This window comes from Brassica rapa, chromosome A06, assembly GCF_000309985.2.
Source record: "Brassica rapa cultivar Chiifu-401-42 chromosome A06, CAAS_Brap_v3.01, whole genome shotgun sequence".
Lineage (NCBI taxonomy): Eukaryota > Viridiplantae > Streptophyta > Magnoliopsida > Brassicales > Brassicaceae > Brassica > Brassica rapa.
Genome location: NC_024800.2, coordinates 11,187,625 through 11,754,146, shown reverse-complemented (window position 1 = coordinate 11,754,146; position 566,522 = coordinate 11,187,625). Strand labels below are relative to the sequence as shown.

The following is a 566,522-nucleotide window of genomic DNA, read 5'->3' as shown; positions in this document are numbered from 1 at the left end:
TACTGGTCTCATCTTCTATTTGATTTAGTATATCCACTCTATGATTTCTTCTTCTTCTATTTCTCTTAGCTTCCGCAACAGAGTAGTTAAGGGATACCTAAATCAAGTGGACCTCTTTCTCCAAGTATCTCTTTGAGCACATCAAATCGAAACCATCTATCATACCAAAAGGATGTACAGTTTCCTGAGAAACTTCTTAGCAATCTCCCTTAGCTTGAGTAATTTCTTCCACACTCAAGATCCAGAACTTGTGTTTTCTTTGATAGACCAGAAGGATTTTTTCCAGATCAGATTGCATTGTATCCAACGAACCCACAATGATGACTCTGACATCAATCTCCATATGAGTTTCAAGCCATAAACTCTATTTATTCTTTCAAAGGTCGAAGTCCCAAACCTTCTTCATTCTTTGGAACGCAGATATCCCACCAACTGACTTTAGCTTTGGTTGTCTTAAGTTCTGGTCCTGACCATAAAAACGCAGAGCATAATCTTTCTATCTCTTTCAAGAAATTCCCAGGCAATCTAAAAGCTGGCATCCAGAAATTAGCTAAGCTTGTTATCACTTAACTTATGAGCTGTAAACGGTCTGCGTGTGACAAGAATCTACCAGTGCAAGAACTCATTCTCTTCCTGACTTTTTCTACAAGCAGTAGGTAGTCATTAACTGTCATGCGCTTTGTAAGGAGATACAATCCGAGGTAGCGAACTGGCAGCTGACCAGACGAGAAAGGGAAGGTCGTAAGGATATCTTCTTTTGTGCTCTCTTGCAGTCCTGCTGTGTACATAGTCGATTTTTCCAAGCTGATCTTAAGGCCAGAGACGCTTGCAAAATCTTTGAAAACCTCGAGAATCCCTTCAACTGATCTCTTAGTACCATCAGTAAATACTAGCACATCATCCGCAAAACACAAATGTGATAATAAGATGTTTTTGCATCTAGGATGATAACCGATTTGCTTCTTTTCCACTGCCTTATCTAGCATACACGATAGCACATTGATGCATATTACGAAAAGATAAGGAGATCAAGCGCATCCTTGTCTTAACCCTCTCTTGCTTTTAAAAAATCCGCAAGCTCTCCATTTACTTGTACCGAGAAAGAAGCAGTACAAACACATAGCTCGATCCAATGTACAAACTCCTCGGGCATATTCATAGATCTCAGTGTATTCAATAAGAATGGCCAGTGCATGTAATCGAAAGCTTTTGCAATGTCTATCTTCATAGCACAACGGGGAGAGACATCTTCTTTATGGTAATCTTTAAATATCTCTGTTGCCAATAGCAAATTTTCCACAAGAAGCCTATTTTTAACAAAAGCATATTGATTGTAGGAGATACATTGGGGATATCACTTTATACAAGACGTTGCAGCATAAAATCGGCCTGTAATCCCTCATCTCTTGTGCATTGTCCTTCTTGGGAATAACGGCCAGTATAGTTGAGTTTAACCCCTTCGGTAAGAACCCCTTACTGAAAAAAGACTGCACTGCAGCTGTGAAGTCTTTTCCAATTATACTCCAAGAGGATTTAAAGAATTCCGTTGTATACACATCTGGCCCTGGAGATTTGTTGCTAGGTATTATAAAAACCACTTCTTTTATTTCCTCTTCCGTGACTGTTCTTATAAGTCTTACTCTTTCTCCATCACTGCATCGAAAAGAAAGTATATCCTGAAGTTCCTCCACAGTTGTTGCTTCCATATCTATTGACTCAAACGTAAGAAACTCATTAAAGAATTTCTCAGCTTCCTTCTTTATATCAGCTTGAGTAGTCACAATGCTTCCAACAGGACACTTTATTTCTCGGATTGCATTTCTGATTTCTCTAACCTTTGCTGCATTATGAAAAGCCTTATTATTTTTGTCTCCAACTTGCAGCCAGTGTAGCTTCGACCTTTGCTTCAATACCTTCTCCTTTATATCTGAAACTCTCTGCCATCTCGCAGCTGCCTCTTGCTCTAAATGGACATTTCCCTGTGAAGGATCTTCCATCAGTCTTTCTTGCTTCTCACATAGATCACTAAATGCTTCTTTCACCTTTCTTGTTAGTGATCCCAACTTGTTTTTACTCAGAGATCTAATATGAGGCTTCAACCCTTTAAGATACTTTGAGAATCTGTATAGGGCTGAGGTGAATTAAAAGAGTGGTTTAGTATCTCTCCAATAGTTAGTCATAACCTCCATAAACTTTGGTGTTTCTGCAACCACATTTGTGAATTTAAATGGTTTGCGTTGACCCATAGCCTCCACCGTCAGATGAAATCTTCCTCTAAGATGATCTGATACCCCCCGCTTCAAAGACTCCATATGCTTGCGTGCGCTTGTTAAGCCAAGTTTCATTCACCAAGATACGATCCAACTTCTTACAAATAGTTCCTTCTTCTCTTTTGCTACACCAGGTGAATTTCGGACCCTGATAACCCATATCTACTAGACTACAGTACTGAATGACATTCTCAAAATCTCTCATTCCTGAAGTTATTAAGCCTGAATCTTGATAATTTGAATATTCATCTCCATCCAGAACCTCATTAAAATCTCTCATAATCACCCACTCCTTGTTTCTGAACATTCCAGAATCCTGATGAGTCTTGATATCCCTCCATAACTCTTTTCTTTTTTTTTCTGCTATATTCTCTGCATAAACAAAAGAACATAAGAACTCCTCTTCTTCTCCTTCCAATAGAACCGAAACTGTTATAATCTGATCAGACTTAAACACCGGAGTCACCCTAACTTGAGAACTCCAAAGCACCCAAATTCTACCATTTCTGTTGAACTCATAGTTATTTATAAACGACCATCCCTGAAATACTGAGGAGACAATTTGAGCTGACTTGCTCTCCTTGATCCTTGTTTCCAACAAACCTCCAAACTGCAAACCTTTATTTTGAATCCATTGACTGACTACTTTGTGTTTTAAGCTTTTATTAAATCCTCTCATATTCCAGAAGAACCCTGTCATTGAGAAGAGTTTTATTGCCTTTTTTCCCCAAATTCCCGGGAATCTCTAGAACAACTCTATGCATTGCTTTTGACCTTCTTGGTAGAGATGGTCTAATTCTGGTTGCACTTGCTAAGTCAGGCCAGTGCTCTTGAGTATTTTGTACACCCGCAATGTCCTGATTCTGACTATCTTCCGTATCCTTTTCCTCCCCCTTTTCCTTGTTATCACTTTTCTCATCCATGTTTCCTTCAACTTCTTCTCCCTCCTTAGTATCTTCTTTCTCATCTTCAATATCTCTTCTTCTATAGTTAGTATTTCTTCAACCTCTATTGGGTTTATCGTATCACCTTTCTCATCTAATTCAAGAAGAGTTGAGAATCTGGATGGAGTTAATTCCCACCTTTCCATATTTCAATGTATTTGAGCTTCTACTGGCTTTCTAACCAGTCTTTAACTATTTCACCCTCTTCAATATCCTCTGTAGATTTTATGCTCTGCTGCCCTACTTTCTCGTTGTTTACTACATCATCTCCTTCCTTATTCCCTTCATTTCATTTTCCAATTACAACGCTTCCTCCTGTTTCAGCTTCTTTCTCTGTGATTCCTTCCTTTATTATCTGCTGAACTGATTTCTCCGAACCATCTTTCTTGTTCATGACACACACTTTAGCAATATGTTTCCATTTCCCACATGTGTAGCATCTAATAGGCAACCATGGATAGATAAACTCTACCAAAGATGATTTTCCATTCTTCGTGAGATTTATCTTATTTGGTAGTTCTTTGGATAGGTCCACATTAACAAAAACCTTTGCTAGCTTGAAATTCGAGCAAGAAGCTGTCTCTGGATGCAAACTAACTGGAAACCCTGCTGCACTTGTCATGAAGCTCAATCCTTCCCAAGAAAGAATATTCATTGGCACGTTTTTGAGATGAACCCACATCGGTATTGACTTTATTTCAGGCTTCTCCTTCAACTCATCTGGTGTCCATTTAGTTACAACCAAAGGTATGTTTCCTATGTTCCACATGCCTCTTCTCAAGATTCTGGCTCGCATTGCTGGATTTGAAACTTTGAACTTCATTGTTGTGTCATCCACTACATGTACATCGATATGCTTTGCCTCTCCTTGAGTCCAAATTTTGTTCACAATAGCATGAACTCTAGCAATGTGTGGGCTGTATCCAGAAATTTACCAATCAGGTAGTCTTCCCATAGAAGATTCACATTATCAATAACATCATCCGGAACCTCAACTGCCTTTTCACCCTCCTTTTATGTGATCTTCAAATCATACTTCTTCAACACCTTCTTCTCTTGTGCTACCTAGACCCATGATGATCCTCCTTTTTCAGATCCACTCGAAAGGTTTTCCAGTCCTTGTTTACCCGTTTAATTCTCCCTTCTCTCTTGATTTCCTGATCCATTCCCTTCCACGTGATTGTCGCCTTCGGTAACTGCTATATCTCTCTCTTTTCCGATTCCAAATTTTCTTCGAAACATCCGATTCATCCAATAGGTTTCCTAAACCAACAATCTCACTTTGCGTCACCTGATTGACCCTAGTTCCCGTCAAAGATCTAGGTAATCCCGGCGGCACCGCCGAATCCATTGCCAGAAACTTCGATCGCCAATCGCCTTATTTTTCGCCTTTCTTCAAAAGTAAAAAATTAAATTTATTTTAAATCTTTTCCCTTTTTGCTTTTTTGCTTAGATTTTTTTTCCTTTCTAGTACTATCAAATAGGTTCGTCTGAAAATAAATGATAAGTTTATAAATATTTAAATAATACATCTAATTTGCTCTATTACTTGAAAAAAAGGAAGACTCCAATATGAGCTTTAATCTATTACTTGGACAGAATTCAAAGCCATGAGTTTATATATACTTACTGAAAGGCCTAAAACATAAAAGCCCAAAGAGGGTCATGCTTTCAGCCGGTAACCCCCTATTTTCCAGTAAATAACAACCGCAACTTTCGATCAGACCAGTGGTTCTCTGAATTCTCGAACCAAAAATAGATGGACAGGTGTTGTTACAGGCTGGGATATTGGAGTAAGGAAGAAAACTAACGGTTTAGAACCAAAAATAGATGAAAACTAAAGATATTAAGGGACAAATGCGGGTGTTTCAAGCAATCGTCTCTTCTTCTTCAGCTGCATAAATTTCATCAGGTAGATGTTATTTCATTTCTTTATTGGTTTTCACAATTTTCTTTAATTGTTTCGAATTGTGTCGTGTATTTTAGACTAATCTTGTAAGGTAGCATTTTTCCAGGTATATCAATATTAGTGGGTTAAATGAAAGATCATCTAGAAAGGGAACAGAAATTCAAGGATCGAATGTCCATAAACATTAAATATATTTTGATTTGGTATAAACTAATGAAGTTGATTTCAGAAATGCGAGAGTTCTCAATTTTAGCAATGCACTGGTTACATTTTTTTTTTTATATATTCAGTTGACTTGTTACCGATGATATTTCTATTTTAGATTTATTTTCTGCTTTTTAATCGTTTTATTTTTATTTGTGTCATTGCTATGTTCTTTTGTTGATGTAGATTTGAAAAATGGCGGACGGTGAAGATATTCAGCCACTTGTTTGTGATAACGGGACTGGAATGGTCAAGGTAAACAAAAGAAAGCTTCTCTAGATGATTAAAATATATATATATATATATATATATATTCAACTCTCTTGCTCCTAGGCTGGTTTTGCAGGTGATGATGCTCCAAGAGCTGTGTTCCCGAGCATCGTTGGTCGTCCGCGTCACACAGGAGTGATGGTTGGAATGGGACAAAAGGACGCTTACGTTGGAGACGAGGCACAGTCCAAACGTGGTATCTTGACTCTCAAATACCCGATCGAGCATGGAATAGTAAACAATTGGGATGACATGGAGAAGATTTGGCATCACACTTTCTACAACGAGCTGCGTGTTGCCCCTGAAGAACACCCGGTTCTGCTGACCGAAGCGCCCCTCAATCCAAAGGCTAATCGTGAGAAGATGACACAGATAATGTTTGAAACATTCAACACCCCTGCTATGTATGTCGCTATTCAAGCTGTTCTCTCCCTATATGCCAGTGGCCGTACTACTGGTTAGTACACTTATAACCATGTTTCTTTAGTCTGTTCAGTTTATTAAGTAATTAAAGATTGTTATGGCTTGAATTTGAATAAAGTGTGGTTCAGTTTTATTTCTATTGCATATTTTTTTGGTTAGGTATTGTGTTGGACTCTGGAGATGGTGTGAGCCACACGGTTCCAATTTACGAGGGTTATGCTCTTCCACATGCAATCTTGCGTCTCGACCTTGCAGGTCGTGATCTGACGGACTACCTCATGAAAATTCTGACAGAGCGTGGTTACTCCTTCACCACAACTGCTGAGCGTGAAATCGTTAGAGACATGAAGGAGAAGCTCTCTTACATTGCCTTGGACTACGAGCAAGAGCTCGAAACTTCCAACACCAGCTCATCTGTCGAAAAGAGCTTCGAGCTGCCAGACGGACAGGTGATTACCATCGGGGCAGAGCGTTTCCGATGTCCTGAAGTCCTGTTCCAACCATCGATGATCGGAATGGAAAATCCAGGAATCCATGAAACTACTTACAACTCAATCATGAAATGTGATGTGGACATCAGGAAGGATCTTTATGGGAACATTGTGCTCAGTGGTGGAACCACAATGTTCGGTGGGATTGGTGATAGGATGAGTAAAGAGATCACTGCGTTGGCTCCAAGCAGTATGAAGATCAAAGTGGTGGCTCCACCGGAAAGGAAGTACAGTGTCTGGATCGGTGGCTCTATCTTGGCTTCCCTCAGTACTTTCCAGCAGGTAAACAAACTCCATACAAATCTTCTATCATAGTCAAATGTTACTATTTTGGTTATAATGTGTGATACCACCAAAATGTGTCTCAAATTGTGCAGATGTGGATTGCAAAGGCTGAGTATGACGAATCTGGACCATCGATTGTTCACAGAAAGTGCTTCTGATCAAATTCATCAAAGTGATTATCATTTTTTTCCAACCTAAAGCCAGTTTCCATCATTGCCTACCGGCCTTCTCTGTGTTTTCGGTTATTCTTCTTCCTCATTGTTTAATATTATTATATAATCTTGCTTCTGAAGTAAATCAAGTTTAAGAAAAAAATACATATCAGTAACTAACAGAGTGTTATTGTTATATTTGTATACGTTTTGGTATGCAAACATCACATACATGCCGAGATTTATTTATAACATATTCAACTTGTGTTCTAATCAAGCAATGAGACGATATGCTTATTTTCATCATCCGTAAATGGATGGTTCTCTTCTTCTTCTACTAGATCTTGACCCTCCTTTTTATCACAACCCAAAAGTGGGTTTATCTCTGTGTTCTCCTCATCTTCAGGATCCATATTTTCTTTCATACTCCTCCCCGATTCCTCGTTCGGGTCAATCACCAACGGCTGAGGGAAGTGGCCGGTGACATTAGGAGAAACGATTGTGTTGATCTCTTGGTCATCTTCAATGTACTTGGTGAAGTTGGAATTGCATTTCATACAGGAGGAAGATTCTTGTAGGACTTCACTCTTTGAAGGCTTGCGATTGAAGCTACCAAAACCTTGAATCCCTCGAGACAGCTCGCGAGCTCGCTTCCTCTCTTCCTTGAGCAAATCTCCTTTCTCAAGTAGCCTCAAGACCTTCTCTGATTTCCTCCTAACAGATAATCCCCAATTAAACCTGCCAATAGACAAAAACTTATAGCAGTTAGATTATTTTTCAGACATTAAAACATGTTCCACCGTAAACCCTAAAACGAGTACCCTTTCTCGTCGATCTGTTGGAAAGATTGCATTTGCGAGATAACATCTTTATCGCCTTGAAACTCATCTGAGACGCTCTCTGGTCCATGAGTGAGCAAATGTTCAACGACTATGAGCGAGTTATAAGCCATTCTCCAGTTTCTTTGATCAAACTTTGCCAATCTATTAACACCAAACAACAACAAAGCTCCATAAATCAGTAACATAAATACATGTCTTATTTCAGTACAAAATTATTTGGTTAACCTCTCTTCCAGAAGTTATTAAATAAAATAAAAACTGGATAAGTGATATTGGGACCTTTTGTGCAAGACATTGACAATCTGCAAGTAATCTTCAAACTCAAAAGCTGCCTTTGAAATGGATCCTAAGGTTTGTGTGTTTGGACCACATGACTCTCCATCTGTAGCTTCCTCAGTCATTCTTCAATGAAATTATTCACATGATAATCACATACACATAGATTAGATATCAATAAATCCATCGATCTCATGAGTCAAAGAAGTAAAACCTATTACAAGAGAAGCAAAAGAAAGAAAGAAAACTAACAGTTGAAGAGGAGTAACGTCGGTGAGAGCTAAACGCGCAGTTTTGAGCTTTTCTTTGAAGAAAAAAGAAGCTTGCTTCTTCAAGTCAATGAATGAAGGTGTTCCCATGCCGATGCTGCTTCGATTTCTGCTCATCATCGACATCTCTCTTCAAATTATTCTCAGTTTGCATATGAGGCTGAGAGAGAGAGGTGGTTTAAACTAAATGTCTATATTTTCTAGATTGGTCATTGAATAAAGAGACAAATAAAATTAAATAAATCAAGAAAAGTCCAGATCTGTGATTCAAAAAGGTCATGAGTTTGAAAATTTGAAAGATCGTTTACTTATTATGGCTACATGGGAAAAGTCAGCATTATAGTACCAAATGCAATTACTTCCACATTTATTTCCTAACCGATCTGATGTGATTCATTCTATAAATCACAACTTCGTAACTACGCACAAGTATTTTTAACGAATAATTCAGTTTAAAAATGAATTATGTAGTTTAAAAACGAAATTATTTATTTATTGCATATGCAGAATTTGCATTGAGAAATTGGTTTCAGACTCAACCGTATTAACAACTTTTGAAGGAATTAATACAGTTAAAAAACAAGGAGTTAGTAAAAAGAAGATATATGGGTTTGGGTAAAGCTTTCATGTTTTCAATATAATTCAGTAGATGATAAAAAATGTTAAAAAATGTTTTTTTTTTAATACTTCTATAGTGGAAAATATAAAGTGGTTACTATGGTAGCAGTGAGTAAGCGACCACAGAGTATAAGCTTCCTTCTCTACACGGAGTGATTGAATCTGGAAGCAGAAGAACTGGCCGTACACTTTGAAAACTGAATCTCACGATTGGGCGGTTCTTGACACCCCGAAAATCTAGCAAGAAATTGACCAGAGATATACAGTAGATCTGGACCATCGGTCACAAGTTAGTGGAACCCACAGCTGCCCCTATCAAACACGATATTCTTCAGATGAGTTTACTACTCCCTCCGTTCTTTTTTAACTGACGTTTTACAATATTTGTTTTGTCTCCATTTACTTGTCGTTTCCAAAAACCAAAGCAAAAGATAACATAAAGTGATTTGTTTTACCCTTATACTTGTGAATTGTCGTAATAATAATTTAAAGTTAATTCATATATAAAAAGGTTAGAATAGGTATTTGGATAGCTGCCTAAATATGTGTGAAAAGTTGTAAAACGTCATTTAAATTAGGACAGAGGGAGTATTTAACTGATTGGATTCCATTCTTATTTCTTTCTGGGAAAATTCACCATTTCACAGAAATCTATTGTGTCTAGTTATTGTTTTTTGTCAACTCCGATTTTTACTAGAGCTTAACAGATGGCAGAAATACAATAACCAAAACACGTGTATATAAATAATTCATTATAAGCTACATGTTTCTCAAAAAAACATGCAGATTGGGAACGCTTTTTTTTTATTGGGAACGCTTTTGCTTCGCAGCCGATCAAGTTTTCAGACTTTAATCCACTTTGATTTGTACTCCTACATGAAGCCTCTTTCGGCTTTTGCTGACGCTAATGATTAGAAAGCTTACATCTTCGGAAAATAAGTAATTACTCAATCAATCCAAAAGTAAATCATTTGTTGGACCGCTCTAACTGAACGCCAAACTCTACTAAACCCCTTCTGAAGCAACTTCATTTAATCCACCATCACCTTCATCTTTTACAACAGGAAAACGTGACTTACCGGCAAGACAAAGATCGGGTGAAGACTGATTGAAAAAAAAGAGAGAAAGGAATCTGAGTACATATCCTTAGAAGAAGATAAGCAAACACAGCAAATCAAGATTTCATTTAAGCTCGAAAAAGAGAAAACACCAGACAAACTAAATCCAGTTTAGCCGGAATCAAAATCACCCCTCAAAAAGTGGAATTATTATGAAAAAAGACGTTGATAAGTAAATAAATTGAAATAAAGTATAGTTCGTCCTAGCTGGTTTCTCTCTCGGGCACGGAGTCCAAGACAGCCGCACAGCAAATTTCATCCACCAGAATGAAGGTCTCTCTCCGGTGCAGCTCCTCCTTGTCCTAACCGCAAGCCTCTCTGCCGCTCCGACGATGACTCACTCAACATCCCGAAGCTTTCTCTCTTCTCAAACAATGGAGTCATCTGCAGCTGCTTCATCTGAGTCTCTCCTACAGCCTGAACCACCAGATCCAGACCTTGACATGGTGTTTCCAATGGATTCTCCAGTCCTTGTCCCCTCTGACCCTCCTCTGGTTCTCCGCCTCAAACTCACGGCACCCTATCATCGGTGGGGCCCGTCGCTTATGGATCTGAACTCTCGACCTCCAGACCCACCGGATCGAGCCACCCTTTCACACTCCAAAACCTTCACCATCATCACCATTGAACAGTTATTCCCTCATCTCGAGCTCGCTTTGGTAGATCCAAAGAACTTTCTGGTTATTTCGGTCTCTCACTCTCGGTGGGCTCTTTCGTGTGACGTTGTCAACCTCTTCGTTTCAACTATAATCAAACTGAGGACTCTTGATGTTTTTGTTCTCGTCTGATGGTTTGAGGCTCACCAGAGCCGGGTCTAGCGTCATCTCTCTTCCCTGTTCCATCCTTTCCATCATCCATGTCTCGCCTTCTCCACCCTCCAGAGCGTTTAAGCTCGGCTTAAAACGATATCCTGAAGATCCATGCCATCAACCACCGCAAACATACTTTCCCTCACAAAAAGTTGTAGATTTGGTGTCCGATGTAGGTGGGAATCCACTCCGGCATCCATCTTTGAACCATGGGTTTATGAATCTGGCGTCCGATGTAGGTGGGAATCCACTCCGGCGTTCAGCTTTGAGCCATTTGTTTGTGAATCTGGTGTCCGATGTAGGTGGGAATCCACTCCGACGTCCAGCTATGAGCCATCAAAAGCTAGTAAGGCCATGTTGTCGGTGCACAACTTTCACTTCCTCATCTATTGTGGAGAGTACTTCAATACCATGTCTCCTTTCTATGAATGGAGAAAATTTCTCGGATTCTTTTTCGAGTTTTAGTTTCAGTTTACTCACTGGTTTGTTACCTTGTGGAGCGGTCTGTACGGGGCCTGAAGGTGCAATCGAGATTACTTCGGGTTTTCTCGTTGGTGAAGACTGTCTCTCAACGTCACTTGTGAATATCTCTCAGCTGTCCGACTTTGTCGTGGAAGCTTTATCGACGCATTCAAACCTGGTGTTAAATCTGCTGTCAACTTCATATGAAGATTTATCATGCTTGTTTCTTTTGGCTATTGTAGTTTATAAATTGTTTTCAAGAGGAGGTTTAATTCCCTCATGGCTATGTAGTCCTTGAATTTGAAGTTAATGGAAGTTTGTGTTTCAAAAAAAAAAAGTAAATAAATTAATAAACATCGTGATCTGGTTACATTAAGAAAAAAAATGCACCCAAACCCTAAGATTGTTAATTACTTATTTTCTTAACTATAGATTTGACGCCATTAAAAAGAAGTAGAAATTTTCTTAACTAAAGATTTTACCTGTTCAAATATATTTTTGGTTACATTTACCAAAAACGACCGGTGACTAAGGGAATGAGGAGGAACACTATGTTTCTTAATATTCTTTAAAAATTTTACCATTCGTGAGGAATATATTTTCCGTTTCATTCCTCTTCATTCTTTTGTTTGTAGAGAATTATAGAACAAACTAATTTCTCATTAATTTTGATAAGGAACCATCATTCCTCATCATTCCTAAAATTTTATTTTTACTCATTCCTTTCCTATCCATTCATGTTGTTCATACTATGGTTATTAGTCACACCTCCAATATACAAAAGTCTTGAAACATAACTTTTTTTTAATAAATTGAAATTACCTCCCTAAAATGGGCATCATTACAACAAGTTCATACAAGGATTTAAGCAAAATCGGTACAACCACAAGACTTGATAAATTAGACACATCAGACACACAACCAAGTTGTTGGGCGCAACCCCAGATCCTTCCATCGTCACCATCTCATCCGGGTTATTCCGAGGGGAGTTTGCGCTCCCACTCTCCTCCTTGCACAAGTTGTTGTAGTCTCTTAAGCGCGATTGAGGATAGAGGGTATAGAAACCATACATAGTATTTATAGACCAGACGCAAATGCGCAACCTCCGTAAGAGAAACGATGGGCAGAATTGGTAGCATCCAAAGCACAGAGATAAGGGTACCTGCAATCAAAATGAGGGAATAAAACCTGCCAAACAAGTCAGGAAGACCATTATTCGGCACTAGGATGGTCAAATTCCACGCGTACTGCCACTGAGACCGAATTATTACAAAACTACTTCACCTTGAAAACGCATAAGTGAACAAAATGTTTGACGAGTTATGTAGTTGAAAACGAATTATGTAAGTTACACTTGGTTACAAAGTGTTAAAAGTATATCAATACTATTAAAATGAAAGGAGTCTTAAAAAATCTACCTATCAAAGTTGTTTAGTCTCTTTTATTTAACTCATTATTTTTCGGTCTTACCTTAAACTTAGACTAACAATATGTTACCATATATTTCTCTAACAATAATTTATTCAATTCCATTATTTATTCAAATACCACTCCTAAATCTTAATCATTACTATTACTATATTTACCATTTTGATTTTTAATTGTAAAAGCATTGAAACTAATGTTTTATATTATCACTTTTATTATATAATATATAATTTAAAGCAAGAGAAGTTACACAACATATATGTGTATATTTTAACTTCCTCTTTCTTATATAATAACGTAATCATATCATATATAAATTTTCCTACTAAAATCTCATATTATATACTAAACTTTCAATCGTCTATATTTTGATAGATATTTTTATATTTAAAAATGAGTTTTCTAAAAATATTTCATCAACCATGTTTTTGTACAATAACGTTAAAAATCTATATCAAAAGGTTGTTGGACCCGATATGGATGTAATGGGTCCACATCTGTTCGGTTATTTAGGATCCTAAATAGATTCAAAAAATCTAAAAAATATCTGAAACACGAAAATTACTTGAAACTCCAAACAAATACCCAAAAAATTCAAATACCTAAAAATTCAAAATCTTATTCAAAATCTGACACTGAACTGAAAATACACAAAATTTTATCCAAATACACAAAAAAAAAAATTTAATTTGAAAATTTACCTGAAATCAAAAACTATAATCGTAAACCAAAAATCTAAAAAAAATATCCATAATGCCGGAAATATATTCGAAATATCCAAATATACCTAATAAACACAACATATTTATGATCAGGTCTAGGGTAGGACCGGACTCAAACAAAGACATGGGGGCCCAAAAAAAACCCCACTAGATTATCTTCTCTCGATCTAAACTAAACCTATATTTCCGGGTCGGTTAGGTTTGTTTTTTTATCCGGATATAATTCTTATGCCTAAAAAAACTTACGTAAAAATTTACATATAAAATATCAAATAAACTAATTCATAGATTATATAACTGTTAAAAAATATATTTTTTGATATAATAAGACTTTGTATTATAATATAATTCAAAAATCCGCGTTTTTTAAGCGCGGGTCAAAATCTAGTTTTGTGGTTATAGGAATAGAAATAAAAACGTAAGTTAGGATATTTTTGGTTTAAAAATTCGATTTAGAGTCATTAACAGCTTAAAGGAATTAATAAAGAAAATAAATAAATTTTTTTTTTTAGAAACTATAAAGCGGTTAGTACGGTACTAGTGTGTACGCGACCACAGAATATGACATCTTCTCTTTGGCGAGTGAATACGGAAGCAGTAGTTCTGACCGTACATCCGCCCCTGCGCAGTCGGTAATTAGATCTGAAGATCCGACGGCTCTAGACGCCATGAAAATCTAGCGTGAAATTTGATCTGGGAGATAGTAGATCTGGACAGCGTCGGTGCACAAGTTAGTAGGACCTACACAACTGTCAAGCACTGCCTATATTCTGCTGAGTTTATTATTATTTTTTTTGGTCGAAGCTGAGTTAATTATTATTATTATTATTTTTTTTTTTTTGATCAAGCTGATTACTTTCTAGTGAAACTCATCAATTCCCAAATATCTATTGTGTTTTGTATAAATCCACGTATTCACACCTCACAGAAATGGAATTATTATCATGGTCGCAATTGTTTTGGCGAAACTCATCACTCCCCAAATATCTATTGTGTTTTGTTATAAATCCACGTATTCACCGCACAGGAAATGGAATTATTATCATGATCGCAATTGTTTTGGCAAACAGTAAACAAAGAAAATAAATAACAGATAAAGTAATAGGATACGTCATGACTTGGTTACACTTGCATGATGAAGTAAGAACGCACAAGAGTCGTAAGTTTTTTCTTTTTTTTTTAAACTACAGATTTAGATGTCATTAAAAGAAGTAAGGACTACAAATTTTGTTTTAACTATTTAATAACATTTGCTTACAATCTACCAGATCGATTGGATTAATTACAGGTAAAAAGACGACACTAGTATCAAACTGAAAATGACCCATTTTATATATCAGCGAGTTGCTTTTTTTTTTTCTCAAGAGTTACTAAAATAACATTATGACCGTAAATAAATGAAAAACTTTAATATATGGCAAAACATAATGGAATAAATACGAAAAATCATACCAGGAAAGCACACCAAAATGCTATACACCAACACAAGTAGAAGAAAACCCGAGTCCTTTTTACCGTGCTAGAGGAAACTACCTCACCCGGAGGCGCTACTAATCGGGACGGCTGATCATCGGAACCCTCTGGGGACAACGAAACTTGACGTGGAGGAGTTGTTGTGGCAGGAGTACTCACGGGTTGGCCCGATTTTGGAAACAGCTCCTTAGGCAAAAGCACTTTGGATACTCCAAAAACAGAAACAGGGTTCTGATCAAAAGCCGTTTGAGTCACAAGAGCTAAAACCAAACCCGAATTGATAGTAACGATGGATCCATTAACCCGGGAAATGTTGAGAGTGTAGGAACCGGCTCCCATAAGCTCAGTAGCTAATGTCGGGTTAACCGGATTGGTTATAGATTCGAGCGAACCGAGTGTGTAATAGGAATTGAGGACATGGAATTTGAGGACGATGGCTTTTTTATCCGCCGGCAAGGACTGGAGGTTCTGGTTTTCAGGGAGATCGGAGAAAGCGGAATCCGTGGGGACAAAGACGGTGATTCCGGCGCCATGATCGTCGTTTTCTAATTCAGTAATGACCCCGGAAGCGACGAGGAGGGAGAGAGCAACGTTGAAGTTGTGACCGTTGATTAGAATCTGAGTCAAATTGATTCCCGCCGGAGGAGGAGACATTCCCGAAGTCGGCGGAATGAGAGTCTCGGAGGCGGTGAGATCGATTCCGGCGGGGACGAGGAAGGAGTCGACGGAGAGAAGAGTTATGTTGGGAGGTTTGGTTTCGAGGAGCTTTAAAACGGTGACTGACTTTGATGAGGTAGGGGATCCGATAGTGACGGAGCCAGAAGCCGGGTCACGTGTGACATTAACGGATCCAGATCCGGCGAAGACATGGCCGGAAGCTTCGTAAAGGGTAGTAACTGCAGATCCAGAGGGTGAGATACGACGGAGATCAGAATCGGAGAGGAACTGGAGCAAGACATTGAAACGAAGGAGATCTGCGAGTTTAGGAGGAGATAGGCGGCGCGTGAAGTCGACGGAGGCGGAGGAGAAGTGAGAATTCGGCACGGCGAGGAGAGTGAGTGAGTTTCTGCCGGAGAGTTCGGAGGCGATGCCGGAGGAGACAAGGAGGTTGGAGAAGGAAGATAGATTGGGGAAAGAGGATAGGACGGTGGTGACGTTGATGGCGGCGGCGGTGGTGGAGAGTAGGAATAGAAGTAAATAGACGGATGCAGGAGATGCGAGATGGGAAATGAAATTCACGGTCGCCATTATTTGTTGAGATAGGTAATGTGAGTGGTAAAGAGGAGGAAGTGGATGGAGAGAGAGTGTCAAGTGTTGATGTGGTCACAAGATGTGGTTCACTGCCTATAGCCGGTAAGAACCGGTCGGCCCGGTATTCGATGAGCTTAATTGTATTAATGGAAGCAACAAAAACGAGTCGTGGTGGCTCTTCGTATATTTGTGATCAGTGGCGAAGCCACACCTAAGTAAGGAACCATATCATCGTTCCCAACGGAGAAAACGGATCAATTGGTGGATTGAGCATAATGAGAATGGATCAAGTGGATCTTGGGGTTCTAGTGCTAATCAAACGTATCTAGCGTTTCAAATATTGTACATGTTTAAAATAACTTTGATCAAAATTATATTATCATTTATATTTCATAAGTAAAGTAGTTATTTTTGAGCTTTAAGATTATATATATATATATATATATATGTATATATATATATATTCATATGATATGAAATAATTATAAGTTGATCAAAAAAAAGAAATAATTATAATTTTGGTAACATAACATTAAAAATGAGCTATAATACTAAATTAAACTAAATATATACATGATAAATATGCTGTAAATACAAAACTAAATGTTGTTTTAAAGCAAATAAGATTTACAAGATGAAGAATTATAGTATTATGTATATATGTTACAAAAATTTATATCATAAAAAGATGAAAATAAATAAATTACTTCCAAACTAAAAAGTTTTTTACAAACAAAATTTAAAATTTTCAAAAGTAAAATTATTTTATAAAAACAATGAGTTAATATATACAGTTTTACTTTTTTCCACTGTTTCATTATTTAAATACATTTATATAACTAGTCAAAAATACAGTTATAGTCAATACTTATTTTCTAATAAATGTCTGCACTGTTTATAAAAAACAGATAGTAGTAACATTATGAATTTTTTGTGTCATAACAATATGAAGTAAAGTTGTTCATTTTAGATAAATATGTTACAATAATTAACTACCAATAATCAATAAACATATATAAATAAAATAAAAAAATTATTGTGAAAAGTGGAACAAGAAGAAACAGTTCTTTTTTGTTGCAACGTTATTTCATTTTAAATTTAATAATTTATTAAACAAATTTTTACAAGTTTTTTTTTATACAGTTATTGTTTTCTATTAATATTTAAACGATTTTACAAAGTATTATACTTTCTTAATATCATAAAATTTCATAGACAATAGACTAAAAATAAAAAAATAGGTCAATAATTAATTCAAAAACAGTCATCAAAGTGTATTATACTTTATTAACATTATAAAATCGAAGTGTTCATCCCTACAAATTACGTATATGCTTAATTTAAAATTCAAAAGATATATATATATATATATATATATATATTTTATTATATTTTAAATAAAATATATAGATTTACTGTATTTATAAATTATTTAAATAACTATTTTCATTTATGAAAATAAATAGTAATATAAAATTTTATATAAATTATTTTAAATTTGTACAGTACTTTGAACCGTCTTTTATCCACTTTCACCATTCAACCCATATGTTTGGACTGCTAAATCCACTTGATCTACTTTTGAACCGCTAAATCCGCTAGAACCCACTCTTGTTCCGCTCAATCTACTTGTTCCGTTAGATCCGCAACGCTTGATCCGCTTTTCCCATTCGAAGCCACTAGTGTTTCAAATATCCATTAGTGGCTCATAAATTTGTTCTTGCATTGAACCAGAAGCAGTTCAAAACTATATTTTTAATATATTTAATGTAGAAACACAGTTATAGTTGAAACATGTTGAATGGGAATTTTCAAGCGGTCCTCCCACTACGTTCATCGTCCGTTGTTTTATCCACCTTCCATTCCAAGCCGTTGAATGGGAATTTTCGAGCGGTCCTCCCTCTACGTGTATCGTCCGTTGATTTATCCATCTTCCATTCCAAGCCAGTTTCAGTGTAAACTATTTAAGATTTTAATGGAGGTCCTGTAAATATATTAAATAATTTGTTAATAGCTTTTACTTTTCCCACTGTTAATAATATTTTGTTAATAGTATTAAGTGCTGTTCATTTATCTATCTGTCATTTTCATCGAAATGATCTATTTAGATGATTTATCGAAATGATCTATTTGGATGTTATTCGTGTAAGCTCTAGAAAAAGAGCTTGGCTCTTCTTAAAACAGAGGAGGTGTTACACATGTTGATCGATGTGTAACACAAAGCGGCAAATTAGTTATGGAACGATGACGTGTCAAATAATATTGAGTCCAAGATATTGCTTTGGTGTAAAACAAAGAGATTTGGATTTAGCATTATATTAAGAAACAAAATATTGTGTGGGGGCGTATGTAACTGAATTACCTTGGGTAGATTTAGGTTAGACATTCTATTGGAGAAAAGCTTGAACAAGTGTTTGTTCTTGTGATATATGGTGTTTTAAACATCATAATATATGTGTTTCTTGAGATATTCCAGTCTTCTATCGAACCTATCTAGTCCTTTTGTGATTATTTTAGGTACAGAGTAGGCAGAAAATGGGAAGAGAGGATGCATGAAGAAAGATGCCATTCTGAAACGTTTCTCGTGGAACAGCCAGGCGGAGCAGCCCGAAGATTGTTCCCACAACGGAACAGCCTAGCGACTGCTCTTGACAGATAAGGAAACCTCCAAAGTTATTTCAGGAGTTTGCCCTAGCTACCCTATTCCTCCTTCTAGCCTATCGACGCCTCCATATAAAACACTACCCTATCTATTTTACATTACTACGCTAGTTTTGCAAGAGACAGAGACTTGTATTTTGGCGATTGCAACTTGTAAGGGAGAAGGCTTCATCTCTCACCTAGAGAAGACTATCCTGAACCCTTGGTTCTTATTTTATCATATGCAGTATTATTCAGAAATGTTGTCTTTGAAATCTTGAATTATGATCGAGTAGTCGGCTAGTTCGCCTATTTAATCAGGCAAATGTGGCAATCCCTGGATGTAACGCCTCAACTGCAACCCCAACCTTCAAGAGAGGCCTGCTACCAGATGGAGACCTTTACAAAGAGCTAACCAAGTATCAATGCAAGACTATGAAGGACGTATTATCCCAAGCATGGGCACTGGTCAAATGGGAAGAGGACGTCGCCAAACGAGCCAAAGAGCAGCATAAACTGGATCAAACGGCTGCTAAGCAAGCGAAAAGCAATCGAGACGAAGGATCGTATCAGAGGAAAGAGACAGAAAGTAAGAACCCGGATGTGGGAACCGAAATTCGCACTGTCGATTTCCGTTTAAATAAGGAAACTAAGAAAACCCTAGTTTCCCAGAGGACCCGGATATCTGTTAATTACCACACGTCAAGCAATCAGAACACGAGAATAACAACGATAAAAATAAGAAATCGAAAAGAGAGCAAAGTAGATCTTATTCCGAATCTGCGTATGAGCGTTACAACAAGGTATAAGCCTGGGCTCGAGAGCTGTCGGCGAGATTCCTAGTTCTAGCAACCCTAAGACGGCTAAACCTAATTGAGTCGCAGCTCGAAATAACAAAAACGGAAAGTTGCCTAAATCGCTCTAAGTGCTAAGTTTGCTCTGAAAAGTTCCTCCTCTGCTCCTCGCCTAGGACTCCTTATATACTAGCTCCAAGGTCGGTTTACGCTTTTACTCTTCTGCCCTTAAGCCGTCATAGCATAAAAATGGAGATATTCCATTTTTCCCGATCTTCACAATTATCTTCAAAACTTCCGTATTTATCCGCGGAAACTTGACATTTATCCTTCCTCGTGGGCCAAGCGCGAACCATGCTGTGGTTCACGGGCTTTTGGTTAAGAAAAATCGTAGGATGGGCCTCGAGTCGTGTTTTAGGTCCCTTTGGGCCGTCTTCCGACTCGACACGTTTACTACGAGTTTTCCGCGGTTTCTAATCCGCGAAGTTTGATCGATGAATTAGAATAGCGGGAAACATGGACTGAGCTTGCTACGGTCTTCGGGAGATAGCATTCGAAGGTTTGACGAGAATGCAAGGACTGGTGTCGTATCGATGTTCGGAAAGGTTCAATCGCTACACAGCGACCGAACTTTGGCTCGAGCCCGGTCGCTACGTAGCGACCGAGCGGGACGATCGCTCGGTCGCTACGTAGCGACCGAGCGGGACGAACGCTCGGTCGCTACGTAGCGACCGAGCTTTGGCTCGAGCTCGGTCGCTACGTAGCGACCGAGCGGGACGATCGCTCGGTCGCTACGTAGCGACCGAGCTTGGCTGAGCTCGGTCGCTACGTAGCGACCGAGCGGGACGATCGCTCGGTCGCTACGTAGCGACCGAGCTTTGGCTCGAGCTCGGTCGCTACGTAGCGACCGAGCGGGACGATCGCTCGGTGCTACGTAGCGACCGAGCGGGACGATCGCTCGGTCGCTACGTAGCGACCGAGCGGGACGATCGCTCGGTCGCTACGTAGCGACCGAGCTTTGGCTCGAGCTCGGTCGCTACGTAGCGACCGAGCGGGACGATCGCTCGGTCGCTACGTAGCGACCGAGCGGGACGATCGCTCGGTCGCTACGTAGCGACCGAGCTTGGCTGAGCTCGGTCGGTACGTAGCGACCGAGCGGGACGATCGCTCGGTCGCTACGTAGCGACCGAGCTTTGGCTCGAGCTCGGTCGCTAGCGACCGAGCGGGACGATCGCTCGGTCGCTACGTAGCGACCGAGCGACGACCGAGCGGGACGATCACTCGGTCGCTACGTAGCGACCGAGCTTTGGCCCGAGCTCGGTCGCTACGTAGCGACCGAGCGGGACGATCGTTCGGTTTGAATCCCAAAGAATACTTCTTCGTAAAAATAACCTCGTATAGGTTATTTTTACGAAAATTACATCCCTTCTTTTACTAACTCTTTCGGAAATACGATCTCTGAGGATTTTCGGGTGGTAATTCCGTCGTAACCGTTTTTGACCCCAACAGTTAGCCCCCCAGCCCGTTAGGATCATGCATGGGGGGATCCTAGCGTGCGGTTAGGCATGTTTGGCAAGTTAGGCGTGATGGATGGAATTAATATGCGAAAGTCCGAGCTTGAATAGTAAATCCTCATGTCTTATAAGAAGAGAGGTAACTTGTTCCATAATTTTTTCACTTTCTTGTTTTTCTCTAAGATCTTTCAAAAAAAACTTTCTATCTTTCTCTCCACCCTTTTCCTCTATTCTCTTAAGAGAAGTGTAAAGATGTCGAGCAAGAAAAAGATTGCGAAAAAAGGGTCTTCGTCCGCGAGTCCTTACGAAGAGCTCGTCGTTCCGAAGATGGAGTTCGTGCCTCACTCGGTGCATCCTGCCGAGAACGAGGCATGGTGGGTTGCTCATTATGGCTCGTTGATCCCTCCCAAGGAGAAGCCATTCCCGGTCCTGGTCCATCGTGGAGTCGAGGAAGAGGACGCAAGCAGGACTACTGACGAGTTTCTCGCGACGATGCGGTCGTTCTACCACATCCCGGATGTTGTGGAGTTCCGGGTTCCCTGCCGCGGGGAATGTGCTAACAACCCCCCGGAGGGTTACTTTACTTGTTATGAGGCGTTCATAGTGCGTTGTCGCCTCTGGTTCCCCATACCCGAAATTCTCGTCCGAGTGTTGGACCGCTTCGAAGTCGCGATAAGTCAGTTGACACCCCTTGCCATTCAGCACCTTATTGGGATCTTGATCCTAAGCTATGAGCATGGCCTTTCCCTTTCCGTCGATCATTATGAAGCGCTTTTGAGGCTTCAACTTGTCAAGGATACGGATAAGCATAGGTTTGTCCCTCGGAAATTTATGTCGGTGGTTAAGAAGTTCATTTCGAACTTCAACTTGTGGAAGAAGTTCTTTTTCTTTGTTCGTTTGGACGCTGCGTCCGTCGAAGAGAGTTGCATTCCACTGTTCCGGAGGTTGCCGAACAATCGTCCTTCATCAATCCTCTTGCTCCGTTCCCTGAAGACATTATCTCAGGAATGGTCCCTTCTTCTGGACTTCTTTCACGCCGAGAAGGGTTCGGAAGGCACTGAAATTTGTGCAACCTGGTCCAGCTTTGGACGCGGATACGGGAGGTGACTCCGAACCTGACGACCAGAATCCCGTCGAAGCTCCGACAGCTGCGCCGGAGTCGAGCTCTTGGAAGGGAAAAGATGTCGATCTTGGCGACATAGAGTTTTCGATGGACGACTCTATGCTTCCAGGATGGGATCCGAAACTTGCTTACGGCGACGGAAGCGGTTCGAGCGAGGCCCCCATTCCGGACTTCGATGATTTCTTTGCTGGGCTGCCATCGGGTTTCGATGCTCCTCCTCCTACGAAAGAATCGGCGAGGCCGAGAGTCGTTGCGGAAGGATCTCGCATCATCAATGGGGTTAGTTTTTTTTTGGGAATTTTTTAGTGATTATCCTATGTATGGATTTGTAACACGCCCATCGATTTTGCAGGGCCTGAGCTTGCTGGGCTCGGCCATCGAGGCGGGTCATAGAGAAGCCATGGTCTACCGCTTCAAGGCGGAGAAAGCGGAGCGGGATCTCGCTCGCGTGCAAGGCGAGATGCTGGAGCGAGAGGCACAGCTTACTCGTGATCATGCGCGGGCTGTTCGTAGAGCGGAGAGGAAAGGCAAAAGAGAAATCGTCGAGGTGATGAAGACTCGCGCATCTCAGTTCCAGGTTGAGTACGGGAACCTTAAGAATGCCTTTACCTCGGTGGGCGACTTTCGCGAGTGCCGTGGTTCGGTCGGAAGTCTTTGGAGGACGCAAGCCGACGACTATGTGTTTGAAGAGGAAATGAGCTTGATGAAGAGTGGGATGAGTGACCGTGCCCACGCTGAGGCGCTTATCCCTCCGATCGACGAGAGGATTCAAGGGTTCTGGGATTCCATCCCGGTTTCTCCTGATACCGAGGAGGTCCCGATCGATTTTCACGATGGTGGCGAGGAAGTGGATCGTCCTGCGGATGCGTTTGGTGCTTCGTTGTCCGGGGACTTTGACTTTGGATTATGAGGGATGGATCAGTTATCCTTGTTTTCGGCCGAATGTGGCCCTTTGAATTTGGATTTCGTTTAGGCCAAGATGGCCGTATTTGTATTTCCGGGACTGGCCGTTGGTGGCTTTGAATCCCTTGCCGCTTTACGCGGTTTATTTATATGATAAATGTTTTGTTTCGAGTTTTTCCTGAGTAGGGTTGAAGTAAATACGAGTTGTCGTCTCGTATGTAGTTCTAATTAGACGTTCAATCTGTTGGTTCGTTCGTGATTTTCGTAAAAATTTATCTGTCTTTACGATTTTCGAGAACATTGAGATACGAACGGAGAGGCATGGTTTATGATCTCGTATCTTTTAGATATCATGCCTTGAGATGTTTGAGACCAGAGCGTTGGGTTTAGGGCAAGACCTAGGTTTACTTTCGGTTAAGGTTTGTGCGGTGACTAGCCGGCTATCGTTTTTCCTGTTGCGATTTCTTCCTGACTCGCACCGGTTTAAAGTCCGCGATATGTTCTCGGCTTATATGACTTGTATGGTACGAATCGAGCATCTTCTCAGAATCAACTGGAAGTGCTAAACCAAAATTTCGGATTTTTGTTGTAGCGCGCTTTTGTCCTTGTGCTGGACGTTTTTAAAGATCAAAAGAGTGATCGGATTGCGTTTGTTTAAGACGGCTGGCGTGTTCGTCGGGGCCAATCGACGAACGGGGTGTAAGGTTTTTGGTGGTCGCGTTCGGACAATTTGTTTAGCATTGTCCTCGAATTTTAACTTTTTGCGACGTCTCGCAGTTATTTTCGAGGATTATGCGTGTATTTTTGCGTGTTTGAAAGGTGATAATCTTTACGATTTTTGGGCCGGATGAGGCCGCAGACGAGCGTAAACTGAAGCGTAAGCGTTTTCGATAAAAAGACAGTGTATATTGTAAAATTTTTTATGTTTCTAAAAACTCGATTACAATAATGGCGATTGTGGGAGTATACGAGTATACGCACCCACTCCCCCCCCCTTTTTAGAGAGGGGGATAGCTGAACTCGTCTTTTGACAAGCTGCCTACGTACCCCTTTCGAGGATCAAGCCATCTCGTAGTTCTGTTTCATGCCGCGAGTGTTCTTACTCGGCGGTTGGTGTCGCGATGTCCGCCTTGACCGTGTCGATCGTGGCTGGGTCGACGCTATTTTCCGGATGTTCCGGTTGAGTTGTCGCGTGGGCTTCGGATTTATGTCGAGCTTCGACGTCCGATGCGTTTGCGTTGACAGACGATTTTACTTCGTCCTTGTGCGGGGCGCTTTTGGCCGAAGATCGATCTATCTTCGCGCGTTTGCCGTTTGCAGAAGCCGTGATTTGCCTTAACTTATGCTCCGCGAGGAAGCATAGTCGCGACTGTTTTTGGCATCCCCAGATGGCCGCGACTCCGCTCGGCGTTGGGAACTTGAGACCCAGGTGGTAAGTTGACGGAACTGCCTGCATGGCGTTGAGCCATGGGGTTCCCATGATCACGTTGTAGATAGCGGGATGGTCGACTACCGCGAATTCGACGATTTTCGTGATCTCCTTGGCCATGACTGGCAATTGGATTGATCCGAGAGTCATCGACACTTCGCCTGAAAAACCCGTGAGTGGTTTTGGCGTCGGAATTACCTCTCCGAGTTCGATACTCATCCGCTTGAGAGTGTCGCGGAAGATTACGTTGACCGTGCTTCCCGTATCGACGAGTACCCTTCCGACTTCTAAATCTCGTATGACGAGATCTATGACGAGCGGGTCGCAGTGAGGTTGGTCGATACCGCCGGCTTCTTCCTCCGTGAAGGTGATCGAGCAACTTTGGCCGTCTCGAGGAGGAGACCATGTAGGCCAATTTGCGCTTGATTCTGCCTTCCGTTGGTAAGCCTTGATGGCTGACACGGTATCGCCGCAGTATTGAGATCCTCCGATGATCATATTGACTCTGCGACGATTGTTATCGTTCCCTTTGTCATCCGGCCTCCTACCGCGTTTATCCCCAGGTTGGTTTCGTTGAGGAGATTTTTCGGCGGGCGGATTTCTGTCCGTCTTTGGAGGCCGATCAGAATCGAGGATGAGATCCTTGACGCTAGTTACTTCCGAAAGCTCTCCAGCGAGCAGCTTCGCGGCCAGTCTTGCTCCTAAGACTTTGCAATTAGTCGTGGAGTGTCCTCGGGATTGGTGGAACTCGCAGAAGGTGTTCTCGTCATACCCTTGATTGCGAGTCCATGTGTTGCCCGTGGTCCGGCCTTGATCCGAATTGATCGCATAGTTATGCGCCCCTTGGAGATCTTCCCCCTCGTGATGGACGTACTTGTCGTTACGAGAGTTCTTCTTTTTCCCCTTCGGATCTGCGTCTTTCGAGGATGGTCTTGCCGGCTTATGTTTTTGCGATAAGACTTTAGTTTCTTCCTCCACTATGATATAGTCCGTTGCTTTGTGGAGGGCGTCCTGGATCGTTCGCGGTTTGTCGAGAGTTATCCATTTTCTGAATTTCGACTTGTACCAGAGCGTCTTTCTCAGCGCGTCGATGGCCACTTTGTCGCTTATCCCGCTGACCCTGGACATTATCAGTTTGAACCGACTGATAAACTCGCGGAGGGGTTCGTCTTCCCTCTGGGAGAGACTCCAGAGATCAACATCGGAGGTTTCCCTGTCTATGAATACAGAGTACTGTTTGAGGAATTCCGATGCGAGCTGTCGAAAACTCCCGATGGTGTTGCGACGAAGGCGTGCGAACCATTCGAGCGCTGCTCCTTCAAGATTTTCGACGAACAGGCGGCAATAGCCGGCATCCTTTTCGCCGTCCTTCAGTCTTGCTCTTCCCATCGCGATGTGGAAAGCCTGAAGGTGCGCTTTCGGATCGGCCGTACCATCGTACTTCGGTACTTTGATCTTTCCCGGATCGGACACCCTCATGTCCGAAATGCGACTGGTAAAGGGGGTCTTTCGAGCTCCTTCCAGCAGTCGATCGATCTCGGGGGCAGCACTAGTAGCATGATGGATTTGAGACTTTACGGCTCTCACTTCTGCCGCAGTCTTGGTGATGTAGTCGCGAAGATCGCGGATATCCGATGTCTCGTCAGTGGATTTCCGAGCCTGTCGGCGCTTACTGCGAGTGAGCTCGGTTTGCCTTTCGGCCAGCTCCTCTTGTTCGTTCCAATAGGCGACTTCTTCTTCTTCCGTCATTGGTTTTTCGAACGGGGAGCCTTCCCGAGCGGATCGGCTTCTGGTCCTTCTTGGATGTCTGTCGACATCCTCGTCGGTGTCGTTGGAGACATCGCTAGGATCCAGGTCAATGTGTTCGGCTTCGTTATCCTCCGAGTCCTTTGCAGGGAGCGGAAGACTTTCAGAGTTCCCCTTCTCGATGGGAGACTTCTCGCTGGGGTTTTGACCGGAAGGTCGTTCCCGCGCGACTCCTGCTCTATCGAGTGGGGTGGCGAAATCGAGCCTCTTCCCGCGGATTTTGGTGGTTCCGCGGGGACGGATAGCTTGGGTCCTTGCCGTTAAGGTTTCAACCTGTTTGGTCAAGGTATTCACGAGCTTATCCTGTTCTTCCGACCTTTTTTCATAGGTGGCGAACATCTTTTTAAACTCCTCGAGAGTCGCGGCGTTGGCTTGCGCGTTGGCCGCAGATACGTCCGCTACCGGAGTGTGGAGATCGGTGCCGCTGCCTCCGTTAAGGGGAGTTTGCACGTTATCCGCGTCGTTGGTTGACATGTCTGACTGTGTGTGGCTTTTGCGGGTTAGATTGATCCGTAAGGCCCCCTCCTTCTAGCGCCAAACTGTGGGAACCGAAATTCGCACTGTCGATTTCCGTTTAAATAAGGAAACTAAGAAAACCCTAGTTTCCCAGAGGACCCGGATATCTGTTAATTACCACACGTCAAGCAATCAGAACACGAGAATAACAACGATAAAAATAAGAAATCGAAAAGAGAGCAAAGTAGATCTTATTCCGAATCTGCGTATGAGCGTTACAACAAGGTATAAGCCTGGGCTCGAGAGCTGTCGGCGAGATTCCTAGTTCTAGCAACCCTAAGACGGCTAAACCTAATTGAGTCGCAGCTCGAAATAACAAAAACGGAAAGTTGCCTAAATCGCTCTAAGTGCTAAGTTTGCTCTGAAAAGTTCCTCCTCTGCTCCTCGCCTAGGACTCCTTATATACTAGCTCCAAGGTCGGTTTACGCTTTTACTCTTCTGCCCTTAAGCCGTCATAGCATAAAAATGGAGATATTCCATTTTTCCCGATCTTCACAATTATCTTCAAAACTTCCGTATTTATCCGCGGAAACTTGACATTTATCCTTCCTCGTGGGCCAAGCGCGAACCATGCTGTGGTTCACGGGCTTTTGGTTAGAAAAATCGTAGGATGGGCCTCGAGTCGTGTTTTAGGTCCCTTTGGGCCGTCTTCCGACACGACACGTTTACTACGAGTTTTCCGCGGTTTCTAATCCGCGAAGTTTGATCGATGAATTAGAATAGCGGGAAACATGGACTGAGCTTGCTACGGTCTTCGGGAGATAGCATTCGAAGGTTTGACGAGAATGCAAGGACTGGTGTCGTATCGATGTTCGGAAAGGTTCAATCGCTACACAGCGACCGAACTTTGGCTCGAGCCCGGTCGCTATGTAGCGACCGAGCAAAACGAGTGCTCGGTCGCTACGTAGCGACCGAGCTTCGGCTTGAGCTCGGTCGCTACGTAGCGACCGAGCGGGACGATCGCTCGGTCGCTACGTAGCGACCGAGCGGGACGATCGCTCGGTCGCTACGTAGCGACCGAGCTTGGCTGAGCTCGGTCGCTACGTAGCGACCGAGCGGGACGAACGCTCGGTCGCTACGTAGCGACCGAGCTTTGGCTCGAGCTCGGTCGCTACGTAGCGACCGAGCGGGACGATCGCTCGGTCGCTACGTAGCGACCGAGCTTGGCTGAGCTCGGTCGCTACGTAGCGACCGAGCGGGACGATCGCTCGGTCGCTACGTAGCGACCGAGCTTTGGCTCGAGCTCGGTCGCTACGTAGTGACCGAGCGGGACAATCGCTCGGTCGCTACGTAGCGACCGAGCGGGACGATCGCTCGGTCGCTACGTAGCGACCGAGCTTGGCTGAGCTCGGTCGCTACGTAGCGACCGAGCGGGACGAACGCTCGGTCGCTACGTAGCGACCGAGCTTTGGCTCGAGCTCGGTCGCTACGTAGCGACCGAGCTTGGCTGAGCTCGGTCGCTACGTAGCGACCGAGCTTTGGCTCGAGCTCGGTCGCTAAGTAGTGACCGAGCGGGACGATCGCTCGGTCGCTACGTAGCGACCGAGCGGGACGATCGCTCGGTCGCTACGTAGCGACCGAGCTTGGCTGAGCTCGGTCGCTACGTAGCAACCGAGCGGGACGATCACTCGGTCGCTACGTAGCGACCGAGCTTTGGCCCGAGCTCGGTCGCTACGTAGCGACCGAGCGGGACGATCGTTTGGTTTGAATCCCAAAGAATACTTCTTCGTAAAAATAACCTCGTATAGGTTATTTTTACGAAAATTACATCCCTTCTTTTACTAATTCTTTCGGAAATACGATCTCTGAGGATTTTCGGGTGGTAATTCCGTCGTAACCGTTTTTGACCCCAACACCGGACAGGTATCACAACCAGCCCCTGGAAAGATCTGAGGGGATGATGGTGTCCACGTGGCCCGACGTCTCCTGATCAACGTGCTGAGGCAGATGGGCCCGTAGGTCAAGTGGCCTCAGAATATGAGATCACCCGATTCGTTCTGAAATCCAAACTGGGGGTGTAACTTCCACAATGACCACGATCACAAGACGGAAGACTGCGTCGCACTAAGGATCGAGCTTAACGAGCTACTGAAGAATGGACACCTCCATGAGTTCTTCTCCAATAAGGCCAAGGGACTCCTCAATAAGGACTGGCAACCAGCCTAGTGAGGCTGCCTCTGCCTCACCTCCTAGACAAGATAGAGTGATCCACGTCATCTCAGGCATATCAGAATTAAGCGGCATAACCCACAACTGCAAAAAAGAGCATGCAGAATGCCAAGAACGGTCACGAGACCGGGAAAACAAAGAGCTTGCTTCTGGGTCATGACAAAATCAGTTTCACCGCCAAGGAGCAGGAGAATGTCCTAGCTCCCCGCCACAACGCCTTAGTCATATCGCTCAGTGTAGCGAATTACTTTGTAAAGCGAATACTGGTGGATAACGGGAGTTCGAGCAACATCATCTTCCAAGCCGCCTACCGTGACCTAGGGCTGGAAGAGAATGCACTAACGTGAAACATCACCCCGCTCATATTATTCAGCGGAGAAGTCCAGCAGACCGCCAGAAAAGTCATTCTCCCGGTATACACTGAAGGGATCAACATGTCCACAAGTTCTTTGTCGTCGAATGTAAGTCATCATACAATATGATACTCGGGCGGCCATGGATCTACAACATGGGAGCCGTTCCCTCCATGCTCCATCAGATGATCAAGTTCCCCACTCCTTGGGGCATACTTTTTGTGCTTTGTTCCTTTCTACGCATGTCATAAGTGGTCTGGAGAACCTCCATTTGTAGATTTCTCCGTCTACTAAAACGTATTGTTCGGCCTGGGCCTTGAATTTTCGGGCTGTTCATTTTTCTGAAGGGAGCATTTTGCCAGCAATGTATGCTCGAATTGTTTCCACCATAGTTTATCGCAGCCATATTCGAATTGTTCCATGTTTGTGATATACCATTGATTTTACCCATTTTTAGCCATGGTATATGAGTTTTTTAGAGTATATTATATGGGTTTAGAGTATGTTTTAGACTGTTTTCAGGATCAGGTACGTTTTGGAAAACTTTGGTGATTTTGGAACCTTTTGGAGCCTTTTGAGGTGGAGAACTGCATAGACGCGTCAGCTGTTTAGATATAGATGGAGACCTTCCCATTGTTACATTAAGCTGATATTTAGACACATGACAGAGCTTTGAGTTAGAATTTCAATGACACCGGTTTGAGGTAAATCTAACGGTTATATCAGAAGTTATGTTTGTTTTACTGAAAAGTGGTATGTTTGCCTCACGAGAGGAAGCTGTCGAGGAGATGAAGGAATGTCGATCGACGACACAGCCTTGGTGTCGATCGACGGTGATCCCAGAAGATGGGCCTAGCCTATTTCATGACCCACTTAACGCAGAAGTCACCAATTATTACCAGAATATCCATGGACGACCTAAAATCCTATTTATGTATATTCTAAGCCATTGTTGATGGAAACGCTTTCTTTACATCTTTTGTTCTTAGTTTATGTTAGGAGTGAAGAGATGAACTATTTCAGAGTCCTCTTGGAACTCCACTAGTTTTATTATTCATTCTATTTCATCTATGGTTTTCTGTGACAACTATCATGGTTGAATAGATCCACTTGCTAGGTTTAGGTTTAATTAGGGTTCTTGATGGATTAGCCAAAACTATAGAATTGCTTGGGTGATAATTAGATATCGTTCAATAGATTTGTTCTTATTGCTTGTGTTCTAGAGTCTCGAACTAGAACCCTGAACTTAGGATAATTATGCGCACGCGACATCATGGTTTATTACCTGAATTAATTTTCTTGTGCTAGGATTGTTAGAAACAAGATACAGCTGATTTAGCAAGCCTAGTGAACGATTCGTTCAGATTGATAACACTTGCCTAAGGAAGCATTGATCGACGCTAACTCAATTGCATCGAACGACGCTGGATCCGTATCAACACGCGTTACCTGAGATACTTGATTTAGTCACAATAAAACTCGCATGCAAAAGCTGGACAACTTTGCATCAAAATTCAAGTTCTAGGATTTTAACCTTAGCATCTATATTACTATAATCCTGATTACCTGAAACTCTAAGTCTAGCAACCTTCCTTCCATCAAACAACTCATCAATCCTACTGAACAACTGCTTTGTTAACCTGCTTTATTATATTTACTGCATTATAAAATTACTAGCCTAGCTTAATCGCGAATGTATTGAGTTTATTGTGCGCCCACGCTCCCTGTGGATTGATAGACCATTGATTTGACCCATTTTCATCCATGGTTTATAGGTATTTTTCTAATAATTATTATATTATATAGTTTATTTACTATATTTATAAGATCATGAGTGATTTGGAGATAAGTGATGATTTTGGAGCATTTTGGAGATATTTGGAGCAATCACCCGAGATGACCATCGAGCTCGACCATCGGTCGATATTGGAGAGGAATAATCGACCGATGTTCATATCATGACATCGATTGACAGCAAAGCGCACAGAAATCTCGTTTGGTCACAGCCGACTTGAAGCCCAAGTCTTCACCAATTTACTAGATTGCTCCTGACGAGTTTTAACCTAATTAAATAAGATTTGCCACTATGTTAGAGGCAAAGTGTGCTTTTCTAGTTTTATTATTGTCACAGCAAGGTTTTCTAGGATTTTGATAGATTGGAGAGAAGATCCAAAGTTATAATTTGTGATTGGAACTCCATTGATATCTATTTACTACTCTAATGAAGTTTTCTTACCTAACTGTTGTTATAAATTTCTTAGCCATGTCTGAGTAGTTCCATTGTTAGATTTTAGGGTTTAAATAGGTTAGGAGGGATTAGCTCCAACTATAGATTGCTGAGTTGTGGTAATTGTCATTAGGATTGTTCATTAATGCATGTCTCTAGATTAGCTACCTAGAACCTGCCCTAGGATTGATAGATAAAAGCGAGAGCTTCATTCTCATCCTAAAAACAATCTAACTGAGCTAAGTTTCTTGCTATGAGTAAGGCGAGAGCTGATCTAGTGAGCTTAGCAAGCATTCATTCAACCCGCGCATAAAGATTAACTAGAAGCGCGTCGATCTATATCATTATTGAATAATCGATCGACGGAGCAAAAGGTGTATCGATCGATGATAGACTATGGATTTGACCCATTTTCATCCATAGTTTATAGGTGCTTTTACTAATAATTAATATATTATAGAGTCTATTTATTATATTTATAAGATCAGGAGTGATATTGATATTGATCCAAAGTTATAATTTGTGATTGGAACTCCATTGATATCTATTTACTACTCTAATGAAGTTTTCTTACCTAACTATTGTTATGAATTTCTTAGCCATGTCTGAGTAGTTCCATTGTTAGATTTTAGGGTTTAAATAGGTTATGAGGGATTAGCTCCAACTATAGATTGCTGAATTGTGGTAATTGTCATTAGGATTGTTCATTAATGCATGACTCTAGATTAGCTACCTAGAACCTGCCCTATGATTGATAGATAAAAGCGAGAGCTTCATTCTCATCCTGAAAACAATCTAACTGAGCTAAGGTTCTTGCTATGAGTAAGGCGAGAGCTGATCTAGTGAGCTTAGCAAGCATTCATTCAACCCGCGCATAAAGATTAACTAGAAGCGCGTCAATCTATAAGCTTTGCTGCCATGTTAGAGGCAGAGTGTGCTTTCATTGTTTTACTAATTTCACAGCAAAGTTTTTTAGGATTTTGATAGATTGGGGAGAAGATCCAAAGTTATAATTTGTTATTGGAACTCCATTGATATCTATTTACTATTCTAATGAAGTTTTTATACTTAACTGCTGTTGTTAAGAGATTTTTGTGTAGGCTCTTTGTGAGTACTACGGAACGTTGGACAAGCTGGTAAACCGGGTAAGTTTTTGTGTATTTCGTAAGGATTTGAGAGAAAGTGATGAAGAGATAGGCTTGAAGAGATCTTTATTAGATAGAACAAACAAGATTACAAGGCATTGAATAAGAACCCTAAATCTAGCCGTCTAGTTCCAGTCTCTAAGTCTTGGAGAAGTCGATCCCTGTTTTAGGGCTTTAGTAGCTCTTATATAGTCATCTAGGAGTCAGTTCCTTTAAGTTAAACTCTTCCATATTCGGAAATGTGGGAGGTTCTTCTTATCGTAAGTTTTCCATTTCTTCGGAAGGGAGCTTGGTTACAGGGACCGAACTCGGGTTCCTTCTAGCGGGAACCTGGAGTGTTCCCTTTAGCGGGGACCCGAGGGTCTGGGTCCTACCTGGAGGCTGGAGGAAATGATACCGGAGTATTTTTCCCCAACAGCTGTTATGAATTTCTTAGCCATGTCTGAGTAATTCTATTGTTAGGTTTTAGGGTTTTAATAGGTTAGGAGGGATTAGCCTCAACTATAGATTGCTGAGTTGTGATAATCATCTTTAGGATTGTTCATTAATGCATGTATCTAGATTAGCTACCTAGAACCTGCCATTGGATTGATTGATAAAAGCGGAAGCTTTATTCTCATCCTGAAAACATTCTAATAGAACTATGTTTATTGCTATGAGCAAGGCGAGAGCTGATCTAGTGAGCTTAGTAAGCATTCTAATAGAACTATGTTTCTTGCTATGAGAAAGGCGAGAGCTGATCTAGTGAGCTTAGTAAGCATTCATTCAACCAGCGCATAAATCTTGACTAGAGCGCGTCGATCGATATCACACTTGAATAATCGATCGACGGTGCAAAAGGTGTATCGATCAATATCCCATTGGATCAATCGATCGACTCTTTTTATTGATCAATATAACGAGAGTTGAGATCATAGATCTAGTTAATAGACAAGTCAATACATGCGAAAGCTGATTGACTAGTTGATCAAAGTAGTTGAGCTTTACATTATCATGCATGCAACTCATTAGGCATATGTGGGATTATAATCCCAATTTTCCTGAATAAAAACTCGAAATCTAACTATTTTCATTTTTAAGCACCAAAACCCCAAACCTACTATTGAACAAATACTTGTTCAATATAAAACTGCAATTTACATTTAAACTCTAAGAACAATCTTACTTAGCAAATCATATTAGAAATCCTTAGGTTCCCTAGCTCCTTGTGAATTCGATCCCTAAGTACTATGACTCGACCTCTTATTTGAGAGAGTATAAATCACTCCTTAGGGTAATTTGAGTGGTATCAATCGATTTCCCAATAGGATCATCGATAGACACTTTCTATTGGTCGACATACGATAGTTGAGATCATTAGATCTAGTTAATAGATGTGGGAACCAAAATTCGCACTGTCGATTTCCGTTTAAATTAGGAAAGTAGGAAAGCCCTAATTTCCCAGAGGTCCCGGATATCTGCTATTGCCACACGCCAAGCAATCAGAACACTAAATAAAGACGATAAAGTACAAGAAATCGTAAAAAGAGAGCAAAGTAGATCTTATTCCGAATTCACATTTGAGCGTTACAACAAGGTAAGAACCTGGGCCACGAGAGCTGTCGGCAAGATTCCTAGTTCTAAAACCCTAAGACGGCAACAACCTAATTGAGTCACAGCTCGAATAACGAAAACGGAAAATTGCCTAAACTGCTCTAAGCGCTAAATTTGCTGTGTCTAAGTCGAGCGGGACGCGCGCTCGGTCGCTAGGTAGCGACCGAGCGGAACGTGCCCTCGATCGCTTTGTAGCGATCGTGCGACCTTATTCGGGCTTTTCTCCGATGTCTCGTGTTTCCTCTACAAAGCTCTTCGTAAGAACGAATCTATTTCGAAAAAGTATTTGTCGAAGATAGTTCTCATTTTCTTCTTTGGACGTTTTGAATGTTAACTTTGTCGCAACCGTTTTTGACCCCAACAATAGACAAGTCCAAACATTGCGAACGCTGATGGACTTGATGACTAAGTAGTTGAGCTTTACATTGTCATGCATGCAACTCATTAGGCACTACAAAAAAATACAGTTATTGTTACGAAACTTTGTGACAAAAAAATATTTGTCACAAATCTGTGACATTTTGGAGACGATAGGTGACTAAGTTTTTTATGTCACAAAGGCGTAGCTGTTTTGTCACAATATTATGACGTTCCAAGTAGTAATCCATTTTTGTCACAATTAGTTACCTAAGAGTGACGATAATAAACAATGTATTAGCCGTGACATATTTGTGACTATATTCACGGTTGTCTTTGTGACGATGTTGTGATGGAATAGTTAGTCTCATACTGTGACAAAAAGACTAGATAATTATGACGAATTGGTATAAAATTATAACTGGATTTTTTTAATAAGTATGACTAAAAATTTCTTAAGTACAAGTTTCTTAAACTACAAAAGTTTTAGCATAATCGTGAATCATGATTATAGTGTATTCAGAAAGGCATTTTCCATAGGCATACAATTGAAGTGATTGAGTATAGTGTACTCAAAAAAGAAATTTGCCATAGGCTGACAATTCTAGGGTCCCAAAATTGTGCAGGCATGGTGTATCGAAGTGCTTACAATTCTCAACACTGAATGTTTGTGTGTTCGAGTTGGGTTTGTGGTTATAAATAGTTTTCATGGGTTAGATTTTTTATAACAGAAATTAAAAATCATAATTACATATACATGAGTTCTTCATCAAACTATATTCTTTATAAGATATAGAGTTTAGTCTTTTTATTGGATTAATAAACATAAAATATGTAATGTATAGTGTGGGTGACTCAATCATGATACATGTAAGAGATGAATAGAATTTCTTAACCAAAAATTTGGGTTTCACTACCATGTAACGTGAAAGTGATAATTCAGTTTATGCTGATGTGCAACTAACACTACAAATTATTGTTCAATTAGTGTTGACTTGAAAAGAGAATATTTATTGTTCATGTTATATATATTATATATATATGTATATTTAATTAAATGATAAGTATGAACAACATAGAAGTTATGAATAAAAGTGGCAATCAAGTGACTAAAACTATTGATATTAAGCTAAAGAGTTATATTTGTTCGAGAATTATATTATCATAATGTTTTTTATTGAAGGAATCAGTTTTCACTTATTAGAATGAATATCTAGGTAGATTTAGAAAGAAAATCTAATTAGTTAAAGAAAGAGGAAAGAAAGCCAAAACAAACCAAATTATTATCAAAATTAATAGGAGAATCAAGAATCCCGGTAAAAGAGGATATTAAATTGGGTTGTTGCCATCGTCATCTAATACCCTAATATTTCAACTAATATATCATATCAATACAATATTAAAAGGGGAATATGAGCCTCATCTAAGCTGTCCACATAGGATTGGAAAATCGTCCAATGGGGAGCTTTTTTTTTTTTTTGGCCATGTCAGCATGGAGAGAAGGACAAATGCCGACACGCAGCGCTCAACCCACCCTTTTCCCGTTTTGTGAAAAAATTATTCTTCGAGATGGGCTTTTCCTTTTCATGGCAAAGTCCATTAATACCGAAGTCCAGACTACTTTGAAAAGTCTCCTCCTGCTTTTCCCTGCAGTGTTCACGATCCCTCAAATTCTCAGATTATAATTTCAGATCTGTAACGAGGAGAGCATGTCTTTACTTTCCACCATTAAATCAGTCTTTCAATCTCTCCCACGACGTTTTATTCAATTAGCTCTTTTTGTAAAGTTCAGATGAAAACCCTAAAAGACATCTATATAAACCGTCTTCTAATTCTTCGGCTCAAGGTGTTTCCCGAGAAGATCGTGTCTTTTTTATAACGCAACCTGCAACCATGGTGGCTTACTAAACTTTGCAACAATGGCGGCTTACCAACAAATTTTCTCTGATGTTAGCACTGGACGGTGTTCCGGTACAGTCGTCAAGCGTCTTTCGCGATTCTGGGAAACCCGATATCTCAACAAGGAAGGGGAACTGATTGGAGTGGACATGCTCCTTCTAGATGAGAAGGTATGAACCTTACAGAATCTCATAGACCTTAAGAGTTCTAATTTTGTTTGACTCTTACTAGGTAACGCTTATCCAAGGGTTTATCGGTGGAAATCTGCTTAACACTATCCGACATCTTCAAATCAGAAAAAAATCCACCATGGGAAATCGCAGTTCTCGCTTTCTGAATTGAAACTTGGGCGTTCTCTACAGAGTGATGTCACCAGGTTTCTTTGATTCTGGGAGGCGCTAAATGCGAAGAAAGGTCAATCACTCTATGACTATTGCATCCTTTCAAAAGTTTTCTATATCGTTTTCTTAAATCCAGTCATAACATTAAAAGATCTGCAAGTATGGTTTATGTATTTCTCTTTAACCGGTATGAATATCTTTCTCCCTTGAAATTATGTCTCGGTCAGTGAAGTATGTACAATTTGTTTTACTGTTTATGAAGAATATGGAAGATCCCTCACTTTATGTTCCAGCGGATCAAACACTATGTGATATGAGCAAGCTTTACTCTGTTTTTAGATGTGGTGAATCTTTTTTAGTGGAAGATTTATTCTGTTTCTGATTTGAATTATGTAGCTCAAAAAGTCATCTGCAACGTGGCTTCTAATATTCCAACAAGTCGTCAATTGAAACATGTCCATTTTTTAAATGTGTTCAAATGAAGGCTTTTCTATATCATTGAGTCTCCTATGCGAGTAAATAAGCTTTGGTTGTTCAAATTTGAGAATTCATTGAAATTTTAATTAATTATAAGAGAGATGAGTTTGATTAAAATTCTGACCATTATTTGTTTCTTCAGTGAAATAATAGATTCCCACCTTTTTCTGCTTGCAGGAATTGTTTCCAGAGATAGGATTTACTATGCAACAGTTTTGACTAGCAAAAACAGTTCACGGGGAGAAGAAGAAGAAATAGGAGACTCGAGCACACAACTCAGATTCAGGCTGCTGTCTCTTTAGGTTTTGTGGATGCAGCTGTTGCTGATATCGCAGGAGCCACCACTGCGTCTTCGAGCGATGGGAAGGATGAGCAAATGGCTAAAACTGTTGTGGCGGTTTTCGTGACCCTTGCTCGGTCAATGCAGGTTGCTGAAGTGATTGGAGCTAAGAGAGAGCATTAGGCATATATGTTATATACTTCTGTACTTCCAGAGATATCATGACACTCACTGCCGGCAAAGCCACATGTAAAGTAACTTCAAAATGTATTTTAGGTTTTGATAAAGTTTTGATTTTGATAAAGAAAATCAAATGAGCTGATTTTATGTGAGACATGCTTAATACTTCTTGACAATGTAATCATCATTGCTAAAGTTTTTATTTTGATGAAGAAAATGTAAAACCAGATTTGGGGATTAGCTCAGATTGGTGCTTTATGAAGAGATCAAAGCTAATGCTTGGGTATTTGGTGCAGTGTTAAGAGGAGTGGCAAAATGGAAAGTGAGATATATAAAGGAAGTTTGGAACACTGCATCAGTTACTCCAGTAGATAAAGGAATCACTACTTCTGAAGGATGCATTGACTTAATAGTGGTGGCAGTGGAAGTTCGAGTAGTGAACAGTAGTCACATTGGCGAACTTATACAAGAGAATTTCTTAGGAACTGGTAGAAAATAATGGCTTGCAAGATTATCATTTATTTTTTATTTAGTTTACTTTCACTTCTTGGTTATTTTGCCTAATGCTTTTGTTACCTTTGTAAGTGATCTCCACTGGAAAATAGTTCAAGTTTACATCAACAAGATGATCAAGTAAATTATCATTGATCTGATGAAAAAAAAAACTAAAAAAGAGCCAAATTATTTGTCAGTTAGTGGGAATCTTTAGCTTACTTCACATTCACATGGATGTTGATTTTGTTAATATCAAGCACACAAATAAATTTGAAATAGCGGGTTAAGAAGAGAAAGCAGAAACTAAACTAAAGCTGATAAAAAAGCATTCATAATGATGGTGATAATGAAGTTATGGGATCCACATTTGAGAATCATGAAAATAAAAGACTGTAAAATGTACGTCTTTAGTGTTAGTTTATTTGGATTGTTTGTTTGGATCATCTATATATGTATACTACCTACATATATACATGTTTGTGGCTACATATGCAAAGTCCCATGAACATTTTTGTGATTTGCCTTTTGGTGGAACGTACCATTTCATAGTTGTAATGCATGCTTTCTTACAAAAAAAAATGATCTGCAGTCAGTTATATTATTTGCTCTCATTACTGTGTTGATGAAATTCATGTAAGTTTTTTTTTCAGTATTACTGTAATGTAATTATTTGAGTAAATGTAAGAATATTAAGTCAGCTCCTTCTATAAAAGGTTCCTCTGTGCATCATCAATTGTATTCCAGTTTGGTTAGTTTAGTTGCATTTGTAATCAGAAGTGCCAATTATATATACATTAGCCCCTTGCGAGAGTCTTCAGCTTACGCTTCTGAAGTGGTGGGGTTCAAGGAGGAGTCTGCCTTATTCACCAGGTTCAAGAGTTGTTTACTTTTAGGAGAATCTGGACAGGACCATCTTGGTAATGGTAAGTCTGGCTAAAACCAGTATCAGAACCACCATGCTTCTTCAAATTAGAATACAGAGCTGAAAACGTGATGCATTTTTTGATTAGACGAGACATGAATCATATTTAATTATTTATAGTATTGATTTTATGGTCGAAGAAGGAACAATTTGGTTTTCACCCATAGCCAATAGACACATGCCACGGTAAATGGAGTGTCTGCGGTTCATCTAACCGTTAACCGTTTACTTATGAAATAGTAAAATTTAATTTTAGGAAATTATATTTACATTTATAGATACTCTTACAAATTAATATTATTTATACATCCGCCCGCTACATCGAAGCTAAGGTATCACCACCACTTTCGATTGATAATCATGGATCTATGCATTGTGGAGTTTAGTGATTAATCATTGACGTGTAGGAGTTCAAATGGGAGACATTGGTTTTGACTGATGACGGGAAGAAATATGCGGCGGAAGGATCGCCGGAGATTCACTTTTTCTCGGCTATTCCTGAGGAAGGTAGCATATCCAAGGATGATCTTGAGGTGATGATTACTATGCTTTTGATAATCTCTTTTATCTTTCACTGGTGTGTCTTAAAGATTGTTATTTTTGTTTGTTTCAAAAAAAGCTAGATCCTTCTGTTTCCAAAATTGGAAGCACACAAGCTGCTAAAAAGAGGTGGGTTGAAATGGAAAAGCAAGTTTCTAGGAAGGTATTGAATTGAATTGTCTTGGCTTCTTTTATTCATCATGTTGACTTTGTAATCTTTTAAAGTGAAGGAGTCTCTTCTACAAGTACAACAAGGACTGGTTTGTTTATTCAGAACTATTATGTAGAAATCTAATCCAGCTTTTTATAATTTATGAGACTAAGTTGGCATTTCTCACTTTCAAGAACTTGACAAAGAAAGTCTCAACTCTTTCAAAACCAGGAAACTCTTAGTAACACAGTAACTACCTACACTTTTTCTTTTTTTGCAAATTGTTTTATCTTTTGGGAGACATTGTTTTTAAAGCTTACCACCTTTCTTTTCTTATTAGGGGATGGACGGGATATTCTGATGTTGAGAAAGGTCATAATAATGCTCCCAAAAGGAAGATTTTCGCTACTGACTTGACTCGAGAAAATCTACACCCCTAACGTTTGTTTTCTAGACGTATTAATTATGTTGTTGGCATTGGAAAAGTAAGAGAAAAATGGATACTCACATGCAGCTGGAAAGAGTTGGAATTCAAGGAGTATAACTTCAATGCTTAGGGACAACCTCTTGATGCTGGCCATCTCCATCCCCTTCTCAAGGTACTCAGGAGTTGTTGAAATCGTTTACTTCAAGCGCAATGTATCTTAGTGTTTTATGTAACTCATACTGAAATGTAGTTTACTTGATGGTTAACTGTTCTGTTTATATCATGCTGTTTTGTACCCATGTGAGTGTGTTCAACTCTTATTATGACGTTGGTCTTCTTGCTCAGGTCTCAGCTTCTCTGTCCTTTTGCCCATCAGATCAACAAAGTTTCATGTCTGAACTTGATTCCCAGGTCCCTACTGCCTTCGGTAAGTTCCACTTTGATCCACAGTCTGTCAAAATACATTTGCTTATCTGCCTCATATGTCCATTTAAGACTTATCTTAGATCTTTGGTTACAATTTTTTATATTTGGAACATGGGCTATGGTTAATGTTTCTTATTTGCTAATCAGTTTATTTTTTAATTACCGGCAGACCTGTTTGCTGATGCGAATGTTGAGGACTCATGTGCGGGAACAAAGGAGTACATCCACATCCGTGTGCAGCAGCGCAATGGTAGGAAAAGCTTGACAACAGTCCAAGGGTTGAAGAAAGAATATATTTACAGAAATATACATAAGGACCTCAAGAAAGAGGTTTGTTGCAACGGTACATTGGTTCATGACTCTGAACTCGGACAGGTTCATGTTTTTTACAGCAAGATACTTAAGGACTTAAAGAAAGAGTTTTGTTGCAACAGTACATTGGTTGCAAACACAATAATTGCATATAAATAAATATTTTATCAATTCAAATATCACTAGAATAAATTGTTTTCATATGTTCCGAATATTTAATATTAAATCAAACATACAGAGTTTTTTTATCATTGCAAAATTATTTTATCACGTAAAATACAATTTAAAAATACTCATGCATTTGAAATATTTAGTATAAAAATAAATATCAGTTTTTTTACATATCACAAAGTTATTTATTATAATAAAATTATTCTTTATCGTGTAAGAATATTAAAAACACTTATGTATATATAAAATTATATACAATATATATAGATATATATATATCTCTTTTATTAAAAAAAAATAATGATGTAAAATATTATTTTTGGATAACACAATATAAATTATTTTTATATAATGATAATTACCAAATAAAAAATCATTTTAATTTACGATAGTATATTAACAAATCTAATTATTTATTTAAGATATGAAGACTTTAGAACACAATATAAATTAGTTTTAGACAATGATAATTATCTGTATGGATAGCCTAGCACGTAGTGTCAGGAAGCAGCCGTCTTTCGTCGTTCACATGGATAGACATCTCCCAGTTTGGTTCACAGAGTCTGTATAAGTCTGTTTATGCTGATGACAAAAAAAAAAAAAGACAATGATAATTATCAAATCAATAAAATTTCATTTTAATTAATTGTTAATTATATACTAACAAATTTATTTATTTATTAAGGATAATAAATCTTTTAGTTGCTTTAACTTTAAGTATGAGAGTTCTGAGGAAAAAATTACTTTACAAATTATAATATAGATTATTAAAATAAATATAAATTAATTATTTGAATAAAGTTTAATTGTACCAAACAATCCGCGCGTAGCGCGGATAAAAGATCTAGTATAACTAAATAAAGCACTAACTCCTCTTACACTTCAATGGGAATTCCAATATCCCCTCTTTCAGTTTTACCCTAAAAACTCTTCTCAGGGAAAATTAAAGCCGTCCCTCATTTTTAATAACTTTTCATGATTTCAAAGAAGACATCACATGTGGCTAATCTTATGTTCTAGGTTTATATTTTTGCAGTCAATTATTTAAATGGCTTATTGTTCTGAACTCAAAACGATTTCATACTTTTGGATTTTTCTTTTCATATGCTAACTTTCTTTGGTTATTCATCCTTTTCTATTTTGTTTGTTTGTCAACTGTAGATGCGGCTTTTGGAGATGGTGATAATGACAATAAGAGCTCCGTAATACGCCGGTTAATTAATCGGGATCTTGTAAGACACAACAATTTCTATTGACAAGGGAACTATGGAGATAACAAGACATGCTTTGATAAATCTCTACAATTGTTTTCATCTGCTTTTGGGATCTCCTTTGTTTAGTTTGTTTTTTTTTTCTGCTATGAATTTAGTCTTTTTTGTCAATATTTATGATGATTAATAAAATTGGATTATGTTGTAAGTTTCTATGTATCTCGATTATATATTTCTGAAAACTTTCATAATAATAAAAAATAGCTAAAATGTTGTGAAACTCTAAACTATTTTCACTATTAGTGCTTATTTAGCTAACAAGGAAGGCTAAGAATATAAGTGAGCTGTGACCATACTTCAGTACAAAATAATTACAGTTTATAGACGAGAAAGTAGTAGCTGTTTAGGACAAAAATGTGACTGGAGTTTAGTAATAACCAATTGACGGAACTAAAAATTTTAATAGTCAAATAATTTGATGGATGTGAGTGTAACGGATTGGTGATGACCTTGTAGTCTCTATTTGTGACAGTATGTTACTGAACTTTCGTTGTAATCAGCTACGGAACTGGGACATTCTTATCGTCACCAAAGTAGACCATTTTTAGACGATGTTTTCGTCAATAATTGTAACGGTATTGTTACTTTAATTTTCGTCACTGCTACTGACAAACTAGTTACAAAATAATTTTGTCACAAATTATGACGTTTTTTTGTTACGGTGAAAATTTGTGACGTCCTTATTGTAACTGTTCATAACCTGTCACAATTCTGTCACAATAATTATATTGCTACGAAATTGTGTTCATTGCGACCAAAAAAATTGTCACAATATAATTATTTTCTTGTAGTGAGGCTTCTATAGGATTATAATCCCAAGTTTCCTGAATAAAAACCCTTAGTCTAACTATTTCATTTTTAAGCACCAAAATCTCAATCAACCTATTGAACAAATACTTGTTCAATATAAAACTGCAATTTACATTTAAAATCTCTGAAACCATCTAGCTTAACAAATCGTATTAGATTTCTTAGGTTCCCTAGCTCCTTGTGAATTCGATCCCTAAGTACTACAACTCGACCTCTTAATTGAGAGAGTATAAATCACTCCTTAGGGTAATTTGAGTGGTATCATGGATTTGATCCCTAAGTACTATAACTGAACCTACAACTGAACCTCTTATTTGAAAGAATAAAAGTCACTCCTTAGGATAATTTGAGTGATATCAGTTTTCCTCAGGTTGGATATCGACTTCGTCGATATCATCATTCTGAGAATTGATTAAGTTTACGGCAATTGGTGGTCTGTTGCTTGGGTGCTCTATGAATTCGACGGGAATTACTCGCATAAGGCCTGGATTCGAACTTGATGCCAAGACCGCTAAAGCATCGGCCAGCGCATTTTCCACGCGGGGGATTCGCGTGGGAGCGAACTGATCAAAGTCTTGGGTGAGATCATGGAAGATTTTCAGGTACTTTTATTTATTATTTAAGCATAAAAGTTATATTTTGAAGTTTTTCTCTGTTTTATACATTTTATTGTTTTTAATATGAAGGTTTTTCAGATTTGAGTCAGAATTTGAATTTCATTAGCAGACTTCTTGGAAGATTTCTAGGAAGAATTCGCGTGAATTAAGCGAAAAATTAAAATTTAAGCGGAAACTTAAATTTTTAGAAATATTTTACCGCAAATTAGAAGACTTCTAATTCACAGTCAAATTTCATTGAAATTTTTTGTTCTCATTCATGGTTAGGAGACTGTTGTTTTGATAGTTTATATAATATTGTAAATAATATATTCATTTTGTCTCTAGTCTTTTAAAAATTATTTGTTTAATGCTTAATTAATTCACTTAAGTTCTTGTAATCATAAATTATTCTTGATCGTAATTTTTTTGTTATGATTATGGTTGTGCAAATTAAAAGGGAGGCTTATAATAATATAACAGTTGATTCAATTTAAAACATAACAAACATAAAAATACATTCTTAACACAATAATATAAGTTCTAAAACATAACAAACATAACAATAAGTTCAGAACATTGTATATGGATATATGATATAAGACTTTGAAGTTACTTAAATCTCATGAAAGCTAAACATCATATCTTATGATCTAAGAAGACATATTAAACCACATTGTAGATCCTACAATCTACACTAAGAATTCGATAGTGATCGAGAGTTTAATCAGCAGAAGATAAATGATGTAGGCAACAATATCTTTAGAACACAAAGATATAATCAGTTTCCGGTAGGCAAAAATGGACCTTATTAATGAATAAGATCGGATACAATGAGTGAAACAAGATCGAATGTTACAATGAGACCGCTTAAGAGAAAAGATCTAAAGATGGATGAAAACAAGGTCGAAGTGTGGGTGTAGCTCTCTCTAGAGTTTTCAATGTGTCTCTTCCTTATGCGTACACTTCTTCTTATAACATGCTCCTCTCGTGATGTTTGCAACTGCTCCACGATCTCAGCAGTCGTTCGGCGATCTCTGGATCTTCGAAGTCTCAGTTTGGAACTCGAGTGCTCGCTGTGGGCTTCAACTCTTTGCGGCCCATTCAGTTGATCGTGGCCCATTTACACATTGACCGAAATTGGATCCAACACACATGACTTTCTTGAAGCTACTTAACAATTTTGAAAGTTAATAAAAAAAATCTTGAAATTACTTAAAACTCGTAAAAATACAAGTTTTACAACTAACAGAAAAGTCTTCTTCCCCGCAAATTTCTTAAGAAATCTTCTCTCATTAGCTAGAAACATTAATAAACATGAATGTTTGTAACCAAATAATTATCACCAATTAAGTTATAAATCTCATTGAGTATCCCTAATTGACTAATACACGTGAAATAACAAGAAAATCTTAAAAATTCATTTTAAATTATGAGAAATGAAAATTTAATAAACATTGGCGTAAAAGACTTCCACAGAAGTATCCCAAGAGAAGACTTCTTTAAAATATTCCACCTAGGTCATTTTTGCAATTGCAAATTTGGTAAGAAAAACCTCTCTCAAGTCATAAGTCTTCTGCTTAGGTTAGTTTTGCATATGACCATGTTATGACTTTTAAGACCACATGTTTGACCAGAATCCCGAAATAAAACCAAAGGAATCTTCTAATTAAAATTAAATGTTCAATTATTTATTGTCACTTGTAAAACTAACCTATGCAGACTTCTTGCCACATTTGGAAGACTTAGGTCAACTGCAAAACTAACCTTCTTATCAGAGAAAAATAATGTTGAAGTCTTATGTATTTTTTTGCTTACAAAGAGAAGTTAGAAAACTTCTCTAGAAGTCTTCTACGAAAATACAGTACATAGTTAATTGCAAGACTACCCTATCATAGACCAAAAGACTTCTCGAGAAATATTCTCCATCGAGAAGAGTCTTCTTCACGAACTGATCTGGAAAAAAAAATCATACCTAGAACCCGTGAGATGTCTTGCTTAGCTTATCCACACAGAACTTCTCCATGTAAGATAGCCACTCATTATTCTCAAAGAATCAAGAACTTCAGTGAGTCTAGTAATCTCACAAATGTTATAACCAAAACGTTGGGCTTTTGGGATGAAATTAGTGAGAAAGTGAAAGAGAAATGTTTTCTGTGGATATGAAATGAGTATTGAAAGAGTATATCTAAACTTTATAAATATTTACAGCTTGAAATTGGTTGTTCATCGTGGTCTCTATTGATTACAATGTCAATATTGTAAATACTTGAGGAATATGATGATGAATGAGTAAAACACTCATTTTCAAAAAATATGTAATGTCATTTTTGTGAATAACTTGAACTTCTGGGGTAAATATGGCAAATCAAAATTCTAAAACGTCATATTTGCATTTGTGTTGAAATTTTATGTCATATTTGCAAAAACTCAATTTCATATTCTATCTAATGGACAATAATTAAACATCTTTTCTTTCTTTTTCTCTCATTTTCCATTAATTTTTTAATATATTATGATTAATAACTAAGAATAAGCTTTTTAACTTCATAGTTTGTTTTATTTTCTACCCAATCACCTCAAAATCATAGTCCAACCGGAATGAAAATTTCAAAAGTAAAAATATAGATAAAAATGGTAAATCTTATACTCTCTTTTTGTGCTTAATCACTTTAATCTATCCTTTATGAAAACAGTAACGCCCGAATCCGGCCTCTCGACCAAACTGGATCCGTTTGCTACTTAATCAATTTCTTTGCTTGTTTGATTCATTTTTAAGTCTTTCATTTACTAAGTCATGTTCAAATCTGAGGTTCTAAACAAATGAACAGATAGCACAGCGGAATATAAATGTGTTTAAAATGTATTACTTAGAAACATGAGATCCGATACACAACTTCTTAATTGTTTCAGAGACAATCACTAGTTCATCCCTAGCATCATCTAACCACACGTTACACAGCGTCTCACTGACCGAGCCTTCACGGCTCCTTGGCTTGACCATAACCATCCTTAGTTCCTGAAACCACAACCAGATAAGCATTAATCATAACCGAGAATAGAACGGGTCGATTCTACAATGCTTGGCTTGGTTCCTAGAAGATAGATAAACCTCAGTCAACATAATCATAAACATATATGAACCTGCCTACCGTATCCTAAGTCTTTCAACCAACCACCCCTTGACTTAGAATTAGATAGAGAGTCCAGAATAGATAAATAGAACACACGAACAGTCTGGATCGTCCCGAAGACCAACCCGTCTAACTGGATAGAATCTAGGTGCGACCGGCCTAGTTGAAGTCTGACTCAATGGCCCAACGGACATCCTTACCTGATCCGGCCTTGGGCCTGGATCCAACGGCAGAGTAAGCCTCAAGCCCAATCCGGTAGGCTAAGCAACCGATCAGACCTTGCGACTCTTACCCTGGCTTAGACGAACCATGTACTTGTCTTAAACCGACAAGACATGGACTAATCCCTAAGGATCGGTCACAACCTGTCTCAATAGACACCGCTTGGAACATGCACCCCTTCGGCCCTTGGTACCTCTTGGTCCTCGTACCTCTTGTTGTTCGTAACCCTTGGAGACTTGTACCCTTTGGTTACTTACACCCTTTGGCAACTCACAACCTTTGGTAACTCGTGACCGTTGGTAACTCACAACCCTTGGTACCTCGTGACATTTGGCAACTCGTGCCTTTTGGGATATGACCAGCCGTTTAGCCCAACCGCCCAGTCCATGGTGCAAGTCGAACCATCTGCATAGCTGACCCGTGTCAAGGCTAGCGGCTCTGTTATGATCGGCCAAGCCTAGGGACGTGTCCCTTGGACTGAACCAACACAACCCTTCGTGTATAACCAGAAAGAAGAGAAAGGGACCAGATAGAAATAAGAAGAGGAGAAGCGGTTAGGTCTAACGAACCGACTAGAGCCGCGGTGCGATCAAAAGGACCGTCCGTTCAGTCTGATGGAGCCATAGCCCACCACGTACCTTCTGAACCGTGTTAGGGTTCTCCATGTTCTTCTCCTGCTCTCGGTCTCCCATACTTGATCGGAGGTTGCTTCACAAACGATCAGATCGCCGGAAACCTAACCACCACACAATCGGCCTTGCTTTGGGCTGAACTCTCTCTCTCTCTCTTTCTTTCTTTCTCTCTACGATTTCTCTGAGTATTTTACTCTCGATTGGATGAATGAAATCGACAGAGAGGGCCCCATATTTATAGAAACCGAGGGGGTAAGTCTTGCCCCACGAACAGGCATGACTGGCTAGCGGATGGGCACAATCGGGCAAGGGTTGCACCCTCTCGGCCACATGCATCCCATTGCCAATACCGCATGGGTTTGGGTCGGGCAGAGGCCCAAGGCCTTACCCAAGCCTTCTGGACTTAGCCCACGGCCTTGTCCCAAGCCCTAATGGTCCATGGTTCCATGGCCGGACCCCACGGCCCGCCACTGGCCCGGACCCGGACCATCGGCCCGAAACCCGAACAGTCCGTCAAGCTGAGATGAGCTGACTCCCAGCTGTCCCAGCTGAGTGAGCTAGTTGATGTGCCGCAGTCCACGGATCATTACATGGAACCAGCTCAGCATGGAATTCAAGACGTTCTGAACATTTCAACCGAGGTTCATATTTTTCACCGTGCCAGACTTGACTTGGATCATGCCAGACTTGAGAAAGATCATGCCAGACTTGAGAAAGATCATGGCAGACTTGAGAAAGGTCATCCCAGACTTGAGAAAGATCATGCCAGACTTGACTTGGATCATGAGGTTTCACAAAATGATCGAGACTTCTCTCTTTTGGCTCGATTGGCCCATACTGCACGTACCGGCAACCGTACTGATGGACTGATAGACCCTTTTGATCAGTTCATGCACTTTTATCAGCCAAATCTCACTAAGGGAAGGATCCTTCACCTTTCTAAATACATAGGACGCACTTGGTCCAGTCTGGTTCATGATCCGGACATGGTGGCTGATACATACAGTCCCACATCCGTCCTTCTCCTTTACTGCGGTCCATGCTTCAGGATACAATGAACCTGGACAGAAGCCGATCACTCACATTTAATAATTTGTCTTTATTTTGTTTAATGACTAGATCTTGATCTAGATCTACTTTTCTATTTAATTCCTAGATCTACAAAATTCTATAAGTATGAAACTCTTTTCATTTTAATAATCAGAAATCGATTTTGTCTAAAGTTTGAGTTAAACTCTTTGTTCTTCGTTTAAGAACTTGTTCTTAGTTTCTACGTGAGTCATATCCAAGTAAACACTTCCTCAAATCGTTGGACTTGTGAGTTATATCAAGCAACGACGAGAGATCCTTCACTTGGTGGTCTTGTGAGTCATATCAAGCACCATTTGGAGTCGGAAATATCGAAGGCCAATCCGCATCCTTCGTGAGACCCTTCAATCCATCTAGTTCTCCATCTGGAGTTCATATCCAAATCTGATCCATTCGAGTGAGCTGATCTTAGGGTCCTTCAAGTGGTATCAGAGCCGCTCGTTTGGTATCTTCTAAATCGTTCATCTTTCTCATCTTCCATTTATTCATAAACACTTCTTCTTCTATCTATCTTGAATCCGGGCCCTTCATTACCATCCTCAATCTATCAAAAAAAGAAAAGAAAAGAAAAAGATCTATCAAAAAAAAAAATTTCGAAAAGTTTTTCATTTGGGGATTGGTGGTGGAAGAGAAAATCTGCTGGCTGAGGAGAAATACAGCCTTTGGGGTGGTTAAAACGGATTCACAAAACCAAAAATCTCTTATCTTTCTCTCTTTTAAAATTCCCTTATGTTTGCTTGGATTTTGTCCATTGGGATTCTTTGATTTGTTCTTCTTAGAACATTGAGTAGAAACTTGTGTGTGATCACCTAAATCTGAGAGAAACACTTGAGTGGGTGAGATTAAACACTTGAGAGTGTGAGGTTTTATTTTCTAACTTTTGTATTGAGATTTTCAGATTATGATGTTTGGTCTTGAAAGGAAAAGTAGCAAGGAGAAATCCCCACAACAAACTATCTCTCAATCTTCATTTAAATATTCTTTGAATAATTTTGATGAGTTTGTTAGTGTGCAAGATAGGCCAAACAGGAGGTGCAACGAAGCTTTCAAGTCGTCCCAAGGTGAAGCTGATCCAAAGAGGCATTTGCTTCAGTTTGATGTCCAAGAGTTTTGTGATAACTGATATCACTCAAAGTACCCTCAAGAGTGTTACTCTCATCAAAAGAGGTTCATATGTAGTACTTAGGGATCAAATCCACAGAGACTCTAGGATTACTCAACAGACTTAAATAATTAGAAATGAAGATAGACTAAAAGGTTTTAATAGTTTTAAAAGCAGTAAATGAAAAATCGAGAACAATAGTGAAACAATAGATTGAGTTGAAGTGGTTTTAAGAATGGGAAAGCATCTAGATTCAGGTAAATCTCAGGTATGAAATGCATGCACTTAGTTTAGACTAAAGGGTTTGATGGTTTTTGAACTAAACAATGATTTAACCGGATAGGTTATCTTCGCTAGATCTCGGATCTCAACTGTCGTATTTTAATCTCGAGAGAGTGTCGATCGATGTGACTTGATGTACATCGACCGATACACCTTTGTAACAATCGACCGACAGAACGATAGTTGCGTCGATCGATGGTTATTCTAGCGAGCTTTGCGAACGGGTTTAATTTGTTCTCTAACCTTCTCAGACCAACTGTCGTTGCGCCTGAGTCAGTTAGATCACGCAAGTGGGTTCAGGAATTGAGGGGAAACGGTTAGTCAGACTCAATTAATCCTAAGATCTAAAGTGAAGGTGATCAATCTCAATTTTAGCATTAAGTTCACAAGCAATGAAAGAACAATCAAAACACCTTTTTAATAGTCATATTAGCAGTACATAATTTCAACCATGGTGAGAAACCTAAATCTAACAATAGGTTTACTCAAACATATTCATGAGAGACAAAGTCATGATGGCATGAAATAAACTCAAATGAAACATAGAACACAAATAGATAGAGTAATAGAAATAAAGGAGTTCAAGATTTTCTCTGTTTTGCAGTCTCAGATCTATCTCTCCAATCCTAAGCTCTTCTAATGGTAGCCAAAATGCTTCTTCTCCAAACTAGGTCTTTTTGCAAGTGTCTGCCTAAAATGATACAAAACCCTAGTACATATAGCCTAACAGGCGGCTAGGGACTTAAATTGCTAATAATAGATCTTTTAGGAAATGAAATCTTTTAATTCGCGATCACACTCGTGTGACTAGGCATCGATCGATGCAGATGTATGTTTGTCGATCGATGGTAAGTGATTATGATCGACCGGTATTGCTCTTCAAGCGTCGATCGATTTTTCTTGCGTAAAAGCATTCCAAAATGTCCCAAAAGTATCATTTCCTTCAATCAGGTGAATAAACCTGTAACTGCTTTGAAAAGACTCTAAAACATGATTAATACATCTTAAAACTTTTATATACCATGTATAAAAGCGGGTGAAAATCATGGTATATCAATAACTTTGTGGAAGAAGTGGTGAAACCCTCAAGGACGTCAACCAGACCCATAAGAAGAGCACATTCACACGTGCACCTGTAGCTGAGCCATCCTTATTCATCAGCAAGAAATCCAAAGGTAAATCTGAAACCCATGTTGAGGAGTTGGAAGATTTTTCAGATTCTTTACCCATCTATGATGAATATGATGAAGAGCCAATTGAAAGCTTGTTTTCTTGTGAGAAAAATTGTGATCTTCCTTCTCTTGAACCTGAGTTTGTAACTGATATTGAACATGCTATTGTAGAACTAACCATTTTGCAACCGGAGCTTCCGAATAGTCTTGTTTTCTCTCCACAGGGTTTGGAGGAAGAGCCACTAGATTTACCACATCAAGGACCATGTCTTGACACTAGTATATCTTTTGATGAAGATCTAGATCCTATCTTTGATGAGGAAGATGAACCTGGTCCAGTCTTTGATGAAGAAGCAACAAACATCACATCCATCGCTATGGAGAGCCATCTTTGCTTTGATCCCGGCACAACTCCTGCCCCTTTGTCTTTTGAACTTCAAGCACACTGTGAGCAATCTGATTTGCTTAATTCTCAGCCTGATATGTTTGTTAAGATCAGTTCTCTTGATGTGATTCGTTTTGGTTTTGAAAAGGTGAAAGATTTTTGTGTTTCAAAATCTGTTTTTTAAAGAATGATGAATTCTTTTAAAATCTTTGAACCTGATGAACATCTTGATCAACCACGTTTTCAAAAAGACAACAGCATCAATTCTGGAATAATCTTGAGTTTTGATCAGTTCTTAAAGCATAGCAAAGGCTTTGATCGATTTGAAAAATCTCTTGAGCTTGATTTGAAACAAACTGATTTTTGTGCTAGAAAATCTTTTGATTCGTTTGTTTTCAAAAAAATAGCTTTGATCTGAGTTTTTCTAAACATGCAATGATCACTCATAATTTGATTTCATCCTCTTGTGCATTGGACGATTTCTTGATTAAAAAGATGCTGGAACAGAAATCACTTAAAACTGAAATTGATTTTTGTGATCTTGATTTTTGTGATTATGTTTTGCAGCTTGATCTCTTGAGTTCTGAAACTGATAAAACATGGCATTCTCTGAGATCAATTCTTGATAATTTTGTTGTTTTGAGCCTTGATGATATTGTGGTTTACAACACTTTCTTTGAAAAACATCTTGAGTCTTTGATAGTTGATTCTCATTCTGAACTTAAGTTTGTGTGTTCAGATGTTGAGCACGATATGCACGTCTTGAAAATGAATACTATTGTTGCATATCTTGATAAAATTTTGGTCTGTAATGTCTACTTTGATGTGCATCTTGACAAGCTGAAATGTGTGCTACTTGTTCTCGGAAAAGATATCTTGATTTTTGATTTGAACAAGTATTTGTCTTGCACATTTGATCTTGGTCTTTTAGTGTTTGTTTTGAGTATCCAGGAAATACAGATTCAGCCTCTGAGAAATGAAAGCATTGACCGTGCCCAACAGCCTGAGATTTGGAGAAGCTTTGTTGTCCAAACCGGCTACCTTGGAGATACCAGCGACAGGGGTTCAGTCAAAAACGAATATCTCAACATTCAGAAGGTCTTTTGTCATGAATTCAATTTCAATGGAAATCCGACTCACCAAGGATTGGGGCTTGGAATCACTTTAAAATCTTCCCGGAGGAAGGAGTTATTAATTTTCCAAACCGGAGGTTCTCCAGTCCGTCTATCCGCGAGTACCAGACTTCTAAAGGAGATTCAGGCCCAAGAAAGGAGCGGCCTGAGCCAAAACCGATCCTCAACAAACCAAAGGTGTTTCCTCAGTCAACCTCCTGTCCAAACCAAAAGCAATGTAAGGATCATGGGTTGATTGTCTCTGCTCATCTTGAAAATGTTTTGAAACCGAGAATTTCTAAGTAAAAACAAATCTTTACTTGATTGAAAAACGTTTTGCTTAAACATTTTCATGAATTGTTTTCATTGAACTGTGCTTTGAAAGATATTTGGTTTAAGAAAAGGAATAAACCAAAATTGCTTAGGCCAAAGAATCAATTTGATTTCATTCATGATGAGAATGTTTCGAAATTGGCATTGCCTCATTCTTTTTCTAACAGTTTCACAGCTTGGCCTGGTTTTAAGATTGATAAACTAATTTTTGGCAATCATTTTACTTGCTTGATACTTGCCCACGTGCTTGATGATTATCCTAAGGGCTTGGATCCTGATTTTGATGTCTTAAGGATAGAGAAACCCTTTGATTATTTCTTTCGCAGATTTGATGTGGTTTCTCTAGTTGTTTTGAATGAACATGATAAGCATGATCAGTTTCCAAGGAGAGGAAGCACTGGTGAATGCCTAAGGACTTGTGTTCGTGGAACATGGAACCGGACATATTTGAGGAAAACAAGTTCAAACCTCCAAGGAAGTTTTTGTCCAAATTTTTCATTCATTGAATTTTCCATGAATTTTAAATCCTTTGTATCTGATTTATTCTCTTTTGATACAGGTACTATGGATTTGAGGACAAATCCTTTTGAAGAGGGAGGGAATGATGTGCCGCAGTCCACGAATCATTACATGGAACCAGCTCAGCATGGAGTTCAGGACGTTATGAACATTTCAACCGAGGTTCATGTTTTTCACCGTGCTAGACTTGACTTGGATCATGCCAGATTTGAGAAAGATCATGCCAGACTGGAGAAAGATCATGTCAGACTTGAGAAAGATCATCCCAGACTTGAGAAAGATCATGCCAGACTTGACTTGGATCATGAGGTTTCACAAAATGATCGAGACTTCTCTCTTTTGGCTCGATTGGCCTATACTGCACGTACCGGCGACCGTACTGATGGACTGATCGACCCTTTAGATCAGTTCATGCACTTTGATCAGCCAAATCTCACTAAGGTAAGGATCCTTCACCTTTCTGAAGACATAGGACGCACTTGGTTCATGATCCGGATATGGTGGCTCATACGGACAGTCCCACATCCGTCCTTCTCTTTACTGCGGTCCATGCTTCAGGATACAACGAACTTGGACAGAAGCCGATCAGTCACATTTAATAATCTGTCTTTATTTTGTTTAATGACTAGATCTAGATCTAGATCTAGGTCTACTTTTCTATTTAATTCCTAGATCTACAAAACTCTATAAGTATGAAACTCTTTTCATTTTACTAATCAGAAATCGATTTTGTCTAAAGTTTGAGTTAAACTCTTTTTTCTTCGTTTAAGAACTTGTTCTTAGTTTCTTGGTGAGTCATATCCAAGTAAACACTTCCTCAAATCGTTTGACTTGTGAGTCATATCAAGCAACGACGAGAGATCCTTCACTTGCTGGTCTTGCGAGTCATATCAAGCACCATTTGGAGTCGGGAATATCGAAGGCCAATCTGCATCCTTCGTGAGACCCTTCAATCCATCTAGTTCTCCATCTGGAGTTCATATCCAAATCTGATCCATTCGAGTGAGCCGATCTTAGGGTCCTTCACTAGTAGTCCAGCTAGTGGAGCTGACTTAGTAGTGGCCGAGCTGGAGTGAGCTTAACCTAACTTCGTTGAGCTGGTCGAGCTACCCGTTCCATTCGTCCAGCTACCGTCTTACTCGTCCTAGCTGACTCTTGACTTGTATAAGGTTAAGTTTAAGTTTCTTTACGTCCTTAACCTTTTATTCTGGCCACGGAACGTTTGCCTTGATGTCCTAAGACTGGCTAGTACGTTTTCTCGAATCATGGTCGTCCCAACGATCCTATTCAGGATCCGGGATGTTACAAAAACTTAGGTTAATTTTTTTTTATGACACATTTTATCCTCGAATATTTTCGATGGAAACCCTTGCCAAAAAGTATGGTATTTCCTTAGTTTCGTTCAGTAACATGGAAAAATAGTATAATTATTCTCATTTGAATACTAAAATGATTTCCGCCAGCCAGAATATACTTATAAAATTCCAAAATAACAGTATCATAAAATCAATTAATTTCCTAACTTCAATGAAGACTTTTATTTTAATAAAAATATTTCTTTTGTGAAGATTAATATTAGATTTTAATAATAGGTGTTCGAAAAGTAAAGAAGAATGTACGCTATGTTTAAGAAATCGCTAGGGGATAACTAAGCGCTTTGTAGAGAACTAGCGACTAGGTAGATTATTCAAGACCTGGGAGAGACTTAGTCGTTAACGAATTATTTATATATTTTACATATAATTTATATTTATATAATATATTTTAATTTTTGGCTTTAATTGTAAAATCATTTTGATGAATAACCAAAATTAGATCTACAAAACAAAAGAAATTAGATAAACTTACTGATTTGTATTAGAACTAGCGACTTACCAGATTAAGACTGATTTAGAATGATGTATACGGATTTAGAATGATGTATACCGATTTAGAATTGTTAAACCGTTTTGGGTTGTATAAATCAGATTTTATAAATATTGTTTAGACTAGGACCGATTTTCCGCACAGGCGGCGGCCTAAGCACCGCCTAAACCGATTTTAGAACCATGGTCAAGCCATTATACGTTATCAGATCCATTAAGAAACCTGAATTGTATCATTTTTTATTTAAAAATAAATCTTTACATGTTTTTTTTCGTTTTACAAAATTACTGTTGTTGCAAGTGGAAAGACATCTCTCCAATTTCTTTTGAAGAACCTGCACTAGACATGGCTAATTTTAGAACTTGGACATTTGTTGGGGTCAAAAACGGTTACGACGGAATTACCACCCGAAAATCCTCGGACATCGTATTTCCGAAAGAGATAGTAAAAGAAGAGATGTAATTTTCGTAAAAATAACCAATACGAAGTTTTTACGAAGAAGTATCCTTTGGGATTCAAACCGAACAAACCAAGCTCGGTCACCACGCATACACGCCATCCGGTCGCTATGCAGCAACCAAACCCGAGCGAAGCTCGGTCGCTACGTAGCGACCGAGCGATCGTCCCGCTCGGTCGCTATGCAGCAACCAAACCCGAGCGAAGCTCGGTCGCTACGTAGCGACCGAGCGATCGTCCCGCTCGGTCGCTACGTAGCGACCGAGCAATCGTCCCGCTCGGTCGCTACGTAGCGACCGAGCTCGAGCCAAAGCTCGGTTGCTACGTAGCGACCGAGCGATCGTCCCGCTCGGTCGCTACGTAGCGACCGAGCGATCGTCCCGCTCGGTCGCTACGTAGCGACCGAGCTCAAGCCAAAGCTCGGTCGCTACGTAGCGACCGAGCACTCGTCTCACTCGGTCGCTACGTAGCGACCGGGCTCGAGCCAAAGTTCGGTCGCTGTGTAGCGATTGAACCTTTCCGAACATCGATACGACACCAGTCCATGCATTCTCGTCAAACCTTCGAATGCTATCTCCCGAAGACCGTAGCAAGCTCAGTCCATGTTTCCCGCTATCCTAATTCATCGAAGGGACATAAAACACGATTCGAAGCCCATCCTACGATTTTCCTAACCAAAAGCCCGTAAACCACAGCATGGTTTACGCTTGGCCCACGAGGAAGGATAAATGTCAAGTTTCCGCGGATAAATACGGAAGTTTTGAAGATAATTATGAAGAACGGGAAAAATGGAAAATCTCCATTTTATGCTAAGACGGCTTAAGGGCAGAAGAGTAAAAGCGTAAACCGACTTGGAGTTAGTATATAAGGAGTCCTAGGCGAGGAGCAGAAAAGAAGAACTTTTTCAGAGCAAACTTAGCACTTAGAGCAATTTAGGCAATTTTCCGTTTTTGTTATTTCGAGCTGCGACTCAATTAGGTTTAGCCGTCTTAGGGTTACTAGAACTAGGAATCTCGCCGACAGCTCTCGAGCCCAGGCTTATACCTTGTTGTAACGCTCATACGCAGATTCGGAATAAGATCTACTTTGCTCTCTTTTCGATTTCTTATTTTTATCGTTGTTATTCTCGTGTTCTGATTGCTTGACGTGTGGTAATTAACAGATATCCGGATCCTCTGGGAAACTAGGGTTTTCTTAGTTTCCTTATTTAAACGGAAATCGACAGTGTGAATTTCGGTTCCCACAGTTTGGCGCTAGAAGGAAGGGGACTTACGGATCAATCTAACCCGCAAAAGCCACACACAATCTGACATGTCAACCAACGACGCGGATAACGTGCAAACTCCTCTTAATGGAGGCAGCGGGACCGATCTCCACACTCCAGTAGCGGACGTATCCGCGGCCAACGCGCAAGCCAACGCTGCGACGCTCGAGGAGTTCAAAAAGATGTTCGCCACCTATGAGAAAAGGTCGGAAGAACAGGATAAGCTCGTGAATACCTTGACCAAACAGGTTGAAACCTTAACGGCAAGAACCCAAGCTATCCGTCCCCGCGGAACCACCAAAATCCGCGGGAAGAGGCTCGACTTCGCCACCCCACTCGATAGAGCAGGACTCGCGCGGGAACGACCTTCCGGTCAAAACCCTAGCGAGAAATCTCCCGTCGAAAAGGGGAACCCTGAAAATCTTCCGCCCCCTGCAAAGGACTCGGAGGATAACGAAGCCGAACACATTGACCTGGATCCGAGCGATGTCTCCAACGACACCGACGAGGATGTAGACAGACATCCAAGAAGGACCAGAAGCCGATCCGCTCGGGAAGGCTCCCCGTTCGAAAAACCAACGACGGAAGAAGAAGAAGTCGCCTATTGGAACGAACAAGAGGAACTAGCCGAAAGGCAAACCGAGCTCACTCGCAGTAAACGCCGACAGGCTCGGAAATATACTGACGAGCCATCGGATATCCGCGATCTTCGCGACTACATCACTAAGACTGCGGCATAAGTGAGAGCCGTAAAGTCTCAAATCCATCATGCTACTAGTGCTGCCCTCGAGATCGATCGACTGCTGGAGGGAGCTCGAAAGACCCCCTTTACCAGTCGCATTTCGGACATGAGGGTGTCCGATCCGGGAAAGATCAAAGTACCAAAGTACGATGGTACGACCGATCCAAAAGCGCACCTTCAGGCTTTCCACATCGCGATGGGAAGAGCAAGACTGAAGGATGGAGCAGCGCTCGAATGGTTCGCACGCCTTCGTCGCAACACCATCGGGAGTTTTCGACAGCTCGCATCGGAATTCCTCAAACAGTACTCTGTATTCATAGACAGGGAAACCTCCGATGTTGACCTCTGGAGTCTCTCCCAGAGGGAAGACGAACCCCTCCGCGAGTTTATTAGTCGGTTCAAGCTGATAATGTCCAGGGTCAGCGGGATAAGCGACAAAGTGGCCATCGACGCGCTGAGAAAGACGCTCTGGTACAAGTCGAAATTCAGAAAATGGATAACTCTCGACAAACCGCGAACGATCCAGGACGCCCTCCACAAAGCAACGGACTATATCATAGTCGAGGAAGAAACTAAAGTCTTATCGCAAAAACATAAGCCGGCAAGACCATCCTCGAAAGACGCAGATCCGAAGGGGAAAAAGAAGAACTCTCGTAACGAGAAGTACGTCCATCACGAGGGGGAAGATCTCCAAGGGGCGCATAACTATGCGATCAGTTCGGATCAAGGCCGGACCACGGGCAACACATGGACTCGCAATCAAGGGTATGACGAAAACACCTTCTGAGAGTTCCACCAATCCCGAGGACACTCCACGACCAATTGCAAAGTCTTGGGAGCAAGACTGGCCGCGAAGCTACTCGCTGGAGAGCTTTCGGAAGTAACTAGCGTCAAGGATCTCATCCTCGATTCTGATCGGCCTCCAAAGACAGATAGAAATCCGCCCGCTGAAAAATCCCCTCAACGAAACCATCCTGGGGATAAACGCGGTAGGAGGCCGGATGACAAAGGGAACGATAACAATCGTCGCAGAGTCAATATGATCATCGGAGGATCACAATACTGCGGCGATACCGTGTCGGCCATCAAGGCTTACCAACGGAAGGCAGAATCAAGTGCAAATTGGCCTACATGGTCTCCTCCTCGAGACGGCCAAAGTTGCTCGATCACCTTCACAGAGGAAGAAGCCGGCGGTATCGACCAACCTCACTGCGACCCGCTTGTCATAGATCTCGTCATACGAGATCTAGAAGTCGGAAGGGTACTCGTCGACACGGGAAGCATGGTCAACGTAATCTTCAGCGACACTCTCAAGCGGATGAGTATCGAACTCGGAGAAGTAATTCCAACGCCAAAACCACTCACGGGTTTTTCAGGCGAAGTGTCAATGACTCTCGGATCAATCCAATTGCCAGTCATGGCCAAGGAGATCACGAAAATCGTCGAATTCGCGGTAGTCGATCATCCCGCTATCTACAACGTGATCATGGGAACCCCATGGCTCAACGCCATGCAGGCAGTTCCGTCAACGTACCACCTGGGTCTCAAGTTCCCAACGCCGAGCGGAGTTGCGGCCATCTGGGGATGCCAAAAACAGTCACGACTGTGCTTCCTCGCGGAGCATAAGTTAAGGCAAATCAAGGCTTCCGCAAACGGCAAACGCGCGAAGATAGATCGATCATCAGCCAAAAGCACCCCGGGAGAAGACGAAGTAAAATCGTCTATCAACGCAAACGCAGCGGACGTCGAAGCTCGACATAAATCCGAAGCCCACGCGACAACCCAACCGGAACATCCGGAAAATAGCGTCGACCCAGCCACAATCGACACGGTCAAGGCGGACATCGCGACATCTACCGCCGAGTAAGAACACTCGCGGCATGAAACAGAACTACGAGATGGCTTGATCCTCAAAAGGGGTACGTAGGCAGCTCGTCAAAAGACGAGTTCAGCTATCCCTCTCTCTAAAAAGGGGGGGGGGGAGTGGGTGCGTATACTCGTATACTCCCACTTAGAAAAATCTTCATTATTGTAATCGAGTTATTAGAAACTTCAAAATTTTTTACTACAATATACGTTGTCTTTTCTTATCGAAAACGTGTACACTTCAGTAAAACACAAAAGAAACTTTCAGGACACGCCTGAAAACGTTAAAACTCTTGTCTGCGGCCCTTTCCGGCCCAAAAATCGTAAGGATTATCATCTTTCAAACACACAAAAATACACGTATAATCCTAGAAATAACTGCGAGACGTCGCAAAAGTTAAAATTCGAGGACAATGCTAACAAATTGTCCGAACGCGACCACCAAAAACCTTACACCCCGTTCGTCGATTGGCCCCGACGAACACGCCAGCCGTCTTAAACAAACGCAATTCGATCACTCTTTTGATCTTTAACAACGTCCAGCACAAGGACAAAAGCGCGCTACAACAAAAATCTGAAATTTTGGTTTAGCACTTCCAGTTGATTCTGAGAAGATGCTCGATTCGTACCATACAAGTCATATAAGCCGAGAACATATCGCGGACTTTAAATCGATGCGAATCAGGAAGAAATCGCAACAGGGAAAACGATAGCCGGCTAGTTACCGCACAAACCTTAACCGAAAGTAAACCTAGGTCTTGCCCTAAACCCAACGCTCTGGTCTCAAACATCTCAACGCATGATATCTAAAAGATACGAGATCCTAAACCATGTCTCTCCGTTCGTATCTCAATGTTCTCGAAAATTGTAAAGATAAGTAAATTTTTACGAAAATCACGAACGAACCAACAGATTGAACGTCTAATCAGAACTAAATACGAGACGACAACTCGTATTTACTTCAACCCTACTATGGAAAATTTGAAACGAAACATTCATCATATAAATAAACCGCGTAAGGCGGCAAGGGATTCAAAACCACCAACGGCCAGTCCCGGTAAAAACAAATACGGCCAAATAGGCCTAAGCAAAATCCAAAAGGCCACACTCGGCCGAAAACAGATAAAACGATAATCAAACTCAATCATCAATACAAAGGATCAGTCCATCCAAATAGGATCCTCTACGGTCGGCTCTCCATCTTCCTCAGCATCAAGCGACCCTCGATCACTGCTCCGCCCAGCGGCATAGACAGTGGATAAGGAGGTATCTTCAAAAGAAGCCTCCATAACATTATCAATTGATGAGCTGAAACGAAATCGATGAGCCTCGACCGCCGCACGGACCCTCTCGGGAGAAAAATGACCCCAAAACAGCGGACCACCACGGAGAAGGTCTCGGACGATGCACAAATCTTCCGGAAAAGGAGGAATGGGGTTGTGTACTGCAAAATGAACGTAGTACAGATATGGAAGAATATAAAAAAAAAAACGGGTAGTAAGAAAGGCAACGAGTGATCGTTCAGTACGTTACCTCCTGTCTCCCACAGTCGCCTAAACGAGGGAAGGCACTCCACGGCGACCGAGGCTTGGTCCAATCTAACGTAGAAAAAATAACTCTTCCATCCACAACCATCCTGAGGGAATCCCTTCAGGACTTCCATATGAGTACGCGACTTTAAACCATACAGACGATCGGTCCCAACTCGAGACAGGGTAAGGAAAGCTTCGAGATAATCAGCAGTGAGCTCCATGCCTCGCTCGTATCCCAAGACTAGCAACCCGACAAGGTGCTTTATACCGCGAGGAGAAATCTGACTTATCGAAACTTCCAAACGGTTCAGAAACTCTACTATAACCAACAGAATGGGAAACCACAGGCGAGCACGCATCAGATGTTCCTCGTACAAAGTAAAAAAGCCTTCGGGAGGTTCGTCGGCTCTCTCCCCCTCGAGGGGTAATCGAAAATCCACGTTTTCCGGAACGTGACAGAAGCTGCGTATGGTTCCAAGGAACGGAAGGGTACACCTGCTCGGTCTCCCATCGACCCTTTCCGAAAAAGGCCTAATGGGAATCCATGGCTCGGGAGGCGGTTCCTCCGCGTTACACATAGCCACCCAGTATGCGTCGGCCTCGGCAGGGTCAACGGAGTGTGCCACGAACTCGATCTCTCGGAAAACCTCACCGCGTCCGTGACGGACGGTTCTGTGATTGAAGATAGTAGGCCGAGCGTTTGCCGAAATCCCTCGAGACATTCTTGACAAAAAGGAAAAGGAAAAGTCTCAATGATAGAGAGAGAAAGTTGAAAGAATCCTTTCACTCTTAAACTTTGAGAAGATAATGAAATGAAAAATTGTGGAACAAGTTACCTCCCTTCTTATAATGCATGAGGATTTACTATTCAAGCTCGGACTTTCGGATATTAATTCCATCCATCACGCCTAACTTGCCAAACATGCCTAACCGCACGCTAGGATCCTACGATGCATGATCCTAACGGGCTGGGGGGCTAACTGTTGGGGTCAAAAACGGTTACGACGGAATTACCACCCGAAAATCCTCGGATATCGTATTTCCGAAAGAGATAGTAAAAGAAGAGATGTAATTTTCGTAAAAATAACCAATACGAAGTTTTTACGAAGAAGTATCCTTTGGGATTCAAACCGAACAAACCAAGCTCGGTCACCACGCATACACGCCATCCGGTCGCTATGCAGCAACCAAACCCGAGCGAAGCTCGGTCGCTACGTAGCGACCGAGCGATCGTCCCGCTCGGTCGCTACGTAGCGACCGAGCTCGAGCCAAAGCTCGGTCGCTACGTAGCGACCGAGCGATCGTCCCGCTCGGTCACTACGTAGCGACCGAGCTCAACCAAGCTCGGTCGCTACGTAGCGACCGAGCGATCGTCCCGCTCGGTCGCTACGTAGCGACCGAGCGATCGTCCCGCTCGGTCGCTACGTAGCGACCGAGCGATCGTCCCGCTCGGTCGCTACGTAGCGACCGAGCGATCGTCCCGCTCGGTCGCTACGTAGCGACCGAGAGCTCAGCCAAGCTCGGTCGCTACGTAGCGACCGAGCGATCGTCCCGCTCGGTCACTACGTCGCGACTGTGGGAACCGAAATTCGCACTGTCGATTTCCGTTTATATAAGGAAACTAGGAAAACCCTAATTTCCCAGAGGTCCCGGATCTCTGCGAGAGCCAACGACAAGTGATCGAATATATGCGGAAATCATGAAAAGATAACAAACGAGTTTAGAGAAAACAGTAGATCTTATTTCGAGTCCACGTAAGAGCGTTGTGATCATTACAAGAGAATACAAAGGCTTTGGCCGCAGGGGCCGTCAGCGAGTTACCTAGTTCTAGCAACATAAAACCCTAATCCTAGTTGAGTCGCAGCTCGATAACAAAGCACAAAAAAGATATCTAAAAGGCTTAGATTGATTTCAGACTGAACCTTGTTAAAGGCTGCCTACGTACCCCTTTCGAGGATCAAGCCGAACGTAGTTCAATTGATAGAGCTGGACAAGAGATCGAACTGCCTGGGCGAGTTTGTCTAGTAATTGAGTGCCAGTCATAGAAACCGAACTTGTCGAGAATAAGCCTAAAGTTTCTAAGTGCAGAGAATTCCGAATCTAAAAAGTTCTCCTCCTTGCTCCTCGCCTAGGACTCCTTATATACTAGCTCCAAGGTCGGTTTACGCTTTTACTCTTCTGCCCTTAAGCCGTCATAGCATAAAAATGGAGATATTCCATTTTTTCCGATCTTCACAATTATCTTCAAAACTTCCGTATTTATCTGCGGAAACTTGACATTTATCCTTCCTTGTGGACCAAGCGTAAACCAGGCTGTGGTTTACGGGCTTTTGATTAGGAAAATCGTACGATGGGCCTCGAGTCGTGTTTTAGGTCCCTTTGGGCCGTCTTCCGACTCGACAAGTTTACTACGAGTTTTCCGCGGTTTCTAATCCGCGAAGTTTGATCGATGAATTAGAATGGCGGGAAACATGGACCGAGCTTGCTACGGTCTTTGGGAGATAGCATTCGAAGGTTTTGACGAGAATGCAAGAACTGGTGTCGTATTGACGTTCGGAAAGGTTCAATCGCTACACAGCGACCGAACTTTGGCTCGAGCCCGGTCGCTTCGTAGCGACCGAGCGGGACGAGCGCTCGGTCGCTACGTAGCGACTGAGCTTGGCCGAGCTCGGTCGCTACGTAGCGACCGAGCGGGACGATCGCTCGGTCGCTACGTAGCGACCGAGCTTGGCTCGAGCTCGGTCGCTACGTAGCGACCGAGCTGTGTGCATGCTTGGTCGCCGCGTATCGATCGAGCTTGGCTTGTCCGCGGTCTGATTTCCATACTTGAGCTTGTCCGCGGCCGATTTGGATACATGTCCGTTGCCTTCGGACAATCGGTATTTAGTGGTTCGATTGAGATTTGGACGATATTTTACTGCAAGGCTGTTCGTAAAGATATCTTTACGAAGATTACTTTTCGTAAAAACGGTTATGCTGATTTTTACGGACTTTCAGACATTGATTCCGTCGTGACCAATTTTGACCCCAACAGCGACCGAGCTCGGCCAAGCTCGGTCGCTACGTAGTGACCGAGCGATCGTCCCGCTCGGTCGCTACGTAGCGACCGAGCTCAAGCCAAAGCTCGGTCGCTACGTAGCGACCGAGCACTCGTCTCACTCGGTCGCTACGTAGCGACCGGGCTCGAGCCAAAGTTCGGTCGCTGTGTAGCGATTGAACCGTTCCGAACATCGATACGACACCAGTCCATGCATTCTCGTCAAACCTTCGAATGCTATCTCCCGAAGACCGTAGCAAGCTCAGTCCATGTTTCCCGCTATCCTAATTCATCGATCAAACTTCGCGGATTAGAAACCGCGGAAAACTCGTAGTAAACGTGTCGAGTCGGAAAACGGCCCAAAGGGACCTAAAACACGATTCGAAGCCCATCCTACGATTTTCCTAACCAAAAGCCCGTAAACTACAGCATGGTTCACGCTTGGCCCACGAGGAAGGATAAATGTCAAGTTTCCGCGGATAAATACGGAAGTTTTGAAGATAATTATGAAGAACGGGAAAAATGAAAAATCTCCATTTTATGCTAAGACGGCTTAAGGGCAGAAGAGTAAAAGCGTAGACCGACCTTGGAGCTAGTATATAAGGAGTCCTAGGCGAGGAGCTGAAAAGAAGAACTTTTTCAGAGCAAACTTAGCACTTAGAGCAATTTAGGCAATTTTCCGTTTTTGTTATTTCGAGCTGCGACTCAAATAGGTTTAGCCGTCTTAGGGTTACTAGAACTAGGAATCTCGCCGACAGCTCTCGAGCTCAGGCTTATACCTTGTTGTAACGCTCATACGCAGATTCGGAATAAGATCTACTTTGCTCTCTTTTCGATTTCTTATTTTTATCGTTGTTATTCTCGTGTTCTGATTGCTTGACGTGTGGTAATTAACAGATATCCGGGTCCTCTGGGAAACTAGGGTTTTCTTAGTTTCCTTATTTAAACGGAAATCGACAGTGTGAATTTCGGTTCCCACAACATTCTCCAGTTTTGGAAGGATAATACTCATAGGTATGGTGATTTATCAGCAATGGCTTGTGATTTGCTTAGTATTCCTATCACAACAGTAGCTTTATATTCCTCTTTTAGCGTTGGATCGCAAGTGCTTAACAAATATATGAGCCATCTACTTCAAAAGAATGTGCAAGCTTTGATATATAGTAGGAATTTAGTGTACAAATATCGACCTTCCATTGTATGAAGCTGGTTGCATTTAAATAAGAACTCAGGAAAGCCTTTGCATTCAAGTGAGTACTCTATCATTGCACAAACATCGCTTTGCATCACATTGCATTCCATTGTATCAAGTTTCATTCAAACATCTCTCTACATCACATTCTTATGCAATACATGTACCGAAGTTAACAACAACTTTGATCCATCATGTTTTGGTGTATCCCGCAGGTCGATCCACTTACCGCATATATAGAGGTGGGACAGGATTGGTCATCATCTATGGGGACCGTGTCCGGCGGCAGTCCAGCCCGCTACCACCCAAATGAAAACTAGACAGCAGCGGGACGAGACAGATGGTTGCGGGTAGGCCTAATTGCCACCTCTAATCATAACTATATGAAATACACATTTTGCTGAAAAGGAGATTTGTGAAATCAGTAATATTTTATTATAAATTTTAATAAATCTTATTTATTTCTCCAATATGATTAACACATAATAGTTTGACTATTTCTAAAAATAACTAGAAAATAAAAAAACAACGTTAAACACCAATATAATTACCACACAATATTTAGAAAAAAAAAACAAGTCAAACAAAAAAAAAACAAATATTCTGGATCGCCATGCAAGACATGCTTCGTTAGTTTACATACTCCTATCTATAAATTAATCTCCATTTCAAATGAAAATTTCAACCATCAAACCAGAAAACGTAAAATTCAAAAAAATATATAAAAATAATAAACGTGTTTGCAACATAAGAATATTGCAAAGAATAATATGTCGTCATCACAGTTCGCTATCTTTTGCATAATATTGATCGCGTTTCTTCCTCTTCATGAATGTATGCATTTATACTAGCTTTCCTGTTTTTTATTACTTACCGTTTTTCACCATTGCAATCATATCATAATATCATTGATAATCTTTTTTCCTTTGATTGATATTGTTGTCACTTTTTGTGTATATAGTTGTCGACGGCCAAGTTCTTGGTGTGGGTAAAGAAAGTTGTAAGCAAATGAAATGCGGCGAAGGGAATAAACTTACTTGTCCTTGTTGTGTCTCCAATGATGGGCTTCAGTACAGGTGTTACGAGAAAATGGAATATTGTGAGGGGAGGTGCGGGAGAATTTTATAAGCTATCTCGAGAACCTATATCAAAGATTATAAATACCTGAATAAATAATTTATTTAATAACTTATATCTATTTTTCCATTACATAAATAACACGTGCTCATTTGTAGTCCAACAAATACAGTTTATGCCTATTATATTTTTTTTTATTAAAAAAATAGTTAAACACAGATCTATTAAAAACATAGATCTAAACTTACGGGTGGAGGTACAGTCCACGGATAGACTCTCTCATGGACATTCAAATGAGCCGAAAGCAATAATCTATATCCGTGTGGCCAATGGAGTTCGAACCGGAATTCGATGTATTGAATTTATTTTCTCAAACGCCACTGAATTACCACCACTAGTTAAAGTATATAAACTTCATAGTTTCTTATGAGAAATAATATTTTCTGTTTTCTTTTACACTGGATCACTACCACGTAAGAGTAAGGAAAAAACTTGTCCGAAAAGTAAATTTTGAGATTTTTGGGACTTGCATAGTGTCTACGTGTTTTTACAAACATGAAAGTCCAAACATGTAGTTTAGTTTTTTGTCTGCTTATATAATAGCTAGATTAGTACAAAGTCTATGTTTTTATACCAGACTTTACATGTGCATTTGGTAGACTTGCGTAGTGGCTGTATAGTGTCTACATGATTTTACAGGAATAATATCTGAAACCTGTAGAGTAGTTTGTTGTCTGCTTATAATCGGTGGATAAGCATAAGATCTACACATGTATAGGTTGGATAATTCCAAGCTTGTGGAAACTTAACATATTATTAGATGTTTAATATGTTAAGATAAACACAATAAGGAAACCTAGAAATAGGAAAAGGAAGTTTCTATTTAGGTTAGGTTTGTGTTTTCCATATCCCACATGTTAAAGGGAATTGTCTTTCATATAAATATAGGTCTAATGGAGAGGTGTTCCATATGATCTAAGTGAAACATATTGAGAGCTTTAGTTTTGAGAAGTTTCTAAAGCTAATAAGAAAAGTTGTTTTTATAACTCTTTGTGTTTCTAAGAGATTTGAATTGGTATCAGAGCCTCAGGTTGGAGACTCGATCTAAGCTTAAGTTGTAGCTTAAGATCCTGGTGCTTGTGAACAAGAGATCGCGACGGCAAGATGGCTGACGTGACTAGGGCTCCACGCACGAAGGACTTTGGATCTACATCCATCCAATGTCCGATGTTGTCATCGACAAACTACACAGTTTGGTCGATGAGGATGAAGGTTCTACTACGTGTTCATGAAGTGTGGGACACAATCGAACCCGGTTCAGATGATCAAAAGAAGAACGATGTTGCGATAGCTCTTTTGTTTCAATCTGTTCCAGAGACTTTGATTCTCCAGGTGGGAGAACAAACCGCATTAAAAGAGATCTGGAACGCCATCAAGTCGCGACACCTAGGAGCTGATCGTGTAAGGGAGGCGAGACGTCAGATGTTGATGACAGAGTTTGATAGGTTGAAAATGGATGATGCAGATACGGTCGATGAGTTCGCGGGGAAGATATCGGGCCTATCATCCAAAGCAACCTCGTTGGGAGAAAACATAGAAGAATCCAAGATGGTCAAGAAGTTCTTGAAGGGTCTTCCAAAACACAAGTATATCCAGATCATAGCATCACTTGAGCAAGTCCTAGATCTCAACTCGACGGGGTTTGAAGACATAGTTGGAAGGCTTAAGGCGTACGAGGAGCGTGTAGGAGAAGAAACTCAGAAAGAAGACCAAGGGAAGCTGATGTTTTTGAACAATGAAGAGCATAGTCAGAGGGGCTATGAGAATTCCCGTGGTAGAGAAAGAGGACGGAACGGTAGAGGCAGAGGTCGAGGTAGGTCACACAACCAAAACCGTGCGTCACACACCGAAGATAACAACTCGAAAAAGAATCGTTCAAAGCTGATATGTTGGAGATATGACAAGCCTGGTCACTACGCAACTGTCTGTCCCGAAAAGACAGAGAAGAATCAAGAAACCAACCTAAACGAGACAGAAGAGGCTGATGCACTTTATGTACACGAGGTGGTGTTTTTGAACGAAGATAAGGTGATTCCGAAGAATCTTGATATCGACAAAGGCAATGCAAGTGTCTGGTATTTGGATAATGGAGTGAGCAATCACATGACAGGAAACAAGGAGTTCTTTTCGAGTTTGAATCTCAACACCAAAGGGAAGGTGAAGTTTGGTGATGGATCGTGTGTTGACATTGTAGGAAAGGGTGTGGTTACTTTTGTGTGCAAGACTGGAGAAAAGAAGGCACTCAAAGACATATACAACATACCCGATCTGAAGCACAATATATTGAGTCTTGGGCAAGCAACAGAGAACGGATGTGAGGTTAACATGAAAGATGTCTACTTAACGCTCACATATTCGCATGGAAGGTTGCTAGTTCGTGTGACAAGATCTCCAAACCGTCTCTACAAGACCCCTATGGAGATAAGCTACTCGGAGAGTTTACATGTCAGGGACATAGATGCTACATGGAGGTGGCATGCTCGACAAGGACATATATGCTATGGAGTGATGAACAACATGGTAAGGAAGGAGATGGTCGTAGGAATGCAGAGTGTAACACACAAAGAAGGCGTGTGTGACACATGTCTCGCAGAGAAGCAAACGAGACACTCATTCCCGAGTGTAACACACAAAGAAGGCGTGTGTGACACATGTCTCGCAGGGAAGCAAACCAGAGACACATTCCTGACTAAGGCCATGATTTGTACATCAAAGCCAGTGAGATTATTGCTTGGAGATTTGAGTGGACGAATCGCACCACCAATGCCAACAGATAATCGTGAGGCATTCTATCGGTTCAAAAGATCTCACACCGATAGAGGAGGAGAGATTGCCTCAGATGAGTTTAACCTATCTTGGGAAGAAGATTGGGTTGAAGCTATGGAAAACGAGTTGGAGTCTATCACAAGAAACAAGATATGAGAGCTTGTAGATAGACCGACTGGTTCTGAGAAGAAAGGAGAAGAGGATCGAGTTTGTGTGTTACACAAGACGTTGCATGTGTTACGCCAGGCACCCAGAGCATGGAGTGTGAAACTTGATCAGGTTCTCAAGGAGATGAGATTTGAGAAGTGCACAAAGGAACCATCAGTGTACTACAAGACTGAAGGAGGAGACGTCTTGATCATTGCCATCTACGTTGATGATCTATTTGTGACAGGAACTTCACTTAAGGTGGTTAGACAATTCAAGGAGGAGATGTCTAAGAAGTTCGAGATGTCAGATCTAGGTAAGCTAACATACTACCTTGGCATAGAGGTGATTCAAGGAGCAGACGGAATCAGAATAAAGCAAGAGAGGTATGCTCAAGGAATCCTACGTGACACAAAGATGGAAGCGTGTAACGCAACTCAAATTCCAATGGAGGCGAATTTGAAGATCTCAAAAGCTGAAGATGAACAAGAGATAGATGCTACCGAGTTCAGAAGAATCATAGGATGTTTGAGGTATCTGCTTCACACAAGACCCGACCTGTGTTACGCAGTAGGTGTTCTTAGCAGATACATGCACAATCCGAGAGACTCTCACGGACAAGCCATCAAGCACATACTGCAGTATGTGAAAGGAACAACAAACTTCGGTCTGTTCTTCAAGAGAGATGGGTCAAGGAGTGTCATTGGTTATAGTGACAGCAGTCACAACATTGATCTCGATGACGGGAGGAGCACGTCAGGACATGCATTCTACTACGGTTCATCACTGATTACTTGGACGTCGCAGAAGCAGCAGACGGTTGCATTGTCATCATGCGAAGCAGAATTCATGGCAGCAACAGAAGCAGCGAAGCAAGCTATATGGATGAAGGAATTGTTGAGTGAGATATTAAGCAAAGAATGCGAGAGAGTCAAGCTTAGGATCGACAACAAATCAGCCATTGCTCTAACCAAGAATCCAGTTTTCCATGGAAGGAGTAAGCATGTACTCAAGAAGTATCACTTCATTCGTGAGTGTGTGGAGAACAGGCATATCGAAGTGGAGCATGTGCCGGGTGTTGAGCAGAAGGCCGACATCCTTACCAAGCCATTAGCAAGGATTATGTTCAAGCAAATGAGGAGCTTAATCGGAGTTCAAGAAATTGATCTCCCTAATTCAAGTTGGAATTAAGGGGGTGAATGTTGGATAATTCCAAGCTTGTGGAAACTTAACATATTATTAGATGTTTAATATGTTAAGATAAACACAATAAGGAAACCTAGAAATAGGAAAAGGAAGTTTCTATTTAGGTTAGGTTTGTGTTTTCCATATCCCACATGTTAAAGGGAATTGTCTTTCATATAAATATAGGTCTAATGGAGAGGTGTTCCATATGATCTAAGTGAAACATATTGAGAGCTTTAGTTTTGAGAAGTTTCTAAAGCTAATAAGAAAAGTTGTTCTTATAACTCTTTGTGTTTCTAAGAGATTTGAATCCAATTGTTGGGATTGTGAAATCCCGTGTCCAACTCTATATTCTCCGATTAGTACGATATTGTCCACTTTGGACCTTAGAGGCTGGCCCGCATGGATTTACTTTTGGTTTCCTTCCCAAAAGGCCTCGTACTATTAGAGTTGGACATCTCTTTATATATTAGACACTTCTTATCTAATTATCCAATGTGGGACTTGGATTGACATCTCTCATTCTCCCCCTTAAGCTAAGGACCACATACCTTGTGCCCTTTCCTCTAGCGAATCATCTCGGTGTCTTGTCGCTTCTTCAACATTCGACACCCTTAGTCGCAAGGTTACTTTGAGTTGCTTTGAGGATGCTCTTCCCACAATTCCAGGATCTTCTTGACTAATCTCTGCCGAACCTCCCTTTCCACCTTGAAGGGTCCCATTCCTGCTCGAAGGGTATTTTGGTCTTCTTGCAGATTTTTCGTCAAACCGCTCTGATACCAATTGTTGGGATTGTGAAATCCCGTGTCCAACTCTATATTCTCCGATTAATACGATATTGTCCACTTTGGACCTTAGAGGCTGGCCCGCATAGATTTACTTTTGGTTTCCTTCCCAAAAGGCCTCGTACTATTAGAGTTGGACATCTCTTTATATATTAGACACTTCTTATCTAATTATCCAATGTGGGACTTGGATTGACATCTCTCAGTATAGCAGACTTAACGTGTGAATTTGGTAAACTTATATAATGGCTACATGTTTCAACAGAATTTAACATCATAAGCATTAGATTAGTTTGTTGTCTGCTGATTATCGACATGCTAGAGTATTGTCTTCTTTATTGGTATGTTGTCGGCTGATCACCGGTTGATTAACATTAAGTCCACACGTGTATAACAGACTGTACATGTTAATTTTGTAGAGTTCTTTTAAATCAATAAAATATTTGTACACTAGCATAAAGTCTGCATTAACAAAATATCCAACCTTAACTAAAGACTCTCGCAAGTTAATAGAACAACACTAACAAAATAAAAAAAAAGTTAAGAAAATATACACGTTTTTGTAAAGGAATGAAAATAACATGAGTTCATGAAAAGCAAAGATATAATGGATTAGAATTAGAAGAGTCAAATTCAAAAACTTAATTCACTGTGGTAGTTTGAAGATGGATGTACATCGAAGCCCTAGTTTAATTTGTCTCGATCTAAAACTCAGTTTTGGCTGCAAACTGATGTTTCTATATCGACAAGGAAAAAAAACTGAAGTGGAGTTGATATTTCAAATTTATTTATTTTAGCAAAATCACTAATAAAAATTTTAATTTTTATAAAGTAAATTCGGAAAATAAATTATTGCTCAAAGTTTAATTTGAAAGATTTAATTTAGTTTACTAATTTAAAAATTTGAAGGATTTAATTTTCAAGTAAATTAGGAAAGTAAAACTGTATTTAAATCAAGTTCTTTTGGGAATATTAAATTATTTAATTGATTAACAGGTTATGTGAGTAATAACAAATTTAATGGGTTACTCTAGTTATTTCTTATAAATCATAGGTTAGTCTAGGTAATTTTCTCTTTTTATTATCATCCTAATAACAACAATAAAGATCTTACATCAGACTCATTTATGTACTTCTATTTTCTACCCAATCACGTCGAAAATCATAGTCTAGTCAGAATGAAAATGTCAAAAAAGTAAAAACATAGATAAAAAATGGTAAATCTTATACTCTCTCTCTTTTTCTTAATCACTTTGATCTAACCTTTATGAAAACTTAGGACAAATTTTTAATGACACATTTTACTCTCCAACATTTTGATGGAAACTTTAGCCACAAAGCATGGCATTTTTGTAACTTCTTTCACCAATATAGAACACTAATATAATTGTTCTTATGTAAATACTATGATTATTTCGGCCTAATAGAATATAATTATAAAATTTTCAAAAATAATGTTATTATAAAATAACTAGGTTCTTAATTTCCATGTAGAATATTATATTTTAATAAAATTATATCTTTTATGAAGATTAATATTAGATTTAATTTTAGGTGTTACAAAGCGAAGAAGAATGTACGCTTAGGTGCATCAAGCCACTATAAGTTATCTGATCTGTTCTGAAACTTGAACTGAATCATTTCTTATCTCTTAAAAAAAAATTTACATGACTGTGGAAACCGAAATTCGCACTGTCAAATTTGTTAGTGAAAGAAAATAGAAATTCTTGATTATTCCTAAGGATTTAGTTTCTTTGTGAGGACCAACGACAAATGATCAGATAAATGCAGAAAATATATAAAAAAACAATAAAATGAATTTAGAAATAGATAGATCTTTATTTCGAATTCGCGTAAGAGTGTAGCAAGGTTACAACAGGTTATAAGAGCTACGGCCACAAGAACTGTCAGTGAGTTCTCTAGTTCTAGACACATAAACACTAAACTTATTTTAAGTGGCAGCTCGATAACAAAACACGAAAAAGAAACCAACAAGGTTTTTTTTATTTTGAACTTGACTTTATGAAAGGCTGCCTACTTACTCCTATCAAGGATCAAGCCAAACATAGTTCGGTTTACGTAGTTCGAACAAAAGATCAAACTGTCTGTAGAAGTTTCTCTAGTAAAGAGTACAAGACAAAGAAACCAAGCAAGTCGAGAATAATGCCTAATGATTCTACGTGCACGAGTTATGTGAGTCTGAAAATCGTCTTAGTGCTCCTCGCCTTGGATCTCCTTACATATGCCTCAAAGGTCGGCCATTTTTCCCTTTCAGCCCTCGATTCGAGTTTATCCCTTTGCGGAAGTTTCCTTATCTTCTCAACCTTCATGTTTATCTTGGAAGTTTTGCATTTATCTTCTTTAAAATTATTTTTTACCCAAATCTTATAAACCATCATTCTACTATGGGCCTATCCTTTTGAACCATAAGTGGGCTTTCGTCGTGTTTTAGGTCGTTTCGGACCGTTTTATGACATGAGTTTTAACGATTATTCTCGGAGAAATTGTTGATTTGTTCGATGTCCATTTTCTATGTCGTTGGTCTTACGAACTCAACCAAATAATTTCATTAAGTCGAGGATATGAAGGTGTTAAGTTAACCCATATAGTTTGAATTGAACTTTTACGAGAAAACATGTCTTACTTGTTTTCTTAGCAAAATCTCAATGTAAACTCCGATTGGGACAAAATGAAAGACATTTCGATTGAGATTCGAAAGACAACACAATGAAGGAGCTGGGCTCGCCCTAAGGGCGAGCAGGAGTGGCCATGAGAGCGAGATGGTACTGGTGTAGCCCTGATGGTGAGACGAAGAGGAGTTGGTATCGCCCTAATGGCGAGAAGAAGAGGAGCTAGTCTTGCCTTGACGGCTAGACGACAAGGCGAAGAGGAGCTGGTCTCGACCTGACGGCGAGACGGCGAGGCGAAGAGGAACTGATATCGCCCTAACGGCGATATGGTGAGGCGGCGAGAGGAGCCCTGAGGGCTGTTGGGGTCAAAATCGATCACGACGGTATCAACACCAAAAAGTTTCCGAGAAATATTTCTTCTAAAAAAAGAAGTCGAAAAAACAATAGAAGCCTCATACAATTTTAAAAAGAGTTATACGAGAAGTTATCGAAATAGATAGTCCAAGCTATTGGCAGATGACTTCCAGGAGACGAACAATGAAATGGGAAGAAGGCCGACCATCATTCCCCAATCATACAAATTACCTGAGGATAGCCAAAAATTCAACCTCTACCTTAACCAGCTTGCCATACGGTGAGCCGGGAATGTGACGTCCCAACTCGCCATACGGCGACCGGGACTGACGGGATGACTTAGCTCGCCATATGGCGAGCACGACTGCACATTGCCAACATCATGCACTCTCATCTTATCTGCGTAGCTTTCTCCTTCGAGCTTCGGTTACACTGTCTCTTGTTTCATCTCGATTGGAGTTACTGTTTGAATTTTACGATAAAAACCGACAAGACTTGTTTTCTCGTATAAATTCAAATTGAGCGTATAAAACGGCCTTGATTAAGCTAACACTTTAGTTGTTTCAACTTTGCGATTAATTTGAGTTATTCTCAAAATGCAAACATCATACCAAAGGTGATCTTTCGAAGAAATCATAAAAATGCTAAGTCGAAATACAGCCCAAATTGGTCTAAGACGCGGCTAAATATTCCACTTACAATTTTGGACGAGAAGATAAATGTCAACCTTCGAAGATAAATGTTAAGTCTCATGGGATAATCATGAAGATCAGCAAAAATGGAATATTTCAGCGAGAAGATAAACTTGACTCAGGAACTGAAAACGAAAGACCAAATCGACCAAGGAGGAGTATATAAGGGATGCTAATGCGAGACTAATGCGAGAGGCGAATGAGAGAACTTTTTACACAGAGCAAACATAGCACTTAGAGCAATTTAGGTAATTTTCCGTTTTTGTTATTGAGCTGCGATTCAACTTGGTTTTCAAGTCCTAGGTGTTTAGAACTAGGAACTCACCGACAACTCTTATGGCCGGGGCTTTACCTGTTGTAACGCTTATACGCAAATTCGTAATAAGATCTTCATTGCTCTCTTTTCGCTTTTATTGATTTACTATTTTTGTCCATTTACATTATCTGATCACTTGACGTTTGGCTTAGCATATATCTGGGACCCCTTCGAAAGTTAGGTTTTATTAGCTTTCCTTATTTAATGGAAATCTAGATTTGTGATTGGAACTCCTTCAGTGATTTGTGATTGCAACTCCAATTTTCTACTATATTCTATTTATGCAGTTTTTATATCTTGTTATTATGAATTGTTTAGCTATGTCTGAGTAGTTCTCTTTGTTAGATTCAAGGTTCAGATATTCATGAGGGATTAGCCAAAAATATTGAATTGCTAAGTGTTAGGATTTGAATCAACTAAACTGTTCTTAATGCATGTGTTCTAGAGTAGCTAACTAGGACCTTGCCTATAGATATTAGGGCGCAAGCGGAAGCTTTGTTCTCTGTTTGAATTAGTTAATATTGTGCTAGGATTGCTAGAAACAAGCGGAAGCTGATTTAGTTAAACCTAGTAAACACGTCAAACCCGTGCGATAACGCTCCCTGGAAGGTTCATCGATCGACAACTAATGCTACAGGTGCTACTTTACCTGTAGATGAGGCTGCGCGACCCAAGACGTTGGCTGACTACAACCGTCCATATCAGTTCTACACCAACATATCAGCCATTCGTCCTCCCATTATTCAGAGGGATTTTGAGTTGAAGGCACAGTACTACACACTCGTGGGACTGATACCCTACCATGGATTATCTCACGAGCATCCTATGGACCATCTAGAGAGGTTCGAGGATTTGATATCTGCTATTAAAGTCAAAGGAGTCCCTGAGGATTATCTCTTATGCAAGCTCTTCAAGTTCTCTCTTGTTGGAGAAGCTTCGCATTGGCTTAAGCAGCTACCACATGGATCTCTCCCATCCTGGAGGGACATCAAGAATGCATTCTTATGCAATTTCTTTGATGAAGCACGCGTTGAAGACTTGAGGAGCAAGATCACTACCTTCTCTCAGGGGCCTGCAGAATAATTCAGACGTTCTTGGATCAGATTCAAGTCTTATCAGAGAGACTGTCCACACCATGGATTCAATGAAGTACAACTGCTTAGTACTTTCTACAGAGGCATTGTGGTGTAGTACCAGATGGCTTTTGATGCTTCCAGCAATGGGAACTTCAACACCAGGAATCCACAAGAGGCAGTAAAGGTGATTGAAAACCTAGCATCTAGCAACAACACCAAGAACTGATTTTGAGAGGAAGAAGTCTGCCACCATCCTTGGGAACGATCAGATGGATGAGGTGAAGGCAAAGCTGGACAGTGTTCACAAGCTTCTCAGGAAGTAGGTCTGCTTGGTTGAAGATGCGGAAGCTGTAGACACAGAGGGTAGAGAAAAGGAAGAAGAAGAGGTGAACTATATTGGTGGAACTGGATTCCAAGGTTCTGGGAACCAGGGTGGAAACATAAATTCCTATGGAAATATGAGTAATTTCAACCAGATTTCGTAGTGTCAGAAACCTACAGCAACAGCTACATCAACAACATGAACTATGGAAACTCCTACTACCAGAAGCCACTGTCGCCTACTCAAGAGAGCAAGATTAAAGAGATGCTTGATAGGGTTCTTGAGACACATCAGCGAATGACAGTGGACTTCAATGGGAAGACTGATTTTATCTACACCTACCTGAACACAAAATTTGAGACTTTGAGCACTCATGTGAAAAAGTTGGAGATGCAGGTTGTGCAGACATGAGATATTGTTAAGAGGCATGAAGCCCTGACAAGAATGGTAGGGGACGATGTGATGAAACACCACATGAATGCTATCATTAAGGATAATTTTTGGCAAGTGGTGAAAGAAGAGAAGCTGCAGAAAGGAGATTTCGAAGTGGAAAGTCTGATGAGTTTTGGCGGATCGTATTGGTGTCGATCGACGCCAGACTTCGAACATCGATCGACGTTGCCTAGTCCGAATCGATCGACAGGATCTCCAGAGCATCGGCCGATGGGGCTCGCTTGGCTTCGTCGATTGTTGAGTAGCTCTGATGAATACTGTTTTTGCCTGTTATAAATTGGGCTACTTTATGCCATTCGTCATAGATTCCCTTCATTGGTCCGTTGAAGATGACATAGAATTTGTGGGCTTTTAGTGACTGGACTTTTAGGTGAACTTTCTGGTAGGATTATAATTTCAGTGTTTTGGATTTGGTTTTTTGGTTTTAGGTTTTGGATGACTGATTCGAGTGAATTTACTTCGTCTTAGAGCTTCTTTAGGTTTTCTTTCTTCTGCTTGAGTTGATTTTCCAAAGTTTTTATTGCTGCCTCCATGGTTTCTTGAAATTGAAATGTTTTGTGCGTCTTATGGCTGATTATTTTATATGATATAATCTCTATATCGAGAGTATTTATCAAATAGTAATTGATAAATTTATCATTGATAGATAACTATTAATGATAATTTATCAATTCTTCTATTGATAAATATAATTGTTTATTTTGGGTTTTTATCTCTGAATTCCCTTTTTTAATTCTCTTTTTATATATACTGGTACATATGAGTATTATGATATTTGTATCTGCCATCTTATTAGGCTTCCTTGATTATAGTTTGCCTTTATGTTATAGTTTTGAAATCAGATCAAGTATTTTGAATCAGTTCTTAGATAAAACGTGATTGGTCTTAAATCAATCTGCCATTTTTAAATGTTTTTATAGCTGTTAATGTTTCTAATTCATGTATCGGGTATTTTTGTTGAGTATTAGTGAAAATACGGCTATTATTTTTACTACTTTCTTTTGTTTCAAGGAAGTTTTTTGAGTTATTAATTTTTTTATTTTTTCAGTTGTTTCTGACTTTTTGCCATATAACACTGTAACAGTGGCTCCCCAATGTGTTACGCATGCGTCAGTAGAGACGATGAGTATATCATCATCACTTGGATTATATAATTCAGGTAATTTATTACACATTTCCTTTAGTTTTACAACAACCTCGCTATCTTCTTCTGTCCATTTGCAAGGAATTTTTTCAGATAATTTTTGTTGTAAAGAGTTTCTTTGTTTTGCAAGATTTTTAAAAAATCCTTGATCAGCTAAATAGTTTAGATTCCCAAGAAAGCGTTGTACTTGCTTTCTATCCTATAGATGGTTAGGAAATTGATTTATTTTTTCAAGTATGTGTTGTTGTGCGACAATTGTTTCGTTGCTATTTATTTCTAACCCTAAGAATTCAATTTTTGTTTAAGTATTTGAGATTTCTTTTGGCTTAATACTAAACCTGTTATAAAATAACTTATAATTTTATAGTATAAAGAAATTTAATTAAGAGCGAAATTTTATACCCGCAGAAAGAAGATACTACTGATATAAGATAATAACGAGAGAGAATATGTTATAAGAGGAAGAAGAGATGGTGTATTACAATTGATCGAAACGATCGTTTATATAGAAGTGAAAAAGAGAAAGTTACTGTGTGTGCATAGTGACGGTGGGCTCCACATAGTAAATAACAATGCGAAAATGTCAAGTTTTGGTGCGTATTATTTTGACGTTGTTTTTCTTCACGTTTACAACACTCCCCCTTGGAGACCAGTGTCACTATCGCTTCTTGCTTAACGTCTTTGTTGCCTCGTTAAAAACCTTTCTAGGAAAACCCAATGGGAAAAACCATAGTAAGGTAAAAAGAGTACAACTACGTAAGCTCCCCCTCGAATGAGCAGTCATAGATCCTTCTGATGACGCATTCCAATGTTATGGACATGTTTTCTGAATACCGCAGTCGGAAGTGATTTTGTGAAAAGGTCGGCTGCATTGTCGCATGATCGGACATATCTTACTTCAATCTCTTTCTTTTTCACGAGCTCTTGAGTGTATGAGAAGAACTTTGGATGAATATGCTTCGTTCTATCGCATTTGATATATCCGTCCTTTGTTTGAGTAACACATGCTGCATTATCTTCATAGAGGATAGTTGGCTCTGTATTTCCGTCAATCCCACTGCTTGAACAGATGTGTCGGCTTATTGATCTTAGCCAAACACATTCTCTACTTGCTTCATGGAGTGCGATGATTTCAGCATGATTTGAAGAAGTAGCCACGAGCGTTTGTTTCTGAGCACGCCAAGATATAGCAGTGCCTCCAATCGTGAAAACATATCCCGTTTGCGATCGGGTTTTGTGTGGATCTGAAAGATATCCTGCATCTGCAAAACCAATCATTTGACCTTTTGAATCTTTAGGGTAAAATAAACCCAAATCAATGGTCCCTTGGAGGTAATGAAAAACATGTTTAATCCCATTCCAATGTCTCCGAGTTGGAGATGAGCTGAATCTTGCCAAAAGATTTACAGCAAATGATATATCAGGCCGTGTACAATTTGCAAGGTACATCAACGCTCCAATTGCACTTAGATATGGTACTTCCGGACCAAGTATCTCTTCTTTCTCCTCAGGTGGTCGAAATGGATCACTTTTAATATTAAGTGACCTAACGACCATCGGGGTGCTAAGAAGAGTTGATTTATCCATGTTAAATCGTTTCAACACTCTTTTAGTGTATGTGGATTGATGCACAAATATACCATTTTGTGAATGCTCTATTTGTAGGCCAAGACAATATTGTGTTTGTCCAAGATCTTTCATCTCAAATTCTCCTTTGAGATAGTCTGATGCCTTTTGTATTTCCTTCTGAGTTCCGATAATGTTAAGATCATCAACATATACCGCGATTATTACAAATCCGGACATTGTTTTCTTAATGAAAACACATGGACATATAGGATCATTCACATATCCTTCTTTTGTTAAATGCTCACTGAGACGATTATACCACATACGTCCAGATTGCTTTAGCCCATATAATGATCTTTGCAATTTTATTGCACATAACTCTTTAGGTTTGGAATTTAATGCTTCTGGCATTTTAAAACCATCAGGAACTTTCATGTAGATATCAGTATCTAATGATCCATATAGATAAGCTGTAACAACATCCATGAGACGCATCTCTAGATTTTTATCAGCGGCTAGACTCATCAGAAATCTAAACGTGATTGCATCCATAACTGGAGAATATGTTTCTTCATAATCGATTCCAGGTCTTTGAGAAAAACCTTGAGCCACAAGACGAGCTTTGTATCTCGTAACCTCATTTTTCTCATTTCGTTTTCGAACGAAAACCCATTTGTACCCGACTGGTCTCACATCTGCAGGTGTGAGTACAATAGATCCAAATACTTCTCGTTTATTAAGCGAATCAAGTTCAGCTTGTATTGCATCTTTCCATTGTTTCCAATCATGTCTCTTTTGACATTCATAAACAGATTTTGGTTCTGGATCATCGATTTCTTCATTTATTTCACTTGACACAATATATGAGAAAACATCATCAACATCATCTTGTTCATTTCTATTCCATATCTTCTTATTATGGATGTAGTTGATAGAAATCTCATGATTCTTTTCTGACTCATGATGCTCTACTTTGTCAGTATCCTCATTATTTGTTTCTTCCAAAATATTTTCCGCTATTTTGGGTGTGTCATTTATTTCGACTTCCTTTTGTTTTTTAGGATTTTTATTCTTAGAACCAGTAGGTCTGCCACGCTTCAAGCGTGTTTTAGACTCTCGTGTATCGTCTGCTTTTCTTTGCTCATTTGTTATTTTGATACAAGCAGGAGCATTCGCGGCTGGTATATGAGATTTAGTTACCGTTTTGGTATCCGCAAATGCATCAGGTAGCTGATTAGCTATACTCTGTAAATGCATGATTCGTCGAACTTCTAGTTCAGACTCTTTAGTAGGCGGATCAAGATATAGTAACGAAGGTACACTCCATTTGATATCATTTTCTACATTTTTGTTTTCTCCCCCTAGAACTGGGAATACTTTCTCATCAAAGTGACAATCGGCGAAACGTGCCGTAAAGACGTCACCAGTTTGTGGTTCGAGATATCGTATAATTGATGGGGAATCACAACCAACATATATTTCCAATCTTCTTTGTGGTCCCATCTTTGTACGTTGTAGTGGTGCTACAGGCACATATACTGCACAACCAAATATTCTAAAGTGGGAAATGTTTGGTTCTCGACCAAACGCTAACTGTAGTGGGGAATACTTATGGTATGCACTCGGTCTGATCCGAATAAGTGCTTCAGCATGCAAAATAGCATGTCCCCATACAGAGGTTGGAAGTTTTGATCTCATGATCAATGGTCTTGCAATCAATTGCAGACGCTTAATTAAATATTCAGCCAAACCATTTTGCGTATGAACATGAGCAACCGAATGTTCAACTTCAATTCCCGTTACCATACAATAGTCATTGAATGCTTGGGATGTGAATTCACCAGCGTTGTCTAGTCTAACTCTTTTAATAGTATAATCAGGAAACTGTGCTCGCAATTTGATTATCTGAGTTAGAAATCTCGCAAATGCCACATTTCGAGAAGATAATAGACAAACGTGTGACCATCTACTGGATGCGTCAATTAATACCATAAAATAGTGGAATGGTCCACAAGGTGGGTGTATAGGTCCACATATATCGCCTTGAATTCTTTCAAGGAACTTTGGTGATTCTTTATCGATTTTGGTTGGCGATGGCCTTACGATCAATTTTCCTAGAGAACATGCAACACATGTCACTTTATTCCCTTGAGAAATCTCCTGGATTTTCAGTGAATGACCATGCGAACTTTCTATAATTTTACGCATCATTGTAGTGCCTGGGTGGCCGAGACGATCATGCCATAATGTGAACTCTTCTGGGTTCTGTTTTACTACAAGGTTTGATTCGATCTCATCGATATAAGTATGATGTAGTCCCGAAGGAAGTTCTGGAAACTTTTCCAATATGTGTTTTCTGCCACATTGCTCAGAAGTTACATACATGTATTTCTTTCCATCCTCAGTTGCAGACTGAGTGTCATATCCATGAAGATATATGTCTTTAAAACTCAACAAATTTCTTTTAGAACTCGGAGAATATAGAGCATTATTTATGGAAAATTTTGTTCCACGGCAACGTAAAGTTTGCTTTACCGGTTCCTTCAATCACGTCTTCAGGACCTGATATTGTATTGACGACAATTCTTGTCGGTTTTATATTAGAGAAATATCTCTTTTGTTTCAGAATAGTGTGCATTGTTCCACTATCTGGTATACATATTTCACGAATCCGTTTCTTGGATTTTGCTCCACTAGCATTTCGATCCATTTATGAAATTGTCATAAATATTAATAAAAGAAAAACATAAAATTCATTCATATAATAATCATATAAGGAAACACACAATAATTATACATTAAGGTGACGTTAAAACATCATTATTTGTTTAAAACAGGAAATGTAATAATTATACATGACAATACTGAAAACTATTCGATAGTTTTATTATAAGCATCTCTTTTCTCTTCAGGAGTAATCTAGTCCAGCTCATTTGCGAAGTCGGAGGCATCGAGGTACGATGTCCCTTCAAAGTTTTCAGTGAGGTTCACTTCTTTAGCTTTGCCTTTCGTGGACTCTTGATATAACTTACAGAGATGTGGAGGAGTACGACATGTACGGGACCAATGTCCTTTACAGCCACATCTGTAACACACTGTCTCACGCTTTTGGGTGGTATCCCCTTGAGTTTCTTTACCCTTAGAAACTTGTTCGGATCTAACCCACTTGTTAGATCCATTCCATTTGGGATTGTAAGTTTTTCCACGTTTGTTGTTGAAACGACGACCATGACCTCGGTTGGTCTGGTTCCTCCTTTCTGAATTTTCTATCGCCGTAGCATTCACTTCAGGAAATGCTTTGGCTCCCGTAGGTTGGGAATTGTGGTTTTTGATCAGGAGCTCATTGTTCTTTTCAGCCAACATGAGCGCAACCATCAATTCAGAAAATCTTGTGTACCCGTATTTTCTGTATATTTCGGGCAGGAAGTGAAGCTGTTTGTGGAAAGTGTTGTATGTTTTATTCATCATTTCTTCCTCAGAGACAGGGTTACCGCAATATTTCAGGAGTGAAACTATCCTCAGGACAGCGGAATTGTAATCCTCAACCTTTTGAAAATCTTGGAACGTCAGGTTTTTCCACTCTTCTAGAGCGTGAGGGAGGTTGACTTGTCTCTGGTTATCAAACCTTTCTTTTAAAGCTTGCCACAGTTCAGCTGGGTCTTCGACGCTTGCATAGTCGTGCGTTAGATTCTCATCTAAATGCTTCTTCAGGAAGATTATCGCCTCGGCTATATGCTCGGGCGGCGATTTGTTACCGATTACAATCGTTTCGGTTATCTTTTTCATCACCAGATATGGTTTCACGTTTGTGACCCATCCGACGTAGTTTTCGCCAGTTATTTTGAGAGCCGGGAACTGAAGTTTCTCGATGTTTGCCATTTGTATTTCTAAAACACAAAATAATATATTTTATTAGAATTTCGTAATTTTAAAACGAACCATTTATATTAATAATACACGCAATTACAAGAAGAAACAACGCATAGAAAAGTAAACCGACATTAAGCGTAAATTCTTCAGGAGCAAATTCTCCAATAAAAAGACCGAACATAGAAGCAAAAATTAGAATTGCACATAAAACCAAAAATATACGAATCATCTTTCTTGTAATGAAAAATCGGAGTGTGGCGATTTGGAAATATTTGAGAGAAGATGAAATATTTTGGATGAAGTAAATGAGTGAAGAATGAGTATATATATAGATGAAAATACTGTTCATAACCGTTTGAAAAGGGTAAAAATTTTGAAATTTTTTTTCTTTGTGACCGTTGGGATTAAATCGTATGAACCGAAAATCAATCCGAAAATATTGTAACAATTAGTCAACCAAATTCCGTAAATTTCATAATATTTTATATAGGTGACCAAACATTTATATAATAACAATAATATAACAAACAAATAAATATCAATCATATTATGGTGATAGAAAAATTATAAGATTAAATAAATTAGGCGGCGGCACAGCAAAGCCAATAATTATAGTGTAATTAACAATCAAGGTTTATTAACGAGGCGACATACCGCCCGCATTAATATAGATAAATAATAATAATTAAAACAACCACTATAAAATTATAGATAATAATATAGGCGGTATACCGGCCATTATAGCAGAGTAAATATGATACATATAAGTTTTACTGAATCGCAGAGTGATCGTGCTGATAACGTGTTATAAAATAACTTATAATTTTATAGTATAGAAAAATTTAATTAAGAGCGAAATTTTATACCCGCAGAAAGAAGATACTACTGATATAAGATAATAACGAGAGAGAATATGTTATAAGAGGAAGAAGAGATGGTGTATTACAATTGATCGAAACGATCGTTTATATAGAAGTGAAAAAGAGAAAGTTACTGTGTGTGCATAGTGACGGTGGGCTCCACATAGTAAATAACAATGCGAAAATGTCAAGTTTTGGTGCGTATTATTTTGACGTTGTTTTTCTTCACGTTTACAACAAAACCTTAATTTTTCTTTACATCCTTCTAGTATTTTATATACTTTTTCAAGATTGTCGCTTTCATTATATTTTGTAAATATTATTATATCATCTATATATGTTGAGCTGAATTCTTCGTATCCGGTTAAATTGTTATCTATAAATTGTTTAAATATTCATGGGGTTTGTTCTTATGGAACCGAGAGTTGTTTGGTGGAAGTTTGGTTTGCTAGACTTAGGGTTTTAATTCAGGCAATCAGGATTATAATTCTAGAGATGCCTAGCAAGTTGTATGCATGATATTGTAGAGCTCAACACTTATAAACAAACTACTAAACTCTCATTTTCTAGGTTTGTCTATTGACCAGTGTCGATCCATGATTATATATGAATATCGATCGATACACTTGTTCAAACGTCGACCGATTATTTGATTAGAATATAGATCGATGCGTTTGGTCAAGCTTTAACATGCGGGTTGAATATACTCACTAAGTTTCCTAGACCAGCTCTCGCCTTACTCTAGAAATCTTAGTTCAATTAGGATGAATTCAGGGTTAGATGCAAACTATTTCTTATGTCTACAACTCCTAGAGAAAGTTCTAGGTAGCAAATCTAGAGATAGACATTAATGACAATCCTAGTGATGAATATCACAATTTAGCAATCTATAGTTGGGGCTATTCCCTCATAACCTATTTGAACCATAAACCTAACAGGTGGATCTATTCAAGCATGAAGTTTGTCACATAAATCATAGATGAATAGATATAAAATTGCATTAGATATAAAAAAACAAAACCAATGGAGTTCCAGGAGGACTCTGGAGGATTTCCTCCCTTCTCTCCTAACTAAGAGAAAACTATGAATAGAAAACATGTAGCCGTAAACAATGGCTTAGAAATGCATAAATAGGGTTTTTGGTCATCCATGAATATTTTGGTAACTTTTTGTGGCTTATGGGCTTCAGTCGATCTTGAAATATGTTTGGCACACGTTTTGGCATCACCGTCGATCGATGGCAAGGTTGCACCGTCGATCGACAGTCCTTCATTTCCTCGACAACTTCCTCTCGTGAAGCATACTACCACTATTCAGTAAAAAGGGTATTACTTCTGCTATAAGATGTTCATTGACCTCCAACCGGTGGCATTAGAAATCTAACTCAAATCTATAGCTTGTGTTAAAATATGGGCTTAATCTAACGGTGGAAAGGTCTCCATTAATAGCTAAACATCTGACACATATGTGCAGCTCTGCACTCAAAAAGGTTCCAAAAGACACCAAAATCACCACTTTCCTCCAAATCGTCCATGAATCTGTAAACACTCTAAATAGACTCTATATAGTAGTAAATATATATTAAAACACTTATAAACCATGACTTAAAATGGGTAAAATCCATGGCCTATAAACTCCCCCAAACTTATCTTTTTACTTGTTCTCAAGCAAAACATACATGCAGTCTCTCTAAAAGAGGTTTGAAAACAGCAGGGACAAAAAGATTTTAAAACTCAGAATCATCACCTTAAGAAATCCTAATCTCAGAAACACATTATACCATATCCTAGTCTAGCAACCAAATTCACTAAGTCAACAACTTAGCAAATCATGTCTAACTATCCCTTCTACCAACCTCAATTCTTGCATAAATAAAAGTGTAGACTTTCCTTGGAAGTATCGATCACAGGATGCAAGAATTCTCAAACAAGTATCTGGACCTGCATTTAAATAAGAGTTTTTTCCTCTCTCTCTACTAATTTCTCTCTTAGTCAAAGTCTGTTTATATTAGGGGTGTTCAATCCGGATATCGGTTCGGTTTAGGTTCGTTTTTTTTTTGGTTTTCGGTATTTCAGTTAGTAAAATATCATTACCATTTTAAATCCATATTTACTTTGGTTTGATTCGGTTTATATACCGTTATTTTTTGGTTTATTCGGTTTTATACCAAAAAAACATAATTATTTAGCTTGAGATAATATTATATGAATTTTAGAGTCATATTTTCAACACAGTCATTTATTAAAAATATATTTCATGTTCAAATAAATGAACAAAAAAGTAAAAATGCTTCTACCATCAACTAAAATAATCAAATCTATAACTAAAATCAAAGCTTGAAATTTTGAAAATAAAAATATGAAACAAAGCAGAAATATGAAAAAAACGTTTTTCCACTCCCTCATATTTAGTGTTCATTAAAGTCATGCTTTTTCAATTGAAAAATTTTCATTAATTATTGTCCATCAAATTTATAATCTTCATATTAATTTAGTGAAGACTAAAATAAAGCAAAAAGATCAAAAGAAGACTTAGAAAATAAGATGTCTGAATTGCGATGTATTGTTATTTAATTATAGTTCAAGTGTTTTACAAATTAAGGTTCTTTATTACTATAAAATTATGGTAATAGTTATTAACACAAATTTAACTTATGTAACAAATAGATTTTCATGTATTGTTATAAAATAGATACATATTTACATGTTTCTACTTTGAATCGGGTTTTTTTCGGTTTATTCGGTTTAATCGGTTATATACCAAACCATATCCAATTCCTACGGTTTTTATAAAATTATATCCATTCGGTTTATATGGTATATACCAAAACCAAACCATATTGTCAATTTTGGTTCGGTTCGGTATGGATCAGTTTTACCATATTGAACAGCCCTAGTTTATATTGCAAGATCATTGACCAAGATTGGACAGGCTTCCATGAATAAAGCCATAATGGCTTTGGCCACCAAATCATGTTCACTTTTTTTGACCTATATCCTAGGATTAGTTGGAATCAAGCCTTAATGGTTATATCCACCAAATCATGTTCTAATCCATTACCTATAGAATTTTTATTAATCAAGCCTTAATGGTTGTAGTCACCAAGTTATTATTATTATTATTATTATTATTATTATTATTATTATTATTATTATTATTATTATTATTAGTATTAGTATTATTATTATTATTATTATTATTAGTATTATTATTATTATTTTATTTTTATTTTTTTTGGTTTTTTCTTTCTTATTTTTAATCTAAATTTTGAAATAGGGAGAGAGATGGTGATAAATCTACACAAGGTTTTACCTTCCAGACTTGTTTAAAGAATCTAATCCCATGTATACCTAGTCCCAAGACAAGCAAAGTTGAGCTCAATTAGGTTAGAGGTCAGCTTTTGTTCCTTAAAACATTCTCAGAAAATGTAACATAGTCGAGAGGTTGATCCACTTTGGTTTCTTTAGTGTTATTTGCAACTAGTAAGTCTAGAATGGTGTGGTTAGATAATAACCAAAATCAATAAGTTCATTATCCCCTTCTTGGCTTAATAAAAACTTTTTTTTTTCTTGAAAACATTTTAATAAGACTTATGAAATAAACTAATATCGGTAAACTTCCTCCCAGACTTAAACTACACAGTCACCAGTGTAAATTCAGTCAGAGTTATGGTGATAACGTAAACATAAGTACACAATTTAACAAGTAGAACGATAACCTGCTCGATGATGTCAGTGTCGATCGACACAATGATTTGACAATCGATCGTTGTTGATGAAGTGTTGTCGATTCATGTCAACATGGTCTCATCGGTCGATGGCTAGAGAAATCAATAGACACAATGAAGGGACAATCGATCGTTGGATCTGAAGTGCCGTCAATCGATATATAGCTGGTCTCATCGGTCGATGTGCTGAGGAATCGTCTACTCAGATCTCTTTCTTTTTTTTCTTTTTTTTTATAAATAGCTAACTAAAACACAATATTAGTAGAACCTCCAGGCTTAAACAACACTATCTCCAGTGTCATACAGTCTAAGATCGGTAGGGAAATAAATCATAAGGACAATATCTAACAAGAAAAAACGGTATACCTGACTTTGATGGGAGTGTCGACCAACACAATTAAGTGGCGATCAATACTGTTGAAGCATTGTTGATCGATAAAGTTAAGTGCAATCGATCGATGCTAGTGATGCTCTTTCAATCGATGTTGCGCAACCATCGTCGATCATCGTGCAAACTCATCTTCCTCGTATCTATTTGCTTTTATCTAATATAAATAAAACACTAAAATTCAGTAATACATAAATAATAAAAACTAATTATCTAAATTTTTTTTTTGATGAACATTGAGTGCTACAGTAACCCTGCAACAGTATCGCGGCTACGGTAACTCCCGATTTTCTGCTACAATGTCGCTCGATGTTCTTGCTACAGTGTCGTTCGATTTTCTTGTTGCAGTGTCACTCGATGCTGCTACAGTACCGTCGTTACTGTTCACCTTTAGTTTTTTTTTTGACCTGCATAAAAAAATAAAAACAAAAATCAGTAACAATCTAACATAAACCGGATAAAATTACCTAATAGTGGGTATGAATATGAATCCACTTGGTAGTAAGAAAAGATGTTACCTCCCACTCAGCGCTTTGTTATAGTCATTTAGCTTGACTTTGGAGATCTGATTTTGTCCGGATGAACATGAAAACATGCTCCAAAACAAGTCTCAATGTATGTTCTTTGAAGCTTTGTCATTCTTGTGTGAAAGCCTCCTCCATAGACTTTTCTCCTTTGTCTATCATCTCTGCAATAAGGAGTGCTCGAAGCTTTGCAAATGGTTATGAGAAGCATCTGCTACGCATTCTGGATTTTCTGACACCATCTGGGAAGAGAGGAATCAATGATAACTGAGAACCTCCCTTGGTCTTTTTCCTCTTCTTCCAATTTCTCCTCTTCTTTCCACCAGACTTATCAGATCACGTGGTGGTTTCTCCATCAAAAATATTTCCACACACATCAAACTCCTTCTGCTCTGATACTAGTCCATTATCGATCGATGGAGAAGTGGTAACGTCGATCGATTTCGGATTGTTGATGTCATTTGATATTGCATCTGTGGGGCATGTATCGAATTCACTTCTAAATATCAACCCTCTCTGAGAAGCTTCTGCATGTATATGATCATCAAGCTTAAACGTGCGGGTTGAATATGCTCACTAAGCTTCCTAGATCAGCTCTCGCCTTACTCTAGCAATCTTAGCTCAATTAGGATGGATTCAGGATGAGATGCAAGCTATCGCTTATGTCGACAACTCCTAGGGCAAGTTCTAGGTAGCTAATCTAGAGACAGGCATTAATGACAATCCTAATGATGATTATTACAACTTAGCAATCTATAGTTGAGGCTAATCCGTCATAACCTATTTGAACCCTAAACCTAACAGGTGGATCTATTCAAGCATGAAGTTTGTCACAAAAATCATATATGAATAGATATAAAAACCAAAACCAATGGAGTTCTAGGAGGACTGTGGAGGTTTTTCTCTCTTCTCTCCTAGCTAAGAGAAAACAATGAATAGAAAACTTGTAGCCATCAACAATGGCTTAGAAATACATAAATAGGCTTTCTGGTCGTCCATGGGTCTTTTGGTTACTTTGTGTGGCTTATGGACTTCAGTCAATCGATGGCAAGGGTGCACCGTCGATCGACAGTCCTTCATCTCCTCGACAGCTTCCTCTCGCGAGGTATACTGATCACTCTTTAGTAAAATGGGCATAACTTCTGCTATAGGATACTAATTTACCTCAAACCGGTGGAACTGGAAAGCTAACTCAAATATCTATCCTGTGTCAAAATATGTGCTCAATATAACAGAGGGAATGTTTTCATCCATAGCTAAATATTTGACGCTTCTATGCAGTTATGCACTCAAAAAGGCTCCAAAAAATACCAAAATCACCACATTCTTCCAAATCGTCCATAAACTTGTAAATACTCTAAATCGTCCATATATATATTAAAACATTTATAAACCATAGCTAAAAATGAATAAAATCATGGTTTATCATCTATCACCATTCTTGTTTTACCTCTTTTCTGTTCGTTATGATTATTAACTTAGAAAGCAGGTGAAGAATGTTGACTAAAAATTTCTCTAATTAATCCTTTTTTAACAATATTTTGGTTTCTTCTTAAAATTCTTTTACATCTTTTTCGGTGTGTGTCATTTATAATTGACTCTTATTCTTTGTTAGGGTCTTTTAATTTAATTTCTTTTAGCAGTTGATAGTGTTTCTAATATCCAATGGATCTTCACTACATACTTCTTCTAGTTTTTTCATAACCTTTTCATAGTTCATCATTGATTCTATTTTATTTACTAATTGAATTTTTAATTTTTCTTTTTTAGTGTTATATATGTGTATATTTACTACTTCTTTCTTTTGTTTTCCTATTTTTGGGCATGTTAACGATATGTATTTTAGATACTGACGAAAAGGTCTATATAATTATAAGAATTTATTTACAATTATAAAAGGTACTCAAGTATCGTGTTTATAAACAATTGGTGACAGCTTTTCCTGTGGGAATGCTGTTAAAGGGTGAGGTTCTGGGTTCGAGGCTCATCAACAACCTAATTATGGAGTTAGTGAAAACTCATAATGGAGGGGTTGGGGTCGGTGCGCTGCAGCGCTGTGAGCCTGGGGCCCAAGGGGCGGGTAGTTCCCACGGGGCGGGTTGTCACATAAAAAGTCGACTTTTTATGTGACAACCCATCCTCTCACTAGGAACCTAGGTTCACAGCGCTGCAGCGCACCGACCCCAACTCCTCCATTATGAGTCCTCTCTAACTCCATAATTAGGTTGTTGGTGAAACTCGAACCTAGGTCGTCACTCTTTAACAACACTCCTCCAGGATGAGTTGTCACCAATTGATCTGTGAGGACCTGGGTTCAAGTTTCACCAACAACCTAATTATGGAGTCAGAGATGACTCATAATAGAGGGGTTGGAGTCGGTGCGCTGCAGCGCTGTGAACCTAGGTTCCTAGTGAGAGGATGGGTTGCCACATTTATTCCGCCTAAGAACTGTGTATTTAATTGTTCAGCCACAGTGACAAGAGTTTATTGATGGTCTCTAAAATTTTGTAGTTGAATTTTATTAGCATCTTTCATCCCGGCAAGGTATGTGGATACAATTTGTGACAAGAGTTTATTGATGGTCTCTAAAATTTTGTAGTTGAATTTTATTAGCATCTTTCATCCCGGCAAGGTATGTGGATACAATTTCAGTTGTGATATATATTAAGAGATTTAAATAATTTCCGGCGTTGATTTTTTGAATTGTTTCGTCTAACTGTAGCTGCATTTCTTGTTCAGAGACCCAAGTGTGTAATCTGATTTTCCCTTCTTGGTGATTAACGCAATAGAGATCCAAGAAGTCGTTAATATTTTACTGGTTTTGGTTTAAATTGTTGATATTTTTCGAGCTTTCCTGTTTCGGATCTAAAATATCCTCGTTTATTTTTGTAACTGTCATTAATTTTTATGGTTGGTTTTTGATCAATAAGTTCTTTTTGTTTACTTTTTCCTTCTCCTTCTACAGGGTTTACGAAAGGAACAGATTGTTCCTCTTCCGATGAAGAAGAGTGATCAATTATTATTTCATTTTGTTCTAGTTGTTGGGCCTAATGGAGAGGGAGTTAATCATAAGGGATGCCATGAGTGTTATCGCCTGTGAAGGGCCTGAGCGGTTTGCGAGGCCTGAGACCTATAAACAATGGCAGGTTAGGATATTAAGAGCCGGGTTTAGGCCAGCGAAACTAAACAAACAGATTGTGAAGGAAAGAAAGGGGTTAATCAGAGAACGTTACCACAAAGATTTTTTGATCGACAATGACAACCACTGGATTTTCAGGGCTGGAAAGGAAGAGTCCTCTATGCTCTGCCCTGCTGGAAACCTGCTAAGAAGCAATAAACTATTCTGTAATCATTTCCATGATTTTTTCAGCGCTTCATATATGTGTTCTTTTTGCTTCACAATGTTTCTTTGTAGAGACTGTTAGATTTTGCTATCATATATCTATGGATTGCGTTTCTCTGGTCTTGCAAGTATATATGCCAACCAAGAATCCAAAACTAAGCTTAGAAGAAATCCATAATTTATCTAACAAATAGCAAATCAGCGTGTTTAATGATAATCCGGACACTGTGAGAAGTTGATATACTAGTCTAGCACATAAGAGCTCATTGTTGGAGTTGGACATTAAGGTCACTGAAGTAGTCCCGCCAGTTTATTTCCATTCTGTTATGTTTTTACATTTCCGTTCCCGAGAATGTAAGAAGTTGATATACTAGAAAATAGGCTATATTTTCCGGGGCATTCGATTCTCTTCGGTTCTTTCGGTTTTGTTCTTCAGTTCTAAACGTTTAGGATTCATTCAGGTGTTTAGAAAGCTCGGTTCGATTTTGGTTTTGTTATTTTGAATCTCGGTTTGTTTCGGGTAACAAAGTTGGAAACAAGCTTATATCCGGGGTAATTTCATATCTCATTTGATTTCGGCTTTTCGGTTAATTCGGGTTAAAAATTAAAAACCAATTGGGTTATTTTTGGGGATTTCAGATAGAAATTCGGTATAATTCAGAAATAATTTTAAATTTTGGATAAAAAGTATTCTAGTAATTTGATTTTTTGGATACTTCGACATATAAATAATATTTTTAAAATTATTTAATTATTTTAAAGGGCAAATTTCTAAAGAAACCTTTTTAAGTTTTTGTCATAAAAAATAGACATCAAGCATGCAAATGACTAAAATAGGTTTTACTAAAGAGGCAAAAGACGTTTCTACTCGTTGCTTTATATATATATAACATTTAAAATTAAAAAAAATAAGAATACAAAAAATATAATTTTGGATTATATGCTTTCAAAATTAGATTATTATAAAAAAAATCAATTTTTATTTTTCCAAACTTTTCAATTTTTTAAAAAATTTAAAAATTCTTTTTTTGAAACTATTTAAAAAAATTCAAAATTAATTTCTATTTTGTTTAATTTTAAACTCCACCCAAAAATCTCACTCCTTAACTCTAAATCCAAAGTCTATGGTTAGTTAATCCAAGTCTTGGGATAGTTAACCTTAGGGGTATAAAAGTATATATTTACCCTTCAATAAAACTTCTTTGAGTTATTTCTTCCTTTGGGGGTAGATTGGAAAGAAACACTTGGATTAGGATCATTTGTGGCAATTTATCTTAATATTTATAAATATATAAACTATATTATAGAAATTTGGCTATCCATTCAGTTCTTAGTTCTCAGTTTGGTTCCAGTTCGGTTCTGATTTTTTGTTCTAGAGATATATGACCCACTCGTATAATTGACAAGATCCAAACCCATAACTAACCTCATTTGCGGTTCGGTTCGGTTCTTCGGTTTCAAATAAATATGCCTAGACCTAGGCTATACTATATTTCAACCAATTTGGGCTTTTAAACGCGGCTGTACATTCCTTATATATTTTTAGTATTTTTTTCAACACTAGGTACATCATCATATAATCTCTAATTCTATTACAAATGATGATAAACTATCTGCAACATATGAGATATCGATGAACGATTTTACAGAAAATTTCATGAGGAATCTCTCCCCATAACACTTGAATCAACGGATCGTTCCGCACGTATGACATCCTCGATGAACATGCTCTATCGGCAGTACACTTCACAACGAACGACTCTGTCTACAACACTTTGAAACCTTCGATAAACTTGCATCCTAGAATCTGAAAGAAATTGCATCTTCTAGAAATTGAACCCTATACATTGGTGTAGAAGCCTCAAAACCTTGACCATTAGGTCATGATGTTTCCACATTTATTTTTTAGTATTTAGAAGTGTGTTCATATACAAAACAATGTTTAATGCTATAATTTTGTTAGAAAACCAATAATGGTTTTAATATTATATTTGCAAGTTATATCAGAAAATTAAATTTATCAAGAAGAAAATTATTGGTTTAAACGGGTAAAATTTAGTTGTACCATAAATATTTTTGGTATATAGTGGTGTAAATGAAAAAGTTTAAAAGAATTGATTTAATTTTTATGTCATTAAAATGTATTTATCTTTTCATTCACATCTATAATGAATTCCAAAGTAAAATGTGCTTGAAGTTGAATAGTGCAATGATGTGTGATCTATTAGAAAGTAATTCACGATATCGTACAAATGATACTAAAACATGAAAAATGTCACGTGGTGATTGCATGTAAAAAAACTTTTCAATTCTCTTAAAGTTAACGCTCCTAACCATTGGATAGGATGGATCCACATACCTAGAGAGACCATGTTGTGGGCACACAAGAAGGGGGCCATGTGTGTTATAAAATGGTATCAAAACTGGTTAGTCGTTTTTGTTCTGACCCGAGAAGGGATTATTAACATGTGTGGGTGTGAAAAGAAGCCGTCGGAATCTAAGAATGGAGGTGAATTGTATCTATAATATGTTTATTAAAGGTTGAGTATCTTGGAATCTGTTAAGTAAATAGAATTGCTTCAGTAATATGGAATCGGTCAAGTAATGAAATGGTTACCAAAAACCTATAAAGGAATGCAACCTATATACACCAATTTTTTTATATGCTGGATTTTCGCCAAAACATTTACTAGATTGTTACTAAGATAAGATGACTGTTATGATCAAAAGATAGAGATTGACTTTTTTTTTGGTAATTGGTGAAGTATATAACTTATTTTATGTCAATTGTAGTTTGTTATTGTTGTGAACCTCTGACACAAGGTACATCTAAATGAAAATGAAACCATTCCCATGGCCGTGACAAAAAGAAAAATAGTTGGAAGCAACTAGCAAGTCTGAAGTGACTCACCTAACACACAACAACACATGTAAATATATAAAAATTCTTTACTGAACAAAAATTGTTCGTAACTGATCTGAATTTGTATGTACCGATCTATTTTTGTAACAAAATCTATACAAATTGATTTATGTTGTCACTTTAAATGTTACATTATCCGTTTGAAAAGAACCACCACGTATAATTATTTGTTTACATCATAGAAACAGTGATATACATACACAAAGCTGTGACATCGAGTCTCAATTACATTACACATTTACGATGGCTGTTCAAAAAGATCTGAAGTAAACCTCATGACTTTTATTAGGATCCGACAATTATCTTGTTTTTTGGGACCACACATAGAGGGTAGCTTTCGCCAGAAAAAAAAAAAGTTAGTTTTGACAGTGTGTAGTCTATCCTTTAGATTTTTCTTTTATTGTGATATTTGTAAGAGAATAATTCAGATGATCAGCTAGCTGGTGATGATGGATGTGTCATGTAGTGACGAATGTGAGAATAATGCCAACTATATATGGGTTGAACTTTAATGAACCTATAAATAATGGGTAAACTAAAGAGCCATTTGCACAGAAAATATCAAATAAGTTGATAATTTGCATAGATGGAAAAACAGACAAAAGTGGAGAGAGAAAGAAGTTAAAATGACATTTTAGTCCTTTCTCTTTCTTACATCTATTTTTATGGTTTAGGTAATTATATATTGTTTCTCTTTCTTAAGTTTGATATTTCTCACGTTTATTACAAAAGAAAATCAATAGCTTCTAGCCGAAAACTCTCAAACTCATTTTTCGAGGGTCGTCGACTGATATACTACTCAACGCCGACGTCGATCTCGTTCCTCCTCTTTCATTCTTCTCTTTAACATATGATTCTTCATGGCTACTTTCTTTGTGTTGGCTGGTTCATTCCTTACGGTGTCGTCATCTTTATTGGTTGTACATCACCGGACATTCCTCGTCACACTATAAAAATGGTAGATTTGGTTCGGATTGTTTTACAGAGTTGACTAGGTGAGTTTGTTTTGAGTTAACTCAACATAACGAACCGGCTCATTATATAATTTGAAGTTGCAGATAAAATTTTACTTGTTCTAATAGCTGACACACAAATAGCTGAAATTTATTAGCCGGATAAACCTTTTCATGTTCAGCTAAGAAAAATATAAAACCACATGTACGAAAATGTTATAGGTGTGCACTTAAAATTATTGTTCGGATAAATTTTTTCATGATCAGCTAAAAATAATAATAATAGATGTTTGGATTGTGTCTGAATAATTGGATGTAAAAAATTCACATATTCGGCTAAGTATAATATTAGCTTCCTAATAATTCACAACAAGATATAATTTAAAAAATTGTTAGCCGGATAAAAATTTCTTTGTAGAACTAATTATTTTATTAGCTCTCATTTGAAACTGGTAGAAATTTAAAGAACACTGTTATATGTTAATAGATATGCTGACATGCTAACAATGTCATAAAACATGCTAACAATACCACAATATTATTCGAAGATACATAAACAGATAAATGGTTATATGCTATTAAAATTGTTAGCAGTCTAACATTGAAGGGTATTAAATATGTTAACAGTCTAGCAGTTAGTTATAGATATGTTGATAGCATTTGCTCGTAAAGAATCACAAAGAACATCGCGTCCGACACAACTCCTATGCACTGTCCAAGAAGTCCACATACGCTGCTCCTCTGATTCCAGTATACACGTAATTTGCCAAGGTGCTTTTGTGGAGGTTGTTGACTAGGCAGTTCATTGATGGTTCCAAAGATTGATATCCAGAAGCCATTATGTGCTCATCAAACAAAACAATAGCATCAACTAGTGACCTGATCTAGTCATCAAACAAAGCAATAGCATCACTTAAAGGTTATCTTGTTGCTCAAAGATCATGGCGGATCGGATAAGTATACAAATATACGGCTAAGTATATAAGGCTACGGATAAGTATACAAAGATACGGATAAGTATATAAAGCTACAGATAAGTATACAAAGATATGGCTAAGTATACAAAGAATATGTCTAGGTATATAAAGATACAGCTAAGTATATAAAGATCCAATGCAATAAGGGATAAATAGCCGGTTATTTAACAGGTACGACACACACAAAAAAAACAGACAACAACATTTATGGCCATCTTGCAAACATTACTAGCATGAGTACTGTCAGTAGATCAACTCTGGATTAAAGATGTCCTAAATAAACATGGCTATCGTCTTAACTGACCAGAGTATGGTGTCTGATCAGAAAGCTCTAAGAACTTACTGATAGATGATCTCTTTATAACATTGATTTCGTCTGCATCCAGAAAAACGCAAATAATCAAACAACTATAGGTCCAAAAATCAAACAAAAGAAGAACTGGATCTATCAAAACAGAGAAACACAATGAAAAAAATCAGAAAGACACAACACCAAGGGTAAAAATCCATCGGACACTGGCCCTAAAACCCAGATGTGTGTTGCTTTGATTCTCGCATACTCTAATCAAACCTTAAACAAGACAATATGACATTAACAACTAGGGACATGCTTTACTTCCGATGATATCAAACCCAGAAAATTCAGACATAAGCTTAGCAAATCAAATACTCAAACCGAAGTTAAAAAAACCCCACAAATAGAAAACCCATAATGAAATCGTGGATCCAGTCAAAGAAACCAAATCAAGAATCATATAAGAGAAGAGGATGATATACCCTGAAGACGAAGGCGTTGAGCAGCGTCATGGGATTCATATTGCATACAAGGAGGATTGCGTGAATCTCATCCTCACTATAGTTCCCAGCAGTGATCTCTTCGTCTTCTTGGTATCCGCCGTAATCGAAACCCTAGTACCACTCCCCACCATCCTCTATTTTTCAAACGAATATAGCTTCTGGTAAATGAATCTGGGACCAAATCGAAAAGGTTTGAGCAGTCCTGTATATGTATTTATACGAATACGCAGGAGAGTGGAGGATGGGATTTGAAACTAGATTGGTGTTTCGAGGAGGAAGGAGTAGAAGAAGAAAGAAAAGGGGGCGAGAAAGGAGAGAGGAGAGAGATATAGGGATTTTGGAAAACATACGAAATAAGTTGTGTAGAAAAAGGTAGGGACAAAACTGCCATTAAAAAAAAACACATCATCAAAAAAAGCATAATTCCATCGGTGCAAATATAGCAGTTATCGGTGTATAGGAGTGCTAATTTCTCTAAACTAAATAAACAACTGTAGGGTTTAGGGACCTATGATGAAATTGAGAGCTCAGTTTCGTTTCCTGAATAAATGAAACTATTTCACTTTCTTCGAATAAGAAAAACAAGTTGATTGATCCTAAATAATCCAACGAAACACTGAAAAACTAAAGAAAGAATTTTTAATAGAGAAAAAAACTAGAATAGCACTAAACCAAGTTTTTGTTCCCAAAACTCAAGGCTCAAAGTCACAAAAATAGGTTTCATTAAAGAGGTAATGTACACTTATACCCCTAGGGTTAATTAATCCAAACCTTAGGGTTTAGAGTTAAGGGGTGGGGTTTTGGAATTAGAGTTTAAAATTTTATAAATAATAAATAATAAAATAAAAAATAAAAATTTTAAAAACAGTTTCAAAAAGTATTTTTAAATTATAAAAATAAAATCTGAAAAAAAATTTGAAATTTTTTTAAAAAAAAAAAATTATAAAAATTTCGAATCTGAAAACATATAATCTGAAACTATAAAAAAAATTTTATTTTTTATTATTTTTATTATTTTTATTTTTATTTATTTTAGTTTGTTTATTTAATTTTAAACCAATGGTATTATAGATATTTTATCCTTTAATGAATGTCATTTTTGTGACTTTCTTCTTCTAGTGCTATTTTTGAGACATAAACTTCAAAAGGTGCTATTATTGACAATTGCCCGTTTTAATAACAATAAAGAATTTGACATTATGTTACCATAAATTTTGATGAAACTGACTAAAAGGTTAATCGAATTACAAAAGAGAAAAAAAGTACTATATATTTAGGTTCCAACTGGTCTTCTATTGTTGAATCAAAACGAGAACAAAAATTTGAACAATTTTCACCTAACCATCAACTCAGAAAAATCTTCTGATCAACGACGTCGATCGATTCATAATCCTAGATTCACCGTTTGTATCCAAATCAATAACATTAGAAGAAGAAGAGGCACGAAGATTTGGTCTCATCCTCCTCATAAACGAAATCATTCCCCGAGCTGCTCTCCTCAATCGACCAGCGCGAGCAGCATTTCTGCTAATCTCCGGTGTGCCATGATCCCTAACCCAAGAGATTCGTCTCGGACCCTCATTACTCCCCAGCCCACCACCGTCCACTTCCGTCAACACCACCGGCAAAATCCTCTCCCCTTCTCTCATCGCCGCGTTAAACCTTCCAACAGCGAATCCACCTCCGGGAAGTCTCCAGATCGTCATACCAACAGCGTGTTCTTCCTCCTCGTTACTCCGTTGAACCGGATCCGAAGGCAACTCAAATCGACAAACAGGGCACGAGTTCCGTATCGAAAGCCAAGGGACGATGCAATCGCCGTGAAAAATGTGCTTACACGGCATCTCACGCCCTTCCGCTCCTGCCTCGAAAACCTCCGTGCACACGGCGCAATTCGCCTCCGCTTTGATGTGCAACTCTCCCATCTCGACTCGTGGTAAAGATTCAATCGCTGACTTCGACGCCGGAGGGTTCCCAGATCTCCCGATTCCGTTGCCCGACGCTTCGATCTGGCTCAATTGCTCTAGCAACCGCTCGAATCCAGATCCCATCAAGATCTCCGATACAGATTCCGGGAGCGCCCTAAGACCCGACCCGGATCCATCGTCGTAATAGAATTCATAAGGGCGTCGATCTCCTTCTTCGTTCTCAACTCTCTCACCACCGCCTCCGGCTCCTCCGTGTAAGACGATTACCGGATTAAACGAAGTGCGCCGATTGGATCTCCGCCGTCTAATTACAGATCTATGACTATCCTCGACTTCAGACACCGGAGTCGTCGTCGTTGGTGCTTCTGCGGCGGAAGAATCTTCAACCTCTTCGATGAAACCGCCGTTGCAATAAGGACACAAGACGTATCCTCCGCCGTTTGAAACGCTGACGAAACGCGTGCAACTGTAGCACCAATACGACGTTGTTGTTTCGGTCGTCGTCGGAGCTGTTGTTGTTGTCGCCGACCTAGAAGGCATCATAGCTTTAAATTTGGGTTGCTGGTTAAAGGATCTGATAATGATGAGTGAAGGGAGAAGAAAAAAATGTTTGCTTATATAAACGCAGTTTTTTTTTTTTTTTTTTTGTAGGTGAGTGTTAACGGCGTTAGATTGGACCGTTGTAACACGTGAAAATGTTGGTTGACTTGGACTGATGATTACGGAGTTATTAACGGTGGTTCTGGAGTGAAAGAGCGTCATTGACGTGTGCGAGATGACGCCAATTGTGGAAACTGTAAGAAAACGCTGAGAGCTTTCGGAGAAGTTAACGTGGGACCCACCAAGGTCTCTCTTTTTTTAATTTTCTTGGGTAAGTAACACAAAACAATGTTTTAAAAAAAAATAACACCAAACGTTGTCGTTTCGGGTGCGTATGCTCAATTTAAAAAGAAAAAAAAAATAAAGTACGTTACGAGTATTACACCTTGGTGTGAAATGAATAAGAAATCTTTGAATTTTGAAAATGATATAAATATGTGCTATGTTTTAATAACGATCAACAACATATGTTGACATTTTGTTAATGTGCTTTCCGATTTATTTTTCTTCGGTCAGCTAAATGCTTTTCTGGTTAACCGAAACATGACTTTATGAAATTATGAGTTTATATACGTATATACTTTTTTTTCTTTGATCAACATATAGGCATATACTGTAGTCACTTTATGGTGGACCCAGGTTTGCTAAGGTATCATTCGTTCTTTCCTCGCTCATCATCTTTTGATTCTTTTGGACACACAAAAGTTTGTTTGTTCTTCTTTTTTATTATACACTAGTGGTTTGCCCGCGCTATGCGCGGGTTGGTTGTCTATTGTATTTATAAATGTTTTGTTTATGTTGTACATTTTTTTACTATAGAGGTTAGTATTTTGTGTGTTTAGTTCTTCATGAAAATTGCCATCCACGCTAATGATGAACTTGTTATTGTTTGAGTAGTGAATATATATTTAATTTAGAAAACAAAAATATACTATTAATTCATAGTACATAATAGTTATTGCATTTTGAATTTTATTATTGAGATTACACTAAATTAAACGTTTCAAATGAAGTACGAACACTATGTGATTTTCTTTGTTATATTATGTCTTTTTGGATAAAATATGTATTTTCAATAATTTTATTGTTATATTTGTTATATCTTTTTATTTTTTGTCTTTCAAACTCTTTTTTTTTTTAAATTTTAATTTTGATTATATTAGTCATTTATTGAAATTTCGTTATTTTTTATATCATAAGAGTGAGGATGTTATGGCTCATATATATGTATGAATAGTTATGGTTCTTAATTTTTTTTGGTATCTTACATGTAACAATGACCCGGTCAACTTTAACTTTCGTAGTATATTGGATCTATGAGCTACACTGTAATAAGAGTAAAGAAGTTATGGTTCATCTATGTGTATGGAAAGTTATGTTTATTTATTGTAATAGATTACAATGTAACAGCAAGGTGTAGAAAATATAATGTCAATATGATCTTGTTAGTAACCTGCTGCAAAAATAGTTTATGATTAAATATTATACTCATTTTATTTTTTTCCCAAACATTTAGTTATACATTGGAGTTTATTGTCTTAGTATTTTTTTCCCAAACATTTAGTTACATTGGATTTTATTGTTTTAGATTTTCATTGTCAATTAATTTGAACCAAGATTTTGTTAATAAGAGAAAAACTTGGATTCATAAGTAAAACATGCACCACCATAGGAGTCTAAAATACGAAGTTGCTAAAACTTAAGATATAAAGCAAATGAAAACAAAGATTTTAAAAACGAAAGTAAATGCGGTGGTGGGGTGCGACTCTCAGGTGACTCTATGCCAATCGTGGCTTCTTATTCTTATTCTCTTCTGCTTCAACAGCTGGTGTGCTTGTTGCAGAAGGCCCTTCTTCTGGCGTAGCAGATGACGAAGTTTGATGGTTCTTTTCTGTAGTTGCACCAAGTTCAGCTGCCATGTCACCAGAGGTCTCAAAAACAGTGTTACTATTACCAACCGGCACCAAACTTGATATTGGATTCTGATCATGTTGACCACCCTGTACAAAACCCAGCAAATAACTTAGTCATATTATAAATAGCAGATCAGTTTCAAAGTCATTGAAACTCACATCGCCCACAAAGTCTGGGAGTGATGCACGCTGAGCCACTGTAAATATACGGGAGATCGTGAAGGTTTGATGCTTAGAAGTGAAGTTGAACTCTCCTAGCTTAATCTGGAAAGTGAGTCTTCCCAACAACGTCAGTGATAAACTTGGGAATCTCAGCTTCCACACAAGCATTGACACCAACTCCCTGCAAACATACACAAATCCTATTTTCAGAACTGAACATAGTAGATAAATTATACTGTAATTCTAAATAAATGAGAGAACAGCCTACTATAACTTGCACTGCTTCAGCGGCAGGAGTGTTGGTTAACCTAGCCATATCCAAATCAAAAGTAATAAATACTGCATCACCAGTATTGTCTGCTACAGATAGCTCCGCACGGTACCTGTAGTCGACAACGTTACAGTATCGAGATTAGGTTTGCGATGGTTTTTTATGTGCCAGGATATTCACAGTAGGAGAGTTACCTGAGTGAAGCGACAGCGCTATTGTTATCACAAGAGAGGCATGTGAAGGATGAGACCTCTTTCACGAGCTTCTTAGCACAGCTAACGCAGCCAATATAGAACCATACATTTCAGACTGGATACCAGTTACTTTGGCAGTACAGAGGAACTCGATCACCTACAATCAGCAAGTTGAGTTAAACAATAAAGTGTGACTTTTGGCAGATTGTTGAATATATTTCGTTCTATTACCTGAGAGTCAGCTGAGAGGACATATTGGTTAAGCTCAGAGATAGTGAGGGGTTCTATCTTCTGAGCATGAATCAGCTTCGATGAGAGGATGTTTGATTTGAGCCATCTCCAAACAACCTTAACAGATGGTTATGTTGGGTGAGGAAAAAACTAAATCGAAAAGTATCTATAATATTCATAGGTGAGTTACTTACGCTAAAAACAACAATTTTGGGTTAATCTAATAAATAAAGCAATCACAGCAGCATGTTACAACATTTTCAACTCACTGTTAATTTTTTTTTCTAAATAATATAATAGACAAATGAATATTTCAATTCACTTCTATTTATTTTGTGAAATAGAGATTGCTATTTTCATCTAGATTTAGAGAAACAAATAACATTGATCTACTATAAAAGCATGTTAAAGAAATATTCCCTTTACTTTATATTTTTATTGCTATGACTAAAAATAAATATTTTTAGAGAAATATAATTTTTTATATAAATACAATCATATTTTTGTTTACATAATATTTTTGAATTATGGCAGTAGAGTAAAGCCAGTTCCATATAACTCACCTCCAACAACCTCGGGGTTGATGCTAGTGATCAAGACAACTTTTGGTTCACCCCCTAGCTTGTCATCTTCTCAGCAGATGCGAAAGCTAAACAGTCAAACAGGCTAACATATACATTCATGTTCCTGTTTCCATTTAATGGTAAGATTATTCATTCAGTCTACGTTAAGAAATACAGTAAAAAACGTTAATCTACAGTTTAGTTTCATCTGCAGCAAGTACCTTTCTACACGTAGTGTAACCATGACACACTGCGAACCATGTGTTCCATCATTGATGGTGCTCCTGATAGCAGTTAACTCGCCAAGTATATCTTGCAAGTTATCAAGAACAGTTCAATGAATAAGACGAAACTTGTTGTCCTCCGTGTAACGTCAAAACCACTAAGCCAGTACACAGATCCCTCAAAGAAACGGTCTTGAAACGTGTTGACGCACTGACGGTTCCTTGGATAAGCGTCGACTGTTTCAGGGAAGAACAATCAGATCTCAAGCAGTGACTATTAACCTGTCTAAAAATATAGTTAAAGGAAGATTTACCTGCTCGTCCAAGAAAAGCATGTCGACACTCATCAGTTCCCCACCTTTCCCGATATTCCGAGCCTCCCAAAACCTAAGTAGCGGGACCTCAGCGGTGTTGGAACAGCGACTGACTCTGAGGTTAGCAAGCAGCGTGTAGAAAGAAGCCATTTCTGATATCAAAGCTTGATGAAGGTTTCACTTTGAGATTTCGATGAACTGTATCTCTTTCATCGCAGCAGAAGAACGTATTTATAGTGCAGAGCTTGAAGCAGTTACCTTTGGATATAATGATGATGTTTAATTCATAGAGAGTGGAATGAGTAGTGGGTGAGAAGTTAATAATGAGAATAATGGATAAAACGGAAGACGTTACAGAGATTGAGTCGCAGACTCTGGAAAAAAGAAGAGGATGGAGGGGGAGAAGAATCCCGATGGGAAAACATAGAAAGCCCTAAAGGAAAATGGGCCAAATTAAAATTTCTAGAACAATAAAAGAGCCCAGAGCTCATGATACAATAATCTATCCAGAGAAAAAGAAGGGCCCAATGAACAAAAAACAAATGAAGGCTCGTAAACGAAATCAGTCTGAAAGCTTTGTAAAATACGAACACGTGGCACGATTTTAGATAGGGAAGGCTGAGGTGGAGGGCTGAGGAGCCTTTCCAAGCTACTTTATTAGTATAGATTTTGGGTTTGATTGGACTTTCTAAAGCTTGCAATGAATTTTTCTTGTCAAAGTGAAAAAGATGTTTTGTGATTTATTAATTTTATTATTAGAATAGAATTTGATATGCGCTTGTAAAATACGAAATTATTTGTTGGTTTATAAATTATATTAATTAATAATTATTATATTTTTATAATAATATTGAGTAGTCATTTTTCTATACGTCTTTCTAACGTTAATTTTAAAATTATCAATTACAATAATATTGTTAATAAATAAAATATTTACTAATTGCCATTATTACTATTTTCTATTTTTATTTCTTTTTCGTAATAACATGTTATAAATTATACTAAAATCAAAAAGGAATCTGGTATCAAAAGGTAATATATTATAAATAAAAAAATATATAGCAATTTTTATATTTAAAATATGTGATTTGTTAGGGTAAACTAATACATTTTCTTAGGCTTTGATTGGTGACCAAGAAACGAAAGGGAACACTGAATTCCTTATTATTCTAAAAAAAATCACCATCCACAAGGAATAGTTTTTCCTTTTTGTTCCTCCCCATTTCTTTTTTGTAGAGAAATATAGAACAAAAACATTCCTTGTTAAATTTGATAAAGAACAAACATTTTTTTCATCCCTGCAATTTTATTCATGTACGTTCTTTTCCTATTCGTTCCTCGTGTTCCCGAAAAGGTCACAAGTCGTAGCCTTAGTGATAATATAGAAGCATGAGTTAAAACAACCAGAGAGATCAAACATAGTGGGAGTAATTGGTTTGAGTCAAAAATTTACCGTATAATTTGTGTTTTAATTGTATTGAATGTACATGTATATGTAGGGTATGACTGGTTTCTCCGTTACCACCCGCAAACACAGTTTTTGTGGTTGGTTGCGTTTTACGACAATCACTCAAACCGCTCTAAACCGTTTCAAACCGTTTTGAACTTCATAAATTCAAAAGTTGGTTCCAACTAGCATTTGTGGTTGCGGAAGATTGCGGGAGGATAATTTTTTTTATTTTTTATTAAACAATATAAGTAAAAAAATAAAAATATTCAATAAAATTTTAAATTGGAATTATAACAATACTAAAATATATGTATTATATTTTAATTAATATTATAAAATTAAAAAAAAATTCTATAATTTTTAAAAATTTCAAATTATAAATTTCTAAGTATAATTTTTATATTTATTATAATATTATAATTTTGATTTTTTTTATAATTATATAAAATGTAAATATTGTTAATTTATTAGCATTTGGTAGTTAACTAGTCATAAGTATCCCGTAAACGCACCAATTTCTAACCATAGAACCAGTCGTATAAATCTTTTAAAACTGCTAGAAACCGCAATCACCCGCATCCGAAAACTCCCGCAACCGCAGCTGTTGCGTTTGAACCAGTCAGGTCCTTACTAAAGTATATTTTTCTGTTTTCTTGTAATTATGATAAATGTAGCTGTAAATTATTGGATGTACTTTTGTAAAATAAAACATGATTGGATAAAATATGATTAGCTATAAAAAATACTTTCATATTATTATTTAAAATAACAAATTATCAAATTTATCAAAAATAAAAGAAAAACCATCTAAAATTAAAAATTCAAAGGAAAACCACCATCTAAATAATTATAATAATAAATTTTATCTACGAGAATTCCATAAATTCATTGCAATCTCATCTCGAATTAGAAAAAAATGTATTTGAAAATTTAGTTTTCGATGCTTAATGCTCTGAAGAAAATCTAGTATTTATAAAACAAGTGTTGTGTTAGGGTTTTCCTTTCTTAAGTTATCTTTTGATTTTTGATTTTTTTTTTTTAGTTGATAATTTATGTTCTTAAGTTTATCTACTTTTTAACTATTAGTTTATGATCAAGGACTATCATGATTTGAATATACTAAAGATCTGACTATGTATATGTACCTCGTATGTTGATAAAAAAGAGAACGTGATATCCTTTTTCAATTATGAGTTATTTTTTCTACAGCCCAAATTATAAGGATGTAGGATTTTGTCTAAAACAAATAGAAAAGTTAAAGTTGTATCTTTTTTGTTGTAGCTTGAAAAAATAAAACTACAACTTAATTGGTAAAAGTTTGTAAAATTTTGCTGTAAATTTTAATTAAAAAATAAAGTTAAAGCATGATTGGTTAGGATTAGTGTTTTAGGAAAAATTAAAGCTAAAGTACTAAGTTAAAGTCCAATCAATCATCACCAGTGTTTTATTAAACTTAAACAAGAATGAACGTACTGGTATATAAACCCTAGTTATAGGTGGGATGTCTCACTAGTGGTAAGACTAGAAGGAAGACTGGATCGTGAAGGGGTATGAGTGTGGCAAACCCCCTGAGCTCACCAAGGACGTGTGGGATGGCCTCATCCATTATTGGCGGGATCCTGACTCCATTAGAGTCACCGAATCTTGCTCTGCCTCCCGTCAGACGGTAGATGAGCACGACCACGGCCCGATGCTTCACTCTACGGGTCAAAAACTCCACGCCGGTGTCCGTCTGGATATGGTAATTAAATATTTAATTTAATTAATTTATTTATATATATATATATATATATTCTAACTTTTTAAATGTTTTTAGGCCAAAGATACGGGAGAACTCCCATCTCTTTTGCAACTTTACGAGAGGACCCACAAGAACAAGGCGGGCCAATTTCTAGATGCTAGGTCCGAGCAAATCTTCAACGACTTGGTTGGTCGGGTTGAAGACCGCCAGACTGAGTCCACCGACGGATTACCCGTCACCTTATCCACACTTGAAATGGATATGATTTACGAGGAGGTAAATTTTTTAAAATTTAAAATTTTTTTATTATTCATTTAATTTAACTTTAACTTTTTACTAACAATATTTATTTTTTGTTTTTAAAGTTGTCCCTAAGAAAAAGAGATGTACGTTGGAGATTGGTTCCGTCAACGATGTTCCGAGAGCGACATCGTCTTATGGTCAGAGACGGGATGATGAAGTCACTCAGCTGTGTAACGAGTTGGACTCTACGCGATCTTCGTTCACAGCTCGTATGGGTGGAGTCGAGGGCTTCTTGGACGTTGTAGCGGCCACAAATCTGGAATGGGAGTCCTTGTTGAGAAACATGCGACGACAAAATCCCAGTCCAGGCGATTTATCCAGAACACATGACGAGGCGGATGTAGAGAGGAGGAGTGAGGAATTCTACCGGGCGATGAACGATCCTTAGTTCTTTTTTTTCTTTTCGTCGGTTGTATTATAAATTCAAAACTTATTTATGTATAAAATATTTTCGTATTTACATTTATTTTTAAATTATATTTTTATTATTAAATTAAATAATTTTTATTATATTTTTTAATTCTAGAAAATAAAAAAGCAAAGTAAATTCGTAGCTAAATTATGACTATATTACGTGGAAAGTTTACGAGGAAGTTACAAGGAAAATTTTTACGTCAACACTACGAGAAAAGCTTAACGAGTATTTTACATGGAAGGGTTTATGTGTAATTTACGAGGAATTATATTCAAGGTATTTACGAGGAAATGTAGCGTCTTCCTTACGTGGAAAGGTTATATGGTTTTTACGACAAATACTTTTTTCGTCTTTACGACGAAATGTGTTTCTCGCTAGTTTACGACGAATTGGCGAGGAAATATGCGTTACGACGAACGAATAACGACGAAATTGTTTCCTTGCTAATTCCTTGTAAATCCTATTTTACGACGAACTTACTACGAATTTAGCCGTCGTTAGTGCTGTGTTTTCTTGTAGTGCAATGTATTGAGAGCCATTCCAAATTTTATGTAACAAAGCCTTACACCTGATTTCGTGATGTGTAACTTCTTCAGTAAGGGGGAATCAGCAAAATTTATATTAGAATTTCTTCCTATTGATGATGAGTGGGACGGTATTACAGAGTAACCACTAACCAGTTATGACTTATCTACTAGCACGCTTAAAATATTCACGAATAAATCTCTCGGCATGAGACGGGTACCTATCACGAACATAGTCTCGAAGACACTTCTGGTATGAGAAAACTATCCATCCACCATCTGTTCTCACAAGAAAGAGACACCTCGAGTGCCTGAACTGAGGATGCCGATCAACCTGCCATTAACAAGTTAGACACTCATAAGCACATAAAAGAAAGAAGATCGCAAATTAACAAGTTCCACACTCCTAGCTTATGAAAACTCCCTATAGCCATAAGCATTCCAAATCACAACAAGCAGTTTCGAACATTAAAAGAAAATTGCAATGGTTATACATCAAAAAGATAGCTGAAAGACTCCTATGACTTGGTTTATTAGCTAACTTTTAGGAAAACTCCATCTACTTAAAATTTTCGGATTCTATTTTTGTTTCAAATTTTTAGACACAGCATGCAAGTGAAATCCTAATGATGGAGGAACATGCAACAATACCTCCAGATGAGTTATTTTTAATATTAGTAGACATGATAGAAAGATAGCATGCATTCTCACGTACCATTATAAAATCATGACCGCAGCCAATTTTATCTTTGGAGTACTGGTGATAAGAATGTCTAAGCATTATCCATCCAATTCAAATACATGCTTATCAAGAATAAAAAGCAGATCATTAAGACTGCAAAAATATTTTTCACAAAAGGGCACATGCACTAAAGTTAGCTAGCTTCAAGTTGCAATAGTTCACCACAAAAGAATCCAAGTTTGGCTATTTATCCAGTTCCAGAACACTGAACTGAAGATACAAGAGCATCTATCACATTACAGAGATAGGCTTATTCTGCAAACACCGCTATAATCCAATCAAAACTCATCCACTAACTACCAAGAATATGGCTTACTGGAAGAAGCTATGAGACTACAACCTGAGGATTAATCTACACATGGTGATGGTACATTTACTGTAGAGCATGAGAGATTCATTCAATGCACTTCAAGAAATTCTAAAATTTGATTGGAATTATAAGGGTTTTTAGTACTAAGATCTCTCGACTAAAGATGTATGTTAAAACAAACCCTCAATTGAAAATTTTGACAAAAGAAACACTCAACTTTATTTTCGTAAACATTTGTCACCATCCGTCACTGTATTTTAGATGAAAGGTGAAAGACGTTAACGGAGTTAAAATTGGTGATTTCTTTCGTCAAATTTTTAGTTGAGGAGTTATTTTACTATCCATATTTAGTTGAGGGTGTTATTACTAAATGTCACTAAATGTTTTAAAATATTTAAAATCGTATCTCTAATTTTATAAAATCATTGTTAAACTTTATTAACCATTTATAAAAGTATTAAAATATGTATAAAACTTTATAAATCGGTTATAAGATTGATAAAGTAATGTATAATGATTTATAAATTAGTTTTAAAGGCATATCAATGGATTATAAAAGTTTTAAATAATACATAATGATATTGAAGATTTTAAAACATTTAGTGAGATTTAGTAATAAAACTCCTCAACTAAAGATGAATCGTAAAATAATCTCTCAAGTAAATATTAGACGAAAGAAATCCTCAACTTTAATTCCATTAACGTTTGTCACCCTTCATCTAAATTACCATGACAGAGGGTGGCAGATGTTAACGAAATTAAAGTTGAAAGTTTTTTTTAACAATTTTAGTTGAGAGTTTCTTTTGCGATCCATTTTTAGTTGATGGGTTTTAGTAACCCCTCCCCTCATTATAATTCAAAACACTGGCACTGTATTTTTTGGAGATTCAATCAGTTCTATCAAGTTTGTGGTAGAAAATGGTGCAGCTGATCTGACTTAACATTCTATTCATAACTACAACTCCATTAAAAAATACCGCAAACAGAGGGCAAAATTCATATATAATCGAGAAAATGAAGTTTACATTTCTGAATGAAGAAGATCTTTGGCGAAAAGAGCTATAGGTTCAATATCTTGAAGTATCCCTGTCTCCAGTTTTTTTACTTCTATAATTAGGATCTTCGAAACGCTAGTTGTCACCAATAGACGGTGTCGAATTGATTGCCGCTGTGGCACAACTTTCCCCTGGAGAATTATCCTTGTGCAATTGTGGTTTTTCAGCACGATGACGGTGAGAAAGAAACCATACCGCTGCGATGTTTACTTGATGACACTGGGAGAGAAAACCGTTGCAGAGGAGCGGGAGTGTTCTAAGGAGGAGTTGCGAGGTCATTCACCTCGATCGGGGAGAAACTTCCCATGGAGAATTATCCTCGCGCAACTGTTGTTTTTCAGCACGATGACGGTGAGAAAGAAACCAGACCGCTGCGATGTTTATTTGATGACGGTGGGAGAGAAAACCGTTGTAGAGGAGCGGGAGTGTTCTAAGGAGGACTAGCGAGGTCATTGACCTCGATTGGGGAGGAACTGAGAGATAACAAGATCACACTCGAAAATAATAATTAGAATCAAATAAACTCTTAACTAGTATATAGTCACTCGAAGAAGATGAGCGGATAGTTTGCACAACGGTAAAAGACGTAGGAAGAAGATAAAGAGATGTGGAAGCCCACAGGCCCATTTATTATTTTATCAGTATTACGAAGATGGGCATCGAACCATGTGGAAGCCGACAGAGCCGTAGAGCCACACCTTCCGATATCTCATTTTGATTTAATTCGCGACTTCGTTGCCACTCTGTGCCGTTAGATTGATCCTTTGACGTTTCTATAAATATCTAAAAACATGATCCAACGGCTCAGATATCGAATTGTGTGTCAACAATGTACATAACTCATCACCGAATCTCAATCCTCTTTTCTATCTCCAGCTGGCCGAACCCACCGGATGTGCCCGCTTTCTCTCTTGGGCTAGCACATGCAACTTGGTTGGACCTTCTTAATCCACATGATTCATCTTACGAGCCCAGTTTGGTAATTAGTATTTAATCGGCTACAACGCGCGTATCCTGCTCTTGTGACGTGTTATAAAGACATTGGTTGAATCAAATATCTAAAGCGTTAGTCGGTCGGAGATATTAAGAAGATCAAAAATATCTAGCTAACTCGTCCACGTTGGCACTAACACAAAGCCATCTGGAATTAGACATTGCGCTTTTTCTCTTATCTTTTTGCTTTGCTTTTCTTCTCTCTCTCTTTTGAAAATTGCTCATCTTCACAGACCAAACTTCTCCACGAATCTTTTTCTCCGATCTGAATGGGAGAGGAAGTGAGGATGAGCGATTACGAAGTTTCCGGCGAGGGAGATAGGGTTCTTGAATGGGAGATGGGGCTACCTAGCGACGACGATTTGACATCACTTTCTTACTCTCTGATACCTCCGAATCTCGCCATGGCTTTCAGCATAACTCCAGAGAAAAGCCGTACGATGGAAGATGTGAATCGCGCATCGGAGACGACGTTCTCGTCGCTGCGCAGCGGATCTTCAGGTCTCAACACCTCGTCCTCTAACAATAACAGCGTCGCGGCGGAGGAGGAAGATCGAGTCGGATCGAGCAGTCCCGGATCGGATTCGAAGAAACAAAAGACATCCGGCGATGGTGTGGCGGCGGCGGCGGAGGAAGGAGATTCGGGAACTGAAGATCCTACTGGGAAGACACTGAAACGACCGCGTTTAGTGTGGACGCCGCAGCTACACAAGAGATTCGTGGACGTTGTGGCTCACTTAGGGATTAAGAACGCAGTGCCGAAGACGATTATGCAGCTGATGAACGTCGAAGGATTGACTCGAGAGAACGTCGCCTCTCATCTCCAGAAGTACAGGCTCTACCTCAAACGGATGCAGGGGTTGACGACGGAAGGTCCGTCTTCTTCCGACAAGCTCTTCTCCTCGACCCCTGTGCCTCCACAGAGCTTCCAAGATATCGGAGGCGGTAACGGCCAAGGGAACGTATCCGCGGCTGTGCCCTACGGAGGGCAGCCGATGATGCAGATGCCTGTCTATGCCCATCATATGGGTATGCAAGGGTATCATGATCCTTATCATCAGAACCTTCAGCATCATCATGGAGCTGGAGGGTTCGAAGCTAATCCATATATGATGCAGCAGAACAAGTTCGGATCCATGGCGTCTTACCCTCCTGTTGGGGGTAGAAGTGCGCATGAGAATTAAAATGAATCGATTTGGTGAGCTTGTTTTTGCTCGTGGAACTCTTATAGTAATTAGTCAAAGTTTCTATCTTTTATTTAAGTACAGTTAATATATATCCTTACACGATTTGATTGAAATTTTATCAAGTTTCTTGTCTTTGCTATAAATGGTATACAATAAAAGTCTTGGGCTTTTTAACTTGTTCTGGCGCATTTTGAATTTTGACAAAGCTAACCATCAAGTAACAATGAATAGCAGATGTTTGCTGTAAACATAAGAGTGAGTGTTCATGTGCCATTTTGACTTGCTAGTGTTTTGTGTGCTTAATGTCATATGTAGTGCTGTACAAGTACACTACCCTTCTTGTTTGTAAATAGAAAGATAGTCACCACCACAGTAGTGATAGTTTCATGTTTCTCTGGTTTTGGTAAATACATATACATTTCTTGTCTCTATTTACCTAACCATATCTTGCTTGTAAATGTATTGTAATTTAATTGGAGAAGAGATGCTACTTGCTGTGAGTTTATACATCGCAGAAGCCTTTTTTCTCCCCTACGTTTTGCTTTTCTCAGAATAATCCATTTCTTCAGGTTTAGTTATATCGTTCTTGAATCCTCTGTATCTTCCCAGGTCTTGATCGTACTTGGATTATTGTTACAGGTTCTTGACTTGTGTCCGCATCAATATGTCTTTTATCTTTTGCCGAGTTTTTTAACCAAGTCCGCATTGCATCTACATAGGAGAGATCATACAACATATCATTTCGAAGCTAGACCAATGAGCATTCTTGGAACACAATGCATACTTGGGGACTTCTGTCAGGTTTCGTGCACTCATTTTCTAGATTGTGAGGTAAGTCTCTCATGTCTCGTTTCTTTGCTTTGTTAAGGGTTTATTTCTTTAAGATGGCGTCAAACACAATCTTCATGTTTCTTTACTTTTCAATATACGAATCAGTTTAATCTTTTAAAAGGAGAGCTCATTTTTGTCCAATCAAATTGCCTCACATATGACGACCTTTTCTTTTCTGTAAAGTAATAACCTTTCATTGGACTGGAGAGCCACGTACCAATGAACTTCCGACACAAGGGAGAAAGTGACATTCCAGCAAAAGCGAAAACTCTTTTTTTTTATTCTTTCTTGCTGACATGAGTTATTGGTTTCAGCTACGTATGGTTCTACTTTGAGATCTATATAATAATTTAAGACCTTTTCGTCTCCGGTATACGATCATACTCTATTAAAAAGAAAAAAAAAATCATTTCCATTAATATACTATCCTCTGGACATCACACATTCAGTGACAACCTTATCCTCATTTCACTTGTGTCACCCGTTTGATTTTTTTTCCTTGAAAAGTAAGATTCTCCTAGAATAGAAAATTACAAAGATTTCTTGATATCCACCCAAGCCATTCATCCGCTGACCAACCTGCTTTAACCTTATGTTTTCACTGGCAAGTTATGGTGAATAATTTTCTTCACAGAGTCCTCAAGAAGTTGACAAACTCCTCTAGCGAGTTGTGTGAAGAACCTCCACTTCTAACGGAACGTCTTAGTTTCTCCTCCAAGGTGACGGCTCTCTTCCTCATTTCTTCTCCTTCTCCCCCCACCATTAACCTCCTCACAGCTCTCTCTACCGCTCCTCTGTCTAGATCACCTTCCACTTGCATCCCTATTTTCCAAACACACTCCAAGTACCTCGCGTTCACCTTTTGATCACCGGTAAACGGTTTGCTGATCATTGGAACTCCTTCCCCGAGGCTTTCTAGCGTCGAGTTCCATCCACAATGGCTCCAAAACCCTCCTACTGCAGGATGAGCAAGCACTTCTTTCTGTGGTGCCCATTTTACTATGTAACCTTTATCCAAAACAATATCACTGAACTCTTCAGGCAAGGACTCTAGCCACCCCGAACCGCGTATTGACCCTGGCCGGATCACCCATAAGAAGTTTTGGTTGCTAGCAGCCAATCCCGAAACCATTTCCATCACTTCATTGATTTCCATCAAAGCTAAGCTTCCCAAACCCACGAATATCACGCTATTTTGCTTTTGCTTGTTCAACCATTCGATACAGCTCGTGTCCTCTTCAAGCAGACTCGTGGGAGCTGAGGCCACCATATGAAGAGGGCCTATAGGATACACCGGAATTTCTAGTGATTCTTGCAGACAAAACAGAGAAGAGCTCTCTAGACAGCTCGATGTGTTGATTATCACTGAGGAAGCTGTCCGTTTGTCAACTGCGTTCCTATACAGCTCTGTTATGCTTTCTAATGGTGCCCGACGTGAATCCGGAAAGTCTCTGTACCTCAGGGGATGAAACTCCGGCACTAGCTCGTCTTGCTTTTCTTTAAACTCTGCGAAAAGGTAAAAGAATCAGACTAGTTACAAGATCTTAGACACTAAATTGAAACAGAGAAGTTCTAGAGTACCATTCAAGAACTTGTCGAATACAGAGCGGCAAAGAAAAGCTGTGGCACTTGTTGTGCTGAAAATAACGGATGGGATGTTAAACTCTTTAGCTGCAGCTTCTGCAAAGTACAGGAACTCGTCGTAGATGACACATGAGATGTCGTTACCATGTTGCAGCAACAACTGACCCAGACATTCCTTGAAACCCACGTGACACTCTTTGTTGAGCTTAAGGGCCAACAGAATTTGCCCGAGATTCTCGAGATCAGACTCCGGTAAGCTTTCTGGAATGGTGATAAACTGAAAATCAGTGAAGTCATCTTGAGGGCTAAAGTAACTGAATTTGGTCTGAGCAACTGTGATTGAGAAACCCTTCAAGTGAAGAGCTTTCGCAAGTTGCATCATTGGAGATATATGTCCTTGTGCTGGAATTGGAACCAACACTAGCCTTTTCCTCGCCAGTTTTTCCTCCATTTTTCAAAACCTACAAAACAAACTAAAATGGTATTATTGAAAGAAGTATCTTTCTCATATAACAATCACCTTTTGAAACAGAGATATAGATGGATCAAAGCCTAGAAAGTGAAGGATCATTTCAAAAGTCTCAAGACCAGATCAATTGAGAGAGAGAGAGAGATTGAAGATGATGGAATTGGGCAAATCATGTGGGCATGCTCACGTTCCCCAAAAAGCCAATAATTGTGTTGTTTGGTTTGTTCTGGCACACATGTAGTTGGTGGATTTTTGCCAATATCCTAGTCATTCATAGATATAGATATATATATATATATATATATATAGTTTTATAAAATAATGAGATAAAGTTTAAAATAATATTTACTTTACTTATATTGTTATTTTTTTTAATTTTTTTTAACCGGAATACAGTATCGATTACAACTATCCGACAAAAAATCGCTTTAATCCATCTCCAACTAGATTTTCTTACACAAATCTAATGTGGCGTAATTCATTAGTCGATTATATATCTCTACGAAATCGTTCACCATTCTCAACTGAAGTATCCAAATCTCGAGAAGGTGGAATTAATCCGGTTTTATCCAAGTTGCCGGTGTCTTCCTTAGACTAAGAAGTCGCCACCGCCTTAGTTGTTTTAATACCGGAATAGCTGTGATGACTTCGTCATCGCCGTAATTAACTCGTTCAATGAAGAAAAATATCAACCAGACAAAAGGGAGAGGAGTTCATACCTCACAAAATAGAGAACTCGACAGCAAAAAAAAAAAATCTCTTACGAACAAAACGGGCTGCGAAAGAGAAAAAATGTCTGAGCAAGAGCTTTGGACCTCCAAAAAAGAATAGGAATAATCTGCTCAAAAATCAAGGAGCCTTCTAACACTGGGGTAATCTACTTACTTATTGTTGTACCAATTAAGAACATGATTAGTGAGAAGTTTTCACATGAATTCTTAAAATATATTAACTAATACATGTTTGTAAAGTGGTTTTGGGATCTCAAAATCACGAGAACACTTTGTTAATTGATTTTGAGATTCTCTTTCGAGTATCCAATCCTGTTCGATTCAAGTTAATTCAGATTTTGGTGTTTCGAGTGTATGGAATTTGACCCCATTCAGATATCCTTAAAGTTCTGTTAGGATTCAGTTCGGGTTTCTTTGAATCTGGTTTGGGTATAGTAACACATCTAAACCCAATTCAACCGTTTTAACTTCGGGTTCGATTTTTCATCAGATTTTTGTTACCCAAATACTGGTTTGTGATTCAAAAGTACACACTTTAATTCATATAATTGACAAGTTTAAACAATTTTCACTAACAAAAGTTTGGTGGAATGATTTAGAAGTAGTCGTTACGAGGAGAAAAACTTAAACAAGTTAAATTTAGCAACTAACTAGTTTATAAAAATAAAAAACATTATTTAAACTTAAAAATAAATCAACATTGTTTAATCTTCAAAAGCAAAGCTATTCATAATTGAACTTTAAATTCAATTGTCAAACATAAAAGAACTCTAATCTTTAACCAAATACAAAATGTATTTGAGTTAATTACACTTGTAACTGATACTTACTTTAGGTACTAAATACTATTTAGAGTATTTTATATATTTATTCGGGATTGTGTTCAGATTTAATATGAGTTTCTTTCGGGATTTTGAATTTTTCGGATATTCATTCGGGTTCGGTTTTTACAGAAATACCGTAGAATAAGATTCATTCGGTATGTCGGATTCAGTTTGGATTCTTTTTAAGCGGGCTACGCTTAATTCAGGTTTTCAGATTCGATTTACTTACCCACCCACCCCTAATACCCTTAATACAATAAAAATATTTATCAATACATATACTTTAGAAACTTTGTTTAAAAATCCCCAATTGGGATGCTCTAACAAACCAACCGATAAACCAACATGCGGGTTTAGTAAAGAAAATCCCCAATCGGGCTGCTCTAACAAACCAACCGATAAACCAATATAGTGGTTTACTAAAGTTCAATAGAACCGAAATAGTAAATTTAAACTTACCAGTTGTGATAGCTTATTCTGATACTGATTTTTTCACATACTCAGATTGTTAGGCTTTAGAATTGGTGTTCCCAAATGTTCCAAAAAGCTTCCTCACCAGCTATGTCGCTGCATCCAGATCCTAGTATCCCTCTCAACATGACTATGTTCCTCACCCAGCTATTGGCCTTATCTTGGTCAATTTCTTATGAGTCTTTTTTTTTTGTTTTGAATACATGAGTTCTGGGGCCAAAGCCCTTAATTTTCTTAGACTCGAAACCACAACATATAGTATTAGTTTCATCTCATCGGTCACTCGACCTGAGAACTTCTGACACAATTACCAGAGTCTTTTTCATTTGAGTTAATGACCTATGGTCCCTCACCAGAATGTGTTGCTATCAACTGACTCGGCAAGCTCCTCTGCTTCGCCGGAACAGAGGAGTCAGTCTATCCCGGGCTCTGTTTCATCTCGTGGAGACCAGACTGACTCAGAAAGAATCTCAGGTATGTTAAATTCTAACTCGGTAACAGATACTCACCAACCCGAAACACTACAACCCACCGACTCCACACCATCTCCTAGCCTGAGTCCGTCACCATTACCATCTCCGTTATCACCACAACCTGAGCCACCCAACCCACAACCTGAACCACCTAACCCACAACCTGAGCCACCAAACCCAGAACCGCAAAACCTACCCGTCAATCACCACTCTATGCAGACCCGCTCCAAAAACAACATCCAGAAACCCAAAACCAAATATTCCTTAACCATACGAACCACCCCTACTATCCCTACCACACTGAACCAAGCTTTGCGAGATCCCCGGTGGCGTAACTCAATGTCAACTGAGTTCAATGCGGTTACTGCTAATCACACATATGATTTAGTTCCTCCAGCTCCTAATCAAAATGTGATTGACACCAAATGGATACATACTATTAAACATGATGGCAGGTTAAAGTCAAGGATCGTTGCTCGTGGCTACAATCAGGAATATGGTATCAACTACGCTGAGACCTTCAGCCCTGTAATCAAGTCAACCACGGTTCGCTTGGTGCTGGAACATGCTGTTCGCCACGACTGGACAATTCGGCAGCTGGACGTTAATAACGCGTTCCTTCAAGGAACCTTGCAAGATGAGGTGTATGTTTCTCAACCTCGCAGTTTCATTGATAAGGATCGGTCTACTCATGTGTGTCGTCTCAGAAAAGCTCTCTACGGCCTTAAACAGGCACCGCGAGCATGGTATGAGGAACTTAAACGGGCTTTGTGTTCCATGGGATTTCGAAATTCTCTAGCCGACACGTCCCTGTTCATCTATCGTCAAGGCCAGCAGGTTGTCTATATCTTGGTATATGTCGATGATATACTGGTTACGGGAAGCAATCTGCCTCTCGTCAACAAGTTTATTGCTACCTTGGCCTCTCGGTTCTCCATAGAAGATCTCGGTCACATCTCTTACTTCTTGGGTATAGAGGCCACGCGATCATCAGCTGGTCTACATTTGATGCAGCATAAATATATTCTTGATCTTCTCGCGAAGACAAAGATGGAAGATGCGAAACCAGTCTCTACACCTATGGCCACACATCCTAAGCTCACTCTTTCCTCTGGTGCGCCTCTGCTGAATCCAACTGACTATCGACAGGTTGTTGGCAGCCTCCAATACCTATCGTTTACTCGGCCAGATATAGCATATGCAGTAAACAAACTCTCCCAGTTTATGCATAAGCCGACAGACGATCATTGGCATGCTGCGAAACGAGTTCTCCGCTATCTCGCTGGTAATTTGTATTTGGATACGGAAAGACTCTCCTTCTACTCTGCACGCTTACTCTGATGCTGACTGGGCCGGAGACCGTGATGACTATGTTTCCACCAACGCTTTCATCATTTACATTGGCACTACGCCAATATCATGGTCAGCGAAGAAGCAAACAAGTGTTGCTCGATCATCTACTGAGGCTGAGTATCGTGCCGTTGCCAACACAGCGTCTGAACTGCGATGGATATGCTCCCTCATGCACGAACTCACTATTGCCATTCCCGCAGCTCCGGTGATCTACTGCGACAATGTCAGGGCAACATACTTATGTGCGAATCCAGTGTTCCACACCTGAATGAAGCATGTGGCGTTGGACTATCACTTCATCCGCGATAATGTGCAATCCGGGGCTCTGCGTGTCGTTCATCCGCGATAATGTGCAATCCGGGGCTCTGCGTGTCGCTCATGTCTCTACCAAAGATCAACTCGCTGACGCATTGACGAAACCTCTCCCTCGTACACGATTCCAAGAACTGTTCTCCAAGATTGGAGTCCGTACACAGCCTCCATCTTGCGGGGGCGTGTAGATATAGAAAGTAGATTGTGTAGTTATTATACCTTGATACACAAGTTCTATTGTATTGTATAGATATCGTGTACTCATAATGGAATAAACTCATTCAGCCAATTACCTTAGACCTTTGTAGGAGGAACTGTGAATTGCTTAATCTTTAATTGAGTTTTTCTCGCCTGAGAAAACTATTTTGACTCGTAGCTATATTGTTAGAAAAATATCTTAGTGTAGATGTGTTCTTCTCTGCCTTCATATATGCTGTCATCTTTTAGGGCTTAGGTTATTATCTTATAGTTTTATTTTCTATTGAAACTGTATCTTAAGAAGGTTTTCAACCAAGAACTTGGAAGCTTGCGTTCGAGAGCTCAAGAGATTTAAATCGTTCTTCTTTTTTTTTCTTGGCCTAATGTAACTGATCTATAAGATTAATAGAAAGAAGCGTCTTTCTGGAATAAATATCAGATTCTCAGACTTGTGTATGTGATTCATCCATACTACGTTTTCTTGGCCTTATTTACTACATGTTGCACATGTGGTGGATGATGTATGTGAGTACCATGAGGCGGTTACAAAAGCGAAGATGCTTCTTACTTCTTGATCTTTCCTCTTGTCGTTTTTGGTTTCATGTAAGATTTTCCAAACAGAAAAATTGTTTATTATGCAACAATTCCATTGTAGACAAACTTCCAAAAGAGACTCTTATTTGATTTGAATTGCTTTTTTATTTAGATAAAGAAGAAAACCAAGTACTGTACTTCAGAAATTTTGTAAGCTTGTTCTAAACAAATTCAGTGATCTGTAATAATGAATAAAGTGCAGCTTCTCACTCTGTCTTTAAGTACTTGGCCAGCTCATCCAATGCTTTGTATGAGGAGCCTCCAATTCTTACAGAGGCTTTAAGCTTCTCTTTCAGAACAAGAGCTCTCTCCCTCATGCCTGCAACTTCTCCATCCACGATCAACCTCTTCACGGCTCTCTCCACCCCTGCTCTTTCTACTTCACCTTGAAGCTGAAATCCTATTCTCCAAACACTTTCTACATATATTGCGTTTAACTTTTGCTCCCCTTTGAAAGGCCTGCAAATCATTGGAACGCCTTCCACAATGCTCTCAAGGGTCGAGTTCCATCCGCAGTGGCTCCAGAATCCTCCCACTGCTGGATGTCCAAGTACTTCTTTCTGCGGTGCCCATTTCACAATGTATCCCTTTTCTAGCACAATCTTACTAACTTCCTCTGGCAGTGACTCGGAGATGACCCATAAAAAAGGCTGGTTGCTATCACACAATCCCCAAGCCATCTCCATAACTTCCTTTGCTTCCATTTGAGCTTTGCTTCCAAAGCTTATGTATATGACTGACCTCGGTACCTGCTTGTTCAACCATTCGATGCAGCTTCTGTCCTCTTCCAGTAAACTAGAATTTGCTGAAGCTGTAATGTGAAGAGGGCCTAATGGAAAAACTGGAATATTGAGTTCTTGTTTCAGCCATGATAGAGACGAGCTCTCTAGACAGCTCGCCGTGTTGATGATTACAGCGGAATCCGTTCTTTTGTTAAATACTTCCCTACATATCTCTAGAAAACGATCCAGTGGCCCCATTCCTGAAATTGGTAGGTTTTTGTATCTTAATGGATCTAAGTTTTCCACCACCTTGTCTTGAACTTCAGGATCTGAAAAAATATATATATATTTTTTTACAAATATAAACCTCTGTTTAGTAAAAAGACGGGGTTGCAGAATGGTGAATAAGCTAGTACTGGATACCTTCAATGTCAATCAAGAACTTCTCGGCATTGAGTTTGCTTAAAACACAGCCACAAGCATGATTTGTAGCACTGGCAGTGCTTAATATGACACTTGGGATCTTAAACTCCTTAGCTGCAGCTTCAGAGAAGTACATGAGCTCGTCATAGATGATGCAGGCGATATCATTGCCATTTTGTAGCAACAACTCAGCTACACAGTCCTTGAATCTTGCCTCACTGTTTTTGTTGAGCTTCATCAGAAACTCGACTAGTCCGAGGCTCTCTTTTTGAGACACCGGTACGCTTTCTGGTATGGTGACGAATTGAAAGGTAGGGAAGTGCTGAGAAGAGCTTACTTGATTGTATGCTCCTTGAGCAACTGTAATTGAGAAGCCCTTAAAGCTAAGGGCTTGTCCGAGTTGCATCATTGGAGTTATATGCCCTTGTGCTGGAAATGGAACCAACACTATCCTTCTCTTCTCTGCTATTTTTTCCATTGCTTTAACTTTTTTTTTTCTGCACCTCCTTCGTATCTCAAAGCAGACATCCCTTCATAAGTGATCGGATCCATATTATTATTAAAATCTCCTTAGCCAATAATTGTTTGGTTTGTTCTGGCCAACATGGAATTGGTGGATTTTTCCACATGATCGCATGTTCTCTTTTGACATTTAAATAAAAATAATATAACTTATAAAATGGCACAACTACAGTTACAGTTTGTAAAACGTAAATAATTCTCTGCACGGTGTTCTGGGATTTTGTTGTGCATTTATGAGAACAAATTGAAAATTATAAATTGAAAAAATGAGGTACAAAATCCATATATAGGGTAATTCTCTCGGATATCCTTTTTAAAATTTTTATCACTAAAATAGCTCTAAAAATGATCAAAACAGCTTTTTTTTAATTTTTAATATTAATATTTTATTTTTTAAAATTTGAAACTTCACCCTCAGAACCTTACCACTCAACTTTAAAACCTAATTATAGATTAGTTAACTTTAGGATATAATGTATATTTGCCGTTTAATAAAATTTATATTGGTCATTTTTATTCTTGAGTGCTATTTTTGTAAAAATAAACTAAAATGACTATCCTGAAGAATTTTTCTTTTATATATGGATTCTTTTTAACATATAGATGATATTTGTACTTTTAGAGAAAATCTATATTATTAAAAATGAATTACTTTTAGTACTGTTTGAAAACATGGATAGCGGTATAAATGAAAATTGTTTGCAAAACATGGATAGCAGTATAAAAAAATAATGTTTTTTTTGTAATTTCATGAACATAATTACATTAATTAACTTTCCATATTTCAGTCAGTTTAACAATTTCATTAATTATATTACTTTAATAATACATCACATCATTAATTATATTACCATAATAATAATAGTGCATGTTTTAATTTATTAATTAATCAACATTAACTATGTACCAATTATAAAATAAAAATATAAAATAACTGGGTTTTACATATGGTTAAACGTTCGGTTTAGTTTGTTTTACTAATTTTTTTATTATTTTAGTTTCAATCGATGGAAAATTACGTAGCCAAAAACATAACTCAAAGACATATTTTTGCGAATAAAATAATAAATTAAATCAAAATAACAAAAATGTATTATATTTATTGTCACTTAATTTTCCACTCCATATAATTATTTTACTAAATAAAAAACTCTTTCTTTTTTACTTAATTTAGCCAAACACATAGAAATAGTCATTTTTATTAGTTTATAAAATCAGTTAAGCATGAAAATTGACTATTCACTTAGGTACGTGTTGTTCTTTTCAGGTATTTTTTTTTTTGAAATTAAGTTCCGCGAATATTATAAATTTATGTGTGGGTTTTGAGTTAGATCCTTCTAGGTCTGTATGAGTTCAGTCCTGATGTATAAGAACCTAAAAATATCTAAATAACAAATGTATCTGAAACAGATTCAGATATTTGCACCAAAAATAACCATATCACCCGACCCAGTCCAGGTCTTTTGAATACCATTAATTATATTACGACTCATCTAAATTATATAACACTAATTATGAAAATCAAATATCATTGTATAAGAATGTAAAAACCAATATCCGCGGGGGTGCACGGATCAATTCCTAGTTTGTTTTTATGCCCACAATTTAGATAATAATTAGCAAACTACACATGTAACCTCCCGGGTCCGGACCTAATAATAAAATCTTGTTACATTTTTTGACATTGATTAAGTATAATTTATTGTTTAGCTAGATTATAGGAAATATTTTTTAAATTAGTAAACATAATTTGTTATACTTTATTTTAGGAAAATGGATTAATTAAACTATAAAAGACAAGAATACTAAAATGTAAGTAAATTTATTACTTCAGTGACATATGAGTGTAAATAATTTGAAAAATTAAGGGTTAATTTATATTTGTACTTCTATTTTAATAATATAGACTAGATTCTGACCCGCTCTTGAAAGGGCGGATATATTTTTTGTTTATGTTTTTCTTTGTGAAATTTAATATTTATATTTATGTTATTTTTTGTAATCATATTTGTGTTTAATATTAATTTAATATCATTTTGGTAACTATATTAAATATGTCAAGTTGCATGACTATACACTTGTGTCATATGCATATCATAAATTATTTTCACTTTATCCTAAAGTTTGTAACATATTATATTTTCTTATTAGTTACCTAACATAACTAATCAAGAATATTTTGTATCCAAAAAACCCGACTCGGAATCGACTTGAAAATAAAAGTCTCATACTCTATTAGACCTGGGGTATATATTCAAACAGTTCTTAAAGTTTATATCCCAAAACCAATATCAAATCCAACCAGCACCGTAAACCGAAGAATTTTTTTGAAAAATATATTTTTTTAATATATTATGTTATATATATACATATATATGGGTTAATATGTTCCTCACTGACTGTAAGTAAAATCACATTTACTAAATATTTTTTAATCGAATAACCTATTTTAAACTCGTTAAACTAAAATTGTCACCCTCACCGTCTAGAGTAACAAATGTTGGTGTCAGCTTGAAGATAGCTTGAAGAAGAAGCTATCCTAATCCCATCAAGATTTGAATATCTATTAGGATTAGGAAATATTGTTTTGTGTTTATCCTATTGAGATTAGGAACAATATAGTCATATATATACTGATGCATATTGAGATGCATATGTGTGACTTTTGATATTGTGATTTGTGAGTTGTGAGTTTGATTAATAAGAGACGGACTTCTTATTAAAGCTTTGATTGTGTGATTCTATATTTGGTATCAGAGCCTTATATAAAAACCATCTGATTGAATCATCTGACTGCATTACTAAGACAGCGACAACCATGGAAGACGTGAAGGACATACCCGGAGAGAACAACAAAGATACCGGCCCTGCCTCCATCAAATTCCCAATGCTAACCTCCTCTAACTACACAGTATGGGCCATGAGGATGAAGGTAGCTCTTAAAGTTAGTGAGGTCTGGGAAACAATAGACCCTGGAACTAAGGATGAAAAGAAAAATAATAAAGCAATCGCATACTTGTTCCAGTCTATACCGGAAGCTTTAATCTTGCAAGTTGGGGAGATTGATACAGCAAAAGAAGTATGGGATGCAATAAAATCAAGAAACGTTGGAGCTGAACGAGTAAGAGAGGCTAGACTACAAACTCTTATGGCTGAATTTGATAGATTGAAGATGAGAGATGAAGATACAATTGACATGTTTTCTGGAAAGTTATCTGAGATATCGTCGAAATCTGCATCATTGGGAGAGATACTAGAAGAGCCTAAGCTTGTGAAAAAATTCCTTAAAAGCTTGCCAAGAAATAAGTATATTCAAATTGTTGCTTCTCTCGAGCAAGTTCTTGACTTGAATACAACAAGTTTCGAAGACATAGTGGGCAGATTAAAGGCATACGAAGAAAGAGTGAGTGCAGAGGAAGAAGAAAAATCTGATGATCAAGAAAAGTTAATGTATGCTGCTAACTCGGGATCAAACCAAGAAGGTTACAGCAACAACTATGGTAATAATCGCGGTAGAGGACGTGGCGGAAGATCATCATGGAGAGGACGAGGTCGCGGCCGCTCCAGTAACTTTGAGCGCCAGAGAGAGGCGTATAGACAAGGACAGGGACAGAACAGAGATATCTCTCACATTACATGTTTTAAATGCGATAAGCTTGGTCATTATGCATCTGATTGTCCGGAGAAGGAATTGAAACTCCAAGAAACCTGTGAGAAGAAGGAAGATGATACACATGAGGCTGATGAACTGATGATGAATGAAGTAGTATATCTAAATGAAAGGAAGGTAAATCCAAAGAATTTTGAGACTAACTTGGAGAATACATGGTATCTCGACAATGGTGCGAGCAATCACATGAGCGGGAACAGACTATTCTTCCAAGATCTTGATGAAAGCATTACTGGTCAAGTGAGATTTGGAGATGACTCGCGCATCGACATAGTAGGAAGAGGTTCCATACGTTTTACTTTCAAAGGAGGAGAGAAGAAAGTGCTTAACAACGTATATTACATACCGAACCTTAGGAGTAATATCGTGAGTTTGGGACAAGCGACTGAGGCTGGCTGTGAAGTTCGTATGCATGATAATACTCTTCTGTTGTTCGATCGATCAGGAGAACTAATGGTAAAAACCACTAGATCAAGCAACCGTCTCTATAAAATAACCCTACAAGCTGATCAAATCCGTTGCCTGCAAGTAATGTCTAGTGACTCGTCTAAGTGGCACGCACGCCTTGGACACATCAACACAGAGTCGATGAAGCTAATGATCAACAAAGAACTGGTCTTAGGCATTCCCAAGCTTAACATTGACAAGGAGACATGTACGACATGTCTACGCGGGAAGCATGCTCGAGCATCTTTTCCACAATCAACGACATATTGAGCTTCAAAACCACTTGAACTCGTCCATGGTGACTTATGTGGACCTATCACACCGTCTACTCCGGCTAAGAAACGTTATGTGTTTGTCCTTATCGATGATTACTCTCGCTATATGTGGACAGTGTTACTAAAGGAGAAAAGTGAATCGTTTAAAAAATTTAAAAGTTTCAGGATGATTGCTACACAAGAAACTCAGACAGAGATCAAAACTTTCAGAACGGATAGAGGTGGAGAGTTCACATGAGTTTCAAACTTACTGCGATAAACACGGCATCAACAGACACTTAACAGCACCCTACTCACCTCAACAGAATGGAGTGGTTGAAAGGCGAAACCGAACTCTTTTGGAGATGACGAGAAGTATCTTGAAACACATGAATCTACCAAACTATCTATGGGGAGAAGCTGTAAGACATGCCACCTACTTAATTAACCGAGTAGCAACGAGATCTTTGGACGGAAAAACACCATACAAAGTTCTAAGAATGCGAAAGCCAAACCTCAGCCATCTCAGAGTGTTCGGATGCGTGTGCTACACGAAAACTGATTCTGCAGGGAGGAAGAAGCTTGATGATAGGTCAAGAGCGCTAGTACACCTCGGAACCGAGCCTGGAACAAAGGCTTATCGCCTCCTTGATACCACAAGCAAACGTATAGTAGTGAGTCGGGACGTATGTTTCTTGGAAGAGAAAGAATGGAGCTGGGATAAGAAAGAAAACGACGAGACAGAAGGGTTCTCTGTGATGATAAAGGAATCGAATGATGACCCGATCGCAGCTAGTGAAACTACGAATGAGACCTCGACTGCTAGTGATGAAGCTCGTGCTGATATAAGTGATGAAGAAAACGATGATGGAGATGTACAAGCACAGTTGCGAAGATCAACACGAGAAACTTCAAAACCAACATATCTTGATGATTATATACTACTTGCTGAAGCAGAGTGTGAGCAACTGCTAATGGTAATCAATGAGGAGCCTTGGGATTTTACAGAAGCTAAGGAACTAGATGTCTGGATCAATGCTTGTAAGGAAGAAATAGTTTCTATCGAGAAGAACCATACATGGGACCTGGTTGAATTGCCTACTGGTGTAAAACCTATAGTTCTTAAGTGGGTTTTTAAGATAAAACGTAATGCTGATGGGAGTGTTATCAAATACAAAGCACGATTGGTCGCTAAAGGGTATGTTCAGAGGCATGGCATAGACTATGATGAAGTGTTCGCACCAGTAGCACGAATTGAGACTATACGATTAGTCATTGCACTTCCGGCTTCAAAGAATTGGGAAGTTCATCACCTTGATGTAAAAACGGCCTTCCTTCATGGAGAGTTAAAAGAAGAAGTATTTGTCACACAACCCGAAGGATTTATTGTCGCAGGGAAAGAGAAGATGGTGTATAAGTTAAAGAAAGCACTTTATGGTCTAAAGCAAGCACCAAGAGCTTGGAATGCTAAACTAAATCAGATTCTCTGTGGTTTGAGCTTCCTTAAGTGCTCAAAGGAGTCTTCTCTGTACAGGAAAGAAGCAAAGCGAGGTTTGTTGATAGTTGTGGTGTATGTTGACGATTTGTTGGTCACTGGATCATCACTTGCTATGATATTAGAGTTTAAGAAAGAGATGTCGAAGAACTTTGAGATGAGTGACCTTGGAATATTGACATACTACTTGGGAATAGAAGTACATCAACATGAAGGATACATTGTGTTGAGTCAAGAGAAGTATGCGATGAAAATTCTTGAGGAAACAAACATGAGTTCATGTAATATGACTCACATACCGATGGATATAAATGTGAACTTGTCCAAGTCATCTAAGGAGAAGACTGTCGATGAGAAGAGTTATAGAAGGAACATTGGATGCTTACGATATCTGCTTCATACGCGTCCTGACCTGTCTTATTCAGTAGGAGTTCTCAGCAGGTACATGGCGGAACCCAAGGAGTCTCATGCCGCGGCTCTGAAACAGGTTTTAAGGTACTTACGTGGAACCTGCTCCCTAGGACTCCGGTTTAAACGAAGCACGAACTTGAATGTGATAGGCTATAGTGATGCCTCACACAACGTCGATGCCGATGATGGGAAGAGCACCAGTGGTCATGTGTTCTATCTTGGTGAAAGCCCTATAACCTGGTGCTCGCAGAAACAAGAAATTGTTGCATTATCTTCATGTGAAGCTGTGTTTATGGCTGCTACGGAAGCTGCGAAGCAAGCAATTTGGCTTCAAGAGTTGTTTAGTGAAGTTGTCGGCGAAGACTGCAAACGGGTGACAATAAGGGTTGATAATAAATCTGCAATTGCCTTGACAAGAAACCCGGTGTTTCATGGGCGAAGCAAACATATACACAGAAGATTCCACTTCATAAGAGAATGCGTTGAGAATGATCAAGTAGAAGTCGAACATGTTCCAGGAACTGAGCAACGAGCTGATATACTTACCAAGTCTCTTGGTAGAACTAAGTTTGTCGAAATGAGGATCCTTGTTGGTGTTCATGACGTGTGCAAGAGTGAGTTCAAGCTTAGGAGGGAGAATGTTGGTGTCAGCTTGAAGATAGCTTGAAGAAGAAGCTATCCTAATCCCATCAAGATTTGAATATCTATTAGGATTAAGAAATATTGTTTTGTGTTTATCCTATTGAGATTAGGAACAATATAGTCATATATATACTGATGCATATTGAGATGCATATGTGTGACTTTTGATATTGTGATTTGTGAGTTGTGAGTTTGATTAATAAGAGAATGACTTCTTATTAAAGCTTTGATTGTGTGATTCTATAACAATTACGTAAAGAATACCATCTATGAATGGATGACGAGATTCCATATTGACTATCTTAAAATTTTTTCCTATAATTGGTCTCTTCATAAGTATAATTTTATAAATAATACTTCCATAATAATATCATCTTAAATAGTGATCTTAAATGGGCATTGGAAAGCATGCTTCAACATTCAAACTGCCAACACTTTGGTACAGATTGCAAGGACCTGATAGCTATGATAAAGGAACCCCAAGCCTGGCCAAAGTTTTCAACGGAGCTGGAAGCCATTCAAATCTTCCTCATGTGTTATTCGGACTTCAAGATCACCTACGTGCCAAGAACACAGAATGAAATTGCTGATTCTTTAGCTAGGAATGCTTGATCTTTTCATAGATCTCTTTGTTTTATTGGTTGTTCTATTCCGGTCTGGCTACCCAGACCACCTCATGTTTGAGTAATAGAATAGCCGTTTGTTGACAAAAAAAAATAACAACTAAACACGAATGGTTGTGACTTGTGGGCTTGTTCTGGGGTAATGATATATGTCTTTCATAAAGCATGATAAATATTACATTTCTGTTTATTATCGCTTTTGTTGAAACTGAATTTTTGTGTATATCTAGCTCAAAATAGACGTTTTAGTGATCTCTAATTATACATGAGGTTCAGCTTCTTCACTCCCTACCTTCAAGTACTTGACGAGCTCATCGAATGCGTTGTACGAGGAGCCTCCAATTCTTACGGAGGCTTTGATCATCTCTTTTAAATCAAGGGCTCTTCTCCTCATGTTTGCACCTTCTTTATCCACAATCAACCTCTTCACAGCTCTCTCAACCTTTCCTCTTTCCACTTCTCCTCCTAGCTGAATCCCTATCCTCCAAACGCTTTCTAAATACATTGCGTTTAACTTCTGTTCGCCTTGAAAAGGCCTGCAAATAAATGGAACTCCTTCCTCAATGCTCTCAAGTATTGAGTTCCATCCACAGTGGCTCCAGAAACCTCCTACTGCAGGATGACCAAGTACTTCATTCTGTGGTGCCCATTCCACAATGTATCCTCTCTCTGAGACTTTTTTATTGACTTCCTCTGGCAATGACTCTATCTCGGAGCCTACGATAGAGCCCGGCCGGATGACCCATAAGAAAGGTTGGTTGCTATTATACAATCCTGAAGCCATCTCCAAAACATCCTTAATTTCCATGCTACCCAAGCTTCCCAGGCTTATGTATATCACCGACCTCGGCTTCTGCTTGTTCAGCCATTCAAGGCAGCCCCTGTCCTCTTCCAGTAAACTAGATTTCACTGCTTTAGCTAAAGCATGAAGAGGGCCTAGTGCGTACATTGGAATTCCAAGTTCTCTTTGCATCCATGACAGAGAAGAGCTTTCTAGACAGCTTGCCGTGTTGAGGATAATGCCAGAACCTGTTCTTTTGTTGACTACCCTACAGCTCTCCAAAAATGATTCTAGAGGCCCAAATCCTGATGTCGGAAGGTCTTTGTATCTTATAGGATGCAATGCCTCCACCACTGTGTTTTGCACTCCAGGATCTACATGGTAAAAAAAAAAAATGTAAAAAAGCTTTTTTTGATAAATACAAATTTAACATTCATTCAAAAAAAAAGCACATGTGTTGAGTAATAATGCAAACTAGAGATTAATCTGCGCACTTCTTACATTTTTATTATTTGATATTTTTTTCATAATTAGTGTTATATATTTTAGATGGATCGTAATATAACTAATTGTATTCAAAACACCTGGACTGAATCGGGTAATATGGTTATTTTTGGTACAAATATCTGAACACGTTTCAGATACATTTGTTTATTTAGATATTTTTAGGTTCTTATATATCAGAACCGAACTCATTCAAACCCAGAAGGACCCAATTTAAACTCACACATAAATTTATAATATTCAAATGGTGCGTAATTTCAAAAAAAAATGATACACGAAAAGAATAACTCGTACCTAAATGGATAGTCAATGTTCATGACTAACTGATTTTGTAAACTAATAAACATTACCATTTATGTGATTGGCTAAATTAAGTGAATTAGAAATAATTTTTTATTTAATAAAATAATTCTATAGAGTGAAAAATTAAGAGGCAATAAACATAATATATTTTTATTATTTTAATTTATGTTATTATTTTAATCACAAAAATATGTCTTTGAATTATGTTTTTGGCTACGTAATTTTCACCGATTGAAACTAAAAAACCGTCTTAGTAGAACAAACTAAACCGAATGTTTAACCATATGCAAACCCAGTTATTATACGTTTTTGATTTTAATAATAAATAAAAATCAACACTGTTATTATTATGGTAATATACTTAATGATGTGATGTATTGTTTAGGTGATATAATTAATGAAATTGTTTAACTCGGTGAAATATAGAAAGATAATTAATATAATTATATTGATAAAATTACTAAAAAGATAATATATTTTTATATTGTTATCCATGTTTCCAAATAGTTATAATTTATACTCCTATCTTTGTTTCCAAACAATAACAAAATGTACTTCTGTTTTAATAGTATTGATAGACTAGATCTTGACCCGCACGACCGTACGCGTTTTCTTTAATATAAAAATATTTTAGATTATGCAATAAAATATATCAATAAATTAATATAATTTGTTGCTATATATTATCTAATTTTAGAATAATATTTGTGTGGCGTATAAAATTTTTACTATAAATTTTGTATTTTTGTAACAAAATGTAATTTGAAAACATTATTATGTAAAAATATTAATTTTCATAATTTTCTTTTATTTCTAAATTTAGAATATATGTGAAAATTAAATTAAGTTGAACCTACATAATAGAGAACTTGATATATAGTGATTAATTAAACCAATTTAGTATACTTGTTTAAATAATAAACCAAATTGGTTTTTAATTCAGAGGAATATACAGATGTTATAAATCGTAGATTAAAGTCTTACTAGATTTTGACCCGCGCTTAGAAAGCGCGGGTTTATTTTTTGAATTTAATAATTTTTAATATAAATTTGTATATAAGATAGTTTATAAGTTTGGCCATATTATTCGGAACCGAATAATCAACCCGTACTATATTGAAAAAACGAAACCAAACTTGAACCAAAATTTATAAATAACCGAACATATCATATATATCTAGAACCAAGATAAATAGATACCTGAATTTTTAAAATATAAATTATATACCTACAAATATTAATTATATGTAATTTCTAAATAACCAAATATCTTAAATATACTATTTATAAGCTGAATTATCCAATAAAAACAAATTACTCAAACATGTTTTTCAAATATTAAAAAAAATATCTTAATAAGTCATCAACATTCAGTCTAATTTTCCACTAAAAGGAACCAAAACACCAATAAGTGGTATCCACAGTCAAACCAGTAAACGTAGTCACCATATATAATCTAGTTTCAATTTAATAAAAATTCATTAGTTAAAATCTTTTAAAATCTAAAATCCATATTAACTCGTGAATCTATACCAGATGACATGGTAAAAATCTAAAATAACATGATAATATTTTTCAAAATTTGATTAAACTTCTCATATAAATTTTACTAAGATATAAAATTGAATAAACTACATTTTTTATGTTATACATTCTAGTTTATAGGTTTTATAATGACTATATTAAGATTAATTTTTTGAGTTTTAGAAATAAAATTATTATTAAGTTGAGTATAGTTGAGTTACCTATAAATGTTAAAAATAAATAATATATTTTATTTAAACATAAAAAACATTCTAAAAATGCTATAATTTCCTGAGAAAATATTTATACAAAACCCTTTCTCCTAATAAACCCAGTTGTAAAAGATTTTCATCACAAAAATAACCTAGGAAGGTTTTTCAAAGAAAAAGCTATAATTTTGAAATATAATTAAGCTTGTTGTTGTACTGTGAAGTATTTCTCTAATCGTAATTGGAAGTTAATATGTTTTGACCGTCGAATGGTATCATGTTTTTAACTTTCTGTTAACCTTACTTGCATCATGTTTTTATGTTAGTTTGGGTCATAAAACATTTAATATGAATTAAAAGTATGGTATTGTTCAGACTTTAATTACCAATAAATCCAAATGTTTTTATAGTAACTGCTTTTGTTAAAGAAAAATGATCATGGGTTGTATGATTATTAAATCAATTATAAAATAATCTGTTTTTCTTAATAGGTTTAGTGGCACAAAAGTAATATTCCAAGGAAAAATAGGAGTGAAATATATCAATGATTCTGAATTAATAATATTGATGTATAAATCTTTGGTGTATTATAGTAAGTTGAGTATTAAATAAGAGCATTGGTTATTTTATAGTTAGAGAAATATAAGATAATTGATTAGTGTATAGTTAGAGAAATATAAGGTGAGGCCAAAAAAATAGCTAAGTTTAATGAATAGGTCCAACAATCTTTCATAAGTAGATTTTTTGGGACTCCTTCCCTTTTAATAGTATAGATATACGATATGAATAAAGATCAGATGTTTCATCTATGAACGGAGGTGTAAACTAATTGTATTACATGGTAAACACATTTAAAGGTATGACTTTCAGGTGATCTAGATTAAAAAAACAATCACATATGAAATTATTTATAATTTATGTGCTTAATAGATAAGATATTTTTATTTTTAAATTAGAAATAGAAATGAATATTTATTTTAAAAAACATCTTTTAAATATTTCTTAAATTTAATTTTGAAAAATAAATCAATTTAAAATTGTTTTATCATTAAAATATTATTAAAATTATTTGATATAATTAATAATATTTGTTTACGTACAATCAAAACTAAACTAAAATTTAGTTTCCAATTATACTTTGTAATAATTATATTTTTAATTAACTAATTTTGAAAATATATTCTTTAAATATTCTAAAAGATATTTTAAAGATTTTGTGAGAAATTTTTTAAGATATTTATTAGTATTTCAAATAAAAATAAAGATATTAAAGATATTATAATAAAGTTACGTAAAATTTAATAAATTTTCTAATGATGGTCCAAATAAAAAAATCACACATGAAAGAAATCGTGACTTCTATTTTAATAGTATATATTTATAAATAAATAAATAGCACGGATTGTATATTAGTAGGGGTTATTGGTTCTATGATTTTAATGGATTTAAAAATACAAACTAAATCTAGTGTTATTGGTTCTGTGATTTTAAAATTATTATTAAAATCATGTGTTATTGGTTTAATAATTTATAAATTCTAATTCAAATCAAGTATTATTCAATCATACGAATTTACTAATAGATTTGATTTTATAATTGATCTAGATGGATTTGTATGGATTTTTTAGTTAAAAATATAAAGACTCAAATCCGAGGGAAAACCTCCGGATTTGTAAATACTAATCCAAGAAAATTTCAAAATATGTAAAATTTACTTAGATTTGTAAATACTGCATAGATTTATAAATCAATCAAAATATATAAACCAATAACACCTAGGGTACCTTCCATCTCCATCAAGAACTTCTTGGCATTGAGTTTGCTTAAAAAAACTTGGCAAGCTTTATGTGTAGCACTTGCAGCGGTGAAGATGAAACTAGGAAGCTTGTATTCCTCAGCTGTAGCTCCACAGAATGACATGAACTCGTCGTAGATGATACAAGCAATATCATTTCCCTGTTGCACCAGCAACTGACCTATACAGGTTTTGAAGTTTGCCTCGCTCATTTTGTTTTGCTTCATCAGAAATTCGACTGGCGAGAGTCTCATAAGTTCAGACTCAGGTAAGCTTCCTGTTACGTCGAGGAACTGAAAACCAGAATAGTGTGGCGAAGAAGTGTTTACACGATTGAACTGACCCTGAAAAACTGTTATTGAGAAGCCTTTCAAGCTAAGGGCTTTGCCTAGTTGCAGAATCGGAGTAATATGTCCATGAAGTGTTAGCGGAACCAACACTATCCTTCTCTTCTCTCTTTTTTTCCCCATAGCTTCACCTTTCTCCATCTCTCATTTCTTTTTTTAATCCTATCATTTCTTGATGCAATAATAGAAATATAAATAAGGGAGTTGTATAATAAAGTTCACAAATCCATTTCTTAATGCAATAATACAAATATAAATAATACCATTTTTATACAGTTCACGTGTTTCTCATGCCGCAGCTACTTCTTTGTCTTTAATGCAATAAGTCAATAACCATTTCGCACGAAGACGTTTAACATTCATCAACGGAAGGAAGAAAGTGACACTAATTCCAATAAAACCCATCTGTTTTTTTTTTGAAACATAAAACCCATCTGTTCTGTTTAGAGAATTACATAACAATTAATGTCAAGAGCTTTTAGTCTCGAATTAAACGATAATATATTCTCAAGAAATCAATAGTAGTTAGCAACACATGATTTCCAGTCTTGTTTCAATTATTGAATCAAGGTATGCAATTATGAAGAAGTTGGTACATGATTTACGTATTATTATCATTTTTATTGGAGAGAGACCAACTAATGGACTTTCAAATGAAGTAAGAAACTGACATTCCAACCGAAGGAAAATAATTACACCATTTTGGTTCGTGGTATATGAAAAAATTTAATAGAATAAATTTGGCTATGTTACTTAAGTAAGCTTATCTTTTCGGTCACATATCAAATTAGAATTCTAAAGTTAAACATATTTAGGTTGGAGTAATGTAAAAATAGATGAACTATAGAAAAGTGATTCGAGATACCGTGCGAGTGAGGCTAAAACACGGAGTAAGATCGAGCAACGATTGAAGGGATAGTAAACAATACTTTCCCGACTCAAAAGTTTCATTGCACCACTCGTCGTACGGAACAAGGACACGGGCCGAGTGACTGGGCGTTACAAATTGTATCAGAGTCAAATCCAAACGAGTGTAGAGTCAAGTGAGGGCTAACACTAATGGGAAAATGATTCGCTATACCGTGCAAGTAAAGCCAAAACACGGAGAAAGGTTGGGTAGTGATTGAAGGGTTAGTAAATAAGACTTTCCAACCTCCAAAAAATTACTACACCGCTCGTCGCACAAAATGGAGTCCACAGACCGAGTGAGCTGACGTGGAAGGCCCATTAGCTGTAGACGATCGAAACGTTATAATAATGTTATATTTGTTTGATGTGTCTCGAAGCTTGTTTACAAAAATTCGCACCTTGATTTTTGATTATTCATATCTCTGCTCCCAATCGCCCTGGCTAGCAACACATATGGTTTTTCACTCTTGTTGCAATTATTGAATCAAGGTATACAATTATGTAAAAGTTGGTACATGATTAGGTATTATCCTTTTTTTTATTGGAGACAGATCAGCTAATGGACTTTCAAATGACAAAAGAAACTGACATTCCAACAAAAGGAAAATAATGTTATGTTTGTTTGATGTGTTTGGAAGCCTGGTTACAGAGATTCTCACCTTGACTGATTATTCATATTTGTGTTCCCAGACTCTCACTCGCCCTGGTTAGAGATTATTTATCTAAATATGAAGTCATTTCCTCTGTAATAGCTATAGAAACTTCAGTTGACCCATATTTGTTTAGGTGTTGATTTGTCTTGATGCAGAGTTTTACTGTGATTCTTGGAGTTTTTGGAGCCAGTTCCATGATTGGAAGAACTTGTCAAAAAAGCCTAGCTTAGTGTAAAAGGTTTTTTTTATTCAGTTCACGTCAAGAGCTGACGTGGAAGGCCCATTAGCTGTAGACGATCGAAACGTTATAATAATGTTATATTTGTTTGATGTGTCTCGAAGCTTGTTTACAAAAATTCGCACCTTGATTTTTGATTATTCATATCTCTGCTCCCAATCGCCCTGGCTAGCAACACATATGGTTTTTCACTCTTGTTGCAATTATTGAATCAAGGTATACAATTATGTAAACGTTGGTACATGATTAGGTATTATCCTTTTTTTTATTGGAGACAGATCAGCTAATGGACTTTCAAATGACAAAAGAAACTGACATTCCAACAAAAGGAAAATAATGTTATGTTTGTTTGATGTGTTTGGAAGCCTGGTTACAGAGATTCTCACCTTGACTGATTATTCATATTTGTGTTCCCAGACTCTCACTCGCCCTGGTTAGAGATTATTTATCTAAATATGAAGTCATTTCCTCTGTAATAGCTATAGAAACTTCAGTTGATCCATATTTGTTTAGGTGTTGATTTGTCTTGATGCAGAGTTTTACTGTGATTCTTGGAGTTTTCGGAGCCAGTTCCATGATTGGAAGAACTTGTCAAAAAAGCCTAGCTTAGTGTAAAAGGTTTTTTTTATTCAGTTCACGTCAAGAGGCGAGTCCTATATATTAAAGACTAAGTCTCCTATATCGATAGTTGGTAGGGATCGTAAGCAATATATAAAATAGAAGGAACACTCAACTTATCACCAATTGGTTTTAAGTTGGAAGCTCATCAAATTTAACATGGTATCAGTCTATCAGAGTCCGATTCAAACAATCCAACCCGATTCATTATCGATCCAGCCTAAAGTCGGTCCATCAGTCCTTTCCCAAACATTCCAAGATTACGCTCAAAGAGCCATAATCTCGATGGGAGGGGGGGGGGGGGGGGAGGGCGGCGTAGAGGTTGGAGATCCTTAGTAATATATAAGATAGATGGGCCAATCCACTTATCACCAATTGGTTTTAGGTTGGAAGTCCTTCTAACTTAACATGGTATCAGAGCCCGATCTATAAAGTCCAACCAGATCCACATCAATCTGGTCCTAAAGTTGACATTGATTTTGACGTTCAATAGCCATCATCTCGAAGGGGCGTATTAGAGACTACGTCTCCCATATCGATAGTTGGAAGGGATCTTAAACGACATATAAAATAGATGGACCACTCCACTTATCACCAATTGGTAGCTATGACTCCATGGACGATCTCATCTCGTATAAATAACAATCATAACCGACATGTTTTCTTTACCATGGAAACTGAGTTTCAACTTAAGATAAATAGCCTTTGACCAAAAATAGCCAGGCCCTATTTGTTTTTGTATTTGATGTAGCATATGAATGCAATATCTAGATATTTCATCCAAATGTTGTCCATTTTTGTAGTTTAGTATTTGCATCTAGATACAACATTTAGATGTTAAGTTATTTGTTCCTTTTTCATAACAGCATTTGAATACTACTAGTTAAAATGACTAAAAAGCATGATTTTTATTCTTAATAATTAACTGATTATAATATTCAAACTAGATTTGATCCACACTTTCAAAGGGCGGATTTGATTTTTGGGAAAAATGTTAGTTGGTATTAAGCACTATTTTTTTTGAATTTTGATCTACACATTTATGTTAAGAAATATATATTCAGTGTTTTCATATTCAACCCGGATCCGCGGTTGAACCGGTAAACCCGGTGTTCCGTATATAATCTAGTTCAAATTTAATGAAAATGTTGTTATGATAAAACCCAGTAAAAATCTTTTAAAAATATCATTAATCTCTGACCTAACCTTGGTTGACCCATAAAAAACCCCACAGAAACTGGTAATATTTCTAAAATTAAATTTCATATACTTTTAAATTGAACATAAAATTGAAAAAAAAAAATAAGGTTTGTAATTTTTTTTACTTTGATGACTTTTTTTACTATTCAAAAAATGATGTTAGAGAAAACCAAAATTTATATATATGACAATATTAGTTCATTTTTGTTATTTATATTGTTTGAGGAATAAATTTAAATATATAAGAAATATTTCAAAATATTTATTCGTTATTATTGTGAATATATAAATTTAAATCGTTGGAGGGAAATTAAGATAATTTAACAACCTAGTTAAAAAAATATTTTTGGTTAAATAAGTTAAGATCTGGAGACATTAATGTTTGTTCATATAAATAATAGTGTAGTTGCACTCCATAGCACAAAAAATATCATAATTAAGTATACTAGAGATTTTTTCCGCGCTTCGCGCGGATTGTGTATTTTAAATATTTCCCATTTTTACGTATATATGAATTGTTGCATTTATATTATATTTAATTTTAAATTTAGTCTAAGAGCTATTGTTTTATTTGTATATATGGCTTGAATCATCTAATTTTTTTTTCAATACACAATAAATGCAGTAAAATACACAATAGTTAAAAACAAAGTGAAATTCGTCAACTTAAAGAATTACAACAAAAAAAATCTTTAAATATTCTTTGTTGTCTTACACATTTTATAATTTTTTGGTGCAAAATAATCTAAGAAATTTTTAAATATAAAAATAATAAGACATAATCCGCATTAGGCATGGATGTTTAGATACCCATTTGGGTTTGACGCGGATATTTCAGATTTTGGGGGTATTTCGGTAATGGGGTCTAGAACCCGTTTGAGTATTTTTACATATCGGGTCAGGTTATGATATTTTTTAGTTCGGTTTTGTTATTTCGGGCCGGGTTCAGATATTTAGATTTAGACAAAAAATAAATTCTTCATTGTTCAAGTTTTTGTACTAATTTTTTTTACCATTAACTTAACTTATTTGCTGTTTTTTATTGGTTGGACGATTAACATTTTTAGAGATAAAAATATTAAAATCGAAAAATTAATCTGGTTGTTATTTTGAGATTTTGAGTTCAATTTTTATTAATGTATGAAAAAATCATTTTAAGTGAGAAGTAAATCACTTTGTCCATAATTATATACATATTATCTAATCTCTGAACCATATGCAACATCAATATAAATATTTTGAATAAAATGAAAGAACTAGAGTAGAAACATAGGGTTAAGTATACATATGTTATGTTATCTTCGGATATCCATTCGGGTTCAAATATTATCTATTCGGGTTCGGATATCCAGTATCTTCTAACTTAATATCCGTTCGGGTATTTTTGCCACTTCGGTCGGATATCGGTTTGGGTATTATCTATTCGGGTTCGGATATCTATTCGGGTTAAATTAACTTTTATTGATCTGTGGCCACGGATCTAGTATTGCATAAAGGTACGGGAATATAGCCTATTTGATCACGTCACTGTTATTGTTAGACTAAATTTAAATTTCAAAAATCTGGTTTAGTTGTGCTATTCTAAAAAAAATGTTGGAATATTCTAATATGTCACGTGTAGTTTTTATTGTGAATGCTATTTCGTAAGCAAATTTTATTAATGTAAGAGAGTTGTATATCTAATCATATCTATTAATAATAAAAAATGATAGGTCCAAAACTTAAATGACAATCTCTTAGTAGTAGATAAAAAATAGTACTTTAAATTAATAGATTAGATTATTAACATATATATAGTATATATTTTATATGACTATCTATTAAATGAAGCTTTCTACTTATATGATTTTATGACCAGTTGTATTTTTTTAACAAAATTTGTATCTCCTGTACAAGCCACTGATATCTCAAAGGTATGTTTTATGTAATTGTTTAGAAATTTTGCACACTTGTTTGCATGTTTCCAGAACAATTTGATTCACATTTTTGTCAGATAGGGGTTCCTTCAAATCCAAAAGGAGCTGAGAGATTACCACCCGGTATTATTGCATCCGAGTCAGACTTGTATTTGCGCAGGTTTTGGGTGAACCCTGAAGAGGTTTTATTCTCAAACACACAATCTCATTCTTGGATTTTACAGTTTATTTTCTTCTCTCTGTTTCCTCAGAATTTGAAAAAGAAACCGAGATGTCTAGTAACATTTACAGTGGGTTACAACTTACAAACAGAAACAAGATGCATGTGTTAAGAAGGTTGCTTCCTGTCCTTTTTATTTTTTTTCTAATTTTTTTTTTATTTTTATTTTAATGGTAGTCTCATTTATGTGTTGTCTTCCTTTTTTTTAACACCATGTTTTGTCTTCCTAAAAACAGTTTTCAGACAACTTTACCATTGTTCTGTTTCATTACGATGGAAGAACATAAGTGTTAAGAAGCAGACAAAATGGTAGCTTTGCTTATACCTCTCTATCTTTTGCCCCTAGATTTCACAGGCACTATTTCAACTTAATCATATTCTGAAAGTTAGAGCTGGGAGATTACATATAGCATTTAACAATTCTTAATTCCAAAAAAAAGAGGATTGTTTGTGAGATGTTATGACTCTAAATTTATGTTTGGTTTCTAAGGAAATTGGTACATAAACACTACCTTGGAGATAGATTTAAAAGAGAGTGAATTGGTGAGCTGATGTGATTGATACGATAACATGACCTGAGTGGATAGTGTCAAAAGAGGCATGACGTTGGGACTATCAAGAAAGTGATGAACCTGAGAGATGGAAGGATGGAGGAGTTGAAGTGAACGCATGAGTTAAAAGGTATGACTTTTCGATAGTGAGGATAGGGAAGAGGAAGAGGGATTGTTAGATCGGGTGCCGTCGAAGAGAAATATATTGAATGATTCAGAGTGGTCGTAATAACGGTGAATTGCAGAGAATTTGAAAGGATGACGACGAATTAGAAGGGTCGGAGACGAACTGGAAAATTATGGTAGGCGAGATAGGCATGATATGGGCTATTGCGAACTTTTAGAAGCCCATATGGATGGTCCGGATCTAAGTTGACTGAAGCAGTGCTGACGTGTCCGATTAAATGCTCCTCATTGGCTAATTTTTTTTGAGGACGTGGACAGCCTCCCTACTCCTCATATATCCGTTTTAGTATTGTATTGATATGGAAAAGTGATTCATATACACTGTCCACACATACAGTAAAAACTCTATAAATTTATAATGTTGGAATTGATAATTTATTAATTTATAGAGTTATTAATTTAAAGAAGCTTTCTTTTAGATCTATCATTTTGAAAGATTTTTTATTAAAAAAACAAATTGCATTTTATTTCATGATATTGTATATATTATTTAAACCTTATAGATTTTAATTTCTTTTATTTTACTTAGATTATTTGATATATTTTATACATACCCTCAAAGGTCACTCTACTTCTATACCCACAATATATGAAAGTGCCAAGATCCTTTATGTGGAAATAGGAGCTCAAATACTGTTTTAATAGTTGAATAATCTTCTGATAACTGTCTGAGATAATAAGGTCGTAAACAAGTACATCAACTGGAACCTCACCGTCCACAAAACTTAAGAGAGAATAGTCGAAATCATCCTGCTGAAATTCGTACTCTCGTAGAGACTTAATTAGTTTTGCTAACCAACATTGAGGTGTATGTTTCAAAATCTAGAGAGACTTATTCAACTATCCCCTGTTCGAAAACCAGGTGGAAAAAGAATAAAAAAAACTCTTCTTCACTCTTGAGAGTACAAGTGTGTATTGTCTCTTGATCGAGTCTCATTGTAATCTTGGAGCGATTAGTTAATCTCTTGCTTGTCCCGTCAAGCCCCAGATGTAAAGGATCCTCATCGGATCCCGAACTGGGTAATTAACCAAATCTCTCGTGTCATTTTCTTTACAGTTTCTTAGTTCTTCATCAAACGAGTGCGTGAGTGATTGTGAGTTAGAGAGTGAGCGATTGAGAGATTAGAAGTGTGAGGTATCAAAGATCATCGAGTGAGTTGATTCGTAACACGTGGTATCAGCGCACGGTTGAGTGGGATCAGTGATGAAGGAACCGATGCCGAAGATCAAAATTTCGTGTTTCGACGGCAAGGAGATTTCTCGATGTGGAAGAAGCGTATGCTGGCTCATCTGTCGATCCTTGGGGTAGAAGGATGCTCTAACCGATCCATCGTTGGCCTCTGGATCTGAGATCACGATAAAGAAAGGTGAGGAGGAGGAGGACTTCAAGGAACGGATAAAGCTGCTTGAAGTCGAGAAGACAGAGAAGGCCAAGAAAGCGACGAACATGATCATCCTGAATCTTGGCGATCATGTGCTGCGGAAACTAGAGGATTGTACAACATCAGCTTTGATATGGACTGCACTCGAAAGGTTGTATAATTCTAAAACTCTTCCAAATAGAATTCATCTTCAGCATAAGTTCTATACATTTAAGATGATAGAGTCTAAATCTATAGATGAGAATATTGATGATTTCTTGAAGTTAGTTTCCGGGTTAAGCAGTGTAAATGTTTCTGTTTTAGAAGAGGTTCAAGCAATCTTGCTGCTGAGCTCGTTGCCATCACAGTACAATCAGCTGAAGGAGACGCTGAAGTATGGCAGAGATACCTTAACCATCGAGGATGTTACAAACGAGTCCGGTGAAGCGTATGTAACTCTAGGGCGGCAAGAGAAGAGAGAAACCTACAGAGGGAGAAACTCAAACGGCAAGTCTAGATCGAAGGTGACTTGTTGGTATTGCAAGAAGGAAGGGCATGTCAAGAAGGATTGTTTTGCTAGAAAGAGAAAGATGGAAAGTGAAGACGATGGAGAAGTGGCCGTGATGGTTGACAAGTTACTTGAAGTGGATTCTCTTTCTATCACTGATCAAGATCCAAGGGATAAATGGGTCATTGATTCTGGGTGCTCATATCACATGACATCCACGAGAGAATGGTTCATTGAGTTCTCCGAAGTAACGGGTGGTCAGGTTCTTCTCGCAGATGACAGGGAGTCTCAGTGCAAGGGATTGGTTCATTTAGGATCAATGCAAAAGGAGGCACTGTCAAGAGTCTTACAAACGTCAGGTATGTTCCTAATCTTAAAAGGAACTTGATCTCTGTCAGCTCACTTGATATGCAGGGTTTTAGACAAGAAGGTGGAGACGAGAAAACAAGTTTCTACAAAAATGAGAAGCTTGCTCTACAGGGAACGTTGTGTGGAAGTTTCTATCTCTTAGACGGAGACAAAATGGTGCCTACTGCATACTCTGCAGTATCAAAGGACGACACGACGTTGTGGCACAGCAGGCTTGCACACACGAGCATCAAGAATCTAAAGGTGCTAGCTGAGTTTTGCGAGAGCTGCATTATGGGTAAGAACAAGAGGTTAAGTTTCAACGTGGGTAAGCATCACTCTAAAGAGGTTTTAAGGTATATTCGTTCTGATCTCTGGGGCTCTCCCAATGTTCACTTGTCTCTATCTAGAAAGCAGTATTTTCTTTCTATTATAGATGACTATACTAGGAAAGTCTGGTTTTACTTCTTAGCTACTAAGGATTAGGCTTTTAGTAGGTTTTGTTAATGGAAAGGGTTAGTTGAGAATCAGGTGAATAAGAAAGTGAAATGCCTTAGGACTGATAATGGCTTAGAATTTTGCAATATTGCGTTTGATAACTTTTGTAAGCAGCATGACATTGAGAGGCATAGGACCTGCACATACACTCCACAGAAAAGTGGAGTTGCAGAGCGCATGAACCGAACAATCATGGAGAAGGTGAGGTGCTTGCTCAACGAGTCAGGCCTGGAAGAAAAATTCTGGGCAGAGGCTGTCGCGACTGCAGTATACATTATCAACCGTACTCCCTCAGCAGCAAACGACTGCAACATTCCAGAGGAATTATGGCTTGGAAAGACACCTGGTTACGGTCACTTGAGGAGATTCGGCTCAGTTGTGTATGTTCATATCGATCAAGGGAAGCTCAAGCCAAGAGCTTTAAGAGGCGTGTTCATCGGTTATCCCAGTGGGGTAAAAGGGTACAAGGTCTGGATTCCGGAAGACAAGAATTTCATTACTAGCGGCAATGCAGTGTTCAGGGAAGATAAGCTGTATCGGGATATTGTCAAGGATCAGAGGTCAGAGCCGACGCAGTTGAAATCAGGGAGTCAAGAGAGTGTTAAGATCTCGGTTGAAGTTGGAGAGACATCAGGAACGGCTTCAGAGAGTCAGTCTGAAGGTGGAGCTGCTGAGTCAGAAGTTGAAGTCGTTGAAGCTACAGAAGAAGCATAAGATCTTAGCAACTATCAACTTGCTAGGGATCGGATTCGCAGAGAAATTGTTAAACCTGCGAGATTCACAGAGGACTCAAAAGTTGTGTTTGCTTTATCAGTTGCTGAGATCGTTGAAGCAACGGAGCCTTCTAGTTTTGAAGAAGCGATGAGGAGCAGAGATTGGAAGAAATGGAATGCAGGAATGGATGAAGAGATGGAATCACTCAAGAAAAATATAACGTGGTATCTCAGTGATTTATACCGGAGGGCAAGAAAGCTATTGGTTGTAGATGGCTGTATAAACTAAAGCCAGGCATTCCAGGGGTTGAAGAACCAAGACATAAGTCAAGATTAGTTGCAAAAGGGTACTCGCAGCGTGAGGGCATAGATTATCATGAGATTTTCTTTCCAGTGGTCAAACATGTTTCGATAAGGCTAATGTTATCAATGGTGGTTGACAAGGACATTGAACTAGAGCAGCTAGACGTCAAGACGGCGTTTCTTCATGGTACAATAGATGAGGACATCTATATGGAGAAGCCAGAAGGTTACGTGGTGGAAGGTCAGGAGAATAAAGTGTGCAAGCTGGTAAAGTCGCTTTACGGGTTAAAGTAGGCTCCGCGTCAGTGGAACAAATATTTTGATCAAGTTATGATCAAAAACGGGTTTGTGAAGAGCGAGTATGATCTGTGTGTTTATCTGAAGAAGCTTGGGAAGAGTGATTATATCTATCTACTATTATACGTAGATTACATGTTGCTGATAGCAAAGAACATGTCTGATATGAGTAAAGTCAAGAAGATGCTTAGTCAAGAATTTAATATGAAAGATTTTGGTCCTGCGAGAAGGATTGTTGGAATGGATATCGAAAGGAACAGAGCAGGTGGGTCTTGAAGCTATATCAGTCAAGATATATTAAGAAGATTCTAGAAGTGTTATGAATGGGTGAGGCCAAATCTGTGTCTACACCTATCGGTGCTCAGTTTAAGCTAGTGTCACTAGAAGAAGGAGAACAAGGTTCTGGAGGATCTGATGATGAGTTTCCGTATGCAAATGCAGTTGGTAGTATCATGTATGTGATGATAAGTACAAGGCCTGATCTTGTTTTTGGTGTAGGTCTTGTAAGTCGTTTTATGAGTAATCCAAGCAGAGAACATTGGAAAGCAGTGCAGTGGGTCTTGAGGTACTTGGTGGGGACACAAGATGTTGGCTTAGTGTTCAAGAAGAGTACAGAGAAGTTCAGTGTGAAGGGTTACTCAGACTCATATTTTGGAGGTGACATGGATCGAAGAAGATCGATGACTGGTTACGTGTTCACGATAGGAGGAAATATTGTGAGCTGAAAATCAGGTCTGCAGCAAGTGGTAGCATTGTCCACGACGGAAGCAGAATACATCTCTCTTGTAGAAGCTATCAAGGAAGGTTTGTGGCTGAGGGGTTTAACAGAGGAGCTGGGAAATGATCAGTCAGAGGTTTGCATCGGCTGTGATTCACAGAGTGACATATGCTTGGCAAAGAACAATGTATTTCATGACAGGACGAAGCATGTTTCTGTGTCTAAGCATGTGGCATTGAAGATGAGTTTTGTGCGTGATATGATTGAAGCCGGTGAGGTGGAGGTTCAGAAAGTGCACACGTCTGAGAACCTGGCTGATATGTTAACGAAGGTGATACCTAGTATCAAGTTCGACCAAGCATTGGCGAAGCTCGGATTAGCCAGATGCTAGTAGCATGGCTATGCTTGGCGGCATAAGGGATCGACTTGTATTGTTGATGTCAAGGTGGAGATTGTTAGGCTTGGTGACATTCAACAATATTAATAAGAGGAAGCTAATCGGAGCTGGTTTAGTTTAAGTATCTTGGTACAAGAATTAGAAGAAAGTGATAATCGGGTGGTTATTGGAGTCGGCTTCAGTTCATTGTACCGGTCTCCTTTATATATCAAAGGGGAAAAGGAGAGTCGATTATTAGAGTCATCATCAGCTACGATTGAGCTGAGTAGATTAGGGATTCACTTTATCAGAGAGGAAGAGATCGAGTCTTGAGAGTACGGGTGTGTATTGTCTCTTGAGTCTCATTGTAATCTTGGAGTGATTAGTGAATTTCTTGCTTGTGCCGTCAAGCCCCAGATGTAAAGGATCCTCATCGGATCCCGAACTGGGTAACCAAATATCTCATGTCATTTTCTTTACAGTTTCTTAGTTCTTGATCAAACGAGTGCGTGAGTGATGTGAGTTAGAGAGTGAGCGATTGAGAGATTAGAAGTGTGAGGTATCGAAGATCATCGAGTGAGTTGATTCGTAACATTCACTATCACCAATTTCACCATTTTCTCAAATATATTTGCATGACAAACCAATTCCTTTGTAAGTTGTACAATATCAGGGATGATATATCAAATAACTCTTGATCGTTTACTTTATCTGAAGTTTACTAGCTTAACACTTTCTTTAGGAATTTCTATGTGGAGTCCAACTTCCTCATGATGTCTCCAAGAACTTGACAAGCTCATCTAATGCGTTGTATGAGGAACCTTCAACTCTCATAGAGGCTTTAAGCTTCTCTCTGAAACCAATCGATCTGTCCCTCATGTCTGCACCTTCATCATCCATGATCAACCTCTTCACCATTCTCTTTACCTATCCTCTTTCCACTTCACCTTCCAGCCGAATCCCAATTCTCCACACACTCTCTATATACTTTGCGTTTAACTTTTGTTCGTCACCAAAAGGCCTGCAAATCATTGGGACTCCTTCCACAATGCTTTCAAGCGTTGAGTTCCATCCGCAGTGGCTCCAGAAGCCTCCCACCGCAGGATGTCCAAGTACTTGGTCCTGCGGTGCCCATTTCACAATGTATCCCTTTTTCTGAGACAATCTTACTAACTTCCTCTGGCAATGACTCGGAGATGACCCATAAAAAAGGATGGTTGCTATCACACAACCCCCAAGCCATCTCCATAACTTCCTTTGCTTCCATATGAGCTTTGCTTCCCAAGCTTATGTATATGACTGACCCTGATTTCTTCTTGTTCAGCCATTCAATGCAGCTCATGTCCTCTTCTAGTAAACTAGAATTTGTTGAAGCTGAAATGTGAAGAGGACCCAATGGATACACTGGAATTCCAAGTTCTTGTTGAAGCCATGATAGAGACGAGCTCTCTAGACATCTCGCTGTGTTGAGGATGATGCCAGAAGCTGTTCCTCTGTTAAATATTTCCTTACATAACTCCAAATATCGATCCAGTGGCCCCATACCTGAAGTCGGTAGGTCTTTGTATGTTAATGGATGTAAATCATCGACCACCTTGTCTTGAACTTCAGGATCTACAAGGTAAGAAAATAATGCTCTGTTGAGTAAAAGGGCATGGTGCATAACGTGTAATAAGCTAGTTTTGCTTACCTTCCATGTCAATCTCAGCATTGAGATTGCTTAAAAGGCAGCCACAAACTCGACTTGTAGCACTAACAGTGCTGAATATTATACTAGGGAGCTTGAACTCCTTAGCTGTAGCTTCAGAGACGTACATGAGCTCGTCGTAGATGATACATGGGATATCATTGTCATGTTGTAGCAACAACTGAGATATACAGTCCTTGAAGCTTGCCTCGATTGTTTTGTTGAGCTTTGTAAGGAATTCAACTGGTCCAAGTGTCTTGAGTTGAGACACGGGTAAGCTTTCTGGGATGGTGACAAATTGAAAGCCAGGGATGTGGCTTACTTGATTGGATCCTCCTTGAACAACTGTAATTGAGAAGTCCTTTAAGCTAAGGGCATGCCCGAGTTGTATAAAGGGAGTAACATGTCCCTGTGCTGGAAATGGAACTAAGATTATCCTTCTCTTCTCCATTGCTTAGCCCCTTTCTCTCCCTACTTAATTTCGTTTCTCAATGCAAAACATTTATCTAAATCAGTGATCCATATCATTATTAGTAGTTAGCTTTGGATTTGATTATCTTATATTATTAAGGGAAGGTTTCTCAATAGTCATGCCATCGCTACTGATGTCACACAAAAAGTCAATAGGTTTTTTTTTTCTTTGTTTATTCTTGTGCAAGTAATAATAATTATTAATAGGTCTTTGAAAAGAGCCTAATTTTATTTGTCATAATATCTTCTACATATGTGACTTACATATACCAACCTTATCTTTGAATTTACTTTTGATGTGAATGTGACCTTTGGATATTTCTTCAAGAGTATCAACAATTCCTGTTGAGTTTTGGACAAAATCAGTAATTCTAAAATCATCGTGTGTGATTATTGGAATAGAAGAAATAGTCTGTGCTTCAGATCAGATGATCCAGCATGGTCACAGGCTGTGCAAATACCATTAAGTATTTTGGCTGGCTGTTGGAAAAAAAAAAGCAAAGAACAAGGCAAAAACCCTACCTTATGATCTAAACCGGCTAATTCGGTTTGGAAAATATCTTATTTTCTGTTTTTGTCGTCTTCATCCATTATTCCCAAAGTCAAGATAAAAGGCGTAGACTTTGGGCCTCTTTCAACTCCTCAAAAGTTGTTATTTCCCTTCTAAACAGAATCAAACTTAATCATCCTTTGCTTAATGTGCAGTGGATTGTAGAAGACTGTAAACCGGACTGACCTAAACGATATAGCAAAAGCGATGTTAAGAAAATAGACGAATGTAAAAACGAATATAAGAACGATAAGAAATTGTATTCGCAAACATACATAGAATCGAAATATGATCTCTTTCCTTAACTCAAAATATTTGCTCCGTTAGTGAGATGAGACTATACGAATATAGAGTCCCATGATACAACCATTGCTGACGAATCACGCTTTACTCGTGATCGCCCTATCGCACTATAAACTCTACGAAACACTCTCGAACTTACGTTTGGAGATTTGATGGTTTTGTCTGTGAAAAAACTATCGAAATGAGAAGAGAGACGACTCGTATTTAAAGAGGTAGACGGGGAGCAACTTCCTGTAACTGTTGCACAACGTGCGCTTGTTAGTGGAGATTTAGCAAAGATCTCGGAAAATTTAAGTTACGAACTTGTTCCCTAAGACTCGCTCACTATATCTTATCGTCTTATCTTTTGATGAGAGGATAACATGCGTGACGTTTTTAAATTTGGTAAAAAAAACTACCCAAGCCCAAACCCAAGCTCAAGCCCACGCCCACCCCCACCTCCACGCTGAGCCGGCCGGGCGGCGGCGGCGGCGCGCGCGTGGGGAGTCTTCTCCTCTCTGAAGCTGTTTAACCCATGATAGCATGAATGCCTATATATATCACTCAGCATTCTTGTTTCTCCCCGATGTGAAACTTTTCTTCCATTTCTCCTTCATTTAAGCCAATTAGGCTTTTATTATTATGACCCAAAGGCTCATTTCTTTTCGCAGATTTTTAATTATTCTTTATAAGCCATGGGCTTAGAATAACTGATCCAACAATCCCTCACATGAATAGAAATGACTCTTATAAACATATGTAGACTAAATGCAGACTCGACAGACTCTAAAAACTATACTTATTCTAATCCTGAGTAGACTAGATAGAATTATCGAGAGTGTTTGCGAAAAATTCACTGTGTTTGAGTTGGTGGCATTTTTAAGCCTTGAACCACTCATAGTTAATATCTTTCGGGTTTACTTTACCAGAAGGTGAATATGATGTCTTGAACCAACCGGTGTTTTATGTAAACCGAGACAACATGCATAACACAGCTTTATTTTCTCGTAGAACTTAGTTCTCGATTGTGTTCATTGTGCCCCTGAACTATTCCTGGTTTTCATGAGTGAACTTAGAGAATATAGCCTTACATTCATTCTCCTAGAAATGGCCCCATTTCACACTCATTAGGTGATTGACCATGAAAAGTATTGAGTAATACTCCGCTTTAGAAGCTATATAATCATTAAAAGCTTATGCGTATATCCTTCTCACATTTGTTAGCATTTTTTATCATCTTTGGAGTTGGGAAGAGACTACTTTGTCTCAAGTGCTTTGGTTAGATTTTGTTTGATTTTTTTTTCCCTTTGAAACTACGTCTTGGGATCTCCAGTCATGATAGGTTGGGTTGCAATCAAGCATTCTTATTCGTTATAGGCTTTAAACCCATTCTTTTTGATGATTTAGCAACAACATCTCATGTTAAACCTTTAGTAAATGGATCCGCTAGTTTGTCAGCCGATTTGATGTAGTCTATTGTAATTACACCAGTTGAGATAAGTTGTCTAGTGGTTTTATGTCGTCTTCTGTGACGAGATTTACCATTGTAGAGATTACTCTGAGCCCGAGCTATAGCTGATTGACTATCACAATGTATGGGTATAGCTGGCACTGGTTTTTCCCACATAAGAATATCTTCCAAAAAATTTCTAAGCCATTCAGCTTATTCTGCTGCTTTGTCTAAGGCTATGAACTCAGATTCTATGGTGGATCTGGCTAACATTGTATTTTTGGTAGATTTCAAAGATATTGCTGCTCCTCCTAGTGTAAATACATATCCACTTGTGGATTTTGAGTTTTTAGAATATGATATCCAGTTAGCATCACTGTATCCTTCTAACGCTGTTGGTTCTTTACCATAGTGAAGCCCAAAATCATTGGTGTAGCGTAAGTAATTAAGTACTCTCGTTATAGCTTTCCAGTGTGTATGACCTGGATTACTTGTATATCGACTAAGTACGTTTACTGCATACGCTAGATCTGGTTTCGTACAATTAGGCAAGTACATGAGACTTCCGATCACACGTGCATACTCGTTTTGTGAAACTGCTTCACCTGAATTCTTCGTCAAGTGCATTTGGGGATCTAACGGAGTTTTTGCCGTACTTTTAGAGTAATTTTTAAATCTCTCTAAAATTGTTTGAGCATAATGAGATTGGGTTAAGATAATTCCGTTTGAATTTCTTGTGACTTTAACCCCGAGAATTACATATGCTAATCCCAAGTCTTTCATCTCAAATGTCCCTTTGAGCATGTTCTTTTTTTGATTTATAATGTCTTTATTGCTTCCAATAATGAGCATATCATCTACATATAAACATAGCAAAACATACGCATTTTTGGTAGTTTTGTAGTATATACATTTATCACATTCATTAATTTTGAAACTATTTGACATCATTATATTGTCAAATTTTCCGTGCCATTGTTTAGGAGCTTGTTTGAGCCCATAAAGTGACTTCCCAAGTCGGCTTACTTTGTCTTCTTGTCTAAAAATGACAAAACCTTCAGGTTGTTTCATGTAAATTTTCTCTTCTAAATCACCATTTAGAAAAGCGGTTTTTACATCCATTTGTTGGATTTCTAGGTCTCTTAAGGCTGCGATTGTTATCATTAGTCTTATTGATGTTATTCTCGCTACTGGAGAATATGTATCAAAATAGTCAAAGCCTTCTGTTGGAACCAAATTTTGGTCAATATCGAAATGGGCCACGATCAAAGGCATGGGCCGAGATAGGCCGAGGCCCACAACTAGGATTCGAGCTCGAGAAGGAGTCGCGAAGGTCACAGAGATCACGTAACAAGAAGCTGAGATCGCGGAGCTACCACGGGGATCTCAGAATTGACTTACTATAAAGGAAGGAGAAGAAACACGGAAGAGGATATGTTGAGAAACCCTAGAGAGAGCTATACATTCACATCGATATCTTGTTGTCTTCCCACTTTTGAGATTCTTCTTTTATCGACCTCGTTTGTATCACTCGATCTAGTTCAATTCATTGTATTCGATCCCAGTTATCAATAAAGTCTATTTTTGCCTACCAGAAACTATTTAACATCGTTGTGTTCTAAAGATATTGTTGCCTACTGATGTGCCATGGGGTAGCGCACCGGGCAAAACAGACATGCATGGTTTGATCATTGGAAGCAGTAATGATATATGTTCATTGTTTGACTCATATCTGCTAAACCACGAGGCTTCTACACATGAAATCACTTGGAGAATGTTCTCAACTCAATTACGGATCTCCTCAAAGAAGAATCAGATCAAACGGAGTTCATATGTGATAGTTATGCTATTTACAAATCAGGTGATCTTCAATTCTCGCGAATTCAGACCACCCGAGAAGCTCGAAATGGCTAACCTTCTTTCTGATGAACCAACGGTCAATTCAATCATGCCAAAGGTGATTATTCATGTTCTAAATGTCCAAAAAAGCATTGAGCTTGATGGTTTTCAAAAAGATTCAAAAACGAGCTTGTTTAGCCCAAATGGAGAAACCGATAAAATATTGGCTAAGAGAAAAGATGGATTTCGACCAGGCCTCAAAGGGACATGTCTTGGCCCATATCAGGAGTATATTCTTCACCTTTCAAAGTCCTGGTCGTGGCTATATGAAGAGGTAGTCCAAGTTTCAGTCAAAGACTTTATTTAGTCAAGTCTTTGTTTCTATTTCCAATGTCTTGTTTTTAGCACATTCTTCTTTGGATCTCTACAACTTGTAATCCTATAAATAAGGCCTTAGAGCCACGAAATAAAGCAGATTGTTTTCCCCTTTTGTTGAGTTAAAACTCTTTGTTCTTTGTAGAACTTGTTCTTAGTTTCTTGGTGAGGTTATCTCCAAGTTTCGATCCTTCTTTTGTTGGACCGGTGCGTCACATCCGGCAACGATCGAAGTCTGGTAGTATCTTTGGGCTATTCCGCAACCCTTAGTGTCACCCCTCGATCCATCAGTTCTCAATCCTCTCGGATCTGAGTTCATATCAACCTTACCGAAGAGTGATCCTTATTTTGGTTCTATCAAGTGGTATCAGAGTCACTCTTCCGGTAACTCTATTATCATTCCATCTTCTCATCTCTCCATCTTCTTCAAACACTTCTTCTTCTACCTTTCTTAAATTCGGGCCCCTCATTACCATCCATATATTAAAAAAAAAAGATTTACGATTTGATTCAAAAAAAAAAAAAATAGAAAAAGTTCAAAGTTTGTTTTGTGGATTGGTGGTGGAAGAGAAAGCCTGCTGGCTGAGGAGAAATCCAGCCTTTGAGGTGGTTAAAACGGATTTCAAAAAATCAAAAATCTCTTATCTATCTATCTTGAGAAAATTCCCTTGTTTGCTTGGATTTGCCCATTGGGATTCTTTGATTTGTTCTCTTAGAACATTGAGTAAAAACTTGTGTGTGATCACCAGAGAAACACTTGTGTGGGTGAGGATCAAACACTTGAGAGTGTGAGGTTTTTATCTACTAACTTTTGTGTTGAGATTTTTCAGGTTTATGATGTTTGGTTTGCAAAGGAAAAGTAACAAGGAGAAGCCTCAACGAAATTCTAACTCTCAAACTCCTTTTAAATATCCTTTGAATTATTTTGATGAGTTTGTTAGTGTGCAGGAACAGCCAGCTATAAGGAGAAAAACAACCAAAGATGTGGCTGATCCAAAAAGGCAACCCTTTTAAATTGATGTCCAACAAATTTGTGATAACCTTGTGAAGGGAGTGGACAAAGCCCTTAAGGACTTCAACAAGAGCCAAAAGAAGAGCGCATCCACACGTGCCCCAGTAGCTGAGCCATCCTTGTTCATCAGTAAGAAAGCCCAAGGTGAATCTGAAAACCATTTTGAAGAACTTAAAGATTTTTCAGATTCTCTACCCATTTTTGATGAATCTGATGAAGAGCTAATTGAAAGCTTGATGTTTTGTGAAAAAGATTGTGATCTTCCTTCTCTTGAAACTGAGTTTAATCTTGATAATGAACAAGCTACTGTAGAACTAACTGTTTTGCAACCGGAGCTTCCGAGTAGTCTTGTTTTGTCTCCACAGGTTTTTGAGGAAGAGCCACTGGATTTTCCACATCAGTGCCCATGTCTTGACACTAAGATATGTTTGGATGATGAACTAGGTCCTATCTTTGATGAGGAGGACGAACTTGGTCCAGTCTTTGATGAAGAAGCAACAAGCATCATATCCACCTTTATGGAGAGCCATCTTTGCTTTGATTCCGGCACAACTACTGCTCCTTCATCTCCTGCCCCTTTGCTTCATGATCTTCAAGAGCACTGTGAGGAACCTTCTTCTCTTAATTCTCTGCCTGACATGGTTGTGAAAGTCAGTACTGATGATGTAATTCGTTTTGGTCTTGACAAGATGAAAGATTTTTGTGTTTCAAAATCTGTTTTTTATAACATGATTAATTCCTTAAAAATCTTTGAACCTGATAAATGTCTTGATCAATCACGTTTTCAAAATGTCAATGGCATTATTTCTGGAATTATTTTGAGCTCTGATCAGTTCTTGGAACATAACAAAGGTTTTCATCTTCTTGGAAGGCCATTTGATCTTGATTTGCAACAAACTGATTTTTGTGCTGAAAAATCTCTTGATTCGTTAGTTTGCAAAAGAAATAGCTTTCATCTGAGTTCTTCTAGACATGTACTGATCACTGATGAATTGTTTGCATCCTCTTATGCCTTGGACGAAATTTTGATTCAGAAGTTGCTGGAACAGAAATCACTTGAAACTGAAAATGATTTTCGTGATCTTGAATTTTGTGGTTCTGTTTTGCAGCCTGATCTCTTGAGTTTTGAAACTGATAATACTTGGCATTTTCTGAGATCATTTCGTGATAATGGTGTTGTCTTGAGTTCTGATGATATTTTGGTTTACAACACATTCTTTGAGAAATGCCTTGAACTTTTGATAAATGATTCTCAAACTGAACTTAAGCTTGTGTGTTCAGATGTTGGGAAGGATATGCCCATTTTGAAAATGAATACTGTTGTTGCATATCTTGATAAAATTCTTGTCTGTAATATTTACTTTGATGAGCACCTTGAAAGGCTGAAAAATGTGCAATTTGTTCTTGGAAAAGATATCTTGATTTGTGATTTGAACAAATATTTATCTTGCACATTTGATCCTGGTCTTTTAGTGTTTGTTTTGAGTATCCAGGAAAGACAGGTTCAGCCTCTGAATGAAAGCATTGGCCGTGCCCAACAACCTCAGATTTGGAGAAGCTTTGTTGTTCAAACCGGCTACCTTGGTGCCAGCGACAGAGGTTCAGTCCAAGAAGGATATCTCAACAATCCTAAGGTATTTTGTCTTGAATCCAATTTTACAAGAAAGCCAACTCATCAAGGATTCACTGAGGCTTGGAATCGCATGAAAAGCTTCACGGATGAAGAAGTTATGAATTTTCCAAACCGGAGGTTCTTCAGTCCAACTATCCGCGAGTACCAGATTTCTAAAGGAGATTCATGCCCCAGAAAGAATCGACCTGAGCCAAAACCGATCCTCAATGAACCAAAGGTGTTTCCTCAGTCAACCTCCTGGCCAAACCAAAAGCACTGTAAGGATCATGGGTTGATTATCTCTGCTCATCATGAAAATGTTTTGAAACCGAGAATTTCTAAACGAAATCACATCTTTACTTGGTTGAAAAACGTTTTGTTTAAACCTTTCCATGAATTGTGTTCATTGACCTGTGCTTTGAAAGAGATTTGGTTTAGGAAAAGGCATGAACCAAAATTGCTTAGACCAAAGAATCAATTTGATTTCATTCATGATAAGAATTTTTCAGATTTGGCATTGTCTCTTTCTTTTCCTGACCGTTTCTCAGCTTGGCCTAATTTTAAAATTGATAAACCAATTTTTGGTGATCAGTTTACTTGTTTGATGCTTGCCCACGTGCTTGATGATTATCCTAAGGGCTTGGATCCTGATCTTGATGTCCTAAAGATAGAGAAACCCTTTGATTATTTCTTTCGCAGATTTGATGTGGTTTCTCTAGTTGTTTTGAATGAACAGGATAAGCATGATCAGTTTCCAAGGAGAGCAAGCGCTGGAGAATGCCTAAGGACTTATGTTCTTCGAACATGGAACTGGAAATACTTGAGGGAAGCAAGTTCAAAACTCCAAGGAAGTTTCTGTCCAAAATTTTCCTTCTCTGAATTTTACATGATTTTAAAATTCTTTTTGTCTGATTCATTTTCTTTTGATTCAGGTAAAATTGATTTGAGGTCAAATCCTTTTGAAGAGGGAGGGAATGATGTGCCATGGGGTAGCGCACCGGGCAAAACAGACATGCATGGTTTGATCATTGGAAGCAGTAATGATATATGTTCATTGTTTGACTCATATCTGCTAAACCACGAGGCTTCTACACATGAAATCACTTGGAGAATGTTCTCAACTCAATTACGGATCTCCTCAAAGAAGAATCAGATCAAACGGAGTTCATATGTGATAGTTATGCTATTTACAAATCAGGTGATCTTCAGTTCTCGCGAATTCAGACCACCCGAGAAGCTCGAAATGGCTAACCTTCTTTCTGATGAACCAACGGTCAATTCAATCATGCCAAAGGTGATTATTCATGTTCTAAATGTCCAAAAAATCATTGGGCTTGATGGTTTTCAAAAAGATTCAAAAACAAGCTTGTTTAGCCCAAATGGAGAAACCGATAAAATATTGGCTAAGAGAAAAGATGGATTTCGACCAGGCCTCAAAGGGACATGTCTTGGCCCATATCAGGAGTATATTCTTCACCTTTCAAAGTCCTGGTCGTGTCTATATGAAGAGGTAGTCCAAGTTTCAGTCAAAGACTTTATTTAGTCAAGTCTTTGTTTCTATTTCCAATGTCTTGTTTTTAGCACATTCTTCTTTGGATCTCTACAACTTGTAATCCTATAAATAAGGCCTTAGAGCCACGAAATAAAGCAGATTGTTTTCCCCTTTTGTTGAGTTAAAACTCTTTGTTCTTTGTAGAACTTGTTCTTAGTTTCTTGGTGAGGTTATCTCCAAGTTTCGATCCTTCTTTTGTTGGACCGGTGCGTCACATCCGGCAACGATCGAAGTCTGGTAGTATCTTTGGGCTATTCCGCAACCCTTAGTGTCACCCCTCGATCCATCAGTTCTCAATCCTCTCGGATCTGAGTTCATATCAACCTTACCGAAGAGTGATCCTTATTTTGGTTCTATCACCTACATCATTTGTCTTTCCTAGATCAAACCCCGATCACTATCAAATACTTTGTGTAGATTTTAGGTTCTACACCTTCCTTTTGTCGGAATCCTTGAACTACAAGCCTAGATTTGTATTTTCCACCAGGTTTCCGTGTCATTATCCATTTATTTCCTAATGCTTTGCAGCCAGGTGGTAAATCTGTTATGTACCATGTATAATTTTGCATGATAGAATCAAATTCACTCCTAACAGCTTTGTTCCAAAATGGAGCTTCTGGTGAAGTCATGGCTTCTGCCATAGTTTTTGGAATATTTTCTACTAGAAATGCCATTAGGAAAACGAATACAGAAACGATTAGAAATCGTATTCGCAAACAGACATGGAGTCGAGATATGATCTATTTCCTTAACTCAAAATATTCGTTCCGTTAGTGAGACGGGACTATATGAATATATAGTCCCAGGAAACAACCATGGCAGACAAATCACGCTTCACTCGTGATCGCCCAATCGAACTATAAACTCTACGAAACACCCTCGAACTTACGTTTGGATATTTGATGGTTTGTCTGTGAAAAAACTTATTGAAATGATAAGAGAGACGACTCGTATTTAAAGAGGTAGAGGAGGAGAAACTTCCCGTAACTGTTGCACAACGGGCGCTTGTTAGTGGGGATTTGGCAAAGATCTCGGAAAATTTAAGTTGCGAACTTGTTCCCCAAAACTCGCTCACTCTCTCTTATCGTCTTATCTTTTGACGAGAGGATAACATGCGTGACGTTTTTTAATTTATTAAACAAACTACTTGTCGTTTTAAAACAAAATGCATATTGGTTTTTGGAAATTAAATTGCAATGCGTTGAGCTTAACTTTATCCAAAAAGAATCTTATTGACCCAGGCCCACGCTGAGCCGTCCAATTGGCAGCGCGTGCGTGGGGAACCTTCTCCTCTCTGAAGCTGTTTAAACCATGATAGCATGAATGCCTATATATAACACTCAGCATTCTTGTTGCTCCCCGATGTGGGACTTTGCTTCCCTTTCTCCTTCATTTAAGCCACTTAGGCTTTTATTATTATGACCCAAAAGCCCATTTAATTTCTTTTCACATATTTTTAATTATTCTTTATAAGCAGTGGGCTTAGATTAATTGATCTAACATGTACAACCACAACTTAATAAAAATACAATACAAAAACAAACAATTATTGTTGCAAACCAAACAGTCCAACTAGTTTCAGACTTACTTGCATGATCCAATTCTGTTGCTGGTAACAATGATCAGTAGGTACTTTGAACAAACGCTTGTAATCTACCTTGAATCATCAGCTTCGTTGCTCCTCGTTCTATCTCCAAATTTAGTTTCAACAAACTGGGCATGGATTTTTCTTCAATATCCAACTCATCCAATCTTACTGTAATCAATTAAAGCTTCCTCAGCCGACGAAAACCTTGTTCGCTGATACTCATCTGCGCTCCCGACCCTTCGCATTCTTTCAGAACCAGATCTTCCAGTCTCGGCAATTTCTGCAAAGTAGGCATTGGGTCAAAAGATCACATCTTCTTCGGATTCCAGAGATATCTTGACGGCCTTGACCTCTAGTTTCAGGACAAGAAGATTTTTCAGTTTAGAAAAGGAAGCCAAGCTCAAAGGAACATATATATTTCTCTCTCCAACCCGTCTTGGGCGGTCGTAGATCTCCACGTCCCTAAGATTTATAAGCAATTCATGGTTTAGTTTGGTCCAGCTGTAGGAGGAGATAGATCTCAAGGTCTGAAGGTTAACTACGTCGCCTATTAGCAATTATCCGAAGAATTTTCAAATGACATGCCTCAGTGATGTGAGCTTACTTAGATCAGTCGTTCCCTTGAAATAATTGAATCCTGATGCATCTAGTGTCTGTAGAAACTGTAAGTTTGAGATGAAAGTTGGGATGTTCCTCCTACCAGCGTCAGCGACCCCCAAGTACCTTAAGTGGATTAAATCTCCAATCGCATCTGGTAAACTCAAGGGGACATATCCTTTACAAAGAAACAGAAGCCCTCCTAGGTTAAGCACTCGAAGTAACTTGAGGTTCAAGGTAATGGTTTGAACAAAAACCCCTAGCATCCCCTTCTTCTCTCCAAAGAACAAGAAGGATCGCATTCGTTTGTTCACATGTCTGTCACACAGGTCGTTGTTGTTGATAAGGTAGTGAACCACTTCCCTTCTGCACGTCGTAGAAGAATGTTGCCCATTGTAAACGTGTACAAAGTTGATCTCTTTGGATTTCTTGATGGCCACGTCTCTCAGAAGATCATGGATTCTACAAGACATCACTTTTCCTCTTTCCCTTCTCACTGCTTCCACCCAAGCTTTTGTCTATCAGCTCTTCGACAAAGTACCGAGCCACATCTTCCATCATCATATTTTCATCCTCTTGTATAAATCCTTCTTCTACAAATAAGTGTATCAACTGTTCTACCTCGATCTCATAGTCCTCTGGGAAGACGCTAAGGTAAAGAAAGCAGAGTTTTAGCTCCTTGTAGCTCAGATCAAATACAGTGGAGATGTGAATAGAGTTATCCTTTAAACTGGCACACACATCATTCCACTCGTTTGCCCTCTTCCTCGACATAAGGCCAGCACAAGAACTACTATAGCAAGCGGCAATCCACCGCATTTTTGAACAATTTCCTTTCCAATTCTCTGCAGATCTTCATCAACCCATTCCATATTCTTGTATGCTTTATGTTCAAATAGTTTCCAACTTTCTTCAAAAGTCAAGAACCTTAATAGTCAAGAACCTTAATTTATGGGCATATACTTTCTCCTCCACGCTTTCAGCCACTGATACGCGTAGTAATAAGGATGACTCTACTTCCTCCATGATTGTTGCGTGGTAACGCTCTCTTTAAGCTCTCCCACGCATCTCCCATATATCACCGACCACTACCAAATATCTTTGTCCGTCTAGGATATCATCAAGGTAATCTTCTAACTCCTCCTCTGAAAACATCTTGAGCTCTAACTCAATAGCTATTCCCAAAGATCTTATGATTCTGACAAGCATATCTCTTGTTTTATACTCTTGTGAAACATAAGTCCATGTGCGGTACTCGAATCTTCTCTTCACATCACCCGAGTTGTAGAGCTTCCTAGCAATTGCGGTCTTTCCGAGACCTCTCATGCCTAATATCGAGAATGTATACCTCTTTTCAACCACATCATCATCATCATCAAGAAGCTTTGCCAAAAGAATCTTAGCATCATCATCCAAACCAACAATAAGCTCTTCCTGATCAAGGGGTCGAGCAGTCTAAGCTCACTCATCTTTAAACTTGAAATATTCCCTCCTCCTTGAGGCGGCTCATTGAAGTTTCCTATCCCATAAGTCTCCCGCTTGCGAGTCAAATCCGAGATTCTTCTCTTCAGGCTTCCCATATCATCAGTTATTCTGTATGAATCCATGGTCTCGCCGAATATTTTGATTAATCTCATCAAGCCTCGTCTTTGTGATCTTTGGACAACTTTCAGGTTGTAGCAGTCCAAAACGTCTTCAACATCGTATGCTATGTCTAGAACCAGTTTTGTCCACTCTTTTGAGACCTCGTCTTCTTTTTCACGGGCTTCAACATCCTTGAGGTAACCCAAATCTCAGAGGAAACATTTTCATGAATGGTCGTAAATAAGCGCAACGCAGTCTTTCACTTGAACTTAGAAATTTTAAACAATGTAAGTTTAAGGAACAGAAAGTCTATCCCGATTATCCGCATAACTCAACAACGCAAACAAAACACTAACATCAACCAATTATTTGAAAGGAAACAAAAAGAGAGAGAGAACAATTGCAGAGGGGCTTGAACAAATAGGGAAAAGGCAAGCCTGGAGTGGGTTAAACGAACTTAATATCTCTCTCCAAATCGGAAAAACAGAGCACCAGTTCCATTGTTGTGATCTACAGCATACTCAGCTCGTACCAAACCCAGCTTCACTCCTACACCGTATGATGAACCTTGTCCCATCCTCCTGTAGACTGCCGTTGGGTTGCCCTTCACGTCCTTGGAGCTTCCCAAATCATTCCCATGCTCAGCAAATGCATAGACATGCGTGTTCTTCACAGGTACTCTAATCTCAGCACCAAGCTGCAATCCATTAAACAAAAAAATCAGACACATTTTTCCTCAAGAGTTTAGGGTAAGATAATGTTGTTGTTTCGTGTGTTTGATGTTTTACCTCAAGGATGTTTCTCGCAGCACCGAGCTCACCCATGTTGTAGCCACGGACAGAATATGGACCCCCAAGAACAAAGGCGTCGTAGCTCGGAAGGTCACCAACACAGCCACCGTAATGTCCATGAAGGACTAGAACCGGTGGCGGTGGCTTCCCAGCGCCTTCTTCTACTTGCTGCAGCTGAATGAATCTTGTCAAGGTCAATTGGTGGCGGTTGAAGAAAGGGAATTTGCTTCCAATTCCCAAGCCTTGATCCACCTGCGATTAGCAAACAACAGAGTTTAAAGCTTACATAGTATACACATGACTTAGATTCTTTGAGTAAACAAACCTGAAACACGTTCCTCTCTCCAACAACAGCCCCGTTGACAAACTTGGTATTGTCACGGGTGATGTTGGCTTGTAGAAAGGCCATCCGATCAATACCGGTACCACTGAGCGTTGTAGGAGGTCCATCAGCACTGATTCCTCCACTAGGTAGTAGTCTCTGACCATTTGCAGCGATGTGACTGCTTTCATCTCGAGTTGTTATCTCCTCCATCACAAGTCCATATGTAAACTTACTCTGACGGGTGAAGTTCTGCATGAAAACATATGTTTGATTTTTTTTAGTGTTGTAGGATAGAACAAGCTGAATATGGCACTGAGTATTGGAAAGCTTACCTCAGTTATGTTAGCTTTCACACCAGCTCGATCGACCCAAATTGGTGGCACTTCCTCAACACCTGGTCCTCCAGTGAACACGGGGCTAAGTTTGCGGCTGTTGAAGCAGCTTGTTTTGAATGTACGGTTACGAGGATTGTAAACACCGTCCAGATATGGGTGTACATACTCCATCTTAAACGAAAGATCATCCTGCACACACACAACGAACCAGTGATAGATGGATGGTGGGTCAAGAAAACAGATTGAGCTAGAGTTTATCAATTATCTGAGCTGACTACACTTACCTGAGGATTCAGGAAGTTGCTAGTGGTGACTGAACCCATAAGAGACCTGTTAAGACCCTGGATGTTCCTATGTTCGAACGTAACAGACCCACCTGGTTGGAATGAAGCCTGATGCATATACACAATAACGGAGCAAAATCAATCTGATTTTCAAAAGCAAATTAAAATATGTACTTAATTCCAATAAGGAAGAACTTCATACCAACGTGGGAGCTCCTCCACGGCCAGGAACTATACTCCACTCGGTACTAACTTCAGCTGACTTCTGTTCGAGCTCTTTCAGTTTGATCTCAACGATAATGCCCCCTTCGTTTTTCTCATCTGGGCGTGGATTCACTTCAATGTTGGAGAAGAGCCCTAGTGAGTTGATGTTCCTCAGAGCTTGCTTCCCCGCTTCAATGTTAAAAACATAGCCTTGGCGAAGCTGTCAACAATTATATAGATAACTATCACCAAAATTAACTTAGCAAATGATACACAGGAGATTTGTACAAGCAAAACAAAAAACAAATTAAACTACTTATGGCCTCAACAAACCAATGCATCAATCATGATAAAGTGATTTCATTTAAGCTATCAAAACCTTTCACATTCATTAGAACTAATAGGCAGCAAGTTGGAGTCAAACTCCATCAATTTTTAGCGATCTACCTATGGGGCCATCAAAGATACTGTCACAATCAATTGCCCACATCAAACAAGGAACTAAAAATCAACAAAAGAAACATACCTGCTTGGGCAACTCCCTGCGCACGACAGGAACTTGAGTGTTACCTTCAACCACATTACCAAGCTTATCTTGATACTGAATAACAAGCTGAGTGATGTCTCCTTCCACAACTTCACAAACAACCTCCTTAGTATTCAAATTCCCAAAATTCACAACCTGAGCACAAGCATACCCTTCATCATGGTACCATTTCTGAACACGGTCCCTAATCTTCTGCAACAGCCTGGCACTGACTTTCCCTTGATCCCTGAGCATCTGCATCACCTCTCCGTAGACAGGCGCAGGCAACAAACAGGGCCTAGCTCTATCAATTCTCCTCTTGTAATCCTTCTCAAGGCTCCGGTAGTACTCAAGCTTCTCTTTATCAGTCATGTCTGTATCCATCTCAATGGGCTTTGACTGCACCATCAGGCCCACGTTGATACACCTGAACCTATCAGCGGATTGCCACGTGCTCTCGGCGAAGGAGATGGTGACTCCTAGGGTTCCGTCGGGTTTAGTTTTCCCTTCTAAATCGACTTTCTCGAACATCCCGCAGGTAGCTAGGGTTTCGAGCTCCTTCTGGAGCTGAGCTTTGGTGTAGACTCCGCCTGGACGGATCGATACCATCTCGAAGAAGGAGTCTTCAGTGCCGATCGAGGTTTGTCTCCTCCGGTCAAAGAACACAATGTCGGAGACTTTGTACTTCTTGAAACCGCTCAGCTTGTTCAATTGCACCACGATGTTCCCCGGCAAGCCGTGCGAATCCCAATCCGGTGACTGTTCCTCATCAGCGACTGCAGGCGCCGGAGAAAACAGTTTCCCCCAAAATCCACCGTCGTTTCCATCTCCCCCTCCGCCTCCACCACCGAATCCCCCGAAGTTTCCATCGCCTCCTCCTCCTCCTCCACCGCCGCTGCTTAGGATCGACGGGAGATTCGAGATTCGGAATAGAAAGAAGGAAGCGGCGGAGGAGACAGAGGCTACGGCGAGAGGTTTGGATAGGGATTTAAGGAGAGAGTCCTTTGGGGAGGGAGAGGGTTCTGTATCGCGGCTGCTGCTGCTGCTGCATTTTATGGATGGAACGCGAGGAGATGGTGAGGAGATCCGGGGAAGGCGAGAAGAGGAAGGAGCTAGAAATTTCCTACGGGGATAGATAGAATTAGGGGTCGTGGAGCTTGTTGCCGCTGCTGGGATGAGCTGTCCGTTGACGGAGAAGGCGGCCATGGCGGACAAGAGTGAGCAAAGATAAGGTTTTAGAGAGAAGTCTGCTGAGGCCTCGGCAAAGGTACCTACTTTCGGGTTTTATGCAGATTTTTTAGACTTCGTTTCGCTTTTTGTATTCACAAACAAACAGCGTGATGTTTTAGTTATTAAAACCAGCACGCACTTTTAACTCAAAAGGATGCGAAACTGCGATGGATTGATGACAAGTTCCCGCACGTGTCACCCAATTTTACTCGTGTGATTAGGTAGGTGAGCTGCATTTGGTTCGGTTTTGAAGTTTTTGAATTTTAGAAAATCGACTCTAACTGGGACCGAGATATATTTTGGTATGGATTCGGTTCAACTTTTTTGGAAAAAAAAATATCTCTGTCAGGTGTAGTCGGTTTTCAGGTCCGGGTTCACACAATTTAGTTTGATTGTTTGTAGTTTTTGGATTAGTTTTTGGTTTTTGTTTTTCCAAAATCCAATTTTTATCCAATCAAGATTTTCAAAGAATGGATTCCCTAAAATGTAGGGAAACTAATTTTTTCAAATAACTGTTTTCTTAACATAAAAACCAAAAACAAGTTTTCATCAGTTTTTACTATTCATTTTCGTTGGTTTTTCAATTTTCTTCCTTTTTTCTATATTTATCCATTAATATAGGAAAAATAAAGAAAAGTACTAATTATTGTAAAAATAAGGATTGGTAATCTTTGTGTTTATTATGAGACAGTGCGTCTACTATTATATTCGTAGGCTGTCAAGATAAAGCAAATTTTAAATTTGATTATTTGAAATAAATAGGAGATACGTTTTTGGTCAACAGAGTATATACATAAGCATCAATTTTATATCTATGCTAATTAAAATGTATAGACACTACAAGAAAACGCAAGTTTTACGAGGGCAGTTTTCCTCGCTAATTCGTCGTAAAAGCAGTGTTACGACGAATTAGTGAGGAAACCCGTTTCGTCGTTATATGTTTGTCGTAACGCATATATCCTCGCTAAATCGTCGTAAGTTAGCGAGGAAATAATTTCGTCGTAAAAGCGAAGGAGGATATTTCGTCGTAAAGACCACGTAAAGATTCCTCGTAAGGACGTCGCTAATTTTCCTCGTAAAGACCACGTAAAGATTCCTCGTAAGGACGTCGCTAACATTCCTCGTAATTACCACGAAAATCTTTCCTCGTAAGACACACGTAAATAAATACTCGTAAAATTGACGTAAATACCTTGAAAACTTTCCACGTAAAGAAAACGTAAAAACCTTGATAGATTTCCAAACGTTTCCTCGTAAAAACCACGTTAAGGCTTCCACGTAAAGAAGCCGCAAAATTAGCTACGAATTTACTTCGTTTCATTATTTTATAGAAATATAAAAAATTATAATTATAAATATAATTTAAATTTTTTAAATTATTAATGAAATTAAAATTCTAAAAAAATCAAAACCAAAATATTTTATTTATAAATAAGTTTTGAATTCATAATACAATAACCGAAATTAAAAAGAACTTGGGTGGTCGTTAATTAATCGCCTCGTAGAATTCATCACTCCTCGCCTGAACATCCGCCTCGGCATGTGAGTCGTCGGTCGGTGACTGGCCTGGGATAGGATTTTGTTGTCGCATGGTCCTCAACAAAGTCGCCCATTCCGGATTTGTGGCCGCTACAACGTCCAAGAAGCCCTCGAGTCCACCCATACGAGATCGCAGCTGAGTAGAATCTCTACGCAGCTCAGTAGACTCTCTACGCAGCTCTTCGGACTCCCTACGCAGCTGAGCGACTTCATCATCCCGTCGCTGAACATAAGACGATGTCGCTATCGGAACATCGTTGACGGAACCAATCCCCAACGTCCGTCCCTTTTTTTTAGGGACAACCTTAAAAACAAAAAATAAATTTTGTTAGTAAAAATTTAAAGTTAAATTAAATGAATATTTAAAAAAATTAAAATTTTAGAAAATTTACCTCCTCGTAAAGCTTATCCACTTCAGGTGTGGATAAGGTGACGGGTAATCCATCGGTGGACTGTTGGGTCAGCTGGGTCTGGCGTTCTTTAACCCGAGCAGCCAAATCGTTGTAGATTTGTTCGGACTTGCCATCTATAAATCGGCCCGCCTTGTTCTTGTGGGTCCTCTCGTAAAGTTGCATAAGAGACGGGAATTCTCCCGTCTCTTTGGCCTAAAAAAACATTTAAGAAAGTTGTTAATTAGAATATATATATAAAAATATACTAAAAATTTAATATAATTAAATTTTTAATTACCATTTCCAAACGGACACCAGCGTGAGGTTTTTGGCCCGTAGTGTGAAGCATCGGCCCGTTCCCGTGCTCATCGACTGTGTTACGGGAGTTAGAGCAAGACTGGGCGATTCTAATGGAATCAGGAAGACGCCAATATCGGATGAGGCCATCCCAGACATCCGTGGTGAGCTCAGCGGGTTTGCCACGCTCATACCCCTTCACGATCCAGTCACCCTTCCAGTTGGAGACCGTGTCCAACAAGCGAACTTTCGCCTTCGCTTCAAACTTCTTCCTCACCCTCTCAGTGATCCCGAAGGCCCAATTATATTTTTGCTGTTGGAAAAAATAATTTCTAATTAGTTTTTCAGAAAAAAAATATATATAAATAATTAAAAAATTTAAAGATATATATTTAATTAATAGAACTTACAGCGTAAATTTTGAACCACGTCTTTCTGACGTAGTGGGGCGTCATTTTCCAGTTCGGATGTGCCATGGAGAAGTAACCTTTTATCGTGTCGGTTACGTCCGATGCAAGACATCCGTCAATCCCCCACCTGAAAAATACAAATTTAAAATATAAATTATTTTTTAAAGTTATAAAATAATTTAAAAAGAATAAAAAAATAATGAAACATACCATAAAGTTCCGTCCGGTCGGTCGGGGTCGATGACTGGTAAACCTTCTCTGCCTGGCAGACGGAGAATGTCCTCTACGGTGTACTGCGAGTAAGGAGCACTCGGAGGCACCATCAAATCGGGATGAATCTCGGCCGCGGGCATCGGAGGTGCCGGCATCGTAGGAGGCACAGGAGGAGGAGGCATCTGGGGAGCACTAGAAGAAGGAGATCCAATGACTCTCTGAGTGTACTGAGTCTCGGGGACAGTCTCCTGACCCGAAGAACCGGGAGCTGAAGAAGACGACGGGTCTAAACGACTACCCGGCTCTCCGAACATCTCTCTGTAATGGGCAGTAAGTCTACCTTTTCGAACCTGAGAAAAAAATTTAATTTTTTAAATTTTCGTAAACATATACTTCCCAAAACTATCCACCTAATCAACACTAAATAACATAAGATCCGTAAACCTATCTAAATTCCCTATACTAACCACCTAATCTATCCTAAACTAATCAAACTAGAGAGGAATTAGGGAGACTTACCATTGCTACGAATTAGGGAGGAAGTGGAGAGGAAGTGGAGAGGAAAGACGGAGCGAGCTCGCTCGGGATATATATAAGATTACTTGTCCTCGTAATTTCTCGTAAACTTACGAGGAATTACAGAGGCCCGCGTTTTCAGTTACGACGAAATAGCGACGAAATACAAAGGCCCGCGTTTTTGTTAACGACGTTTTTACGACGAAAAGGGTTACGTGGAATTAACGAGTTAACCAGTTACGAGGAATTAGCGAGCCTTTATTTTCTATAAATACCCACAACTTTCCTTCTCAAACCACACACACAAACTCACAAAACACACCCTATCTCAAATCACACTCCTCACCAAAATACTTTTCAAATTAGAAATATTTGAAAAAAAAAGAAGAAAAGAAGATATTAGAATTTATGTGGGTGAGACTTAAGTCTCGCCACATATAATTCCAGTATCTTTCTTTTTTTCTTTTTTTCTAGTTTTTATACTCCCGCTTTTCACCAATTTAGAAAATTTGGAAAAAAAAAGAAGAGAAGAAGATATTTGGAACTCATGTGGTCGAGACTTACGTAAGTCTCGCCAAATGTGATTCAAGCATCTTTCTTCTCTTCTTTTTTTTAGTATTTTTAATATTTTCGTCGTAATATCGTCGTTATTTTACGACTCTTTTACGACGATTTTGGCTTACGTGGAATTAGCGTGCCCCGCTTTTTTAATTTCGTCGTAAAGTCCTCGTGGCCTTACGAGGTGTTTACGACGATTCTGTCCTACGTGGAATAAACGAGTGCCACCTTCGTCATTTACTTTACGTGGCATTTACGTCAATTTACTTTACGAGGTCTTTACGACGATTCTGTCCTACGTGGAATAAACGAGGATTACGTCGTACATTCGACGTCAGGTTACGAGGAATTAACGAGCAGTACGTTTAAATCCCTAAAATCCGAAACCCCAAACCCCAAAACCCCATATTCCTTATCTTCTACTTCATATATTCCAAACCCCATCTTTATTTTCATTCCAAACCACAATTCCCACATTTACTTATTTATAAAACAAACTCCCACAATTTCTTATTCATAAAACAAACTCCCACATTACCTTATTCATAAAACAAACTCTCACATTACCTTATTCATAAAACAAACTACACAAAATCAAATACATCAATCGGATACATCGACATTCTCGTCATCACTAGAAATATCATCATTTTCATTAAACTCGTCTTCTACAGCTTCGTCTGTGGCATCATCGGTAAGATCTTCGTATTCGTGATTATGCGGATCAATGAGAAGGATGTCATCAACTTCTTGTTCAGGTTCCTCGACTTCATTTATCTGTTCTTCTTGCAATGGTGGTTCTTCTCCACTGATGATTCGTCCTCGAGGTGTAACTTTGATCACTGCTAACCAATTTATACCCGAATCTCTCATCCGAGGGTATGGAAGGAAGCTAACTTGGTCTGCTTGTGAAGCTAAGATGAAAGGCTCGAATTTGTTGTACCGACGTCCACCGTTGACATCAACTACACCAAATTTGTTAGACCGAACACCTCTGTTGACGACGGGGTCAACCATTCACATTTGAAGATGACGCATTTCAGCTTCAGTATCCCTGGAAATTCGACTTCAATAATCTCCGTCAAGATCCCGTAGAAATCTGTTTCCCCTTTCACACATATTCCATAGTTACTGGTCGCCCGCTGTCTACCATACTCATATGTGTGAAAAGTGTAGCCTCGTGTGAAATACATCTGTGATGTGGTGACCTTTACAAGTGGAGATTGAATTACTTCGTGTAACCACTTAGGATAATCTGCATCGTCGTCATAATCAACCTGCAAAAATAAAGAGAACATTAAAATACAAATCATGTATGAAAAAATAGTTTGAGTTATAATACCTGATTCCGCAACCACTTAATGAAGTGCTGATCTTTCCTTTTGTCTACGTCACTTGTGGATATACCAGGAAATGTTTCTTCGACTTGAGAAACAAATAGGCTGTAAAATTAATCACATTTCATAGGAATGAATCTCTTGCAATTATATAATTAATTATATGTGTTTTGAAGTGTCCATATATGTTACCTTTCAAAATAACGCATCAATGGATCCTCGCAATTGAGTAGAATATAGGTGTGTGCACTATGAGCGTCTTGTTCACTCGACCACCAAACCTCTTTAGACTTCCCACCGAGTCGTCCAATCTGGCTAAAGATCTCTGGAACACCAGCAACTGCATATGTTGGCGCAACTCCACCATCATCATATCTTCTTGGAGCTCTTCTACGGGTACGTACTTTTGACGCAAAGTAGTACGATGTGAAGTGAGAAACTTCTTCCGTCAAACTTCCAGCAATTATAGAACCTTCAACTTTGGCGAGGTTCTTTGCTTTTCCCTTCAAATATTTCATGGCTCGCTCATACTGATACATCCATCCGTAATGTACAGGTCCACGAAGCAATGCTTCATATGGGAGGTGGACAGCTAGATGCTCCATGACGTCAAAAAATCCAGGAGGAAATATCTTCTCCAAGTTGCACAATAAGATGGGAATGTTCTCCTGAAGCTGTTCTACAACTTCTTCTTTAAGAGTGCGTGTGCTCAGATCCCTGAAAAATGCTCCAATGCCTTTTATATTCCAAAAACAATTAAACACATTGTTAGTCGTATATTATTTTGAAAACTAGACCGTTATAAAATTATTGTGATATAAAACACTACGAACCTGCAAGTGCTTCATGTACGTTTGTTGGAAGTAGCTCCGCAAATGCAAAGGGCAGTAGTCGTTGCATAAAGACATGACAATCATGACTCTTCATCCCAGAGAACTTTTGACCCTTTTCAACACATCTAGAGAGATTTGAAACATACCCATCGGGGAACTTCACTTCTGATGCCACCCAGTTGAACAACACCGACTTTTTTTCTGAAGACAGTCTGAATATCGGAACAGGAACTTGTCCATTGCTTTTAATATGTAACTCGCTTCTTGAGCAAATATCCGGCAAGTCCAACCTCGATTTTATGTTGTCTTTTGTCTTCCCTGGGACATTCAATATTGTATTCATGATGTTCTCAAAGAAATTCTTCTCTATATGCATCACATCGAGGTTGTGTCGCAGAAGAAGATCCTTCCAATATGGCAACTCCCAAAATATACTCTTCTTGTGCCAGTTGTGATGAACACCGTAAGAATCAGGCATATTACGAGGGACATGCCAATTACCACCCCAACGAACTGTTTCGTTAGCTCCGTAGTAGTCGATTTGTGCTTCAATTTGTTCTCCAGTTAGATATGGTGGAGAAGTGTCTCTCACAACCCTTTTGTGCCTAAACAAATTCTTGTTTCTTCGGTAAGGATGGCCAATGGGAAGAAATCGACGATGACAATCAAACCAACTTGTCTTCCTACCATTCTTCAGTTGAAACGCATCTGTCGTTCCATTACAATATGGACAAGCTAATCTTCCATGTGTAGTCCATCCAGACAACATCCCATATGCAGGAAAGTCACTTATGGTCCACAAAAGCATAGCTCGCATCGTAAAATTCGTCTTCGTTGAACAGTCATACGTCCTCACCCCTGTTGACCACAAATCCTTCAACTCTTTTATCAGTGGTTGTAGGAAAACATCCAGGGACCTTTTTGGATGGTTCGGACCAGGTATCAATATCGTCAAGAATAGCAACTCCCGTTGCATGCACATCTCCGGTGGCAGGTTGTATGGCGTAAGAAAGACTGGCCACAATGAATATTGTCTCCCTGACATTCCGAACGGACTAAATCCATCTGTGCATAATCCGAGATACACATTCCGGCTATTGCTAGCAAAATCCGGATGTACTTTGTTGAAATGTTTCCAGGCTCTTGCATCTGATGGATGAGTCATCTCACCATCCGTCTGAGTATGCTCGGCATGCCATCTCATCTTTGCAGCAGTCTGCTCTGATTGATACAATCTTTTCAATCTGTCTGTAATTGGTAGGTACCACATCCTTTGGTACGGTACCCTATTACGTCCCCGTCCTTGCGGCTTGAATCGTGGCTTCTTGCAGAATCGACATACTTCTAGCTTCTCATCATCTCCCCAATAGATCATGCAGTTGTCGATGCAGACATCTATCATCTCCGAAGGCAACCCAAGACTATAAACTAATTTCTGAATCTCATAATAAGAATCAGCAGACACATTGTCTTCCGGCAAATACTCTTTAAACAAGTCCGCCCATTCGTTCATGCAACTTTCAGGTAGATTGTGATCAGTTTTAATATTCATCATTCTAGCAGCCAACGACAATTTAGAGAGACCTTCTCTACAACCACTGTAAAGTGGTTGATTCGCCGCGTTTAACATTCCGTAAAACTTTTTTGCATCTATATTAGGTTCTTCATCTTCATCATGAGCTACGAATGCATCAGCTACCATATCATGAACCCTATCATAATCTACCATCTCCTCCTGATGGTAACTATGTTCATTATGCAAATGATGATTAACCGGTTCTTCCTGAAAATTGCTATTACTACTACTAGCTTCATTCTGATCATAATTATAACCTTCCCCATGTTGAAACCAGATATAGTAATTTGGCGTGAAACCTCTATTTATTAAATGCTTCCAAACATTTTCACGGTTTGCCAATTTCGAATTGTTGCATTTCCGACAAGGACAGAACATCTTACCACTTTCTTGGGCGAGCGGTGTTGAATCTGCTTGGTGCATAAATGTCTCCAGCCCCGCAAGGTATTCTTTCGTCACTCTCCCGTTAGCATCTCTATGCATATACATCCAATTCCGCAACTCGTAAATAGTCCCAGAGCCAGCCATTTTTTTTTCTTTCACGTTTTTTGTTGTTGGTGTGTTTAAAATGATGTTCCAACATCCATATTTATAGAAAATTTCGAATCTGGTAGTTGTAATTTTACTATGAAATTACGACGAAAATTAATTGTATGGCCAAAAAAAAAACGTGAGCCACCTACCAAGTTGGTGGATTCAAAATTTCCTCGTTAAGTACACGTAAAATATTTCGTCGTAAAGTACTCGCGAAATTTACGTGGCTTTTACGAGGAAAAACTATTTCCTCGTAAAAGCCACGTCAGTTTACATCGTCTTTACGACGAATTTTTTTTGTCGTTACCTTACGACGAAATAACGATGCTTTTCTTTCTCAACGTAATTTCCTCGCAAAATCAACGTTTTTTTACGAGGAATATTTTTCCTCGTTAAACTTCCTCGGTAAAGATACGTTTTCTTGTAGTGAGAATTGTTACAGTGTGTGAATGATATTTTATCTAATAGTACATCATTTTTTTTACAATCTTGATAGCTAACTCATACAATTGTAAACTTATGAATAAATAAATTTAATGTCTATAAACTATAAGACTTTATTATTTAGGAAAATTAGCTTTCACCATTTTACTATTTCATGTCTATAAACTATAAGACTTTATTACCAATATAATACTTTTATATAAGAACATTTAAAAAAAACTTGTCAATAAATAAAATTAATTATTTAAAAATTATTTTTGTAAAATTAAGTCAAGTTCTTAAAAATAATAGACACATTTTAAAATTAAATAAATTACTAATCAAAAATTTACAGAAAACAAAAAAAATACAGAAAATTGTTTAAAAAGAAAATCAAAAATCAAAAACCAAAAACCAGAATCTAAACTCACCATTCAAGTTTTTTAAAAAACTAAAAGCTACTGCAAAATCAAAAACCAAAAACTAAAAACTAAAATCCAAAAACTAGAAACTAAAAGCTAGAAACCAAAAACCAAAATCTAAAATCTAAGTAAACAATCATCACCTTAGTCTTTTTTTATTAAATTTAATTTAATAGAGGCAAATATGTTTTTTATCAATTTAATTTAATTTGGTTTACATTTCATTTTATACTCAAACGCTTCGATTTTTTGTTTATAATAAAATCACTATATTTTTGTTAAATTTGATATATTTTAATTATTTTAGAATTTTGTTCTTTGGTTATTTTGGTTCATACCAATAAAAACAATAAATACTAAAACTCAGTAAAGAATCAATACTATTAAAAGGGAAGGAGTCTAAAAAAATCTACCTATAAAAGTTGTTTGGACCCTTTCATTTAAATTATTATTTTTTGGTCTTACCTTAAATTTATACTAACAATATGTTACCATATATTTCTCTAACAATAATTTAGTCAATTCTTTTATTTATTTAAATCTCACTCCTAAATCCTAATCATTACTATTACTATATTTATCATTTTGATTTTTAATCGTAAAAGCATTGAAACTAATGTTTTATATTATCACTTTTATCATATAATATATGATTTAAAGCAAGATAAATTACAAGACATATATGTGTACATTCTAACTTCCTCTTTCGTTTATAATAAAGTAATCATATCATATATATAAGCTTTTCCACTAAAATCTCATATCATATACTAAACTTTCAACCGTCTATAGTTTGATAATATTTTCATATTTAAAAATAATTTTTCTGAATATTCATGTTACCTTCACAAAAATGAAGAAATTCATTGGTTCTATTAAAGCTAACCTCACTTCACGATATCAGTATTGATTATTCAAGATTTTAAAAATGATTTGTTTAGATATTATACTTTTATATACTTTTCACTTAAAACGAATCAATACTATTAAAAAGAAAAGAGTTTTAAAAAATCTAATATAAAAAAGTTGTTGGAGTTATGTATAACTATTTATTATTTTTCTGATAAAATATTAATAATTCTAAACATACAATATTTTTAATATTTTTAACAGATCTTAATATTATTTCTTATGATACCTCTACTCAGAAAAATATTTCATCAACCATGTTTTTGTACAATAAAGTTAAAAATCTATATCAAAAGGTTGTTGGACCTGATATGGACGTAATGGGTCCACATCTGTTCGGGTATTTAAGATCCTAAAAGAATTTGAAATATATGAAAAATCTGAAAAATATCCGAAACACGAAAAATATTTGAAACTCCAAACAAATACCAAAAAAATTCAAATGCCTAAAAATTTAAAATCTTATTCAAAACGATGAAATGAAAAATACCCAAAATTTTATCCAAATACCCAATTTTTTTTTAATTTGAAAAATTTACCTGAAATCAAAACTCTAATCGTAAACCAAAAACTCTAATCGTAAACCAAAAACTTAAAAACAATATCCATAATACCGGAAACATATTCGAAATATCTAAATATACCTAATAAATATATATTTATGATCGGGTATAGGGTAGGATCCGGACTCAAACAAAGACCTGCAGGTCAAAAAAAAAACCCAATAGGTTATCTTCTCTGGACCTAAACTAAACCTATAATTTTGGGTCGGTTCGGTTTGTTTTTTTGATCCGGATATAATTCTCATGTCGAAAAGAAACTTACGTAAAAGTGTACATATAAAATCTCAAATAAACTAATTTGTAAATTATATAGCTGTTAAAAATTATGTTTTTTGATATAATAAAACTTTATATTATAATATAATCCAACAATCCCGCGCTTGGAAGCGCGGGTCAAAATCTAGTTAAAAAGTTATAAATGGAAGATTATGAACCAAACCAAGAATCGAGGAAATTTGAAAAGCTATGAAAATGTTTCTTTCTCGCATAGAGGCAGATATGTTTTTTGGTCATAAGAAAGTCCAAAGACTTGCTTGAGTTCTTAGAAGAATGGCTTTGTAATGTCAGCTTCCACTATTTTTTTATAGCAAACTCTACAACGCGACTCCTATGATTCAGCTCAAAACGTCAAATATTTAGGGCAAATACTTTGTCTTCTTTTAAAAATGCTTCTTCAATTAGAGGCCATGGCTACGTTTAAGCAACTTTTAATGGTCTTTCCAAGAACCTCGGAGACGCAAGATTCGTGGACATGCACACCTTTCCTTCTCCTATATGTATCTTATGCTATTGTCTGAGACTCAAAGTTCCAAACAGAAAATTTTACAAGACTTTTTGTTTTTTTTTTCTTCAGATGTCGCCTCAACTTGATCCGGTAGCTGAGCTTGAAACCTTAAAAACACAAGTTGATCATTCAGGAAGTACTAGCTTCTCGAGACTTATCAAAAATGATCCAGTTTCACAATATCTATATATTTTGTTTGTTTCTCAGTGATTTGATTTGATCTTCTTCCTTCAGCTGGTGAAGCTGGCTCACCGAGAAAGGAAAATGAGCATCATGGAGAACATTCCCACCATAAGAAATCTTTGTTCTCCAAAATGAAGGATAAGGCTAAGAAACTTCAGCATAGTCTCAGCGGCAAGAGGAGACATGATGAAGAAGGTGGTGATGCAACCATGTCGCCGCCATTTGGCAAATTAGAAGACCACCAAGTTAGAGAAGCAGGAGGTTATGCGACACTTTCACCACGTGACAAGTCCAAAGATCATAAAGAAAGAGAAGTAGAAGAAGAAGAAGAAGATCCTGAATATCTTGGAGCCCCAAGTAAATCAAATTAAGCAAAGCTCCATAAAAATTAAATAACCAATTTGTTTTGCTTCTTCAAGTTGCTTAAGACTGATCGATCGTCTTGTGTGATGATATTTTTGTAGTGTATGAATCAAAGAAGGCACCTGAAGAGTTGAAGGAGACTGCGAGGCAGCATCCCAGGGAAACTCCTGTGATCACTGAGACGAACGTTTTGTCTGTTCTCCCATCCAAACACAACGCTGAACAGTACACCAACCAAGAAGTTATTAGTCCAAGCAAGACCGTGACAGAAACAGTAACAGAGACGCTAGCACCTGCTTATGCTAAAGTCTCTGAGGCTACTCACGCTATAACTAAGAAGATCCAAGACATGGCTTTTCCGGAGTCAACAGAGGCAGAACCAAAGACAAATGATGTTTCAGAAATCAACACTGCAGGAACTAACCAGCCCGCTGGCTTCAACACTAAGGTACTATAGAAGAACTTGTTTATGTATGTTGCATCTCCATATGTGTCTGCGCTTTGGATTCGGTCAATCATTGTATGTATGTTGCATCTCCATATGTAATGTGCTAACCAGGTATGGGACAAAGGCGTATCAGTGAAGGAATACATAAGCGAAAAGTTTGAGCCTGGGGAAGATGACAAAGCACTTTCTAGAGTGATAACTAAAGCTATCAGTCCTCGCAGAGCTTCCTCTGAGGCTGCTTCATTTGGTGGAGCCACAAACATGGTAGCTGCTTCAAATTCAGCAGACAACAAAGCTCCCCTTTTAACCAACACGAATGAAAGTGAGTTGCTCTTCTAGTATTCAAACTAAGACAATTTGATTTAACCATTTGACAAACCTTCATTTGATGAGTTTGTTGAACTGCAGTTGTTGAGGAAGAGAATCATGGGAAGATGCTTCAACCTAATTGAAGAACAAAGAAGGTTTCTTCAGTTTGTGCTATCATCTACGAAGTCTCTATGTAAAAAAAAAAAAACTTTCTACTTCAGTCATCTCTTTTCTCTATTAGTTATTGTACCAAAACTCGGATTTCTGGTCTAAAGTATGTTGTAACTTGTATACATATGTTTTTTTTTTGTTTTTTCATTCATTTAAATTTTTAATGTTGAATTCAGCTAGGTGATCCAACAGATGAACCTAGGATGGCATTAGCTCATTAAAATCAATGTCCATTTGGAAGCCATAGAAACAAGATTTGCTCTGAAATTTATTAATCTCATGAAATGTAGATTCATTGTACATACGTCATAAGTCTTCTATCGAAGGTCTGCTGTGATAGACAGTCTTATAATATTGATAACAAAGGAACAAACGAAGAATGAATTAGAGGCAGCAAAATGTGGTTTACACTCTCACACATCAGATGCTGATGGTCTTTTCCTTTTTAGATTAACAATCTAAAAGCATCTAACTGATTATTAATTTTTTTTTTTTCTGGAAGGTGTCTTGCCATTTTGGTTTGGCACTAGATTGTGAATATTTGGAGTAGTTTTTTTCTTTGGGGCACAATATAGTGAAAGAAGAGAAGAAGATAGCTTAAGAGTTGCATACATACATTGTAAAAAAGTTTTTTTGAGGAATAAAATTTAACATTCTTTCAAAAAAAAAAAAATTTGTCATCAACTGATTATAATAATGTTATATGATTTTAGTTTCAAATTGTTTTGGCATTTTGAGAAAATGTCCAAGTTTTGAAAAAGCGACTAAGCATCATGATTTTGCAACAGTAAGGTAATTTACCTCAAAAAAATATAAAATATATGTGGTTCGAGAACAGTATGCAAATTATGTCTGGTCTTTACATAATTCTAATCTTCTATATATTAATTGAGAATCATTTAAGAAATTGTAACTTTAAGTTTGTAATAATTAAAAAAAACTTTGCTTAAGTGTCATTTAATTAGGCTATCAACTTAGCTTATTTGGCATCATTAGAATCAATTGAATAATTAGTAAGTCCAAAATCCAATTGCTAGAAAAACTTATATTAACCCAAACATAAATGTATATAATAAATTTAATATTTTTTCATTAACTTCAATACATATAAAATTGCTTGCGACATATAATTATGGTCGCCCAAGAAACATACGGTTTGCCCCAAAAGTATGCTTGTATAATATTATCTTTTATGATTCACAGCAACTTTTTTCATTTTCGATTTAATACAGTGCAAACAATTTTATTGTAATAATTTGTTGTGGTTTTCATAACGAACGCATTCCGACATATGATTCTTTCCACTGATTTTTTTATAATGAGTTATTTTTACAATGAGTAAGGTTCTTCAATAAAAGTTTTTCAGCATTATGTATACCAATTTGTCTCAAATAATTTCAGAGTAATGTTTTGTTCAAAACTCAACACATACCAACGGATGTTATAGGTTCTTTAACGGTCAAACTTATTTTCACTATATCAGAGACGATATGATGTGTTATAGGTTTTAGATTTCAGAGACAATGTGGTATAAGTTCTTTAGAGGTTAATTTTTTCTTTAAGCAAATCATAGAACGACTTAGAAGTGAGTGTGTTTTATTCAATAGTAACTTTTCTAATTTCTTTAATAAACCAAGTAGTAAACAATGAAAATTATATAATATGGAAGGAGTGGATCATTGATTGTTATATATCCGAGTATAGAACAATGAAATATATTTCAAAACAATATCAGTGGGCTCTATAATTAATATATGGTTTATACACTGTTGATTTTGGTTATGTGGTATTGAAATTTCAATTTAACCGAACCATAAATCAATCAAATAATTTCAAAATATTAATTTTATAACGAAAAAAATCTTCATTAACCGTGTTATGTACTTTTAAAATTAGTGTGATTTAGGTAGGTATATATATTATATATATTATGTTTTTATCTATTAAAGAAAAAATAAATATATAAAGCTTAATCAAATAAATATTATATACATCGAATATATTTGCTTGACACACAATTCTATATGACCTATATATGGGAATTTATATTGAATACTAAACAAACTTTGGCTCCAAGTTATTGCCCAAAAAATCACCGTAACTAAGGAAAGAAATAATTATTAGGTTGCGCGACAGTTAAAGCTATTATACCTTCACCTTAACCTAACTAATAATCTTATATAAATTACTGGTTGTACTCCAACGATATCATCATCATACGACGTAATCATATGTCTATCGGCGACAACATTTTGATGTATAATAATTTACATAAAACTAGACTACTATAGTTTGATTTGGTAACACTGTATAAACCAAATAGATGTTATTTCTAGAAACCGTGGTTTATAGATATGGTTTCAGTATATAAATCGATCAAACCATATATATCGAATAAATTGATTAATTAAAATATAGTAGTATAGTTTTATGTAAATTACATAATATAATTATATACATGTAGTTTATTTTATTTATATGATCTTGATATTTAAGACGTTAATTTGAATAATTACATTTTTCTTAAATTTAGTATATTACTAATTATTTTTCTTTTCTTCTTATGAATCTAAAATAACTATAAATTATTTAACAATTATTTTTAATAGCTAAATATAATAGAAAAAAATCTATTTAAAATTATAGTAATATTTAATAAAATTAATTTTTAATCATACAAAATTAAATTGACAAAATGTAATAAAAGATAAATATAGTTTAAGTTTTTTTGGTATTAACCGAAAACCAACATTATATAAACCAAACCAAACTAAAATAAAAATATGGTATCTAATTTTTATAAACTAATATATCGAAAAACCAAACATGCAAGACTAAAATTGAATAAACCAAAAACCGACAATATATAAATTGAAGCAAACCAAAACAGATATGATTTTAATATGGTATCTAATTTTTATAGACCAAAATATCAAAAAACTGAGCCGAGACCAAACCAAAATCTGGATTGAACAACTGTACTTTAAATATATGATTTTTATGCATGTGCAACCCACGCAAAGCGTAGATCTTATCCTAGTATATATATTATTATGACTTATTCGGGTTCACCAACCAATAAGATTGTGTTATTTCATATTCGATATCTTTTATAAAAGGAAACGAAATATTGTCAAGTTATATTATGTTTTTAAAATGAAAAGGTAAAAAAAAATAAAAATAGTAGTACTTACAAAAAATATATATTTTTCTTACCAGAAAAACACTAAACCCTAAATCCTAATCCTTAAACCCTAAACCCTTTGGGTAAACCCTAAATCCTTGGATAAATCTTAAACTCTAAATCAAAAACACTAAACACTCAAGGATTTAGGGTTTTAGTGTTTAATGTTTTTGATTTAGAGTTTATGATTTATCCAAGGATTTAGGGTTTACGAATTAGGGTTTAGGATTTAGTGTTTTGCTGACTACGTTAAAAATATTTATTTTTAAATTCTTCTTTCTGTAACTACTATTTTTTTTTTTTACCTTTTTATTTTAAAAACATAATATAACTTGACAATATTTTATTTCATTTTCTAAAAGATATTAAATTTGAAATAATGAAATTATATTTGTTGGTGAATTAGGTTCATCTTAGAGGGTGAATCCAATAATAACTATATTATTATAATTGAAGTATATCTGAGAATTGTTTGCAAACATGAACACTATAATAAATGAGAATTATTTGGAAATATAGATAGCAGTATAAATGAGAATTGTTTGAAAACATGAATTGGCGTATAAAAATAAGTATAGTGTCCTTTAAATAATTTTATTAATTATTACCTTAACAATACATCACATCATTAATTATCTTTAACAATACATCAAATCATTGATTATATTACCATAAAAGTAGTAGTGCATATTTTATTTATTAGTTTATCAACATTAACTCTCTGCAAACTATAAAAATCAAAAATGTAGTTTATTGTTAATAGTTCGGTTTAATCTGTTTTACTAAAACTTTTTTTACTAAAACTTTATTAGTTAATAGTTCGGTTTAATCTGTTTTACTAAAACTTTTTTTTATCTTAGTTCCAAGTGAAAAATTACGTATTCAAACACATAATTCAAAGGCATAGTTTATGTGGACAAAATAATAACTTAAATGAAAATAATTAAAAAGTATTACTTTTATTGTTAATTAATGTTTCACTCCATATAACTATTTTACTAAATAAAAAATTCTTTATAATTCCCTTATTTTACCCAAACATATAAAAAAAGCTTTTTTATTTATTTAGGGAATCAATTAGGTATTGACATTCGGGTACACATTCATGTTCAAGTTGCTTTTTTCGGGATCGATTTTTTTGAGTTTTGAAATTAGGTCATACTTGGATATTATACATTTATGTGTGGGGTTCGAGCTGGATTCTTTTGGGTCTGAATGATTTTGATTATGATGTATAGGAACATAAAAATATCCAAATAACCAATATATCTAAAATAGGTTCAGATATTTGTACCAAAAATAATATTATTACCTGATTCAGTCTGGATTTGTTAAATACAATAAGTTATATGGTGACACATCAATATATATTACTAATCATGAAAAAATGTATATTAATGTATAAAAACGTAAAAATCAAGTATCCGATCAAGCTCTAGTCTAGTAATTATGTCTAAAGTCTTTTAGTATAAAATCCTCTATATATTAATTGAGGAACATTTTAAAAGATGTAACCTCAATTTTGTAATAATTAAAAAAGACTCGTTGCTTATATATCAATCAATTAGGTAGTTAATTAGTCGTACGTGTCAGTCTCACATTAAAATTAAAAAACATATTGGTCCAATTCGATTTTTATATCTCACTGGAAATATTTAATACCAACTATATGATATTAACTAAAGAATTGTGGATATTTATTATATATTATTTTCTTAAATAAAACCTATGGAATTACCTAATGTGATTAGGGAAATTGACACAAATACCACATTCATAGTACCACTTTTCATATTTACACTAACCATTTTTACCATCACTTTTAATGAAGGGTAAAATACAATTATACCCTTAGGGTTAATTAATATAGACTTAGGGTTTAGAGTTGAGGGATGGGGTAAAGTTTTTGGAATGTGAAATTTATGATTCTAATAAATATATAAATACTTAAAAAATAGTTTCAAACATACTTTTCGTTTTTCAAAAAGAATGTTTTTTAAAAAAAAAGAAAATTCGAAAAAAATTCAAATATAAAAATTTTAAAAAAAGTTCGAATTTTGAAAAAGTATAATTCGAAAACATAAGAAAAAATTTACATTTTTTTTTTTTTTTTTTTTTTTTTTTTTTTTATTTTCTTATTTTCTATTTTTTTTTTATATTTTATATTTTATTTTTTATTTTTTAACTTTTAGATTTTTATTTTTATTTTTTATTTTTTTTATTTTTTATTTTTTTTATTTTTATTTAAATAATAATTTATTATATATAACAAGGTCATAAGAGTCTTTTGCCACTTAATGAAGAAAATATTTTTGAAAAGTCTCATTAGTGGTAAACATGTAATTTCCCCCTGTGATTATGATATATAGAGTAATTAATGATTTTAAATAATAAAGTTTTGCTAATAATATGTATGTTTTCTATCATTTTTGTTTAATTATTTACTATTAAAATAAATTACACAATTACATTAATCATATTTTAAGAATTTAGATTTTTTGTATATGTTGTATTTGAATTTTTCAAAACGAGTATAAATTACTAAAACTGTTAAAAATCTCACATAAACTTTTGTGATCAATGTTTAAATTATTTTCTATAATAAGATAAAATGATAATAAAATCATATAAATAAATAATTTTATTTTAATAGGTGTTTATGTTAATATATATATACTTCATATCGTTTAAATTTAATTATATATCATATACGATAGATAAGATTGATTGTTTTGATTTATTTATTCTAAAATGATTACAAATAAACAAGAGCAGTCATTTGATTTATATGTGCAAGCCAATTTATTACATAATAGTAACTGATTTTTTATTTATTTAATATATAATTATTATTTCATAATATGCAGAAAAATATAAAAGGCGCAGATCTTAACCTAAGTATGTATCTCTTTAATAATTTTGAATCGTAAACATTTTCTAAATCTCACGACAAAATAAAAGAAAGAAATGAGAATAAACTCAAAAATTAATATTTATATCGAGCAATAACCAAAATGACACAAAAAGGAAAAAATTATCGAAGATAAATAGGATTGACACGTAAACGTAAATTTCTCATAACCATAATTAACTTTTAAATTTCAAAATCATGATATAAAACCGAGCTAAGAGCATCTCCAAAAAGGATCTCTATTTTGAAGTTTCCAAAACTCTATATTTGAAGTTTCAATGTGTTCTTCTCTAAAAGTAAAACTTCAAACCTAACTTCAAAATTATTTATATTTTACACTATGGTCCTTATATTTGTCATAGTTGATGTAAATTCATAAAACTTCTATAGATAACTTGTACATATATACAAATATTAATTAAAAATCTTACACTAAAATATAAAATTATAAATAAAAGTACATAATTAAATATTAAACCGCAAGCAAATATTACATTATTCCATAAAATTATTTCAATCATCTTCGGTTACACAAAATTTGTTTGGACAATATTTTGGAGATTTTGGAGGTTCCGGAGCAAATTTACCAGACTATTAGTGTTGTTATAATATTTAAATTTGAGTAATAATTATGTCTTCATGTGTCTTTTTAATAAGTTTTTATCATGGTTTTTTGTAATATTCTTGTTGTTTAATTCTAGTTTTAAAATATTATAAATATTGTTTTAAATTTTATTTTATTTAATTTCATGTGTAAAACTTAAATTTATAAAACAAATTTGAAATATTTATGAGATATAAAAGTTTTAAGGATTAAAACAATAAACAAAAAAATATTTAAGAATTATAAATATGATGTATAATTATAAGGACCAAAATGCAAATAAAAAGATGAAACTTCAAATTTGAAGTTTTGAAGTTCCTTCTTGGAGAGCAAAAAATTATATATTTGGAGTTATAGAGTTTCTTTTGGAGATGCTCTAACATAGTTTCATTGTAACCAAATAGTAGGCATGAGATTCTTCAGCCTAAACGTTAGGTTTTTATGCGATAAATAATTTTTTGACCTAAAATATTTTTAAAAATGGGATCAGTTCATTAGTAAACAAATTATGTAATTAACAAAAAAAGTTTCAAAAAATTGTTTAAGAGCTAAATTTATTAATTCGATCAATAATATAAATTTTTTTCCATACGATATTTCTTAAATAATTTTCATATAAATTTACCCTGCGCAAGGTGCAGATCTTGTCCTAGTTCATCTTTACTTCACAAACTTATCCGAAGAGCCGTGCTTCTTACTAACCAAGTCACATAGTCTTCTCGGTTTTTTCTTCCTTCACAACACAAGTCTTTATATTCGACGAATCCTATAGTTTAACTTGTAGAGTTTACTCAACAAGTAGGATGAGACTAGAGTTGTGTACCACTACCGAATTATAACTCTTTTTCTCTACCGATTATATGGCTTTCATGATGCTTCACATAACTTTAATAAATCTACAACGATCATGAGATAAAAAGTTGGGTAAATTTAAGGTCGCATCTATACTATTAAAGCAGAATTTATCATTGGATTATATCCTTAGAGTTATTTATATTTTCATGCAACTGCTTTTCTTGATTTTCTTTTAAAATATTTTCACAAACTATATATTCGGCCAATCAGAAACATCAAGACGTTTAAAACAAGAAATGTCGAGCATATAATAAATGCACGTAAGGAAAATATCTTTAAATATAAAACTTTTAAACTCTAGAGGTGATGAGACTGGAATATCTTAAAATATAAATGCACGCAAGAAAAAAATCTTAAAATATCTTAAAGTAGGTATTTCGGTACCTTAATGCAGTTAATTACCCCCTCCGTTTTTTAATATAATTTGTTTTAGAAATTGTGCACATAGATTAAAAAATCATTAGTTTTTTATATTTTCTAAACAAAAACATCATTAATTATTTATCTAACTACAAATCAACCAATAGTAAATAGAAGATATATTATCATTGGTCATATAACATTAACTGTTAATAAATTTTACATAGAAACTGAAAACGTCATATAATTAGGAACATAAAAATTCCTCTAAAACGACTTATATAAAAAATGGTGGGAGTATGTAAAAAGATTTCATTCTACGACTATCTTGCATCGAAATCAAATATACCTTAAATGCTCAAAATCCAAAAATTAAATAATATTCCATCTGTTTCACACAGATTAAGAAAATGATCGAAATGCATTAAAGTTCTTATTAATAAATGTCGAGCATATAATAAATGCACGTAAGGAAAATATCTTTAAATATCACTTTGACATTTTCACACAGATTAAGAAAATGATCGAAATGCATTAAAGTTCTTATTAATTACACATATTCATCCAATAATATTTGAGATAAAATGAAATTATTTATAAAATCAATGTATTTGTAATTAATTTTAAGCTGAAAGTTTCATTGAAATTCCAAAATGAAATTCTTTTTATAACAAGAAAAAAATGCTAAAGTGACACTTAATATGAAACATAGGGCGTATAACCCATATAACTTTAAATAATGTAAAAGTGAATATCTGAAATTAAAATAAAAATTGGATTTATTTGGAAATTTTAATGGAGAACGATTTTTTTAGATATTTCTTGTGTTTTGAGCATTTTAATGTATACTAAATATTTGCTCCGAGTTGGATTTGAATCTGGTTCTTCCTATTTTTGTGATCAGGTTCGATTCATTTTTTGGATCCGAGTATTTTGCCCAACTCTATCATTTATCATAATTTTTTTTATAAAAACAAAATTTGATCAATGCAAGACATGTTAGACGATGTATTACTCCGTTACAGTTTTTAATCTTTAAAAATAAAATAAAACAAATGCGAGACATGCCAATGCTTATTTAAATAAAATTATACAAAACTTAAAATATATACTTATATATAGAAATTATAGTTTATAATGAAATTTCTCTTAAAATTTTCACTGCATGCAATAAAATGTGGTCCTGTTTTGTAACTATGTACCGGGGGAAGGTCTACTTAGGGTTGGACATTTTATCCGTTAAATTTGATTCGATTTGTTATTATTTTCAATTCGATCCAAGAATTCCGCATATCCGTAAACTTTCGAAGAAAAGTAAATACTAAAATTTAATATATGTTGAAATCGAAGCAAAAATCACAAATATTAAAATTTTGGAAAGCAAATATCTGCTTCGATCTGGCAATATATAAATACATGTATATATGTTGATAATATTTAAAGTTTTAAATGTATAAAATTATATAATTATTATTCTAACATATGATTTGACAAATTCTATTCACATTATTACCTATATAAATGTATTCCATAGACGACAAAAAAAAAATGTATTCCATAAAAAGAAGAGAAATTTTTTTATGACAATTATAAAACATTTCTTAAGTTTTGTGTTACTATAATTGTTAACTAAATTTTAAAAAATTAAAATCAGAAATCTTATTTTGTTAAAACCGTTCTCTCTCAAGCGACCCTTTGGGCGAATCTCAAATCCACAGTTAAACACCTCTTTTTCACCGAGGTTTCCGTGTCCGGCGGCTTCGGCCGTCGGTTTCTCTTGTTTATTTTCTTTAGTTAGTATTAGTTTAGTAATCAAACCAATTCATGTTGAATTGGACATCAAGTTTCGTGTTTTGTTGCTGTCTCACCATTTGCGGTCATCCTGGCTTCTTCACTGGCGTTTATCAACTAGGATTATGGTCATGGATATATCAGTTATCATCTGGACAATCCTGAGTATTTGCACGAGAAGATCAATGGGTTTGTGGCGAATGATGGACATGCGTCTCTTCTCCCAAGTGGAGTGTTATTCTCCGGTGTTGGAATCCCTTGTCAGGCATTACAGTATCGATGGCTTTCTTTTGCACATGATGCATGTTTGTATATTCTCTCGAGGATCTCGATTTGAGCACACACAGTTTCTACATCAAAAGGCGCCATGGCCAGGAGATATTAAGGGATTGATGCACTCGCCATTCTCGGTTTTGAAGGTACCGTATGTATTTATTGGATTATATTGGAGGTTTATATCCGGGAAAGCAAGAAGTCAAACACTATTCCATTTATTTACTCAACCTGCACTTTTTCAAACCATTTTGAGTTTGATTGGTATGGTGAAAGAGAAGTATGGATTGTGGACAAGAAGGGTAAATCCGCAGATGTTTCTACAACAAAACAATTGGAAAATATGGTTTTATTGGTTTCAAAGCAAAATAATTTTAATGCCATGGATGGATCGCGATGTAACAGATGGATCACATCCAATGATCTTCTTAAAGAAAAACGGCGTTTGCTCACAAGAACTAAGAGCTACAAGAAAGATCTTACAAGACCAAGAACGAAGTGGAGAAAAGCTAGCGAATCAGTCTGTCCTACGAATGTGTTTGGAAGCATCGTGTCACTGTTGTATCTATTAAATGTTCATTTTAGCAACATGTTTATTGAAATTTATGTTTCATGTAATTTGTTACATTGATTTGATATCAATAAAGTTAGATGGTATAAAAAAAAAATTTTAAAAAATTATAACATATGTAGATTCACTACTTATTTTTATTTTTATTTTATATATGATGCAACAAAATATTTTATTTTATCAAATTTTTAATATTATTTGTATTAATCAAAACGAATGAGATATGCGTAAGTATCCGTAAATATTCGCAAATATCTATTTATTTTCTGGATATCTATTTTTCCGGATATCCGTATTTTTCTGAAGCAAAACAAATAAAAAAAATTAGATATCCGTAACACATGAAGCAAATGACAAATATCTTTAAAAATCCGGATATCCGATCCGCGCCCAGCCCTAGGTCCTACTATTTTGCACTGACTTTGATTAAACCTTCTCTTTCGGTTGGTGTCTTTGTTTGCGTAATCGGACGCCTTGAATCTTCATATCGGAGACGATAACAATGGCGTCGCTTCTTACGACGGGGCTCATACAATCTCATCATCTCTCTTGGAGAATCCATCGAGTCAAGCTCTTATCTTGCTCCACAGATTTGCCCACTCGGAAGGTACCTGCAGTTTGTACCAGAGTGAGTGACCTTATTGTTTATTGCGATTCCTCTTGATTCTATCTTTGTGCAGGTTGTCAAGGAATCAAAGCTTTCTAGAGATTCCAGTCGAAAGATCAAAGTCGTAGACTATGCTCCACTCATCGAAAGCTTAAACCGAAGAAGATTGCCTGATGAAGCTCATGAGATTTTCATCCAAATGAAATCAGACAACTTGCTGCCTAACTACAGAACGCTTTCCGCTCTTATGCTCTGCTTTGCTCAAAACGGTTCTGTCCTTCGATCGCGTGCCATCTGGGAGGAGATTCTAAACAGCTCTTTCGTCCCTGATCTCCTTGTCATCTCAAAGCTCATGTCTGCTTACGAGCAGATTGGTTGTTTTAGTGAAGTTTCCAAAATCACCAGGGACATAAGTGCAAGACATCCTAAGCTGCTTCCCGTCGTATCCTCACTTGCTATTTGCTGTTTTGGAAAGAAGGGTCAGTTGGAATTGATGGAGGATGCTATAGATGAATTGGATTTAAATGAGATCTCCTTAGACTCGGCCACTGCTAACGCAGTTGTCAGATACTATAGCGTTTTTGGTACTCTAGAGAAGATGGAGCAGGCTTATAGCCGGCTTAAGAAGTCTGGTGTTGTGATAGAGGAAGGAGAGATAAGAGCTGTGTTGTTAGCATACTTAAAACAAAGGAAGTTTTATCGGCTTCGTGAGTTTTGTTCAGACCTTGGTCTTGGTAGGAGAGACCTGGGGAATATGTTATGGAACTCTGTGTTACTGTCGTATGCAGCTGACTTTAAGATGAAAAGCTTGCAGAGAGAGTTCATTGAAATGCGTGGCGCTGGTGTCTCTCCTGACCTTACCACATTTAACATACGTGCTCTTGCGTTTTCTAGGTTGGCTCTTTTCTGGGATCTGCATCTTACGCTTGAACATATGAGAGTTTTTGACATTGTTCCGGATCTCGTGACTTTTGGATGTGTGGTCGATGCGTACATGGATAAGAGGCTAGCGAGGAATTTGGAATTTGTATACAACCGAATGAACCTGGACGACTCTCCTGTTGTTTTAACTGATCCACTCGTCTTTGAAGTACTGGGGAAAGGAGATTTCCATCTTAGCTCAGAAGCTGTTTTGGAGTTTGGTCAACGGAGAAACTGGACGTATAGAAAGCTAATTGGAGTTTATCTCAAAAAGAAGTTGCGAAGAGACCAGATTTTCTGGAATTACTAACCACCTCTTTGCCGCAGCGCAGCGTGATAAACTTATCAGATGCTTAAAACACTGAGGTTAGAGAGTGATTGTGCAACTAGATTTTGTTAAATGGTGTTGTATATGCAGTGTTTTTTATTTATATTTTTTTTGGTGTGGACAGTTAGTTTAGCATGTCTGTGAAGCCATACTTATTGGTTACAAACCTATCCTTGTTGCAATATATTTTTGTGTTTCCGACACCCTGATAGGTAATTCGAAGAGGCCAAATGAACTGCTGACATGGACAAGATATAAAGAGATAGACTCTGGTGGACTTGGAAGGTTTTCGGTTGAAGAAGACTCACGACGAAGGCCTAGATATAAATAGAGTTCTTCTTCATTTGTTGTTCATGCTTTGAATGTTGTTGTAGAAAGACCCTATGAGTCTTCTCTCTCAGTCGCCAAGAAAATGATGATTCATGTTATGTTGTTATGTTCGCCATGAGAGTGTAGCTTCGAAGCTGTATCGTTTTCTTATTGAATTGCTAGTTCCGTGAGTTAGAGATATCCAAACTCTATCACACTGATAAGCTATTGAGAGCTTATGTGAAACAGAGGATGAAGAGAGCTGACGTGGAAGGGACATCTAAAGATCTCAACAAACAATGTTGACGTGGCGAGGAGGGAGGAAGAAGTTTGTTACGATCAGTTTTACATAAATATTTACTTGTTTGTTGCTTTGATTTTTTATCGAGTAATTGTACTTTGATCATTGGGCTTGTAGAGAGATTTTCTCTATGAGAAGGCAGTAATTCGAGAGAGTGTTCTCGTTTTGCTGAGGATCAGATACTTTGAGGAGAGATTCTTATTGTATTTGATATTGACACTCTTGTTAATCGAATACAACTCATTATTTGCTTAACAAATTGGTTAGACGATCTGGGTGGACTGTGCGACGGTGACGATGGCGGGTTTAGAAGCGGAGGTGGAGACGATCAATGGTTCGTTAGGGGAATTGAAGAAACAAGTCAATGTGATTCATGGTGGTTGGGCGCTATTGGCGAAATTGAATGCCGATATAACACATACGCTGCATTTGATGGCAAACTCATTTGCGAAGCTCAAAAACCTAATTTGCGCGGAGAAGGCGAACGGAAAGACGATTGCGAATTCATCTAATCCAGTTGATCAGGTACGCCTCATCTAGGTTATCAGAGAATCTCAGATTCGTTAGAAACTCGATCTGATTGGTTGCGCAAAGTTGAATTACCTCGATTCAATGACGTTTATCAAAATATTTGGATCAATCGAGTAGAAAAAAAAATTTTGATTGGAAAAATACAATGATCAAGATAAGTTTGATCTACTGGCAGCGGCGTTCGAAGGTGCAGTGTTAAACTGGTTTATGATTGTGCTGGATACAAATCATTTTCCAAATTGAGACAGTTCAAACCGAGATTAGTCATGCAGTTTGCAAGCAGAATGGAAGACGATCCAGCTAAGAGATTATTTTCAATTCAACAGAAGGAATCTATTGTTGCATACATCAATGAGTTTGAAGAGTTGAGAGCTTTGGTCAAAGGGATTGATGAAGCGAATTTGACTCATGTATTCTTCAATGGTTTGAAGCCTGAGATGAAAGAAGTTTTCAAAATGAAAGAGCCTCAAGGATTACGAGATCATATTGCAGCCGTCATTAAGATGGAAGATAGTGCTTTCTGTCGTTCTGTAGCGGCAGTCTCTCATCAGCCGTATACAGGCCGGTCAATTCAGTCGGGTGTTTCACATTCCCAAGCTCCTGTAGGAGAGGGTATTATTAAGAATCAACAAGGAGAGAAGCAGGGGGCTAGACAAACACGAACATGAATTATTACAGGCCAAAGACGGTTAACACCAGTAAAGATAGCGGAAAGGAAACGGTTGGGATTATGCTATAAATGTGATGTTCGTTGGTCCAAAACACATGAATGCAGTCAGATGGAGCTTCAAGTGATAACAGTGATTGATGGAGTGGAAGTTGAGATGAATAATGAGGATTGGATTGACACTTTTGAAGATGAAAACGGAGTAGTTACAGAGCTAATTGAACTGTCTTTTTCACACTTCTTGGATCCTTCTGTTGCCACCAAGCTTAATCTAGCACCACAACAAGGCGCTAATCTGAACATTATTTTGGGAACAGGGATTGCAGTTTGTAGTGCAGGAGTTTGTCACCAAGTTCCTTTTACACTTCAACAAGTTAATGATGTCGCTGACTTTATTCTGTTAGAACTGGGAAGGTTGATATGGTTTTGGGCATACAATGGCTTCGTACTCTTGGCAAGTGTGTAATGGACTGGGAGACTCATGAAATGTCTTTCACATTTAAAGGCCAGCGAGTGACACTAACTAGTGATGCCTCATTAATTCAGGGTGGTGTACACGCTCAGATGACGGAGTATGTGGAACCTTTTGAGACCTTCTACAGGGAGGTAGAGCTCATTACAGTCAATACTATCGAACTACAGTCTGAGATTCCGATTCCGGTAGAACACTTATTGGAGAGGTTCAGGAGATTCTTTGAAGAACCAAGCCAGATACCGACTTTGCGTGACAGAGAGCATGCTATAAACTTAATAGCAGGAGCTGGACCCATTAGTGTTCGTCCTTACCGCTATCCTCATGCGTATAAGGAAGAAATGGAAAAGATGGTCACTCAGATGTTGAGTTCGGGCATTATACGTCCAAGCCACAGTCCTTACTCTAAGCCCGGTGTTGTTGGTTAAGAAGAAGAACGGGTCTTGGCGTTTTTGCATTGACTACAGAGCCCTCAATAAGGTTACTATTGCGGATGAGTTCCCGATTCCGATGATAGATCAGTTGCTCGATGAGTTGTGTGGCGCCAAACACTTCTCTAAACTTGATTTACGATCGGATTATCATCAGATAAGAATGAAGGAAGAAGACATTCATAAGACAGCGTTTCGTACAGCCGATGGTCATTATGAGTTTGTGGTTATGCCATTTGGTTTAACTAATGCACCGGCAACGTTTCAAGCAGTTATGAACGAGACTTTCAGGCCTTTCCTTCGCAAATTCATCTTGGTCTTCTTTGATGATATTCTTATCTACAGCCGCAGTTTGGAGGAGCATGTACAACATTTACAAGTGGTGTTGGAGATCCTGGACAAACACAAATTGTTTGCAAACATGAAGAAGTGTACATCTGCTCAGCCTCAGATTGATTATTTGGGTCACTTGATTACAGTTGAAGGCGTGGAAACTGATCCAGAGAAAACGAAAGCTATGTCATCTTGGCCAGTTCCTAAAAACGTTAAGGAGCACATGGGATTTTTGAGATTGACTGGCTACTATAGAAGATTTGTAAAAGGATATGAAGTTATCGCGAGACCATTGACCCTGTTACTGAAGAAAAATGCGTTTGATTGGTCTGATCCGAAACAAATTGCTTTTAAAAACCTCAAGCAGGCTATGTGTTTTGCTCCAGTGTTGGCTTTACCGGACTTCAATGAGGCGTTTGTAGTAGAAGCTGATGCTTCCGGTATGGAGTTGGAGCGGTATTAATGCAAAATTCTCGTCCTATTGCTTATTTCAGTTCAGGACTCTCGGATAAACAGAAAATCAAGCCAGTCTATGAGAGAGAACTAATGGCTTTTGTTCCAGCTATTCAGAAGTGGCGTCACTACCTTTTGGCCATGAGATTTCGAGTTCATATGAACCAAAAGAGCTTGAAATTTTTGTTGGAACAAAGAGAGGTGTCCCTAGACTATCAAAGATGGTTAACTAAGCTTCTTGGGTATGATTTTGATATCATCTACAAACCTGGAGTCGATAATAAAGCTGCGGATGGTCTTTCTCGGATTGATCATTTCGTTTCTAGTGAGACTTCTTTGGCTACGTTCACGACGACAAATAATATTCAGTTACAGGATATTCTTGCTGAAGACGACAATGCGTATGTGGTCGTAGTAGTCGGCTCGTCGCTACTTTTATCCATATAATAAGGCATATCCTTGAATTGATCGGTTTCTGGCTTAGCTCTATTCCTATGCATTGTCACCATCGGTTCCCGTAACCAAGCCTTCGGCCCTGCTTTAGCTGCACTTGGTGCGTAATTCAGCCATCCAAGCTCCGAAGAATACTGTCAACAAAGGAAAGCACTTGAATAACCGTTACACGGTGGTTGATGGAAAGTTGTTGTATAAAGGAAGGTTGGTTATTCCTCGCAGTTCGAAACACATTTCGGTGATACTTACTGAAAATCATGATTCTTTGGCTGGGAGACATTCTGATGTATTTAAAACTCTCAAGCGGATTCAAGAAGGGTTTCATTGGACTCAGATGGTTAAAGATATTCAGGATTATGTTTCAGCTTGTGATGTTTGCCAGCGCCCAAAATATTCTACTCTTTCACATGCAGGATTATTGCAGCCTCTACCTATTCCAGAGCAAGTTTGGGAGGCTTTATCAATGGATTTTATAGAGGGCCTTCCTCTATCAGAAGGGGTGAACGTTATATTTGTAGTAGTCGACAGGTTGAGTAAGTTTTCTCACTTTCTGAAGTTGAAGCACCCTTTCACCGCAGTGGACGTGGTTGAGCAGTTTGCTAAGGAGGTTATTCGACTTCACGCCTAAGTCGATTGTTTCGGTTCGAGAATGGATTTTCTTGAGTTCATTTTGGAAAAACTTTTTTCGACTGAGTGGAACACAACTGAAGTATAGCACATATTTTCACCCCCAAACAGATGGTCAAACCAAAGTACTTAATAGGTGTTTGGAGACTTACTTGAGATGCTTTGCGTCTGCACATCCTAAGTCATGGGCGAAGTACTTACCTTGGGCTGAACTCTAGTACAACACCAATTTTCGCACTTTCTTGGGGATTACTCCATTTCGGGTGTTGTATGGCAGGAACCCTTCTCATCTCTTACGTTATGAATCGGGATCTACTTTTAATTTTGAGCTGGAATCGATGCTTCGGAAAAGAGATGAGATGCTCGTTCAAATCAAGCATCATCTATCACTGGCCCAGGATCGCATGAAAATGAATGCATACAAACATAGGAGGGAGCTCAGTTTTAACAAGGGCGACATGGTCTTTCTCAAGCTGCGACAATACATGCAGCAATATGTTGCTAAAAGGTTGTATCAGAAGTTAGCAGTCAGATTTTATGGTCCCTTTGAAGTCTTGGAGAAGGTGAGAGATGTAGCATATCGTGTGTTGTTACCAGTGGATTCGAAGATTCATAATATGTTCCATGTGTCTCAGTTGAAACCAGTCATTGGATCACATCATTCAGTGTCACCTTTACCTACATCATTCTCACTTGGAGATGAAGTGGTTATTGAACCAGAATCAATTGTGGATACACGGTATGATGTGCAAGGGCATTTGGAAGCATTGGTTTCTTGGAGCGGTATTCCATATCATGAAAACTCTTGGGAGCGAGTGTCTGAGTTGCTGCAGCAATTTCCTCGTATGAAGCTTGAGGACAAGCTTCAGACGAGGATAAGCCATTGAGAGCTTATGTGAGACAGAGGATAATGAGAGCTGACGTGGAAGGGGCATCTAAAGATCTCAACAAACAAGGCTGACGTGGCGAGGAAGGAGGAAAAAGTTTGTTATGATCAGTTTTACATAAATATCTACTTGTTTGTTGCTTTGATTCTTTATCGAGTAATTGTACTTTGATCATTGGGGTTGTAGAGAGATTTTCTTTACGAGAAGGCAGTAATTAGAAAGGCAGTAATTCGAGAGAGTGTTCTCGTTTTGCTGAGGATCAGATACTTTGAGGAGAGATTATTACTGTAGTTCATATTGATACTCTTGTTAATCGAATACAACTCAGTATTTGCTTAACACACAGCCTTTCAATGGTTAACTAGTCATTCGCTGGTTATTCTTGTCTCTTCAGGTTTTAGCAGTTTAGACTTGTCAAACGAAACCTCTAATCTTTGATGATTAGATATTTTGGTACGATCATTAAATCAGGCAGGCTATAGAAGATGAGCTCATAAAACAGACAGTTATGTGTTGCAAAATTCTTGTTTATAATCTTGTGGTCAGTTTTTGTTTGATTGAAGCAACAGATTACCTAAAGATCACTTGGCTGATATCTGCTAAGGTATGAGCTAGGAAGGCAGCCAGCTAACACCAAGAAGTAGAGGTGCTACAACCGAGAAAAGTAACTAGAGCAACCATGTTCAACCACGACTAGAGAAACGTCTTCAAGGTTCAGCACTAGACTCACACCTCGAAGAGCAATTTGGAAGTTGGTGATTATTGACATACATCTCATCAAGAACTGGTCAATGGTGGATGTTCCGATTGGGTGAAAACCAGTCTCGTCTGCATCAGAATTAACAGATATTCTTACATGGAACTGTTACATGTTAAAAAGGAAAGAAGTCGATAATAGCATGTGCATTCACATACTTTACAACCAATATACATATAAAGATGTGTTTGAACAATATTAACTGAGATATAGCCTCAAAGCTTCTCCTTTAGAACCCTTTACGAAGATAGCCAAAGGATTAAAGGAGAATTGTGTACTTCGAGCTGGAGGTTTCAGAAAGGTTTACAGAGTAGATCTTCTTGATGGTTCTGAAATCGCAATTAAGAGAGTACATCTCATGGTTCAAAACAACGAATGCAAGAGTAGGTTTCAGAAATTTGCTACTGTAGGAAGACTAGGAAACATGAAATTGGTTCAACTTTGTGGTTACTGCAAAGTAAAAGTGAATTGCTTGCTGCACGAACCATAGCTTATTTGCTTTTTAAGTAGACTGGTTTTTATACTGCCATTTTTGTCAAAGTAATTCATAGTTTTATTAGATAAAATCAGTTCAGAAACGTAAACTATAAATGATAGGATTTCGATAGATAGAAAACCAAAGCATTTAAGTACTGGTTGTCCAAGCCGTAGAAAACGTAATCATGATATCGTTTTAGAAAGGTTTTGAAATGCAAGATATTCCTACTATTGGTTGAGTCTTGTCATACGTAACTTACCGTTTGTAGGCTCTTGCTCTGTACATTTCGATCATCTTGTATGGTCTTTTCCATCTAGGAGCCAATTTTCCTGCTGACTTGTTTTTAGTGTTGTTGAATACTCGTTCAAAAATCTAAGAGCAATTCTTTCAAATAGCTATTTTTATTTTTTTTTCACAAAAATAGTCATAAAAATGACCAAAATAGCATTTTTTATTTTGAAATTTTTTATTTTTATTTTTTATTTTTTAAAATTTGAAATCCTATCCCCAAAACCCTGAGTCGAGATTAGTTAACCCTAGGATAAAAATACATTTTATCTTTTAATAAAACTTATTTTGATCATTTTTTTCATTAATGGTTATTTTTGTGACAAAAACTTAAAAATAGCTATCATAAGGTATTTCTCAAACTTTTCTAATCCAAACCTTTTGTTGAAAGGTTCTGGTTATCTCTTTTTGTGTTGTAGCTCCTGATTATTTTTTGCTCGTAACACTTGTTTTTTATTCTGGTCACCTTTATATTAGTTTTTTTAGTAACTAATATATTGTTTGTTGATTTATGGTTTGTTCCAGGGGCGAAGCCAGGAAATTTTTATAATGGGTGCACAACATTAAAGCCAGAAAATTTCATTCGACTTCGTAGAGTTGTCTTCAGTATTTTCATTGTCGAGAAATATCTTTTAATATTTGCAACTGATAAAGTTAAAATCAACTTCAAAAACCTATAAACCAAAATTAAAGATTATTAAGTAATAAACTATTTTTTCATCGTCGAGATAAATTTAATTAAAACTGAAAACGTAACATAATTCAAACGTGCAATCTACCAAAAACATGATTAATGAAACATATATAAATTACAAACATGTAAAACCTGCAAACCATCAAGAGTAAAAGAGTAAAGCCACTTCTATGAATTTTGGATTTTTACTGAATCAAAAACTTAGATGCTATTTAAATAATTACTAATCGTAAACATTGTTTAGAACGACTCAAAGCATTAACATATAAATTATTAAATTAGTTACCAGTTTTGTATGATAGACAAGCGAATAAAACTTTGTCAATTTGATTTGATGGTTTACACTTGCATGTTTAACAAGAAAAGCTTAAGCGATTAATTTTTTTGAGCGAATTGTTTGGATTTTAACAAAGAAAAGAGAGAATACAATTGGGCTTTAAAGCTAATTTTAATTTTTGATGAGGTAAATTATTTTTAATTTTCTTTTCATTTGGGCTTAATGTAAATTTTAGTGGGTGCACTACCATGAATTATAGTGGGTGCACATTTAAAATTCCTTAACAATTACATTAATCTTTTTAAAAAATTATGGGTGCATGTGCACCCCTTCCCTACTGAGTGGCTTCGCCCCTGGTTTGTTCATATATTTCCTATATGACGTATTATCTAAAGTTTGTATATTCAATCATAAGTGAATGCAAAAAAAAAGTATTACTTTCTCTTTATTAGGGGCCCCTTTATTTATTAGAATAGTAAAAATGTATATTTGAGGTGTTTCCAAATTTTAGTTGGTGATATAAATATTTTTTCAATTCAAAACTTTTTTACAAATTATTATTGTTCAAACATTAGTATAGAACTATAGATATGTGAAGTATAAAAATAAGAAAAAATAATAATTAATGTAATTGAAGAACTAAGAGTATTAAAGGATGCACACTATTCAAATTAACTGAGATTAATTTTAATTGTATATTTTTAGAAATAAATTACATACACTATTCAAATGTATTTGTATGTATAATAACAAATTAAATATTTTATGATAAAAAATAATATTAAAGGTAAGAAAAAAATTTCCTAGTCAACTTTTTTTTGCTAGATCTTGGTCAAACGAAACAGCATTGCACAACAATATAAAATCTTGTAACGATAGATTCAACCAAGTAATAATCACATAACCTGAGTACCCACACTTCATTTTATAAATGTATAACTTTGATATCATTATAAACGTTTAAATATATGATTTACATTTAGCGTTATATATTGTATAGTTCTATAATCTTATTGTTTAGGCTTAATATTCGTCATGATTAATATACAACGATTTTTTTTATACATTTTATTTTCTTATTAATTTTTATTACTTATTAATATATTTTTGAGTTCAGCAAATACATAGTCTCCTTCAATATAGCTTTGTAATTTATATATTTTTTATACAATACATTTTAAAATTATTTAGTTAACTATAGATGGATATTTTTATGATAATTTATATTATATGTTTTTTTAAAGAAAATTTAGTTGAACATCAATCATTTTTGTATTTTGTAAAGTTTTATAAATAAATACATTGTTATCCTTAAATCCAGAGCCGGCTCTTGGGCCAAGTGGATGAAGCCCATGCTTCCGGCCGCATTTAAATAACTACAATATCGGCCTCAAATTCCATAAAAGTATCAGTAGCCTAGTTTAGTTACATGTTATAATTTTAATTTTTTTTTCTTTAACAATAAAGTGGCCAGTTTTCTTCATTGTGCTTCTAGCCTGTATAATGTCAGGACCGGCTCATGTAGTTAGCATGAAATTAGCGACGAGGATGAGAGAGCAGTGTATGGAGGAAACTGGTACCGAGATGTCTACAAAGAGACGTGTCTGTTTCTGAAACATGTGGTTGGTACATTTTTCATGAAGAGTTTGACGATGGGATGTTCTTTAGCATTGTCCTTGGTGGGGGCTGTGGCACATGAGTTCATGGTATTGCATCTTTCCCTGAAGTTTGAATTACTACACCTACTGGCTGCAATATTCTGTTCTGAATGTGCTTTACTTCTTCATGGATCCTTCCTGTACAAGCCAGACAACAAGACAGACTACACACACACAGCTGCTGAGCCCAGTCTGCAGAACCGAGTAGCATCCTCGGCGAGCTTTCGATCAGTGAAAATGCCTGCCATTTTCAGTAATGGTGATCTGGTAGTGGATCATGTAAACATGATTCTTTATGAGCTCTTCCATTTGCTGAGACCTCCTGAGGAAGATCGGATTGAACTTGAAGTCAAGTCATAAGGCTGAAATCAATCTTCAACCTTGAGGACAAGGTTGTTTTGGGGGGAGTATTGATAAGACTGCATATTGGGTCAAGGAGTGGGCTTCTCATTATTGGGCATCGGAAAAATAAGACAAGTGCCCAAGACATTGCTCTTCTTTTATCTTTTTAAGTCGAGTTATTTCCTTGTAAACGTTTCACCGAATCACGATCACAAACAATATCGGGTTAATCCCTAATTTCTTTCTTTCTCTTTTCTCTTCTCATCTCATACTCCTCGTCAATTCTCCCTCCCTTTCTTGTTACACATATTCGATCCTCCTTTGATCTTATCACAATTTGAGCAAAGAAAGATCACTCATGTTTTCTAGCGACACGGAATCCTGAGGGTGATAATAACTCGGAAGAAATATTGCTCAACTTTGAAGCATTGAATTCATAAAAGGATGGCAAAAGCAACATGCATGATTCAAGCTCTGAATCTGAATCAGAAAGTGAAGATGATGATGAAGTTGGAGATTTGAATAGATTGCTAGGGTTTGAGGAAAGGCGAAGGCGAGAAACTTGCTACCCAAGAAAGCAACACTAAACCCTGCAGATGAGTCTGCTTTAAAAAAAGGAAGAGCATCTGAAGCAGCCATAGAAAGAAGTGTTCGTAACTCTGTTCTTTTAACCATAAACGATAACGTTTTTAATTTAGTTCAGTACGGTTCGTAATTCTCTCTCCTCTGTTTCAAATTAATTTTCAGTAGTCAATATGAATATTATATAAATCAATTGTTCTTCTTTTTTAAGCTGTTCCAATTCGTATCATGATTACAAAAATTCAATAGAAAAACTGAAGCCCTAACAAATCTATACCTACAAAAGGAGCAACGCTTTAATTCTGAGACAAAGCATGACGAGACATACAATAAAAGATTACTAAAATCCAAAACCAATCAGCTTCTTCACCGAGATATTGCAGAAGTCGTTGACTGTTGTTGAGTAAGAGGATATACCACAGTCGCAAAGACTAAGATGACGCAAATCAATCCAGTTCCTAAACCGTTCGTCGTTAAAGCAGCCGTCTTTGAAACAATATTCCAGCCGCTAAAGTTGCCTTTGAGATAAAGCGTGATGAAGATTAGGGCGATCGATAAGATCACAAACCCATGTTGACGTAGAAATTGCCTAATTCGATCACTGTTTTCGTTGAAGACGATCGCAGCGACGATGACTAACGAGATGACGCAAATCCATCCAGTTCCTAAACCGCTCGGTTTAAAATCTGCCGTCTTTGAAACGTTATTCCAGCCGCTAAAATATCTTATCAAACCGCAGATAAACGAAACTGGGAAGAAACAGATCTCAGCTAATGTCATCTTTGATCTCTCTTCAACTTTTGTGCTTATGTGTGTTTAGACAAAACTTGAATATTCGTCTTGGCTTGCTCTATTTTTATAGTGCATGTTTCATATGGCGTTTTCCTTTTTTGGTATTTTGGTTTTCTCTATTTTTATTTTTTTCCTTTATTCCTATATTTTGTTATTTCCTTTTTCCTGTTTTTCTTTCTTTACGACATTTCCTTTTTTTGTTGGATAGAAAAACAAACAAAAATAGATATACGGAGTGCGAAGTGAAAAACACATATTTATTGAGAAAACAGTATGATATAACAATTGTGGATGGCATATATATTACATGAAATTTATAAAAGCCTTACCTGCTTGTTATCCCTTGCATTATTCACATCACAAGCAAACGTATTGAGTCCCCCCATTCTTGAACCGATGAAACCGGTTCACATGTCTAACCAAATCTCCCTTTCCACAAACTTCGAGATGAACTTTGTAAAAACAAGTGACAGTCCCCACACTAACGCAACGCAAGTTCTTGGTGTGGTTCTCCTTTCGCTGTATTTATCAGCCCAAACGCCAGCCACCAGTTTCTCACTGCGCCCCAACACTATCCACTCTTTCTCTTCCGTTGCGCGATCTTACAAAACGCCTCTCGTTTGTGGTATAGTAAAACCTCTATAAATTAATAATGTTAAGATTTTGAAATTTTATTAATTTACAAAAATTTCTTTATTTAGATTTTTTTATTTTAAGATATTTTTATTATAAGATAAAAAATATATTTGATTTTAGTGTATATAAATTAATTGTTATTTTTTAAATTTGACATTTATATTACATTTATTATATTATTTGGTGTAATAATATATATTACATAGAACTTAAATGTAGTTTTAGATATAATATTACTAAATCTCATCAAAATATATTAAGTGTTAAAAAATATAAAGATAATTCTATTGTGAATATATAAAACAAATAATATAATAATAGGTTCTTACTTATATAAAACTAGGTGATTTTCCCGTGCACATGCACGGATATAAATATTTATAAAATAAATATATTGTAATAATTTATTGTTATTTATTTTTAATTTAAATTAATTTATAATTTGTATACATAATTTATATTAATAATATTTTATTACTTTAATTAGACATATAATTTTAGATATGTTATATCTAGTTGTTTTTTATCGTCGATTTAATTATCATTTGGGTATATTAGATTCCATCTATTTCTCTGAATTCAACTATAATATTTGTTTATTTTAAATATATAAAAATTATGATTAATTTTCTTATTTGCATTTACGATGGTTGTTGTCTTAGATATGTAAATATATTTGAGGAAGTTTATGTGTAACTTAAGATATATTGTGCTTAGAATGGAATATCAAAAAAAATTAAAGTGTATGATTCCAAATTATGTAAATTAATATAACGATAATATTCTAAAATCTCATGCATATATATTAATTTTACAAAAGAACTAAATTATAACAGTTGGTTGATATTTTATTTTCATTTGTTAATATGTTTTGAGTCATCCTATAATTTACATTTATAAAATAAATTATTATTATAAATTATATATTTTTGTTGTAGTTAAATCTATGATTTTAGATATAAGTTGGATTAAGTCGAGTCACTCATGTTGTGAGTATATTAAGTTACATATATTATTTCAAATTCAAACTGAAGTATAATTATTTTTATTATAATTAATAAAAATAAAGTTATTTTATTTATCGTTTGAATATGCATGTAGTTTCATAATATTTATCAAAGTATATGTTAATTTTTTTAAAACAAAAAATAAAGCGATAATCAATATGAAGTTACATACATAATTAACTGATATATTTTTGGAAGCTCATGAACACATATCAATATTTACAATAATTAAAATATTTCATAAATTCTAAATAATTTTATGCCTTAGATTTATTAAATGGTAAACTGAAATTTATTTTGAATAATCTTAAAACTGAGAATTCAGATTTGCTTTGGTATTTTAATTATAGTCATATTAAGTTCCACAAACATAAAAACATAAAATTTAAAAGCAAATTTAATATATGAAAACACATAAGTTTAATAATGATTAAATCTATATATCTACCTTGTTAGAGTATATAGTGTTATGTTATTTTAAAATATTTTGTAATTATTTGATCAAAAGCTATTTGTTGTTAATTTTTTAATTTTTTTTAATATCTCTTAAAAACAAGCACTTTGAACATATATATTTTTGAATTGTTTAAAATTTTGTTTTAGAAGAAATAATATTTTTTTCTAATATTAAGAGTATGTGTGTGAATGTTGTTTTATGAAATCAGATTATAAGAAAATATATATATAAAGAAGTATTTTATTACTGCAAAAGTATATTCTATGTTATTTAAAAATATTTTTTAAATGAAATATTTCTATTTTGTGAACTTTCTTCTTTAATGAAATCATATTATATACATATATTTCCGTTTTAATTTTTTTTGAAACTTTATAATTGTTTCTTTTTTATTATATATGTTACTTGGAAAATCTTATATAGGAAACTAAATAAAAATTCAATAATAGTATTTAAATATAATATCTTTAATTCATTAAGGGTATCAGTGTAATCAACCATCGTGAGAGTTAACGTGAGCGCGATACATAAGAAACTGACTTCTCAAATAATATTATAGAGATATGTATACATATAAATTATTAGTTTAGAATTATAATGGGACCATATATTTACATAGAATTTTCTAAAAAAATATTATCTTACTATTTTATCGATTTATGTCAAATTTTAAACCGACACAAGTTGGGACCAGCGAAATTTATTAATTTATAGAGATTATTAATTTATCGAGTATTAATTTATAGAGATTCTACTGTATAGATATATGTACCCTCAGCTAACTTTAATTAAGAGAGCATGAATCTGTTCCATAATAGGGTTAAACTCATTCACGGAAACAAACAAGTAAATTTTCTAAAATGTTTTCAGCATATACTCATATTGCGAGGGATTTTAAACCAAATTCTCATCTAGTGGTGTCAGTGGTGAGAGTTGGAATATAGGAGAAGAAAACTACTATCTTGCTTAACAGGCAAGCCGAATACCAAAAGAACTCCATTTAATTTTCGGAGGAACTTTCATATGGCTGGAAACTTGAATCTTGGAAGAACACTTGAGTCAGAAAAGACTGAGAAGTCCATCCATTTTCAAAATTGTGAAAGGTTTTAAGGAACACTTGAGCTGATAACCACTTTCAACGACAGAAAAGTCATTATGATGAATGAAACATGAAAAATTGTTACAAACTCTTAAAAAAAGCTCTCTGTACATCAAATGAGTCGCTATTGTAATCCAACAGATGCGATCAAAGCTTAGTCATAGATGAGAGAACTTTTTAACTACAGTATTTCCAGATGAAACCAATGTAGCAAGTGGAGATTCTGAAACCATGAGGAAGTTTCAATATGTGTAAGTAATACCTCAGAAGAACCTTGGCTTTCGATCCGCAGGCTTAAGAATTTGGAAGGAGCACATCAAACTTTCATCGACGCTCATCATTGCACCCGCATTGTCGAACTCACCACAGTAGTTTGGAGCAGAAAATATAGTCACAAGCTGTCTATCGGCAAAGAACTCATACCCATCCTCTACAACCTGTAGGAACATTATAGCTTCTTTCATGAGCAAAAGAATGGATTTCGCAGCTAGAAGAAAACATGATATACAAACCTGGTGGGCACGACAGACTAAATCCATATCGTTTTTGATTAGAAACTCGGCGACTTTGTCAGCACCAAAAGTGTAGGAGACTCCACGGTCATTCATCCCCCAGCCCTTGACGCCTTTACTAGGATCAGACCAAAGAAGGTCACAGAGCAAACCAGAGTCTGGAATATCAGTTGGACGCTCTATGTTCTTAATCTGTTCCACACTTGTCAAATCAGGAGAAAGTCCACCGTGCATACAAAGTATCTTCTCGTCTATGACTGCAGCCAGAGGGAGGCAGTTAAAACAGTCTGTAAACACTTTCCAGAGTTTCACGCTGAATCTCCGTTTACACTCGTCGTAGAATCCATAGATTCTGTTGATAGATGCGCACTCATGGTTGCCTCTTAAGAGAAAGAAGTTCTCGGGGTATTTGATCTTGTAGGCAAGGAGAAGACAGATAGACTCCAAACTCTGCTTCCCACGGTCGACGTAATCTCCCAAGAACAAGTAGTTTGCTGCAGGAGGGAAACCTCCGTACTCGAAAAGGCGCAGCAAATCTGAGTATTGACCGTGAATATCACCTGAAACAAACAAACACAGATGTCAAAGACAAATGTTACACATAAGCTTAGGAATCCAGAGGAAGTTTAAAGGAAACCAAAGAAAGCAGTCAAAGGAGTTACTAAGGCTTTGAATGGTGAGTTGGTGACACCGCACCGCAATTAATAGTAACAAAATCTTTATATATATATTTTTGTTACTATTATAACGCACCACGGTTGTTCTGATTATTATTATCATTCGGACTCTAAGTATATCAAACAAATGCATTTTCATCGACAAAGATAAGTAAGAAGTTGTTTTCCTCTGTTCAAGCTCTATTTAGCATTAAGATCCTTAGGAATAACCAAACAAACACATCCATCATTAGGTGACATTAGTTGGTAAGAGAGAGTTTATTCCATCACCCAGATAGTATTATCTAAACTCAAGAGGTCGAAAAAGCAATGTAATGATCTTTTTATCTCCTTTGATTATCATTCTTCCAAGATTAAGAGAGAGATGCTAAAAATATATCTCTTATCCACTATACATTCCCACAAAAGTTCAATTTTATTCGTTTATAGCCATAACATCTTTCTTCAAAACTAAACACATCCAAGAGTATTGGTTGCTGAAAAACGCAAACTTAAACCAAGTTATAAAAAAAAAGAAGGCAATCGATCAAGAAATTCAGATCTCAAGGCAAACGAACAAATCAGGAAGGTGGAACTAGGAAAGAGATTTTAGATAAAAATACCGCAGATCTTGACGGGGGCATCGAGCTCAAGGAGACTGGGCTGCTGAAGGAATATCTGTTTGGAGACAACGCAAAGCTGTCGGATCTCAGAGTCGTTGAGCATCATAGCCTGCTTCGTCCCTGGCTTAGTGTTTCTGTAATCAAGCAAACGCCGAATGATGTCGTCGAGAGCTTCAGGGTCCATGCTTCCTTGCGCCATCCCACTAACCTCACGAATTTAGAATTTAGAATTTAGATAGATCTTCTGTAAGTTTCAATCTTTTTTAGGACAAGATTCGATCGCCGAGTAAGTTATTCTTATGTGTCTCTTTGCAGTTTTGTGAATTTTGTTTTTCTGTGTGATTGATGTCTGCGTTTACCGAATATGATTTGGCTATCTCTCCTTGGGCTAACTTTTTGCTTCTTTTTTTGTTTTGTCCCTATTATTTATTTCTCATATTAAAAAAATATAAGTTTTCAGTTTTGATTGATTTTGAATCGGAGTAAGAATTTCTATATATTAAAAGAGAAGTCACTTTAGTGATTTCTACTGACATAACATTAATATAAACTTTCTCAGAAAAATTGTTATAATTATATTGGTCGATTTTTTTGAATTTTATTTTTCATTTATTTTAATCAATCGCTTATGTAGATAACTCCAAAACTATTGTCGATTTCGTTAAGCCCATATATAGCTAGGAGATAATAATTATCGATTTAGTTTAGTCTTGGGCAAGATTTAGAACTAAGACAAATATTAAAAACTTTCCTTATTATTCAAACAGTAAACTTGTGCATGTTAATATCATATTAATTAAATTTGCTTAGAAAATATTTTAATGTTTCTAATTAGTAGGGGGCGTTCGGGTTCGGGTCGGGTATTTCGGATTTTCGGGTATTTCGGTATAGAGGTGTAGAACCCGTTCGGGTATTTCTGTACTTCGGGTCGGGTTCGGGTATTTATAGTTCGGATTCGGTTATTTTGGATCGGGTTCGGATATTTAGATTTTGAAAAAAAAATAATTTTTTTTATTTCTCAAGTTTCTTATATTTAAAAATATAACTTTCAGTTAATTATTTTTTTATTTTTAATAGATTGAATGGTTAATAGATTTGGACATAACATTTTAAAACTAAAAATGCATTAATTTAGTTATTTTTTAAAAATTTTGGATGTAACTTTTTGTTAATTTTTGAAATAAAAAACTTGACATGCATTTTAAGTGAGTAGCAAATCAGTTTTTTCCGTAATTGTATGTATATCATATAAACTTAAAGTATGTGTAGTATCAATATAAATATTTTATATAAAATAAGAGATGTAAACTAGAAATATAAGGTTAATTATACATATGTTCGGTTATCTTCGGATATCAATTCGGGTTCGGGTATTATCCGTTCGGGTTCGGGTATCCAATCTCTCTTTATTCAATACTTGTTCGGGTATTTTGCTACTTCAGTTCAGATTTCAGTTCGAGTTTTTCGGATCGGGTTCGGGTGCCACTTCGGATATCGGGTAAAGTGACCACCCCTACTAATTAGGTTGTTTGTTTTTAATAACTTACCTTTCTAATATGGATTACTTGCGCAAGTTAAAATCATTAAATATGCAAATAACTTATTGACAAAATTTGTTTTTAATAGCTTACCTTTCTAATATGGATTACTTGCACAAGTTGAAATCATTAAATATGCAAATCACATATTCACAATATGGATTACTTGCGCAAGTTGAAATCATTAAATATTATCGATTTAGTTTATCATTGGGCAAGATTTAGAATTAAGACAAATAATTAAAAACTTTCCTTATTATTCAAACGGTAAACTTGCGCATGTTGATATCATATTTATTACATTGCTTACAAAATATTTTAATGTTTCTAATTAGGTTGTTTGTTTTTAATAACCTACCTTTCTAATATGGATTAAAATCATATCATATGCAAATCATTTTTTGACAATACATATTTAATATCTTTCTTTAAACGATTTCATTATTTATTGTGCAAAATATTGTGCATCATTAATATGAGAAATAAATCGACTGTATATATATATAGGAGACACCCAAGGTCTTAAAATACAAACATTCTTTTTTCATTCTTTAAAGTATTATTCACAAATCTCTCTTCTCATACTATTAAGGTATTACGACGATGCTGCTTGTGTGCTAAGAAAAATGTGTTTAGACGCAAAGGCTTCTCATCTTTCATCGACTCTGCCACCCACTTTGCCTTGGAAGTTCAATAAACCTGTACAGCCTAATAAAGGACTAACCCGCCAAGGCAATGGGCACTCAGAAGAGCTACGTTGTGTCATTGCTGTTATTCGACAGTATGTTTTCTTAGCATATAAATCACCTTTATCTCTTCTATACTTCTATCTGTTAAAATTTTGTTATTACATGACAATGGCGATCGAACTCCAAAACATAAGGTGAAACTAAATGTTACAGAGGAGAAACTGTTAAACCTGATGCTGAAGTACAATGGTGGAAAGCCAAGAGCTGAGGTGCGAGAGGCTCCAACTTTTCTGTCATCCATCTTTTATCAGAGCCTTGATTCATTTTATATATTTTTCTTCTTTTTGTAGACAAAACTAAAAAGTGCATTCCAGTTGCAAGACCTATTAGATGCAACAAGAATGTTAGTTCCCCGTACAAGGTAGAACCCTGAACTCAACTCTTTGTGTCTTGTCTCCAAAAAGCATGTCTGGTCTATCTTTTCTATGTGTTGAATACTTGTAACGACAATATGGTCTTCCTTTTTTTATATGTAGACCAGGTCGTGAGAGTGATAGTGATCCAGAAGACCTTGAACATGCTGAGAAGCTTCGTCAAGTTAAAGCAGTTCTTGAAGAGGTTCTTTAGTACTTTCTCTTTTTTTTTTTTTGAATATAGTCCGGGAAAAATATTACATAGTATCATTTTTTTTGTTGAATATATTATCTTATAAGTAAGCTCGCATTATGCATTTTTTATTTAATTCATGAGGTTATTTTCTCAGAGCAGAGAATCTTTTGGAATGGCGCAGGGAGGAAATTTCTCAGGGATATACATGAAGGTTCAACTGAAGCCGCTGAAGTGGGATGGTGAAGGCGAAGAAGAAAAACCCGTAGAGGCCCTTATGATTCTTAAATACGGCAGTGTTCTAACTCACGCTGGTAGAAAACAGGTGTTTACATACTCTACCATTTAATTTGTCATTGTTATATATATATATATATACATATATATATATATATACATATATGTTTTCCAAATATGGAAGAATTGTTTAACATATATGTTTGCTTTATATATATATACATATATGTTTTCCAATACTCATCATGTGTTTACTAATAATGTTTTTTTATCTTTCTTGCTTCTCAAGGTTTCTTTGGTCGCAAGGACTCTTCCATGTTGGATGGTCTTGATACTGCCAGCATTGAAATGGAAGCTGCCATGGTTTGTCCCATGATTTGAGTCATTTTTTAAAGTGTGTGTATCAGTCAATCAACAAGATTGATTTCATTATAATTGAACTATATATGCAGGCTAGATTGAATAAGATTGCAACGTCTGGCAAAAAAATGATCAATGAATTACTACTATTTATTATTATCAAATCATAGTAGTAATTATCAAATTAAATATGCAAAAGGCAAAATAAAAAGAGAGAGGCATAACATAAAATAAGTTAGCATATTAAATTACAAATAAGCCAAAATATTTCAAAGAAGTCAAACAACCTAGAAAATTAAAAATCGAACCAGCTACCTTTTTTTATTAGACCGGATATTAGTTCCACCAATAATAGTGGTCAACTTACCCACATGGTGCATATATGTCAAATGGACAAATCTACGTTTAAGTAACCCAACCTGTAAGGGATTTTGATTTTTTTGGTGAATCTCGTGGACTGATCTATCGCAGATTGGGGTTCATAGGTGAAGTTTCAAAAAATCATTATAATTTGATTGGTCAATTGTTTTTAATTTTTATTTATTTAATTTAGATCTAAAAATTTAAGATAAGTCTAAAATCATTTAACATCACTTGCCATATAATCATACGAATATTACAAATAACAATTTATGGAAACTATTCTCGAAATTATAGAAAGATTAATAATGTTTTATTTATTACTTTTAATATTTATAACATATAAAATATAATGAACGAAATTTTATATAAGATAATTATAATAGTTTTATACTCTACTTGATGAATTGTGTTCGAATATAATTATATAATAACTATTTCAAATATTACAAAATCCAAAAATGTTTATTAATATTATTTTTAAATTATTTATCGTTGTTTAAAGAATAAATTTATCATAATTTTAAAATAATTTATAAAATGCTTACAAAATGCAAGGCAAAGTTGCACTTTCAAGAGTTAAGTCGAGATCTGAATTAAAAATCCTAATAACTGGTAAAGAAGGGAAGCCGCAGACAAAAACATTGAATGTTGTCTACAAACAAGTTTTTCAAAATATCTCGTAGTCACGGTACGTAATTTTAATCTACTTTTTTTCAAATACAAATTTTAAAATATATAAACTGTTACAATTATTTATTTTTTGTATTTGCCAGATGGGTTGTGATGAGTTAGGAGACCGATGACGGTATGTCAATTTAATATTATTTCATGTTCAATAATATTTAGAAATTTATAAATGTATCAAATAATGTTAACCCGTCAAATTGCTTACAAAATTTATTTAATTTTTTGCAGGTTTCTAATTGAATTTGCTTTCTTTATCGAGAAATGTACTTCATAATTTATATTATTTATGGATAATATTTTGATTTTTTTATATTTTCTTTTAATATGTCTACATAAATGTTTGTTTATTATTTATGAAAAAATAATATTATTCATCTAAAATAAGGAATTACGACACATATACAATACAATTCTAATTAATGATAATATAAAATATGTTACTTCTAAAACTATACACTATTATTCTATTTTTTGAATGAAAGTATCTTCTTAAACACACAAAATATTTTGTGACGCTGCAATTATACATACACACAATATCTGTCTCTTCATACTGACGTTACTGTGTTCCCTCTCGTCCAACTTAAATATTGACTACCAGCTTTTTTCCATGACTGATGAATTCCCCCAAAGACGGTGGTATTATGTTGTAAAATATGTTACTTCTAAAAACTATATAATATTTATTCTATATTTTAATTTTTCTTATGCCCGCACAGAGTGCGGACCAGTCACCTAGTATTAATTAAGTTAACGACTCAATATATTTTTTTAAAAGCTAAACTCTTTTTATAATTATTAATTTTTTCCATCTGATAATATTCATTCAACGGTGAAATACAATGTTTAGTACACAAACTGGCGGATCATATGAATTCCTCAGAAACAAAAGCTCAAAGAAAGGCAACTAAAACTCACAACGGGGCAACTTACGAACACAATAAAGATAAAACAAAGAACCTATAAGCGAAAGACAAATGGTCTGACTGGTGACCATTCGGGAAACAAGAGGAACAAACATAAAAGGAATATACGGAAAAAAAATAGCATGAATGAAAAAAAATGGTTGTTTCTTCTCAAGTTTAACAAGGAATAATTTTGTACTTTAATTCTCTATAAAAAAAGGAACGAAAGGGAATGAGAGGGAATTATTATTTCTTGTGAATGATGATTTTTTAATAGGAACGTTAGAAAATGCATTATTCCTCATCATTCCCCGGTCACCATTCATACCCAAACTATTGCAACACACCTCCTAAATAGCAAATAGCAATGATCTGGATAAATCGCTCTGTCTTCAGACAACCACCCGATTTCATCCACTTGTAAAACCCAAGACACAAAATCTTCTCAATCCAGACATATCGCTGCCGCCTATAACCTGCCGAACGATACCATCCCAACTCACAACCAAAACCCAAGCTTCACAATCTGACAAGAAGGATCGCTTCACAATCTGACAAGAAGGATCGCTTCACGATCCACACAACTTTCAGATACGGTTTGAACACACTCTTTGACGTCCACTTAACACCTAGATAGAAGCCACCATAAACCTTCACACAATCAAAACTCGACGATCAAAACCCATAATAGATACCATCATTAACAATCACTACAATCACCACTATAGGAAGAGAATCACAACAGAGACGCCACCGAACTGACTCGGGTCCACCAAGAACATACGAGAGGTGGAAGCAGAGAGACCGACTGTTGCCGGTGCTTGGAAGATTTGTTTCAACTAGCACACCAGATCCTTCGATCCTTGTAAACTCGCCAAAGCTCTTCACCTCTGAAACTTGTTCTTTCTTCACAAGACCAAAGTTCAAAACTTTTTAAAGCATTGGTTGAAGATTAAGGAAAAAAACCAAGAGAGACTTCCGTTCAGACCAACCACGAGAACAATCACCACTTAACCCACCACAGTCGACGACGAGACCCCTAAAAAGAGAGCAGCCCGAGACGACATATTTCGCAAACCCAGATCTACAACCTACACAAAAACTAAACACCAGATCCACACTAAATTAAGAAAATGAAACTAACTGGACCGGCGGTTTATCGGAGCCACCATGAGCCGGTCAACGGTGGTTCGAGCTTCTTCTTCTTATCTGTTGCGCTTCTCTTCTCGTCCAAATGTTTTCTTTTACATTTGAATAATTTATATCATAATTATTAATTTATTAGTTATGAACTCTCTTTTTTTTTGGTAACACATTTTCGTAATTATTAATTTATTAGTTATGAACACATATTCGTGCATGAAATTGGGTATATTGTGCAAGTCGGCTGATCTGACGTTTCTCTTACTTTCTCGACCACTACTTTTTAATATCCCTTGTCCATGTTTTGTCATTGTCTGTATTCATTTGGTCGGTTCTCCAAATAAGCCTCCTCCCCTTATTTTCATTTTCTTTATTTCTATTTAATAATTGAAAGAGAGAGCGTATTTGATTCATATAAATAAAGCATACTTGATTCATAATCTTTTACTTTTAAAACCAAAAGATTCGTAATATTGACTTCAAATGTAAAAAGACTGTTTTGTATCCAGTTTTTTTCATAAATCAGTAGCATTAGTAAGAACACTTGTTTTTCAAATAAAATCTTTATTAGTAGAACTCGCCATCACTGTGAAACATAAAGAACGGATTTAGAACATGTTTAATGGGGGTTTTAAAGTGGGGGTTTTTAACAGAATATAAAAATTCCACTTTAAGAACCTTCATTAGACATACTCTTAGGAAGGGGATACTTTGATAAGAAATGAACCAATGATTCGGAAAAACCAAGCCAAAGACAAACCGTTCTCATACCGGAGATGAAATGTTGATAACACAGCAACGCAAGATACTAACAAAGCTTCGCTGACTAAAGAATCTCACAAGCTTTAAACGAACACAACCGAAGGGCATAAAAAACAGAGTAACAAGTATTCTACAATGGTCTTGCATGAGCCAAAACTTGAAATGAAAGAGGAGGCAATGAAAAGAAAAGTCTGAATCTTGGGATGGGGAATAAACCAGAAAACATATTACCTTTGGTTTTAGGTAGAGCAGCAGCCTCGTTTGACGCCTCCAGATGTGTCATCGACGTTAATCGTAGTTCCCTGACCTGGAATGGCGGAGTTAGCAGCAGCCGCTTCTTGTGCAGCCAGTGCCTTTTTGCTTATGATATGGTAGATCTCTCCTAAGATGGTCTGAAACGCTTTCTCGACGTTGGTTGCTTCGAGAGCAGAAGTCTCAAGGAAAGAGAGACCTTCCTTCTCGGCCAGATTGTGACCGTCTTCCTCAGCAACGGATCTCAAGTGGTTAAGATCGGATTTGTTGCCAGCCATCATGATGACGATGTTGGAATCAGCATGGTCTCTGAGTTCGCGGAGCCACCTCAAGGCATTGTCAAAGGTCTGCCTCTTGGTGATGTCGTAGACAAGGAGGGCACCCACTGCGCCTCGGTAGTAAGCGCTAGTGATGGCTCTGTACCTCTCCTGACCTGCAGTGTCCCAGATCTGAGCTTTGATCGTCTTTCCTTCCACCTGTGAATCCATTCGGGTAACAAACAGTTAAGACCTAAAGACTATGAACAAGATTGCTAAAGCTTCAATAATCTACGCATTGACAAAACAGCATATCCCATTGTTAACAACTACTACATAGGTGTATAATGTATAACAAAATTATCTTTTTTTGTAAGTTTATTGGTTGACTTAGAGACAGGTGGACAAAGTCATGCATCCATCACCTATGACAATAATAATCAGGAGATGCAACAGACTATTGAGGAGGACGAATCTTATTTTGAAAATCAAAATTGGGTCTCACGACCATCCAATAATAGTGTCTTAAATTGATCAAAAAGCATTGGTCAAGACTTAATAATGTCCAGCTCTCATCTAAGAATCTCTCTTGAACAAAAAAAGAAGAAAGAGCACAATCAACTTGATCCAAAGAAACCAAGAAAACGAGAGAGGATGCAAGTGGGTGGGTACAAGCAGAGAAAACAAAAATCAAGTGAAAACTGTCCTCTGATTGGGAAGAGAGAATAACCTGAGTAGTCCTGGTGGCGAATTCGACACCGATGGTGGATTTGGATTCCAAGCAAAACTCGTTCCTCGTGAATCTGGACAATATGTTGGATTTCCCAACACCCGAGTCTCCGATCAACACGATCTTAAACAAATAATCGTATTCCTGATCCACTCTATTCGCCATTTCTTTCCCCGATTTAGCAATCAACCCTACTACACAAATCAAAGACTCTCCGAATCAGAACCCTTATATATATATATCTGTTTGAAATTAAGACGAGATCCAATCCAAGTTAACAATCACAAGAATGGCGAGAAAACCATTACCCTTTCGAACGAAGAATGGCGGAGGAATCAGATCTGACAAGTACGAAGAGGAGGAATTTCGTTTCCTTTTTTACCAATCTACCAATTTTGTTCTGTGTGTAAAACGGCAAGTTTTGACCCAACTGTTTGATTTGTTTGCCTTTCTGTGAGAAAGGAAGGAAGCAATAAAGTTTATATACGAGCGTATATACGCGTATAATACGTATCTCTATCCAGGCCTTTTACGTCACGGTTAAGAAACGACGTCGCCTTCTAGAAAAGGACAAAGGCTCTAATTACTATGCTGATGTGCCTTTCAATGATTCGTAAGCCGGCTGCAAAAAAAGTAAGAGCATGTTCCAAGCGTTTTATTCCAACTTTCAACACAATTTCTGCTTCTTTTTTTTTTTTTTTAAGAAAAATTGCACAAGGTCATGATTGGTCTTCTGTGGTGTTGGCAAATAGTAATGGACACTCTTTTTATTTTTGCTATCAATCTCCATTAGTGGCTCTGAGCATCTTTAAAAGAAACTCTATAACTTCAAATATAGAATTTTGATGAAGTTTCACTACTCAAAACTCTAAATTTGAAGTTTCATCTTTTTTTATTTTCATTTTAGTCATTATAATTAATTACACATCATATTTATGACTCTTAAGTATTTTTCATTTACCGTTTTAATTATTAAAACTTTTTTATATCATAAATATTTCATATTTATTTTTATAAATTCAAATTTTACACCTAAAATTAAAAAAAAAATTAAAATAAGATTTATTATATTTTAAAACTAGAATTAGACAACAAGAATATTACAAAAAACTTTAATTCATTTTTAGAAAAAAAAATATATATGAAGACATAATTATTACACAAATTTAATTATTATAACAACACTAATAGCTTAGTAAATTTACTCTGGAACCTCTAAAATATTGTCAAATGTTTTTTGTGTAACTGAAGATGGATCATTACATAAATAATTTTATAAAATAATGTGATATTTTGCTTGAATTTTAATATGTAATTAAGTTTTTTTATTTATAATTTTATATGTTAGTGTAAGATTTTCTTAATTAATATTACTGTAATATTTTTATATATGCTAGTGATTTATAAAATTTTAATGGATTTATATTAATTATGACAAATATAAAGACACTAGTGTAAATTATAAATAATTTTGAAGTTAAATTTGATGTTTTCTTATAGAGAAGAACACCTTGAAACTTCAAATATAAAGTTTCGCAAACTCTAAAATAGAGTCTTTTGGATATGTTCTTATAACTTGAACAGTTGCACAAGAAAAATAAAATTAAAAATTTAAGATTGCAATTGGATAAAATATGTGTGTGTAACCAAAAAAGCGTATGTGTAAATCAATAAATTATGTATTAAAGATTTGCTAATATGGATTATCTATTATGAAATCATTATTTCGGATATTTTACGTGGATAATGTGGTTTATTTAAAAGAATAAAATGATAAATGTTTCAAAAACAAAGTGAAAACTTACAAGATAATTTGCATGTATAAAAAAATAAGGATAATTTGTAGGTTGAGGTTCAACTTAGCAATTTACACTTTTCAGAATGTGAGTATGTTGATAGAACTGTATTATATAAACTACGGAGAACTGAATATTGTAAAGAATAAATTTGATAAGATTATACCAAAGATAAAGAAAATGATGATACAACTGCAGAGGCGAGATATTATCTTTTTCTTTAACTCAAAATACGTCATGTAGTGCGACAGCCCGATAACGTAACGAGTCCCAGGATACAACTACAAAAAATCTTCTGATTTGCGTCACTCTATCAGAAGCCTGGTGAAACTAGTTTTGTGTATACTCTGAGACTCAAAAAAAAATTAAAGAGAAAGATAAAAGAAATATGGAGGATTGTATGTTTTTTTATCTGTTCTTTGCTACACAAGTGCTCCTATTTAAATGGAGAAAGTGTAACACCTTGTGAAATCATGGAGACCACTAACGTACCAATGCTTTCAATTGTAGTAAAGGAATTTAATTCCCATGACTCATTGTACGTTAGATATAAAGTCATAATGCATATTTGACCAAATCAAATACACCAATATACTTTTCTAGGTTTATATTTTTATATTTAAGAAACATAAAAATATTACACCAAATCAAATACACCAATATACGCTTCATCTTCGGGGCGTTAGGCTTTGTCTTCGGGATTATTATTAGTGCTGGTGTGTTCCCTAGAGGGTTGGACTTTCAGTTAGGCTGCGTTGATGCCTTCTGCTGTGTACTCATCTCCTTCTCCATGGCGTGCATCGCTGGGTTCCTCTACATGCCTGCGGGGAGAAGCGCCAGGTCGTTTTGGGTTGGTACTGATCAGATTAGGAGTAATCTCTCGATCATATCTTGTGGATGGTTCGGTAGGATCATTCTTTATGTGAACTACATTGTCTCCGTTTTCACTTCGTTGCTTTGGATCCATCCTTTGGCTGACATTCTAGTGAAGAGAAGCAGCAATGCTGGTGGGTTGGTTGGTAATGTAGGCTTCTCGACTAGTGATTTCGGCAGGTTTCGTGTTCTGTGTTTGTTGCTGTCCGGTTTACTACAGGCTATGGCGGTTCGTCCTAACCTTCAGATGTTTTTGAACGAAGCGGTGTTATCTTGGTATCAGCGATTACATGGGAGTAAGACTCCTGATTTGGAGTTTAGCAGGGCGAAGATGTTTCTTCATAACCACTACTTGTGCCTAGTTGCTTTGCAGTTTGTGGCGCCGTCCGTTCTTGTAATCATCTTCCTAGGATTGTCTCAGATTGATCTAGGCTCATTTGCTGTTTCTCAACTGGTATGTGGTTCTTTGCCTTGCAGCGAGTTCGTTGGACAAGTTGGTTTGTTGATGTCTTGGTGGGTTCTTTTTGTTTGGTCGGCTTTTGCTTCTGCAAGTCTTGTTTTCTATCGACGTGGTGTCTTGTATGTTTCTTGAGATGGAATTTTTTCATGTATTCGGAGGAAAATGCCAGAAACAAAACAAAGAAAAAAAAAAAGAATAAGATTTAAAACAGGTTAATTGATATAATATCTAATTAACATATTAAATCTAAATTCAATTACAAATATCCAAAGTGACTCATTTGCTAAAATTCTATATTAGTCAAACTAAAAGCTTTGCAAGCTTTGTATGACATTCATTTTGGACCTCCATTTCTCATTCAACATAACTCCGATTTTGACAAACAAATACACTAACTCATAATGTTCACGGTGAAGATTATATCGTGCCCAAATTCTGTCATTCCGACAGACGTCTCCTTCTACACGACTTTGTCAAAAACGAGTTTCATCAATCCCCTACATGAATAGAAATGACTCTATACACATGACTCAAGCAAAAAAAAACTTTTGAGAGTATGAGCGAAAAATCCACTGCATGATGAGTTGGTAGTAATTTTTCAGCCTTGAACCAGTCATTGTTAATAGCTATTGGATTTACTCAAACAGGAGGTGGCCATGATGTCTTAAACCCCTCGGACTTTGGTGTAAACCAAGACAATAGCTATAACACAGCTTCATTCTCTCACAAAACTAATTTTTCTATTGTGTTCATTTTGGTCGTGAACGTTTCTGATAATCATGAGTGAAGTTGAAGAATATAGCATTTCCTTCATTCTCCTAGAAACGGTCTCATTTCACACTCACAAGGTAATTTGTCATTAGCTTTGTTTAGAGGAGTATCATGTACTACTCCATTCATATGTCAAAGCTATGGACACAAATCATTAAAAGCAAATGCTTATCCTATATTTCTTACATGTAGCACTGTTTAATCATCCTAGGAACTATGTATAGACCGAAGTCTGACAGTGCTTTGGGCAGATTTAGTTTGACTTAGTTGTCTCTTTGAACCTATTTTTTGGGATCTCCAGTCAGTTAGGTAGAGTTACCGCCAAACCTCATCTTAATTCACAGGCTAACCCATTCCTCTTGATGATATACAATATGATCTCATGACACACCTTTAATATAAGGATCCTAGGTTTTCATCATAATGAACATAATCTCTTCAGATTAGTCGAGATCAATTGTTTAATGATTTTTGTCATCTTTATTTAAGATACAATTAATCATTATACACAAAAATCAGTGTATGACACTAGTTTTTTTTTCTTTAGTAAAAAAAAATCACATTGTGGTAACTATCACTAAATTCATTTGGCCGCTTGCCAACAATTTTATATGGTAGGCAAAGATTCCTCCATATTTCTTAAGATAGCTCAAAAACATACATATTTACATTTACCATCTCTTAAGAGTTTAGAAAGTTAATCTGCAACTCCTTTAGATTTAAATAAATAAAAGCAATTTCGAAAATTATTATAATTTTCTTAAAAATGTATTTCAATCTTAGTAATTCACATTTTACATACAACTATTTTCATAGTTCTCTCAAGTTCATTAATAAATCTAACTTGTATGTTTTGATTTTTCCAAAAACATATTTTGTTTTTTAGCAAATATGCATATCATTACAAGATATTATTTGTGCAATCAAAATCACCATTTTATATGGTTATTCTCAACCATATTGACTTTAGAAACTACAATTTATATGTCAGTTTCAGTCACATTGAGTATAACATTTTTCATTATTTTTCATGCCATCAGAAAATAATCGAGTTCTATCCATTTTTTGTGACATTAGTCCTATGCTTATAGCACTAGGCACTAACTCATCAATCTGATAAGGATCAGAATTTGGTACAGTCAACCATGGCAGACTCACTAGACTCAGTAACCAATAACACCTCGATGCTAATAGAATATGTACATTCCAATAAACATCTCAATTTATATATCATATGAGATTGTGGGTAGCAGACCATTCACATTTTGAGATGTCAACTCACCATACCCATTACCCATTGCTACTCTCACCACCATATCTATTAACGATCATGGTGTTGTTTATCACAATGATATTGTTAATCATATTTTATTTTTGAATCTGTTTAAAAATAATCAATAAGCAAATCAGTCCAATATTCAACATCAAACACGAATAATAATAACCAATTAAAAGAAAATCAGAATAATAAATTCTGAGACTTAACGGTGCGACTATGTGTTGAATGGTGTAGTGGGAGAAAGGTAGTTCTCCTGCTTTAAAGTTACCATTCGCGTTTTTTTTTCTTATAAAGTACATAGCACGAATATTTTTTTCTTTTTGTGAGAAAAAGCAGGAGATCTGCATGCAGATTTCACCACCATACATTTGAGGCAGTTCATCTGCTTTTATCTTTTCTTAACCAATCAATGACTTTTTCATAAATAATTAAATTTCAAAATATATCTAAACTTCTTCTATAAATATTATATTTTCATTTTAGTTACTCACAATTTTAATAACACAAAAACTATCGTTATCTATTTAGATTTTTCATCATATAATTTTCATATCTATTTTAAATTATTATATTTATATAATATATGTAGTTTTAGTTATAATATGTATTATATAAATATTTAGTATTGTAGTTTATATATGTATACTAATAAAAAAGATATGTATTTTGTTAATTGTTAAAGTTTTTATATATTATGTGTTTTGATTTTTATTATAATTTTAATTATTAAAATATATAATTTGTTTTATTTAAACTGATTTTACCATTTAAAATTGTAATAAACTATTTGATCTGCATGATCTGCACTTATTCCGCTTGATCTGCTTGATATGTACTTGTCCCGCTTGATCTGCATGATCTGCTTGATATGTCCTTTTTGAACCCCTTTTACCATTCGAAGCCTATATTAAACACAATGTCAAATAATTAATCCGGATTGATTGGTGAATCAAAAACGTAAAGACAAAACGCAGGAGCTGATCAAATGATTGCTTAAATCAACTCGATTGTAAAATGACCTATACAAATGTTGGTATATTAAATGTATCATCGTTGTTGAAGTGTAAATGTATTACAAATCATTTTTATTATTTTTAAGACTTCATATGCACAAAAGGAAATTAAGTTTTACGGCTGACACAAATCACAGAAACCAGATAGGCAATATCGATTGTAAAATGACAAAAGGAGATTACGTTTTCTGATCACGATTTGTTTACTATTGACTCTTCATAAGTGATTTTATTTTCTACCTCTATAAAATTGTGTTTTTGTTCTCGTTTCTATTTCACTGATATGAGTTTTGTTTCTTTATTTAACTTCTTATGTGAATTATATAAGTATTAATTTAAAAAGATGGACATCTGTAACAATTAGTTCCCCTCCAGATATATATCTAAGAATCAATTTTTTTGAAGAAAATCACCGGCAAACTCTATTCATAGGTTAGTGTTCAAATCTAATATATCAACCTGTTATAGAATATAAGTACTGACTCGAAATAAAAATGTATGTCTAGTATATATTCACCAGTTCGGTCTAAAAACATCTAATTATAGAACAAAGAAACAAATTACTTATTCTATTAACCTACACTTTGAGGTCTAGTTACATAAGAGTATACAGATAAAAAAAATATATGTAATATTTTACCATTCTAGTATATGTAAACTTTGTATAAACTAACAACTGTTTGATTTATTAAATGATAAAACAGAAAATTTATAATAAATAGTTTAAATTAATCTTTCATTCTTACAATTATAATAGATGTATAGGGTATTAGGGAGAAACAAATATTAGATGAATTATCAAATCTGTCATTTTTCGAACAAATTCAAAAGGAGGTGATTGAAATATTGTCATAATATTTCATAAAAAAAATATTTAAGAATAAAAATCAAGACTAAAATATTTAATCTGAATGAAATAATATATATATATATAGTGCTTCCAATATTAAATATCACTTCGATTTGAAGAAGTGTATTTCTGGGATTGTCAAGGTCAAATAACATATTAGAAACCACTAATTTAAAAAATAATCTATATACATAAAAGTATACACATTAGAGTAATCACATAAATCAAAATCAATACTTTTTGTTTATTTACAATCATGTTTTTGAGCGCTTTGGTGCTCTGAGAAATTATCCTGCTGGACATTAACTATGCTGTCTAATCTCTCTTCATGCAAGCTTTCATGGAATTTGTAAATTATTTCACTCTTGCATGCAATAATCCATGTAACAGTTTTTTTTTGTATCTTTTGTACATTTCAACTTATATACAAATTTTTTTTGTTCTACTCTCTCTATTCTCTACTTCTGCATATTTCAAAATGATATCAAAGCCATAGATTCATACTTGATTAGTTGATTTCTATTCTTCTAATTCATTTTTCATTCTCTTTGATTGATTCTGGGAGTGGAGAACTCTAAATAAGTCATTCTAGTTACTCTTAAAGGAGATAACTATTTACTTCGGTCAAGAATCATTAAGGCTGCTTTGTGCAGTTGTGGTATATGGGACCATATTACTCGCATATATCTCACAATTACTCGTCCTGATTTGTATGTTTGCTGTGAACCGGGTTAGTTAACACATGCATTTTCCAACTATCCACCATTGGAAGATAGTGGAAAGATCTTAAGTATCTAAAGAGAACTCCATGCAAAGGGATTTGGACGCAGAAAAATGAGCATATAGAAACTGTTGGCTATTGTGACGCTGACTGAGTTGGAGATATGATTGACATGAAATATACTTATGGCTACTACACGTTTGTCGGTGGGAATCTTGTCACTTGGAAGAGCAAGAAGTAAAAGATGGTTTCAAAGTCAAGTGCTGAAGCTGAGTACCTGGCCATAACAAACACTACATATGAACTCTTATGGCTTAAGGCTCTTCTTCGTAGAATCAAGGCTCCTCAACCTATCATCATGCCCTGCGACAATCAAACAACTATTCACATTGCCTTAAAGTCAGTCTTCATGAAAGAATTAAGCACATTAAAGTTGATGGTCATATATGTGAGAAGGTGAAACTTGGAATCATATCTCCTACTTACACTAAGAGTTTTTATCAACTTTCAGACATCTTCACCAAAAAAGCTAACACCAAGGTGTGCAATCATATTCAAGGAAAGCTTGGCTTGCTTGATCTTGGCCATGATCCTCTTAACCATGGAATCCATACTCTTTTCTCCCTCAATATAGATTTTCTCTCAAATGATTTTTTTTTATATTAAAGTTTTTAATGAGATGGATATTCAAAGTTTCTAGCTGAAATTTCTGTATCTCTATAGTTAAGCTTGAGGAGGAATGTTGAAATGAGCAAATGTTATCTACAAGATCAAAATGGACACTTTAGAGTTTGTGAAGTGGACATTTCGGTATTCTAGAGATTTATTCTGTTGGATTTTAATTCTGCTGCCCAATCTCTCTTCATGTAAGTCTTCATGGATTTTGTCAATTATTCTCTCTTTTACCTGCATTGCAAAAATCCCTGTCACAGACTCACAGCTATTTCTTTTCTTGTATATATATTTGTATCTTCTTTTACATTTCAATCTAAGTGAATATACAGATTCTTTATGCTCTATTCTCTTTTACTTTCACATATTTCAACAGGTTTTTGGCTTAGTTTTAGCTTTTGTTTCCCTGAACTTTTCTTTCCGTTTATCAGATTTACTTTTCCGTTTTATAGTATTTTTGTTGTGTTATCTATAGCTTTTGCATGTACTGCCAGGCAGCTCCGTCTCTTATAGGAGATTGTCAAATTACAGTGATGTTGAGTATTTTTCTTTCTTCACCAAATTTTTATTCGATTCTTCTTTCGTTGTAGTGTACGGTATTTGCCTTTTTTTAAGATATATCAAAGCTTCTCCATGCGATTGAGGAATTGAATTGGGTGGGATATGTCCAGTCAATATGATTTAGGGCTAGTAAGTACAGTTGGAGTTTCTCTCTGAGAAATGCTCTGACTTCTGATGAATACTTTGAATCCATTTTTACCGTTGATCATGGAGCTTTGATGTTCTGCTGTTTGTTAAGAGAATTTATCTATTTAAGCCGGTGATTCAGCAAAAGGCGTTTTGCAGTGATTTGGGAAGCTGAAAGTTGTGGCGACAGAGAAGATCTTTCGCAAAAACCCTAGCGAAAATATGTATCCTGTAATCGAGCATCTTATACCATAATACATATATTTTATGGGTGTTTTTCAAAACCAACCCATATTTTCAAGTCAAACCCAAAACCAACCCTTTTTTTTTTGTCCATACTATTCATCAATAAAATTTCCATATTATCCTTATATTTTTGAATTATTCACAAAATTGCCATTTTATTTATTTTTTTTATTAATTTCGAAATTAACAAAAAACCAAATACACCCAAACCATTTCTTCTTATTTACAAAAATGCCATCATCATCAATTTTTCAACCACCATGAACCACCATTTTGAGCTCTAAAGCTCTAGAATTCAATTTTCAACCACTTTTTTTCTCATTCTAACCCAAAAAACTTCATTTCTTCTCATCTCCTCTACATTTCCATCTAAAAAACTCTCATAACTATCATTTTCATAATCATAAACTTCATATTTTCGAGTTTCTTCATTAGTGAATCGTTAAAGATGCTTCTTTTGGCTCATATTTGGAGTTTGGACGGTTGAAAAGGTTGGAAACGAGCTTTACACATGAAAAAGGTAACTATTTACATGGTTTTCGTTCTTTTTCAGATCTGTGTCGCGACGGTAGGCTGTTTTGTATGTCTACGCCTCCGTAGAGACTTACGATGCAGTCTATTTGTCAACGCACGGGTTAGTTTTGCAATTGATCAGACAATTTTTTTTTCTAACGCAGACTTCCCCAGTAGTCTCCGTCTTTACCTTTGACAACAAAAATAAAATTTTCGGTAGACTTACTAAGACGTCTACCTAAAAGAGGTTAGTTTTTCATTTGACCGAACTTTTGACTTTTCAAAATAGACTTCAACGGAAGTCTACAAAATGTAGACTGCCACCGAAGTCTATAAAAGGTCAGTTTTGCATTTGACCAAAACTTTGACTTCGTGGAATAGGTTAGTTTTGTGTTTGACCAAAAAGTTTAAAAAGCAATAAAAAATTTATTAAATTGTAGATTTCATATGCAGTCTTCTCATCTTAAAAAAAAAAATGTAGACTGCGTATAAAGTCTACTTTTTTATTTTGGTCAAATGCAAAACCAACCCGTCGGATTTGAGAGTAGACTTCACAAGAAGTCTACACACCCGTAGACGTTCATTTCAATCTACTGATTTGAAGTCAAACTTGGTCAATTGCAAAACTAACCTCTTTCAAAAAAATTCAAACATGTAGACTGCATATGAAGTCTAGTTCTGAAAGTCAAATCTTGGATGAATTCTGGTCAATTGCAAAAAGTAACCTTTTTTAAATTGTAGACTGAAATGAAAGTCTACATGTACAAAATCACAACTTTTATTCAACTATAGAAAGCAACCCGTAAAATGGTCAATTGCAAAAACCAACCCAAAGAGTAGACCTATTTGACAGTCTACGTCTGTAAACTGAAAAGAACGTCTACATCTTCAGAGACTGAATATTAAGTCTGCATAGAAAAATCTATAACAATGTGAATTTGTGTATTATTCATTAAATTTTTTCTAGTTTTTTTGTTTGACAGTGTGTGTTAGTTAATCCTAATGGGTTTGAGTGATTTTGAAAAGAATTTTTTTAATAATTATGAAGGTATAATTCATTTAATTTGACAATGTTGTTAGCTAATAATTGTAGACGTATTTGTAAGTCTTCGTTTATAGTTTTGCTAATAAGGTTGAACTTGTTTTAAAGCTGAAGTCGGTGACTGTGGAATATAAATTTACATTCTCAGCATATAAGACAACGAAAACTCTGTATGTGGCTAAGTGTCGTGTTCAAGGATGTGGTTGGAAACTTAGAGCGAGTGTGAAGCATGGGTCAAAGACATTTTGGGTGACAAAATATTCGAAAAGGATGAAGAATCGGAAAGGTTGAAGAATGTTCCTTGTGCATGATGGCTGTACACATGGTAAACTTCTTGAAATGACACAAGAAGATTATGATCTGGACAACAAAATTGAGAAGATTGTGCTAACCTATTCCTTACCAAACATCATTTAAAACAAATGACTCCGAATAGGAAAATACTCCTCTTATGCCAGTCACGAATAATCGACAAGTACGGAACTTGATCGAGTTATCTAAGACACACTTTGTACGCCTTTGTGTATCAAGCCTGCGCCAAATACACTAAATTTTTTTGGATTGACTATATTTTAGATAATAAGTGTAGACGTTTTTGTAAATCTACAAATGTAGACTGCAGTTGAAGTCTACGTCGTAAATTCTATTAAAAGTGTATTTGTGTATTATTCATCATATTTTTTCATGATTTAATTATTTTACAGTGTATGTTAGTAAAATTTTAATGGTCTTGGATGAATTTCACAATTTAATGTGTTATAATTATACACTTGATACTTAATGCAAATTGTTTTGATTAGTGTTATTCTTGAAAATTTTTGGGAAAATTTTGTATAGATTTTCTTCTTCTCACATGTATGTTAGTTTTTATTTTAGCTTATGGTGGTTTTACTTGTTTGGTTGGTTAAATCTTGTGAAAAATTGATATCTAACAAAAAATTAATAATATCATACAAGTGAAAACAACTAAAAATGAATACAATGTTTATAGATTATGCATTAAAAAATTATTTAAAAATTAATATTTTATTATGAAAGTTATTACAAAGCAATATATTAAAAAATATTATTGAGTATGTGTGATTTTTCATAATCTTGATGCTTCAAATAAAGTCTTGGAAAAAGTACCTGCAAAATAAGATAGAGTTATGAGAAAAACATAAGATAAAAAATGAAATCATATTTTAGTAGACCTTTTATTAAGTCTACGTAAAGTTATTGTTTAGTAGACTTTAGTTGAAGTCTACACTAATGGAAAATTTTCATATCTAAAAGTGTGCATTTAGAAAATTTGAAAATACTTTGTTCTGGAAAATATTTCAAAAATGGTTTTTTGTCATCTTTGTAACAAAGCAAAAAGATAATGTATGAATCTATAAATTTAGTTCATTATAAACACAAAATATCTTATAATGAATATATGGAAAGCTTAAATTTTTGGGAAGATGATTTGAAAACATTGGAAGAGAATACCTGCAAAATAAAATAAAATTATGAAAAATAAGATAAAAATTAAAATCATATTTGAGTAACTTCTAATGAAATATGCTTAAAAGTCAAGGCTAGTATACTTCGTTTGAAGTCTACCAGCCGTAAGTTTTAAGTAGATTTCAAATGAAGTCTACTCTATAAAAAAAATAGATCTGAAAAATAAATACACTAAAAATATGAAATAAGTTTAAATCTAAAAAACTTTTAAAAATATGATTTAGTAGACAAAATAGTTATAAATTAAAGACATATTAATATGAATTTTAATATGTAACTTTATTTGAATATAAATACTAGAACACATATTTTAAATCTATAGATGTAAACCTTACATTTCTAGGATGAGAAGAGAACAACTATGGAAGAAAATACCTGCAAAATAAGATAAAATTATTAAAAAACATAGAAAAAAAATTAAAGTCATATTTTTGTAGACTTCCAATGAAGTATGCTTAAACTTTGTGGTTTAGTAAACTTCATATGAAGTCTGCAAGCTTTAGTAAACTTCTTTAGAAGTCTACACTGTCTGATAATTTTCAGATCTGAAAAAATCTATATATTTTGAAATGTGAAAATAATTTTAAATCTGAAAATACTTTACATAATAGAATTTATAAGGTAAACTAGTAGCAAATTAATGTAGAGAGCTTGATCTATAAATTTATTTGAATATAAACATATAAATACATATTTAAAATCTATTAATCTAAAACTTACATTTTTAGAAGAGATGATGAAATCCATGAGTGATAATACCTACCAAAAAAAGATAATATTGTGAGAAATAAACATAAAAATACACATTTAAAATCTATAGATCTAAAACTTACATTTTTTAAAGGAGAAGATGAAAACCATGAATCATAATATCTAAAATGACAAGATAATATTGTGAGAAAGACTTGAGAAAATTTTAGAGAGAATGAAGATAATGAGAGAGATTTGGAAACAATTGAGAGAATTTTAGAAAGAAGAGAGAAAGTTTTAGAGAGAAGGGAGAGAGTTTTACTGAATGGCCAACCAAGGGGTCTCATTATTCCACAGCGTGGATTACGACAAGGAGATCCTTTATCACCTTATCTTTTTATATTGTGTACTGAGGCTTTGATTGCAAATATTAAAAAGGCGGAGAGTGAGAAACAGCTGACAGGTATGAAGGTAGCCAGGGCATGTCCATCAATTTCTCATTTGCTTTTCGCGGACGATAGCCTTTTCTTTTGTAAAGCACAAAGAGAAGAATGTCAATCTATTCTCCGGATTTTAAAGGATTATGAGATGGTATCAGGTCAACTCATTAATTTTGATAAGTCTTCAATCCAATTTGGGCACAAGATTGAAGAATCAGCTAGACAGGAATTAAGAAATATTTTGGGTATTCAGAATCTTGGAGGAATGGGAACTTATCTTGGATTACCGGAAAATCTTGGGGGCTCAAAGATTCAAATTTTCAGCTTTGTCCAAGATAGACTTAACAAAAGGGTTAATGGGTGGACTTTCAAATTTTTCACGAAAGGTGGAAAAGAAGTAGTTATTAAATCAGTAGTTACGGCATTGCCAAATCATGTGATGTCTTGCTATAGATTACCAAAGGCAACCGCGAAAAAATTGACAAATGCGGTAGCACGTTTTTGGTGGAGTCCAGGTGGAAGTACAAGAGGAATGCATTGGAAATCTTGGGATAAGGTATGTGTTAGCAAGGAGGAAGGAGGATTGGGGTTTAAAGACATCACCGATTTCAATACAGCGATGCTTGGTAAACAGTTATGGCGTCTGATTGAGAAGCCGAATACTTTATTTTCTCGTGTCTTCAAAGGTCGGTATTACAGGAATGCATCACCCCTGGAACCGATCCGTTCATACTCTCCGTCATATGGCTGGCGGAGTATCACATCTGCTAGATCTCTGGTTAGCAAAGGACTAATCAAACGGGTGGGATCAGGATCATCCATCTCAGTATGGAATGATCCCTGGCTCCCAACCACTCGCCCGAGACCAGCAAATAAAAACCAACACAATTCTTACCCTGACCTAACAGTGGACTCTCTCATTGATCCTCATTCGCGAAATTGGAATATGCAGGTAATTCGGAATCTAGTGGACCCACAGGATGTGAAAATTATCGAAAGTATACCTCTGAGTAGAATTCAAAGGATTGATAGGGATGGTTGGCATTTCACAAACAATGGGAAATATTCGGTCAAATCAGGATATCAGGTAGAGCGGGTTTACCCAGATAGAGATAGACCACCAGTGATGTTTGGACCTACAGTTGATGCTTTAAAGTCGTTTTGCTGGAAAATTCGATGTCCACCGAAGATGAAACATTTTTTATGGCAACTGGTGACCGGATGTATAGCAGTCAAGAAGAATCTGCAAGCGCGAGGGATAAATGGTGATATATGTTGTGCACGATGTGGCGCTGATGAGGAATCAATTAACCATGTATTTTTTGAATGTCCTCCAGCATTACAGGTTTGGGCGCTATCCAAGATACCATCAAATCCAGCTATTTTTCCAACAGGATCTCTTTTTACAAATATGGATCATCTTTTTTGGAGAGTTTCTCCGCAGCTAGACGATCATCAGTTTGCATGGATTCTATGGTATATCTGGAAAGGAAGGAATAATAAAGTTTTTAGTAACCTTGATATGGATCCTAGGGATACGATTAAACTAGCAGAAACAGAGTCCACACTATGGGCTGAAGCGCAAATAGTGAAGGAACAGAGAGCAGGGCCACATGCAGAGGGTTCGGCATTACCGTTAATCCAAGGAAGATGGTGCTACACTGATGGTTCCTGGAAAGATGATAGTGGTTTCTCCGGCCAGGGGTGGTTTAGTACTTTAGAAGGTTTTGAGGGATTGATGGGGGCAAGGAATGTTAGGGCTAGTCTATCTCCTCTACATGCGGAGATGGAAGCATTACTTTGGGCAATGGAGTGTATGAGGAACTTACGACAATTTCAGGTTACATTTGCAACGGATTATTCTCAATTGGTGAAGATGGTTTCGGAACCAGAAGAATGGCCAGCTTTTGCAAGTTATTTAGATGATGTTAAAGTCCTGAAAGAAAGTTTTTTCCGATCAGAGATTGTCCATGTGCCAAGAACGCAAAATACAAAGGCGGATAGCCTAGCACGTAGTGTCAGGAAGCAGCCGTCTTTCGTCGTTCACATGGATAGACATGTCCCAGTTTGGTTCACAGAGTCTGTATGAGTCTGTTAATGCTGATGACAAAAAAAAGAAGGGAGAGAGTTTTAAAAACTTGTGCAGCCACTTTAGAGAGAGATTGTATAAATTTTGTTTATATAGGGAGACACAAATGTAACTAGGTTAAAATTTACGATACTGTAGACTTCGTTTGAAGTCTACTAAAATTAAAATTTTGGAGTAGATCTTATTATAACATAGTAGACCTTTTTGGAAGTCTACTATAATAATTTAATTATTGTTATTTATTCTTTATTATTTTAGTAATTTTAATATATGATTTATTAAATTTATTTCTTTATTTTTTAATAGTTATAGTATATGATTTCACTTTTTTATTCGTAAGGAACTTAACTTAGTTTAAATATAATGATTTTTTGTAAAACAAATTGAAAAATATAGACTGAAAAAGACGTCTTCAGATAAATAGACTTTATTGTAGGTCTACGAAACCCTAAACCACAAATCTTAAACCCTAAATGTTTTGCTTGATAATCAAAAAGTCTCATTTATACAAAATATAAACTACTAAACATTAGTATGCAGATTTAAGTTAATAAAACAAAAAAAAAAAATCTAAAATCTAACCCTATGAAATCAACTACTAAAAGACATAACATGTTAGATTCTTTTGTTTCTAAACTATGAACATAGTCTAACACATGATAACTAAATTAGTATATATTCTTCAAAATTGTTCGATTATATGAAATTTTAATTTATTTACTTCATATTATCCATTATATTGATGATTAGTTAAAAATATCACAATAATTATTTTTATACATTTTCAAAATTAAATTATTAGATCAAATTAGAGTGTAGACTACAAAACAAGTCTATAAAGTAGACTTCGTAGGAAGTCTATATATATGTAGACTTCTTTTATTACATGTAGACTTGCAAAGGATAGAAACGTAAAATACATTTCTATTTTTTGTTTGGTCATAAGGGTTAAATAGTACTTTCATTACTCCTTTAGGTTGGTTTTGCATTTGACTGAAAGTGGGGTATACTTTTACATTTGACTTGAATATTTGGGTTAGTTTTAGCAAATGTCCCATATTTTATTCATTTTGTTGGGGTCTATTTTTAGTTTATCATTCTTATTTTCGGTGTTATGGAAAATACTTAGGTTTATTAATTCCTATATAAAATGTAATCTATCTCTAGAATGTTTAGATATATGCATAATTAGGCTGCCCCTGAGTGGAGGATATTTCGTTCATGTAAAGCGAAATGATTAACCTGCCTCGCAAAATTAGGCTGCCTGGTGCCTTATAAACCGAATTCAGTATATACATTTTTTTCTGAAAATTCAGTATATACATTTCCCATATGGCTATACAATTGCCAAATAATTTTGTACAACATTACGTTATACACGTGACAAAAAAAAATCAATCAACTTTCCAAAAACATTCGTTTCAAATGGTGTTTAGTCGATTTTAGTTGTCATTAATCAGTAAGAATTTTTATTTATTTATTTATCTATATATCAAGTCAAATTATGCTTCTTTCTATTTAATACTAGTCCATATGAAAAATAGTGGACTAAGAAACGGTAACAAATAAACGTTTCAATCTAATACATTAATATGGAAAGTGCACTGCATTGCCATAAATATTTCAACATTTAAAGAACATTCTAAGGATTTGTTTACGTTCTTAGACCCCGTACATAATCTCTCCCTATAAATGATCGTTACATTCTCTCTTTCTCATATATTTTTATTTTACTAAATCAATAGAAAATGGCAAAACCTGCAGGCTCCTATTGTCTCCTCTCATGTCTCTTTGTCTTGTTTGTGAGTTGCACCTCAGCAGCCAAAAATGATCAAGATAAACAGGTAAGTGCAGAAATCATCCTTGGTTTTAATTATTGACTTATATGACAAACTATGATGATCTTTGTAGGTGTATATAGTATACATGGGAGCACTTCCTGCTCGTGTTGACTACATGCCAATGTCCCATCACACTAGTATTCTTCAAGAAGCCACCGGAGAGAGGTACGATCAATTAATATTCCATAGATCAATCCTGATTAAATTCTTTCCATATTAATGTTTCATTTTGTATATATATCGATTGTAACTAAAGCTCGACTAAGTTTATATTTATGGGAGTTAAAATGGATCAAATGATCCCACCGATATATTTTTACAACATATAATATATTTGTCTGTAGTTCAATCGAAAGTCGATTGGTTAGGAATTATAAAAGAAGTTTCAACGGATTTGCGGCCTGGCTAACCGAATCCGAAAGACAGATACTAGCAAGTAAGTGTTAAAATTAATATTTAACTGGAATTTTCAAAAATATGTATTGAGATTCAAATTACTATTTGTCTCCTCTTTTTGGTTTCACAATAACTTTTTTTTTTTGGGACAAAGATTTCACAATAACTATTCTAACGTTTAGTAACTAATTAATCTTTGTGTGTATTAATTATTTTGTGAAAGTATAACGTGTCTTTGTATTCATATTCTTAGATACGGAAGACGTTGTATCCGTGTTCCCTAGCAAAACACTGAAACTTCAAACGACGGCGTCGTGGGATTTCGTGGGTCTCAAGAAAGGCAAAAGGGCAAAGCGAAACCCTAGCATCGAGAGCGATACGATCATTGGTGTCATGGACAGTGGAATCAACCCTTTATCCGACAGCTTCAGTGACAAAGGCTTTGGCCCTCCTCCTAAGAAATGGAAAGGAGTTTGCCAAGGGAGCAAACACTTTTCTTGCAACAAGTATAAAATTACTCAAATTCATCATACTATTTAAATTGTTAGATTTGTCAATATAATAGTTTGAATGTGGATGATGTGGTTGTTGTATACAGCAAGGTTATTGGTGCTAGGAACTACACACCCAGAATAAAGGGGGTTCCTCACTCAGCGATAGACAACATGGGACATGGATCACACACAGCTTCTACGGCAGCTGGAAACGCTGTTAAGGATGTGAGCTTTTACGGACTAGCCAATGGAACCGCGAGAGGTGGCGTTCCAGCGGCAAGAATAGCGGTTTACAAAGTATGTGATCCTTGTATCAAAGGGTGCACTACTGACGGAATTCTATCCGCATTTGATGATGCGATTGGGGACAACGTGGACCTCATCACCATCTCCATCGGTGACGATAAGGGTTTGCCATTCCATGAGGATACTATCGCAATTGGGGCTTTCCATGCCATGGCCAAGGGAATCCTTACAGTGAATGCCGCTGGAAACAGTGGTCCAGAACTTAGTACGGTCACAAGCGTTGCACCGTGGATATTCACCGTCGGTGCTAGTAACACGAACCGCGCTTTCGTCACTAAAGCTGTTCTTGGAGACGGCAAGACAGTTGTCGTGAGTACCAAGAAACAAACCTTTGTTGGTTTAACACATTTCTTATCCTCTTTTAACATTGTTGCTTGTTGCAAAACAGGGAAGATCCGTAAACTCGTTTGATCTTAAGGGAACTAAGTACCCTGTAGTGTACGGTAAAACAGCTTCAAGTAACTGCGATGCTGCTTCCGCTGCGTAACTTCTTTCCCAAGAAACATCTATTCTTCATACAAATTTTGCTCTTCACATAGCGGGCTAAAATGTTAATTGTGGTTTCAGGTTCTGCTCACCAGGATGTCTAGACAGGAAACTTGTCAGCGGGAAGATTGTGCTGTGCGATTCCGTTCAAAACGTGGAAGAAGCTAAATATATGGGAGCCGTAGCATCCATTGCTAGGAGCAGAAGAACAGACACTGCCTTGGTCTTCTCTTTCCCAGTCACTGCTCTATCCGGACCCGCCTATGACGTTGTCCTCTCGTATATTAATTCCACAAAGTAAAGCTCATCTCTTTGTTTCATTAATATCATAAAAACTCTCCCTCTCAAGTGCTCAAATTTTTTTTTTGTTGGTTCAGAAACCCCATAGCTGCTGTTTTGAAAAGTGAGACAATCTTCAACCAGAAAGCTCCTGTCATTGCTTCATATTCTTCTCGAGGCCCTAACCCAATCATTCCAGATATTTTGAAGGTATGTGTAGAAACTTTGATTATGTAAATAACTCATATCAGTCTTTCCCACAGTTCTGTGTCTGATTGAACCCTGAATTTGAACTGCAGCCGGATATAACAGCGCCGGGAACGGAGATCATCGCTGCTTATTCTCCTTCTGTTCCACCAAGTATTGCAGATACAAGACATCTGAAGTACTCTATTCTTAGTGGAACTTCAATGTCTTGTCCACACGTTGCTGGTGTTGCCGCCTACATCAAAACATTTCACCCTCGCTGGTCTCCGTCCATGATCCAATCCGCCATCATGACTACCGGTAAGTACTCTATAAATTCCACTCTTTTTTTTTGAAAATACTCTGTTGGTTTGTCTTGGAACCATACCTTCCTTGTGTCACAAGAAATATTTAGAATACTTTGTTTTGTGGTTTCTTACAGCTTGGCCAGTGAATGCATCTACTTTGATGCCTGAGTTTGCATCCGGAGCAGGCCATGTCAATCCGTTAGCCGCAGTTCATCCTGGACTGGTCTATGAAGCTAGTAAGTCAGACTACATCGCTTTTCTCTGCGGCTTGAACTACACTGGAAAGAACTTAAGGCTTATCTCCGGTGAAAGCCGCACTTGCACTAAAGCACAGTCTAAATCTTTACCTCGAAACCTAAATTATCCTTCCATGACTGCTCAAGTCCCGGCGACAAAACCATTCAAAGTGACCTTCCGTCGGACAGTCACTAACGTTGGAACGTCTAACACTACCTACAAAGCGAAAGTAGTGGGATCTAAGCTCAACGTCGAGGTCATTCCCGACGAATTTTCTTTAAAGTCGAAGCACGAGAAGAAGTCTTTCACGGTGACCGTTTCAGGCAAAGGTCTCGGAGGTGGAGAACTTGTTGCGTCTTCACAACTGATCTGGTCTGATGGATTCCACTTTGTGAGAAGCCCCATCGTTGTTTACGCCGCAAACTGGTGAGTCAGACTCAGTTTTATGTCTTCATATGTAATCGTCGATTATGAAACATTCTTTACTGCTCATGCTATGTTGATTGTTTATGATGTTTCAGTTTTTTCTACCTACTCTACTTCTTAACATTGGAATAAAATTAACTGTTAGCCTTTTCTTTGCATTAATTTTTCTTGCTACATATCAAAACGGTCATAAGAAAGATAAATATGCCTTTAAAATATATATATATATATATATCTCATCCCATAAAAACGGGAATTTTTAAATCCGGTTACAAGTAGGTTTTGAACAAAATTTTCAAAGTCAAACTAATACAAAGCTAGCTTCGCCCGCCCACTAAACCTGACACATTCCGCTAGTTCGTTTTCAAAATTCTTTAAAATCGGTCGAAAGTGAAGTTCTCTTTTTTGCCTCGGATGCCGAGGCTTCTCGTGTCGTCTCCGGAGTAGCTGGCTCCCGATGAACTCCACCATACTTATAACCATATATATCCATGAAGCGCCAGACGACTAATATGGAAGAGTTTCAGATACTTGAAATGGTGACATGAAAATGATGCTAGAAAGGCAAGTGGAGCACTGAAACAGAGCTTGAAACATCCATAGACGACTATGTAGGACTCCGGCCAGCACGCCTACACGAACCGGAACGGTCAGGTACCATCAACTTCGCCTGCATACCCGACCTCGACTCGCCTTCGAAGTAAACCACCACCGAAGCTGACTTCGAGTCCGCCAAAGAGGAGGAGAACCCCGGCGACCCGTAAGGGTTCCCGATTCCAATCGATGAAGTCACACGCCTCACCGGACATAGCTACAGAAGCTCCACAACACGAGTAGAGACTTCGCAGCACCACCAGAGAGCGTACCAGCACATCACCACGAGCAAGGAGATCGTGAGAGAGGATCTAAAAGGAAAACACAATCCTCTCTCAGCCGTAAAAAGCCGACTCCGCCTATCAGAGTCCCTACATGCCACTGTGTTACAGCTCCAAACAATTCAAGTCTTCACCATCATCGACAGCCCTCGTGCACGGTTGCTTAATGACAGAGACGCGATTGACCAGAGGCCAGAACAAGGCGAAAGCATAGGGTAAATGACCGGGAAGCAAAGATGAAAACAAAGGAGAGAAGGAGGAGGCCTCGGGCGGCTGGACGCGCCGATCAGCGCCGGAGCTACTGAGGACCTTTCGTTTGTCGACTAGAGAGAGAAACTGAACTTTTTGGATCTTAATAAACATTAAATATGTTTTGATGTAAGAAACTATCAATGCATGATGATCCATTCTTATAATGCATGATGATCAGGTTGGTCTTATTTGACGCACAAGTTATCCTTATGAGCTTGACGTTGAATTTCGCATATGTTTATCCTTTCTTTCTCCATTCTGAACTGGAAGTTTTGTATTTGAAAATGCATCTTCGTCCAATAATTTCTGTCAATGGTTTTAAACTAATAATTTCAGTTAGAATAGGTAAAACGACAATCAATTTCTTTAACAAAAAAAAAAAGGGGGATAAAATAGATTGTAAAAACTTAAAAAATAGTTATCCTAGAGAATTTCTCTATTAAAATTTAGACTACCTAATTAAGGAAAGGAGCATATAGTAAAATACTCCCGGACAGTTGCTCTAACAACCATGTTTCCATGTGCTTTTTCATATTTGCAAATTTTTAAGTTATTGTGTAATTTTCTCGCAAATTGCTCTTTTAAAAAATCCAACCAGCATAAAATATTTAATTTAAAATTAGTAAACATATTAATCAAAACAAATATATATATGTTGGCCCATAAATTATTTTTAATGGCCCATAACATTTTTTGTACAACCTATGGAGCAATTAAATTAACCAAACAGTACTAAAAAACGTCGACGTTTTGCCAGTTTCTCTACCGTTGTATGTTTATGGTGGTATGCGATACCACAAAGTTGCACAATTTCACCACAACCAGAGAGAGATGGCTGCAATTCGCGTCTTGTCGCGAAAACTCCCAACTTTCGCTTCGATTTTCTTCCAAACCCTAACTAGAAATCCTTCAATACATCGGATCTCCTTCTTAAATCTAAAACCCTACACTCCGCCGAAACCCTCCACGGTGTTCGTCGCCCAGTTCCACGACGGGAGGCCAAGGGGTCCTCTCTGGAGAGGTAAGAAGCTGATCGGAAAAGAGGCCCTTTTCGTCATCCTGGGTCTCAAGAGGTTGAAGGAAGACGACGAGAAGCTCGAGAAGTTTGTAAAGACCCATGTTTTCAGATTGTTGAAGCTTGACATGTTAGCTGTTATCGGCGAGCTTGAACGACAAGAAGAGACTGCGCTTGCTATCAAGGTCATTTCTTCACCTTCTTCGTTTTCAGCTTATCTTTAGTTGCGCTGCTTTTAGCTTCGTTTCATGTGGGTGCCTTTTTTTTTGGTGATTTGTCGAGCACTACGATCTGTGTATCTCCTCATTGTCGCTGTTCGAGAGAATTTTGCTTAGATGTAAAGTTTTATGGAAGTGCACATGAACTGTTCGACGAAATGTCTTTACAGAGCATATTCTTGTAGTTGGTGTCTTTTCCTATTATGTTGTTGATGATTGGCTTCTTGAACATACAGATGTTCGAGGTGATCCAGAAACAGGAATGGTACCAACCGGATGTGTTTATGTACAAGGACCTTATAGTATCTCTAGCTAAGAGTAAAAGAATGGATGAAGCGATGGGCTTGTGGGAGAAAATGAAGAAAGAGAACCTCTTTCCGGATTCTCAGACTTACACTGAGGTTATCAGAGGATTTCTCAGAGATGGATGTCCCGCTGATGCCATGAATGTGTATGAAGACATGTTGAAGTCTCCAGATCCCCCCGAAGAGTTGCCTTTTAGGGTTCTGTTGAAGGGCCTTTTGCCGCATCCGCTTTTGAGAAACAAAGTGAAGAAAGATTTCGAGGAGTTGTTCCCTGAGAAACATGCTTATGATCCCCCTGAAGAGATTTTTGGTAGATGTTGAGTTGTGTATGCACAAACCACTCTAAACTCTTCCATCTCAGTTTTTTGTTCTCTTAATTTGTGGTCTCTCCACTTATGAAATTTTAATCTTTTGGCACTTAAATCATATCTTATTGTTGATCAGTTCGAATCTTGTAATGCATAATGAAACATGGGAAGGGTTTGCGACAGTAATTCATGACTTTGTGTGCATTGTGCAGGCTCTGAGCAATAGTAACAGGGGAAGTATATCTTGATCAAGATCCAGAATTCTCTTGAAGAATAATAACCAGATCTGAGCAAATGGAAAGAAAAAATGAAAGTCAATAGATAACTGAAGTGTTACATCACAACAAAAATACTCTTAGAGAGAGGACTCAGATGCTTGTTCTGATGCTTCATACTATTAGTCAAAGACCAATTTTTTTTGTCAAACAATCTATCTTTTTCTAGATAAGATTCTATGCTGATAAGTTCTCCAGATTTCTCTTACTGGCCTCTCAGGTTGTGGAAGGGTTCTCTTTTTATTATTTCTTCATCAACAATTTGGTAGAGATTTATTATTGTTGATTAAGTAGATGAGGTTTCCTGTTATTGTCCTCGTGGGCGTGCCGGAGTGGTTATCGGGCATGACTAGAAATCATGTGGGCTTTGCCCGCGCAGGTTCGAATCCTGCCGCTCACGTTTTTTTTGTTTCCCATATGCCGCACATTAAGTAAGTGCCATGTTGATTGGTTCACCGCACATGACCAAATCCATTACGAGTATCTCGAATATTATGTGATATTATTCTTTTTATCCTTTACCATATTGTTAAAAAAAACAAGAAATATAAGTAAACATTATGGCATCTACTTGACGAGACAAGGAGAACATGTTTAGCATGGGATCAAAGCTATTTGACCATTCTTTATAAACGTGACATTACTGGTGAGAGATCTTTTGATAATGACGTGAAAATCTTCCCGACGTGAAAATCTTCTTTTTACGACATCAGTGGGATGAAAGAAGCTCCAGTACAATTCTGTTTGGCTATTTGTGATCAAGAAAGGTTGGAAACATGTAGAAGTCCTAAATATTCTTTCCTTTGAGATTTTTAGTACAGATGTCTACAAGATTTGTTAAAAATCCTAGAATATTTTGACTAGAAAAAATACCATTAAACTGTATTAAAGCGGTTAAAGATTAGTTTCTCTTTGACTTGTCATGTGATTATAGTAGCAAGCATTGTCACTGTCTATATATACCCACTGATCTTGTTGTGGCTACTCACCTTATCAAACTATCTTCTTCTTGGTTCTTCATCATCTACTCTACACATTTCTTCTCTTCAAAAACTTATTAGTCTTAACTCTTAAGAAACAGAAAGTAGAAATGGAAGGTAAAGGGAAAGTCGGATCATCATCTTCTTCTTCCTTCACTAATCAGCTCTTTGGCCCCAAGGAACCTTCTTCCTCCTCCAACTTCAGCTCCATTTTCCCTCCTCCCTCCAAGGTTCTATTATTATTCTTATCTCTTCTTCTTTTTTATAGTTGTTTCTGTTGCCTTTTCTGATTGGTTCTTGAATTTTATTCTTCGAGATTTCAGGGAACAACAGGAAACATGATCTTAAGCTCCAAACATGGGTCTCTAGGTCAGTGGAAAAGTCGTTCCCCAACTGTTTTTGTTTTGAGAACTGTTTACTTAAACCTCAGAAGACTTGTCTCCCTTCTTGAATCAATATGGTTCCTTTTTCTTTACATTAAGCCAAGCTTTGTCAGAAAACCCTCTGATTCATTTTTGAATCAAGAATTGTCCAAATTGCTTCATTTTTCTTGAAACTAAGCAAAATTCATACCGTTTTTAGCATTTATATCAGAATAAATTCCAATTCTTTTACTCTGTTTTCTATCCATCATAAACAAACTTCAATACATAGCTATATAATAAACCTCAGAAGACTTGTCTCCCTTCTTGAATCAATATGGTTCCTTTTTCTTTACATTAAGCCAAGCTTTGTCAGAAAACCCTCTGATTCATTTTTGAATCAAGAATTGTCCAAATTGCTTCATTTTTCTTGAAACTAAGCAAAATTCATACCGTTTTTAGCATTTATATCAGAATAAATTCCAATTCTTTTACTCTGTTTTCTATCCATCATAAACAAACTTCAATACATAGCTATATAATGCGAAGAACGGATCAAATATTCTTCAAATTTTGTTTGAGCTCACAGTTCTTTAGTCAAGAAATAGTCAAGAAAGTAATCTGAATCCAGCTGGTCTAACGAATATGTTATCTCCTCCGTTTTGTGGTTTCTCCACAGGCCAATGCCAAGAATCTGCAACCTGCAATCTAAGTTCGTCTCTTTACTACGGTGGTCAAGACGTTTATTCTGGATCAACAAGAAACAATACTTACCATACCGTGAGTCCTGATTATATATATTCGTATTGCTAATGATGCACATAATCACTTAATATTTGATTATTTCAGGGTAAAGATAGATGATACTTGACTTTGACAAGAATGTTTAATCATTTCAGGTTAACAAGGCTCAGTCCGGAGGAAACAATGAGGCTAGTGGAAACAACTCGATGGACGCATCTAGAGGAAACTGGTGGAAAGGTATATTCTCTAACATAATGATTTCTATTACAATTCTATATCTTTCTTGGTTTATCTTCTAACATTTGCTGTGTCTTGCCATTTTTGCAGGTTCACTCTATTACTAGAATCTTGTTTACAAAGTATCAAGAAAATCTACTGGAAACAAAATGATAAGCTAGTAGATGCGTTTACAAAACCGTTACCAAAAACACTTGAGCTACCATTAAATCAAGTTATTTGAGTGGCGAATCCTTGCTTTCTGCAATTATGGGTACGGTTCTTATTGTGGTTGATTTTATAACATGACTGAAAGTCTCAAAAAAATCAACCTCGTATTGTTAATTTTCATCACGTGCCACAAGTCGTGCTTTGTAAATGTCAAGTGTATCATCAAATAACAATTTAGTAGTTAATATCAGTGACAGACCACCACATTCTGATTCGGTGAAGGATGAACCAAATCTCATGTTTTGTTTTACATTTTAGCTTTAAATTCCTCTGAACATGCATTTTTCATCTTGCATCTCGCAAGGCTTGATTTATGGTTGTTGGTTCTGGTTTATGGATATTGTGTGGTTCTGACTTTTATTGTTGTTTTGTTTCTTTTGAAAGGCTAAAGACGATGAAATTGTTTGTTGGGTTGTATTGGTATTTGTTTGGAATTTGTTTTGGGTCGCTGGTATAATTGAAATGGCTTGATTGGGTCAGTATTAGATAATAAAGAAATATGGTTTAGAGGAATAGCACATGGGTTATTGTTTGTCGGTAGTAGTGGTGGTCATATCTTTGAACTCTTTCTCATTATTTGTGTTTATGTCGTCACCGGATGCGTCAACATGTGAAGAACTTATCTCAGGGGCACCGTGGATTGAGGTACTGACAGAGACTGAGCTTTATGAGGATGAGGTGCGACAGTCATATTTCATGATGTTTTTTTTTCAGAGTTTAAAATCTGTGAAGATTAAGTTGTATTTTTCAGAAAAAAGAGTCTGGTTTCGTCAAACTAAACATGTCATGAGACATATAGTTGGTTTGCAACACTATCCATGCGTAGGTAGGCACTTTTAATAAGTGAATATCCAAGAAACACACTTGGGACGCACATACATCTTAATATCTTGAGATTATGATAGTTAGGTGGTCGTTGAAACATCTTTTGGTATGGAATCTCCATTGATAGCATATGCATTGGTAATCTGTTGATGAGATAGATTGTTGTGGCCAAAGCATAAGTCTAGAAACTATTTGGTACATACGCTTGTGATAGGAGTGTCATATCAGTTTCAACAACATCCATGTCTTTACACTCTGCAAGCCCATTGTGCTCGGGAGTGTGTGGAGGTGTTGTAAGATGAGCGATGCCTTGTTCTGTTTGGAAGGACCAGAGCGAAATAACATCGCCACCATTATTAGAGTATAGCGTTATTTGTGTCTGAAACTGCTTCTCAACCCGTGATGAATGTCTCACGAACCTGTGATTTTTTGAAGTGGATACAACAAAAAATATCGGGTGTAATGGTCTATTAGGATGATGTAATATTCGTATTTTTCTTGAGATGGGATTGGGGAACTCCAAACATCGGAGTATATGATTTTCAAGGTTTTGAGTGTAGAGTTAATTATGAGAAAGGCAATTTGTGACAAAGATTTTGCGAATAGCAGAAACAGACAAATGAAACTTCGAAACAACATAATTTAATACAAAAGTGTATAGGTGCCCCAACTGACATGCCAGGAAATGGAACTGGTTTAAGGAGATGATGAAGTAAAAATATTTTGGATTATGTTTGGGTGAACTGGTCATTTGTAAAGCATGTCTTTAGTCCATCATTGGACTAATGAGGCCTTCATGCTAAGATACTTCACCTGAAAATGTGCGGGAATAATTCAATAAACTCTTGGTTAGAATTTCAACGGAGATAACAAGGTTTAATTTCTGAGGGTGAGTTGTTCATTGGTTGAAATAGGGGATGTGTTTGATGAAGCCGTTTTGAAATGTAGATGGCAGCTAAAATGATGGTTTTGATATCATATAGGTTTGGAAGCTTGATGTGTTTCATTAATTTTGTAAAGTATTTTTTTTTGGTCGACGCCCATCTTCTAAGATCAAGTGGTAAGCGGGTTTGAGTCGTTCTGAAGATATGCTCTATCCGGATGGGTCTGATCTATATGGGAAAAGAGGACACCGCTACTTCTCGCATCCTTGGCGAGAGAATCTGCATGTAAATTCATTTTTCTAGGTATACGGGAAATGTTGAACTCTAAAAATTTGGCTCGTATATGTCGTACTTAGACCATCTCCAATGGCTTATTCTATTTTTTACTCTAAAATAGAGTAACTCTATAATAGAGTTTGAATTTGCTCCAATGGTACTCTATTTTTGAGTAGAAAATAGAGTGATGAAAAAAAAAACAAATTACTCTATATTTGGAGTAAACTTATTTCTCACTCTATAATAGAGTGAGAAATAGAGTACCATTGGAGCATTTTTTACTCTAAACTCTATTTTAGATTGAAAAATAGAGTGGGGTTGGAGATGCTCTTAGACTAGCTCGGAGGAAAATGCCGGCCATTCGGCAGGGTTTGCAATCATGTCCACCAGGTCGGAACAATCTGTCTCCATATGAATCATGGTGCAATGTAACATGAAATCGCCCATATGAGTCCTTCCAACTCAGCGTGGAGCGCTTATAGGTTTTTCCGGCACCTTTGAAGTCCAAATCTCTTGACTCTCATTTGATCATTGTAGAACCACCCTAGATCACTGACCGTGCCATTTTCGATGCCATTATCAATCCATGACGCATCGATTTGACAGGTAGGTCATTGAGGGTGCACAGGGGGAGTCGAGCGAGTTGAAGGAGAAATATGTGCTCCCTATTTCTCTCCATCGTCGGGTAAGCTAGCTTTTCTCCAGCATTTGACTTCAATGGAAGTTAGCTGAAGGGTGTCAACTTGTGATACATAATTTCCATTTAAAACTTTATCATTACATGCCTTCCAAAAGTACTATAAGATCTATGGGAATGTTTCAATAAGTGATTCCACATCGGCCACGTTTTTCTTCTTCCAAATATGGAAATTCATGTTTGGATAAACAGAGATACTCGGGAAGTAACCCGGAAGGGACAGATTGTTCGATAAATCTCACACCTGTAGGGCGGGGGACATTCAAAAACAAGATGGTTAATGATTTCATCAGGGTCACCGCATCTAGGACAGCTCCTATCAGTGCCCAAGTGTCTATAAGCAAATATTTATGTCGTCGCAATACATCATGTCAAAACATGCCACATGAAATGTGTCATTTTTCTAGGAGCAGGAGTATTCCACACATGGCTGTAAACCATTGATATTTGGTTGTACAACCTGAACTTCTAAGTCACACACATTATATCTTGAATTTATAGAGTAAGTTTTTTTAGGCCATTTTGCGGTTAGGAAGGTGAGTAAACCTTGCGATCCTTCAAAGGGGTGATAAACCTTGATTAAAGGGCTTGATGATTATAGTATCGTCTTCTTAAGACTTGGGCGAGAAGGGAGGTAGGGAACTGGATCAATCTCCAAAGTTGTTTTCCTAATAAAGCAACATTAAAATTATGTTAAAAAGTCGAGTCCACTCTGATCATGCGGAACAAAATCTTGTCCCATGCAGTCCAATGTAACCTCAGTTCTTTTGACTCGAGTTCCACCAAAATTTTGAGATTGCGCTTTTTAGTTTCTCCCCTATGCCTTGTGGAAGCAAGTAGCACGACATACTAAATGTCGGCACAGCTTGCACCACTGATTTTATTTGAACCTCTTTACCCCCTTTCGAGAGTAATCCAGCCGACCAGGAAGAAACGTATCCATTGAGGTGATCTTGTACGTAGGAGAAGATTTTCATCTAAGAACCACAAATTTGTTCTGGGAGTTCTAGATATTTTCACATCCCTCCTTCAGTAGTAATCCAAGAACGCCTTTGATACTTTGTTTAACGCTAAAATCAACTTTATTTCCAAAATGATGGAGGACTTAGCCGCATTAAGTCTTTGTCCCTAAGACTTTCCAAAGGAATCCAAAATGTCTAAAAATTCCTTGTACTGTCTCACTTCTGCATTGCAGAAGAAGAGGCTATCATCCGCAAAGAGGAGGTGTGAAATCCGGGGGCTGGTTGGGGCAACTCGTAATTCCAAAATGCGCTTCTCTTCCTCCGCTCATTTAAGGAGAGAGATCAGAGCTTCAGTGCACAATATGAAGAGGAAAAGGGATAATGGATCACGCTACCTCAACCCTCTCGTGGGGGTAATTTTACCCATGGGTTCTCCATTGATAACCTGAGAAGAAACCGGTGTAATGTAAAACATCAAAAGATTAACCAACTTTTCCGCAAACCCTAAACGTAGCACTAAGGCCCGAATAAAGCTCCATTCTACTTGTCATACGCTTTACTCATGTTCGTCTTGATGGCTATGTAGCTTCTCTAGCTCGGTTGCTTGTCCGGAAAGCATGAAAATTCTCTTGTGCTAGTAGGATATTGTCTGTGAACAACTGTCAAGCCACAATATCAGATTTGGCCCCTGAAATCAGGTCAGGCAGAAACCTTTTGAATGGTTTAGATAACAGTTTTGAGATGATCTTGTAACTGACGTTGCAGAGTCTAGGTCTAAACTTAGACATCTGTCTTGGTTTTTCTTTCTTTGGGATCAGGCAAATGCTGTTTTGGTTAAGTCTCGGGTTAAATCTCCCATCAATAAAGTAATCTTTCACTAGTCGAATGATATCTTTGTGCATAACATGCCAAAACTTTTGAAAGAGTCTAGTCGTCATACTATCCGGGCCTCGGGCCTTATCCAGATTAATATCAAACAGAGCTTTCTTGATTTTATGTTCCAATGGTTCAGCTGTAAGAATGTCGTTTGTGGGCACTGAAACTTATGTTTTATGTAGCGAAGATATGCGTCCATATCTCTGGACAGAGAGGTAGAGAAGAGTTCTTGAAAATAGTCAACAGCCACCTTTTCTATTCCTAATCTTGTAAAATATATATAGAATAAAAACTCTATAAATTAATAATGTTAGATTTTTTTATATTTTATTAATATATACAGAATTTTTTTCTTTTTTATTTATATATTTATTAAAGTGTGTATTATGTAAAAAAGAGAAGGATGCTTAGTTTTACGATATATGAATTGATTAAGTTTTATAGATTAAAATTTTATATTGTTCTTATTTAAGTATTTGGTATATACCATAAATGTAAATGCATTTTAAATGTAAAATGACAAAATAACATTGATATGTCTTGGAATATTAAAAATACAAAGATATCACAGTGAATAAAAACAAGGGGAAATTTTATGTTTATATATTATTTATATTTATATAACATATATAATAATTATTATTTATATTTATACTGGAACCATATATTTATATTATGTTTTCAAAAAATTAATTTGTTACTGTATTATTGAATTGTATCATATTTTACACTAACCAAACCTAGGACATATACAATTTATTATTTTTTTGTATTTATTAGTTTATTAAATATTAATTTATAGAGTTTCTATTGTAGGTGAGTCTAGGAATAATAAGAAAAGATAATTACAAATAAAACCTTATTAACATATTTTTATTGCCACTCAAATTTAAACCAATCCTAGAGTCCTCATTAATGAAATAAATGTCTTTTTGAAATATTAATCATAAACATTTTAAGCAACATAACACAGTGGTCACACATAACCCACTTACATTTGTCATACGATTTTCATATTTTGATTATTAATTAACCCGGTCAAATTCACTGTTATTTCGAAGAAAATATTCTTTTTAGGGGCCGTTATTAAATCAGTGATTTAAAATCACTTAATTATTTTTTTTGCAATAAATCAAATTTTAAAATTTTAAATTATTTTAAGTTGATGGATTCTAAAATCTATTCAGTATTTCTGTGATTTTGTGTTTAATCATCTACCATTGAGACTTCATAAAAAATTATTTGAAATGAATCTAAAATACAAAGACTTTTAAAATCTTTGAAAGTTGAATAACATTAGATTTTACAACTGGATTTAAATCATTCATTGAATAGCAATGAATTTTAAAATATAATTTAAAGTCATCATTCGAATAACAGTGAATTGTGTTTAGAACTAAAATCTATTAAAATACATGACTGATTAACATCCCTCTTAATTTAACAACTTTACGATTTTAGAATATTACAATATTCAATAACTACATAATTTTCTAAAATCAGAAATTTATAGCTAGATGAACTTAACGTGTGCCTGATTTTATTAATACGTATATTCCAATCCATATTTAATAGTCATAATTATTCCTTTTATACGAGCCCTAATTATCATAACAAAAAGAAAAATTCAGTTACAAATTCTAATTATGAAAAACTATCAAATTATTGTGTTTTAAGAAATGATAAAAACTTAAAACATGTGACAAATGTTCTAGGAAACGACCGACCTTTGTCGTCCATATGGATTCAAAACTACCAGTTTGGTTCGCAACGTCGTCATGAGTCTGTATTTTTTTTAAGGCAAAAAAATGACAAGTGTTAAAAATGTAATCTAGTGATTATAAAAAATAATATATATATATATATATATATATATATATATATAAATAAGTAAAAACAAATACCCGCACAGTCGTGCAGATCAAAACTCTAGTATATCTCTATACCAACTCAACACCGCAATCTAATTATAAACAAATATGATTAATAATATATAGATAAATTAGCCATAATTTAATTTTATGTTAGTTGATTTAAATGAGTTTTACCAATTTAAATTTATTTTACCAATTTAAATCGATTTATACCAATTTGGATCGGTTTTAGACAACTTAAAGTTTGAACAGATTCAATAATAAGATTTTAAGCAAATTGTTTTGGATATAACCGATCGATTTGCCGCCTAAAATGATTTTTAAAACCTTGTAACAACTATGGAAGGCATTTTCATCAGTTCTATGCCAGCAATTGGTCCTTGACCTAATTTATGGAGTTAGTAATTGTTATATAAATTTTATTTGCTTCAATTTTGGTTACTACACCAAATTTATTAATTTGGTGTTCAAGTTACTAAATCTTATATTAATATTTTATATCCAAGTTTTATTAGATTTATTCCAAAATTAGATGTTCAATGATACTAATTGAAAGAATAGAGGGGTTATCCAGTTTGAAAATAGGTAAATACATATATTTAGGAGATTTTCTAACACAACGATTGTTGTACTTGTACTACAGTACAACTACAAACTACATACATTTAAGAAATCACACGAACAAAGAAAATCACAATTAATTCAAAACGATTCTCTCTTTGTTTTTCTTTGTCTCAAACAAAAAATCCTCATAATCCTACCGTAATCAAGCCATGGATCACATGCATAACATGCCACCATCATCATCAATGACGAATCAAACCAAACCCCACATGATGATGATGCACATGACCTTCTTCTGGGGCAAGAACACGGAGGTTCTCTTCTCCGGATGGCCCGGGACAAGCTCCGGTATGTATGCTCTTTGTCTCATCGTCGTTTTCCTCCTCGCCGTAATCGCCGAGTGGCTCGCCCATTCTCGAATCCTCCGTGGTGGTGACGCCACCAGCCGCGCTGCCGGTATCGCTCAAACCACCGTGTACACTCTCAAGACTGGCCTCTCCTATATCGTGATGCTCGCCGTGATGTCCTTTAATGGCGGCGTTTTTATCGTTGCTATCGCCGGTTATGCCGTGGGTTTCTTGCTCTTCGGAAGCACTGCTTTCAAGAAGCCCTCTCATGACCAGAAAACCACTCTCCCGCAGTCTTCAGGCTGCGTTTGCTGAAAATAGCATTTTGCATTTCCTTAACTTTTCTGTTTGTGTGTGGTTTGCTTTGTTTTGGGTTTTAATATTTCATTTTCAGTTTATAAACATGTTACAAGAAATAACCGGATACGCATCAAGTATCTTCTTTTCCCCTGAATTCATTCAACATGGAAAAACACATTGTTGCATATGCAAAGATTGTATCATGAAATTTTATGATGATCACTTCATTTTTACCATAATGTTTCCTTAACATTTGCACCCCAAAAAAAAACATTTTCGTATGATTTTCTTTGCTAGTTACAAATAATTTCACCAAAGTAGCCACAAGTTCATTAAAATTTGGTGACTATATAGGTTTTGTAACTTTTTGGCAAACTATAGATTTTGTAATTTAACGAAGACTATGAGCAATATTGTAGTTAAAAACCCGATTTTGAAGAATTTCATTTTTGTTCTTTCTAAATTATTGTAGTTGATATTCACCATTTTGTTCATAATACACAAAAATAAAATAGGTAAAAGATTAATACTCCATCCCTTTTTAAAGAGTGCCACTTTGATTTTTTCACACAAATAAAATAATAACAAAAATGTATTCGTATTCTTAATAATTACAACTATTTAATCAATAGTGTTGAGATAAATAAATTATATGATCGATCTATTTTAAAATTAATATTAATTTAAAAAAATATATATAATACATTTGATTTTCCAGTAATACTTAGGGTTTGGTGTGCACATATCAGTCATGGGTTCGATTCATTTTAGTAACTAAATTATCACTATTTGAACAGTCTGGACTTAAGTTTTGGTCCAGGTGGTTAATATAGTGAGCCTAACAAATGATCGTTTCATCTCTTGCATTAGCCAGAAGGTATTTCAAACTTAGGTCGAACAGTGTAGTACGATTTCTAGCTAGTCTATCTTATCGCACTAAATGTGTTCCTTCTGGAGACCAGATCAACCAATAGGACAAACAAAACTAAAAATAGAAAACTGCCGGAAAATGGACCGTAGATTTAAAAGGAACATCATACAAAATAAAAGGCAATAGTTTATTAACAAAACAAAAAGTTAATAATAGAATTGACAACATCAGTGGTCGTCAACGTAAAAAGACAGAACTAGTTAAAAGTTAAACAGTTGACAAAGAAAAGTTAAAAATTAAACATGGATCTTGATTGAAAAATAAATATCAAATAAACAATATATCTACTTTAAATTTTTGAATCGATTATCCAGATCTGAGCATTGTACTAGGATCCAAAAATATAAAGTAGAACCGGTCCAAAATTGAACTAAAAATTTACACATACCTAGCTGGTCCAAAAAATGTATATCCATACACACCAGAAATAAAAGAATCGATCTGAATAGACCCATATAAAAAAATAGAGTGAACTCGGCTTGATAAAAACTGATTCGTACACTATCTAAAAACATGATATGCAAAACTATGATTTCATGTGTTTTATATTTATATTTTAATTTATAATTTAATTAATATTTTATTTTTTGCAGCTTTCATTATTATTTTATAATAATGATTTTAAATAATATTAAATTTTAAATAGTAAATTTAGAGTTTAATAACGTTTAGTTTCAATTATTAATAATTTATTTTTGATTATTTTATAAATATTATATAAATATGATATATGTCAGAAAAATTATGATAAAGTTCGAGTATTTCAAATCTTTTTTAGATTTTAAATATCCGAACAGATCAAAATTCTTATAAATCGATCCAAATGTTTAAAACATAGATTCGTAAAAGCACGACCAGAAAATCTGAATGCTTGGACTTATAACAAACCATTGTCAAAAAAGATTAGATATAGTTTGACGATATAATAGTTCGAAACTTTTTCTAGGTTTTATCGCAGTTAACAAATTATGATATTAAAAAATGATTTTAGAAGAAAAAAAAGATATTTAAAATAGACTATCTTCGTTGACAAGATAACTAATAAATAAATGTATCTCGCATATTTTTAGTTCCGGTCAAACGATACAATAAGTATCAGGAAACGGCAAGGTTCACGCCTTTTTCCAAAGAAAGTATAACAAGTGAATAATTAATTGCTCACCTTTGCTAAAATGGTTAAAATATTTATCAAACCATTCTCCAAATATTCTATATTTCTATTATAAGTAACAGCACTCGCGGTTATATAAAAGGAAAGCCCTAAAATAACTTTGAAACTGCCTCACGCCAGTCTGATAAATGGATTTGTGACAACAAGAACCCAGGGCTGTAAATGGTGGGTTGTAAATGGATTTGTGACAACAAGAACCCAGGGCCGGCTGCTTAGATAGGAGGCAAGCGGTGCGACCGTTTAGTGTCCAATTCATTATTTTCCTTTTTTTTAATAAATAAGATTCGATTTTTTTAAAAAATACATGTATTTTTATATTAAAAATAAAAAGAAATCTAAATTTTTTTATATGAAAGTAATTTTTTATTTTTATAGATTTATTTTTAAAAATATTTCTGATATTTTGAAAAACATATATTTGTCAGATTTGTTTTTAAATAATAGTTTAGAAATTGATTTCTTTTTGCCCCAGGGTCCAATTCTGAAAGATATTTTTTTTTTCTTATTAAACTTTATTACAACTAACTTTTTGAATAGAGCGATTGTATAAACTAAAAATAGTAACTTATTCTTTAAAAAACTCAAGCAACGAACTTAAGATAAGACTAGCCCAATCTCTTACAAAATAGGACTTAATCAAACACACTTCCAGCCGCTAGCATTTTTTTTTATGGTCCACTAAAATCATTTCCAATGATTTATTCTATTTAAAAAAAAAATAAAACAACGTCACAATAAAATTAGATTCTACTCTAATAATATTATATTTTAAAGTAAAAATAGAGTGGTGAATAAAATAAACAAAAAAACTCTATTTATAGAGTAAACTTATTTTCTATTCTATTATATAGTAAAAAATATGATACCATTGTTATATTTTTACTCTTAATTCTATTTTTAAAATAAAAAATAGAATAGAGTTAGAAATGGTGTGGATCCTCAAAGATCTTTTGCTTCAAAATTTATTTGGACTATGTTGGTAAGGTTGTCCTAACCATTCATGCCCCTAACACTAGTTTTTCTACTGGTAAATGTTGTCTCTTTATTCTCTTCTCTAAATTATAATATAAAAGACAAACAGGTCAGACAATTAGGACAAATCTCGCTGGTACGAAGCTAATCCATGATCTTGAAGTCAAAACTAATAGCCGATTCTTGCAAATGAAATGTATTCATAGATGATTCCTCTTTCTCACTCAACATTTACCATAACGGACAATCTAAAACTACCCTCATGGGGATTTTAATCACACCATTTTTTTACCGTAGTTTCAACATAAAATCATAACCCACAGTTACGAATTTGATTGGTACTCGAGGATGATGTTGAAGGTGTTCGAACAAGGAGAAAATGAATGAAGAAAAAAAAGATAATAAGGGAGAAAGAAGGCCTGACGTTATTATCTCTCTAATGTTCTAAGAATCCCTAAGAAGATAATGGCTTGGCTATGATAACTCCACAGGTAACAGAAGCTTCATCAAACTAAAGACGAAATGGAAAAGCCGAACCAAATTTAAGAGCAAAAGTACACAAACAACACACCATAATACGTCAACAAGATCCAGAATTTGTCATTACAACATAAAAAAAAAACCTGCAACTGGTAGTTGAGGTTTCCTTTTAAAAAGAAAAAAAAAACGAATGACTAAATTGGTTTAAAAGGGGGTACACACTTACTCATCCCTCAGTACTCCTCCTGTTGGTATTCTCCTTCCTCCTCATCCTCGTACTCGCCTTCTTCATCTGCAGTTGCATCTTGGTATTGCTGGTACTCTGAGACAAGATCGTTCATGTTGCTCTCTGCTTCTGTGAACTCCATCTCGTCCATTCCTTCACCTGTGTACCAATGCAAGAAAGCCTTCCTCCTGAACATAGCCGTGAACTGCTCACTCACACGCCTGAACATCTCTTGGATCGATGTTGAGTTTCCAATGAAAGTGGATGCCATCTTCAGACCGGTAGGTGGGATGTCACAGACTGTTGATTTCACATTGTTGGGGATCCACTCAACGAAGTAGGAAGAGTTCTTGTTCTGCACGTTCAGCATCTGCTCATCAACTTCCTTTGTGCTCATTTTGCCACGGAACATGGCAGAAGCTGTGAGGTAACGCCCGTGTCTTGGGTCAGCAGCACACATCATGTTCTTGGAGTCCCACATTTGCTGGGTGAGTTCAGGGACTGTGAGGGAACGGTACTGCTGAGATCCTCTTGAGGTGAGCGGAGCAAAACCCACCATGAAGAAGTGAAGACGTGGGAATGGGATCAGATTGACAGCAAGCTTACGGAGGTCAGAGTTAAGTTGACCAGGGAATCTCAGACAGCAAGTGACACCAGACATTGTGGCAGATATCAAATGGTTCAAGTCACCAACTGCATAAAGAGAGAGAACAAGTAACTGAGTTACCTCCTAGCCACATAAACAATCATGCACAACAAAAAGAGCTTGAAGAGGTCAATATATTAAAGAGCAGGCAGAACACATTCACATCAGTAAACCAGTCGATTATCATGCTCTTCTATACAAACACTAGATTCTGAATACCTCTTATGTCCAATGAGTAGAAGACATGCAAAAGAATCATAATATGCCATTGATATAAGATAATAGTAGCCCAATGATGTATTCTGGTGATGGGATCAATACAGATAACCAGAGAATTACAAACAGAGGTAATAACACAGGAGGCATATATACACATACAAGAACAGACCAGCAAGCACAGTCACAAAACAATAGGCGAGAGCATCAATCAGGATAGATATAGCAAATTAGAATTGATATACAAAACAATGATCAAATCAAGTTAACCATCTAGACATAAGGTATATCAAAAAGGTATATAAACATTTAAGACTACCAGCACCAATGGAACCACGAAGGCAAAGAAAGGGACTTACAGCTAGGGGTAGTGAGTTTAAGAGTCCTGAAGCAAATATCATACAAGGCCTCGTTGTCAAGAACCATGCACTCATCAGCATTCTCAACAAGCTGATGAACAGACAAAGTAGCGTTGTAAGGCTCAACCACAGTGTCAGAGACCTTAGGCGAAGGGAAGACAGAGAAGGTCAACATCATGCGGTCAGGGTACTCCTCCCTGATCTTCGAAATCAGCAGAGTTCCCATCCCAGATCCAGTTCCTCCTCCCAAGGAATGGCACACTTGAAACCCTACACCAGCATAAATCACCCGCAAAAACAGTTAAACAAAAGCAAGGAAGAGTAGATGTAGAAGATATATCTATACCTTGGAGGCAGTCACAGTTCTCGGCTTCCTTACGAACAACGTCGAGGACGGAATCGATAAGCTCAGCGCCTTCAGTGTAATGTCCTTTGGCCCAGTTGTTACCAGCACCAGACTGGCCGAAGACGAAGTTATCGGGGCGGAAGGTCTGACCGTAGGGTCCAGATCTGAGGCTGTCCATGGTTCCAGGCTCCAAATCCATGAGTACCGCACGAGGTACGAATCTTCCACAGCTGGCTTCGTTGTAGTAGACGTTGATGCGCTCGAGCTGGAGATCTGAGTCTCCCGTGTAACGACCGGTTGGATCTATGCCGTGCTCGGCGCACACGACTTCCCAGAACTTGGCACCGATCTGGTTACCGCACTGGCCTCCCTGGATGTGAAGGATCTCACGCATCTTCGCTGGAACTGGGGAGGAGATGGAGAGAGAGATATCTAGGGTTTCCGAGATGAAGTTGAGCGAGTGAGAGAGTGGGTTTTATAACAGCGGAGATTGCCACCCAACGGGTATTTTTTTTTTTTTTTTTGTTTAATATTGATTGCTCTGTCTTGTTATTATTATCCCCTGATTATTATTTCCCCCCTAATTATCTTATCTTAGGCGCCTATTTGTATTTTTTCGAATTTTTTTAAAAAATAGCCCGTTTGTAACGCCTAATTTCAAAATTATTTTATTTATTTATGCGAATGTCAGTTTCCCCGTATATTAATTTGATTTCTGTGTCAGGATAGTGAAAGCTCCAATTCGTATTAAATATTTCTCTCTCTTTTTTTTAATAATTTTGTTTTTATGTATATGTTTTTTTCTGTATATTTTCGGTCAATGCATACAGGTTTAAAGGAATAACGGACGGAAGAGCACATGTTTCATTCTTGTTAACGTGCTTGGAAAGACCGAATTTCACTTTGACCAGAGATCTTTCTGCGGAATTAGTAAGAAAAACAAAAACATTATTAGCAAGAGCAAATTTGAAGTTTCTTTCAAAGAACTAACTACGATTCAAAAAGTAATAAACTTTACGCAACACCAAGGAGATGAGACACTTATTACAATCTTGAAGAATACACATGCGTATAGTAGTAAATATCTTTAAAGCATTAAACGAATTCAATTTCAAACAAACTTTTAAAAAAGAAAATGCTTGCGTCTGCCGGGAGTCGAACCCGGGTCTATTGCTTGGAAGGCAATTATCCTAACCGTTGGACTACAGACGCTTTTTGTTGAAATTCGAAAGAATAAAAATATGTTTGAAAGAAGCAAAGCATATCGTCCGCGTTGACAATTGAAAGACAGCACAAAACGACATCGTTAGAAGTCATGTACGTTCGTCCGCGTTTTTCTTGTTTGACAAAATCCCGGAGAATTGAATTGGTCATTCATTGAGTAGTTTGTAATAAATATTAGAGGAATGTTTAATAATACTATGTATATTTGAAAGCCATAAAAAGACCTTCCTTCCTTCCTTTGGAGCTATTGCTTTCGTCGTCTCCTTCAACCAACCAACCAACCCAAAATAAATAAATAAAAGTCGTCAAATTCCCATTGTAGCTTCCTCCAAACTCCTCCCCTCGTTCTCCCCTCTTCGCACGCAATCCAATCGCCGGATTCTGATTCACCTCTTTCTCCCTCCTTCAACCTCCTTCCTTCTCGTGTTTCAGGTACGTTCTCGATTTCTTTCTTTTTTTCGTCGTTGACTGTGTTCTAAAAACATAATTGGTTGATGAAATAATATTAGTTTTGGTGGAATCATCATCTCCGGCGGTTTGGGTGTTGCGTTTTCGACTCTTGGTTTTAATCGTTGGGGGGAGAGGATAAAAGTCATTAACATGAGTTTCTGACATTTTCCTCTTAGAGAAATGGAGGAAGAGTCTAGTTCTTGGATAAGGAGGGCCAAGTATTCTCATACCGTTTGTCATCGTATCATCACCCCTAGATCAGACTCCCTTCCCATTACAACCTACCGAGACAACAAGACTTGTTCCGGTTTGAAAAGAATGCCTCTCAGTTCCCCATCTGATCTCAAGTCTCATGTCGGACCTTCTCAGGCTAAGCAGCAAAACAGAAAGAGGGCTACTTCTCCGTCTCCTCACATACCCATCTCTGATTCTTTTAAAGAAGCAAAGTCTGGTGTCAAGAGATTCTCAACTCCTCATCCTATCAGAGTCGAAGCAACCAACAAGGGCAACTTCTCCCGCAAGAGTTCCTTTGAGAAACTATCACACGCTCTTCGGCCTCTATCTTTCTCAGGTCCTTTAAAGGACAGGCCCAAGAGCAGGAAGGAGATGCGGTCTTCAAAGTCTTTTGATCATTCAGGTAATGAAGTAACTGCTATGGGTGTGCTCGACGAACACCGCGTTGATACCTCTCATCTCACCCGTGGAGACCTGTTTGCGCATGGCAAGTTTAGCCAGCTTTACCATGGTGTCTACAAAGGCGAAGCTGTTGCTCTCAAGATTACCACAGCGCCTGATGATTGCGAAGATAGATTCTTGGGAGCTCGTTTGGAGAAACAGTTTACCAAGGAAGCCACTCTTTTGTCTCGACTCAGCCATCCTAATGTTGTCAAGGTGATTTTGTGTTATTATGAATCATGTCTTTGGTGTGCTTTAAATTGAATTTTCTTCTCTTAAATCAGTTTGTGGGAGTGAATGTTGGAAACTGTATCATCACGGAGTATTTAGCTAACGGGTCTTTGAGATCATATCTGCACAAGCTGGAGATCAAATCCCTTCCTTTGCCACAGCTAGTCAAGTTTGGTCTGGACATTGCGAGAGGGATGGAATACATTCACTCACAGAAGATAGTTCACCGGGATCTTAAGCCGGAGAACGTGTTGATTGACAAAGACTTCAACTTGAAGGTCGCAGACTTTGGCATAGCGTGCGACGAGGAGAACTGTGATATTTTAGGGGCGGAGACAGGAACGTATAGGTGGATGGCACCCGAAGTGTTGAGCAGGAAACCACACGGAGGCAAGTCGGATGTATATAGTTTTGGACTGGTCTTATGGGAAATGGCAGCTGGAGCAGTTCCATTTGAGAAGATGGGTCCTGTCCAAGCTGCTTTCGCAGTCATGCACAAGGTGTGAGCATCATCTCCCTGTTTATGAATATCAGTTTTCTTTTATGATTTATTTACACGAGGGTTTTTGTGTTGTTATTTGGTCAGAACACTAGACCGGCCATACCAAAGAAATGTCCAGCGCCCATGAAAGATCTGATTGAGCAGTGCTGGTCGGTGCAAACAGACAAGAGACCAGAATTCTGGCAGATTGTGAAAGTGTTGGAACACTTTGAAAAGTCACTGAAAAACGAAGGGAGACTGAGTCTTATGCCGAACCAGATATGTCCACAAGCTAAGAAAGGTAATAAATACTGGAGCCATATCTTCGGGTCAGTCCACCACCACCACCACGGCAGCAGCAACAACAACAACGATACTCTATGCCCTGCCACGCCTAAGCCTAGATTCGCTTGAGACCAGACTCTCGACTCTCATTTTGTGAATATAAAAAAGCGTCAGTGGTTATGTTTTTTTTTTTTTTTGGTTCATTTCATCCACTGTTTCTGTCTGCGTTTGATTTTGTTAGGACACAACCGTTGAATCAATCTTCTTCTTAGATTGGCTTGGTCTTTTTTTGTTTAAGTCATCTGTTTTTTTTTCTTTTAAACTTGAAATTGATTTATACAGTGAGAGATTGTTTCATGGATTATCACTCTTACTTCATCTTATCAAATCTGTTTTGAATATGAGCCTTTTTGCGAGTAATTAATTATAATAAAGAAAAGATTTTAAAATGAAACCATGCCCACAATCTGTTCGACCAAATAACACTAAACTTACTAAGAGACAAAAGCACAACGAAGAAGATAGAAACTACTTAAACACCAGTAGACCCGAAACCACCATCACCACGAACAGTAGCGTCCAGATCCTCAACCTCGATGACTTGCGGCGTCACGATCTTCTCGATTATCATCTGCGCGATTCTATCTCCCACCTTCACCTCGAACTCAACATCCGAGTGATTGAACAGAATCACACCAACCTGTCCTCTGTAATCTGCGTCGATGACTCCCGCTCCCACATCAATCGAGTGCTTCCAGGCGAGACCAGATCTCGGAGCGATTCTCGCGTAGGTTCCTTCAGGGACAGCGACGCTGAGATCCGTCGGGATAAGCGCCTTACCTCTCGCCGGAACTTTCGAGTCCACGGCACTGGAGAGATCGTAGCCGGCGGAGAGAGGTGAGCCTCTTGTAGGCAGAACGGCTTTCTCGGAGAGCTTCTTCACTTTGAAGAAGGGTCCAGAATCGAGCTTCTGGAGTTTCGCCAAGGGCTCCTTCACGTCAGGACTGTTGCTCTTCGCTTCGACGCAGGCCATCGTGGGAAAAGGAAGACGAGTTGTTGAAGATAACCGCCGCGAGTAGAGAAACCCTAATTGCAATTGAGGTAGACTTGTTGGTGCTGTGAAGAAGAAGAGGCGTCGTAGTTCCGCCATTAATGTAGGCAGTATTGAGTCAATGGCGCCAAACTTTCCCTCCACTTCTTGTCTTCTTCAAATGGGCTTATTGACTTTATCTATAGATCGGCCCATTAGCCCATTTATAAATATTCATTTTAACCCAAATACATCAATAAATGAAATTAGGGTTTATGGGTCGGTGGGGTTGAGTCTTGAGAGAGTTTAGCTGTTTGGTTCTTTTGCTTTTTTTGTGTTCCTTCTCATGTATTCTATTATACTCCATGGAAGAAGGTCGGTGGAGTTGCAGAAATGGCGTAATCTGAGAGTCTCATTGAACATTCTGCAAAATGCATTTTCTTTCTCCTCTGCAAATGTGAACCCTCAAGGAAACACTTTCACGGTCTCTTATCTCGTTGAATCATTGGGTTTAACTACAAAGCTCGCGGAATCGATCTCAAGGAAAGTCACTTTCGAGGACAAGCTAAACCCAGATTCCGTGCTAAATCTTCTCAGAAGTAATGGGTTCGAAGACTCTCAGATCTCTAGGATCGTAACCACTTACCCACGACTGCTTGTAGAAGACGCCGAGACATCTCTTCGTCCCAAGATTCAAGCTTTGCAGCACAGAGGAGCTTCGAGCTCTGAGCTCGCGGAGATTGTTTCGAAAGTTCCCAAGATTTTGGAAAAGAGAGTGGGGAAATCTCTCAGCTTGTACTATGACTTCGTCAAAGACATTATGCAACAAGGTAAGCTGTCTCACTCTTGGACAGAGGGTAAGGTGAAGAACAGGATCCGAAACATATCTGTTTTGAAAGAGTTGGGTGTGCCTCAGAACTTGCTCTTCTCATTGCTCATCTCCAGGTGCCAACCCGTTTGCGGGAAAGAGAAGTTCGATGAGACTCTCAAGAAAGTAGTTGACATGGGTTTTGATCCGACCAAGTCAAAGTTCGTGGAGGCTCTGCACGTTGTCTACGAAATGAGCGATAAGACGATTGAAGAGAAGGTGAATGTGTACAAAAGGCTAGGCTTTAGTGAGGAGGATGTATGGAGAATCTTCAAGAAGTGGCCTTTCTTTCTTAAATTCTCGGAGAAGAAGATAGCTCAGACGTTTGAGACGCTCAAGATGTGTGGGCTTGACGAGGAAGAGGTTCTTTCGGTGTTGAAGTTGCGTCCAGAATGTATACGCTCTTCAGAGGAGAAGATACTGGAGTCTGTTGATACGTTTGTAGGGTTAGGATTCAGCAGAGATGAGTATAAGATTATGATCAAGCGGTTTCCTCAGTGCTTTGGTTATTCTGCGGAGTCGTTGAAGAAGAAGTTTGAGTTTCTGGTCAAGAAGATGAAATGGCCACCGGAGGCTGTGGTATTGGTACCTTCGGTGTTTGGATACAGCTTGGAGAAGAGGATTGTGCCAAGGTCTAACGTAATCAAAGCTCTCATGTCTAAAGGATTGATCAGAGGTGGAAACCCTCCAATGTCATCTGTCTTCGTATGTACTGATGAGGAGTTCTTGAGCAGATATGTGATGAAGCAGGGGAAGCTAGTGCCTGAGTTGATGGCTATGTTAACCGGACAGCGTGTTTCGTAGTTTCGTTGGTGAATCTTTTGATTAGGGGTGGGCATTTCGGTTTAGTTTCGGGTTCGGTTTGGTTTGGGTAATTTGGGTTTTATAAAACTCAAACCAATTAAAACCAAAGTAGGGTTCGGTTTGGGTTTAATTTGGTTCGGTTCAGTTCGGTTTGGTTTAGATTTAGTTCGGTTTACATTATTATGGTCTAGTTTTGTTCAGTGTAGTTCGGGTTGGTTATAAAATATGAAGGCATCAGTTTTATACTTTTATTAAAAAATAATCAACTCATAAACAATAGAGTGAGAATATAAAAACTTATGCTACATGATTTTATATATAACTAGGGTCGGCCCGCCCTACGGGCGAGATATACTTTACTTGTGATCATTTTATTATTTTTGTATGATTTTATAGTTAGTGTTTTAAGTTTTCATTTGCGTGAAATATGTATGATACACTACAAAAATTCATATTATATCACATAAATAGTATCAGAAATATAAATGATAAATAAATTATGATGTATTCTGATTTGAGAATAATGTCACTTATGTATTATTTTTAAATTGATGGTCATGTTTTTAGGCGTTTAGTAAGATTTTTTTTTCCAGTTAAATTGATATGTGAATGCATGATTGAGTTTGTTTTGTCTATTATCCATATTTTGTATTAATGAACTTTAGTTATTGGGTTATTAGTGGACTTTAACTTGATTGGGTACATAAAAATTAAACGAAAGGTTAACTGAACTAAAAAAGAAAAAAAAGTTCTTTTATTGTTTTTCTCTCAGCCGACTAAACCTAATTTTCTTATTTCTTTCACTATCTCATCCGACCCGTATTCTTTTTTCATCACCTCACTTTCGTCTTCACCTCCTCACCGTATCTTCTTCATCACCTAATCTCCCTTTTCATCTCATCCATCTTCTTCGTTTAACCACCTCACCTTCTTCTTTACCACCTGACCCCATCTTCTTCTTCACCACCTAATTTCCCTTTTCATCTAATTATGCTTCGTCGTTCACTTTCTTCTTTTCTGTTTTACTTGATAAATTAGGATTTGATTTACAGTTCATCAACATAAAGTGACAGTATTTTATCTGTTTGGTTCAATTATATAGATATTTTTCAGTCTGAAAAAAAAACAGAAAACAGTAACTTAATCGATTTTTTCCAGATTTACCTAATTCGCAGGCTTAGATGTAATCTTTAGGAGTTTTTGACGGAAAAAAGTTTGTTTGGATTAAAAAAATGCTTGGATTACAGATGTGATCTGTCTCAGTTTTTTTGGTTGGAGAAAAGGTTGGATGGTGGCTCAGAAAATAATTTTCAATAACTCATTTAATAAAAACGGAAGCCCACTCATGAAGCCCAAAAAAAACAAATTAAAAAGATGAAAAAACCAGAGTTGAACACGTGTCACACTAAGAAGAATTAACTTAGTGACGTGGATGCACAGGAGTGAAGCGAACATTTTTTTATATATATAGATAGTATTATTTGAATCGTATTTATAATTTTTTTTAAAGATATGGAAATTATGAAAAAATGAAAAACGAAACTTTAACTAAAATTTTCAATATGTTAATACATATATATATTATATATATTTTTACTATATATATATTGGATTATCGGTTTGGTTTGGTTTGGTTTGGTTTAAACCCAAACCAAACCAAACCGTTCGGGTTGAGTAAAACATGAACCACTTGGGTTACATAAAGAGCACGGTTTGGTTTGGTTCGGTTTAACTTCGGTTTGGTTGGTTCGGTTCGGTTCGGTTTGGGTTTTTTGCCCACCCCTACTTTTGATAGACGATTTGAGAGTGTATTTGAAACCATTTTTGTAGTCTCAGTTCTACTTGAATCCGACCCGTTTCTAATAATATACAATCCGACTGAGGAAATTATAAATCGAGTATTTCATTGGTTAATTACAAATTTTGCGTTAAAATAATGTAACAATCCGAAAAGTTTTGATAATATTTTTGTATTAATGATAAAATTACTTTCTACTATTCTAAGAAAACGGATAAATATTTAGATTCTGCAGGAGTTTTATAGCTTAGACGACAATAATACACAACGGAATATTTCACTTTCAGCTTAAGTGAAAAGGTGTCTGGTCAGCTAACATGAATCAAATCTTACACTCCAGTCACATACAGACTAGCTGCAAACACGATGTCGCGTTTTATCGCGTTCGAAGCCGAATCCATTTTCTTGTGTAACGCTGAGTTCCCCATAATGGCGGCTGCGTTCTTGAACTCCCGGCACGTCTCGTCTAATCTCACAATGGTCCGAACTATCAGACCTTCCGGGACATCTGTCAATTCACATATCTCTGCAAATGGAGTTCCCTGCAAAGATATCAAAAGCATACGACATGTTCCAGTAAGATGCGGAAACAGCGGAATGTAATAAGAAAGATTGTCTGGTTAACAGACCTTTGCCCATTCATAAACCACTTCGACCAGACCAAACTTGAGACTCTCCTGTGCATACTCCTCAGGGTCGATTTGTAAGTTGTAATGAGCTTGAAGCTCACCAAGTTTGATTGCTGTATCATAGACTCTGTCCCCAAGAGGGTCAATAACTAAACTGATTATATCATGACGGGAAAGAGTGTGATCGTAACACACCTTTGCTTAGCCTTGGCCAGTTTAGGAGTAAGTGAAGGCGCCGAAGTGTTTTTCTGTTGGAAGACAAAGGCAGACATTATAGCCACTGCTTCTTCTGGTTCCAACTCTTCAAACTGATTCTCGAACAGGCATACTGTACAGATCAATTCTTCCCCAGAGTTCATCTCGCAAGCGACACGGCCTTTGATTTGGACGACGAGGTCATCATCTATACACCCAATTTTCTTCAGAACATCGATCTGCAAGAAAAGTTTAGAGCTCTTCGTGTTACTCGAATCCATCATACAAGAAGGAAACAAAGATGAACTTCTCATTTAACCGTACCCTGCCCTGAAACGCAGGCATCTGTAACAGGGCTTCATCGGACATTTGGAATTCGAGATCTTTGAGATCTTTCTTATGCTTCCTAATCTCCCTAGCTAGCTTCATGTGCTCATCCAATTTGACACAACCGTGACACTTATTCATGGACATCTTTTGTAACAAGCTGGTCCATTTATAGTAAGTTTCCACAAGCTCAGCATCTTTCAGCTTCAAATCTGAAACAGAATTATCAAATGAGTTTATGAGGGAAATGAATTTCCAGCCAGAAAGAATGATCCGGGGGCTAGAATTTAATTGAGAAAACCTTTAACTGGGTCTAGAGCAGGAGGAAACTTGTTTCCGTCTGATTTCAGATCCAAAAGCTGTTGAACCGTCTGAGAAAAAGCTGCCTTGTTCCCATCCTCGAGTAGACGCACCTGATCAATCTTTATCTTGCTAACGCATATACACAAGACTTCTTTGTTATCAAACGCTCTGACCTCGTACCCTACACCAGCAGCAACTCCATGGTACGGGAGCTCTATCTTGATAACACCGGTACCTTTTCTAGAGCTGGACGTCGAATAATAGTCATCCTCAAAACCACGTTTTGACTTGGGCGCGATAAAGAAACCTTGAGAGGGATCTGAGCTTTTCTTGTCAATGCTGACCATATTTTTCTCTGGTGGTGGAATTTCAGATTTTATCACCAAAACAACATATTGTCTGTTTGAAAGTCCCTTCAGTACGACTCCAAGTAAATTGTCTATGCCCTGTAAAATTACACAAATGAGAAACATAAATTATGAACCAGAGAAAAGAGAGGTGGAGACTGGGCCTCACCGTTTCAGATTTCATGACCACTACTCTTCCGGGTACAAGATGTTGCTGGGTATTAGGAGATTGCATGACTGCTTCCGACATTTTGCTGTTACATTCGTTTGCTTCCATATACATCTCATAGTAATCTTCAATTGCTGGTTCACCTTTAATACATCTACACGCACAAAGCAATACGTTTATCCATAAAACAATCTGGAGTTGAATACAGAGGTGACACAAACAAAACGTTAGAATAATTGGATTTTTTAACATTTTTAAGGATACTACACATATTAGTGCTATACATATAAAGACGTTAAGTAGTTTTGCAGTCTTTCTAGTATCCATAAGATAAGGGATTCGCCTTACTCAATAGTTTTGACTGGTAGAGAACGTTTCAGCATGAGAAGTTGTTGTTTCTCCGGCAGCTTCTTTTGAGCATGGAATTCAGCAAAACTTCTTTTCAGCATGTCCTCCACCTTGCAATTTGAAAAAATGACAAGTTAGAAAAAGTCCAATGCAAGACTCGGTACCAAAACACGTGCACTGCCAAGGTCACTGGGCTGGAAATCCATGGGAACTACAGGCATGCAACTAAATGAGATGGTAGATCAATGGTCCAGACATTAAGATACCTTCAATTCTTCAACGCGTAAAAGATGGAGGATCATTATGTAGGTTAATCGGAACTGAGATTCTAGTCTTGTTGCGCTTCCAACAATTATACGCCTCAGATCACTTTCATCTGGAACTTCATCGCGACACATGACAACAACTGTGCCAGTTTTGTCAAGTCCTCTTCTGCCAGCACGCCCTGCCATTTGAGTGTACTCTCCAGGAAGTAATGATCTGAATTCCTTTCCATCAAACTTCCTCAAAGCATCGAAAACAACCTGTAGCGTAAATCATAGAAAAGTAAGTTGCAGGAAAATTCATTCAGGAGATTTGTGAATACCACATTTGTTAAAGAAATTCCAACACACTGGAGACAATAACTTGGAATGACATTTTCAACAACTCAGATATAATATTAAACTCTTCTCCTAACAAATGTCATATGACAATCCATATAATACGGTATGTTGTAAAGAATAAGCCACTTAACATTGTAACACTAAATTCACATCCGCAAGAAGAAAAAAACAGAGAAGCCTCACCGTTCTAGCCGGAGCATTAACCCCCATAGCGAATGTCTCCGTTGAAAATAGCACCTGTAGAAATATGACAAACGACCAATTGCCGGAAGAGATTATAAAAATAATGAAAAAGTCGCAATATGACGTCAAATGTGGCAGCACGAAAAATACTAAGCTTACCTTAATGACACCACGGCAAAAGAGCATTTCAACAACTTCCTTTACTATTGGAAGCAGCCCAGCATGATGAACACCGATTCCTCTATGAAGTAGGCTTTGGACTCTGAGGACCTTTAAAATGTGTAACCCCAACAGTTCATGAGCACGAATAAAGGTACCTCTCTAAATTTAAAATGTGAAAAGACGGGAAATTCGTAAGATAACCAACCTGAGGTAAATTCCGATCAGACCCTTTTAATCTCGAAAAAGCTTTATCGCAGAAGACGCGGATTTCACTTTTCTCAGAACTAGTAGTAAGATCAGTCCCAGTCAAAGCGTCAGCACACCTATCGCAATAATTCTTTGAGAAACAGAAGACAACCACCTAGTAGGAAACGTAATATCCAAAGGTTAGTAAACAAACTCCAGATAGGATTGAATATACACCTCATAACCATAGAGAAAACATAAGTGACATATAACATACAGGTAATAGGGACTTCTTTGAGAGCTTGTTGATAAGCAGCAACCAATTTGAAGCTGCTGATCGTCTAAATGCCCCATTGTTCTGGCCGTTACCACCGTAAGAGGACTTTGCCAAATCTTTTACATTTGAATGTTTATTCTGCTTGCCACGAGAGTGAGCTTCATGTTTCTGAGATTTGTTCCCATCCTGATGAGCTGAAGATCCCGCGTGCTGTTTAGGACCGACACTAACTGCACTTGAATTCTTCTTCTTGTGTGTATCTTTAGCATCCTTTATCCCTTTAGATATAAAAACTTCATTCTCACATACTTTGTATAGTTCGCCAGAATAAAATAGGCAATGCTCTAGAGGAACTGGTCTTTTTGTTGTGCTGAAAACAAAACCCACAAAATTATGAAATTTAAGATTTTCATGAATAGCTAGATTGTTCACAATTAATTTACCAGGGTACAATAAATCTCACCCAGTAACACGTATCTCTTTTTGTTTTGTTCGGCCAATCCAATCAGCAAATTCAAATGTGTTAGGCACCTATAAGCAATTAAAATTTAGCACTGCCTGTTGTTAGTTGCAATGAAGTAAGGAGGAGAAGCTCATTGGAAAAAAAGGCAGAATGGAGAACAGTGACTAAATGCTAGAAAAACAAATATATATTGCAACTAAAAACTGAGTGAAGTTTATAGTTGGATTGAATCTCCGTAAATGTTAGAAATTGAGAAAATAGTGCATGGTAAACACAAGTAACACTTCTAAAGAACCATATTTTTTAAACGCACAAACATAAAAGTAACAATAAGTACCGTTGCAGAAAGAAGGACAAAATTTATATGCCTTGGCAACATGATGATGACTTCTTCCCAAACAACACCTCTCTCTACGTCATTGACATAGTGAACTTCATCAAATACAACCTGCCAGTCAAAGGAACAGCAACAATAAAACATGATTGACCTTCACAAAGAACCACAAAGGCTGTTACGAAATAGAAATATATAAGCACAATACAAAATTAGAAAAAAATTTAACATCAGAAAGCTGTTTTACCCATTCTATATCACGTATGATATCAGCACCGCGGTACAGCATTGACCTTAATATTTCTGTAGTCATAATCAGACAAGATGCCTCTGGCCTTATGCTAACATCACCCGTGAGAAGTCCTACATCAAACTTCCCACAAAAGTCTCTGTATTTTTGGTTGCTGATGGTTTTAATTGGGGCAGTATAAACAGCTCGTGTACAATGCTGAAGAGAGGGACATTAATCAGTCAGAGCAAAGAATATAATAATAAAAACACGATAGAATTCTCTACCTTGGTGGCCAAAGCGAATGCATATTCTGCAACAACTGTCTTCCCTGCTGATGTATGGGCTGCTACAAAAACAGACTCCCCCTTTTCTAAACAACAGATAGCCTGTAGGCATAAGACACTCGGTTATTTACTGACAATTCACATATAACAGGAAACCAAGCATGTTCCTCAAAATCCGCAAACTAAAAATAGCCAAGGGAAGTACCTCCTTCTGAAAGATGTCCAATTCGAAAGGGAACTCCATAGCCATGTCAGGAACAAGCTCATGGAACCGGTCTGCAATGTCTTGGCTATCTCCTTTAGTAGCCCATCCCTATAAGAAGAGCAAACTATAAATCATGTTGACGGGAGGGAAACTGAAATCTCCAGATGCAGAATCCGCTTTGTTACCTCTTTCCGTAATTGTTTACCACTGTTCCCAGCAATTGCTTCATCCGACATTATTGCTGTTTTAGCTGATGACAAAATCTCATCCAGCACGGTGACGTCAGTATCTGTCCCCTTGCTGGGTTCTCCACCTTTGATCGCTTCTGGTTCAGGTTCAGTTTCTGCTTTTGGAGACTCAGATCCTGCCGAGCGATCTTCATGACAGTTTTCGTTATCAGAAAAAATTTAAAGGCAAATGAAGATAAAGGTATAAAGTATAACTGGTGTCACGCACCATCTCCATCAAGTTCGAAGACAGTATCTTCTTCCAAAACCGTCTTGAATAGATCATCAAATTGTATAGACAACTTGCTCTGAGAATATCACCAACACAAATTTAGTAAAAACGAATTTATCACTACAACCAAATGTAAAAAAGGAAGTTCACATATACCAACGAAATTGATCCACATACCGGCTTATCATCTGAAGCATTTCCATGTGAACTCTGATCCTCATAAACTTTCCATGTTTGGGGATATGGCTTCAAAGGAAAACAGGATGAATCAATCCACACTAAATCATATGTGAATTTAATAAATGATAACATAAGATGGTGATAATATAAGATACCATGAGATGTCCAAGATCTAGACTCTGCTTGAAACTAGGAGGAACGTTCAGAGGAGGACCTCCGTTGAGCAATTCCTGTACCCATTGGCCATCACATACACCATCTGGAAGGATTCTCTCTGAAGACTGTGAATCCTCCAAGCCACCTGGACGGAAAGGGCGATTATTGGCGCTGCCTCTGAGAAAATCTTTTGGAGGTCCCACCATTCTAGGAAAAAATCCAGAATCTTGATCTCCGTACATTTGTTGTGATAAATCCACCTAAGAGAATATGACAATCCATTTCTCCAACTAGAGTCAGAAACAGAAGTCTAACAGCTGGTCATTCTTTGTACCAAGAAAGTTGTGACTCATGGATAAAGGAAAAAAATGAGTTTACCTCCACTGACTTTGGCTCCCATCTTCCGGTTTTCTGACGCCTGAATGGCAATTCCCAAGTTGGAACTAGGACGGACCTGGGCAAAGAAGGTTGAAGAGGCACCTTAACCCTAGCAAACCAATCAAAATCCCACTGATTCTGAGCGTTTTCAGCAGAAAACTGCTGAGGTTCCAGTCTTGGGAGGAGATATTTCTCCTCGATATGTTCCTTTATCGATTCTTTTGATTCCTTAGCAAATGCAGGAGGCTGAGAACACACCATAATAGGGAAAAATAAATGAGTATCTGAGCAAGAATCTACAACGATCCCCCACGCCATATGAAAAAAAAAAGAATCAGGAAATTTGGTTACTTGTATTCACACATTTAACAGTTCACTAATCAACAAACACTACTAAGTTCAATCACAGTAAGACCTATTGACAGAGACCAAATACACATACAAAGTCAGACGCATAGTTATTAGCAAAAATCAACTAATTTTCAGAATTCAGTAGCCTAATTTTGACACGATTGAGTCTCGGAAAATCAAAGCAATCGGAAAGAATACTCACGGAGACGAAATCGGGAAGTGAGTTCACTGCGCCGTCGCTCTCCTCCGTGTACAGAGGCTCGACGCGGAGGTGACCGCCATGACCGGAGATTCCGACCCGGAAGGCGAGCTCGTTAGCTGCTTCGACTTTGTTCATTCTCTGTTCAGTAATCTACTTCGCATTCCCCTTTTCTTTCTCGCCGTCTTTGTTTAAATCAGCGAACGGTGTGCCAGGGAGGGAGGATCCGGTGAAAGGTTGTTTATGAACAACCCACCCCTTTATCTCCAGTGGAGTTCCAAAACGCCCTGCCGTTTCATTGTTACTAATGAGAAGCGCTTCTTGTCTTTATCTCTGATGGGCTCTAAAATAGACCCACGTAGGCCCAATTGCAATTGAATTCTTTTGCCTCAGAATGTAAACCCCAATTAAAATATAGATTCGGATTGTTCCACCGTGCCCTAAACGCCGTGCCGTTTATTTATTTGTTTAATCCTCAACATATGCGGTCCTTTTGCGGGTTGCTATGGCGTTTTGCAACAATCAGTCGGATCGCTCTAAACCTCATAAATTTAAAAATTGGTTCCAACTAGCGTTTGCGGTTATGGACGGTTGCGAAATGATAAAAAAAATTTCTTTTAAAAAAAAATAAAAATACAAATATAAAAATATTCAATAAAAAATTTAAATTGAAATTATAAAATACTAAAATATATCTATTATTTTTACTTAATATTATAAATTTTTTAAAAATATATTTTCTATAATTTTTAAAAATTTAAAACTATAACTTTCTGAATATAATGTCTATATTTATTATAATGTTTGTGATTTTTGATATTCTTATAATTATATAAAATGTAAATATTGTTCATTTATTATTTAACTAATGATGCATTTAGTACTTACCAATCATAACTAGTCATACAAATCTCTTAAAACCGCTAGAAACCACAATCACCTGCATCCGCAAAATCCCGCAATCCCAACCTTGCTTTTGAACCAGCCCTAAGAGGGCGACTGGTTTTTCCGCTACCACCCGCAAACGCAGCTTTTGCGGTTGGTAGCGGTTGTCGGCGGTTTGCAATAATCACTCAAATTGTTCTACTTCAAACCGCTCTGAATCTCATAAATTCAAAAGCTGACTCCAGCTAGCGTTTGCGGTTGCGGACGGTTACGGGATGATAAAATTTTATTCTATTTTTTAAAACAATATATATACAAAATTTAAAATATCTAATAAAAAATTTAAAATTGAAATTATGAAAATATTAAAATATATCTATTCTATTTTAATTAATATTATAAAATTTATAATAAAAACAATTTCAATAAATTTTCAAAAATTAAAATTATAACTTTCTAAATATAAATTTTATATTTATTATAATTTTATGATTTTTGATATTTTTATAATTATATTAAATGTAAATATTGTTAATTTATTATTTGACTGTTACCGCATTTGGTAGTTAACCAGTCATAAGTCACCCGTAAACGCACCAATTTTTAACCGCAATACCAGTTTTACAAATCTTTTAAAACTGTTAGAAACCACGACCGCCCGCATCCACAAACTTCCGTAACCGCAATCGCTGCGTTTGAACCAATGGCCCTAAATCTCTTTCTTCAACGCCAAAGAAACTGAGAATGGATCCATCTCCCGAGGGAAACTCAGCATGTGCGCAATAACAACAGAAGAGGGAGATTCAGAACAGCCACAACGAGAAGCTCGTTGGTCTGCTTCACGAAACTGGTTCAAGAGAAGTCGTGGTCTTATGCCACGGATTCAAATCTGACAAGAACAACGCAATCCTCAAGAATGTGGCTGCTGCTCTAGAGAAAGAAGGGATCAGCGCTTTTCGTTTTGATTTCTCTGGAAACGGAGAGAGCGAAGGCGGTTTCAACTACGGTAACTACAAGTACGAAGCTGATGATCTACGCTCTGTCATCGAGCACTATCGGACACAGTAGAGGAGGTAACGTGGTGCTCCTCTACGCCTCCAAGTATTGCAATGATGGTAACGTCCGCAATGTAGTCAATATATCTGGACGTTATGATCTGAAGAAAGGAATACGTCTTGGTGATGGTTATCTCGAGAGAATCAAGGAACAAGGTTTCATCGATGCTAAAGAAGGCAAATCTGAGTTCTCGTTACTGAAGAGAGTTTAATGGAGAGGTTAGAGACGGATATGCATGAAGCTTGTCTCAAGATTGACAAACAAGTCAGAGTCTTGACGGTTCATGGTTCGGGTGATAAGGTGGTACCAGTTCCAGATGCCGAGGAGTTTGCAAAGATCATACCCAACCACAAGCTCGAGATTGTGAAAAAAGCTGATCATGGTTATACCAAGCATCAAACTCAACTGGTTTCAACTGTTTTGGAGTTCATAAAGTGACAGTCCTTGTTGGGTTTTTCCTTTGTTAATTTTGATTGCTGGATGCATCGTTTACTTGACGAATGCTGAATTTACATGAAAGTTTTGGTCCATCACTGTCTACAATTTGCACGATTTCAATTGTTGGATAACTGAATAATATGAGCCGCACGAGTTAACTGGGACAAAATAATTCAGAATGTACTCAAATTACTTACTGAACCACGTTTTACTTGAACAAACATTTGACTTATGCAAAACATAATGACCATATAAATACGAAAAGGTTTATTACTTATTCAGTTATGAGATCTATATAGATATATATTGACTTTGGAGCTGTGTGGATGTAGAGAGGCCATGGTAAAAGGCAGAGTTTGTGGCTACGATATAAGGAATTAAGGAACAGGGCATGCCTCAATGTTCCAAATCTCTTTGGCATACTGAGCTATTGTCCGGTCGCTGCTGAACTTTCCTGATCCGGCTGTGCTCATTATCGACATCTTCAGCCACCTCTTCCGGTCCCTGTCACGACACATGATGGTAATATTTTCACATTAAAGAAGTTGAGTATTCATCAACTTGATTCTGCAGACACTAATCTTACAAATGTTAAAGAGATGGACTTACTTGTAAGCTTCATCAACTTTGGCCTGAGCATCCATGTAGCTCGCAAAGTCATACCCAACCAGGAAGTAATCACCACGTCCATAACCTGTGTTTCCCTCAAGAGAATCAAGGAGCGGACCATAGTCGTAGGTTCCAAATACTCCACTTTTGGCAAACTGCTTCGCCTCTTCAAATCGAGGATCCGGTTTGAACTGTTAAGTGTGGACAGGCACAAAAACGTTTCATGTCAGAGGAAATGCAGAAGCATATGATGATTTCATTTTAAGACTCTTCATGGTATTGGTTGATCCAATGAGAAAAAAAAATCTGTAGAGGAGAAAGGGAGAGAGCAACATACGAGTCCGTCTTCTCTTTCTTTACGCAGACGAGGGACCTGATCGGCTGTTGCACCAAAAAGAAAGAAATTTTCTTCGCCAATCTCCTCTCTTATCTCCACATTAGCCCCATCAAGTGTTCCGATGATAAGGCAACCATTGAGAGCGAATTTCATATTGCTTGTACCACTTGCCTCCATGCCTGCTGTGCTGATGTGCTGAGATAGCTCACTTCCGGGTATAAGCATCTCTGCTACAGTCACATTGTAGTTTGGAACAAATACAACCTGGTGATGCAAATCATCATTTATAGTTACTTCAGAAAAAAAAAAACATGTTCAGAACAATAAAAGGAGCAACAGCGATTCATTGCATTTGTATCCGCATGGCTACGGTAAGAACGCTTCACTCTCGGAAAGGAGTGTCTTGTAGCACTAAGACTTAACCAGAAGAGACGCAAACATGTGTTATATTGACATTTAACAGATCAATAGCATTCTCAGGCACGCAATCATTATCAAGCAAGCAAGCATCGTGCTTAGCTACCTTTGAGTTGCATGTAAAACGTTTCTAAGATGACTCACCTTCAGGTATTCGTTGACCTCTGGATCGCTGTTAACAACGTCGCCCACATCATTCACTAGCTTCACAATCCGTTTTGCGTTTGTATAGGTTGCAAAGGCTTTACCCCCAATCATGACAGTACGAGGAGTTGTTTTCTTCCTTTCCTCAGGCTTCATCTCCTGTAACATTCAGTTGCAGAAAATAATGTCGTACAAGTATTACATACATTGCTTAATATTAGATCTGTCTCTTCAGTTAAGGCATCAATGAAGCTTTTTGAGCTTTAACGTATAGGAAACTTAAGATTTCTGTTTTGAAAAATTTTGCCCAAAGGAAAGGGATTATCCTGAAGTTTCTTAAACATTTTTTTGAATTTTTCTTCCTTAAGGTCACAACTAAAACCAAATCCGGAAAGATAGTTAAGCCAACTATACCTTTAGTTTCTTGAATCTGTATATTACTCCGAGAATGTTCATAAGCTGCCTCTTGTATTCGTGGATACGTTTAACTTGTATGTCAAACAAGCTGTTTGTATCAATACTCACACCAGTCACACGCTCTATATACTGAGCCAAACGTTGCTTATTGGCCTCCTTTGCAGAAGCCCACTCAGATTGGAGTTCTTCATTGTCGGCAAACTAGCAGAAGAAAAATAACATCAGAAAGATAAGATTAAACCTCATTGCAGATTTAGTTCTCAAGTAAATAAACATCAGACCTGCCGAAGACCAGTTAATAGGTCAAGATCGGTGATCCATTTGTCAGTCTTCAACCACTTTGTGATTATATCACTGAGCTCAGGGCTGCAGAAACGAAGCCACCTTCGAGGTGTGATGCCATTAGTCTTGTTTTGAAACTTGTTTGGCCAAATAGAGACATAGTCGGCGAATAACTCATCCTTTAAGATATCACTATGCAGCTGAGCAACGCCATTCACCTGCAAAAGCACCCCCATAATGACCCCTTGAAACCAAAAAAAAACGACTAATTTGTTTCTGCGAATTGTGAAGAAAGATGGCTCAAACTTGAAAGAGGGACCCCTTACTGTGTGCGACGATACAACACATAAGTTAGCCATTCTCACAACTGGCTTCTGCGGATTGTGATCTAAGATGCTCAAACTTGAAAGCTTATCCTCGAGATCTACCCGCGTGCTGCGAATGGTTTGCACAAACTGCAGAAAGGTATATGTCCAATTATTGCAACAGATTATACAAACAAGAATATTGTAAATGTTCAGAAAAGTACCCTTTTATCAATTTCTTCTATGATCTCCATATGACGAGGAAGAAGCTTCCGCATCAAAGATTGTGACCATTTCTCCAAGGCTTCAGGAAGGACAGTGTGATTGGTGTAAGCAACGGTCCTGTAAAATTTTAAAGTAAGTCCCAATAGAAAGAGTGGAAATTTTTGTCTGCAAAGATGAGTGGTTAAATGCATAAATGTCATACTTTGATGTCACATCCCAAGCTTCATCCCATCCAAGTCCATTGTCATCCATTAGCAATCGCATGAGCTCAGGGATTGCAAGAGTTGGGTGTGTGTCATTCATTTGAACAGCAACTTTACTTGGAAACTCTGACCATTTCCGGCTGCCTTCGCCGGTGCTCCTCTCGTTAAATCTTGATATAATATCCTGCAATAGGTTTCCATATTGTGAAGATATTATAATAGTGAATCAGCTGCAAGAAATTATGTTAGTTAACTTGTAGTTTCAGTTAATATACGATACGGCTTAAAAATGAAGAATGTGAAAGGAACCTACAACCAAATTGACAAACCTGAAGCGAAGCACTGCAGAGAAAGAACTGCTGTTTCAACCGTAATAGCTTCCCATTCTCCGTAGCATCCCCTGGATATAATACTGTGCAAATCTGCATACACATAAATTCATTGTTAGAGAAAAAGAAACAAGGCAATTAAAAAAAGGTGGAGTTCTTGAAGAAATGAAAATTTATATATAACCTGTTGAGCACGAGAATGAAGCTGTGCAGCCAATTCATATTCTCCTTCGTTGAACTGAAAAAGGTCAAGGTCCTCCGCTCTGGCTTTTGCTTCCCAGAGGCGGAGACTGATTGTGTTCTTCGTTTTGAATCCTGGGATTGGCACATCATAAGCAAGAGCTTGTACAACATCACCGCCTACCCACTTCCTTCTGCAAATTGGTCAATTAATCCATTGAAATGGTTAATATCAAGCTCAACAAAAAGTCAGCTACTATATAGCGAATTTCACTGGTGTGTAGTGTCATATAAGAGGCAACACTAATACTTACGATCCATCTGGGTTTATCTGCACATGGCCGAAAAATCTGACAGGGAAGACAACATCATGCCTGACAATTTCCCACGGACTGAACTTCTGCAAGTTCCCATCAAAATAGGAAGAGTTACAGTCAGAGAAAAAACGATACATTGAACCCACTAACTATGACAATCATTACCTCAAGCCAGTCCTCAGCGACCTCTTCTTGGCCTTTCTTTGTGATAAGTTGCTTAAACAGGCCATGTCTGTACCTCAAACCATAACCCCAAGCAGGCAAGTTGAGGGTGGCCATGGAATCCAAGAAACACGAGGCGAGTCTCCCCAAACCACCATTTCCCAGAGCTGCATCTTTCTCCTAAAATAACCAAAACATAAAAGCTCAAACAACTCCAATGGAGAGATAAAAAAGAATTTATCAGTGTCTCAAAGTATTGAAAGAGGACCTGTTCAGCTATCTCCTCAAGCTCATAACCAAGCTTGCGTAGTGCATCAGCATATGGACCATTAAGGTCGAGATTTCCAATGGCGTTAGTCAAAGCTCGACCTTGGAGATACTCCATAGACAAGTAGTAGGTTTGCTTTGGATCGACTTTGTGAAAATGAAGATAAGTCTCATTCCACAGCTGCAATGCAAAAGTGCACTTTCATATCAAAAGTGTTTGTTTTTGGATCAATTTTGTGAAAAATGAAGATCAGTTAACTCAGCTGTACAACCCTAATCAGAATCCAACCACATGTTCGTTCGTACAACCAAATCACTGATTGTTACCTGAATGAGACGATCGCGAAGGCTCTCCGCCGTAGCGTAGAGAGCTTGCTCCGGGCCGAACTTCAAAGGAGAGAAATGCGGAGAGTACTTGGCGTGGTAGATGATATTCCCGGCGATCTCCGTAGCTTCATTAGCCTCCGGGTTCGCCTTCTCAGAGACTTTATCCGGGACACCAGTCGCAGCCTTACCATTGGCGTTCGCCATCGCCGATTCTCTGAAACAAACCGGAATCTGTAAAGAGATGAAAGGACACTTGAGAGCTTTATATAAAGCACAAGATACTATAGAGAATCTGCTCAAGAGGAGAAGAGTATATACTTAATAAAAAGAACGGTGGAAGATGAAGAAGAAGAAGAAGAAGATATTTAACAAGAAGGTGACAAACGTAACTTTCTTTTCAATCTTTTTTTTTTAATCGCTTCTTTGGTTTTTGTTTGGGAGATTTGATTCTCCTTTTTTTTTCCAGAAGAGATCTCTAAGGATTGAAAATGTGCGGATCACAAGAAAAGAGAGAGAGAGTGAAGTGTCCGAAGAAGTGTATCCTTACACAAAAATATCTAGTAGTAAGGCCCCACATTTATTTGTTTTCTAGTTACCAACACCGTTAATATTATTTTTGTATAAAGAACACCAACACCCTTTGTATTTCGTATTGGGGGACCATAAATCATTTTCTAAATATTTATTCTAAATATTTAATCAAAATAAATATTGATGACGAATGTGTAGACATTCAGTAAGAAATTTTTAAGAAATTAGATGGAACAAGGAGAGAAGGAAAAAGAAAGGAATCAAGAAGGAGATTCTGGAGATTTACTTTCAACAGTTTGGCAACGAAAGGTAACCCAATCTGAGTAAAAAGCCAAACGTAGCGGGGCGGTTACAAGTAATGAAGGGAAGTGAGACATTATTACCACCCCGAGGTACACGTGTATGGAAGTTAGGAAAGTATGAGCACTTCAAGGTCCCAAATCACGGATCTACACACCTGCAACACTTCACTTTTTCTCTACTTCCGTGCAACTTTTAGTCATTCATTGGTTCAATTCACTTATCGTTGGGTGTATAATCTTCATCTATTATTTGTGTTTGTTTAATGATCATTCTAGATGACAAATCGCTGTATCCGATACACTCGTGGGCTAGCTGAAGGTGATGTTCACATTCAACAATGCCCTCGTCAGCGGTCAACTTAGCAGATCATTTGCTTACTCAAGACAGCTTTATTTCATAAAACTTACAAACTAGCATTGTAAATTCGAATACAATTAAGTATTTGTCGCTTTACTTACCAGTCAGTTGTATGTATTCAGAATGTTCACATTGCCAAACTTACACACTACTTGACAATATTATTTTCTTTACCGTGTTACATAACTATGCACAGACTTGCCAAATGTTTGATAAGATGTATTAACTCATACTTAAACTATCAATTAGTGTAGAATCAGTTGTATTTGCAAACTTTTTCACATAAACGTTTCTATTATTCGTGAACACTGAACCAGTAGAGAAGAAGAAGGTAGAGAGAGATATTTTCTAGATTCTTCTATACAAGGCAGATGCAACACTTTCCTGATACTTACTTGCGAGAGAAGAAGCTGACTCTATGTAGAGTTTTCAGCTTCTCTACTTGCTGATCCATCACCACCTATTATTAACTGGATTTTGTGGTCCTTCACCCTGCCAAAATACCAACATTTACCATTAGACTTATGCAAAATACTGGAACAATAAAATGTATGAAACAGAGAACACAGTATGCAAATAACCCAACCCGGAGAAAAAGAGATGGGCTGTGTACCTGTTGCATCAAAATTGACTCTTTCTCCAGTTGAATATATGTTGTAAAAGAGAGCAGAGAGGAGATATAAAATTGCCGTAAGAAGGATGAATCCTTGGAAGGATCCCAATAGTTCCACAAAGAAACCAGCTCCAACTGTACCAACTATTGCAGCCAATGTCCCAGCAGTAAGACACATTCCTATTAACAAGATGTACACGGTCAGAAACGACTTTTGTCTACTGGTTTGAGATCCCCTATTTATTCTAAGGCTAATTCCTTATAAGATGGTACAAATTAACTATCTGCATTTAACGAACTCTGGAAACCAAATGTGTGTTGAAGGAGATTTAGAAAGTGTACCATGTAGCACACCGGAATATTCTGGAGCAATTTCCTGAAACAAGAGAATATAAATGTCAGAGAAACTCAAGATTGGTAGACTAAAGAATGAATCACACACTTGACTACCTGAAGATTGATAAGAAACCCCAAGTGGCTGAATGATTTAAGCCCAACGGCTAAGCTTAGCCAGGCAGATGCTATTAAAGGTCGTTTTGCTGTAGTTAAACCAATGAGAGCAATCCCAGGACCAATGAAACCAATGGACTGCCAAAACAAAGGATGAAATCCCCCAGTCAGCAAAAGAAACCTAAATGCAACTGACTTCAACACTAGTCTCATATGTATGCATAACTCTTCCAGTCCAAGAGACCTCGTAACAGAATGCAATCTTGTAAATCACAAACCTGCATGATTTTCCGCGTTAGAGTGATGCTTGTACCACGTCGTATCAACAAGTCCGACCAAAAACCAGCAATGTATCCTGTGAAAGCCATCATACTCCACGGGACGGCACTAAACCAAGCAGCTTGTTTGAGGTTCACATGATATACCTGCAACATGTTATACCACTCATGAAGACTAAAAAATAACAACAATACATTTACAATTTGTTGATGCTGAGGCCTTACAGAATTGAAGTAGATGGGCATCCATGAAAGAAGCACAAAAAATCCCTGTAAGCAACCATTTAAAGTCAGTTACATGAAATGTCACATCTACAAGAAAAATCAAGACAGTTCCTCAAACAAACAAGAATGAATACATACCCAGCTATGCATGGCATTTCCAACTATGACAGCCCAAGTCGGCATCTTGGAGAGTAGGCGTCTAAAAGGAGGAATTATTACCCCTGTCGTGTTTCGCTTGTTGTCCTTAGTAGATGTTTGCTGCTTGTGCATTATGTACTCAAGCTCAAACTTTGTAATCTGAGGATGTCGATCTGGTGTACTTGACGTAGCAGAGAGCCAAACGAGCATCCATAGGAAACCGGATAACCCAAAAATAACAAAAGGGCCATATATACCGCCTTGAGACATGAGAATAGGAGACAGCATGAGTCCAACTACATTTCCAAGCTGAAACCCTGCCATAGCAATACCAACGGCCCTAGAACGTTCTGTAGGAGGAAACCATCTACAGAAAAAAACGGTACTATCACTATGAACTAACCGGTTACAGAATCATGTGTGCATCACATTTGAAACAAAAATAAAAAAAATAAACTACCTTGCAACCATGTTGTTCATGCAAGGAAGAGCCACTCCTTCAGCAACCCCAACCATAGCCCTTGCAGCAAGAAGAGCCCACAAAGAAGTATCAGCAGCCCAAGGGGTAAGGAAAGTAGCCAAGGACCACAGAGCTACTCCCCACGCCATGATTACCTTTCCGCCATAACGGTCCACCAAAGTTCCCCCAGCTATTGGTGAAATTAGGTATCCCCACAGGAACGATGACTATCAAAGAATCAAACAAGAATGAATGAGACTCAACGAGAACAATGTATGAGTGTTCTTGGAAGTGTCAACCTGAACGATACCGGAGAAGGACTTGCTCCATCCTCGAGAAAGCGAGAGAGGCACAATCGCGACGGACATCACGACGCGGTCCGCATTGCATAGAGCCAGGGCGAGCGCGAGCATCGCCACCACTTTCACTCTCTCCGAAGTTATAAACTCCGAAAAACTGGGTTGCTCCGACGCCGCCGTATCTTGGGGCGTACGGCCAGCATCGCTGCAATCTACTCTCAATCGATGGCGCGGGAGGCCACATAGATCCACGGCAGTGTCTCCGCGGAATCTCAATGAGCCGACGCCTCTCCCACGGCAGAGTAACAACCTTCCCCGACGATCTCGCTTGGCTAACGCCGGGAATTTCAGGTTGGAAGTGAAGATTGCTCGATCGCCATGGATTATTTTGATGGAGCTGCGATTACGGAAGTCTATTGAAGATTGTAAAGAGAGAGAGTAACACATTTTTCCACCTAGCTGCTGAGCTGTTTAGTGGCTGGCTTAGTGGTCTAGTAAAACGAAGAAGATGCTCCGTGTGTACCCATTGCAACAGCTAATTCGCGCGATGCGGGGGGGGGGAGTGGCACATCCGTAATTAGACACCGAAATGAATAGTCCTTAGGCTTAATTTATCGTATTGGTCTCATTAATACTTTTATGAGGCCCATCTGTGTACCCTTTTATTTTTTGGGGGATATTTTAGTAGAATTGATGTTTCAAAAAAAAAAAAACAATTTAGTAGAATTGATATCGTTATCTTTAATAATAAAGTTGACTTATGATCTCTCCTCCTTCTTCCACCTCAGCATAGAGCATAAGGCAATTACTGACACGTGGCCTCCTCTCTTTAACTATTTTGAAATGTTTGTCATTGGAGATTTGTAACTTGAGCTAACTATAATCTGATTAATGGAATGGACTATTAAAGCTTTAGAAAAGAGGCCCATATTTTACAGGGTTTGGTTTGTTTTCCCGGTTGACATGCAGAGTATAATCGGCTTGACTCTTCAGATCTCACTTCTCCTACCTTTGTCTGTATAACGGCTTGACTTACCGACTATCCTCTTTCAGATACATTAATTTTTGCATTTACGTGTTTATAAATGGGATCGTAGCCTGCGATTATCAGACCCACCACTCTTAACAATGGGCTTCTATCCGAGGTCTCCCTGATTCGCGCTTTCGTACCAAAGTCGAGGGATTCTTCGTCTTTCCAAATCGAGGTATTGTTAGAAATCCTTCTTCTAGGACCTGACTGTGATTCTCGATTTCAAATCTCTAATGCGTTTGATTTGCTTTTGAGAAGTGGATAGAAAGGAATATGGGATAGATTATATCTTCTCCTTACTTCTGGTGTTATTCTATACAAGGATATTTCACTTTCATGGATTTTATACGCCATAGAATTTGAGATTTGAATCGAATGAAACCATAGCCTCAAAAGCTTTGAGCCAGAAGTCTTATGTCTTAGTGTTACTGACTATAGCTGTTTGTTCTTCTTCTTTTTCTTTTCTAGGCTGTCTTTAATTAGTGTCTATTGTTTTAAAATTTTGTTTTTCAGTGGATTCTATCTCCCAAATACACCGACTTATGAACCATATGGGATTTTCTAAGTTCGTGGCCTTCCTTCTTATTTGCGTATTCAAGGTATTCTAAGCTTCATGCTCATCCGGCGTATTTGACCTTTTGTATAATTATCAAGTAAATAAGTATCTTATCTTCTTCTATAATGCAGGTTGTCGCACCTGTTAGAATGACATTCTAAATGTAAGCCTGCCTATTTTATTCTTTCCTATACTTCTTCTTCTATCATATCTTTCTTTTTCTCATATTTGGATTTCAGCCCTTTTGGATACGTGACATGTATGATACCTATAAGCACGTTCTTTGCATCCATCCTCTGGTAAATCTTCATACAGCCGGAAGTATAAATTTTATAGATGTCATTTTGTCTGAGTCTGCTGTCTCTTGATCATTCTGTTTACTCCCTTTTGCAGGTCTGTAAATACTGCATATTTGGACATTTCAATTGCCTTCATACAGATTTTCAAAGGACACCACTCTCTTTTTGCTCAAAGCTTATTTTATAACTGTTGCATTGAATGTTGATGCAAAGCTGCCAACGATGTCGCTTATCGCTTCAGACTTCAGCTTCTTGCCCGGTGTGAAAGAGCTCCATTGGTCTCAACAACGGTATGTTCTCTTCTTTTCCTTCTAATCATGCATTGTTGCCTTTCTTAGCATGTGTGGACTGTTACTCACCATACTCAACCGCTTTGCTTTGCTTTATACTATTTCTAATTATCTTTTTTGAATGTGCAGAGAACACCACAGGTTGCCCTGATGCTACAATTGATGAAGCAAGCACAATGGACTCAACACCACTACCTTGTCAAGCGGAGACAGTGATAAGCATTGACAACATAGCAAGTGATTTCTCGTGGAAACAACAACAATGCATAAAAAGTATTAGCTAATCATCAACAGCATGAAGTGAAATAAAGGTTTGGGGATGCTTAGTGTTAGAGTGAGATGCAAGTCGTGTAACTTCAATCTCTGTTTATGTTATTGTTTACTTTGCTTTATAAAAACCAAGCTGGATTTTATCAAGAAAACTTTTAAAAATTGATTTATTATTGTTTACTTTACTTTCTTAAAATAATCTTTAAGCCCTTATGTATTGACTCCTACCATCAACTGAACGTTAAAGATAAAACCATAAAAGAAGAAAACAAGAAAACCGTTATACATACGGACAGTACACCACTTAGTAATTTAAGACCAAAAAAATGGCTCTCTTCCATTAGTAAAAACTTTTAACATTTTAACTCTGCAGGAGTCAAAATGCATAAACATCCATCGAAAGCTAAAGACTCCAAGTCTGATTTCTCCGTCCATGTACTAAAAAAATCTATTGTTAGTTCGGAACTTCAAATTCTTAATTCGAAAAAACAACGTCCGAATCCGGCGCTGCGCGCCGGAACACCCTAGTTTCGAAATAAACTTACAATTTTATACTCCCTCTGTTTCACAATAGATGAAGTTTTGGTTATTTGCACACATATTAAGAAATTATTTTTTCTAAACAAAAAATCATTAAAATATAATTTAAAACTAATTTATCTAATTATAAACAAAAATAATAAAAACACAATTGGCTACACAATTTTTGATAAAGTTAAAGTTATCTAGATATGTGAAAACATCATCTATTGTGAAACAAAAATAATCACCTAAAACATCATCTATATTGAAACGGAGGGAGTAATATTTACCTCTCAAACTAGACATCTTTAGCAGCTAAATAGACTACACGAACTGATATTCTATTTGACTAGCTGAGATTATTTTTATATAAAAAACTCAAACAAATCAAACCAGGAGCCAACCACTGAAATATAGAGCAAATATATTAGGGATCTCAACCGGACTGGTCTCCTTAGGCCCGGCCGAAAATCTGAGACCCATAAATATTCGAACTCAGTTCAGTTTGGTCCAAAAATATATTTGCTCTATATTTCAAAGCCCGGCCTAACTGTAATATGTCTATAAAGTTTTTAAGACTTTCTCAAAAAGATTAATTTTAATATTGTATATGTCATTTTCACCATTTTAAAACATTTAAGTTTTCATTAAAAATCAGTTTGGACTTTTCTTCTTCAAATATTAAAAAAAAAAATTGTTTTCTCTTTCGCTTTAAAACTGTAAACTAGATCTCGATCCGCGCAACCGTGTGAATTTTTATTTTCATTTATTTTTATATAAATATTTATTTTCAATTCTAAATTGGTATATATTATAATATATGTGTCTCTATCAATTTTTAAAACATAATAAGTTTACAGTATATTTTTTTCATTGAATAGATTGTTTCAAACTTTCACATGTATTTGTATCTTCTTCTATATAGATATTTTCGGATTATTATTAAAATCGTAACTATATATATATATAAAGAGTAGTAAAATATTGTTTTATTGTCATATTCAAAGATATTGTAACATTTCACAAATTTAGAAAGTTTAAAAAAAAATTAAACTTTTCGCTTCATAGATTTATATTATCGAGTAAATAATTAAACATTTAGTTTTTTTTTTTAATTTTTAAAATAAACTATAAAGTTTAAAATTTGTTTTCATTGGTTTAAGCTGGTATAGATTAGTCACTGTTAGATAATATAATTTTTTTTATTTTAAAAAAATCTTTATAATTTTAAAAGTTAACATCGACAAATATTAAATATTTAACATAAAGAGATATAATATTACAATATTAAATTATATCTATTTAATTTATACTATCTATAAATTCAAAGGATCATCTATTGTTTAAATCTAATTATTGATAGCCCAATAAAAATTTCTGGTAGACCCAAAATTTAAATGATAGGATTAGAGATTAAATGTAACATGACTTTCTAGGAATAGGTCCATTAGGCCCATTTTTTAAAAAATCACACATGAATCAAGGTTGTGAGTTCTGTTTTAATATATAAGATTTAACAAAATTTAAATAATTAATTATAAATTAAAACTAAGACAGTAATTACTTACAATATTTTATATGTCGCTTTCACCATTTCAAGACATGTAAATTTTCATAAAAATAAGTTTCGACTCTTTTTCTTTTATACAAAATCAGTTTCAACTTTTTTTCTTTTTTTGTCATCTTTCTTATGCCAAAAAACTCATTAACTTGAGAGAAAAGAACAAAGACAAAGTCGGTTAGGTTCGGCCGAATAAAAGGAAAGTAAATACAAGGGGAGTCCAAAGAAGGTCCATCTGGGAAGAAGCCCAAGAGAAGAATCGACATTGATCCAGCTTGACGTACTTAGTGCAGACAGTGATGATGAGGCAACACGTGAAAAAGTCTTCAGAAGACTTCGGGAAGACTTTATGAAGACTTTCGAAAGACTTCAAAGACTTCAAAAACTTCAAAAAATCTTCTGAGGTCTTTCAAAAGTCTTCGGGAAGTCTTCCGTAAGATCTTCGGAGTCTTCCGAAGTATTTCGATAGAATACTAATCAAATCGAGAGAAACCCTAATACATCGAACAAATGGGTGAACTTACAGTCTGAAAGCGAAGAAGTTGAGGTCCAAAACAAAGAACTTACGACATACGGTGGCCGACGAAATCTATGGTTACAAATCTGCCAAACTCGACAAGAAAGAAGAAGTCACGACGGAGAAACGAACGGTTTCAATTCTGAAATGAAAATTCGACAGCAAAGAGAAAGAACTTACTGGCAGTAGAGTTTGACTACAATAGAAACAGTTCTAAATCTGGACAAAAAAAAATCAAGCGGGTTAGTTTAATGTACTAAAATACACTTCGGCGATGAAGGAGAAAAAAGATTTACCGGAATAACAAGATTACCAAAGGTGAAAAGGACGGAGAAGAGATTCGACGGAAATCGTCGTTATAATCGCCATTGAAATCACCTCAGAGCAAACATCTAGAGTTTTGTACTAAATTGATTTTCTTAGAAACACCAGAAAATGAAAAATATTATTTATATGTCCTTAAATTATCAGCTTAGGTTAAATATATATTGGTTTACTTTCGGTTATATTAGAACTGAAGGTAAGCTAAGTTCTGGTTCGGTTTGGAAGACTTCACAAGAAGTCTTTTAACATAAATTAGACTGGAAAACTTCTCAAGAAGTTTTCTAAACCATTTGACCAAGAAGACTTCCCAAGAAGTCTCAAGGAGTCTTCCAGACCCTATAATCAAATAACTAAACAAAATACACTTTCTTAAACTTAAAAAAAAACTTAGAAAATGTTTAAATCAAGTTATTAGATAGTCACTAAACATATATAAGTCAAATTAAAAAAAATATGATTTCAAAATCTTACCCTAAAAATACCAACAATACTACAACATATGTTACCAAATCCTAAACCAAAGGCTTCGAATGTTTACAACTGCCTCGCCCCGCACCGCAGTTAACACTAACAAAAATTTCTACATATACCATATATTTATACGTTTTTATAACTGTTAAAACCGCACCGCAGTTGAACCGCTTGTCCCGCACCGCTCAAACCGCAGTCACCATTCGGAGCCTAAGACTATCATAGCTCAATCTACATTCACTCATCTATGTTAAAAATAATTTAATTTTAGTAAAACTAAATTTCCATCATTTATAATTGTTTATTATTACATGATTTCAATTTTTTTGCTTTCAAAATATTTTTTATAAATTTTATTAATTATTTTTAAGATATAATTCATGAGAAAACTTCCACTAGAAGACGTATGGAAGACTTTTGGATGACTTCGAGTTAGGTGGAAAACCTAAATTCTTCTAATATTTAGGCGGGAACTAAGTCTACTAAATTTTAAACGGGATGTCAAAAGACTTCTTCATTGAAAGTCTTCTGTGAGTCTTTCAGACCCTATAATCAAATAAATAAGCAAAAAACAATTCATTAAGCTTAAAATATACTTAGAAAGTGTTTAAATTCATTTATTACATAGCCAGTAAACACATATAGGTCAAATTAAAAAAAATATATATATATATATAAGATTCCAAAATTTTATCCTAAAAATACGAACACTACTACAACATATGTTACCAATCCTAGAGATTATCATGAGTCAATCTATATGCACTCATCTATGTTAAAAGTTATTCAGTTTTAGTAAAGCTAAATTTACATCATTTATAAATGTTTATTATTACATGATTTCAATTTTTTATTTAACTATTATTGTAATTTTACTAGGCTTTTGAGTTACTTTTGCAATTGATTGAATTTGGTGTACACTTTTGTATTCAAAATCAAGTTTTGAGTCATTTTTAACAATTTTTTCATTATTTAAATATATGTATATATATGCATATAACCGACTGGATTTCCGTTCTTAAAAAAAATGGTGATTCGTTTCGTTTCTTATGAATATTGCATATTAGTATTTATTTTGGTTCGTAGAGTTATGTATATCTATTTTTTTCAGTTCAAATCAAAAATAGACAACGAATCGAATCAAAATTTACAAATATTTTACTCATTCCTACTTATTCCTCTATATAGCATTCTATTATTAAAAAAAATTAACTATCACGGTCACTGCATCTAGAGGAACACATGGCAGATTCCAGTCTTTATTAGAAAATGAGAATAATTGCAGGTAAATCTGTAGATGTCGACAAAAAGAAAAAGGCAGTATTAATAGTAATAACATAAAAATACTGTTTGTCTTCGGGAATTACTATGTTTTTTGAAGAACACATCTCTTTCCTTGGGAACTTGCCCTATCTCCGAATCTCTATGTTACTCGTGCTGTCCATTTTATAATACTACAGTCGTACTCTCGATAGATTCGTTTTAAACTCGTAATTAGTTCAAAACATTTATTAGCCACCTGCATATTTGTGCATATCTAGTCAAGTTTTTCTCCCTTGGATATCCCTACTATGGGGCATGAACGTATTAGGAGTGTAAAATCCCAGCTCAAACCGTTTGATGTAACAATTTCCGTTACTAAATTGTCTGTTAAAGAAACAGAAACATGAAGATGAAGAGAATAAGTGCGTCATTAAGAGCATCTCCAAAAGACACTCTATAACTTCAAATATCACATTTATGATTCATAAATATTTTCTTCTTTATTGTTTAATCCTTATAAATATTATATCTCATAAATATTTTAAGTTTTGTTTACAAAATTTAAGTTTACACATGAAATTAAATAAAACTTTAAAATAAGATTTAAAATATTTAAAACTAAATTTAGATAACAAAAGTATACGACAGAAACTTAACAAAAAAAACTTTTTAAAAAATACATGAAGACATAACTATTACACAAATTTAAATATTATAACAACACTAATAATCATGTAAGTTTGATCCGGAACTTTCAAAATTTCCAAATATTGTCTAATTTTTTTTGTGTAACTGAAGATGGTTGTTGTTGTTGTTGTTGACGACGTCTTTTTGTACAATTCTTTCTTGTTCATATTGAATATATTCACGAGTATTAATATCATCGATAAAAGTTAGTCTTTTAGCAATATTTTATGTTTCTCTTTTACTTTCTTGTTCTAATCTAATGTATTTACAAGTATTAATATCACCCGATTTCAACAATTTTTATCTTTAATCTACAAATTAAAATGAGAAGAGCCATTTTTACTTCGAAATGCACTAGTATATCATATATGCATTACGAAAATCACTTTATGGAATAATATGGTAGTTTGCTTGAAGTTTAATATTAATCAAGTTATTTTGTTTAAAATTTTATATTTTAATATAATATTTTATTAATTAATATTTTTGTAATATGTTTATATATTTGCTAGTTATTTACAAAAGTTTTGTGAATTCAAATTAGTTATGACAAATATAAGGATCATATTATAAAATAAAAATAGTTTTGAAGTTAAAGTTTTGATTTTGGAAAAGAACACCTTTAAACTTCAAATATAAAATTTTGAAAACTTTAAAATAGAGTTCTTTTTTGGAGATGCTCTAAGTACCACTAAGCTAACCATTTCCCCTTGTATTAAAACAATCATCAAATTATCAGACAAATATTTCACTGAAGATAAACATGACATTTTCTTAACAACAAAATATAAAAAGTTGACTTTGACTTATTGATTTGGAAGGGAATCCATTACGTTTGCACTGGACACAAGCTGCCAAAATATCATCGGTCCCTTTCTCATGAATTCCTCTTAAAATGTGTGGTTAAATGTAGGGTCCTTAGTGGTGAAAAAAGAGAGAGAAAGAAGAGTGAGAATTTGCTCTCTAGGAACCCCAAGTGGGTTAAAGTGTTCTTTTATTAGAAAGAGAGTTCAACACGTCTTTGATGAGTGGGGGTCTTTAAAACACGTTTTATTTTTCCCTTCTTATCCTCTTATATTATATTTAAGTGGGTTTTGGCTTAAAAGAAAGATCTTTTCAGTGTTTCTGTTCGGTGTTCTTATCGCTTTTGAATTTGGGTTGTAGAAAAAAAAAAAAACACCTACTTCTTCTAGTTCTCGTCTGCAAATATGTCTGTGGCTATGGATCGGGCCTTAATGGCTTTGTCCCTGGATGAAGAAGATGAGGAGCCTTTTACCATGCCAGATCGTCCGGGATTCACTTCCATAGAAGAAAATCGTCTCAGTATCATGGGGAGGTCTTTAAACCCGGAGTGCCAGCGTATGTCGGGGTTGATCATCACTATGCCTCGAAAATGGCAAAAAGAAGGAAAAGTTCGTGGTATCGCCTTATCTCGAAAGAGGTTTCAGTTTATCTTTAATTCTGAACATGATCTTCTTGATGTTCTGGAAAAAGGGGTTCAGACTTATAATGAATGGGCGATGGTGCTTGAGCGTTGGGTAGAATACCCTCCGGAGGATTATCTTTAGTTTATTCCTCTGTGGGTGAGGATCAGCTATATTCCAGAGGAATATTACACTACTGAGGCTTTAACAACTCTTGGAGACATGATTGGAAGAGTCATAGTGGTGGCGTTTGACCCTCTGAAGCCTGTCACCCAGGACTATATCCGTGTTCAGGTGCTGTTCAATGTGGCCAACCCGTTAAAGATGTCCAGAGTTATAAATCGTAAGGGTGGAAAGACGGCGACCATTCATTTTGATTATGAGCAGCTGCAGAAGAGATGTTTTACTTGTAAGCGTCTCAATCATGAAAAGAGCATCTGTCCGATTGAAATCAGGAAACGTCAAGAGGAATCTCAAGCTAGAAGAAACAGAGCTAAAGTAGCGTTACAGAAGGCCCCTGCTGCAACACTAAATCTGGAGGATCCTCTTTATGGTGTTCTGGAAGAGTCTCAGGTTGGCTTGGATCAGCTTTCAGGGAGACCAAGAATCGCAAAAGAGGTTATGGATGAAATGAGGAGGTATATGCTGGCTGATACAGGGGAAGACAGAGCAATCAAGGTGGATAAATTGAGAAGTACAGTCAAAGAGGCTGAAGCTGATCCAAGAGCTCAACGTTCTGTTCTGCGTTTAGAAGCTGCCCCCATGGTTACTTCTGATTTAAACAAAGGAAAAGGGTTGGTATTTGATTACAGTGAGAAAAGTCAAAAGAAGGTCTCATTTGATTTAAATGTCAATCCCAACAAGCTTATGGCGGGAGCGTTTAAAGCCTTCAAACCTCAGGTCACTCTTAGTGAGCCGGTGTTGGAGCTTGGTTTCTTCGACGACAGTAGTGAAGCCAGTGTGCAGAATCCTTTCTTTGATAGTTCAACGGTTTTCCGTGTAGGTTCCCCTGAGCCTAGATCTTCCGGGACTATCAAGAAGAGTAGTTATGTGCGCAGGCGTCCTCCTAAAGGGTTAAGGAATAAGTTATCTTCAGGTATGATGGTACAACAATTTGATGATGGTGAAGACAGAAGAGAGGGTAAGCAGGAAATGGGTAGTAGAAAGAGGAAGAAAGTGGTGCAAGAATTGGGTGGAAGGTCAAACAATAAGGCGCAATGCCTTAAGGCGATCCCAAGTGAGGGATCGCCCAACGCCCAATGAGCATAATCAGCTGGAATTGTCAGGGCTTGGGGCGGCCTCAAGGTCTGACAATTCAACGTCTTCGGGAGATGCGTCAAAAAATCTTCCCGGAGATTCTTTTTTTGATGGAAACGAAGAACTGTCGCGATGTTTTGGTAGATACTCAGGTGTGGTTGGGGTATGATCGTGTTTATACAGTTAGCCCTGATGGCCTTAGTGGAGGCCTTGCCCTTTTTTGTAAGAAAAACATGAAGATTGATGTAAAATTTGCAGATAAAAACATTTTGGACTGTTTGGTACAGTATGGAGAGATTACCTTTTTTCTTTCTTGTATATATGGAGATCCGATCATCGAGGGGCGTAATGAGGTGTGGGAAAGACTTAACCGAATTGGAACTAATCGCAAAGAACCGTGGTGCCTCATTGGGGACTTCAATGAGATTCTAAATAATGAAGAGAAATCAGGTGGTCCAAGACGGTCTGAGGCTTCTTTCTTGCCCTTTGCAGACATGTTGAAGAATTGTGGTATGGAGGAACTGTCTAGTAGGGGCGACAAGCTGACTTGGGGTGGCAAAAGATGGAATAAATGGATTCAGTGCGCCTTAGACAGGAGCTTTGGAAATGAAGAATGGTTCAAGATATTTCCGGGCTCGAACCAAATTTTTTTGGAGAAGCGCGGTTCTGATCACAGACCTGTTTGGTTAAACTTCTATGCTAACCATGAGGCTTTCAAAGGTCAGTTCAGATTTGATAAGAAGTTCCTAATCCAACATGATGTGAAGAAACAGATTAGCATAGCTTGGGCGAGGAACTGTAATGGTCGACATCAATCAGTGTCTCAGAGAATAAGAAATTGTAGAAATGCTCTCAGCCGGTGGAAGAGACAATCTGTCTACAATTCTCAAGACAAGATTCGTTTGTTGCAAGAAAGACTAGAATGGATGCAATCAAGAGATTATCCTTGTTTTTTCATGATTAATATCATTAAGAAGGATTTGATTAAGGCCTATAAGGAAGAGGAACTCTTTTGGAAACAAAAGAGCAGGGATAAGTGGATGATTCATGGGGACCGTTGCTCTAAATTTTTCCACTCTTCGGTCAAAACAAGCAGATCCAGAAACCTGATTGATAAGTTGAAGGACAAGAATGGAAAGGATCAATGGTCGGAAGGCGCCAAAGCTGAAGTTGCTATTGACTATTTCTCGACTCTTTTCCGTTCTTCTAATCCTCGGTCCTACACTCCAGTGCTGGAAAGTATGGTTCCAAAAGTCTCTGATTCGATGAATGACGTCCTCTCAAGAGACATTTCTAAAGAGGAGGTTAGGGAAGCGATCTTTTCAATTGATCCAGACAGTGCGCCTGGTCCTGACGGCATGACTGGACTCTTCTTTCAACGGCATTGGGATCTTGTAGGAGAGCAGATCACCAGTGAGATACAAGAGGTCTTTCAGACGGTTTCTCTCCCTAGAGATTGGAACTTCACATACATTTGCCTTCTTCCCAAAATTAATGACCCGGAGTTCATGAAGGATTTAAGGCCCATCAGTTTATGCTCTGTGTTGTACAAATCCGTCTCAAAAATTTTGGTAAGAAGGCTTCAACCTTTCTTACAGGACATTATCTCGTCCAATCAATCTGCTTTCGTTAGGGATCGTCTCATATCTGATAACATAGTCATAGCACACGAAGCGGTTCACGCCCTCAAAAGGCATCATCCAATATCTCAGGAGATGATGGCGGTGAAAACCGATATGTCGAAAGCATACGATCGTGTGGAATGGAGTTATCTTAGGAGTCTGATGTTGGCACTGGGATTTAGCTTGAAGTGGGTTGACTGGGTGATGATGTGTGTTACATCAGTATCCTTTGCGGTTCTTATTAATGATCAACCATTTGGGTTGATAAATCCACAGAGAGGATTACGCCAAGGCGATCCGTTGTCACCATTTTTGTTTGTTCTCTGCACTGAGGGGCTTACGCATCTACTTAATGTGGCGGAGAGAAATGGTTTGATCAGTGGAATGAAATTTTCAGAGGAGGGTCCAACTATTTCCCATCTCTTGTTTGCTGACGACAGCTTGTTCCTTTGTAAAGCATCAGTGAGCGAAGCTTCAGTGCTACAAAGAATCCTCACTTTCTATGGTGAGGCTACTGGACAGACAATTAACCGTGAGAAATCTTCCATTTCTTTTGGTGACAAGGTCGGTGAAGAATCAAGAGCAGCAATTCAACATACTCTTGGTATTTCCAATCAAGGGGGAGCAAGCAAATATTTGGGCCTCCCAGAGTGTTTTTCGGGTTCGAAGGTTGATCTATTTTCTTATCTGAAAGACAAAACTCATGGGAAGCTTGACGTTTGGTATTATAAGCACCTCTCGCAGGCTGGGAAAGAGGTATTGATAAAGTCTTCTGGCTCCTCGCTTTCGACCTTTGCTATGTCATGTTTTCGTCTCCCCAAATCTATCATTGACAAACTCACCAGCATGTTAGCGGCCTTTTGGTGGGGAGCTGAGCCTCATCAAAGAAAGATTCATTGGGTAGCATGGGAACGTTTGTGCCTTCCTAAGGACCAAGGTGGTCTTGGTTTCAGAGATCTTGAAGCTTTCAATCAAGCTATGTTGGCCAAACAAGCGTGGAAAGTATTATCTCAACCGGATTCGATGCTTGCGAGATTCCTGAAGAGTAGATACTTTCCTGATGGTGAATTTTTGTCAGCTCCCTTAGGTCTTAGGCCGTCTTACGCTTGGCGTAGTTTGTTGCATGGCAGAGAGCTTCTGACAAAAGGCATTATTCGCAGAGTGGGTAATGGACAAAAGACTAGAGTATGGATTGATAAATGGATTGATGATCCAGTGGAAGGTATGCGAGCTCCTTGGATTAAGAACTACTTTTTCGATGTGAACCTGATTGCGAGCTCTCTGATTGATTCCTCTACTCGCTTGTGGAATCCAACGGCTCTGTGTGAAATATTTGTTCCAGGAGATGTTCAGATGCTGTTAAAGAATCAGCCAGCAGTTTTAAAAGAGGATTTTTATTCTTGGAAGCTGACTCGAAGTGGTCAATTCTCTGTTAAAACGGCTTATAACTTAGCCTTTGAAGAGAAGACTAGACTATCTCAACCAGAAGCTTTTAACCAACCTTCTATTAATCCGCTTAAAGAGAAGGTTTGGAAGGTCTTAACGGTTCCAAAAATCAAAGTTTTTCTGTGGAAAGCATTAAATGGTGGCCTATCTGTAGCGGAGCTTATGGAAGCTAGAGGAATGAAGGTGGACAGTGGATGTCAAGTATGTGGAGGATCAACTGAATCTATCAATCACATTCTCTTCGAATGTCCTCTTGCAAGACTCGTTTGGGCTATCTCAGGTATCCCCAATCCCGAAAATGGATTCCACCAAACTTCGATTTTTGTAAACTTCAGTTATCTGCTGAGTTTGGAGAAGAAACGCAAGGTGGTGCCAAATTCTTTTAGAGTTTGGCCATGGATCTTATGGTCATTATGGAAGTCGAGAAACGAGCTCTTGTTCAGAGGTTTTACTCCAATTCCTTCAAATGTTATGTTGCGTGCCAATCAAGATGCCGATGAATGGTTTGAAGCGCAAGTGGTGGAGGAAAAAATTCTTTCCGAAACTCAAGTTAATATTCAGAAGAGAAAGGAGAAGTGGAAGCCGCCACCAAAAGATTGGTCTATGTGCAATGTTGGATTTGATTGGAATAAATCCAAAAATCTTGCGGGTGGTGGCTGGGTGATTCGTAACGAGAGAGGTGTTGTGCTTTGCCATAGCAGAAGAGCGTTCAGTAATATCCAATCTAGGGATCAGGCTAAGCTTGTGGTGATTCTTTGGGCTTTGGAGAGTATGGAGAGTCACAGAATGTCCCATATCATCATCGCTGGTGAATTCTGTGAAATGTTTGGAGCTGTTGAAAGACCACAAGCATGGCCTTCCTTCCTTCACTTTGCAGGTGAAATAGGAATCAGTATGGCAAGAATTGTTGGTTGTAAGCTGCAAGTGGTTAGCAGAGAAGCGAACAGAGGAGCATCTTTCATTGCTCAAAGCGTTACTAAGCAGGGTTTGGTGAGATCATATGTTCAGACTGGTTATCCTCCTTGGCTTTTTGAATTCTTTGTCAATGAAAGCCGTTATCTCTGAAGTGATTCTCATGGGCAGTTAGTTATGGTGTTGGGTTTCGGGGGAGAATGTTTGTCTTAGTTCTACCTGAGCCTTTTTGTTGTGTTGTTTGAGTGGTAGTGGAGATACAGAGGCATTTTTTGTTGTTGATGTTCCTCTGTAATGTTGTATATGTTTAAATTTTCAATGATCAATGAAAATTCAGTGAAAAAAAAAAAAAATGTAGGGTCCTTATGTGTTACAAAAAAAAAAAAAAAAATGTAGGGTCCTTATACTTATCAGACCCTGAACCAACGGGAGTTCTGTGAATTTTCTCTTGAACATAGTATTTGGTGTAATGGTGTATTCGAATTAGAATAAGTAATTCCAAAATGTTAATTCTGGTTTTTGAGTTCAACTAGCGAGGTTTAGATCATGCATATATAGTCTATCAATATGATTCTGCATAAAGTTATTGTTTTTTTTTTTTTTTTTTTTTTTTTTGGCACAACAAAGTTATTGTTGTTTATTTTTGGATTTTTAACTTTAAAATCCCTCAATTAAGTTTTTTTTTTGGTAAAAGTCTTCAAACTAAATATTTAACGAGAAAATATTCAAACTAACCTTATTTAATGAATTTAAATCCTACCATGTTATAATTACCATTACTATCAATAAATTTTTAATTTAAGGATTTCTATATTAAATAAACATAGTTGATGGGGTTTTAAAAATCTAAAAAATAAAATAAAATTCAAAATTTATAATACTATCTAAAAATTAATAACTTAAATTTTCAAAATTAGAATTTTCAATTTTTTTTTTGTAAATATATGAGTTTGATGTGTTTTTGATATATAAATTAAAAATGTAAGAACCTAGAAAATATAATAAAAATTATCTAAAGGAAGTTGAATTTATTATTGTCCCTGAATGGTCTACACTACTATCATTAAGATCCTCTGAAAATAGACTGACCCCTATTATCAACTTCACTCTCACTCTCTAAAGTCTTAACTCTTAAGTCACCGCCGCAGCAGCGATTAACGAACCTCCATGGCCCACCTCAAGCAATCCAACCGCCGTCGCTCCTCCTCCTTTTGCAACCGTCACCCTTCCGCCAAACCATCCAGCGGTTTCTGCGCCTCCTGCCTCCGTGAACGCCTCGTCACCATAGAGGCTCAATCTTCTTCACCCCCTGAGCTCCGTCGCATCAGATCCCACTCCGTTCGGAACGCATCCGCCGCATCCGTTTCGGAGCAGCCGCGACGGAGGTCGTGTGACGCTAGGTCAAGCGCGAGCTCTCTCCACGACCTGTTCGTCGATGATGACGATGAACGGCTCGATCTCTCGATTCGAAAGCCTCCGGTCCCGGATTTGAAAGAGGAGGAAGAAGAAGAGGAAGATTACTACGACGGAGAAGATATCAAAGGTTTTGATGAAGGTAAGTCAAGGAAGATCGTTGAAGAAGAGAGTGGAGAGCACAAGAAGACGATGAAGGAGTTCATAGATCTGGATTGGGGAAACCAAATGAAGAAGGACAATGACTTCGCGTCGATTTGGAGCAGGAAGCTGAAGAGATTCTCACTGAGTCATCACAAGGAGAGGAGAGAAGACGAGAAACTCGCCGGCCGTCGCTCCTGTGATGTAGATCCTAGATTGTCTAGGATCTCGTTTGAGAAACCTAGGGCGTCATGGGATGGATGTTTGATCGAGAAATCATATAGCAAGCCGACGCCATTGTCCACTGTGACGGAAACCTTCACTGAGAAGAAACCCTCCGGTAACGAAGAAGAAGAAGGGGAGGAGAAGAGTCCAGGTGGAACGGTTCAAACGAGGAACTATTACTCTCGAAGAAGAAGCTTTGATCGATCGGTTTCGAGTAAGAGACAAGGATTGCTCGAGGTTGATGAGTTGAAAGCTATCTCCAACGCAAAGGTATCGCCTGAAACTGTTGGTTTGTTTCATGGCGCTAAGGTATTGGTTACGGAGAAGGAACTTAGAGATTCAAATTGGTATTCGGTCAAGAATCACAAACCAGAGAGCAAAGAGTTAGTCTCTAGAGGAAAGATTTGTGTAGCTGCTAGTAGTGAGAGGAAGCAGGATAGTGTAGAGTTGAAGAAACCTAAGAAGAAATGGGCAAAGGGATGGAACCTTTGGGGACTGATACAGAGGAAGAACAAGGAAATCAAAACCGAGCAAAGTTTGAAACTTGAAAGAAATGCTGTCGAGGGTTCTTTGGCTGAGTCTTTGTTAAAGCTTAGGAGAGTATCTAAAGGAGAAACCAATGGTGGTGTTAGTGAGAAGCTTTTGAAAAGCTACAGTGTAAGCGCTAGAAAGTCTTGTGATGGTGTGTTTAGTGGTGCTAACATTGTCAGTGGCTTTGAAGGTGGAAGGAGCTCGTGTGATGGTCTGTTTCATGGATCTATTAACAGTGTTGAGGTTGGGAGAAGCTCGTTTGACGGATTGGTTAACGGAGTTGAGGCCAGACAAAGTCAACATCTTCACCAGAGAAAAGCAAATGATGGCACTAGAGAAAACCTTGACAACAGTTTATCAAGATTGTATTTGACTCCGGTAAGAAGCCATAAAGCGAGCAAATCCGGGAAGAGTAGACTGATGAGTTAGTTTAATCTGAGATTGTGTTAACCCATGAATACTCTGTGTAGTCAAAAACTAATGTATCTGTTATTTTGGTCAATATAGATATTCGAACTAAGTTCCTGTAGCCATTATGTTCATACAGTTGAGAATCTTTACATCTGATGTAGAATTAGTTTCGGCTAACTATTATGGTCTATTTTCCGGTGTCTGGCCAATTTGATGCGAAAGATAAGTTAACGCACATCCAGGTTGCACTGGGACGGAAAACAAGTAAACACTCTAATTCCAAGGAAATCTAACAGCATCTTCAAAACACATTCTCTCACTTTAAATATGTATAATTTTTTGCTATTCAAAAAAAAAAAATTCAAAGTTTTTAGTACTGAACGAAAACTTCATACTACTCAGTTTCATATTTTATTATACATTTTGGTCTTTACAGTTACATCTCGAATTGATAATTCTTAAATATTTTATCTTTATCATTTTAAACTTTATAATGTTTATCTCTCATAAATATTTCAAAATTTATTTTATCAATATCTCATAAATATTTCAAAATTTGTTTTATCAATTTTATTTTTACACATAAAATTAAAAAAAACTTAAAAATATTTTAAACTAGATTTAGAAAACAACAATATTACCAAAAAAACTTGTCAAATGCACTAGTTAATCAAATATAAAAGTGTTACAGTAATATTTTCATGAAATAATGTGGTATTTTAATTATAATTTAACATTTACTTATGTATTTTATGCAAAATTTTATATTTAGCGTTAAATTTTATTAATTAATATTGTTACTAATAGCAAACCTACAATACAATAGTACTTATTGCTCGCTTATTTTACAAACACGACATTGTTTGTAATACATGGCATTAGATACTTCTCCAAAGTACACAATAATACTAGACCGGTGAAGTTACACTGGTTTTGAACTGAGACCGAAACCAAGAGGGAACAATGGGTCATACGAATTGGTACGAGCGTTTACCGGCAAATGCTCAACTGTTTTGAACCAGCTCACTGGTAACTTCCCCTCGAAATCATAATCTTCAAAAATGACGTCAGCCATTCCTTGTCCTTCTGTTCCAGGCAGCCAAGCAGCTACTAGAGCCTCCGTCTTTTCAAGAACTGTCGGCTCCAAGACCACAGGTCGTCCTGAGATCAACATCACCAGAGTCGGGATTCTCTCTGCCACCGTGGTTACAATATCGCTACCGTTAAATGGTATAATGAGTTCCGAGCTGTCTCCTTTAGTCTCTGCATAGGGCGATTCCCCCACTGCAACAATGGCGTAAGAGAATCCTTCACTCGAGGCCAAGGTTTCCTTTGATGGAGTTTTCTCGTAGACCACTTCGGTATTGTCTCCAACTGCTGCTTTTATGGCATCCAAAAGCGTCCTGCCTACATTTCAGACAAAGATAGTTAACTTTCCGACAGCATCTCTACCAATTATAGTCTCTTTCCAAACAATATTACCGATTGTGATCCTGCCACTTAGACCAAACCATGTCTTTGTCCATCCTCCACACTGATACCCAAGATCATCTGCATGCGTTCCAGTGACTAGAATTCTCTTGGCGTTGCGATCTAGCGGCAGGAACGGTTTATCAGCATGTTTCCCATTCTTTAGCAACACTAACGACTTTCTAACAGCTTCACGCCCCAATTCTCTGTGTTCCTGCATGCATAGAAACAGAGTCAATAAGGCTCTCATACTTCTCTACTCGGTACGTTACGAGACACCTCACCTTGCAGCCAACAGTTCCCAACAAAGACCTGTCCGAAAAAGGATGTTCGAAGAGACCAGCCACAAACTTCACTCTGAGTATTCTTTCAACAGCGTCATTGACCCGAGCCATTGGTATTTCCCCCGACTCCACCAGGTCCGTCATGTCTTGTATGAACTGTTCATACTTAAATGGTACCATCACCTGCAATAACATTGATTCCATTTCCATAATGGTGAAAATCATTTGCTAAGATGAAATATTTTTGCATATTCGTTTCAAAACTCTTACCATGTCAATTCCAGCATTAACCGCAGTTTTAACGCAGTTGCGGTAGTTTGATCCCCAAGGGTCACTAAGCCGGTCCAAACCTTCCCAGTCTGAAACTACAAATCCCTGGAAAGATAGGAAGCTAACCCTTAGCAACAAAGTTTAAGCTTTTTCTTTTTTTTTTTTAGATTTTGAATTAGTCACAATCAAGAAAAGAGTTACACCAACCTTGAAACCGAGTTTTTCCTTGAGAACTTCTGTTAAGAGGAAGTAACTGGAGTGAAGGTTACTTCCGTTCCAGCTGGAGTAAGATGCCATAACCGTGGAGACTCCCTGAGCAAGACACTTAAGATATGGAGGAATATGTATCTTCTCCAAGTCTTCATATGATGCAATGGTGTTCCCTTCGTTTACCCCCTTGTCCGTACCACCATCTCCAACAAAGTGTTTTGCGCATGCGACGACCTTGTTGCTATCACCCAGTAAAAAAGATCCCATGAGAGGATGTCAACAGGACTATTAAAAAGACTCTAAATCAAGCCGTAGTGTATTTTGATGATACCTTCCTGCAACAAAAGGGTAACCATTTGGGTGTTCTTCAGGTGGTTCGCCTTGTAGCCCAGAGACGAGCGAAGTCATCTCAGAGACAAGTCCAGTGTCTTCTCCATAACACTCATAGCTTCGACCCCATCTCGGATCTCCCAATACCTGTAAGGAAGACAAAAGAACAAATTTTCATCCAATTTTTATTTTAAAATCATTATGTTCAATAAATACTAAAAGCAGACTCACGGCCACGCAGGGAGCAAACGCCCAGTGAACTCCGCTCGCCCTTACTTCAAGTGCTGTTGCAGCTCCAATTCTTCTGACCAAATCCGCGTCTCTACAGAGTTACAACAAGACAAGTTTCATCAGAAAGACAGAAACATAACAGATCAAATTAAAAAGTAAGTCCTACACATCCAGCTCTAGCGCATGCAAATCACTTTCTGTACTTCTACTCTTTGACAGAAACAGTTAGTTTGCTCAAAGTGAAAAAAAAGAAAGAAACCTGGTGGCTCCGAGGGCAATGTTGTGGGGGAATACGGTGGCGCCGTAGACATTGTTGTTGCCGTGAACGGCGTCTGTGCCATAGATTATAGGGATTCCCAAACGCGACGCTAACGCTGATCGCTGAAATCCATCGATCATATCCGCCCAATCCGACGACTTAGCATCCTCAAACGGCGCACTCCCTCCCGAGTTCAGTACACTGCCTGTAATTCAAAAAAAAAAAAAAATATATATATATATATATATATATATATATATTACTAATTATAGTAAGTCTGAGAAAGAAAAAGGAAGAAAATCTGACAAATGATATTTGCCATAATCGGCAAAAAAAGGACAAGTACAAAATTTCAGACAGGAAGAGATAAGATAATGTGTGGTTTGTCTGTACCGATGAAGAAATCTCTAATGGCTGCTGGAGAAGCAACGGTACGTTCGATCTGAGTCATCTGGCCGATCTTCTCTGGCAGAGTCATGCGGGATAGAAGGTCCTTCACACGCGCTTCCACTGGCGCGTCTGGGGTCTGGTAAACGCATGGTTCTTCCCTTCCGACCATATTCTCTCTTACTCTTGTGTTATCTCAGAAGTGATGCTACTTCTTCCACTTTATCTCACCCCACCCAAAGTCCAGTTAAGACGTGGCACCAATGATTCTGACATCCCACCCAATGCTTATTTAATTGGTTTAAACAAATTTTTGTACCCACTAACACTTTTTTTTGTATTTATTTACTTAATTAACCATCTTGGGTGGTAAGGTGAGACTTTTATCCGAGATCCGGATTCGATCCGAGATTCGATCCGGATCTGATCCGAAAATCCAGATATTCGGAGGGGACGAATTCGGATCCGGATAATAAAATTGGATTCGTCAAAGCCGGATCCGATATTTTAATTTTTTTGTCCGGATATCCGGATCCGTAAGTTTTATTAATAATTATTTCAAAAATAGTAATATTTATATATAAAAATTAATTTTATTTAATATATTTCATTTTTATAAGAGTATATATAAAATTTTATGTAAATTTTGTAATATTATACATAGAAATAATTAAAAGCATTATATATGTTTTTATTTTTAAATTATTGTTAAAATTTTATATATATTAATATTATTTTTTATTTATTTTAAGGATCCAAATCCGGATCCGGATATCCGCCGGATATTACAATTTTTAGAAGGATATCCGACACCCGAATATCCGAGAACCCCGAATCCGGATAAAAATAGAAAAATTATGAATCCGCCGGATACCCGATCAGTCCCAGGCCTATGGGGTGGGTTCATAATCATAACTTATATTCCCTCTATCTATAATATATCATGTTTAATTTCTTAATTCTTTTTTGCAAATTTTTATGTAAAAGTTAAATTTATTTAATCGGTATAACTGTTTTTATATTTGTTAAATTGTTTATTATTAAATATTAAAATGTGTTAGTATAAAAAAATAAAAAAAATAGTCTAAGAATCAAAAATAAAACATATATGAATTATACATTTTCTTAAAATTTAATTTTAAAATACATAACTTATATCTTTTCCGAAATATCTTATAAAATAGGAAAGAGAGAGTTAACATCTATAAACATGTAAAAACAATGTGTATATTTGTTGTTTGCTAAATATTGGTTGAACTAAACATTTCAAAGAGTTGGAGAATAGTAGAAAACCAAAGAGCTCAACCACTAAATAATCCAAGAATCAATACAATACTAAAAGGGAAATAAGAGCCTCAGTTAGGCCATCCACGTAGGATAAAAAATCACCCAATCATATTATAAGGTTTTGCCACGTAAGCTACAGTTTGCGTTTTTAAAAAATCTGTGGTGTTTATATGATTGGGCCAGGAAGCCCATCAATCTGATTCGTGAAACCCTTTGCTCTTCTTCTTCTTCGTTTCCGTTTCACGCGATCAACTCAGATATCTCTGATAGCAACTTCATGCCTCCTTCTGTCTAAATTGAAAGTCGGTGGCTTTGGTAAGAAAGTCCAGATGCGTCTGTTTCGGTTTTGGGAGGCTCATAATGTGAAGAAAGGAGGACAGCTCATGGGTGACACGCTCTTCATCAATTAAAAGGTAATGCTGGTTAATATCCACTGTCTATTTTCCCGATTCACCATGTTCTTATTTCTACCGAAGCCTAATGATTTGTTTGCTCTTCTGATTATCCTCGAGAGTTGGATTTTTCTTCTCAATATTGTTGTGTAGCCAATTCCTGATCATCTCACACCTAAACTTCTTAATTTTGTCAATCAGATGTTACTGTCACCGTATCTCCCTATTCGGCTTATCCCGTGGAGACGCCGCCGCCTCGAACCACCTAGGACATGAACGTTTGTAAAGCTTCTGGAGTTTTTATTCTTCCAATCTGCTGACAAAACATATGGGAGATCGATCGAAGGTGTTGTTAGTGACAACACCAAAAATTTGATTTATGCAGTGGAATCTTTACACGAGGTTTATTATTCTGAATTAAGTTTTTCTATGAGCAACTTCCATTTCGCACAAGGCATGAAAATTTATGTTTTCATGAACATCTTACTTTCTCAGCTATGTATATGATTTTAAAAACATGACCTGTAATTTGCCTTTGTGATTCGTTGAACTAACCTATTGATTTTCTTTCAACCTCTGCCTTTTCCTGAGCTAAAACATTATTTTGGCATTTTCCATATTTATAGGAACTTCTGCCTGGAACATGGAAGACTTTGACAGTACACCGAGACTGAAAGCTAGCTTCAATTTGTTGAAAGAACGTATACGTGGTAGTTTAGAGAAAAAAAAATAACTCTGAGGTGGAAATATCTTCCTCTCATTGAACCAACTACACTCGGTGAGAGTACGTTTTTCCCTGCAGAATTTACCTTTTCCTTTTGTGAATACACAATGGAATCCATTGGTTTGATTCACTTTCAGAATTTCTTCATTTTCTGTGGATTTGTTTTTTTTTTTGGTTGAGCACAGAACCTGATCATAGCTTTGTTTGGGTTCCTTGGCGGTGATACTACGGTTGATGCTTTATTTGTTGATCTTGAGCCCACTGTTATCGATGAAGTCTGTACGGGAACTTACCGTCAGCTTTTCCATCCTGAGCAGCTTATCTTTTGGAACAACTTCACCGAAGGCAATTATACTGGTGAGGAAACCATTTCCTTATCTCTTCTTCTTACTGATTCTTCAGATGGTTATTAAAATTCTCTACTTGAAAAATTCCTCCATTTTCCTAAATTTTGCGAGTTCAGTGTTGCGGTTGTGGTGTGCTGAAGTTTTAGCTAAAGATCTACCTCAAATTTTTTCTTCATTTTCTCCATGGTCTCCATTTTTTCTTCATTTCTTGAAGTCACCACGGTTGACCCAACGAATCTGGAACATATTAATGAGAATCACATGCATGAAGGAACATAAGGAATTGGGGATGAGGAATCTGCCAAGCCCGCCAGCAACACGAATAAAGGAGCAAAATGCGGTGGCGACGGAATCAGAGCAGATACAAGTGTCACACATGATGTGTGATCTGTTTGGATGATTTCGAAGTAAACATCTTTAGGATTCTAGGTGGGATGCAAGCGCGTGTTTCACGTGAGTGTATAGACTCATGGTGTTTTTGCAAGTTCATGTGTCCAACTTGCAACGTACCATTCCAGTGTTTCGTTAATTGGTAAAGCTGGGTGAAAAGTTTAGGGCTTAAATATTTGGTATCGTGCGATTTGATAATATCCGGCGAGATCTTTTTCAATTCTTAGCTTTTACCACTCATATTAGTTAGTAACAAACACTCAAGTTGCTATTACTGTGGTGATCATTTTCTACCGTCTATATCATGACCTACCCTCAGTTTAGTCTTTCATATTTTTATCTGTATGCTTATACAGAAAAGTTGGTGATTTTTTATTTTTTTTTAACTTCAGGATCAATATATACTTTTGCTTTTGGATTTCTTATATAGTGTTCTAAATTTATAAATCCTCCCATAAACAAAAAAAAAATGGTTATTATACATAAACTAATCGATTCTTTGATGTAGTAATAAGAATATTTATTAGAAACTTTATATGGGGATTTTTCTAGATTCAAATGCATTATAATTTTTACATGAACCAACTAAAAATCCATATCAAAATTTCAATTGAGTTTCTATAAAAAAAATACAACATTATCCTACTATCACATTTCTTATATGAATATGTAATTTATAAATGATAAACTCATGTGTATCCCTAAAAATACCCTAACGGGATATACCGACAATGCAAAGTATATGCAGCTCCTTCGCGTCAAATTATGCATAAAGAGGATTCATGGGTCCAGTGGAAGTTGCATTATGAATGATGTTCATTATTATTAAAAATGTATACTTTGAAACTTAGATAAAAAAATGTGATTGGTATTTATAGGTTACATTTGGTTCACGAGTTTCGGTCTCAAAGTTTGGAAAATAATAAATCATTTAGTAAAAAAAGAAATCATGAGAGTATAAAACTAAAACTTCACGACAACATTTTTAGGCATATATTATTTTGTTTAAGCTTAAAATTTTGTCAAACATTCTACAGTATTTGATAGAATATTAAACATCATATATTTAATATATATATATTTTTTTAAAAAGAACATAATTAATATATACAAAATATGAATCGAAGATAAATAAATGCTTTCATTAAATAAAAATTTTAAAATAAATGAGAATAACTAAATAATAGAATGTCAGAAAACATATTAATAACAAATAAAAACTAAAACACATCAAAAATGTAAACAATCATCAAATTTAAACTAAACAAATATAATATTTCCGCCCGTAGGGCGAACAAACCACTAGTAACAAATAAAGCTCATTCCATCATTTATCGTGAACAAACCATTGAAGCTAAACCATTTAACCGGATTTGCAATTAAGACCAAACCCAAGAGGAAGTAATGGGTCATACAAATTGGCATCTTCACTTAGTGGCAACTGGTCAACACGCTTGAACCAACTCATGGTAACTTCCCTTCGAAGTCCTCCTAATCTCCAAAAATGTGAACAGCAATTGGATTTGTGTTTACAGAAATATTTGATTCATTGTATCAATCTATACGAAAGTTTTATGTTAACAAAAATTATCAGAGAACTCAATCTCTAACGAATCATCGTTTTTCTCAGAGTAAATTACGGCAAAATGTTAAATATCGTTACAGGTCAACTCTATTGTCAAGTATTGAGCTTCGAGACTCTAATCTTATTATAAGGTTAAAAAATCACCCAATCATATTATAAGGTTTTGCCACGTAAGCTACAGTTTGCGTTTTTAAAAAATCTGTGGTGTTTATATGATTGGGCCAGGAAGCCCATCAATCTGATTCGTGAAACCCTTTGCTCTTCTTCTTCTTCGTTTCCGTTTCACGCGATCAACTCAGATATCTCTGATAGCAACTTCATGCCTCCTTCTGTCTAAATTGAAAGTCGGTGGCTTTGGTAAGAAAGTCCAGATGCGTCTGTTTCGGTTTTGGGAGGCTCATAATGTGAAGAAAGGAGGACAGCTCATGGGTGACACGCTCTTCATCAATTAAAAGGTAATGCTGGTTAATATCCACTGTCTATTTTCCCGATTCACCATGTTCTTATTTCTACCGAAGCCTAATGATTTGTTTGCTCTTCTGATTATCCTCGAGAGTTGGATTTTTCTTCTCAATATTGTTGTGTAGCCAATTCCTGATCATCTCACACCTAAACTTCTTAATTTTGTCAATCAGATGTTACTGTCACCGTATCTCCCTATTCGGCTTATCCCGTGGAGACGCCGCCGCCTCGAACCACCTAGGACATGAACGTTTGTAAAGCTTCTGGAGTTTTTATTCTTCCAATCTGCTGACAAAACATATGGGAGATCGATCGAAGGTGTTGTTAGTGACAACACCAAAAATTTGATTTATGCAGTGGAATCTTTACACGAGGTTTATTATTCTGAATTAAGTTTTTCTATGAGCAACTTCCATTTCGCACAAGGCATGAAAATTTATGTTTTCATGAACATCTTACTTTCTCAGCTATGTATATGATTTTAAAAACATGACCTGTAATTTGCCTTTGTGATTCGTTGAACTAACCTATTGATTTTCTTTCAACCTCTGCCTTTTCCTGAGCTAAAACATTATTTTGGCATTTTCCATATTTATAGGAACTTCTGCCTGGAACATGGAAGACTTTGACAGTACACCGAGACTGAAAGCTAGCTTCAATTTGTTGAAAGAACGTATACGTGGTAGTTTAGAGAAAAAAAAATAACTCTGAGGTGGAAATATCTTCCTCTCATTGAACCAACTACACTCGGTGAGAGTACGTTTTTCCCTGCAGAATTTACCTTTTCCTTTTGTGAATACACAATGGAATCCATTGGTTTGATTCACTTTCAGAATTTCTTCATTTTCTGTGGATTTGTTTTTTTTTTTGGTTGAGCACAGAACCTGATCATAGCTTTGTTTGGGTTCCTTGGCGGTGATACTACGGTTGATGCTTTATTTGTTGATCTTGAGCCCACTGTTATCGATGAAGTCTGTACGGGAACTTACCGTCAGCTTTTCCATCCTGAGCAGCTTATCTTTTGGAACAACTTCACCGAAGGCAATTATACTGGTGAGGAAACCATTTCCTTATCTCTTCTTCTTACTGATTCTTCAGATGGTTATTAAAATTCTCTACTTGAAAAATTCCTCCATTTTCCTAAATTTTGCGAGTTCAGTGTTGCGGTTGTGGTGTGCTGAAGTTTTAGCTAAAGATCTACCTCAAATTTTTTCTTCATTTTCTCCATGGTCTCCATTTTTTCTTCATTTCTTGAAGTCACCACGGTTGACCCAACGAATCTGGAACATATTAATGAGAATCACATGCATGAAGGAACATAAGGAATTGGGGATGAGGAATCTGCCAAGCCCGCCAGCAACACGAATAAAGGAGCAAAATGCGGTGGCGACGGAATCAGAGCAGATACAAGTGTCACACATGATGTGTGATCTGTTTGGATGATTTCGAAGTAAACATCTTTAGGATTCTAGGTGGGATGCAAGCGCGTGTTTCACGTGAGTGTATAGACTCATGGTGTTTTTGCAAGTTCATGTGTCCAACTTGCAACGTACCATTCCAGTGTTTCGTTAATTGGTAAAGCTGGGTGAAAAGTTTAGGGCTTAAATATTTGGTATCGTGCGATTTGATAATATCCGGCGAGATCTTTTTCAATTCTTAGCTTTTACCACTCATATTAGTTAGTAACAAACACTCAAGTTGCTATTACTGTGGTGATCATTTTCTACCGTCTATATCATGACCTACCCTCAGTTTAGTCTTTCATATTTTTATCTGTATGCTTATACAGAAAAGTTGGTGATTTTTTATTTTTTTTTAACTTCAGGATCAATATATACTTTTGCTTTTGGATTTCTTATATAGTGTTCTAAATTTATAAATCCTCCCATAAACAAAAAAAAAATGGTTATTATACATAAACTAATCGATTCTTTGATGTAGTAATAAGAATATTTATTAGAAACTTTATATGGGGATTTTTCTAGATTCAAATGCATTATAATTTTTACATGAACCAACTAAAAATCCATATCAAAATTTCAATTGAGTTTCTATAAAAAAAATACAACATTATCCTACTATCACATTTCTTATATGAATATGTAATTTATAAATGATAAACTCATGTGTATCCCTAAAAATACCCTAACGGGATATACCGACAATGCAAAGTATATGCAGCTCCTTCGCGTCAAATTATGCATAAAGAGGATTCATGGGTCCAGTGGAAGTTGCATTATGAATGATGTTCATTATTATTAAAAATGTATACTTTGAAACTTAGATAAAAAAATGTGATTGGTATTTATAGGTTACATTTGGTTCACGAGTTTCGGTCTCAAAGTTTGGAAAATAATAAATCATTTAGTAAAAAAAGAAATCATGAGAGTATAAAACTAAAACTTCACGACAACATTTTTAGGCATATATTATTTTGTTTAAGCTTAAAATTTTGTCAAACATTCTACAGTATTTGATAGAATATTAAACATCATATATTTAATATATATATATTTTTTTAAAAAGAACATAATTAATATATACAAAATATGAATCGAAGATAAATAAATGCTTTCATTAAATAAAAATTTTAAAATAAATGAGAATAACTAAATAATAGAATGTCAGAAAACATATTAATAACAAATAAAAACTAAAACACATCAAAAATGTAAACAATCATCAAATTTAAACTAAACAAATATAATATTTCCGCCCGTAGGGCGAACAAACCACTAGTAACAAATAAAGCTCATTCCATCATTTATCGTGAACAAACCATTGAAGCTAAACCATTTAACCGGATTTGCAATTAAGACCAAACCCAAGAGGAAGTAATGGGTCATACAAATTGGCATCTTCACTTAGTGGCAACTGGTCAACACGCTTGAACCAACTCATGGTAACTTCCCTTCGAAGTCCTCCTAATCTCCAAAAATGTGAACAGCAATTGGATTTGTGTTTACAGAAATATTTGATTCATTGTATCAATCTATACGAAAGTTTTATGTTAACAAAAATTATCAGAGAACTCAATCTCTAACGAATCATCGTTTTTCTCAGAGTAAATTACGGCAAAATGTTAAATATCGTTACAGGTCAACTCTATAAAAAGCTACTCAAAGACTCAAAAGAGTTTTTATTTATTTATTCAGAAGTGTCCTAACTTCTCCACAAGGTTCTTCTCTATTTCCATCCTCTTCTTCATCAACAACCCGTAGGTGGAAGCCACATTACCGTCTCCTGCTTTAACTTTGAGTTTGCAATTTAGAGACGTCTTCTCCAATTTCCCCTCGTAGAGACAGGAGATGGGCACAAAGGTTCCTTTTTTGTTGCAGAGCCAGCCATGAGCAGCTCTCAGTGCAGCTCCAAGTGATGCTGAATCTGTGCACAAACACACACACAAACAATTTTCCAATTATCAGAGAGTAAGCAAGGAAGCTGCAACAACTTATTCGTAAGTAACAAGTTTTACCAGGCCTTTGGACAGTATAAACATCACATCCGAAGATTGAAGAGATGAGACTGAGAATATTATCGTTAGCTGAAGCACCACCAGTGGCTATAATTCGGATGGGAGGGGAAGGCATACCAAATCTCTCAGCATGAGCTCGCTTTGAAAGAAACTGACCTTCAATCAATGCCCTAACCTCTGAGGGAGGGTCGAAGTCTTTGACCTCACGTTCCTTAACACCCTCAAGAGACTCACCAGAGAAGTTATCAAGAATGTAGCGATGAGAGCCAACTAAGCAATTGGGAAAGAGATGTTAGTAAAAATAAGCTTTTATAGCGTGTGAATGGCTTGGAAAGGAGAATAATAACTCACCGGGAAGTGGGGGAAGGATTTCATTTTCAGTGTAGTAAAAGCCCAGTTTCCCCTCTAATGGATCCATTTGTGTATTTAGAAAACAAAAAAAATATGAGATGGAAACATGAAGGATTAAGGAATATAAACTTTACCATTTAGTGGCTGTGTTTGTTCCAAATACTTGTTAAAAACATCCCAAGATCCCTCAGCGCAACGGTCACGAATCTCTGAAACGGAAAGTCACATACTATTCTGAATTATGTTTCTGCCTAATAATGGGTGAGGATAAGAGTTTGCAGTTATGACTACCTTCACGGGTGAGAGAAGCATTTTTGTAAACCAACATTACCATGTAACTCTCCGGATCAACGGGATTCGGAAACACATGGCCCTCAAGACTGGGTTGATGTTCTTTGGTAATCCCAAATACCTGTATTCAAATGGTAAGGACACAAGTAGTCTGTTTATGGAATAACAAGAAAAGCTCAACGGGAATCAAGAGCCTTGCCGTGTCACTGGTCCCAAGACTTATCGCTAGATCTCCAGGAGTACTAAGTGTTAGACCTGCACAACATGGTATAGCCTCATCATCAGCAACTTTGTATTCCATATACAAAAAATCCAGTTGCACTATACAATTGTTTCAGATGCTACTCAAAAGTTAAATGACTAGAAAAAGAGAAATGTGAGCCAACATTTCCCGAAGCTTGTGTAGTTGAATCTGTACCTGCCAAACTATTAGGATTGTCTCCTGACCACTGAACAACCACACAGTTCTTTTCAAAACCGTATCTGCAACAAAAACAACAACAAAAAGTTGATGAATTCGGCACCTTCTATTAACTAATTGAGAAGACACAAGCGTCAGAGGTACAACAAACCTGTGAACAAAGTACTGAGAAATGGAACCAGCAGTAGCATAAGCTGGTGCTAACTTCCCAAGCTTTTCCTCCAAACCCGTAGCTGTAGCCTGCAAAGTTTTTGAAAAAAAAAGAAGCCTATTAGTAAACAATCCATCTTTCTCGAAACCAAAAAATAAAAACAAACCTGTAACGCATCCTTAGACCAACAACGTTTCTTAATATCCATCAAATTCATCCCAGCGCCATCAGTCTCATCAATCGAAGCATAATCACCAATCAGCAAAGACGCCATGAAGGAGCTAACAAGCGAAATCCTCTCAGTGCTCGCATACAAATCAGCCTCAGTGGTGAACAGCTTGCGTATCTGAGGGCCAGTGTAGCGCTCGTAAGCACGGGAGCCAGTGATCTCAGACAGCACCATGCCCCCTCCCACAGCACTCTCGATCTCTCTGCACTGCACCGTCGTGCTGCTATCCATCCATATCGGAGACTCCTCGAAAGAGAACGCCTTCTGGAGCTGGTCCTTCAAGGAACTGTTGGGATCCAGAGACTTCAGAATCTGGGAGCTGCCGTTCCGCCAGTAGACGCTGCCGTGCTGCTGGCCGCTCCCGGAAACGGCGATGACTTTCTTGAAATCGAAATTGGCAGCGGAGAGCTTGTGGAGGATGAGATCGAGTGCCTCCACCCACATGAGCGTAGGGGAGACGATTCTGCCGTTGACGGTGGGGTCTCTGTAAACGCCATCTTTGGTTTTGTAATGGGGAAGTTCGGTATCGAAGTGAACGAGTTCGGTCGTTACGATGTTGAGGGATGAGTCCAGCACAGTTGCTTTCAACGACCTAACAACAGAATCAGAGATTATGTTTCCCAAAAAAATAAATCAAAATTACAATTGGAAGGGGGGGGACATACTGGGTAGAACTGTCGAATCCGAGGAAGAGAGAATCTGAAGGAAGAGAGAGATCCGCCATAGTTGTTGTTGATCCGATCCAAGTCTGAAGAGGTGTGTCCGTTTATAAACTCACTAATTCAGAATTGTGGAATTTGGATAAGAGCGGAGTTTATTGCGATCAGATACGAGGATCATAACGAGTTTGAGTTTTATGTAATAGCTAACTCTGTAATTATGGGTCCGAATGGTGACCGCGGAATTAGTAATATTAGCGGGACGGAATTTAAGTGCGGTACGGTCCAAGTGCGGTTCGTGCGGTTTGCGGGACAAGTGCGGTTTTGATAAAATTAGCGGTGCGGAATTGTGTTGATTGGTGAACATGTATAGTTTGCGGAATTGAACAATTAAAAAAATCATGTTAAACAAAAATATCAATGAAATCAATATAATTTAAAATTCAAAATTTTTTCTTTACTGTTATTGATGTAATTTTTTTTTTCTTATTTAGAAAATTTTAATACCAAAATTCACCTGAATTAAAAATTTAAATTACATATATATTTTTAAAAAAAGTAAAATACAAAAAAAAACTACTATCGACTATTTTGATTTTCCCACAACATATTTGCAATAGTATCTCTTATTTGTGCCATTTGTTCTCCCTGTGCCGTATAAATTTCTTCTGTATCAGCAATACCAGGTTCTGGATCTCCGTTATCCAGTCTCATATCTTGCATTGTATTTGCGAAGTCTTCGTCCGAGTAGTTTGATATTTTGATAAAGTTATGTAATCCCATTGTAGCCATTACCACTCTTTTTTGAACGTGGACATTGTATCTTGGAAAATCAGATAGAATCCTCCATTTTTTCTTCCAAACTCCAAATGTCCTCTCAATAACAGAACGTAAAGACGCATGATACCGGTTGAATAATTCTTGTTTATTTCTAGGAGCAGGACCAGAGTTGAACTGAGACATATGATATCTCACAACTCCATTTCGTGATGATCTATATGGAGCTAAAAATCCTTGCTTGTTTGGGTAGCCTGAATCAACAAGATAATATTTATCTCGTGGAGGCAAAGGGAACTCAGAATCATTTTGTTGTGCCATTGCCAAAACAGCAGTATCATGACAAGATCCCGGTGCTCCATTCCATATATATGTGAATAACATATTCAAATCACATATTGCCATGATGTTCAAAGATGCATTATCATGTCGATTCCAATACATTCCTTGTAACTTAGGCTCCACTTTTACACATATATGAGTCCCATCCATAGCTCCAACGAATCCACTGAAAAAAGGATAATATCTTCGATCTGAGTAAAGTTTTTCAGGAATTCGCATTAGCTCTTGTCTTGTTGGAGTTCTAATATAATCGCATGCCAATAGTTCTGTTGCCGTAAGAACTTCCATAAATTTTCTTTGAACCGTCTCTTGATTTCGACTAAATCTCAAGCCAACATCTCTTTGAACTTCATTATGCCCACATATCTGTAGAAACATAGCAACACTTTCTTCAATACTTACATTTAGTGTTGGTTGTAGACCATAGCTTGTTTGTAGTGTATCACACAATGAGCAGAAACACGGCAGTGACATTCGTAATAACTGAAGACAAGCAGCATCATCTTCTTGTAGTCGTCGCCATATATTTCTCCAACCTAGACCTCTATCGGTTTGTACTGGTGCCCTTTCAAAATAGCGATGATAATAAGTCAAAGTTGGATTGATTATTAACTCTGCAAACTGCTCATTTTCCAAATTCCACATTTCTATTCTCTCTTCGTAACTTAGGTTGTGTATACCTTGTGCTCGTAATTGACATATACGAAAAGCCTGAAATTTTAAACATGAAATAAAATAATCTGTCAGCAAAATATAAAATATATTAACCAAATAAAAATGATTATAACACTAAAAACATATCAATATTTTACAATAAAAGCTAGAATATAGAAATACAACTATCAAAAAACTAATCTTCGTCTTCTGAGTAATTTTGGTGACTTTCGTTTATATTTATAGATGTTCCCCATATATTGAATAAACCTCCTGGTCTAGGTGTATGTGAAGTATGACCAGCATTATCGTTTGGTGAAGTTCCGACTGCTGCATTATTTTCTTGAGCATTTCTCACACTTTCTTCTTCACTTCCAACGGAAAATCCATATTGAACAGTTGTCGGATTCGTCCTTGCTGGTCCGCCTTGTTGAAAGTTTGATGAAATCCCCCACCCTGAAGTATTTTGTGAAAGTCCCCACTGTGAAGCATTTGGTGGTGTCTCACACTGTGAAGCATTTGGTGGCGTACTCCACTGTGAAATATTTGGCTGTGGTCCCCATTGTTGAGAGTTTGGTGGTGTGCCCCATTGTTGAGAAGTTGACGGTGTGTTCCATTGTTGAACATTTGGTGGTTGTCCCCATTGTTGAGTTGGCTGGGGTGAACCCCACTGCTGAGCATTAGGTGGTGTCCCCCATCGTGAAACACTTGGCGGTGTACCCCATTGTTGAGCATTTGGTGGTGTACCCCATTGCTGAGAAAACGGTGGGGTACCCCATTGTTGAGCAGTTGGTGGTGTGCCCCACTGTTGACTATATGAACTCCCACATGATTGGTCAACACCTAACTGTTTTGGCACATCTTCGTTGTTTCGTGAAACACCAGTCATAGCTTCTAATAATTGTAACTTATCTTCGTCGATGCTTCCAGCTATATCAAGAAAATACTTACGCCAAAAGACTAACTCTTTAAGAGTATTAAGGCATGTCCAGTAAAATCTTCCTTTTGGAATGCTTAGAGCAAGAAATATTTCTTCTGCCTTTTTCCATTCATCATAGTTTTCTTGGTCAAAAGCACCTGGACGAAGTTGTTGTAAACTTTGTCGTTGAAATTCTGTATATCCAGCGATAGTGTCTTGTATTGTTGTCTCAAAAGATTGTCTTCTTCTATTTCCTCGTGACCCACCCCTGAGAGGAACTCGAGAAGTTTCTCCTAATCTATGAGATGTGGTCCCACGTCTAGCACTTGATTGTACATTTTGTCTCCCTCGTTGATGGCATCTACGAACTGTTTCATTGGTATCTTCGTTCAAATGATGTGTCCCATCGTCAACTATAACACGATACACTTCTTCTTCTTCCATCTCTTGAGGTTGTGTTTGTGGGCGATCACCACTATCTGTGTCGGATCCATCGTCAACTTCTTCATCTACTAAACGTGTGTTGATCAACTCTTCTCTTCGTTGGCGTGCAGAGTGTTGAGATTGCGATTGAACATCATGTAGTGCGAAACATCGTACCATCACCTCCCAAAAAATGGGTGGCTTTCGGTTCAAGCTTTTTGTTAATTTACACCCCTATAAATATACACTCATTAGATTATTTTATATGTAACTATTTGATTTTGCTATTATAAAAATTATGTATACTTACGACTTCACGTTCCTTCCACCATGCCTCGGACGCATATATCATAGATGTATCAGGATCAACCGAGATACCAGTAAAACTCATTAGAGTTTTCCATCTCTTATAACTTTTTTTGAATTCATCAAGCTTGTTTTTGAAGAAATTATAAGTTATATTCATATTGAACGCCCGGTTGAATTTGTCAACCATATACTCTCTACCGATAGCTGATGGATTTTTAAGAGTATAATCATCCAAAGCAACTGCTTCGTCGAACAGTTGAATTAATGTTTTTTCTTGTATGTATGACCATTTGTATTTGTCTTTATTCTACAAATTTATAAATTATAACATTAGTATTAAAATTAAATTTGCAAAATTTATAAGTCAAAATTAGTAAAACATTACCCTTAATGTTGCTTCTGCTGGAGGAGTTGAATCTTCCGCCGTTTGGTTTGAATTTGTTGGTCTGCGAGAGTTGGTATTTCGCTGGCGATTTGACGACATCTTCACCTTCAATTTGAATATAATAGTTAATACTATAGAATCCTAAATATGACAAATACAGAGAAAAGGTAGTCTGCTTATAGTAGTTAATTTATAATAAAAACAATTACATTTATTTGTAAGTTGATGTTAAAAATCTATATATGATATTATCCAATTTCCATACTATATAAAAATTAATTATCATATAATTTACTAACATGAACTATATTTTATTATTTTTTATACATTAAACTAAATTGTAAAACGTATAATATGATAGCTGACAAAAAACATATAATGTGATAAAAAAATATATTTATCTAAAGCATGCACAGTTTTAAAATTAAATAACTTTACTTTCATTTCATTTAAGTGATGTATTATTACTTTATCTAAATGCATAAGATAATTATTAAATAATTATATTATCATTTCATTTGTAATCGTTATGTACTAGAAAAATAATTACAATTATAAACTTACTTGTTGTCCAAGGTAGAGAGCACGTCTTCTTTTCTTTCTTTTCTGAGCAATATGTCTTGCTTTCTTTTTTCTTTTCTGAAATGGAATGGGTAAACAAAACGAACAAACAAGATGAGAAACCAAGATTATACAATTTAAAATCACCTTATGACATATGGTTAAACATAAGGCTTATGTATACTTGTTTGTCTTAAATATCCATACTATACAGAAATAAATTATCATATAATTTACATAATCTACACTATAATTTTATTAGTTTACATTCAGTAAACTGTAGTTTAAAAACATATAATATGATAACTAATATACTTTCTAAAGTATGCACATCTTTATAATTTAATAACTATACTTTCACTTTGTTTTGATGTATTGTTAGTTTATTTAAATGCATAGGTTAATAATTAAATAATTATATTACCACTTAATTTAAATAGCTATATACTAAAATAATTACAGTTAAAAACTTACGTTCTTTCCCAAGTACAGAGCAAAGGACGTCTTCCTCTCTTCCTCTTTTGACCAAGATGTCTTCTTTTTTTTTCCTAAAATAAGAATAAAAACAAAAGGAAAACCAAAGTTATTCAATTTTAGATTACCAACAATCGTGTATGCTTGTGTTTGTGATAAATACAATACTTCATTTTGAATAATTAACTAACATCATTACTAACCAGTTTTATTAATTATGCTATAGATTACAACAACACTTTAAAGGTGAGAGTATATTAAACTTTTATACACCATTATTTCATATCTATATATATTATATAAATTATACAATTGCAAATCATACCTTTAAATGTCTATATGTTCTTCTAAATAATTTTTTTTTTCGTTTGGCTACACAGGAAAAAGAAAAGAAACGCAAGGTGATGATATAAATTGAATGATTTCAACCTAGCCTAGTAGTAATATATAGGCAAGAATATTAACTAAAATAAAAAAAAGTATTTATTAAATACTGTACAAAGGCGTTTTTTAAGTGGACCGCATGGTTTTGGGTGGAGGACCAATTTGAAGTGCGTTATTTTTATCTTCTGTGTATTTGGTCGCCTAGAAATGCGTGAGCGGATTTCATTTTTTTTTTTAAAAAAAAACGCTTTTCCATCACAAAAATGTGAATGGTAGATGAAGTGCGTATTTCCCAAAACCGCTTTGAAATCCGCATATCACAGGTCACCAATCACAACCTAAATGTTTCTTCTATATTCTTTCCTACAGGCTCCATATGATAACGGCAGTTTTAATAATATAAGCGGTCCAGAATTTAAGTGCGATACGGTGCAATCGTTACAGTTAGCGGGACAACTGCAAATTTGGTATAAAAAATAGTACGGTTTTGACAAAAAAATGCTGTCATAATATTTTCATATTTATAATTTTTAAATATTAAAATTAATCTAAAATAAAAATTTGTATATATATAGATATATTAATATAAATTTAACTACTGTTTTTAAAATATAAATACAAATTAAAAGATATTGTAAACAAAGTGTTAAATAACAAATAAAAATCCTATGTATATCAAATTTTAAATCCTTATATATACTCATAAGAATATTAAAGTTTTTATATAAAAAAAATTATATATCTTGACGAACAATGATTGCTGCCTATATAAAAACATGACTACAACTTTGTAAAATAAATATTAATTTCTTAATGTTAAATGTACAGTATAAATTGTTGTACAATATAAACTATTTTCTAAGAATTTTATTTTCATTTTAGGTAATCTGATATTATAATTGAATTGTTATTATTTAAAATGTATAGACTAAGGTTAACATATTTGAGAGATAAATACATGAAGAACCTAGACACATAAATGCTTATATAGGTGCATTTAGTTTGCACATAAATGCTTTATATAGGTGTATTTAGTTTGCTTACAAGTTACAAGGATGTACATAGAATAGTATAGATATATAGATATATTTGCAGTCGAAATAATATAGATATATAAATCTGTGCGTTTTTTGAGAAACCACAACATTTTTATTGCTTTCCCGGAATTCATATTAACCCTATATATCTGTGAGACACCGAAAGTCGTGTGCGTTTTTGTTAATATTTTTGGAAACCGCAAGAAAAAGAAGCAATTGTGTGATTGGTGACATTAAAGCGTTTTTCAATAATGTTTCGAAATCCACAGTGAAATCCGCAAATTAAATGTCTCCATTCATAACCATAATGTGGATTTTTTTACCCACTGAGTTAGTAACAAACAAATCAAATCATATATGATCAAATCATAAATAAGTGGATTCTCTTTTTTTTGGACAAATAAGGCTCTGAATGGTAACATCGAACTGAGCAGTGCGGGACAAGCGGATTAGATAGTGAGGTGCGGTTTATATGCGGTTGGTGTTAGAAAAACGCATACGGCACGATAAATGCGGTTCGTCTAAAGTAAGCAGTTTGAGATATATGTGAATGGTGACCAAAATAATAAAATGTGCGGAAAAATACTTGAATGATGTTTATAAACTAAACAGGACTGAATATATAATATAAAATTCTATTTGACAAAAAATTATTTTACATTTTTTATAAAGTACAAGTAAATTACAATCAGAAAATAAGTTTATTTTATTGATTTTCCATAGCATATTTGCAATATTGTCTATTATTTGCGTCATATGTACTTCATCTGTCACTTCAATTGTTTCCACATCATCTAAATCGGTATGAAAATCAGTCTCTGCTTGTGTGTTGAATCCTCCTGTTTCTGCAATAACTTCAGCAAAATCTGCATCTGAAAAATTTAAAATCTTAATAAAATTATGCAATCATATTGTAACAATGACCACTCTCTTCTTTATGTTGATACTATATCTTGGAAAATCACAAAGAATCCTTCATTTTTTCTTCCAAACTCCAAAAGTTCTCTCGATAACTGAACGTAGAGACGCATGATATCGATTAAATAATTCTTCTTTATTCCTTGGAGCAGGACCATAGTTGAACTGTGACATATGATATTTGACAACGTTGTTTCGTGATGACTTATATGGATCCAAAAATCCTTGCATGTTTGGATAACTCGAGTCAACGACATAATACTTTTCCATTGGAGGCAAAGGAAATTCAGGATCGCTTTCTTGTGCCATTGTGAGAACGGCTGTATCATGATAAGATCCCGGTGCTCCATTCTATATATATATGTGAATAGCATATTCAGAACACAAATTGCCATAATATTCAACGATGCATTATTGTGCCGATTCCAGTACATTCCTTGTAATTCTAGTGGTACTTTTACGCAAACATGAGTCTCATCCATAGCTCCAACAAATCCACTAAAAAATGGATAATAGTTTGGATGTACTTGAAGTTTTTAAGGAATTCGGTATAGTTCTTGTCATGTTGGAGTTCTGATATAATCGCATGCAAGTAATTTCGTCGCTTTAAGAACTTCTTTAAATTTTCTTTTCACAGTCTCTTGATTTCGTCCAAATCTCAACCCAACATCTCTTTGAACTTTCTTCAATGCTTACATTTGAAGTTGGTTTAAGACCATAATTCGTTTGTAGCATGTTACATAGTGTTCGAAAACATGGTAGTGACATTCGTAGGAGTTGAAGACAAGCAGCATCATCTTCTTGAAGTCGAGACCACATATTTCTCCACCCTAAACCTCCGTCTGTCCAGGAAGGTGATCTATGAAAATATTGATCATAATAACTCAAAGTTGGTTGAATTATTAACTCCTCAAATTGCTCATTTTCTAAATTCCACAACTCAATTCTCTCTTCGTAAGATAGTGTCTGGATGTTTTTGATCGCAATTGACAAATTCAAAATGCATGCAAATATAAACATAAAATTTGTTTTATTAGATATATAAAAATAGTAATAATGCATTAACACACCAGAATAATATATATATATATATATTTTAGAACATTAGAATATGACAATCCATTAACATACGAAAATAATATAAAAGTATTTTACAACACATGAAAACCTATTAACACACAACAAAAACAATAATATTATATCACAATATTAAAATATGACAATCAGATCGCTACTCTTCGTCTCCTGAACCACTTTGATTCACTTCATTAGGTTCTTCTATAGTTCTCTAAATATTGAATATACTTCCACGTCTCGGTCTTTGTGATGTGCTTCCTGTTTCAAAATAATTAGTCAAACTGATGCTAGTTGATGGTGATTGGTGAACCTTTGGTGAAGAATCTATACTTGCACCTTCTGAATAATTTCGATGAATATTCAGCGGACTTCCACCTTGATTTCCAGCTGTAAATCTGTAGTGAACATTTGTTGGTGTTGTTCCAGAAGAAGCGGCTTGATGAAAATTTGATGGTTGCTGACCATGATGAAAATTTTGTGGAATGTTTCATTGTTGAGGATATGGTGGCGCTCTCCATTGTTGAGCATTTGGAGGTGTGTTCCAACTTGGACCATTTGGAGGTACACCCCATGGTTGAGCGTTTGGTGGTGTCCCCCCAATATTTAACATTTGGTGGTGTTCCCTAGTGTTGCACATTTGGAGATGTACCCCATTGCTGTGCAGTCGGTGGTGCACTCTAGTTTTGAAAATTGTTTTCTCTAGAACTATTACCCACTAAAAATGGACTACGAGATGATAAACCTCCAGAATGTGGACTCCCAAATAACTGTCTAGAGCCCAATTGTTTTGGCACATCTTCATTATTTCGTGATACACCAGTCATACCTTCCACTAGTTGCAATATATTTTCGTCATTGCTTCCAGTTATATTAATGAAATACTTTTGCCAAAAAACCAGTTCTTTAAGTGAGTTAATGCAAGCCCAGTAAAATTTAGTGAATTTGGGAAGTTCCAAAGCAAGAAATATTTGTTTTGCTTTTTTGAAGTCATCATAATCATCTTATCAAAAGCACTTGAGCATAGCTGTTATAGACTTTGTCGTTGAAATTCTTTATATCCATTAATGGTGTCTTGTATTGTAGTCTCGAATGATTGTCTTCTTTGATGACCTCTTGAAGTACTTCCAACATTAGTTCCTGAGTTTCTAGCAGACGTTTGAGAAGTACTGCCACGTCCTCCAGTTCTTTCTGAACGACCTCCAAATCTTGTACGTTCCTCACCTCTTCGAGAAGGAAGCCAAGTTGAATCTTAAGTATATTCATGTGAAGGAAGTGTATCGGCATTGAGGTTAACACGATATATTTCTTCATTTCATGGGTTTGAGGAACATTATGTTGAGGTATGTCATCACCATCATTTTCTGAAAAATCAAATAAGTCATCTTCCTCTATTCCTTAAGTCAATATGTGTTGTCCTCGTTGGCGTGACGACTGTTGAGGTTGCGAATAAACATTGTGTAGCACAAAACATCGAACCATCACATCCCAAAACGGCGGTGGTTGTCTCTTAAAAGATCTTGTTATTTTGCATTCCTAATAAAAATATAACATATATAAGAATCATAAATGTGTTGGTTATATTTGTTATATTATTTTAGTTAATACAACCATAAATATTATTACCGATTCACGGGCCTCCCACTATTCATATGATGCATAAATCATTGACGTTTCCGGATCAACCGTTATTCGAGTAGAAGTCATTAAAAACTTCCACTTCTTATATGCTTTTTTGAAATCATCAAATTTGTTTTTGAAAAATGCATAATTTATATTCAAATTAAATGCACGGTTGAAATTGTCAACCATATGCTCTCTAGCAAGAACCACATGATCTTTAAGAGTATAATTGTTCATAGAAATTTCTTGATCATACAACTCAATCAATGTTTTTTCTTGTTCATAAGTCCACTTAAGTCTCGACGCGTTCTACGAATTAAAAAAAAATATTTATAATTTTTTCTAATAATATGTAATTAAAATAGATTCAATGAATATAAAATCAGATTTCTTACTCGTGAAGAAGTTTCAGTATGAACATTTGAAATTCTTTGTCCCAAAGGATTTATGTTTCCATGACGTATTTCTGACATATCTGGATTTTAAAAATGATGCAAATATTATTAATATATTAGAGTTTCATAGTTAATCATATTTTTAATAAAAAAAAAGAAAAAAATATAATGTATATATAATTAAAATAATCAAAACATATATTTTTTAAGTTTGCAACACAAATATATTTTTTAAATCTCAAACATAACAATTTTTTTATTTAAAACATATTTCAAATACATACTAATCTTCAATTTCATTACATGCAGCTTATGATTAACTCTTTAACTTATTTTGGTTGATGTAAAATTAATTACATTAATATATAACAAATAATTTATATACAGAAATAAAATTTCACTTAACTAACTTACGAAGCTTTATTAGTTTACGTACTTTTATTATTTCAGTTAACTAACTAATTTATGACAAAAATATTTTACGTACGTTCACAAAAATTTCAGTTAACTAAATAGTAACATATATATTTATTCCGTTTTCAAAAGGGATCCTCAAACAAAAAAATTATTTTAAAACATTATTCAAACACTTAATCATTATTCAACTTTATTTTTTGCAGCTTATAATTAACAACATAATATTTTTCATGGTTACATTAATATGTAACAAATATTTTTAAGTAGAAAGAGTTAACTTACTTACATACTTTAATTAGTTTAGGTACCTTTAATAGTTTCACTTAATAATTTATATGCTTTTAATAGCTTACATAATACAAATTACAAACTAATATTTTTCAGATAGAAAAAAAAAACATACCTTGTTCTTGTTTGAAAACAAAAAAGAACGTTTTTTTCAGAAAGAAAGAATGCGAGATTGTGTAGGAAGTGTGATAATTGAAGTTAAGTGTGTGTAAACTGATAATGTACTTCGTCTAGTTATAGACTAGATTTTTTTTTATTCTTTGTTGTATTTAAAAATAAGAAAAATAATTTAAAATGTCACAAACCACACAAACCACTCATTTTTCACGCAAAGTATGGTACTGGGCGGATAAGGTGCGTTTACTACCCGACAACATCACATGATGTGTTATCTTATTTTTTTATTATTTTAAATTCAGAAAACACAAAAAAAATTAAAGTGAATGGTGACACTTTATATCCCGTCCCTTTCTGTTTCACGGACCACAATTATCACTAAAGGCCTAAGTGGATTCTCTATTTCAAGAAAAAAACAATTAGCAGAATCCTTTAAACGTGTGATTCGTTAATCACTTCTTTTTTTTAATATGCCATATCGGCCGATCCGGTGCATTCCGTAAAAAACACACTTAGAACACAGTCTCTCACTCAAATAAAATCATTAAATAATTAAAAATAGGAGAAAGGTAGTCAAATGTTAGAGAATCGTCTCTATGCCAAGAATGGTTCAAAAATCATGGAGAGACTATCTAGACACATGTCCTTTTTGGGTGGCAGCTTTATTTTTTAATAATTTAAATTTTACTAAAAATTAAATTAATTTAAAATACTAATATAATATTGTTAAAGGTACTAACAGAAAGAAACTCATCATTAAAAATGTTTTTAGTACTATAGAATTGACTAACTCAAAATGGTACAACACTGTCTGATTCGCGTTTGGAATATCTTCCGACTAATGCCAAGGATGGATCAATCATTTGTTACATCTACCAAGTAAACTACTTGGACCGAAATCCAAACCCAAACTGACTAACAATTGATCATTTATTTTTCATGGAAAATCGAACCAAGAACTGATGTGGATACACACTAAACCCCAAAAATTACCACTATTTTACTTTATCTGCATCTTATTATATAATGATTAAGAAACTTTTAGCTGAACACAACTAAAAACAACACAAAATCTATAAAATTAGAATTATTTAATTTCATATATATAGAATTGTTGGTAACAAAGTAACTGATCCAAATATTTGTGTATTTAGTCATGAGGATAAAATATAAGTCCAAATTGTCTTTGCGTATGCTTCATGATGCCGCAGAAGGGTGCCAAAGAGATGAAATCTTTTATAAAACAAGGAGTGAAAGATTTGTGTGTAAAAAAAATATAATTATAACATCTATAGAAAAGTAACTTGCTAACATTTAATATATCTATATTATTAAATTTAAGTATTTTTCGGAACTTTTTGAAAATATAAATATCAGTATAAATGAGAATTGTTTGTAAACATGGATAGCAGTATAAGAAAAAAGAAGTATAGTGTCCTTTTTGATAATTTCATTAATATAATTACATTAATTGTCTTTCCATATTTCACTCAGTTTAACAATTTCATTAATTATATTACCTTAACAATATATCACATCAATAATAATTTATTTATTAGTTTTCAACATTAGCATTGTGCTAATTATAAAATCAAAAATGTAAAATAACTAGGTTTTTCATATGGTTAAACGTTTGGTTTAGTGTGTTTTACTAAAAAAAAAAATTATTTTAGTATCAATCGATGGAAAATTACGTAGCTAAAAATATAATTCAAAGACATGTTTTTGTGTATAAAATAATAACTTAAATCAAAATAAATTAAAATGTATTACATTTATTGTTACTAAATTTTTCACTCCATATATTTATTTTACTAAATAAAAAACTCTTTATATTTCATTTAATTTAGCCACACACATTGAAAGAGTCATTTTCTATTAGTTTATAAAATCAGTTAGGCATGAACATTGACTATCCATATAGGTACTGGTTATTCCTTTCGGGTATCGTTTTTTTGAAATGACATAGGCTGATAACATTTGTATTATTGAGTGAAGTTAATAAAATAACTAAAACTAAATCCTGACCCATGCAATCGCGTGGGTGTGTTTTTCACTTTTTATATTTCAAAATTATAATTTTTCTTATGTTATAATTGTTTGTAAAATGTATTTGTTTGATGATATGTATTATTGATCTTAGATAAAACTTTTGTTAATTTATGAAGTTATCATCGGACTGATGATCAGAACGTTTTATTTTTGTGTCGCCATTCTCCTAAGGGGAAATTGCGTTGAACATATTGCATGTAGTGTATTTTGCAAGAACATTGGATTTTAACACCATGCATAGATACCTAATCTATCTAAAACTCTAATTTAACTTACAGTTTCATCTATCAAGATAAATTCCAGAGAATCCCCACCATAACTGGTATTTTTTTCTTCCATGAATGAAATAACTTATCTTGAATACACCAGCCATCTTTATAAGGCTTAACTTTGTTAAGTAGAGTTAGACTTTTATTGTTAAACATTTTTTGCCTTGAATTTGTGATGTTGAAGAGAATGAAACGCAAGGTCTATATTTATAGTTGACAGTTCGGCGACGTTAATCATAGTTTTAAAGTATTTTTTTTTTTTTTGTAAAAGGATTAGTAGCTTTCAAGTTAAGTCGAAAATTTAGGTAACAATGAAATTTAAAGTTAAACAGATTTTCCTTGAACCACAGTTTTAAGAACTTTATAGAAAGTAATTAAAGATGAGTATATATCGACTGAATTTTCATTTTAGAAAAACGTAGCCTTGAAGGTAAGTCGAAAATGTAAGAAACAATATATTTTGGTTTTAGATTTTCTTTGAACCATAATGGTAAGAAACAATTTATCTCTTCAAGATTTTAGTTTAACAATATTGTTGAGTTTATCTTCTTAATGGCATGATCACTATATTCTTGGTTTATCAACTTAACAAATTAGTTATATTGAAGATATTACCTACAATATTCTTGGTAGAACACTAAATTATTTCCAAAATAATATCTTATGTTATTATGCATGATTTAGGCTTATGGGATTGTAATTTTTACGTAAACAGTGCTCCATGTTCATCTTCTCCAAATGCTTATTGTGTTCAGTTCATTAAATAATAAGATTATTAACAGAAGTTTAAGGCTAGCAATCAAAATAATGCAATGGCAAATAGATCCTCTATTTCAATCAGTGTTTATTGGTATTTGCTTTCCTGGGCTGGATAAACAGCCACCGGAGTGACAAAAAAATTCTTGGATAATCTCTCCACTGAAGATTATCATACCCATCGATTTCGAACTGGATGCGAAGACATGGAAAGATGATTGGCTGTAATCTGAGTTACAAAAGTTTATTAAGAAGAATTGACCTTCACTTGATGATATTCATTAAAAGTCATAGAATTTAGGAAGTTGATATTAGATTATTTTGTTAAAGAGTAAAACTTGTGAGACGTTAATTAGTTATATTCTTGTATAGACGTCGACCTAATTAATGATAGATGAATGTATAGATGACGAGATAATATGAAAATAATATTAACATTGATAGATAGATTAAATATGATAACTTTCTAGTAGATGGTCCAAAATGAAAAATCACACATGAATAGAAGTTGTGACTTCTATTTTAATATAATAGATAACTGATAGCAAATTTAATGATGATGATATTTATCTGTGGTTTGAGTTTATTTTTCATTAAGAAACAAAATGCTAGAATTGGAATGAAGAGATAACATGCGATTTTAGTATGATACTAACTATATAAGAAAAACTATGTTTATCTGATAAAGTTATTGTAGAGATGGAAAAAGCCTTCAGATTGAGCATATATATCAAAGTGATTCAATTAACTTAATCATATTCAATTGTTCTATATTGGGTATATCACAACAACATTTCCATCCCAAAAATAAAAATATACATGTTTCTACTTAATGGTTCAGTTCCACTTAGCAAAGAAAACAACAGAAGCAGCAATGACTGGAGAAAGAACTTCAAGAACTCATTATCTATTAACGTCAGTTCCATTAGATAATTCACTAGAAACTCCATTTTGTGACTTGGTTTCTGCATATCATAAGCAAGAGCTGTTCTGAGAAATCTCCTGCAGAAAATGATCACATTGAATCACTAAAAAGATTAGAAACAAAAGACAACATCTGAAATGTTTCACTGTTATAAATCGATGTCCCATATTGTTTTTAATACATGCTTCTCCGGAATAAAAGCAGGGTGGCTTTTTTTCTATAACCGTAAAAGAGAGATCTATTATACAAGTGAAAATAATAAGTTTTGCAATGCATATTTTTAGAAAACCTCTATATAGAATATGACCCTAACAATATAATTAATATTGGGTTGAACAGATGTTACCTTATTCAATGGAAAGAGCTAAAGATCCTCTCAGGTATGGTACAAGAAGGGGTAACCTCTATTCCATGATCCATTTTCTACGCAAAAATTACTCAGGAAAAAGGGTACACCGGTCAAAGAGAATAAAAGTTAGAATGAAGGAAGAAGGATAATTAATTGATGAAAGATGATTTCGAATTTCAAACGAAGTCTTATAAGGAAAAAAGTTATGTGTAACTAAAAAATAAGATTCACTATGTCTCACAAGAGGATTCAGTGGAGGATATGAAAATCTAAATAAAATCTTATGCAGCGATTACAAATCTTTTAGGTTATAGAATGAAGATTGTATAGATAGGGACATCAGTGTCTTAAAATATTGTTAAATATGCAACACAATGTTTTGTGTATGCACCTAATCTAATTATATAAAAAATTGTTCGAGTCCCTCCCGCAGTGTCCACGTGGAAAGTCTTTTGTTATAGACGCGACGCGTGTACACAACTTCGATCCGCGTCGTTTCATTTAAACAGGTTTTGTCTTGGGCTTAACTTCGTGTCTTGGGCTTTATTTTGAAACCTTGCGTTATGTTTTCAGAAGAAGCTTACGCGAACCCTAATACTGATGCTCACCCAAAAAAAAACTCCTTCTTCCTCTATCTAATTCACTGTAATAACGAGCCCGATCCGTCCCTCAATACCCGTCTCATCCTACTCTCCTTTTGTCCAATCCAACCTCCCTTCGCTTCCGGCGTCTTCCTCCTCCACCTCCCAGAAAGTGCCGCCCGTTCCAGCCCCTCTGTCGCTTCCGCCGGCAGGTAACTTCGGCATTTCGAAGGTTGAGAACCATCGGTGGGAGCGGGAGCGGGTTTGGGTCTCCGCCGAACATGTTGACGGAGCCGGTGTGGGATACGGTGAAGAGGGATATGTCGATTATCGTGAGTAATCTGAAGCTGGTGGTGTTTCCGAATCCAAATAGAGAGGATCTTGGGAAGGCGTTTAGGGATTGGGATCCGTGGGGACCGTTTTTCTTCATTGTGTTCTTGGGGCTTACGCTTTCTTGGTCTGCCTCCGTCAAGAAGGTAATCAAAATCTTAGCTTTAAAGTTAAAGGTGGTATCTTTGTTGATTTCGGAGTTTCTCTAGAATGATGCTTAGGCTAAGGCATCCCTAGACAGTGCACTGCTGTTAGTTTTTGATTTAACACAGAACTGATTCAGTGAGCAATAAACAACATAATGTGGTGCTCTCTTATACCTGTAATTTTCAGTTTCATGGCTCTCTACTGTCTTGCTTGAGCAGCAGTTGATGTCTATGATCCGATATGCGATTAACCATATTTTAAAGTTTACCATTAAATGTTGTAGTCACGAAAGCTATGTGTCCAAAACAATGGTTTTAGTCGGTCTTTCAGATATTCCTGCTTGAAAATGGTTTCTGTAGTGATATTTATGAACATACTGAGTAAGAAAATGTGTAATCAATAGGTTAGAAGAAGGCTGTTTTGTTCTTTTTCTTATGTCTGAATGCACTTTGATATATGCGTGATATATCTAAAAAGATATCTCTGTTCGCTTTTGGCAATGTCCAAATGTTATTAATTCTTATGGATATTAGCTACATTTTTGTTTTCATTTCCATTTAAAATCGTCCTTTCCTTGCATTTTTCATCTCGGACTTAGAGTCCCTAAAGTCATACAGCATCTTTATATATAAAAAAGAGTTTGAATCTCTCTGAGGGTGTCCACCTAGGATTCCAGCTCACTAATTCGAGTTATGTACTGTTGACACCTGTCCCGCAGACTAAAACGCAACACTTCATTACTTGGAAATCGGCTGGGCTTTTTAATTGTTATGTGTTGTTTAATATTATTGGGCTTCATTTCAGATGTTTTGTAAGGTCCAGAAGCCCGTGTGTGAAACCCTAATCTGATAGCGCGAGACACGTGTGTTCTTCTCTCCTCTGCGTTCGGCGGCCACAGTGACGCCTGAGCTTTCTTCACAATTTCTGAAACGGTGTGCGTGAATGTAAGTTAATATTAACTCATTCAGTGCATCTCTTCTTCTTCAAGACAATGAATCTGCAACTATAAATAGTTGAGTTTGTATCGTACAATTCATCATTTCAGTCTTCACTTTCCGTTGTTACTGCCCTCATTGTTTTGGATTTGAGCTCTCCGGCTTTAACGTATCTATGGACGTGTTTCTGCGAGCAGGTTGGAGTGAAAGCTCATGGGCTAGCGAAGAAGATTGGTTTCTTCCCGGCAGTTAGGGAGGAGACGGTGACTGTTTTAAGACCACCGTAGTGGGATCGAGCTAGGAGAGAGTGGACTCAGGGAGTTTGAGATGGTGGTTGAGGGAGAGATTAGGAGAGAGGCCATGTTTATGGAGGTCGGGAAGAGGAATGGTTTGACAGAATATGGTGTTACATATCCTGGTGTAACTGAGCAGTCGTGTCTTATCCTTTGGTCTCCACATACCGGCGAAAGAAATCCGGAGACGTTAAACAAGTGCGTTGAGTCCAAACGTCGTCTATAACACCATCATTAACAACAACTTCCCAGTCCTCTGATGATCTCTGCATTTTTGGGAAGCAAATAATGTGAATAAGGGTGGTGATCTCATGGCTGTTTATATTGCTTTGGTGGATGAGAAGGTATATTTTTCTTAACTTATGCTCTTATATTTTACACCAAAACTAGACTAATTATTTCTATTAACTCGACGCCCCGTTTCTATTAGGTTCTCAGAGAGAAGACCAGTTTTGTTGAGATTGCAGAAAGCATTAACCCTATCCCTACGTTGAATCTTTCTTTGTAGTTACAACATGGTCAACTCTAGGACAAGAGAAACAAGAGCACATGTGACTCCTTCTTGGCATGTACTTTGAATCATTGCCACTTCTTAGGATTTCTCACGCACACATCAGGTACATCATATTTAAGTATTTCCATCTCCTTTAAAACAGAGATATTTGTCTTCAGACTTTTAGTTATCCCGTACGACAATGACATGGATTTTAATTCTACAGAGATATTTTTGTGTTGCAATTGGCAGAGGAAAACAAGCCTGCTAAAACATAAGGTACTGTGAATGTGTTTGCTACAATCGTACTATGGCATTATGTGTGGTCTGAAGCTGTTATAACTAACTTCACAAGGGACCCGACAAGTAGCTTATGAAACCACGAAGAGCTTCTACGGTTAATGGGATTGATGATACTGATTCACATAATAAATGGAGTTATAGCTTTAATTACAATAATGATGATGACACCAGGTGGAAGAAGGCATAAAGCCAACTATTGCTCCGAGAACGGTGAAGAACTTGAAATGTTATCTGTGTTTCTCTTCTTTTTTTTCTTCTTTTTTTTTCGTTTTTTTCTGGGAAAGGGCTTTAGTATCTGTGTTTCGTTTTTTGGTGTTTATTTCTTATGACTCTTATTTGATGCCAAGTGTACGTAATCGTAATTGCTCTGTTGACATATACATTTGTCTGAGTTCATTCATTCTTATACATTTTTATGAGTTCATTTACAACTATTATTTTACTATACCTATTTGATAGTTTTAAAAATATGTAAAATGTGTTTATATGTTACAATGATACCCAAAGCGAAGGTTTCTATTTCATCAATTGATTCCCTAGCGATCGTTATTTTTTGCCATCATATTTTTAATAGTTTTCATAAAAACAAATACTGTCATTTACTTTTTTTGAATTCCACTTATGCTACAAAGTTCTACTGTCTGAGTATCTGACATAGATAATCATCAATTGGTTAACATAAAACAATTTCTAACGTATTTTACTATATTTTAAAAGAAACAATAAAATTTAAATTTACTTTAATTCTTTTATGTAAAATAACATTTCATCATAAAGTACGAAAACATATTATGTTTATAGAAGAAAAAATAGTTCTTTTAGAAGATAATTAATACAATTGGGCTAAAGCATATATATATATCTCTAAATATTATTATAGATATAAATATAGAAATGTCTTGAAGATGTCGAAAACAACTTTTATTTTAGTCATAAACGAATCTTACCGCTGATAACCCATACATGCTCATATTTTATTATGAAAATCAAAATTTATATAAAAGTAAATAAATCAAGTAAATAACAGAAAATTACGATGTTAATTGGTGGTAACTGGTAAGTGTTGATATGTCAAAACCTAGATTCTATGTCATGTTGTTGAAATCATATAAGAGATTATATTCCCATTTATTTGGTTGTAAATAATTTTCTAGCCTACATAAATAAAATTAAAAAAATTATTAAAATGAATTTTTCTTTACAACAATCTTTGACTAATTAAAAATATACAGATATGTGCATAATAAATACATAGCTTACTCTATAAATATGATTAAAATCTCTGCCACCCATATTTCATGTTTTTTAAGAAAGTGTTAGTTGTTTTTTTTAAAAAAAAAAGTCCTCTCTGTTTATAGAACAAAAAATATTTAATTTAATTCGAATGGAACTTCGATCTCTTCAAAGAAACCAATTGGTCTCCAAATCTTGACAAAAACATCTTGGTAACTGATCCCTAATAAACAAAAAAAAACATTTTCAATCTCTCCCCCCCCCCCGCGCCCCTCAGAATCTGAAATCATATACTTAAGAGTCAAGACCAAGCAAAAAACGGTTCAGAGATGTTGATATTTGTTCCTAACAAATAATAGCAGCTAATTTTAACAAAACTGAATATCACCCAACATTAAACTTAAGAAATAAGACCGATGAACACTAGGAACAATATTCCAACCCGGAACACCTATTTTCAATCCAATTGGATGGCTAATGTTTGGATTGCTAATTTCTCACCAAAGTTGAGATGTCCTTTCTGGAAATTATGCAAAGGCCTTACGGCTGACGAGAACTTCAAAAAGAGTCATATACATTAGTTGTTAGATACAAGTTATTCAAAAGTGACAATTCAGATGATGATGCCATAGAAGCAAAAATTCAAAACAAAAATTACTTACAAACAAACAACAACTTAAATTAATAAAATAGTATATATCAATACTAACCAAATGTTCAATACGCGACATTTCTATATTGAAAAAGAATTGTTATGAAACTAATATGATCTTTATTATGCCACCAAGAAAGTGTCATCCCAATAATCTGTAAAATCAATGCAGTGATTGTTATTAGTATAAACAAATGGAAAAGTTCTTGGAGTTGGTTTTACGGTGAGTAACAAGTAACTACACTCATTAACCACTACTCAGTTCTTATATTTTCTGGTTTCAATGTTTTCTTATTTTGATTAGCTTTGCTTTACTACCTTCTTCGCATTCAATTAACACTATACTTTTAATAAGAAATGCAACTCCAAATAATCACCACTCCACTCCAATAGCATGTCGAAAGACTATGATTTCAACGTAAAATATAATTACTCTTATAACATACACAAAAAGTTACCACACTCCAATCTTTCCGAACCTAAAATATTACGAACTACAATTAACGCACCGAATATGTGATCAAATTTTTGTTAAAAAAAATAACATGAAGACCATTTGGAGCCCCTACTGCATATTAATGCCACATCTCCTTAATATAGAAACTATTATTATTATTTTGACAAACAACTATAGTATACAAGAAAAATACTATATTTTATCATGTAATTCTTCTTCACCCGAAATTTTCTAAAAGACAAATATCATTATCATACACATCTTTTGAAATGCACACATAAAACGCAAACCACAAAATCATACAAAAAAATAATAATCTAAATCACGAGTAAAATATATCTCGCCCGTAGGGCGGGCCGATTCTAGTTACTTATATATATCTTCATTGTCTACTGCATTTGTTCTTATTCTTTCTTCTGTGATTTTCAGTCCGAAGTATTTGTCGTTGCCTTTGCTACTTGCAGCTGGAGCAGTGATCCTCACACTAAATGTATCTTCTCCAAGGCGGTCTATCTGCGGCCATAAAAAGTTAGCATTCTCTGACACAATCCTCTGAATTCGCTTATGGGAGATGCTTTTGAATTCAATTTTTTTTGTTGATTTTCACTCCTTTTGTTTATGTATTGCAGTCAGCCCTCATTCAAGCCACTGTGTACAATCATCTTATCAACGCGGGTTCAATATATTCCATAAGCGGTTTTGATGTGACTCAGAGCAATATGAACGACTCTCCTCTATCGATTTGACTCAACCGTCGAATTGCGTCTCCACCGCCGAAGTGTGTGTCATCAGATTCTTGGAGGCTCTCCCTCTGTCTGTGATCATCTCTCTACCAGCTATATGATTGTCCATTGTAATCTGTTTCTGTTTGAAGTTTGTCTTTGAACTTTGATTTTTTTATGCAGATAAAAAATGGGGAGAGGTGGCATGAAAGATATGTTTGGATGATGTTGAGGTAAACCCATATGCTTGCTTTTGTTTTTAATTTGTTGGACAGTCATTGCTTCCCATTTCGTCATCCCTATACTTGATTTCTTTCGTTTCCCTTTTCAGGTCAAGCTTGGAGAGCTAGAAGCTGAACTTTTTGTAATCAAGGCTATTAATGACAATCTGTGGCACCCTTACAATGAACTTGTGGAGTTTAGGTATCCTCGCAACTGTTCTTATACAGGTAAATCTGCATCTTGGTTTAGGTCTCAGATAAATCGTTTCTTGGAAGTTTCAGGGGTCATATAGAGAGTGGAAGAGACCCTGAGAACTACTTGAAGTATTCGGTTCAAGATATCGAGAGAATCGTTCTTGATTTCTTTGAAGAATATTCACACGTCACACCCGCCAAACTTGAGGATACGATGAAGAAGAAGATTGGAGAGGTTACTTTCTCTCTTTTGTTTTGTTTTATTTTTATTTCTTGGTTCCCCAGCCATGTTGGTATGTTGTAGGATAGATCCATTCTTTGAATTTTTAATCACGAGTTGGTGTTTTTACGCACCGTACCTATTGTATAATCTCCCGTTTGTATCATCACATCTCAGGTAGGAAACAAAGATTCAGTAGTGCAGATCAATTGCGTTGGAGACATGAGCGTTAAAAGTTTGCTGAAAGATGGGTTCGTGTTCGAACATGACTTCTTACAAGTTGTAGCTGCTGTCCACATAGGATGGATACTGCTCTTTGTCTTTATTTGTGGTATCAAGTCCCTCAACTTTTAAAAGAAGGAAAATAGAACCTTTGTACCATAGTCTTTGAAAATTGTCGTATATTTGTAATTTTTCTTTTATTATTATATATTGTTTCTATTTGGTTAGTAACAACAACAATAATAGCCGTTTACGTTCACAATATTATACTTTCGATAGGAAATAATATCTTCTCTTTCAAAACTATGTATTATGCATTATTGGTATTTATATGAAAGTTATACCTTTTCATACAACATGAGCACATCATCAATTTAGGTTTGACATTTGTATTAATCTATCTTTTTTTAACAAAATGTTTAAAAAGGTCAAATACTTCATAAATTATCTTTTATAATTGATTCATTTTCAATTAAATAAATTTATTGACATCAATATGTTAAATATAACATTTTTTTACAGAATTCAAGTAATAAAATGCAAAATACATAAATTTCAAAAACAGATAGAAATTTCTTATAAGAACAAAACAAAATCTATGTTTCTGTACATTTCATGGAATTTAAATTTTATTTTCTGGTCATAAAACTCAAACATAGAAAAATTAACAAAAAATGATATAAAACAACCAAAAAAATATTACAGATATAACTTAATAATACATAAATTATAAAAATAATTATAAAGTTCTGCTGAAAATCCAACTACAATGCTAAACATATTTTACCGTTGCTCTTTTAAAGCTTTGATTGTTGAAGTTAGCTAAAAATGAGGGATACCCTAAATGTATTAAAAAGTGTAAAGCCAATTTTGTCTTTTGCTAAACAATTCTTATGTTTAGTTAGAAATAAAAAGTAATGTACCAAGAGTCATAACTCAAGTCCTTAGAGCTAGAACCATGGAATCAAGAGAAAACACAGCAGTGAGACTCTTTGTTAACTGATGAGAACAAGATCATCATAGGTAGTGCGTTACTTTCCAAACTGGATCTTCCCGAAAACGGGTCCCCAAAAGGGATGAAAAAAAAATGCAATGGCAGCATTGTACGATCTATTTATCATGGAAACGCGATTACATCTAATATAGATGCTGCATTGGTTAAGATGCTTCAACGTTGATCAAGATTGAAAAATAATCTCAAACCGTACAAGTAACCTAGACACTAAAGCCAAGATAGTCGACACGAATATTCTACCGGCATATTGATAGGTATTCTCGAGATGGAGCAAGCTAGAAACTGAGAGAAGGTAGCTTCGATATTTCTTTCGGTGTGTCAGAGAGAAACTGAGACACTGGTCTCAGTAAGTACACACGGTGCGGTTGTGACATTGATGGATCCATCGAAGAACGTGACAGAGAGAGAAAAAACGGAAAGCTAAATCTTCGTTAGAGCTTCTCCGCAAAACATCTCAATTGTTCAATTATGACATTAATATATTTTCCTTCGATTTCATCTTTGCATACTATTTTCATTTGTGGAATCGAATCTGGAGTTGGTTAGCCAAGAGCGTTTTCCAGAATTGCACTCTTTGGCTTGATGCGTAATTATTTTGATATCTTTCTTACGGAAATGGGAAGACTTATTACGTAATGCATACTTGGATTTAGTGGCTGATCAAGTGTTCTTAATGCTTTTGTTTAAGATATATAATCTAATTGCCAGACATAAAGAACATAGCAAAATTTTGAATCTTTTATTTTTGAATATTATAAAAAAAATAAACATAGAGAACATAACAAATCTTCTCATATAAAAGTTTTGGGATCAGTAGCTAAATCTAATTGGTCAAACATACCACCACGGTAAGCAAAACTCTCAACATCCAATTTTTTCCTCTATAACTTCCGGGATCTCCCATCAAAATCACTTAAAATGGTGCAAATATTCAAGATATAAAGTTGTAAGCTAAAAGAACAGGTGAATATAGACACTTTCTACAATTTTAATTTAAGAAGACATGCTAAAAAAGTTCATATGAACCCCACTCAACAAGTTCTTATATTTAATCAAATAGTACTAAAATTATTCGTCTACACAAGAAATATACACACATCGCATTTTCTCAATAAATAATATTTCCTCACATACATTATAGAATTCCTAATGGTAACTAAATATGTGACTTTCAAAAGTGTTGCGACTGTTCTAATAACAACTTCTTCATTTTAAACAAATCGCAACATCATCAAATGACTAAATACAAAATCACGACACCATTCGAAAACTATTACAAATAGAATTATGTTATATCATAACTCTAAGTACTATTTTTGGGTTAAAGCACTAAGTGCTAACTTAAATCTAATCTATTAAAATAGAGTCCTACTTTTTATCTACTTAAAAATGTTGTCATTTAAATTTGGACCTATTCAATTCTTACTAGAAAATATATGACATTCATTACTATTAGATTAACATTACAAAATATATTTCCCCTCTAACTAAAAATATTCTGTCGACTACCCATAATACACTAACGTCAAAATACGCTAACATAGTTATATTTGAACCTTCACCTTTATAAGTTCAAGCATGAATAAATTATATTTGAATCTTTCAAAGTTCATTAATACAACTGTGTCTAATCCTTTACGGTATATTATAATTAATACAAACATTTACACAATATGTATACACACATTTCATTTGTTTTTTCCTCTCCTCATTGTCTCATGTTTGAATCTATGAAAGTTGGGTAGGTCCTCATTAGAAATAATCTGATATATAGACATTTGCTACTTCTTCTCCATGACTTCTCTTCGTCATGAATAAAAAGAAATATTTTGGTTCCATGCAAAGAGAAATGAAAACAAATGCATAAACATTTATCATTCATGCATATTAGAAAAACTCAGTGTTCTAAAATACGGTTGGTACACCCGTATATACACTGTTCAGTAGTACACTGTAATGTTTTTTGGTAACAGCAGAATAATATGGTTATGGTTTATAAAGTATTTATACGGTATTTATAAAGCGTTTAAATGACAAATAGTTTTTTTTTTCAAACTTAGATTCTAACAATCTTAACTAGACCAAACAATAAATTTTCTAACATTACGCTAACAAAATTTTTAAAAAAAAGTGATTTTTATTTCATCTTCTTATAGTTTTTAAAGCTCTAACAATATTATCTAAAATAACCAAATCGTTTCCTAAAATATGCTAACAAAAAAAAACAGAAACAATTACTTTAGAACCACGATGAACTTTAGATAACTAACTTAATATTGTTAGAATTACTATCAAGTATCAATCAAAGAATCTTTTGTAAATCTAACCTAGACAAACGATAATAACAAGAGGTCAAGATTTATTAAACATCTACCATATCTCATAATAGGTTATATAACAAATTTTAACCTTTGTTACGTTTAATATTTATAATTTTGAACTTATTTTCTAACAATATGATGAAGATTTAATTATTTTCATTTGCAAATCAGTTACTTTTTTGTCAACAAAATGATAAAAGCGTGATTTTAGTCAAGACTAAAATCAAGATTTTATCATTTTGTTGACAAAAAAGTAACTGATTTGCAAACCACCCAATGTAAATATATAAATTTATGTTTTTGAAAATATAGTAAGTTCATATGTATCCGACTAAACATTTTCAGACTAAACTGTAATAATAACTTTTTGCAAAGTAATTTTTTTAATATTGTTTAATAAATATGATGTCCAACTACATACATAATGATAATTTTACATGATAAACTATGGTTCAAAATCCATTTAAATAATATAATTTATTTATTTAGGGTCCTACTTATATTTATTGATAAAATGTTGTCATTTGAATTTTGGATCTATGCACTTTTTCGTTAATGATAAATTAGATTGGATATTAAATATATAAATCTGAAAATTCTGTTACACTAATTCATTTTGCTTACCAATTATTTGAAAATCAACAAACATGACCGATATTTTTACCAAGTGACATTTAGTTTCGACATACAAAAATATCTATCTCTAAATATGACATACACAATACAATATAGTATACCTGAAATCATTTTATTATGTCTCTTTATATTTTTCACTGCTACGTAGACTAATTCGAGCATTTTATTTATCAAGATTTTAATGTATGCGATGGTAATTTATAACTGGTGCTATAGAGAATTGGTTTAACTAAGCTATTGTCTATTTTATACGTATATATCAATCTATTGGTAGCATATAAGGTTAGATGCAGGTAACCAATATTAAATATTTCAAGCACGAAATGTTTAAATTATGTTTTTGACATAGATTTACTGGAACAAATTCATCCTAATATTCTAATAAAAACAAAATAATTACATTAAAAAAGATTTACTAACAAAACAAATAAGTAACTGAACTACAAACTATATATTCTAGATTAAAATTTAATGAAACTGTAAAAAAATTCTAACACCATTTTATAAAAAATAATCCCGCGTTTTAACGCGGGTTAGAATCTAGTTAGTTTTTAAATAAAAAGATAAACACTATTCAAAATAATAAAATAGTTTTTATTATAACTTCCCGCCCGTAGGGCGGGCCGGCCCTAGTTACAAATAAAGTGGTGTGCAGAGAGTGAAATTTTTCTTTAATAGTCCATGACGTTCACATCTGTATATTCACTATTAAAATTCATAAACTTATAGAAAATATTCTATGTGAAGCGATCACACTTAACTTAATAATTCATGGATTATCAACTCTGATTACATGAAATTAATTGTTTTGAACCTTACATAATACAAAAAGTATATTATATTGATCTTCAATTTACAAATTAAAATGAATTAAAAATATACTTATTTTTAATTTAGGTTTATATATGTAAGCATGTTTAATTAATAAAAAACATATTTAATGTTATTTTATAATTTTAATAATAATTATGATTTTAATTAATTATTTAAAAAAGATATTGCAAATATAAATATATTATAAACAAAATGATTAGAATGGATTTGACACTATTGTCTTTAGTGAAAAATCTAAAATAAAATAAAAAATGGAAATGTATCATAAATAAACTACGTAGTATTTTGGTTTTAGTAGAACATATGTTTATATATATATATTAATTTAATAAAATAACATATCTATACTATACTAAAAGGCAAATATAAGCCATGGAGAGGACGTCCACGTAGGATAGAAAAATCAACCAATCAGAGAGTTCGAAATTGCCACGTCATTTCATTTATTTTTTCGTAAAAAATGGAAAACAATGCGATGGAAAGGATCGAACCCGGGTTATTATGACATTAATATAGGACAGTTACCACTAAGCCATTGAAACTTTCTTGAACACATATACCAGAATCACTAATTATGTAATCACAAACTCTTATGTATAATTACAATAATATGAATTCAACTTTCAAGATTCCGATACTTTGTTTTGTAAAAAAAAATAAGTAAGTGACTAAGCTAATATATTCTTTGAAAGTGTGAGAACATTGAAAAATAAGAAAAAACATAGATTTTTGTTTTCGTTACAAAGTTAAGAATTTTGTAAAAATAAGTTTAACATATAAATTTCCGTGACAAATATGAAAAAACATAGATTTTTGTACAATTTTGTCAAAACAACTCAAAACATAGTTCTCTAATGTCTTAATAAAATATTATTTAAGGGTGTAATAATTAAATATATGAATTCAATAAATTTTGTAATTTATAGACAAAACAATAACACAACAAATTTTGAAACTTTTCAAATTTTGAAACATTTGTTTAACCTATCGATTTCTTTTCATGAGAATCCAACTGAACAAGATAAAAAAACAATTAGATTTACAAATATTTAATTACCATTTTATTCAATTTTGATTAATTTCAAATTGTAATAATGTATCTTTTTGAAGTTACAAAAAATAATGTTCTTTCTTTATTACACTAGCATTATATATAGATTCTATATACACAAATAAATATAATATAACAACATAAGCTTGCTTTCTCCGATTCATATGAAAACTTCTTAAGTTATCCACCAAAGCAAATTAATTAAATCAATCAAATTGTTAGAATACAACAAATTAATATATAATTTTATTTTAAATTAAATTATTTAAAGTGTATTTTCATTAAAAACAAAATAATAAATAAGTAAAAATGATTTGATGGTAATTTTTATGATATATATATATCTCAATTCAGTGAAAGAAATAGAAGCTTAATATGGAAAAAATCTTAAATACAAAAAACTCTAAAAATTGACAAAAAAACTAACAAAAATTAAACTATGATATCACTTGAAAGCTTCTTAGACAATATTAATAAAATATTTTAGCGATAATTAGATAAATTTGATTTTTTTTTGCCAGCCAAAATTTTATTATTATTTAGCATCAATTATTTCAAGATGTTTAAGAAAGGATGGACAAAAAAAATAGGATGGACATAAAAGATATATGAACTATGAATAGTACTTTGTAAAGCTGACTTAGATAACACATATGCACATCCATTTCCAGTCTTTTTTGATGCCTAAATTCAATTACTTTAGAGTAGTTATTCCACAAAGAGATCGTATGAGATATTGTTTTGATATTCAGATTTGTTTCTTGACTTTTAAGAAGATTGATAACTGTAAAATGTCTTCTTCGAATATGATATGTCTATAACCGAGTCCCCAACATGAGACAAAGTTGTTTAAAAAGTAAATACTTTTATTTTTCTTATATTATATAATAAATATATATTATTTACTGATAATAAAAATATATATGCGAATCAAGTACAACAATCAAACAACATAATAATTTTCTCAAAGAAAATTTTAAAAAATATTTATGTTATGTAGTCTTATTTTATATTCTTTAAATAATGTAATACAATATTATATATTATTTTTTTAGAATTGAGAAATACATATAATATCTTATCCGCGCGTAGCGCGGTTAAAAACTCTAGTTTTATATAAAATTTCATATCCAGGAAATTGCACACAAGTTAATTATTAATTGCACCGGACAATTGAACTGACCAGTGAAGCTAAACCAGTTAACCGGAATTGCAATTGAGACCGTAACCGAGAGGAAACAATGGGTCATAGAAATTGCTATCAACGTTTAGCGGCAACTGGTCTACGCGTTTGAACCAGCTCAGTGGTAACTTCCCTTCGAAATCATAATCTCCAAAAATGACATCAGCCATTCCTTGCCCTTCGGTTCCAGGGAACCAAGCAGCGACCAAAGCCTCAGTTTTTTCAAGAACAGGCATCTCAAGAACCATAGGCCGTCCTGTGAACAAGATCACCAGAGTCGGGATTTTCTCTGCAACCGCAGTTACAATGTTGTTGCCATTTAAAGGTATGGTGAGCTCAGAGTTATCGCCTCTCATCTCTGCGTAGGGAGGTTCCCCCAATGCAACAATGGCGTAGGAGAAGTCTTCACACGAGGCTAATGTTTCCTTTGATGGAGTTTTCTCGTAGATTACTTCGGTTTTATCTCCAACTGCAGCTTTTATGGCATCCAAAAGCGTTGTGCCTACATTTCAAAACAAAACCATATATACAATAAGTATTTGCTTTGTATCATATACTTACCGTATGATATTGTAATCTGCTTTACTTACCGAGAGTGATCTTCCCGCTTTGACCGGACTTTGTCTTTGTCCATCCGCCACACTGGTTACCAAGATCGTCTGCGTGCGTTCCAACCACTAGAATCCTCTCGGCAGTACGATCTAGCGGCAAAAATGGTTTATCATCATTTTTACCGTTCTTTAGTAGAACTAAAGACTTTCTAACTGCTTCGCGTGCAACTTCTCTATGTTCCTGCAAATGTGGAAACAGAGTTAATCATGCTCCCATATATCTTTAGATTAGAATAATGGCAGCACTCAAGAGTTAGAGCTCACCTTGCAACCAACAGTAGGCAACAGAGATCTGTCTGTGAGAGGATATTCAAAGAGACCAGCTACAAACTTCACTCTGAGTATTTTTTCAACAGCATCATTGATTCGAGCCATCTGTACTTCCCCTGACTCAACCAGATCTGTAAGGTCTTCTATGAACTGTTGGTACTTGTAAGGTACCATCACCTGCAATAACATTGATTAACAATCTTTGTATCTTTCAGAAATCCCGAGCCAGATGAAAATTCATTCAGTACCATGTCGATTCCAGCATTGATCCCGAGCTTGACACAATTACGGTTGTCTGAACCTTGTGGCTCGCTAATGGTCTCCAAACCATCCCAGTCTGAAACTAAAAATCCCTGGTAACAGAAAAATAAACATATTAAATCAAACGAGCTCAATGCATACACCTCTAGCTTATTTACATTTAGTTTCATATTCAGTCAACCTTGAAACCGAGTTTCTGTTTGAGAACTTCCGTTAAGAGGTAATAATCAGAATGAAGTCTACTTCCATTCCAACTAGAAAACGAGGCCATAACGGTACATACTCCCTGAGAAATACAATTCACATAGGGTGCAACATGTATTCTCTCCAAGTCTTCGTACGACGCAATGGTGTTCCCTTCGCTTAGACCCTTATCGGTGCCACCATCTCCAACAAAATGTTTTGCACATGCGATAAGATTGTTTCTATCACCAAAGTAAAATAAAAAAAATTCAAAGCCTGTTATATTATGTAGTAGCATTATATGTGTATATACCTTCCGGCAAGAAAAGGGTAACCGTTAGGGTGTTCTTCGGGTGGCTCGCCTTGTAAGCCCGAGATAATCGAACTCATCTCAGAGACTATTTTGGCAGCTTCACCATAACTCTCGTAGCATCGTCCCCACCTCGGATCTCCCAGAACCTGTGAGTAAACAACATTTCATCCAATATTTATAAATCAGTATTCTAATATAGTAATATTGTAAAAAAAAAAATCTGTAAGGAACTCACGGCCACGCAGGGAGCAAACGTCCAGTGAATGCCACTAGCCCTTACTTCAAGTGCCGTTACAGCTCCAATTCTTTTGACCAATTCTGCGTCTCTATCGAGTTACCAGACAACAACAACACAAGTGTTATTACATTAAGAACAACCAAATACACTTGTGTAAGCTTAACTTAACCCTATAGAAAAGCTACTTTTTGGGTCGATTCTACCTTTCAGATTAATATACAAAATGTGTCACTCTCTTAGCTCAGAGTAGAAGAGAATAATAAAAATAAGTTGAACCTGGTGGCACCGAGGCCAATGTTGTGGGGGAAAATGGTGGCACCGTAGACGTTGTTGTTGCCGTGGACGGCGTCTGTGCCGTAGATTATAGGGATTCCCAGACGCGACGCTAACGCAGAACGCTGAAAACCGTCTATCATATCAGCCCAGTCCGACGATTTTGCATCCTCGAACGGCCAACTCCCAGCGCCGCTCTGCACACTTCCTGTAGAACCAAAGTCATAAAGGTTATCACTAATGGCTTAATGCAGGATGATTTTCAAAAGTTTTAGTTTATGTTATATTATATTGAAAGGTTTGTGGTTTGTGTATACCGATGAAGTAATCTGTAAGGACATCATGAGAAGCCACTGAGCGTTCGATCTGAGTCATCTGGCCGATCTTCTCCTGCAGAGTCATGCGAGAGAGAAGGTCTTGCACACGCGCCTCCACGGGCGCGTCTGGGTTCTTATAGACACATGACGAGTCTGTAGTCTCTGCCATGTTTTTCTTCGTTTTTTCCTCAAAAGTCCAGCCCAGCCACTTCCCTTTTATCTTTCACTGAAAGACTTTCAGCACTACGGTCTAAGTCTAATGGTTAATTAGTTTATTTATCCCTCCAATAATTTGTAGTATCTTGTATACTGTTTTTAGTAAAATAAGTTAGGGTCCGAATAGTATCATCTGTCCCGCACCGCACCGCAGTTAACAGTAACAAAAATTTCTACATATACCGTATATCTATACGTTTTTATAACTGTCAGAACCGCACCGCAGTCAAACCGCTTGTCCCGCACCGCTCAATCCGTTGTTACCATTCGAGCCTTAGTAGCTATCACCACCCTCAAAACTCAAAAGTAGTGTCTGAAAAATATATCTCTCATAAAATTGATTTGTTTGTTTTTAAAAATTAAAAAACGGTAATAAAAAATTGTGGGAAATGATTTTCCTTCAAAATACACAAAGGGTGTGTATTCAAGTAAGAGTTTTAGGTGATTTGTATTAAAATGACAAATTCACTGTTATTCAAACATGAATTTTAAAAACTCAATTAAAATACACTGCTATTGAATTTGACATTTCATAAAGTACTCTGAAATCCACTGTTATTGAAAATATTTTAAGTTGTGGAGTTTTATTTGGGTGTATTCAATGTAACATTTGAGGTTATTTGACTTTTAATAGAGTTTTAGATGATTTCAATAAGTCGCAGAGATTTATGTGATTTTTTTTTAAACCACTCTAGAATATAACCTAAAACCATGGGATTTGGGTTTTAATTTTTTAACTAAGAAACTCCACCCAACAACCCTAAAATCACCTGAAAACTTTAAAATTCCACCACTTAAAATATTTTCAATAACAATAGATTTTAGAGTATTCTACGAAATGTTAAGTTCAATAACAATGGATTTTAAATGAGTTTTTAAAATTCATGTTTGAATAACAGTGGATTTGTCATTTTAATATAAATCACCTAAAACTCTCAATTGAATACACTTTCATGTGATTTTAGGGTGTTTGGGTGAATTTTAGTTAAAAAAATTAAAACTCAAATCTCATGGTTTTAGGTAATATCCTAGAGTAGTTTAACAAAAATCACCTAAATCTCTGCAACTTATTGAAATCATCTAAAATCTCACTAAAAATCAACAAATGTTAAACTGAATGCACCCCCCCCCCCCCCCCCCCCCAAATGTGAAATATATTTTCATTTGTGCATTTACATAAGTAAATTTATGATAAAATTATATCAAATTAGATAAGTAAATTTATGATAAAATTATATCAAATTAGATAAGTAAATTTATAATAAAATTAATATTATATTTTAGATACTTTAGGGAATATTTAACCAATGATGGCGTTCTAAGTATTCCCAACTTTAAATTTTTATATAAAAGTAATTGTGAGATCCATCCCATAATCCGTGGTTGTTGTCTTTGGTACAGTGGCTTCTCATGATGTCCTTACAGAATACTTCATCGGTATACACAAACCACAAACCTTTCAATATAATATAACATAAAATAATTGTGAGATCCATCCCATAATCTATTGTCACGACTAGGCATGTCCAATATGGTAAAACCAAACCGTACGAAACCGAAATAAACAATATGGTGTAGTTTTGGTATATACTATATAAATTGAATGGATATGATTTTATAACAACCGTAGAATTTATATATGGTTTGGTTTATAACCGATTAAACCGAATAAACGAACAAAACCGATCAAAAGTAGAAACATGTAAATATGTACATATTTTATAACGTCATATGAAAATTTATTTGTTATATAAGTTATTTTTTGTTAATAATTATTACCATATTTTTTTATAGTAATAAAGAATATTAATTTGAAAAACTCTTAAAATATAATTAAATAACAATTCATGGGAACTGAGGCTTCTTATTTTTTTAGTCTTCTTCTTTTAATCATTTTGCTTTCTTTTAGCATTGACTAAATTGAAGTGAAAGTTATAAATTTGATGGATAATAACTAGAAAAAAAATATTCACAACATTTTTCTTATTTATAAACGAACAGAGTTTCACTCGAAGAAGCATGACTTTGATGAATAATAAATATGGAAGAGTGAAAAAACTTTTCTTTCATACTTCTCGTTTTTTTTTTCAAAATTTCGAGCTTTGATTTTAATTCTAGATTTGATTATTTCATCTGAAGGTATAAGCGTTTTTTTGTTCTTTTATTTGAAAACATAATATTTTTTAATAAATGACTGCGATGACAATATGACTCTAAAATTTATATAATATGGTTTCAAACTAAATAATTATGTTTTGGTATAAAACCGAATAAACCGAACCGAAGTAAATATGGATTTAGAATGGTAGTTATATTTTATTAATCGAAATACCGAAAAACCGAACCGAAACCAAACCAATATCCGGATTGAACACTCACGACTCATTCAACTATTTAACCATTTTATCAGTGTATTAGTTTACTTTACAACCTTTTTTTTTACTTTTTACTTTTTTTTATATATATTTTCTTATCAACCATTTAACTATTTAAGTATGCTACATCCATCCATTAGGTTAATGGTTACTTTAGTTTATACTTAGTACTAACTAGGTTACGATTAACGTATTATGCGAAATGAGCATTGTATATATATATATATATATAATTATATAATATATTTTTATTTTTTTGCATTCTTTTGCATATTATAAAATAATAAATATATTTAAATATTTTAAAAATAGTAATTATTACATAAATAATTAAATTAGTGCAAGAACATAAATCAAAAAACATCACTTTTGTTTATTTACAATCATTTATGGTAAATAAATAAAAATAATCAATTTAAAAATAATATATAATTAAATTTAAATGATATTAACATAAATATATAGTATATATTTTATACGATTATCTATTAAATATGCTTCATACTAATATGACTTTATGATCATTTGTATTTGCTTATAACAAATTTTGTAAATCATTGATAACATAATTTTCAATGAAGAATGTTTAATAGTTTTTTAATTATAATCATTTTTAAAAACCAATGCAAAGCTCGAAACTAAAATATTAAATTCTCAATACTTGGTCAATGCAAATTTTGAAATTAAAATATTTATGTACTTTTATATGGTGTATAGTTCAATTTAAATGCTAATAAAATAAATTTATATTTTGATCTGAGTATTTATTAAATGAGGGTTCCTACTCATATAGTTTTATAATCATTTGTATATTGTTATAACAAAAAAAAAATTAATTATTGATCACAAAATTTTCTATTTGGATTTTAACGCTTTTAGTAACTTATAACCGTTTTTAAAAGTCCAAAGTATAATATATACGGAAAAATCTAGACTAGAATTGTATTATGTAAATGAATACTAATATTTATATTATATATATATATATATGTGTTTTTTGAGAAACTTTTGATGAGAATTCCTAATTGGCAAATAAATACTAATATTTATATATATTATATATACATACACATATATGTTTTTTGAGGAACTTTGATGAGAATTCCTCATTGGCAGTGCTCTTACAAGTTTACTACTTCAAACCTATTTCCATTGTTCACTTATATATAGAAATCCAAGAAAAAAACTCGCACATCAAAATTGGGTAGCTATTATATGGTTTTAGTTTCGGTGATACATTTTGGGTGCGAGTGAATCATGTGAAACTGTGAATAATATTTTTTCGACTAAAAATGTGAGTAATATTTCTCATGAGCTCAACTCAATTTTTGTAGTTTCTTCTAATAATTTTGAAGTGCTTACATGGATTTGGTTATACAACTCGAAGTTTTGAACTCTACTTCGTCTAAGTAACAATGTAGCATAATTTGAATACATAAATTATTTATCTAAATACGTAGGCCATAGATTGATTATGTTTTCTTCCGGCATATAATCATTTCTTACATTTCAGCCAAGTATTTACTTATTGTTGCTTTTTAATCAACTTGATGGAAATACCGGCGTCAACGACCAAACAATGGTGATTGTTTAAGACTGAAGAGCAGTCAATGGTAATTTAGTATTTAACTTGAATAATTTTTGATGTTTTCGAAACTTCAAAGTTGTTTTTCAGTTGATTAGTAAATCATTACATTTCTTGACCCTAACCAAATCCTGACATACTGCCATTTTTGTTCTCGTCCAAATTTGATAATAATATTTATGTAGTTAAAAATATTATCATCGAAAACGGAACCGATACTATGGCTCAGAATGGTAACAGCGGACTGAGCGGTGCAGAACAAGTGGATTAGATATTACGGTACGGTTTTACTGCGGTTTATACAAAAAAAACACATGCTGGAATAACTACGGTTCGTCTAAAATAAGCGGTTCAAAACAAAGTATGAATGGTGATATATAAATCAATAGTGTAACTGCGGGATACATATAATATATTTATATTTTACAAACTACAAAATCAGTAATATTAATATAATTTTAAAAATATATTTAAAAAACATTATATATTTGAAATATGAAAATATTTTAATTTTTGTTTTTAATTTTTTTTTTATGTTAAATATATTTAGTTCAAGCTTATACAAAATTTATAAATCACAAAACTATAAAAAATTGCTGAATATGCATATGTATTGAATATAATACGAAACTCAGTGTGCTATCAGAAAGATATAGTCAATATTTTTATATTTTGTGTAATATTAAACAAAATACGCGAAACCCCAAATTCAAAAGATAAAAAAATGTATTAAATATCAAAATATAGCGAAATATCCAAATATATCTAATACATTCAAGAGATTTCAGATATTTTGAGGTACCTAGTCGGTTTAAGGTAACACCTCGACCTGAACCGAAACATGTATGTCTAAAAAAAATATTAATAGATACTTTAGCCACGACTCGGATCCAAACGGAACCTTTCAAGTCGGTTCCAGTTCAGGTTTTCAGGTTCGAGTAAAATGCTGAAGTCTTATGTAAATGATAATAAATATATGCATTAGCATTTATATTTTGTAAAGTTAATACTATTTTTTGAAATAGACTGTTATAATAAAACAAAAAAATATAGAAAGAAAAGTTTGGTTTTATGAGCATTTTTACATTAAAAACAAAAAGTAAAAAATTTACAAATCACATCTTATAGTATATTGGTAGATTAAGTTGTGTTTATTTTATTTTTTTAAATAAAAAAATATCGGTGTGGTCCACACATAACCATACCATATTACCTTCTTCCATTTTTAAGTGCGGTTCAGGTGCGTATTTGTTCCGCCTATAACTTCTTTTTTTAATTAATTAATTTTAACAAAAAAAAAAAGCACAAAACATTTCTGAATGATAACTCTTTATGGCTTCGAATAGTAACAGTGGTTTGAGCTGTGCGGGATAAAGATATAGGCTTCGAATGTTTACAACCGCCCCGCCCCGCCCCGCACCGCAGTTAACAGTAACACAAATTTCTACATATACCATATATTTATACGTTTTTATAACTGTTAAAACCGCACCGCAGTTGAACCGCTTGTTTCGCACCGCTCAAACCACAGTTACCATTCGGAGCCATAATATAGTGTGGTACTGTTCAAGTATGGTTTATGCGGGAGAAACGCATACTGCAGAACAAGTGTGGTTTAAATGAGGTTTATGTCAACAAAACGCATACTGCGGGATAAGTGCGGTTCGTCTAAAAAAAGTGGTTCAAAACAATATGTGAATGGTGACCAAAATAATAGATAGTGCGGGACGGATGTTTGAATGGTGATTATAAACTTAAAAGTGCGGGGAAAATATAAAATAATATTTTCATATATATTATAAATATATTTTACATATTTTAATAAAGTACAAATAAATTGCAATCAGAAGATAAATTTAATTTATTAATTTTTCCATAACAGATTTGCAATATTAATTTTTAAAAGATATCTTATATATGTGAAATATGAAACTTAATATGTTATTAATGAGATTTTATAGCTAATATTATATTTTCTTTAAAATATTATAATTTGGTTGTTTATATCAAAATTAATATTTAGAAAATATTTAGAAGATTCGGTTAAGTTTCAGCTCAATTTTTTTTTGGTTTTTAATTCGGTCCGGATTAGAAACTACCTAATATCCAAGATAATCTAGGATTTCATTTAGTTCTGGTTTTGTTATGTTTTTACTGTTAACTCAAGTTAAAAAAAGAAGAAGAAAATTTCAGTTTTTAATTATATATAATATTTTTGATTAAAATTAAATAATTCAAATACTTTTAATATTTGTAGAAAATGTTTGGATAAACTAAAAGATGCAAAAAGTTTATATGGTAACAAAGTTAATTATTGTGCATAACAAAAATAAAATGCATATAATATTTTTAATAGTTTAAAAAATTTCAGATTATATCCAAACTTTTTTATTAGAATAAATATGTTGTAATTAATTATATTAGTTAACACAGTTTTGTAAAACTTTACCAGTCAAAAAATAGAGAACCGCACCAAACCACATACTTTTACCTTCTTTTCAAACACAGGTGCGGTCTGTCACAAATTTCTCCCGCACCACTTTCTGTTTTTATTTTATTATTATTTTTCAGTTAAACTTAATAACAAAAGAAGTTAGTTGAATGGCGACACTTTTTTAGACCGCTGTGTGCTTCTTCCAGTCCCGCATACAACACTCAGAGCCATAGTGGAACCGCACTAAACATTCTCAGCCTATAATTTCTTAATGAATGCAATAATTGCGGGAAAAAGAATCCAGATAAGATATTGTGCCATATTCAAAGTCTTATTCCACAGAAGACATTGCATCCAGTTGTCCACAATGAAAGAGGTACATAGATCCATAGAACAGTGAAAGTGTAACGACCGTGATTTGTGATTATAGCGGGGACCCATTTATTTTTAGTAATTTAAACTTTATACTCATAACTCTTTTATCTTTGTTTCACATTAAAACCTTAGAAAAACTATCTCGGTTTCGTTTCCTTATATAAAGAGCTTTACTCCTTTTTTTCTCCATAAAAACAAATCAGTGTTTTTCACGCGAAAAGTTGCTTTTAAATTATCCGACGACCAGTCACTAGTAAAATTTCTGGTCAAAATTTCGGGCAAGTTTTCAGGTGAGTTTATTGGTAAGTTTGTCGCCTCCATATTTTTAGTTATAGAAATCTATTTAGGGAAAGTTTCTAATTTAGGAAAGAAGTTATACTAAGGAACTTGCTATTTTAGGAAAGTTGTTATTTTAGAAAAGTTTCTATTTTACGAAAGCTGTTGTCTTAGGAAATTTTCTATTTTAAGAAAGTTTCCATTTTGGAAACTTTATTCCAGAACCTCTGAACCTAAATCGTCAATTCTCGTGTTGCAGGGGGTGTCAAAACGAGTTATATCTCATGAGCTAGATCAGTTCAGCTTGATTTTTCATGAGCATGAGCTATGTTTCTTAGGCTTATTTAATGGGTTTAATGATCAAGTTTACATTAGATCACGAATTATATAAACGATCCAGAATATAGGTGGTCTGCTACTCTCCTGACTATAGGTGGTCGGGCACTCTCTCGTGGCCTGGCACTCTCCAGGCTTTAGGTGGCATGACACTCTCCCGGCTATTGGTGGCTTGGCACTCTCCAGACTATAGATGGCATAGCACTCTCCAAACTATAAGTGACAGCGCATTCTCCCAACTTTTTGGCCCTCTGGTGTGGAAGTCAGTATTGTGTGTGAGTATGTGATTAGGAATATGATTTGTTCCCAGGATGCTTTAGACGCCGTGCTTGATTCATGTTAGAGTTAAATTATTTATATTCGGAGTGTTATATCCAAGTCTATGGACTTGGGATTTAGCATCCCAGACTTCACCGAGTGACTCCACTCTTACTCACCTTTCTTTTTTTTCCTCCTTTCATGAAACCAACGAACATGAGTGATTCATTTCAGATTGGTGCTTTTATTTTTTCTTTTTCAGATTTCTGGTTTTATTCTTTTATCGACATTTTCGGAACTTATGTTATTATTGGATTTATGGATTGGAATTTACCTTTGAAAATAAATAAATTGCATATTTTTTAAAACTATTATTTATTATTTTATTTAAAAATGCGGGTGTTACAGAAAGATTCTAAGTATGATAACACTGAGTTTCTATAGGACTATAAGAGAACGCAATAGCTTGGGGGGGGGGGTGCTTAATGATTTTCAGATTTAAAAAAAAATAAAAAATAATGTATTAATCTAAGCCACGGTGCTTAATTAAGCAGAAGAAGAAACAGATCTTCGCGGACACGTTTCATTAGACGCGTCTATCTCAGAAACGAGGAGTCGTCTTTTCTCTCCCTCGAGGACTCCGCTTCTTTCCTTCTCTCCCTCGGCGACTCCGTGTTTGATTGAAACCTCGAAGACTCCGTGACTCCTCGTGAAACCTCGACGACTCTGTGACACCTCGTGAAACCTCGACGACTCCCCGTTTCTATCGCGAAACCTCGACGACTTTGCCTCGTTCTCGCGAAACCTCGAAGACTCCGCCTCTGTCTCGTGATCTTCACTCGACGATGAAGCAGTCGGTGTCTCTCTCGGTGGAATCCTCGTCTCTGTCTCTCTCCTCGATGGTGCTGTCCTCTCTCTCGGTGGATCTCCTCGTCGGTGACAAACTTGTACCTCTCTCTTGGTGGCTGTCTTCGAGAAAATCAAATCGCAAGGTAAGCATATGTATTATTCCTTGTCTGAATCCTTCTATGTTATTTGATTTGTTTGTTGTCTCGGTTAGTTTTGATTAATTTTCATTTGTCTCTGTCTTTGTTTCTTACTAAGGACGGATCAATAAGGACGGATCAATAGACATGAAGGTTCGTTACAGAAGATCACTACAACTGCAAAACAGGTAAACAATTTGTCTCTTTCTTTGTTTCTTACCAAAGACGGATCAATAGACATGAAGGTTTCATTTGTCACTGTCTTTGTCTCTGTCTCTTGTGTTTGTTTTTGAAATTGAATGTTTATAGAAAAACTTTGTGTTTTATTCGTTGGTCGTTTATGATATTGATTGAAAGTGTTTACGAGTATGGTCTCAAATGAATTGATTGTCGTTCTTGTCTGAGTTGAATAGATTGTTTATGATCATGTGATTTGTATCTGTGTGTTATGTACCCCAATTGATCCGTAACTGAACTGAATCGAGGGAGATGAATAGTCTGGTCTGAATTGTTTAAGAGTTCAATTATATGATTTAGCTTCTTGTCTCAATTGAATTGAGTGTCATGAATTTGAATCCTTGATCTGTTACTCATTTTTGTTTTTTTTTCCTGTGTTTTTGTCTGTTGAGTTGCATGGATCAAGGAGGCTGAGGAAGGATCACAGCACATAATTTCATTTACTGGAGCAATACAGGTAAATGTCTTTATCTTTTATTCGTTCATTGAAAGTTTTATGGTTGAGTTAGGTAGTTAATGTTTTGGTGAGTTGGCAATGATGTTTGTAATTAATAGAAGTGATGTTGAATTAAGAAAAGGATTGTGTGTGGTAAAGTTAGGTAGTTGAATGAGTTGCTTTGTTTTTGAAAATGAATTGAATTTTTGTTTTTGAAAATGAATTGAATTGTCAATAATAAATTACTTGCTATGTGTTTTATTATGGTTGTGAAATTGTAATTAATAGAAGTTAGATATATGTCAACTTGCATTTGTTTGTAGTTAGGTAATTAGTTATAGTTGTTTAGAGTGTTTAATGAGAGTCTGCATTCTCTCTTTAAAACTCTCTCCTTCTCTTCCAACTCCAACAGATTCATATATGTTATTTCACTCTTCCATCTCTGAAACGTTTTCAAATTATTCTCGAATATTTTACTAATCTTTGTTTTTATGTTTTTATTTAAAATTCAATGTTTTAAATGTTATCTTTTAATATGTCTTATATAATAAATAAAATTTATCTTATATAAAACAATGTTTAATATTTTTTTTAAGAACCCCAAAATAAGAATCTTGCATTGGAGGCAAAAAATTAGAAAGCTTTTAAATAAAGTGCTTAACACACATTTATTAGTAAAAAAGAGATTAAGATACCCATTATGGGTGCTAGGGATAATGATGCTCTAACCAATAAGCCACAATATTTCATATGTCCTATCTGTTGTGCTAGTGCCACCAATAAGCCACAATATTTCAATAGACTCTGTTATCGGAAACAATTTCTTAATTATTGGAAGACAGCTTCTGAAGTTTTTAAAATACGACTTACACCAAACAACGTCACACCAAAACAATAAAACCAAAGTGAGCAAATGAGAAAACCGGACTAAACCAAATCCAAATGCAATTGAGAATAGATCAGACACACTTGGCCAAGAAATCCCTTATTTTGACTTCTCTCCCATGGACTAGTATTATTACTCTCTCTTACATTTAAGCCCAAACCCTAACGGGAACAATGGATCGTAGCTATCAGCTTCAGGGTTCATCGGCAGCTGCTCTGTCTCTCTGAACCACGACATCGGCAACTTCCCAGTGAAATCGTAATCTCCGAACACCGAATCGGCGATTCCATCTCCTTCAGTTCCAGGCAACCAAGCCGCCACCAAAGCTTCCACCTTCTCCAACATGGTCATATCCAAAACCAAAGGTCGTCCCGTCATCAGAATCGCCACTGTCGGGATCTTCTCAGCTACCAATCTCACTATCGAATCCCCATCGAAGTGTATCGACGGCTCTGGATCATCGCCTCGGGATTCAGCATAGGGCGCTTCCCCGACGGCAACAATGGCGTATGAGAAGTCCTCGTTGGAAAAGTCTCCTCCGAAGGAGTCTTCTCGTAAACCACTTTTGTTTCTGCTCCTACGATTGCTTTGACGGCATCCAAGACAGTTGTGCCTGCACTCGTGAAATAGAGGATGTTATAGCTAGCTTGTTACGCAAGAAAGTACTCTGTGGAAGCAGAGTTTGTTTCTTGTAGCTTACCGACTGTGATCCGACCACTTTGACCCTGCCAAGTCTTGGACCAACCACCACACTGAAACCCGAGATTGTCTGCATGAGTTCCTGCCACTAAAACTCTCTTTGCGTTTCGATCTAGCGGTAGAAATGGTTTGTCTGAATCTTTCCCGTTCTTTAACAAAACTAAAGATTTCCTAACCGCTTCACGAGCTATCTCTCTGTGTTCCTGTGTGTAAAATTCGATTTTATGATTTCATAACTTCAGATTATGAGAGCAATCATAAGTGGAATCTACCTTGCAGCCAACAAACTTCAGCAACGATATGTCAGAGAAAGGGTGTTCGAAGAGACCAGCTGTGAACTTCAGTCTCAGAATTCTCTCGACCGCATCATCGATCCTAGACATAAGTATTTTCCCGTCCTTCACTAGAGATGTTAGCTCATTGATGAACTTCTCATACCTATAAGGGACCATGACCATGTCTATTCCAGTGTTGATAGCAGCTTCCACACACTCACGATAGTTCGAACCACGGGGTTCTCCCATCTTTTCTATTCCCGACCAATCTGAAACCAAACATCCCTACAAAAACAGAACGACCACAATTTAAGAAATTTTAGTCAGTTTTTGATCCAACGAGAAAAAAAGTGACTGTGATTCGACCTTAAAACCGAATTTGTCTTTGAGAATTTCTGTCATGAGAAAGCGGTCTCCATGGAGTTTTCTTCCGTTCCAACGAGAATAAGAAGGCATAACCGCAGAGACTGCAAGACAATTCAAGTAAGGAGCCATATGAATCCTCTCCAAGTCTTCATATGAAGCTATTGTGTCCCCTTCATTCTTACCCATTTCTGTACCACCATCTCCAACAAAATGCTTTGCACATGCAACCACATTGTTCCTGAAACATAACCCCCAAGTTTAAGAACATGAGCAAGATGTTACATGCTTGCTAAGGAATGTTTTAATGAAAACGGACCTTCCGGCTAGGAAAGGGAAACCGGCGGGATGTCCTTCCGGTGGAGGTCCTTGAAGACCGGAGACAATGGATGTCATGTTGCATACAACGTCAGTGTCTTCACTGTAGCTCTCCAAACATCTTCCCCATCTCGGATCTTTGCACACCTACCAAATCTCACAAACATGATCAGTCCATATGGTTCATGTTTTCTCTTTAAAATTAGAGAAGACTTACCGCCACACAAGGAGCGAATACCCAGTGAGCCCCACTTGCCCTAACTTCTAGAGCAGTCGCTGAACCAATTATTCTAGCTAGATCGTAATCTCTGCCATGTTATCATGAAACCGAATCAATACACCGAGCCGAGCTGGTCTTTTTTCCTCATTCGGTTAAAATTGTCTGTGGTTTAGGAGGAACCTGGTGGCACCGAGTCCTATGTTGTGAGAAAAAATGGTGGTACCGTAGAATTTGTTGTTGCCGTGAACTGCGTCCAAGCCATAGATGATTGGAATGGCGAGACGAGTTTCGAGGGCCGCTGTCTGAAAGCCGTCGATCATTTCAGCCCAATCCTCTGACAACGCATCTTTATTCCCTGACTTCCCGGCCGAGTTGCATACGCTGCCTGAAGAGCGATGCAAACAACGAGTCAGTCCAGTTTCATAATCCAGAATGTTTAATTGTTTTATTTGGTGGTTTAAAAACTTACCTATAAAGAAGTCTTTGATGATGGCGGCCGATGAGACGGCACGGTGGATCTGAGTCATCTGACCGATCTTCTCCTCAACTGTCATCCTTTGTAAAAGATCTTGAATCCTATCTTCGACACCTTCGTTAGGGTTCTTGTAAACGCAGTCCATGGCGGTAACTTCTCCAGCGTCGGTCATTCTGTCCAGCAATATCGCTTTAGTTGATTCGAGTGTGGTGTGTCTTCTTCTTTCTAGCTTCTATATATAAACTAAGCTCAGTCGATAAGAACTCTGTGTGTTTCACACTTTTACAACTTATATTAATTTCATTTCAAAAGTTTCTTGTATGTAACGTTCCCCGAACATGTATTATATTATATACAATCTTATCTTTTGGAAAACCTTGCCCTTGTTAAATGGATGATTTACAACACAAGTTGCCTTTTGTTATTATCTTATTGAAGAGCTGAACAAGGCATATCTGGTGGACGGAGCTTTTTACCTTTTGCTTTTCCGACCAACTACGTACGTGTACTAACTTCCACACAGCATAGCAATTGTTTTCTTGACCGAGAGCAGTCTACTAAGTCAATGATTTAGTATTTTACTCTAATGAACTTGTCTTTTTCGATACACTGATTCAGATTGGTTCTCAGTTTCCCACCAAATCAATTACATTATAAGTTTCCAGGTCTTTTCCTTTAATTTGTCATTTTGCGCAGAATTATTATATCATTGCTTCAGCTTAATCTCATTTCTTTTTTTTTTTTTTTTTTTTTTTTTTTTAACATCAATTTATTAAATATTAAGAAGAGTTTACATAGTCATTATGCAATAGGGATGTAGCAGATCTAGGAATGTAATAATAATATTCAAATAAGTTAGAAGTATCTATCTTGGCTAACTTGTCCGCCACTCTATTGCCATCTCTGTTTATCCATTTGAATTCAACTTCTTGAAATTTCCTGCTCCACCATCTTGCTTCTCTAACCCAGTTATACAAACCAAACTGCAATTTCCTTGAATGTAGATTATCAATCATTTTCTTGTTATCACCTTCAAAGATCACCTTAGTATAGCCTTTTATCCAACATTGTTGCATAGCCACTATTAGTGCATTATATTCCGCTTCCAACGGTGATGAGACTGTATTACCTTTCGCATGCCCTGCTCCCCTATATTCACCATATGCACCACGTATCACCCATCCCAACTTACATTGGGTTGTAGTTGAAGTAAATGATGCATCAAAGTTGCATTTATACCATCCTTGTCGTGGTTTAGTCCATCTACCAGCGCTAGGCGTTACCATCAATCCTCTATTGGTGTTTTGTGTTGAAGTGCATACGTCTCTTGCTTTTGCCCACTCCTGTGTCTCTACTCTCGCTTGTTCCAGCACCCTCCACCATTGAGTGTTCCTATGTTGAAATATGAGAATATTTCTACTTTTCCATATGCGCCAAAGAATGCTTATGGGAAGATCTTGAATCTGTGGCCATCTTGAGGAAATGTTGCACATGAGACAGACATCTATCTTTTCTTCTAGTGTAGCTCGTGTATCAAGGAGAGTAGTATTTGATATTCCAGAACCTCGCCATATACGCTGAGCATATGGACATTCAAAAAATAGATGTAACTCTGTTTCAGGAGCAGCGCAGCATCGCTTGCAGAGATCATCTTGAGTAACATGTCGTCGTTTGAGATTACTCCCAGTAGCTAGAGATTTTGTTAGGAGTCTCCACAAGAAATGGTTAATCTTTGGAGGAGTTTTGCAGTTCCATATTTTCTTCTTTAATATTGGGTCGCCCCAAGTTGGAATTGCTTGTTCTTGTTGTGGTAAATGAGTGCTTAACCAGTAGCCAGACTTCACTGTATATATTCCTTCCTCAGTATAATGCCATCCTAATAAATCCATTTCCGCATGTGGACTTATTCTTATCGATAAGATTTTATCAATATCTTCCTCAACAACTACTCCTCTGAGCTTTTCAATATCCCATCCAGATCTATCACTTTTGATATAGCTACTGACTGATTCTACGCGTATATTGTTCTCCCTTGATCTTGGGGGCCGTGGAGGATGTTCAGCCAACCAGGGATCACTCCACATACTGACCGTAGTTCCATTACCGATGATAAACCATAATCCTTGTATCACAAGATCTCGTCCATATAATAAAGACTTCCATGCATATGAAGCTTTCCTTTTAGGTTGAGTTGTTAGGATGCTTTCATCTGCGTAGTATCGAGCTTTCAGAATGCGAGCAACCAGGCTTCCAGGTTGTTGTAGTAGTCGCCAAATTTGCTTACCTAATAGAGCCTGGTTAAATCTTTCAAGATCTCTAAAACCTAATCCTCCCTCCTTCTTTGGAACACAGATTCGTTTCCAACTGAACCAGTGCATACCTCTGTTTGTGCCTGATCCCCACCAAAAATTTGCCAAGAGAGTATTAAGTTCTTCACAAATGGACTTAGGAAGTCTGAAGATACTCATTGAAAATATTGGCATAGCTAGAGCCACTGTTTTGAGTAAAATCTCTTTTCCACCATGTGATAAGAACCTCCTGTTCCATCCTTGTGTTGCCTCTTTAACTTTGTCAATGATATACTGAAACATTTCACCTTTCTTGTGATTAAACTGCTCCGGCAATCCAAGGTATTTGCCGTTGCCCCCCTCGTTGAAGATTCCCAGTAGTCTCCTCATATTCGTCTTAACTGATGCTGATACTTTGCTTCCAAATGTAATTGATGACTTGTTCAGATTCACAGCTTGTCCAGATACCAACTCATAGAGATTTAATATCTGTTTTAGTTTCCTTCCCGCCTTTGGATTAGCAAGGGAGAAAAATAGTGAATCGTCAGCAAATAACAAATGGTTTACAGCAGGAGCTTGTAATGCCACTTTTATTCCCAGCAATGATCGATCACACATTGCTTGATTCATCAAATGTGAGAGTACTTCAGCACATAAGATAAACAAGTATGGTGATAGCGGATCACCTTGTCTAATGCCACGCTTAGGTAGGATTCTCCCTTCTGGAACTCCATTGATTAAGACTGAGAAGCTGACTGAGGTGACACACAGCATTATCCATCGAATCCATTTTGAATGGAATCCCATTCTCTTCATTGTTTCTTCCAAAAAACTCCATTCTAGTCGGTCATAAGCTTTTGTAATGTCTGTCTTCACTGCCATATAGGAAGTTGCTTGTCTTTTTCTTACTTTGAGACTATGGAATACCTCATGAGCCACGATGATGTTGTCTGAAATCATTCTACCTGGTATGAAGGCAGCTTGATTTTCACAAATAACACTGCTGAGATGTTTCTTCAAGCGGTTGATTAGGATCTTTGAAATAACCTTGTACGTAACGTTACACAAAGCTATTGGTCTGAATTCTGACATACCAGTTGGAGGATAAACTTTAGGTATGAGACAGATGTTTGTCTGATTCAGCTTATCATCAAAATCATCCTCTGTAAAGAACCTTTTTATTTCTGTCATCAGCTCTGTTTTCACATCATCCCAATGTTGATGATAGAAAACACCTGTAAACCCATCTGGACCAGGGGCTTTGTGTGGTCCAATATCAAACACAGCAGCCTGAACCTCATCTTCAGTAATGTCTCGAGTTAAGTCATCGTTCATATCTGGAGTTACCCTTGGAAAGAATCCCTGGAAAGTCTGCTCAAAGTGCCTAGACACGTCATTAGTGGAAGAAAACAGGTTGTTGAAGTAATTCTCTGCCACCTTTGCAATATTACTTTGACCTCGATGTATCACTCCATTGTCATCTTGTATTGAAGTCAGTGTATTCTTTATTCTTCTAGCTCTTGAAACAGCATGAAAATATTTTGTATTTCTATCTCCAGCCCGTAACCACATGACCCGGCTTTTTTGTTTCCAAAAGATCTCCTCTTCCATGTAAGCTTGATCCAAATCCTCTCTAATTAGATTGATGTCTGCTGTAGTATGGACCGGGGAGCATAGTGCTGTGTCTAATCTGTGCCGAAGTACTTTGATCTTCTCCTCAGCATTATTTTTGTTGTTGCGTTTCCATGTTGCAATATGTTGCCTGCATCTACTGAGTCGTTGTGTTAACGGAATCTGAAGTAAGCTTGACTGTCCTGTACCTTTCCAGCCTCGCCTCACTGAATCTCTAAAACCTTCCTTATCAACCAGGCGACTATCATAACAGAATGATCTTCGCAGCTTTTCTTTTTCAGTAGAAATGTAGGTTACAAGTGGTCGGTGATCAGATTCACCCAGCTCTAGAAAAACCGTTTCTGATGCTGGATATTCTGAAAACCACTTAGTGTTGCTCATTACTCTATCAAGACAACACTTTATCAAGCCGTTTTGACGTCTTCCTACCCAAGAAAATCTATTACCAACCGACGGTAAATCTGTGAGATCACAATGTCTCACCATTGTTCTAAATGTACTGAATGAAGCTTCTGGTCTTAAATTGCCTCCTTCCTTCTCATGATTCCCCAAAATCTCATTATAATCTCCTAATACCAGCCAAGAATCATGTCTTCGGTTGATTGCCCAACGTTCAAGTCTTTCCCATGTGTGATGTCTCATAGATGGATTCGGATGGCCGTAAACAAACGTGTAGTAAAACCAACTTCCATTAAATTGAACTTTACAATCGATTAAATTAGAAGACTGAAACAAGACTTGCAACTGTACATGAGACTTCCAATATAGAACCAAACCACCACTTAAACCTACTGGCGGAACAGACGCATAATTCAGACAATCTAGCTGAGCCCCAACGTCTCTAATAACATCATCCTGCTGCTTTGTTTCGGAAAGGCATATAATGTCCAGGAGATATTTCCGATCTATCTCCTTAAGGCGTCGAACTGTCGAGTCATTGCCTAGACCTCGACAGTTCCAGCAGGCTGTCCTCATGGTGGGAGAGGTGGTTCAGGGCCCACCGCGCCTCCCATAACTTTGTTGCCATCAGTAGCTGGCTCTGTGTCATCTGACGTTGGGGTTTCTTCAACCCTCTGTGCCTTACTTCCTTGGCTTGTTTCACCTTTCTCCCTCTTGTTGAACATTGAAGTTTGACCAGTCGTGTCAAAAAGCCACATCTTGCGCTTGAGCGTAGGTGTTGCTTGTTCTTTTAGACCAATGGTATCACTTAGATTGCACATATCCTCTGAGGACCCATCAACCGAATTCAAAGTTCTCTGCACATTGTTTGTCCCAAGATCGTCATCGTCCTCTTCCTCTTCCATTGCAGCAACGTTCTCATATGCTTCTTGGTTCCCCTCTACAGCATCATCCCCTCCACCCTGTTCATCTTCTTCTTCAATTTCTTCAATGAGGACGCCTTGGTTTGGTATTGGAATGTCGCCTTCTCCATCATCACTGCTGTCATCATCGTCACCTTCATTCCCAGGGCCGCCATTGTTAATGATACAAGCACCTGAATCATGTGTGAGCATCCCACAGACCTCACAGAAACCACGAAGGCGCTCATACTGAAACCTCAAGACTGTGTTGACTCCCACGGTGAACTGGTAGTTTCGTTGGAAGCGTAGAGGATGAGCAATGTTCCAGTTGAGTCTAATACGTACAAACTCCAATCGTTGGCCATTCTCCTCGTTGTACTCCATTTGAATGTATTGTTGATTCATGGATCTCGCAATGTGTAGTATGACTTCCCGATTCATGTATTGAAAGGGGATGCCCCTTACTTGGATCCAGAAGGGGATGAAGTTTAGTAAAGCCAGATCCATTAGTGGAGTCCACCGTTGAAGCACCAGCATCCTGTCAGCAAAGGCCCATGGACCTCGTCGGATCACTGTATCTAACGCCTCCTCAGAGGGGAAGACAAATTGAAATCTCCTTCCTTCAATCATACGACCCCTCACCGTGCCTTCAAAACCCCAATTGCGAGGCATTGTGGCAACGATTGCCCTAAGATTTTGTCGTCGTGGCATGACTGGTCTTCCGATAAGGATGAAACGATTTTCCTCCTCTGCTTGACGAACAACCTCCGTAGGAAGCACAAAAGGTGCATCGTTTATACCCAGATCAATATCTTGTAGCGCACGACGTAAATTGTCAGCCATTAGAATCAGAAAGATGAAAAATCTCCAATAGAAGGAGATTAAATTTTCAATTGTTGTGTGATTGAGAACAGGACTTGCTTCTTTCTGTTTATAAACAGGGGAAGATAACTTCCTACTAACCACTTCATCACGAGTAGACGTGGTGTCTATCATGGAGATTGCTGACATCGTGGTTCGTTCGTAGGAAGAAACCGCTCCGATGTCCATGGAGTCATCATCAACCACCCCAACGGTGGTGAGAAACCGAAGAAAAAATAACCGTTTGTTTATCGCCTTTTTTATCGCCTATTTTCGCATAACTTTTCTTTTTTTGTCTTCAATATAATGCCTCATTTCATTTTGTTAATATCATCAATTCTCAATTTATAACAAGTTAGCAACTAAAACCTATCCTAACAGGTTTCACATCATTCATAAAGAAGTTGGTTTTCTAAAGTGTTCATAGTCCACAGTTGTGAATGATAAGCATAGGAAGACTGGACATACATGTAGTAAATATATATAAAATAAAAGAAAAAGAGAGTAAATTCATGAGTCTCTAAATTCATTCATTTATTTCTTATAAAATTACAGTGAATATATTTACTTAAATTTTTCTGTTGAATTGATGAAATGATAATGTACTTCTTTCGTTTCAAATTAAATGTCGTTATAGCATAAAAATTTTGTTACAAAATAAGTGTCGTGGTAGAATAAATTATTACACATTATTTCATTCTATATATTGTCAATCCAATTGTACCCTACTAGTTATGTAAGGAAGTCAGATTTTTTTTATGCCGCAGATTCATTTTTTCTGTATGGCATATTATGCTTTAAACTAAGATTTTAAAGGTTGATTTAGGCCTGACTTGTGTAATGGTAGCGGTTGCGGACGTTTTCGGATGCAGATGATTGCTGTTTAAGCGTCATTAAGAGCTTTGTATGACTCATACATCGGTTATAAATTGCTGCATTTGCGAGATATTTATAACGGGTTAACTACAAAATGCAGCAGCGGTTAAATAATAAATTAACAATATTTACATTTTATATCATTATAAAATATTAAAAGTATATTAATATAATAAATATAAAAATTATATTTAAAAAATATTCTATTAATTTTTTTTTTTAAATATAGAAAATAATTTTGTTTTAAAGTTTATAATATAAATTAAAATATAATATATATATATTTAGTATTTCTATTATTACAATGATTTCAATTTAAATTTAAATTCAATATTTTAATTATTATAGTTATATAGTTTAAAAAAAATACTTTATTCTCCCGCAACCGTCTGCAACCACAAACAAACTTTTAAATTTAAAAGGTTTAGAGAGGTTTAAAGCAATATATAGCGTTTTCTGTGATTATTGCAAAATACCAATAACCGGTATTTGCCACAAAAACTGCATTTGTTCATTTGCGGGTGATAACATGAAAACCAGTCATGCTCTTACACGAGATTATGGTTAAAAAAATCCAAAATCCCATTATTAACAGAAAAAGTGAGGATTGAGCAAGTTTTAATTAAACAAAAAAACGTAGGGACTAGTGGTTGCGCCTTTAGGCTTCACTTGGGCCTCTTTTGCGTCTAAGAAACCTTCGAATGGGCTCACACAATCTGTTCCTAGTTTATCCACGTGTCCTCCAGTGTCGTACGTTTCCATACGCCGCGTCACACTTGATTCGCCTTGCCGATCTTTCTTCTGCGATAAAAATTCGTCAGCCTCCGACTAAATCGGACGGACAAGTTTCGTCTGGCTTCAATCGAACGGTCAATATTCGAAGTCGTGTTTCCCAGCAAACCTCGTCTCCGCTTGTCCAAGCGAAACATATATGAAATTTATTGGTACGTCTCTTCTTCATTGATTTCCCCCAAATTTCTAGGGTTTCGAAAATATGATTACTCAATTCGAATTTCTACAACCAGTAGGGATCCACGATAGGTTCAGATTCGCAACCTGTTGCAGTAACAGTCTACTGTATTCGCATAGTTCGAGCTTCTTCTTCGATCGGAGTAGGGTTTTTCGCCGGAATCCAAACCGGTTCATCCCCAATTCAATCCCGCTTCCACTGCACAAGAAACCGGTTACAGCGTTGAGAAATGATAAAAGGTTTAATCTTTGGGATGGGTTTTCGAGGAAGAAGAGAGGGACGGTTGTGAATTGTCAAGAAGATGACAAGAAAGCGAGTTCAAGCGAGAGTGGTGGTGAGGGAAAAGAAGACCAAGATTCTCCGGCGAACTCGTCGAAGAGGAAGAGAGAGAAGGAAAGGAAAGATAGGGTTTGGTGGTCAAAGGAGAAGAGAAGGGAGTGGCAGCCGATAATCCAGGCGCAGGGGATTGGAGTTTTGCTGTTGCAGTTGGGTGTTGTTATGTTTGTGATGAGACTGCTCCGACCAGGGATACCTTTACCTGGGTCTGAGCCACGAGTTCAGACGACTTTCGTCAGGGTACCTTACAGCGAGTTCTTGAGTAAAGTTAACAGAAACCAGGTGCAGAAAGTTGAAGTGGATGGGGTTCAAGTTTTGTTTAAGCTCAAAGATGATGGGAGATGGCAAGAGAGTGAGACTAGTAGTAGGTTGTCTGAGTCGTCTGAGTCTCTGCTGAGAACTGTTGCTCCAACGAAAAGAGTTGTGTATTCGACCATAAGGCCCGGCGATATTAAAACACCATATGAGAAGATGCTTGGGAATAATGTGGAGTTCGGGTCGCCTGATAAACGCTCTGGTGGTTTCTTCAGCTCTGGATTTGTAAGGCCACCACATTTCTTACTATATATGCGCTACTCTTCGATGATGATGATGATGCCTTAATAGTCTATCAATGAATGGTGCTTTTGTTGTCATTTCTCAATTTTGGCAAGCATTTATTCTTAAAGTTTATTTTTGTTTGTTTGTTTCTGCAGCTAGTTCTTTTCTACATGGCGGTGCTTGTATGGCTTATTCAACGATTTCCTCTTAGCTTCTCCATGGTTTGTATCTTCATCATACTTCTATGTCTTTGTTTAGATTTTTTTCTATTTCCTAAAAAAGCTATGTATGTACGGACACAGAGTACAACCGGCCAGCTTAAGACCCGAAAGACTGGGGGTTCTGATGGGGGAAAAGTCTCTGGTGGAGGTGAAACAATCACCTTTGCAGATGTTGCAGGTGTTGATGAAGCAAAGGAAGAGCTAAAAGAAATCGTGGTAGGTTTTCGAACCTTAAAGATTCTGCACATGCCAATTGATCATCATACTGTTTGTGCTAGCTGTCTTTATCGATTGAATCAAACATTGCAGGAATTTCTTAGGAATCCTGACAAGTATGTCCGTCTAGGTGCACGTCCTCCTCGTGGTGTCCTATTGGTGAGTCAAATCATTTGATTTCACGTAGACAGCACAGTTTCTTATGTGTTTGTAATGGGTTACAAGATTTCTCCTGTAGACTTTCATGCCTTCCGTTTCCATTCTTTGTAGGTTGGTCTTCCTGGAACAGGGAAAACGCTTCTCGCAAAGGCTGTTGCTGGGGAAGCTGAAGTCCCCTTCATAAGTTGCTCTGCAAGTGAGTTTGTAGAGCTGTATGTCGGTATGGGTGCCTCGCGTGTAAGGGATCTATTTGCCAGGGCCAAAAAAGAAGCTCCTTCTATTATCTTTATTGATGAGGTTAGAACACGTAGTCTATGTCAGGTTACTTTCCACCTCTGGATCATCTATAAACAAGATTTTCTGTTTCCCTTTCATGTTTCAGATAGATGCTGTGGCAAAAAGCCGTGATGGTAAATTCAGGATCGCCAGCAATGATGAAAGGGAGCAAACGTTGAACCAGCTCCTCACTGTAAGTCTTTTAAATATCCATTTTTTCTGCTTAAGTAGCATTCTTGATTCTGGAAACTTGTTTGCAGGAGATGGATGGTTTTGACAGCAGTTCTGCAGTTATCGTTCTTGGAGCAACAAATCGTGCTGATGTCTTAGACCCGGCTCTTCGTCGCCCTGGGAGATTTGATCGTGTTGTTACGGTTGGTAGAATCAGTTCATTCTGTCAATTTGTAAGTGGTTGGGCTGTTTAATATTTACTTACACATTATTTTTCTTAGGTGGAAACGCCTGACAAAGTTGGAAGAGAATCAATTTTGAGAGTGCATGTGTTGAAGAAAGAACTTCCTTTGGGAAATGATGTTAACCTTGGTAGTATTGCCTCGATGACCACTGGTTTTACTGGGTACGGTTTGGCAAACTATCCTTGATCTGAAATTTCTTCAGCTGTTCAGTGTTTTGGTCTTATATCTCATAAACTCTTTTGCAGGGCGGACCTTGCTAACTTGGTAAATGAGGCTGCCTTGCTAGCTGGAAGAATGAGCAAGACGACTGTTGACAAAATTGACTTCATTCAAGCTGTGGAGCGATCAATAGCAGTACTTTTTTCTATCCTCTCTATTCTACTGAGTACGTATAGCAATCCGTCAAACGTTTTCATTACAGTGCATCTGTTTCAGGGCATAGAGAAGAAAACTGCAAGATTAAAAGGCAGTGAGAAGGGTGTGGTTGCAAGGCATGAAGCTGGTCATGCAGTGGTTGGTACTGCTGTTGCAAAACTTCTTACTGGACAGCCACGTGTTGAGGTAAACAACGAAAGCAGTTTAGACATGTATGCTCATAGTTTCTGCTGTTTGAAATATGCTAATATGTGCAAATGATTCATGTTTTGTTTTTTTGTTATCAGAAATTAAGTATATTGCCAAGAACAGGAGGGGCATTGGGGTTTACATACATACCTCCTACCAACGAAGACAGATATTTGCTCTTCATCGATGAGCTGCTTGGGCGTTTGGTGACCCTTCTTGGAGGTCGTGCAGCTGAAGAAGTTGTTTACTCGGGGCGTGTATCAACAGGTGCATTCGACGATATCAGGCGGGCAACTGATATGGCGTACAAAGCAGTAGCTGAATATGGTCTCAACCAGAAAATCGGACCTGTGTCTGTTTCTACACTTTCTGGTGGTGGGATTGACGAATCAGGAGGCTCACCATGGGGTGGAGATCAGGTAACTTCAATTTGCATTGCACTCGTCTATGCTGGTTTTGAAAGAAGGCAACAGTTTAACCTTCCATGTTGAAATGACAGGGGAAACTAGTTGATCTTGTTCAAAGAGAAGTGACAAATCTGTTGCAATCTGCTCTCGATGTTGCACTGTCTGTTGTACGTGCGAATCTAGATATATTGGAAGGGCTTGGGGCTCAACTTGAAGGTAATCTTGTTTATTGACTTACATCCCTCAGATGATGAAAATAATCATGTTTTGGTGCAGAGAAAGAGAAAGTAGAAGGTGAAGATTTGCACAAGTGGTTGAGTATGGTGGTCGCACCTGAAGAACTCGCAGTCTTTGTCAAAGGAAAACAAGAGGCTTTGCTCCCGGCAAGAGCTAGCTCCAGTTAATAGCTACATCAAATAGAACCATAAAGACAGGTTTTCTAACACAGATCATGTATCTCCAAGGTCAGATATAGTTATCACCATTTGCCTATGCATAGCATACATATAGCACTTGAATCAAACTATAAAGGAATATCATTGGGGTGATAGCTTATAAGATTTACTGGCTCTGTGTTGTAACATTTGGTATTCTTGATGGATACAGTCTCTTAAAGAGAATGGCCAAATTGTATCATTGATTTAGATGTATAAAAGCCATATACATATTATATAATATGTGCTTTGAAAATTGTGTGGTTCACACTTGAATTTTCACTTCATCTTGTATACGAATCATTCTTTTGCTCTGTTCTTCGTGTATACATTACTCGATCCTTTTATGTTATTCTCATATTTCTCTAAGTGGTGCATGAGTGAGAGTCTTCAGAATGGATTGTGATGAAGAAAGAGCAGTTTATATATATATATATATATGTATAATAATTGAAGTCTGAAGAATTATAGATAATGCAAAACAGAGGCAATAAACAATGCAAATTTACTATACTTTTTTCTTTTACTTTTTGTTGAAGAAGCCACCTAAGCCGGCAAATCCACCATCGTTCTTCTTGGGCGCCACAGGCACCGGAGCCGAGCTTTTACCGCCCCGAACGGTTCCTCTGCCTCCGGTGGTGCCACTTCTGGTGCCGCCTTTCTCCTCCACCTTCTTGAGAATTGGATCAGTCTCGTAGAACTGATCTTGCTTTGTCAAATAACCAAGCACAAAATCAAGGGGATTCTTCTCCTCCTTGGCGCCGCCTGAAGTTCCCTTAGTTGTGGCGTAAACCCTCACGGTGGCCGGAGCAAACGACATTAGAAGCGAAGAAACCATTCTTGTTATCTCTCCTTTCGATCTCTCTGTGTGTGTCAATGTATATGTCTTGGTGTGGCATTAGTTACAAAGGGATTATAATGAGGTTTGGTGAATCTGAGCCGTTGGATCTTTGTGGCACAAGCTCTCCGCAAGTGTCTTATCCTCTCGTTCTTTTCTCTTCACACATTTTTCTTGGTTACGTTTTATTTTGGTTTAATACTCTTCAAATTTCCCTTTTAAGTCTAGAGGAGATGTGTGAATGCTGAGGAAACACGCTTTGGTATTGTAGTGAGTGATGATGTGTCTATGTCACTAAAGCCTTATCTTTTATTGGGCCTAGGTCCAGCCAGTATTTTGAAACTCCCTCCCTATCAAGAAAACGTTGCAAAAGTATTAAGAGGTCTCACGAGGTTATTGGTAGTGCCGGACAACAACGGATCAATCGGGTTCAATTGGATTTATGAATTTCAACTCCATTCAATTATTATAACAGTTCAGATTGGACTGCGTTGAGGTTTATACCAATTCGGTTCTGATTAGTTACGTATTCAAGATTCGGTTGAACCCTAAATAGTAGGTTTAGATAGTAATCAGGTTATTGGTTCCAAAACTTGTATAACAAGGAAATTTCCAGCCATTTATGCAAGAACCACATATTTCATTTTGTGCACTTTCCATCATGACGAAGTATCAACTCAAATTCCAGTAAGAGCTTTGAAATCTCAATTGCTTCATTAAAGTAAACTTGAAGTTCATCCTTGGTATCTTTACCTTTTTAGCAACAAATACCTTGTACACAACATCCATCATTTCATAGCTAAAATCTTCAACGACCAGTTTCATTATTTCAACTGCTTGTTCCTGAGACTGCAGACCAGAGACATTAGACGCATGAGTTGACCCTGATGCTTGCTTAGAAAACCCTCTGAAACGCATGTTGTACTCATTGAAAATGTATGTGAGAAGATCACTCACTATTTCTAGCATTTCCTTAGCCTCAAAGTTATCTTTCACATACAGATTCTCAAAACATAGCTTTGTGAAATTCATCTTCTTCCTAAGATCAAAGAATGTCACTACTAGGATCAACATCTTATTGATATATTTGATACCATCGTAATACTTCAAAAACTTCTTTAACATTAGATTTCTTAAACTATATCAAAGTGAAACAAAATTAAAAAAATTAATATAAACCACTTTTAATATTTTATTTTAAATTTTGTGTGTAATTTTCAAATATTTTATAAAATTTAAATATATTTAAATATAAAATAATTTTATTGTAAACTTACCCGCCCGCAGGGCGAGCCAACTCCTAGTAGAACATAAGATTACAAATATATAGAATAAGCATGAATGAAAACAGATTAAAATACATTTAGGTGAAACGTAAATGAAGCAAGCAAACGTAGAAAGTTACAATAATGCATAGAAATTTAAAATAGCAAGAAATTCAAGCAAACATAGAAAACTTATATTCACTAGAACCGTAAAATAAAGTTATGCAAGATATCAGAACATACGTTTCAGTTAGAGAGAAACTTAACCCATTGATATCAACACAAGATATAAATTTATAAACAGCAAGGAGAAACATATTATAAATCTTCTATTCTTGTCTGAATCGCCATAAACCTCAAACTTGAACTATATATCAGCTGTTTGATGAAAAAAAAAAAACAAAGCTAACTCGAAAACAATTCATAAAAGAAGAGCACACACTATCAAAACACAAGATTTAACCCAAAACCACTATCAGATTTTCTAAACCCTATCAGATTTTCTAAACCTGAAAGTATCAAACTGAGATAAGATTTAATGGCTTGTATTGTTGAATTTTCGTGGAGAGATCTCTATAAATAAATTGGAAAATCAAATATCAAATACTGAAGTCTGAAGGATATAAAGTTACATATGTTTGGGTTTTCTTTGTAACCAATCAGGTTTCAGATAAAATCCAACCCGAACCCAACACCTGCAATACCAACAAAACAGATCCATTCAGTTATTGATGAAGATCTGGACCCGACCCGAGCCGAGCCGGTTTTATCGAACATGGTGCATTTTGGGTTTTCGGATTATTGCCTAGCCCTAGTTATTGGAGTGGACTCCCATGACTAATATCGCCACAACACTAATTTACAAATTAGAGCTACAAATAATTGAAAAAAATCACATCACTCACGACAAAAACAAGTTGGAACTACTATAGTTGGAATCAAATGCATAACATGTCTTGGGAACCATACAAGGTAAAAACTCAATCAAAACGGAAAAGGCAATGCTCAGTGATTATTACTGTTTGTATCTACACATGTTCTTATTGGTCCACACTCCCATCCAGAGTATCAGTGGACCAATGGTTATGGACTCTGCCACGGTAATGACTTCTACGTGGTAAAAAAAAATGCAGAATAAAACAAACACAGAAGCAAAGAGGAGCAATGTTTAATAAGCATGATTCACTCAAAAACACTACTCACATACTCCTCTTTGCTTCTATCGTCTATCTAATTTCTGTCACTATCTCTTTTACAGCAGATTTGCTGCTAACAAATCCAAACATTCACTCACTGCCATCTCTCAAGCGATTTCCTGAGGAGAATCAGAAGATTCTAACGGGAAACATGTTTCTTCACCACCGGTTTGCCAGAGGAAGTTAGCGTAGCTGGCTGCGTAGAAGGAGTTAGTAGGGTCTGCAGATATAGCTTCTAGAAAGTTCTCCTCAGCCGCCCATAGATCCTTCCTAACTTTCCACTGGAAGATGGCGTATTTGCTGTACGCTTCCGCGTCTGCTTCTCCTGACTCAATGGCTTTCTTGAAACACTTCTCCGCTCTGATACATCCAAAAGAAAACATCATTGCCAAGTTCCAAAGTTTACAATTTATTCACATTGAAATTTAAGCCTATAGATTTATATAGGTAACGCTTCTGATTCTCAGTGAGTTCAAGCAAGCATAGACTTCACACAGAACATGTAATAACTCTTTGAATGTTAGATGCATGGATGGGTAAAGGATATATCACCTGTCGTAGTCTTGAGAGACAAGGTAAAGGAACTGAGCGTAGTTGGCTAAGAGCAAAGGGTTGTTGGGTTCTTGAGCCAAACCTATCTTATAGAAAAGCTCCGTTCTAGTGTAATTGGCATTATCGTCCAAAGCAACCCTTGCAATGATGGGTGAAACAAGTCTCAGCCTCATGTCACGATCCACAGGGGAACCTTGCATTTGATCAGCTTCTTCCACCATCGAATTCCACAGACTCAGCTCCTCTTCTCTTATCCCTTGTCCTAAAACTGAGTCTTCTTTTGTCCCAGCAGAGCCTGGGGGTGATTCTGCAATAGCTAGATTCGATGCAACTGAGTGCACAGTGAAGTTCGCCAATAGGATCATCACGTAAACCATCAAAGTAGGAGTTTGAGAGAACACGCGCTGGAACATCCACAGCAATGAAGCGTGCATATCCTTCTTAACCTGCTGAACAACACCCTCCCTAGTCTGCAAGGCAAAGCTGTGCATCTCCTCGATCATGAAGACCAGAGAAGAGAAGGCTTTGTCGATAGAACAATAAGTAGACTCTCTAGCTTCTCTGAGCGCCTCTTCTTGTAGCTTCCTCTTAATCATTCTAAGGGAGAGAGGCAAATCAACACGGTTTGCTTTCCGCTCAATGCTGGAATGGCTAACCATCTCCATCCATGGAGCCTCCAGCGAAGCTAAACCTGGAACGGACTCATGTAGTAGTAGCTTCGCATTCCCGAATCTGTGGTTCCTACGATCGTTACCTACTACTACTACTTTGTCTTCTTCTTCGCCTGCGATCTTGAATTGAATAGCTAATTCTTGCATCTTCGCCGAGAATTCTTCGTCGGAGAAGAAACCGGAGCTCGCGCTGCAAACTCTCCGGAGAGGGTAAAGTTTACTCTTGGTGGAGAATTCCAAAAGCTCACAAGATTTGGAGCGGTGGAGTTTCCCAGATTGGGTACCGAGAAAAGCGGAAGCTTTCAATCTCGTTTGGCATGATGATAAAGATCCTCCGCCTCTTCCACGAGAACGACGGCGTTTTGAAGAGGTCAAGGTTTGCGAGAGAGAAGGGATCGCCGCATGGCGTCCTGACCAATGAAAAGACGTCGTTGTCGCTACTTTTACATCCATTCTTCCTATCTGTAGCCAATGGTATGAATCCAGAAAAGCTATAAGATCAATCGAATTCAGAGGGTTAAGCTCCTGAAATTTTGTTGGGAACAAAGGAAGAAGACAAAAAACAGCCCCTCAAGTTTATATACGAACCAGAAGAATAAACGGAAAAATTTTAGTCAATTCTTTAAAAAAGAAAAAAAGTTAGTTACCGGATTTAGCCGGTGGCAATTTTATGGATGGCTCGTGCTATTTGGGGAAGAGATCAGATTTTAGTTAATCCACGGGTAGAAACGGTAACAGGTGATTGACCTAAGAAACTTCGGCTAACTCTGTAACGCGGTTTACTCGGGAGCACGTGCTTTTACTGACGTCCAAGCGGCCTTCATCCCGGATTTTTCTATTTATCATCGGACAGATCTTAGTGAACCACGTGTGTTTTTGTTACAACTGGCTTTTGGCACCTAGGGAGATTGTTCACGTGCCATAAATAAGGTTGTTGAGATACTTATCTCTGCGGAATAAGATCAATGTGTGTCTGACAGAGCTATGAAGTACTTACTACTAATTTGGTGGTTTGGAGTATTGTGAATTTTATATGATAAACTAATTACCCACCACATTGTTTCACGGCATTATTAGTTTTTTTCCTTTCAGTGTATTCGGTAAAAATGGAAGTAGCACACGAAAAATAACATTCTAGTACAGATTATGTCATTGTGATAAATGTCTTTTTTTTTTTTATCAAAAATGGAAAATATTTGAGAAACGGTTTCAATACATTTATATATAGAGCGATTTACATCCCAAATTTTTTTCCTTTTACCAAATACATGCACTATTGACATTTTATGTCACACGATGCATAGTTTTGTCCGTTTATACCTTGGGTTTATTTGTACATAACCAAAAGAAAAAAAAAAGAAATTAAATTTGTAGTAAGAAGGTAGGAAGAGATAGGACGAGAAATGAAGAGATTTTTGTTAGTTAATGAATTAAAAATTTTTTTGGTCATTTGGCCTAATTTCCCTTATACCTTTCACCATATAGTTTTGTCCCATTGTACCTTCAGTTTTTTTTTAATACAAAATTAATCTTATAACATTCTAATTTTATTTATAAATTACAGTTTATGTTTAATAGTTAAACATTTATGTAGTTTATGTTTTGTTTATTTATCAAACTAATATATGTATAATACAAAATAAATTCTATATTTACTAAAAAGTAAAAATATATTCATCAAAATATAATTTAATTTCGTATTTTTATTTATGTAATGTATACAATATTTTTAGTATATGTCTAATATATAATCAATTATGTATGTATTAAAATAGTAAAAATATAAAGATATTCATCAGAATATAATTTAATATCATATTTCAATTTTATATAAAAAATCATAATAAACCTAAAACATATAAAAATAAAATAAAACTGATGAAATTAATAAAAGTAAATAAAAACTAGAAAAAATATTTATATTGTGTATAACATCAAACCTTTGAAATACATATAAAATTTCTTTATCTATATATATAAAAAAATGTTTGCTTCACTCATGTGCGTCCAATCACTAAGTCGTTGCCTGATGTTGCGACACCTGTCCTCTTTTTCAAAAACGCATCGTTTCATTAAACATATGTCATATTGGGCTTCGTTTGTATATGTCGTGTAATGGACCTTTTAATGAACCGAGTTTGGGCCCGACGTGAAAGAAATCGTTCTAACCCTAATACGCCGCATCGAAGGTATGGAGTACGTCTCTTCTCTACGTGCGATGACGAGGTGGTGTCGTTTGCGATTCATCTCGCGACGTGAAACGTTCTGATTAATGGATCCCTCTTTAATCCCATTGATTTACACCTCTCTATTGTTCTTTGAAAACGCTGAATGGCTCTCTATTGTGACCATCTTTTTCTTGCAAGAACCAGAGAGATCTAACCGGAAAACTTATAGGCTATTTGATCTTGCCATAGAAGATGAAAGAGTTGTAAGTGGTTCAAGTGGAACAACAGCCTTCACAGCTTTTCTGATTGGACATCACTTAGTGGTTGTTAACGCATGTGATTGTCGTGCAATTATCTGCCGGAAAGAAGAAGCTGTTGATATGGAAAGGGAAGCTTCGGATAATATTACATTGGCGGTCAAATGCTTCGTGCCGTCAGCACCTACTCCTCAGAGGAGAAGAATACAGTTATTTGTTTCAGATGAATCCCGAGCATGGTTACGGTGATCAGTTTTGTATATATGTTTGGTTGAAGTTCCATTTTTTATTCTGGTGAAGAGATTTTGGTAAAGTTTGAATTTTAATACATGAATGTGCTGTAGTAAAAGTAATATGTTTTTAGTTTACGATTTATTTGTAGTTGAGCACTAATTACTGGTTTCTATCTTTAAAAAAAAAACAGCTTCTCAGACTTAAGATCAAGGTATTGTTTTACTTTATCCATGTATTTTAGAGATTTCTTTTAAACCATTTGATTATGGTTTAAAACTGTGTTTCTTAATTTGATGTATGTTGTTCTTTGGATTAGCAAAAATTAGTCTGAAGCTCGGGGAGAGTAAAGTATGTGGATCTCCATCCTACAGAACCATGGTAATTTCAAGCTTTTGATTGTTATCTTATGCATATCAGTTGTAGTGAATTACGGACATCTTCATATCATTTGATATCCTTAACTTTGCGGAGTTGCATCATGTTCGTTGCTTTTAAAGTTTTTTCTTTTGTTTTCTGCTACTTATGACTCGAAATCTTGCAGGATTTGAGCAAGTTTATGTTTTTGTGTATTTGGAACTACCAGACACAGGTGGCAAATATTGGTGATCAAACTGGGTTGATCTCTGTCAAGAACAAACAAAAACGACAACACCTCCTCCCCCATGTTAAGTCTGCATGATTCTTCTATTACATGACTGCATTTCCTTACCTTTCTTTCAAGATATAATCAAATTACATTACACGTAGCAAAAAAAAAAAAGATTTTACATTACACTCACAACTCTCTTTTACGATGAGTGGTGCTTTGCCTTTTTAATTAAAATTTACACCCCTCTTCAATTATATATTTTTTTTTCAATTATACCTTCTTAAATAGTATATGTAAAAAATATATCAAAAAACAAACATATGCAAATTGCTTTACAAACATCTGTACAAATACAATATTACTCAGCAATACGCTGCAGCAAAATTATATACAAGTCACATATAGCTCAGTACACAATATAATAATCAAACTACATGAACATAACAAAACAAAAAATAATCCAACAACATATTTAGCTACAAAAAAGCATTACACACATTTCTCAAGCCCATAGATGCGAGCTTAGCAAACGTAATAGCCCAATGTCTCTAACGGGCGTACAAAATACAGCTAATTACAAACAAAATTTAGCATCCAATCTTACATGGTCCAACCAAAAGGAGACGCTAACAAGTAACCTATCTTTAGAGCATGTATTAAGAAGAGTTGAAAATTCAAGCTACATATTACTTAATAAGCATTGACCCAAACTATGGATGCTAAATATTTACACTCTCCTCAATACAATTATACAAACCCTACATGGTCCTTCTAACCGCAAAGGCAACCAAAGTTATCTCATATTTCGAATAATTGAATATTCCTTTAAATTTATAGTAAGCAATAATGCTGACTTTCATTTTATTATTGAACATACCCCAAAATACGTTCCAAAAAAAATATCAAAAAATATGAGGTTCACAATTTGTTTGTAATATCTCATAAAATAAAACAATAAAATTAATAGGAAACTAAACATTATCCTAACAAACAATGATTATACAATTATGTCCAAACAAAAATATTACGTAGTTTAATTTCGCGTGTCGCACGGACCAACCCAATGTCTTCCATTGTTTTATATATATACGTACGTAAAAATATAGATTATGCAATTACATCAAAACAAATATAGGACGAAGTGGAACAAAATATTTTGAAAAGACATCCGTGAAAGTTAAGAATTCAACGGTTTTAAAACTAAAATAGAATTATGATTGGTTGTACATTTAAAAAAGTTTTGCATCAAAATTTATATAAGTGAGATAAATGAGTATGTAGATCATGGGTCTAAATAATTCGGTTGTAAGTGCAGAAATTTTGTTGTAACAATTTAGTTTGTAGAAATTAGGTTTTAGTGATGTAGTTGTAAAATTTTAATGTAGACAAATATTATAATTTTTAAACCGGTGTTTTAAGAAAAAAAAATACTTTAAAAGGATTGTATATTTAAAGGTGAGGGTCAAGTAAATTACTAAGAGAATAATTGGAAACAAAAAATTTTAAAAAACAATTAAGTGAAATGAAACATTTCTATAATCCAACCAATCAAACACATAACTAAAATTTACTTCTTCTTTTTTTTTTTTCATTTTGCTCATCCTTATATATAATTTCCAATAACAAAAATATCAGAAATTTGAATATTAAACTTTTTGAAGTTTGTAAGACAGGAAAAAGTAAATAATTAAAAAATATTTTATAATTGTCTAGATACTTATATTTCTATAATAGATTATACCATTTATATATCAAAATAAACACACATACAAAATATATAATAAAAAGATAACATTTAAACAAAAACCCCGGGCGTAGCCCGGGCCGACCCTAGTAATATATAAAAACATAACAAAACTCCTTAACTATAAGTTATTAATTGTATATCAGCCAAATACAAATATTAATTACATTATATATAATATTTATTAACAAAATATTAACTATGTATTTAATAAAATTACATACTTGAAAATTGAAAAACTATACATAAAAGTTTAAATAAAATCATTTACAATTGATTCCTAATATTTCTCAGATTTTAAAATTTTGAAATATATTTTGACCAATGAGAAAAATATATATCTTAGTTAGACCATCTCTAAAAACAATTTTATTTTTAAAGTTGGCAAAATTTCAAATTTAAAATTTGGAAAAAACAATCTTCAAAAAAGTTTCAAACTTTTGAACTTTTATATTATACATTGCGGTCTTTACTATTGATAAAGTTTATTAAAATCATAAAATATTAATAATACATACATTTGAAAGCTGTGCTAAATAATATTGATTGATAAAATGAACATTATAAATGATAATAAACACACAGAAACTGTATATTTTATGTAAACTATCAAATTACTTAATATAATTCTTTTAATGTTTTTATATATGATTAATTAATAAAATTTAAAGATGATATGTAAATTTATTTTTTTAGCTGTAAGTATGTTATGAGATCAAAGTTATTAAATTCGATATTTTATATGTGAAATATTTATGAGAAATATGAAATAATAATTATAAACGTTAACAAAATTTTTGAGAAAAACTCAAAACATATGACTTCAAATATGAAATTTTGTTTTCACTATTCAAAACTGTAAAATTTAAAATTTTAGAATAAGTTAACTTTTTATTTTTAAATATGAAGGTTGGTTTGTTTTACCGATGCTCTTCACTTGGGGTAGACCTAACATGAACATACACCTATTCAACCCAAGTCCTAATCTTGTTCCGCAAGAGGATTTAAGAGTTCATGTATTATAAATTTGTGATGGTTTAGACCAAAAAAAAATAAAAAAATTTGTGATGGCGTAGCTCAGAACAGAAAGCGAACACGTCTGGGATGTTTCATTGTGTATGTGTCTTCTTGATGAATTTTCAGACTCAAGAGCTCACAGTCCTACACAATCCTCATTAATTTTATAGACACACAGTTCATGCAGCGTGCTTCTGTTCCGGCCTGAACTCTCGCTTTAGCTGGTTTAGTATTACTACTAGTATTATCTTTCGTACCACGTACAGGCCTTTATCTGTTTATAAATATATATTATATATGTTTGTGTTGAACATATTATATATGTTGTAAGAAAAGAACATATTATATATACATTTAATTTAAAATCTTCTCTATTAAAAGAGAAGTACCATTTTTATCTATTACAAAATAGTCATACTAGAAATTTAGGTTCATATATTCAAATATTTTTTTATTGTTTACATTAGTTTATTTAATGTATAACATTTCTAAATAATTATAAGGATATTAATAACAAATCCATTTTAACTATAAATTTAAATTTTAGTTTTAGAAATAACAAAATCTGTTGAGAAAAATCTAATAAAATCTTTTAAAAAATTTAAATTTTCTTTTAATTAATGCACTGATTAATTTTGCAATTAGTAGTATAATATTATTATAAATTAATTTTAATTAATTTTTTATTATAAACAAAATAATGAATTTTTTTGCTAATTTTATAAATTTTATAAGTATATTCTACATTATATTAAAATAGAAGTAATTAATGAATTACATATTAAAATTATATTTTTTTTGCAAACATATCAAAATTATGTTGAATTGGTAAACCAATATATTTTGAAAAAATACTTTCATTAAGATAAATAAATAAAATATGATTTGCCGTTTAAAGTGACTAAAATATCATTCACCTTTTAAAATGATTAATATTCATAAATTATGTAATAATTTTTACAAAAAATAAAATTGTTATCATAGGTTAAATTTTAATATTTAGAACTATATATCATTTAGTTATTTTTAAAATGACAGCAATATATTATCATAAATTATTATATACAAAATAATATAAAATTTATGTTAATAAATAAAATTTTATCCGCACGGGTGTGCGGATTAAAATCTAGTTTATAATTAAAATATATATTCTTTGAGGATTAATTGTTGGAAAACTTAAAAGAAATTGAAATTTTGAGTGTTCAGATTTTACAATAGTTGACCAAAATGTATAATATTAATCTTTTTCCGAACCAACACAATCATTAAATATGAACAGCAAAGGCATATATTTTGCACATGTACAATCAAATTTCAATTTAGTTTTGTAGATAATTGAGATTAATTATTATATTTTCTAGTCATTCTTTTGATAAACACTATATAAGAAAAACAAAGAGCAAAACAGAGATGCATGTTGAATCAAAAGTAAAGAAAAAAATACTCCCCTTTTTATAAGATAATAAACACACAAATACCAAATATGGAAGACTAACCTGAAGTTAGGTCTTAATCTAGATAATAGACATAAGAGCATCATTATCCCAAAACCCCTTAAAGGGTCTCTTAATTAATTTTTAATAATTTTTAAAGTGTAAAAGTGAGTTAAGAGACTTAGAAAGAGATTTGAACATTTAAATGGTTTATTGCAAGTCTCTTAATTATGGGTTCTTAAAAAAAATTATAAAACACTTTCATTACAACAAACTTTACTACAATGCACAATCAAAAAACTTCAAATTGATCAATGATATTGAACTAACCAGTAGCTCTTGGTCTGAAACGTTTTCTTCAAGCTCACGGCACTTTCTTCTTTCTTTCTATCTAAGCGCCGCCAACCGCTTCTCCAGATCATCCATTTCAGAACTGCGCAGATGGTTTGACTTGGATGCTGATAGAATCACAGATGATGTGTTTGTTTTATAGTGTAGATACCATACCTGCTGCTCACAACTTACAGTCATGTCCATTTGCGCAGACTGCTTTTGGAACTCTCTCATAACCTTAGCCTGTTTTGCCAGATCCATATTCTGGAAACATCAGAAAAACATCTCAGTTAGATTATAGAAACAAATTCTAAACAACAAATCTGATTAGTGTTAAATAAAAAGGAATCAGACCTTGCTCATAGCTGCCATTGCCTTAGTAATGCTTTAGAGGAAAGCTACCTCATTCCCTGGTGATGACTGGTGATACGACAAATGGAAGAATCAGATGTGCTTTGTTTGTTAGTGAGTGAACGCGATTCTCACAAATTCAATTACACAATGGTTAAAAAGAATGGCCTCAGTATTTTTCAGTCTATAATATAACAAACAGATTCAAAGCTAAGCAAGAACCGTGAACTTATTACAAAACTTGCTGATGGGAAACAGAACAATAAACGGAGCAATCTTAAGACAATGATAGAGATACAAAAGAAAGGTTCTAATAACAAAGAGGGGAATCCATTACTCACAGATTCGATCTGTATTCCTTCACTTTCAAGCCACACTCAAGAAGTTGCATTGCCTTGTCTCCTCTCACAATGACGCAACAAGAAATCTTTTCGTAATGTCTCATACAAAAAGCTCTCACAGTGTACCTCGCTGTCTACAAATAAGACCAAACTCAGAATAAACGCAAATATCAATTTCAATTACGAAACGCAAATATCAATTTCAATTACGAAACTCAGAATAAACGCAAATATTACAATGAACTATAAGAACAGATTTTGCTTTAAAAGAACGAAAGCCAAGTTTAATCATACAATCCAGACCCAACTACAGATTAAAAGCCATGGAGAGGTCATCGTCAGAGTCGCCGGTTAATGGAGTCGGAGTCGCCGCGGAGAGGTCATCGTCGAGGAGAGATAACCAGATGGAGTCGGAGTCGTCGAGGAAACGCGAGAGAAAGAGAGAGGATGCTTTGGTCGAGAGAGAGAGGGGTGAGATAACGACACGTGTCCATAAAACCCGTTTCTTAAAGAGCATCATTATCCTACCAACTCATAATGGATTGCTTAATAATATAATAATAGTATTTAAGGAGATAATTTGGATAAGAAACTTAGCTAAGCAACTTGACATTTTTCCTCCTCCATTGCAAAGCTCTTATTTTAAGGTGCTTAAAAATTTTAAAGATTCTTTTGCCAATATTATGTTCTTCAAAGGAGACCATTCAATACACAAAACATACGGCAAGAGAGGAGAAGAGAAGAAGAGTATTCACTTGTTAGAATCCGGCCATCTTCCAGGAAATAAGAAGACCACCTCCTCAAACCCCAAGAAGTTATCTGCATTTCCATCATAAACAAAAAGCAAACAATCAGAGATGGCACAACTACAAAAAAAAAAAACATAAACAGAGACTTGAAAAAAAGATAGGATTACTAAAAGTGTGTTCCATTCTTGTGGTTACACGACAAACATAAATGGGATCAGAAGGAACATGGAGATATGTAATAAAAGTTGGAGATATGTAATAAACAAAGTTTTACCAAAAACAAGTTTTTTGCAAGTCTTGTTGTAAATCAAGAATCAAAGATTCCAACTTTTGACAAAGTTCATCATTACCTAAACTAAAAAACAAAACTCTTACACATAAACTAACACACACACGCTTGATCTAATAAAGCCTCACCATGAGACTCAAATGCCTCAAAGACAAAAACTTTTCTCCATTCTTGGTTCTCTATGTCAATGATTTTCGGACAGGATGGATTTAATTACAATTTGATTTTCTCTAGTTGTTTGCCTAATCTACTAAGAACCATGTGAAGACATTTATTAGATTTTTGATATTGCAGAATAAAGAGATGTTTACCCCATTGATAGTGTCCATGGGATGATCTTCGTCTATGTGGCAGCAGAGAGAGACGATATCAAAATAGTCTGAGCAGAAGGGGCAAGCATACTCTTCCCTGAACTCATCTTCTCCCTCTACCTCCATGTGAAGGCTCGGTTCTGTCGAAACCATCAATAAGATTTACAAAAGCCACAACACGAAACTATCAATAAGATTTGCAGAATATCTCTTTACTAACTAAGTTAAAGCCTCACCTTAGTCATCGAGATCGTGGCTGATCGTCCCATCGCCGGCGATAAGCCCGTCGGAGAAGTTAGCGTTTCGGTGAGACGATCGAACCCAATCCCTATCCCTCGAGACGATCAAAGACGACGACGAGATCATCCCAAGAGAAGAGATCAATCACGACATTTTGGAACCGAAATCTACTGATTTCAGGAAGTGGGGAGAGAGACAGAGATAGAGATGAGAGAGAGAAGGAGATAAGCAACGTAGCTTATTGTTCCTAATTAAGCAACGGTGCTTGAATTAAAAGATAATTTTCTTTTTCTTTTAATCAAAATTCATCTAAGCAATCTACCTAAGCAACATGGATAATCATGCTCTTATGTCGCTTAATTAAGCGATGTCTCCATTCTAATTAACCAATTTTTATTTTTTTTTAAATCTAAAAATACTAAATACGGGCCTTAAGAGCCTGCGATAATGGTGCTCTAAGTCCTCGTTCCTGTATCACCCGAGTTTCTTATTACCAACAGTTTTTCTTCTTCTTTTGGTACTTCGCCAAGTTTTTCTTAAACAAATATATAAAGTTTAAGAGAAGTCTAAATTTGAAAAACTTGTCATCGCCCAAGGGGAAAAAACATCAAAAACAACTGAGAATTTAAATGGAAGATTCAGCATTATTAATTATAAAGATGGTAACAAAACATACTATTTTTTCTGCAAATAATAAGTAGTTGATAACACGAAGTCTTGGAGCATATATATGTAGGGAAATTGCCACAAATACCACATTCATAGTACCACTTTTCATGTTTACATTAACCACTTTTACCCTCACTTTTAATAAAGGGTAAAATACAATTATACCCTTAGGATTAACTAATCTAGACTTAGGGTTTAGAGTTGAGGGATGGGGTAGGGTTTTTAAAATGTGAAATTTATGGTTCTAATAAATATATAAATACTTAAAAAATATATAAAAATTTTAAAAAATAGTTTCAAACATAATTTCCGTTTTTCAAAAAGAAATTAAAAAAAAAATCAAAAAAAAATCAAAAAAAAAAAGTTTTATAAAAAAATTCGAATTTGAAAAAGTATATTTCGAAAAATAAAAAGAAAAATTTTTTTTATTTTTTTTTTATTTTTTTTTATTTAAATAATAATTTATTATATATATAAATAACAAGGACATAAGAGTCTTTTGTCACTTAATGAAGAATGTATTTTTGAAAATGTCTCATTAGTGATGGTAAAAATGAAAAGTGGTAGCATGAAAGTGGTAAACATGTAATTTTCCAATATATGTATGTGCTAATAAATCAAATTATTTCGTAGCTAGGCGTTATGATATTAACCTTTGAGGATTTCAAATGTTGTAGAGGAAATCAAAACACTTCAACGTCTGGCGGTTATTCTGGTTTTAAAGAACCTCTCTCTGATTATGAATAACTCCTTTACAATTTTACTTATGGCCAACCGGTTCCTTGGAAGTTCCTCACAACACCTAAGTCCCAACTCCAAGACCATTGTCAAGCACTCAGCAACAGGGAAACCAACTCGTAGACCTCTCTGAAGAATCAATGTTCACTACACTCTCAGGCAATGCTGACTTGGTATAGCTGTATAGTGTAAAACTTCCTTCAAATAGTTCATTGGTTGGTCGTTTCCCTGTGAACATTTCCAAAAGGAGAATCCCAAAGCTATACACATCACCATGTATTGATGGTTGTCCTCCCATTCTATACTCTACAACCAAAATTCACAGAAAAAAATATTGGAGTGATAAAAGAATAATACACAAAGTTTGATAGTTTTACCTGGTGCGGCATAGCCGATGGTTCCTCTAACGCCGGCCGAGCTGAGTTGATTAAGGAAGGACTCTTGGTCGAATTTGAGAAGCAGTCGAGCTAGACCAAAGTCACTAACATGTGCTGTTAGATCATCATCCAGAAGTACATTGCTTGGCTTAAGATCACAATGAGCTATGGGATCATGACAATTAACGTGAAGATACTCTAACGCAGATGCCACGTCTATAGCTACGTTAAACCTTTCACGAAGGGTCAAGGGCCTTGAGGTTGTATCGCTGGTCCCTTCTCGGTACAGCCACATATCCAAGCTTCCATCCGGCATACACCAAGGCTCTAAATTCCTTACCTTTGTAATCGACGCTGGAGCAAGCTGTTAGGAGCTTCACAAGGTTGCGATGCCTTACACCCTTCAAGGCTTCACACTCTGCGCTAAAGCTCTTGGCAGCTCCAGGCTTACTGAGATTCAACACTTTGATGGCAACAGCTCTGTCCTCAGCACCGAGCAATGCTTTGTACACAACACCAAAGTTCCCTGACCCAATGGTGTTTCCCAAAGAAAACCCACCGCTCGCATTATGAAGCTCCTCGTAACTTACCCTTTCATGTACAGGAACAGTTGTGGAGCTAAACATATTGCTAACCCTGTCGTTTCTGTTACGTTTCTTGAGCCAACACAGAGAGATGATACCGATTACCGAAAGTACAAACATAGCAACACCTGCACCAATGCCAATGACTAATTTTTTCTTTTTCACTGAAGACTTCACTCTTTTAATCTCTCCTTCCACGGAGCATGGCCTTAACTGTAGTTCAGGGATGCCCCCACAAAGATTTATGTTTCCAAATATAGAAACTTGGCTGAATTTTCGAAATGCTCCTTCACTTGGTACTGGCCCTTCAAGACTATTCACAGAGAGGTTTACTAGATAACCAGGTATAGAGCCAGAGAGATTGTTGTTGGATAGATCCAAGAATTTAAGGTCCCTCAGCCCTCTGATATTAATGATGCTTCCTTCAAATAAGTTTCTATTTAAACTAATCTCTTCCAAGGAGAGACAGCTCCCCAGGGTTTGCGGTATATGTCCTGATAACTGGTTGTGTGAAACGTATAGCTGAATAAGATTCTCCAGCTTTCCCACCTCGCTTGGTAAATCTCCAGTCAGATTATTATACGAAACATTTAAAGCAACCAGAGACCGAGCTTCCATGAGTTCTTGAGGTATGGAGCCATGCAGCATGTTGTAATCAAGTAGAAGGGATGGTTCCTTTGAAACTATTGTTATACAAATAGAGCTCAGCTATCATACTGAGGTTCCCCAAGGAAGATGGTATCTCTCCTGACATCATATTGGACTGTAACTGGAGCCTTCCTAATCTGCATCCCAAGGGAGGTGGGAAGTTCACCTGTCAAGAGGCTCTGCTCAACCTTGAATGTTTGGAGGCTTTCAAGGTTTCCGATGTCATGAGGAATGCTCCCAAAGATGAAGTTTCCTCCAAGGAATAGATATGTTAACTGGTTGGAGAGATTGGATATAGCATGAGGCATCTTCCCCCCAAGTCTGTTGTACCCAACACCAAGATACTGTAGTTGAGTGCAGTTATTCAAACTGCCAAGAAAATCAAGATCTCTGGAGGAGTAACTTCCCAAGGAGTTGTAACTAAGCCCGAGTATTTCTAGATTATGTAATCAAGATGTAATATTGGCTAGCGAAGATGGAATCTGCCCTTTGAAAGCGTTTCCTCCCAAGAACAGCACTTGAATGTTTGGAAAAGCAAGTCAACGTCAGGCCTAAGCTGACCGGAGAAGGAGTTTGTTGGGATGGATAGAAACAGAAGTGAGGAGAGGGTTGTAAATAGCAGGAGGAAAGACTCCTGAAAACTTGTTTTGCGCTAGTCGGAGAAACTTAATCCTCGTGAGTGTGGACATACTCTTAGGGATCTCTCCTTCCATACGGTTATACGCGAGATCAAGCCTCTCTAGTGATGTTAGGTTCCCGAAAGAGGCAGGCAACTTCCCTGGTCAAAAGTGCAGAACAGTTGGATAAGCCGAGTGGAATCCCACCTCCGAGATTGTTGCTCAGGTTCAAGTGTTGAAGCCTGAACAGCTTCCCCACCTCAGGAGGGATGCTACCGTGGAAAGAGTTGTGTGCGAGACTAAGAGTTGTGAGGAAAGAGAGGTTACCGATAGAGTGCGAGATAACACCGCTTAGTTTCATCCCGCTGAGGTTTAAAGTAGTGACTCTCTTGTGTTTCCGGGCACAGGTAACTCCAGTCCAGTTGCAGAGATCAAAAGATTTATTCCATGAAGCTAAGGAAACTCGGCTGTTTGGTGATAGGTTAGACTGAAACTCGAGCAGCGCTTGTTTGTCTGTCTGATCAGTGAAACTGGATGCCTGACAGTAGAACACAAGAGTATGTAGAGCAAGTACTTGAAACAGTATAAGGCCCATACAAGGAAGATGCATTGTAAAGGAGTAGTTCTTTTGTGTTACACTGCACCAGCTTTGTCTTTGTTCGTTAGGAACCGAAGAAGACTACTACTTGTATATTCTTTTTGTACCCCCAAAAAGGGGTAAAGTTCGTTATCAAGACAAGCAAAGAAAATTGACAGTTAGATTATAAAAAAGTACCTTCTCAATCAAAGAATCAACATCCATGCATCAATAATAAGAGAATTAATAATTAAAGAGAAATAATATTTTAAGGAAACAAAACTTGAGAGGAAGCAACCAACGGTCAACAGAAGTTGGCGGTGATAAAATATTTGCAAAACCTCGTTCTGTTGGCTCATCAATGACGATGAAGAAGGTTCACAGTTTGAGAGCATTGACTTACTAAAATGCTCAGATGTACATAGTAGATCGACATAATCCTACTCTGATGCTTTTTACCTGTAGGTCTTTTCCAAGTGACATCGACAGCAGCAAGAGTCCAAAGCTGTACACATAGCTCTTCAAATGAAATTAACTAGAGTTTTAACAATTATAAAGTCTGTTCATGAATAAAAGAACGTAGATGAATGGGATCTTGTATGCGTATAGAGATTTAGTTGTATTCCGAAAGCAAGAATTGAAACCTACGGTTGCTTTTGTACCTGCAGAGCTGAAGTTGGGCCAGAATCATAATCATTCGCTTGTAGGGGAAATATCACAATGAGTTTATTGGCTATGATAGTAATTATGAAAGTTAGACATATGACGACATAAACTCATGTACTAAAGCTCCAAAGTTATTCGTTAACCCTCAAACAATAGTCCTCTAGTTTGACGAGGCTCCTACGCGTTAGGGCCTCTTCAGGCTTCACATTTTCACATGAAAAGTATCAGAACTTTAACAGAAACACCCCCTAGGATTTAGAAACCTTATTTATGCACATCCCTACCAAAATTTATTTGCTTGATGTGTATTTTTTTTTTTTTTTTTTCACTGTTTTTTTTTTTTTTTTTTTTTTTAAACATACTTTATTCATATTATTTTTTGTACAGCTCCAAAACCGCAGACCATCTGATCTACTTACAAGACTCAACTCAAAACTCAAAAAAAAAAACTCTACCTACGAGCTAATATAAAGGCGACGCCAAGTAGATAAAAAAGTGACCGTGGTAGGCAGATTCCTCTGTTCCCTGGAGAGAATGTCCATCTTTGCTCGTAACAGTCGTTGGATCTCTTGTATGATAGAAGCTGCCGGTCGAGAAGACTGATTATGCATTCTTGAGTTTCTTTCTTTCCAAAGCATATAGAGAGAAGCTTGAAAGGTGAGCTTTAGGATCAGGTTGATGTTACTATCCCGAGTGGGAGCTTTGATCCAGCCTAGAACATCCATGATCAGTGGAGGAGGGGAGAGATGGGCCGGAGAAAAGAAGAAGGTATGGACCTCCTTGCTGTAATCGCATTCCAAGAATAGATGTTGGCGTGTTTCATCAGCAGAACCGCACAACAAACAAGTGGAGGAGACTGGCACTCCCCATTGGCTCATCCTGTCTTTTGTCGATAATCTGTTTAGAGCTATTAACCAAGAAAGAAACGCATGCTTCGGTATCCTTCCTTTGAACCATATAGACTTGTGCCAAGTCACTTCCGGAAGCCGATCATAGAGGTGAGTCCACATAAGAGCAGTAGAGAAATCTGGAACAGGAGTCCTATCTCCAATTTGCCATAAAAAGTTGTCCTTCTCCTCAGACAACACCATTGCTCGGGGATCAGGTAAACAATTCTTTAGAAAGCTTATAACCGGATTCCTTGATCTTGAAGAGCTGACCCACCAGTTGTTATCAACCCATGCGTCTCTTACCACCGCGTCCACTGGCAGACCACTCAACCTCGGCCCCCTCTCACCCGTCATGTTTATTAGGGAGCCTAAGGAGGTCCAATTATCATGCCAGAAGCTTGCGGTTCTACCTGAACCCACCTCACAGACCACAAACGGTCGAGCTAATTGCCTGAGTTTACATAGCGACTTCCAAATCCAACTACCAGATCTAGTAGCATCCAGGGTCCAGAAATTTTCAGCTCGAATCAAGTTTACCCGAGTCCACGAAACCCATAGAGACCCAGATGAAGCAAACAACAACCATATAAGCTTCAACCCCAAAATCTTATTCCAAGGGCTCACTCTCCTCAACCCAAGACCTCCTGATTTCGTAGATGAACACACTGCTTCCCAAGAAACCTTTGCTCCTCTAGCTCCTGTTGGGACCCCTTTCCAAAGAAAGCCATTACACATCTGTTCCAATGCCTTGAGGCAGCCATTTGGAAGAAGAAAAATAGAGGCCCAGAAGGATATAGTAGAGTATATGACTGATTTTAACAGTTGTAAACGGCCCGCAAACGAGAGATGCTTAACTGTCCAAGAAGTAAACCTAGAATGAATCTTATCCAAGAGAGGTTGATAGTCTTGTCTCCTCAACTTCTTTGTCGTGAGAGGAACTCCCAGATAGCGAATCGGAAAGGAACCTTGAGAGATACCGTGATCAGCTGCAGAGGTTCGATTGCAGGCCATGTCGCCCCCATCAAAAAACACTGCAGTCTTGCTCCTATTAATCCCCAGCCCAGAGCTCATATTGAAACGATCCAAGATGTCAAGCAAGCCTTGTAGAGATTGATCCGTTCCATCAAAGAACAATAACACATCATCAGCGAAGCTTATGTGTGTGATTAGAGGGGAATTTCCAAGAGGATGAAGACCAAACGAATGATCCATAGCGCCTCTGTCTAGGAGCTTGGAGAGAATGTCCATAGCTATAACGAACAAAAGAGAAGAGATTGGATCTCCTTGCCTCAACCCTTTTTTACCTGGAAAGCAATCCAGCAACTCTCCATTAAAGGCTATGCTGAAGGATGTTGTTGTTATACACTCCTTTATCCAACCAATAAAGATTTCCGGGAGCCCAAAAGCTGTAAGGATATTGAGCATAAACTCCCAATTCAGGTTATCATATGCCTTCATTAAGTCTATTTGCAGACAGCCCCGAGTTGTTGGACCCCTTTTGTGAAATCTTGTAACCATCTCTGAAGCTAGAAGAACATTTTCGCACAGGTACCGACCCTTTATAAATCCCACTTGATTATTTTGTACCACTTCTGGCACAAAGACCTTGAGGCGCCTTTTTAACAGTCTGGCAATAACCTTATAGACTGTCGAGCAGCAAGAAACCGGTCTAAATTTAGAAAGCTCATCTGCACCAGTGACTTTGGGAATCAAAGCAACCGTTGTAGCATTGAACTTCCTAAGTAATCTCCCAGAGGTAAAGAACTCTTTCACTGCCTGAGTTGCTTCATCACCGACAATCTCCCAGGCTTCAAGGAAAAATTCCGCTGGAAAACCATCGGGGCCTGGAGCCTTACACTTAGGCATTTTGAAGAATACTGCCTTTATCTCCTGTTCAGATGGGATTCGAGTAAGCTCTGTAGCCAGAGAGGTAGAACACCTGAACGGATGGATTTCCCTAATCTCCTCCACTGTCATCGGGACTATTCCCCTACTTTCTGAGCCTAGTAGGTTCTTGAAATACGCCACTGCCATTCCCTTGATCTGTTGCTGATTATAGATTCTCAGACCAGTGGAATCTCTTATATATCGAATAGCATTCCAAGACTGATTGGCCATGACTACACGGTGGAAGAATTTAGTGTTGGAGTCTCCTTCTCTCAGCCATCGTATCCTCGACTTAAGCTTGAAGAAGTTCTCTTGAGCAGATGCAAAGAAAGCCCATGTATCCCTAGCAATGGATTCCTCCGTTACTAAAGCTTCCGTTGGGGTTGTCATTAGCGTAGATTAAATTCTTTCCAACTCCTCCAATGCTGTCTTTGTTCTCTGCTGAATGTTACTGAACCCCTCCCTATTCAGCCTCTTGCAACACTCCTTGGCTTTCTTCAGCCTCTGACCTAGAGTAAAAAGTTTTGAGCCAATACCCACTGATTCGCTCCAAGCCGACCGGAGACTAGGAATGTAATCAAAGTGAGTGGATATAAAGGAGAAGTATTTGAAGCTTTTCTTTCCTGATTGGGTCACCGGAGAGAAGGATATCAAACAAGAAGAGTGATCTGAATCACCTGGAGGATCAAAGGTTGCCAAAGACTCTGGGAACTGAGAACTCCAAGCCGGGTTGACCACAGCTCTATCAAGCTTCCTCAATATGGGATCCTCTGGTCTACAGTTCGTCCACGTAAAATAGGTACCCCTGCAGCTAAGGTCTGTGAGGTCGTTCGTATCCAAAAAGGATCTTAGATCCTCCATTCCTCTTATTGGGGCTTCATACGATTGGATCGAATAGTGCTCACTGCAGTTCAAGATCTGGTTGAAGTCTCCTACCATCAACCAAGCAGAGTTGTGAAGAGGAGAGGAAGAATTAAGTTCCGACATCTCACGCCACAAGTCCCTTCTCTGAATCTCCGTATTGAACCCATAAACAAACGCTACCGTAATAGAGATACCAGTAGCCGGATCAAATACTCCACATAAGATAAACTGAGCAGACTTCTTATATACAACTACTGATATTGTTGGATCCCACACCACCCAGATCCTACCCAATTCAGCATGCGAGTAATTATTTTCCCAACTCCAACCAGGGAAGGCTGAAGTTATTATTCCTGGAGTGTTCTCCTCTAAGACCCTCGTCTCCAAAATACTTCCAATGAGCGGTCTATTATTATTGATCCATGATTTTACGAAAGATTGTCGAGCATTGCTATTAAAACCTCTAACATTCCATGAAAATATCTTCATATGTACAAGAAAAGGTAGATTTCGAGCTTAGTACCGACGGGGTTTCCTCCCCAAGGACTTACCCCGGATCGAGGAAAACATCTGAGAAACTGTCTGCGAAGGAAGAGATTGAGAGGACTTAGCCTCCAATCGCTTTAATTTTTTTTTCCTTTTTTACCGCTGCAGGAGAGGGTTGGAAGGGAATCTCTCCTTCCTCCAACTCGACCCCAACATTGTCTGGTATAGGCTCCAAATCTTTCTCAGTCTGTGGGAGCATAGTATCATCATGAGACAGCGGCCCAACCCCCTGAGGCGGAGGGGCTTGACGATGAATACGCAGCTTCTTGTTCCTATCCAAACGATGGGTCAGGAGCCTGAGTGCTGGTTTTCCTGTGAAGGGGGGAAAACCAGAAGATCGAGATTGATGATTCAAGACAGCCGAGCGCTCCATAGGGACAAGGCCATCCTCAGAGATTAGTTTCTCTGTATTAGCTAGTTCTAATCCTTGCTGAACTTCTGAGGCAGTAGTACTAGCTTCAACTACTCTACCTGAGCCTATCTCGACCCTCCCTTTGGAGCTGGATTCATCTGGATTTAGATATGTATCCTCCACTGTTACTTGAGTTGCTGCCCTTGAGACCCGCGGAAGATCTTGGTTCTGCTTAAAGTTTTTCCTCTGAATCGGAATGGTACAATACTTGAGCATGTGGCCAAATTTTCCACAGTTGCAACATTTCGGAGGAAGACGTGGGTATTCAACATTCACACGAACTGAGAATCCTTGAGTATCCCTTACAATTACTGCTAAAGGTGGAAGGCTCTCCAGCTTAATTTCCACCTTCACCTTAGTATCTCCGAAATGAAAGGGTTCCAGTCTAGAGTTTTCAGTGTGTAATGGTTCTCCAATCCCGCTAGCAATGACACTGATACCGTCCAACGAGTAGAGCTGAGGAGGAACACTTTTCAGGACAGCCCAAGTTGGTGCGGTTACCAGCTCTTGCATCTCAAGGGAGGCATCGGCTGACCACGGAACGGCCGTCATAGCGCAGTTATCGACCTGCCAGTAGCCAACATCCAATACCCATTGACGAGTCGCCACCGACGGGATGAACACCAAGCAAGCTGTCTGCGAAAGAGCATGAATCAATATATTCCCATGTTTTCCCCACACTGGATTGAGGTCATTATAGATCTTGGTAGGAGTTGGGCATCTCCCATGGAAGTGAGCTATGATGTGGTCCTTCCACGATTTAGAAGCCTGGAGGACGACTGAGTCCGGAGCAATTATCACGGGAATCCCATCTACCTCTGACGAAGGAGACGGAATTTTCCTGAGGTTCCTTAAGGAGTTCTTGAATCTCTGAGCATAAGATGGAGTTTCCACTGATGGAATCGACGGCGGAATGGAGGATCGAGCTAAAGGAGGAGGTGAATGGATCGAAGGATGGGGCTCATCCGAGGGAGGGGGCGAGTCCGATTCGTCTGGCGGATCTGGCGTAGGGCTTTCAGGTGGCTTTGGCGATGACATCGCGAAGAGGAGAGGAAGAAAAGAGGGGGAGAGGAAGTTCTCAATCAACGGCGTGAGGCCGTCGACGGCGGGGCAAACCCTAGAAAAATCGCCCTTTTTGCACTAGGAGAGAGAATAGAGGGGTTACTTTTTAAGAAACATGGCGGTTGCTTGATGTTTACCCTCTTTTCTAACCAGGGATATGCGAGGATGAGAGAGATATTAGGGCTGTTCGTTTGGTTGCCGCAGGTACCGGCGGCAGCGGCAACGTCAACATTCTGCCTCAACTCTTGTTCGTTTCGTTGACGCAGAAAGCTGCGTCTGACGCCGCATCCGAACGCTTCGTCCTGCGGCGCGGTCGCGATATAATCTGCGGCAGCGTCAGCGAAACGAACAACAACTGTCTTGATGCTGCCGCCGCCGCTGACACTGACGCTGCCGCTGAAGCCAAAACCTACGGCAACCAAATGAACAAGGCTATTGGAGAAACAGACTCAGTCGGCATTCAGCAAAATTTGCTGTTCTAATGAGAGAAAACAGATATTTAGCATATGCCAAGACTGCTGTTTTCTAGAAATTATGATGTAAAATGGTGTAATTGATTGATGAAGTCTCATTGCACACAACCAGGAAAAGTACAGTAATCAACTAGTCAAAATATTTACAAGATCATCGCAAATTCATACAAACAAGACAAACGTATACGTATTGAACATATATTACAGGCTCCCCATATATGTACGTACATACTTGTGTGTGATAAACATGTTTAAGTTTATTGCTGTATACGTTTACCTATATCTTTTCGCCTTTAACAATCTCTCGCACTACAACTCGGGTGAAAAGATAAATGCCTTACCGTCTTCAGAAAACGTGTCTCTGATAGAGACCAGCTTTCTTAAGGCCTCAGCCATCGATATCCGGTTCACCGGTGATTCTTCTGAACACCTGACTCCCACCTGATACACAAGCTGGGACAAGCATTCCACCATTTCGACTCCAAGAACCGGATCATATGCACCACAGAGAACAGATTGGTCTGTTATATCTACTGCTCTTCGTTCCTGCAATAATGCTGATTTGGTAAAGCCATGGAGAGTTAAACCGTCCACGAATAACTCATCCGTGGGCCTTTTTCCTGTAAACATTTCCAACAGGAGGATTCCAAAGCTGTACACATCTCCCACTATCGATGGATGACCTCCCATTCCATATTCTACAAGTTCAATAATTAACTACAATGAGATCAAATGATATCACGTTGTTTTAATCTTAAGTACAAACATACCTGGTGCTGCATATCCGATGGTCCCACGAACAGCCGTCGAGCTGAACATCATATGAAACGATTCACGATCGAATTTCAGGAGGAGTCGGGCCAAACCAAAGTCACTTACATGAGCAGTTAAATCTTCATCTAGAAGAATATTGCTTGGCTTAAGATCACAGTGGGCTACTGGAAACTGAGAATAAGTATGAAGATAAACCAGAGCCGAAGCAACATCTATAGCAATGCTGAGTCTTTCCAAAAGGGTCAGGGTTCTTCTCGATGGACCGTCAGATTCTTCCGGGTGCAGCCACATGTCCAAGTTTCCATTAGCCATGAACTCATAAACTAGAGCTCTGAAACCATTTCCTTCAGAATCCACACTCGAACAGACAGTAACCAACTTCACAAGGTTGCGATGCCTCACACATCCTAGTGCTTCACATTCAGCCATGAAGCTCTTTGCAGCTCCACGTTTGCTGAGATTCAAAACTTTTATGGCAACGATCTTGTTCTTGGACCCAAGAAATCCTTTATACACAGCCCCAAAGTTACCAGACCCAATCAAATTGCTGGAAGAGAAGCCACCGGTTATCTTGTAAAGCTCATCGTAACTTATCTTTTCATAAAATGACTTCACAGGGGAGAGAGACCGATCATTCTCATTGTTGTTACCCCTGACGTTCTTCATCCTCTGTTTGTACCGGCATATATAAAACACAGACAGAGACAACAGCAAAAGAGATGCTATACCTGAACTGACACAAATGGCGATTATCTTTTTGACTGACGACGAATGCTTTCCTGGTAATTCTACAGAGCACGGCTCAAGCAGTAATGATGGGATGCCTCCACAGAGGTTTATGTTGCCAACGATCGACATTGCACTGGTATTACTAAATATTCCTTCTGTTGGCACAGCTCCTTCCAAGTTGTTCATAGAGAGATTCAGATTCTGTAGCTTCGAAAAGTTTGCCAAATATTCAGGTATCGTGCCAGAGAGATTGTTCTTGGACAGATCAAGGAACCTGAGGCCAGTCAACCTTCTCATATCTGGAATAGAACCAACAAATGAATTACCTTGCAGCCAAAGATATTCTAGTGAGAGACAATTCCCCAAGGAGCGTGGAATCTGTCCTGACAGTTTGTTGTACGAAACGTCTAGACCAAGCAGAAACTTAAGGTTTCCAACGTCTTCTCTCAAAGGGCCAACTAACGAGTTAAAAGAGACATTTAAGATGATGAGAGACGGAAGCTCCATAAGCTCATGGGGTATGCTGCCATTCAACTTGTTAGTCCCGAGGTTCAGGTCTAGAAGGTAGCTGCAGCGTCCAAGACTTGAAGGGATGCTTCCTTCAAAAGTGTTGTTTATCAGATAGAGGTACGTTAGCCAAGTGATATTGCCCAAGGAAGATGGTATCTCTCCAGACAGTTGATTCGAATAGAGCAAGACTTTTCTCAATTCAGAAAGTTCTCCGAAGGAGGGAGGGAGTTTGCCTGTCAGCAGATTTTCTCCCATGTCTAACGCTTGAAGGCGTACTAAATTCGCAATGCCATGAGGAATACTTCCAGATATGAAATTGATGCCAAGGGAGAGCTCGGTTAACTGGGTGGAGAGATTGGCGATGGACATAGGCAGCTGCCCGCCGAGTTTGTTCATGCCAACATTCAAGTACTGCAACCGAGTGCAGTTAGTCATTGCACCAAGAAAATCAAGATCACCGGAAGAGTAGCTTCCCAGAGAGTTGTTATTAAGGCCTAGCCTTAATAAATTCCGAAGTCTCCCAAAACTCAATGGTATCTTTCCGGTGAGATGGTTAGATGGAATGTCAAGCTGTTGAAGATTTGAAATATTGGAAAGTGACTCCGGAATAGAACCGGTGAAATTATTTATCCCCATGTATAGTATTTGAAGGTTAGGGAGAAGAGAACCAAAGTCAAGGCTAAGGGAGCCGGCGAAACTGTTGCTGGTGATAGACAGGAATACTAGAGAGGACATATTGTAAATTGGAAGAGGGAACACACCTGTAAACTTGTTCAATGCTATTCGGAAGAACACCATCTGTTTCAGTCTGGCTATGCTCCCTGGAATCTCTCCATCCATTTGGTTATATATGATGTCGAGCATCTGGAGTGATGTCAGGTTTCCCAATGAGGCAGGGAACTTCCCTGTTAGATTGTTTCTACCAAGAGACAGAAGGACAAGCTTAGACAAGGAACCAAACTCAGAAGGCACGCCTTGTTCAAGATGATTTGATGATAAATCAAGGGACGAGAGGCTAGAACAGTTAGAAAGAACAACCGGGATAGCCCCACCAAGAAGATTATTGCTCATGTTGAAATATTGAAGCCTGAACAAGTTTCCAACCTCAAGAGGGATGGCACCACGGAAAAAGTTGTCTGCAAGATTCAGTGATCTTAGAAATGAGAGGTTACCGACAAAGGGAGAGACAACACCAGTTAGCTTCAGTCCTCCTAGGTCCACTCCGATTACTCTTCTGTGTTTTGAGCCGCACCTGACTCCAGCCCACATACATAGAGGCAGGGAGTCATTCCACGAGTCCAACACGACTCTACTTGTTTCTGAAACTTGTGACTTGAACTCTAGCAATGCTTGTTTATCAGTCTTCTCCGTCAATCTGACTGTTTGAGCACAGAGCATATCTATATGTTCAAATGGCACAATGACAAGGAAAGCAGATACAAGAATCAGCCTCATGACCGTAAATGTAAAACCCATGGGGAGTAAAAAAGATTTTCTCCTTTCAGAACCAGGATGATTGTTAACTGAGATTGTAAGCAAAGAAAAAGCATTCGCATATGGATCCCTATGCAATTATGAGGAATATATATATAGCATAAATAGCTTTCAGAAACTGGCAGATAGAGTGAGGATATTCTACATACACCATGGGCCATGGGTAGGCAGATTATTCTCAACGCTCATTGGCTTTGACCCTCAAAGAAAAATAGAGCTATGACTTTTTCTCTGGCTAATTGATTAACTACTTCATTTCGTCAAAGTCAACGGTCAGGCTCTGATCAGATATAGAGAAAACTCGATTAATTAACACTAGTAAAAACGACCAGCCTTATAAAATATAGCCGACGAATGTTTGTCAAGTTCTTAGCAATGACCACCACATCAATGATTTTACTTTTCACCAACTTGCTTATTGTTTTCAGTAAACACAATAAAAATCAATAGCTTAATCACAGTTTATTCAAAGAAATCTTAATCACACCTAGCAGGCTAGCAGAAGAAAACAATAAATATCACTATCTAATACATTAATTCATATTTCATAAAATTTTCTTTGTAGACCAAGTCAATAAGAATTAGGACGAATAAGCGATTTACCTCGCTAATTTGGTTAATGACAGGAACATCAAGAGTTGCATAAATCCATATGTTACAAGGAAAGCCAGAGTCATTCGTTCCTGTGGAAGACATGAGTCTGTAAACACAGGTCACTAAAGCCACTAACAACAATAGCGAAGTGCAAGTGAACCATAAACGACTTCATTCACTCCAAACAGTTAAGTAATCAACAAGTCTAGGGTGTCACAACAAACATAGAATGAATGACGGTAAAAGGACGAAGCAGTTTAATATAACCAACTCTCTTGTAAAGAACAACACATCTCATTGTACATCCCTTTAGCGACGGCGAGCATCCCTGCTCGAATAATCACTATCTTTCCCCGATTGCCGACTTGAACCTTCTCCTTCCCTGTCGTTATAATCCCTTCTAGATCTTTCCTTCGATTTCTCCATATCATGTGTTCTGGATCTCTTGTCGTCCCTTGCATAATCATTTTCAGCATCGTGTCTTGAATATTGCGAATCATCAAGACGTCCTGATATCTTTTGTTCCCTCCTATCGTAAGAATCTCTAGACCTTGGCTCCCTGTCCACTCTATCTCTTTCTCCACGACCCTTTCCTCTGTAATTCGGATCAGGTTGGAAGTCTCCTCGATGGCCACCACCCTTGTTGGGACCATTAAACTTGTCATGATCCCACTTGGCGCTTCTATCCTCTTCATGACCCCAACCAGTATTTGCAGCTCTCTGTCCATAACAAAAGAGTGAAAGAAAACAAAATGTGAATAACAAGAAAGTTCATCCGTGTTCAAAAGCATATTGTATATCTGAGGGTGAATGTAAACTTACTTTCTCGTCGTGGGAGAATTTACAAGAATCACCACGAGTACAGTCTCCTCTCTGAAAAGCTCTGCAGACACCACGTGCCTCTCTGTTGTGCTGTCGCGTGTCTTCGTCTTCCTCCTCTCGCTTAGTGTATTTGCTACAATGGTCCACCTTGATGGTCCTCCCCAAGACCTGAGCTCCATTCAGATTATCTGCAATTTCAAAATCACAGTGTAAGTAGAATTAGAAACCAGTGTACAAGAATTAATTAAAGGGAGAGAACGAACCAACAGCGAGAATGGTGCTTCTTTGATCCTCATAAGCAAGAAAAGCAAAACCCTTTGATTTTCCAGTGCCCTTGTCTCTGATAAGATTGACATCAACGACTTCACCATATCTACAAATCCACAAGAAATACAAACTCATCAAAACCAAAACCTACGAAGATTCTGAATCAGGAAGCACTTACTGTGCGAAGACGGCGAGGAGATCACCCTCTGTGAGATCGAAAGCTAAGCCTCCGGCGTAGATATAAGCAGAGTTTTTGTACTTGGAATGCCACGAGGCCTCTTCCGAGATCCCTAGATCTGATTCCTTGGCGTTTATAGCCTGTGTCCACTTTATCTGCGTCAATGGATTCATCCTCCAGAATGAGAGAAACAAACCCTAAGCTGAGTTAGTTAGTTGGAAAGAGGGATTACCTGAGCGGGTCGGGTTTTATAATCAACTGACCCGTACTGGGCCCCAAATTGTTTTATCTGGGCCGAGAGGAGTCTCTATAAAGGAACATTCCCAAATTCCAATAGGTTAAGGTGGGTTTTTTTCTCAAGTTATGGGAGCAGGAGCACAAGAGTTGCGCTATTGGGAGGAGGTTGGAGACATGTTATGTGCGTTGCATGCATGTCCACACAGGTCTCATACCTAGTCACCAGGGTCGTTTTAGATTGTGGGTTGTGGAAGATGCTGAGAAAGAGGAATGGTCTTTGCATACGTTTCTTTTGCCTGAATACATTTTCCACTCGTCTTGACTTGAAGGTCATTGATACATCTCTTTTAGATTTGTCTGGTTCCAACCAAACTGTCTGGTACTCCCTTTCGGCTTTTCTATTACAGCTTAGAAAAGAAAAGCATGAGAAATCTCACAATTGAAGAACCATTTGTGTGACCGTTTCAGATCTTTATGAACTTTTGAAGTTAGTTTAGGGCCTTTTTCTTTTATATATGGATTCTCATACCTTTTCAAATGTATTTTGAAATTAGCTGGTAAGTTTATTGGGTCTTGTTCTCGTTTGGTTATGACCAATATCTTTTTAGGGCATGACTGGTTCAAACGCAGCGGTTGCAGTTGCGGTTGCGAAATTTGTGGATGCGGGCGATTGCGGTTTCTAGCGGTCTTAAGAGATTTGTACGACTGGTACTGTGGTTAGAAATTGGTGCGTTTGCGGATGACTTATAATTGATTAACTACTAAATACGGTAACAGTCAAATAATAAATTAACAATATTTATATTTAATATAATTATAAAATATCAAAAATCATAAAATTATAATAAATATAAAATTTATATTTAGAAAGTTATAATTTTAATTTTTGAAAATTTATTAAAATTGTTTTTATTATAAAATTTTATAATATTAATTAAAATATAATAGATATATTTTAATATTTTCATAATTTCAATTTTAAATTTTTTATTAAATATTTTTACTTTTGTATATATATTGTTTTGAAAAAAAGAAAAAAGTTTTACCTTCCCGCAACCGCAAACGCTAACTGGAACCAGCTTTTGAATTTATGAGATTCGGAGCGGTTTGAAGCGGTTTAGAGTGATTGTTGCAAACCGCCGACAACTGCTACCAACTACGCCCCCTTAAGATGTGTGTTTCTCGTCCTTCTGTTTTTTTTTCTCGCTTTTCATATCATGTATGTGTTGTAGCTGATGATCAAGCTAAACCGGATCAATTAATTACAAATATAACTCCCAGAGAAGATAACAGAGTGTGGATTAGTTGTGTGATTGAAAGCGCCATTCCACAAAGAAAAGGTTTAGAGTCATGATGAATGTACACAACAGAAATAACACAGTTTGGGAACCAAAAGCCAAATGCACATTTAAAAAAACAAAACAGAAAAGCAAGTAGATATGGACTTCCCCAAGAGAATGGTTACTATATATATATTATTACTTACTAGTTACTACTACTCTAAAACATTATATACATTCATATAAAAGTTTACCAGAACCGGTTTTGGCTTTTATATAAAAGCTCTTCTTCCTCTTCTTATTATTCACTTGACATGGCAATCATAAGGAGAAGCAGCAAACACTTGATCTGGAACCACTAGAGTTAGCTTCTCTATGTACACAAACAGCCTCTTCTTATTCTCCCTCTCCACCGTATGGAGACTGACCGTATCTGATCTCTCCATCAACATCCACAAGTCTCCTGAGTTTACTCTCTTCAGACTGTCCCTGCAGAAAGGGCATGACTCTGACCTCCCATGCCTGCAACAAAAAACACCTTGTTATAATGATTGAACCCTGCAGAGAAGAAACTCACTCAATAAAGAATGGCCTCCTTACCAGTCACGGTAACACTTGATGCATAAAGAATGTGTACAATTGGGTAGAACAACCATGCTGTTCATCTCCATACATATACCGCACTCTTCGTCTCTCTCCGAGAGCTTTACTCTTTCGATCTCCTCTTTGTTTCTGTACCGTACTTTGCATACCTCTTTCTGTTTGCGGTCATCGATGTCTGTGATACCTCTTTCTAGTTGCAACAGCGAGGGAAATATCACAGCTGTTTCACAATAAGGGAAAACCCATAAGCATCATCAAACTAACTTGTTACACTTGAATAAACATTACCATAGAAATCTTTAATACTGGTTTTTCTCTCGTAAACCGACATTGTGGTCTTCCCATCCGCATAGGTCTGATGCAGTTGAAAGGATTTACTCAAACAATCACTCTAGAGAAGAAGGAAAGGAAGAGAGAAATGGTAAAGAATGTACCATGTAAATGAGAACTCTGAGCAAACCGAGTGCACCGGCAAGGTGGCAATCAGTCCATTGGACGAGAAAGAGTAAAAACTGAGCTGCCGGGTTGTAGGATAGCCTCATCTGAACACGAGCTCCATCCTTCTCCCGAGGATAATCCAAAGCACTGTTTATTCATTCAGAAGAAAAAAGAAACAGTGACATTATGCATAAGCACCATCACATAACAAACCTGACTTGATGAAAACCACACGCTTAACTCAAGTATTGATCGGATCAAACATCAGAGCTCAGATGTGACCAAATAGAAGACATAGCAGCTTTATCATAGCAACACACTAAAACAACTCAAACACATTTTCAGCTCAGATGAGGAAAGAAACTTTTAGCTCAGTTAGACAAAAGCCAAAGACTTTGTCCAACTTGGAGGGTCAACACTCGTATTGTTTTTAGACAAGACTCCCAAAAAGAATGACTTCATTATCCAATTTCGTTGAATTACATCACTGATATGGGTTGTTAACTTATCCTTACTTCTTATTATATCTTTACTGTTTGGGACCCAGATTAAACCCTAATTCGACTACAAAACAAGCCGTACCATCTCCGAGCTCCTCTGTACGAACACAGAAGAATAATTTCAGACAAAAAAAAATCAAAGAAACAAAACTTGAAAGCTCAGCGTGATAAAGATAAAGATTTTCACAGCAATAAAAAAAAATCAACACTTTGGATGGCGAAAGCAAAGAAATTAAGAGGGCTTACACAGTGTTAGCGTGTTGGATATCAGCTTCGAGAGCTTTCAGAGAATCCTTGAACGACACTCTTGCCATGGAACGTCAATTTCCAGCGAGAAGAAGAAGAAGATCAGAAGCAAAGAAAAGTTTGATGCTTTTTCCTTTTTAGAAGAGAAGATATTTCCACACCCCAATTCGATGATCGATACAGAAGGAAGATGGTTTTTTTTGGTAAATATGTAATTCTAGATAACCCTCTTTTGTGCTTTCGGTTTCGATTCTCGAAGAATCTTTATCAAGAAAAGACGCGGAGTGGGCTTCCTGATTGTCCCTTTTGCTCTCGTTCGGCTATGATAGTGAGAGACAAAAAAATCTAATCTTTTTTAATTACGGCTATGATCCTCTGTTTTTGGCGTGCCTATACGTTTTGAGTGGAATGCAATTGTGTTTTGAAACGTGGAAGGATAAGGCTAAATATCTGCTGATTGATTTAAGGCTTAAAATATCGTTTGTTATCCATTTAATTATGAAAAGTCAATACCACTTGTAGTTTATAGTACAACAATAAATAATTGCATCGCCATTACTACCAAACAGATTGGGTAAAGACAAGGAAACAGATTAGTACATACAAAATAATAGAAAACTACAGCTTGGCCCGCAGATTTGATACTTACATTAACATTTTTATGATGACGACTTATTTCCCCCTCGTAACTATCATATAGCACTATATCTCCACCAAACTATCACCCAATGCTAAATCTCTCCGAATTGAAAGTTGTGAATTTATTTCTCCCCGAAATAAAAATTGTAAATTTATTTATCCATGAATCGATAGTTCAAAACATATTTACCCATAAACCATGATTTTAGTTGGTTAATTGCTAACCAAATAATTTTTAACCAGTTAAACCAAAATAAAATCTAATTTTAAATAAAACCAGACCCATAAACAATCCGACCCGTTTTTTTTTCACCTTCTTCACCCGACTCATTTTTTTTTAATTCTCTTCAGCAACTTGCTGAAAATGTCAATCAGCAACGAGAGAGAGAGTAACTATAAGCTTTCTTTGTTAGATCAATCCCAGATTCCGACAATCTCGTTAATAATCGTTTTACCTCCTCGAGACTTGTTTCTCTTCTTCCTTCTTCGTCGGCGGCAATGAGCTTCAGTAGCTGCTCCGGCGACATGTGAGCATCACCCTCCGTGTATTTCTCAAAATTTTATTTGACGTTATCGACCAGAACAGACGTCATTGACGGGACCAGGCTCTTTTACTCTGAACTTCCTTTTGAAGACCAGACACATCTCTCTGTTTCTCTATGTATTTGTTTATTAAAGAAGCTTCAAATTATATTATATCTTGTGCAGAGCACATATATATATATATATAGATATATATATACAGAGAGTTAAATGAATTATTGAGAGCAATGATAGAGTGAATTAAGGGATTGCAATCGATACTTGACTTATTTGATTGTGTCATTTATATGTCTTGTGAATTCTATGAAGAAGTAGAAAAAATAATTAAAAAAACCTGACAAACGGGTGAAGAAGATGAAAAAAACGGGTCGGATTGTTTATGGGTCTGGTTTTATTTAAAAATTGGATTTTATTTTGGTTTAACTGGTTAAAAATGATTTGGTTAGCAATTAACCAACTAAAACCATGGTTTATGGGTAAATATGTTTAGAACTATCGATTCATGGATAAATAAATTTACAATTTTTATTTCGGAGAGAAATAAATTCAAACTTTCAATTCGGAGAGATTTAGCAATAGATGATAGTTTGGTGGAGATATAGTGCTATATGATAGTTATGAGGGGGAAATAGGTCGTCATCCCTAAACTGTTTAATGATACTTTTAAGTATATAAGTTATTTAGATATTTTTAGCTTCATACAAACTTACCCGAATCCGTAAGAATCCAAATAGAACCATGTTTAGAAATTTATAATAACCGGACATAGTTTAATTTTAAAATCGAAAAACTCAATTTCAGCAAAAATTGATATGTATCTGAACGCATACATGGATGCTCATGTCTAACTGATTATGTAAAAAATTAAAACAATTTTTATTAACAGATTTGAATTCTTATCACTAATGAAGCAATTTCATTTCAACACGTGAAATTATTATGGTTAATACGAAAAATAAATGACATCAAATTATTATGGTAAATACAATTAATAAAAGTAGTTTGGAAGAGTGAAAAATTAATGTAAAAATGTAATAAAACACTTAAATGCAGTGTTTTGAAAACCGGACCGGTCGGTCAGACCGTGACTCGGCCTTCTAACCGGTTCCGGATTGTACTAAAAACCGGATTTAAAGTAAAGCAGCAAACCTGGTCAAAAACCGGTGAAACTCGGTAAAATCGGTGATCCGGTTCAATATTGAAACTCGGTTTTCTCAAATTCAAGTAAAAAATATTAAAAATTTGCATTTGTTTAAAAAAATTCATAAAAATTCATATTTTTAAAATATCTATCTAAATTAATTATTTTTCATTATATTTCATTTTACTTTTTAAAGTTTCAGATTTTTCATATTATTTTTAGATTCTAACAATGATATAAAATTTTATAAAACAGAATTTTATAATTATACATATATATAGTTACTTAATTTAAAATTAAATTAAAATTTTAAACCCAGTTGAACCGGTCCGACCAATGACCTAGCTATGCTGCCGAGTCAATGCCCCGTCCGGTTTTCAAAACATTGCTTAAATGAAAACAATAAATGAATTGTTTATAATTAGTCAAAAAGAGAATGAAAATTTGTAAGAATCGACTTCAAAATAGGCAAGTATTATTTTAAACTTTAGTTTTAATAGAACAGATTGTGTTAGTTGATTGATATCATTTTTATTATGGTTATTGCGTTGCAATAAAAGTATTTTGGGAATGGTATTCAGTAAAGGAAACTATGGAATCATAATTATATATAGAATATATATTATATATATTATATATATACTATTAAAGCAGAATCCTATTGTCTTTTTTACCTTAGCCTGTCTTTTTATTTACTAACTTTACATGTTTTATTAAAGGCAATCAAGTAATATTAATAACACATCTATATTGGGTCATTTATTTTAGATCCAGCCCACATCAGATCTCTCTTGCGCCATTTGAGCTGATTAAGAAACCAGATCTAATTCTCATATTTTGTTTCTTTGGTCTATTGAGTCTAAATTCAAATAATTTTTTTAAAACTATTCTTAATTATTATATTTTTTCGTTTCTTAATAAAATTTAAGCATTCATAAAAAAAAAATTCATTGAAAAGTATAAATCTTTATTAAAAATATATAATTTTTTATTAAAATATTAACCACATAATAAAATTAATTTATCAGAGTTATACCAACTTAATTCGTTAAAGAAATAAAGTTTAATTTTTTAAACATAAATAGTCATTTAAAATGAAATACGATAAATAAAGATAAAAAGTTTAAGTCTTTTATAAAATAAAACACAAATATATGAAAATATGACATTTACTAAATATTTGTCAATTAAAAATAAAATAAATAAATCCGCGCTTTGAAAGCGCGGGTCAAAATCTAGTTAATTTCAAAACTTTCTAAACACAATAATAAGATTGTGTTAGTTACTTGATATTTTGTTTGTTATTTATTTGCGTTGAAATAGGAATATTTTTTGGAATATTATTGAGTTAAGGAAAAAAAATTATTAGTATTGATTAGTTGTTTTAGGCCAATAGCATGAAATGGTAATTATTTCGAAAAAATTAGGGTTAAATACAAAATGTACTTCACTTTTAATAGTTTAGATTTTGCTATTAATTATTTCAGTAAGGTGTATCTTGTAAAGTTCGTAATTCCATTAGATTACACTAATATTTAATGTTTTTTGTCATCAACTTATACTATTCAGTGAATCAAACTGGAAGATTTACGTCCATGTGAACGATGAAAGACTGTTGCTTCTTTACACTGTGTGCTAGGCTATCCGCCTTTAAATTTTACGTCCTTGGGACATAGATGATCTCTGATCGGATGAAACTTTCTTTCGGGATTTTAAAATCTTCCAAATAACTTGCAAAAGATAGTCATTCTTTTGGTTCCGAAACCATCTTCGCCAATTGAGAACAATTCGTTGCAAACGTTACTTGAAACTAGCGTAAGTTCCTCATACAATTTATTGTCTAGAGTAGCGCTTCCATCTCCGCATGAACAGAAGAGAGACTAGCCTGAACATTCCTCGTCCCCGTCAGCCCATCAAATCCTTCTAGAGTATTGAGCCAACCTTTTTCGGAGAAAGTATCATTTCTCTTTCCATGAACTATCTGTGAAACACCATCTTCCTATAATTGACGATATGTTCGTAACCTCTACGTGTGGTATTGTCCTCTGTTTGTTCAATATTTGTGCCTCATCCCAGAGTGTTGATTATGTTTCTGCCAATTTGAGTGTTTCCCTAGGATCAATGTCCATATTAATGAAGACTTTATCATTCATTTCTTTCCAAATGTACCATAATATCCATACAAACTGACGATCATCCATCTGCGGGAAAACTCTCCAGAAGATATGATCCATGTTTGTGAAGAGAAAACTTGTTGGGAAAATAGTTGGATTTGATTGTATTTGTAAGAAAGCTCAAACCTGAAGTGCTGGAGGACATTAAAAAAACACATGGTTTATCGATTTCTCATAGGCTCTGCATCTTGCACAACATATGTCCCCTTGTATCCTTCGTACTTGCTTATTCTGCTTAAATGTTATACATTCGGACACCAATTGCCATAAAAATGTTTTTATCTTTGGTGGGCACCGTATTTTCCAACAAAACGCCTTCAATACATCAACTGTGGGTCCAAATAGTAGTGGTGGTCTTTCCTTGTCTAGGTAAATCCGTTATGCCTGATATCTTGATTTAACCGTATATTTCCTTTTTTTGTTTTTAAATGCCATCCATCTCTATCTATTATCTGAATCCTACTCAGTGGTATGCTTTCTATAAATTTCACATCCTATGGGTCCACCAAATCCCGGATTGCTTGCGAGCTCCAAGTTGTGTAGAAATTGTGTTGGTTTTTATTAGCTGGTCTCGAACGAGTGGTTTGGAACCATGGATCATTCCATAGAAATATAGATGATATGATCCCACCCTTTTGATTAGTCATTTGCTTACCAGAGATCTAGCAGATACGATACTCCGCCAGCCATATGACGGAGAATATGAACGAATCGGTTCCAGGGGTGAGGCGTTCCTGTAATACCGACCTTTGAAAACTCGAGAAAATAAAGTGTTTGGCTTCTCTATCAGAAGTCATAACTGACCGAGCATCGCTGTGTTGAAATCAGTGATGTCTTTAAACCCCAAACCTCCTTCGTCTTTATTTACACATACTTTGTCCCATGATTTCCAGTGCATACCTCTTGTGCTTCCTCTTGGACTCCACCAGAATTGTACTACCGCACTCGTCAGCTTTTTTGCGGTTGCCTTAGGTAAATGATAGGAAGAAATCACATGATTTGGTAATGTCGTAACTACTGATTTAATGATCACTTCCTTTTCTCTTTTTGTGAAAAGTTTAAAAGTCCAACCGTTGAACCTATTATTTAGCCGATCATGGACAAAGGTAAAAACTTGTATCTTGGAGCCCCCGAGATTTTTTGGTAAACCTAAGTAAGATCCTATTCCTCGTAAATTTTGTATGCCCAAAATATCCCTTAACTCATGTCTGGCAGATTCTTTAACCTTGTGTCCAAATTGGATCGAAGACTTATCAAAATTTATGAGTTGACCTGATACTACCTCATATTTCTTTAAAATCCTGAGAATGGTTTGATACTCTTGTTTTTGAGTTTTATAAAAGAAGAGGCTATCGTCCGTGAAGAGAAAATGAGATATCGATGAACATGCTCTGGCTACCTTCATTCCCATTAGTTGTTGCCCTCTTTCCACCTTTTTTTATATTTGCAATTAAAGCCTCAGTACACAGATAAATAAATAAGGAGATAAAGGATCCCTTGACGTAAAACTCTATGTGGAACAATGATGCCACGTGGTTGACCATTTAGTAAAACCCGATATTGAACATATGATATACACTCCATCATTAGTTTAATCCAATGAAGATCAAAACCCATCTTCTATAGTAAAGCCTTGATAAAATCCCATTCCACCCTATCATACGCTTTATTCATGTCCGTTTTAATTGCCATATACTTTCCTTGACATGCTTTATTGGTTCGCAATCCATGGAATATTTCCTGAGCTATAAGAATATTATCAAAAATCAACCTTCCTGCAACAAATGCTGATTGAGTTTCCGATATGAGGGAGGGGAGGCATGTTTTCAATCGCTGACACAAAACCTTCGAAATAATTTTATACCCCCACATTACATAGACTAATTGGACTCAGTTCTATCATCCTTGTAGACCTCTCCGTCTTTGGAATCATACACATGTTAGTAATATTTAACCTTGAATCCGTTTCTTCTGAAACCAAAAAGTTATTCACCATTTCAACCTCCGCATCTACCCCAAGTTTAGACTTGAAACGATGGCTAGTCGACAGTTCTTTTTTCATATTAGCTTCGACAAAAACTTTCGCTTCCTCAAAGCTATTACATTGGAGCATATTTGGGTATAAGCGTTTTGGTTTTCCTACAGCACTAGCTATGAAACCAAGGACTTTCCAAGAGAACATCCTGTGGGGGACATTCTTCATGATGATCCACGTTGAAATTGTTTTTATATCTTCGACCTCTTCTTCCTCCTCCTCAGGGGACCACTTTGAAAGAATTAATGGGATGTTTGCAATGTTCCACATGCCCCTTTTCAAAACCCTTTTCCTTGTACCCTCGTCTTTGATTCTGAATTTCACAGTGCGATCATTGACGACGTAGACATCAATTTTGATAGATTTATCTCTCAAAAGCAAGATCTTATTGAATATGAAGTGGATTCTTGCTACATGTGGTGCCTTCCAAAGAGGTACAGATTCTGATATCACATCATCCGGAACTTCAACAACTTTTTGTCCTTCACTTACTCCTGTTGCTAGAACAAGCTCAGAGCGATGGTCCATTCTCCGCGACTTTAACCCATGACGGGTTCAACTGCTTCACAGTTCTACCTTGCTCGTTTCCGAGCCCGACTCCACGGCGACTTGAGTCTCTGGCGCTTACATCGGCGTGGGGACTGATTGCTTGCGGTGAACTCTTCAAAACCTTAATCTTCTCACAAATCACCCTATGCTGACGTGTCTGCTTATTTTTATAAAAACAGAAACTTATTTTTCTGATCTGTTTGTATTATTTTAAAAGTTTTCTGGAAAAAAGAAAGAGAGAACACAAACAATGAATAAAATGCAAGGCGCAACTTCGCGAGGCCGATATGATAAGCCTAACCAGGTGTCATTATTTCCTTGGTCATCTTGTGGCCATTAATATCCCATCTCCCAAACTAACACTGTTCTTTAACGCACATACACCCACACAAAATGGCAGGCTTTAATGTTTAGTCTCTAGTTCACGTGAAAAACAGGTTGCATTTGGATACACACGGCAGATTCAATTTTGGTATCATCATGTCACATCTATAAGTATATACGACGCATATGTCTATACCTCCCAAACCAAACTGAGATGAGTTTTGGAGTTCGTCTTCTTTTGTTTCTCATACTAACCCTTCCACTTGTTACATCCTCTGGCCGCAACACTCCTTCTGTTTCAGGTTTTACTTCTTTTTAATTAATTTGTCTTCTTCTTCTTCTTTATGTTTTAATTCGTTAAATTATACCAAAGTTCTGATTTTGGTTTTGGGTTTGACAAAGGTTGAATTTTTTTTTTTTTTTGTTAGGAATTGGGAAGACAGGGGTAGCAAAAAGATTATTGATGGTGAGCATCGAGGATTATGGTGATCCATCTGCAAACACCAGACACGATCCCAGCGTTCCAACCAATGCAAAGGCTGACACAACACCTTAAAAAAGTCGTTGACTTTACTTGTGTACTCTATGTTTTTTTTGGGGGGGTAAAATTGTGTACTCTATGTTGAATATATATGTAATAATATCTGCTTTGAGCGAGTTGAATTACTGTCATCTGAGTAGAAAACATGCAAAATCTTGTGAAAACCATGTAAGATATGTATCAATCCAACACTTTGGGGACAATAAGGCACGGTTTTGGTGTCAACATAAAACAGGACATTCTGGCACATAAGCTTTTGAAAAACCCGTATTTTGTGTATATCAATTCAGCTTAGGGCTTCAGAATCTTCTACCCAGAGATTATTGACTGTCTGTCACTTTTAATTCAGGAAAATCCGCCTCTAGCATCTTTCTTGTCTTGTCGATATTCGGATTTATCCTTTTGGAAATCTTTCATTATCCTCTTTTTCTTCCAATATCCTCTCCAAGCAAGGTAAACCGTTACTGAGATTTGGCCGCTTTATGTTCTAAGTCGTAGGTGGGCTGTGTTGTGTTTAAGGCCATTTTTGGACTGTTTTACGATTTACACGTTTTACGGTTTTTCTCGAAAAAAATCTTCAGCTTACTAGAAGTTGCGGTTTTTGGTCATTATGGTCTATGAAATGATATAAACATTTTTTGTGTTCAAGTTAAAGTATTTCTTGTTTTCTTCGTAAAATTTCAACGTCAACTTCGAATTACGACAAAACGGAAAACGTTTCAGACAAAATTCAAAAGAGAACATATTAAACAGAGGAATCAGAGATGACAATGAAGAATAAGTGAGGAGGAAGAATGATACGCATGCTGGCGATGAGGAATGGACGATGAGGAGATGGAGAGAGGTCATGGCGATGAGGAGTGGCTTTGGGCGACGTGGAGAACCAAGGGGCGATACAGCTAAGAATACAAAATCTGTTTGCGAGAAAATCCAAAAAGATTAGGAGGTTTCAAATACATTGAAGGAAACAAAAAGCTAGAAACACACATTTCATGAATAAGTTTTTGTGAAAACAAGCACAATCACATTATTCATATCATATTACAATACATATAATTATAATAAGATTGATGTACATCGATTTTGTAGAAACAGTGCATTCGAATCTTTACTAATAGTACAAGAAAATTAATTTATACATTCATATTTCCCTAAGAACAGGAAACCAATTTTATTTTGAAACCATACAAAAACACTTAAACCGATTAGGACAACTTTAAAGAACTCCAATTCCCCTATATATCCTTCAAACTCATGTCTGAATCACAACTTCTTGTCCCATCATCATTGGGATGTCGTCGATTGCCTTATGTGGCGGCAAGGGCAATGCCACTTTGCTGCCGTCGTAGGCCGAGAGGTGAACTCCAATCGCAGCTCTTCCAGATGGATCCATATTGTTGGACCAGCTTGCATCCCACTCCACCGCTTTTGCGGTCGAGCAAGCCACGGTCGCACCTCCGGGAACAGTTAGCCTTGCCGAGTTCTGCACAATAAAAGCATCTCAAAAGTTGTAAATTTGCTAAACCAAAAAAAAAAAAAAAGAGTTTCCATTACATCATCTGAATATTAAATAAGAGTTTTACCTGTGGGAAGAACCTCTCAAAGATCATTCTGTAATAGTAAGCTTCTTTGGTGAGTGGGGTGTTGTGAGGGAAGATAAAAGCAGCGTTCGACATCATCTTGTCATTAACCTAAAAACAAAACATATAAAAAAATCAGATCTAGACCAAAATTTAGCTAAACAGAAGAGATATGAGATCTTTTGTGGAATACATTTTCAGCAGCGTGGGCTTTGAGGCCATCGATCCAGCTGTAGCCAACACCATCACTAAACTGCTCTTTCTGTCTGTAGAGAATGTGTTTTGGCAAATAAGGACGTTCTTCATCATCAAAGGCTCTCCTTAGAACCCACTTCTCGATCCTCCCTTCCTCTGGTTTGATCTAACAAATCCCATAATAGAAAAGTTTGTTTAAGCGAGTGTACGTTAGCTTGTGAAAGAAGGTATTTGAGTTTTCGTAGTTACCATCTTGGATTCAGGGTCGAGAGACATAGCGGTGTTGATAAACTCCTTGTCCAGAAAAGGAACACGCGCCTCTAGACCAAAAGCAGAGGTAGCTTTGTTGGCTCTTAAGCAATCGTATTTGTGAAGAGCCTTGATCTGCAAGGCATTGCATACATAGAGTTAAAAGATCTTTCCTCTTTGGGTAATGTTTTATTTGTGATTACACTAAATAGATGATACCTTGCGACAAGTTTCTTGGTGAAACTCTTGCTTGTTAGGTGCCTTGTGGAAGTAAAGATACCCTCCAAAGATCTCATCAGAACCTTCACCGGAAAGAACCATCTTAACACCTAGAGACTTGATTTTCCTGGACATCAAGAACATGGGTGTGCTAGCTCTAATTGTCGTCACATCATATGTCTCGACATGGTAGATCACATCCTCAATCGCATCAATCCCGTCTTGCACCGTGAAATGGAACTCATGGTGCACCGTCCCCAAATACTCCGCCACTTCTTTCCCCGCCTTCAAGTCCGGCGAGCCCTAAAGGAGAAGGAAAGAAAAAAAACAAAACAAAAGGATATTAATTTTAATATATAAAAAAAACATTGCATCTCATGAAAACTATGTTTTATAAATAGAGTAACTCTGTTCTATATCTTACCTCAAGACCGACACAAAAGGAATGGAGCTGAGGACCCCATCGCTTAGCGGCCTTAGTACCGGCCAAGTGACGGGCAGTGATGGATGCAACAAGGGAAGAATCAAGACCACCAGATAGCAAAACTCCAAATGGAACATCAGTCATCAACCGCTTTATCACAGCCTAAAGAAAAAGAAAAAGAAAAAGAAAAAGAAAAACATGTTAATTTCTCACACCACATACAAACAAAAAGAGATCTTTGATTGGTTTCATAGATAAGTTTTCTTAATTAAGTTTTTACAAAAAAAAAAGAAAAAAAATGTTTTCTTACGTCTTCAAAGGCGCTTCTAATTGCGAGAGGCTCATAAGGCGTAGAAGGAACAGATTCATTGAACCAAGGAGGATTGTACCATTGCTTAAACCCTCTTCCTGATTTGCTTGAATACAAATGACCTGGAGGAAAGGCTTCGAAATGCTCACAGTCTTCGTGTAAGCCTTTCATCTCGGAAGAGACCCACAGAGATCCATCTAATCCCCAACCAATGTAGAGCGAAGTGACACCAACCGCGTCACGAGCCACCATGAATGAGTTATCTCTTGTGTCCAGCAACACAAAGGAGAAGATTCCATCCAACATGTCCACAAAATTCTCACCATGCTCCTCGTACTATATCACCAACAAACACATCAAACTCGATCAGATCAAGAAATAACAAGTTACTTGGCAAAATGAAATCACACATACCAGGTGAGCAATGACGTCACAATCACTACCGGTGTGGAACTTGTGATTCTTCAAACCCTTTCTCAGCTCCTCATGGTTATAAATCTCTCCGTTCACCTTCCAACAAAACCAACAATAGAAAATTTTCAGCTTCAAAAATATCATAAGAGTCATAATTAATGACTCCATGGATGTAACATGCACGTAGTTTTTGAAGCGTACCGTGACAACAATGGACTTGTCCTCGTTAAAGAGAGGTTGATCACCGGAAGCAGGATCGATGATTGCAAGACGTTGATGGGCCAAGTAATTGAACCCGTTCTGATATATTCCGCTCCAGTCAGGTCCTCTGTGCCTCAATCTATAGCCAAAATATTATTTAAAAAAAAAATTATTATAAGATTTAAATATTTTCAAAAACTTAGATATTCCTCCGAAATATTCAACAATCAAATAAACAAAGGAAGTTTAGTTTTCTTTTTATTTTTTTCTGAGAGATTTCAAATAGAATTCTCAAAAGGGAGAGATGTTTGATTTGCTCAAGCATCATTTCTGTCGCGTTCAACAAAAAGGCTACGAAAATGAACATACTAATAATAGTACAAAATGGTATTAGATCACATCAATCTTCATCATAATAACTCAAACAAACATAACTTTCTTGGTTTGTGTCTTTTGATGTCTAACATCAAACAAATCATAATGTGATTGCCGGTTATAAGTTTTTTTAGCGTGACAAACCAATTGTTTCTTTTTCCTATTTTAAAGAATCGAAAACAAAGAAAGAAATATAAGAAAAGCAGAGGAAAGCTTTTAATGCCTGCGAGAAAGCTCAAGAACGCGAACTCTCTTGGCCTGAGAATCGTCGGAGCATCCTAAAACGGCAAGAATTCCACACATTTTTCTTATTTAATCGCAAAGTAATATTCTTGGTATTGCTTTGTTTGATGTCTTGTTCTCTGCGACCGATGGCTCTATTTATAAAGTCCAAGCGGCGACGTGATGTCGCGTTTCGTGTGAAGAGGCCAATTTTATTTTTTACCCCCGAACCGGATAAGAACCGGGTAGCTGTTGCCACGTGTTGTATTTCCCCAACTACTGATTGGATATTTCTTTACTTTCGCCGGTTTATTCTAATTTTAATGGTGAGGCAGCTCCGGTTTAGGTTTATCCGGCTGAGTCAGCACTGGATAGATACTTGATCTGACGTTGGAAAATATTTTAAATGACTCTTACGATTGATTTAGAGTCATACACGTGGTATCTGGAGAATGGTTGATCGTAGATAAGCATTTTGCTATCTTAAAACAGTATATAAATTCAGATTGAAATGTTTTAAAATAGATTTCACAAATCTAATTTCTATCATTTTCTTCGGCCTATCATTTTTTTATTATTGGATGACACGAAGGGACTTTCTTTTACTACTCTAATTCCAAAATATTTGAAATTTTGGAAAATAATAGCACACGCAAAAAATAGTGAAAAATATGCCTGAGAAATCTATATTAATAAGAAAAGAAATATATATTAGTAAAGTTATATCGTGTTTGTTTTTCAGTATGAAGATGTAGTCTCCGGCTTGGACAAGAAGGTTACGAATGATGCCATAGAGAACTGTAGAAGCACAGGCGAAGCCAAGAAATTTTTATAATGGGTGCACAACATTAAAGCCAGGAAATTTCATTCGACTTCATAGAATTATCTTCAGTATTTTCATTGTCGATAAATATCTTTTAATATTTGCAACTGATAAAGTTAAAATCAACTTCAAAAATCTATAAACCAAAATTAAAGATTATTAAGTAATAAACTATTTTTTCATCGTCGAGATAAATTTAGTTAAAACTGAAAACGTAACATAATTCAAACGTGCAATCTACCAAAAACATGATTAATGAAACATATATAAATTACAAACATGTAAAACCTGCAAACCATCAAGAATAAAAGAGTAAAGCCACTTCTATGAATTTTGGACTTTTACTGAATCAAAAACTTAGATGCTATTTAAATAATTACTAATCGTAAACATTATTTAGAACGACTCAAAGCATTAACATATAGATTATTAAATTAGTTACCAGTTTTGTATGGTAGACAAGAGAATAAAACTTTGTCAATTTGATTTGATGGTTTACACTTGCATGTTTAAGAAGAAAAGCTTAAGCTATTAAATTTTTTGAACGAATTGTTAGGATTTTAACAAAAAAAAGAGAGAATAGAATTGGGCTTTAAAGCTAATTTTAATTTTTGATGAGGTAAATTATTTTTAATTTTCTTTTCATTTGGGCTTAATGTAAATTTTAGTGGGTGCACTACCATGAATTATAGTGGATGCACATTTAAAATTCCTTAACAATTACATTAATTTTTTAAAAAAATTATGGGTGCATGTGCACCCCTTCCCTACTGAGTGGCTTCGCCCCTGTGTAGAAGAGTTGGCAAAAGCTAGAATCAGCTGAAGATGCTCAACATCTATAGTGCCCAGTTTGTCTATAATTATTTTTAAAACGAGATTTACACTAGATCCAAAATCACAAAATATTTCCTTAAATTCAACTCATGCGATGGAATATGGAAGACAAACTTTTTCTGGTCATCAATCTTAGGCAATAATTTTTTTCTTGATACACTTCAGAGTTTGGATAGATATATGTATAAGAGAATTAAATAGGACCTGTAATTATTTTGTAATTTATAATGAAAACATATTTTTCTGTGTACAATAAGAAAAAAAATCATATTTAAGAAAAGCGAATTACTCCATCTGTTTCAGAAAGAAATGTATTTTAAGATTTTCACACTTATTACAAAAATATATTAAATTTTAGTTATCAATACATTATTTTTCGTAGTTAACTATTCTCCACAACTTTTAACTAATATAATTTTAATAAACACAATTATATATTATAAATTTTATAATTCATAATTAATTTATGCATTGAAACTGTGAAAAGATATTTTTTGAAACGAATTTTTTTTTTAAACATGACTCTTTTGGAAACGAAGAAAATATTAGTTTGCATTCATAGTTTTCACATCTATACATAAAATTGTTTGCGAGATTGGACATATGTTTTGGAGTTGGTCGCTATTTAAAACCGAAATTGAGAGACTGGATTGTAATGATATTCCTCAAAATGAACAAAAGAGAAGTATTCTCAAAATGAATAAAAGAGAAGTATTCGAGTATATCCATAAGTAATAGTATAATACAACAATCTATTTTTTAATATATCTGATCACATGTGTAGACATCACATCGCACATGCCTCCCACGTTGTTAGTTGTTACAATGTGCAAGGTTGGGAAGGTGAATCTCTTTGGAACCTCGGAAGTTGGATAGACGCTAAATCAGAAATATCACAAAACTGCCCATTATTTTATCTAAGTATACAATAAGATTATTGTAAGGTTATCTTTACGTGGCAAACAAAAACTGACTGGATTAAAAAAATCTTTTTCAATATTCATAATATATTTACAGCATTTATTTTTAATCAGATTTTAAGTAATTTAATGAACTTTGTATATTTCTCTCTTTCTCATTCCTCTGCCTTCTCTCTTGGTTTCCTTCGACTGATTTCACCGTTTCACCGACTCCGGCTGCTTCCATAGAGCCGGAGTCGATCTTGATTTGTATTATCGATCTTTATAGGCAGAGTGGTTTGTGTTCTTCTCCTTTCATATTGGATTTTGTTTGAAATCTTGGGTTGATTTGAATGAGTTTGCATGTCGATTTTGAGCTCTCTTTGGCTCACATCTGGGCTCGATCTTAAGCTATCTTGATCTATCGGGATAGTTTGTACCGGTCTGTGAGTTTGTCTTGCTCCTTGTCATCAACTTTAAGATTTGATCGAGATCTTCCCTTCCATATGGCTTCAGTTATGGCGTTTCGTGGTATCTTCTCCGTCATCGTCTTTCCGGTTGAAGACTTATGAATTGAAATTGCTCTGTCTCCTGGATATGAAGCTTTGTTCTCTAATTCGTCTGGGCTATTCATCATAGGAGGAGTCACAAGCTGGAGGTTTATAGTCATAGATGACTTCCTCGCCTTGTCTCGTTTTCAAAGAAGCTCTATCAAATCTGCATGCTATCTTATTATGTGTTTTGTAAAGGTTTTTTTTAATATGTCACTCTTGCCTTCTAGTTCAGATCGATTAGCTTAGTTCTATGTTTTGTATCTTTGTTTAATCCTTGTTTCCCTTGTGTGGGCTTCTATTTCCGAGAATCTTTGTTTGGTTCGTCGGCCTCTGTTTCCGAGAAATTTTGGTTCGTCGGCCTCTGTTTCTACCGGAATTCGTGGAATCTCCGGCTTATGTAACTGGATTATAATGAATATAACTAGTGTTTAAAAAAAATGAACTTCGTATAAAAACTATAGCTTCTATCGTTTTACTTTGATACTAGGTAACTTTTCCGTACTCATGTACGTGATATAAATATTTATAAAGTAAATATATTATAATAAATTATTAATTTGTTGTTTTTAATTTTTAATTATTATGTTATTTATATTGTAAACAAAATGCACTGCTTATTTTAAATAAAATTATATTATTTTAGTTAGTCAATTAGACATATAATTTTGGATATATAATATTTTAACTGTTTGGTTATTATTTGGATATATTAGATGACATTTACTTTTCCGATTCAACTAAAATATTTTTGTTACACAAATTAAAATTTTGATTAATTTTGTTATTTCATGTAGTTTGATTCTTGTCTTAGATTTGTAAATATATTTTAGTAAGAGTACTTAATTGTAATAGTTGGTTAATATATTTATGATATTATTTGAGAATTTCATATTTATTTAGGAATATGTTGAGTCGTTCCATAATATATATGTACAAAATATTTTATAAATAAAATATATAATTTTTATTTAATGTTTGACTTTGTACAAATTTTTTGGATTGGCCTAGTTACTCATTTTGTGGGTATATTGTGTTACATATATTCTATCAAATTCAACTATAACTATTTTTAATCTTATTCAACCAAATTGTATTAATTTTATTCATTGTATTAGTTTGGTTTTTCATATTAGATGTGTAAATATATTTTTTATTTCTTAGTAATTTGTATATGTTAATTTGCAAAAATAAAATTTTAAAAATAAAGTGATGATAGGTACAAAGTTGCATAAAAACATAACCGATAAATTTTAAAAGGGAAGATTAATTATTTACTTTAATATCAAGTTTATTTTTCTAATCTTTCCTTTTTATGACATCATATTGGGTATAAAAATAAACCTATTCCTTTGGAAGATTGTGCAAGTAGTGTTTCAACCAGCAATTTCACATGTTTCTTCATTGTTCTCATGTTTCAACCAACAATGTTCTCGATGATGATGATATGTGAAGCTACTCCCTTCAAGTAGTGTCTAAACCTACAAAGTAGAGGCCTACTAAATAATAATTCATGTCAACATTGTGGAAGATCAGAATCAGCAATTTCACATGTTTCTTCATTGCCCTCTCTCGATGATGATGATATGTGAAGCTACTCCCTTCAAGTAGTGTTTCAACCAACAATGTTCTCCACCTTGAAGCGGCTCTTAGTTTTGGTTTTACACTCACTGGACTACTTTTGACTAGTGTTATCTTTTCATTGACATTCTATGGATTTGTTGATGAATTTGGACAGAACGGCGATAAATAAATTACTGTTTGAAAACATAAGCTTCTCATTTGACAAAATCCTAGCAGCATTTGAAATGCCTGGGAATGGTGGGATGCACAACCATTGAAGCCGACCTCTAACGTAAACCAGAAACCCCGCCCCTTGATCCATGTGATAGATGATGATATTCTCTGTTTTAAGCATCGTAGAGAGCATCTGACAATGTTGCAGGTTGTGGATAGATTTTTTTAGGGTCATAAGAGATTTCAGGAACAAAAGGATCATGTCTCGTTAACTTTGTTGCATCCCCTCTTGCGGCAAAAGCTTTAACAGGCTATGCAGCTTATTGCATGCTTTAGAGCTGGATGTGTCAAAAATTTGTATATTATCAGATTGTTAGATGTTTGTTTAAATAATTAACTCGTTGTGTCATCTAATGGAGATCTACGAAATTATTCGGGACATCAAAATCCTATCTTTTCGCTTCGTTTTGTCTCTTTATTTTTTATTCCAAAAATTTTAAAGATTGTTGTTGATGCCATTGCAAATAGTGTCAGATGTTCTACAAATTCACACATGGCCTAATTTATTGGATTTTTGGGAGCTTACTTTGATGTAATTGGTGTTGAGAAAAAAATATAATAAAGTTAAATTTTTTATGGTGTTTCAAAAAAAGAAGTAACGATTTGAAAGGTGATTATTTTTTTTTTGTTAAAGGGTTTTCATTAATAAAACTTAATTATCCTCTTACAAGAAGCAAGCAAGCACCATTACAAGAAAGGAAGGGAAGGAACAGACTAGCTGATAGAAAGAACCAGAAAGAGTACAGCCATGAAGAGACTCAGGGAGGATCATACCAAAACTGAGCAAGAAGAGGCCCTCGAGGGTTACCCTGAACATTCATAGATGAGCACTTATCTCTCAGCCCAAATATGATAGCTTTGAAGACTTTTGATGGAGGAAAAGTGAGACCATCATGTAGTCTCCTATTACGCTCCCGCCATATTTCGTAAATCGCCGCTTGCCAAGCCTGCAACAAACCCAGTCGCTTCCAGTTATCACGATGAGCATTAGGCAGCCAGTGAAGAATATCCGTCCAAGCTGTAGGGTAGTTTTGAATATCCAGTCTCCTCATTATAGATCTCCAAATGGCAGAGGAGAAATTACATTGAAAGAACAAGTGGTCTCGGCTTTCATTTTGGTTACCACAGAGCAAACAAATCACCAGAGAGTCCGGATCCCAGGATGAAAGACGGTCCCGAGTGGGATTTCTATTTAAAGTGAAGAGCCAAGTGGTAGTGGCATGCTTATGCACCATAGCCTTATGCCAAATTAGTGGAGCCCAAGACTGCAGAGGTCTGTGAAACCTGATTGCATTAGATACTACTTTGGAAGAGAAGGATTTGTATATTTTGTTTCCAATAGACCATGTTGGGTAATCACAGCCTGGTTGAAAAACCATTGTTGACAGAAAAGCAAGAAGCTGAACCTGTTTGTCCGATCTTGCATTAGGCAATAACCAACCCTCATCAGTCTTCAAGTCTGCCACTGTAGAAGAGATAGGTATGCCCAGAGTTCCATCTGAATCAAGAAAATCAGCCAAAGGACCAAATGGAGTCCAAGGGTCCCACCAAAAGAAAGTTGAGTCACCACTGCACACTTGAATTTTTAAAAATCGAAGGGCCTTTGGTCTCAAACTGAGGATCTTCCTGAAAATCCAGGAGTAAGTGTAGTTTCTTTCATTCAAAGCCCAAAATGACGAAGATGAGATGTATCTATTTCTGATCCACGCGACCCAAAGGGAGCCAGATTTGAAGAAGATCATCCAAAGGAGCTTTAGGATGCAAGTTTCATTGCAGACCTTTAAGTCACGAAGACCAAGACCACCCTCATTCTTAGGCGTAGAGAGATCTTCCCAAGCTACTTTAGCACCAGTAGAAATACCGATAGTCCCATGCCATAGAAACGAGCTGCAAAGGCTATTAATCTTCCTCATCACTCCTTTAGGAAGAAGAAAAGCCGACATCCAGAAACCTGTGATACCAGCTATTACTGAAGAAATCAACGTTAGACGGCCTGCCATTGTAAGAGTTTTTGATGTCCAGGACCCTAACTTTTTCTTGATCTGAAGCAATAACGGGTCGTAGTCTTTTATAGACAACTTTTTGGAGCTCAAGGGAAGGCCTAGGTAGCGAATCGGTAGCTTAGCTTGACTGAGCCCAAAAACAGTGTTGAATCTTTCAAGTTTGTCTTCAGAAACCCCACAACTGAACATCGAAGTCTTTGAGATATTCACTGATAACCCTGACATTTTCTCAAACTCAGCTAAAACATGAAGCACCCCATTAAGAGAGTTTTCAGAACCTTCAAGAAAGATCAGAAGATCATCTGCAAAGCAGAGGTGCGTCAATTTCATCTGGTCACAATCTTGGTGATAATTGAAGGAACCCGCAGCTGCCGCTCTGTTTAGCATTAAGGACAGAATATTCATCATCATGATGAAGAGAATTGGAGACAGAGGGTCACCTTGCCTCAAACCCGTCTTACTCTTAAAGTATCCAGAACTGACCCCATTAATGCTTAACGAGAAAGATGGCGAACATACGCAAGTCTTGATCCAGGCGATGAACTCATGAGGAATATCATAGGCAGCAAGAACACTGAGGAGGAAATCCCATCTTACTGAATCAAAAGCTTTGGCAATATCCACTTTCAGAGTGATTTTTGGTGCTTCAGTGATTTTGTGGTATCCTTGAACAAGCTCTGATGCCAGTAAAACGTTCTCCACAAGCAACCTATCAGCCACGAACGCTGTTTGGTTTGGGAGAATGAGACCCGGCAATGTCGTTTTCAGCCTATTACTTAGAAGACGGGTTACCAACTTGTACTGAGTATTTAGACAAGCAATAGGACGGTATTCTTGAATGGAATTAGCACCCGGCCGCTTTGCCAGCAAGATAAGCGAGGTTGCGTTCAAAGACGTTGGCATGAAACTATGCTGAAAGAAATCCTTCACCGAAGCCAAAACTTCAGCACCAATTATCGGCCAAGCTCCTTTGAAGAATTCCACCGGAAACCCATCTGGTCCAGGTGTTCTATTCGACGGCATTTTGAAAAGGTTACTTTGAATATCCTCATCCAAGAAGGGAGTCAAAAATGATGACCTTTGGGTAGAGGAGCATTTAATGAGAATCAGTTCATCAAGGTAATCTGGCAGATCTGGACAGAAAGAGCCTCTGATTGTACTTAGAACTGACTGAAAATGATCTGTAGCTAGCTGGTGAACTTCTTCAAGAGAACTCGTTGAGGAGCCGTCCTGACGAATTAGGAACTTTATTGCGTTACCAGCATTCCTCGTTGTTGTAACCCTATGATAGAAGGGTATGTTGAGATCCCCTTCACCATACCATCTGATACGAGACCTTTGACGGTAGAAACTATCCACTGCAACTCTTAAGGAAAACCACAACTCTCTTGCTAGGACTTCATTTTGGATATTTAATGAAGAGGGATGATCCAGGGCTAGAAGCTGTTTGAAAGAGAGATCCTCCTGAGCAGCAGCCACTCTTTTCTCAATGTCACTATAATTGTCTTTGTATAAAGACTTCAGAGGACGCTTCAACTGCTTCAATTTGAACCCAAAATCTTTTAGAGAAACCGCATTCAGACCCACCATAGCCCAAGCTTGATCCACAAAATCCAGAAACAATGGATGCTTTAGCAGTAGATTATAAAATTTGAAGGGGCGAGTACCAAACTTCGGAGGATCCGAGCATACCGAAATGAAGCCAGGAGAGTGATCGGAAAAGAGAGGGGCTTCAAAGAGGCAGTGGCTAGACGGGAACTTAAGTAACCAGTCACCATTGACCAAACATCTGTCAAGCTTCTTTCCCACAGGCCCCGAAGGCCTATTATTCTGCCAAGTGAATCTAGAACCACTCCATGGCAAGTCAAATAGGCCTAGATCAGTAAGACAATCCCCAAAGCATCTCATTGGAGAGGTGGTTCTAAAGATATTAGCATTTGAGGTTTCATCAGGATGAAGAATCTCATTAAAATCCCCATTGACAATCCAAGGCTTACCTTGAAACCCAAATGAGGCAGAAGTATCCCTTAGTGAAGTCCAAAGTTCCAATCTCTGATCTTCGTCATTTGATGCATATATAGCCGTGTAAATGAATTCGATGCCACCTTCCAAAACAATTTCACAAGTGATCGACTGCAGATCCACGAACAAAACTCTGACTTTCGTAGGCTCTTTGTAGATAACCCAAATTTTCCCCAAATCTGAGTGTAAATAATTATCTAACAGCTTCCAATCCGACCCAATGGCTGACAAAATGTTGTGCTTGCTTGCTTCCTTAACGTGTGTTTCTAAAAGCGCCCCAAAAGTTACTGGCTTAGAATTTAACCAGCTAGATAGCGGGCTATGCTTTGATGGTTCATTTAGACCTCTCACGTTCCAAAAAAATGTACCCGACATAGATATTAATTAGAGGGGTGAGTATCCTTCCACTCTAGTGGAAGAAACACATCACGGGGAGGTGAATTGCGCAGCTTACGCTTCTTCTGCATTCGATTAGTGAGAGCCATAGTTGTTGGAGAGGCTGCCTTAATAGCATCAAACACCATAATCTCTTTGTCTTTTGAAGTTTTAGGTTCAACCAGACTTACTATTTTCTCACTGACTATTGAGTTCTCCGGAGCATCCTGAAGAAGGTGAAAAGGGTTTGAAGTTGCGATCAGAGGCTTATTGACTACAACCAGACTTTGAGAACCTCCTTTAGCAGCCTTAGAAGTAACATTGATAAATGGGTTTTCCTGATGCTCAAGCTCCATCACCGCAAGAAGACCGTTGTCCTTTTGCACCCGGACTGAAGGTTCGACTATAGATACGTCCAAAGTTGAGGCCAAGGTCGGGGGAGAGATACCAGAGTTTGAAGAAGAAGGTAAATCTGAGTGCTTTACAGCTGCCGGTGGAATCAGAGGAGCAGTGCCAACTTTAACTCCAGAAACAGAGAAGTCCTTGTTTGGGACAGGACGCCATTCTGAATTATCAGAAGAGACTTTTTTCTTCCCCATAGCCTTGTTAGAATTAAACTTTTGTTTTCCTGCTTTCTTTTCTGGCGAAGGAGCGGAAGGGCATAAGGAGGCTTTGTGACCAATTAGCTGACATAACGGACACTGGGGAGGCAGCCACGGGTAAAGGATAGTGAGGAGGAGAATGTTTCCATCATCACATTCCACTTCCATCTCTGATGGCAGAGGTTTAGTAAGATCCACAATGACTTTCACCTCAGCTGAAGAGACGCTAATGAAAGGTTTCGAGTCAACAACCCGACCCAAAGGGGAACAGACCGCACTGAGACCTTCCGGAGTGATGAGATCAAAAGGAATCCCCTTGATAGTTGCCCAGACCGGTGCCTTATCGAGCGACGGAGGATTCGTACTAAATTCAGACTTCCATTTTGTTACAAAAAAAGGTGAATCCCCCACTCTCCAGAGTTCATGCTGCAGAATACGATTTCGCAGGCTTGGAGAAGGGATATGAAACAGATAGGCATTCCTTGTCAAATGGTGAATTGTGACACGACGGTCTTTACCCCATAAGTAATTTAGAACACTCCATATCTTTCCGTAAGAGGGGGCTTTACCATTGAAAATACCCACTATATAGTCACTGTGGAGTTGAGCTCCTCGCTCGAAAACAGCCTTGGGGACCCGAACTCTTGGTCTCCCTTCAGAAGAGATTGAAACCGGAACATTTGATGCCGGAAATCGAGAGGCAGAGTTAAGATTCTTTGCCCAGTTGAACTCTTCAGTGACAGGAACCGAAGAAGAAGAAGAGTTGAATCCCTGGCCGAGAAGAGAGGGATTAGAATCCTCTAGATTAGAGGTCACCGGTGTGGAACTAGCCGGCGTAACAGGATGAGGCACTGGAGCGGAAGCTACCGGAGTAACAGTGGGAACACCACCAATCGAGTCCGTCACGGGGAGAGACAGAGCCGGAGCGGCAGAGACGGAGGGGAAAGAGGAAACAGAGGTTAGAGAGGGTTGATGCACCACCGGATCTGGCGGCAGAGGAGGTGGAGGGATGGGCGGGGCCATCAAGCTGATGACGGAGACGGTGAAATTAGGGATTAGAGTCGCACGATTTTCGCCTATTTGGGAGTCGCACCTTCGCCTATTTGGGAGTCGCCTATTAGGGATTAGAGGACCCTTGTTTTATTATTACTACTGTTGTATGCGACCCTTGTTTTATTGTTATTTTGATTTTGTATGACGCTAAAATAATTATAAGTACACCCATGATGCATGTATAAGCACGTTTTGCTATCAAATAAACAAAGACAGAAGGGAAGACCTTTGACAAAAAAAGAACGAAAAAATAGACGGGAAAGGGGACTTATTTGGTTAGTTGAAGATGACTTCTTTAAGAAAGAGTAAAGATAAAAACAATGACAACCCCTACTAAAATAAAATTATTTATTCATATGATTTTATAATCATTGTATCTTATTATTAGAAAAAAATTTAAACCTTCATCATAAAAGTTTATGTGAAACTTTAACAGATTTAGTAATTTATATTTGTTTTGAAAAATTCAAAATACAACATATACAAGAAATCTATATTTTTATATAATTAATGTGATTGTGTAATTTATTTTACTAATAAATAATTAAAAAAAATGATAGAAAGTATATAGATTGTTAGAAAATTTTATGAAATAAATCATTAATTGTCATATATTTCTTAATCATGTTAGTTAATTATGTAGGTTTTATTTGAGGAAAAAATATATAATAATTTCAATTTGATAAATGAATGGTACATAGTGGACATACTATATAATATAACATTCACTAGTAATTTAATTTTGGACTAACAAAATTATCAATTGATTCTCAAGCCATCACGTAAGCAAAATTAACATTCTAATTACGTCACAACTCAGTATGACACTTTTTTAGTTAAGACAAACTACATGTTATAACTTTTTAAATGTTTCTCTATTACTATATAGGAGATTATTTAAATCTTCTTAAATTTGTTTTTTTAAATAAAATTTGATTTGTTTACACTATAATTTTAAAGAATATGAAAATCACTCTTGTTAAAAATAAAAATTTAAACTTGTTTTAAATTTGGAGACGCAAAGTTGATACCAATTTCTATGAAAATTTAGATGTTTTAAAATGATGAGAATGTCTGATATAACACATCTCCTAGACATTTTTTAAGAAGTGATTTGTTTATTTGTCTTCACTACATACATTCTTACAAAATAAAAAATGACATGGATTCTAAAAAGTGACATGACTTCTAAAAAAATAACATGGTATCATGCTAATTGTGACATAAACAATTTCATTTATGTAAATGTATGTTTTTGGTAAGTTTTCTAAAATATGGTAATAATTTATATATTATTATTTACATTAATATATGTAAATTAGTATTATATTTACAAATATAATAATATCTCCACACCTAAAAATATATAAAACAATCAGAAATATTATTTGAGAAGTGATTTTCTTATATGTCATCATCACATTTATTCTCACAAAAAGATAACATAACTCTAAAAATATGACATGGTATCAGGCTTAATGTGATAGCCAATTTCATTGATGTAAATTTATATCTTTCATATACTTTCCAAAATATGATAATGATGCATCCCCTATATATTAAATGAGAAGTCACTTTAGTGATTTCTGGTGACGTGTCGTTCATAAGCGAAGTTTCAAAAAATTGTTATAATTTGATTGGTCGATTGTTTTTAATTTTTATTTACTTAAATTAGATCTAAAAATTTAAGATAAGTCTATAAACATTTAACATCACTTGCCATATAATCTAAAGAATATTACAAATAATAATTTATGGCAACTAATTCTCAAAATTATAGAAAGATTAATAATGTTTTATTTATTATTTTTAATATTTATAAACTATAAAATATAATGAACGAATTTTTATATAAAATAATTATAATAGTTTTATACTCTACTTGATGAATTGTATTCGAATATAATTATATAATAACTATTTTAAATATTACAAAATCCAAACATGTCTATTAATATGATTTTTAAATTATTTATCGTTTTTTACAGAATAAATTTATCAGAACTTTAAAATTATTTATATAATTTTATAAATTATTTAAAAAAATATAAATCATACTATATATTGATTGATCATAAATGAACTCTTCAAATTGTTATAATTTGATTTGCAGATGATTTTTAATTTTATTTATTATAATTATATCTAAAAGGAAATGATAATTCCATTACCACTTTCCAAATAATCTACATAATATTAGAAATAATTATTTATGGTAACTAATTTTTGAAACTATGAAAGAGTAATAATGTGATCAATTTTTATATATATTTATAAATTACATAAAATAATAAACAAAAATGTTTATTTGAATTGATATAATGATTTTATATTCGTATAGAAATAATTATATATGTATATAAAGTATCATAATAACTATTAATGTCTAATAATTCAATACATGCTTTATAAATAATTTATAAAATTATAAATACATTTATAAAATTATTTATATTGGCTTATCAAATGTTTTAAATTATTATAAGAGGTTCTAAGTCATTTATAGAAGCTTATACATTAATTTATAAAATGTATTTTGAAAATTTATCCTCCTATTACAATTTTCTGAATTTTATCATTTTTAATTATGACCTTTTAGAGTTTAATTAATTAAATAAAGTTAGTTTAGGGGGTTTTTCGTTAAATACTTAGTTTGAGAGTTTTTACCCAAACAAACATAGTTGAAGGGTTTTAACGTTAAAATTCCTTATTATTTCCTTATTATTTTTTATTTAAATCCTTATAGTGAGATTTGTTTTATAAAAAACCAGTTGCAATCAACTGACGAGATATCTTCTTTCCTAATATCATGCATTTAATAGTTAAATATATATATAGCAAGATTTGAGTTACCAAAATTATGTATATATTATAACCAGAATATATTTAAAAATTTATTAGAAGATATTCTATCTCATAGCTGAATTAAAATTTATTAGAGGATATTTTATCTCATAGCTTCTCTTGAAAGCTAGGTTATTTAGAAACTTAAACTAATTTACTATATAAATATCACGCCACCCCCATTAGTTTCACGCATCTATCTTTTAAGATTTCATATGTTTTTGATCGTTCTAATTTAAATTCTACTTTTGTGATCTTGCGCAAGTGTATGATAATTAATAAGTAACTCATAGACGGGAACACCATTACTTGTAATTTTATGGGGGATTCTTTTTCTCTGTTTATTTTTGTTCTCTTCCTCTCCATGTTGTATCTCTATCTACATTTTTGCATCAGTAGTGATTCAACTAACAAAAAGAGACGACTCTGTTTATCCAGGAACTGATCATCCCTTTCGAAAAAGGTAATTATTTTTTTTTATAAAGTTAAATCACTTAGAAATAATATATTATAAGATGTGTATGCTAATCAAGTGTAATTTATTTATTGTGTGTGATTCTCTTCAGGTACGTCTGAGAGCCAAAGGTAATCTCAAAGCTTTTAAAAAACTTTGAAACTCATTGACGTTGTCCTATTAATTATATAATTTATTATCTTTTGGGGATTGTTTACATCTTTAAATATTTTTGTTAGAATTACCTCTTTTCTGACTCAAGGCTTAGAGAAGGAAACTGTAAATCATCTCTGCTGTTACAATGAAACCAATGATAATAAATCTCAGGTAATTCAAATATCTCTTGTATATTTCATGGCTGATTTTTTTTATTGGGGTTATGCGTAAATTATTTGTTTTTTTTCAATTATATTTTTTCTGATGTTTTAAGATTAGTGTTAAATGTGATCGTTTGAAGCATAATGCATTCTCAGAACACACATCCATGATAAACACTTCTATGTAAATTGTGTCAGTTATGTTAGTGATTTTGCATCTGAGTATTGTGACTGATGTTCCAAGAGAGAAAGCGTATCATCTCAAACCGAGATTGTTGAGAAAGGTAATTGGTTTATAGATGTAATTGGATAATTGACATCTAAAGGATACATTTTATTAGATAGTACCAAGCAATCCTTTTAAACCTTTTGAACTCTAACTTTTTGAACTAACAAAATAATCATGTTTAACCTATAAGCAGTTCAAAGAGTTATGTATCTAAAGTATACGCTTTATCAGATATAAATGATACGTTTTATTAGATAGTACCAAGCAGTCATTTTAAACTCAAACAATGCCATGTTCTGAGTTGTACACATTGTATTGACCTTTTTTTTCCTTGCGGTGTGTATTCAGATAGCAGTAGTGAAGTGCATATATGAAGTAATATCAACCAAAATTAAGAAAAGTCTTTTAAAAGCAGAGATAATCATATGGGTCTCTCTTGAACAAAGCAAACAACCAGCAGTTTTGCCAGACCTGAATTTCTTAAACAGGTTTTCTACTTTCTATTTTCTTATTATTTAGTTTCACCTGATGAGAAGTTTGAATCACAGACTCTTGACTTTTTGAAATTTATATTATTTGTTTGTGTAATGGTGCAGAGGTTTCAATGAGACCGGCTTATCCTTCTTCCAAGAAAGTAAAGGACTATGACAAGCTTGAAGCTGAAATGAAGAAGAATAGAAGGATGATAAGCTTGAAGGAGACTGCTTTGAACAAGTTTTTCCGTGAGATATATTTGAATTCTGATGAGGATATGAGGAGTGCTAGAGCAAATCATTTGTGAGTATCTATCTATCTATATTCCTATTTAGTCTTTCTTCTCTCATAGAGATTACAATGTTTTTGGCATTTTGATTGACTATTTTTGCAGTTTTGCACAATCAACAGGTGGAACCTATTGGAACAGTGCTTTCAATAGATTGGAAAGATGTTGGTGCTAAGAAAATCGAGAGCACTCTTCATGATGATCTGGCGCTCAAGACATGGGAAATATGATCTTATATGATGTGTGGGTTTTACCTTAATCTAGACAGAACTCGAAGCCTTGGTCTTAAGGTCTGGTTTCTCTACTTTATGGACTTAAGGTACTTTGTATTTTCGATAACTCATATTGTTAATACGAAACACTGAAATTTTTAATCTAAACGTTCTAATGTATTCTTTGTTCATATGAACATAGTATAAATATCAATATGCAACATCGAATCTTTCATATTAACCACATACATGTACCATAAGTATTATATAGTTGTAAATATATAATTATCAATTTAATATTAATGTTAATGCCCGCATATGCGTGCGGGCGGTCCACCTAGTATATCATTATTAGTCAAGTCAAACATACTAATAATGATATATGTTTGAAATTTCAAACAATTTCAATTAAATAGATTTTATATCAATTTATTCACATTTAGTTGTGATAAAATATGCAAGTTGAAGATTGCCTATTGATTTACTAGATTAATTACTATATTAGTTTCTATCAGTTTAATGTATCGTAAAATAAATAAACATCATATTTACAATATTCATATACCAAAATAAATATAGCATTGAATTTAGTTTAATTGATATTTTTATAGAAAATACAAATTAAACTTTTATTGAATTCAACTAAATATAAATAAATTTATACTGAAATAGTTAAAATTACAAATAATTATTTATAGTTTTAATTTTTAAACCAATAAATTTAAATTCTAAAATTAGTTATATTTTATATATTTAAACTACGCAACGTGAATGAAGCTCTTAGTAATTAATTATTTCAAAAGGCCTTATAACCCTTTTAGATCTAGCCAGATTTTAAAATAGATATCTTTTTTGGAGAGCCAAACCACGATTAATACCCTTAAGACTATTTTTAATGGTTCATCCTATTTTTTACTGTAAATTAAAGTAACTCTATAATAAGGTTGTCATATACTCCAATAGTATTTTATTTTAAGATAAAAAATAGAGTAATGAACAAAAAAAACTTAATATACATAGAAAACCCGTTTTCTACACTATTATAGAGTAAAAACAGAGTATCATTAGAATATTTTTACTCTAAACTCTATTTTAAAGTAGAAAATAGAGTAAGATTAGAAATGTGCTACCTATCCGAATCATTAAATGTAATAAAACAGAGACCGACACAAAAATTGTGTTCAATGTAATAAAAAAACACTACTAGTCAGCAACTACAGCCTACAGTGTCGTATGGGTTAATCAAAAGTTAATTAAAGACTTTCAAACACCTAAAAGTCCTCACAAAACGCCATCGTCTTACAGTATTTTTGGTGGAGTTTGTTATATACACATTTAATTATTTAAATAGTTAATAGAGACATGAGTAAAATAATTATTCCGAATAATACCAAATCGTGTTGAAAAATTTAGTCGCAAACATTATTTGTAATAGAGAAGTACCATTTTTATCTATCATAAAAAGTCATACTAGTCTTATTAGGTCCATTTCATTAATTACATTTATTTAATTATTTACATTAATCTATTAAATATATAAAGATATTAATAATAAATCAACTTTAACTGTAAATTTAAATTTAAATTTTATTTTTAGTTATAATAAAATATTGAGAAAAAATATAACAAAATATTTCTAAAATTTTAAAATATTTTATTTACATTAATACTATTGATTAATTTCGTAATTAATAATATATACTATTATATATTAATTTAAATAAGATTTTATTATAAAACAAAATAAAATAAAATTGTATGCTATTTTCAAATTTTATAATTATATTATATATCTTCTTTATTAAAAGAAATACCATAAAAAATTCATACTAGGTCTATTTCATCAATAACATCTATTTGATTATTTAAATTAATCTATTTAATATATAACATTTTGAAAAAAAATTATAAATTATATATATATTATTAATAGATAAATTTTAACTGTAAATTTAAATTTTATTTTTACTTATAACAAAATATGTTGGAAACAATCTAACAAAATCTTGGTAAAATTTTATTTTTTTTAAATTAATGCAGGAATTGATCTCATAATTAATAATATAGTATTATTATAATGTATTTACTTATAAAATCCTACAATATACTAAAATAAATAACATAGAAATATAAATTATGGAGGATCATCATTTTGCATGGATATTATGGTACATTTGGAAGGCCCGGAATAATAAAATTTTCAGTAATCTTGATATTGATCCGAGAGAAACGCTTAACTTAGCAGAATTGGAATCAACACTTTGAGCTAAGGCACAAGTAATAAATACTCCCAGGTTGGTACATGAGGCACAAAACATATTGAATTCAAGGACTACAGGAATATGGTGTTACACAGAAGGTTCTTGGAAGGATAAAGATTTATTTTGAGGACAAGGCTGGTTCAGCACGCTACCGGGGTTTGAGGGTTTGTTAGGGGCCAGGAATGTAAGGGCATGCCTCTCCCCTCTTCATGCGGAGATGGAGGCACTCATTTGGGCCATGGAAAGCATGAGAAATCTAAGGCAGTTTAGGGTTACATTTGCTACGGATTGTTCTCAATTGGTGAAAATGGTTTCAGAACCAGAAGAATGACCCGCATTTGAAAGTTACCTGGAAGATATTAAGCTCTTGAGAAGAAGCTTCATCAACTCAGATATCGTTCATGTTCCCAGGACGGAAAACATAAAGGCGGATCGCTTGGCACGCAGTGCTCGGACACATCCGTCTTTCGTCGTACACATGGATGCAGAGTTGCCACCTTGGTTTATAGAGTCAACATGAGTCTGTAAATGTTTGCTGTCAAAAAAAAAATATAAATTATGCTAAGAAAATATCAGTTCTATAGTATAACTAAATAAAATTTTAAAATATATTGTATTCAGTCTGTAAAAATTAGAAAAAAAAAATGAAGGAGATTTTCAATTTGTTTATTTCATTCTATGAATTCATTTTACCAAACTCAAAAATATATTAATATAAAATAATAATTAATAATAAAGTAAAATGTATAAAACAAATCATTATACATTAATAATATCGAATAAGAAACATAACCAATAACATTATAGAATTACATAATATATAACACTAAAATGTAAATTATATCTTTGAAAGTTTTGCGATGATATATGTTATATATTTATAAAATGAAAATCTACCCGCACGGATGTGCGGATGAAAAATCTAGTGTTTATTGGATAAGAAACCAACTTTTAGTTTGGTTTCGCATTTTCTAATGAATCTATTACATAATTTTATTTTTGCATGAATATAATATTCCTTTTGTTTTATAAAGATTATCACATTTTTTGTTACAAAAACGTCATTTCAAAATTATAATACAATTTACATTTATTTAAAATTTAATATTAATTGTAAATGCATTGACTTTATAAATAATTTTATTTATCTAAATACCATGTGTTACATAGATTTAACTAATAAAAACATAAATATATCTCAGTGATTGTCTTAATCTATATTCAAAATGACAGTTCTTGTAAAATGGAAAAATAGTAATTTACATTTTATAGGAATTGAATGTAAAACCGACAGTTTACAGTTTACCCCATAAATTAAATAATATAATGATATTTCATCAGGAGTCAATAAATTATTTTTATAATCTTTAGATGTAACCAGAAGTTATGAAATCAAGCTTAGACTCTTGATTTCTTTAATTCTGAAACTATCAAAAGATATTGTAGTTTTGAAATCAAATTCGAACTGGCCCTTAAGTTATGAATGGAAACAATTTGTGCGATGGTATCAAAGTGCTAAATGCCAGGTTGTAGAAATATCACTAATCAAAGTGTTACAACTAATAAGCGTTCTTTGTACTAAATAATAATTTTACAAAAAAGAAAAATTTGTTTGCTTCATTTATGAATCTGTATGATAACCGTGGATTTGTTAATATAAACGGAACAAAATTAATGTGTGGTACATTATAAATGCCGTTCATGTGGTTTCGATAAAAGAAGCGGTGTAGAAAAATATTTACTCGGTGAAAAGATATTTTTCGGTTTTATATATTAAAATTTTGAAATTACAATTAACAAAACAATGGTTAAATATTAAAATATAATTTTAACTAAAATAATTACAAAAAATATTAAAAATCCCTCCCCCAAAAACCAAAAGTTTGAAGTTTTTCTTTTTCAAAGGGATCGATCGATCCTGTAAACAAGCGTTTGATCCGAACCGGCCAATTCTGATAAGTATATCCAATCAACGAAAATATGTGGAGCATATATTGATCGACCAAGCCCAGGTCAGTCGAACGCAGAAGCTCTATCCCACTTTGATCGATGGGTCACGTTTTTGGGATCGATCGATCCCGTGCCCATGTAAGTCTTCCAAATCGATTTCCTGGTTTTCATCGGTTATCCGGTTTGATTCCCACTTTATTTGAACCAATGTTTTTAAAATCGGACCAGAAGCTGAACCGGATAATTTTTCGGTCAGGGTTTAATATGGTTCGACCGGCTCAAACATGGTTCAATAATTTGGTTTAATATATTTTTAATGTATAAATTTAAAAGTAATGTTAGTAAATATGATACATAATTAAAATATAAATGAAAAACATAAAATATTATAAATATAAACTAGTTTTATGTTTATATAAATGGTTCATAGATTTTTAATAGTTTTAATGGTTTTTAGTAGTTTAATAACTCAGAAATCTAATTTGGTTACATGACCAGTTCATGGTTGAACCAATTATTAGATCCAACCCGGCTATATAACCAGTTCATGGTCGAACCTGGTTCAACCATCGGGTCAGTCCGGTTTTAAAAACACTATTTTGAACCAAACAAACACGAGCTGAACTTTTAAAACCTGATTTCTAATCAATCAAACCCATTTTTCTCTTCTCCTTGAAGAACAAAGGGGAGCAGAAGACGGCGTGAGAAGAAGTTTCCAAATCGATGTTTTAATTTTTTTAATTTAAAAATAGATTTTATAAATCACGTTTAAAAAATTAGAATTAATAAATATAAGGAAACTAAATATTTCTAAATATTCTCTTTCCATATTTTTGGAATTGCTTATCCTTTTTCGTAGAATTTGTATTCTACTATATGTAGAACACAATAAACATGTATGAAATCGGTTTCTACTGGTTTTAGATTTATAGTAATATGTAGATTCTAATTTCTACAGATTTTAGATTTATATTAATGTGTAGATTCCAGTTTCTACATGTTTTAGATTTATAGTAATGTATAGATTCTGGATTCTACAGATTTTAGAACGATAGGTTAAGGGCAAAATGTGTTTTCTAAATACTTTTAGATTACTATTATTTACGTAGATCATGTATTCTAAATATATTAGTTTCAATGAAATAAGTGAATTACATTTTCTACTGTGTAGAATGTCAATTCTATTTTTTGTAGAACAAAATATGAAATTGTGATTTAAATTTTTTTAGAACTGGAAAAAATACCAATAAGTTGATATAAGTTTTTCATCAGTAGTTTCTATTTTTTTATTTTTTTATTTGTAAAACTATTTATTTGATTTGTTTTGGGAAATATTAAAAGATATTAGAGGAAAAAATGGTACAAAAAAGAAATTAGCCTAATAAAACATAGTTATCATTTTTTGGCCTAAAAAACAATTTTCCTACTTTTAAAGGATACTAGGGGTTTGGCCCGCCCTACGGGCGGGTGAATTTGCACTAAAATTATTTTATGTTTGAGTGTATTGTATTTTAATTTTACAAAATATTTGAAATTTTACTTTATATTGAAAATAATAATTATTATATGTTTTTATTCTAAAATTATATTTTAAACTTCGCTAAATTTTGTTGGTTTGAAGTGAAAAACCACTAAAATTGTTTTGTTAAAGAATACAAAATTATTAAATCAGAAAACTAAAGAAAATGTAATGATTTATATTTCTATTTGATTTCTGTTTCAATTTGATATATTTGAAAAAAATTAAAGTAAGAATAATTAATATTTTTCATATTTTTAAGAGTATCAGATTTTAATATTATTATAATAACTAATTTCTCACGATAATAAATTACTACACCCACCTCCAAACTAAATCAATTGAAAATCAAATGTAATGTGATAAAATTATTAAAATTTATAATTTAAAGTAATATACAAATATTTTCAATATTGTCTTAGTATGTATTATGTAACAACAAATGATGTTTTATAATATATATTTTTTTATTTTATATTAGATTTTTAATTTATAATAAAATTTTCTTTAATTTTTAGTGTTTTACTAATTATTTTTGTAAATTATTTTAAGCATTTGTTGAACTTTTTTATAAAAACAATTTGTTGAAAATTTTGCTCATACTATTTGAAAATATTTTATAGATTAATAGTGTTATAAATTAACAAATTATTATAGTTCTAACATAATTTTACTTGAGTTTTATACCCTATCTTATTAAATAATTTACTTTGAGTGAACCAAACATAAAAAAAAAATAAATGTAGTATAACCATTAATAATCTGAAAATTAAGATGAACCAGACTGCGTATAAATGTTTTCTGAAAAAAAAAAAATTCTTAAAGAAATAACTAAATCCTTTAGTCTTTTTAATGTTGGCTGTATTGAATGAAAGTATATAACTCCTATCTAATCAAATATCTCATTCTTAGTTTCAACATAGTTGCAACGATAACATCGTAAAACATATATATAATTACCTAACTAAATGGAACAACACAATATGTTGGGTTTATATTTCAGCCCAAAACAATCAAAGAATATGTCACCAAGCAAACAATTATGCACACTAAAACTGCAGTGTTTCTTGTTTTGAAGCTTAGAATAATTTTTTTAAGATTTAAAGAGAGCTATGAAAATCAGAAGCATACCCTAGTTTCATAACAATCCCCAAAAACAGAGGAGAAATCCTAATTGGATTTCACAATGATGACCTCAAATGTTATTTTCTCTCTTTCTCTGATCAAAAATAAAAACTCATACGATGATGACAACGAATGTTTGTTTCTCTACACTAAAAATGGCCACTATTTCAAAACTTATTTGTCTTTATATTCTCTGCTACAAATAGAGAAAGCTGATCTGAAAATAACAATCGTTGCATAAAAGTATCCCTTATTTTTCCACCTGATTCTTCAACTGCTTATTTTTTTCTCTTTCACATACACAGGTCTACGATTTCGCTTTTACACATATCGATCAGTGGCTGCTCAGAAGTTGAATACTGGTTAAAAAACATCCTAAAATAGTTAACTTTTGTTGGAGTCCAACACCACATGTTTCTTCTCTTTACCGCCATTTTAACTTATGTCATCGCCACCATCTCTGTCAACATTCTCCTTGCAATCCTCCAAACCCAACGTTGCGGCCTATCCCTCGGCCCAGTCCTATAATTTATAACCTAAGTGCACATCCTCTGTTCCAGCTAAGAGACATGTCTTTCGAGAGACATAGATATAAGAGCCACCTGAAAAGTCCAAGTTGGCATTTCCTTTCTTGTATGAGATCTAAGTCATTATTGGCTACAAATGTTGGAAAATAATTCACTATCTTTTAACTTATATACGCCACCAAAATAGTGTCAGATGCTTAAAAATAAGTGCTAATGTGGCAATTACCCGTTATTGCAAATTCCTCCAGCGCATCATGTATCCGATTCTGAATATCCTCTAAAGGCCCAGATTCTAAGCTTTAGGGATGAAAAGTAAGAGGTTATCAATTTAAAAGAAACATATGTAATGACGACATAAGCATCTAACTTTAGGAAATAATAATGTGATTCCAACTACAGTGACTCCAGGTAACTTTTAAAGAAAAGTATCTTACCACACCAAAGAATCGTTGAGGAACCCCTAGCCTCTGAGATGAGGGTAACATTTATTTCTGCTCCCATGTTGTCTATGTCCTCTCAGTGGCAAAAAAAAGAACTATTTACTAAGTTCATATGTATAAAATTTAGCATATAATAAATCAGACCACAAATTGTTTATAGTCATTTAATTGCTTACTTAAAATTCAGGAGAGCTTCACAGTCAATGTCTTTAACCAATCTGGCATGAATCACACATAATAAATATGGAGATAATTGAATCATGTTTCGAAATTTATTCGGTCACATCTCATCTCATCCATATATAATGAAAAGAAGTACGCATTGCAATTATGAAACAGTACATTCCATCAGAAAACAAACCGTAAAGATGCTTCTGAGACTTACAAACTCAATCGCATGAAAATGCAAGAAGATGACCCAAGCAACAAATACTCTTCTTCACAAAATAAACTTGAACTGAAAAAGCCGATAAAACAACGCCAATCCATAACTTTTGGTTCCTCAAGCTGCTTGCTTTGTCTAGTTGAATCTTTGATCTTATCAGCTTCTGGAAACCATTATGAGACGGCGTTTAGGTTAGGGGGAGGATGAGTGATTTTTAGATTTTTGAGAATTAGATTTTAGGTTGGGCTGCGAAATGGTTTAAATGGGCTGCAAAGGTTAACTTAATTTTTGTATCCAAGCCTAGTCTACAATGACATGGCACTTTGATTGGTCCTGATTATTTTGACCATGTGGATAGCTTTAGGAAGCTTAAAAATAGCTTCTTTTATATAGTGGGATGGTGTCCAATATAATATAATTGTAAAGTGCGTTTTTGGACAAAAACAGCTGGTTATTGTTTGCTAGAGAATTACTGATTGGGTTTCATAAAAAAAAATAGAATGAAAAACAGCTTTTTTGTTCTTTTATTATAAAAACATTTTCTGTCCCATTTTTGCCTCAGTTACCATTTTCACTTATCAAACTTAATGAAATAATAAGTTTTATAAATTATTTTTTTTTAGAAAATAGAAACAATTGATAAAATATCCGTATACACAAACTGTATTTTTGGGCTTTCAATTTTGTTAATTTTTTTTTTTTAATTATGGTCTACGGAAAGAAAATATCATCATCTACGAAAGATTTGTTATTTATTTTTCCATAGTTTTCTTGTGATTTTCACAAACTCTTATTCTATGATGAAATCTTATCAAAGATTAATTTTGGGGGCGTTTATTTTTTATTTTTTTTATTTCAAAAATTATTTTTATGTTTTATTTCTTTTTTCATAATACGCTTTTAGTATTTAAATATTTTTAAATTATTTTATCAAAGGTTAATTTTGAGATTATGAGAAATTTATACTATAGGGACAACTATGGTTGGTTTTATATTGTAGGGAAAAAGAGTATGTTTTTTATTTTGTTTTGACAAATTTCCTTTTAGCTTTTACAAAACTGTAAACTTTTTATAAAAATTGTGATTGGTCTAATAAGTGCAGGTTTTGTCAATAATGCATCAATCTAGCAGCATAGCATTCTTCCTTGGATCTTGTCTATCAATGGCTCATAATCATGGTTGGTAAGGGATTCCATGAGCAACTGACATATCCATGTACCATATAAGTAAAGCACCTACTCCAATACACAATGCCGATGTTGTATCTAAAAGAGGGGACATATTTCTTCCAGAAGCATAAAGTGAGGATTTAGCAATATTGATACGTAATCCTGACATACTTGCGAACCGGTTCATGACCCAATGACTCCCAAGAGCGAGTCTGAAGTGCTATTTGTGAAAACCAGAATGTCGTCGGCAACACTTAGATGAGTGAGTTTGACCCCATGTTGTCGGCATATTCAGTACAATTAATTTTTGGAGTTCTACATTCATCTTGCATGCCAAGTATCTTAACACTTTAGAAAGTATGTATAATGCTTTTTATGGTATGGATCACCTACACAAACTCACAAGGCAAATGTGCGCTGGGAAAATCTCTGTTCTCAGAAAGATGAGGGTGGACTAGGGATTCAGAAGCTTCAGGACTCAGGTAAAGCTTTCGCTATGAAGCTCATATGGCGGATATTCACTCAACATCCCTCTCTTTGGGTTAGCTGGGTAACTCATTATCTACTCAGGTACAACTCTTTTTGGGATGTTAGAGATGATTCAAAAGGATCCTGGATATGGAGAAAACTTCTCAAATTAAAGGATATGGCATATTACTTTCTCAGAATTAACACTAGAGATGGTAAGAATTGCCACTTTTGGTTTGATAATTGGATGGAGAAGGGCTGATTGATTGATATCTCGGGAGCTACTGTTACTACTTATTTAGGTGTATTAAGACATGCCCGAGTCAGTGATGCAGTGAACTCGAAAGGATGGAGCATTAGAGGTCAGAGAAATTGATGGTTTCAAGAGCTTCATCGTAGCATCATGGCGATTGACCCTACTAAACCTAAGAACGGTACAAATATAGTGTTGTGGAAGCATGGGGATGAGGATTATCAACCTACATTCTCAGCCTCAACAACTTGGGATCAGCTTTTAGTAAAAGGGTCAAAGTTCTATGGAGTAAAGTTGTTTGGTTCTCACAACGAGTCCCTCGTTTTTCCTTCATCACTTGGTTAGCCATTAAAACAGAGTATCTACAGGGGACACAATGAGGTAATGGGGTATGGTGCATGGATATGAGCTTTGTGGAGAAAGAGATGAGACAAGAGACCATCTCTTCTTCGCTTGACCATATTCATACATAGTTTGGAAACGGCTTGCACGTTGGCTAGTTCGAAATTGAATCAATTCAGATTGGCAATGGACAATCAATCGACTGCAGCGTATGTGAGAGAAGGGAAGGGATATCATTCTAGCAAAGTTTCTGCTTCAGAGTACAATCTATTGTGTGTGGAGAGAAAGAAATGCTAGGCGCCATCATCAAACATAGACAGCTACTGGTCAAATGCAACGATTGATTGACAAGGCTGTGAGGAATAGGATGGTCTCACTTTAGTATAAACCGGATCACAAATATGGAGGAGTGCTAAAGAGATGGTTTCAAGTCACCATCTAGCTCAGATCATTATTTTTACTATCTATACCATAAGATTAGAGAGTTCATATTCGTACATAACATTCTTTTTGATTTGAATTTTGCTTACTATATTTTATAGAATATGACAAGTTCTCGTAGTATCATGATATGTGTGCATTGATGGTAATTTATATTTATTAAGTTATGAAAACATCTATTCATCTGTTTGTTTACTAGTTATTTTTACTAATTGTTCAATTTTTTTCTTACGATTTGTTTCTTTGTAGTCAACATTTTTTTCAGTTCAATTTTTTTTAAATAGAATTTTGTTCAAATTTTTTTCCATTTATTTTGTTCATTAAGTGGTCATTTAACCACGGGGTGGTGGGCTAGTGGGCTTGAGGTAGTTAACACACTAATACGGACCCGGATTCGAATACCCCCTGTGACCACGGAACGCTTTACGCCTTCCCTAAGTTAAAGTTATCGCGGCGTTGGTGTCGGGTCCTTGGGTAATGGGTATTAGTGCCGGCTGGTTCCGGGCCAGGGGGATTAGATGGTTGGCAATCGAAAACCACGTGCGCATTACGGACCTTTAGACAAACGGAAACCACGTGCGGATTACGGGTCACCTTTGAACCTCCTGTTAAAAAAAAAGGTGGTCATTTAAAAAACGTAATATATCAATTTTTAGCAACTTTTATCCAATAATTACACGTTTTTTTTCGGACTCTGCAGCAGACGAGATGGTACGTTCTTTAAACACATCACGTTTGGATGTATATCATGACTAGACAATGAGTAGTATACTACTTGCTCCTCGCTTTTATTCAATAGAGACATTTACAGGGAAACTTCATGTTTGAATTTTCATCACCATTAAAATCTTTTATCCTTATTATAACTTAGTAATTGACAGGCAGACAATGAATTGACATGTTCTTGTCGTGCTAAAAAAGGTTTAGTCCTGGTCCTCCTGGACCAAAAATTCAATAAGCAAACAGTCGACAATATTGGGTAGGCTTCGGCGGTTCCGGATTTTTGAGTCCTAAACATTTAGATCCAGTAAAAAACTTGTAAATTTTCGGTTTGGATTCGAATCGGTTTTTCTCGGATTGGTTTGGGTCTATAATTAAAATACTTACAAAATACCAGTAATTTTCGGGTTAATATTGGGCTAGATCTGGTTCGTCTATTTAGGATCTGAAAAAGACATGATATACCCAAACTCCATCAAATTTAGTCGATATTTGTCATGTATATTTAAAATTTTACAAAATAACTTAGATTAAACTATTAATAAATAAAATAAAACATTTTTTAAACTCTAAATTTTACACTTTAAAACTTCATATTACTTAAAATGTTACACAATAATAACAAATATTGTTAACAAAAATTATTTCAACTAAATCATAAAATAATATATATATATATAATAGAACACAAAAAATCGTAGTTTGTATATACGTGTTTTTAAGTCGGGTACAATCGGTTTTTATCGGGTCAAGTATATTCGAGTCGGTCCTTTTCGAGTCTGGCTCTATTCGGGTCCATTCTTTTCGGTTCTGATTCTTTTGGATAAAAAAAATTTGGACCCAAAAGATAGTTGTAAATTTTTGGTTCGGTTTCGGATATTTTCAAATCGGTTCCGGTTGGGGTTTTCGGGTCGAGGTTAAAATGCGCAGGTCCAAGACTATTGCGCTTCATAGAGGCAAAGTCCATGAATAATGGGCCGTTCTACTAAAGAGAATTCTAATCCTACAATTACAGCCCAAGGTTACTTTCGTCATTTTCACACTGCTACACTGAAAACCCTAATCCTATTCCTTAGGGCTTCGAGGACCTTTACGGAGACTTCACCACTATATAAAAATTACACACACGCTGACAATCTCAACACACAGTTCTTCAGCCTAATAACTAGTGTTTCGATTGTAATCGTCTTGTTTGTTTAGGTTTTACTTTTGGCTTCATCAGATAGTCGATGGGATTTGTCCGTTCCCGTATGATTCGTTCCCTTGAAGCAATATCAATCGTGCTGCTCTCGTTATTTCATATTCCTCCCTAATCAATTCACAGCATCATACTGTTAATTCAGTTTGGTGCCGGTTCGGGATCGTAACTTGAGCGACTACATATCTTGATTTAAGTTTTGTCTTAATCTATGCTGCTTTGTTTTGTAATAGTTGTTTGTGGGGGAAGAACAGTGATGAGTCAATTTACAGACCTGTAATGATAGCGGTAATGATCGCATTCATTATGAACATCTAAGGGACTGAGTTCTTCAATTTTTATAGTAGTGGCTTTAACATCTTAACTAGAATCATGCTTTGAATGATTAACATGTGAAGCATTGTTGTGTATGTTTTAGCCTACAGTGAACATAGTTCCCCTCGCTATCCTGTTCATCAATTTAAATGATGTTACTTAGGACGTCGGGGAACAATATGTTATAAATTTTGTCTTCTAATAATTGCTTAATCAAATGAGGAACACTTTGCCAAGTTGTTGAATTCTCAGAAAAAATCTGAGTATTATGATTCACTTGTATAGGAAGATCTGATGATTTTTTGTGGTTTACTCGTTTGTTTTGTTTTTATGTCTGATTAATATGCAAAGCCGGTGATGATTAGATTGAATGGTTACTGAAATTTCAGTGTTGAAAAGTATCTAATTGACTAGGACGGTCTGAGGCTTCCACTGTGTTTTAAAATCTTTTACTTCTGTTCTAAGTTTTTATGTAAAAATAATTGTTGTAGAATGTGAATGTGGATGATGAGAAACAAAAATCAAAATACAGTTATCCCTGGCTTAGGCTTTCAAAGCCGTTGCTGAGTCTTTTGTAACCTGACACACATCGCAAACAACATTTTTTGTTTTGTTTTGGTTCTATACCGTTTGTTAAATATATTTTGTTTAATAAATTTTGTTGCCTGGGTACATAGCCAGTACCTTTCAAAGTTCTGAGAACAGTAGGGCTAACTTGTGTAATATTTTGATATTGAAAATCATTTTATTTTCCTTTTATTTTATAAAATTAGCATTCAATAACATGTTATTTTTCTTTAATTTTTAAAATTAGCCTTCGGATTTTAATACTTTATTGCAGTTGTATAGTTTTCTAAACTTTCTTGTTTTATTATGTATTAAAAATATTTTCCATTTATTTAGGAAAACTTATTTGTTCAACTATATTGGCAACAAGGTGCCTCTACTAATCATATGGAATCACTAAGTTTACTAGGGATTTTTGTAGCCCGGATATTTACTTATATATTAAATTTTCTCGAATTTTAGTATATAAATGTAAAAAAAATATTTGCTTTTGTTTATTTTTTTATTCCTACATCGCAAGTTCAAATTCTAAAACTTGTGTATATACGCCAGACATTTTGTTAAATCTTCATGCTCGGAACAAACCAGTCAAATAATTTTGATGGAAGTTGATAAAAGTTATATAGTATGAATTGAGCTGTCGGGAGAAGAGGAGGATTTGCTATACCCAAATAGCAGCTTTTGGAATTAGACTTGCCAAAGGACCCAAAGACTTTTGCAAAATTGGAGGTTAAAGAGATCAAGAATAGAAGATTGGTTATGTTTGCGATGTCTGGTTCTTTGTTAACATTCATTGTCACTGTCAAGCGATCATTTGAGAAATTTGCATTTAGCTTTGCCTCCAATTTTGTTTTGCGAAAGTTAATAGTTTATCAGTTTGTCATTTGTATTGTGAGAGTAGGGAAGAGGAGAAAGATTTAAGGCTGTGTTTGTGATGGATGTCTGAGACTTTCAAATGTGAAAATTTAGCAAACTATATATGATTTTATCGTTGATCAAGTCTTGTTTTTGTCCATGATGCAATATTTGCTCATAGTTTTTTTAGTTTTGATCCTTGTTCGGAAACTCGCTAGGCGCAACGCGTGCGGATGACCAGCGCCTAGCGATTTATTGAAAAATCGGAAATAAATCGGGGAGTAATCGGGGATTTATTTTTTATGGTTATAGTACTCACTAGTACATATCTTCATTTGTGGATTCCAAATATTATTAAAACTTAGGTCAATTGTTTTGTTTAAACCTTTTGGACCTACTAAAAAGTGGTTCAACCCGTGAAGGGTGGTGTTTTATAGTTTTTTATTATTTACTTTGTTTTAATAAATATAAAAAGATATGTATGTCTTCATCTTCTTCCTTCTTTATTTGGTTCTGCGATTAAACGTTTGGCCATCCATGGTTCTTTCTGTATAATTTGATTAGTCAACTTTGTTAACGTAAATCTTAAAAATGATGATCAAGTAATTTTTCTCAGATCTACAAAAAGAAACATTTTCAGAGATTTTTGAGCTTTCCGGAAACAAAATTACGCGGGGTAGTTTCAAAAAAAAAAACATTACGCGGGCGTGTAACCTTATACCACGTTCTGGGCGGTTAAAACGCGGGTTAGCGTGGAATGCATCCGAACTGGCGAAACTCGCCACGGTGACCCACCGCTTCACGATTTTGCGGACGATTACTCGGCAACTCGGCCGCTTTTTAGAACAAGGGTTTTGATTATACTAAAATAATATTTTAATACATTTTTCGTATCATTTTACTAAATTTAATAATTTTTTTAAAAAATCCAAATTTTGAAAATAAAAATTATCAGTATATAAACCAACATTAACTCTTAGTAAAAGTAATCGTTTTTTTTTTGTGAAGCTAGCACACCTGAGTGTAAATATAATAAAATTCATTGAAGACTCGAGAATTTTAAAATTATATTGCCCTGTTTAGAAATTTAACAAAGTATACGGCATATAATTTCATAAGTCATGAAATTGTTATTTTTTGTTTAAATAATGAAATTATTGTTAAACCTTAAAAGTTGTAATTCACTTAAGATTAAAATACTTAAATTTTAAGGAACGAAAATAATTTTTTTATTTATTTTACCTTTTTCATACGTAATGGGTGTTTTATTTCAGTTTTATATCGTTTGTTATGCTCACATCATTAAGAAATTTTTCAGTAATATGAATAGTGATTGATTTTTAAAATGTAACAGTTGAGTTATTTATTATTTAACTGATATTCATTTTTAATTACATTAAAATGATATAAGATTTTTATAAGTTTATGTGATTGATTTACCTTACATTTAATATTGCTTTCTTATTAATCTATTGACTTTAACGTTTGATTAGTTTTGGTTTAGTTTTATTTTTACCTTTCTACTATATTTTTAGATTTCATCTAATCGCATTGTAGTATGTTATGAAAATTATTTAACAGATTGTTTATATGTGATAGAATATCTTGAATCTTGTTGTTCCAATAAATGTTACTTTATTTTTTATTTAGTCTCTTCTTTTGGCATCCTGATGAAGTAATAGGAAGATATTTCATAACAAATTTGTTATGTATATGTCAAAATTAAAAAGTGGAATAGGATATGGCCGAAAATATTTGTCTGATGAATACTTTTGAAAATAACAAAGACATTTTCCAGTTTTCCAGTGAATCTGACAATCTAAGGTGGGAAGCTCAAGCTCATATCCCGTTTATCACCCGGTAGTTATCCCCATAAAGTTTAGTTAGGCTTTGTAATTATATTGAAACTTTGTTCCATGCTTGCCATAGTGCGATGACACTTAAAGCCCTGTCTATTGTTTACCGATCAAAGACATTAGCATCATCAGACGTAATAAGAACTCGAACCCAAAAATCTTGTCTATCTGAACTCACAATGCATCATTATAGTATTCTTCGCTTTTTTACAATTTGCATAGAACCTAATGACTGGCTACCGAATTGTCTCGAATGAGAAGCTGATTTTGGGCTGGAAAGAATATGATTGTGAGCTCCTTATCAACTCTTTTTTTCTTAACAACATCAACTCGTATTTAAAAATAAGATTATGGCTCAGCTGAGATATTATAGGCAGCACTAACTTTCTTCTCAGCAAAAGCAGCAGAATGAATAGTCTCTATAATTACCCGGCGGCTCTCAGTCTGCTTTAAGAAAAGCATCCCATGCCTTCCAATTGTTCTAAGAGAAGAACTTATCATTATCCCACTGGTCTAAGCAGCTTTAGGAGGTTATGTGGTGTTTTGTTCCTTAAGCTTAATGACTTGACAAAGAAGTAACTGGAGGTCAAAAGAACCATCTGTGATAGAATTATAACAATCAGCAAACATAATATGAAATAAAGGTGCAGCCAGCTCTAAAGTTTCACTTACATGAAATCAAAGGGTCCCACGAACTTCTTGAAGGATCGACGAAAGGTTTGATTCTTCTCTCATGATAGTATGAGAAATCTTTCTCTGTTTTGTAATGTACTTGTGTCTTCAATTATTTCCTTCACAACTCTACAATACAACCAATGTATATAAACGTTTCGCACTTGTACGGATTAAGGAACTCTATAGATGAATATAATCCAAGGTTACAAAAAAGATAGCTTACTTGTTCCGAATGATTACTTCATCATCTGTGAGACTTTTTCTCTTCCATGAAACCCGAGAAGACTCCTTTCCACCATCGTAGAAATGATGAGAAATGACGACTTGTTTATCCTAAATTTTGAAGTATAAGATATCACATAACACACAAGAAATACAGTTCTGAAGGTGGAAAGTATCCTTTTCCGTTCACATAATGTTTAGATCAACATCTCTTACTTCTCCGAAGCCACCATTTTGATCAAATATCTTGCAAGCACTCATACTCCAATTGAATCACACCATCAACAGAAACTCTCCATTTATTATAGTATCGTTTAGAGTCTGTCTTTCTAAATTGAGAGGCTCTGAACATGAAAAAAGAAAAGCAAGACATAATTTTACCTGAGCTTCTTCATGAGTGAGCTTCATCCTCCTGTAATTTTCTTGGGCTTGCTTAGACATGAACATGGCTTGGACCAGCACTACAGATCTCTTTAGCCTCTCTTCTGCTTGTATCTGACAGTTAGCCACTGGAATGATAACGATAAACAAATATAAGTATCAATAAGCTTGGCAACTGTGGTTTCAGGATTTCGTGGAAGAAACTGAGTCAGATCTGAAATTAAAAACACCAAACAATCCGAAAGAGATAGCTAACCTGAATTCAGCACTGAGGAAAGCATACCTCCTTTAGTGGCAATACCTATAAGAATATTCTAATGAGAATCTAAATAGTTTGCAGGTTTAACATGTCCTTTCTCTGCAACCTTAACACATTGTTTCACTGAATTATAATCAAAAGAACAATGCGCACATAAAAAGAATGGTGAGTGAGTGAGACCAATGTCATACCAAATGTTTTGCCTTTCTGGCTTGACCCTTTGGGCTTGTTTTCAGCTTCCTCTTCTGGTCAAATCTGAGAAATAAGATGCTTATGTGCTGATAGAACTGTGGCCCTATCACGCAAAACCAAGACTATCATTCTATACCATCCTATCAGAATTTAGGTCAAAGGTTTTTCTATGGTAAATAGAATGAGAGCTCACCATTGCATCCTCTCATTTACTCTTCATGGAAGCTTTGAAAGCGATTTGGAATGTGTTGCATCCATCAGTAGCAAACCTGGATTGAATTCCCCGTGGTCTTCTATCGGAATCATCGTCCTTGTCGGAGCCTTCTTCCTCTTCGATTTCCTTGTAGTTAGCATCAGAGAACAGCTCATCATGAATGGTTTATCTTTGGTGACGGTTTCGATTCAGCTTTTTCGTAATCATGAAAATGGGACGCCTATGTTATGGAGGAGGTGAAAGGGGAGAGTAACGCCGAGTAGATGGAAAGGCGATGAAAACGATAAGAGACGAATGATGGTTCTGACGACAGCAATTGTTGGGCCAAAAATATGTAAAGCCCAGATTTGGAATAAATGGTCACTATCTGTCTGTAGCCCATTCGTTAACTGAAATTAGACGGATGTGACATGGCACAATATTATTGGTGGATTTTTTTTAACTGACGTGGACATGCTCTCCATTGAGCATATCTCCCTTTTAGTATTGTTAGATTCTCTTGTGTTAGTAGTTGTTGGCGTACCATTAGATCGAATGTAGCGGTTTAAGTTTTCTGTTGGCATAGGAGCGAAGCTTTCAGACCATTAGTCTTGAGTACAACCAAGAGATGCACTGAGAGGTGATGATGCTTTGGTCTGCTGCATTAACCAATTCCTTGGGAGACTGATGTCAATGCGTCAATATGTTATCTTGGCCAGTGATGAACACTACATCAAAAATGTCTTCGCTTCCGACGACAATGCGGAGAAAAAATTTAGTCAATTAATAATGTTGAGATGCATTCCAAATGAAGTGTTTGATCTTTCCCGAGTTTTTAATAGAACATATCCCGTGTAACATAACCGTTTTGGTCCCAGCAAATTTTTTTTTTTTAATAACGCGGACGTGTTATCAGTTTATCACGCTCGATTCGGAACAAAATCAGACAGCCGTATAAGGTAGCCGAGTTGACCTTATTTGCCACGGACAGCACACGAATCACGTAAACTCGGACGATTACGTGGGTAGGTGTCCCCATTTTCGAATAGGGATTCTATGTACAATATTATAAAATTAACACCTGCACCTTGGAACATCAAAGTCACTAAGGCCATCTGCATCGGGCGTGCCTTAGCCCGTCCCTTCTTCTTTATTGAGTCGAAAATAATTCAAAATGAAATTAAAATGGATGGGACGGTGGGACGGGCCGTAAGTAAGGAACAATCGGACTCGTCCCGAAGGAGACGTGGCATCACGTTATTGGGCGATAGAAACGAAGAAGGGACGGTGGTTTCGGCTCATTCGCATTAGGGAAATTGAAATCGAAAAAGGAGAGCTCGATGGCGACGAACTGAAGCATCGAATGGAAGATCGATCCTTTCCAAACGAAAGCGATGACCTGATCTCCTCACTCCACCTGCGTCTTTTCTCTTCCACTGGAGTCTCCGTCGGTGTATCTTTGCAAATCGAAAGGTCACAGCTTCCAATCGAGAGGTCGCAGCTTCGAAATCTCAATCCACTTCCGTTCGATTCCGGTCCTGTACGCAAGCTTCTTTCCTCTCCAAATCCTCGGCGAATCGTCCCAATCTTGGCAAGCTACGGTCTTCAACTCCTAGATGAAATGGATAGATTCTAGGGTTTGGAATAGAATAAAGTTTATTGATTTACATGGTTTGATTGTATGATTTGTATCCTTGTAGGTTGAGTGATTGTTTTCTTTAGATTATATGCGTGATTCGTAGCTAAAAAACAGCCTCCATTAAAAACTTTTGTGGTTCGAGATTAGATCCTGTAACAAAATAGGTTGAGTGATTGCTATATTTACAGTTTGATATTAACGAAATAGTTTGTGTCTCTTGTGGTACTCGGATTAGATCCTGCTCGTTTTGTTTTGTGATGTAGTTTAGTTATCTTTCTGCTATCGTCTGAATCTTGCTTTGTAATTCTTTTTGCCTTGCCATAGTTATGTTTCTGCTATCATCTATCTGCCTTGCCTGAGTTTGTAATTCTTCGAGTCTTAGTTTTGTGAATCTTAGCTTCTTTGCTATTGTTAAAGACACTTGCGTGTATTTGAAAGACACAAGTTTTCATGGTCGTATTAACTTTGGTGATTCTCAACCTATCCCGTCATTCAGTTCACAACCATCTCAAGTACCACCAGTGGCCCGTGGTGTTAGACGCAAATGGGACCCGGCTGATGACGAGGTATTGATCAGTGCGTGGCTCAAAACTTCTAAAGATTCCATTGTAGCAAATGAGCAGAAGTCGGGGACCTTATGGGATAGGGTTGCTCATCTTTATTCCTCAAGTCCTCATGGATTAGAGGATGGTGAGAGAGAACCCGGGCAATGCAAGAAAAGGTGGCATAGAATAAACGATGACGTTAACAAGTTTTCTGCCGCATACTCCGCCGCAGAGAGACAGCTTATAAGTGATGAGAGTGACACTGATCTTCTAAAGAAGGCGCATAAGATCTATGGAATAAATTTGGACATCTTCCAAATAACATATAGTTTATAAGTTTCTATTTGTATTGGAATAAATGTTTGTTTGTTTTTTTAAATTATGATTTTGTATTTTTAAAAAAAAAATTGGTAATTTTCTTAATATTTCAATTTTAATGTTAAACTTCTATCATATAAGTTTTATTTAAAACTTCTTTACATATGTTATCACTTATTCAAATAAAAAAAATTAACTAAATAATAAACTAAGGGACAATCAGAGTCCCACTAATAATCCACTTAGTCCCTTAGCTTAGGTCCCTTAAGATAAAAGTTTAATTAAAAATGCTAAGGGACTTGAAACACAATCCCACCATTGTGGTTGTCCTAAGAACATTTATGTCTTCTGACCATCTTCTAATGTTTGATTGTGAATTCTGAGTTTATTGGAGATTCATTCTTCAATAATTGATTATTTCTTTGTTGATCCAATTCTTAGAGCATCTTCAACCCATAATATTATTTTAATGTTAAAACCACACTATTTTGGTGTAGTTTTAGCACTAAAAAAATATTTTTCTCCAACTGCAACACTAAATTTTACTCTAAAAGTTATTTTATAATATTATATGTATTTAACTTTTTATTTGTCGTTTATTTAATTGTACATTTTATTAATAAAAATATGTGTAATGTTTTATTTGAGTGAATAGTATTTTAGTGTGGTGAATAGTATCATACCAATTTTGGTGTGTAATTATAGTGTAGCACTAAAATAATGTGACTTTTGCAGTTGGGTTAGAGAGATTTTAGTGTAAAAATTACATTAAAATAGTGTTTTGCATTTGGATGTCAAAAAAAAAAAAAGTGTTTTGCATTTTGGTTGAAGATGATCTTATGTTAAATTGAGGGTTTTTATAAATTTAGTTTTCTTTTGGAGTTTGAATACCGGTTCAAAGAACATTGAGAGTAAATAGAGCAGTAGTCTGCCTTCCGCGTGAGTCACTTCTCTTGTTAAATAAATATCATTGTACATGACATGTAGTTACCTCTAGTTCAACATTGACATGTGACAATGCATACTCAAAATAAAGTTCAATAATATATCTTATAAGAAGTTCACTGTCCATTGACATGTGGCGTCCATAGCTTCATCCTTCAACAGTTCGAGTAATTTAAATATGAAGCGAAACAGTAGTAGAGAAAATATAAAGTGATCCTTTGTTTTGTTTTTGTAGTGTCGGCAGAAAAATTAGAGTAACCTCTTATAAGATAAGAATTGAGTTTTAAATGTACCAAGGACGGATCTATATAGCAGGGTATGGACCGTATGGTAAGTTGGTAGTACCGCAAACATTTATGGATCACGTTTACGCATCACGTGCTTTGGATTACCTTCTTCCCATTTCGAGGATGTGCCTTTATTTTCTGCACATATTTATTGCGGAAAGCGATCCGAAAAATATTAGTTGACGTTCGGATAAAGCGACACCAATTAAAAGAAGATAATGTTAAATTTTAGGAATTCATGCAATAAAGCAATGCTAATTCATTTAAGTTTTTAACACTAATATTTCGCTAGAATTGTAAGCTCTCGCTACACAAGTGTGAAACTCTTAAATCTGAAGACTGAAATAGAGCATTGAGGTAAAGTATGAGTTGACCAAAACAGAGGTATGTTTGAAATTACACGTTTGAAAAGAGAGAGTGTGAAAGCAAAGTCAGAACTTACATTGTTTGTTGAATTAAAATTATCATTGGCCGGCAGTGTTGAGCCCACTCGGAGAAATAAAACTGATTTTTGCTTACCAAATAAATTAAAACTAGAGAGTCCATAGACGAACATTTTAGAATAAATAAACATTTAAACTAAGACTAGTAATTTCCATACCTATTGCCAATAACATCGTTTCCTCTATCATTAAATGTTCATTTGTTTCTTTTAAATTAAACTAGAGGTTGGCCCGCCCTACGGGCGGGTGAGTTCACATTAAAACTGTTTATATTTAAATATTATAAATCATTGAAACTTTATTTTATATTGAAAGTAATAAATATAATCTGTTTTTATTCTAAGATTATATGGTAATTTTTTTTAATGAAATTTCAAATTTATTGAACTATATCAAAAGAATGTTATATACAAATAAGACCCTTTTAAGAACTGAAAAACTCTTCTATAGATGTAAAAACTACTCATAAGTTGTTACTTCAAACCATCTTCTTAATAACTCTTCCAGCTTATGATTTGGCTCGTACTGGAGTGAACTAATCATGTTCTTCATTTCCTTGTTTATTAGCCCTTGCATGTTGTTTATAGAAGTTCTCGGCTTCTTGTTTATTAGCCCTCGCATATTGAAAATTTTATTTTGTTGGTTTGAGTTGACCACTAACAATATTTTTGTTAGAGAACACAAAATTATTAAATAAAAATTTAAGAAAAATAAAATGATTTATATTTTTTATTTTTTTCTATTTCAATTTTATATAGTTGAAAAAAATATAAAGTAAGAATAGTTACTTTTTCCTAAGAATATCAGATTTTTCAATAACTAATATCATATAGTTGAAAAAATATAAAGTAATAATTTCATATTATTACAATAACTAATTTTTTCACAATAATAAATTAATACACCAACTCCAGGCCAAATCATCGAAAATCAAATATAATGTGATAAAATTATAAAATTTAATTTTAAAAATAATAGGCAAATAGTTTCAACAGTGTCATAAATAATAATTAGGACATATTATGTAACAACAAATGATGTTTTATAATATATGTTTGTTTCAGTTTATATTAGATTTTCAATTTATAAGAGGGTAAGTTTATTATTTTAGTTAAAAATGACTTCTGTAATATTTAACAATTACTTATGTAAAATATTTAGTATACATTAATAAATCAAATTTATTATGGATTTGTTGAATATGTATTTAGTAAAATCTTTTTCTAATTCGGAGACTATTTAATCTTGCAACTTATGCTTTAATCTTGTTTATTTAAATCGTTGTGGCAGGTAATGAAATTGTTTACTTGAGGATTAGTGATAAATAGTTGTATTGTAAAGATAATTGTGTTGTAAAGGAAAATGGTCCACTCATCAATATATCATTGCTTAAATTTTAAAATCTTTTATGTTTTTATTTGGAGGCTTAACATTTTTTATTATTATGTTTTGGTTGTAGCTGAAAGAGTTTATTGACAATGATCTGCAACACTAAGCCGATAAAGCAAACTTAAATCCAGTTTTGGTGTTCTTGTTTCATGTAGAAACTCCGAGTCTCTGACTTTGGTGTGTTCTTAGAGAATGTACATAATCAATTGACTCAGATTCAACTGCCTCTCAGAATAGCTACCTTTGTTGCTGTCATTTTTTTTTGGCTGCGAGTTTTTGAGATATATCTCTTTGAAACTGTTTTTAGAGATGAGGCGATGTTCCAATGGTGGCATTCGTATAATAGGTTTATTTTCATATTATAAGAGAAATTTTACTATTGGTATAATGGAGGGTAAGGTTAATCTCTTAAGTCATTCTCAAAGATTAACAAATTTGAACGTGAAATTGTTTTTTTTACTTAATAATAATCTGCTATGTTCAAATTTAGATGCACCATAAGAGCAAACAAACATTAAGAAATAGCCAAGGGAACACTTTTTAGAATGAGCAAAGGCAATAATGGTGATGTGTGAGATGGTTAGGCTGTAAGATATGTGTACGGTGTAGGTCTTCATCGTATCCAGAAGACTTATTTATCGGTCGAGCTTGTATATGTTACAGAAATCGTTCGGGAACCTGAATAATTGAGGCGGAGAGGTGAGGTGGAGTTTGATGACTGAATTAAAGCATGTGTTTAAGAAAAAGAGAAAACGTTACAGATAATCTAATCGGAGACCATGGCAAAGATATGGTTATGTGGTCGAAGAGGAAGGAGAAGACAAAACTGATCTAACTCTGCCAAAGCGGACCACAATTATGAAAGTAGAAATAACCCAAAAATAACTATGGGAATCAATGCTCGACACGGCCCATCAATGCTCTGCTCGACACGTGTTGAAAAAAGGAGATATGAGGGGTGAGGTGACGTATTGTGGAACTTTATCTTCTACTTTATTATTTTAGATTCTAATTAATGTGATGAAATTTAGAACTGAAGAAAGGTTAAATGAAGTTTATTAGAGTTTAGTGGAGAAAATAAAATTCATGTTTTACTGATAAATTTTATTAGATAAATTTCCAAATGTAGCAAATTTTATAATATTTCAAAAAAATTGATGATGTGTCAATTTGTGGTTCTTCACTTGATGATGTGTTTTCATGAGCAAAAACAAAAATTCTAATTTATTAATAGAAATTTATTTTTTAGATTTTAGTACTTAAAAAAAGGATTTGATTATGTAATAATCACTGTTGTTTTTTTCTTTCAATTTTCATGTCAATGTTTTTAAGATTGAGTTTGATAACCACACAAGAAAAAGAAAATATCATAATATTTCTTTCGTTTTTATTTCCATTAGTAGGTTTTGATGAAAAAATCAAAAAAAAATATATAGTAAATGAATCTTCTTTTTTTTAATCTTATAAATTTTCTAGTAAAATTTTATTTGTTAATTAAAATTTTCACCAAATTCAAGTTCTATAATGTATTTCACGCCTCTTTGAACTGATTGAAGCCAAGGATGGAAGGATGAAACTTCCATTCTACGCAGCCTTGGGAAACTCCCATTTTTCACTCTTGTTAGCTTAACTTCCATAGCTTCTGAGTTTGTTACATCTACTTTCTTCTCCATTTCACTTCTGAGACTCTAAGCCTCCATCTCCTTATCAATCAAACTCCCTCACTTCTATTAAACCCCTTTGTGCAAAACCTCGGTTACATTTTCTTCAGCTAACTCGGTCTTTCTGTAAGAAATTTTTGATTTATGCATTTCTTTGTTCGTAACTGCTTCATATCTGCAATGTTCTGTATATTCTCATCTTGGTAGCTTGTCTTTGCTTCTCCAACCGCATATTGCATTTGGCTTATCTCTTGCCTAACAAGTTTCATTTTTCTTCCAGGCTGATGATATGTCTATTTTCTTTGCTCTTTCTTCCTCGAGCCAGCCAACACGTTTCTCTAAGTTTTTAGAGTTCTGTAGCATGGACTGAGTTTCAACAATCACAACTTTTTTATGTATAGAACCACATAAAAATAGAGATCTTAGCCACCTTGCCAATGTGATCGTGTGTAGAAGCAAACTTCAACTTCTCCCAAGTTTTCTGTCCAAGAGCAAATAAAATGGTTGAGAATTACAAAACTTTAAGATACAAACTTCGCTTGATACAATGTAGATAAACAAAAGCTTGTTACTGAGATTTAAACGTATATATAATGGAGAGAAAGAAGCTAAGGCGTGGGTAAAGCAACTCCATGTGGTAGAAACATATGTAAAACCATGAGAACGAAACACAAATTTCATAGTTGCATTTCAGAGTTCTCTAACGAAAACAAAAACTGTTGTGTCGCTACGATAGAGGGGAATCTCTTGCTTTTTAATTTGTGTTAAAGACTTAAGAGTATCTTATAGAGGTTTTTGTTAAAATTATAAAACATCCATAAATTTACATAAAATAAAGTGGAATTTATATTTGGGGGAGAAATTTAAGAGCGTATGTATTTAGTATTGAATGTTACTTTCTCTTTTAACATATAACTAGGTAATAACCCGCGCCTTGCGCGGAATATGATTATTAGTTTCATTATTTTTAATAAAAAAAATTAGATCTGTTTAATCTAGATATTGACTCGGTTTTAAGTTTTTTTTTTTGATTTTTAATCTTTTAAAATATAACTATTATCTTAAATTAATATTCATTTTAGTTTATTCGGTTAAAATATTTGATTTTTTTTGTTTTTTCAGGTAAAAACCAAAAATTAAAACTATTTATTTATTTCATGTTATGAATTTTAGATATTCGTCATGTCGAACCAATAGTTTCATATTATAGTTTCTAAACAGATAATAATTTAAGAAAAAAAATTATTAAGACAAATCATTTCACTACAATTTGGTCGGTAGTGAAAGAATCATTAAGAAAAAATATTTCAACTTTAAAAAAAAATAGATACTTCAGTTATGGTGAATACTTAGCTACAAAATGCTCACATCAAAGTGCACATGTATGTGTATGTAAAGTATATAAATGACACCATAAAAAGTATATAAATAGTTGACAAATATATAAAGATATTGTTCATTAATATTAAATAACATTTTTTGTTCAAAAAATACATGAAAGATAAAATTAAAATTAATTTAAAATAAAAAAAGCCTTGACATTAGTCATTTTTTCATATAAAGAAAATAAAATTGTATCCGTAAATAGGGGTGGCACAGATCAAACATCTGAGTATTGGGAAGCATTCGTGTCCATTCGATTTTTAGCCACCTAGATATTCAGTGACTCGGATATCCGAAATTTTAGAATATCCGATTTTTTCCGTAAATAAAATAAAATTTTAAAAATAATTGAAAAATTTAATAATAACATTTTATTACCAAAATAAAACATTATTCAACTTTTTAAATTCTAGTACCTAATATAATAAATTTAATTCATAAAAATATTGTAAAACTGATATAAAGTATAATATATATAACGTATATATATAATTATTTGCATATATGTATATGTATGCATATAACAGATCGAATTAGATATTTGTTCCTAAAAATATTGGTATTTGTAATTTGCTTTTTTTTTTTGGATATTGTAGTTTAGTATTTGATTTGTTTCGTGGAGTTATGAATATCTAGATTTTTGGTTCAAATCAAAACGGATAACGAATCGAATCAAAATTTATGAATATTTCGCTCAACTTTATCCGTAAAAAATAAAAAATAATATATATAGTTTGGCTTTTGATTCATTATCTATTTGTATTCGAATCAAAAAATCCAGAGTTTTATTGAAACCATGTATGTGAGTTTTATATTTTTTTTTAAACGCAAAGTACATAGTGTGAACACATTTATGAATATAATGTTAACGCATTAGCATATTTATTATCAAATCATTGTGAAGCTACCACATGTCTATTATAGTGTGAATGCATTTATTACAATGCTTCTCCTTTAATATATAAGGGATAATTGTATAAGAAAATTAGTACATATTATTTTTTTTAAAAGGATCAAATCAATTTAATTTTGATAAATCACATTGTTCACTATTTTTAAATGTCAAGAGTTGAAGCATAGTTTATCTATTGTCACTGAAGGAAATTCAAAAAGATCATATTTAAAGTTTTCTTCACAATACAGTTTATCATGATCTGCACCTTTGAGACACGATACAGAAACGTAAGTTTAATATTAAGAAACTTATAGAAAAAATCGTAACAGAATATATATATGTTGAAGGCTTTGCATTAAAATGGATATCAATAAAAAAGAAATACAGATTTCTTGAAAGGCCACACCAAAGAGAAATCTCTCACCACCTCCCGGTCTAAATAATCTGAAATGAAAACCTCTTTTACATAGAGCCTTATCTGGTGGCACACAATAGATGGGGCTAAACTCGAACTTACCCTACGTTAACATCATTGTTTGTAAGAGTGTACGAACAATATATCATTAGTGAATAACGTGGTGTTACTATTTTTTGACAGAATATTCAATAGATGGTTCCTTGAACGCCCCTCTGCTGTGAAGTGTGATGATCCCAATGGTCCAAATACTTTGAAAGTATTTTTGTAATGTTGTCACCACTCTAGAGTTCCTGAGCCAGAAAGTGTAAGCACAGTGTGTTCAATTTTTATTGCTTTAGAAAGTGTTCCAGGATTCTGGAAAATTCAGATTTCAATTAACTTTTGACTGAAGAATGTTTCCAATTCAGATTTCAAATATAAAGGTATATTTACCTTTTTAGTCCTTTTAAATACTTGTCATAAACAAAGAAACGAAGGGGAGTACCAGCTGATGAAGAAGAAGAAGTCAGCACCCCAAACATATTTTCGCATATGATAACATCAGCTATTATTGAACTGCTGGAGTAATCCGGGAAAAAGCCTTCTAACCGATGGTTGGAGCCCAATCTACCCGCTTCCATGTTTGAAATAACATGATAAGATCAGATGTTGACTCACCAGATTGCAAACGCAGAAATCCCAAAGTGGCTTACATCAGAAGGGCAACCATCATGTCTGAAAGTTTAAAAGCCAAATGTTTATCACTAACATGACATGCGACTCCCACAGAGAGAAAATGTTCTCTGAAACAACAGTTATCTAGACAATTCTGTGAAAACAATGAATGCTGCTTTACAGATGATGCCTAATAAAGAATACAACATTCTCCTTCTACTTTGATTGCCTTCCTAAGTATGACAATGTTATTGAGAAACATTAAGGGTCAAGTATGATTCTTTTGCATCAGTTTGTTTAGTTGGATTCAACTCACCAGAAAACTCCAAAATAGGCGTAAGAAGTTTTCGATCTAAACTTTCCTGTTTGAATACATGAGAACAGAAAAAATGAAACTCAGAAAGTGAGCCTATAAATTGATTAGGAAGGAATATCAGACAAAACATGAATAGAGATAAAAGAGAGAAGTAGAGTGGTGAGTTACCAAGAGACATTCTATTTACGTTTTTCACTCAGGAACACAGTCTTCTTTATCTCATTGTCCTTTCACGAACTTCTCTGAGTACCATCTGCAGAATAATAAATAAATGATGCAACTTTATGGTTTTGGAGAGATTTATAGAGCAACCAAAAGATTTCTTATAAAATGAAGTGCTTGAAACGAAAAAGGAGGATGTAACAATTAGTGGTCCAGAGACACTACAGTAGAGAATACCACATAACCCTTAAACCCCTTAAACATCATAGCTAATCTCTCAGAGAATAAATAAAAATCACACTTATTGAAGCAATTGGGGTAAACCTTTCTCAATCAGCACAGGAGGAAGCATGTGAGTGAGCAGAAGTCGAATACTTTTTCATCATGCCCATGAATGATCGCTTAGCAAATTTATAAAGTTCAACTATAGTTCAAAAAATTAGATCAATTGTAAGAATAACTGGAGGTGAAATGCATAACTGGATCCATTCGTGAATTCATTGTCAGAGGTAACTAAATAAATGGATCTTGTAGAAGGATAATGTTACTTACCGAACTGGATCCACAACTGGTGCTCTCTCTATTACTACCCGGGAAGTTTTTTTGCTTCTCAACGAACCCAAGCTAGCTTCTCCGCCTCTCCATTGCCCTCTCCAGCTGTAATAGAAGATTGCAATAATAGAAAAAGATGAACAGAGACTTGCCAACGTGTTCCTAAATATGGAAGCTGAAAGGATGAGGAAGTATTCGATATTTAATTGCAGAGGAGTTAAGAGCTGTAGTTAATTCGACGGTTACAAATATGTGGTGGAAGAAGAAGAAGTGATAAGTCGCCGGTAATATAGAAGAAAGAAGAGAACACGTATCCAAAATTAATCAAAATGACATGGATGAATGCTGCTCTATGAATGGCTAATTTTTCAATCCGACATGTACACCCTTAGAGGGCTTAGTATTCTGCTTTTAGTATAGTTTAGATTTTGTAATGGAATACACTAGATATAGTCGCATAATTTGGTACATGGTATCATCTGTTTCTACATGGTCCGTACGAATTAAGACTGTATTTATAATTTCATTGGACCAAATCCACTTCATTCTCCAATTTCAATGACATCAGGTTTAAATCCACTCACTTTTTTTTAAGTTACTTATCTTTATAACTTTAATAGTCCACTCTAACCCCTCTCTTTTTAAAAATTTTAAAAAAACTCCTCTTTTTTTTTAAAGAATATTAAGCATTAGCCTCAGTTACAAAAAAAAAATTAAGCATTTTCTTCGTTTGTAGTCTATGTTTTTTCTTACAAGACGTTATGCAGTTAACGTTTTTGTTTAAAGAAGACGTTTGTAATTAGCGTTGAACCGTGATCAAATCTTTTGTCGAATGATAATCTTTGTACCAAACTTTCCACTGAAATTACAATTAAATCCGATTAATTATTGAAAACAGTTCTTGAGTTAGGAAAAAAGTACAAATAACAACAAAAAAGCTGTTTTCTTCTACTTCAAACCAATACCAAATGTACATAATTTTCATGGCACACACTTATACTTGATTATGGTCATGAAATATACGAAGAACCTATAACCTGTTTTTCTCTCACTTTGAAGTCCCATGTTACCTTTGGTTACAGAACATGAACATAGTAAATTGCCATAGTACATTTAATACCAAACAATTCTGGTCATTCCCAACTAATAATAGACCCTACTTGGAATATAAAATCAAACCAAGGGTCAAAGGTCAACCATATTAACTTCTCAATTATTATAAACCCTAAGCGAAAACCGTACAAACGAAAGATTACTAGCTCACTATAAAATCTTAGGAACCAACTCCTTTCCTCTCCACAATAAACTATCTTTCAAACCACTTCAAAGCAATGGCAAAGCAAATACTCTACGCCCTCTTTCTTTTCCTCTTATCAACAACGATGGAGCTCACTACGGCGTCCTACGCCGCAGCTGCAGGAACTTCCAAACGCGCAGTAAACTTCATTCAAGCCTCTTGCAAATCCACCACATACCCAACCGTCTGCTTCAGCTCTCTCTCCGGCTACGCCAACTCCATCCAAACAAGCCCTCAACGTCTAGCTGAAACCGCACTCACCGTGACTGTTAGCCAGGCCCAGTCCACGAAAGTCTTCGTCTCACGCTTGGCCCGTTTCAAGGGTCTCAAGAAACGAGAGGTTCAGGCCATTAGGGACTGCATCGAGGAGATCAGTGACACGGTTGACCGTTTGACCAAGTCCGTCCAGGAAGTGAAGATGTGTGGTCGTGCTAAGGGTCGTGACCAGTTTTGGTTCCACATGAGCAATGCTCAGACCTGGACCAGTGCAGCTTTGACGAATGCAATCACTTGCTCTGATGGATTCGCGCGTCGGATCATGGATGGGCGGATCAAGAACTCGGTCCGGGCACGGATTGTGAATTTGGGCAGAGGAACTAGCAACGCTTTAGCTTTGATTAACGCCTTTGCGAAAAAGTACTAGTAGTTAATACATGTAACTTTCTTTATTCTTATATGTAATTTGAGCTACAAATGTGTGGAAGCTTGAGGCAATCTTGAATCTTGAGTTATTTCATGCAAATCCTAAGTTTTAAAGAATTTACAACTTTCTATATGCGTTTCAAGTTTGGCGAACAGCGATCGAAAATTGCATTTACAATAGTATGCTGTATGGTATAATCAAAACATTAAAGCAGATCTGCATTGACCGTTGCTGACGCCGACACTAACTGAAGTTTAAAGTTGAACCGTTTACTTTTGAGTTCAGATCTCACTCTAGAATGCTCAATTACTCATATATCCTTCAAAGTTATAATTAATTACCTCTCAACCTATCCACCGGTGACACCATCTCTTCTGGAATGTGACATCTTTATCTTCACCACTGCACCGCATAACGCTGGTGCTTGAGATTCTATTGATTTCTGATCGGGTTTTGCCGACGCGGACAAGTTGGTGATTTAATTTGACAGCTAATAATTAAAAAATAAAATTTTCTTATTAAAAATATTCGATAGAAAATTTGACCAAAATAACCCAAATTTAGTCTTGAATGTAAATATATGCTTCATATTTAAGCAAATGTAAAACTAAACTAAGAGATATTTAAACAAACTAGATCCTTTGTCCGCGCTATGCGCGAAAATTTGTGTTTGATATGTTACTTTTGATTTTGTTGTGTGGACTAAAAATATAAAGAATAAACATGTTTTAAAGTATTAGAAGTGTAAGATTGAGTATAAGTGGAGATCGATGCATTGATTTATGTTGTTTGAATGTTGTATGTAGTTTTTCTATGGTCATATTGTTATGTAATATTTTTGTTATATTAGTTTGGCTAAATAGCAAGATTGACTTTGGAATACATAGATAGGTTGGAAGATGATGGGATGTTTTTTTTATTAGTTGTGGTTTGTTGATGATGATCTTATTTGTTATCGAGAGTTATTCCTCAAACTCATGCATTGAACTGAAATCTTATCCTGGAAACATGATAATAAATTATTCTAATAATTTAAATTTTATTTTAATAGTTTTTATTTGTCATTGTTTTCCATATATAATTAAATATTCCAATAGAAATAACTCAATATCTGAAAACAACTAACAATTTATAGAAATAAAATCGGGCGTAGCCCGGGAAAGTGTAAAATGTAAGCAATAATAAAAACGCACATATTACATTATTCAAAATATTATTACAGCAGAAAAAATCAGGTTTAAACTCAAAATCATTTTAAATTTTGATTTCCTAACTTATTTATTAATTCTATATTTTGGATTTGTATTACTCAATTAGTGACTAACATTTTTTTTAAAGTGTTAGTAAGAAACTAATCCTTCTAGAAGTATAGAAGTATGCATGAAAAATAAAATTGTTGAAAAAAAGTTTCTAACTTCAAAAAGGTTGAACCTAATTTTTAAAAAAAAAAATATATTCTATTAAATTAGGAACATGACTTATTGATATATGTTTAGTCCAACAATTAAGAGAAACAAAAATCCAAAAAAAAACATTAAGGAAAACAATGGTTTTTATAGGTTGTCTATTACTTAGGGGGAAAACAATTATTTGGTATTAATGTGTACATATTTTGACAACATTCCTGCTAAGAACATGATAGAGGGTTTAGAGTACAGAACTATCCTATTACTTGGGTAACTACTGATCACCTGCACAGCTCAAATACTTACTGGAGCTAACATGCAAACACTATCTGTTTTTTGTTTCTCACGGTTGGCGAGTTGAGGTTTGTTTTCTTGGTGATAAAGCTCATTGCTCGTCCTGGATATCCTCCAACCAAGGTCTCTCCCAAACCCTTCACAATCTGAGAAACGCAAGTTCTTGATTATTTTACTCAGAAAAGCATAAAAAGGAAGCAAGGTCTTTTAATTTACCTCTTGTGTGTATTTCAGAAGGATCACCAGTGACAGGATTTTTTGTGTGAATGACGAAAGCATAATCACCACATGATTCTTGAACCAGCACCGACATGCATACGACATCATGGGTCAACTCTAGTTTTCTACTGACGTAAGCTCTCACGTTCCACTTTGAAGCCCAGAGCTACATGTTGATGTTCAGAAGATCAGTAAAGTACTTGGTTCCTTTCTTACACACAACAAACTCTTAAGAGATTGTTACCTTCTTAATTGCCACCCATGATCGGTTCCAGCTTGATTCATCTTCATGATACGACATTCTTTCACTTCTCAGTTTGTGAATCAGTTCATTTCTCTACCAAAGAGTTCAAAAACTCATCATGTGATGCATCTAGAAAAGCATGAGCAGAGGATGGGAAGAAAAAAATAATTATATGTCTAGTTATTACCAGAGCCTTTGGTGCGCTCATTTGTAAGACAGCTTCTTGAATCTCCTTAAGTCTTGCCATGTCTCCCCTGTTAAGAAAAACTTTAAGGGCAGAGACCTTGTGTGCTACATCCTGAAAAGCAATGGATCCAACAAAAAAAATATTTCTTGCTGCCCCATCTGTTCCAACCACTCTCCAACAGAGTTGTGCAAGAAAGAAATGGTTAAACTCTGATCAGTAACTCGATAAATATCTTGCTTTTTCCGAAGCGTAAAAAATTAGAAGGCTGTATAAAAAAACAGAGCAAAGCTGCAATTTTAAAAACAGAGCAAAGATGCAAACTTTGTAATCTCCAAAACATAGCAAAACTGAAAAGAAAATTACATTTCCGTTGTGTTGGTAACTTGCTGAAATGGAGTCATGAGCATCGGTCCAAGCGACGACCCTCTGTTCTGATAAACCCCAGATTCGAGCTTTGACATCTATGGAACCCATCATGGAGTTTCTTATTGTGTGCTAGAAGAGAATCATTATCCGATTTCAAAACATCGAACTGTTTCTTCAGAGTATCATAGTCTCTTTCAAGCTGCTTTGTCTTCAACCTAGCTTTCCTGTTCTGAAACCAATTCGCAATCTGCCTAGGCTGCAACCCTAAGGCCTTACCTAGCTGCATCTTCCTTTCAGGCTCCAACTTGTTCCCTAGCTCGAAGATCTTCTCTAATGCCCTAACTTGCTCTAAATTCAGCCTCTTCTTCGTCCCTCCTAACATCATATGGGACCCATCATCTGATAGATTGTCTTCGTCATGGTCGGGCTTCTTTGAGTTAGATGGTGGTGGTCTGATACTCCCGTGAACGTCATTGATCTGTTGATCATGTAGTTTCCTCCTCCTCCTACACCAAAAAAAGGTTTAACACTTCAAATCATGATTTGGTAGTCTTAAACCCTTTTCATACTGTTATATACATGTGTAATTGTGTGTAGAGAGAGAGAGAGAGAGAGAGAGAGAGAGAGAGAGAGAGAGAGAGAGAGAGAGAGAGAGAGAGAGAGAGAGAGAGAGATGAGGAGGGCAAGAAGGGGGAGAGGTATGAGAAGGTAAGTGATGAGCATTGTCTTCATGAAGTTGCTGAAACATGAGTCCATGCTGTGGAAAGGCCAACTTCAATCTCAGTCCTTGACTATTAATAATATTGCTCTTTTTCCTCCTCATACATATACATATATAAACGTATAGTGACTCATACCAGACATGATTCTTTTTAACTGAGTTAAGAGTTCAAAAAGTTACTGTAGTTGTTATGATAGAAGATATGAAGACACTCATCACAACCAACTCTCCATGGCCGAACTGTCTTGTCTTTAGAAGCTGAAAGAAGCAACTGCAAAAACCAATACCCAATTCATACGAAAAATGGATCAAGAAATTTCAAAAAAAAAAAACAAACTAAGAAAAAACTTAAAACTCACATTTGAGTCTGACCCTGCCAAGTCCAAGACATCTCCAGTATGACCATGGAGAACTTGAAACGGTGTTTCTTCAGTATAAAAAGCTTTCTGAGGGAACATAAACAATCGGCAATAGTAATGAAGTCAGCAATAAAATCTTACCATTCTTTCATCTTTCCATTTAGTGACGGTAGCCGGATCTGAAAATTTCCGTAAATAAAATTTGATTTGGTATTTATGAGTTCTTGTTAAACTTTTTGAACTTAAAATCTATTGAAGAAGAAAAATAACCTTATTTTTGAAATTGTGTCGCCCATTTGCTGTTTCAAGGTTCACTCCATTGCCCGCTTTAAGCTTTTTGGGGATTATAAAGATCATCTGAGACAATAGTTTGAAGTCTGCAAGTTACAATCAATATAGACTCGATCTTGGTTCGAGATTAGCACAAGCATATGTGTCCAGTACTACAGTATATATAGATGAAATGGGAGGAGTAACTAAGCTAATAAGGGGATGAAGGAATAAGAACCTGGGGAACATGTTGTTCTTGACCGCTTTTTGGCCATATTTTCTCCAACGATAGCCACCATCAATAATATCAACTTGGCTCCATAGAAATCAAAAGGTTGACTTTGTGTGTTTTCAGAGGAGTCTGAATCGCCGGAGACAGAGTTGGTGGAGGAGACACCGGTTTAGCCGGTATGTCTGATCGGTGGGGATTTGCCATTCAATTTCATGCGGATTTGGCTTCCTGAGAGGATTCTCTGGATTTTGATTGGAACCAGGAAATGGTGAAAAGGTTTATAAGAAATAGATGGAGAGGGAAGTGAAACGAAAGACATTAAAGATGAGAGTAAAGAGAAAGTTTGATTGTCAGTGGTGATGAAGATCGCGAAAAAGGGAAACGGAGAAGATGAAGCGAGTGAAAGGGAATCGATCTACGATTCAATTGTGGGATTAGGGTTTGTGAAATCGGGTTCACCAGAACCGTGATATTGCTTTGTCACAAGCAGAGGTGACTTGGCAGAGGGCTGTTCTCCTATTGGCCGATTTAATTGTCCTACGTGGACACACTCACTACTCCTCATATAACCCTTTTAGTATAGGTTAGATGTTATATTTCTCATATCATAATAAAATCAACTTTAAAAAAAAAAAAGAGATATTAAAATTTCAACTACTACTTTATGATCAAATATAAAAATTGAAATTATCTTTTTCGATTTTGTAATCTTAAGATTCTGCACGAAACAATGATGTTTCCTAGCAGACTTCTTTCATAAGTTTATTTATGAATTTATTTATAATTAATTTATTAAAAAAAATTGATGCACATTAAACTGAAATCGTGTAAATATAAATAATTCTGAATTATATAATTAAAATTTAATAAAACTTAATATTTATAATAAAAATGAGAAAATAGATTGTAAATAGTAGTGTATGTTCATTGGTTAAAGTTTCATATCATTATGTTTAAGGAATACTAGAAGTTGACCTGTGTACATATGTGGGTGTTTGTTTTAAGGAAAATTCCCACATATATTATTCATAATACTACTTTTCATGTTTACACTAACTTTTTACCTTCACTTTTAATAAAGGGGAGAAGACATTTACACTCATAAAACTAGTTAATATAGACTTATGGTTTAGAGTTAAGGGATGTAGTAAGGTTTTTAGAATGTGAAATTTAGGATTATAATAAATATATAAATAAATACTTAAAAAATATTTTAAAAAATAGTTTCAAACAAAATTTTTGATTTTCAAAAAGAACTTTGGAAAAAGGAAGAAAACATTTCGAAAAAAATATTCAAGAAAAAAATTAAAAAGTTCGAATTTGAAAAAGTATAATTCAAAAATATAAAAAATATTATTTTCTTATATTATTATTTTTTTGTTTTTTAATTTATTTAAATAATTTATTATATATATAAATAACAAAAGTATAAGAGTCGTTTGTCACTTGATGAATAAGATATTTTGAAAATGTTCTTTTAGTTGTGATAAATATGAAAAATAGTACCATGAAAGTGATAAACATGAAATTTCTCCTTGTTTTAATAACATAGACATATGAAATTTTTCACAACAGAAGAATGTAATGGTTACAAAAACATGTGTTTGTATGAGTGTTCGTTCAGTTTGTAACATTTAAGCTAGATCTAATTAGATATAAGACCAATCAAAATAATATGTTATATAATAGGAAAAATGATTGTTGACTACATGTAGTATTGGTCATCACATGGCTAACAATGCTAATTAAATTAATATATACTTAACTACACGAAGTATATATTATCCATGGCAACATCCATCAACTTAATAATGTGATGTAGTTAACATCACGAGTTTAATTTCATTCATCTAAAAATTGATGTGGATGTCAGACGGTAATTTAACTAAATATGAAAGTTATATAAGATATTATTTAACTTTGGGTTTTAATTATTTCTTAACTCTTATGAAAATTTATGTAATTCGTTTGATTAATTGTGTGGTACATACTTATTTGATCAATTTTTATTATAAAACTTATTTCATGTCAATTTACTCACTCTAACATTTTCTTTGTTTCATATAAAATTAATTACTTTATCTATACTTTCATAAAAAAATTGCATCTATTTAAAAATGTATCAAATAAGTATATAGCACATAATTAATCAAACAAATTACACAAAGTTTATTAAAATTTCGTAAGAAAACATATTAAAATAATTAAAGATAAAGTTACATAATATCTTATATAACTTTCATATTTAATATAAATAAAAAATAATATAATTATATATTTTCAAATACACTGAAATAAAAATGTTAAAACACTACTTATCAAAAATGTTAAAACATATTGATTTTGTAAATTAGATTTTGTTAAAATATTTTTACGCTTTTAAAACGTGGGTTAAAATATCATTTAGTTAAATTACGGTTGCGTCAATCATATTTTAATTGATGAAACGAAATATTTAAACGGTCTCTAATATCTACATCAGTTTTTGGATGAACATAATTAAACTCGTGGTGTTAACTACATAACATCATTAAGTTGAGGATGTTGTCATGCATAACATATACATCACGTAGTTAGGTATACAATAGTTTAGTTTGCATGGTTAGCCATGTGATGGTCATTACTTCATGTAGTTAGCAATCATTTTTTCTATTTTCTTCGATTAATTATTTTTTACTACATTAGCCATTTTTGATGTATTCATTTATATATTAAAACACTAATTAACATGTTTATGTATATATTAATAAATCAATCTTTCCAGAATAAAATATTTTATGTCAACTAAAATACTTTTATTTTAATAAGATATATAGTTATGTCTCTAAATTTTTATATGCCAAATACATTTTAATTCAATGTTTATTTTTGAAAAAAATATTAGATTGAATTTCTTGTTATATTCTTATCATTCAAATATATCAGTATGGATTATATTAATTACGAGGTTAAGATCTACGCCTTGCGCGGGATGAATATTATATATATATACATTATTTTAATCATTATATATTTTCTATAATTATGAAATAATAAATATATATTGAATAAGTAAAAATCAGTAACTATTACATATATAATTAAATTGATGCGAACATATAAAATTTATTAATCCAAAAAATAATTTGTATTTGATAGGATATATAATTAAATTTAAATAATATTGACTTATATAGTATATTTTTGATATTAATGTCTATCAAATAATGCTTTCTACTCATATGTTTTTTGATCATTTTCATATTTTATAACAAAAAGTTTAAATTACTGATAACAAAATTTTCATTGTGGGATTAATAGTCTTAGTAATTTATAGTTAAAAAAAATTAAGTTGTCAATGTTTGTTCAAAGTTTTTATCAAAAGTAATTGTTCAAAGTAAATTTTGAAATTACAATATTTATGTATTTTATATGGTATATAGTTTAATTTAAAATGATATATATATATATATATATGTATATATCTTTTAATCTTAATAATTAATTAAATAAGACATTTTACTTATATGACTTTGTAATCATTTGTATCTTGTCATACCAAAAATTTTAAGCCATGAATTATAAAATTTGAATGTGAGACTTTTAACAGTTTTAGTAATTTCTAGTAGTTTTTTAAAGTTCAAAATATACCATATACAGAAAAATATAAATTTTTATTATATGGTTAATGTGGTTGTTAAAATTATTTTTATAGTTTAAAATTAAACAAATATGATATAAGATATACTAATTTTTATCAAATCTTTGTTATTCAAAATCATTAATCGTCATATATAATTTAGTCATATTAGGCAATTTCATAACTTCTATTTAAGAAAATAATTAAAACATTGATAATGAAATTATGGTTAGCTTAATAAAAAAAATTATTATATAATTAGATAGACCAACCTATTTCTCTAAAGATTCTAAAAATCATTCTAATGATGACACGTGGCTACAAAAGAAGTTGTAATGTTTCTCAATTAATATATAGAGGATTGGAAGTTACAATGCTTCTTTAAATTGCGACATTGTGTTTGTCAAGTAATATCTGGTAGCTTATATGTCACAAAAAAATTACGATCTCGTGACATTAAGTGTGATGCTTTTTTCTTCTTTTTCTTTTGGGCAACCGCATCATACTTGATGCTCAATGTAATATTTGTGGAAATGAAATTTTTTTTGATAAACCTTGTTTTTAATGTTCGTCAGCGTTACAAACTTGGATTCTATCAAATATTCTTTCAAACTTTTGGGTGTTTCCAAAGATTCGCTCTTTGCAAACATGGACTATTTATTCTGGAAACTTCTTAAGAAATCTGATTTAAGCGATTTTTTATGGATAATATGGTATATTTAGGAAAACAAAAATGAGAAGTATAACAATAAAATTGGGAACCCTCAAAAGATTTTATGTATTGTGGAGATTGAATGAGCTATGTAGATTAAGGCACAATTAGATGATTTAAAAACATCACAAGGGGATAGTGCACATCAGTTAAGTCTCAGTCTGAGAAATATTACAATGCTATGTGGATAAAGCCTGAAAAAAAAGAAATTTTACATGACAAAGATGGAATTGCAGCAACAAAGGTTCAACCGAAAAGATAATGGGGCCATGAATATCTGATATAGTCACATTTACATGCAGAATGAGAAATTTTGATTTAGACAATGGAATACATAAAAATGTTTAATATCAAAGATGTGATATTTGCAACAGATTGTTGTCAACAGGTAAAGATGGTGTCTACACCGATAAAATTGCTGATATTTATTACTATTATGGAGGAATTTCAACGAAATAAAGAGTTCTTCCCAAATTTTGGAATCCAACATATCCAAAAGCGAAGAAAACAATATTTGATAAGTTTACATGTGGTGCTGAGACTCTGTCTTATACTATGGTTTATGTTGATTCATTTCCATTAGCTTCAGGCTTCGAAATACCGACAGGATAATATGGGCTTATTGGCGAGATAGCCATATATGAGTGTCAAATTAAGTAAATAGTCATGATTTTGACATAATTAAATGTCAAGCTTTTTGCACCCAATCTAACCGGTTATACTCTTTCCAGTAACAAGTTTCCAGTTGCATTGTGAAAAGTAAATGACGTGGTTGTTTTTTTTGTGGCTTATTAACTATCACATAACTGTACTGAAGGCGTACATCAGATATATTTAACACATATGATGAAAGAATATGCATCGACATTGGGAATAATATTTGTCTGTGTAACATAACATACATACACGTAATGGATATTTGATGTTATTGAAATTGTTATTCCATATAGATAAATAGTATAGTTCACGTATTACTGGCCAAGATATATGTGTTATAAGTACTCAATGCTTCTCAAATGATAACCTATGGAAACATGGTTATAACAGAGTAATCCATTGTATTTTATATAGAAATGAACTTTTTATATTTCAAACATTACAATGATGAAGAACGATAGCGCATTCGGTACAGATCATGCAATTTCATCTCAAGTAGAATAGTTATTCAATCGATTCCATCTCAAATTGAATAGTTTTAACATATAATTTTTCATATTCTATTTCAAATAGATTATGCATAAAAGATCTCACAGACAAGTTGTATTCTCTAAACCCTAAACCCTCAACCCTAAACCTAAATATAATCTTTAAACCCAAATAGAATGGAACAAAATAAATAACACAATACATATTGGTAAAATTATAAAATGTATATAATTGCATGGAAATAAGTTAATGATGACCCGAACTATACCATCTCACCTTTTAAATACTAAACCCTAAACTCTAACCTAAATATGAACCCTAAACCCACATATCAAAATCTAAAAAGTACATAATATTATATATGTAATATTAAATTATACAATGTAGATCATAGTATGTTTTTTACAGATTCAAAAACATGTAGCCATAGTCATAGTGAGAACTTAAGAAAATTAAAAACTATATTTATAAACAAAATAAATCACTTTTTAGTAACCGTCAAATAGAATGGAATATGATAAAATAGTATAGTAACAAAATATATCATATTACAAAATATGAAAATACATAATGTTTTATATTTCTATTCTATATGCATAAATAAATACATTGGTTTCGATTGTAGAGATAGAGGTGATCGCCACTGCACAAGTCTTGTCTCTCACCATAAGAGTCTTTGAAACTCTACAATTCTTCGTCATCAACATAGAAAATTTCATCAACAATATTACAATTACTATACTATACGGACAGACATCTGTATTATTCCATTTATATACAACACCTTCTGTACCCTAATTCTCAGAGGAGCCCCAAACTGAAAGAAAATAAGCAGGGACGAAAAGACGGTGAAGAGAATCAATGGAAAACAAGGAGAACTTACGGGAGTTTCAGAGATTTGAGAAGAATCGAGTTGGAGAAGTTCGGTAGAAAGGGTGTGCTACTAACCGCCGCTTAAACCCTAACGGAGACCCCTAACGCCGAAAACAAGTGACAATGGAGGACGAAGGAGATGACAATGGAGGACGAAGGAGATGGAAACTCTGTCGATTGCATGCAGAGTCGAGGCGTTGGAGGAATTTGGTGCTGAAGACCTTTCGACTGCTACAAATTTACCACAGAAGTTAACAGAGAAAGATGTGAACGACGGTGAGACACAAATTATTTTTGTAGGGATTTTTCGTAAAATATTTATTTAATTATAGCAGCAGGTTGGGTGGTGATGTTTGAGGGGTATAAGCGTATTAATATGTAATTGTAACAGTGTGTATAGAAACATTAGGTTAAATAGCTACTTTGTGAATTACCGTTTTTTCATAGTTATACAACCCTATTTCCCATAATATAACCATTGTTGAAAATACAAAACATTTTAGTGTGTTATCTTATAAAATTTGTCTCGAATGTAAGTAAGAATATCAATTTGACAATTTAAAATATGATTTTTCAAAATAAAATAGCTTTAAATTATTTTTTTTTCTTTGACAACAAACGGCTTTTCTATTACTCAAACTTGAGGTGGTTTGGGAAGCCAGACCGGAATAGAACAACCAATAAAACATAATGATCTATGAAAAGAACGTGCATTTCTAGCTAGCGCGTCCGCAATCTCATTATGCATCCTTGGAACGTAGGTGATATTGGAGTCTGAAAAACACAACCGAAGAGTTTGAATGTTTTCCAGCTCAGTTGAGAAGTTGGCCAATCTTGTGGCTGCTCTATCATCGCTATCAGATCCTTGCAGTCCGTCCCAAACTTTTGACAAGTCGAGTGTTGTATCATGCTCTCCATTGCCCACTTTAACGCTTCCAGTTCTGAGTGTAACGATGTCTCCCTCCTCCGTAAGTTCTTTGACCCCATGAGTTGTATCTTCCCCATTGCATCCTTCCAAACCTATCCTATGCCATTAAATTGAGCTGTGGAAGTCCATGAACCATCCACCATGCAAATATTACTTAAGCTTAAGACTTGTGGTTCTTCAATAGTCTGTACATTTGGCGGAACCGGTACAAAGTCTCTTGCATTGTACCAAGTTTGATACTCACTCTCTGCATACCTGACTAGCTCTAGTGGATCTCTGTTTATGCCTCTAAACAGCTTTAAATTAATTAATAGTGTTAGTAAAAATATAAAGTGTAAAGTATGTAAACATGGATTTGAAATTTTAAAATATGATATTTTAAAATAAAAATGCTAAAAATTTAATTAAAATGATTTTTGATAGAATAAAAATAAATTCTAAAACATTTCGTAATAAACGGAAATTCATTATCACCATCACAGAGATTCTAACTGGGGAAGCGAGCGATTGATTCCAATGGCAATGACTGCTCTCTCGTTTCGACTTTGTTCGTCTCCCTTAATCTGCAGAGCCACTCTCGACCACCACGCGACCGATGCTTCCTTCATCCGACGCGCCGCCGATCTCTCCGAGATGTCCGCCGGACTCACATCACCTCACCCTAACTTCGGCTGTGTAATCGCCACTCCCTCCGGTAAAGTCGCCGGAGAAGGATACCTCTACGCTCAGGGAACTAAACCTGCAGAAGCACTCGCCGTAGAAGCCGCCGGCGAGTTTTGCAGAGGCTCAACGGCTTATCTAAACATGGAGCCTGGTGATTGTCACGGCGACCACACTGCCGTCTCCGCTCTTGTTCAGGTTTTCGCTCTCGGCTTCTTCCTCGTAGAACCGATCTTGATACTGATGATTGAGATTTGTATAGATTAGGCTGGAGTTGGTCGAGTTGTTGTCGGGATAAGACATCCTCTGCAACATCTGAGAGGCGCTGCGATCCGTGAGATGAGGAGTCATGGGATTGAAGTGAATGTTCTTGGAGAGGATGTTCAGAGTAAAGTTCTTGAGGTATATATATTTTCTAAAGTTTTCACCTTTTTAACTTTTTTTTTGGTTTTTACTAACAAAGGCTCTTACAGGATGCTAGGAAGTGTTGCCTTCTTGTGAATGCTCCTCTGATTCATAGAGCTTGTTCTCGTGTTCCCTTCTCTCTTCTCAAGTATGCCATGACTCTTGATGGTAATTTTTTTCAACATTATGTTACTAGGATAGATGGGAAGCATAAGGTAATGTTCTTTCTTTTTTTTTTTGTTTATTAAAAGGTAAGATTGCAGCAAGTAGTGGACATGCAGCATGGATAAGTAGTAAGCTCTCTAGAACCCGAGTGTTCGAGTTACGTGGAAGAAGTGATGCTGTGATAGTTGGAGGAAACACTGTACGCCAAGATGGTAAACAGTTGTACCTCTAATCTTGCATTACTACTAACATGTGAGAGTATCTGGAAGTTATGTGATTCTGTAATTGCAGATCCTCGGTTGACTGCAAGGCATGGACAAGGTCACACGCCTACTCGGATTGTGATGTCTCAGAGTCTTGATCTTCCTGAGAAAGCCAACTTATGGGATGTCTCGGAAGTATCTACCATAGTTGCCACACAAAGGGGTGCAAGAAAGAGTTACCAAAAGTTTCTCGCGTCAAAGGGTGTTGAGGTTGTGGAGTTTGACATGTTGAACCCGAGAGAAGTTATGGAATATTTCCATCTCCGTGGATATCTCTCTATCCTATGGGAGTGTGGAGGAACATTAGCTGCATCTGCTATTGCATCCGGCGTCATCCACAAGGTACTTCCATACTAAATTGATAGTCATATTATCTTTAAGACTGTCTATATGTTGATGTAACTGGTTTTTCAGGTTGTTGCTTTCATTGCCCCCAAAATTATCGGTGGGAGTAAGGCGCCGACCCCTGTTGGTGAACTTGGGATGGTAGAGATGACACAAGCATTGAATCTAATCGATGTTTGCTACGAGCAGGTAACATTCACCATCTAAAACTATTGGCTCTTAGTCCAAAGGTTTGAATCTAATCCTTGAAAAACTACAGGTTGGTCCAGACATGCTTGTCAGTGGATTTCTTCAGCCCGTACCAGACCTTTTACCTGTTATCCCTTCGGAGGACGCAACTTTCGAGATTGACCCTAGTGTTAACCCCTTTGAGTCTAGTATCATATTCTTCTACAAAACATGGGACCTTTATGGAAGCTTCTCAAATTTCTCTCCGCATCCAATTCGAATGCCATATGGTGATGGTTACAGAACATGGTCCAGTGTGGAGCATTACTATCAGGTACCTCACAACAGTCCATTTAACGGTATCTTGCTCTTTCTGTATAACATAATCCTCTTTTAACACATTACCACAAAACCTTTTAAGGCAAACAAGTTTGTGGGAGTTGAAAATCCGTTAGCACATGACTGCGTTGAGAAAATAAGAACAGCGAAAAGTCCAGAGGAAGCTGCTTTTATAGGCAGATCAAAGCAGAGACAGCAACCTGAACTGGTATGTCCTCAGTTTCGAACAATAGAACAGTTTTTCACTCGTTTGTTGATCTCTGAAGGTTGTTCTTTATGGTATCACTAACACTTAGGTTCGGAGTGACTGGGAAGATGTGAAGATAGAAGTAATGTACATGGCTCTGAAATGCAAGTTCTCTACTTATCCTCACTTGAAAAAAATGTTGCTCTCAACCGCTGGATCGGTTCTTGTGGAGGCTTCACCGCACGATCTATTCTGGGGAGGTGGTCGCGAAGGAGAAGGGCTCAACTATCTTGGTAGACTACTTATGCAGCTTCGTTCTGAGTATTTGGGCGAATCCTCTGTTTCAGCTGAGAACACTTCCTTGGCCTTATGATGGGCTGTTGAGTCTTAACTCTCATATCATATGTACCCCCAAAAAGTTATCAATAGAATTTTCAGTTTTCTGTAATATGTTGACATTTTACATTATTGTAATTCTTCAAATCTTTTAAAACATTTATGAAAGAATGTACCAGTTCTGTAATATTCCATAGTTGATTTAAATTTTAGTTTGAGGCTTTGAGCAATACACTTCAATAGCTACTAGGTTCTATTAGGGCCGGATGAATGTAAATTCCAAGCCTTGAACTTGAAGACACTAGTCACGACGTATTGAAAAAAAAACCATTATCTATCTTGATAATGTTCAATATACCTGGGCGTTTCACCCAAATCAAAATAGAACCATAAAAACCAAAAATTGAATGGTATGTAGCCGAAATATATTTTATATACTTCAAATATTAATTATATTTTGTTTTAAATAATCATCTATACTATATTAAAAGGGATATATGAGCTCCATTGAGCCTATCCAACTCAGCATAAAAAATTAACCAATCAGAGATTGCTTTTGTGCCATGTCATTCATTTGCTGAATTCAACTTCAATTAACACAGGCCGAAACATAAGGGCAGATGAAAATTCTCGGTGGCCCAGTTTCAGGACCGTCTTGGTCCAAATGATTTCGTCGATCACCGACTGAAGAGCTTCACCTTCATCTTTCTTAACGTCTCTGCAAATCATCTTTAACATTTAATTCTCTTTAATACTCCTTGAAACATGAAAATGTTAACGTTTGGACTCCCAATGTTCCTCAATTTATCTAAACTTCTTCGCCGAATCTAAGCTACGACCACGTTCCAAAAAAACAAAAAAAACACCAAATGATGGTGAAATCGATAAAATCCGCGTCAGTTCATTCAGGATACCTCTGATCGGGTTTGTCCTCTCCTTTTATATCATTCAGTTTTGTGAAAACGTTTGATATTCATCGATCATTCTTCATAGTGATTGGGTTTTGAAATTTCAATATGCATCGACATACTGATTTTCTCTGTTTCTTGTGTGAAAGTTTAGGAGTATTGGATTGAACCACTAAGATCCAAAACGAAATTCAACTTAATTGCTTTCATAATGTTTTTCAGAAAAATAGAAAGGCGAACCAGTGGAAGATAAGATCTAGAGGCTTGATCTTGAGCTCTGACGAACATATAAAAAGAAGACTTGGTCCTAGAAGTCCAATGTATGAGGGTTCTGAAGCATAAGAAAATGTAAGAATCGTTATACATTCATTCATTTATTAAATAATCTGATGAAACAACTAATTTTTCTATAGAAACCACTGAATCATCATTGTTTACTGCTACTCTGTTGGTGGTTGATAAAAAGATATGTAAGTGAATTCTAAATTAGTTGAGCTACCTATTTTGTTTGTTCTTGAGTGCAGAGTTGTGGACTTTTTGTCTCCGAATTTTCAGAATTTTTGAGCTAATTTTTATTGTCTAAGTTGTGGACTTCTTTTGGTCTTTTAATCGCAATCTTTTTTTTTTTGTAGTTCTTACAATTCCCTAGCTTTGTGCTTTAGTGATTTGGTTACAATTTCTAAAGCTCATTAGATTACAAACTTCATGAGCAAGGACTTAAATGATGTGTTAGAGAAAATAACAAAGAGAATTTACCTCAATTGTTCTAGCCATAGCACGTGCAGTAACACAAGCTATTGAAAAAACCATGTCTTTTTTTTTTGTAACTTGAAAAAACCATGTCTTCTGCAATTACAGAGTGCTTACAGGTTTGAAATTAATGCGAAATGGAAGAGGTGATTTCTTTGTGTTGTTGAAAAAAATGCTTCTCTTTCTTTTATATAGAGTGCAGTTGGTGACAAAGCAGTTAACCAGCTTCAAAAAACTGTTAATTCAAACCTTGAGGCAGCAATAGCCGTCAACGTGTCTATTGAGAATAAGGAAGCTGCTGAGAAGATACATCAGCTTTATACTATAACTAGAGTTGCATAATCTATTGATCTGGAACTCTGTGTTAGTTTTATCGTTCAGGATCTCCAGTCTCTGCTTTATACTATAATTCAGGTTATAAATGGAGTTGCTACACTATTGAGTGGACCACGGTACGTGCTCCTAAGAATTAAATGTATTTGATGGCTCAATCTCTTTCGTGCAAGTGGTATATTCATTCTGATAGCTTCACTGGTATTGGATATACTGGAATATAAATCCATAAACGACAGCGAAAAGCAAGTAAAGCAGCTTGGAGCTGTCTCAACCATAAAGCTGCCTAAGAATTGGTTGAAGTCTCAGAATTTTCAAGAACAGTGTATCTTTTCTGTGATTGAGCACCTTGCTGTCCACTTTTCTTAATGGAGCTTCCATATGTCTTTTCTGGAGCTTGCTATTATTCCCATTATAAGGCTTAACAAATTTGGCGAGAGAACCACTCTGGAAGAGTTAAAGCTGGTGGTCAAACGCTTCATCAAGCATGGGGGAGTTGAATATTGAGTTTTTTTTTGGTAAAAGTTGAATATTGAGTTTGTACACAATACTATCAAAGCATCATAGACAAAGGTCGTGGAACAAAAAAAAAGTGAGGCAAGTGTGAGAATAATAATAATGTAATTCGTTGGTTTGCCACTCAGATTGCAGGGCAGGATCAAACCGTAGCAGTTAGAATTATAAAATTCTTAAAACCGTTTTTGTTTCATAAATTATTTTCATAAACACACAAAACGTCTATGCAATGCGTGTAATCAGATTTAAGTTAAGTGTTCTTCAGAAAAAAAATGTCTTACAAACAAAAGCTAAACAAATAGTAACCTAATTTTAGACCGTTGACAGTGATAATTTTGATAATTTTCTTATATATCTACCATTTATAAATTTTGGGTTTGAAGTCCTCACTCATACCTGTTTTCGCGACGTCATGAGACTCATGACCATGTTTGAGCATGTAGATTCGGTCTTGAAAAAAGGATGACCCAGCACACAAACAATACCCAACAAACAAACAAAAAAGCTCGAACATCAAATAATAGTATTAATATTTACAATATTTCCATAGTAAAATCTAATTACTTAAATTATTAAAAAAAGAAACTGCAAAATTAATATTAAATCAACTGTAAGAAAGAAAACCTTCTATACCTTTACAACTAAAAATATTTCAAATCATGAAGCAAAATTTATTTCCATCACAAAACAAACTAAACAAAAAAATAAATTAAATAGCAAACAATAAATGATAAATTTAAATTTGGACTAAAGCAATAAACTGAAGAAAAAAATAAAAAAAACCGTTTACAAGTAGGTTGGTACTTTAGTTTGGGGTTATTTGCCGAATAACCAAAAAAAATAGAAATAAAATATTTAGAGAAAAAGAAGAGAGATAAGAAGAGAAAGTATAGAAATGATGAGATTTTGGATATTTAGTGAAATTATGTTTTTTGTATGGTTAATAGGCCTATTTTCTGTACTTTTAAAGACAAGTACAAAAATGAATACTTAATAATTGTAAAACCAAACAAACTTAATACAGTATTAGTTATAATTTTTACAGTTGTCTTACATAAAATAAATAACCAAGATAAAGAATATATATATATATATATATCTAAAATAATAAGTTAGTTAATTTTTTCTTAGTCTTACTAATCTCCTATATAAAATTCCAATAAAACATAACAAATAATATTTTTATATTTTATTTATTTATATAATTCTATAACCCGTTCCAGTATATATCATATTTTTTGGTAAAAGTATTTATCATATTTTTTATACAAATTAAATTAAACTAATATTATAAGAAAAAATCCGGGCGTAGCCCGGAAAACCCCCTAGTATGTATAAGTACAATTTATAAGCAAAAAGTGTGTTTCTAAGTATCTAAAATTATCAGCAAATAAATATATTATCTGAGAAAACCAAATTACCATAATAATTTCTCTTAATACTTAATTTAGCGCCAATTTCATATAAACTGAACTGGAAACCGAAAAAAAACAAAACTGAAACAAATTTCATATATATTTGAGCGGTTCATATATCTCTGTAAAATAGAACCGAATCAAAAACTGAGGTAGAACAGAACCGAAGTCATATGCCTAATACTCAACATAAAAGTAACAATTTATCAATTCGGTGATTATAAGCATTGTCAACTTTTGGAGTTCAGCATTCATTCTGCCAGCCAAGTGTCTCGATACTATTGAAAGTATGTGCTGCGCTTTTCTTTGGTCTGGATCTCCCAACCAAACACATAAGGTGAAGGTTAGCTGGGCAAATCTATGTTATCCCAAAGATGAGGGAGGTTTGGGTGTAAGACGACTGAGAGATTTTTCTTTGGTATTTGCGCTTAAGCTTATTTGGAGACTCTTTACGGAACATACGTTACTGTGGGTTTGTTGGATCAAATTATATTTGCTCAAGGGTAGTTCCTTCTGAGACGTAAGGGATACACATAAAGGATTTTGGATGTAGAGGAAACTCCTCAAACTTCGAGATACTGTCTATACTTTTCTCAAGTTCAAAGTCAAGGATGGGAAATCAACTTACTTCTGGTTTGATAATTGGCTAGATAAGGGACGCTTGATTGATATCACAGGTGCAGCTGGTACCACCTACATTGGTCTACCTCGTCGAGCTACTGTTAGAAAAGTGGTTAAACAGAATGAATGGGCACTTAGAGGACAGCGGAGTCGACACTATCACGACCTTCATGCTGCCATCATAGCTGAACCAGTTCCTGATGCTCAGTATGGAAGAGATGTGGTCCTATGGAAAGCTGGAGATGATGATTATCAAGAGAACTTCTCTTCCAAGAAGACGTGGGACCAAATTCGAGTGAAAAAGGGGCCAGTGGGATGGAGTAAAGTCGTTTGGTTCATACAAGAGGTACCCCGGTTCTCGTTCATCACTTGGATTGCTGTGAAGAATAGGTTATCCACTGGAGATAGGATGCGGTCATGGGGATGATTCAAGGTTGTACGTTGTGTGGCGAGGTTGATGAGACAAGGGATCATTTGTTCTTTGCGTGCCCATACTCTTATACGGTTTGGCATGGACTGGCAAATCGCATCATGGGTTCTCATACTGATCCGGACTGGCAGCTCACACTAGACTACATGGAGGGGCTCCGAGATGGGTCAATGGATACTATTCTCATCAAAATATTATTTCAAACAACTATTTATCATATCTGGAGGGAACGGAATGCGCGGAGACACCACACTAGTTGGATGACAGCAGAAGCTATAGGCAAGGCAGTAGACAAAGCGATAAAGAATCGCATTTCATCACTTAAGTACAAAGCAGGCATAAGCTCGAGGGACTTATGCGACGGTGGTTCACCCACACTATGTAGTCATGAAGCTCCTCTATCTTTTTTACCTTATTTTAGTTTACACTTAGCCCAACATAGCTTAGTCACAAAAATTCTTATTCTTTGTAAATGTTAATTTCCATAAAGGATGAATAAATTTGAAATTTCATTAAAAAAAACATAAAAGTAAAACTCTTAGGAGTTAAATATTCACCGGAGACATTCATAAAATATAACATAAAGTAAACAATATTGTTGAAAGAGTTTGCGTATGCTTGAAACAACAAGAGTAGAAACTGAGCTAAAAGCACATGGTAGGTTACTTTAACATTGGAAAAATAACATTTTCTTCTTCTTCTTCTTCCTTTTAAGTTACTTTTCCTCCTCTTTATTCATTTGACATTTTTCTTCTAAATATTTTTATAATATATATATGGAATCAATTATAGGCATCTCTATAGAGGATTGATATTATATGATTTTATAATCATATGTTTCTAAATAAGAAGATGAGTCACGATATCATATGTATACAATCCCAAGCAAAGACAACACACATCATCATGTTCTCCCCAATAATAATCACTTGCAAGGTACATACACACAAACTGCAGAATTATAATTAAAAATAAAATAAATATGAATTAATTTAATATACAAAATAATATCCTTTAATTAGTTAAAACATCACACCATGATTCTCAATTCCCCATACAAACTCATACCCAAGAACTTCAAAAAATGCTTAGAGGCAATGGCATCTTCCACATTTGCCTCTTGGCATCATTTCTTCTTCTACCATTCTCCTCCGCCGTACACGATGGTGACTTCAGCGGTGGAGCAAATGCTCCGTCTTCATGGGACCACAATATTGCACCATCACAAGAAACCGCACCATCCCCAACCCCCACCACGAGTCCCCCAACCACCTCACCGCCATCTCCCGGTCCGGCAGCTGCTCCATCTCCGATCAACAACGACTCTATCTCTGGCGACATGACATGGTGGTGCAACAAGACTCCACACGCTGAAACATGCAATTATTACTTCCAAAGGAGCCCACACAACAACATTAACAGACCACCAAGGTTTCGGTCGGAATTTCTACGATTGCTGGTCCAAGTAGCACTTGACCAAGCCGTCATCACACACGCTCAGACCGTAAAGTTCGGTCCGAGCTGCACCAACAACCAACGGAAAGCCGCTTGGTCAGACTGTGTAAAGCTCTTTGAAAACACGGTGGCTCAACTGAACCTGACGCTCAAGGGACTTAACCCGGCGGCTTCCAGTGATGTGAAGTGTTCGAACTTCGACGCACAAACGTGGCTCAGCACAGCCCAGACCAACATTGAGACATGCCGGTCTGGTTCGGAGGATCTTAAGGTCTCGGATTTTGTCATGCCGGCGATCTCCAACAAGAACTTGTCGGATTTGATTGGAAACTGTTTGGCTGTCAATGGAGTTCTCATGAAGCAACATAATCATACAACTGGTACGTTCAGTTTTATTATAGTATTATAATTACTTTGAGTGGTTAATTAGATTCCTCATATATGAACATTCTGATTTGTTTATCTCTCTTAATACTTTGATGCAACAAAAGGTATATACAAATAAACTTAAAGTGTCTATTTCTTTCAATAAATATAAGTGTTATTACGTTTATCGTAATCTTATCTCACACGTAATCAGATTAATCATGTGTACTAATTAACACCCTTTGTTATATTTCCTCCAAAAGATATATTTTTCATGTTAAGTGGTTATATACCAAATGTTTGAATAAATAACGTGACTTTATCTAACACGGTCATATTTTTATTTGTTTGGTTTGTGCAGCTAACCACAAAGAATACTTCCCAAGCTGGGTGTCAAGACACGAGAGGCGATTACTCGTATCAGCCTCTTTAGCGAAATCTAGACCCCATCTAGTGGTGTCGCAAGACAGGTCTGGCCATTTCCGGTCGATCCAATCTGCGATAAACTTCGCAGGAAGACGAAGAATCAAGTCAAGATTTATAATATATGTGAAGAAAGGTGTTTACAGAGAGAACATCGAAGTCGGGAACGATAACCACAACATAATGCTTGTTGGTGACGGCGCAAGAAAAACAATCATCACCAGCGGTAGAAGCGTCAAGAACGGCTACACCACCTATAACTCAGCAACAGCTGGTAAATATATTTCTTAACATATTGGATAAATCCGATTTAAATCTTCTTATGATACTAAATAATTTTTTTGTCAACTCTTACTGAAGGCTTTGGAGGCCAAAGGTTTGTAGCAAAGGACATGACGTTCATCAATACGGCAGGGCCATTACGCGGCCAAGCTGTCTCGGTTCGGTCATCCTCTGACCTCTCAGTTTTCTACCGTGTCGGTATCCATGGATTCCAAGACACGCTCTACATTCACTCGCAACGTCAGTTCTTTAGAGAATGTTACATCTCAGGCACCATAGACTTCATCTTCGGAAATGCAGCTGTTGTGTTTCAAAACTGCATGATCCTCGTTAGACGTCCTCTCCGTGGCCAGGCTAACGTTATAACTGCTCAGGGTCGTGGTGACCCTTTTCAGAACACAGGTATTACCATCCACAGCTCAAGGATAATCGCGGCTTCCGATTTGAGGCCTGTTATTGGAGCGTACAAGACCTATTTAGGTAGACCGTGGCAAGCGTATTCGCGTGTTACGATCATGAAGACTTATATAGATAACTCGATCAGTCCCTTGGGATGGTCTCCTTGGTTAAGAGGGTCCAATTTTGCTCTCAACACAGTTTTCTATGGAGAGTATAAAAATTTTGGACCGGGTTCTTCCACGAGGTGGCGGGTCCGGTGGAAAGGATTCCACGCCATTACCAGTGCTGCGGTTGCTTCCCGGTTTACTGTGGGAAGCCTCATTGCAGGCGGTTCATGGTTGCCTTCCACTGGGGTGCCATTCAAGACAGGGTTGTGAGGAGAATTGCATGTTCTATTCCCAGACTATTTATATAGTGTGTTATGTGTGTAAGTGGGTATGTGATCCTTGTTTATTTATTTATCTCTTGTTAACATCATTGTTAACCCAACAAACTATTCTATATATATTTAAAGATACATCGGTATAAGACGCATTTGCTCTAGCGCTACATTAGGTCCAGCTTAAAATTTGAAACACAGTCTTTTATCAATGTTATTAAGAGACAAAATATACATTTTAGTTCGAAATCCATCCGTTGTATATGAGATTTACGTACTTCATGGTGTGTGCATCCTTCGTATCATTCACTTAGAGCATGATTAATGGAGGCACCCATTTAGGATTCTTACAACATACGATTTGATATTTTTTTGCTAAGAAACGTTTTTTATATCTATTATTTAGGTGTTATTTTTTTAGTGTTTTTTTAGTTAAAATTAAAGTTAAGAACTCTCATTAATTATGTTCTTATTTGACATTGATGTTAGAACCGGCTCTAATTAAAAATTGGTCAAGCATGTGTCTGATGATGCTACTGTATTTAATTAGGAGCCAATTTTTTAACAGTATTTACCCATCTCCATAGAAAGGTCATATGTTCGATTTCTTGTGAACGGTTTGGCTCTGTTTGTCACTTTGGTATGCATTTGGTACGAGAAAAAAATTCCACAAATTACAAGTTCTCTCTTCTTTCTGTCTTTGTTTTTGTAATTTAAAAATCATAGCTTTTTGATTACTATACTTCATACTCATTCATTAAACCATACAATGAAAGAATACAACCATCTAATGTATTCATACAAGTAGCAAACTGAAAGAATGAAACTAAAAACAGAGTGAAAATCAAATGAAACAATCACCTAAGTAGGGGTAAGAAAAGGATCTTCCTCTGTGATATCACCAATATACCCTAATAGTAAGGTTATAATCACACCCATTAAACCGAAACAGATCAAATCCATAAAACCAAACCGCCTCTTGTCTTTCACATCTCTAACCACTACCTCTTCCTTAACCGGCACTGCAGGAAACGTAACCTCTGTCTTCTCCTCCGATGAAGCATCTTGAAACAATGGCCACTGCTCATCGTCTTCATCTCCTTTCTTCTCCTCCGATGAAGCATCTTGAAACAATAGCAACTTCTCCTCCTCCTCCTCCTTCTCTTCCTCTGCTTTATCGAGTTCTTCCTGACAAGAATTCACCCACGAGACAACCGAACCGGCTTCACCATCGCCAACACCATCATTATTATCCAAATTCTCATCATCACGACCGGAGAGTCGATTGGTTGTAAAAGCCTCTTCGAGTTCGGTTAACCTCTTGGCCATGCAAGCAAATTTCACCCTTTCTTCACTGCCTTCTTCTCCTTCTGTGTCGTTAGGCCGGGAAGAAATCTCAGCCGCTAAGAGGGTCTTCGCGAAAATAACTCGGAGTTCGATATCGCGGTAGACACTGGGATCATCTTCATTAAAAGTGAGTGATTCACTTAGATTCTCGAGTTCTTCAAGTTTCTTCTCCAAGACTGAGTTTGTGTTTGTCTGCTTCTTCATTCTCTTCACCTTCTTAAACCCAATCAATGAATTTTTGTGTTTTGTTTCTGTGTCTTTGTCGGATTTTACAATGTGGAATAAGGAAACTTCTAAAGAAGTGGGTTGCAACGGTTACTGTGAAACTAATATATGCCTTTTCGTGCACATGTACACGTTTGTTACGTTACCTATAAACACGTACGTTTGGATGTTTTTGTATTTTACTTTTCTTTCCTCTTTCTCTCACTATCATGTAGTTAATTTGAAAATAGAAATTTCATAAAGAGAGAAAGCATGTTAAGATGAAAAATTGAAATATAGATAATTCTTGCAGTGACATTTCCTACTGGAAAAATAAGTTTGCTCAATGGACCTTTACATTCACGAGAAGAACGTGGAATGGGGTTGCTCATTTGCTAGCAACAAAGCATTAGCAGAATCAGCTTTTTGCTAGTGATTCTACTTTGTCTTTGAGTTTCTTCTACCGTACTAGTATCGGTTTCATTTCTCATTTTGGTGCTTCAAGTTTGTATCGGTTATTTCTTCTCATGTTCGCTACCAAGTTAAACAGTTGAATTATTAAAAAAAATTGCTTCTATATTTTAAATTTTTTTTTATCATGGAACCCATTCAAGAGGTATGTTTGTTAACCCCTATTTATAAACCTCATTCTTCATTTTTAAATGATATTTACATTAAAAAAAAAAACACTTTGTTTCTTCAAGATTGTACCCTCCTATAAATGGCGAACGTAATCGGATCATGTAATACCTTTTGATAATATGAAACAATACTTTGCCGGAAAAAGATGAAAAATGGAAATCACTGGAAATCATTTTTTTTTCTAAATAGAGAGTTTTAGGATAATTGTGTAATAAAAATTGAAACACTATAAGAAAATATCTGCATAACAAAGATTACGACGAATTTGGGTTGTCGTAAATTGACGGTAAGGTGACGACAACATTACAATTAGAGATTTTACAAAAAAAAAAAACATTACAATTAGAGAGGCAATCGTCGTAAAGTCGAAATAATTTTACGATAATTTTTTGTCGTAAAGCATATGTAACATTATGACAAATTGCCAATGTAAGAAAAGATGCATCGTAAAAGCAGTGTAAAGTAAGTTCAAAAAAAAAAAAAAAAGCAGTGTAAAGTACTACCATTTTACGACGAAATTGTTAATGATGTATATACGAGAGTGAGTGATACAGTATGTGGAAACGTGTTTGTAATAGGTTATACACTTATACCTGATAAATTTCTTCATAAATTAGTTTTTATATGGATGTAAAAGACTTGTAAAACCATTGATTGTTAATCAGTTGCTAAATTCTTACATACCAATGACGAAAATTTTATATGTTTTCTTTTAAGAATGAAACACACAAACAAATAAAAAATCCTAAAATGGGAAAGATAGAAAGATAGAAATAAAAAAATGTCCGGCGATGGTAATATTTACGAATTACGAAATTGAATGTATATACACAAAGATTTTGACGGGATAGTGTCGAATGAATTTTTCAACGGTCTAGAGATATTCATGTACAAGACTGGTAGTACACCGATCACACATGAAACTAGTAAGATGCCATGTTATTGTTGGAAGTGCAAGAATACAAAATTTATCTCTAGTGAAATTGTAAGGAATCATTTAGTAGATATAAATTTTACACTGTAGTACTATATTTGGTTTTAACATAGAGAGGGTTATGGTGAGAATGAAGTTAGTAGTAGTAATAATAATTTTAAAGATGTAATAGTGAAGACACTACAAAAAATCAATCGATTTGCAAAGAAAATTTTCCTCGAAAATTTGCGTGAAAAACCTCTTTCGCAAACTTGCGTAGAATCTAAAAGAGAATTAGAAGGAAAAATATAACTCTAGCAATTTTGTTAGGAATTCGCGACAAAAATTACAGATCCCTCGCAACTCTCACACAAAATTTCGAAAAAAAAACTTTCTCACAAATCTGCGATGGATTTGCGAAAACTTTGCTTGTCATTTATATTTCTTAAAATTTCCCTTGGAAATTTTTGAGGGTTTTGGATTCCCTAAAAAAATATGCAAGAGAATTGTGAGGGATTCGGACACTTGAACAATTTGGGGGTTTTTCAAGGATATTGGTGTTGAATAACACATTTAATTGAAATATTTAATGTTTACATGAACGTCGATAAATATTTTTGGAAATTTAATCTACTACGGCTATAAACTCAATTCTCGGCACTTAAAATAATCTTACGAAGTACTAAATATCAAAACTCAATAATGTATACAAATTAAACATATTCAACTAAATTGCCAAAAAATTTGTAAATATATTCACATTAAATATTGTTTCCAAAACTAAATACAAAGAAAGATATTAGCTCACCGAGCGACTTTTATTTGCAATTAAAGATTTGTGAAAAAATTACGAGCGATTTTTATTTAAGAGTAAATATTTGTGAGAAATTGGCTTCCCTCAAAAATTCCATGTTTCTTATAGTAAGAACTGATTAATTTGCACAACAAAAATAGTTACCATGAGAAAAAGATCGTAGATCCTGTTTCCAAATACCACATGAAGGAAATAAATGTTAGCTTGGTTCTTATGAGTTATGGGTCAAATGACTCAAATCCCTTCCCAAACTAAATCGCTTTTTCATCTATATATACTTTTCTATTCATGTTGAATGTTAAAAACATAATCAATGAAATTGCTTCTCTGTTTAAGTAACAAAACCTCCTATTAACTATTTTCTCTGGTTATATTTTTCTCTTATCTGGTTAATTTATAGAGTATTTGCATTGACTAGTAACAGACAAAAGATATATTAGATAACCATGCAAGGATCTTTTGTATTTAGCTAAGTGGTCATACAGACCTTGTGATATTACCTTAATACCCATGTGAAGCGTGACTTACTATCTAGGCGTCATCGTTAGTCGTAATATAGCTACGTAGGGTTGTCTGCAAGAATGGAAAGTGTGTCAGTTCTTTATAGTATACGAGTGGGATTCGATTTGCGTGAAACTTATCGAATAATATGTGGCAGTCACAATATACATGATCCATCTAAGTGGCAGTCACAATATACATGATCCATCTATCTTTTTTTCCTTATTGATATTTCAACTTCCTTCTCTCTCTCACTCACTTAATTTCTTCACCATTCTCTTTCTTCTGTAACTTCTCTCCTCTCTCTTGCTGCGCTTCTGTGTTGTATCTGATTCTCGTTTTCTGCGGAAGCTAACATTTGATTAGCATAGCGTCGATGAAGAAGGTCACATCGGCAGCGGCTAAGATGCCAGTCAAGGACGAGAGAGTGGCGGCAGCGATGACGGGTCGACCAGAACGATGGTTGTAGAGCTTCTTGTATGGCTGAAGCAAGCGGGGGAAGACAGTTGCGGATAATACGTCGCCCACTCTGCTGTTGCAATGGGGAATACGTCATCGGCGGTCACGGCCCTCAAGATTCGGTGGTGGCGGTGGCGTGCTTGTTACGCTGAAGAAATATGTAGATTCTGGTAGAGGCAGCCTGAAAACACCTCTCATGGAGTGATAGATCTGGAATTGGCGGCGGCTCTGCATCTCTCTCCGTCACAGCCGTCTACAGATTTGAGGAAACAAGTCGTCAGTCTAATCAACATTTCAAGATTCTGAAAATAAAAATTGATAAGAAAATTCAAACGATTATTAAAGCAACTTCATGATTGAACACAAACAAGATGAACAACACTTAATACATAAGTCTAAGACAATACGAAAGCTAGTATGAGATCTTTAATTCTTGTGGAACCGTCTACCTAGGTTATCATCAGAAGCATTCAGTCCATTAGAAGAAAATATCTTTTGGTTTATCCAATGACATCGGTGTTACAACATCTTATCATTACCGGTTTTCAATGCTATATCATGTTTTAAGTAATTCAAATTACCGGTTTCAATGCTATATAACCAATTATAATTAGCTTGTTTCAAAATTGACCTCCGGTTTCAGAGCCATATAACCGGTTATTAACAAAATACTTGCTTTGTGATTAATTTTATTTTTAAATTGTCCCCTATTTTTACTCAAAACATATCAAATTTTACAAATGCTTCTCATTCCCGGTTTCGTAAATATATAACCGGTATTTACACCGTATTTTATCCAGATTTTATATTTGAAAACCGGTTATCTTTACTACCTTGGGCTATTTCTTTGACTTCAGAAACTGTGTCCTTGTTGTTAATGGGCATAATGATTAAAACTTTACCGGTCAAATAAACCATTTTATACATCTTTTAAACTGGATAATCAATTCAAAATACTAAACATAGTGTTAATATTTACTATAACCAGTTACCTAGATATGAAAATGTGATAACCAGATAGCTAATATCGATTTGTATAGTTATAGGATGCAATTACTCAATATTATACTAAAGTTAATATTTTATTATTATTCATAAATAGTTTTTCATTTCATACATTTCCATATATCTGGATAACATTTACATATTCAGTTCACTATTCTTTTAAGTAGTCGGATATAACTTTGTAAAACTAGATGAACATAAATACATCCGGATATAACATGTTTAAACTGGATAATACTTTTCAAGTTTCGGATAAACATTTATACATCCGGATATAATCAGGCTACTTTTTAGTACTTTTTAATTTTGGGATGAAGTTTGTAATATTATTAAACTTGTGTGAATTGTACTAGTAAGTTCCAACGGTTTAGTGGTAAAAGCTACTACTCGTAACCATTTGTTCCCGGTTTCGACGTGACCATAGCGTATTTTGCGTTTTGTTTTTAATTTTTTTAGTAAATGGCATAATTGTAAATTTTTCATCATCTTCCTTGAGTTTTTTAGGGCTTTTACTCTGCAACTTTTTTATGGCCGCCTTCAACTAATTCTCATGTAAATCAACAATTACAAATTATTATGTCTACAATTTCAATTATTTTACCGAAAGACGACTCCCGTATCACACCAATTTTTCTTCTTTTAACGCATTGAGATTTTTTCTTTTATGGCGCGTGATGATTGGTATGTCAGAACACGAACTCCAAGGGCTCTTCTCTGGCTGCGAACATCATCTCCGGTATTGATTCCATTTTATCATGACCGACGTTCCCGTCTGTCTCTACTACTCGAGAAGTAACCCTTTTATTTGGAAAATTAATCAATCATGCTTCTGATTATCTGGGTTAAGTACAAGTAGAAAAGCTCTGCATGCATCTTTAATCCCCCGATGAACCTATTGATTTTGAAAATTGAACCCTCAGACATGCTACCTTGCGTGTATTGTTAATAGGTTAGCAACTAGATTAGCTAGTCTGAGGAAAGACAAATGTCAGAGTAGTAAGTAAAGCTAATGGTAGGGCTAAAATCGGAATACTCTCCTCTCCTCCAATTTTCTAAAGACCTCTAGCCATTTATCTAATTACCGACTCTTTTATGGTTATTAAGCTAAATGACTCTAATTTATATATATATATATATATATATATATATATATATATATATATATATATATATATATATATATATATATATATATATTTTTTTTTTATTATTATTTGTAGTGCTAAGATTTTGTTACTTCTCTGTTAGACAATGTACACAAGTTTATTTTTTGAACACCTACTTTTTACCTTTAAACACTTCAAATTTTTTTCCACATGATCATTTAAAACATATTTAATTTCAAATCATATAATATAATGATTTGTGAAAGAAAAAAGTTTCACTCTATTCATTTATTCTTATTTTATATTTTATGTTTTGATTTGGTAATTGCCAATTAATGGTTAAAACATAAACAAGTGAAAGATAAAATAAAATAATTATTTCAAGGAAATCTCAAAGTTAAAAATGATTAAATCTAAATCGAAAGAATTAAGAATTAAGAATTAAATATTTTAATATTTATTTATCAAAAAAAATATTTAAAATATATATACAGAAACTGATTGAAAACAATTATAAAAATATAAAAATATTTTTTTATAAACACACAAAAATGATAAGTTTTGATATAAAATAAATTAATTTACTACAACATAAATTGTCTGAAAATAATTTGGTGAAATAATTTTTTTTAACAATTTTGATGGCCAATCATCAAATAACACATTATCTTTATAGTGTCTCTTTTTTTGTCGGCTGCCTATTTTATTAAAGTAAGTTTTGATCAGACGAGACATTCCTTTGAAAAACACTTCCATATGACCATGTATGATCTATATCAGAGAAAAAAACGTCTCTGATCCTATCATTTTTCGCTAATGAGTCAGCTCAGTTATTTTTGCTAAGGAGAATGTGAAGCAAGCTTACGCTCTCAAAACAATCATGTAGACTCTAAAACGCTGAAGTAATGTATTTTCATCTCATTTTTTTTGTTTCACCTAGTTAAAAAAAATTTAACTATAAACAATCCACGTCATATTTTAATTTTTTCAACAGCTTCATTGAAACATTTAATAGTTGAAAAAAATTTCAACAACCTCATATACATTACAGTTCGCCGAGGATAAAAATGAAGGTATAAGTTTTTTTTCTAAAATAATACTCTTTCTCTTTTTTTAAGTAATGCTTATTTTTTTGTTTTTATCTATTGATATGTATTAAAATTTATTTATAAATATATTATTTTGTGTTTAGTTATTTTCTATAAATTTAAACTAATAGTATTTGAATAAGTATAATCAATTTTTAAATATTTATAATTTACCATTATTAACTAATAAAATTTTCACAAAATACATAAAACATAGAACTTTTTGAACAAAATTTTATTTTTAAATAGTTATCTTTTCAGAACAGAAGGGAGTATATACATTTTCAGTAGAAAGAATTCTTAGGTCACTGTAATAAATAATTAAGCAGCTTCTAGTGGGATCCGATATTTTAATTTGATTCATTATAAATTAGTACGATAAAATATAGCGTATCAATTACTCGGTGTGTGTGCATCTAGTGGTTGGTCCATACGTAGCCAGAGGACACTGGAAACTAGATAGTCTATATATTTTATGCTATTATTAAACCGATCAGAAATCAAATAGAACCACGATTATATATTTGAAATCCGAAGCTGTGGTCCTTAATCTATTAGCCATAGATTTTCACAATAGTAGTATATTTTATGTTTAACTATATTATAAAAAGAGGGGTGACGCTGAATCCAATATGCCAATACCATGAGTCGGATTAAAGCAGATGGTAATTTTACCCACACAATTCATATAAAATATGTGCCGACATGAATTCCACTTGTTTGTTTAGAAGTTTAGACGTTCACATATTTTAAATTTTTTTTTTTTTTGCCAAATGTCCCGATGACTTTACTCTAAAATGAATAAATATTTGGTCAAACATGTTCGCCTGGAAACCAAAGCTAATCTAATCTTTATCAAACATTCCATATCTGACTACCACATGATGGAGTTTCATTCTTTGAGACCTTGATCAAATCAAGATGGATATAAGAACCTTTGGCTCAATTTGAAGTTGCTCTTTCTAAATATCGATATCATATATTAATTTATGTACATTCACAATACAGATTACATGTATACAAATTTCCCCCACAGACCAAATCTTGACATAAAACTCCGGTCCGAATCTTTCCTCTTTAAGAACGCAACTAAAAATGGCGATCAAAGTTGCTCACACATCTAGCACATGACCCTGATGGTCCACGGGAGCTCTACACTCTGATTCCGACGGCCTCGACTCAGCTATCTTAGCCGCTACTTCGGCCATCACAAGCCTGGTCAACAACAGTCCCGCCACAAACGCAGCTCCCATCAACATGGTGAAAACCGCAGTCCAGCTACTCCTCGAAGATATGTAACCCGTTAGCAACGGCCCAACCGCCGCTCCAACGGATCCCGTCCCGTCGATTATAGCCGTTACGGTAGCCAAAGCCCTCGAGTTTCCTTTCAAGGAGCTGTGCGTCCCGAGATCAGCTGAAACAGCGGTAGTGATCAAAGCGTAAGGTCCATTAACCAACATCCCGGTTAAGAACATGAGAGACGCGTTGGCTAGTAACGACACATGTCCGTAGCTCCGGTAGAAGAACAGAGCTGGGATCGAACAGTACATGAAACTCGCAGCTGTAATCGCTCTTGCTCCTATTCTGTCTGAAATGTAACCGGCCATGATCCCTCCGACCACGCCTCCTACGTCGAACATTGTCGAAAGGTTCCCCGCTGTTTCGTCTGATAAATACTCGCCTTCAATCGCTGCAAAATCACCACACAAAACTTGTAATCAGTTACATGACCAAAACAAAGAGTCTAAGTTAGTGTTGTGTGTTGCATACCTGTGTGGCTAACGTAGAAAGGAAGCCAGTAGAGGAAAGTGTAGGCGACCAACTTAGCGAAGAAGAGGCAGAGAGCGAAGGGAGCAACTCCAGGGATCCTCCACGCTTCAAGGAACCCAACAGCTCGTTTCTTGTCATCGGTCTCCGAATCAGACGAGCTCAACAGCAAGGGGACACTTAGAGAGTCACCAATCTTCTCACTCGAAGAATCAACATCCTCGTCTCGCTCTGCTCCAACCATCTCCGGGTTAACAGGCAAGAAAGCGAAGTTGACCAACCCGATCAAGGCAATACCCACACCCGGAACCACAAAAGACCATCCCCAACCATATCTCAACATCGCAGCAGCGATCAACGAGCCTGTGATGTTGCCGACGGAAGTATGCGCGTTCCATATCCCCATGATCAAGCCTCTCTTCTTCTTGTTAAACCAGTTTCCGACCACAGCCACCACAGAAGGCCAGCCAGAGGATTGAAACAGACCAGCGAGCATTTGCATTATCAAGAAATAGTAAAAGCTATGAACATTCGCCCAGTAACCCACACCGAACAGAGACGTGAACAAACCCGTTCCGACCATTCCAACGGTCAAGAAGATCCTCAGGTTCATCCTGTCTCCCAGATGTCCAGCGAAGTACATACCGAAAGCGTAAACCGCAAGAAACGCAACGTCGATCTCCCCCAGCAGAACCGTTCCGTTTGGTCCGTTGAACGGAGCCCAACCACCATTTTCTTGTTCTTGTCCTTGTCCGGACGATCGAAACGAAGTGAATCTCAGAAGGAGTGAGTTAACCCCTGTGTCTGGAGATTGTGGATCAAGAGCGCTTTTGACAATGCTTGTTGTTTTTCTTGCGGCGTGATAGCTAGCGTAAGCGAGAAACGTGACGATCAAGACTATGGCTTGGTATGCTTTGTAAGAGAGCTTTGACCCTTTGATTCGTTCCAAGAATCGAATCCCAACTGGTTTCTTCTCCTTCTCTGGCTCAGATTGCATTAGAGAAGCCATGAGAAATTATTATGTCGAATTTTTACCTGTAAATAAGATATAAATATAGTCCATAAATTAGTTAAATCTCAGGGAGAAGATTCCATTTTCATATGGAATTATACTCTTTTTTTTTTGTTTCTGGATAAATCTTCATAGAACTCTTGGCGTTACTTCTGGTGAATCTCCAAAACGTGTCGTGGTTAGTGACAGATCATTTGACTGTAATGCATGCGTCTCTATAAACTTTGAAGAAGACTATTTGAGGTGAATTCTCTTCAATTTACTTTTTTTTAATAAATAATTATGCTAAATTTTATCAGATTTGTAACCTTAATTAGTATGAATTTTGACCTCCAATTGGTATATCTAAGGAATATTCTCGCAGAAGTTGAAAAATTCATTGAACCCCTGAAACTATTTAATTAATTAAAAATCTCGTGAGTTTTCATTTTATTTATTTTTGCCTCAAATCTCGTGAACCTTTATGTAGATACTTAGATTTTTTTAATAACTATGCAAAAAAAAAATCTCATCCTTGTTGATATATTCAAACTACGATTGTTATATAGATTAAGATTCGAATATAGAAAATGCTAAAAAAAAAACTCTTGGAGACGACCAAGAAAGAGATCTATTGATGAAGACGCACGTCTCACAGTTTTTTTTGAAAGGTTCATCTTCGTAATCTGTAACCATCTTTACAATATACAAAAGAAAAAAACTTCAAACCAAGATTTGACTCTATTTACAGAACCACTTAAACTAAACTTCAAAGTTCGAAAACAAACATAATTTGAATTACCTTTAAATCCTTTCGTCAAGCTCAGAAGCAACAACGTTTCCTCCCGACAAGAAATTCTCTAGCTCTCTTGAGAGTTTATAGATATGAAAAGTTTTAAGGATTGCTTTGAAGATGCAAAGCGACTTCGAGACGTTTTGGAGTTGCAAGCAACGGCGACGGGTTTATAGCATTCGAGCCCATACACGATTGAATTAAACAATTGAATTTTATTCCTGAAGATACTTGAAATGACGATCCTACCCTTCTTACTACAAATAATGTTCCTCGGATCGGGATTTACGAGTGTACCCTTCATAGTTGCGTCTCTAGTCGCCTAACTAGGCCAATGAGCGGAGGTTATTTCCTGCGTGATACACCTAATGTCTCCCTACGCAGTTATTATTATATGCTTTTTTGGGTCACATCCATATAGCTTTTTATCACACTAATTTTGCTAGATTTTATATTTTTGGACAAATAAAAATTGCTAGAATTTAATTTTGTTACATATTTGTTTATTTAACTCTAGATTTATGTATGATCATAACTTTAACTTTATACTAGAGCTTGACCCGCGCACCCGCGCAGGTGTTAGTTTTTTTTATAAATAAATATTTATTTGTATAAGTGATAATATATATTTTAAAAGTTACCCGTTTAATTTAATTTTAATATGACATTTCTAAACACAATAATTCTATAGTTTATATTGAGTAGTTTTATTTTATCATGTAAACCCTTAGTTATATCATCTATTTATTTAGAATATGACCTGTAAAGTCACACAAATGTATTTTTATTTTTTATGGATCAAAATTTTATGATTATATATAATAAAATTGTTGTATAAACTATTTTTATGGATCACAATTTTATGATTATGTATAATAAAATTTTTGTATACTATTTACTATGTATATGTGGAATTAGTAAAATAATTACCGTATAATGTATGTAATTATGAAATGTATATATGGAATTAATTATTTTCAAACACACATATGTATAATAAAAAAAAGAAAAGACAATTAATATTAAAATTTAGGTTTACTAATTATTGTTGCCATGATTTTTTAGTTAGAATTTGATTTTGGAAATACATTAATTGAAGAGAAAAGACAAAAATCCTAAAAGATAGGTTAATTAATAACTTCAGTGGCATGCTATTGTAAATATAGTGGAAAACTAAGGGATAATCTAATTTTGTACTCCTCTTTTAATAGATTAGATATTTACTATGTATATGTGGAATTAGTAAAATAATTACCGTATAATGTATGTAATTATGAAATGTATATATGGAATTAATTATTTTCAAACACACATATGTATAATAAAAAAAAGAAAAGACAATTAATATTAAAATTTAGGTTTATTAATTATTGTTGCCATGATTTTTTAGTTAGAATTTGATTTTGGAAATACATTAATTGAAGAGAAAAGACAAAAATCCTAAAAGATAGGTTAATTAATAACTTCAGTGGCATGCTATTGTAAATATAGTGGAAAACTAAGGGATAATCTAATTTTGTACTCCTCTTTTAATAGATTAGATATGCCATTATGAAGAAAATTATGTAAAGCTTATGTGATTTTTATTTTATTACAAATTTTATTTTGTGTCAGCTATTAAAACATTTTGTTATGTTTCTATCACTATCTTGTAAAATTTTTACAGGAAGAAAACTTGTTGACAACCATTAAAGGATACGAATTCATTTGAAACTATCCTTTCATTTTCTAAATTAAAAATTGATGTTGAAAAGGAAAAAAAATTAAATTTAAAATTGAACAAAATACAGCCTAAATTTTAATTTTCGGGTCTAGTTTTTTTTTTTAATTCAGAGTAATTTTTATTGTGAAGTGCATTTCATATATGCGTGACTACACAAATTTAAAATAACCGATAATTTGCTTTGAACCTGAATCGCTTTCAATGAATCGCTTAACTCTTCAAAGTCTCTTTACTAGTAGATCACTTCTGTGTGGTTCTATAATACTTAATGTCAAGTAGTAAAATATTTGTAATACATGTTGAGAAAATTTATGACGAGTTAAAACTGTACTTCTAAGATGGAAATTGTTGAAAGTCGAGACTATTTGATTCATCTAATAGAAATTTTGATTGATACAGTAACAGTTCAGAATTAAAATTGTAGTCTCCGGCATAATATGTTTTAACTATGTGTTTTGCTCGTACATGCGGGCATAATCATCTTACGAATACTTATTATTTTATTTCTTATTAATCCAAAAATCGGAGTAATAAATCTCTAATTGGTGAACATACTGAAGTAAAATAATTATGGTGAATTCTTTGTTTCTTAAAACTTATACCAGTTATATTGAAATTTTAGTCAAATTATTAAAAGGTAGATCCCACTTTTTCTTCTAAATTCCCCATGGAGAAATGAATTTATAAGAAACAATTTCCTTATGCAATTTTGGTAAGGAACAAATTGAACAAAAATTCAGATTTTTTTTATTTTTTCATTTCTTCAAATGAAATTTTATTTTTTATTTTGTTCATTTTTTTCATTTTTCTAGTAGTCGTCAATTGAAGCTATAATGTTTCAAGGATTAAACTGGTTTAAAGTAAAAGCAATAAAATTTGTTTTGAGCTCAATCACAAGTTAAGTTATTATTAATGATTTTAAGCAGTTAAATCAAACATCAAATTATTTATATATGTTAAAAAACGTTCATAACACTATGTACTTACTATTGTGTTAAAAGTTTTACGACACTCATATATTAGAAATAGTTTAGAAAATATCGTTATATAAATATTTTTGTTCGACTAATATTTAATTAAAAGAATTTATATCTTAATTTTTTAACTTTATAATAAAAAATATTATTTTCAGATAGCAACACAATATATATAGGAATTCTCTTAATTTTTAAATATATTTTCACAATTTTATTATATTAGTTTATAATTAATTATTTAATATAACATATAAATTTAATATTATTAAAATAAAATTCGTGTTTTATTATATATAAAATTCATTACGGGTTTTGTGAAAATTAATAAATACTCAGTTAAAAACTAATAATAAATCAATGACCTATATTAAAGCTTAAAACCTAATAAAATATGACAAATAAGTAAATAAAATTTTAATATAACATATAAATTTGAATATTATTAAACCAAAATTCGTTTTTAATTATATATAAAATTTATTACGATTTTTTTTAAATTAATAAATTAGTGATTCAGCTAAAAAATTTGAATAAATCAATGACTAAGCTAAAACCTAATAAAAATATGACAAATAAGCAAAATTGACTAAAATCATGGAAAACATGACTAATAAGAAAAATAAAAATAATTATATATCTAATTACATATTTTATAGTTATAGTATTTAAATTAATAAATTATGAATTCAACTAAAAAGTATTAATAAATTAATGATTCAGCTTAAACATAATTAAAATTTGACAAATATGCAAAATTACCTAAAATTATCTAATTACATATTTTATAGGTATAGTATTTAAATTAATAAATTATGAACTCAACTAAAAACTATTAATAAATTAATAATTCAGTTTAAACATAATTAAAACTTGACAGACATGCAAAATTTCCTAAATTATGGAAATTATGACAAATAAGCTAAATCACTTTATAAATAATAATATAGATCGGACGACATAAAACAAAGAGGTATCAGTTTTGCCGGCCTCTTACGATGACGTCGTCTGAAAAGTTTTTTATACGAAAAAGCATATCATTGGGCGTGTTTAACGCAAATAATATGGTACCAATGTACTATTATAGAATTTTAAATTTGTCTATATACAATTTAAAGAAAGAAAGATGCGTGGTCTTCTCCTCTGCCTCGGCGACATCCACTACTGTACTCTCTATTCAATATTTTTATTACTCTGATTAAATTATTATTATCTCAAAGATAGTAGTGGTTAAAATTGTTTTAGGAACCTAAATGCCAACAATAATACTTAATACTAGTGGTTTGGAATACACTCCCTTTTTTGAACGAAACACTCCCTTTTCAAACCAGTGTTACTAGTTAGAACTTTTTTTTTTTTTGTAAAAAGCAAGTTAGAACTTAGAAGTAAAACTGTTAAACCGGGTTAAAATCTATGGATTACCCCAATTGGAAACACTGATTTGTTTAAGGGTCCCTTTGTTTAACAGGCGTTCAAGGTTGTTGGTGTTTTGTTCTTGTAGACTTCTTTCCTTTATTTTTCGAGGAATCGGGAATCCTATCCTGATTATATTTTATGTTCAACAGAAAGGAATTAAAAATAAATTCATATGATAAACATGTTTAGAAAAAATTTAAATTTTAATAAATATTTCATATATTTCAGATTAGTTGTCGTTTTAGAATTTTGCATACAAATCAAGAAAATATTTAATTTTGTGTATTTTCATAATAAAAACACTATTGCATATACATCTACCATATTTTGACCAACAGAAAAATAAACTAGAGAATATTGTTAATAAATTTTACATTAAAATTTTAAAACGATGCTTATTTTGTAAAGAAAAATTTATTTTACAACGACAACTAAATTTAAACGGAGGAATTTGTAATATTAAAATATATTTTTGATATATGCACACCTCTTTTAACTGAGTTTCCAAATGCTATTCCTTTTAATTGATTTGTGAGTAGAGACTGGGTAGTTCCAACCGAGAAATGAGGACGTTAAATCGAAAAGAAATTAGGGAAAATTGTTTTTTTAGAGCAAAAAAATGGTAACTATGTCCCTTTATACTAATCTATACTACTTTATGTCCCATTAGACTAATTTTTTTAAAAATGGCAGTAATGCCCTTAAAATTGTAATTTTTTTATTCCTTTTTTTTTTTTTTTTTTTTGTTCGTTTTTTTTATTTTTTTTAAAAAAATCAATTTTTTTTTTCAAAATATAAAAGTGAATATTCCTAAATATTTTGTTTCCATATTTTTAGGAACTGATTTCTTATCCGTAGAATACAACTAATATGTAGAAATCGGTTTCTACAGTTTTTTAGAATTATAGTAATGTTTAGATTTTGATTTCTACATGTTTTAGATTTATAGTAAATCTGTAGAAGTCGGTTTCTACGTGTTTTAGATTTATATTAATGTGTAGATTTTGATTTCTAAAGATTTTAGAACGATAGGTTAAGCGCGGAATGTGTATTCTAAATATTTTTAGAATACTCCTATTTATGTAGATCACGTATTCTAAACATTGTAGATTCAATGAAAAAAAGTGGATTTCGTTTTCTACTTCGTAGAATGTCATTTCTACTTTATTTAGAACATAATATGAAATTTATAATTTTAACTTTTTTATAACTGGAAAAAATATCACTAAGTTCATATAGGTATTTTATCAAAAGTTACTATTTTTCCAATTTTTTTTTGTTTGTAAAACTATTTATTAAATTTATTTTCAAAAATATTAAAGGGTGTTATAGGAAAATATGACACAAAATATAGATTAGTCTAAAGGGACATAGTTACCATTTTTTGCTCTAAAAAAACAGTTTTTCGTTACATATATAAAATTACCATAATTTTAATGAGTATAAAATTTCTTAAGCTGTTCTTCGTTACATATAGAAACATAATCGCAAAAAAAAATCAGATTAAACTTAAGCTCGCTTTCATGAACATAAATAAAAAACACGTAGATTTGTTTATCTAAAATATCACATTCACTAATAAGATACATTAATCTCTAGGACTAGATTTTGCTTAACACTAATCTAAAAACACTAATCTTAAAGACGAGTACATTCGATGATAAAAAAGACTCTCGAAAAAGATAAATACAATTACTATATCAACTAAAGCCTTGACCGGTTTTACCGCACCCACAAACTCATGTAACTGCATTAGTAACTGATGCGTTCATACCAGTCATATCCTAATTCCATAGAACCAAACAAAATGTGAAACCGACTGATTGAATTGATCTACACTTTGTTTTCTATCAAAGTCTTAAGCAAAAGAGAATGTAAATATACATCGACTAAAATTCAACACATGTCTAGACAAATCATCATGTATATCGATGTTAAATGAAAGATTTACTCGTGTCGTGTTTGATGGTTTTGCCCCCGACCGTTGCTTGATTGTTGAACTCACTTGTTTTACATTGAATCTAATCATATCGCTGATCCATAAATCTCATGGATTATATAGAGAGAGACATTCCAACAACGGAATTAACCTTTGTAAAGTTTGACTAGAGATTAACCCGGGCTACACCCGGGATTTTTATTTTTTTCTAATTTAAGTTGTTAAATTATTTATATTAAGGCTATGATTTATATTTATATGAATGTTAAAATACATGTCATAATTAAAATTTATTTTTAAATTTTAACACGTTAAATTAACATATTTTTTACTATTTAAATATTTTTTGTAATTTTATTGGCTATCTAGTTATCATATTTAGCAAAACTATCTTTTGAGTGTTGGAATAAATGTTTTAGAGATTTTATTAAACTGCAGAATATTTTTGGATCGACCACATGCTCAACATTCGAATGATCCGTAAAAAGATGGTCGATCTCCTTGGCCAGGTAAGTATAATTTTAGCAAAAATATCTTTTATTTTCAAATATTAAGTATATAACTATTCTTTTTAATATTTTTTAATTGTATTTTTGATTAAATTATTGTATTATAATGGTTATGTAAATATTTTTTGTGATGTTTGAATTTTTGTTGTTCGTATACTTAACCTAGATGATATTGATGTTTAACAATTTATTGTTTTCTGGAAATAAAAAATAATGATATATCAAAACGTATCTAAAACTTGTTAAATGATAGTATAATGTAAATTACATCCATTATTTGAAAATAAACATTTGTTGTTTTTATTTTTATTTTAAATCAGAAATTATTTTTATTTAAAAACATTATTCATATATAATATAATAGTTTAAGTTTTGAAGATTAATCTATATATATAAATTATGTATATTTTCTAAAACATAATTTAAGATATTATATATTGAGTATCTGAATAAAAGCTGAATTTCTTATCTTGAAAATCAGATATTTATATTTTTGTCTTCATGTTATACTCACCAATCCATCATTGATATGTATAACTCAGTATGTTTTTTTAAAAAACTTAGTTTTAAGTAATAAACGAATTTAATAAATTAAATTCATCACCTATAATGTTCTGTAAACTATATTTGAAAACTCTCTAAAATTATATTTTAAGCATAATATTATTATTATTTAATTTAAGTTATTTTAAACATAATATATGCTAAACCAACTTAAATTATATTTACAATAGGACCATCCTAAACCGGTTAGTAAACCAAAAACAATACTAAACCAACATGAACCAATACCTGATTCGGCGAGGAAGGAAGTGTTTCGGGATAAACGCTTGAATGGTTATTAACTGAAATGGTTTGATCATGAAAGAGTTAGTATGAATATTAACAATAAAATTATAGATTAGATTAATTTAAATTTGTAAGAATACCTTTGAGTCTATGAAAAGCAATTCAATTCCCATGAATAAGTTTGACTTTTGGAAGTTGCGGGTTTCCCAACAATAAATCCACCTAACAAAAAGTTTGCTGTTATAAAAAAATCTCATTCAAGGTCATTAAAGGTTTCTGAGACGGCAAGAGTTGATAGTGAAACCATTTTTTTGCTCGAGTGCTTTGAAATTTTCCTTAATAGTGTGAGGTTGATGTGGATGGAATAATGAGTTTTATAGAGACTTTCTTGATGTAAAACTATACATTTTTTTTTGTTTAATGTGGTGTTTCCATTTTTATATAATTTACTACCATTTTAAGATAGAAGTACATTTAAAGATAGATGCTTAAATCTTAATGTACTTTTTCCATTTTTTTAATGTTTATTTCCATTTCTTATATTTTTATTTACGTAATATCTATATTTTATATTTTTAAATAGATATTTAAATATTAATGTTTTCCATTTTTTAAATTGTGTATTTACTTATATTATATATTTTACATTTTAAGATAGATGTTTAATGCTTGATTAACTTTTTCCATTTTTAAAAAATTGTGTATTTACTTATTATTACATATATAATTCATATATTATATATTTACATTATTTAATTATTATTTATTTTCATGTATATGTATTTCCATTTCTTGTACTTTTAATTTACTTAATATCTCTATTTTACATTTTAAGATAGATGTTTAAATCTTAATGTATGTTTTCCATTTTTTTAAATTGTATATTTCCATTTGTTTTACTTTCTATTTACGTAATATCTATATTTTAAATTTTAATATATATTTTTAAATCTTAATGTAATTTCCCATTTTTTAAATTTGGTATTCACTTATATTATATATTTACTTATTATTTATTTTTCTTTATATTGTGTATTTCTATTTCTTATACTTTCTATTTACTAATAATTTTATATTTTAAGATTGATTTACATTTTAAGATAGATGTTTAAATACTAATGTATTTTTTCCATTTTTTTAAATTGTGTATTTCCTTTTCTTATACTTTATATTTTCTTAATATCTATATTTTACATTTTAAGATAGATGTTTAATATTTAATGTACTCTTTCCATTTTTTAAAAATTGTGCATTTACTTATTATTGTATATATAATTCGTATATTTATATATTTATAATATTTACTTATTATTTATTTTTCTATATATTGAGTATTTCTCTTTCTTATACTTTATATTTAGTTAATGTCTATATTTTATATTTTAAGATAGATGTTTAAATCTTTACGTATTTTTCCATTTTTAATGTAAAACGGCAATGTTTAATAGAAGAACTTGGACAAATAGTCAAATAGTTATATTTATGTTTTTTTTTCTTTTTTTAATAAAATGGTAATGTTACATTATGAAGATAACCCTTTTTTTTAGTGAACAATGGTAATCTTACATATGTTTAATGTAGTTTTTCCATTTTTTTATGTTGTATGTTTACATAATATTGTTATTTTTAAATGTAAAATGGTAATTTTACATATGTTTAATGTAGTATTTCCATTTTTTATGTTGTATGTTTACATATTATTTATTATTTTCGAAATTATATATAATTCTTTTTTTTACAAAATAGTAATGTTACATTATGGAGATAAGCCGTCTTTTTTTTAAATGAAAATGGTAATCTTACATATGTTTAATGTAGTTTTTTCATTTTTTATGTTGTATGTTTATATATTATTTTCTTAAAATAAAAATGTAAAATGGTAATCTTACATATGTTTAATGTAGTATTTCCATTTTTATGTTGTAAGTTTTACATATATTTATTATTTTCAAAATTATATATAATGTTTTTTGTTTTTTTAGAAAACGGTAATGTTACATTATGGAGATAAGCCGTCTTTTTTTTTAAGTGAAAAATAGTAATATTACATATGTTTAATGTAGTTTTTACATTTTTTTTTATGCTGTATGTTTACATTTTTTTTATAATTTTCGAAAATAAGTAATATTAAAATGTAAAACTATATTTTAATGTCATGTGTCATCTTTCGAGATGATATTATATATTTACTTATTATTTATTTTTTCTTTATATTGTGTATTTTTATTTCTTATACTTTCTATTTACTAATAATTTTATATTTTAAGATTGATTTACATTTTAAGATAGATGTTTAAATACTAATGTACTTTGTCCATTTTTTAAAATTGTGTATTTCCTTTTCTTATACTTTCTATTTGCGTAATATCTATAGTTTACATTTTAAGATATATGTTTAAATCTTAATATACTTTTTCCATTGTTTTTAAGTTGTGTATTTCTTTTTCTTATATTTTCTATTTACTTAATATCTATATTTTACATTTTAAGATAGATGTTTAATATTTAATATTCTCTTTCCATTTTTAAAAAATTGTGCATTTACTTATTATTGTATATATAATTCGTATATTTATATATTTATAATATTTACTTATTATTTATTTTTTTAAATATTGAGTATTTCTCTTTTTTATACTTTATATTTAGTTAATGTCTATATTTTATATTTTAAGATAGATGTTTAAATCTTTACGTATTTTTCTATTTTTAATGTAAAACGGCAATGTTTAATAGAAGAACTTGGACAAATAGTCAAACATATTTATGTTTAATGTAGTATTTTCATTTTTATGTTGTATGTTTTACATATATTTATTATTTTCGAAATTATATATAATTTTTTTTTTATAAAACGGTAATGTTATATTATGGAGATAAGCCGTCTTTTTTTTAAAGTGAAAAATAGTAATCTTACATATGTTTAATGTAGTTTTCCATTTTTTAATGCTGTATGTTTACATATTTTTTACAATTTTCGAAAATAATTAATATTAAAATGTAAAACTATATTTTATGCCACGTGTCATCTTTCGGGAGAAATTTTTTCCGCTGATGTGGACGCCCTATGGAGCCTCAAAAACTCCATTTTATTAGTAGAGTGAAAAATAGTAATCTTACATATGTTTAATGTAGTTTTCCATTTTTTAATGATGTATGTTTACATATTTTTTACAATTTTCGAAAATAATTAATATTAAAATGTAAAACTATATTTTATGCCACGTGTCATCTTTCGGGAGAAATTTTTTCCGCTGATGTGGACGCCCTATGGAGCCTCAAAAGCTCCCTTTTATTAGTAGAGATTCGAAAATAATTAATATTAAAATGTAAAACTATATTTTATGCCACGTGTCATCTTTCGGGAGAAATTTTTTCCGCTGATGTGGACGCCCTATGGAGCCTCAAAAGCTCCCTTTTATTAGTAGAGAGTAGAGATTTGTGTATGAATAAAGCTAAGGGGGATAAAACTAGTAGACTATTTAAGCAAAAAAACTAGTAGAATATGGAAAGTAAAACATTAATTAGCTAGCTAAACGTCGTATATAATTCTAAAATTAAACAAAAAAACATTTAGTTGAATAAAGGTTAATGACAAACTGAATTCAATAATTAAAGGTCAAGGAAGCGCGTAGAGAAGTATGACGAACCCGAATATATTGTTCGTCGCGAACAGCGTTTTCCTCCTTGGTTAGGCCGAGACGCAAGTTCTGTTACTATATTCAAAATCAAACCAGTATTCAAATTATGACCATAAACTAATTACGTTTCCTTTATGATACAAGTAACAAGGCGCATGTACACATTCATACGAAATGTTGTTATGTGCACGTATCAGATTTAGGCAAGGCTTCAGGACGTCAGGAAAATAAAGCTTTGTTAACTAGTTGTAGCTTTAGAACTTTTTTTTTTAATGAAAAGTAGAACTTTATATATATTGCACTTCATTAAAAGACTTTTATTTAATTGAATATAAAATATATATTTCAATTAAAAAAACTTTGTTGCAATGAATGTATAAGGTTTTCTTTTTATCTTTCTGGATGGGTTACAATGCTTTCAAAATTACAGATTTGATTGAAGAAAAAATTGTGGCAAACTAAACTTGAAGATTTCCTTCATATAGATATTAATTATTAAAAAAAATTTACATTGGGTCATATATTTCATATAGTTATTCAAATAAATTTATTTAAAAGTAGTCTTAGAAAGGCAAGTGTTTGGGTTGCTAATTTTTTTTTTTCAAAAGATCGATCACAGTTAAGAATTAAAACCCAATACGCTTGAGGGATTAAACCCAATACGGCGAACCCTGGTTCAAACTCCGCTGGCCACACGGATATGGGCTATTGCTTTTGGTTCATTTGAATGCCCAGGAGAGGGTTTATCCGTGGGCTGTACCTCCACCCAGGGGTTAGGTCTGTATCTTTAATAGACCCGGGTTTAACCCTTTTAAGTTACAAAAAAAAAAAAAAAGTTAAGAATTAAAATGTCAAACAAATAGATAGACAGTGGAAAAGATTGATACGTATCTTCAAGGTATTAACTATCGATGATAACGACCATATAATCACCACAAAAATATTTTATATTCTAAATCATGTATGTATGTTGACTGTAGAGGCAAGCATGCATTATCTACGTTGACATATATATCACTTACTCGAAACATCTCTAAAAGAAACTATATAACTTCGAATATAAAGTTTTTTGTTCTCCAAAAAAGAACTTCAAAATTTTAAATTTAAAGTTTTAAAGAGTGAAACTTCAAAATGCAAATAAAAAGACGAAACTTCAAATTTAAAGTTTTGAGGAGTGAAACTTCATATTTTATTTGCATTTTAATCCTTATAATTAACTATACATCACATTTATGATTCTTAATTATTTTTTTACATTTATCATTTTATTCTTTAAGACTTTATATATCATAAATATTTCAAATTTATTTCAATAAATTCAAATTTTACACATAAAATTAAATAAATTTTTTAAAATGAGATTTATAATATTTAAAACTAGAATCAAACAACAAGAATATTACAAAAGAAACTTATTAAAAAAATTTAAAAATACATGAAGACATGATTATTACAAAAATTTAAATATTATAACAACACTAATAGTCTAGTAAATTTTCTTTGGAACCTCTAAAATATTGTCCAAAAATATTTTGTGTAACCGAAGATAGAGCATTACAGAAATAATTTTATGGAATAATGTGGTATTTTGCTTGTAGTTTAATATTTAATTATGTACTTCTATTTATAATTTTATATTTTAATATGCTATTTTATTAATTAATATTACTGTAATATTTATATATATATGCTAGTTAGTTATAAAAGTTATATGGATTTATACTAATTATGATAAATATAAATATCATAGTGTAAATTACAAATAATTTTGAAGTTAAATTTGAAGTTTTGTTTATAAAGAAAAATACCTTGAAACTTCAAATATAGAGTTTTGCAAACTCTAAAATAAAAAGTCTTTTTTTGGAGATGCTCTAAGACTGTAACTGGTAAATTAAAATAAAATTAATGAAACACAAATAAATAGAATTATAAGAATGAAATATAGCAGAAAATGGAATGAAATTAATTTCATTCATTCGTGAACAAATTTATTATGGAATAGTTTTTTTTGTATTTTATCTAATTAATTTTAGAATTGGTGAAATAAGTATTATATTCTATTTTTAGCAAATGGTAAAAAACCTGTAGAATTAATGGAATCAATTATTCTATATCGTTTTATTCTAAAATATTGTAATCCAGTTGCAGTTAAGTGAATAGTTAATTAGAAATAGTTAATTAGAAATAGTATGATATTAACATGTAAGGTTTAATGCAGCATAAGATTAATACACCTTATAGATTTGATGTCTGATGATATCGTGATGTTATGTGATCAGAGGTGCAAAACGCCACATGCCACGCCGTTCTCCAACTGTGAATCTGTGACGACTCTGAGCTCTCAAGTCTCGAGTCACACAAACTGACGCAAAAAGGGCATTTTCGTTAAACTGCAACGAAATTTCAGCGGGGCCCAGCCACAGTGCCTCAGCGATTTCGAAATTATGATAAGGGTCCTTTCGTAATTTAGAGGCCTAGCGTTATTAAGAGGAAAATGGCATATTCGCATATACCCAAGGAATGATACTTGACGTGCAGTGGATATCCTCTCAACTTGTCGGGACCCACATAGATGCCACATGTACAGTACGGAATATTCTGACGTGGGAAAAAGGGTGGATGTTGTTTCACAAGAACCTTTGATGACTTTTTTTTTTGGTAAAAGCCTTTGATGACTTGGTGAGCAACTTGTGTCTGAAATGAATGCTAGCCTTGGGTTCGGAACAACATGGTGTTTAATCGATTAGTATAATTAATAATTGGTTTAGTGACATACATTCGACACGAGCTTCCACTTAAACTAATAACAGATCTTAGTTAGAACTTAGGTCATATATGCGGTCTACCTTGCAATAACAATGCCAGGCAAATTGAATTGCAAATTTTTTAGAAATACGATGTTCCAAAATATAAAATGTTTGATATTCTTAAAAATACTTTAATTTTATTGAACTTAGTTGAGCAAGAACATTTTACCACATTATTTATAGAGAAATTCTCTATGGTAATGTTTTTTAATTTATTTTTACAAAATTAGTTCTAAAAAAATGATCAAAAAGGTTTTATGAAAAGATAAATATACATTTATACATTATGTTTAACTAATCAAGACTTAGGGTAGAATTAAGGGATTAGATTTCAAATTAAGAAAAAAAAATAAAAAAACAATTATTAAAATTTTCAAAATAAAAATAGGGCTATTTTGGTTATTTTAAGGGTTATTTTTTGTGACAAAAACTTCAAAAATGTTATTTGAGAAAATTGCCCTTATTTATCTTTGGCTAACTTATTTCACATTTATATTATAAATAATATTATTTTTTAAAAATAAGTTTTTAAAATTTTGTGTGTTTTAACAAAACATCTTATATTATGAAATAGAGGTAGTATGATATTTCGGTTGTTGTTAATGAACCAATTTTATAATAAAGTTTTATATGAAGTATAAATTCAGTTTTAATATAAATAACAATACTATAGTATATAAAATAGCATATTTTTAGAAATAAATTTTGATTAGAAATTAGTATAATATATTATAGAACTGTATTTTAAAATTTTCAATTGATAGTTTGTGTTAGTATTTTTCGTGTTATATAACCTGAACTGAAGTTAGTAATGCGTGAGTGTGAGTTGTATAATTTTTTTTTTATCTGTAATTCAAAAAAAGAAACAATTTGTGTAGTTTTCATTTTTCAATTTTTACATGCACTTTCCCAATCAGACACTTTACTTAAGTCTAATGTTTAAAAATCATAAATTAACTATATAACTATTAATTAATAAAAATCATTATATAAAACTTAATGATTTTTGGTAGAGTATATAAGCATATAGAAAAGAAAAGGAAAAACAAAAATTTAGCATCGACACATTTATCCGGAATCGAAGAACCGAACCGACAAAGAGGTTTGGTTTGTTTTTGGATCCAACCAAATATCCGAATAGATCTTATATCTCTAGAACCAAAGAACCAAAACCGATATGAAACTGAATGGGTACCTAAATTTATATATTTATAAATATTGTGTATATTTTTTTTTAAATAGTGAAATAAAATATTAATTATAAAACAAAATACCCAAAAAGATAATTACCATAATATTATTTTAATCCAAAAATTTTTAAATATGCAAATTATCTAAATTTTTATTCGAAAATCCTAAAAAAATTAAAAAAACTTAATTTTAGACTCTTAAACCCAAATTAACCAAAAAACCGGAATCAAACCAAAAGCAAATGGGATCCCAAAATATTTCGAATATTAATAGTCAGTTCCTACCTTTGATATCCGAACTGAACCGAGAGCCGAAAAATCAAACCGGAACCGAACCGAATTTTTTAAATACCCATATGGATCTTAAACTTCTGGAACTAGAGAACCGATAAACCGAACTGGAACCAAAAACCGAATGCCCATGATTAATCGAGAGTTTGTAAAATCCATGCAAAACAAACCTTTTTTTTGGTAAAATGTTAAATGTGCAAATACAAACCTTCGTTATCGAACAATTTCTTGCTGAACTTTCAACATATCATTGATCAGATTTGAAATAATCAAGCTTTTATCTAAAACTAATCATTGTTAATAAGCTGACGTTTTAAACATAACGTATTTCAAAGAAAAAACAGAACGTATTTCTTTCTCTATGGAAAGAAAAACTAATACTTAGTTCACGTCTCATTCTCTTTTATTTAGAATCTTGCTAAAAAATCCGAGTGATCCACATATATATGGCTGTGGCTTCATTATATATACGTTACTCCTTTGAATATTTCAAGACCACATGAAATATTTCGTTTAAAGATGTTGCATTAGAAACAAAATAGAATAAACGATGCACATCACTAACTTCTACGTGGATTGTGACCAAGACAAATGACTGTATAGAGAAGTCTAGGTCGTATGTAAGACATTTTTATATTTCCACGGCTGATATTTGATATGAAAATATATATTACTTTACATTTCTTTCTAAAAAACATTCAAAATATTGATTTGTTTCTGAAGAAGAGAAATAGATTTTGGTCTAAAGAATACAAAATACCAAATTTGAACTAGTCTTTAAGTATTTCCAGCAGTACCAAAAAAATTGGCGAATTTCTTGTCACTAACATAACGATGACTAAATTGGTGACCAAGTTACCATAATATGTAACTAATTTGATTTTGTTGTTCTTAGATTTTAAATTTTTTCTATTTATTGTATTCGTTATCCGTAAGGGTACCACCATCATTAGTACTATCACTATGAAAGCTTTTTTTTTTAATGAAAGCTAAATTTCAAGCTGATAAGAAAACTAAATGATTAAAATTAGCACAATGAAAATATGCGTAGAAGTAAATCAGTTATACTTAAAAAAAAAATTTAAAAGGCAAGGATAGAAAATATACAAATAAGTTATAGTTTGTTAAACATAATATCTTACTAACAACAATATGATCCTAAAAATGATATTTTAGAACTGTATTTCAGTATTTGTAACTTTGTGGGTAACTACTGTTGGCCGACATGGTAGGATATCGAACATACAAGAAGAATTCGAAGCAGCATCAATAATGAACTGAATGTTTTTTGTCTTGTTTTATTATATGGGCCGAGATATGAACTGCTTATTGTTGGAAGACTCGTTTCCAAAATACAGAAACAACCGAAGATTGAAGGATAACGAAAATATTCAATTTTTGTTGGCTTCATATGTAAAATATTGATCATTGAAACGAAGAACCAATAAGAAATATTTATTTATCCATACTTCGATTATTAACTTGATATGTCCTTTAGGCTTTAAGAAACATGTTGTGTCCTAAAGTGACACATGGATAAGGTACAAATTAAATGGCCTTTGTTTTATGAAGAACGAATGGTTTTGAGTTTCCTCTCTATCAAACTCTTTTTGTTTGTTTCAAAATGCCAAAGTCTAGGCATCCAGGACTTTCGAACACGGTACACGTATGATGTGCTGCCTTTCACCGCTGTAAAGAGCTGGGGTTAACTGGCGGTTAAAAGGATAAATGACCTGATTGTGCAAAACAAAACATATATAATTAATATATATATATATGATTACCAAAAAAGTACAAGCAAACATATATCTTGTTGAGTTGTAAACACTAACTGAGATATAATCGTTAACTGAGATATAATCATTTAAGAGATTACTAGATCTCGACTCGCGCGTTTTTGTTTTTATTTATTTTTTAAAACATAATAAGTTTACTGTATATTTTTCATTGAATAGATTGTTTCAAACTTTCATATGTATTTGTATCTTTTTCTCCGAGCCGGCTTTAACCTATGACAATATGGACAATTACCAGGGGTCCATAGGTCCAAAACTTTTTTAATGTTATTTTACTAATTAAAAAAATCTATTTTTGTTTGTTAAATATCAATTAGTTGGTGAAATTATAATAAAAAGTGTATGATTAACTAAATATAATTTAAATACAATAAGAACAAAAAATTAACTTACACCATTCTCAATTTTTCTATTAACAAAATCTAATTTGTACACAAAAACTCATTTTTAATTTTTTTTCTTTGAATACCACAATTTTTTATTTAGTTCATGAATATTGAATAAATAAAATTTGAGAAAAAACTTATAAAAAGGTCTTTATTTTATATTTCACCTTAGGTCATTAAATTTTTTAAGACGGCACTGGGTCTTCTATATATATATTTTCAGATTATTATTTCATTATTAAAATCATAACTATATATATAAAAATTAGTAAAATATTATTTTATTGTCATATTCAAATATATTGTAACATTTCACGAATTTACAAAGTTTTAAAAAAATTGAAATTTTTGCTTCATAGATTTATATTATCGACTAAATAATTAAACATGTAGTTTTTTTTTTAATTTTTAAAATAAAATATATAGTTTAAATTTTTTTTCCATTGGTTTAAGGTAGTAAAGATTAATCACTGTTAGATAATATGATTTTGGTTATTTAAAAAAAAATCTTTATAATTTTAAAAGTTAACATCGAAAAATATTTAAATATTTAGCATATAGAGGTATAGTATTACAACATTAAATTATATCTGTTTAATTTATACTATCTATAAATCCACTGAATCATCTATTGTTTAAATCCAATTATTGATAGCCCAATAAAAATTTATGATATGCCCAAAATTTAAATGATAAGATTAGATATTAAATATAACATGACTTTCTAGGAATATGTACATTAAGTCTATTTTTTAAAAAAAATCACACATGAATTAAGGTTGTGACTTCTGTTTTAATATATAAGATTTTTTTTGACGTCATTTAAAAGATTATGTTTAGCAAATCCTTTATAACATATAGTTTCTAGAATATATAGTAATTTTAACTACATAAGACAAATTTTATAAATAGCATTTTTTAGTTTTCATCACGAAAACAACATTAAAAATCCTTAAAATAGCATTTAATAATCAATAAAAAGTTAAAAACACTAAATTATCATACATTCTAAACTCTAAACCTAACCCTTTAATACTAAAACCCTTAATTCTAATTACTAAACCCAAATGTATAAGTATAAACTTATTTTTTACCGTTTACTTTGGAAGTTTTTTAATTTTGAATAAAAACTTCATTTATTGCTATTAGAAAGTATTTCTCGTCTATATATGATTGCATATATAGTTTTAATTATTTATTTGTGATAGAGATACTGAAATAGTGTTTTTAAAATAAACATAATACTTTTTTTTACAACAAGACATTCACAAATTCATATTGACTCTATCACCCAAATCGGTAACTCCGTATCTATGTGAACGACGAAAGATGGTTGTTTCCTAATATAAACATAATACTTTTACAAAGAAACACAAATGCAAAAATAATATATTTAATCAAGTTAAAACTATAGATAAGAACTTAATCTACAGTTTCTACATCGTCGAAATTAGACAAGCCCCATTAATATTTATAGGCAGACTATGACTGTGGAAATTATACAAGTCCCTTTTAACGTCTCTGTTGAATTATTGCAAGCTATGCATGTGGTCAGTGTTGCATTTTATCCATCCATGATCCCTTCACTTAGTCTCGCTCAGTTTTAGTCAGTTGACCACTAGATCGATTCGTTCTCTTATGTTAGTTGGGTTACTATACTGCCATTCTTCAAATAATCCATAATGGTAATTATCAAAGTATACCTTGACGTCAAATTACAGATGCGATCATGCGAATAGATATTTGGAACGTGCGTGTTCATGTAAACAATTAAGCGTTAACATAGTGATTATAACTTATAACTTATAAGCATTAGATGTTGGACCAATATTCTATTGGTTATATGTGAAAACGAAATGGGCCATTGGGCCAATCATCTAATAAGCCTTTGAGGCATGATGATTAATGAAGGAAGTAGAGAAAGTCCCACATCGGGGAGAACTGGAAGAGATGAGGAGTATATATATGTACTCACTCTAACTCTTGTTCAAATGGCGCACATGAGAGGATAGGCTCGCCCCACGCGCGCGCCGCCGCCGTCCGTCCGGCTCGGGCTTGGGTGAAGGATCTTTGGCCCGATAAGAATTTTTTCTTTTTGGACCAAGTTAAGCTCAACGCTTTGCCATAATATTTCTAAAAAACAGCATGACATTTGTGTATAAACGACATGTAGTTCGTTTAAGAACAACACGAAGTTTATCTGTTCGAAATGGATCAGAACGAGATAAGAGAGAGTCTTGAGGAAGAAGTTTCGGAACTCAACTTTCCTCGATCTTCGCGAGATTCTCGCCCACGTGCAGCAGCTGTTGCGGGAAGTGGGTCTTCTCCGGCTCTTTAAATATCGTCTCTCCTCTTCCTTCATTTCTTAACTTTTTCTAAATCGAAATCCAACAGCAAAAATCCCTCTGCGTAAGTCTATATTGCGAGAGTGTTTCGTAGAGTTTATAGTTCGATAGGGCGATCACGAGTGAGGCGTGATTCGTCTGCCATGGTTGTATCTCGACTAACGGAGCGAATATTTTGAGTTAAGGAAAGAGATCATATCTCGACTCCATGTCTCTTAGCGAATACGATTTCTTATCGTTCTTGTATTCGTTTTTTACATTCGTTTAATTTCCTTAACATCACTTTTATTTTATCGTTTTTGTCAGTCCGGTTATCCGGCTTCTACAATCTTAACTCAAAATCGCTTTATTTCTAAAGCTCGAATCGGGTTGAAAAACGATTTATAAAAACGGGTTTTGGAACCGTGTTTGCGATTTGCTTTCTAGCACTTCCGCGAAACGTTTTATTATTATCTGATAACGATGTTTGCGATTTGCTATACGCTTATCCGCGAAACGTTTCTGTGTTATTCTGAAAACGTCTTTGCGATTTGCTTTATAGCACTTCCGCGAAACGTTTCTGTTTTATTTCATTACGATTTGCGGATTGCTTTCTAGCATTTTTGCAAAACGTTTTTGATACATATTCAAAACGTTCTATAAAATGAATCGTTTCAAGACCGCTTTCTTAAGCGAGTTTGTGAAACATTCTAAGTCTATAAAAATGGTTTCTGCGAACGCTTTTAAGCGAGTTTGCAAAACGTTTTCTCAAGACTATATCGATATGATTTGGTTCAAACACCAAAAATGAACATCGATTTTAGACTATTATTTTCTTTAAAATAATATGTTATTTGTTGAATGGAGTACTAATCCGTTTTTTCATGTTTTCTCTACAGAAAAATGACAAACGATAACAACAACCCCATTGGCATCTCGGATGTCATTCAGACTCCATTCAACGCTGCAGCAACTGATGCAACTGGCGTGACAACCGCTGGAAACATCACGGCGTCAACCACTGCAGCAACAACAAGCACTATCCTCCCTGCAGGAAATGCTGCTGATGAAACCACTCGCCGTAGTCTATTCGGTGCTGGTCTTTATCAGACGGGTTCAATTTCAGGAACCGCAAGTGGTCCGGTGGCAGTTCAAACTCCTCCGGCTGTCCCTAGTGTGTTCACTCAAGGACTGATGCCAAACCAGTTTGATGGCAAAGGCTTCAAGACGTGGCAGAAGAAGATGTTGTTCTTCCTGACAACGATGAAGCTAGACAAGTTCATCCAGGAGGATAAGCCCATTATGCCTTACGGGATTGATGATGTTCACAGTCTCGCAACTGTAGACATATGGGTGCATTCGGACTTCATCTGCAAAGGCTACATTTTGGGTCGCCTCATTGACCCATTGTACCGTATCTACTGTGAGTTCCCCACGGCGAAAGAGCTATGGAGATCACTGGACAAGAAGTACAGAGGTGAGGACGCTGGCTGCCAGAAGTATGTGGTTTCAAAATTCCACGACTTCAAAATGGTGGATTCAAAACCCATCATGGATCAGGTGGAAGCGCTTCAGCTCATTTGCCATGAAATCGCTGCTGAAGGAATGTCTATCTGCGAGACATTCACAACTCTCAGTTTCATTGAAAAGCTTCCTCCAAGCTATGCGGATTTCAAGAACTACTTGAAGCACAAGAAGAAGAAGATGGGGCTCGAGGAGCTCATCATGAGGCTTCAGATGGAATCCAGAAACCGAATGCTGACAAGGTCACTGCTAAGGAGCACAGTGTCAACATGGCTGAGCACAAAGGCAAAGGAAAGGCACACGCCCATTCTCCTGCCAAGCCTTCCAAAACTGCTGCAGCCCTGAAGACTTTTGGAAAAAACTTCAAGAACAAAGGCATCGAGATCAATGCGAATGCGAATGTGGAGAAGTTCAGGGGGAAATGTCACTACTGCCATAAAGTGGGGCACAAAACAGTTGAGTGTCGCAAAAAGATCAAGGATGAGAAGGCTCAGGCAAATCTCACTGAGGAGGATCTCGTTGCTGTGGTGACTGAAGCCAACATGGTTGAAAGCAACAACCCCAAGGAATGGTGGTATTACACTGGTGCAACCACCCACATTTGCACCGATAGGGCGATGTTCAGCACCTATCAGAAAAGCAAGACTAAGGAGAAGCTCAAGATGGGAAACACTGCAGTCTCCAAGATTGAAGGACGCGGCAATGTGATTTTGAAGATGACATCTGGACATGAGGTCACTCTGACGAATGTGAAGCATGTGCCTGACATGAGGAAGAACCTGGTCTCGGGAACCTTGCTCAGCAAGAATGGATTCGCCACAAGTTTTGAGGCGGATAAGCTCGTGATTAGGAAGAATGGGATGTATTTGGGTAGGGGTTATGTTAAGGGTGGACTTGTCAAGTTGAATGTAATGACAGTCACTCCAAAAGTTGTAGCTCCAAAAGTTTCAATGAATAAGAAAGAGCCAGTTGCTTATTTGGTTGAGTCTTTTAATATATGGCATGAAAGATTAGGCCATGTAAACTACAAGTCTATACAAAGATTAATGAATTTAAATCTAATTCCTAAATGCAAAACAAGTAAACAAAAATGTGAAGTATGCGTACAAGCTAAGCTCACAAAAACGCCATCACCTCGTGTTGAAAGAACTAATAAACCTTTAGATTTAATTCACACAGATTTAGGTGATTTAAAATACTTACAAACTAGAGGCGGTAAAAAGTACTTTGTGACCTTCATAGATGACTGCACAAAATATTGTTATGTTTATTTATTACATAGCAAAGATGAAACCTTAGAAAAATTTAAAGAATTTAAACTCGAGGTTGAAAACCAGCTTAAAACAACTATTAAAGTAGTTAGAAGCGACAGAGGCGGCGAGTATGATGGTCCGTTCAATGAATTCTGTAAAGAACATGGAATAATCCATCAAACTACAGCTCCTTACTCACCAGAATCTAATGGAGTTGCTGAACGAAAAAATCGAACTCTAAAAGAGATGATGAATGCTATATTGCAGGAATCTGGGTTACCCCAGAACATGTGGGAGGAAGCGTTGCTTACCACTAATTATATCCTCAACAAAATTCCACACAAAATAACTGGTAAAACTCCATATGAATTATGGAAAGGTAATTTACCTTCGTATAAATACCTCAAAGTGTGGGGGTGCCTGGCAAAAGTTGTGGTACCGCCACCAAAGAAGGTCACTATTGGACCTAAAACAGTGGATTGCATCTTCATCGGATATGCACATAATAGTAATGCTTATCGATTTCTGGTACATAAATCTGAAATATCAGATATTCATGAAAATACAGCCATGGAATCAAGAAATACATCTTTCTTCGAAAATATTTTTCCATATAAGGAAAAACAGGGTTCAAAACGAACTCGAGAAGAAAGAGACAATGACAAGAACTCAGAAACTGAGACAAACGTCGAGATTTCTATAAATGATATTTCAGAAAATGAAGAAAAAGATAAACCTCGAAGAAGCAAAAGAGTTCGAAAGGAAAAATCTTTTGGAGAAGATTTTCTAATGGCATTTTTAGTAGAAAATGCTCCAAAAACTTTGGCAGAAGCCATGGCTTCACCAGAAGCTCCATTTTGGAACGAAGCTGTCAGGAGTGAATTAGATTCGATTATGCAAAATTATACGTATTACATAACGGATTTACCACCTGGCTGCAAAGCATTAGAAAATAAATGGATAATGACACGCAAACCTGGTGGAAAATACAAGTCTAGGCTTGTAGTTCAAGGATTCCGACAAAAGGAAGGCCTTGACTATTTTGATACATATTCTCCAGTGACGAGAATAACATCAATAAGACTGATGATAGCAATCGCAGCCTTAAGAGACCTAGAAATCCATCAAATGGATGTAAAAACTGCTTTTCTAAATTGTGATTTAGAAGAGGAAATTTACATGAAACAACCTGAAGGTTTTGTCATTCCCGGACAAGAAGACAAAGTATGTCGACTTGTAAAGTCACTTTATGGGCTTAAACAAGCTCCTAAACAATGGCACGAAAAATTTGACAATACAATGATGTCAAATGGTTTCAAAATAAATGAATGTGACAAATGCATATACTACAAAACTACCAAAAATGCGTATGTTTTGCTATGTCTATATGTAGATGATATGCTCATTATTGGAAGCAATAAAACATTATCAATCAAACAAAGAACATGCTCAAAGGGACATTTGAGATGAAAGACTTGGGATTAGTAGATGTAATTCTCGGGGTTAAAGTCACAAGAAATTCAAACGGAATTATCTTAACCCAATCTCATTATGCTCAAACAATATTAGAGAGATTTAAAAATTACTCTAATAGTACGGCAAAAACTCCATTAGATCCCCAAATGCACTTGACAAAGAATTCAGGTGAAGCGGTTTCACAAAACGAGTACGCACGTGTGATCGGAAGTCTCATGTACTTGACAAATTGTACTAGACCAGATCTAGCGCATGCAGTAAACGTACTTAGTCGATATACAAGTAATCCAGGTCATACACACTGGAAAGCTATAACGAGGGTACTCAATTACTTGCGCTACACCAAAGATTTTGGGCTTCACTATGGTAAAGAACCAGCAGTTTTAGAAGGATACAGTGATGCTAACTGGATATCAGATTCTAAAAACTCAAAATCCACGAGTGGATATGTCTTTACACTAGGAGGAGCAGCAATATCATGGAAATCTACCAAACAAACAGTGTTAGCCAGATCAACCATGGAATCTGAGTTCATAGCCTTAGACAAAGCAGCAGAAGAAGCTGAATGGCTTAGAAATTTTTTGGAAGATATTCCTATGTGGGAGAAACCTGTGCCAGCTATACGCATACATTGTGATAGTCAATCAGCTATAGCTCGGGCTGAGAATAATCTCTACAATGGTAAATCTCGTCACATCAGAAGACGACATAAAACCATTAGACAACTTATCTCAACTGGTGTAATCACAATAGACTACATCAAATCGGCTGACAACCTAGCGGATCCATTTACTAAAGGTTTGCCACGAGATGTAGTTGTTAAATCATCAAAAGGAATGGGTTTAAAGCCTATAACGAATGAGGATGCTTGACTGCAACCCTATCTATCATGACTGGAGATCCCAAGACGTAGGTTCAAAGGGAAAACAAAATCAAACAGAATCTAATCAAAGCACTTGAGACAAAGAAGTCTCTTCCCAGCTCCTAAGATGATAAAAGTGCTAACGAATGTGTAAAGGATAAGCATAAGCTTTTAATGATGCCATAGCTTCTGAGCGGAGTATTAATTAATACTTCTCATGGTCAATCACCTAATGAGTGTGAAATGGGGCCGTTTTTAGGAGAATGAATGCAAGGCTATATTCTCTAAGTTCACTCATGAAAACCAGGAATAGTTCAGGGCCACAATGAACACAATAGAGAACTAAGTTCTACGAGAAAATGAAGCTGCGTTATGCATGTTGTCTCGGTTTACATAAAACACCGGTTGGTTCAAGACATCATGTTCACCTTCTGGTAAAGTAAACCCGACAGATATTAACTATGAGTGGTTCAAGGCTTAAAAACGCCACCAACTCAAACACAGTGAATTTTTCGCAAACACTCTTGATAAGTCTGTCTAGTCTAGTCAGGATTAGAATAAGTATAGTTTTTTAGAGTCTATCGAGTCTGCATTTAGTCTACATATGTTTAGAGTCATTTCTATTCATGTGGGGGATTGTTGGACCAATATTCTATTGGTTATATGTGAAAACGAAATGGGCCATTGGGCCAATCATCTAATAAGCCTTTGAGGCATGATGATTAATGAAGGAAGTAGAGAAAGTCCCACATCGGGGAGAACTGGAAGAGATGAGGAGTATATATATGTACTCACTCTAACTCTTGTTCAAATGGCGCACATGAGAGGATAGGCTCACCTCCCACGCGCGCGCCGCCGCCGCCGTCCGGCCGGCCGGCTCGGCTCGGCGTGGGCGTTGTGTGGGTGTGGGCTTGGGCTTGGGCTTGGGCTTGGGTGGAGGGCCTTTGGCCCGATAAGAATTATTCTTTTTGGACCAAGTTAAGCTCAACGCTTTGCCATTTTATTTCTAAAAAACAGCATGACATTTGTGTATAAACGACATGTAGTTCGTTTAAGAACAACACGAAGTTTATCTGTTCGAAATGGATCAGAACGAGATAAGAGAGAGTCTTGAGGAAGAAGTTTCGGAACTCAACTTCCCTCGATCTCCGCGAGATTCTCGCCCACGTGCAGCAGCTGTTGCGGGATGTGGGTCTTCTCCGGCTCTTTAAATATCGCCTCTCCTCTTCCTTCATTTCTTAACTTTTTCTAAATCGAAATCCAACAGCGAAAATCCCTCTGCGTAAGTTTATATTGCGAGAGTGTTTCGTAGAGTTTATAGTTCGATAGGGCGATCACGAGTGAGGCGTGATTTGTCTGCCATGGTTGTATCCTGGGACTCTATATTCGTACAGTCCCGTCTCACTAACGGAGCGAATATTTTGAGTTAAGGAAAGAGATCATATCTCGACTCCATGTCTCTTAGCGAATACGATTTCTTATCGTTCTTGTATTCGTTTTTTACATTCGTTTAATTTCCTTAACATCGCTTTTATTTTATCGTTTTTGTTAGTCCGGTTTTCCGGCTTCTAATACATCTATGTTTTATTCATAAGCATAACATTAATATTCGCACAATTAAAGAGCGTTTCAAGGTCCAAGCAAGATCTTGCCATTTGTTTTCAGTTTGAGCTAAAGCCCAAGCTCCAGCTGGAAATCAAGCCCGTTTATATAAATAATCGCACTTGTCTATCTTCTAGTGATGTGCTCATGTCACATGCACATTCTCCAACGCTCAATCCAATTTGTAAAAGAGGAGAATTATCTTCAAACCTAAAATAATTGATAGATAAGGTTTTGTAAAATAAAATAAAAGTCCAGAAAATATTGTGAAAGTTTCTTCCACATATTTTTTTTAATGCTAGCTTTGTATCAAACATGAGACAGAAAGAGCAAGTAGAGTAGCCACCACAAAGCAATCATCTTAAACTCAAACCTAAAAACAAACAAAAGACAAGAATAACTCGAGCAACAAACGTCACTTGTGGCTCAAATCTTCTTCTTCATCGTCATCTGGATAAATTCATCTTTTATTTTTCTCCCACTCTCTCTCTCACTCTCTCACCTCCCTGCTCCGTAAGAAATGTCTTTGGACACGGTGGACAAGCTGGTGGTGTTCTTGGCTAAGAGAGATGGAATAGACAAGCTTGTGAAAACATTCCAATACGTGGCCAAGCTCGCGTGCTGGCACGTTGAAGCTACAAGACCCGACGCGGCCGAGAGGTTCAAGAAATGGGAGGTCGCGTCCGGTCTTAGCCGCAAAGCCTTCAGGTCCCCACACCCAACTCTAGTCACCTTATCTACATAATGGCATAATCGTAAATATAGTAATGTTTGCTTTAGTTAACTTCTTAATGAACATCGTATCTCATCTAGCAAATTTTAATAGTCGTCACTTGTAGTAGGATATTCATATTATATATATACTAATAATACACTTTATATTACATTACACTTAGTTATACAAAAAATATTATATATTTAACAATAGCAATTGTTGTTAATTTATGGTCCAATCATGTGAGCAGGACCGGGAGGTCTCTAACGGGTTTCAATGCCCTGAGACGAAACCCTGGTGCAACCCCTGTGATCCGCTTCTTGGCGGTCCTAGCCAATTCAGGAGAGATGGTTTATTTCTTCTTCGATCATTTTCTTTGGCTATCAAGAATCGGTATACTAGACCCCAAGATCGCCAAGAAAATGAGTTTCATCTCAGCGTTTGGTGAATCTTTTGGTTACGTTTTCTTTATCATCATCGATTGCATTTTCATAAGGCAGAGACTCAGATCCTTGAAAAGACTCCGGACCAACGATGAACCCAAAGAAGAAGTCAGCGGGAAAGTTAGCGAGATTCAAGGAGATATAGTGATGAGATTGATGGGAATTTCAGCTAACGTTGCGGATTTAATTATCGCACTGGCGGAAATTCAACCTAATCCGTTTTGTAACCACACGGTTACACTTGGTATAAGCGGTTTAGTTTCGGCTTGGGCCGGTTGGTATAGGAACTGGCCATCGTGAGAGAGATATCGAAGAAACGTATCTATATATATGTGTTGTAACAAACGTGTAACTCACTTGAATATATGCATATTTCTATTTTATATCGTTTTAGGGTCAAACTAAAGAAACAAAAACTAAGGGTATCAAAAAGGTATAATTTACCTACGTGGGGCATTTTTAAAATTCACAAAACTTGATAACTGTAAATAACTTCCGCGCCCCACTCTCACATTCGCCACTAAAACCCGTTTGTATATGGACGGTTAATACGTATTTAAATATTTGTTTTTTCTTAAAGAAAACTCGTTACCGTTCTCTTAATATTTATAGGTTTACAACATTCGCTTAACACAGAAACAGAAAGTAAAAAGTAGGAGAACTATTGAAAGAAATTAATGAGAAGAATGATTCCAACAACGTTTTCAAGTAAGTTTCAAGGAGCAGTGAGTATGAATGCGTTGAGATGTTACGTTTCTGAGTTTATCTCCACCTTCTTCTTTGTCCTCGCAGCCGTTGGATCCGTCATGGCTTCAAGTAAAATCACTCTTTTTCTCTAAACAAATTATCCAAAACGTTTTGATCTTCCTTTTTTCTTTGGTTGAGAAGATGTTTTTATTTGTGTTTTACTAAGGGAAACTGACGGCGGGTGATGTTACGGGTCCGTTTAGTGTATTATTACCGGCGATTGCAAATGCGTTTGCCTTATCATCTTCAGTTTACATCTCTTGGAACGTCTCTGGTGGCCATGTGAATCCAGCGGTTACGTTTGGAATGGCGGTTGCTGGTCGGATTAGCGTCCCAACCGCTATGTTCTACTGGACTTCACAGATGATTGCCTCTGTTATGGCTTGCCTTGTCCTTAAAGTAACCGTTGTTGAACAGGTAATCAACATTTTCCTTACACGTAACTAGTTTTGTCTTTTACCTGTGTTTATATAATGATCTCTATCTGAATTAATCAGCACGTACCGATCTATAAGATTGCTGGAGAAATGACGGGATTTGGAGCATCGGTTCTCGAGGGTGTTTTAGCGTTCGTCCTTGTCTACACCGTGTTCACAGCTAACGACCCGAGACTTGGCTTACCTTTAGCCGTTGGACCGATATTCATAGGGTTTGTTGCGGGCGCCAATGTTTTAGCCGCTGGTCCGTTCTCTGGAGGAGCCATGAATCCAGCATGTGCCTTTGGGTCGGCTATGATTTACGGAAGCTTCAAGAACCAAGCCGTCTATTGGGTCGGGCCTTTGCTCGGAGGAGCCACCGCTGCGTTGGTGTATGACAACATGGTGGTGGTTCCAGCAGCTGAAGATGACCGTGGTTCATCCACAGGAGATGCCACTGGTGTGTGATGGCTTATGTGTCTAATATTTTATATATTTCTACGTTAAAGTAGCGTTATTTAATTTTTCAGTTCATGAAATGTTGTTGACTTTGATGTTTACTTTCTTGAAGATTAATTTAGTAACTTTTCATTACAAACAATTTGCTATTTTACCACTCTGTTACATATTCTTATATTATATAACTCTGGTTTTGTAAGCTAAACAAAAACTTCAGAAGTACCATTTGGGTCTGACCTCTTCTTCCTTGTCGGATAAGTCACGGTATTGATACCATTCAGCACCAGAAGTGCCAATGGGTAGTGTTGGTCTGATAAACACTTCAACTGGTTTTGGCACACTCACACAAACACGTATCTCATGCTCTGCTTCTTCGAGATCTCTCGGCTCAGAGTCTTTTGATCTGCGGATTGGTTCGATTGAAATCCATCCTAACCCCGAAATCGCCACATCACTAGCCGGTCTGCTAAAGAAATGTGATACGTTAGGTGAAGAGCACTCAGATAGGAATAGATGATAATGATTATTTCACCTTTTTGGATCGTTAAATTCGATTCGGAGTAAACGGTGAGACTGTAATCCTTTCCACTCCTGTATCTGATCTTTCCCTGATGGAGGTGTCAGAAGCACGCCCACTTCTTTCTGCAGAACACCCAAGTAAATGGTAAAACTTGTTCTCGAATTAGCAATGGAGTTGATACTGATGGTGTAAAGAAACTTTACCTGGTAAAACTCGGTTGCTGTTTTGGTTGGTACTACATGAATCTCAAGAGCCTTTGGTCCATAGAATGTGAAACGTGTTTCTGGTAGAGCCTGAAATAGCTCAAAGTATGTCACGGTTTCACATATTGATTAATACCCACACTCACATACATAATTTAGCATTCCGGTAATATTGTTTACCTTCAAGATGTCAATCCTGACGAGACCTCCCCAAAAGAATGTATAACCGTTTAAGCTCTCACCTTCGGAACTACTTGATGATTGTGTTGGCAATGTTGAAATCTGGTAGGAACAAAATCATCATATACTGATGCTACGATGATATATATATATATAGTCTATAGTAGGCTTTAAAAAGGGCAGACTTACATGGAAAGACTGGCCTCTGAGACGATTCTGAGGAGCAAGGGCGGGTAAATCATCTGAATGCACAACAGCTGCTTGCCTATGGTGTAAGTGAACTCCCGGTGTGTCATACAACTTCTGTGGTAATAAGGTATTCTTTTAGCAGCATGTCCACTGGTGCTATAGAATCTGAAGGTGATTTTAAGTTTATACCTCTCCTCCGAGGAAGGCGTTGATCTGAATTGGACCCAAGGTTGTTCCAGGGACAGCTGATTGAATCGGTTTGTACTTCTGTGCGGCTGCTGCAACAGGGTCCCTTTCCGCCATTGTTTCTGTATAACGAAGTACACATACAATCTCATTTAACTCTCTATACAGATGAAACTAAATTGTGGAGAAACCAGGCTAAAACAAAGGTAAGCATTGATATAAACACAATGAAGATTAAAGGACTTACTCAGCAAAGCATTGATGAATGCTGACTTCCCTACGTTAGCTGCACCCTGTGAAAGCATTGAAGACAGGATGAATGAATATTTGCCAGACCATTAAAACAGCATCTACCCTCTATTATAGTGTAGAATATAGTGAAGTCTAGAGTGTCATTATAATGTTGTAAGATAAAATCAAACAGGAGGAAATCAATATACACTAAGCACAGACTCTCTCTCATTAAGATACGTTAAGCTATTAAGTAAAAACAAGAAATTTAAGCTGGCTATATATATATCTTTACTAACTAAAAAACTATTTATTTGGTTATCAACAAAAGTGAGAATGCACATACCAGAATGTAGACATCTCGTCCCTGAAACACAAAAAAATAGGGATAGAGAGGTTAGGCTACAGAATATAAATGAATAGAAGGTTATGATATTCAATATCCAGCCAAAAAGAGAAAACAAAATGTTACACCATTTCATGTTATCAACATTTCTCGAGAGAAGTCTTTTAGCACTAGTGTGAAGACAATAATTTTTAAGGAGAATAGCATATGCTACCTTTTTCTCCTTCTGGATTTCAGACGCAACTCCGCTAACTCCATCCAGTGACTTGGAACTTGTCAGATGGACACTCAAGACACTGTCAAAATTATATACATCCATATCAGGCAGTAGCTCCACAAACATTAAGTCAAGTCCTGGTAATCAATCATGGGTAAGTACTTGATAGTAGATACCTACTTTAGTTTTTTCTTCGTGGTCACTTCTACAACCCAATCACCAATACAATTCATATCTGTTCCTTTTGGAAGGAGATCAATCTACAAGTAGAGAGCACATTTCATTTTATCAGAGGGAACCTAGAAAGCACTGAATAAGTAGCATACCATACCTTAGTTATAACCAGTATGATCGGATTGGCACCAACCAAATCACGAACACGAGTTAAGAAGCTACCATTAAAATCAACAATGTCAACCAATTTGACAATCAAGGCCTTCTCAAGGCGCAAGTGAGAAAGCTTGTCCCTGAGTTGATCAGCTGAAACGAACTGCTTCCCACCAGCATACCCTCCATTACCACCAACAGCTGTAATCATATGCCCATGAGACAAAAGCTGACATCTTCCACATATTACACTTCTTAGCTGGTGATGTTTCTTCTTCTGCAACAACAAAGATTCAAACTTGACGACGTTTTTCACTTCACTGCAACAAAGTAAATAAACCCAATTCCTACCAAGTCGTAAGTAACGAGATCGACGAATCCCGGAGAATCGACGTCGGAGGTCTGTAACGGAGCTCCGCAGCCGTAGCAACACGAGACGGAGGTGTCGACAACTTTCCGCACGCTCTCTTCCTTCTTTTTCTTCTTCTCCCTTTTGAGCTCTTTCTTCACCACTTTCTGAGCTTGGTGAGCTCTTTGGTTCTCCAAGAACCTCTCTCCGGGAGTCGGAGCTGCCGCCGCGAATCCATCCCGCTCCGAGAGTGAAACCGTCGATTCTGAAGTGGAGATAGACTTACAGACGATTGACGTCGTTGGGTTCCGGTGAATGACGGTGAGAGTGGGTCCACGTCCGGTGAAGCGACGAGGAAGAGAAGGAAACGTGGAGAGAGCTCGTAGCGCCATTGATGAGATTTTCCCCCACCAGCTATCTCTCTCTCAAGATAAACCCCCGAGAGTATAGATAGATTCTCGATACTTAGAGACCCTCTAGACCGTTTAGAAGGTTTGGGGGAAAAAGAAACCTTATTCGTTCCGGATCGACTCATATGGCTTGTATTCACTACTTGTCTTGTATTTGTCCACTAAAATCAAGAGACGTTTACGTTTTAGGGTACTTTTCTATTGTTTCTTGCATGTTCACATACTTTGTGAATGAAGTGTATTTTTTTCTTTACTTTTAACTCTTTCACTCCCCAAAAAATCCTTTTGGTGGACAAGCTTTCTAACCTTGGTTAAATCTGAAAGGGTTAAGCAACTTCCTTTGTAACTAATATTAGGTAGGTTTATGGATGTTTAAGATTTACTAAACATTGTTAAATTAATAGTGAATGACTTTGATCTGAGCGTTGGGTTTTGTAGTCAGAAATGCGTGGTTAGGCGCAAATTTTGCCTATTTAGGATTGATATGGTTAATAAGAACATACATTTTTGGTCAGGATTATAGTGAAAGGTTGGTTGCTCTTTCGTGGTTAGGGGTTTCGTTGAGCTGGTGGTTACGGTTGGAAACCACATAATCATGGTTTTCTAGGAGAAAAAGGATGGTTAGGGTCAGTGTTCATATGATCAGAATCAGGGTCAGAGTTACAGTCAGTGTTTATGTGGTCATGATTGTTGTTCATGTGGTCAAAGTTTGTGTTCATGTGTTCAGAGCTTTCTCAAAAACGGTGGGGAATGAATTGCAGTGGTGGTTCTGCAAGTGCGGCGGCCGCCGCAAGAAGAGTTGTGGCAATGGCGATGAAAGAAGTTGCGGTTATGACCGTAGTCGTGTACAAAGAATGGAAATGATAATGTTGTTTTGAAATATTCACAGATCTGAGTTAAAAAAAAAAAGAGAAAAGGAGAAAAGGAAAGATGAGCAAAAACAAGAATACATGAAAGATGAAAAATGAAAAATGAAAAATGAAAAATGAAAAAAGAAGGAGAAAAGGAAAAAAAATGATAGATTCTGTAATTTGAAAAAGAAATCTGGTGTTTGACAGGAGATATGTGGGAGAGAAGAAATGCAGAGAGAAAATAGAATAGAGATGTGAAAGGCGATTGATTGAGTAACCTTAACCCATGTTTCCAATTAGTTAAAATTGAAAAGGCTCTTTAGGTATTTTGTCAAGAGAAAGTATGACACATGTTCAAAATATGTCTAGATGTAACTTGACAATGAAAAAGTACGTCTAGATGTAATTTTTTCTAAAATCAACCACCTAGCCAAATACTAAATACACCTTAAATTGAAAACTTACAAAGTCAAGTACCAAGGCTTTTTTAAAAAAACTACTCGGCTTGACTAGACTTGTTAATCGTTCATAAATATTTTGTTAAGCAACATTGGCATAAATTTTTACAGTTCCAAAATCTTGATCCACTTAACTTATAAATTTGCTGACTATGATTTTTTTTGTTTTGCTTGGCGAATACATGTTATCTACCTCGTTTTTCATAATAAATCAATTACTCAATATTGTCAAATAAGGTAACAAGCCGACAAATCATATTATTTGCAAGTATAAATCAAATATCAAGTACCTTCAGATCTTTTAATATTTGTCTAGCTACTTGCTTTATTACATATACTAGAGCCTGGGCTACGCCCGGATTTTTTTCTATAATTTTAGTTAAATTGATAACTCTAAATTTGTATTTGTAAATGTACATTAGAACCTATCATAAAATACCAATTAATAGATAAATCAAGTTATTTATTTATTTGTTGTTCTTTTTCAATGAATTTAAAATGGTTAAAACTCACAATTGTTGTATTGTTCATTTAAAATTGTATATAATATGAAATTTGTGTTTAAAAAAAAGTGTTTCAAAAAATGGTCAAAATGGACTGACAGTTATTTAGCTTTAGTAATGTTCAAATTTTTTATTTTATTGATTATTTTTAATGTAAAATAATTAAATTCACAAATGATTTAAACATTGTTATTTTAAAATTATTGAGTTCACATTTATAGGTCTTCCGTCTTCAAAAGGAACTACAAAGCTACATATTAACCGGCTTCTTACTTGATCTATTTCAATTGATAAATTAAGTTCATAGGTCTAACTAAGTTTACGGCTACGCAATCTTGGTTTATGATACATTTTGAAAATGTTTTATAAGTGACTGAAGAAAAATAATCTCTAGAAAAATTGTTAAATGCCATTGATAAGATCTCGGTAGAAATAAAGTAAATGAAATCTGAAAACTATAGTCTTTCTAAGCCAAACCCAGGTTCGAATCTCCACAAAAGCAGCCATTTTTTTCTTTTTCAAAAAGAAATTGATTAACATTGTTTCTGACTTTAACAAACAATTATTTAAATCTGTTACTTTTTTATACTAAATTGAACCATCTTCTGATAGAGATATCCTCCAAAACGGGGCATAGTTCATGAGAAGACAATACAAATGAAAAATAGGACACAAGCTAAACCAAGCCAAATAACGGCCATGGCTGCAAATTAAGAAACACGACCTTCTCTCAAAAACCTGACTCTCTTTTTTTTTTCTTAAATAAGTTAAGTTTCTTTGCCGGAAAATAAGATCCCTCACTCTTGCTTACTTAGTGAGGAAACTATGCTATTATTTCTTCGCATTGTCCCATCATCACTTGTTAAATAAACGTTCTTCTTCTTTACTACTGGCTTTTATTTTTTCCTTTTTGGTTGTAAAACATCTAACGTTTGTCAGTAAAAATAACATCTAACGGTTTACGCTTTTCCTTGAGTATCGGAACATTACCTTTGGTATTGATAGTTGATATAAACCTATAAAACAATAGTAATTATGTGAATGCCACTTCATAATCATTCTTCAGGAATTATTATTGTCAATCATCAATCATCATTCATTTTAGTCAGACCAACCCAATATATGATTTGGAGGAACTTGAAAACAACATTCATACCTCAGTTACACAGAGCCATGTTCTTGTACGTCAATATGATCCTAGTCCTGTGCGTTCATCCAAATTTATGTACCTAATTCTGTTTAATGCAATTTTGTTTATTAGAACGGAGAGACCCCACTGCAGTAGTTGGTATGGTAATTATCTTTCCATGCAAAATTCACTTTACTCCTTTAGTGTTAAAACCATTCTATGAGAACGACCACACCATTTCTTGATTTTCATGCTGCATAATTCTAAGAAAAGAAAAGGCAATTTATTAGTTTATTTTTAGTGTATTTTGTCTCTTAAAGAACAAATGACAAAGGCAAAAGCTTTGATGCTTTCGCTTTTATTTCCCCTTCTTGGGATGTCTTTGCTTTATTTTCCTTGACATATTAATTTGAATTTGTATATATACTCTTCTTCGTTGATATCATCCGCATTATCATCATTGTACGTCATCCATCTCAAGGTCGTTTGCGGCAACAGCCTCACCTATGACCCACGAGACACATGGAAGATGATTTTTTATTTAATGGGTTGATCTATGTGATAAATAGTGCACATACTCAGATCCTGAAACTAAAGTAATATGCAAAGAGAACTAAAGATAACATACAAATGTACAAACCCGATATCATAGTCGTGCTCCATTTGCCCTCAGTTTGGGGAAGGCCATACCATGTCTACATCAGGATCCTACTCGTCATCAGGAACTTGAGGTGGACTGAAATAATTGAAGAAACTCCCCCTCTCCTCAGTCTTAGTGATGGGATTTGTGATTTTGTGATTTTGGATCCCTTCTTTAGCTTATTTTAAGGACCTTCTGATCCAAACATTCTATAGGACACCACTCAGTCTCCGTCCTGTACAATAGTTAAGGATCAGTAAATCATTTTTTTAAGGAAAAAAAAGGCAAATACATGAGAAAAGAAAAATATCACCCAATGGCCTTCTCGAGGATTGAATCATCTTCTTCAATCATGTGATTTGTCTTATTCACCACAGTGTTTTTCAAGTAAGGGTTCTGAGCAAAGAAAAAGTGAAGCTTGAACTCTTTTGAAGGAACTTGATGTTTTACCCAAGTGTCAAAGGAATAAATAAAATAAAATGTATTTTGAAGGAATCCCCCTATACATTAAAAGAGAAGTCACTTTAGTGATTTCTGCTGACGTGGCAATCACAGAGAGTTTCTCAGGAAAATTCTTATAATTCTATTGGTTGATTTTTTAGAATTTTTTTTTTTATTCACTCGCGTCTGAGAAGTAGAAAACGCCGTCGTATTTTTTCGAATTTTCTTCTTCTTTTTTATTCAATCGCGTATCAGATGAGTTTGAAACCGATGAAGACGGTCCGAGCAGATGAGTTTGCTTCTCGACACTCTGAAGACTCAATCAGATCAATGGCGGCAATAAGCGACGAGCAGATGAGTTTCCTTCTCTCCACCATCAATCAGATCGACGAGGTGAAGTTTGTCGATACTCTCGGAATATACAGAGTTTTTGGTTTCTCTGATTGGATTCGATAGCGATTATCGTCAGCTGAGATTGAATTGAGATTTACTCTCGAACCGATTTAATTTGTAAGATAGAAACTACGATCTGCTTATTAACATTTTGATTCTTTGTATCTAATTGAGTGATTAACCTGCAGAGATCGAAAGGTTGAAGAAGCTACATACATAATCGTTAAACAACTTCGTTGACCAGGTATTATTAACTTTTTAAGTTTTTCTACCTATCTGTTTCTTGCTGTTGAGTTATTGATTCTCTTAAACTGGTTTAACATTCAGCTTGAGCATCGAACTAATTGCCACGTGAAGAGAAGTATTTCGCAGACTGTCTCCTGATGGAACAAGAAGAGAAAACTGACATTTACAACAATTTGGATTCGACTTCAGTCTCTGAAGAAGGAATGTAAGATTCTCTTCTCCTTACTAACTCAACAAGCATTTAGACAGTGATAGATTGGTTTGTGATTCAGGATGTGGGAAATTACTGAGATTTTCAAGTTTGGTTTTCGGTTTCATTAGCAAGATTAAGAGCTTCACATTACTTCTTTAGTCAGTCTGTTGCAAACCTAATTGCAGGTCCCTTTATATTCTTTGCACTGGTTATAAATAGCCAGGCGCTTGAAGATTCTGTATGTAGCTTCAGTTCCCACATTTTCACTAGATGAGATGAAGCTGAGAATGAGGTAATATTTGGGTCATATCTTCTTAATTAGCTTTAATTATCTTAGGAGAGAAAATATGTCTCTAGCCTATTTAGAAAAGCCCAAAATTATTATCGATTTAGTTAAGCCCATATATATAGCTAGGGGGATAATAATTAGATATTTAGTTTAGACTTGCGCAAGATTGTTAAGTAATACAAATATTAATAACTTTTCTTATTATTCAAACGGTAAACTTCCGCTGGTTGATATCATATTTATTACATTACTTGCGCAAGTTAAAATCATATCATATGCAAATCACTTTTTGACAATACACATTTATATCTTTCTTTAAACGATTTCATTAATTATTAGGGGTCATTAATATGAAAAATAAATCGACTTTATATATATAGGAGACACCCAAAGTCTTAAAATACAAACATTCTGCTCTTAAACAATGGCAATCGTGCGAGCCTCCAAAAATATCGTTTCTTATGTTAGAGAATTAAAACCCCGTAAAGATACGTATAGAAAGCCTTATATTTGTATATAAAGTATGATAATAAGTATTAATGTCTAATAAATTCCATGCATTCTTTATAAATCATTTATTAAATTATAAATAAATTTATAAAATTAATTATATTGTAGACATGGCTCTTTAAAATGTAATTTACATTGATGTTTTAATTAATTGTAACATCTATAATAACTTACCTTAATTTTTTGTTACTTGCACAAGTTGCTAATATTTATTGCATTGTTTAAATGTAATTTACCTTATTGTTTTTAATAACTTACCTAAGTAACCTTAATGTTTAAAATTTTTTGCCCGTTTATTTATATCTTTACCATTTTTTGAATTCCCCTATTACTTGCGCAAGTTGATAATAGTTAATGCATTCTAATTTGTTATAATTCATATTCAAAAAGGGTAAATTATTAAAAATGAGCTAACAAATTAGAATGCATTAACTATTATTTACTTGCGCAAGTTGGTATTGTGTTTATTGCATTTCACCTTATGGCAATATAATTTTAATTTATTTCTTGATAAAAATCATTTCGAAAACGTCATTTATTATGTAAAATATCCCCTAATAAATGTCTAACGTGAAAGGTAGACTATATGTAACTGAGACCCCAAACGTCTAATATCTTACAATACAACTATTCTCTTTTCCTAACAATTTTTAAAAACTCGTCTAAAGATACGTGGCGTATTGAAGTACGGATTCTTCACTTGTGGAGAAATTATAACAAAGAATCCGGCAACACCATCGAAATGGTATTTGTTTTTATTACTACATTTTTCAAAACTCAGAATCGTCATATATTATATTTACTTTACAATGAACAATTTTTTTTATAGTGTTTCATAAAAACTTATTCTGCTTTCCGTCAACTCTTATAATTTATTTGTCTAACTCATAACTTTCATATATTCGATCAGGGACAAAATTCCATGCTTCAGTTTGTGAACAGCTCATCAAAAAATTTGAAGATTGTCCAGTTATTCAAAGTGTACGATGATATTGGTGATTATAGGACAAGCTCTCATCCGTACAAAATTGGGTTCTTCCACGCGACTTTTGTTGCAGAACCAAATGATTTTCCAAGTGAAGTTCCCGAGAAGTATTTGGCTGATTACACAGAAATTTCTGGTAATATAGTGACTGGAGAATAATTTTCAATGGTCTAGAAAGAGAACTACAATCTCAATTTAATGACAAAAGTCAAACAAATCTCAAACCAAACATGCTCATGTTGACCATTCTAATGACAAAAGTAAAAGTAAAATAAAGAAATGTCAAGTTTCGCGCGATTCGTCATTAGCGGTTTGAATGTTATTGTTCACATGGTTATTTTTGTTTCTTGTTACAAACAATAATAACAGATTCCCGACGGTAATGGAAAAATACATATAACCAGTTAACTAATGGTCATAAATTGTTTAGAAAACAGGGTAGAGCTACAAATGAAGATGCTGCAACGTGAGAGAGGTCTGTTCTTGTTGGTCTCTTGATCGCATTGTCGTGCAAGCTCTTGTATTTCTACGGTCATGGACGGTTTAGAAATTTGTGTAGCAGGTTCACGCAGCCATTGCTTCACCGCTCCCATGTTGCATTTGGAGAGGTGGGGTGGGGGGGGGGGGGGGGGGGGTAAATACATTGCCCTTGAAATTGCTTAAACAGCTCGCCTTAGCAATCCATCTCCAAAAACTTTGCTGGAAGTATTGGAGTTATAGTGGGGTTAGGTTGGAAGTTAAGAGAAAAGCTCTTTGTATCTTACCTCATAAATTTCAGTAACTCATTCCCTTCAAAGACGATGAAATATATGTTTAGCAACCAAGCATGGATCACTGGGCAGGCAGTACCAAAATATATAAGGTGTAAGCCGAAGCACAAATTAGAGACCACACGTTCTCCCAAACTTGTCAGAAACAACAGACCCAAGCTAAACTTGTACATGAAGATGTAAATATAGATGTTGAACACTTCAAATACCTTGTGAAATCTTCCTCGTCTTCTACAAATCCTTTCTTCTTACCGTTAGGTACTCTCCATGTTTTCCCATCCAAACTTTCTCGAATGCAGGGTCGCAAGTTCTTCAAGAAGCTATCGTATATATTCTTGAAATGGAAAGTTTTAGAATCAGATATAATAAGCCAGTCATGCTTAAAAGAGACTGGAGGCCAAACAAAGGATTCTGTAATAAAAATCCAAGAGTCATATGGACCAAGCTACTACTTCACAAAAAACCAACATTAAAGGTTACCTTGGCGATTCTCCGCTCAATATGCGAGCTGCGTTTGTTTCTCTCCGCTCACTAGACACATAGGAGTAATTGCTTTCTTCATATGACCAATCTACATAGAAGTTAAATTTCATATAAAATGAGGTGAAGTTGGAGTACGCTATCAACTAATAAAATATTTGAAATTGTATTTATGAGTCAAGAAGAGTAGGAACAATCTACAAACTACACAAGCTAAGGAGTAAAACATTTGGAATGAAGAAAAACTAACCTTTATCCAGCAGTTTCAATATCTCCTCAAAAGTTTTTTCTTGCTTTGGTGAGAGTTCTCCTGTATACGTTTGCTACACGATTTCTTCAACATCCTTCTTCATGTTTAGACAATTGAAGAGAAGACTACATCAGAATTCAGAAAGATTGATTTGACGATTAAGTTTGTAACACAAACAGATACAACAACAATTATTACCTCTCCTTCCTCAATAGCATCTTCCTCCATGTCCCATGAAATACCATCAGCCGTGGATGCTTGCTGTCTTGCTCGGCAAAGTGGCTTGTTGTTCCGACATCTACTGTCTCAACTTAGCTACTGTTATTAACTGCAAGTGTTGATAGTAAAATCCAACATCAGAGGCACATCAACAAAAAGTAACGAACAAAAAAAGTTTTTAAAAGTTAGCGATTAACAAAAAAAATTCCAACACTTTGCCTCTACAATACCAGTGTGACTTATACCTGTATGAAATGCCAGAGCATATCTATTTTGCTTAATTATTCATCTGCACCGGTCGGTGTTTCATTTACCATTCGTTGTGATAAGATGCTGCATGTTCAGATCGTGTGATGGATAAAGAAAATGAATGAATTACTAATCAAATAGATGAATGGAGTTATTGAGAAAACAAAAAAAAACATTTTAGTGGTTTTGATATTTCTTTACATAGATCTCACTTGGAGGTGGAACTAGCCTTCTTAGTATCCATGGAAGAGGTGGAACCGGTGTTGCTTAAATCAACCGTGCAACTTATTTCGCGGGAGCCTTCACCAGGGATTTGAACGGTGCTTTGGTGGTGGATTTCTCTGGTAGTTTTGGGCTGGTAATCGCCTTCTTGATGCATTAGATTAGGTTTGGGATCGGTGGGACTATATATACATTGAGATTGGGGGAGATGAATGGTTTTTTTGTTCGTAAATGTAACTAATGGAGGAATACGGTATCCAGGCGAATAGGGTTTTAGGATTGCGTTGATATTTTAGACGGCAAAGGATACGAACAGAGACGTCCACATTAGTGACGTGACCAAAAGTTCTTCTTCTGATTGGTTAACTAAATTTGCTGAGGTGGACATCTTCTCATCTCACGATATCACCCTTTTAGTATTGTGATATTAATTGTGGGCGGTTAAAATTTTATTATCTGTTTAAAAAATATATATTATCTTTTACTTATATATATATATGTATATATTTTGAACATTATCTTTTACTTATATTGTAACTGAAAAACCAATAAAATGTTATATTTGATCAAAGAAAGTCCACTAAAAATAGCAACATTAATATACTTATTTTTCTATGAATATTATATTTTGATTTAGCTAATAAGTATTTTTTAAACAAGTACTAGATTGAAACAAATAACCAGCATGGTCAAGTTTGCAACTATTAACATTTTTTGTTGAGTATTTGATATATCAATATTTGCTTTATCAAACACCAAGTCCAAGTCCAAAATACAACTACTTGAACGAGTCAAACCAAAATATCAAACCTTCAAAAATTATCAAGTACTTGGTTTATGCTCATCCTCCACTCAAGTCTGAAAATTTTACATATATTGTTCGATTTCAATTATTTAGCAAAAATAACTAAAATATCTAAAAACATATTCAAATATAAAAAACTACAACATATGTCTAATCTCAAAACTGCATTCAAAAATCTGAATCTAAAGATTAAAAATATACAAAAATTACCAAAAAATATTTAGTAATAATAATTTTTTCGGGTTATACAAATAATTAATTGATCTAAGACCAACCGAGACCAGTGCATGTAAATAAAAATATTCAGCAGGGTAAAATGTATATATCCTAAACCGATTAGAACCCCTTTTTCAGGTCGATTTTGGTTAGAGTTTTCGGACCCGGGTAAAATATCCATGTCTACATAAAAAATAATAGTCCCTCTAGATGGAGTAGAAGGTTAGGGTAGGGGTACTAAATTCCATTCTCCCGCGCTTTTGCTTAACCTAAATCGAAACTCCCAAATTGGAAAGATAAAAAAATTCAATTTCACTCAATCGGATAAAAAGGAGTCAAGATTCGTCTCTGCATCTCCCGCAACGGTTAGATTCTGTATGTGCGATTTCAATTTCGTAACTAAGCTTTGTAGTGACTCTTCCTCTTCTAGGGTTCATGTGAAATAGCTTCTCTCGTCTCGCTTTTCTAGGGTTAATTTTGGAGAAGATGCACATAAAGGAGATATGCTTGGAAGGTTTCAAATCATACGCCACGAGGACTGTGGTTCCGGGTTTCGACCCGCATTTCAACGCCATCACGGGTCTGAACGGCTCCGGGAAATCCAACATCCTCGATTCCGTCTGCTTCGTGCTGGGTATCACCAACCTCCAGCAAGTTCGAGCCGCTAATCTGCAGGAGCTCGTCTACAAGCAAGGACAAGCTGGGATTACCAAGGCCACTGTGTCGGTTACTTTTGATAACTCCGAGGTGAATAGGAGTCCTCTCGGCTATGAACAACATTCCGAGATTACTGTGACTCGACAAGTATGTCAAAATTTCTCTTTCGCTCTACTTATTGATTTCAAGCTTAGAAAATCTTGGTTGATTAAAGTATGTTATAAGGCTATGGTGGAAGAGGTCTTAGCTTGATTGTTTTTTTGTTTTTTTTTTTAAATTTGTGTGTGTCTTTTGGCTCTGAAGATTGTTGTTGGTGTAAGGCATAAGTATTCGATTAATGGGGAAGCTTGTTTAGTTTGATTATACTCCCTATGTTATAAGACTATGGTGAAAAATGTTTCATTTTGATTTGTTTTTCTTCTTTATTTGTGTCTTTTGAATTTGAAGATTGTTGTTGGTGGAAGGAACAAGTATTTGATCAGCGGGAAGTTTGTTTAGTTTGATTAGACTATGTTATAAGGCTATGGTGAAAAGGTCTCAGTTTGATTAGTTTTTCTTCTTTCTTTGTGTCTTTTGGCTTTGAAGATTGTTGTTGGTGGAAGGAATAAGTATTTGATCAATGGGAAGCTTGCTCAACCAAGTCAAGTTCAGAACCTTTTCCACTCGGTGCAACTGAACGTCAATAATCCCCATTTTCTGATTATGCAAGGCCGTATAACCAAGGTTTTGAACATGAAACCTCCGGAGATCTTGTCGATGCTTGAAGAAGCAGCTGGTACGAGGATGTATGAAAACAAGAAGGAGGCTGCATTGAAAACGCTAGAGAAAAAGCAAACCAAGGTCGATGAGATAAATAAACTCCTTGATCAAGAGATATCGCCTGCTTTGGAGAAGCTGAGGAAAGAAAAGGCGCAGTATATGCAGTGGGCTAATGGTAACGCGGAGCTCGATCGGCTAAAGAGGTTCTGTGTCGCTTTTGAATATGTTCAAGCAGAGAAAGTTAGGGACAGCTCTCTTCATGGGGTTGAACAGATGAAGACAAAAATTACAAGTATTGACGAAGAGACGGAGAAGACACTGGGAGAAATATCGGAACTGGATAAACAGGTACAAGCTTTGACTCGGGCAAGGGAAGCCAGCATGGGTGGAGAAGTAAAAACTTTGTCTGACAAAGTGGATGCACTGTCTAATGAAGTGACACGTGAATTATCAAAGCTTAATAATATGGAGGACACCCTTCAGGGCGAAGAAAAGAATGCTGAAAAGGTTAGCTGACAGGTCTTATCTCGTGTTAGAATGGTGGCAGATTCCATAGCGATTTTCTGACAACTTTTGGTGTTGCTAGATTGTTCATAATATAGAAGATTTGAAGAAATCTGTAGAAGAGAGAGCTTCTGCTCTGAAGAAGTCCGACGAAGGAGCAGCAGACCTAAAACTGAAATTTCAGGAACTTTCCACCACCTTAGAAGAGTGTGAAAGAGAACACCAGGTAGTACCACCTAAAGAAGAATCTTTATTTACTGCCAAATTGCCTTAGTCTATCTTGTATGTTAATTGAATTTAGGTCTCTTGATAACCAGGGTGTTCTAGCTGGTAAGAGTAGTGGAGATGAAGAAAAATGCCTTGAAGATCAACTACGTGATGCAAAGATTTCTGTTGGAACAGCTGAAACGGAGTTGAAACAGCTGAATACCAAAATTAGTCACTGTGAAAAGGAGCTAAAAGAGAAAAAGTCCCAATTAATGTCAAAACGAGAAGAAGCTGTTGCAGTGGAAAATGAACTTGATGCGAGGAAAAATGATGTTGAAAGTGTGAAAAGGGCACTTGATTCTGTTCCATATAAAGAGGGTCAGATGGAAGCATTGGAGAAGGTTAGCGTGCTTGTTATTTGATTTTTTTTCCTTCTGTTACATAAAGATCTATCTCAAATCTTCTCTTAGGATCGAGGATCGGAACTTGAAATTGGGCAAAGGCTGAAAGACATTGTGCGGGATCTTTCAGCTCAATTAGCAAATGTTCAGTTTACGTATCGTGATCCTGTGAAGAACTTTGATCGATCAAAGGTGAAAGGTGTGGTTGCAAAACTGATAAAAGTAAATGATAGGTCCTCAATGACAGCTCTGGAGGTAAGTGGGTATTATCTTATCATTTTACGTTGTTAACTCATTTGAGTTTTCTAAGAGGACTATTTTTCAGGTTACTGCTGGTGGAAAGTTATTTAATGTTGTTGTAGACACAGAAGATACTGGAAAACAGCTCCTACAAAAGGGTGATCTACGGAGAAGGGTTACGATTATACCTCTTAACAAAATTCAGTCTCACTTAGTCCCATCTAGAGTGCTGCAAGCCGCTGTCAGATTGGTATGTGGATCTTTTTATTTTACTGTCAAATCAACTCTTTTTTCTTTGTTCTTTGCTGATTTTCTATTAATTTTCAGGTGGGGAAGGGTAACGCGGAACTGGCACTTTCTTTAGTTGGTTATAGCGAAGAAATAAAGGTGCGCTGGTTGCCTGCTCAAAATACCAAGAATCTGTTGCATTTGCATCATCCATTAGCTTATAAAATTTCTGATAACTAATATATTATGCAATGCAGAAAATAATTGTCACATTCATGGGCTGTTTATCTACTGATTGTTAGTTTCAGAACATTTTGTTACGGATAGACATAAACGATTAGTCCATGACCATTAATTTACGACATTCTATAATTCTTTGCAGAATGCCATGGAATTTGTATTCGGATCCACATTTGTTTGCAAAACTACTGATGTGGCAAAGGAAGTAAGTATTTCTTAGACAACAGAGTATGTGTGTTCTAACTCTGTGTCCGTGAAGGATGTTGTAGAGACATTAGAGTATGTTTGTTCTTACTTGACATGTATTGTCAGCTGCGTCTTTGTTATATAGTCTCCTAAGTCAGCCTTCTCTTTTAGATTAAGGATGGCCCTAGAAGAGTTTAGTTCCTAGCAATGATTCAATGTTATGTAACTGTCTAACCTCTCCGTGTCTAGCAGAGGGAGAGTTCTCATATGATTAAGTTTTTTCTTTTCTCAAAACTTGATCGCTTTGTTGGGTTACATGTTCATTTTTCTGACCCAATATCATTTCCTTATTATTTTCTCTACTATTAGATACCTTTATTTCGATGGCAGACCTCTCTTTTTTATTTAGATGTTTCGTTCTTTGATTTTTTGCTCAAATTATGGTTCGGCAGGTTGCTTTTAACAGGGACATTCGGACTCCAACTGTGACACTTGAAGGTGATATATTTCAGCCAAGTGGTCTTCTTACTGGTGGAAGTCGCAAGTATGTCATTCTTTCGATTATACCTCTAGATCTTTCTGGCGTTTATGTACTTGATTTCATACAGATATGGTTCAGCAGTCCTAAAAACTGACCAAAAACATTGTGTATTTCGTAATTTTCTGTCTTAGGGGTGGAGGTGAGCTGCTAAGGCAACTTCATGATCTGGCAGAGGCTGAAACAAAACTTCAAGTACACCAGAAAAGGTTGTACGAAATTGAAGCAAAGGTAAATTTCTTTCAATTTTTGTCATTAGCTATTACTTTCCTTTTAGAAAAAGACAGTGGGGTTTGACAGCTGAGTTAGACATCAGAGAATTTCGATACCGCTTGAAGCATAAAGCTTTTACATCTTCGACAGTTTAGAATTAGATCTGGATCATTGGAAACTCAGGTCTCATGCATTCATTGTTAAAAGAAAATACAATCTGAGTTGCTGAAACTGACACTTTGAACCATTTTTGGATGCCTCGTCATCTCAGATATTCAATCAGTTTAGTTGTTTCCGGCTCAAAGGAAGCAAATGTTTAGCTAACGTCATTGCATCACATTTTTATATCTCATGTTTGGTTTTGTTGGATTTTTCTGTACCTCACATATGTTTGTGAAGGCACGCACATAATGTTATTGTCGGCTCTTCTTTGGGCACCTTGGTAAAATTAGCTCTTTTGGTTGTGTAAAACCCTACTGGTTCATTTTTACATTGCAGATCAATGAGCTTAAGCCTCTTCAAAAGAAGTTCACAGACATGAAAGCACAACTGGAGCTGAAAATGTATGACCTATCCTTATTTCTAAAAAGGGCTGAACAGAACGAGCACCACAAGGTTCGTATCTGTATTTTGCATCTTCTTTTATCCACGTCCATTTTTTATTCACATCTTTCTAGTTTAGTTTTTCCCAATTCAAATTTTTGCTGTCATGTGGTACTGAAAGCATATTTAATACTCTCGCTCCCTTCTACCAATCGTCTATGTGTAGCTTGGTGAAGCGGTGAAGAAACTTGAAGAAGAGTTTGAAGAAATGAGATCCCAGATCAAAGAGAAGGAAGGTCGTTACAAGAGTTGTGCTGATACTGTCTCCACGCTAGAGAAATCAATCAAAGATCATGATAAGAACAGAGAGGGAAGACTCAAGGACTTGGAAAAGAATATTAAAAGTATCAAAGCTCGTATTCAGGCATCGTCAAAAGATCTAAAGGTACTCCAAATCTTTCAGTTAAAGACTTAGATTAAACTTCAAGCCTTTTCCTTATCCTGGTTTGTCCAGCTTTTAGCCTTTTGACATTTCTAAATGCTTTTGCTATATGCTACTTCTTGATTTATAGGGTCATGAAAATGAAAGAGAGAGGCTTGTGATGGAGCAAGAAGCAGTGGTGCAGGAACAGTCATCTTTAGAGAGCCAGCTAGCTTCATTGAGGACGCAAATTAGCACTATGGCTTCCGATGTGGATAAGCAACGAGCCAAGGTACTGCAGTTATTTCTCTTGATATATTTTAAGATTATATAATATATACATAAAATCTGGATGTGACTACCCTGCAGGTGGATGCCATACAGAAGGATCATGATCAGTCTCTTGCTGAGCTCAAGTTAATACACGAAAAGATGAAGGAATGTGATACGCAGATAAGTGGTTTTGTTGCAGACCAGGAAAAAAGTCTGCAGAAGGTTAGCGAAATGAAGCTTGAGAAAAAGAAGTTGCAAAATGAGGTATTCTTTCTTCAATGTTATTGGCTGGAGATGCATTACTCTTGCCGCGGTCTCCTAATCTAATGATAGATAATTTCTTGGGTTTATTTAATTGTTTAACACTGATTAGGTAACGAGGATGGAAATGGAACAGAAAGATTGTTCTGTGAAGGTAGACAAACTTATTGAGAAGCATGCATGGATAATAACCGAGAAAACGCTTTTCGGAAAAGGAGGGACGGACTATGATTTTGAATCTCGTGATGCTTATAAAGCAAGAGAAGAGCTTGAAAGGCTCCAGACAGATCAATCAAGGTATGTTTCCAAGGAATAGATTTATATTTGCAATTTGATATAATGCAATGCAATATCAATGGAATATGGCTTTCTTTTTCTCGCTTGTTTCTTCTCTTTAAGTCTGGAGAAAAGAGTGAACAAGAAGGTCATGGCTATGTTTGAGAAAGCAGAAGATGAGTACAATGCTCTTATGTCCAAGAAAAATATAATCGAGGTTAGTTTTGGAGGGTCTGTGCAACATATTTTAACAGCTGTACTTGCGTTTAGACCTGTGTTTTCTTTCATTTTTTCTTAGACTGACAAATCCAAAATCAAGAAAGTGATCGAGGAGCTTGATGAGAAGAAAAAGGAAACACTGAAAGTTACCTGGGTTAAAGTTAATCAGTAAGTCGCTTATTTTCTATCCGTTTCTCGTTTTGCCATGGGATTCACTTCATTTTACTACATCTTGAGATAAGTTTACAATATCTACAGGGATTTTGGTTCCATCTTTTCAACTTTACTACCTGGCACCATGGCAAAACTAGAACCTCCAGAAGGAGGTAGTTTCCTCGATGGTCTTGAGGTCCGTGTTGCTTTTGGAAGTGTGTGGAAACAGTCTCTATCCGAACTAAGTGGAGGGCAAAGATCTCTTCTTGCACTTTCTTTAATCCTGGCATTGCTTCTCTTCAAGCCAGCTCCTCTTTATATCTTAGACGAGGTATCAATTGACATGGATTCTTCTCACATTCAGTGATCTTGGATTGTTCACGATAACAGGACAGTTTCAAGTTTTATGACATTTAAAAAAAAACATAAGATAATTCGTTGCATTGATTTTATTAGGTTGATGCAGCTCTCGATCTTAGCCACACGCAGAACATAGGAAGAATGATCAAAACTCATTTCCCACATTCACAGGTCACATAATATATGTGTTTTTTCGATCTTGTAGTCACTAGCTATTCCCATGATTCTGAAAATCAGAAAGCTTCTTATTCTCATATGTCAACTCAAGTTTACTTATCCATTCATATGATTTTTGTTAACAGTTCATCGTGGTTTCACTGAAAGAAGGAATGTTCAACAACGCTGATGTTCTCTTCCGAACAAAATTCGTGGATGGTGTTTCAACGGTCCAGAGGACAGTAACAAAACAGAGCAAATAACCTGCTTATAAAAGCGTAGCAACTCTAATGATGTCTATACTCTTTTGCTTCTAAGTGTGACAACTTGTCTCCCAAGATATGTAGCAAATGATTTGGTGGTAGCTATTGTCTACTACTTAGATAGTTAGAGATCGTTATCTTATATTAGACTTGAGGGTTTCTTGTTGCAAATGTTTGAAGAGATTGGAGTTCTAAGTTATGATGTGCTTTGTACCACATGAATAGATAGATAGATATTAAAGAGTACCACAATCGTTGATGAACTTAGTTCCTTTGTACACACAAGATTTTTAAATTCGTTCATTGAGCTACAACAAATACCATACTGTTTCAAGCTCACAAACCAAGAACTCTAAGATGCAACAAACACAGATATGAAGGTAGCAGAAGATCGAGAGAAATGAGTTTCATAAGTCTGTATTAAATCTTCAGCTGAAGGTTTGGACAATGGTGTTGTGCCATGGGTCAGACAGGTGCTGCAAGAGGTTCTCAAATGGTCCCTTTCCAGTCACATTGTGTTGAATCACGAACCCTAAGAATGCCAACATAGCCAACCTCCCTGCAACCACAACAACAACAACAAAAGAGTCTTTTAGTCTTTAACTGTGTTTATTATGTAACACAACAGAGAACGGATCATCACTTCTGAAGCTTACCGTTTGCAAGCTCTTTCTCCTTGGCCTCGAGCGTAGGAGCGAAGTTAAGCGGGTTAAAGATTCCTCCAGGGTAACCAACTTCATTTGGAGGCAAGCTGTATTGCTTGAAGATAGGGTCTTGGTTCACACTTCCTGGGTTCTTAATGTCTTGCCATCGTCTGATCTCAACGTAATGAAACAATATGAATTCGATCACGAACAATGTCGACGATGATGCAAAATACTGCTCTTTTCCAGCATCATACCACTCAGGAACGTTGATGATTCCTACAAACAGTTTTTAACAAAAACATGTGTCAAGTTCTTGAAATAAATGTTTACAATTTTTATCTAGGTCATGTTATAATGATGTCTCACCGATCTTGGTGAAAACTTCCGGCAAAAGCATCCCTGCGACGCCAAGCATGGCCCACCGTCCGTTGACAAGCTCTGCCTGGATGAACCACTTCAAGTTCTCTGGATCCTCTGCAAGTCCCAATGGGTCAAACCCATTGTCCCCGGCAAGACTGCAAATATATGTATACGAGTCATGTGAGTGACAATACCATGCACGCTAGCTAAACCGGTACTGGGCAGATCCGATCTAATCTAACCAAAACCAAAACCATTTTTTGTCTTACTAAACCGGTTTCGGACAGCGTTAAACTAAACACAAAACGTCCCCACAAAACGATTGTCCAATTCTTCTGGTTCTTGTTATAAACATTAACTTAACCGTGGTATGGGACAGGGTCAACCTAAACCAAATCAACGATCCAGTTGTATTAAACCAAAAACTGGATGTACATTTTGTAAAATTACCTGCCGTTGAGGTAACCAGGAGATGCCAAACCGGGCAACCATTCTCCTTTCTTAGCTTCAACCTTGAACGAGGCCGTCTTTGAGGATGATGAGCCGATTGACTTAAACGACAAATCTCGGTTCAACCTACCGGAAGAACCGGTGAGGAATCTTGGCTTTGAAGTGCATGGTCTGAATATCGAGGCCGAGGCTTGAGTAGTGACAGTGGCCATTTCCCCTACAGAACTGGATACAGGATGAGATAATGGATTGGAATCAAGAGATGAAAGATGTGTGTGGAGATGATTGTGAAGAAATAGACAATTGTGATGTGGGTTCTCGTGGCTGTGGTTTAATGACTAGGTATTCACCGTTGGATCAGATTACGTGGTTGATTACACGGATGAGATGGGTTTGATAGGAGATAAAGGCTTATCAGTTTATCTTGGTAGCGTATCTAACAGGATTTTTATCTTCTTTAACATTGGTCTGAATAAGATAGTGTGGGGCCCACTACTATCCCGCGTGTCCTTGAAATACTATAGCCGAGTGAGAAATCTCCTCAACCAATCAAATGGAACTAAGAGGAAGTATTTTAATCCTTGGATAAGCAAGTATTTTTCTTGCGTTACAAAAAAGAAAGCAAGTATTTTTCTTTTCTTATAGACTTTTTTTTTCTTATAGATTTACACAGGGGTTACAAAATTGTAACATTTCTCTAACCACATAAGTGAAATCTAAACTGAAAAAATGCGAACTTTCAAGAATATAAGCTTTTGCTGATCATGCTACCGTCTGAAATTTAATTTTTTTTGTTTCTTGAATACAAGTAGTTTTATTTCTACAACAGTGATTGAATAATATTTTACATGTTCTTGTAGTAAGATGAAAGCTAAGGCACGACGATCATCACCCTACATTATTTTTCTTCTCTTTTCTTTGTTTTAGTAGTGATAGTAGTCTTGTGATAATCTCTTGAGTCTTGGTATATAAATACGTTAGTTCTAGATTTGATTCCTGTTAGAAACTAAATTATTACTATTTGATTAGTTTTGGTTTGAGTTTTAGTCCAGATGGTTTACATGGTAGATCATGACATACGATCGATTCCACATGCAATATTTAGAAGATATTCAAATTCAGATCGGACAGTATAGTACAATTTTGGACAAATTCACTATATAGCACTAAGTATGTTCCTCTGACTGGTGACTTTTTCGGGAACACGAGGAACGAATAGGAAAGGAATGTATAGGAATAAAAATGCAGGAATGAAAAGGAATACTTGTTCCTTATCAAATTTAACAAGGAATGCTTTTGTTCTATATTTCTTTACAAAAAAAGGAATGGGGAGGAACAAGAAGGAAAAACTATTCCTTGTGAATGGTGATTTTTTTTGGGAATGATAAGGAATTCAGTATTCCCCTTCGTTCCTTGATCACCATTCAAAGCCCTAGACTTTGGACTGACAGAATAGTCAATATAAAAAAAAAACTGCAACCAACCACAGTTTCTTGTTATATTCATGCTTACCTCTGGACCTTTTGTTTCCTAGCCGAGTCTTTCGTTGCACAGCCCAATAGTATGTTATCCTTCTTTAGCCACTGACCAAGAGCGATGAAGTTGAAGTAAATTGATTATATTAACTCATAAGACCATCTGTAATATAATCAATTCACTCATCTGCATTGGTTTCTCATTTCGAAAAAAAAAAAGTAAATGAAGAAAAATCTTTTACAATAGTGCACTATTTTAAGGGAAAAAGGAATTTATGAATAGTATTACTCAAATTTGAAAGAATACTATTCACAGTCTCATTTAATGTCAATTTTATTTATAAATTAATATTTAAACTTTTTCATAATGTTTTTATATCTATTTTTTTTTAATATTTATATTTTATACTTCAAAAAAATTATTAATACTTCATTATAAACTTATATAAATCATTGTACATTTTTTAGAAACTAAATTTATGTATATGAAGATATTCTAGTTAAAGTAAAATTGTATTTACATAAAAATTTTAAATAATAAGTATCACTAGAATTATTTATAACTATTAAAAATAGCATATTTTGAATGAAAGAAAAAAAAGAAAAACCAGTTAAGCAAAACACAAATTCATTTTTGAGTTTACCTCTTTTTAAGAGAAAATGATGAAAGTAACCAGTAGAAATATCCTTACCTAACACTAAATTATGATAATTTCACGCAATACATGGAAAACTATAATATATTTACTTAATAAATTTACTAAGTTATTTTAAGATATTTACTAAGTTTAATATTATGGTTTATGACAATATGCAAAATATTTAACAATATATCGACATATGTTTTCTTTTGCAACAAATATTAAAAGAATTATCAAAAATGCTTTAGCTCACTAAATTCGAAGGAAACTAAATCATTATAAATCAAAGACTCCAGCTAGCATAAAGTTATCGTAGATGATTGGTTGGATTTTATCTCATTTTTAGATTTGTTTTGTTTTAAATCATCCAACTTTACTAATCACTAGGTGGTAATCCGTGCCCTGCACGGAGTGATATACTAAAAGATATTATAATATTAAAACTATATATACTAATTTATTGGTGTATTTTAATTATATTTTATGCAAATACATCTAAAAGAGTAAGTAAAGACTTATATAAATTTATTATGAATTTAAGATAAAACAAAAAAAAAACAAGAGCATTATTGTTTTCATAATATAATTATGAATATAAAATAAAACGAAACATATGCAACAGAATAATAAAATATGAAAGAAACAAATAAAAAATTGATAAAACCACAACTACTGTTAGAAGTGTCTTTAGAACTCTTGGTTTGCAATTATATAGAAAACCATAACAAAGTATCAACTTACCAAACTTAACACATATATTTACCAAATTCAGTAAACAAAATGATATACCTCTTTCTGAAAACATCAATTTCTGAAACATCATTAGGTTCAAAAATAATTTTTGAAACCCATCAATGTTAATCACATTCTTCAATCGACCTTAGCATGATAAAAAAAAACAATGTAAGCAAAATCCGAGACGAAATTCATGATTTTTGTTCCAATGTAGAAAAATAGTAGGCTTTGATGTGGATGAATTTCAGTCTAATGTTATATATAGGGATCACTTATAGGGTTTTGCTTATGAAAGATTAGAGAGAAAAGAGTATTATCTCGCCTAAATCAAATCGAATTAATCCCTAACTTTTAGCTGCCAATTTTAAAATTATGGAACATAATATAATTAAGAAATCAACATATAGGAAACAAATTCACTTTGTAAATTAACTTGATCGAATATAACCAGATTGATGTGTTGTGATCGGTTGAGTCCTTAATTTCAGAATCTTGGTGCTTAATCTAAAGAATTGAATAGAATTTGTATAGGACTTTAAATTAATAAATAATTGTAGCACAGATTGTTCTAATTTCCATACGTATACTGATCTGAGTCAAAATTTTCCTGTAATAATTTTTTGAATACTAATTTGTGAATATATAACGGAAAGTAATGCCATATATATTGTTATACATTCAATGATTTGAAAAATTAAGCAAATTTTATTAAATTGCATTGAAAAATTGCCATATATATTGTCACTAAATTTGTTTGGGCACCACCTAGTCGTGGGGATGAAGATACATAAAGTTTTTCAATTTTAGTTTTAATAGTTTATATCTTACAATTATATAAAACTCGAGTATTGTATATTACATACAATATTTAAACTATACGCATACATAGTACATACAAGATTAAAAAAGGATTAGATTGTGTATTTTATTATATATAATATTTAAGCTACATGCGTACATAGTACATATACCATTAAAAATAAGTTAGATTATGCATTATATTTATGTAGTAAACTATAGTTTATTAGAAATATAGCAACTTTCTACAACGTTCATCAATATATGGTCCTATTTTTTTCAAACTACGAAATGTGTTATCACTCCATATAAAAAATCATATTATTCCATATAAAACTCATACACAAATATTATATCTGTGGAATGTAAATAATCCAATAAGAAATAAGAACTTGTTTACAATGTGATATTAATTACAATACAGTTGACTACTATTGTTAGGTTGCAAAAAACAGAAAAAAAATACAGCCAAGAAAGAATGAGAAGATATAAGCATGAAAGCAATAAATACATTCTTAAAACTCACATGAAAATAAGAGATATATGTATAATCCACCAAAACCAGTTATATTATGCATAAATATGAAACTTAAATGTCCAATGACACTATATGTAATTAGTTTAGGGAAGCAAGGATTATTCACAAAATGCTATGAGAAGAGCTCTCATGATGACACATAAGTAATAGCAATCTTGATGATAACACATGAGGCAAATGTTTATTATTTAGAATGCTCCTCAAATAATAGTAAGGGATGATGTAGTTTTATCTTTAAAAGTTAAAGCCTATAATTTGTTTTTTACTAATTTTATCATCATGATTTAACTTAATTTCTAAACCTATAGAAAAACAAAATGTTTTCTTATGAATATTAGGAAAAAAAATCCTACATCTTTATTATTTATTCTATAAAATCTGTACAGTAAAAAAATCATTTACAATATCAAATATATTACATAAGTTAAGGTTTATTACCATTCAGCTATTTTCTTTCTGTTTTTATCTTAAATAAAATAATTAAATTTAAAAGAGAAAGAAGAAGTCCCACACCTAAAACTGAACATAATCAAATATGGTGTGGTTAGACTTTTTTTGTGTTAAAAAACAGAACTTTTTTGTTTTTTATTTATTTATTTATTTTGGTTATTAAAAATATAGAAAAACATTTTATCTATATAATATACATAAATTAAAGTTAACCAAGCGGTGATAGCTTGATGGTAATTTCTTGAGGCTCAATATATATCCATATCGGTTATGAATTCGACTTCCGCTGAATTTGGTATCCGACCCATGTAGTTATCATGGTGGACCGTTACAGACAATCTGTCCACTCTGTAACATTAGTCTAAAGATATTTCAAACTCTAGTCAGACAGTATAGTAGTCAGTTTCATATATATGATATTTATAATAAATAAAATAATTGCTTAAATATTTTCAGATATCTTAATTTAATTTTGTGTAAAGACAACTAGCTTAATTATAATTTTAAAATAAAAAGTTGGCTATAAATCTCAGTCATAGCATATTAAATTTCATATTTAAGATATATATAAAACACTCTTTAACATAAAATTTATATTTTTAAAAAATATATTAGTATCACTGTTTTTTACTTTGTAAAATATAATATATCATGTATCCCGCAGTTACACTATTCATTATAAATGTCACGATTCATACTTATTTTGAACTACTTATTTTAGACGAACTCAATTGTTCTGCAACATACGTTTCTCTTATACAAACCGCAGTAAGACCGTACCACAATATTCAATCCACTTGTCGCTCACTGCTCAGACCGCTGTTAACATTGGGGCCTAAGCCGTAATAACTAAGAGCATGATTATCGGTTGGAAACCGTAACAGATTCTAATAAAAATTAATCAATATTATATTTATTTTGGTAGATTAAATTTTCTATTACTAATTGAATGGTTAGTAAAATGACAACTGTTCTTGTAGATTAGTAATCGATCTTTAAAACTCGGGAGTTTAGACCATCATTAAAGGAGATCCTTAACAATGGGATCCTTAACAAAAAAATAATTAAATATTTGAGCGGGTCCCACAAAAAGTTAAGGATCGGTGATAGAAAGCACAAAATAAAGACCAATCTTAGAGGGGTTTTTAAACTGTTCGCGGGTCCCACCGACATGTGGTGACCTGCGATTGGTTCACTTTTTATTTATTTATTTTCTTCAGACAAAAAAAAAAACAAAACATGGTTTTCTAAGAAACCATGCCACCAATTTCAGCGATAATTATGTTCTTAGAACTTCTCTCCACTCTCTTTTCTACTTTAATTATTTTTTTCTTTTTCTTAAAATGAGAACTAGAGAGAAGTAATTAGCTCACTGTAAGTCTCTAGTTAACTAGTACTTACATGGCCCCGGTCACCACACATTTTTGAGCTTAGCTGTAACCAATATTCATTTTTTTTTTCAGACAAAAAAAAAGCAAAATATGGTTTTCTAAAAAACTGTACCATCGGTTTCAGTGATAATTATGCTTTTAGAACTTCTCTCCACTCTCTTTTCTATTTTAATTATTTTTTTCTTTTTCTTATAATGATAAGAATTAGAGAGAAGTAATTAGCTCACTGTAATTCTCTAGTTAACTAGTACTTCCATGGTCCCGGCCACCACACATTTTTTTTTTTGTAAACTAACCACCACACATTGTTCTCCATTAACTTTCTTGCATTGTTGAGTTTGTCCTGATGGCCTACCTCCTCGAAACCTCTGTATTACAATGTCAATGTTTTCATAACCTGATAAATCAAATATCCCGAAACCTGACTTAATTATTCCTATTTTGCAAAATTCCAAAAGAGTGTTAGCAAGAACAGCCCCATCAGTGTTGTTACTAGTTTATAAGGTGATTGTCGGGTCGGCGTTGAGAAAATATTTCTGAATCAGCAAGGGCAACAAGAATAGTTGCAGATGGTATAATAGTTATAGCATTTATGCTCAAGGCATTAGTAGTGGATATCCAATTTTCACACTTAAAAGTTGAAGATTCAACTTTCGCTAGACCAGAAGTTGGTTTAGAACTACAAGCCAACAGAGCCGAAGATGTGATTAGCAAACAATGAATCAGTAGGGGGAACGAGTAGAATTGTAATTTCTGTCGTGATAGGAGCGTTTATGCTTTAAGAAGCATGTACATCACTTGAACCCCCAAAATTCTTTGGAGATGCAGGGCTTGATTTGTCATTTTCAGAATCAGAATCACTTTCATGATATTAGATTACGATACTTTTCTTCAAACACATAAAGTATGACTGCATGCAAACCAAATGGAACCACCATACAAAAATCACCACAAATTTAGTTTGCGTTATTAATATTCGTTTTTGTGGGCGATTGTTGTTAATATTGGTTACAGCTAAGCTCACACTCTACTATACTCTTTGTGTTGTCAATTTGTATATTATCATTCATATTTAATATACAGGTAAACATAATTTAATAAGTTTACTAGGTGATGATCTGCGCCTTACGCGGAATGAATAGACTAAAATATCAAAGTTATATTGTTATATTTTAGTTGTCCAGAAAAAATATTATTATATTTTATTAAAATTATATTGGTTCTGGAGTACATAAAAATTATAGAAGAATAAAAATAAATTGAAGTAAATAATATGAGATTAAAAAAAAAATAATAATATAAATTTTCTAATTTAGTGGACTGATTAGGACTCGAAATTGTAAAATAGACCAATTATTAAACCTTAATATCCATTATGAGTCAAAATACATGGTTTGGGTTAACTCTTCGTCACTTGAGATATCTATATTTTGTGAACTAAACTGAATCACAATACATAAGAAGATTGGAAGCTGAACCGAGTGACTCAAGTCTCGGAAAATTCAAACTGGTGGATTGTAAATTGACAAAGGCCCTATCAACAAATCTCCATATTTTAAAGAAGTCCATATTAAATGATATTTGTCTTCAAACTTAACCGGAAATAATTAAATAAATTTCCAAATTTAATGTTTATCACCATTTATGTTAATTTCGTAATAATTTTTTTTTTTTGCAAAAGTTAAAGGATTGAAAGAAATTTATTATGTCATTCCTTTTTGATTTTATTTTGCAATCACTCAAGATTAGGTTTAACTTTTTTATGTACAACGTTTTGATTTTACAATATAATTGAGTTTATATTGTCCAGGCATAACATAAATGTCACATATCCCATAAAATACATAAAATAATTAATCAAAATTAATTGTTGATTTTGATTAGATAACGAAATTGGTAAGCAAAGTATATCATTGTGTTGGAAAATCTATGCACTTCCCTTAAGTGTATGAGTAACCAACTTTTACTTGATATAAGACATTAGTTGTATAATTCAAAATTTCATCATAAACTTAAATTACCAACCAACCGTTGATGCCGCAAAATAATTGATGGAAAGAAAATCAATTACTTTTAATTCTGATTATTCTAAATTTGAAGCCACGAAAATATTTAAGTTTAATCAAAATGAAAATAAACATGTTATACCAAATACATAATATAATTCATATGAAGATTGTTATACCAAATACATAATATAATTCATATGAAGATAAACATGTTATACTCAAACATAATTCACAGGTTTAACCAAGTATAGCAAATATTTTCTATATGTTTATCAAAAAAAATATAACTGATGCGACCATCTCTAAAAGTATATCAATGAATATATTTATTCATAACCAATAATAATAGTATATCAATTAGTATATTTATTATGTTCTAAGAGAAAACATGTAAAATATATAATGTGTAGATATATGTATACTAAATGATATATGTATAACACGTAGATATATAAAATATGTCACTACACTACGTATACTATTGTCCTGAACAAAAACAAATGACATTTATCGAGTTTTATGAAAGAACATGAAATTGAATATAAATCAAAAGAATTAAATATGAAAAACTTTCAATCTGACATATATATCAAAAACTACTTCAACGTCAGATTATAGTGCCAATAGTTCTGAACAATCGACTTACTTTTGAAGAGTAAATCATGAATTTTATTTATACATGATGAAACCATTGCTAAGATTATGGAAATTATTTATTCTTGAACATTGGTAAGAGTATATCATATAAAAAAGGTACCAAGAGGTTATACAGCCAAACAAATGACGTTACAGTCCGTTTATGTATAAAATTAATTTGGTTAACTAAAGTTAATACATTTATTCGTTTGATTATCATTCCACAAGTCTTGTAATTAGGCCTGCGACTTCGGTTTTCCGAAACCGAACCGAACCGTCGGTTTTCGGTTAACCGAAGGTTTTTAAAAAAATTCCAAAATAAACCGAATGAAATTTTGGTTCGGTTCGGTTCGGTTATCGGTTTATTTCGGTTTTCAATTTTATTTCCGAAAATAACCGAATTTTTAAATTTTCGGTTAATTTTGGTATAATTTTTTCAAAATATTCGGATATTTTCGGTTAAAATCGGTTAAATTAGGTTATTTTTGGATTATTCGGTAATTTTCAGTTCGGATTTTCGGTTATTTTCGGATATTTTCGGTTTTAAAAATTTTTTTTTTTTGAAAATAAAAAACCGAACCGAAAACCGAATTAATTTTCAAAACCATACCGAATTGAACCGAATTGAAAACCGAACCGAACCGAAAACCAAAAAAACCGGTTCGGTCCGGTTCGGCCCATTCGGTTTGGACAAAAATCCCAGGCCTATTTGTAATATATTATAAGGGAAGTCTTGTAACAAATATGTCCAATGGCATTCTATTGTAAATATTCTAGTAAACTATGACTATTTTAATAAATGCATTGAGAAGGGCTGTGAATTTATCACATCAGTAATGACATTTCTGTTAATAACACATCAAGTAAAGGTTAGTTATTAAAAGTGCTCCTCAAATAATAAGAAAGAGATGAGACGATGACGAAAAAGAGTATAGTAGACAAGCCATCAAATAGCTCTCGGTCTATTTATCTTACGAAAAACTTTTATCTATGAGCTTCACAAACTCATAAAAATCAATTTTCCCATCGCTATTCTCATCAAAAACCCTAATCATCTTCCTACACTCCATCTTTGTACATTCATCGTATCCTAACAAAGACAACACATGTTTCAACTCATTTTCATCTATAAACCCATCTTGATTCTGGTCAAACAATATAAACGCCTTCTTCACTACCTCCTTACCCATCACCTCGCTCTTCTCAAACAAGTATTCTTCGCCTTCTCCAATCAAACGTTCGTATAAAGCTTCCGAGTCATCGATCATCGTTTTGACTTCTTCCACCGACATCTTGTTTTCTACCTGAGCTGGGACGAAAACTTTTCTTGCGATTGGAAGCTCAATATTTATCTTCTTGTTTGTTGATGATGCGAAGAGAATGTAGGCGTTTGAGAAGAAGAGATGGAGAGAATAGGGAAAAGAAGATGAGAAATCTTGGATTATCATCATGAGGTTGAGAATGAACAAGAAGGTGGCAATGGTGAGAAGAGAGATTGGGCTAAGAACAGATGAATCCTCCATATTAATCTGAATTTATGTGTGTCGAATACCATAAACAAATTCTTATGAATGTTTGTTCTGTCTCTTTGGTTTCAAGGAATGGATAATATGAGGGCTGAAACACGTTCCAATTTTATAGGAGGTGTTTACATTCTAGTTAAGTAATCCTATACGAAGACCAAAACAAACCTTATAAGTCTGCGGAAAAAGTCTATGGAAATTGTGGAGAAACTACCACAATTTTTGAGAACAAAGAAAGGAATTTTATAAAGATAAACAAATAATGCTATTTAATATGCACCGCAAAAAAAAGGAAAAGAGAAAGACTATTTTATATAAGCATATCTAATCACAAATTATATTAAATACCACATGGCTATAATATACTACTAATCACCAATTGCATATTCATATTTTCTTAAATTAAAGTCATTCTAAAAGCTTGATATGGTCCAAAATTTACTCTAGCATACATCTAATGATTGATTTGGTCAATATTTTTTATTTTCTTTGATAATTAAATATACAAGTACAGTATTCTCAACTTCTCAACATGCCGAAGGCAAATAAATTTAGAAATTAAATATTGTTGAAAAGTGAGTGAGAGTGTCTTTTATTATCTTGGATTCCAGTTGATGGTAATTTCCATGCAGTTTCCCGGTAACGTTTTCATTACTTAAGTATCGTATGTTGTGTTCACCGACCCTATATAGTAATAGACTCCTTTGGATTGTTTCGCTATGTGGAATACTGAGACTCTTCGGGTTTAATTTTGTTATTGGTTACTGTAACGAGGTTCACGTTGTATTTTGTTTCTTGTCAACACGTTGTATTGTTCTTTATTACGGGATTTCAAACGAATTTTTATAGTGATTCCTAAAAGTATTGTGTGTACACATTCAATACTTTCTACCTATAGAGTTTCTGGACAGGTTCGAGTTCGATATTAAAAAGCTGTAAGGTTTTATATATATAAATTTATTGAGTCGACATAAACTTTTTTGTTTGAACGCCACATATATTAATCAATAGGCTCTTCTAAAGAGGAGAAACAGAGTTTATGTTACATAGAGTAGCTTTTGCTAACAAGTCGGCAGAAGCGTTACATGCTCTGGGAACAAACGAAAAGAAACAAGCAGTAAAGGTAGAAGATAGATACTCGATATCCCGATAGAGTCGACTGGACTAAATTATTAATGACTGCTACCATTATTAGTTGGAAAAATCGTTACAAACTAAAAGAAAAACATGTAAAATGAAAAGGAAAAAAGCCATAGATAACTTGTGTTCGCATATCTTGAATACTCAGCCTAAACTGAAAAAAAAAATACTCATTTCGTGTCAAGATTCCAGATGAAGACGGGAGTTCGTTTTGGTAGAAGACAAAAGTCTCACAAGCGTAAGCGACGTTTCTGGAGCGAACACATACCCGCGAAATCACTTGTCATGGAAGCGTCTGAACATCCTATAGAGGTGCAGATAATACATTGTGCATGTATTAATTAATGCCATCGTACGAAGTGAATTTAATCAGCTTCGAAACAAATATGTGACCTCATCAACAAGAACAACGAGTTGTCTTCTTGTCAGAGTACCATTTCATCTATAAAAATGAGTCTTATTCAACAGCGCAAGAGATCCGGCTTTCCTCCGTAGAAGCATCGAAAGAGAAAATTGAGAACGACAAACACTCGAACTAATTATTCTCTTGATAGATTTTGTATTACGAGCTTGGCTTAGTAGCGTTCTTGCTTCGCATTTATACACTCTCACGAAGACCTTCTTTGTCCCTAATTAACCTGTTAAACACTTGATTGAATTATTACTTCAACATTTGGTGACATCTGTGGGGATAAATCAGAAATCTCACTATGCATAAAGTATTTTGAAAATGGTCTTACGGGATCTACACCGCCAAGCGAAGATGTGTTGGTAACAGTGGAATTCATAAATCCAGAGCTTTCCACACCTATATATGTCTCTAGTAAAGTCATCTTGTCATCCCTATGGAACACCCTCTCGAATAAATCAAACCTCCACGCAGAATTGGTAATAGAACGCTCGACGAGACCCTATAAAGAACAAAACTGTTCAGCGAAGCAGAGTAAAGAGGGCAAGAATAAAAACTGTGAAAGGACACACAAAGTGGCCGCAAAAGTCAACCATAGCAGGCCTCGTACCGTACGTAATATAGCCGAAGTTGTGTTGCAAAAGGAAAAGAAAAAGGGCTCAATCACTTAAGAAATAATATATGTTTCAAGGTGGAGAAGGGCGCGATCAGAACCAGTTCAGCGAATACCACCAACTGATCGTGCACCCAACTCATAAATGTCATCAGCTGCATAAGATGCTCTAGATGGGTATTGAACCTCAAACCACATCCTAGAACTACTTGAGACAACCGAGGCACGAGTTCTCTGAGGCAAGTTTAAACTGTGAAAGTCACAAAGCGAATTCAGAGAAAAATTAGAGCAAGCTAGGAGCAGCCAATGGCAGTCCAAGATGCCAAAAGCTCAAATTAAGATGGCTCATTACTTGTACGCCAAGATGACCCCATTCTAAGAAAAAATGTTTTATTGTTTAAATGGGATCAACCCGCTGTATATATTTAAAAAAAAACTTCTGAGCGGCAACATTTAGCGACGTTTCTCGTAGATGCTTACCATGTTTGATCACGAACCGGGGGCCGCAACTCCCACGTCCTCAGTATGGCGAGCTTGTTAGCCGTGGATATGATATATCAGAGGCTCGTAAAGCGACTTGTATGTCTTCGTGGTCTGGATTTTGCGAAGTAACTTGTGTATCCTTCGGTATAATCACGGGACGGTCTCAAATCGTATGAGTTTTATCCGAATCACTTTTATATACACTGATGCCTATTTGAGAATGAAATGTGTTCAAATGTATATAAACAACCCCATTCATCATGCCATTACATTTTAATAAACAAAATTATAAGACCAGTTCATTGGAAATTTAAACCAAACTTGATATTTAATATGATGAAGATCGTTCATATTTGAGTTAACAATTCGATTTCAATCTAAGTTTAAATTTAAAAGTTCAGTATTTTGGAAAATATATATCAAAATATATTTATGATCATGGAGTCAACTCAAAATAAATCAAAGTTTATGGAAATACAGTTATGATTGGTTTGCAAAATACAAAATAGTTGAATTATGGAAATGTAAACCGAATTATGGTTATGGGAATATTTATGTGCAATTATTATGAAATTCTATATAATACAAAATATTGCAGTCAAAATTGGTCACGACGGAATCAATGTCTGAAAGATCCTGGAAAACATTTCTTCTCTAAAAAAAAGATAAGAATTCAGAATAAAGCGTTGTATAATTACTATATGACAAGTTCTCGGGTTAGATGATCCAATCTCTTGGCAAACAACTTCCGAAAACAAACAATGGAACGGGAAGACGGTCGACCAACACTTCCCAACCGTCCGAATCACCCGAAGATAGCCAAAACTCGACCTCGGCCTTAACCAACTCGCCATATGGTGAGTCAGGACAGCACCGTCCCGCTCGCCATATGGCGAGCTGGACTAATCTTGTCTGGCTCACCATATGGCGATCACGACTGAACCATGTTGATATCATGCACTCCCATCTCATCTACGTAGCTCTCTCCTCCAAGTCAAGACCACACTGTCTCTTGTTTCGTCTCGATTGGAGTTACCGTTGAAACTTTACAGTAAAAACCGCAAAGACTTATTTTCTCGTATAAATTCGAATTGATCGTGTAAAACGGTAACGGTTAACTAAAACACCATGGTTTCCTAAACTATACGATTGGTTTGAGTTATTTCATAGTACCGACGTTGTACCGAAGGTGGTTTCTCAAAGATAAAACGTCTAAGTCGAAAATGGCCCGAATGGGTCTAAAATGCGGCTAAACCCCCCCCCCCCCCCTTTACAATTTTCGACGAGAATTAGCCCAAAACTACTATGACGGTCTATCCTTTATTCGTAGGAGAAGATAAATATCAAGTTTCAAAGATAAATGTCATGTTCGAAGATAAATGTCAAGTTAGATAAATGACTAGTTTCAAGGGATAATCATGAAGATCGAGAAAATTAAATATTTTTGTGGGAGGATAAACTCATCCCAGGGGCAGAAAAGGAGAGTCGAAACTGACCTGGGAGGAGTATAAAACACCGACAGATTTCGCAGCCAAATCTTCTATAATCTTTTGTAATGATCACAACGCTCTTATGCGGATCGAAATAAGATCAACTTTTTCTATAAATTCGTTTTGTTATCTTTTCGTATTTTCCTCATTTATTTGGTTACTTGTCGTTGGCTCTCACAGAGAGTCCGGCTCAGCTCAGGGAAAGTTAGGGTTTTCTAACTTTTCTCCGATCACGGAAATCGACGGTGTGAATTTCAGTTTCCACACAAGATAATTGAATTTTAATTATGGGAATAGCCATTTATACTTAGGCCCTAATTGGTGTAACCACAACGGTTGCAGGTGTGGCTGCAAACGTTTGTGAATGCGGGTGGTTATGATTTTAACTATTGTTATTAATAGATTTGTAGGAGTGGTACTGCAGTTAGAATTATCATTGGTTTAAGAAGTACCATGTACTTCACCTTCTCAAACCAACTTACAAATCTACGCTATTTAATTAGTAAAAAATCTACCAAGTAAATCTTAAGCTTTACCACTTAAACAAATGTAATTCTTATAAAATGCACATAAAATATAATGAAAAAGGGTAGCTCTCGGCATTCGGGTCTTCAGGTCGGATATGGGCCCTAAACATTTGGACTCAGTAGATATTTGAAAATTTCCGCTTTAGTTTTGGGCTGTTTTCTATCTTGTCCAGATCGGTTCGGGTTCATAATTCAAATACATGTAAAATATGTGTAATTTTTGAGTACATAGCAGGTCTAGGTCGGTTCAAGTATTTAAGACTCGAAAAAACCAAAAAATACCTGAAAACCCAAAAATTATCTAAAACCCAAAAAAATCTGAAAACCCAGCAAATATCCAAATACCCATAAATATTTGAAATGTTTTCCAAAATCTAACCGAAGGAACTGAATAACATCTGAACTTTTATCCGAATACCCAAAATATATTTTTAAATTTTTTTAAAGTGCACCTGAAACTATAACCAAAAACTAAACCAAGAATTCACAAGAATATACTGAATACAAAAAAAAACGTATTTAAAATATCCAAATATACCTAATATACATTAAAAAATTCCAGGTACTTTAATTTGGGTACCTGATCGGGTTTTGGATAGGATCCGGACCAAACCAAGATTCACTGGTCCATAAAAATTCCCAATATATACTTTTTCCTGGATATGAACCCGAACTGAACCTGTATTTTTGAATCTTTGTAACATAACAATGTACACCAATTTTACAATACTATTTCATATCAAACCTTTTTATAATCTAAAAAACTCACCCTTTCGAAGCGGATCAACACTCGGCGATGAAAACTAATTTAAAATCTTAACATTGTGTAATTTTAATGGTATTAAAAGTTTGGAAGAGAAAATATAAATCATCAACCCCTAAAACAATGGCAATTTGTTTCTTTTATTTTCTTTGTAAAGAGCATATTATGAATATAGAAATTCCTTTAGATAGTCTTTTTTAGTTTATTTTCATAAAAATAGACTTCAATGAAGAAAATGACTAAAATAAGTTTTATTAAAGGGTAAATATACATTTATATCCAAGGGTTAACTAATCTAGACTTAGCGTTTAGAATTAAATGATGTGGTTTTGGGGATAGGGTTTCAAATTTAAAAAACAAAATTTAAAACAAAAAGGTGTTATTTTGGTCATTTTATTTTTTAAGTGTTATTTTTATGATAAAAACTTAAAAATGTATATTTAAGGGAATTGCTCTTAGAAATATCCAAATTGAATATATTCAATATTTGAATGGGCCCATTTATAAAATGTATATATGAACTTATGGGCCTACAACGGTAAAGTTCAAAATGGATTGGCCTACGACACTCATCTCACGAAGAATCTGTAATCTTTTGATTTTCTTCGTCCACAAAAACTCCTCCTTGGATTTGGATAATCAACACTCGGCGATGAAACACGCCGGCAAAGACCACCACAGACGCCGAAACCGAGGAGCCTTATCCTCTTCTTCTCCTTCCCCGCCAAAGACCCGACCTTCAGGGTCACCCAGCCGGACTTCCGGCGGAAAGGTTGCGACTTCGGCCACTTTACTCGACCGCGAGGAGACGGGTCTCTTTCCCGGGTCGGGTTACGATGACCCGAATCCGGAGCCGAGGAGCTTCCCTTACAGCGTGAAGCAGCAATGCTGGGAGAAAGCAGAGAAGATTAAAGGCAGAGACCCTGAGCGTTGGAGGAGAGATCCTTTAGGGAACATTGTGTTTAGGAAGCTCGTGGGTTGTCCTGGATGCTTGTGTCATGATTATGACCACATTGTTCCTTACTCCAAGGTTTTGTCTTTCTCTTCTGTGTCTACCTACTTGGCTGAAATGTGATTAATCATTTGTGAGATTTAGCTTTTGAGTTTTGAGGTTTTCAGTAAGTTCAATGGGTTTGTAAACTGTGAGATAAGGGAAATGGGTTCTTCTCTTGTGCTCTTATGTTGATATATAATCCTGTCTTGCTTGGGTCTTAGAATCTAGGAGGAAAAGATCATACTTCGATCGTAGACATTATTCACCAAGTAAGCTGAAGAATGAGATGTACCCATAAGAACACGCATTTGATGAGACTTCTTGTACCTAAAAGTTTGCTGTATTTCACATTTATATCGGTGGAATTATTGCAGCTTCAGGCCTCTCTTACAACTATTAGAGATAACGTAACACAAACAGTTGAGATTTATTTGAATTTTAATGATGGCTCTATCCCTCTTTCCCTGAAACGCATAATATTAACTGAATATGTAGTATGGTATGGTATGCTGCCATCTGCATGTTTATGTTTCTTCTAAAGTATCTGAAGACTTTCTTTTTCTAATGTTAAATAGGGTGGCAAGAGCACTCTAGACAACTGTCAGGTTCTGCAGGTACGCAGCTTACCTTGTTTATACTTACATTTCTCTCTTATTCGACTTACTTATAAACCTCAAACCAAAATTCAAACCAATATAAGACTTTTAGGCTTTTTGCTTAGGCCTTCTCCTCATTGAAACCAGTTGGACAACTGATTGTGGAGTTGAGATGTTTCACATTTCTGTGTTTGCAGGCAAAGGTAAACCGATCAAAGGGAAATAAAACCGATATTTCTAGAGCCGAGCTTATCCAGAGGAGTTCCTACTGCCGAGTTGCTGGTAATCCTTCTCACTCTCTTCTCTGTAAATACAGACTATTTATTAGATGAGTTTTGATCCAAAACTGTTCTTTGCGGAAATTTTATTTAGGACGGGATATGGATCTCATTGAGCTAACAGCTTATGGGAATGTACAACGTGCGCCTGAGTCCAGTGGATGCAGGATGCAATGATATGTATTCGCTCATCTTTGCGTACTTTTTATATTGTAAAGATGTATTGGTTGAAAGAAAATGAAGAGATTTATCAGTATTTTACTTGGTCCATATGTTTTCTATTGTGTTTCTACTCTCTTATTGCGTTCTACATTATTTTATTAATAGACATATATTGTTGCTATATTTTTTAAAAAAATTGTTGCTACATTCCATGATCTAACAATATTCAAATAGAAATGTGAAAAGTAGCTTTGTTTCTTCATGGATTCTTTTAAGGGAGAGAGGCTTTTATTAGTTTTTTTATTCTTCTTGTGACATTACTTTTTCTTTCCTCCTTTTCATGCAAGTACAAAATAAATTCGACTTTGCAAAAGTATTTTTCTTCTGATGTAATAGAAAACAAACAAGTGTTAATTTTAAACTAAACTTTCATAGAAAACGATAAGTTAAGTTATTTATTTACAACATGTCACTTTTACCTGAAACTTTAAATAAAGAATACAAAAGTCTAAGAAAAGACTATTCTTTTTTATCACTTTTTTGTTTATCTTTTCGAGTCGTGTCAGGTTTTCCCATAGAGAGTCTGAAGTTGTTTACACGTGTCAGCATCGTAGAAGATACTTTCCTTTGTGGAAAGTCTTTCTTTTTTATGTTTCTTTGTGGAAATCTACACATAACAAAAGTTTTTCTTGGCTCTCCTTAATCTCTCGCTTGATTACTAACTAAATGACTAGTAGGTAAATAGTTAATTCTGTAGTTAGAAAAATGATAAGAGATAATGGTAACGCTTTCATTAAAACTATAAATGAGGGTAAATATTAAGTAATGAC

The 566,522-nt window shown here is 35.4% G+C and overlaps 64 protein-coding genes, 19 long non-coding RNA genes, 7 other non-coding genes and 5 pseudogenes across 155 annotated transcripts; 46 read left to right on the top strand and 49 right to left on the bottom strand.

Annotated features, from left to right (window-relative positions):
• Positions 1–4,879: 4,879 nt before the first annotated feature.
• On the top strand, positions 4,880–7,148 carry LOC103873303 (actin-12-like). 2 transcript variants are annotated; one of them, XM_009151725.3, is made up of 5 exons: positions 4,880–5,126; positions 5,514–5,582; positions 5,661–6,054; positions 6,180–6,793; positions 6,889–7,148. In XM_009151725.3, exons 2-5 carry the CDS (start codon positions 5,523–5,525, stop codon positions 6,952–6,954), a joined length of 1,134 nt encoding a protein of 377 aa, XP_009149973.1. In that variant the 5' UTR covers positions 4,880–5,126; positions 5,514–5,522; the 3' UTR covers positions 6,955–7,148. The 2 variants fall into 2 exon arrangements, with proteins under 2 accessions (XP_009149973.1, XP_033128609.1); XM_033272718.1 differs by lacking the exon at positions 4,880–5,126 and adding an exon at positions 5,177–5,229.
• Positions 7,078–8,613, bottom strand: LOC103873304 (epsin). Its single transcript, XM_009151726.3, has 4 exons — positions 8,319–8,613; positions 8,070–8,192; positions 7,770–7,931; positions 7,078–7,686 (listed from the first exon to the last, which is right to left on the bottom strand). Exons 1-4 carry the CDS (start codon positions 8,459–8,461, stop codon positions 7,218–7,220), a joined length of 897 nt encoding a protein of 298 aa, XP_009149974.2. The 5' UTR covers positions 8,462–8,613; the 3' UTR covers positions 7,078–7,217.
• A 6,095-nt stretch (positions 8,614–14,708) lies between these two features.
• LOC103873302 (fasciclin-like arabinogalactan protein 4) lies at positions 14,709–16,479 on the bottom strand. Its single transcript, XM_009151724.3, has one exon. It carries the CDS (start codon positions 16,211–16,213, stop codon positions 14,939–14,941), a length of 1,275 nt encoding a protein of 424 aa, XP_009149972.1. The 5' UTR covers positions 16,214–16,479; the 3' UTR covers positions 14,709–14,938.
• Positions 16,480–28,699: 12,220 nt separating this feature from the next.
• On the top strand, positions 28,700–41,570 carry LOC103871145. Of its 3 annotated transcripts, none has more exons than XR_004448658.1 (5): positions 28,700–36,854; positions 36,916–37,098; positions 37,680–38,031; positions 38,259–40,924; positions 41,119–41,570. It is a non-coding gene; the product is annotated as an uncharacterized LOC103871145 (long non-coding RNA). The 3 variants fall into 3 exon arrangements; XR_633493.3 differs by lacking the exon at positions 41,119–41,570 and having other exon boundaries at positions 28,705–36,854; positions 38,259–40,319; positions 40,411–41,074; XR_004448657.1 differs by lacking the exons at positions 38,259–40,924; positions 41,119–41,570 and having other exon boundaries at positions 34,582–36,854; positions 37,680–38,164.
• Positions 41,571–41,630: 60 nt separating this feature from the next.
• On the top strand, positions 41,631–45,573 carry LOC103871147. Its single transcript, XR_633494.3, has 2 exons — positions 41,631–42,426; positions 42,568–45,573. It is a non-coding gene; the product is annotated as an uncharacterized LOC103871147 (long non-coding RNA).
• Positions 45,574–65,613: 20,040 nt separating this feature from the next.
• LOC117126002 lies at positions 65,614–73,002 on the top strand. The gene is made up of 2 exons (XR_004448517.1): positions 65,614–67,875; positions 72,252–73,002. It is a non-coding gene; the product is annotated as an uncharacterized LOC117126002 (long non-coding RNA).
• A 5,280-nt stretch (positions 73,003–78,282) lies between these two features.
• Positions 78,283–85,737, bottom strand: LOC117126003. The gene is made up of 2 exons (XR_004448518.1): positions 85,570–85,737; positions 78,283–79,365 (listed from the first exon to the last, which is right to left on the bottom strand). It is a non-coding gene; the product is annotated as an uncharacterized LOC117126003 (long non-coding RNA).
• Positions 85,738–91,665: 5,928 nt separating this feature from the next.
• LOC117126028 lies at positions 91,666–99,723 on the bottom strand. Its single transcript, XR_004448555.1, has 2 exons — positions 93,199–99,723; positions 91,666–93,095 (listed from the first exon to the last, which is right to left on the bottom strand). It is a non-coding gene; the product is annotated as an uncharacterized LOC117126028 (long non-coding RNA).
• On the top strand, positions 92,397–98,202 carry LOC117126029. Its single transcript, XR_004448556.1, has 2 exons — positions 92,397–92,509; positions 92,598–98,202. It is a non-coding gene; the product is annotated as an uncharacterized LOC117126029 (long non-coding RNA).
• A 413-nt stretch (positions 99,724–100,136) lies between the features above and the next one.
• Positions 100,137–101,877, bottom strand: LOC103861302 (E3 ubiquitin-protein ligase RDUF1). Its single transcript, XM_009139007.3, has one exon. It carries the CDS (start codon positions 101,647–101,649, stop codon positions 100,309–100,311), a length of 1,341 nt encoding a protein of 446 aa, XP_009137255.2. The 5' UTR covers positions 101,650–101,877; the 3' UTR covers positions 100,137–100,308.
• On the top strand, positions 101,693–122,009 carry LOC103873296 (transcription factor LUX-like). Of its 8 annotated transcripts, none has more exons than XR_004448781.1 (3): positions 108,300–114,090; positions 114,719–114,910; positions 121,630–122,009. XR_004448781.1 is itself a non-coding variant. In XM_033274033.1 (3 exons), exon 2 carries the CDS (start codon positions 113,162–113,164, stop codon positions 114,074–114,076), a length of 915 nt encoding a protein of 304 aa, XP_033129924.1. In that variant the 5' UTR covers positions 108,300–108,550; positions 108,626–113,161; the 3' UTR covers positions 114,077–114,090; positions 114,719–115,040. The 8 variants fall into 8 exon arrangements, 4 of the variants coding, with proteins under 4 accessions (XP_033129925.1, XP_033129924.1, XP_033129923.1 ...); XR_633912.3 differs by having other exon boundaries at positions 121,627–122,009; XR_004448780.1 differs by lacking the exon at positions 121,630–122,009 and adding an exon at positions 115,016–115,277.
• On the bottom strand, positions 102,629–103,820 carry LOC103861301. Its single transcript, XM_018657969.2, has 2 exons — positions 103,560–103,820; positions 102,629–103,487 (listed from the first exon to the last, which is right to left on the bottom strand). Exons 1-2 carry the CDS (start codon positions 103,728–103,730, stop codon positions 103,266–103,268), a joined length of 393 nt encoding a protein of 130 aa, XP_018513485.1. The 5' UTR covers positions 103,731–103,820; the 3' UTR covers positions 102,629–103,265.
• On the bottom strand, positions 115,299–117,186 carry LOC103873297 (flavonol 3-O-glucosyltransferase UGT76E12). The gene is made up of 2 exons (XM_009151720.3): positions 116,492–117,186; positions 115,299–116,416 (listed from the first exon to the last, which is right to left on the bottom strand). The coding sequence occupies exons 1-2, from the start codon at positions 116,943–116,945 to the stop codon at positions 115,539–115,541; spliced, it is 1,332 nt and encodes a 443-aa protein (XP_009149968.1). The 5' UTR covers positions 116,946–117,186; the 3' UTR covers positions 115,299–115,538.
• Positions 122,005–143,173, bottom strand: LOC103873299 (UDP-glycosyltransferase 76E5-like). 2 transcript variants are annotated; one of them, XM_009151722.3, is made up of 3 exons: positions 142,858–143,173; positions 123,065–123,594; positions 122,005–122,970 (listed from the first exon to the last, which is right to left on the bottom strand). In XM_009151722.3, the coding sequence occupies exons 2-3, from the start codon at positions 123,540–123,542 to the stop codon at positions 122,126–122,128; spliced, it is 1,323 nt and encodes a 440-aa protein (XP_009149970.1). In that variant the 5' UTR covers positions 123,543–123,594; positions 142,858–143,173; the 3' UTR covers positions 122,005–122,125. The 2 variants fall into 2 exon arrangements, with proteins under 2 accessions (XP_009149970.1, XP_018515422.1); XM_018659906.2 differs by lacking the exon at positions 142,858–143,173 and having other exon boundaries at positions 123,065–123,823.
• LOC103873298 (UDP-glycosyltransferase 76E6-like) lies at positions 131,269–139,116 on the bottom strand. Its single transcript, XM_009151721.3, has 2 exons — positions 136,234–139,116; positions 131,269–132,283 (listed from the first exon to the last, which is right to left on the bottom strand). Exons 1-2 carry the CDS (start codon positions 136,730–136,732, stop codon positions 131,388–131,390), a joined length of 1,395 nt encoding a protein of 464 aa, XP_009149969.1. The 5' UTR covers positions 136,733–139,116; the 3' UTR covers positions 131,269–131,387.
• LOC103873381 lies at positions 139,864–150,391 on the bottom strand (annotated as a pseudogene).
• Positions 150,392–160,156: 9,765 nt separating this feature from the next.
• Positions 160,157–163,161, bottom strand: LOC103873379 (annotated as a pseudogene).
• On the bottom strand, positions 163,043–166,544 carry LOC103873294 (protein TOC75-3, chloroplastic). Its single transcript, XM_009151717.3, has 7 exons — positions 165,269–166,544; positions 164,741–164,962; positions 164,539–164,646; positions 164,252–164,443; positions 163,920–164,168; positions 163,592–163,846; positions 163,043–163,500 (listed from the first exon to the last, which is right to left on the bottom strand). Exons 1-7 carry the CDS (start codon positions 166,472–166,474, stop codon positions 163,261–163,263), a joined length of 2,472 nt encoding a protein of 823 aa, XP_009149965.2. The 5' UTR covers positions 166,475–166,544; the 3' UTR covers positions 163,043–163,260.
• Positions 166,545–177,348: 10,804 nt separating this feature from the next.
• Positions 177,349–182,013, top strand: LOC103873293. Of its 2 annotated transcripts, none has more exons than XM_033273960.1 (5): positions 177,349–177,971; positions 178,034–178,344; positions 178,452–178,798; positions 178,910–179,120; positions 179,207–182,013. In XM_033273960.1, the coding sequence occupies exons 1-5, from the start codon at positions 177,772–177,774 to the stop codon at positions 179,248–179,250; spliced, it is 1,113 nt and encodes a 370-aa protein (XP_033129851.1). In that variant the 5' UTR covers positions 177,349–177,771; the 3' UTR covers positions 179,251–182,013. The 2 variants fall into 2 exon arrangements, with proteins under 2 accessions (XP_033129851.1, XP_018515312.1); XM_018659796.2 differs by having other exon boundaries at positions 177,355–177,940; positions 178,039–178,344.
• Positions 182,014–190,223: 8,210 nt separating this feature from the next.
• LOC103873292 (pentatricopeptide repeat-containing protein At3g42630) lies at positions 190,224–192,514 on the top strand. Of its 3 annotated transcripts, none has more exons than XR_633910.3 (3): positions 190,224–190,434; positions 190,508–191,721; positions 191,896–192,514. XR_633910.3 is itself a non-coding variant. In XM_009151715.3 (2 exons), the coding sequence occupies exons 1-2, from the start codon at positions 190,330–190,332 to the stop codon at positions 191,663–191,665; spliced, it is 1,263 nt and encodes a 420-aa protein (XP_009149963.1). In that variant the 5' UTR covers positions 190,224–190,329; the 3' UTR covers positions 191,666–192,150. The 3 variants fall into 3 exon arrangements, 1 of the variants encoding a protein (XP_009149963.1); XR_633909.3 differs by having other exon boundaries at positions 191,808–192,514; XM_009151715.3 differs by having other exon boundaries at positions 190,508–192,150.
• Positions 192,515–195,189: 2,675 nt separating this feature from the next.
• Positions 195,190–206,417, top strand: LOC117125957. Its single transcript, XR_004448421.1, has 2 exons — positions 195,190–203,645; positions 205,878–206,417. It is a non-coding gene; the product is annotated as an uncharacterized LOC117125957 (long non-coding RNA).
• On the bottom strand, positions 206,242–208,402 carry LOC103873291 (serine/threonine-protein phosphatase PP1 isozyme 2). The gene is made up of 3 exons (XM_009151714.3): positions 208,006–208,402; positions 206,727–207,286; positions 206,242–206,651 (listed from the first exon to the last, which is right to left on the bottom strand). The coding sequence occupies exons 1-3, from the start codon at positions 208,202–208,204 to the stop codon at positions 206,478–206,480; spliced, it is 933 nt and encodes a 310-aa protein (XP_009149962.1). The 5' UTR covers positions 208,205–208,402; the 3' UTR covers positions 206,242–206,477.
• Positions 208,403–210,002: 1,600 nt separating this feature from the next.
• On the top strand, positions 210,003–212,136 carry LOC108872219. Its single transcript, XR_004448824.1, has 3 exons — positions 210,003–210,501; positions 210,583–210,653; positions 210,769–212,136. It is a non-coding gene; the product is annotated as an uncharacterized LOC108872219 (long non-coding RNA).
• A 3,058-nt stretch (positions 212,137–215,194) lies between these two features.
• LOC103873290 (ras-related protein RABA2c) lies at positions 215,195–217,086 on the bottom strand. Of its 2 annotated transcripts, none has more exons than XM_009151713.3 (3): positions 216,843–217,086; positions 216,535–216,725; positions 215,195–216,023 (listed from the first exon to the last, which is right to left on the bottom strand). In XM_009151713.3, exons 2-3 carry the CDS (start codon positions 216,697–216,699, stop codon positions 215,535–215,537), a joined length of 654 nt encoding a protein of 217 aa, XP_009149961.1. In that variant the 5' UTR covers positions 216,700–216,725; positions 216,843–217,086; the 3' UTR covers positions 215,195–215,534. The 2 variants fall into 2 exon arrangements, with proteins under 2 accessions (XP_009149961.1, XP_009149960.1); XM_009151712.3 differs by having other exon boundaries at positions 216,535–216,728; positions 216,843–216,895.
• A 1,899-nt stretch (positions 217,087–218,985) lies between these two features.
• On the top strand, positions 218,986–223,842 carry LOC103873378 (transmembrane protein 161B-like). The gene has a single exon (XM_033272992.1). The coding sequence runs from the start codon at positions 219,121–219,123 to the stop codon at positions 219,793–219,795; it is 675 nt and encodes a 224-aa protein (XP_033128883.1). The 5' UTR covers positions 218,986–219,120; the 3' UTR covers positions 219,796–223,842.
• Positions 223,843–233,029: 9,187 nt separating this feature from the next.
• On the top strand, positions 233,030–239,272 carry LOC103873289 (subtilisin-like protease SBT4.5). Its single transcript, XM_009151711.3, has 10 exons — positions 233,030–234,008; positions 234,076–234,170; positions 234,350–234,441; positions 234,655–234,907; positions 235,000–235,507; positions 235,590–235,684; positions 235,769–235,984; positions 236,065–236,176; positions 236,266–236,473; positions 236,595–239,272. The coding sequence occupies exons 1-10, from the start codon at positions 233,913–233,915 to the stop codon at positions 237,125–237,127; spliced, it is 2,208 nt and encodes a 735-aa protein (XP_009149959.1). The 5' UTR covers positions 233,030–233,912; the 3' UTR covers positions 237,128–239,272.
• Positions 239,004–240,574, top strand: LOC103873288 (protein THYLAKOID ASSEMBLY 8-like, chloroplastic). Of its 2 annotated transcripts, XM_009151710.3 has the most exons (3): positions 239,004–239,450; positions 239,720–240,114; positions 240,309–240,574. In XM_009151710.3, the coding sequence occupies exons 1-2, from the start codon at positions 239,037–239,039 to the stop codon at positions 240,107–240,109; spliced, it is 804 nt and encodes a 267-aa protein (XP_009149958.2). In that variant the 5' UTR covers positions 239,004–239,036; the 3' UTR covers positions 240,110–240,114; positions 240,309–240,574. The 2 variants fall into 2 exon arrangements, with proteins under 2 accessions (XP_009149958.2, XP_033129065.1); XM_033273174.1 differs by lacking the exon at positions 240,309–240,574 and having other exon boundaries at positions 239,720–240,289.
• Positions 240,575–240,689: 115 nt separating this feature from the next.
• Positions 240,690–240,771, top strand: TRNAS-AGA. The gene has a single exon. It is a non-coding gene; the product is annotated as a tRNA-Ser (tRNA).
• Positions 240,772–240,913: 142 nt separating this feature from the next.
• Positions 240,914–243,778, top strand: LOC103873287. Of its 3 annotated transcripts, none has more exons than XR_001958960.2 (6): positions 240,914–241,581; positions 241,675–241,720; positions 242,393–242,493; positions 242,613–242,694; positions 242,785–242,947; positions 243,533–243,778. XR_001958960.2 is itself a non-coding variant. In XM_009151709.3 (5 exons), the coding sequence occupies exons 1-5, from the start codon at positions 241,462–241,464 to the stop codon at positions 242,799–242,801; spliced, it is 366 nt and encodes a 121-aa protein (XP_009149957.1). In that variant the 5' UTR covers positions 240,914–241,461; the 3' UTR covers positions 242,802–243,778. The 3 variants fall into 3 exon arrangements, 1 of the variants encoding a protein (XP_009149957.1); XR_001958959.2 differs by having other exon boundaries at positions 243,521–243,778; XM_009151709.3 differs by having other exon boundaries at positions 242,785–243,778.
• A 2,343-nt stretch (positions 243,779–246,121) lies between these two features.
• LOC103873286 (copper transporter 2) lies at positions 246,122–250,745 on the top strand. Its single transcript, XM_009151707.3, has one exon. The coding sequence runs from the start codon at positions 250,072–250,074 to the stop codon at positions 250,522–250,524; it is 453 nt and encodes a 150-aa protein (XP_009149955.1). The 5' UTR covers positions 246,122–250,071; the 3' UTR covers positions 250,525–250,745.
• A 3,356-nt stretch (positions 250,746–254,101) lies between these two features.
• LOC103873285 (tubulin beta-2 chain) lies at positions 254,102–256,304 on the bottom strand. The gene is made up of 3 exons (XM_009151706.3): positions 255,857–256,304; positions 255,511–255,780; positions 254,102–254,982 (listed from the first exon to the last, which is right to left on the bottom strand). The coding sequence occupies exons 1-3, from the start codon at positions 256,248–256,250 to the stop codon at positions 254,297–254,299; spliced, it is 1,350 nt and encodes a 449-aa protein (XP_009149954.2). The 5' UTR covers positions 256,251–256,304; the 3' UTR covers positions 254,102–254,296.
• Positions 256,305–256,314: 10 nt separating this feature from the next.
• On the top strand, positions 256,315–259,566 carry LOC103873283 (serine/threonine/tyrosine-protein kinase HT1). Of its 2 annotated transcripts, none has more exons than XM_009151705.3 (4): positions 256,315–257,512; positions 257,707–258,421; positions 258,490–258,936; positions 259,023–259,331. In XM_009151705.3, the coding sequence occupies exons 2-4, from the start codon at positions 257,711–257,713 to the stop codon at positions 259,329–259,331; spliced, it is 1,467 nt and encodes a 488-aa protein (XP_009149953.1). In that variant the 5' UTR covers positions 256,315–257,512; positions 257,707–257,710. The 2 variants fall into 2 exon arrangements, with proteins under 2 accessions (XP_009149953.1, XP_009149952.1); XM_009151704.3 differs by having other exon boundaries at positions 256,316–257,512; positions 257,590–258,421; positions 259,023–259,566.
• TRNAG-UCC lies at positions 256,997–257,068 on the bottom strand. Its single transcript has one exon. It is a non-coding gene; the product is annotated as a tRNA-Gly (tRNA).
• Positions 259,567–259,592: 26 nt separating the features above from the next.
• Positions 259,593–260,390, bottom strand: LOC103873282 (deoxyuridine 5'-triphosphate nucleotidohydrolase). Its single transcript, XM_009151703.3, has one exon. The coding sequence runs from the start codon at positions 260,350–260,352 to the stop codon at positions 259,735–259,737; it is 618 nt and encodes a 205-aa protein (XP_009149951.1). The 5' UTR covers positions 260,353–260,390; the 3' UTR covers positions 259,593–259,734.
• A 49-nt stretch (positions 260,391–260,439) lies between these two features.
• LOC103873281 (transcription termination factor MTERF2, chloroplastic) lies at positions 260,440–264,151 on the top strand. Of its 3 annotated transcripts, none has more exons than XM_033272116.1 (2): positions 260,440–261,919; positions 263,691–264,151. In XM_033272116.1, the coding sequence occupies exon 1, from the start codon at positions 260,579–260,581 to the stop codon at positions 261,902–261,904; it is 1,326 nt and encodes a 441-aa protein (XP_033128007.1). In that variant the 5' UTR covers positions 260,440–260,578; the 3' UTR covers positions 261,905–261,919; positions 263,691–264,151. The 3 variants fall into 3 exon arrangements, with proteins under 3 accessions (XP_033128007.1, XP_033128006.1, XP_009149950.1); XM_033272115.1 differs by having other exon boundaries at positions 260,441–261,926; positions 263,708–264,151; XM_009151702.3 differs by having other exon boundaries at positions 260,441–261,926; positions 263,698–264,151.
• LOC103873280 (DExH-box ATP-dependent RNA helicase DExH11) lies at positions 263,856–270,812 on the bottom strand. 2 transcript variants are annotated; one of them, XM_009151700.3, is made up of 23 exons: positions 270,678–270,812; positions 270,125–270,370; positions 269,746–270,006; positions 269,588–269,656; positions 269,408–269,486; positions 269,137–269,327; positions 268,952–269,059; positions 268,747–268,848; positions 268,478–268,678; positions 268,234–268,344; positions 267,897–267,964; positions 267,434–267,803; positions 267,176–267,331; positions 266,968–267,078; positions 266,809–266,862; positions 266,287–266,544; positions 266,021–266,130; positions 265,673–265,826; positions 265,155–265,602; positions 264,851–265,065; positions 264,527–264,765; positions 264,332–264,458; positions 263,856–264,244 (listed from the first exon to the last, which is right to left on the bottom strand). In XM_009151700.3, the coding sequence occupies exons 1-23, from the start codon at positions 270,810–270,812 to the stop codon at positions 264,032–264,034; spliced, it is 4,026 nt and encodes a 1,341-aa protein (XP_009149948.1). In that variant the 3' UTR covers positions 263,856–264,031. The 2 variants fall into 2 exon arrangements, with proteins under 2 accessions (XP_009149948.1, XP_009149949.1); XM_009151701.3 differs by lacking the exon at positions 270,678–270,812 and having other exon boundaries at positions 264,032–264,244; positions 269,746–270,036; positions 270,125–270,347.
• Positions 270,813–272,052: 1,240 nt separating this feature from the next.
• On the top strand, positions 272,053–273,418 carry LOC103873278 (annotated as a pseudogene).
• Positions 273,226–278,138, bottom strand: LOC103873279 (alpha-glucan phosphorylase 2, cytosolic). Of its 2 annotated transcripts, none has more exons than XM_009151699.3 (16): positions 277,893–278,138; positions 277,575–277,805; positions 277,249–277,428; positions 276,984–277,160; positions 276,816–276,901; positions 276,506–276,695; positions 276,322–276,414; positions 275,992–276,176; positions 275,789–275,906; positions 275,586–275,714; positions 275,259–275,477; positions 274,975–275,178; positions 274,561–274,719; positions 274,000–274,263; positions 273,663–273,853; positions 273,226–273,557 (listed from the first exon to the last, which is right to left on the bottom strand). In XM_009151699.3, exons 2-16 carry the CDS (start codon positions 277,776–277,778, stop codon positions 273,431–273,433), a joined length of 2,526 nt encoding a protein of 841 aa, XP_009149947.1. In that variant the 5' UTR covers positions 277,779–277,805; positions 277,893–278,138; the 3' UTR covers positions 273,226–273,430. The 2 variants fall into 2 exon arrangements, with proteins under 2 accessions (XP_009149947.1, XP_033128468.1); XM_033272577.1 differs by having other exon boundaries at positions 277,575–277,788; positions 277,893–278,096.
• An 825-nt stretch (positions 278,139–278,963) lies between these two features.
• On the bottom strand, positions 278,964–281,795 carry LOC103873277 (probable anion transporter 4, chloroplastic). Its single transcript, XM_009151696.3, has 9 exons — positions 281,229–281,795; positions 280,930–281,156; positions 280,470–280,836; positions 280,332–280,376; positions 280,107–280,253; positions 279,829–279,966; positions 279,721–279,754; positions 279,379–279,558; positions 278,964–279,257 (listed from the first exon to the last, which is right to left on the bottom strand). Exons 1-9 carry the CDS (start codon positions 281,673–281,675, stop codon positions 279,253–279,255), a joined length of 1,590 nt encoding a protein of 529 aa, XP_009149944.1. The 5' UTR covers positions 281,676–281,795; the 3' UTR covers positions 278,964–279,252.
• Positions 281,796–281,971: 176 nt separating this feature from the next.
• On the top strand, positions 281,972–284,467 carry LOC108872325. Its single transcript, XR_004448323.1, has 2 exons — positions 281,972–283,403; positions 283,533–284,467. It is a non-coding gene; the product is annotated as an uncharacterized LOC108872325 (long non-coding RNA).
• Positions 284,468–290,664: 6,197 nt separating this feature from the next.
• Positions 290,665–291,705, top strand: LOC103873377. The gene has a single exon (XM_009151788.1). The coding sequence runs from the start codon at positions 290,665–290,667 to the stop codon at positions 291,703–291,705; it is 1,041 nt and encodes a 346-aa protein (XP_009150036.1).
• A 227-nt stretch (positions 291,706–291,932) lies between these two features.
• Positions 291,933–295,832, top strand: LOC103873375. The gene has a single exon (XM_009151787.2). The coding sequence runs from the start codon at positions 291,933–291,935 to the stop codon at positions 295,830–295,832; it is 3,900 nt and encodes a 1,299-aa protein (XP_009150035.2).
• A 949-nt stretch (positions 295,833–296,781) lies between these two features.
• Positions 296,782–298,535, top strand: LOC103873276 (protein OCTOPUS). The gene has a single exon (XM_009151695.2). The coding sequence runs from the start codon at positions 296,847–296,849 to the stop codon at positions 298,416–298,418; it is 1,572 nt and encodes a 523-aa protein (XP_009149943.1). The 5' UTR covers positions 296,782–296,846; the 3' UTR covers positions 298,419–298,535.
• Positions 298,536–299,165: 630 nt separating this feature from the next.
• Positions 299,166–302,151, bottom strand: LOC103873275 (beta-glucosidase BoGH3B). Its single transcript, XM_009151694.1, has 9 exons — positions 301,848–302,151; positions 301,455–301,659; positions 301,196–301,286; positions 300,966–301,111; positions 300,632–300,875; positions 300,425–300,529; positions 300,155–300,337; positions 299,883–300,084; positions 299,166–299,807 (listed from the first exon to the last, which is right to left on the bottom strand). The coding sequence occupies exons 1-9, from the start codon at positions 302,011–302,013 to the stop codon at positions 299,323–299,325; spliced, it is 1,827 nt and encodes a 608-aa protein (XP_009149942.1). The 5' UTR covers positions 302,014–302,151; the 3' UTR covers positions 299,166–299,322.
• Positions 302,152–302,390: 239 nt separating this feature from the next.
• On the top strand, positions 302,391–308,886 carry LOC103848138. 12 transcript variants are annotated; one of them, XR_004448180.1, is made up of 8 exons: positions 302,391–303,541; positions 303,722–303,866; positions 304,147–304,298; positions 304,430–304,601; positions 304,708–307,021; positions 307,202–307,402; positions 307,627–308,081; positions 308,188–308,886. It is a non-coding gene; the product is annotated as an uncharacterized LOC103848138 (long non-coding RNA). The 12 variants fall into 12 exon arrangements; XR_004448178.1 differs by having other exon boundaries at positions 304,147–304,304; XR_004448174.1 differs by having other exon boundaries at positions 303,722–303,922.
• Positions 308,887–310,097: 1,211 nt separating this feature from the next.
• On the bottom strand, positions 310,098–312,826 carry LOC103873272 (xylulose kinase 2). The gene is made up of 10 exons (XM_009151693.3): positions 312,612–312,826; positions 311,884–312,538; positions 311,718–311,806; positions 311,564–311,628; positions 311,345–311,400; positions 311,146–311,266; positions 310,989–311,063; positions 310,855–310,908; positions 310,504–310,773; positions 310,098–310,412 (listed from the first exon to the last, which is right to left on the bottom strand). The coding sequence occupies exons 1-10, from the start codon at positions 312,668–312,670 to the stop codon at positions 310,180–310,182; spliced, it is 1,677 nt and encodes a 558-aa protein (XP_009149941.1). The 5' UTR covers positions 312,671–312,826; the 3' UTR covers positions 310,098–310,179.
• On the top strand, positions 311,260–311,817 carry LOC117125787. The gene is made up of 2 exons (XR_004448183.1): positions 311,260–311,476; positions 311,527–311,817. It is a non-coding gene; the product is annotated as an uncharacterized LOC117125787 (long non-coding RNA).
• A 245-nt stretch (positions 312,827–313,071) lies between the features above and the next one.
• Positions 313,072–317,850, bottom strand: LOC103873271 (putative nuclease HARBI1). Its single transcript, XM_009151691.3, has 5 exons — positions 317,775–317,850; positions 317,450–317,523; positions 316,979–317,053; positions 316,415–316,519; positions 313,072–314,435 (listed from the first exon to the last, which is right to left on the bottom strand). The coding sequence occupies exons 4-5, from the start codon at positions 316,511–316,513 to the stop codon at positions 313,185–313,187; spliced, it is 1,350 nt and encodes a 449-aa protein (XP_009149939.1). The 5' UTR covers positions 316,514–316,519; positions 316,979–317,053; positions 317,450–317,523; positions 317,775–317,850; the 3' UTR covers positions 313,072–313,184.
• LOC103873324 lies at positions 314,428–316,503 on the bottom strand. The gene has a single exon (XM_033272184.1). The coding sequence runs from the start codon at positions 315,898–315,900 to the stop codon at positions 314,575–314,577; it is 1,326 nt and encodes a 441-aa protein (XP_033128075.1). The 5' UTR covers positions 315,901–316,503; the 3' UTR covers positions 314,428–314,574.
• Positions 317,851–318,177: 327 nt separating the features above from the next.
• Positions 318,178–320,682, bottom strand: LOC117125786 (annotated as a pseudogene).
• Positions 320,683–320,898: 216 nt separating this feature from the next.
• LOC103873373 lies at positions 320,899–328,859 on the bottom strand. The gene is given in 4 exon segments (XM_033273453.1): positions 320,899–321,868; positions 321,871–322,113; positions 327,609–327,781; positions 328,765–328,859. Coding segments are annotated over 4 exon segments (837 nt in total). The 3' UTR covers positions 320,899–321,542.
• Positions 328,860–329,885: 1,026 nt separating this feature from the next.
• Positions 329,886–335,818, top strand: LOC103873270. Of its 4 annotated transcripts, XR_004448170.1 has the most exons (5): positions 329,886–330,055; positions 330,244–330,683; positions 330,848–330,956; positions 331,059–334,432; positions 334,531–335,818. It is a non-coding gene; the product is annotated as an uncharacterized LOC103873270 (long non-coding RNA). The 4 variants fall into 4 exon arrangements; XR_633902.3 differs by having other exon boundaries at positions 331,059–335,276; XR_001958955.2 differs by having other exon boundaries at positions 330,770–330,956; positions 331,059–335,276.
• Positions 335,819–341,960: 6,142 nt separating this feature from the next.
• On the bottom strand, positions 341,961–345,905 carry LOC103873269 (beta-glucosidase BoGH3B). The gene is made up of 9 exons (XM_009151690.3): positions 344,564–345,905; positions 344,250–344,454; positions 343,971–344,061; positions 343,736–343,881; positions 343,421–343,664; positions 343,227–343,331; positions 342,973–343,155; positions 342,688–342,889; positions 341,961–342,599 (listed from the first exon to the last, which is right to left on the bottom strand). The coding sequence occupies exons 1-9, from the start codon at positions 344,730–344,732 to the stop codon at positions 342,115–342,117; spliced, it is 1,830 nt and encodes a 609-aa protein (XP_009149938.1). The 5' UTR covers positions 344,733–345,905; the 3' UTR covers positions 341,961–342,114.
• Positions 345,906–346,682: 777 nt separating this feature from the next.
• LOC103873268 lies at positions 346,683–358,083 on the bottom strand (annotated as a pseudogene).
• Positions 358,084–358,911: 828 nt separating this feature from the next.
• Positions 358,912–376,353, bottom strand: LOC117125812. Its single transcript, XR_004448202.1, has 3 exons — positions 376,248–376,353; positions 370,649–370,653; positions 358,912–358,923 (listed from the first exon to the last, which is right to left on the bottom strand). It is a non-coding gene; the product is annotated as an uncharacterized LOC117125812 (long non-coding RNA).
• LOC117125811 lies at positions 361,972–364,773 on the bottom strand. Its single transcript, XM_033272271.1, has one exon. It carries the CDS (start codon positions 363,582–363,584, stop codon positions 362,205–362,207), a length of 1,380 nt encoding a protein of 459 aa, XP_033128162.1. The 5' UTR covers positions 363,585–364,773; the 3' UTR covers positions 361,972–362,204.
• On the top strand, positions 365,188–369,066 carry LOC103873267 (ATP-dependent zinc metalloprotease FTSH 7, chloroplastic). 2 transcript variants are annotated; one of them, XM_009151688.3, is made up of 14 exons: positions 365,188–365,215; positions 365,300–366,117; positions 366,273–366,338; positions 366,420–366,554; positions 366,648–366,713; positions 366,825–367,010; positions 367,096–367,182; positions 367,250–367,363; positions 367,442–367,566; positions 367,651–367,759; positions 367,841–367,966; positions 368,068–368,388; positions 368,469–368,592; positions 368,653–369,066. In XM_009151688.3, the coding sequence occupies exons 1-14, from the start codon at positions 365,203–365,205 to the stop codon at positions 368,778–368,780; spliced, it is 2,418 nt and encodes an 805-aa protein (XP_009149936.1). In that variant the 5' UTR covers positions 365,188–365,202; the 3' UTR covers positions 368,781–369,066. The 2 variants fall into 2 exon arrangements, with proteins under 2 accessions (XP_009149936.1, XP_009149935.1); XM_009151687.3 differs by lacking the exon at positions 365,188–365,215 and having other exon boundaries at positions 365,238–366,117.
• LOC103873265 lies at positions 369,211–369,813 on the bottom strand. Its single transcript, XM_009151686.3, has one exon. The coding sequence runs from the start codon at positions 369,646–369,648 to the stop codon at positions 369,334–369,336; it is 315 nt and encodes a 104-aa protein (XP_009149934.1). The 5' UTR covers positions 369,649–369,813; the 3' UTR covers positions 369,211–369,333.
• LOC103873264 lies at positions 371,843–373,947 on the bottom strand. The gene is made up of 2 exons (XM_009151685.3): positions 372,662–373,947; positions 371,843–372,469 (listed from the first exon to the last, which is right to left on the bottom strand). Exons 1-2 carry the CDS (start codon positions 373,783–373,785, stop codon positions 372,217–372,219), a joined length of 1,377 nt encoding a protein of 458 aa, XP_009149933.1. The 5' UTR covers positions 373,786–373,947; the 3' UTR covers positions 371,843–372,216.
• On the top strand, positions 374,178–379,935 carry LOC103873263. Its single transcript, XR_633899.3, has 3 exons — positions 374,178–376,202; positions 376,308–376,369; positions 376,533–379,935. It is a non-coding gene; the product is annotated as an uncharacterized LOC103873263 (long non-coding RNA).
• Positions 379,936–381,164: 1,229 nt separating this feature from the next.
• On the bottom strand, positions 381,165–381,482 carry LOC117126075 (vacuolar protein sorting-associated protein 2 homolog 3-like). The gene is made up of 2 exons (XM_033273452.1): positions 381,465–381,482; positions 381,165–381,374 (listed from the first exon to the last, which is right to left on the bottom strand). Exons 1-2 carry the CDS (start codon positions 381,480–381,482, stop codon positions 381,165–381,167), a joined length of 228 nt encoding a protein of 75 aa, XP_033129343.1.
• An 86-nt stretch (positions 381,483–381,568) lies between these two features.
• LOC103873262 (protein DEHYDRATION-INDUCED 19 homolog 5-like) lies at positions 381,569–384,258 on the bottom strand. Its single transcript, XM_033273349.1, has 4 exons — positions 383,388–384,258; positions 383,152–383,291; positions 382,558–382,621; positions 381,569–381,932 (listed from the first exon to the last, which is right to left on the bottom strand). Exons 2-4 carry the CDS (start codon positions 383,275–383,277, stop codon positions 381,799–381,801), a joined length of 324 nt encoding a protein of 107 aa, XP_033129240.1. The 5' UTR covers positions 383,278–383,291; positions 383,388–384,258; the 3' UTR covers positions 381,569–381,798.
• A 241-nt stretch (positions 384,259–384,499) lies between these two features.
• On the bottom strand, positions 384,500–388,145 carry LOC103873370 (probable LRR receptor-like serine/threonine-protein kinase At3g47570). The gene is given in 9 exon segments (XM_009151784.3): positions 384,500–384,937; positions 384,939–385,104; positions 385,176–385,489; positions 385,491–386,423; positions 386,425–386,550; positions 386,552–386,939; positions 386,942–387,014; positions 387,016–387,187; positions 387,189–388,145. Coding segments are annotated over 9 exon segments (2,802 nt in total). The 5' UTR covers positions 387,635–388,145; the 3' UTR covers positions 384,500–384,753.
• Positions 388,146–388,573: 428 nt separating this feature from the next.
• Positions 388,574–389,646, bottom strand: LOC117126045. The gene has a single exon (XM_033273348.1). The coding sequence runs from the start codon at positions 389,509–389,511 to the stop codon at positions 388,723–388,725; it is 789 nt and encodes a 262-aa protein (XP_033129239.1). The 5' UTR covers positions 389,512–389,646; the 3' UTR covers positions 388,574–388,722.
• Positions 389,647–394,529: 4,883 nt separating this feature from the next.
• On the bottom strand, positions 394,530–398,755 carry LOC103873260 (putative receptor-like protein kinase At3g47110). 7 transcript variants are annotated; one of them, XM_033272695.1, is made up of 4 exons: positions 398,512–398,755; positions 398,058–398,188; positions 395,172–397,814; positions 394,530–395,099 (listed from the first exon to the last, which is right to left on the bottom strand). In XM_033272695.1, the coding sequence occupies exons 2-4, from the start codon at positions 398,095–398,097 to the stop codon at positions 394,711–394,713; spliced, it is 3,072 nt and encodes a 1,023-aa protein (XP_033128586.1). In that variant the 5' UTR covers positions 398,098–398,188; positions 398,512–398,755; the 3' UTR covers positions 394,530–394,710. The 7 variants fall into 7 exon arrangements, with proteins under 7 accessions (XP_033128586.1, XP_033128587.1, XP_033128589.1 ...); XM_033272696.1 differs by having other exon boundaries at positions 395,172–397,793; XM_033272698.1 differs by having other exon boundaries at positions 395,172–397,333; positions 397,587–398,188; positions 398,512–398,623.
• On the bottom strand, positions 398,658–400,016 carry LOC103873259 (zinc finger CCCH domain-containing protein 42). The gene is made up of 4 exons (XM_009151679.3): positions 399,770–400,016; positions 399,588–399,697; positions 399,325–399,512; positions 398,658–399,222 (listed from the first exon to the last, which is right to left on the bottom strand). Exons 1-4 carry the CDS (start codon positions 399,940–399,942, stop codon positions 398,812–398,814), a joined length of 882 nt encoding a protein of 293 aa, XP_009149927.1. The 5' UTR covers positions 399,943–400,016; the 3' UTR covers positions 398,658–398,811.
• Positions 400,017–401,440: 1,424 nt separating this feature from the next.
• LOC103873258 (E3 ubiquitin-protein ligase AIRP2) lies at positions 401,441–403,422 on the bottom strand. The gene is made up of 5 exons (XM_009151678.3): positions 403,074–403,422; positions 402,324–402,474; positions 402,178–402,244; positions 401,887–402,109; positions 401,441–401,808 (listed from the first exon to the last, which is right to left on the bottom strand). The coding sequence occupies exons 1-5, from the start codon at positions 403,139–403,141 to the stop codon at positions 401,592–401,594; spliced, it is 726 nt and encodes a 241-aa protein (XP_009149926.1). The 5' UTR covers positions 403,142–403,422; the 3' UTR covers positions 401,441–401,591.
• A 6,822-nt stretch (positions 403,423–410,244) lies between these two features.
• LOC103873257 (protein PSY2) lies at positions 410,245–411,250 on the top strand. Of its 2 annotated transcripts, XR_004448349.1 has the most exons (3): positions 410,245–410,259; positions 410,372–410,780; positions 410,907–411,250. XR_004448349.1 is itself a non-coding variant. In XM_009151677.3 (2 exons), exons 1-2 carry the CDS (start codon positions 410,693–410,695, stop codon positions 411,032–411,034), a joined length of 216 nt encoding a protein of 71 aa, XP_009149925.1. In that variant the 5' UTR covers positions 410,447–410,692; the 3' UTR covers positions 411,035–411,225. The 2 variants fall into 2 exon arrangements, 1 of the variants encoding a protein (XP_009149925.1); XM_009151677.3 differs by lacking the exon at positions 410,245–410,259 and having other exon boundaries at positions 410,447–410,780; positions 410,907–411,225.
• Positions 411,251–412,020: 770 nt separating this feature from the next.
• Positions 412,021–415,401, bottom strand: LOC103873256 (asparagine synthetase [glutamine-hydrolyzing]). Its single transcript, XM_009151676.3, has 10 exons — positions 415,210–415,401; positions 414,612–414,750; positions 414,411–414,506; positions 413,997–414,332; positions 413,687–413,848; positions 413,263–413,565; positions 413,044–413,178; positions 412,793–412,960; positions 412,603–412,710; positions 412,021–412,502 (listed from the first exon to the last, which is right to left on the bottom strand). The coding sequence occupies exons 1-10, from the start codon at positions 415,287–415,289 to the stop codon at positions 412,272–412,274; spliced, it is 1,758 nt and encodes a 585-aa protein (XP_009149924.1). The 5' UTR covers positions 415,290–415,401; the 3' UTR covers positions 412,021–412,271.
• A 239-nt stretch (positions 415,402–415,640) lies between these two features.
• Positions 415,641–426,726, top strand: LOC117125883. The gene is made up of 2 exons (XR_004448350.1): positions 415,641–420,747; positions 426,243–426,726. It is a non-coding gene; the product is annotated as an uncharacterized LOC117125883 (long non-coding RNA).
• Positions 426,727–438,009: 11,283 nt separating this feature from the next.
• On the bottom strand, positions 438,010–449,538 carry LOC103873255. Of its 6 annotated transcripts, none has more exons than XR_004448159.1 (8): positions 449,300–449,538; positions 449,106–449,209; positions 448,912–449,020; positions 448,276–448,783; positions 448,050–448,178; positions 438,803–447,976; positions 438,595–438,665; positions 438,010–438,443 (listed from the first exon to the last, which is right to left on the bottom strand). It is a non-coding gene; the product is annotated as an uncharacterized LOC103873255 (long non-coding RNA). The 6 variants fall into 6 exon arrangements; XR_004448160.1 differs by having other exon boundaries at positions 438,595–438,660; XR_004448161.1 differs by having other exon boundaries at positions 438,010–438,665; positions 438,803–438,883; positions 438,985–447,976.
• On the top strand, positions 444,031–444,116 carry LOC117126366. Its single transcript, XR_004448934.1, has one exon. It is a non-coding gene; the product is annotated as a small nucleolar RNA SNORD25 (small nucleolar RNA).
• On the top strand, positions 444,131–444,282 carry LOC117126351. The gene has a single exon (XR_004448922.1). It is a non-coding gene; the product is annotated as a small nucleolar RNA snoR136 (small nucleolar RNA).
• Positions 444,324–444,397, top strand: LOC117126339. The gene has a single exon (XR_004448911.1). It is a non-coding gene; the product is annotated as a small nucleolar RNA snoR64a (small nucleolar RNA).
• On the top strand, positions 444,450–444,526 carry LOC117126340. The gene has a single exon (XR_004448912.1). It is a non-coding gene; the product is annotated as a small nucleolar RNA snoR20a (small nucleolar RNA).
• On the top strand, positions 444,596–444,689 carry LOC117126323. Its single transcript, XR_004448898.1, has one exon. It is a non-coding gene; the product is annotated as a small nucleolar RNA R38 (small nucleolar RNA).
• LOC117125779 lies at positions 448,957–449,532 on the top strand. The gene is made up of 2 exons (XR_004448162.1): positions 448,957–449,162; positions 449,295–449,532. It is a non-coding gene; the product is annotated as an uncharacterized LOC117125779 (long non-coding RNA).
• A 12,141-nt stretch (positions 449,539–461,679) lies between the features above and the next one.
• LOC103873254 (pectinesterase inhibitor 11) lies at positions 461,680–462,978 on the top strand. Its single transcript, XM_009151675.3, has one exon. The coding sequence runs from the start codon at positions 462,238–462,240 to the stop codon at positions 462,844–462,846; it is 609 nt and encodes a 202-aa protein (XP_009149923.1). The 5' UTR covers positions 461,680–462,237; the 3' UTR covers positions 462,847–462,978.
• Positions 462,979–464,364: 1,386 nt separating this feature from the next.
• Positions 464,365–465,458, bottom strand: LOC117125778 (alpha-glucan water dikinase 2-like). The gene is made up of 4 exons (XM_033272129.1): positions 465,197–465,458; positions 465,010–465,102; positions 464,763–464,931; positions 464,365–464,692 (listed from the first exon to the last, which is right to left on the bottom strand). Exons 1-4 carry the CDS (start codon positions 465,254–465,256, stop codon positions 464,547–464,549), a joined length of 468 nt encoding a protein of 155 aa, XP_033128020.1. The 5' UTR covers positions 465,257–465,458; the 3' UTR covers positions 464,365–464,546.
• On the bottom strand, positions 465,196–474,645 carry LOC103838097 (homeobox-leucine zipper protein HAT7). Its single transcript, XM_033272127.1, is given in 7 exon segments — positions 465,196–465,461; positions 465,560–465,982; positions 465,985–466,068; positions 466,464–466,554; positions 466,643–466,729; positions 466,784–466,831; positions 466,913–474,645. Coding segments are annotated over 6 exon segments (786 nt in total). The 5' UTR covers positions 467,000–474,645; the 3' UTR covers positions 465,196–465,461; positions 465,560–465,593.
• A 223-nt stretch (positions 474,646–474,868) lies between these two features.
• Positions 474,869–477,520, top strand: LOC103873252 (riboflavin biosynthesis protein PYRR, chloroplastic). Its single transcript, XM_009151673.3, has 9 exons — positions 474,869–475,280; positions 475,350–475,484; positions 475,556–475,655; positions 475,739–475,864; positions 475,944–476,257; positions 476,330–476,449; positions 476,520–476,762; positions 476,850–476,975; positions 477,064–477,520. Exons 1-9 carry the CDS (start codon positions 474,939–474,941, stop codon positions 477,325–477,327), a joined length of 1,770 nt encoding a protein of 589 aa, XP_009149921.1. The 5' UTR covers positions 474,869–474,938; the 3' UTR covers positions 477,328–477,520.
• A 1,024-nt stretch (positions 477,521–478,544) lies between these two features.
• On the top strand, positions 478,545–485,737 carry LOC103873248 (probable pectinesterase/pectinesterase inhibitor 33). Of its 2 annotated transcripts, XM_033272126.1 has the most exons (4): positions 478,545–479,400; positions 479,521–484,098; positions 484,446–484,781; positions 484,868–485,737. In XM_033272126.1, exons 2-4 carry the CDS (start codon positions 483,348–483,350, stop codon positions 485,563–485,565), a joined length of 1,785 nt encoding a protein of 594 aa, XP_033128017.1. In that variant the 5' UTR covers positions 478,545–479,400; positions 479,521–483,347; the 3' UTR covers positions 485,566–485,737. The 2 variants fall into 2 exon arrangements, with proteins under 2 accessions (XP_033128017.1, XP_009149919.1); XM_009151671.3 differs by having other exon boundaries at positions 478,545–484,098.
• LOC103873366 lies at positions 481,587–482,260 on the top strand. Its single transcript, XM_009151780.1, has 2 exons — positions 481,587–481,595; positions 481,766–482,260. Exons 1-2 carry the CDS (start codon positions 481,587–481,589, stop codon positions 482,258–482,260), a joined length of 504 nt encoding a protein of 167 aa, XP_009150028.1.
• A 393-nt stretch (positions 485,738–486,130) lies between the features above and the next one.
• Positions 486,131–488,627, bottom strand: LOC103873247 (mitotic apparatus protein p62). Its single transcript, XM_033272128.1, has one exon. It carries the CDS (start codon positions 487,116–487,118, stop codon positions 486,429–486,431), a length of 690 nt encoding a protein of 229 aa, XP_033128019.1. The 5' UTR covers positions 487,119–488,627; the 3' UTR covers positions 486,131–486,428.
• Positions 488,628–494,588: 5,961 nt separating this feature from the next.
• LOC103873246 (putative glycerol-3-phosphate transporter 1) lies at positions 494,589–497,582 on the bottom strand. Of its 2 annotated transcripts, XM_009151669.3 has the most exons (4): positions 497,207–497,582; positions 497,054–497,100; positions 495,417–496,448; positions 494,589–495,336 (listed from the first exon to the last, which is right to left on the bottom strand). In XM_009151669.3, the coding sequence occupies exons 3-4, from the start codon at positions 496,420–496,422 to the stop codon at positions 494,759–494,761; spliced, it is 1,584 nt and encodes a 527-aa protein (XP_009149917.1). In that variant the 5' UTR covers positions 496,423–496,448; positions 497,054–497,100; positions 497,207–497,582; the 3' UTR covers positions 494,589–494,758. The 2 variants fall into 2 exon arrangements, with proteins under 2 accessions (XP_009149917.1, XP_009149916.1); XM_009151668.3 differs by lacking the exon at positions 497,054–497,100 and having other exon boundaries at positions 497,207–497,570.
• A 19,573-nt stretch (positions 497,583–517,155) lies between these two features.
• On the top strand, positions 517,156–518,855 carry LOC117126281. Its single transcript, XM_033274132.1, has one exon. The coding sequence runs from the start codon at positions 517,886–517,888 to the stop codon at positions 518,849–518,851; it is 966 nt and encodes a 321-aa protein (XP_033130023.1). The 5' UTR covers positions 517,156–517,885; the 3' UTR covers positions 518,852–518,855.
• A 5,105-nt stretch (positions 518,856–523,960) lies between these two features.
• Positions 523,961–525,242, top strand: LOC103873245 (peroxisomal membrane protein 11B). Its single transcript, XM_009151667.3, has 2 exons — positions 523,961–524,407; positions 524,665–525,242. Exons 1-2 carry the CDS (start codon positions 524,220–524,222, stop codon positions 525,155–525,157), a joined length of 681 nt encoding a protein of 226 aa, XP_009149915.1. The 5' UTR covers positions 523,961–524,219; the 3' UTR covers positions 525,158–525,242.
• Positions 525,243–525,454: 212 nt separating this feature from the next.
• LOC103873243 (probable aquaporin TIP5-1) lies at positions 525,455–526,614 on the top strand. Of its 2 annotated transcripts, none has more exons than XM_033274133.1 (3): positions 525,455–525,673; positions 525,771–526,021; positions 526,120–526,614. In XM_033274133.1, the coding sequence occupies exons 1-3, from the start codon at positions 525,535–525,537 to the stop codon at positions 526,486–526,488; spliced, it is 759 nt and encodes a 252-aa protein (XP_033130024.1). In that variant the 5' UTR covers positions 525,455–525,534; the 3' UTR covers positions 526,489–526,614. The 2 variants fall into 2 exon arrangements, with proteins under 2 accessions (XP_033130024.1, XP_009149913.1); XM_009151665.3 differs by having other exon boundaries at positions 526,102–526,614.
• On the bottom strand, positions 526,560–529,666 carry LOC103873244 (NO-associated protein 1, chloroplastic/mitochondrial). The gene is made up of 12 exons (XM_009151666.3): positions 529,230–529,666; positions 528,883–529,155; positions 528,732–528,811; positions 528,549–528,630; positions 528,335–528,355; positions 528,005–528,050; positions 527,761–527,879; positions 527,572–527,685; positions 527,383–527,484; positions 527,203–527,292; positions 527,012–527,121; positions 526,560–526,942 (listed from the first exon to the last, which is right to left on the bottom strand). Exons 1-12 carry the CDS (start codon positions 529,617–529,619, stop codon positions 526,693–526,695), a joined length of 1,677 nt encoding a protein of 558 aa, XP_009149914.1. The 5' UTR covers positions 529,620–529,666; the 3' UTR covers positions 526,560–526,692.
• Positions 529,667–532,611: 2,945 nt separating this feature from the next.
• Positions 532,612–538,831, bottom strand: LOC103873242. Of its 12 annotated transcripts, XR_004448826.1 has the most exons (9): positions 538,445–538,831; positions 538,240–538,327; positions 537,974–538,103; positions 537,776–537,872; positions 537,526–537,616; positions 537,255–537,379; positions 537,040–537,109; positions 533,219–533,614; positions 532,612–533,082 (listed from the first exon to the last, which is right to left on the bottom strand). It is a non-coding gene; the product is annotated as an uncharacterized LOC103873242 (long non-coding RNA). The 12 variants fall into 12 exon arrangements; XR_004448825.1 differs by lacking the exons at positions 532,612–533,082; positions 533,219–533,614 and having other exon boundaries at positions 536,548–537,109; XR_004448828.1 differs by lacking the exons at positions 532,612–533,082; positions 533,219–533,614 and having other exon boundaries at positions 536,548–537,109; positions 537,255–537,365.
• An 807-nt stretch (positions 538,832–539,638) lies between these two features.
• Positions 539,639–547,027, top strand: LOC103873240 (structural maintenance of chromosomes protein 2-2). 2 transcript variants are annotated; one of them, XM_009151662.3, is made up of 21 exons: positions 539,639–539,861; positions 539,956–540,290; positions 540,729–541,409; positions 541,489–541,632; positions 541,724–542,014; positions 542,084–542,269; positions 542,340–542,504; positions 542,582–542,641; positions 542,865–542,927; positions 543,361–543,452; positions 543,581–543,677; positions 544,158–544,274; positions 544,429–544,647; positions 544,775–544,915; positions 544,993–545,160; positions 545,270–545,454; positions 545,557–545,650; positions 545,732–545,820; positions 545,911–546,136; positions 546,262–546,336; positions 546,468–547,027. In XM_009151662.3, the coding sequence occupies exons 2-21, from the start codon at positions 539,973–539,975 to the stop codon at positions 546,582–546,584; spliced, it is 3,528 nt and encodes a 1,175-aa protein (XP_009149910.1). In that variant the 5' UTR covers positions 539,639–539,861; positions 539,956–539,972; the 3' UTR covers positions 546,585–547,027. The 2 variants fall into 2 exon arrangements, with proteins under 2 accessions (XP_009149910.1, XP_009149911.1); XM_009151663.3 differs by having other exon boundaries at positions 539,718–539,851.
• On the bottom strand, positions 546,796–548,463 carry LOC103873241 (chlorophyll a-b binding protein 4, chloroplastic). The gene is made up of 4 exons (XM_009151664.3): positions 548,042–548,463; positions 547,598–547,746; positions 547,241–547,507; positions 546,796–547,143 (listed from the first exon to the last, which is right to left on the bottom strand). Exons 1-4 carry the CDS (start codon positions 548,251–548,253, stop codon positions 547,013–547,015), a joined length of 759 nt encoding a protein of 252 aa, XP_009149912.1. The 5' UTR covers positions 548,254–548,463; the 3' UTR covers positions 546,796–547,012.
• Positions 548,464–555,530: 7,067 nt separating this feature from the next.
• Positions 555,531–556,197, top strand: LOC117126280. Its single transcript, XR_004448833.1, has 2 exons — positions 555,531–556,013; positions 556,054–556,197. It is a non-coding gene; the product is annotated as an uncharacterized LOC117126280 (long non-coding RNA).
• A 1,317-nt stretch (positions 556,198–557,514) lies between these two features.
• LOC103873239 (probable calcium-binding protein CML47) lies at positions 557,515–558,877 on the bottom strand. Its single transcript, XM_009151661.3, has one exon. The coding sequence runs from the start codon at positions 558,235–558,237 to the stop codon at positions 557,686–557,688; it is 552 nt and encodes a 183-aa protein (XP_009149909.1). The 5' UTR covers positions 558,238–558,877; the 3' UTR covers positions 557,515–557,685.
• A 5,308-nt stretch (positions 558,878–564,185) lies between these two features.
• On the top strand, positions 564,186–565,899 carry LOC103873238. Its single transcript, XM_009151660.3, has 4 exons — positions 564,186–564,692; positions 565,232–565,270; positions 565,450–565,534; positions 565,625–565,899. The coding sequence occupies exons 1-4, from the start codon at positions 564,213–564,215 to the stop codon at positions 565,705–565,707; spliced, it is 687 nt and encodes a 228-aa protein (XP_009149908.1). The 5' UTR covers positions 564,186–564,212; the 3' UTR covers positions 565,708–565,899.
• The last annotated feature ends 623 nt before the right edge of the window (positions 565,900–566,522 follow it).

Bases quoted from the DNA above. Each gene is read 5' to 3' on its own strand.
- LOC103873240 (XM_009151662.3), top strand. From the start codon at position 539,973: ATGCACATAAAGGAGATATGCTTGGAAGGTTTCAAATCATACGCCACG. The intron at 540,291-540,728 runs GTATGTCAAAAT...TTGGCTTTGAAG, and splicing joins AGATTACTGTGACTCGACAA to ATTGTTGTTGGTGGAAGGAA. The intron at 542,015-542,083 runs GTTAGCGTGCTT...ATCTTCTCTTAG, and splicing joins AGATGGAAGCATTGGAGAAG to GATCGAGGATCGGAACTTGA.
- LOC103873275 (XM_009151694.1), bottom strand. From the start codon at position 302,013: ATGGTCGGAAGGGAAGAACCATGCGTTTACCAGACCCCAGACGCGCCA. The intron at 301,112-301,195 runs GTGAGTCTGCTT...TCTTCCTTACAG, and splicing joins CGTTTGCTCCCTGCGTGGCC to GTATTGGGAGATCCGAGATG. The intron at 299,808-299,882 runs GTAATATTGTTT...TCTGAAATGTAG, and splicing joins AAGTGGCAGGATCACAATCG to GCAGGACGCTTTTGGATGCC.
- LOC103873267 (XM_009151687.3), top strand. From the start codon at position 365,266: ATGATTACTCAATTCGAATTTCTACAACCAGTAGGGATCCACGATAGG. The intron at 367,567-367,650 runs GTACGGTTTGGC...ACTCTTTTGCAG, and splicing joins ATGACCACTGGTTTTACTGG to GGCGGACCTTGCTAACTTGG. The intron at 368,593-368,652 runs GTAATCTTGTTT...GTTTTGGTGCAG, and splicing joins GCTTGGGGCTCAACTTGAAG to AGAAAGAGAAAGTAGAAGGT.
- LOC103873252 (XM_009151673.3), top strand. From the start codon at position 474,939: ATGGCAATGACTGCTCTCTCGTTTCGACTTTGTTCGTCTCCCTTAATC. The intron at 476,258-476,329 runs GTACTTCCATAC...CTGGTTTTTCAG, and splicing joins CATCCGGCGTCATCCACAAG to GTTGTTGCTTTCATTGCCCC. The intron at 476,976-477,063 runs GTATGTCCTCAG...ACTAACACTTAG, and splicing joins AGAGACAGCAACCTGAACTG to GTTCGGAGTGACTGGGAAGA.
- LOC103873280 (XM_009151700.3), bottom strand. From the start codon at position 270,812: ATGAACAAAGTCGAAGCAGCTAACGAGCTCGCCTTCCGGGTCGGAATC. The intron at 270,371-270,677 runs GTGAGTATTCTT...GTGTGTTCTCAG, and splicing joins CACTTCCCGATTTCGTCTCC to CCTCCTGCATTTGCTAAGGA. The intron at 268,849-268,951 runs GTACTTCCCTTG...TTATGCCTACAG, and splicing joins TGGACATCTTTCAGAAGGAG to GCTATCTGTTGTTTAGAAAA.
- LOC103873246 (XM_009151669.3), bottom strand. From the start codon at position 496,422: ATGGCTTCTCTAATGCAATCTGAGCCAGAGAAGGAGAAGAAACCAGTT. The intron at 495,337-495,416 runs GTATGCAACACA...GTGATTTTGCAG, and splicing joins TTTCTACGTTAGCCACACAG to CGATTGAAGGCGAGTATTTA.
- LOC103873277 (XM_009151696.3), bottom strand. From the start codon at position 281,675: ATGTGTTACTCTCTCTCTTTACAATCTTCAATAGACTTCCGTAATCGC. The intron at 279,755-279,828 runs GTAGTCAAGTGT...CTCTTGTTTCAG, and splicing joins GGTTTCTTATCAATCTTCAG to GAAATTGCTCCAGAATATTC. The intron at 279,559-279,720 runs GTACACTTTCTA...TCTTGTTAATAG, and splicing joins ATATTCCGGTGTGCTACATG to GAATGTGTCTTACTGCTGGG.
- LOC103873241 (XM_009151664.3), bottom strand. From the start codon at position 548,253: ATGGCCACTGTCACTACTCAAGCCTCGGCCTCGATATTCAGACCATGC. The intron at 547,747-548,041 runs GTAATTTTACAA...ATATATTTGCAG, and splicing joins CCTGGTTACCTCAACGGCAG to TCTTGCCGGGGACAATGGGT. The intron at 547,144-547,240 runs GTAAGCTTCAGA...TTGTGGTTGCAG, and splicing joins GGAGAAAGAGCTTGCAAACG to GGAGGTTGGCTATGTTGGCA.
- LOC117125778 (XM_033272129.1), bottom strand. From the start codon at position 465,256: ATGGCAAGACTTAAGGAGATTCAAGAAGCTGTCTTACAAATGAGCGCA. The intron at 464,932-465,009 runs GTAACAATCTCT...ATCAACATGTAG, and splicing joins CATGGGTGGCAATTAAGAAG to CTCTGGGCTTCAAAGTGGAA. The intron at 464,693-464,762 runs GTAAATTAAAAG...TGCGTTTCTCAG, and splicing joins TTCTGAAATACACACAAGAG to ATTGTGAAGGGTTTGGGAGA.
- LOC103873264 (XM_009151685.3), bottom strand. From the start codon at position 373,785: ATGGATGTAAAAGTAGCGACAACGACGTCTTTTCATTGGTCAGGACGC. The intron at 372,470-372,661 runs GTGATATATCCT...TGGATGTATCAG, and splicing joins GTCTCTCAAGACTACGACAG to AGCGGAGAAGTGTTTCAAGA.
- LOC103873297 (XM_009151720.3), bottom strand. From the start codon at position 116,945: ATGGAGGAAAAACTGGCGAGGAAAAGGCTAGTGTTGGTTCCAATTCCA. The intron at 116,417-116,491 runs GTACTCTAGAAC...ACCTTTTCGCAG, and splicing joins ATTCGACAAGTTCTTGAATG to AGTTTAAAGAAAAGCAAGAC.
- LOC103873272 (XM_009151693.3), bottom strand. From the start codon at position 312,670: ATGGCGGATCTCTCTCTTCCTTCAGATTCTCTCTTCCTCGGATTCGAC. The intron at 312,539-312,611 runs GTATGTCCCCCC...TTCTGTTGTTAG, and splicing joins GGATTCGACAGTTCTACCCA to GTCGTTGAAAGCAACTGTGC. The intron at 311,629-311,717 runs GTTTGTTGTACC...TTTTTGTTGCAG, and splicing joins TCTCAGTACTTTGTTCACAG to ATACGGTTTTGAAAAGAACT.
- LOC103873298 (XM_009151721.3), bottom strand. From the start codon at position 136,732: ATGGAGAAAGGTGAAGCTATGGGGAAAAAAAGAGAGAAGAGAAGGATA. The intron at 132,284-136,233 runs GTACCCTAGGTG...TTTACCATGTAG, and splicing joins GTTCTTGATGGAGATGGAAG to ATCCTGGAGTGCAAAACACA.
- LOC103873271 (XM_009151691.3), bottom strand. From the start codon at position 316,513: ATGTCGTCAAATCGCCAGCGAAATACCAACTCTCGCAGACCAACAAAT. The intron at 314,436-316,414 runs GTAATGTTTTAC...TTAAAATTTCAG, and splicing joins CAGCAGAAGCAACATTAAGG to GCTTTTCGTATATGTCAATT.
- LOC103873287 (XM_009151709.3), top strand. From the start codon at position 241,462: ATGGAAGGTAAAGGGAAAGTCGGATCATCATCTTCTTCTTCCTTCACT. The intron at 241,582-241,674 runs GTTCTATTATTA...TCGAGATTTCAG, and splicing joins TTTTCCCTCCTCCCTCCAAG to GGAACAACAGGAAACATGAT. The intron at 242,494-242,612 runs GTGAGTCCTGAT...TAATCATTTCAG, and splicing joins GAAACAATACTTACCATACC to GTTAACAAGGCTCAGTCCGG.
- LOC103873276 (XM_009151695.2), top strand. From the start codon at position 296,847: ATGGCCCACCTCAAGCAATCCAACCGCCGTCGCTCCTCCTCCTTTTGC.
- LOC103873258 (XM_009151678.3), bottom strand. From the start codon at position 403,141: ATGGCAAGAGTGTCGTTCAAGGATTCTCTGAAAGCTCTCGAAGCTGAT. The intron at 402,110-402,177 runs GTAATGTTTATT...ATTGTGAAACAG, and splicing joins CAGTATTAAAGATTTCTATG to CTGTGATATTTCCCTCGCTG. The intron at 401,809-401,886 runs GTAAGGAGGCCA...TTTTTGTTGCAG, and splicing joins ATCAAGTGTTACCGTGACTG to GCATGGGAGGTCAGAGTCAT.
- LOC103873292 (XM_009151715.3), top strand. From the start codon at position 190,330: ATGGCGTCGCTTCTTACGACGGGGCTCATACAATCTCATCATCTCTCT. The intron at 190,435-190,507 runs GTACCTGCAGTT...ATCTTTGTGCAG, and splicing joins CAGATTTGCCCACTCGGAAG to GTTGTCAAGGAATCAAAGCT.
- LOC117125811 (XM_033272271.1), bottom strand. From the start codon at position 363,584: ATGGACATCGGAGCGGTTTCTTCCTACGAACGAACCACGATGTCAGCA.
- LOC103873285 (XM_009151706.3), bottom strand. From the start codon at position 256,250: ATGCGTGAGATCCTTCACATCCAGGGAGGCCAGTGCGGTAACCAGATC. The intron at 255,781-255,856 runs GTATAGATATAT...ATGCTGGTGTAG, and splicing joins GAACTGTGACTGCCTCCAAG to GGTTTCAAGTGTGCCATTCC. The intron at 254,983-255,510 runs GTAAGTCCCTTT...CTCTTTATGCAG, and splicing joins TAAACTCACTACCCCTAGCT to TTGGTGACTTGAACCATTTG.
- LOC103873324 (XM_033272184.1), bottom strand. From the start codon at position 315,900: ATGGTACGATGTTTCGCACTACATGATGTTCAATCGCAATCTCAACAC.
- LOC103873299 (XM_009151722.3), bottom strand. From the start codon at position 123,542: ATGGAAAAAATAGCAGAGAAGAGAAGGATAGTGTTGGTTCCATTTCCA. The intron at 122,971-123,064 runs GTATCCAGTACT...ATATTTTTTCAG, and splicing joins GTTCTTGATTGACATTGAAG to ATCCTGAAGTTCAAGACAAG.
- LOC103873243 (XM_009151665.3), top strand. From the start codon at position 525,535: ATGAGAAGAATGATTCCAACAACGTTTTCAAGTAAGTTTCAAGGAGCA. The intron at 525,674-525,770 runs GTAAAATCACTC...TGTTTTACTAAG, and splicing joins TGGATCCGTCATGGCTTCAA to GGAAACTGACGGCGGGTGAT. The intron at 526,022-526,101 runs GTAATCAACATT...TGAATTAATCAG, and splicing joins AAGTAACCGTTGTTGAACAG to CACGTACCGATCTATAAGAT.
- LOC103873245 (XM_009151667.3), top strand. From the start codon at position 524,220: ATGTCTTTGGACACGGTGGACAAGCTGGTGGTGTTCTTGGCTAAGAGA. The intron at 524,408-524,664 runs GTCCCCACACCC...TCATGTGAGCAG, and splicing joins CTTAGCCGCAAAGCCTTCAG to GACCGGGAGGTCTCTAACGG.
- LOC103873294 (XM_009151717.3), bottom strand. From the start codon at position 166,474: ATGGCCGCCTTCTCCGTCAACGGACAGCTCATCCCAGCAGCGGCAACA. The intron at 164,647-164,740 runs GTATGAAGTTCT...TATATGCATCAG, and splicing joins GTGGAGGAGCTCCCACGTTG to GCTTCATTCCAACCAGGTGG. The intron at 164,444-164,538 runs GTAAGTGTAGTC...GTGTGTGTGCAG, and splicing joins GCAACTTCCTGAATCCTCAG to GATGATCTTTCGTTTAAGAT.
- LOC103873288 (XM_009151710.3), top strand. From the start codon at position 239,037: ATGCGATACCACAAAGTTGCACAATTTCACCACAACCAGAGAGAGATG. The intron at 239,451-239,719 runs GTCATTTCTTCA...TTGAACATACAG, and splicing joins AGACTGCGCTTGCTATCAAG to ATGTTCGAGGTGATCCAGAA.
- LOC103873238 (XM_009151660.3), top strand. From the start codon at position 564,213: ATGGATTGGCCTACGACACTCATCTCACGAAGAATCTGTAATCTTTTG. The intron at 564,693-565,231 runs GTTTTGTCTTTC...AATGTTAAATAG, and splicing joins ACATTGTTCCTTACTCCAAG to GGTGGCAAGAGCACTCTAGA. The intron at 565,535-565,624 runs GTAATCCTTCTC...AATTTTATTTAG, and splicing joins TTCCTACTGCCGAGTTGCTG to GACGGGATATGGATCTCATT.
- LOC103873265 (XM_009151686.3), bottom strand. From the start codon at position 369,648: ATGGTTTCTTCGCTTCTAATGTCGTTTGCTCCGGCCACCGTGAGGGTT.
- LOC103873259 (XM_009151679.3), bottom strand. From the start codon at position 399,942: ATGAATCCATTGACGCAGATAAAGTGGACACAGGCTATAAACGCCAAG. The intron at 399,698-399,769 runs GTAAGTGCTTCC...GTGGATTTGTAG, and splicing joins CTCCTCGCCGTCTTCGCACA to ATATGGTGAAGTCGTTGATG. The intron at 399,223-399,324 runs GTAAGTTTACAT...TGTTATGGACAG, and splicing joins AATTCTCCCACGACGAGAAA to AGAGCTGCAAATACTGGTTG.
- LOC103873283 (XM_009151704.3), top strand. From the start codon at position 257,711: ATGGAGGAAGAGTCTAGTTCTTGGATAAGGAGGGCCAAGTATTCTCAT. The intron at 258,422-258,489 runs GTGATTTTGTGT...CTCTTAAATCAG, and splicing joins GCCATCCTAATGTTGTCAAG to TTTGTGGGAGTGAATGTTGG. The intron at 258,937-259,022 runs GTGTGAGCATCA...TTATTTGGTCAG, and splicing joins CTTTCGCAGTCATGCACAAG to AACACTAGACCGGCCATACC.
- LOC103873303 (XM_009151725.3), top strand. From the start codon at position 5,523: ATGGCGGACGGTGAAGATATTCAGCCACTTGTTTGTGATAACGGGACT. The intron at 6,055-6,179 runs GTTAGTACACTT...TTTTTTGGTTAG, and splicing joins TGCCAGTGGCCGTACTACTG to GTATTGTGTTGGACTCTGGA. The intron at 6,794-6,888 runs GTAAACAAACTC...CAAATTGTGCAG, and splicing joins CCCTCAGTACTTTCCAGCAG to ATGTGGATTGCAAAGGCTGA.
- LOC103873304 (XM_009151726.3), bottom strand. From the start codon at position 8,461: ATGTCGATGATGAGCAGAAATCGAAGCAGCATCGGCATGGGAACACCT. The intron at 8,193-8,318 runs GTTAGTTTTCTT...ATTTCATTGAAG, and splicing joins GACGTTACTCCTCTTCAACT to AATGACTGAGGAAGCTACAG. The intron at 7,932-8,069 runs GTCCCAATATCA...TGGTGTTAATAG, and splicing joins GTCAATGTCTTGCACAAAAG to ATTGGCAAAGTTTGATCAAA.
- LOC117126045 (XM_033273348.1), bottom strand. From the start codon at position 389,511: ATGACGGGTGAGAGGGGGCCGAGGTTGAGTGGTCTGCCAGTGGACGCG.
- LOC103873377 (XM_009151788.1), top strand. From the start codon at position 290,665: ATGATTGGAAGAGTCATAGTGGTGGCGTTTGACCCTCTGAAGCCTGTC.
- LOC103873257 (XM_009151677.3), top strand. From the start codon at position 410,693: ATGAGTTTTGGAGTTCGTCTTCTTTTGTTTCTCATACTAACCCTTCCA. The intron at 410,781-410,906 runs GTTTTACTTCTT...TTTTTTTGTTAG, and splicing joins CAACACTCCTTCTGTTTCAG to GAATTGGGAAGACAGGGGTA.
- LOC103873282 (XM_009151703.3), bottom strand. From the start codon at position 260,352: ATGGCGGAACTACGACGCCTCTTCTTCTTCACAGCACCAACAAGTCTA.
- LOC103873256 (XM_009151676.3), bottom strand. From the start codon at position 415,289: ATGTGTGGAATTCTTGCCGTTTTAGGATGCTCCGACGATTCTCAGGCC. The intron at 412,961-413,043 runs GTAACTACGAAA...GGGATTTGTTAG, and splicing joins TCGACCCTGAATCCAAGATG to ATCAAACCAGAGGAAGGGAG. The intron at 412,503-412,602 runs GTAAAACTCTTA...TTTATTGTGCAG, and splicing joins TTGAGAGGTTCTTCCCACAG to AACTCGGCAAGGCTAACTGT.
- LOC103873302 (XM_009151724.3), bottom strand. From the start codon at position 16,213: ATGGCGACCGTGAATTTCATTTCCCATCTCGCATCTCCTGCATCCGTC.
- LOC103873239 (XM_009151661.3), bottom strand. From the start codon at position 558,237: ATGGAGGATTCATCTGTTCTTAGCCCAATCTCTCTTCTCACCATTGCC.
- LOC103861301 (XM_018657969.2), bottom strand. From the start codon at position 103,730: ATGCTTGTGTGGAAGCTGAGATTCCCAAGTTTATCACTGACGTTGTTG. The intron at 103,488-103,559 runs GTGAGTTTCAAT...GGTTTTGTACAG, and splicing joins TCCCAGACTTTGTGGGCGAT to GGTGGTCAACATGATCAGAA.
- LOC103873262 (XM_033273349.1), bottom strand. From the start codon at position 383,277: ATGGAGGTAGAGGGAGAAGATGAGTTCAGGGAAGAGTATGCTTGCCCC. The intron at 382,622-383,151 runs GTAAACATCTCT...ATGGAAATGCAG, and splicing joins CCATGGACACTATCAATGGG to ATAACTTCTTGGGGTTTGAG. The intron at 381,933-382,557 runs GTGAATACTCTT...ATTTGTAGACAG, and splicing joins AGATGGCCGGATTCTAACAA to CGAGGTACACTGTGAGAGCT.
- LOC103873260 (XM_018652596.2), bottom strand. From the start codon at position 397,890: ATGGGTTTTACATTTACGGTCATGAGGCTGATTCTTGTATCTGCTTTC. The intron at 395,100-395,171 runs GTATGTTTGTAC...TTGAACTTGTAG, and splicing joins CATCGGATATGCAGCACCAG to AATATGGAATGGGAGGTCAT.
- LOC103873296 (XM_033274033.1), top strand. From the start codon at position 113,162: ATGGGAGAGGAAGTGAGGATGAGCGATTACGAAGTTTCCGGCGAGGGA.
- LOC103873375 (XM_009151787.2), top strand. From the start codon at position 291,933: ATGAAGATTGATGTAAAATTTGCAGATAAAAACATTTTGGACTGTTTG.
- LOC103873291 (XM_009151714.3), bottom strand. From the start codon at position 208,204: ATGGCGCAAGGAAGCATGGACCCTGAAGCTCTCGACGACATCATTCGG. The intron at 207,287-208,005 runs GTATTTTTATCT...TGTTTGTTTCAG, and splicing joins TGCCCCCGTCAAGATCTGCG to GTGATATTCACGGTCAATAC. The intron at 206,652-206,726 runs GTTTGTATATCA...ATGTTCCTACAG, and splicing joins TAGTCTGTCGTGCCCACCAG to GTTGTAGAGGATGGGTATGA.
- LOC103873247 (XM_033272128.1), bottom strand. From the start codon at position 487,118: ATGAAGAAGCAGACAAACACAAACTCAGTCTTGGAGAAGAAACTTGAA.
- LOC103861302 (XM_009139007.3), bottom strand. From the start codon at position 101,649: ATGACGCTCTTTCACTCCAGAACCACCGTTAATAACTCCGTAATCATC.
- LOC103873289 (XM_009151711.3), top strand. From the start codon at position 233,913: ATGGCAAAACCTGCAGGCTCCTATTGTCTCCTCTCATGTCTCTTTGTC. The intron at 234,009-234,075 runs GTAAGTGCAGAA...TGATCTTTGTAG, and splicing joins AAAATGATCAAGATAAACAG to GTGTATATAGTATACATGGG. The intron at 235,685-235,768 runs GTAACTTCTTTC...TTGTGGTTTCAG, and splicing joins TGCGATGCTGCTTCCGCTGC to GTTCTGCTCACCAGGATGTC.
- LOC103873279 (XM_009151699.3), bottom strand. From the start codon at position 277,778: ATGGCGAACGCCAATGGTAAGGCTGCGACTGGTGTCCCGGATAAAGTC. The intron at 276,696-276,815 runs GTAAGTATTAGT...ACCAATTTGCAG, and splicing joins CAGATAAACCCAGATGGATC to AAGGAAGTGGGTAGGCGGTG. The intron at 275,715-275,788 runs GTACTTTTCTGA...ACCTTTCTGCAG, and splicing joins TAGAAGAAATTGATAAAAGG to TTTGTGCAAACCATTCGCAG.
- LOC103873269 (XM_009151690.3), bottom strand. From the start codon at position 344,732: ATGGCAGAGACTACAGACTCGTCATGTGTCTATAAGAACCCAGACGCG. The intron at 343,665-343,735 runs GTATATACACAT...CTTTGGTGATAG, and splicing joins TACCCTTTTCTTGCCGGAAG to AAACAATCTTATCGCATGTG. The intron at 342,600-342,687 runs GTAAGTAAAGCA...TTTGAAATGTAG, and splicing joins AAGCGGGAAGATCACTCTCG to GCACAACGCTTTTGGATGCC.
- LOC103873248 (XM_033272126.1), top strand. From the start codon at position 483,348: ATGCTTAGAGGCAATGGCATCTTCCACATTTGCCTCTTGGCATCATTT. The intron at 484,099-484,445 runs GTACGTTCAGTT...TGGTTTGTGCAG, and splicing joins GCAACATAATCATACAACTG to CTAACCACAAAGAATACTTC. The intron at 484,782-484,867 runs GTAAATATATTT...CTCTTACTGAAG, and splicing joins CTATAACTCAGCAACAGCTG to GCTTTGGAGGCCAAAGGTTT.
- LOC103873244 (XM_009151666.3), bottom strand. From the start codon at position 529,619: ATGGCGCTACGAGCTCTCTCCACGTTTCCTTCTCTTCCTCGTCGCTTC. The intron at 527,485-527,571 runs GTAAGTCTGCCC...TGTTCCTACCAG, and splicing joins TCAGAGGCCAGTCTTTCCAT to ATTTCAACATTGCCAACACA. The intron at 527,293-527,382 runs GTAAACAATATT...GAGCTATTTCAG, and splicing joins TCAGGATTGACATCTTGAAG to GCTCTACCAGAAACACGTTT.
- LOC103873293 (XM_033273960.1), top strand. From the start codon at position 177,772: ATGCACACCTTTCCTTCTCCTATATGTATCTTATGCTATTGTCTGAGA. The intron at 177,972-178,033 runs TCCAGTTTCACA...TGATCTTCTTCC, and splicing joins TCGAGACTTATCAAAAATGA to TTCAGCTGGTGAAGCTGGCT. The intron at 178,345-178,451 runs GTAAATCAAATT...ATATTTTTGTAG, and splicing joins TGAATATCTTGGAGCCCCAA to TGTATGAATCAAAGAAGGCA.
- LOC103873290 (XM_009151713.3), bottom strand. From the start codon at position 216,699: ATGGCGAATAGAGTGGATCAGGAATACGATTATTTGTTTAAGATCGTG. The intron at 216,024-216,534 runs GTTATTCTCTCT...ATGGATTCACAG, and splicing joins TCGCCACCAGGACTACTCAG to GTGGAAGGAAAGACGATCAA.
- LOC117126281 (XM_033274132.1), top strand. From the start codon at position 517,886: ATGACAAACGATAACAACAACCCCATTGGCATCTCGGATGTCATTCAG.
- LOC103873286 (XM_009151707.3), top strand. From the start codon at position 250,072: ATGGATCACATGCATAACATGCCACCATCATCATCAATGACGAATCAA.
- LOC103873254 (XM_009151675.3), top strand. From the start codon at position 462,238: ATGGCAAAGCAAATACTCTACGCCCTCTTTCTTTTCCTCTTATCAACA.
- LOC103873378 (XM_033272992.1), top strand. From the start codon at position 219,121: ATGGCGTGCATCGCTGGGTTCCTCTACATGCCTGCGGGGAGAAGCGCC.
- LOC103873281 (XM_033272116.1), top strand. From the start codon at position 260,579: ATGTATTCTATTATACTCCATGGAAGAAGGTCGGTGGAGTTGCAGAAA.